This window comes from Salvelinus namaycush, chromosome 28, assembly GCF_016432855.1.
Source record: "Salvelinus namaycush isolate Seneca chromosome 28, SaNama_1.0, whole genome shotgun sequence".
Lineage (NCBI taxonomy): Eukaryota > Metazoa > Chordata > Actinopteri > Salmoniformes > Salmonidae > Salvelinus > Salvelinus namaycush.
In genome coordinates this window covers 31,708,271-32,283,042 of record NC_052334.1, presented here as the reverse complement: position 1 = coordinate 32,283,042, position 574,772 = coordinate 31,708,271, and the positions used below count along the sequence as shown (strand labels likewise).

At 43.3% G+C, this 574,772-nt stretch overlaps 7 protein-coding genes and 1 long non-coding RNA gene across 13 annotated transcripts; 5 read left to right on the top strand and 3 right to left on the bottom strand.

The window, feature by feature from the left end:
* Positions 1-31,702: 31,702 nt before the first annotated feature.
* On the bottom strand, positions 31,703-49,540 carry LOC120023615. Of its 2 annotated transcripts, none has more exons than XR_005472719.1 (5): positions 49,511-49,540; positions 48,493-48,619; positions 43,435-43,567; positions 34,943-36,068; positions 31,703-32,479 (listed from the first exon to the last, which is right to left on the bottom strand). It is a non-coding gene; the product is annotated as an uncharacterized LOC120023615 (long non-coding RNA). The 2 variants fall into 2 exon arrangements; XR_005472718.1 differs by having other exon boundaries at positions 49,224-49,526.
* Positions 49,541-277,665: 228,125 nt separating this feature from the next.
* On the top strand, positions 277,666-330,043 carry LOC120023701 (disks large-associated protein 2-like). Its single transcript, XM_038967764.1, has 10 exons — positions 277,666-278,811; positions 292,048-292,259; positions 306,296-306,476; positions 307,595-307,814; positions 321,941-322,326; positions 325,971-326,056; positions 326,227-326,669; positions 326,779-326,870; positions 329,278-329,433; positions 329,837-330,043. The coding sequence occupies exons 1-10, from the start codon at positions 277,729-277,731 to the stop codon at positions 330,041-330,043; spliced, it is 3,066 nt and encodes a 1,021-aa protein (XP_038823692.1). The 5' UTR covers positions 277,666-277,728.
* A 6,422-nt stretch (positions 330,044-336,465) lies between these two features.
* LOC120023532 (protein CLN8-like) lies at positions 336,466-341,591 on the top strand. Its single transcript, XM_038967559.1, has 3 exons — positions 336,466-336,538; positions 337,304-337,969; positions 338,387-341,591. The coding sequence occupies exons 2-3, from the start codon at positions 337,415-337,417 to the stop codon at positions 338,699-338,701; spliced, it is 870 nt and encodes a 289-aa protein (XP_038823487.1). The 5' UTR covers positions 336,466-336,538; positions 337,304-337,414; the 3' UTR covers positions 338,702-341,591.
* A 794-nt stretch (positions 341,592-342,385) lies between these two features.
* On the top strand, positions 342,386-447,599 carry LOC120023072 (rho guanine nucleotide exchange factor 10-like). Its single transcript, XM_038967027.1, has 29 exons — positions 342,386-342,531; positions 367,551-367,663; positions 374,383-374,802; positions 376,231-376,569; positions 377,441-377,477; positions 377,613-377,701; positions 378,125-378,181; positions 378,551-378,738; positions 379,502-379,618; positions 380,580-380,691; positions 380,892-381,082; positions 381,191-381,370; positions 381,838-381,954; positions 382,142-382,234; positions 382,589-382,759; positions 384,963-385,108; positions 385,569-385,753; positions 393,580-393,695; positions 394,223-394,350; positions 401,462-401,562; positions 402,034-402,155; positions 402,344-402,430; positions 408,041-408,270; positions 408,416-408,573; positions 427,029-427,171; positions 429,446-429,620; positions 442,681-442,803; positions 443,265-443,819; positions 443,954-447,599. The coding sequence occupies exons 2-28, from the start codon at positions 367,624-367,626 to the stop codon at positions 443,777-443,779; spliced, it is 4,380 nt and encodes a 1,459-aa protein (XP_038822955.1). The 5' UTR covers positions 342,386-342,531; positions 367,551-367,623; the 3' UTR covers positions 443,780-443,819; positions 443,954-447,599.
* A 3,581-nt stretch (positions 447,600-451,180) lies between these two features.
* On the top strand, positions 451,181-455,880 carry LOC120023031 (kelch repeat and BTB domain-containing protein 11-like). The gene has a single exon (XM_038966980.1). The coding sequence runs from the start codon at positions 451,270-451,272 to the stop codon at positions 453,427-453,429; it is 2,160 nt and encodes a 719-aa protein (XP_038822908.1). The 5' UTR covers positions 451,181-451,269; the 3' UTR covers positions 453,430-455,880.
* A 332-nt stretch (positions 455,881-456,212) lies between these two features.
* LOC120023326 (monocarboxylate transporter 10-like) lies at positions 456,213-461,285 on the bottom strand. The gene is made up of 8 exons (XM_038967343.1): positions 461,048-461,285; positions 460,447-460,662; positions 459,603-459,815; positions 459,209-459,360; positions 457,430-457,592; positions 457,037-457,240; positions 456,584-456,789; positions 456,213-456,353 (listed from the first exon to the last, which is right to left on the bottom strand). The coding sequence occupies exons 1-8, from the start codon at positions 461,283-461,285 to the stop codon at positions 456,213-456,215; spliced, it is 1,533 nt and encodes a 510-aa protein (XP_038823271.1).
* Positions 461,286-462,167: 882 nt separating this feature from the next.
* LOC120023786 (galectin-8-like) lies at positions 462,168-464,927 on the top strand. Its single transcript, XM_038967887.1, has 8 exons — positions 462,168-462,206; positions 462,581-462,669; positions 463,352-463,562; positions 463,822-463,941; positions 464,040-464,075; positions 464,195-464,283; positions 464,448-464,613; positions 464,778-464,927. The coding sequence occupies exons 1-8, from the start codon at positions 462,168-462,170 to the stop codon at positions 464,925-464,927; spliced, it is 900 nt and encodes a 299-aa protein (XP_038823815.1).
* Positions 464,928-466,783: 1,856 nt separating this feature from the next.
* LOC120023810 (palmitoyltransferase ZDHHC14-like) lies at positions 466,784-571,902 on the bottom strand. 5 transcript variants are annotated; one of them, XM_038967928.1, is made up of 11 exons: positions 571,443-571,902; positions 567,312-567,621; positions 519,340-519,500; positions 496,870-497,025; positions 487,414-487,551; positions 486,162-486,210; positions 484,683-484,785; positions 482,136-482,245; positions 477,954-478,056; positions 475,726-475,759; positions 467,949-468,084 (listed from the first exon to the last, which is right to left on the bottom strand). In XM_038967928.1, the coding sequence occupies exons 2-11, from the start codon at positions 567,554-567,556 to the stop codon at positions 468,056-468,058; spliced, it is 1,128 nt and encodes a 375-aa protein (XP_038823856.1). In that variant the 5' UTR covers positions 567,557-567,621; positions 571,443-571,902; the 3' UTR covers positions 467,949-468,055. The 5 variants fall into 5 exon arrangements, with proteins under 5 accessions (XP_038823853.1, XP_038823852.1, XP_038823855.1 ...); XM_038967925.1 differs by lacking the exon at positions 475,726-475,759 and having other exon boundaries at positions 466,784-468,129; positions 571,303-571,902; XM_038967924.1 differs by lacking the exon at positions 475,726-475,759 and having other exon boundaries at positions 466,784-468,129.
* Positions 571,903-574,772: the final 2,870 nt, after the last annotated feature.

Below are 574,772 nucleotides of genomic sequence, written 5' to 3'. Positions count from 1 at the left end.
CAGTTTGGCTGGGCAGCCAGCTCTATGAAGAGTCTTGGTGGTTCCAAACTTCTTCCATTTAAGAATGATGGAGGTCACTGTGTTCTTGGGGACCTTCAATGATTCAGAAATGTTTTGGTACCCTTACACAGATCTGTGTCTCGACACAATCCTGTCTTGGAGCTCTACGGACAATTCCTTCGACCTCATGGCATGGTTTTTGCTCTGACATGCACTGTCAACTGTGGGACCTTATATAGACAGGTGTGTGCCTTTCCAAATCAATTGAATTTACCACAGGTGGACTCCAAGGATGATCAATGGAAACCGAATGCACCTGAGCTCAATTTCATGTCTCATAGCAAAGTGTCTGAATACTTATGTAAATAAGCTATTTCTGTTTTTATTTTTAATCCATTTGCAAAAATGTCTAGAAACCTGTTTTCACTTTGTCATTATGTGGTATTGTGTGTAGATTGCTTAGGATTTGTATTTATTTAATCCATTCTAGACTAAGGCTGTAACGTAACAAAATGTGGAAAAAGTCAAGGGGTCTGAATATTTTCCGAAGGCACTGTATTTCATATATTGCCATAACTCGTCTCCAGAGCAAATAGACTTTGTCTTGAATACAAGCCATGTCTGCTTATTTGCTACATTGACAGACTAATCTATTGTTTTATTTAAGCATGTTTACTTGCCAACAAATTAAAGTTTAAATGATACATCGACTCCCTTCATCCTTTGTTTTAGCATTTCATTAATATCACAATGAATTGATCCAGAAGTTGAAGTCGAGACTTTATTGGTTTCTGATGCAGCTAGAATCATTTATTCATGTCAGTACACTTAAAAAAATATTATATAAAACACCATTATATACATATGTACAACAGCTAGCAATATCTATACCACAATGCAGTTATGAGCATACTAGGCACTCTATACTATACTACAACATCAGTCTAACTAAATATGGATGTTGTATTGGTTGAATGTTCCAGGCAGGTTCCAGAATGTTCTTCAGCTGGTGAACCTCTTCTTGTGGCAATGTTCTTCACCACCCACTGCTTAGACCTCTTGCAGAATATTTGTATGTATGTACAGTACTGCAAGTCTCCTGGAAAGACATGAAGACTGATCATGAGAATGTGTAACCATACAATAAACCATGTTCATCTGTAAACAAGAAAGGGTACAGTAGACTGGTATGTGTTTCGTTACACTCAATAATGAGGCATTGAGATGGGCTGTTAGCAAAGATATAAAACATTTGAGGAGGGCTTGACTTGTAGACAGTCTAGTCGTGTATTGTTGTGTGTGAGCACCTACAGTTGTGCTGTTAAGTAGACAAGCACTGCCAACAGTAGAGTGGATAGGGTAGAAGAGTGTACTAACAGCCCCTCTCTCCCATGCCAAAGAACTGACTGCAAGGGTGTGAACATTTGAGAAGCACTTACATTTATATATTTTTGTCTTGTACACAGTAGTTTATTCATGATTTTGTTTTCCATTTGGCTGTCCTGGCTTGTTTCAAAGTCAGATGATGTTGAGTTTGAGCTTATTCCAGGCTGAAAGCTTTCATCCAATGGGTCTACAGGCTCTGCACTACTGAAGCTGATGTCAAGGTCATTGTCGTCAGCAACAGCAGGACTAATCTGTAGGACACGCAGTGATTAGCCAACATTTTAGTACTTTGTCCCATCAATAAACACTCAAACAACATACTATTTTCACCCCCCCCCCCCCATGTCAACAGATCATGCATACTAACCTTCACAGACAATACCCACCCCCAACAGACACCAGTCAGTGACCCACATCATCCGCTCCTTACTAATCCCTCCTTTTCTCCAATTTACACTTCAAGCCTTGCATGAACAATCAGCTAAACCTCTATAATACAGAGAAAACTACAGTAGTAGTTGTAGCCGACTTGTGAACACATCAACTGTCACAACAAGACCATGTTTATGCCTAGCTCATCATGGAGTCATGGAAAGATTTAGTCGATTTTATTAAGATTTTAGAAGGTGACTTCGCTACAATAGTTTCTGGTGCTTAGCTTGATGTTGATGCCTCTGCAGATGTTGATGGGATTGGACTCTAAATAGAACACAGTCATGTTAGCTCGCTAATGGTTAACTAATGTAACCTAACAAAGCTAATGTTAGCTTGCAAAGTTACAAATCTTTTTTTGTTGTTGCACAAAACTACCCTCTATACTTACTTTCATTTTTTTTAACCGGTGCCGGTTACCTTCAGATGAGTCCCGTGACAGTTGTGGGGGTCGTAGAACCAAACGGAGAACACCATCGTGTTCGTGAGAGTCTCATCTTTCCATAGTGGTCATATTACTTTCCATGAGAAGACCGATTTTCGGGATGTCTGATGGTCTGACAAACACAGCTGTAGTTCGTCCACCTACCACCGCAGATGTGTAAGGCCGATATAGGTGGATGCTGTGGATTGAGACACAGTCCATGCAAGATATCTCTAGCTTGGTTGTAAAATAGTTGCAGGCCTGCGCCTGTGAGTCTCTCCCTTCCATAGTGGGGTAAAATATATTTCAAGTTTAAAGTTTTAATGTCACATGCACAAGTACAGTGAAATGCCTTTATTGTAAGCTCTAACCCCAACAATTCAGTAACAAAATAGAACAAAAACACACAAGATAAGAAATAAGAAGAACACAATAAAATAACTTAGCATACTATATACAGGGTCAGTTCCAGTACCATGATTACAATGTGCAGGGATACTGGATCGCCAGAGGTAGATACAGTTGAAGTCGGAAGTTTACATACACCTTAGCCAAATATATTTAAACTAGGTTTTTCACAATTCCTGACATTTAATCAAAGTAAAAAATATCCTGTCTTAGGTCAGTTAGGATCACTACTTTATTTTAAGAATGTGAAATGTCAGAATAATAGTAGATAATTATTTCAGCTTTTATTTCTTTCATCACATTCCCAGTGGTTCAGAAGTTTACATACACTCAATTAGTATTTGGTAGCATTGCCTTTAAATTGTTTACCTTGGGTCAAACGTTTTGGGTAGCCTTCCACAAGCTTCCCACAATAAGTTGGGTGAATTTTGGCCCATTCCTCCTGACAGAGTTGGTGTAACTGAGTCAGGTTTGTAGGCCTCCTTGCTCACACACGCTTTTTCAGTTCTGCACACAAATTTTCTATAGGATTGAGGTCAGGGCTTTGTGATTGCCACTCCAATACCTTGACTTTGTTGTCCTTAAGCCATTTTGCCACAACTTTGGAAGTATGCTTGGGGTCATTGTCCATTTGGAAGACCCATTTGCGACCAAGTTTTAACTTCCTGACTGATGTCTTGAGATGTTGCTTCAATATATCCACATAATTTTCCTTCCTCATGATGCAATCTGTTTTGTGAAGTGCACCAGTCCCTCCTGCAGCAAAGCACCCCCACAACATGATGCTGCCACCCCCGTGCTTCACAGTTGGGATGGTGTTCTTCGTCTTGCAAGTCTCCCCCTTTTTCCTCCAAACATAACGATGGTCATTATGGCCAAACAGTTCTATTTTTGTTTCATCAGACCACAGGACATTTCTCCAAAAAGTACGATCTTTGTCCCCATCTGCAGTTACAAACCGTAGTCTGGCTTTTTTTATGGCGGTTTTGGAGCAGTGGCTTCTTCCTTGCTGAGCAGCCTTTCAGGTTATGTCGATATAGGACTTGTTTTACTGTGCATATAGATATGTTTGTACCTGTTTCCTCCAGCATCTTCACAAGGTCCTTTGCTGTTGTTCTGGGATTGATTTGCATTTTTCACACCAACATACGTTCATCTCTAGGAGACAGAACACGTCTCCTTTCAGAGCGGTATGATGGCTGCGTGGTCCCATGGTGTTTATACTTGCGTACTATTGTGTGTACAGATGAACGTGGTACCTTCAGGCGTTTGGAATTTGATCCCAAGGATGAACCAGACTTGTGGAGGTCTACAATTTCTTTTCTGAGGTCTTGGCTGATTTCTCTTGATTTTCCCATGATGTCAAGCAAAGAGGCACTGAGTTTGAAGGTAGGCCTTGAAATACATCCACAGGTACACCTCCAATTGACTCATATGGTGTCAATTAGCCTATCAGAAGCTTCTAAAGCCATGACATAATTTTATGCAATTTTCCAAGCTGTTTAAAGGCACAGTTAGTGTATGTAAACTTCTGACCCACCGGAATTGTGATACAGTGAATTATAAGTAAAATAATCTGTATGTAAACAATTGTTGGAAAAATGACTTGTGTCATGCACAAAGTAGATGTCCTAACCGATTTCAACTGTATGTATAGGGGTAAGGTGACTAGGCATCAGGATACAGTTGAAGTTGGAAGTTTACATACACTTAGGTTGGAGTCATTAAAACTTGTTTTTAAACCACTCCACAAATTTCTTGTTAACAAACTATAGTTTTGGCAAGTCGGTTAGGACATCTACTTTGCATGACACAAGTCATTTTTTCCAACAATTGTTTACAGAGGTGTTCAGTCCCAGGGTCCTAAGCTTGAACGGCCCGACCAGCGCTCTAACATCCATGGGAGTGGAGAGGGGCTGAGTGGCGTCCACAAAGCTCTCATCGACCAAAGAGTCAATGAGGACCCGGAGAGATTTGGACTTGTTTCCCCACAGCAGAATGGCATGAGAAGGGGTGCTAGCAAGGGAAGCAGGAAAGTTCTCCATATGAACCACCCGAGTACTCGCTTCTACCAGTGAGCCTGGTCTTTTTTAGGCTCACTGAGAAGGTGGAGTGACCGATGAGACGGCACTGCTGCAGCTGGGTTACTGAGGGGCTGTGGGGTTACCACCGTGGTAGGCTGCCTCCCAGACAACCCACGGAATTGCTCCAGCAAAATGTCCAATGCCCAGTCATGGTGTTCAGCCAACATTTGGACCCCCTCCATAAGGCCACAAAGCAGTTCCTCGTGCCTCCCGATGGTGGCTCATTGGGAGGAGATGGCGTCGCACAGCTGGCCCGGGTCTGCTGGGTCAATCATGGCCATTTCGTACTAACACGTTTGAAGGTAAGACCCAGGTGCAGACCATGTTGAAGTAACAAAAGTTTATTGATTCGAACACGGGCAGTCAAAGGTACAGGACGGCAGACAGGCTCAGGGTCAGGGCAAGCAGAAAGGTCAAAACCAGGAAACCTAGAAAACAGGCACTATAAACAGGACAGGAGAAAGGGGAAAAACGTTGGTAGGTATGAATGAACAAAACGAACTGGCAACAGACAAACAGAGAACACAGGAATAAATCCACAGGGGATAATGGGGAAGATGGGCGACACCTGGAGGGGGGTGGAGACGATCACAAAGACCAGTGACACAGATAAGGGTGTGACATTCTTACTAATTAGTGACCTTAATCAATCAATTAGAAGGGTGGAGCGAAATCCGCAGACACTCGGCCCTCTGTGGAATGAGTTTGACACGTGGCTTACAGTGCTTGTTTACATTTACTTTGTTTATAAAATTTGGAGTAAAACAAGCTTATATTTTGGGTTCTGATGATCAACGAAAGTTGAACTAAGCTCATGAGGCATTTATAAGTTATGTTCTTCAAGAATCAATGGGAACATATCATTAATTTATAAGTCCAAAAATGGATGCAGCAACTGCAGATTGCCCATTTTAACCAACTTCAAAACGGCGGTCTTTGTGAGTCAAGATGTGGGTTTTTCATGACCGAAGGCACATGCACAATATGGAATTACATGCATGCGAACCATGCATAGAGCTGGCCGCCCAGCCAAACTGAGCAATCGGGGGAGAAGGGCCTTGGTCAGGGAGGTGACCAAGAACCCGATGGTCACACTGACAGAGCTCCAAAGTTCCTTACTGGAGATGGCAGAACCTTCCAGAAGGACAACCATCTCTGCAGCACTCCACCAATCAGGCCTTTATGGTACAATGACCAGTCGGAAGCCACTCCTTAGTAAAAGGCACATGACAGCCTGCTTGGAATTGGCCAAAAGGCACCTAAAGACTCTCAGACCATGAGAAACAAGATTCTCTGGTCTGATGAAACCAAGATTAAACTCTTTGGCCTGAATGCCAAGCGTCACGTCTGGAGTATACCTGGCAACACCCCTATGCTGAAGCATGGTGGTGGCAGCATGCTGTGGGGATGTTTTTTAGTGGCAGGGACTGGGAAACTAGTCAGGATCGAGGGAAAGATGAACGTAGCAAAGTACAGAGAGATCCTTGATGAAAACCTGCTCCAGATTACTCAGGACCTCAGACTGGGGCGAAGGTTCACCTTCCAATAGGACAACGACCTTAAAAGCTCTTAGGGCTAGGGGGCAGTGTTCGGAAGTTCGGATAAATGATGTGCCCAAAGTAAACTGCCGGTTACTCAGGCCCAGAAGCTAGGATATGCATATAATTGGTAGCATTGGATAGACTCTGAAGTTTCTAAAACGGCTACAATAATGTCTGTGAGTATAACAGAACTGATATTGGAGGCAAAAACCCGAGGAAAATCCATTCAGAAATGTGTTTTTTGAGGTCACAGTCCATTTCAATGCTTGTCTATGGGATATACAAATAAATAGCTCCCAGATTGCAGTTCCTCTGGCTTCCACTAGATGTCAACAGTCTTTAGAAATGGTTTCAGGCTTGTTTTTTGAAAAATTAGCAAGTATTTGTAGTCTTTCAAGGTGTCCCTCGTTAGGACTCTAGTCTTGTGGCACGCGTGAATGAGGGAGCACACTTCGTTTTTTATCTCCGGTATTGAACATACTACATTCCGTCTTAAATTTTATCGTTTATTTACATATTAGGGTACCTGAGGATTGATTAGAAACGTTGTTGGGCGAAGTTTACCGGTAACTTTTGGGATTCCTTTGTCTGCATGTTGAACGAGTGGAACGGGTGGATTACTGAATCAAACGCGCCAACTAAACTGACTTTTTTGGGATATAAAGAAGGACTTTATCGAACAAAACGACCATTTGTTGTGTAGCTGGGACCGTTGGGATTGCAAACAGAGGAAAATCTTCAAAGGTAAGTGATTTATTTTATCGCTATTTCTGATTTTTGTGACGCCTATGCTGGTTTGGATAATGTTTTTAATGCTGGTGTATGCAGGGCGCTGTCCTCAGATAATTGCATGGTATGCGTTCGCCGTAAAGCCTTTGGATTAACAAGAAGTTAAGCTTTTAAATGATGTAAGACACTTGTATGTTCATGAATGTTTAATATTACAATTTTGTCATTTGAATTTGGCACGGTCCAGCTTCACCGGATGTTGTCGATTCTGATCCCGGTAACGGGATACGTGCGCTAAGAGGTTTAGGCACACAGCCAAGAAAACGCAGGAGTGGCTTCGGGACAAGTCTATGAATGTCCTTGAGTGGCCCAGTCAAAGCCTGACCTTGAACCCGATCAAACCCGACAGAGCTTGAGAGGATCTGCAGAGAAGAATGGGAGAAACTCCCCAAATACAGGTGTGCCAAGCTTGTAGTGTTATACCCAAGAAGACTCAAGGCTGTAATCGCTGCCAAAGGTGCTTCAACAAAGTACTGAGGAAAGGGTAAATACTCGTAGATGTGATATCAGTTTTTTTTTAAACATTTGCTGAAAATGTCTAAAAACAAGTTTTTGCTTTGTCATTCTGGAGTATTGTGTGTGGATTGATGAGGAAAAAGAATAGGGCTGTAACCTCACAATGTGGAAAAAGTCAAGGGGTCTGAATACTTTCCAAATGCATTGTATAAGGTCCTTGGACGTTAAAGGAGTAGGCTTGCTTGCCTACATTCCTTAACAGTACATTCCTGATAGACATGAAAGAATGATTGATGTGTGTAGATGCTATGTAGGTGTCTCAGTGCTTCATAGCCCCGTGACAATGCCTTACATCTTAGGGACACATCAAGATTTATCTTTGCTTATTTTTCAGCACAATAAACTGATTTATTGATTTATAATATAACCAAATATCGCTAAATATATATATTTATGAAGAACATGAATGAAAACAGTGAGGCGAAGTCTTTTGGAGGATGGCCTGGTGTCAAGAAGGGCAGCAAAGAAGCCACTTCTCTCCAGGAAAAACATCAGGGACAGACTGATATTCTGCAAAAGGTACAGGGATTGGACTGCTGAGGTAAAGTCATTTTCTCTGATGAATCCCCTTTCCGATTGTTTGGGGCATCCGGAAAAAAGCTTGTCCGAAGAAGACAAGGTGAGCACTACCATCAGTCCTGTGTCATGCCAACAGTAAAGCATCCTGAGACCATTCATGTGTGGGGTTGCTTCTCAGCCAAGGGAATGGGCTCACTCACAATTTTGCCTAAGAACACAGCCATGAATAAAGAATGGTACCAACACATCCTCAGAGAGCAACTTTTCCCAACCATCCAGGAACATTTTGGTGACGAACAATGCCTTTTCCAGCCTGATGGAGCACCTTGCCATGAGGCAAAAGTAATAACTAAGTGGCTCGGGGAACAAAACATCGATATTTTGGGTCCATGTGTCATGCCCTGACCTTAGAGATCCTTATTATTCTCTATGTTTGGTTAGGTCAGGGTGTGACTCGGGTGGGAAAGTCTATGTTTTCTATTTCTTTGTTTTTGGCCGAGTGTGGTTCCCAATCAGAGGCAGCTGTCTATCGTTGTCTCTGATTGGGGATCATATATAAGTTGTCATTTTCCTTTTGGGTTTTGTGGGATCTTGTTTTCTGTTTAGTTTCTTAGCCTTACAGAACTGTGCGCTTTTGTTTTTTGACTTTGTTATTTTGTTTGGTGTCATCAATAAAGTTACGGTGTTAAAGTTACGCCTACAACGCTGCGCCTTGGTCCACTCTTCATTCTACACACGAGAGTCGTTACACCATGGCCAGGAAACTCCCCAGACCTTAATCCCATTGAGAACTTGTTGTCAAACCTTAAGAGGCGGGTGGACAAACAAAACCCCACAAATTCTGACAAACTCCAAGCATTGATTATGCAAGAATGGGATGCCATCAGTCAGGATGTGGCCTTGAAGTTAATTGACAGCATGCCTGTGCGGATTGCAGAGGTCTTGAAAAAGAAGGGTCAACACTGCAAATATTGACTCTTTGCATCAACTTCATGTAATTGTCAGTAAAAGCCTTTGACACTTATGAAACACTTGTAATTATACTTCAGTGTTCCATAGTAACATCTGACAAAAATATCTAAAGACACTGAGGCAGCAGACTGTGAAAATTAATATTTGTGTCCTTCTCAAAACTTTTGGCCACGACTGTATATGGGTCTGCTAATACAGGACTAGTAAAGGCCCGGTGTACTATTTTTGTGAAAATTGTATTTGAGTGTTTACCAGCATTTGTAACTTTAGTCTGATAATTATATGTACAAAACAGTTAGTCTAATAATACAAAACAGTTAATCTGATAACACTTGTGGAATATAAAAATACTTGCTTGATATATGTTTTCCAGTTTCTTGAAATACTTTGCAAATGCAACTTATTTCTATGTGAAAACTGAAATGGTCTATTCATTGCTTTTACATTTTAGTAGACACTCTTATCATACTTTTTTGTATCTGTGGGAATCGAAACCACAACCCTAGCATTGCCATACCAACTGAGCCACAACATCACAAACCACTTGATGTCTCAATCTACTCAATTACTGTATTGGTCATTGTTTTTCTTCAGGGTGATGGAAAGTCTACAGGTGCAAACCCCAGCGTATGTACAATACAGTAATGTACATTTACATTTAGTGGTTTGTACGGATGGTCAATTAATACTGCACAAAAGTGGTTGATTTCCATGTTATTTGATCAAGAAAAATATTTCATTTGATGTGGATGTTTTGTGTCTTCACCCATAACCTTGCACCTTTTGATGTAAATGTTTGAGGACAGGGTTTTGTTCTTTCTGGATCCCATTAGAATGGTGATCTCAGAGAAAGGGACAGGGCAACAACTCTTACAATTCCAACTATTGAATCCTGCAAGATACTGTTCTTAATTATACAATTATCTTTTTTTGCCAACGCACATGTTTGCCCGCGCTATAGGCGTTTCTATTGGTCCGCTGATACTAGTAAAGGCCCAGTGCACTACTGTTGTGAAAAAATATTTGGTTCCAAAAATAATAATAACATTCGTTTTTTATTCCAATTTTCAGGGGTTGCTGCACCCTATACTTCCCGCAGCTATGGGGTTGACTGCATTGTTTGAATGGAATGTTAGTAGATTGGCAGTTAATTAGGAAAATGTATGGGATCATTCCTCTAAAACAGTCTGCAGATGAATTCTTCACATTCATTATTTTAACACTATCTTATCACAGCACTAGCAAACCATAGTTGACCAACTCCCTGACCAACATGGCTGATCTTTGTACCAGCAACAGACAGCCTGGTCTCATAGACTAGACATAATATAGTACATATAAATCCGGCACACTCAAATTAGTACGATATGTTACGTTTGGTAAGGTTACATAAGACAGGTGGTTATGTAAACAGGTGTAAAATATACTTTATGTATTTCACCAAAAATCCCTCATAACTATTTTAAATTATTATTTTAATGTTATTTTAAGATGTATTACATTACTTTCAAGAGTGAATTATTTTATTGTATTTATTTTCTAAATTGTGTTATTGATGTGATGTCATCAACGGGAGCCATGCTCTTACTTCTTGGTTTGCTCAGAGCGTGATGAGGAGAGGTATGTGTTATGTATTGAAAGAGATTTGCGTCAGTTCAAATCTGGCATCAGGACAAAATGTGATTCAGAGTCACCGAATATATTTTAAGTATTTTAATTAAACTCAAACGATAAATGGTAAATGCAATTTTCGTATATACGGGTTCACTGTATCTCCGCGCAGGGTAGATTAGGGAACTGTGGAATGTACTCAAAAAGCAGTTCTTATACTATGACATTTTTAGTTCCAACTCGTCCAGTTGGCCTATCATAGTAGAGGCTGAGCATGGTTTAGACTCTTGCTCCGCCTTTGGGGGCACCCAGACTTGTCCAAGCCCCTTGGCGCTTTCCTTTGTCCACATCTGGTTGCTGGGTAGATTAGCTCCGTCTTGTGTCTCCCCCTGGATTCTTCACTCAAACAATTCCTAATATGGTACTGATCAGTCTCCTAACCTCCCTGGTTGGCCTAGAGTGATGCACCCCTCCCCTCTCCAGACTGACCACAGCTTTTATGGCCTGTGTTGGTCAGTCCTTACACACCTACACACACACCCATCTGTATTGTTTGTGTGTGTGTAACAAAACAATATTCATCTTCAAACAATATGCTAACAGGCTATAGTGCATAAACATAAATCCTAACAGTATGCTCCGGTCTTTTAAATTAACATGTTCACAAATTCACAAGAAAAGACGAGAAAAAGTTATATCGTCACTGATTTAGTGTTGCATTACTGTTTATAGCAATATATATTCATGTGAATGGGGATAATGTTCGAGTGCAACTTTGCAAGGCTAGCCCAGCTACTGTTAGCTTTGTTGCGGGAGAGGGTCTCTATCAGGTGCAGACATCGTGAGTTTTTAAAATTATTTTCTCATGGGTTTTCTGCACTGTCTTTTGTCTTTTATCAGGCAAATGTACTTGTATGTAGTCTAGATGGCAGCATTATCTTTTGTATTTGTATCCATTCCATGCAGGTATGTTGTGAAATGTGACGATTTTGTATTTCATGTTTAATGTGCCTAGTTAGCTGTCGTTCATTTTGTTACTTGCCCGGGCATGTCAACAATGGCGTTTCATTAGTATGCCTCAGGTATAATGGTACAATAGTACACTCTCTTTGAAATATTTAGCACTTATTAACAAATTATTGGTGTACAACATTTATAAAATGTAATGAGTCTTTTGAAAATATGAACATGTACAATGTATTTTTTTGTTGATGCTTTTACTACTGAGTTTGCTCAGAACGTGATGAGGAGAGGCAAATATAGTTGCATGGGAGTCCAGACAGCAGCATTAACTTTTGCCTTGTATTTGTATCCATTCCATGCAGTCATTAAAAGAGAGACAACCAGCAGAATTGTGTCCAGAGCCTAATCTTCCACCTACACCTTAACAGAACACAACGCAGAAAGGTACCGGTGCAGAACCGGTTACAGTTACTTTAGGCAAAAACTAAAGTAGGGTGGTTGGCCAGGCGTATATGTTACGAATACTCAGGGAGTCAGGAAGCAGGTGCAGAAAGAGAGTTTAATAATGATGATGCAAGGCAGATGAACATAACAGGGATAGCGTACTGAACACGTTGAAATCTCATCATGGACAGCTTTCGCATTTGATCTAATTAGCAACTTTTCAACTACTTACTATTTTTTAGCTACATGTACTTTGCAACTACTTAGCATGTTAGCTAATCTTTCCCCTAACCCTAACCCTAACCTTAACCCCTTTAGCTAACCCTTCCCATAACCTTGACCCTTCAACCTAACTCCAAAATGTACATATTGTGCAAATTCGTAACATATAATACCAATTGTAATTCGTAACATATATCATACGAAATGGGGTGATGGACATCCACAAATTAATACATACGAAACGTAACATAATCTACTAAATTGACTATCTGGGATTTGCGTACAGAATAATCCTAAATGCTAAGAGACCAGGTCGCATAAGACGGTTCATGTCCATTCTAGTATTCTAATTCCTAATTGTGCTTTATACACTCACACAAAAGGGCACTTTTCCTCGCTAAATTGAATGAATGACGCAATATCTCCCTGGTAAAACAGAGTTGAATCCATTTGGAATTTACTACAGTGTAAAAGCACATCTCTTACACCCTTTGGGTTCATTAAGAGAATTGATGGTATCTAGTTGGATGATGATAGTGAGTCGGATGGGGGATACATCAGCAATATGTGCTCTATGGACCACAGCTAACAGAGCTGATGTAGAGCTAACGCCTCTGAATGGTGTTTCATGCTTCAAGTCTTTATTATACAGCCAAAGAGCCTGAAGCCTCCACAGGAAACAAGTCTGGAATTGGGAATAGAAAGACCAATATCAATCGTTCTAACTATGCCTGTTAGGGTTCTGGGTACAGTTTATGCTATTCTACATGCCGTTTCAATTACCATTATTATGTCTAAGTGATCTGACAAAACAATATAATACATTGGTCAACCATTTTGAAAAACGTTTTATTGATTTTCTACTGTACAGGTAGATATAACAGACAGATTACAGGGGTAGTGCAGGTCAACAATAGTCAACAGTAATAACTTAAAATAGTAGTGACACATTTGTAGAAACAAGATAAATTAGAGAAGGAAAAAGTGCCAAAAGTGCAAAATTGCCACATTTCTTTGTCCCAGAAATACCTTACAAGGTATAGGTATAGAATACATGATGTTCCATTTAGAGGGAAATGGGGGGTGACCTAACATGAGGCATTAGAGTTTTGTGCTGTTTCGACATGTCATGTTTCTGTGTAAGATCATTAGCCAGTCCATTGACGAGTTGTTTATGAGTGTCGGTCTCAGCCGAGTTGAGGGGACTGCCGGTCGCTCTCTGACGCCAGCTCGGCCAATTAGAACATGTGCTGAGTGGATTAGGGCCAATTGTAGTGACCTACAATGCAGTGGCAGGGCTAGCACAGCTAATCTGGTCCTGCTAAAATTGTATATCTTGGCAGACTCAGGAAACTGGCTCGGCTGCAGTGGAAAAAGATTATGGGATCAGATTCTGCTGACCTCTACTGTACCTGCTCTCCTTAAAAATTACTCCTCCTCTTTGTTTAAGGTAATGCGCGTTAATTTGACGTTTAGTGGTTTTAAAATAGCTGGTGATTTTGAATTTCTCATTTCCCAACATAGACTGGATAAAGAGCTCCCATAATATGATCGCTTTGGTACCCAGCCTCTGTTCACAGCAGGAACCAGTCTCCTGTCCTCATTGGTCATCATCCCTAATACCAGATTAGAGCGATGTGCCAACTCCACCTGGTTAAATCCTACAGGAGGAAAATGGCTTAGTGAATAGGAGCTTCGTCATCCTGCTCTCTCTCTCTGTCTCTGCCAGCATCATTTTAACCATTAGACTATACGAACGTGACTATACGAACGTACCCAAACCAAAAACCGTGGATTACAGGCAATATCCTCACTGGGTTAAAGACTAGAGCTACCGCTGACAAGGAACAGGACACAGACATGGACACACGACCTCCGACGAGACATCAAACATACAAAAGGACAATATAGGAGGAAGGTAGAATCCTATTACACCGGCTCCAACGCTCGTCGCAGGGCTTGTAGACGATAACGGATTACAAAGGAAAACCCAGCCGCTTCGAGGACTGTGTGATCTCGCTCTCTGAGGCCGATGTGAGCAAAACGTTTAAACAGGTTAAAAATCACAATCCCAACATGTTTCAAGCTGACCACCCTGTCCTGTTACCAAGTGCTCCAAGGTAAACTGCCTAAATGACTATCGCCCTGTAACACTCACATCTGTAATCATGAAGTGCTTTGAAAGGCTGGTCATGACACACATCAACACCATCATCCCAGACACCATGGACCCACTCCAATTTGCATACCGCCCCAGCAGATCTACAGATGACGCCATCTCAATTACACTTCACAATGCCTTCTCACACCTGGACAAGAGCGGAAATAATTATGTGAAAATGATGTTCATAGACTACAGTGTTCAGTACTTTAGTTCCCTCCAAGCTCATTATCAAGCTAGGGACCCTGGAACTGAACCTCTCCATCGGCAACTGGATCCTGGACTTCCCAATGGGCCGGGCCCAGGTGGTGAGGCATAGTCCCTTCCTGTACTCCCCACAATTGTGTGGCCACGCACGACTCCAACACCATCAAGTTTGCTAACGACACAACGGTGGTAGGACTGATCACCGATGGCGAGACAGCTTCTACCCCAAAGCAATAAGACTGCTAAATAGCCAGACTGTTAAATAGTAAATTAATGGTCCCCAAACTATCTGCACTGACCCTACGCACACCTAGACTATACAAACCAGATACACACTGACTCACAACCACTACATTGACATTCCCACAGAAAACCCTCACACATTCACATACACTACATACATACGCACGCACACACACACACGCATACCTACACAACACAAACACACACGCATACATACACATTACACACACTCATAATTTGCTGCTGCTACTCTGTTCTTTATTTTACTCTTATCTATTCTGACGCCTGGTTACTTTACCCTGCCTTCATGTACATATCTACCTCAATTACCTCATGCCTCTGCACACTGATCTGGTACTGGTACTTCCTGTATATACTGTAGCTCCATTCTTGTGTATTTTATTTCGTTCTTCTTCTGTTACTATTTTATCCTTATTTTTCTTTGTATTATTATTTTTAAACTCTGCATCGTTGGGAAGGGGTCATAAAGCAAGCATTTCACGGTAAAGTCTACACCAATTGTATTCGGTGCATGTGACAAATAACATGTAATTCGATTTGAAAATAGGAACAGTATCTAATAAGCAGTATTAATAAAGTGGCATTATTTACATGGCATTGCAGTCTGGATGTTGTCCTCAAGTGAGAAATCATATTGAGAGTATGGTCCATCCTATACAACAGGAAGAATCACTAGCTTGCTTCAGTGACTGTATCTGAAAAATCGCCCAAAACACCCTTGGACATCCCTCATTACAGTGTACAATGTACCTCATTACATACAGTATCAATATGTAAGAGAATTGACACCCTCAGAGAGGACGACTGTAGTGCTATCGTTTGACAGCGCAGTGAAATAAAAAACCTGTCTTTCACTCTAGTCCAGACCGGACCTGACAGTGCATGCCAAGCTATGGTGACGGATGGCTCCTCCTGTTTCTTATTCATTGAAATCAATGAAAGTAGTTGGACGTGGATGAGCTGCCCCAGCCCTTATGGATGGCAATCTGCCCGAGGGAGCGGGGGTTGCCAACCATCTGTGTACCAGGGGGCTGAGCCAAACATGGTGCCAATTTCCCAGCCTTCACAGGCACACAATATGTAGCTATTCAGATAGACTTCCACAGTTAACTCTTCCGAGCTACTGTAGCAACAGGTTGAACTACTCATCAAATCAGTCATCTCAAATTCATAACCTGGTATAGCAGCTCATATACTGTATGCCAATGAAGGATTTTACACAGGTGAGGCTAGTAATCATTGGTTATCAGATTATTGATCACTAGGTTAGGGTTCAACTTCTGTTAACACTAAAGTGCTTGCACAGTGGAGTAAAGCTCCACCATACCTGGCTAGAAAGATACTACATACTGAGGGATTCATATTGATTGATTGTTGTTTTAAGGCACTTTCTGCCCAGCAAATGACGGAGGCGGGATGTTCTGACAGACAGTGTGGCGTTGAGACAGGTCCATGAAGGAGGGGGCTCTCCCCTTCACCGGGGTGCTCCCGACGTCCATCCAGGTCAGCACGCGAGCGGAGGGCCGGTGGTACAGTGCCAACTGCCTGGAGCTGTAGCCACACACCCCAATCCCCAAGGCCCCCAGGAACATGGCCAGGCGGGGCATGGCCAGGTCCCCAGCCCTCTGGGTCTCACTTGCCACAGCCTGGGTCTGAGTGGGAGACAAAGCAACATGATGTGGTTACAAGGGAAAGCTTTCTTATTCATTAATAATTGACTTGGGAGATGGCATGGCATTGGCATCTATAGGATAACCAGAACAGGTTTTTCAATACTGGCTCAATACCAACCACTGAGACCACGACCAATGTACTGAATGTACTGTGCATTGTGGCCATATAAGCCAACTAAATAAAAATCACATATATAATGCAATTATTTGCTATACTGATAGATGGGGGGATGTTGTGGGCTGCAGTCGCTTCAGTCGCGACAGAAGTCTCAACTTTCCTCTGCGCCAATCAAGTCAGCCACAATTATGCCCCCGTCACCCCCACCCAAGAAATTAAAAACCCACTTTCTCCCATTTTGCCAAATTATCTCTGACAAAGGCTCTGTTATTCTGTGATTCGGGCACATTTCCATGCAGGCCCCTAGACAATAATAAAGAGAAGAGGAAATAACAGGAACCTGAGCTCTGAGTCCCAGCCCCATTCCTGATGCTCTCTCACTGAGTTATTTGTAATCATAATTCAACCAAACATGTCATGGATTTTTCCCTCACTAGCTTGCGGTAAACAGCAGTAAATACGTCAAATAAAGCTTTGTGAGCTAAAACAAAAGACTTCCTCAAGTCTATAGCTGATAAGTAAAACAGAGAATATAGTTTTTTTTGATGGAAGTAGAAACGTAAACTGCACTGTGCAAATTTACACATTGCAAATTCACCGTTTTTTCCTCTGTCATTGCCTGCAGTCACTCTCAAATGTGAATGATTGCAAGGCCGCTGAACTTTCGAATAAGGATCTAAACATAAAACTATTTGAGACAAACTGCCCTAATATAAGTTGCAATGGACTAGTAATATATGATAACGTTAGGCTCAGTAAAGCAATCTATGGATAAGATGTAAACCTAGATGCTGAGCCGTACCTGTCCACCCATCCACAACAACTACAGGCAATACAGCATACGTCAATACACCATCTCAAGTTCATTCCATTTCTTTACATCCCATGTACTCCCTAGAGACTCCTAAAGCCTCAGAATGCCAAGGACCAAGTCATCAATACTACAACATCAGCAGATATTGCCAGGCATTATGTTTGAAAGGTCCTCAATCAAAACAGGCCAGGCCAAGTCATGCCAAACAAAGCAGAGTCCACTGCCTCATGCTATCCAGTGTCGAGGGCAGAGTCCACTGCCTCATGCTATCCAGTGTCGAGGGCAGTTTCCACTGACTCAACCAAAGACATAATCTGGACCTGAGCTACTTGATGTAGCAGACAGGTTACAGGTACAAAAAAACGAAACAAAAAATCTAAGAAATGCATATAAAAAGATAACCCCAACCCATTCCCCCCACAGTCCCCATCCACCTGCCCGCCCGCATCCTCCCACCCCACCTAGCCTCATTGTTTTTCGCAGCAGGGGTGCATGCCAGCAGTTACTTTCTCTGATTGATATAGAGATTCAAGAGGCTATCATCGTTATGTAACATGATAGTTGCAAAGCATTGAATATTTAAATTCATGCACTTCTAAATTAATTTTGTAACTTTGCCCCAGTAGCATTTAACTGCAGGGCACTCCCACATCATATGAAGGAATATGCCTACCTGATTTAGGGGACACAATGAACAGTTGGGAGTGGGGGCCAATTTCATCCTAAAAAGTTTCCTTGGTGTTAAATAGTCTGTGACCAAAATTAAAATGTATAAATTGATGGTTCGGATTACGGGATGTCAAGGTCATATTTTTCCATATTCTGTTCCAGTTAAAGGGTTGTGGACCATACTTTTTTAATGGCTAGCTCAGAATATTAGCTTTCCAAAAGTTGTTTATATATTATAGAGATCAGCCCTTTCAGGAGCGCAGATAATTTATTTATAAATACCATCATTGGATGGTTCGGTAGCAGACAGTTTTAACAACACTTATCGCCTTAAAGTAAGGAATGCTACAGCAAAACATACTGTCCTTTTGTATCATTTTATAAGATTGATCTAAAATGACATGTAAAAAAAACAAGTACATTTCACTGGCCACTCACCTGTAGATATCGTATGTACGCAGGAGTTAATCTTGGGAGTCTAAAAAACATCTTGCTGCTGGTCTCCAGGGTTTCAACTGGTTGCTTAGAGACTGATAGTGAAATTACAGCTCTGCTGGGCAGCTCCTCTCAAACGGTTTCCTCTGTCTTCCTAGACTCCCTCTCTTTCTCTCCGATGGGGAACCCTCTGTAAGAGAGAGGACTGGATCTGGACGTGTGGACCTGCTGTTGTCTACCTGGTGTGGGTCAGTGTCTGAAGCTCTTATATAGCCTCTTTATATAACCACTCAAACACAGTACAGTATAGGACACAGGTGGTGCATCTGAGTGGATTATGGGAGTTGCTGGCACGAAGACAATGACCTAGGAGTAAACACATGGGGGAGACCATCAATGGGGAGACACAAGTCAATCGTTAGAGAGCCAGGTGAGACATGGGTCAAATTCCTTAGAGATCAAGCATGTAAACACAGCATACAGTTTCAAGTTTTACTAGTCATATGTATGGGATACACCGTCCAACTAAATGCTGACTTGCAGGTTCCTTCTCGACAATAAGAAATAAGAAAATATAAAAATAGGATCATAAAGTAAATGGCTCAGTAGAATAGAATAAACATTTTAGCATAAGTATAATACAGGATAGTCCAAAATGTACATGTGTTTTGGGAAAGGGGGGGATTGGGGAGCACGTGTTTAAACGGTGCAGTATTTAGCAATAATAATTAAGAGTCTGGTAGCAGCAGTTGTGATGTTTGTGTAGCATGAATGTACTGTATATACTGTATGTGTATGTGTAGATGTGTGTATGTGTGTCACAGGAGGCTGCTGAGGGGAGGACGGCAAATAATAATGGCAGGAACGGAGCAAAAGGAATAGCATCAAACACATGGAAACCACGTGTTTGATGTATTTGATACCATTCCCCTGATTCCGCTCCAGCCATTAAAACTAGCCAGTCCTCCCCAATTTAGGTCCCACCAACCTCCTGTGGTCTGAGGGTGTATGCATGAGTGCATGTGTTCTAAGGTGCAGAGAATCAGAGCAGGTGGTCAGTCCAGTTCAAGTGTTCAGCAGTCTGATGACTTGTACAGTACATACAAACTGTGTCTGAGCCTGTTGGTATCAGACCTCATGCTACGATACCGTCTGCGTGACGGTAAGGGAGTGAACAGCTCATGGCGGGGGTGTGTGGTGTCCTTGATTATATTGCCTTCCTCATCCAGCGTTTAAGTAGATGTCCTGGATGGGTGGGAGCATACAGTATATACACTGAGTGTACAAAACACTTATATTGAGTTCACCTGGTCAGTCTGTCATGGAAAGAGTAGGTGTTCTTAATGTTTTGTACACTCAGTGTACACTGTAGCATACAGTATACTGTACAGCAGTAGTAATAAAAAAATGACCCCAGTAAAAGTGAAAGTCACCCAGTAAAATACTACTTGAGTAAAAGTCTAAAAGTATTTGGTTTTAAATATACTTCAGTACCAAAAGTAAATGTAATTGCTAAAATATACTTAAGTATCAAAAGTAAAAAATAATTTCAAATTCCTTATATTAAGCAAACCAGAAGTCACAATTGTATTTATGGATAGCCAGGGGCACACTCCAACACGCAGACATAATTTACAAACAAAGCATGTGTTTAGTGAGTCCGCCAGATCAGATGCAGTAGGGATGACCAGGGATGTTCTCTTGATAAGTGTGTGAATTGTAAAAATGTTGTCCTGCTAATCATTCAAAATGTGACGAGTACCTTTGGGTATCACGGAAAAGGTATGGAGTAAAAAGTATATTATTTTCTTTAGGAATGTAGTGAAGTACAGATACCCCCAGAAAACGTTTTACTTGGGAAGTTTAACCACTGAGTAATGATTTATGGTCAAGCATACTAAATGGATAAGCATATTAAATGGATGGACATTAGGACCCCAGTTGGTTAGCTACTCTCCCCTTCCCAATCTTAGAGTGATTGATAGTTGTGAGTTGAACCCTGCTTGTAACTTACAAAAAGTATTTAAGAGGGGGTACGATAACCCATCCATGTCACATCACCCCGAAAGATGACAAGCCAGACTGAAATAAGTCTGAATTTTAGCAGCACCACCATGCAAAGTGCTAATGGTATGCTGCTAACTCTAACTGTTATCACAGCATAATGGAAATGTTGTGTTTGACCTCACCGTCCCCTCTGGCTAATGACTCGAGAATGGGACTATAAGCATGAACCAGACACCACAAACCTGGTGGATCTTCCTATGAATAGGGGCCACAGATGGTGGCCCTTGTGTTAATCGTTCACTACTGCTGTGGTAGGTAGCTACTGATCCAGTCTGAGCTATTCCTGATCTCATAATGCCACTCAGTTCTAAATCAGCATCTGAGCACCGGAATGAAATCAATTCCTCTTAATCTAGTGTAAATTTACTATTGAATGCTGGGCAACCACAACCCAAACTAATTCCCTTCACCCCCTCCTCTCCGTCGCACACGCTACTGCCAGTTCTATTAGATTAGAAAGCTCAGTGCTAAAGTCAGATGCTGTGATGTTAGTGGATAAGCTGTTGGCTCTGTGACAATAGGTGATTATCAACTTAAGTTAACTCACCAAGGCCAGAGTCCCTAAGGCCAGAGTTTTTCCATGCGATCTGATCAGCAACAATAGCCTGTTACTAGGGCTCAGAGTTCTCCTGTTCAGGAAAAACGTCATATGTGCACCTTGACTTGATTAGTGAAGTAAATTGTCACCAAGTTAGCTTGTTCAAGAGGTGTAGGTTCTGACCTTGTTTAAAGTGGATTGTGAAGACTACACTGTACAGTAATTGGTAAGCTATCAAGTTGGTCCAAATGTCATATCAACAAACAAACAAACAACAAAGCCAATAATTGGGCTAGACTTGGCATTTCCGTCTCTGGTAATTTGGAAGGACGCTGTGTGATGCTACTCCCATTAGGTATCCATGCTATCATATGAAACAACTTTAACAGTAACTCAATAGTGGCATTATCATGCTTACTCATGGTAGGTATAATGATCCAACAGCCTGTCAATTTGAGGAAGTAATTAGGGTGCAATGTCATACTGTATATCAGGTGGACAATACAAATAAATACAATATATATATTAAAAAAAACATTTTAATACACACAAAGACATTTCCATGTACAGTACCAGTAATGTTGGACACACTTACTCATTCAAGGGTTTTTCTTTATTTTTACTATTTTCTACATTGTAGAATAATAGTGTAGACATCAAAACTATGAAATAACACATGGAATCATGTAGTAACCAAAAAAGTGTTAAACAAATCAAAATATATTTTATATTTGATATTCTTCATAGCCATCCTTTGCCTTGATGACAGCTTTGCACACTCTTGGCATTCTCTCAACCAGCTTCATGAGGAATGCTTTTCTAACAGTCTTGAAGGAGATCCCACATATGTTGAGCACTTGTTGGCTGTTTTTACCTCACTCTGCGGTCCAACTCATCCCAAACCATCTCAATTGGGTTGAGGTCGGGTGATTGTGGAGGTCATGTCATCTGATGCAGCACTCCATCACTCTCCTTCTTGGTCAAATAGCCCTTACACAGCCTGGAGATGTGTTGGGTCATTGTCTTGTTGAAAAACAAATAGTCCCACCAAGCGCAAACCAGATGGGATGGAGTATCGCTGTAGAATGTGGTGGCAGCCATGCTGGTTAAGTATGCCTTGAATTCTAAATAAATCACGACAGTGTCATCAGCAAAGCACCCCCACACCATCACACCTCCTCTTCCATGCTTCACAGTGGGAACCACACATGCTGTCATGACTTCCGCTGAAGTCGGCTCCTCTTCTTGTGCGGGCGGCGTTTGGCGGTCGACGTCACCGGCTTTCTAGCCATCACCGCTCCATTTTTCATGTATCAATTTGTTTTGTCTTGTTCCCTGCACACCTGGTTTTCATTCCCCCATCATGTCTTTGTGTAAGATTGTTTGTGTTACGTGTATTTGGAATTGTGGATATTGTTACGCGCATCACTTTTTGTCTATGTTCTGTGTTTGGGCACATTTTATGTTACTTTGTGCTGTCATTTTGGACCGGAATAAAAAGTGTGCCTGTTTACTACACTCTGAATTCCTGCACCTGACTTCGCCTCCAATACACACTCCTAACAGAATCTTACACCTACCATGGAGTCAGCAGGAGCAGGTACCCCGGTCAGAGGAGTCGAGGAACGCGTCCAGGAACACGCGGCTATGCTACATCATCTCGGTGCCATGATGGATCGCATTTTCCAGACCATGGACCGCTGGGAGAGACAGGAAGTCTCTCCAGCGCCTCGACCAGCTCAACCGGGGTTATCTCTACCCATCCCGTCCAGATCCAGCTCCAGTAGAATACGTCTCTCCCTTCCCACGGAGTATGATGGGACAGCCGCACAGTGCCGGTCGGTGCCGGGTTGGTCCCTCTGGGAGTTGAGGCAGCAGGCAGGGCACTCTGACGTCACCCCTGGTGAGTATGCACCACTCTCATCCAGAGTCCTCTGTTGTCCACCTGTTTGTACCTGTTTGTTTCCCTGAGTGCTCCCCGCATTCCCAGCATAAGGTACTTGTCGATTCAGGCGCAGCTGGGAATTTTATTGACAGAGCATTAGCTCTTAGTTTAGGGATCCCCATTATTCCTGTAGATAGACCTTTTCCGGTTCACGCTCTGGATAGTCGACCATCAGGGTCCGGGCTAATCACGGAGGCCACCATCTCCCTGGCCATGGAGACGCAGGGGGGTCACGATAAGAGAATCAGTCCCTTTCTCATTGACTCTCCTGCGTTTCCCGTGGTACTAGGCCTTCCCTGGTTAGCTCGTCATAACCCCACCATTTCCTGGCAACAGAGGGCTCTCACGGGGTGGTCGCGAGAGTGCTCGGGGGGGTGTGTAGGGGTTTCCGTTGGTGCTACCACGGTGGAAAGTCCAGACCAGGTCTCCACCGTGCGCATTCCCCCAGAATATGCCGATTTGGCTCTCGCCTCTCGCCGCGACTCAATAACCACCCCATCGACGGGGGGATTGTGCGATAAATCTCCTGGTAGACGCTGTACTTCCCAGGAGTCACGTGTATCCCGTCGCAAGCGGAGACGGTAGCTATGGAGACATATGTCTCCGAATCCCTGCGTCAGGGGTACATTCAGTTCTCCACTTCACCCGCCTCCTCAAGTTTATTTTTTGTGAAGAAGAAGGATGGAGGTCTGCGCCCGTGCATTGATTATAGAGGTCTCAATCAAATCACGGTGAGGTACAGTTACCTGCTACCTCTTCTCGCCGCGGCGATTGAGTTAATGCACGGGGCACGCGTCTTCACTAAACTGGATCTCAGGAGTGCGTACAATCTGGTGCGTATCCGAGAGGGAGACGAGTGGAAGACGGCATTTATTACCTCCTCAGGGCATTATGTGTACCTCGTCATGCCGTACGGGTTGATGAATACTCCATCAGTCTTCCAATCCTTCGTAGACGAGATTTTCAGGGTGTAGTGGTGTATATAGATGACATTCTGATATACTCCGCTACACGCGCCGAGCATGTGTCCTTGGTGCGCAAGGTACTTGGACGACTGTTGGAGCATGACCTGTACGTCAAGGCTGAGAAATGCCTGTTCTTTCAACAGTCCGTCTCCTTCCTAGGGTATCGCATTTCCACATCACGGGTGGAGATGGAGAGTGACCGCATAGCAGCCGTGCGTAATTGGCTGACTCCCACCACGGTAAAGGAGGTGCAGGGACTACCGGATATTTATCAAATATCCGGGGTTTTGGCCAGGTGGCTGCTCCCATTACCTCACTGCTGAAGGGGGGTCCTGTACGTCTGCAGTGGTCGGTTGAGGCGGACAGGGCTTTTGGGCAGCTGAGAGCTCTGTTTACCTCCGCTCCCGTGTTGGCCCATCTTGATCCCTCTTTGGCATTCATAGTGGAGGTGGACGCGTCAGAGGCTGGGATCGGAGCCATGCTCTCTCAGCGCTCAAGCACGCCACCGAAGCTCCGACCCTGTGCTTTCTTCTCGAAGATGCTCAGCCCGGCAGAGCGGAACTATGATGTGGGGGACCGGGAGCTATTGGGTGTGGTTAAGGCTTTGAAGGCGTGGAGACATTGGCTTGAGGGGGCTAAACACCCTTTCCTCATCTGGACTGACCACTGCAACCTGGAGTACATCCGGGCAGCTAGGAGACTGAATCCTCATCAGGCAAGGTGGGCCATGTTCTTTACCCGTTTTGTGTTTACCCTGTCCTACAGACCAGGTTCCCAGAATGTTAAGGCAGACTCACTGTCCCGGCTGTATGACACAGAGGAGCGGCCCATGGATCAGACTCCCATTCTCCCGGCCTCCTGCCTGGTAGCGCCGGTCGTGTGGGAGCTGGACGCGGATATTGAGCTGGACGCGGATATTGAGCGGGCGTTGCGCACTGAACCCGCTCCACTCCAGTGTCCCATCGGACTTCAATACGTTCCGTCTGCTGTCCGTGACCAGTTGATCTATTGGGCCCACACATCACCCTCCTCTGGTCATCCGGGGATCGGTCGGACGGTGCGCTGTCTGTCTGGGAAGTATTGGTGGCCAACCTTGGCTCGGGACGTGAGGGTTTATGTTTCCTCCTGCTCGGTGTGCGCCCAGTGTAAGGCTCCTAGACACCTGCCCAGAGGTAAGCTACATCCCTTACCCGTTCCACAACGGCCTTGGTCACACCTGTCGGTTGATTTTCTAACGGATCTTCCTCCCTCACAGGGGAACACCACGATCTTGGTCGTTGTGGATCGTTTCTCTAAGTCCTGTCGTCTCCTCCCTCTGCCCGGTCTCCCTACAGCCCTACAAACTGCGGAGGCCCTGTTTACACACGTCTTCCAGCACTACGGGGTGCCTGAGGATATAGTGTCTGATCCGGGTCCCCAGTTCACTTCGAGAATCTGGAGGGCGTTCATGGAACGTTTGGGGGTCTCGATCAGCCTTACGTCGGGTTTCCAATGGGCGGGTGGAGAGAGTGAACCAGGATGTGGGCAGGTTTCTGCGGTCCTATTGCCAGGACCGGCCGGGGGTGTGGGCGGCGTTCGTACCCTGGGCAGAGATGGCGCACTAACCTCTCCCCCTTTCAGGGGTATTGGGGTACCAGCCGGTTCTGGCACCGTGGCATCGGAGTCAGACCGAGGCTCCTGTGGTGGACGAGTGGTTCAGACGCGCGGAGGAGTCCTGGGAAGCCGCCCATGGTCACCTCCAGCAGGCCGTGCTGCGCCAAAAGACCAGCGTGGACCGTCACCGCAGTGAGGCCCCGGTGTTTGCACCAGGGGACAGGGTCTGGCTCTCGACCCAAAACCTGCCCCTCCGCCTGCCCTGCCGGAAGCTGGGCCCGTGGTTTGTGGGGCCATTCAAAGTCCTGAGGAGAGTGAACGAGGTATGTTACAGGTTACAGCTTCCCCTGATTACCATATTAACCCCTACTGTCACGACTTCCACCGAAGTCGGCGCCTCTTCTTGTTCGGGCGGCGGTCGACGTCACCGGCTTTCTAGCCATCGCCGCTCCATTTTTCCATGTATCCATTTGTTTTGTCTTGTTCCCTGCACACATAGTTTTCATTCCCCAATCAATCCATATGTATTTAATCCTCTGTTCCCCATCATGTCTTTCTGTAAGATTGTCTGTGTTACGTGTATTTGGAATTGTTGATATTGTTACGCGCATCACTTTTTGTCTATGTTCTGTGTTTGGGCACATTTTATGTTACTTTGTGCTGTCATTTTGGACCGGAATAAAAAGTGTGCCTGTTCACTACACTCTGCTCTCCTGCACCTGACTTCGCCTCCAATACACACTCCTAACACATGCAGAGATCATCCGTTCACCTACTCTGTATCTCACAAAGACAAGGCGGTTGGAACCAAAAATTTCAAATTTGGACTCATCAGACCAAAGGACAGATTTTCACCGGTCTAATGTCCATTGTTCATGTTTCTTGGCCCAAGCAAGTCTCTTCTTATTATTGGTGTCCTTTAGTAGTGCATTCTTTGTAGCAATTCAACCATAAAGGCCTGATTCACGTGATAAGTGCAGTGTCCTCTGAACAGTTGATGTTGAGATGTGTCTGTTAATTGAACTCTGTGAAGCATTAATTTGGGCTGCAATCTGAGGTGCAGTTAACTCTAATGAATGTATCCTCTGCAGCAGAGGTAACTCTGGGTCTTCCTTTATTGTGGCGGTCCTCACGAGAGCCAGTTTCATCATAGCGCTTGATGGTTTTTGCGACTGCACTTATCACGTTTCAGGTAAGACCCAAATACAGACTGTGTTGAAGTAACAATGTTTATTACAGCAACAGGGGCAGGCAAACGACAGGTCAAGGCAGGCAGGGGTCGATAATCCAGAGTAGTGGGGCAAAGGTACAGGACGGCAGGTAAACTCAGGGTCAGGTCAGGCAGAGGTCGGTAATCCTGAGTAGGGGCAAAGGTACGGGACAGCAGGCAGGCTCAGGGTCAGGCAGAGTGGTCAGGCAGGCGGGTTCAGAGTCAGGACGGGCAAGGGTCAAAACCAGGAGGGTGAGAAAAAGAGACTAGGGAAAAGCAGGAGCTGAGACAAAACGCTGGTATAAGAGAACACAGGTATAAGTACCCAGGGGATAATGGGGAAGATGGGCGACACCTGGAGTGGGGTGGAGACAAGCACAAGGACAGGTGAAAAACAGATCAGGGTGTGACAGCACATGAAGAAACTTTAAGTTCTTGAAATTTTCCTGGATTGACTGACCTTCATGTCTTAAAGTAATGATGGACTGTCGTTTCTCTTTGCTTATTTGAGCTGTTCTTGCCATAATATGGAGTTGGTCTTTTACCAAATATCTTCTGTATACCACCCCTACCTTGTCACAACCCAAATGATTGGCTCAAACACATTAAGAAGGAAAGAAATTCTACAAATTAACTTTTAACAAGGCACACCTGTTAATTTAAATCCATTCCAGGTGACTACCTCATGAAGCTGGTTGAGATAATGCTAAGTGTGCAAAGCTGTCATCAAGGCAAAGGGTGGCTACTTTAAAGAATCTCAAATATTTTGGACAACCAAATTAAAGCCAAAATGATTGATGAAATCAAAGTGTTTCAGCTGTATGGCGATTTGCGATTCATAACTTATATTTTACCGGTACTACCAGTAGTAGCAGGCCAACCGATAACACCAAGACGGAATGCTTTTGAAGTGATAATGCGCCGCCGAGAACATGTCCAGCGAAGTACATCGCACACACACACTTCGTGCCGATCAGCAGCTCCACAATGATGTGATCGACTGTCTCTCCAAGGTGGGGGCTTTTCGTGGCAGCCAGACGAGACAATCAAAGGAGGATGTGGTGAGCAAAGTTACAGGGCTCAAACTTGCTCTATAGATTTGATGCTTCTAATTGTGCACGTTAAAAACAAAAACAAAAATTTGGTGATAGGCTATACTCTATGGCTGGATTCATGTATTTTTGCCAATGCTACATTAATTTGGCAGACCTAACTTGATTGACCCTCTTTCTACAAGGCCTAGTCTATGAGAGGCCTAATCATATTTGAATTAATATTTTGTTAACGCCTAGGCTATAGAGATGCAGTCAGGTAATGAACGCATTATTATACATCAACATTTTAATCTGATTACAATTATTTATTGTCCATCATTCTTGAATTAGATTTTTTTTGTCTACTCTATTTCCCTATACGTCACATTAAATTACGAGATTGGATTGCACTTTTTCCATTAATTTGACCCAATTCAAATGATTGCCCTTTATTAATGGCATATTTTTTCCTAGAAAGGGTAGTCTACGAAAGGCCTTTATATTTGTATTGTCTTCATTTGTTAATGCCTTGTTAGGCTATTTCCCAATCATTTTTGAATATATCATTCTATTATATATCCTATGTGAACAATGTTCATTATTGTTAATTTCTTTTTTAATAATCTGATAATCAGGATGAAATATAATATTTCTCCTATTTTTCATGTCCATATAGCCTGGACACCCGTTACCCGATTATCAAAAGCACTCTGGTATATGGACCTCCATCTAGAGAAGTTTAAAGAGGGAGGCTTAGCCATACCAGACAGATTCCGGGGCGGCAGGGTAGCCTAGTGGTTAGAGCGTTGGGCTAGTAACCGAAAGGTTGCAAGTTCAAATCCCCGAGCTGACAAGGTACAAATCTGTCGTTCTGCCCCTGAACAAGGCAGTTAACCCACTGTTCCTAGGCTGTCATTGAAAATAAGAGTTTGTTCTTAACTGACTTGCCTAGTTAAATAAAAATAAAAAAAAGGTAAAATGTAAGTCGCTCTGGATAAGAGTGTCTGCTAAATGACTTAAATGTAAATGCAATTAAACACAAGGCCTTGGATCCACCAACAGGTACCAGGACACAAGGCACCAAAACTAAGTCAGAATCAGCTTCATTGCAGTCAGCTGTCTATTTCAATATCTCAGCCCTGGACACAATGGAATCACTTCACAGGTATTTTAATGAATGTATTGTGTCATTTTTCTATATCAATTAAGTTTGTGGCGCACTACTACTCCTTGTAGATTCATGTCAAACACACTGTGTCTGGTATTGTAAAATGTCACCATTTATTCAGGGAATGTAAAACGTGCAAGCTTTATGTTTTAAACCTCTCAACTAAAACTGCCTGTATTCCTTGTTCACATTAGATCTCAGAGAAGATGTGCTGCGTCTAACAGAGTCCATAGCAGCTGAAGCATCCCACTGGGAGAAGGCGAATCAATGACCAGACGTCACCAACAGCCCACTCCCCTACGTACACCAGAGTCTGATGTTTTATGCTACACTGTGAGAATATCATGCGGACCGGTCAGCCCCCAGTACAGCACTCTGTTACAAGCTTTGGATAAAGTGCCCCAATTACAGCCCCCTCTTTCTACTGGACTTTGCTGCTGAAGATAGATTCCCAAGGAAATGGATTGACAACTTGAAACTGCCATTGACTTTCACTGTATACAAGTATGCCTGTGGTAACCACCTAGGCACTCTGACATTCATATGGAAGGTATCCTCACATAGCAATGGTGTTCATGAGACCAGGCAAGCTTCTGTCATCTCCACACTGAGAAAAGAAATACCAACATACTCCACACTAGAGCAATGCAAAAAACATTCATGAACAAATACGCACACGCTGCAAAGTGAACAGCTACTTCCTGAGAGAAATGTATCAGTTTCTGACAGATGACAAGAGTTAAGCAAACGATGATGAACAGGGCCTACTTGATAAGAGAGTATCCTTGTTCCTCCTTGATGTTGATGACCCAGACCTGATCATGGATTTAAGGAAGCTGAATGGCAAACCACAATCCAAATTTCAGCCCTTTTGGGATGAAGTACAGAAGTATTTTAACGAATACACAGCTCAGGTCAATGATTGCAGACATGGGGCGGCAGGTAACCTAGTGGTTAGAGCATTGGACTAGTAACCGAAAGGTTGCAAGATCAAATCCCCGAGCTGACAAGGTAAAAATCTGTCGTTCTGCCCCTGAACAAGGCAGTTAACCCACTGTTCCTAGGCCGTCATTGAAAATAAGAATTTGTCTGCTTTCCAGTACACAGGAAGGTTTGACCTCGAGTTCATGGTCCAGTCTCGGGTGATAAGAAAGGAACATCAAGACTCAAAGTTTGGAACTACATTAAAACAGTTTGCCTGCATGTGGCAGAAGGACAGTGAAATGTTATGTGTGGATGATAAGGCAATCATCCCTGTCCAGCCTATAGGGACCTGTAACAGAGGCAAACATCCAAGCATTGCTCCTGTGAGTGGGCAAGTTCTAGCAGCTGCCGACCATGATTATCACATCAGTGGACTTGTACCATCTGTCATGTTGATCCCAGCATCTCCATCTAGTTCATTCTATGATGGGAAAGTTCACTGTCAAGGACAAGGTTTCCTAGCCATCCAGCCCCCTTCGACATAGTTGAAAAATCTCAGCATCCTCAGTGAATAGAACTACGGTGAAGATGATGTGTCTCTCAACAAGTCAATATTGATCATTCAATCTGATGGTGGGCCAGACCACAGAACAACAAATGCCTCTGTTCAAGCACGCCACACACTCAAACCCACAAATGCTGATGCTCCAGATACTCAACTAGTCTAAAGAAGGGCAGTTTTATTGCTTCTTTAATCAGGACAACAGTTTTCAGCTGTGCAAACATAATTGCAAAAGGGTTTTCTAATGATCAATTAGCCTTTTAAAATGATACACTTAGATTAGCTAACACAATGTGCCATTGGAACACAGGAGTGATGGTGTTGTAGCAAATCATTGAGGAGAGCTGAGCATTAAATATGAGTAGGTCTAGTTGCTAGGCTGAAGTAGCAAGGACATGCACATTAAGAGAAGATGACACCCAGGCCATATGACACCCAGGCTATACTCTATTTTTGAAAGAATACATTAACCAAGACCACACGTACATTTATGACAGCTGGACATACTATGGTCAGCAGGATACAGGAAGAAAGATGGAAGCAAGATAACTGATGACTAACACGTAAAACATAAGCATGCAATGCATAGATTATTTTAGGACGTGAAAAGGGTTCTGTCATCGTCATAACCTAACCAAAAGCAGATATGAGCGTTTGTGGGCGTGAACAAGCAAGCTCTGAGATGGAAAGATAATCATAGAGAAAAGTCAAGGGAAGCTATTTTCATATAGAGGGAGGGGACTCTATACTCCTATAAAGTAATCCTATAAAGGCAGGACTCTGTAATATGAGAATTTAGTCTCTTTCCATAGAGGGGCTCGGCTTTGCTAATTTGTATTAAAGTCTTTATTGAATTCACAAGTTCTTGTAAGAGTGTTATATTTCTGAGATGATTCTCCACGACAATGGTTGCTGATAATGGGCCTCTGTACGGCTATGTAGATATTCCTTTAAAAGAAAAATGTGCCGTTTCCAGCTACAATAGTCATTTATAACATTAACAATGTCTACACTGTATTTCTGATCAATTTGATGTTATTTTAATGGACCAAAAAAAAAGTGATTTTCTTTCAAAAACAAGGACATTTCTAAGTGACCCCAAACTTTTGAACGATTGTGTATATCAGAGATCATTTTTTTGATCAGGAATAACGAAACTGTCACAAGTTATACTTTAGTGTGTTTCATTTCTCATGGTTATAACAACATTGTAACATCTGCATTCTTTTTAAGAAAAATAGTGTAGGTTTTCACATGGAATAATATAACTCTTGAATCTCACACTAGGCCTAGAGCTCGCACAGGTGCATAGGACAATGTGGTAAAGTACTGTTATTCCTTATCCACTTAATGTTTTCATTTATAAAAAACAAAAATAAAACACTTGCTCGCCTCACTTTTCTGTGGGAAAAATCCATTAAACGGTTAATTAATTTTGTCTGGTATCACCTCCCCGATTCGGCTCGTACCTGGCTCGAACTCGGGACCTCTGCTTTGCTAACACACGTGGCCTCCCTCCTTGACAACATTCCAACGGTTTGAGCCACCCAAAAGGTACCGATTGGATGGCTCCATCCGCAACATTTCAAGCTAGCTGTGAAGTGAGCTTACGGTATGTACTTAACTCCGTTACATGGGCTCACAATGAATCAGTGAATGAATGAGTCAGACATGTTTTCCGTCAGCAGTATTGTTTAAAACCCTGAACATCTAGGAAAGTCTAAGGCTGTGTTGTTGGTTGGCCTGTTTTCCATTCTCTCTGCATGGGCGGGATGTCTGTGATCCAATACTGAAACAGGGACACAACTGCAGTGGCATCACCTGGAAAGAGAAGACACAAACGTTACATTACAGTTTGATTGCAATCAGGAATAGTGGGTGGTTAAACGTTAGTTATTTAATGAGGTCATTACTGCTGTTCCATAGCGGTGAGGACAAGTAAACTAGTTATCCTAGGCTAAATCCAGTATTGTACTGCCAGTGTACTCCTGTCACCTACAGTACCCCCCTGTTTCCTAACAGCTTCCCTTTCCCCCTGGGCTATGGCTTTTATCTGACTGTTCCGTTCAAGCAAAAATTAAAAGGAGATTCCATTCAGCCGGTGCATGAAAGTCATTAAATAAAACTGGCAGCAGACGTCCTCCCTGAGCCAGAGGTGTTGGGTGAAACAGTGAAATATAAGCTGTGGGATATTCTTTAGTGCTGCCCCTATGGTGAATTGATTCCTCCTCTCTCTCAGTTCTGAAAAGAAGCTCCAGTGAACTGTAAAAAGACTTGAAGGACTTTAAAACAGGCTAAACCAACAGCACACGGCAGGCTTACTGGGCTAAAGCATTGGTGGCCAGAAGCAGCTGGTTTTATTCCACTGGTGGCCAATTCCATTTGTGTTTAGCTAGATGAATACCCCACTTTGCATTTGCCACCTAAAACATTTATAGTACCCCATTGACATTCTGTTAAATGGAAATTTGCTTCTAGCAAAAAATAACAAGGAGGAATATTTTGCCGCTCCGACACAATATACAGGTGGGAATAGATTTGTTTTAACAGACTAAATGGTTATTAGACTTCTTTATTTCCCCTTTAAATGACTAATTAAGTTTCAGGGAAATACACAAAGCATGTTCACATCTGGAGAGCAGGTGGAGGGACCAGCAAGAATAGACTGTGTGGTTTGAGTCTAAAGTGAGTCGATTGTTGGAACTGATCACTGGTTTGGACTGGAGCCTGTTTTCCTCCTCAGCGTTGCCTTGGCGTCGAGAATGGAAAGAGGAGCGTCACTATTGCCACCTGCTCAACCGTGCCCTGAATCCCCTGGACAGGACAGTCATATAACACTCCAGAATAGTACACTCTTCCCCAGGGACAGCCAAGTATCCACTGATCCTATTAGTCATTAGGGCTGGGAATTGCCAGGGACCTCACGATACAATATTGGCAATACTATATGTATTGCGATTCGATACTGCGATTTCATGTTCCAAACATATTGGTCTGCTGCAGAGAGACAAGAGACCATGATCAGTCATGGAAATAAAAGTGCTGTAAACATGTTGGCTCAGGTACAGCCGACTAGCTCTAAGTAACGCAAAGAATATATATAAAAATATATATAATATCATCCAAAAATAATATCGCAATATGTAACTATCGATTTTCCCTCCCATCACTATTAGTAGGGTGTCTAATCAAAAACGCATCTTTTGACCAATGGATAAAATAATATGTTAATTGTGTAGATGCCCCTCTATGAAAACCAATGGTCCAAACCTCATGTCTCTATCGTAATCTGTTCAAAAGTTTTGGCGTTTTTACCCTTGTAGGATGGCCAAAATTAGGGTGAATAATTCAATGGAGGCCAGAGGGAAAAAGTTGTCAAATATTAGGAAAATAGCATCGTGTCAGCTAGGCTGAATGCTGTGCGAAAATTGAGGCAAACTGACAGGCTCACTGTTGAACTCGTCCCCCTTTCTTCTCGAATCCAGAGGACATAAAACAATATTGAGGTAAGCTATATATCGATTTTGAGACATGACATGATATTTTAGTATACGCTTTTCATATTAAATGCGAAATTCCTGTTATTTTTCAAAGATATCACATAAACAAGCAGATCTCTGAAATGTCAACGGAGCACTGAGCGTATAGCAAGCTTAAAAAAAAACAACAACTTTATGTTAATTTAGCTTTTTGCGACTCGGGGAAACAACTTTGCAGACTACCACCACAACATGTAAAATCCTCAAAAGTCACTGCGAGAAAGCGTTGCCACTACTGTATGTAAACAGAGCTCGGTGCTTATTATCGGAAGTATTAGGTTACGAAATCCGACTTTTTTAATATAATGTTCCACTGAACAATTCAGAACATGAAAATCATATTTGTCTTGGTAAAATGTACTTTATAACCTCTAGGCTACCCACCAAAGTGTGGGCAGAGTGGGTGGACAACATACTATTAGACAGATTTGACCCAAATACACACCTGAGGCCATCTCATTCACAATTTCTAGATCTGTACAAAGTGTGGTCTCCTGGCAGCTCTTGAGTGAAACTCCAGGTGAATGAATGGCAGGAGACACTGATGATTTTCAAACTGGTTAGTGTTTGGATAGGTGAGAGCATGCATGTATAGGTAAGTGATAGTATGGACAGGTGTGGTCTGGTATTTAAGGACAGGTGAGGGCTGATACTGACCGGTGACTGTATGCATGTGTACGTGAATGGCGAGCTCAGACAAACGCAGGTTAATCCAGGCGAGGTAAAACCAGATAAGACTACTCACCAGTAGACATGGTAGAGCTGTTCTGGAGCTCCTGCAGATCCTTTGCCACCCTTGCTGTGTCCTGTTGCTGCACCAGGGACTAGAGGCTGTGGAGCTGGGCAAAAACAGCAGGGGGGAATGTTCCATTGTACAGGCTGGTCAGAAGGCCCTCCACTACCAGATGAACCTGCTTGGTAGTGGAGTAAGTATACTATTACTCCACCAACCATTATAAGCTCCGTTGCTGAATGGGCCTGTGTCTAATCACCTGGTCTATCTCTAGACTGAGGTGCATATAAGGAACAGGAGCATCTGGCCCCTTTAACTGAACTACTGTGGACATTTCCAGAGGTCTTCCTCCTTAGCCTTCCACAGTAATTCACCAACAGAGAAACCTTAATCCCTGGAACCAATGGGATTCTTTGGACTGACTGACTGTCTGTCTAGTCCTCCAGAGGCAAGTCACGGAGGGATTATGACAGACCAGATGACTGAGCCTGTCCATTACATTTGAGCATGATGAAGTAAACCCAAACCTCTACACCTCGATTCCTAAATCTCTCAAGGTCCTCAAGTTGTTATAGGCTAGTGATTAATGAGCTGTGCTTTCACTTTCAATTTGCGTGTGCTCTGCACAGTGCTGTTCAAATTATTTATTTTCTGCCAATCCGAAAGCTATAAAATGAACTATGCTTCAGCACTTTTGGCCAGCTCTTAGGAAGACTGAAACACAGCTTAGGCTATATGTGACCGTATCTGGGTTGATTAGCAGCCCTGGTACGTCACACTCACAATCAGACACGTAGATATTGTGTGGTCCTGAGGAAGATTATCACTTCAGCTGCTCTTCTCTGCCTCATCTCTTCCTCCCCCCTCCGCTCCCCCTCGCTCTCGTAGGTGAACTCGAGCTGCAGCACGGGGCACCAGACCCAGAGACAAGAGCTTCTGTTGATGACGTTGCTTCCTCCTCTTCTTGTTGAGCCACACTCCTTCCTCCATGAGGGTCCCCAGGGTTGGATTCTGTAACCTGGCCCGCTCCGTCCACCACTGTCCCACCTCCTGGAGCTATAGTTCCCATTTCTCCTTCTTCTTCCTCCATCGTCTTCTTCTACCTCTTCATCTTTGTTGGACTCATGAGTGTTCTCAACTGAAGGGAACAAGAAAAAGTGAGCGCTTTTTAACTTTCATGACTTTCAGAAACTAGTGTCTAATCCCTTAAAGCTGGAATCCTCAATTGTAAAACTGCCACGTCCTTTTGCGATATTAGAACAACAAAGTTACTGCAAACAACGAACACAGTTTTTCCCCCTCGGACATCATTGCATGCAGCTGCATATGTAGTGCAATTTGTTTTACTACCATGCAATACGCTCCCCAGCTCTGCTTCGCCAACAAAAATAACGGCTATGGCGCTGTTTCCCCATATTGCGAATTCCAATGCAGCCGTTTTAGATCAATACATATCTTACTGTAATAGTTTTCCATTTAAAATTGACAAAAATAGCTTTCTAGCAAAAAAACGATTTCTCAAGCAGAATTTAACTATTATTATTGGTCTATTATCAAATGTTCCGCTTGGTGACGTCAGCAGGCAAGCAGAAACTCACGTCCATGCAAACCTGCTGATTAGAAGGTCCTGTGTAGATTGTATTTTAAACCAGCAACTATCAGAAAATAACATTGATTTGGCAGCAGGTAGCCTAGAGGTTAGAGCGTTGGACTAGTAACCGAAAGGTTTCAAGATCGAATCCCCAGGCCGACAAGGTAAAAATCTGTCATTCTGCCACTGAACAAGGCAGTTAACCCACTGTTCCTAGGCCGTCATTGAAAATAAGAATTTGTTCTTAAGTGACCTGCCTAGTTAAATAAAGGAAAATAAAATGTCACATTGTTACCATGTTAGTTTCATCAGCTGTTGTACAATATGATACAAAACACAGGAAAAACATTTTGACTGCCCTGGGCCTTTAAGGCAAGAATCCCATTTGGTTGTAGTACTGTAAGTCCCTGTGATCCAAATTCATCAAAAGTACCCATTTCATCGCACTTGGAATGAGCCACCTTCAACACCATGTCTACCCGGCCTTTAACACAAGACTTTGTTTATTTTGTAACAGATCAAGCTAATTCAGCAAGCATATTCAGCCAAGCTGCACCCCTTGGATGACCCTGCCTATAGACCTCTCTGTAGCTGAGGGGCTGGATCGATGCTCCAGGATGGGTGGATATCCACTGTCCAGGATCACAGAGCACAAATCTGACCGAATCGCCTGTGGTAAAGATGGGGCCTTCCCACACACAGCAGAGAGTGGAGGTTTTTCCCTAGGGTAACTGGTGGGTAGAGAGGCTGTCTGGAAATCAGCAACTCAACCACAGTCTATAGACTCCAGCAACACTACTGCAGAGCGTAAATGCACACTGTTAGGTGGGCGGCACACACACACACACTCTTTCTCTAGGCTTTCAGCAGTGTTGATAGCTTACCGGTCTGAAGGGGAAGCAACTACCATATGGGCAGCTGTGCAGAGACAGAGAAAGTGGCATTTTAAGTATCTTAAAAAACATTTGACTTATTTATCAATTTTCAGCTGAGAAAGGAAACTGCGCAAATACCAAGCTGGTAAATTATTATTCACGGCATTTACATAAAACTAATCATAAAAACCATGTACAGTGCATTTGGAAAGTATTCAAACCCCTTGACCTTTTCCACATTTTGTTACGTTACAGCCTTTCTAAAATTGACAAAAAAAATAAAATCCCATCAATCGACACACTATACCCCATAATGACGAATTTAAAACAGGTTTTTAGAAATGTTGGCTAATTTATAAAAAATTTAAAAACAGATACCTTATTTACATAAGTATTTAGACCCTTTGCGATGAGACTCGAAATTGATCTCAGGTGCATCCTGTTTTCATTGATCATCCTTGAGCTGCTTCTACAACTTGATTGTAGTCCACCTATGATAAATTCAATTGCGTGGACATGATTTGGAAAGGTACACACCTGTCTATATAAGCTCCCACAGTTGACAGTCCGTGTTAGAGAAAAAAACCAAGCCATGAGGTCGAAGGAATTGTCCGTAGAGCTCCGAGACAGGATTGTGTCGAGACACAGATCTGGGGAAGGGTACCAAAACATTTCTGCAGCATCGAAGATCCCCAAGAACAATGGCCTCCATCATTCCTAAATGGAAGACGTTTGGAACCACCAAGACAAACTGAGCAATCGGGGGAGAAGGGCCTTGGTCAGGGAGGTGACCAAGAGTTCCTCTGTGAAGATGGGAGAACCTTCCAGAAGGACAACCATCTCTGCATCACTTCGCCAATCCGGCCGTTACGGTAGTGTGGCGAGACGGAAGCCATTCCTCATTAAAAAGCATGATAGCCCGCTTGGAGTTTGCCAAAAGGCATATAAAGACTCTCAGACCATGAGAAACAAGATTCTCTGGTATGATGAAACCAAGATTGAACTCTGGCCTGAATGCCAAACGTAACGTCTGGAAGAAACCTGGCACCATCCCTACGGTGAAGCATGGTGGTGGCAGCATCATGCTGTGGGGATGTTTTTCAGTGGCAGGGACTGGGAGTTTAGTCAAGATTGTGGGAAAGGTGAACGGAGCAAAGTACAGAGAGATCCTTGATGAAAACTTGCTCCAGAGTGCTCAGGACCTCAGACTGGGGAAAAGATTCACCTTCCAACAGGACAACGACCCTAATCACACAGCCAAGACAACGCATCTTGGAGTGGGTTCGGGACAAGTCTCTGAATGTCCTCGAGTGGCCCAGCCAAAGCCCGGACTTGATCCCAATTGAAAATCTCTGGAAAGACTTGAAAATAGCTGTGCAGTGAATCTCCCCATTGAACCTGACAGAGCTTGAGAGGATCTGCAGAGAAGTATGGGAGAAACTCCCAAAATACAGGTGTGCCAAGCTTGTAGCATCATACCCAAAAAGACATCGAGGCTGTAATCGCTGCCAAAGGTGGCTCAACAAAGTACTGAGTAAAGGGTCTGAATACCTACCTGTTTTTGCTTTGTCACTTTGTCATTATGGGGTATTGTGTTTTAAATACATTTTTGAATAAGGCTGTAATGTAACAAAATGTGGAAAAAGTCAAGGGGTCTGAATACTTTCTGAATGCACTGTAGGAAGCGATTTGCTGTTGGAGGTAATATGTAAATTATGCGGCAGATATGGGGCTAAGTGGACATGGGCTCGATAATAGACACTTAATGCAGCAAGGTCCAGCTCAATCAATCGTGGTTAAAAGACACAGGCTGTCCTGTAGAATGAAGACGGACGTGTGGTACATTCACACGCACGCATAGTATTAGTCATGAAAAAAAATGGTCTGTTTAAAAGGGAAACAGGTGAACTGCAGTCATCTAAGGAATGTGAGTCACACTGCTCCCTCTAGTGGTCAGGTAGGCTAAGTCTATTAGTGATCCAGAAACAACATTGTAATGTTGACAGGAGGGATGAATAGTAAGGTCATCCAAGGTCTCTCTGATGAGTAAATCTAAACCACTGCTAAGATATCATTCTTAGCCGAGTTGGTCCCTCACTTTACACATTTTGACGGTCTAAGAACTCCAAGGCCTTGTGGGAGGTTGAAGGAATTAGGCTTTTGGAAACAAATTCCTTGTGACATGCATAGACACACAGGCCCAAAACTACTCACCAACTAGCGGGTGCAGCCCAAATACAATGCAGTAGAGTTGCTATTAACTAGGCAAATAGCAGTAGACATTGCTCTTACAGTGTCAGATTATTCAGTCACTTGAGTATTGCTGAGCTTCTCCCCATGCCTCTTTACTTGTTTTTGGTGTGTATACTGTTCATTGAGATTTTCCCATAAGTGGGCCTTTTCAAATATGCAATATACATGATGACTTCATTCCTTGCTTAGATGTTAATAAAAAAAGAGAGAAGAACTGCATCATGCGTATACGCCCAGCTGCTCTACATGGAAGTACTTTAAGCCATTATTCAAAATAGACATCTGCCACGGTAAATGTTAAGACTTTGAAGAAACAACTAAAAAAAATAAAAAATGTATGACTATGAGGTTGTCATGGTGCTCTTTGCTTTCTCCATGGTAACAAATATTTAAAGCGGTAGGCATACTGTACCTGCAAGCGTACTGTAGCACAGAGCCACAGACACAAACATCTACTCGAAACCACTCTACTACTCCATGTGTACTACTACAAGATTAGGCCTATCCTGTAATTGCTAACCTCTACTACTTCTAAAATAGTGCTGCTTGTCAGAAAAATGGAATGGCCAAGCATTAAAGGTGCAATACGAAGAAATCGCTCCGCCATTTCCTGGTTACAAAAATGTGAATAGTTCGCCAAATTTCAGTTTGTGACAAAACAAGCAATACAGTGTAGAGAATCATTGTACCATGTAAACTGCTGTGAAATATATTTTTAATAAAGAAAAATATTGTGTTTTCAGCTTGTGTACAAAACCGAAAGAACAAAACTTAACGGGAAGCATAGAAATAGCACACATAGAACCGATCTACCGGTTCTTAGACTTGCTTTAATGAGAATGATAGATCTATAACTCATATTTAAAAATAATAATAATAATATTAAAAAAGTAAAAAGTATTAATAGGCCTAAATTGCTGACTCGGCATAAACCATTGTAACGTGCAAATATAGCTGAATTGAGTATGCCTTGATGTCATAAATTCTTGAGCTGCTAGAAAAACATATCTTCCAATTAATTAACACAATTGCTGCAGAGAGCTTGTAAAGTGTAAATACTAGTACAACCCATTCTGTGTACAAATTAAGGTGTTGCCTTTGGCTATTCTCTAATGGCAACTACTAATCTCATCAGTTTCAGCCAGGTAGCCTAAACCCCCTACCTCTCCAGCAGGCAGACGGTGAGTGAGTGAAATGGACTGGGGTAGGACGGCTTAGAGCAGCTTGTTCATTCAGTTGTTTCGTGATGCCAGGGAAACCTCCACTAAACACATCTACTGTACTTGGTTACATCTCAGTCTACTGATCACATAACAAAAAAAATATACGTTCTATGGTAAATCAATGTCAACTGTTGAGCATAAATGGTTTAATTGAGTGCCCACATAAGCCATTTACACTGAGATAATCAACCCATATCTGTAATAATAACCATAACATTTGACCTCGAGAACACACTGAGCAACAGCATCAACCATTTTATTTAACCTTTATTTAACTAGGCAAGTCATTTAAGAACAAATTCTTATTTACAATGACGGCTTACCCCAGCCAAACCCGAACCCGGACGACGCTGGGCCAATTGTGCACCGCCCTATGGGACTCCCAATCACGGCCGGTTGCGATACAGCCTGGAATCGAACCAGGATCTGTAGTGATGCGCCACTCGGGAGCCCCTAACTGGCTGGTCTAATCCATGTGGCACAGATCCCATCTCAATGCATGGGGTACACTCTGCATAACCATCTAACAACTAAGATCATTGTTAACTTCTACTTGCACACAATCCCGGATCCGGGAGCACCCCCATCAGTAAAAAAGCTGACTAGCATAGCCTAGCATAGCGTCACAAGTAAATACTAGCATCTTTAAATATCATTAAATCACAAGTCCAAGACACCAGATGAAAGATACACATCTTGTGAATCCAGTCATCATTTCTGATTTTTAAAATGTTTTACAGGGAAGACACAATATGTATTTCTATTAGCTAACCACGATAGCAAAAGACTCAACTTTTTTTTCCCACCATTTTTTCCCTGCATAGGTAGCTATCACAATTTCGACCAAATAAAGATATAAATAGTCACTAACCAAGAAACAACTTCATCAGATGACAGTCTGATAACATATTTATTGTATAGCATATGTTTTGTTAGAAAAATGTGCATATTTCAGGTATAAATCATAGTTTTACATTGCAGCCACCATCACAACTCTCACCAAAGCAACTAGAATAACTACAGAGACCAACGTGAATTACCTAAATACTCATCATAAAACATTTATGAAAAATACACAGCGTACAGCAAATGAAAGACAAAGATCTTGTGAATCCAGCCAATATTTCAGATTTTTTAAATGTTTTACAGCGAAAACACAATATAGCATTATATTAGCTTACTACAATAGCCAACCACACAACAGCATTGATTCAAGCCAACAATAGCGATAACGAATAAACCAGCAAAATATATGAATTTTTTCACTAACCTTCTCAAACTTCTTCAGATGACAGTCCTATAACATCATATTACACAATACATATAGAGTTTGTTCGAAAATGTGCATATTTAGCGGCACAAATCGTGGTTATACAATGAGAATAGTAGCCAAGCTGCCAACAAAATGTCGGGAGAAATCTTGGGAGAGGCACCTAATCTAATCATTAACTAATCATAAACTTGACTAAAAAATACAGGTTGGACAGCAAATGAAAGATACATTAGTTCTTAATGCAACCGCTGTGTTAGATTTTTAAAATTAACGTTACTACGACATACAGCGTACGTTAAAGCGAGACCGCACCGAAATTAATGGCGGAATAGGAGTTTTACATTTTTCAACAGAACAACGAATTAACATCATAAATAGTTCTTACTTTTTGATGAGCTTTCATCAGAATCTTGGGCAAGTTGTCCTTTGTCCAGAAGAATCGTTGCTCGGTTGTAGATTGTCGCCTTCAACTTTGGAATTAGCAGTAAACATTAGCCATGTGGCGAAGACGTGCCCAACTCACTATAACGCAGCACAAAGAAAATTCCGAAAATCGCAATATACTGATATAAAATGATATAACTCGGTTTAAAATAACTACATTATGACGTTCTTAACACCTATATCGAATAAAATCAGAGCCGGATATATCTAAGGCCTATAACGGGAGCTTTCCAGAACGCCATCCTGAGGTCTGTCTTGCGTCATGGCGAATGTTGAAAAGAGTGCACCCCCGGTTCCAAGAGCCCTTATATGGCCTCAGATCTGCCTAGCAACTCCATTCCAATTCTCACTATTTGCTGACATCTAGGGGAAGGCGTATGCAGTGCATGTCGACCAATAGAAGACATGCAAATTAATAAACTGACCCTAGAACAGCCTGCCTGATTTCAGATTTCTCACAGGAAGTTTGCTCCAACTTGAGTTCTGTTTTACTCACAGATATAATTCAAACGGTTTTAGAAACTAGAGAGTGTTTTCTATCCAATAGTAATAATAATATGCATATTGTACGAGCAAGAATTGAGTACGAGGTAGTTTAATTTGGCAACAAAATTTTTACAAAGTGAAAACAGCACCCCCTATTGAGAAAAGGTAAAAAATATTTGTTCCTGCTTTTCCCCCACAACTGGACTGGAAAAGACAATCAAGGAGAGTGATAGTAACACTGAGCACTGAGCCGAACTGGGGAACCTACTATCGAGAGGCCTCGATAGTAAATCCCTTGCTTTACGGAGCATCTCTGTCCCCACAGACAGTCCATAAATGTAAGATTATAGCCCTCTTACCAACTCCACAGTATTTATGCATGCTGGCTGAAGGCGTGACAGATCCCTCTGCACTCGTCTTGTAATCTGCAGGGGGAGCTAGGACTGTGTATACTCGTCTGCCTTGCTGGGGATAGTGTTATCCCTCTATCTCCTGAGACACAGAGTAAATGAGAAAGAAAGAACATTAGCTATACTGTAAGTACTGGTAGTTGGTTTGGAGGTGTTTGTAGCTATATCATTTCCTGAGTGTGACACCAACTTAGTTGGGAGTAATAAAAAGCAGGTGATGTCTCACTCAGCTCCGGAAACAATATTTATTTCAAATCAAATTTTATTTGTTACATGTGCCGAATACAACAGTGAAATGCTTACTTACAAGCCCTTAACCAACAATGCAGTTTTAACAAAAGTTTGTGATAAGTAAAAAACAAGAAACAAAAAGTTACAAATAATTAAAGAGCAGCAGTAAAATAACAATAGCGAGGCTATATACTTGGGGTACCGGTACAGAGTCAATGTACAGAGGCACTGGTTAGTCGAGGTGATTGAGGTAATATGTACATACATGTAGGTAGAGTTATTAAAGTGACTATACATAGTTAATAAACAGAGAAAAGCAGCAGCGTAAAAGAGTGTGGGGGGGGGGGGGCGATGCAAATAGTCTGGGTAGCCATTTGATTAGCTGTTCAGGAGTCTTATGGCCTGGGGGTAGAAGCTGTTGAGAAGCCTTTTGGACCTAGACTTGGCGCTCCGGTACTGCTTGCCGTGCGGTTGCAGAGAGAACAGTCTACAGTTGAAAGTGTAGTTTACATACACTTATGTTGGAGTCATTAAAATAAATGTTTCAAATTTCTTGTTAACAAACTATAGTTTTGGCAAGTCGGTTAGGACATCTACATTGTGCATGACACAAGTAATTTTCCCAACAATTGTTTACAAACAGATTATTTCACTTATAATTCCTGTATCATAATTCCAGTGGGTCAGAAGTTTACATACACTAAGTTGACTGTGCCTTTAAACAGCTTGGAAAATTCCAGAAAATGATCATGGCGCTAGAAGCTTCTGATAGGCTAATTGACATCATTTGAGTCAATTGGAGGTGTACCTTTGGATGTATTTCAAGGCCGACCTTCAAACTCAGTGCCTCTTTGCTTGACAAAATGGGAAAATCAAAAGAAAATCAGCCAAGACCTCAGATTTTTTTTTTTAGACCTCCACAAGTCTGGTTCATCCTTGGGAACAATTTCCAAACGCCTGAAGGTACCACGTTCATCTGTACAAACAATAGTACGCAAGTATAAACACCATGGGTCCACGCAGCCGTCATACCGCTCAGGAAGGAGACGCGTTCTGTCTCCTAGAGATGAATGTACTGTGGTGCGAAAAGTGAAAATCAATCCCAGAACAACAGCAAAGGGCCTTGTGAAGATGCTGCAGGAAACAGGTACAAAAGTATCTAAATCCACAGTAAAACGAGTCCTACATAGTCATAACCTGAAAGGCCGCTCAGCAAGGAAGAAGCCACTGCTCCAAAACCGCCATAAAAAAGCCAGACTACGGTTTGCAACTGGACATGGAGACAAAGATCGTACATTTTGGAGAAATGTCCTCTGGTCTGATGAAACAAAAATAGAACTGTTTGGCCATAATGACCATCGTTATGTTTGGAGGAAAAAGGGGGAGGCTTGCAAACCATCGTTATGTTTGGAGGAAAAAGGGGGAGGCTTGCAAGCTGAAGAACATCACAACCGTGAAGCACGGGGGTGGCAGCATCATGTTGTGGGAGTGCTTTGCTGCAGGAGGGACTGGTGCACTTCACAAAATAGATGGCATCATGAGAAAGGAAAATTATGTGGATATATTGAAGCAACATCTCAAGACATCAGTCAGGAAGTTAAAGCTTGGTCGCAAATGGGTCTTCCAAATGGACAATGACCCCAAGCATACTTCCAAAGTTGTGGCAAAATGGCTTAAGGACAACAAAGTCAAGGTATTGGAGTGGCCATCGCAAAGCCCTGACCTCATTCCTATAGAACATTTGTGGGCAGAACTGAAAAAGTGTGTGCGAGCAAGGAGGCCTAAAAACCTGATTCAGTTACACCAGCTCTGTCAAGAGGAATGGGCCAAAATTCACCCAACTTATTGTGGGAAGCTTGTGGAAGGCTACCTGAAACGTTTGACCCAAGTTAAACGATTTAAAAGGCAATGCTACCAAATACTAATTGAGTGTATGTAAACTTCTGACCCACTGGGAATGTGATGAAAGAAATAAAAGCTGAAATAAATAATTCTCTACTATTATTTTGACATTTCACATTCTTCAAATAAAGAGGGGATCCTAACGGACATCAGACAGGGAATTCTTACTTGGATTAAATGTCAGGAATTGTGAAAAACTGAGTTAAAATGTATTTGGCTAAGGTGTATGTAAACTTCCGACTTAAACTGTATGACCTGACTTGGGTGGCTGTATTCATTGACAATTTTCAGGGCCTTCCTCTGACAACGCCTGGTGTAGAGGTCCTGGATGGCAGGAAGCTTGGCCCCAGTGATGTACTGGGCTGTACGCACTACCCTCTGTAGTGCCTTGGGGTCGGAGGCCGAGCAGTTGCCATACCAGGCAGTGATGCAACCAGTCAGGGTGCTCTCGATGGTGCAGCTGTAGAACCTTTTGAGGATCTGAGGACCTGTGCAAATCTTTTCAGTCTCCTGAGGGGGGAATAGGTTGTCGTGCCCACTTCACGGCTGTCTTGGTGTGCTTGGACCATGATAGTTTGTTGGTGATGTGGACACCAAGGAACTTGAAGCTCTCAACCTGTTCCACTACAGCCCCATCAATGAGAATGGGGCAGGCTTCGTGCTCCTATTCTTGTAGTCCACAATCATCTCCTTTATCTTGATCACGTTGAGGGAGAGGTTGTTGTCCTGGCACCACACGGCCAGGTCTCTGACCTCCTCCCTATAGGCTGTCTCATCGTTGTCGGTGATCAGGCCTAACACTGTTGTGTCATCAGCTAACTTAATAATGGTGTTGGAGTCGTGCCTGGCCATGCAGTCACGAGTGAACAGGAAGTACAGCAGGGGACTGAGCACGCACCCTGGGGGCCCCCGTGTTGAGGATCAGCGTGGAGGATGTTTTTTTACCTACCCTTAGCACCTGGAGGGGGGGGGGGGTGTCAGGAAGTACAGGATCCAGTTGCAGAAGCAGGTGTTTAGTCCCAGGGGCCTTGGCTTAGTGATGAGCTTTGAGGGCACTATGGTGTTGAACGCTGAGCTGTAGTCAATTATTAGCATTCTCACATAGGTGTTCCTTTTGTCCAGGTGGGAAAGGGCAGTGTGAAGTGCAATAGAGTTTGCATCACCTGTGGATCTGTTGGGGCGGTATGCAAATTGTAGTGGGTCTATATTTTCTGGGATAATGATGTTGATGTGGGCCATGGCCAGCCTTTCAAAGCACTTCATGGCTACAGACGTGAATGCTACGCGTCGGTAGTCATTTATGCAGGTTACCTTAGTGTTCTTGGGCACAAGGACTATGTTGGTCTGCTTGAAACATGTTGGTATTACAGACTCCGACAGGGAGAGGTTGAAAATGTCAGTGAAGACACTTGCTAGTTGGTCACAGCATGCTCGCAGTACACGTCCTGGTAATCCGTCTGGCCCTGCGGCCTTGTGAATGTTGACCTGTTTAAAGGGCTTACTTACATCGGCTACGGAGAGCATGATCACACAGTCGTCCGGAACAGCTGATGCTCTCATGCAATTTTCAGTGTTACTTGCATCGAAGCAAGCATAGAAGTAATTTAGCTCATCTGGTAGGCTCATGTCATTGGGAAGCTCGCGGCTGTAATAGTTTGCAAGCCATGCCACATCCGACGAGCTTCAGAGCCGGTGTAGTACGATTCGATCATTGTCCTGTATTGACGCTTTGCCTGTTTGATGGTTTGTCGGATGGCATAGCAGGATTTCTTACAAGCTTCCGGGTTAGAGTCCCGCTCCTTGATAGCGGCAGCTCTACCCTTTAGCTCAGTGCGGATGTTGCCTGTAATCCATGGCTTCTGGTTGGAGTATGTATGTACATACACTGTAGGTACGATGTCGTCAATGCAATTATTGATGAAGCCAGTGACTGTTGTGGTGTACTTCTCAATGCCATCGGAAGAATCACGGAACATATTCCATTCTGTGCTAGCAAAACAGTCCTGTAGCTTAGCATCTGCTTCATCTGACCACTTTTTTATTGACCAAGCAGGTGCTTCCTGCTTTAGTTTTTGCTTGTAAGCAGAAATCAGGAGGATAGAATTAGGGTCAGATTTGCCAAATGAAGGGCGAGGGAGAGCTTTGTATGCGTCTCTGTGTGTGGAATAAAGGTGGTCTAGAGTGTTTTTCCCTCTGGTTGCACATTTAACATGCTGATAGAAATTAGGTAAAACGGATTTAAGTTTCCTTGAATTAAAGTCCCCGGCCACTAGGAACGCCACCTCTGGATGAGCGTTTTCCTGTTTGCTTATGGCCGTATACAGCTCATTGAGTGCGGTCTTAGTGCCCGCATCGGTTTGTGGTGGTAAATAGACAGCTACGAAGAATATAGATGAAAACTCTTGGTAAATAGTGTGGTCTACAGCTTATCATGAGAGACTATCACAGGCGAGCAAAACCTTGAGACATCCTTAGATATCATGCACCAGCTGTTGTTTACAAATATACATAGACCGCCACCCCTTGTCTTACCAGAGGCTACTGTTCTATCCTGCCGATACGGTGTATAACCCGCCAGCTGTATGTTATTCATGTCGTCATTTAGCCATGACTCGATGAAACATAAGATTTTACAGTTTTTAATGTCCCGTTGGTAGGATATACGTGCTTGTAGTTCGTCTATTTTATTATCCAAAGATTGTACGCTGGCTAACAGGACCGATGGTAAAGGAAAATTACCCACTCAGCGCCGGATCCTTACAAGGCACCCTGACCTTCGTCCTCGATATCGCCGTCTCTTTCTCTTTCTCCTCTTGACAGAGATAAGAATAATTTGAGAATAACTTGTATATTGTAATATGAAACTCTACTTACCAGTGATAGTGCCCTCCTCCTCTAGGCCTACTTTTTGTTTCACAGAGGTCTCAGCGGGTGGAGAGCTGGATTCTTTCGCAGGCCTGGGAGGTAAGGTACAGCCTCTGAAGAACCTTAGACTGGAATACTGAAACAAAGTTAACTAACATTCTTAAAGGTGCTACACATATATATATTTTTTGCATAGTAATGTCTAATATACCTGGTGCTAATAGTGGAATGATAGTGTTTCACAACATTACTTAACTGCCACTGTTGTGATTGGCTAAGATATTTGCCTATTGATCTCTCCCTTCAGGGGCGGCTTCTATTGTAAAAAAAAATACATAATCTGATGTGTAGCATCTTTTAACTTTTATTTCACTTTGCTGTCCATGTCAAGTACAAGCCACAGGCTTCAAATAAAAATGTAGTTAATGGACAAATGGGGGGGGAAATCATCACAACAGCAGCTGATAGATTAAAGTAAAACAGACAGTAAGCATAAACACTTGATTAAAATCAGAAGCTTACAATAAAAGGAATACAATGTATCCAATGATGTATACATCTATGAATGTATTACAAAAACACGCGGAATTGACAGGGCAGGATGCCACTTGCGTTTGACACAGTGAGATGCGCGAGGTGAGTAGCTGCCTTGCTAGCAGGATAGCTAGCTAGTACAAACTTGTAAAACCAGCTAATGTTAGCTAACGGTACGTCTGGCGTTAGAAGCGAAATTGACTTACCTTGTTTCCTATGTGCCATATCACTAGAATTAACTCGAATGCACCATTAAACAAACCTGTGATGAACGCTAAAGCTATCAGCTAGATAGCTCGTTAGCATAGCCATCTACCCTGCTAGTGAGTGTTTTGCAGCTTTTAAGAACTTCTGGAATGACACTCCATCATTTGCATCATTGCATTGACTAAGCATGCCCCGTTACCACTGAAATCATTTAGCCAAATATCATTGTGTGTGTGTGTGTGTGCACAGCGGTGAAAGAAAAAAACAAGCAAGCTGGAGCGCAGACCTCACTTAGCTATCCACACGAGAATGGAACCAAAGACTGTATAGTTTAGAAACGGATAGAAGTTCAACTGCCTGCATCAGTGCCCCTGCCAGACAGTGGCTCCCTATATCCTGATCAACAGCTCCCCCTCTGGTCGCATCCAGTAATATCAACTCCATTGACATGCGCAAACTAAGCCAGATGTGAAAAAGGGTTTGAAAGCAGCGCATGGAAACCGCGATGTGAATATCAAATAGGTAGGTACCCATGGCTCAGCATCAGGACCAGAGTGAGCCTAGTTTGGAATGGGCGCACCCTCTAAACTTCGCTGGAAACCTCAGCATGTGAACGGGATTTGAGGAGGAATTACCTACTGTAGAATGTCAGCTCTGAAGAAGGTAACATCATTTTTGATAATCTACCCCTCATGTCATAGTTATACCCTATTCGAAAAGTCTAAGGGTGTCGGATTAGCAACGTTGGCAGCACATGGATTTCAGTGTGTTTGAATAGTCAGTGATTTTAGCATAGTGATAGATTAAGTGTTCAGTTTGGAAATGGGTGGGTCTCAGCATCTTACTTCCAAATAAATTTTTTCTGTATGGCTGATCAGTCTTATGTAATATCCACTGTTTAAGAATTTTGATAGATGATTTTGGTAGAAAAGATCATTCATTACTTTTTAGTTAGCTCCAATTATTAATTCCCCCCTGCATCTTTCCTAGAAAGATTCTCATTGGAATGATTTTGCACTGTGGTGCACCTGACATGCTTTTGTACACAAACACACCACTGTTCTCTCTGGCTGCTGCTGCATACATGCACAACTTTGTCCCGGAAGAGAAGAGTGAGAGATGGGAACTTTCTAGGCAAAAAACTGAATTTTTTTGTGAGATGTAAACCTCTGAAATGGAAGAAATGTATCTTTCACAGTGCATGTCATCTCACACACTTCTGTGTGCAGCCGGCAGACATGCAATGTGCTGCTGCTATCTGTCTGTGTGGACTATGTTCAGTGGAAGCAGTGGTGCTGGTTAGTAGTGGGTACCGCTTGCCTTGCATGCTTTGAAGGGAGAGCTCGGTTCAGCTAGGGAAGGGAGGCAGGCAGCCGTGTTTGAATAGTCAGTTTCTCTGTCTGTGAGGAGCTGGGAGGAAACCTGGGTAAACATGTTATGTAATGATCGGTTGTTGAGGACACTGTGAGAGAAGCCAAGTATTCAACAAGACTATCTGGGACAATAATAATCAACTAGTACACTGTGCATTTATTTATTTGTGGCCAAAGAGCAATAGCAGCAAGACTAGATGTATTCCCGTGAAGGGTGTATAGAATCTGTGAATTAGGTTACATCACTTGGGCTGCGGCTGGCGTATAGATACAGTATGATGTGCTATTGTCAGGTATGATGATGAGTCAAATGCCACAGTAGTTAGGATTCACAATTTGCAGATGCAATGATTGATGCCAAACAAAAATGCTGTCATTGTGAGCAAAATTGTGCTTTTGAACACCACGGGAAGAAGTGCTGTAAAATTCCTGGTATACCATTGGCACAGTACAATACATTATCTGGTTGCACAGAGACCGCATATAGGCTAGTGGTTGACAGAGTTCCCACTGGGCTCAGATGTCAGTTAAACATCTAGTTTTGATTTACATTGGTTGAGTTGTCAACTAATGTGAAAGGAACAAAAAATGTCTGGATCATTGGATTTAGTTTAAAAGTTGGATGAAAAAAATATGTAATTCCCTTATGTTGATGACTTTTTGCAAATCAGTTTACGACATTGATTCAACATCGTATTGAATTATTTTGTTGAACTGATGTGGAAACAACATTGATTCAACCAGTTTTTTCCCAGTAGGTTGTAAATATTCCACATACATCATAGGTGTTTTTATTTAACTAGGCAAGTCAGTTATGAACTAATTCTTATTTAGAATGGTTAACTGCCTTGTTAAGGGGTAGAACAACAGATTTTTACCTTGTCAGCTCGGGGATTCAATCTAGCAACCTTTAGGTTACTGGCCTAACACTCTAACCACTAGGCTACCTGCCACCCCTAAAAAGGTGAACATTGTAATTTGCATGTAATCACTCTCCTAAAAGCTGAATGGCACATTGCGATCCCTCAAACCTCATATTTCCTAAACAGTTCAAATACGCTACACCCTGCCTCTTCAATAATACAAAGAGATTGTCCGTATTTTTAGCCCATAGTTGCCAACGCATCTTTCTTCAATGACAACCAGCTGCGCGGCAGAAACTTTGTGGTAGATTCCTGTGTGTTTCTCTCTGGACGAGGAACAGAGAGGATCGCCACAGTCGCAACATGGAAACTGCATTTCTTACCATGTGGAAGCAAACTGAGGGCACGTCAATTGCAAAGTGTTCTGTGTTCATTTATTATGCAAGCGTGTGTGAGAGATAGTGGTTTGGCAAAGCCCTGTCGTGACAGCCAGGAGGAAAGCAGTGTGTAATGAAATGAAGTGAATGGAAGAGGGGGGCGGACCTAGTGTCGAATGAGCAGGGAGTTATCAAGATTGGCAACTGTAAATGATTAGCATGTGTTTGTGTCAGAATTGAATTGAGAATGCCTCATGAATTCCAATGAAATGAATGCATTTTAATTTAATTTTAATGTAAGTACTTAACAGGATACAGAATTGCAATTAAAATTTGCATGAAAGGAAATATAATTGATATCAGTGAAATTCAATGAAATTAAAATGTCTCTTCTATTCTATATTAGGTGTAGTCTATACAAAGATTAATCTTGTACATTAAACATCATATGTCGTTATATACAGAAAGTATTCAGACTCCTTGACTTTTCCAACATTTTGTTGCATTACAGCCTTATTCTAAAATTGATTTTTTTTGTAAATTTACTCAGCAATCTACACACAATACCCCATTACGAAAAAGCAAAAACAGGTTTTTAGAAATATTTGCAAATTTATAAAATATTAAAAACAGAAATACATATTTACATAAGTATTCAGACCCTTTGCTATGAGACTCGAAATTGAGTTCAGGTACATCCTGCTTCCACTGATCATTCTTGAGATTGGACATGATTTGGAAAGGCACACATGTCTATATAAGGTCCCACGGTTGACAGTGCATGTTAGAGCAAAAACTAAGTCATGAGGTCGAAGGAATTGTCCGTAGAGCTCCAAGACAGGATTGTGTCGAGGCACAGATCTGAGGAAGGGTACCAAAAAATGTCTTTAGCATTGAAGGTTCCCAAGAACACAGTGGCCTCCATCATTCTTAAATGGAAGAAGTTTGGAACCACCGTGACTCTTCATAGAGCTGGCCGCCCGGCCAAACTGATAGCCACTCTGACCTTCCAGAAACCCAATCATCTCTGCAGCACTCCACCAATCAGGCCTTTATGGTAGAGTGGCCAGACGGAAGCCACTCCTCAGTAAAAGGCAGTACGCTTGGAGTTTGCCAAAAGGCACCTAAAAGACTCTCAGACCGTGAGAAACATTATTTAACTCTTTGGCCTGAAGGCGTCACGTCTGGAGGAAACCTGGCACCATCCCTACGGTGAAGCATGGTGGTGGCAGCATCATGTTGTGGGGATGTTTTCAGTGGCAGGGACTGGGAGACTAGTCAGGATCGAGTGAAAGATAAACAGTGCAAAGTACAGAGAGATCCTTGATGAAAATCTGCCCCAGAGCGCTCAGGACCTCAAACTGGGGCGAAGGTTCACCTTCCAACAGGACAACGACCCTACAGGACAACGACCCAACGACCCAGCCAAGACAACGCAGGAGTGGCTTCGGGACAAGTCTCTGAATGTCCTTGAATGGCCCAGCCAGATCCCTGACTTGAACCCGATCGTACATCTCTGGAGAGACCTGAAAATAGCTGTGCAGTGACGGTCCGCATCCAACATGACAGAGTTTGAGAGGATCTGCAGAGAACAATGGGAGAAACTCCCCAAATCAGGTGTGCCAAGCTTGTAGTGTCATACCCAAGAAGACGCAAGGCTGTAATCGCTGCCAAAGGTGCTTCAACAAAGTACTGAGTAAAGGGTCGGAATACTTATGTAAATGTAATATTTCAGTTTTTTTGTGCAACAAATTCTAAAAACCTATTTTTGCTTTGTAATTATGGGGTATTGTGTGTAGATTGATGAAAGAAAAAAACGATTTAATCAATTTTAGAACAATGCTGTAATGTAACAAAAATCGAGAAAATGTCAAGGGGTCTGAACACTTTCCGAATGCACTGTATAACCCTTTGTATCCAGGACAAAACGGGAATTGCTTTGCCACATATTCTGTACAGGCTAACTTCTTTTCAGTTCTTTTTGTCAATTAGGTTAGTATTGTGGTGTAACTAAAATGTGGTTGATCCATCCTCAGTTTTCTCCTATCACAGCCATTAAGCTCTGTAACTGTTTTAAAGTCACCATTGGCCTTATGGTGAAATTTCTGAGCAGTTTCCTTCCTCTCTGCCAACTGAGTTAGGATGGACCCCTGTATCTTTCTAGCGACTGGGTGTATTGATACACCATCCAAAGTATAATTAATTTCACCATGCTCAACGGGATATTCAATGTCTGCTTTTTTATTTTTACCCATCTCGCAATAGTTCCCTTTTTTGCGAGGCATTTGCAAACCACCCTGCTTTGTGATTGAATCTGTGTTTGAAATTCACTGCTCAACTGAATTACGTATAATTGTATGTGTAGTGTACAGACATGAAGTAGTTGTTCAAAAATCATGTTATACACTATTATTGCACACAGAGTGAGTCCATGCAACTTATTATGTGACTTGTTAAGCAAATGTTTACTCCTGAACTTGTTTTAGGCTTGCTATAACAAAGGGGTTTAAAACATATCGACTCAAGACATTTCAGCTTATTCAGTTTTTATTAATTTGTAAATATTTCAAAAAACATAATTCCACTTTGACATAATGGGGTATTGTGTGTAGGCCAGTGACACAAAAATATACATTTAATCATTTTTAAATTCAGGCTTTAACACAACAAAATTTGAAGAAAGTCAAGAAGTGTGAATTCTTTCTGAAGGCACTGTATATCAAAATGAACCCAGCTGAATGAAGACACATATATAAGAGTTTGTTGTATTACAACTGGAAATGAGACAATATGCACGTGCCTATACCTTAAGTATAATTATGAATGTGGTTTTATTTGGAAATGACAAATTTTGTTTGGGCATGCTCAGGTTGACTTTTTCATGGAATCGCCCAGACACAGACTTAATGGGTCCAGTCAGTGTGAGTTAAATTTGATTAAGTTACTGTAAAAACACAGAGTTCTGGCTTCTTTAGTCAACAAACAGTAGGCTAATTGTTTAAATTGGGCTTAATTGGTAGTTGTTCTCCCTTTGGTATCACTTCTCCTGCTCTTGTTTGCTCTGATTTCAGCTGTTGAAGAACTGAATCACTATTTTGTACAGTACTGTATAGGGCTGCACAATTAATTGAATTGACATCGAAATCGCAATATTAACATGTGCAATATCCATATCGCAAGAGATCCATAGCGCATGCAATATTTTGAAACGCATCTCCTCACTGTTAGATTCACCATAAGAGTAAAATGCAGTCAACTGATCGTTCCAAACAAGAACGATGCTTCTTTTCACTTTGCTTCAGTTGGCCAGTTGGCCCAAGTGTTTTGATCTAGGCAATATTGCATGTCAAATCGCAATAGCAAAATTTGGTAATATGGGTAATGTTTGGCCATATCATGCAGCCCTAGTACAGTACAGTTGTTCAGCTATAGGTCTAGTAGTCTATCTTGTCTGTGGGTGTAGTTTGCTGGTGCAAATCGTGAATGTGAAAGTGCAGTTTTCTTGAACAAACTGTCCCCTCCTGTGCTCTGCAGCGCTCTGCTCTGCTTTGAAAGTTAAGCGGAGGGAGAGATTATCAGTCATACAGACATGAGAAAAACACCCTACTGTGTGAACTTAATGGAGGGGTGATGATATTAGAGGCTGAGATGTTCTCATTTACAGCAGCCACCTGGGGAATAGTTACAGGGGAGAGGAGATGAAGGAGCCCATTGGAAGCTGAAGATGAGTAGGTGGCCATGATGTTGTGAGGGCCAGATTGGGAATTCAGCCAGGACACTGGGGTTAACACCCCTACTCGTACGATAAGTGCCATGGGATCTTTAGTGACCACAGAGAGTCACGACACCCGTTTAACGTCCCATCCGAAAGACACCACCCTACACAGGGCAATGTCCCCAATCACTGCCTTGAGATATTTTATCTAGGACCGGAGGAAAGAGTGCCTCCTACTAGCCCTCCAACACCACTTCCAGCAGCATCTGGTCTTCCTTCCAGGGACCGACCAGGACCAACCCTACTTAGCTTCAGAGGCAAGCCGGCAGTGGGATGCAGGGTGGTATACTGCTGGCAAATTTTAATGCATGCCATAGGTAGTGGATTTGGAAACAAAAAACATAGCATGTCATTCTGGAAAGTGGCTGCTTTACCTGATTTATTGTCATATTGTGTAGCGATAATGTGGTAATCTTTACAAACTGTCTTTCTACAGTTTGTTTTGTGAGAGAGGCTACCATGTTCAAATCCTCCTCCTGAAGTATAGCCTAGACTTCATCTCATTTTAACCTTCATTCAGAAAGTCTCTCTCTCTCGCTCTCTTTTCTTTCCTGATATGAACTGTTGGCACTGCCTCGGTCTGGCCCCCCTTCTATCTAACATGAGTGTCAGACGCTGTAGCCAACCTCTTCACCCTGCTGTGCACCACAAGTACTGTATAACTGGTCACCTGTACCTTTGCCAAAATCAACCATGCTATGTCTATGGGATGTATCGACCTCTCCTCAACCCCACCGCTCACTCCTCTGATATGGAGGGCTGCCTGCAGATGGACATCCTGTAGTGATTTCACCTCCAGAAGTTAAAAACATATTTTATATCTCCATGTGCAGATATATGCAGTGAAGTGCAGTGCTCTCAACTCTAAATGAACACGGTTCTATGTGAAAGAATGCACAGTATACTGCCAGTGAGCGGTGCACCGTAAATCTTTACGAAGCGGTTTTGGTGGGTATTTTGGTGTGAACCTTTATGGGTGATACAAACATGGCATAGGTGTTGTAAAATACAGTATCTTCACTTTAGGGTGCATGAGTACACTTGTTCTGAAACTGAAAGCATCCACATGTGAAGTGGGGGTAGTCTAATTGGTGTAGTACAGAACTTTCCTGCAATGCAGGACATTTTAAACGTGTAGTGCATTTGAGGTTTAAAAAGGCTCCTGAAGTTCTGAACCCCTACACAAATGTCCGTTAATTATAACCCATAATTCACATTTCCTGTTGCTGCAGGATTATTATCGTGCTGTGGCAAACTGGCTCAAATTAAGATCCTACATCAATAGGTAGCTTATAGTGCTACCCCCTTTAGGTCCCTGTCAGTCAGTTCACTGGTTGTAATACTATCATTACGTGGGAAGCCGTTCCTCAGCAGACTAAGCTGCAGTTTATTAAGTCTCTAACTTCCTCAGGGGATTCTGATTAAACATAGCACTTATCTAACATTTCATCTACACACCAGTGATCTTGATAGCTTGACTGAGCATAGGGGACCAAATAGGGGACAGTAGCAAACACTTTGAAATGCATTGAATCTACTCCACTTCTCAGCTGCAGGAAGAGTTGCTCCCCAGCCACCCACCCGTAGTTTGTGCCAAGATATCCCATTATACACAGCTTTTTTTCATAATTATCTGTGTGCTTGTGCTTGTGCTTGTGTGTGTGTGTGTGTGTGTGTGTGTGTGTGTGTGTGTGTGTGTGTGTGTGTGTGTGTGTGTGTGTGTGTGTGTGTGTGTGTGTGTGTGTGTGTGTGTGTGTGTGTGTGTGTGTGTGTGTGTGCGTGTGTGTGTGTGTGTGTGTGTGTGTGTGTGTGTGTGTGAACGTATGTGTGTATAGTATGTGTGTATGTATGTGAATGCATGCATGCGTGAGTGAGTCTGGATTTGACACTGTCAGTGGATCTGAGTCTCTGCTGGGACAGTAGGCATTTCTGTTGACTACCCTCCTCTTGATAAACTGTGTTGCATCTCCCCAGCCCTGCATGCAGTGCAGAGGCGTTAAATGAAACTGGGACAGTGTGTGCATCCAACCCTGTCTTGTATTCAGGGGAGTTTTCAACTTTCTTCAGCTTACTAGAGTCAATGTCCGTGCCGCACGGAATTCTAATTACCATACGCCAAACAAATCCCCATCAAAATCTGTTTGTTTAAGCGACACTAAGAAAAAAGGGTTCCAAAAGGGCTCTAAAGCTGTCCCAATAAGATAACCTTTTTTGGTTCCAGGTAGAACCATTTTTTGTTCTAGGTAGAACCCTTTTTTGGTTTCAGGTAGAACTATTTTGGGTTCTATGTAGAACCCTCTGTGGAAAGGGTGTTACATGGAACCCAAGAGAGTTCCACCTGGAATCAAAGGGGTCTGCCTGGAACCAAAAAAGGTTATTCAAGGGGTTTTCCTTCTAGATAGTATCTTTTTTTCTAAGAGTGTAGAGATGTCTATTTTTTGCACGGGCTGCGAAGATGCAGTGGAGATGTATTCCTGTTGGTGGAAAACAACCCAAGACATTTATAACATTTACATGTATGCTCCTCTGTTATCTATGACTGGGAGAGTTCATGCTAAAGCTGCTGTATCAGTGTCCTATTGAGGGACAATCAGTGTTCTGCTGATTTCTATTCAGCAGTCATATCCACTGGCATGGCCAAACGGTCCTTTGGTTTCTGCTCCCCAAATGGCCATTCAGAGAATAGGCAATCAGTTCCTTTTATATGAGATGCCATCAGTAAAAAAAAAAAAAAAAAATCGAAATTATAGTGTTGGACTTTTCTGGTCTGTATTGGCTTTTTTTCCTTTCGTTTTGCATCTCTCTCGCCTTCTCACTTTTACTTTCCTGAGTGTGTGATTGTTATTGTGTGAAATTACCACTGGCCAATCTCTCTTTTCATTGGTAGTCTACATTTTATGCTTGTATTTATATTGAGAGCGATCGTATTCAGTTAAGACATGATTATGAAACTAACAGTCAGTGGTCGAAAAAGTACTCATTAGTCATACGTGAGTAAAAGAAAAGATACCTTAATAGAAAATGACTCATGGAAAAGTTCAAGTTACCCAGCAAAATACAATACTGAACAAAAATATAAATGCAACATGTAAAGTGTTGGTCCCATGTTTCATGAGCTGAAATATATGATCCCAGAAATTCTCCATACGCACAACAAGCTTATTTCTCTCAAATTGTGTGTACAAATGTGATTACATCCTGTTAGTGAGCATTTCTCCTTTGCCAAGATAATCTATCCACCTGAAAGATGTGGCATATCAAGAAGCTGATTAAACAGACTGATCATTACACAGGTGCAACTTGTGCTGGGAACAATAAAAGGCCACTCTAACATGTGCAGTTTTGTCACACAACACAATGCCACAGGTGTCTCAAGTTTTGAGGGAGTGTGCAATTGGCATGCTCACTGCAGGAATATCCATCAGAGCTGTTGCCAGAAAATGTTATGTTAATTTCTCTACCATAAGCCACCTCAAACATTGTTTTAGAGAATTTAGCAGTATGTCCAACTGCAGACCACGTGTAACCACGCCAGCCCAAGACAGTCATGCTGGCAGTCAAATTCCACGTGCTCGTTTAGTCACGGTAATTAGGCTTCTCCAAGCCATGCTGATACTAATGGTGATTAGTAGCCTACCAAACTTGCCAACTGCCTGGTAGTCAGCACTCTATTTTCCCTCTAATCACTCTGACATCAATGCAAATGTAATCAAAAATCTAAACAAACACTTCATGAGAGCCCATGACCTCATGTTGTGCAACATTTCTATAGGCTATGAAATTGCGTGAGAAAACAGAATGATGGTCTCTTTTAAAAATAGGAGGATCCCATCAGCTTTCTATAGGCTATTTCTACTATATTTATTTCTCAACTTCCCTAATATTAAGCACATTGCTTCTCGTTACAACAGGAGTATAGCCTACCTGGCTGGCATGAAAATGAACCAATGGAAAAGCGTCCTCCATTCTCTATTTAAGTGCATAGATGGCATGTATTTTTTTCTGCTGCCCCTGTTTCGATACAGGTACTTGATAATGGTCCATTCTAAATCAAAACAAATTTCACACATATATGATTTAGTATATGTAAAGACAAGATTAAATCAAGAATAGTCAGATGGGTGTCAATATTAGCCTATCACTTGTGAATGATATATTATCACTTGTGAATGATGCCCAGCATGTGTTCAGTAAGGCAAGGTACAGTGCATTCGGAAAGTATTCAGACCCCTTGACTTTTTCGACACTTTGTTACGCCTTATTCTAAAATGTATTAAATAGTTTTTCTCCCTTATCAACCTACACACAATACCCCATAATGACAAACTGAAAACTGGTGTAAAATTTTGGGGGCAAATGCCTGAAGTCCATTGATAGGTATTCTGAGCATGCCATACTTGCGTGTTTAGACAGTTTAACAGAGGCAAAGAAAGTGTGAGAGAGTGGTGTATGTAATCTCTCGTGGACTGACAGTTATGGGTTAACTGAGATTGGGTGAATGTGTCCACTACACACAGTGGCGTTTTTAATCATGTAAATCTTGGTGGGGAAAAAATTAAAAATACATGGTGGTATAATGCCAAGAGTGTGCAAAGCTGTCATCAAGGCAAAGGGTGGCTACTTTGAAGAATCTCAAATATAACAGATATTTGGATTGGTTTGACACTTTTTTGATTACTACATGATTCCATATGTGTTATTTCATAGTTTTGATGTCTTCAATATTATTCTACAATGTAGAAAATAGTAAAAAATAAAAAAACAGAATGAGAATGAGCAGGTGTGTCCAAACATTTGACTGGTACTGTATTAACAGTAAAAAACTGAAATATCACATTTACATAAGTATTCTGACCCTTTACTCAGTATTTTGTGGCAGCACCTTTGGCAGCGATTATAGCCTTGAGTCTTCTTGGGTATGACTCTACAAGATTGGCACACCTGTATTTGGGGAGTTTCTGCCATTCTTCTTTACAGATCGTCTCAAGCTCTGTCAGGTTGGATGCGGACCGTCACTGCACGGCTATTTTCAGGTCTTTCCAGAGATGTTCGATCGGGTTCAAGTCCGGGCTCTGGCTGAGCCATTTAAGGACATTCAGAGACTTGTCCCGAAGCCACTCCTGCGTTGTCTTGCCTGTGTGCTTAGGGTTGTTGTCCTGTTGGAAGGTGAACCTTCGCCCCAGTCTGAGTTCCTGAGCACTCTGGAGCAGGTTTTCATCAAGGATCTCTCTGTACTTTGCTCCGTTTATCTTTCCCTCGATTAGTCTCCCATACCCAGCCACTGAAAAACATCCCCACAGCATGATGCTACCACCACTATGCTTCACCGTAGGGATGGTGCCTGGTTTCCTCCAGACGTGATGCTTGGCATTCAGCCAAAGAGTTCAATCTTGATTTTATCAGACCAGGTAATCTTGTTTTTCATGGTCTGAGAGTCCTTTAGGTGCCTTTTGGCAAACTCCAAGCGGGCTGTCATGTTACTTTTACCGAGGAGTGGCTTCCTTCTGGCCACTCTATATTAAAGGCCTGATTGGTGGAGTGCTGCAGAGATGGTTGTTCTTCTGGAAGGTTCTCCCATCTCCACAGAGGAACTCTGGAGCTCTGCCAGAGTGACCATTGGGTTCTTGGTCACCTCCCTGAACAAGGCCCTTCTCCCCTGATTGCTCAGTTTGGCCGGGCAGCCAGCTTTAGCTTTAGTAATTGTGGTTAAAAACTTCTTCCATTTAATAATGATGAAGGCTACTGTGTTCTTGGGGACCTTTAATGCTGCAGACATTTGGTACCCTTCCTCAGATCTGTGCCTCAACACAATCCTGTCTCGGAGCCCTATGGAATATTCCTTCGACCTCATGGATTGGTTTTTGCTCTGACATGCACTATCAACTGTGGGACCTTATATAGACAGATGTGTGCCTTTCCAAATCATGTCCAATCAAGTTGTAGAAACATCTCAAGGATTATCAATGGAAACAGGATGCATCTGAGCTCAGTTTAAAGTCATATAGCAAAGGGTCTGAATTAGAGGTTGACCGATTAATCGGAATGGCCGATTTAGTTAGGGCCGATTTCAAATTTTCATAACAATCGGTAATCGGCATTTTTGACACCGATCATGGCCGATTACATTGCACTCCACGAGGAGACTGCGTGGCAGGCTGACTACCTGTTATGCGAGTGCAGCAAGGAGCCAAGGTAAGGTGCTAGCTAGCATTAAACGTATCTTATAAAAAACAATCAATCTTAACATAATCACTAGTTAACTACACCTGGTTGATGATATTACTTGTTTATCTAGCTTGTCCTGCATTGCATATAATCGATGCGGTGCCTGTTAATTTATCATTAAATCACAGCCTACTTCGCCAAACGGGTGATTTAACAAGCGCATTCGCGAAAAAAGCACTGTCGTTGCACCAATGTGTACCTAACCATAAACATCAACGTCTTTCTTAAAATCTTAAACCTGCATATTTAGTTAATATTGCCTGCTAACATGAATTTCTTTTAACTAGGGAAATTGTGTCACTTCTCTTGCGTTCTGTGCAACAGAGTCAGGGTATGTGCAGCAGTTTGGGCCGCCTGGCTCGTTGCGAACTGTGTGAAGACTATTTCTTCCTAACAAAGACAGCCAACTTCGCCAAATGGGGGATGATTTAACAAAAGCGCATTTGCGGAAAAAGCACAATCGTTGCACGAATGTACCTAACCATAAACATCAATGCACTTCTTAAAATCAATACACAGAAGTATATATTTTTAAACCTGCATATTTAGTTAAAATAAATTAATGTTAGCAGGCAATATTAAACTAGGGAAATTGTGTCACTTCTCTTGCGTTCATTGCAAGCAGAGTCAGGGTATATGCAGTTTTGGCCGCCTGGCTCGTTGCGAACTAATTTGCCAGAATTTTATGTAATTATGACATAACATTGAAGGTTGTGCAATGTAACAGCAATATTTAGACTTATGGATGCCACCCGTTAGATAAAATATGGAACGGTTCCGTATTTCACTGAAAGAATAAATGTTTTGTTTTCTAAATGATAGTTTCCGGATTTGACCATATTAACGACCTAGGGCTCGTATTTCTGTGTGTTATTATATTATAATTAAGTCTATGATTTGATAGAGCAGTCTGACTGAGCGGTGGTAGGCAGCAGCAGGCTCGTAAGCGTTCATTCAAATAACACTTTACTGCGTTTGCCAGCAGCTCTTCGCAATGCTTCAAGCATTGCACTGTTTATGACTTCAAGCCTATCAACTCCCGAGATTAGGCTCGCAATACTAAAGTACCTATTAGAACATCCAATAGTCAAAGGTATATGAAATACAAAATGGTATAGAGAGAAATAGTCCTATAATAACTACAACCTAAAACTTCTTACCTGGGAATATTGAAGACTCATGTTAAAAGGAACCACCAGCTTTCATATGGTCTCATGTTCTGAGCAAGGACCTTAAACGTTAGCTTTTTTACATGGCACATATTGCACTTTTACTTTCTTCTCCAACACTTTGTTTTTTCATTAATTAAACCAAATTGAACATGTTTCATTATTTATTTGAGACTAAATTGATTTTATTGATGTATTATATTAAGTTAAAATAAAAGTGTTCATTGTTCATTCAGTATTGTTCTAATTGTCATTATTACAAATATATATATCAAAACCGGCCGATTAATCGGTATCGGCTTTTTTTGGTCCTCCAATAATCGGTATCGGTGTTGAAAAATCATAATCGGTCGACCTCTAGTCTGAATACTTATGTAAATAAGTAAAATTAAATTTCTAAAAACCTGTTTTTGCTTTGTCATTATTGGGTATTGTGTGTAGATTGATCTGGAAAACATTTAATTAAATCCATTTTAGAATAAGGCTGTAACGTAACAAAATGTGGAAAAAGGGAAGGGGTCTAAATCCTTAAAGAATGAACTGCAGCCTAGCCCATAGGCCTATATGTTTTGATAAGGTTTGTATTGGTATTTGTATTTATTAAGGATCCCCATTAGCTGCTGCCCAGGCTACTCTTCCTGGGGTCCAGCAACATTAAGGCAGCCAAAGACAATTTAAAATATTACATGACACTACATTTCACAACACACCAAGTGTGTTCTTTCAGGCCACTGCTCTACTATCACATATCCACAACACAAAAACCTTGTGTACATGTGTGTAGAGTGCTTGTCTTATCTTGTGTATGTGTGCCTGTGTGTGTGTGTCTCTTCACAGTCGTCGTTGTTCACTAAGGTGTATTTGTATCTGTTTTTTTAAATCTGATTCTACTGCTTGCATCAGTTACCTGATGTGGAATAGAGTTCCATGTAGCCATGGGTCTATGTAATACTGTGCGCCTCCCTTAGTCTGTTCTTGACTTGGGGATTGTGAAGAGACCTTTGGTGGCATGTCTTGTGGGGTGTGCATGGGTGTCTGAGCTGTGTGCTAGTAGTTTAAACATGCAGCTCAGTGTATTCAGTGTATGCGCGCTAATAGCCTTTCAATCGGTTACGTCACTTGCTCTGAGACCTTGAAGTAGTGGTTCCCCTTGCTCTGCAAGGGCCGAGGTTTTTGTGGAGCGATGGGTAACGACGCTTCGTGGGTGACTGTTGTTGATGTGTGCAGAGGGTCCCTGGTTCGCGCCCGGGTCGGGGTGAGGGGACGGACTAAAGTTATACTGTTACATTGATGCTGTTGACCCGGATCACTGGTTGCTGCGGAAAAGAAGGAGGTTGAAGGGGGGTGAGTGTAACGGATGTGAAATGGCTAGCTAGTTAGCGGTGGTGCGCGCTAATAGCCTTTCAATCGGTTACGTCACTTGCTCTGAGACCTTGAAGTAGTGGTTCCCCTTGCTCTGCAAGGGCCGCGGCTTTTGTGGAGCGATGGGTAACGATGCTTCGTGGGTGACTGTTGTTGATGTGTGCAGAGGGTCCCTGGTTCGCGCGAGGGGACGGACTAAAGTTATACTGTTACATCAGCATGTCAACACTTCTTACAAAAACACGTAGTGATGAAGTCAATCTCTCCTCCACTTTAAGCCATGAGATATTTACATGCATATTATTAATGTTATCTCTCCTTGTACATTTAAGGGCCAGCCATGCTGCCCTGTTCTGAGTCAATTGTAATTTTCCGAGGTCCCTCTTTGTGGCACCTGACCACACGACATTACAGTGGTAGGCGCAGCAGCGCCTCTTCAACCTCAGGAGGCTGAAGAAATTTGGCTTGTCACCAAAAACACTCAAACTTTTACAGATGCACAATCAAGAGCATCCTGTCGGGCTGTATCACCGCCTGGTACGGCAACTGCTCCGCCCACAACCGTAAGGCTCTCCAGAGGGTAGTGAGGTCTGCACAACGCATCACCGGGGGCAAACTACCTGCTCTCCAGGACACCTACACCACCTGATGTCACAGGAAGGCCAAAAAGATTATCAAGGACAACAACCACCCGAGCCACTGCCTGTTCACCCCGCTATCATCCAGAAGGCGAGGTCAGTACAGGTGCATCAAAGCTGGGACCGAGAGACTGAAAAACAGCTTCTATCTCAAGGCCATCAGACTGTTAAACAGCCATCACTAACATTGAGTGGCTGCTGCCAACATACTGACTCAATCTCTAGCCACTTAATAATAAAAAATTGGATGTAATAAATGTATCACTAGTCACTTTAAACTATGCCACTTTATATAATATTTACATACCCTACACTACTCATCTCATATGTATATACTGTACTCTATACCATCTACTGCATCTTGCCTTGCCGTTCGGCCATCGCTCATCCATATATATTTTTATGTACATATTCTAATTCATTCCTTTACACTTGTGTGTATAAGGTAGTTGTTGTGAAATTGTTAGATTACTTGTTAGATATTACTGCATGCATGCGGTTCGTGCTGGTGGCAGGGAAGTCAGGTGCAGGAGAATGAACTTGGTAAAAACTGAGCTGTTTAATAAACATTCAAAAAACCTCAGAAAACCAAAGTATACAAAAAATAACATAATAGGGTGCAAAACCCATCGCACACCAGAACAAATAACACACCTACATACAACAATCTCTGACAAGGACATGCGGGGAAACAGAGGGTTAAATACACAACATGTGATGAATGGGATTGGAACCAGGTGTGTAGGAAGACAAGACAAAACCAATGGAAAATGAAAAATTGATCAATGATGGCTAGAAGGTGATGTCGACCGCCGAACACCACCCGAACAAGGAGAGGGACCGACTTTGGCGGAAGTCGTGACAGTCGGAACTAGAAGCACAAGCATTTCGCTACACTCGCATTAACATCTGCTAACCATGTGTATGTGACAAATCAAATTTGATTTGATTTATTTTATTTGAACAGTAGTCCAGGTGCGACAAAGCTAGGACCTGTAGGACCTGCCTTATTGGTAGTGTTGTTCAAAAGTCAGATCAGGGCTTTATTATGGACAGACTTCTCCCCATTTTAGCTACTGTTGTATTAACATGTTTTGACAATGACAGTTTACAATCCAGGGTTATTCCAAGCAGTTTAGTCACCTCTACTTGCTCGATTTCCACATCATTTATTACAATATTTAGTTGAGGTTTAGGGTTTAGTGAATGATTTGTCCCACGTACAATGCTTTTAGTTTTTAAAATATTTTATTTATTCCTTCCCACCTATTCTGAAACGAACTGCAGCTCTTTCTTAAGTTTGTAGTGATAAGGGTTTGCAGTGATTTCACTCGCTGTAGTAGCTGACGTGTAGTGTTTTGTCATCCACATACATTGTGAGGACAAACGCTGGGAGACGAGAAGCAGGTACAGGGAGTGAATATTTAATAAATAACCGACATGAAAGAAAACAAGGACAGCGTCTGGACAAGGGGAACAAAACAACATTAATGCAGACACGGGGAGGAGACTGAGGAAGCCCCATGTGCGCACTCCCTCAAATCATATCCTTTCTATTGTATTCAGCTATGTTCAATTGTATTCTTCATACTATAAAATAATATAAAATAATGCCACGGAATTCTAAGCAAATCTTGTCTGGTAAATGAACTAGTGTAGTCCACAACCATATGCCATAGCCAGATCAGGGCCTAACATAAGAACAACTCAGAGTATGCTATTCTGTTCTTCTACATTTTCTTCATATCATGTTTCTTTAGAACAGAGTGCCCCATGGTGGCGGTGGGGTTATGGTATGGGCAGGCATAAGCTATGGACAACACACACAATTGCATTTTATCGATGGCAATTTGAATGCACAGAGATACCATGACGAGATCCTGAAGCCCATTGTCATGCCATTCTTCCACCGACATCACCTCATGTTTCAGCATGATAATGCACAGCCCCATGTTGCAAGGATCTGTACACAATTCCTGGAAGCTGAATATGTCCCAGTTCTTCCATGGCCTGCATACTCACCTGACATGTCACCCATTGAGCATGTTTGGGATGCTCTGGATCGACATATAGGACAGCGTATTCCAGTTCACGCACAGCCATTGAAGAGGAGTGGGACAACATTCCACAGGCCACAATCAACAGCCTGATCAACTATGCAAAGGAGATGTATCGAGCTGCATGAGGCAAATGGTGGTCAAACCAGATACTGACCGGTTTTCTGATCCACGCCCCTACTTTAAAAAAAAAAGATAACTGTGACTAACAGATGCATATATTAGGGCCTAATGGATTTATTTCAATGAACGGATTTTCTCTAACTCAGAAAAATCTTTGAAATTGTTGCATGTTGCGTTTATATTTTTGTTCAGTGTATTTGAGTAAAAGTCTAAAAGTATCTGGTTTGAAATGTTCTTAAGTACAGTGGTGGAAAAATTACTCAATTGTCATACTTGAGTAAAAGTAAAAGTAAATGCTATACATCAAATTCCTTAATTTATCAAACCAGATGGCACAATTTTCTTGTTTTTAATTTTATTATAAGGACAGCCAGGGGCACACTCAGACATAATTTACAAACGCAGTATTTGTGTTTAGTGAGTCCACCAGATCAGAGGCAGTAGGGAAGACAATGCCTTATATTGATAGGTGCTTGAATTGGACCATATGGCTGTCCTGCCTGAGCATTCGAAATGTAAAGAGTACTTTTGGGTGTCAGGGAAAATGAATGGAAGTAAAAATGACATATTTTCTTTAGGAATGTAGTGGAGTAAAAGTAAAAGTTGCACATTCATACTTATCTGAAACCTCCAAGTTGCACAATACATGCCTCATGATATTTTTCTCTCTCTTCTGAGAAAAGTCCCCCTCCTGTGATCTGCTGGCTTTGCCTGGAAACACAGGACATGGTTGTGGTGTGCATTCTCTTTGGCTGCAGAGGCAGATAAGGGAAGAAGGACAGGAGGCATCCAGAATGCAAATAATGAGATACAAAAGAATTAGAGTGTATTTCGTCTGCAGCCCCGAAGAGTAATTAAGCAAAAAATATAACATTGAATAATATTGGCAGTAGCACAGAGGATTTGAAAGCACTTATGCTAAATTGTACCTTTTAATAGCACATTGGCACAGTGGATTAAGACTGTTCATTCACAAGATCTGTCCTTTAGTCCAGATGGTAATGTAGTAAACTCTCTTTTACGATCTTGTTTCATGCATGCCTATTCATTCGTTTTATAGAAACTGTGGACCTCCACAAAAAAACATGTAATTATTTGCTAACCAGAGCCATAGTCTGTGCCAATAAGCTCCTTGTTCCCTGTTAAAATTGGACCTGAAGCTAAAAAATAACTTAGCACTGTCACGAACGTCGTAGTGAGGAGACCAAGGCGCAGCGTGATTAGAATACATTCTTCCTTTTAATAATGAACACTTAACAAACAATACAAAATAACAAAACGAACGTGACCGCTATAACACTGAGTGCAAACATGCAACATCACATAGACAATCACCCACAAACCAAACTGGAAAATGGCAACCTAAATAGGATCCCCAATCAGAGACAACGATAAACAGCTGCCTCTGATTGGGAACCAATCTAGGCCACCATAGACCTACATAATGCCTAGACTAAACACACACACCTAGACATACGCAAAACCCTAGACAAGACAAAAACACACATACCACCCTCGTCACACCCTGACCTAACCAAAATAATAAAGAAAACAAAGATAACTAAGGTCAGGGCGTGACAGTACCCCCCCCCCCCCGCCCCCAAAGGTGCGGACTCCGGCCGCAAAACCTGACACTAAAGGGGAGGGTCCGGGTGGGCCTTCTTACAGCGGCGGCTCGGGTGCGGGACGTGGACCCCGCTCCACCTCAGTCTTGACCCACTTAGGTGGCGCCTCTGGAGCGGGGACCCTCGCAGCGGGCCCCGGACTGAAGACCCTCGTAGAGAGCGCCTCTGGACTGACGGGCGCCTCTGGACTGACGGGCGCCTCTGGACTGACGGGCGCCTCCGGACTGACGGGCGGCTCCGGACAGACGGGCGGCTCCGGACAGACGGGCGGCTCAGGACAGACGGGCGGCTCAGGACAGACGGGCGGCTCGGGCGGCTCAGGACAGACGGGCGGCTCGGGCGGCTCAGGACAGACGGGCGGCTCAGGACAGACGGGCGGCTCGGGCGGCTCAGGACAGACGGGCGGCTCGGGCGGCTCAGGACAGACGGGCGGCTCGGGCGGCTCAGGACAGACGGGCGGCTCGGGCGGCTCAGGACAGACGGGCGGCTCGGGCGGCTCAGGACAGACGGGCGGCTCTGGCGGCTCAGGACAGACGGGAGAACCTGGAGGGAGGAGACGGAGAGACAGCCTGGTGGGCCCTGGGGCAGCGCCACGCACCAAGCTGTCTCTCCGTCTCCTCCCTCCAGGTTCTCCCGTCTGTCCTGAGCCGCCAGAGCCGCCCGTCTGTCCTGAGCCACCAGAGCCGCCCGTCTGGGGAGACCTACAGTAGGCCTGGTGCGTGGAGGAGGCACCGGATGGACCGGGCTGTGGGGGAGCACTGGAGCTCTGGTGCGCAGCCTTGGCACCACTCCTCCAGGCTGGATGTCCACTTTAGCCCGGACCCTCCAAAGTGCAGGCACAGGTTGAACCGGGCTGTGGGTGAGCACTGGAGATCTGGTGCATACTACTCGCACCTCTCCCTTAGGCTCAATGCCCACATTCACCCCGCACGGGTCGGAGCGCAGGCATAGGACGTACTGCACCCTCCCAGCGCCCCGGAGACACAGCACGCAGAGCCGGCGCAGGATACCCTGGGCCGAAACGGCGTACCGGAGACCAGACACGCTGAGCCGGCACAACACGCCCTGGCTGGATGCCCACTCTCGCATGGCACTTTCGGGGGGCTGGCCTATAGCGCTCTGGGCTATGAGCGCGTACTGGCGACACCGTGCGCTCCACCGCATAACACGGTGCCTGACCAGTACAACACTGCTTTTGGTAAGCACGAGGAGTGGGCTCAGGTCTCCAACCTGACTCGGCCACACTCCCCGTGCGCCGCCCCCCAAAATATGTTTTGGGGCTGCCTCTCGTGCCTGTCGCGCTGCCGTGCCCCCTCATATTGCCACCGCTCAGCTTTCGCTGCCTCCAGTTCTTCCTTGGGGCGGCGATATTCCCCAGCCTGTGCCCAGGGTCCCTTGCCTTCCAGTATCTCCTCCCAAGTCCAGGAGTCCAGAACCCTCTGCTCCTGGTTACCACGCTGCTTGGTCCTTTTTTGGTGGGTGATTCTGTCACAAACGTCGTAGTGAGGAGACCAAGGCGCAGCGTGATTAGAATACATTCTTCCTTTTAATAATGAAGAACACTTAACAAACAATACAAAATAACAAAACGACCGTGACCGCTATAACACTGAGTGCAAACATGCAACATCACATAGACAATCACCCACAAACCAAACTGGAAAATGGCAACCTAAATAGGATCCCCAATCAGAGACAACGATAAACAGTTGCCTCTGATTGGGAACCAATCTAGGCCACCATAGACCTACATAATGCCTAGACTACACACACACACCTAGACATAACCAAAACCCTAGACAAGACAAAAACACACATACCACCCTCGTCACACCCTGACCTAACCAAAATAATAAAGAAAACAAAGATAACTAAGGTCAGGGCGTGACAAGCACATACAGTATAGAACTAAAATAACAGATCAGCTGTGACTGTGCTTTTTCATTAGTTTCACCTTCTATTCATCACCCAACTGGAATGTTCCACTATCACATCCATTTTAATGAGCCGACATCACCTCTGCTAAAGCTGATTCTTGACATGTTATTCCCAGTTGTCCCATTTATAGTATTGTACTATTTGTGTTTCTTGTAAATCTGCCTTGTTAAAGCAGAACAACATAAATCCTCTCTCTGGTACACAGCCCAAGATGAGCTTAAAGGCAAATGGATGCCTAACATGTTTATATGAAATTAGACAATATGCTTTCAGGCCCAACAATCCCTTTAAAGTGAAAATGAGAAAGAAGGACTCCTCTTTCTGGGTGTGAAACATTTATGATCATCCTGACAGTTTGTCTCTCCCCCTCCTAATGCAACGTCTGCCAGCCCCGCCAGCCAGCCAGCACCATGCACCGTCCCCATAACTTAGCCCATTATGCTGAGTTTGATCCATGCAGGCCAAACTGTTTATCATTCACTTTTGTGGAGCCTCTCATTTGGTGTCAATGTTCCTCTCTTGCTCCTTATCCCCTTAACCACTCCACGGCACAGCTTAGGTCATCCTTTAAATGCCTGGCGGAGCAGCAGCCAATAACATGAGCTGCTAATTGAGGAATGGAGCCGACAGGCTGAGAGGAGGAGGTGAGGATGATTTGTGGCGCTTATGAAGCAGAGGTGGCAGGATAAAGACTACCTGTTCAGTGTTTCCCCAATATGCATTTAGCAGCGGCGCAGTGCCGCTGCTAGATTGTGGCCGCCACTGAAAACAAAACAAAACAAACAAGATATACAGTACCAGTCAAAAGTTTTGATGAAGACATCAAAACTATGACATAACACATATGGAATCATATAGTAACCAAAAAAGTGTTAAAAATCTAATTATATTTTATATTTGAGATTCTTCAAAGTAGCCACCCTTTGTCTTGTTGACAGCTTTGCACACTCTTCGCATTCTCTCAACCAGCTTCATGAGGAATGCTTTTCCAACAGTCTTGAAGGAGTTCCCATATATGCTGAGCACTTGTTGGCTGCTTTTCCTTCACTCTGTGGTCCAACTCATCCCAAACCATCTCAATTGGGTTGAGGTCGGGTGATTGTGGAGGCCAGGTCATCTGATGCAGCACTCCATCACTCTCCTTCTTGGTTAAATAGCCCTTACACAGCCTGGAGGTGTGTTTTGGGTCATTGTCCTGTTGAAAAACAAATGATAGTCCCACTAAGCGCAAACTTGATGGGATGGCGTATCGCTGCAGAATGCTGTGGTAGCCGTGCTGGTTAAGTGTGCCTTGAATTTTAAATTAATCACTGACAATGTCACCAGCAAAGCACCATCTCACCCCCTCCTCTATGCTTCACGGTGGGAACCACACATGCGGAGATCATCCGTTCAACTACTCTGCCTCTCACAAAGACACGTCGGTTTGAACCAAAAATCGCACATTTGGACTCATCAGACCAATGGACAGATTTCCACCAGTTTAATGTCCATTGCTTGTGTTTCTTGGCCCAAGTAAGTCCCTTTTTCTTAATGGTGTCCTTCAGTAGTTTGTTTGCAGCAATTCGACCATGAAGGCCGGATTGACGCAGTCTCAAGGCAAAGGGTGGCTACTTTGAAGAATCTCAAATATAAAATATATTTTGATTTGATTAACACTTTTTTGGTTACTACATGATTCCATATGTGTTATTTCATAGTTTTGATGTCTTCACTATCATACAATGTAGAAAATAGTAAAAATAAAGAAAAACCTTGGACTAAGTAGGCGTGTCCAAACTTTTGACTGGTACTGTATATATGTTTTCTATAATGTAGATGTATAGATGTATGCCCCAGGAAGACCCCATCCGCCGCCTCACCCCATCTCCCCCTAGACTCCTATCATTGTCAAATAGGAACTTGTTTCAGTGTTAATTAAGATATGCTTATCCAATACCTAGTAGCAGGACCTGATATAACTCTGGTATATTGAGGTGTTTGAAGTTACAAAGAAGAGCAAATATAAGGAATATTATTGCTTCCCTTCCCACTGATCTTCCCATCGGTGAATGGGAGAGCGCAAAGTGGTCGTTATTATGAAAGTAATTTTGATGACAATGAACCTGTCAATCAGCAGTCATAAACAGACACCTGCTGTTTGCTGTGACACCTGCTCTACCCTAATCTCTCATGGACAGGCTAGGTAAACCAAATGAGCAAGATTTTAGTTCTGGTTTAACTGAGACTAGCTCTACCCAATTCCTGCCTCTAGTTCTGTGTTCTTTTCAGTGAAAATGCTACATAAGAAGCTTTAGTTTAGACTATGAAAATAGTTTACATTTGCTGGTGCTGAGGGAAGTCATTTCACTATGCTGTGTTTAGATCATATATTTCATTTTAATATATGAAATGGTGGTGAAATCGATTAGCAGGCATTGGATAGGCTACAGTGTGTTATTGTTCATTATGTCATACAAATAATGTAAGTCGTACAGTAAGTGCTTGTTCTATTTTATGTTCCATAGCTTCCTGTCAAACTGTTGATGCAGCAGAAAATGCTTCTAAGTCAGGCTTCTTCAATCTTGTAGTGAACACATCAGATTAAATTATCAGATGGTCTTAATTTCCTCCATTTGAGCAGTACTGCTAGATACTTGTTATCCTATCACATTCTCCTCTCCTCTCCACACCACCAAATCCACTTCTGCCAATGTTTAGATAAAAGACTCAGAATTACATGGTCCACCCACACACACATCTGTATCTGGACCACAATTTCACAGCTTACTGCATAATTAAAATGCTTCATAACAGATCCATTTAAATAAACATGAGGATCATTCTCAGCCCATACAAATGGGGTGAGAAATTGTTGCCTATTGCTGTAATTGTAGGCCATAGAGTGTGGCTGAATGCTCTCCTAGGACTAATTGCCATCCATTCTGCTGTGACACAACTGATTTTTTTTTTTTATCCCTCTCCCTACACAGGTGCTGCCGAGCATTCTGCAGAAGCATTGCTGTATCTTACCTGACACGAACACAGGTAAAAGCAGGTGCCCCAGCCAAACACATTCAGAGCAGAGGCAGATTGGGGAGTGGGACAGGGGGAGATGCACTGTCAGCCAGCCAGCCAGCCAGCCAGCCAGCAAGGGGTGAGGGGGGGTTCATATCTGTCTGCATGGTCCCTGGAGTATCACAGGATTCTATCTGACAGATGTTGACATACTGTCAGACCTGCTGTTTCTGTCTCATCTCAGCTGGGAGTGGAAATATATGCTGATGGGTGTAGTCAGTCCTACTGCAGAAGGCGTCTGCTTATTTGAAACTGCAACAGGTATTTGAAGTGTTGTTCAGTTTGGGGTTAGGATGGGTGGTGATTTATATAAGCAAATGATCTAATATTGTTGCTGCTCTGAATGTTAACTACTGTATTACTGGCAGTCTCCTGTGTGAAGGTCCTGAGTGTGTTGCCTTGCCTCGACCGGTTTCAGGGCCACTGTAACATTGCCCTGCGCATGACGGGCTCCTTCACATCATTGTTGCAGGTGTGAAGAGGTGGCTGATGAAATTGAAGAGCAGGGAGATATACTCAGGGACCTGGTCGGGGCTCTTCCCCAGTTTACAGGGTTTGTGACATTTTCTCTCTATCCTCCTGCACTAGGCTAGCGAAGGGCCCCATTATTACCTTGCATGAGGGCTCCAGAAACCATTCATTTCACAAAGCAATGCCGCGGTAGAGTTGTTGTGACACACCCATGTCTATTGCTTACTCATCTTTCAAGTACTTTAGGGAGGACATGGTCACTCTGGATTGGATCATTGAGAAAACATGATGATGAAGATGTATGAGTAAGAGATTTCATTGTGCTCATCAATCAAAATGAGTTATTGAATGCTTTTGTGCTGTAGGTTTATTATAGTGCATGTCCTTAAAAAGTGCTAGTGCATTTAGTGATAGTAAATGTTTTTTTAAAGCTGGCATTAGTTACTGTATCTTCATATTGATGAGGGCATATTATAATGTTCTTGTTGTTCTGGCAGTTTGCAATGATAAGCATCCAAGGACAGCAGCTAGCCTGGCGGGTAGGCGCGTTGGGCCAGTAACCGAAAGGTTGTTGGATCGAATCCCTGAGCTGACAGAATCCCAGAATCCCAACCTTGAGGAAAGATAAAAACAGAGTAGAGCTACAGTAGTTAAAAGTAAAAGTCTGATTGAAAATATCTGTTATTCGACTAATGCTTGATGGAGGAGTATAGTCTATACTGCATCCTTAGTGAAACAAATGAGTATCTCTATTCTATTGACAGCTGAGTGTGCATATTCTAATCTGTGTGCAGCAATCTCTATAGGGAAATGGATACCCTCTTATACTGGTATTTGTTGAAGCGGGTGACAATATGGTACTATGAATAAGGAGATGTGTCTTTGACGTCCAGGGTGCTGTTCAGAGAGTAGTTATGGCAGAGTGGATATTTATCTAAACAATCCCTCATGAATATGGATGTCTTCCCTCTCCCTGGGACTAAAACACAGTGGCTGATTAGGAGAGAAGAGTTAGCTTTCAGTCCCCCTGTCTCAGACCTTACAATTTACATTGTGTGTGTGTGTGCAGAAGCGCCTCTAGCGTTTTGGGGGGCGAGATTTGGTTGCCCCTCCCACCTCGCGGGCAAAACATTTCAGTGACCCCCTTCTTGGCGGCGGAGAAAAAATTGTTCAGCGTTTAAATGAATGTCCTACAAAAAGTTTGCTGTTTTTAAGCTAATCGCCTATAGTTCAACAGATTTTGCCATGATTTATGTCATGTTCATATGATATCAGAGTAAGAGTGACTAACGAAATCAGTCGTGGACCCCTGGAGGTCAGGGCCTTTGGTGATGATTGCTGCAAGGTTTAGATAGCCAGCTAGACTACTTTGCCTAGCAATACATACAAAAATGGTAGATGACATGGGTTTATAGAGTGACTGGCATAACAATTGGAAAACTGCTGATGCACTACTTTAAAACAAATGGCACCTTGTTTCTACTCTTCTAACTCTCAACAGTAAGTTGAGTCCCTGACTGAGTTCCTATTTGTAATCGGGGGCCCCCTAGCAACTGCGGGGCCATACGTGCAGCACGTAGTCTGCGTATAGGCAGAGGCACGCGTGCGCGCGAGTGTGTGTGTGGGCGTGCGTATGTGTGGGCATGCGTGTGTGTGTGGGCATGCGTATGTGTGGGCATGTGTAACGGATGTGAAATGGCTATCTAGTTAGCGGTGGTGCGCGCTAATAGCCTTTCAATCGGTTACGTCACTTGCTCTGAGACCTTGAAGTAGTGGTTCCCCTTGCTCTGCAAGAGCCGCGGCCTTTTTGTGGAGCGATGGGTAACGATGCTTCGTGGGTGACTGTTGTTGATGTGTGCAGAGGGTCCCTGGTTCGCGCCCGGGGCGAGGGGACGGACGAAAGTTATACTGTTACACATGCGTGTGTGTGGGCGTGCGTATGTGTGGGCGTGCGTATGTGTGGGCGTGCGTATGTGTGGGCAGGTGTGCGCATGTTGATTGTTTCCTTTTTATGCACATACCTGTGTCACGATGTGCAGAAGAACTTAAGTTTCTCGTCTGCATGTTTCTCACAGTAGATGCCCACTTCTGACTCTTTTTGTCTTCTTGTCACCAAACCGATTATGGCAAAATGATCCGCTAGCTTAGCCACACCAGAGTGCGGTACTTTGATCACCTGTCTGCATGAGGGGCACGGCAGCGCCCCCTTACTGGCGTGACTGTCTATCTCTCCCAGACAGATGAGACAGAAGGTTTCCCCACAGTGCAGCAGCTTGGGCCGACGCCGGGCCTCATTGTAGCGCTTAGTACACACAGAACAGGTAGACAGCCAGTCAATGGAGTGGAAGGAGGGAGAGCTCATAGTGAATCAGTCAGATAATCTCTTCTAACAGAGAGAGCTGGAGTACTATCTCAAGCATATAGATCCTATTAAATTACTAGATGGGCTATGTCATAAACCCTCAAAGTTCCATAATCAAGCGAAAATGGCAGCCATCTTGATCCGGAAGTAATCCAAAACCAGTCTAATTGGAATGAATGGCAGTGGAGGCATAGGTGATGCATTTCCTGCTTTTACTTAGGCAGGAAAATAAAAGTATAAACTGGGTGGTTTGAGCCCTGAATGTTAATTGTCTAAAAGCCGTGATATTGGCTGGAATGTGATTTTAATCAATCAGCATTCAGGATTAGATCCACCCGTTGTATAATTAAGCAATAAGGCATGAGGCAGTGTGGTATATTGTTCAATATACCATGGCTAAGGGCTGTTCTTTTCACGACGCAACGCAGAGTGCCTGCATACAGCTATTAGCTGTGGTATATTGGCCATACCCCACACACCCTCATGCCTTATTGCTTAATTATAAACCTGGTGGGTCGAGCCCTGAATGCTGATTGGCTGAAAGCTGTGGTATATCAGACCGTATACCACAGGTATGACAAAACATTTATTTTTACTTCTCTAATTACGTTGGTAACTAGTTTATAATAGCAATAAGGCACCTCGGAGGTTTTTGGTGTATGGCCAATATACCATGGCTAAGGGCTGTATCCAGGCACTCCGCGTCGTGCGTTATGAAACGAATGGGTCTAATCCTGAATGCTGATTGGTTAAAACCGCATTCTAGGCGCTGTCTATTCCACAAGTTACCACCTGCTAAATCTATAACGTTAAAATGCCTACTTACTCTGTTCCATCTGACTGCGCAATCCACTATATTGGCTGCCTGTCACAGTCACACTAACGTTATGCCTGCCAACAGTTGCATCTGACAATGATCACTGTGCCTCTATAAGAGTGTAATGCTAATGTTGCTCGACGAATCATCTCTTGTATTTATCTCAACTCGTACATTATTTCCTCTTGCTTCCAGCCTAGCATTTAGTTTGGTACAGCGGGATTTAATATAAACCTTGCTATCAGCCTGTTCGACCTTGGAAACAATGTTTCCCTTTTGAATTTCCATCTCTGTACCATACATAGAAACTGAACAGTGCCCAGACCAGACCAGACATTTTTTTCTGAGCTAGGCAAAATCATGCATCAACATCATTATCATTGCAAAATCCAAAGAAATGCTAAACAGAAAAAAAGCTCAAACAAACAAAAATGTGGCTAGTGTACTATCATTCCAGGTTCAATGTTTTACGTGATGGAGTTAGCTGAAGTTAACTAGCCAGCAAGTGACAAGAACGTTATCCAGCCTGCATAGCAACCATTTTGTTTAGAACGTACGACCAGTCCTTTTGCATAGCAACTATGCAAAAATAATTAAAGACTGGCTTGCGTCCAATTCATACAAAGAGTAATTCATACAATTTCAGAATTACATTTTATGAGTTACTTATCAAAATAAATATGTAATTAATTGTTATTTTAATATGTTGGCAACAGTTTTATAAAAGCAATAAAGGCACGTGTCAAACAACGCCATTTACCTGTGACTGCTTCTTGTGCCTTATTGTTTAATTGTGGAATGGAAATATAGTCAACCTAAAATATTGAAATATAATTATAAATACAGTTTATATAGGTTTTATAAAAATATTCTCTGAATAAATAGCCTCAAAGATATATGTAAACACACCATACATGTCTCAGATTGTGTTTTCTTGGAACGCTGTGAGTGCTATTACATGATACAATATCAGTACTTGTTGCATTTGGCATGTGTCCCCAGATCCTCAAAAATGTATACAGCCGCACCATCTAGAGTATCCTGGTTGCATCACCGCCTGGTATGGCAACTGCTCAGCATCCGACTGTAAAGCGCTACAGAGGATAGTGCGTACAGCCCAGTGCATCACTGGGGCCAAGCTTCCTGCCATCCAGGACCTCTATACCAGGCGGTGTTAGAGGAAGGCCAGAAAAATTGTCAAAGACTCCAGTCACCCAAGTCATAGACTGTTCTCTGTGCTACTTCACGGCAAGCGGTACCGGAGCGCCAAGTCTTGGTCCAAAAGGCTCCCTAACAGCTTCTACCACCAGGCCATAAGTCTGCTGAACAATTAATCAAATGGCCACCAGGACTATTTACATTGACACCCCCCCCCCCCCCCCCTTTGTTTTTACACTGCTGCTCTTTGCTGATTATTATCTATGCATAGTAATTATACCCCTGTCTACATATACAGATTACCTTGACTAACCTGTACCTCCGTATACTGACTCGGTACCAGTACCCCCTGTATATAGCCTCGTTATTGTTATTTTATTGTGTTACTTCTTTTTTACTCTAGTTTATTTAGTAAATATTTTTTTAGCTGTATTTCTTGAACACATTGTTGGGTTAAGGACTTGTAAGAAGCATTTCACATTAAAGTCTACACCTGTTTTATTCGGTGCGTGTGACAAATAAAATTTGATTTGATTTACAACTTGTCTAAGTCCTATCATCAACTGATTTGAGACTGTGGGTGCATTCGTAAATTGCCTCCAGTGTGTCAGAGTGCGCTCTGGTCATTCGTAAATTCAGAGAGTTGTGAGATTGTCTGCTTGAAAAATTAAGCATGTTTTGCTCTTGCAGCGTTCAGAGCGCATACTGTACCTTAAGCTAACTGGCTAAAGTTGGCTAGCTTGTTAGCTACTTCAAATCAAATTGTGTTAGTCACATGCACCGAATACAACAGGTGTGGACCTTACAGTGAAATGCTTACTTATGAGCCCCTAACCGACAGTGCAGTTTAAAAAAATACGTATAAGAATATGAGATAAAAGTAACAAGTAAATGAAGAGGAGCAGTAAAAAAATAACAATATATACAGGGGGGTGCCAGTACAGAGTCAATGTGCGGGGGCACCGGTTAGTTGAGGTAGTATGTACATGTAAGTAGAGTTAATTAAAGTGACAATGCATAGATGACAACAGAGAGTGGCAGTGGTTTGGAGAGGGGTGGGCAATGTGAATAGTCTGGGTAGCCATTTGACTAGATGTTCAGGAGTCTTATGGCTTGGGAGTAGAAGCTGTTTAGAAGCCTCTTGGACCTAGACTTGGCGCTCCGGTACCGCCTGCCGTGTGGTAGCAGAGAGAACAGTCTATGACTAGGGTGGCTGGAGACTTTGACAATTTTCAGGGCCTTTCTCTGACACCGCCTGGTATAGAGGTCCTGGATAGCAGGAAGCTTGGCCCCAGTGATGTACTGGGTCATCCGCACTACCCTCTGTAGTGAATTGAGGTCGGAGACCGAGCAGTTGACATACCAGGCAGTGATGCAACCAGTCAGGATGCTCTCGATGGTGCAGTTGTAAAACCTTTTGAGGATCTGAGGACCCATGCCAAATCATTTCAGTCTCCTGAGGGGGAATAGGTTTTGTCGTGCCCGCTTCACGACTGTCAAGGTGTGCTTGGACCATGTTAGTTTGTTGGTGATGTGGACACCAAGGAACTTGAAGCTCTCAACCTGCTCCACTGCAGCCCCATCGATGAGAATGCCCCCCTCTTGATCACGTTGAGGGAGTGGTTGTTGTCCTGGCACCACACGGCCAGGTCTCTGACCTCCTCCCTATAGGCTGTCTCATTGTTGTCGGTGATCAGGCCTAGCACTGTTGTGTCATCAGCAAATTTAATGATGGTGTTGGAGTTGTGCCTGGCCGTGCAGTCATGAGTGAACAGGGAGTACAGGAGGGGGCTGAGCACGCACCCCTGAGGGGCCCCAGTGTTGCGGATCAGTGTGGCGGATGTGTTGTTACCCACCCTTACCACCTGGGGGTAGCCCGCCAGGAAGTCCAGGATCCAGTTGCAGAGGGAGGTGTTTAGTCCCAGGGTCCTTAGCTTATTGATGAGCTTTGAGGGCTGTAGTCAATGAATAGCATTCTCACATAGGTGTTCCTTTTGTCTAGGTGGGAAAGGACAGTGTGGAGTGCAATACAGAGAGACTGCATCATCTGTGGATCTGTTGGGGCGGTATGCAAATTGGAGTGGGTCTAGGGTTTCTGGGATGATGGTGTTGATGTGGGCCATGACCAGCCTTTCAAAGCACTTCATGGCTACAGACGTGAGTGCTACGGGTCATTTAGGCAGGTTACCTTAGTGTTCTTGGGCACAGGCACTATGTTGGTCAGCTTAAAACGTGTTGGTATTACAGACTCGGACAGGGAGAGGTTGAAAATGTCAGTGAAGACACTTGCTAGTTGGTCAGCGCAAGCTCGCAGTACACGTCCTGGTAGTCCGTTTGGCCCTGCGACCTTGTGAATGTTGACCTATCTAAAGGTCTTACTCACATCGGCTGCGGAGAGCGTGATCACACAGTCTTCTGGTACAGCTGGTGCTCTCATGCATGGTTCAGTGTTATTTGCCTCGAAGCGAGCGTAGAAGTAGTTTAGCTCGTCCGGTAGGCTCGTGTCACTGGGCAGCTCGCGGTTGTGCTTCCCTTTGGAGTCTGTAATGGTTTGCAAGCCCTGCCACATCCGATGAGCGTCAAAGCCGGTGTAGTATGAATCAAACTTAGTCCTGTATTGATGCTTTGCCTTTTTGATGGTTCATCAGAGGACATAGCGGAATTTCCCGCTCCTTGAAAGCTGCAGCTCTAGCCTTTAGCTCAGTGCGGATGCTGCCTGTAATCCATGGTTTCTGGTTGGGGTATGTATGTACGGTCTCTGTGGGGACGACGTCATCGATGCACTTATTGATGAAGCCAATGACAGATGTGGTGTACTTCTCAATGCCATTGGAGGAATCCCGGAACATATATCCAGTCTGTGCTAGCAAAACAGTCCTGTAGCTTAGCATCTGCTTCATCTGACCACTTTTTTATTGATCTAGTCACTGGTGCTTCCTGCTTTAATTTTTCCTTCTAAGCAGGAATCAGGAGGATACAATTATGGTCAGATTTGCCAAATGGAGGGCGAGGGAGAGCTTTGTATGCATCGCTGTGTGTGGAGTATAGGTGATCCGGAGTTATTTTCCCCCTGGTTGCACATTTAACATGTTGATAGAAATGAGGTAAAACTGATTTAAGTTTCCCTGCATTAAAGTCCCCGGCCACTAGGAGCGCTGCCTCTGGGTGAGAGTTTTCTTGTTTGCTTATGGCGGAATACAGCTCATTCAATGCTATATTGGTGCCAGCCTCTGACTGTGGTGGTATGTAAAACAGCTACAAAGAATATAGATGAGAACTCTCTCGGTAGGTAATGTGGTCTGCAGCTTATCATTAGAAACTCTACCTCAGGCGAGCAATGGCTCGAGACTTCCTTAGATATCATGCACCAGCTGTTGTTTACAAAAATACATAGACTGCCGCCTCTTGTCTTACCAGACGCCGCTGTTCTATCCTGCTGGTACATCGTATGTTGATATTGTTGTCGTTCAGCCACGACTCCATGAAGCATAAGATGTTACACTTTTTAATGTCCCGTTGGTAGTTTAATCTTCCCAATAACTTGTCCATTTTATTGTCCAAAGATTGCATGTTTGACAGCAGAATTGAGAATTGCTCCGGCGCCATTTGATGACACAAATGAGAGAGAACCCTCAATCTGACCATTTTACTCACCCCAGCAGTGCTGGTCAGGATGTTTTCATGTTATCTAGAGCGTTGGTGACTGTAAGTGTGTTGCTTGAAACAATTGAATTAAGTTTGTTTTGCCAACGTTTACTGACACCGGTCATATTCAACTGGTGTTGCCAGGTCTAGCTAGAATTTTTGCCCAATGTCGTTCTCTTTGCTTATTTGAGCTGTTCTTGCCATAATATGGACTTGGTCTTTTACCAAATAGGGTTATCTTCTGTATACCACCCCTACCTTGTCACAACACAACTGATTGGCTCAAACGCATTAAGAAGGAAAGAAATTCCACAAATGAACTTTTAACAAGGTACACCTGTTAACCTTTCATTGCTACCCATCCCGGATCCGGGAGCATCCTCATCAAAAAAGCTGACTAGCATAGCCTAGCCTAACGCGACAGGGATATCATATAGTATAATTTTCATGAAATCACAAGTCCAATACAGCAAATGAAAGATAAACATCTTGTGAATCCAGCCATCATTTCCGATTTTTAAAATGTTTTACAGCGAAAACACAATATGTATTTCTATTAGCTAACCACAATAGCAAAAGACTCAACCGCATATTTTCACATATTTTTCTACCGCATAGGTAGCTATCACAAAACCGACCAAATAGAGATATAATTAGTCACTAACCAAGAAACAACTTCATCAGATGACAGTCTTATAACATGTTATACAATAAATGTATGTTTTGTTCGAAAATGTGCATATTTGAGGTATAAATCATAGTTTTACATTGCAGCTACCATCAAAAATATCACCAAAGCAGCCAGAATAATTACAGAGAGCAACGTGAAATAAATAAATACTCATCATAAAACATTTATGAAAAATACATGGTGTACAGCAAATGAAAGATAAACATCTTGTGAATCCAGCCAATATTTCCGATTTTTTAAGTGTTTTACAGCGAAAACACAATATAGCATTATATTAGCTTACCACAATAGCCAAACACACAAATGCATTTATTAGCAGCAAAAGGTAGCGATCGCAAAAACCAGCAAAATATATAAAATTAATCACTAACCTTGACTAACTTCATCAGATGACAGTCTTATAACATCAGGTTATACAATACACTTATGTTTTGTTCGAAAATGTGCATATTTAGAGCTGCAAACCGTGGTTATACATTGTGAATATGTAGCATCGATTCACCAAATTGTCCGGAGCTATTTTGGACACTCACCTAATCTGACCAAAGAACTCATCATAAACTTTACTAAAAAATACATGTTGGACAGCAAATGAAAGATACACTACTTCTTAATGCAACCGCCGTGTTAGATTTTTAAAAATAACTTTACCATAACAAACAGCTTACGTTATAGCGAGACAGCGCCCGCCAAAACGCGAATAATAGGACTCAACATTTTCCACAGAAATACGAAATAACATCATAAATTGTTCTTACTTTTGCTGAGCTTACATCAGAATCTTGTACAATGAGTCCTTTGTCCAGAATAAATCGTTGTTTGGTTTTAGAATGTCCTTCTCTCCTGTCGAATTCGCTCCACAAGGCTAGCCAATGTTGATGACGTTCCCAATTTCTCTCGACGCAGAGAACGGAAAACTCCAAAAGTCCCATTAACCTGTCTGGCTCTGGCGTTCCGCTAGCGGAACTCCTCCCACATTCCACTGAAAAGGCAGAGCGCGAAATTCAAAATATATTTTTTAGAAATATTTAACTTTCACACATTAACAAGTCCAATACAGCAAATGAAAGATACACATCTTGTGAATCCAGTCAACATGTCCGATTTTTAAAATGTTTTACAGCGAAAACACCACATATATTTATGTTAGCTCACCACCAAATACAAAAAAGGACAGACATTTTTCACAGCACAGGTAGCATGCACAAAGCCAACCTAACTAACCAAGAACCAACCAAACTAACCAAGAAACAACTTCATCAGATGACAGTCTTATAACATGTTATACAATAAATCTATGTTTTGTTCGAAAAATGTGCATATTTGAGGTATAAATCAGTTTTACATTGCAGCTACCATCACAGCTACCGTCACAAATAGGACCGAAGCAGCCAGAGTAATTACAGACACCAACGTCAAATACCTAAATACTCATCATAAAACATTTCTGAAAAATCGATGGTGTACAGCAAATTAAAGACAAACATCTTGTGAATCCAGCCAATATTTCCGATTTTTTAAGTGTTTTACAGCGAAAACACAATATAGCATTATATTAGCTTACTACAATAGCCTACCACACTACCGCATTCATTCATCAAGGCATGTTAGCGATAGCAATAGGCACGTTAGCGATAGCGAATAAACCAGCAAAATATATAATTTTTGACTAACCTTGATAAGCTTCATCAGATGACAGTCCTATAACATCAGGTTATACATACACTTATGTTTTGTTCGAAAATGTGCATATTTAGAGCTGAAATCAGTGGTTATACATTGTGCTAACGTAGCATCTTTTTCCCACAACGTCCGGATATTTTTCTGACACTTTTTCTGACACACATATTCTGACCAAATAACTATTCATAAACATAACTAAAAAATACATGTTGTATAGGAAATGATAGATACACGAGTTCTTAATGCAATCACCGTGTTAGAATTCTAAAAATAACTTCATTACGACATCCAGCTTAGGTATAGCGAGAGAGTGCCCAAACTCTGGTCGCAAACGACTAGTTCACATGTACGACAGATATATGAAATAACATCATAGAATGGGTCCTACTTTTGCTGATCTTCCATCAGAATGTTGTACAAGGGGTCCTTTGTCCAGAACAATCGTTGTTTGGTTTTAGAACGGCCTTTTTCCCTCTCGATTTAGCAAGCACACTTGCCAAGTGGCGCGAATCTCTCCATCGTCAACAAACTCAGAGAACGGAACACGGCAAAACTCCCGAAAAAATTTCAATAATCTGATTAAACTATATTGAAAAAACATACTTTACGATGATATTGTCACATGTATCAAATAAAATCAAAGCCGGAGATATTAGTCGTCCATAACGACAGCTTATCAGAAGGCAAATCCAGGTCCCTTCTCGCGCTCTCCAGAAAACAGGAAACTGGTGACACGTCATGCCAAGAGCTATTATTCGAGCCCAGATCAAGTTACCCACTCAATTTCTTCTCTCACTGCTTGTCGACATCTAGTGGAAGACGTATGAAGTGCATCTAAACTAATAAATATCAAGGACTTTAATAGGCAGGGCCTAGAACAGTGCATCGATTTCAGATTTTCCACTTCCTGTCAGGAAGTTTGCTGCAAAAGGAGTTCTGTTTTACTCACAGATATAATTCAAACGGTTTTAGAAACTAGAGAGTGTTTTCTATCCAATAGTACTAATAATATGCATATTGTACGAGCAAGAATTGAGTACGAGGCCGTTTAAATTGGGCACGATTTTCCCCCAAAGTGAAAACAGCGCCCTCTGTCCTCAACAGGTTAAACGTTGAATAAACTGATGAAACTCGGTTGAAAAAACCTACTTTATGATGTTTTTCTAATATGTATCAAATAAAAACAAAGCCGGGGATATTAGCCGTGTATACCGAACTCTTATCATAAGACAATAGGGAGGTGCTTCCCGCGCCTAGGTAGAGAAAGGAAATTCTGGACACGTCATTCCAAGAACTCTTGTTCGACCTCAGATCAAGCTAGACACCCCATTCCACCTTCCACTGCCTGTTGACATCTAGTGGAAGGCGTATGCAGTGCATGCATATCCATAAATATAAGGCAATTCAATAGGCAGGCCCTGGAACAGAGCATCGTTTTCAGATTTTTCACTTCCTGTCTGGAAGTTTGCTGCAAAATGAGTTCTGTTTTACTCACAGATATAATTCAAACAGTTTTAGAAACTTGAGAGTGTTTTCTATCCAATAGTAATAATAATATGCATATTGTACGATCTACAATAGAATACGAGGCAGTTTAATTTGGGCACGATTTTTTCCAAAGTGGAAACAGCGCCCCCCTATTGACAAGAAGTTTTAAACCACCTCTGTGCGAATGTGCTCTAGTGCACGTTTTCCAGTCTTTGTCTCCGTTATTTCTTGATGTGCATCAGTTCTAGCGTATTAATATGTTTTATGGAAAAAGTGTTGTAAATAGGGGTCTCCATAATGGCAATCTAAATAGCCTACCTGCAACTAGTAAAAGTCGCCATGACGTGCGCGCTTGCTGCTCTCTCGCTCACTGGCTGTGTTTCAAACACATAAAAGACACAGGCTGCAGTCCAAACACGTTATTTTTACCCCCTCAGCCCTTGCACTAGCCACTTTCCCTCGGGGGAATCCTCATCTTAAGTGGAGGTCCAATTCACTAACTTGCCCCCTCGGCCCCTAGATGTAGCTTGAGGGAGCGAGTGAACAACTTTGGTCACTTGCGGGTTGATAAGACCCACAATTCAATGCAAACTGTATTAACATGTCAAACTCTGGTGCACGCAAAGTGTCAAATTTAATCAACATGGCTGCATTTTCGGCATGTCAAAAAAAAGTATGATGCTAGCTTGCTAAAAAAAATATATATAGACATTGATTTTAGCGTTGGCAAATTGGCTTAGTCTCATAGTGAGGAGCCTATAAAACATAGCTAGATTCATAAACCTATTTTGGGGAATTCTGAAATGTATTGGAATAAATTACCAAACTATAAAACTAGCTTGCCAGGTATGGGTAACTGTAGCTAGCAACCTGACAAGGGTTCTAGCTAGATACGTTAGCTTAATAGGTACATTAATAGCTTTAGGTTGGTTGTTTTTAAACTCAACTTCAAGATTTTCACCAAGGACGTTGCCTCTCCGATCATCACTCTCCCTCGCTTGGGCAAGGGACATTTAAGGTACAGACGGATGTGACGATGTAAAACGTCATTCAAGGGATTAGACAAGCAAGGGAAGTTGGCAACGTAAGCCCCTCAGCCCTCGTTTTTGATCGAGTTGCGAGTGTACAATTATGTTCACTCCGGGCCTGAAACGCCCATAATTCAATTTGCGATGATTGTACACCTGCTAAGAAAAGTCAGCCAAAACTTAAAACTAACATTAATTTGGAGAAGTCAACATACAAGTGTAAGTAAAAACGAATGTAAATCAGTTTGAAATTGTGCTACTAATACACATGACTGCACAAACACATATCTTTAAATTATTGATGTTTTTGTTTGGTTAGCTTTTTTCCCCTGACATCACACTTACACAATGTCATTTTCGATTTACCTGATATAATCAGATGGCTAGTATTCAATGTCTGTAGATGCGTTTTCTCCTAGCCAAGTAATAAAATGCAATCATAATTGACTGAAGCCGCATATAAAGCACACACAACAGCTACCGGTGGTTCCATGATGACTGAAAACACAACACAAGGATGGCTCATTTAAACTCATTCATTCCTCACACGCCCAGCAAGCTTCAACTCGTCATATGTCATGAAACATCATCAGAAGTGTACTCTTAATTTGAGGGCTGAGGGGAGATGGTGTTTCTTTATGTGTTTGGAATGCAGCTAGTGAATTATATATATTTTTCAGAGAAATGCCATGGCGGCCGTAACTCGCGACCAATACATTTTCACCCGCCACATCGTTTTCAAAATAACCCAATTTGCGCGAAAACCGCGAACATGGCAACACTGGGTGGGGAGTCTAGTCCAAAATAATCGATTAATCGGCTCATTGTCTATCGATTCCTATGGTTAAGTATTTTTGCAACGGAGGATGCTATTTTCCCTAGCCTACAGTACTTCGAGAAAATCCTCGCATTTTTCACAGAAAAGAAAGAACGAGCTATCGAGGGAGATAGAGATGGGAAGGGCACAGCCAGACATAGGTAGGCATGTCAGCCATTAGGCAGACAGTCGGAACTGTGCATCGGTAATCAGAAGATGTAGGCTATAGGCTGTCGCATTGTCTCGCGCAACTTCACTAAAGTAGGGGCTGTCAATGAGAAGGCTGAGCTTTTCAACACGCAAAAGACCGAAGAACCAAACACACACTAGCGTTTTTCATAGCAAAGAGAAAAATGAGCAAGCGAGGGAGAGAGAGGATCCGGGCAGGCAGAGAGAGTCAAAACCGTGCTCATATGCTGTATCTTGGCCATCTGTATCTAGCAATGCCTCTTAAATTCACCAAAGGTATTGTAATGAAACAGCAGGGAGCAGGTCTCGAACCCTCGACCTTCTAGCCCGAGGTCCGGCGCGCTATCGACTGTGCCGCAAAAGCATGCTTGATCGGCAGAGTCGATATCCGCGATTATAAACGCAGGGTCGTTACACTACTCCCTCCTTTCAAAGAGCGCGTCCTCGCGCTAGTTTGAGACTCTACGTCTTACAGGAATGCGCTCACCGGCCAAGCACACGCACTGTCGTGGATGCAAGGTCCGATCACTTCTGACACCAATGTAATGAAACAGGCAGGGAGCAGGTCTCGAACCCTCACCTTCTAGCCCGCGCTATCGACTGTGCCGCAAAAGCGTGCTCGAACGGCAGAGTCGATATCGCGCTTGTAAACCCAGGGTCGTTAAAGTATATTCAATAATATATTAGGCTATCAATGCGTATGGTTTAGCTATTCATAGTGCCAGTGAATTGAAGTTGAACATCGCGAAATGCATCAGTTTAATTAGGCCAAAATGTGCAATAAAAAGTATTGCCTATAGTTTATTTAACGAAACACTGGCTGGCTGTTGATGTCCTAGGTCACGGCTCTCCAACCCTGTTCATGGAGAGGTACCAAAATTCCTGTAGGTTTCTGCTCCAACCCTAGTTGTAACTAACCTGATTCAGATTATCAACCAGCTAATTATTGAATCAGATGCGCTAGATTAGGGTTGAAGTGAAAACCTACAGGATGCCTCACCACGAACAGGATTGGAGAGCCCTGTCCTAGGCAATAGATAGCAAAGCAGCATCCCCGCTAAGATTTTACGAAATGGCAAGTTCACTTTCTCATGCATGAACACAGTCAAGTGTAAAAAACGGTTCAGCAGCTCAAATCAGCAGGATGTCTGGCATTTTTATTAGGAAGGATGTCTACCATGGATGGATCTAAAAAATAATGATTATGATCACACTTCATCAATTTAAACAGTATGGGGAGACCTATACATTTGGCGGCCAAGCACGAGTTATCAGTGTAGCCTAATATCGTCTAGATATAAGTTGAAATATCTTCAAGCCTTCAATAAAAACCTTCAGGCTTCTGTCATAAAATTACATTTAATAAAATTATTACAGGGGGCAGTTTGGAAAAACGAATCATGTGTGAGTTGAAATCTGGAATAACGCACATGCTTGGATAATAATTACAAAACCAACATCTCTAGTAAATCCCGTCTGAATAGGGCTATAACATGGTAAATAATAGGTTTATCAGTGTAGAGTGTGCCTCATCATCCAATGGGATCTGTCAAGGCTGCACACAGCAGAAATATCACAAAAATATTCTAGTTCCTACACAGCACCTTCTATATTCTAACAAAATAGGCATTTTATAGGCAAATGGCAGCATCATTCTCATGTCAGTCCTCTAGAACGCAAATGTAGTCTTCCTAGTAGGACTGCAATAATGGGATGGTGTGTATGTGTTTGTGCATCTGTTTCAGCGTGTTTTGGGAGTCGAGCAAGAGTCGACTCCTACGACTCCAACCACAGGAGTCAGGGGGTCGAGCAAGAGTCTACTCCTTTCAACTCCAATCACAGGAGTCAGAGTCGACTCCAAAAATCTTGGAGTCGTGCACAAGAGTGAATTTACGAACGCACCCCGTGTATGGCTGTGGATTGGAGTCAAACAGCATTGTTTGAATGGAATGTTGGCATATTGGCAGTTAATAAAAATAAAAAAATGGAATCATCCCTGAAATACTGTCTGGCTAGCTACAGTACATTAGCACACATACAATGCAGATGCATTCTTCACATTCATTGTTTTACACAAGATCTTAACACAGCACTGTCAAACCATGGTTGACCAACTCACTGACCAACATGCCTGACCTTTGGACCATCATAAGAAGGTTCATGTCCATTCTAGTATTCTAATTCCCAATTCTATGCTCTCAAGGCTCTCTTTGAATAGGATAAACCTAATCAAATATAAGTTGAATGTAGTGTATTCACTCTCACTCTTACATTCACTCTCACTCACAGAGATGGGGGTTGTGATACCCACAGTACTGACCAAATAACTCATTCCTAACATCCACCATCAGACACTGGCGTACGTGAGCTGCCGCCAGAGCCAGAGATCAAGAGCTGTCTCTCTCTGGGTGCCAGTACCAGTCTTTATAGTGCACCAGACAGAGCTAGCATGGCAACATGTCTATTTGCTTGGCCAGTGTTATTGTAGAGGGAAGTGCTAATCAGAGTAGCTAAGACTACACTCTCACAAATCCTGGGCAAACATGACAGAAGGATATGCTACACAGTTTGTTGAATTTAATAGCTGCTGTTTGTGCTAGCACTGTAGTTAACTCGCCAAAAACAAGCCCTGTCCCAATTAGGTATTGTTATCCGCAACCTTGTCACTTGTGGGTGACAGAGGCTGTTGTTAACTCAGGGATTACTTACTGTGATGTCAAACTCATGTTATAATGACATGTCACACTCTCAGAAATGATTTGTATTCAAATGGCCTTGGAGAGAGAGATCTATACGTATGTGACTGTGTTCTGTCTCGCTTGACTATTTAAAGAAGAGTTGAATGTCACCAACACCTCTTGTGAATATTCCATAGGTCATAGATCCCAACTCAACCATGTTGTTATTTCTCCAAATAAAATCTGTGACAGTCCTTTTGTTTCTTACTTCAGTGAAGTAGGTACTGGAGTTGTTATTTCAGCTGAACAAACTCGAATAACCTCAACAGTTTGAAAAGATAATGACTATGGTTGCATTCTGTTTCTATGGCGACAGAGCCATGGATGTCTTTGGAGGTTATAAAATATGGTATTGTGCGTGCTGTCAATTACATTCACTTGTCCACTGATTCAATGATATAACCATGGTGAATGGTTCTCCTAAGTTAACATATGCACATTTTGGAAAGGGACATACAGGGTTGGTGAGTAATTTATTACATCTAATCAGTTACATGTAATCTGATTAAAACAAAACTGTAACTGTAATCAGTAATGTTACCAGCAAAAATATTGTAATCAGAATACAGATACTTTTGAAAACTAGGTGATTACTTCTTGAATTACTTTTAAATTCAGAAAGGATGTTTTGTGGGGAAAAAAATACATTATGATATTGTTCTGTTTCCTCAATGACATTCAATTCAGCACTGCAAGTTTAAGACCACAAGTCAGAGACCACTATGATGACACTCTTCTAACGCCTCTTAAGGGGAAAGTAATCAGATTACATTGGGTAATCCAAAAGTTAAGTTACTGATTACAGTTTTGTACAGGTAACTTGTAACTGTAACAGATTACATTGAGAAAGTAACCTACCCAACCCTGCCCCGGACATACAGTATATGGTAGCGTTTATAATGTTACCGCATCAGCATAGCAGTTATTTATAGGGTAGTGTCACAATGTTACCTCATCAACTTAGTGTCACGTCTCTCCTCCTCCTTTACTATAAGCAAGCATGCGGAATGTCACTCACCTATTAACTTCAGCCAATGAGCATGGCACACTTCCACCACGGTTGCTGATTAACCTATGGGCTCACTGGTGCAACAATCACATTCCTTTCTTTCAACAAATGGGCATGAATCTAGGGGAGCATTTATATGTCAACTCAAACTTTGTTTCCCACTTGGTGTTTTGCACCATCAGCCCAGCATAGGGCAATCTGTCATCAGCATCTGACTCTGAGGAGCATTCTTTGGAGACGAGGCCTACCCCAAACTATTCAATACAATTTCATATTGTATTCTGTCTCTGTTGTCATTCAGTAGTAAATAAACCCATGGAAAACTGTGGTACCCTTCATACCGTGACAAACCATTTTTTTCTATCTCGCAAATCTCAGTTTTGGACCAGACTGACTTTATGACCAAAATTATATTTACACTTTGTAGTACATTTTGACAGTAGAATAAATGTTTCTGTCTCATATCGATGCCACATAGGCCGTTTTCAAGACAAGTAGTTGCTTTTTAGGGACATTCTTTAAGGAGGTCCACAGCTTGGGCGGCCTCCTGTCCTTTCATTGGGTTAGTGGTGCCCTCTGCTGGCACTATGCCCTAGGTGTGTAGGTCTCTGTACAATGCAATTACACACACATGAATTCTCTCTCCCTCTGCCTCACCCACTCTCTCACCCTCCCTCTTTCTTTCTCTTTCAACCTATCTCACACCCCTTTACTGCCAATGTACCCCCATCCCCCCACACTCGCACATTTCCCGTGACTTTAAGTAGTACTGTATCTCAGAGATTATAGTAGTACTGTATATTCATGGGATCTAAACTCAGCAAAAAAATAAACGTCCCTTTTTCAGGACCATGTCTTTCAAAGATAATTCGTAAAAATCCCCAAAACTTCACAAATCTTCATTGTAAGTGGTTTATACACTATATATTTCCCATGCTTGTTCAATGAACCATAAACAATTAATGAACATGCACCTGTGGAACGGTCGTTAAGACACTAACAGTTTACAGACGGTAGACAATTAAGGTCACAGTTATGAAAACTTAGGACACTAAAGAGGCCTTTCTACTGACTCTGAAAAACACCAAAAGAAAGATGCCCAGGGTCCCTTAGGCATGCTGCAAGGAGGCATGAGGACTGCAGATGTGGCCAGGGCAATAAGTTGCAATGTCCATACTGTGAGACGCCTAAGGCAGGGAGACAGGACGGACAGCTGATCGTCCTCGCAGTGGCAGACCACGTGTAAAAACACCTGCACAGGATCGGTACATCCGAACATCAAACCTGCGGGACAGGTACAGGATAGCAACAACAACTGCCCGAGTTACACCAGGAACGCACAATCCCTCCATCAGTGTTCAGACTGTCCGCAATAGGCTGAGAGAGGCTGGACTGAGGCCTGTAGGCCTGTTGAAAGGCAGGTCTTCACCAGACATCACTGGCAACAACGTCGCCTATGGGCACAAACCCACCGTCGCTGGACCAGACAGGACTGGCAAAAAGTGCTCTTCATTGACGAGTCGTGGTTTTGTCTCACCAGGGGTGATGGTCGGATTTGCGTTTATCGTCGAAGGAATGAACGTTACACCGAGGCCTGTACTCTGGAGCGGGATCGATTTGGAGGTGGAGGGTCCGTCATGGTCTGGGACGGTGTGTCACAGCATCATCGGACTGTGCTTGTTGTCATTGCAGGCAATCTCAACGCTATGCGTTACAGGGAAGACATCCTCCTCCCTCATGTGGTACCCTTCCTGCAGGTTCATCCTGACATGACAATGCCACCAGCCATACTGCTCGTTCTGTGCATGATTTCCTGCAAGACAGGAATGTCAGTGTTCTGCCATGGCCAGCGAAGAACCCGGATCTCAATCCCATTGAGCACGTCTGGGACCTGTTGGATTGGAGGGTGAGGGCTAGGGCCATTCCCCCCAGAAATGTCCGGGAATGTGCAGGTGCCTTGGTGGAAGAGTGGGGTAACATCTCACAGCAAGAACTGGAAAATCTGGTGCAGTCCATGAGGAGGAGATGCACTGCAGTACTTAATGCAGCTGGTGGCCACACCAGATACTGACTGTTACTTTGATTTTGATCCCCCCCTTTGTTCAGGGACACATTATTCCATTTCTGTTAGTCACATGTCTGTGGAACTATTTCAGTTTATGTCTCAGTTGTTGAATCTTGTTATGTTCATACAAATATTTACACATGTTAAGTTTGCTGAAAATAAACGCAGTTAACAGTGAGAGGACGTTTCTTTTTTTGCTGAGTTTATATTAGCCAAGGAGATGAGTTTTCCTTTTCTTACTGTGTGACTGCTATGTGTTATCAGTGTGTCCCTCCTCTCCCACCGTACTCAGAGAGAGACCTGGGGAACCAGCCGGTGTATGGCATGGACTCAAAGCTTCTGCTGCCTATTTTTAGCCATTAATTAGAGTGTTAATATTTCACCATTGTGTTGCCATTTTTCATTTCCATACCAAATGTATGGTGCCCCGTTATCACCTCCTATCCCAGCTCCTCTTCTGGTTTGGAATAAAAAGGAGGCCAGCATTCAGAAGTGCCTTATATAATGTACTGCAGACTGTGTTTGCTCTTTGTTAAGTCATGAAGATTTTGGTATCCTGAAACAACTCAGTAGCTTAGCTCTAGCTTTAGCCAACTCCTCTGGCATGACAGTGATTGTCAGGTGACTTGGCTATAGCAAATACAGATCCAGAGACCCCGGCTCACAACTCAGCATTGTAACGAGGGAATGAGCGAACACATGTCAGTGACACAGTTAATGTACACATTAGTTAATGGCAGAGTCTGCCTGTGTGTACTGTATGCCACTGTTTGCCACAGTTGCAGCAGTCACAAAGGCACCAGAAAGACACTGGCATTCTCATTCCAGTAAAGTTGCTGATCCCTCTTTGCTGTACTTGTTGGTTGCCCCTACTTTACATTCTGGGTCTGTGGTCCTTATTGATTTTGGTTCGCCCTCCCTGGTCTCCCCTGAGCCCTACCTGCCCCCCAATCTCCCTCTACACCTGTGTCCCATTTCTCTAGGCTTGTTACCTGGCTGTCAGCTCCACTTTCAGCCCCCTCACTACACCAGCCCCTCTGAATAGTAACAACAGCGGGAGGGAGGGAGGGAGGGAGGGAGGAAAAGAGAGATGGGGAGATGGTGAAATGGGCTGGGAGCGAGAGAGAGCTTTTGGGAGAGTGAGTGGACGAGGGAAGAATAGATAGATTTTTTGCAGGGTAATGCTTAAATGCTCTGCAGCAGTATCTTTGCTAGGTGCATCTATGTCTACTGAAGCTTCAAAGTGCTTCTTCGCAGTGAGTAGTTAGCTCTCTCTACTACACACAATGTTAAAATACCCGCAGCGTTTTCTCATTACAAACTTCTGAGCCATAGACGAATGCTCGATTGTCCGGTGGAAAATGAAAATCTAGACACATCTGCTGTATGAAGCTGCAGATGTTTTGTGCTTAGAGCAATACTTTGACAGGAGTATCAAGTCTATGAAAGCAATAGGCTATTGAAAATTAAATATATAACTCCTCTCATCCTCTTGAATGTGGAGGTAAGCACTCTTGAAACCAACTTAAAATGGTGGTGATTTTCTTTTACAAGGAGTGGTTCCACTGACAGAGAGCTTTAAAGAGATAGAACCCTGTCTAGTCTCATGGTTCTGTCCTTACCTCACCTCATAATAACTTTATTCTGTATTGGAGCATGTGTGGGGGGAGTGTCTATAAGTGTCCATGTGGGTCCATTCTTTGGAAGACCTCTCAGAGCTCTGAGGTCTCATTGTACTGCTACCTCGCTCCGTTATCCCCCATACCCCCCTCTCCCTCCTCGCACCCCCACCTCGTCCTCCTAGGCCCTCGATGGCAATCTGCAGCAAAGCGAGACTGCCTGAGTGTGCCTGTCTGCCGCTGATACCCTCTGAGGCCTGATGCCAACTCTGCATGCTCATCCTGCTGTTTCAGAGAGAAAGAGAAATAAAAAGTTAGACAGAGAGAGCACGAGAGAGAGAGAGAGACCACGAGAGAGAGGGGGAGGGCCGGGGGGTGAGACAGGGATGCAGCTTGAGCCCCACCCTCTTCAACATTTATATAAACGAATTGGCGAGGGCTTTCGAACAGTCTGAAGCACCCGGCCTCACCCTACTAGACTCTGAAGTCGAATGTTTACTGTTTGCAGATTACCTAGTGCTTCTGTCCCCAACCAAGGAGGGCCTACAAAAGCAGCTAGATTTTCTGTACGGATTCTATCAGACTTGGGCCCTGACAAAATAATGGTCTTCCAAAAAAGGTCCAATTGCCAGGAACACAAATACAAATTCCACCTAAACACTGTTGCCCTAGAGCAAAGCAAAAACTATACCTACCTCGACCTAAACATCAGCACCACAGGGAACTTCCATAAAGCTGTGAACGATCTCTTTTGATGGCCTTTCTACGCCATCAAAAGGAACATAACATTTGACATACGAATTAGGATCTGGCTAAAAATACTTGAATCAGTTATAGAAGCCATTGCCCTCTATGGATGTGAGATCTGTGGTCCACTCACCATCCAAGAATTCACAAAATGTGACAAACACCAAATTGAGACTGCATACAGAATTCTGTAAAAACATCCTCTGTGTACATCGTAAAACACCTAATAATGCATGCAGAGCAGAATTAGGACGATTCCCACTAATGATAAAAATCCAGAAAATATCAATTGAATTCTACAACCACCTTAAAGAAAGCAATTCCCAAACCTTCCATAAAAAAAGCCCTCACCTACAGATGAACCTAGAGAATAGTCCCTTCAGCCAGCTGGTACTGGGACTCTGTTCACAAAATTCAAACAGACCCTACAGACCCCATATATATTTTAAGTGAAGTACCACAGTGTGCCACCACAGCAAGATTTGTGACCTTTTGCCACAAGGACAACCAGCGGAGCACAAACAAAATTGTACGTAAATACAACCTAGTTTTATCTATTTGCTTATTGTTACAACACTGTACATTGCCAATCATATAACATTTGATTTGTCTATATTCTTTAAAAACTTTTGTGAGTAATATTTACTGTTAATTTCTGATTGTTTATTTCCCTTGTTTATTTCCTTTTTGTTTACTGTCTATTTCACTTGCTTTGGCAATGTAAACATACACCACATGAGCAAAAGTATGTGGACACCTGCTTGTCGATCATCTCATTCCAAAATCATGGGCATTAATATGGAGTTGGTCCCCCCTTTGCTGCTATAACAGCCTCCACTCTTCTGGGAAGGCTTTCCACTAGATGTTGGAATATTGCTGCAGGGACTTGCATCCATTCACCCACAAGAACATTAGTGAGGTCGGGCACTGATGTTGGGCGATTAGGCCTGGCTCACTGTCTGCATTCCAATTCATCCCAAAGGTGTTCAATGGGTTTGAGGTCAAGGCTCTGTGCAGGCCGGTCAAGATCTTCCACACCGACCTCAACAAACCATTTCTGTATGGACCTCGCTTTGAGCATGGGGGCATTGTCATGCTGAAACAGGAAAGGGCTTTCCCCAAACAGTTGCCACAAAGTTGGAAGCACAGAATCGCCTAGAATGCCGTTGTATGCTGTAGCGTTAAGATTTCCCTTCACTGGAACTAAGGGGCCTAACCCAAACCATGAAAAACAGACCCTAACCCTTATTCCTCCTCCACCAAACTTTACAGTTGGCACTATGCATTTGGGCAGGTAGCATTCTCCTGGCATCTGCCAAATTAATCCGTCTCTCAGATTCGTCTGTCAGACTGCCAGATGGTGAAGCGTGATTCATCACTTTAGAGAACACGTTTCCACTGCTCTAGAGTCCAATGGCGCTTCAGTACTCGGCAGTCCTGTTCAGAGAGATTGTGTGGCCTACCACTTTGCGGCTGATCCGTTGTTGCTCCGAGACGTTTCCACTTCACAATAACAACACTTACAGTTGACCGGGGCAGCCCTAGCAGGGCAGAAATTTGACGAACTGACTTGTTGGAAAGGTGGCATCCTTTGAGGGTCACTGAGCTCTTCAGTAATGCCATTCTAATGCCAATGTGTATCTATGGAGATTGCATGGCTGTGTACTCTATGTGTGCTCAATTTCATACACTTCTCAGCAACGGATTTGGCTGAAATTTGAAGGGGTGTCCACATACTTTTGATATATATATGATTTATATTTCCCATGCCAATAAAGCCGAGAGAGAGAGAGAGAAAATAACAGGCGCCCTTTGCTCTCTCTCCCTCTGCTAAACTTTGTCTACTGGTTCATAATGAGAGCTCCAGTATCTCTCTGCCTCAGCTTTTAGGTCTAGTTAGAATTCCACTGAGCATGTGTCTCGCTCCTTCCTCCCGTTCCGCCCGCTCAGGGGTGCAGCCGAGATGTGGCCACTGAACTGTACACCAGAAGTGAGTATTGAACACCCTCTATCTCTTTACGCCGTTGGGATGCTAAATTGATTGTAAACAAATAAGACGGACACACATTTAGGGAATACAGATATCCGCAGGGCTTGGGATGGGGAGCGGCATGGGTTTAGGAAATCGATCAGTTTTTCCCCTTCTGCCGATTTACGCTCATTATTATGTGTATCATGATGACCATGGGCACCCAGAGATGCCCAAACAGCATCAGTGTTTGGCGGCTATGCTGATGCGTAGGGAAAGCTTCTCTGTTGGGATTTGATCACCTCGTTGATCCACACTTGGGCTGGCCAGAGGGTGTTAAAAATCACACAATGATGGTTTGGGAACTCAGAAACAGACATCGACAAAGACTGAAATCATCTTCCAGTCATAATTTTGTAGGACTGTAATCACAATAGACTACAAGCTAATGATCTCTTTAATGTGACAGTCTTCACTGGGGTCCTCACTCCGCCACTGCTCTCAGGCTAAAGAGCTAAGGACTGCTCCGACCAGACCAGGGCTATCTGCAATCTCTCATTATAACACTTATATCACTTAGGAGAGGAGGGAGGAGATGAAGTCCCTCAACACTTCTGAAATAAGGCAGAGTCCACTGTTTATCTAGAGAGATAGGAGGATAGATAGAGGGGGAGGGAGGGAGGGAGAGAGAGAATAGCCTAGAAGACAGTGGGAAAGTGAGAGGATAGCCACAGCAGAAGTAGTGCCATATTAAAACTGTCAGGCTCAGTGTTATTGTCAGGCAAAATTGGGGTTAGAAGGTGAGAAAGGGGGTTTGCCTGAAGTCCATTGATAGGTATTCTGAGCAGGCCATACTTGCGTGTTTAGACAGTTTAACAGAGGCAAAGAAAGTGTGAGAGAGTGGTGTATGTAATCTCTCGTGGACTGACAGTTATGGGTTAACTGAGATTAGGTGAATGTGTCCACTACACACAGTGGCGTTTTTAATCATGTAAATCTTGGTGGGGAAAAAAATAAAAATACATGGTGGTATAATGCCAAGAGTGTGCAAAGCTGTCATCAAGGCAAAGGGTGGCTACTTTGAAGAATCTCAAATATAACAGATATTTGGATTTGTTTGACACTTTTTTGATTACTACATGATTCCATATGTGTTATTTCATAGTTTTGATGTCTTCAATATTATTCTACAATGTAGAAAATAGTAAAAAAAAAAAAAAAACAGAATGAGAATGAGCAGGTGTGTCCAAACATTTGACTGGTACTGTATTAACAGTAAAAAACTGAAATATTACATTTACATAAGTATTCTGACCCTTTACTCAGTATTTTGTGGCAGCACCTTTGGCAGCGATTACAGCCTTGAGTCTTCTTGCGTGTGACGCTACAAGCTTGGCACACCTGTACTTGGGGAGTTTCTCCAATTCTTCTCTGCAGATCCTCTTAAGTTCTGTCAGGTTGGATGGGGATCATTGCTGCACAGCTATTTTCAGGTCTCTCCAGAGATGTTCGATCGGATTCAAGTCCGGGCTCTGGCTGGGCCACTCAAGGACATTCAGAGACTTGTCCCGAAGCCACTCCTGTGTTGCCTTGCCTGTGTGCTTAGGGTCGTTGTCCTGTTGGAAGGTGAACCTTCACCCCAGTCTAAGGTCCTGAGCATTCTGGAGCAGGTTTTCATCAAGCATCTTTCTGTACTTTACTCTGTTCATCTTTCCCTCGATCCTGACTTGTCTCCCAGGGTCTACCGCTAAAAACATCCCCACAGCATGATGCTTTCACCACAATGCTTCATCATAGGGATAGTGCCAGGTTTCCTCCAGACGTGATGCTTGGCATTCAGGCCAAAGAGTTCAATCTTGGTTTCATCAGACCAGAGAATCTTGTTTCTCATGGTATGAGAGTCTTTAGTTGCCTTTTGGGAAACTCCAAGTGGGCTGTCATGTGACTTTTACTAAGGAGTGGCTTCCGTCTGGCCACTCTACTGTAAAGGCCTCATTTGGTGGAGTGCCACAGAGATGGTTATCCTTCTGGAATGTTCTCCCATTTCCACAGAGGAATTCCAGAGCTCTGTCAGAGTGACCATCGGGTTCTTGGTCACCTCCCTGACCAAGGCCCTTTTCCCCCAATTGCTCAGTTTATCCGGGTGGCCAGCTCTAGGAAGAGTCTTGGTGGTTCTAAACTTCTTCCATTTAAGAATGATGGAGGCCACTGTGTTCTTGGGGACCTTCAATGCTGCAAAAAGGTTTTGGTACCCTTCCCCAGATCTGTGCCTCGACACAATCCTGTCTCGGAGCGCTACGGACAATTCCTTCGACCTCATGGCTTGGTTTTTGCTCATATATCCAATCAATTGAATTTACCACAAGTGGACTCAAATCAAGTTGTAGAAACATCTCAAGGATGATCAATGGAAACGAGATGCACCTGACCTCATTTTCGAGTCTCATAGCAAAGGGTCTGAATACTTATGTAAATACGTTTTTTTTTTTTTACATTTGCAAAAATGTAAAAAAAAAAAAAACTGTTTTCACTTTGTCATCATGTGGTATTGTGTGTAATCCAGAAGGCTGTAACATAACACAATGTGTAATAAGTCAAGGGGTCTGAGTACTTTCTGAAGACACTGTAGGTATAGAATCATTCGTTTGACTCAACTGAGTCCGGCAGCAGAGTAGCTCTGTGTGGTGGCAGGCAGCCCAGCTCATTACTTCGACCTGGTTGTGCTGTGCCACTAGGCCTGGGGGCAGAATGGAGCCCTCTCCACCTGTCCATCTTTCCCTCCCTCAATCATTCCATACCTCCAGGTAATATCTGTGCCACTCAAACCACTCCATGGACTGCCACATCCAAAGATCTGTTAGTAGTCAAGTGTTTTCCATTGCTCTCTCCGTCACTCCATGCTATTTCAGCCTTTTCCATTTGAAATGTACTCTCTTGGGATTGTTTTTCCATTGCTATTGTGTTCTCCTTCTTTACTTGTTGTTGAACTCAGCCATGCATATTGATTTACCTGATGTGGGCATCTTTGCATAACCTGGAGTGGTACAGTGGTTCCTGCCAGCTCTGGGCACTCTGACTCTTTAATCACAGCTGTTTGAGAAGAAAAGGAATGACTGTACTTTGTTTTTCAAAGAGCACCACTTTCTTTTACTTTGAAATATCTCTGCGATTAGAGGAACATTAGATGTGCCCTCCACATCTCTTTTTATTTCCCAACTCCAGTTCTCTCTCTCTCTTTCTTTCTGTTCCAGCTCTCCTATAGCCAGTCCATTTGTTTGTGTGAAGTGTGAGGAGTGTTGCGTACGCTTTCTGCCAACGCAGCAGTTATTGTAAAGTGGCATTATTAATTTTACTCCTCATTATCAGCATGGCTGCCATGTTGAATAGATGGCACTCATTTGGCAGCTTCTCTTCCTGCAGACACCCTGCCGTCTGCTCTAATTGATCTCCACCTTTCTAGCCAGCGGCCATGTCTCTCTCTACTCTCGCCGTCTGTCTTACTCCTTCTCTCTCGCGCTCTCTCCTCCCACTGTCCTCTCTCTCTCTCTTCTCTTTCCTTCTCTCTCTCAATCTCTCTCTGTCACACACACACACAGCACATGTATTTCCATCTGAACACGTTCATGTTATCTACTGGATCTATCACTTTGATTGATCACATAGAGCATGTCTTGTAAGAAAATGCCATCTTTATTTTCCCCTTTGGGAAAGTGACATTATCACCGTGTGTAGATGGGCTGTAGCCTGAGGCTGGAGACTGTCTGGGGATGAAGCTCCACCAGATAAGATTAGAGGAGATCATAACCACAATAAAATAAAATACCATTACTGAACTGTTTCTGGTTCCTCATCAGTTGGAAAAACATTCAAGCTATTAGAGACGTTTAATGGTTAGGCTTTGATTGCTCAATACATTTCAGTCTCCTTTGAATGAGAAAACCCATTCTGCAGATGTCGTCTAAACGCCACTTTGATTCCTTTCAATAAAACTACTCAAAACAAATCACGAACTTGATGAATGTCATGTCACGGCCGTCGTCTAGGTGGAAATGACAAGACCAAGGTGCAGCATCGTGAGCGTACATTTTATTTTATTTCGAATGCCGCCAACAAAACAAGAAACAAAGAAACGACCGTGAAGCTTACTAGGGCTATAGTGCCACTAACAAAGTCAACTACCCACAAACACCAAAGGAAAAAAGGCTGCCTAAGTATGATTCCAAATCAGAGACAACGATAGACAGCTGTCCCTGATTGAGAACCATACCCGGCCAAAACATAGAAATACAAAACTAGAATGTCCACCCTAGTCACACCCTGACCTAACCCAAATAGAGAATAAAAGCCTCTCTATGTGTCACGATCGTCAATGGGAGAGAGAGAGGACCAAGGCGCAGCGTGTGAAAAATACATCTTCTCTTTATTTCGAAGAAGAAAAAAACTAAACAAAACAACAAATAGACGAACGTGAAGCTATCAAAACCTAAGTGCAAACATGCAACATAGACAGACAATTACCCACAAATGCATGATGCCTATGGCTGCCTTAAATATGGCTCCCAATCAGAGACAAATGAAAGACATCTGTCTCTGATTGAGAACTACTCAGGCAACCATAGACATACCTAGAAACATTCACTCAACCATAGACATACCTAGAAACATTCACTCAACAAACTCATACACTAAACCCAACACCCCCTTTACCATATAACCACCCAAAACGACAAAACACAAACATTCCCCATGTCACACCCTGACCTAACTAAAATAATAAAGAAAACAAAGAATACTAAGGCCAGGGCGTGACAGTACCCCCCCCAAAAAGGTGCGGACTCCGGCCGCAAAACCTGACACATAAAGGGAGGGTCCGGGGTGGGCCTTAATATGGCGGCGGCTCGGGTGCGGGACGTGGCCCCCACTCCACCATTGTCAATATCCGCTTCGGTGTCTCTGGTAGATCCTGGCTGACTGGCGGCTCTGGAAGATCCTGGCTGGCTGGCGGCTTTGGAAGATCCTGGCTGGCTGGCGACTCTGGCTGCTCATGGCTGGCTGGCGACTCTGGCTGCTCATGGCTGGCTGGCGACTCTGGCTGCTCATGGCTGGCTGGCGACTCTGGCTGCTCATGGCTGGCTGGCGGCTCTGGCTGCTCCTGGCTGGCTGGCGGCTCTGGCTGCTCCTGGCTGGCTGGCGGCTCTGGCAGCTCCTGTCTGGTTGGCGGCTCTGGCAGATCCTGTCTGGTTGGCGGCTCTGGCAGATCCTGTCTGGTTGGCGGCTCTGGCAGATCCTGTCTGGTTGGCGGCTCTGGCAGATCCTGTCTGGTTGGCGGCTCTGGCAGATCCTGTCTGGTTGGCGGCTCTGGCAGATCCTGACTGACGAATGGCTCTAGCGGCTCCTGACTGACGAACGGCTCTGACGGCTCGGGACAGACGGATGGCTCAGATGGCGCTGGGTAGACGGATGGCTCAGATGGCGCTGGGCAGACGGATGGCTCAGATGGCGCTGGGCAGACGGATGGCTCAGATGGCGCTGGGTAGACGGATGGCTCAGATGGCGCTGGGTAGACGGATGGCTCAGATGGTGCTTGGCAGACGGGCAGCTCTGGCCGGCTGAGGCGCACTGTAGGCCTGGTGCGTGGTGCCGGAACTGGTGGTACCGGGCTGGGGACACGCACCTGAAGGCTAGTGCGGGGAGAAGGAACAGGGCATACTGCACCCTGGATACGCACATTAGGCCTAGTGCGTGGTGCCGGAACTGGTGGTACCGGGCTGGGGACACGCATCTCAGGGCTAGTGCGGGGAGCAGCAACAGGATGCACAGGACTCTGGAGACGCACAGGAGGCTTGGTGCGTGGTGCCGGAATTGGTGGTACCGGGCTGGAGACACGCACCATAGGGCGAGTGCGTGGAGGAGGAACAGGGCTCTGGAGACACACTGGAAGCCTGTTGCGTGGTGTAAGCACTGGTGGAACTGGACTGGGGCGGGGAGGTGGCGCCGGAAATACCGGACCGTGCAGGCGTACTGGCTCCCTTGAGCACCGAGCCTGCCCAACCTTACTGGTTGAATGCTCCCCGTCGCCCGACCAGTGCGGGGAGGTGGAATAACCCGCACCGGGCTATGTAGGCGAACCGGGGACACCATGCGTAAGGCTGGTGCCATGTATGCCGGCCCGAGGAGACGCACTGGAGACCAGACGCGTTGAGCCGGCTTCATGGCACCTGGCTCAATGCCCAATCTAGCCCTACCAGTGCGGGGAGGTGGAATAACCCGCACCGGGCTATGAACACGTACAGGAGACACCGTGCGCTCTACTGCGTAACACGGTGTCTGCCCGTACTCCCGCTCTCCACGGTTAGCCTGGGAAATGGGCGCAGGTCTCCTACCTGCCCTCGGCCCACTACCTCTTAGCCCCCCCCCAAGAAAATTTTGGGTTGTACTCGCGGGCTTCCAGCCTTGCTTCCGTGCTGCCTCCTCATATCGCCGCCTCTCTGCTTTTGCTGCCTCCAGCTCAGCTTTGGGGCGGCGATATTCTCCTGGTTGAGCCCAAGGTCCCTTACCATCTAATTCGTCCTCCCATGTCCAGAAATCCTGTGTAGGTGGGTCCTGTTGCCACTTGACACGCCGCTTGGTCCTAGATTGGTGGGTAATTCTGTCACGATCGTCAATGGGAGAGAGAGAGGACCAAGGCGCAGCGTGTGAAAAATACATCTTCTCTTTATTTCGAAGAAGAAAAAAACTAAACAAAACAACAAATAGACGAACGTGAAGCTATCAAAACCTAAGTGCAAACATGCAACATAGACACAGACAATTACCCACAAATGCATGATGCCTATGGCTGCCTTAAATATGGCTCCCAATCAGAGACAAATGAAAGACATCTGTCTCTGATTGAGAACCACTCAGGCAACCATAGACATACCTAGAAACATTCACTCAACCATAGACATACCTAGAAACATTCACTCAACAAACTCATACACTAAACCCAACACCCCCTTTACCATATAACCACCCAAAACGACAAAACACAAACATTCCCCATGTCACACCCTGACCTAACTAAAATAATAAAGAAAACAAAGAATACTAAGGCCAGGGCGTGACACTATGGCCAGGGCGTGACATGTCAAACTTCAGACTAGGTGTGAATGTCGCAACAGAAAGGCAATCATCAAGATTATACGTTTTTAAAAAGACAGGACATTCGAATTCTCACCCCCCCCCTTTCAGAAAATCCATCACTCATCCTTGCTTCCCTTCTCATGCCTCCCCCTCTCTCCTCTCTTCCTTCTCTCCCATTTCTCCGCTCCCATCCTCTCCCATGCCTTCGCCTGCCCTCAGTGAGTATCACTGTCAGATCAGAGGGATTAATTGCAGACTGTAGTGTAAATAAGACAGGGTTGTGTGACTCGCCAGTGTCACTTCACATGTTACAGTACCCCAGTGAGGTGCTTGACACAGACTAGAGAGGGCCACCATGTTCCTCACTCACTACCACAGCTCTACCACAGATAGAAACATGAGCCAGATGTTTCACCGGATGTTTAAATCTGAAGCATCCGGTTGTCATTTCCACTCACCACCAAATATGGCGATGAGAGGAAGCCCAGTGGACGGCAGTGGGAGAAGATGGATTTTGGCCGCCATTCTGCACATTTTCTCATCGATACAACATTTGATCTCAATACACTTTTCTGTTCCCAAAACTATACTCTGTTTTGTAGATGTGACCCTTTGCCAATGTTTCAATTGTTTTGGTTGTTTAGAAGCAGTGCAAGGGCGAATTGAGTTATTGCACACCCGCACTTCACAGAGTAGGTTTTCCTAATGGAAATATACAAATACATGCAAGAACACGCCAATAGGATCTCTCTAGCGCGTGCTTGGCTCTGCCGGCTTCCTTGCTTCTTCTACACACTATGATTAATTTGCTCCCATTGGAAACAACAGGCTGTGGTCTATCTTGGGTTAGTTCTAAAAGTCTTTGGCTTTACCGTTGCTTCTCCTCAGCTAGTCTGACTACAGGGTCTTACAGAGAGAAAGTGAGCACTACTGTCTTACTGCTATGTCAGTACCAACAAAAGTATGACTCAAATCCTGCTTTTGCAGCCCTGAAAACATTAGTTTGGCCATACAGAATGACAGAGAGGTGCTCCTTGTAGCTGTATGTATTGAATAGTCACAAGCACAGCTTAAAAGGCTATGCTATTAAGTCAGAGTCAGAGTGCTCATTTCAGACATGCAGTGTCTAAATCTACACAAACCGAACATGTCTCTTGCTGCTCAATTTTGAGGACATTCCTTTGCAGTGTGACAATGAGGTCATCCCATGCAGCTGTATAGGCAGGTGGAGTAGACTTACTGAGAGAGGCTGTTATTCAGCTGTTTGTCCTGCTACAGTACTAGTTGGCTTGGCCTGTATTTGATAGCTCCCTATCGCCTCCACAAATAATGCACTTAATTGTTTAGGGAAGCGTCAATTGTCCATGGGGATTTTGTAATTTGGTGACAATTAGGTATTGTTATCTGACTCCCTCTGCGGAAAAGAGAGTTATTTTGGGATGGAGAATAGATTGACTGCAGTGTAGTATTTATAGGCTGATTGCAAAGGGCTTCTGTGTGTTTGCAGATGCATCTTTCAGCAGGTAGCTTAATTGAGATAGAAATGTTGTTTTCTACATATCCAAAAGCATCCCCAGGGGCTGTACTCCCTGGGACATTTCAGTCTGTAACAACTGTAGCTCACTAAAGTTGTAATCAGGTTGTAACAAACCCATTTAGTTTGATGTCTTAGTCCTATGGATAGGCCAATCCCAATGCAAAGACAACATACCGTGTCATGATTTACCGCCTATGTGCTATGCTTTATTCCCTATAGATGGTGCTCTCTGAGGACCAATTCTCTCTCTAAACTTTCTCTTTCTCTCTCTCTCTCTGGTTTCCCCCTGGTGTGAGTCAGTGCATGCATCCCAACGGGCTGCCAAATCTGCGGGTTATTATAAAGCTAACCGCCAGCGTTTGTTTAAGATAAAACGACCATCTCACAAACCACTTGGAAATCTTCCTTATTCTTTTTATTGAAATGCCCGTGGCTGATAGCAGGGTGATTTCAGCAACTGGGATGTAAGGAGAATGAATAAACAAACTCAATGCAGTTTTCTCCTCTCTCTTCTTTCTGTGTTGGGTAGGAGAGTGAGGTGGTTGGTTACTCTCGGTGCTGTGCCGAAGGTTAGCTGATTTATTACAGTGTCTGTGTTTTAGAGATATCTCTGGTTACCTCATCAGTTAGATCTCTTTGTCTGGGAGAATTATGATTCTTTCAGTGACCTCGCTTCCCGTTCACAAACATTTATGGAGCTACACTCGTCACATTTTCAGATCATTTTCTCCCTCAAATCCGCTTTAAATACGTTTATCAATGTCGTGGTTCAAGTTGCATGGCAATTATTCTGTGTTTATTTCCGGAGATGAGAAACAGATTGCTAGTCAGGAATCCTGAGGCATGCTGAGAACAGACTACCAATGACTCTAAGGAGGAGAGGAAGAGACGAGCATACAATATGGCGTGTGTGAGGAGAGATGATCTGACATTTATTGTACTTTATGTACTATACATTATTCAGACCTGAATGTACAATTATACTATTATCTAAGAATGTTGTATCCCAGCTCGAAACTGTGTGTGTGTGTGTGTTGCATTTTTGTTTTTGAAGAAGCTGATGAATAAATTATGTTTCATTGGCGAGAAGATGTTCACAGAGTGGAACACACACACACACACACACACACACACACACACACACACACACACACACACACACACACACACACACACACACACACACACACACACACACACACACACACACAGAAAAACAGGAATGTTATCAGTGAGATTGCTAATAGCAGGGGAAATGTAGAGTGGCTGCTGGTGTTGGTGTCAGTGACCTGCTGAGTAATCTCCCTCACAAAGTCTGACCCCTGACCTCTGTCAGCAACGGCAGAGGATGAAATGACCTCATGAGAGGGGCAACATGACCTCATCTGAGAACTCATCAGCATGACTCTGTGTGTGGCGGGGTGTCCCGGGTAGACTGTGTGTGTGCGTGTGTGTGTGCGAGGCTGCATTTATTCCTAATTATAAAGACCAATAATATGTATTAACCCTAGATGACAGACAGGGGCTGCTGTTTTGAAGCCACCATGCAGCCATCTTGATACTCCTATATTGTATTTTTTTTTTGAAGCAATAGAAATGCATGTATTAATGTCTACGTTCACTGTTGGCAAGTATATTATATTAGACACCTTAATGCATACTTATATTTAGGGAACTGAACATGAAAATGTAAAATAAAAATATAGCGTATAGAGAGTACTAATGTTACTGTCCCCACTACAACAAATAAATATTTCAAACTTAATTTTGTCCTTGAAACATTTTATTTAAATACTGTAGAATTCTAATAATTCCTATGGCGGACTGCTCCTTTTAGGGAGTGCCAAAATGGTGGGCGGTGGCTTCAAGGCCTCTTATTGGCCATTAAATAGCATCAGCAATCCAGGGTTCATACACATCATTGGTAAAGACGGGGTCGGATATTGTAGGACAAACTGGGACGGGGGCTCAGACAGGTGTGTTAAGAGTTAATTCTGTGTCAAGACTGATGAGTCACAGCAACATCAAAATGCACAACCATGGTATGGGCTGTTTCAGAGTGATCCCCACACTGTGACCTGTAGGAACTCTCTTATTTGCTGTCTTTTCAAGCCTATAGTGAATAACGTATTCTATAGCATTCTGATGGACAGATTTGCTTATTTGTCTGTCAGGAGTTACAGTATAGATTTGGACATAAATTGATACTTGTTTGACCATTTCATACAGAAATGTAGCGCTGTCTGAGAAAATCCTGAAGAGATTGTTTGGGTAAATATTATTATTGTTTTTCTGTGCAACTCCCATTTTTGAGAATCCTGTGTTTACCTACCTGTCCCAGGAAAAGCCACCTACAGCCACTGTGTAACAATCTATCAATCGCCCTTTGCAATGACTAAAGCAAATATTGTCTTTCTCTGCTGAGGAGGGCTGTGGTCCTGCACTCTGCTAAGGCAATAAAGCAGACAGTCATGAAGATGGATGGAGGTTATCTCCCTGGTCTGTCCGATGCAGGGCCCGATAAGACTGGGGACACCAGGGGGATTCACTGGGCCTCTCATTAGGCGGTATAATGGTGTTTCTGAAAGTACACCTGCCTCAGCATGCTATTATCTCCACAGGGAAGCAAGGAAGGAAGGAAGGAAGGAAGGAAGGAAGGAAGGAAGGAAGGAAGGAAGGAAGGAAGGAAGGAAGGAAGGAAGGAAGGAAGGAAGGAAGGAAGGAAGGAAGGAAGGAAGGAAGGAAGGAAGGAAGGAAGGAAGGAAGGAAGGAAGGAAGGAAGGAAGGACGGACGGACGGACGGACGGACGGACGGAAGGAAGGAAGGAGAATGAAAGACATACCACAGGATTCCATTGTGTTTGTTTACATCTACTGTCATGTATTGCTGAATTATTGAACATTTTCTGTCTGTTGTTGTTACCCGTAACATGGACTATGTGCTAAAAGGTTTCAGTTCATGAATAGGGCAAGGAGTTTTCCCCGACCACATGCCCTAGTGGTCCAGATGAATTATTTTCTCATTCCTGACTGGAGTTGTGCATCTGTATTCAGTGTCGTGGTGGTCTGACATTTTGAGAAACCTGCTGTTTAAAGGCTGGTAATAATCATGTCCTGTTAGCGGTGGCTGCTAAATGGCTCATGCATCACACAGTGTCCTGTGCTGGGATTCTGCAACTGGGATTGATATTAGCGCTCATCTCTGTTTGGGCCGTGGAGGCTGCAGTGCCTGACATATGGCCCTTATCACAATCAATGAATACTGCAGAGATGTTTCAACTTATGTGCATACAAATACACCCTCCACCACACAAATACACCAACATATAGGTATTCAGTAGCCAAAGATGTAGCCTACTTTGTGCCCAATCTATGGGTTCAGTTTTACTTTAAACCTAGACATTCTGTACATCAGATATATTTTCTGTATCCCATACGTCAGTCTGATGCTATCATCAAGGCAAAAGGTGGCCTATATATTCTTTCACTTTGCTACTCATGTATAATTCCAGTCGCTGCCATATTCTCATCTTTAAAAAGGTTTGAACTGGCAAGCGTGAATTCGGCTTTGCACGAGAGACAGGACATAGAATAATTCATGTTGTTTTACACTTTGTATATTTCTGGATCGGTAGCTGAGGAGCTGTGGCTCATGCAAATATGCATCAGGCCTGATGGGACTAGCTGGCACAGTGACTTATCAGGCTTTACCACTTTGTAGAGGGGGAACAGTCAGATGTGATAGTCAAGTAGTTTCATCAGTTCTGCTCACTTGTGTTTGTATTCGATTGCCTAATATGTTACTGTAAACAGAATAGATTGAGTGGTTGTACTGGTATTGTAGCACTTGGTTACAAGCAAGGTCAGTACTCTAGAACCAAAGCCCAAGACCAATGGTCACTGTAACATGATGAGTATTGGCCCAATGCTTTTAACTGCTAGGCTACCATCAGCGGGATTTGTATATGCGAGGTACAGTACCTGTTCGTATAGGTGAGGTCGTACAGTTGCAAATAGACAACATCTCATTCAATTTGGAATGCAGTATAAACGTCTTTCTGTCTGATTAGAAGTTGAATTTCAGAGTAAGACCATGAGATGGTGCTATGTGCCTAAATTAGGAGTAGTGGCATTAAAAGATAGGTAGGATTGCATCACAGCGCAGCACAGGAGTCAGGCCCCACTTTTGTCTTTGTAGATGTCATTGATCATGTTCAGGGACCTGTACATGCCAACCAGTGCACATGTTAACAGCAGTATTCCTGTGGCTCTTGATGGCATTGTAGTACCTGTACCATGGACTGTTTCTGCACAGCCCAATTCCCCCTCACTGTACATAGCATTCAGCCCCTGGGTCTCTTGTCTAAATGAGACTGGCTATTGAGGAATCTCACACTGCAGTTAGCAGGACCTGTTCCTCTGAGCACGTTCTCTCAGGGTGAAATGAGACGATGGCTGCAGCGCAGAGCAGCACGGTGTGGCACAGAGCAGCAGCACGGTGTGGCACAGAGCAGCAGCACCCATGAAGCATTCAATCTGTGTGCCATCAGAATGCATCACACTCCCAGCCTGCTATTTGGAGAGGTTAGTGTCCTGCCTGGAAACTAAAGGTCAATGAAGGACAGGGCTGTTGAGTTTGACCAGCCTGGTAGTCACTGTGATGTTTCTGAGGAATATGAGGCCCCCATGGGCCTGCAGAGATGCAAGATCGGCCCACGTCCTAAACATCTGTTGTGTTGAATTGTTGAATGAAGTATTCTAGTATTGGACTTCTTCATTACAAAATAACATGAGTTTTAGGGAAAGAAAGCAGACACGGATTTAAACATTAATTTGCATTGGAAAAATACATGCAGCTACATTGGACTTCTATATAAGGGTTCCACAGTCTTGTCCTCTTTAATATTCATAGTGTTGTGGACCATATTTACATTTTCAATACCTGGACGGCTCCGAAGATTGCAGCAATTCATCAAGTGAAGGACACCCTTTATTACTGTGTTTTGACGGTGGGGGTGACCTGAGTGAGTGTACCACTGAGAACTCACTTTGAATATCTGAATTATTAACCCATAGCCCCACAGGCCTGGGAAGTGCCTGGTTCCTCAAATAGAACAGACAACCTGTTATGATATCACAGGCTACCTGAGGTAACGTGAGAGATCTTGTATCCTTTTGCTTGGGTGACAGGGTTGTACCTGAGACAAAATGCCCCTTTGTTTCTTCTGTGTTAAAGCAAACGTTCATACTTAATATCGCAGGCTTATCTCAATTCCAATCGCAGACTGAATTTGGCCAATGTTGCCTATGAGGGAAGCTGCTGAGGTAAAGAGGGAGTTGATTTTGGGAAAGCCGTTGCTCCTCTACACACAGGAGCGTACACACAGACACACACACATATCACACACACACCCCGTCTCCCCCTGACAGTCTCTGTAATGGAACAATTCCCCTTACAGCAGAACATGAGGTTGTTAGTGTCTGCCTGCCACATGTCACTTATCCTTCCTACCCAGCGGCTGAGAGGAAGAGAGAAGACAGGGATGAAAAGCGCTGGCAGCGCGTGTTTTGGAGAAAAGTGGTCAGTTCCTGTACATCCTTTTCGATTGGAGCAATGACTAAAGAAACTCTGTTCTCCTTGTGATACACATCAGTAATGTGTTGAGAGGGAAAACCATGCATATGTTTTTGTACCGCTTCCACTCTACATCATGATGACCTATCCTTATTTTCACTCTACCCGTTCCTCTCTCCTCCTCTCCCGGGTTTTACACATTCACCTCGTACCCTGCTGCAATTTCTCTGTAGTTTGGAATACATCATAATAAAGTAATGTGGCCCGTTGTGTTTTGATATAGGGACAAACTCATTTGATATGAATCCAGGATTTCTTAAGTAGAGCTGAAAGTGGTGACAAAATGCGTCTATATTTCATGCAGAATTTTACAACACAGTGCCAAATGCAGTGTCATTTGACTGAAAGTCAAATCATTGGAGAGGGATTTCGTAGTAATGTCAGGTTTCACCTCTAGGGAGAGCTGTGATGTACCACTAACTGAAGGCTCTGACATGGTTGCTTACATTTTACATGGCTGTCATTCACTTATACACTCCCATTAAATTTGACCTCAGAGGTAACAAGCTTAATTGCAGGTGGACAATGTCTGGAATGGCTGTCTTTATTTTAATAATTATACTCTGATAGAGGCTGACAGATTGACTGCTGTTCCTAACAAACGGGGTTCAGAAATGAACTTACAATAAGTCTAGCAGAATGGAGGTCTTGACACCTGCTATTTTATGAATTTCACCTCACTAGAAACGTTTGATATAGTCATGGAATTCTTTCTCCTCACAGGGAAGGAATTACTTTTAAGGCACCATTTGCCAGGAGGCAATTGGCTGCTGGGACTTCACCTGCCATCACAAGCTGGTCAAAGGAAGAGGCTGGTTAGACTGTCACATTATTGTTGACAGACTTGCTCATATGTATGACTGTTGAAACGAGCTAAGTAGAAGAGACGATTAAAGAGTAGTTGATGTTAATTTATGTGCCTAAGAGCAGTCGTGTGTGCATGTGCGAATGTACTGTGCATTCGGTAAGTATGCAGACCCATTGACTCTTTCAGCATTTTGTTACGTTACAGCCTAATTCTAAAATGGTTAAATGTTGTTGTTCTTTCTCATCAATCTACACACAATACCCCATAATGACGAAGCAAAAACAGGTTTTTAGAAATGTGTATATATATTAAAAAAAATTGATATATCACATTTACATAAGTATTCAGACCCTTTACTCAGTACTTTGTGGCAGCACCTTTGGCAGAGATTACAAACTCAAGTATTCTTGGGTATGACGCTACAAGCTTGACACACCTGTATTTGGGGAGTTTTTCCCATTCTTCACTGCAGATCCTTTCAACCTCTGTCAGGTTGGATGGGAAGCGTTGCTGCACAGCTATTTTCAGGTTTCTCCAGAGATGTTCGATGGGGTTCAAGTCCGGGCTCTGGCTGGGCCATTCAAGGACATTCAGAAACTTGTCCCGAAGCCACTCCTGCGTTGTCTTGGCTGTGTGCGTAGGGTCGTTGTCCTGTTGGAAGGTGAACCTTCGCCCCAGTCTGAGGTCCTGAGCGCTCTGGAGCAGGTTTTCATCAAGGATCTTTCTGTACTTCGCTCCTTTCATCTTTCCCTCGATCCTGACTAGTCTCCCAGTCCCTGCTGCTGAAAAACATCCCCACAGCATGATGCTGCCACCACCATGCTTCACCGTAAGGATGGTATTGGCCAGGTGATGAGTGGTGCCTGGTTTCCTGCAGACGTGACGCTTGGCATTCAGGCCAAAGAGTTCAATCTTGGTTTCATCAGACCAGAGAATCTTGTTTCTCATGGTCTGAGTGTCCTTTAGGTGCCTTTTGGGAAACTCCAAGTGGGCTGTCATGTGCCTTTTACTGAGGAGTGGCTTCCGTCTGGCCACCATAAAGGTCTGATTGGTGGAGTGCAGCAGAGATGGTTGTCCTTCTGGAAGGCTCTCCCATCTCCACAGAGGAACTTTGGAGCTCTGTCAGAGTGATTCTTGGTCACCTACCTGACCAAGGCCCTTCTCCCGATTGCTCAGTTTGGCCAGGCGGCCAGCTTTAGGAAGAGTCTTGTTGGTTCCAAACTTCTGCCATTTAAGAATGATGGAGGCCACTGTGTTCTTGGGGACCTTCAATGCTACAGAATTTTTTGGTACCCTTCCCCGGATCTGAGCCTCGACACAATCCAGTCTCGGAGCTCTACAGACAATTCCTTTGACCTCATGGCTTGGATTTTGCTCTGACATGCACTGTCAACTGTGGAACCTTATATAGACAGGTGTGTGCCTTTCCAAATCATGTCCAATCAATTGAATTTACCACCGGTGGACTCTATTCAAGTTGTAGAAACATCTCAAGGATGGTCAATGGAAACAGGATGCACGTGAGCTCAATTTTGAGTCTCATAGCAAAGTGTCTGAATACTTGCGTAAATATGGTATTACATTTTTTTTAATGCATTTGCAAAAATAAAAAAAATAAAAAATTCCGCTTTGTCTTATTGGGTATTGTGTGTAGATTGATGTGTGTAAAAAAATATTTTATAGATTTTAGAATAAGGCTGTAACGTAACAAAATGTGAAAAAAACACTTTCGGAATGCACTGTGCGTGCTTGTGTGTCCCAAGTTCTCGGCAATACATACCTTAACTCTCTCCATTGTTGATGTAACCCTAAATAAAATCATCTGAGGCCAAACTATGCTTTGTGATTGTGTAATGTTGCTGCTGGCGTCCCGGGACGGATGGCTTGCGCACAGTGTTGCTGCGTTTAGGTGTGAGATGAGCAGTGGGCTCAGTGTGACAGCAGAGCCATCACAGAGAAGAGAGGAAGGAGACACTCAGAGGAACACAAACAGGCTCATGTTGAAGGGTGTAAAACCCCCGGGCCTGTTCTTTCTCTGCATAATAATAACAGTTGAGGAATGATGCAATCAGAGGCAGCTCAGGACCTGCGTGATGTTTTATGTGTATGATACTCTATCTGGGCCCTAATTGGGATAGATACAAATAAAACGTTGACACGATGAGTCCACAACAGTCAGCAGTGGCAGTGCTGTATAAAAGTGATACAAGATTAAAAGATTCCACATCAAATTTCAAATGCTGGCCTCCCGAGTGGCGCAGTGGTCTAAGGCACTACATCGCAGTTCTAGAGGCATCACTACAGATCTGGGTTCGAGACCAGGCTGTGTCACAGCCGGCCACGACCGGGAGACCCATGAGGCAGCACACAATTGGCCCAGTGTCGTCTGGGTTAGGGGAGGGTTTGGCCGGCCGGAATTTCCTTGTCCCATCGTGCTCTAGCGACTCCTGTGGCGGGCCGGGCACATGCACGCTGACACGATCGGCAGTTGGACAGTGTTTCCACTGACACATTGGTGCGGCTGGCTTCCGGGTTAAGCGAGCAGTGTGTCAAGAAGCAGTGCGGCTTGGCAGGGTCGTGTTTCGGAGGACGCATGGCGCTTGACCTTCGACTCTCCCGGGGCCGTACGGGGGTTGCAGCGATGGGAGAAGACTTTAACTACCAATTGGATATCACGAAAAAGGGGTAAAATTATAATAATTAAAATCAATATTTCAGATGTTGTCACGAATCCCGTTTCCTGAGTCTGTTTTTGCCTGTGTTCTGTCCTGGAGTGTTTTTCCGGTGTCCTGGAACGCACCCTGTCTGGTTGCCGGACGACGTAGCTAGTTGGGAGATCTCTGATTACCCGCACCTGTATCCCATCAGCTATCTGCACACCTGGTCCTGATCATTATCCCTCCACTTCATAAGCACTGACCTGACATCCATTCCCTGCCGGATCGTTAGCCATGAACAGTATGTCGTGCCAGCGTATCAGCCTCCATTTTGATAGAGTTTGTTTTGTTGTTTTGTACGTCTTGCTTGCCTTGAACTTACCGCCGTTCTCTCTGTCTACAGTCATTCACCCGGAACACTCATTCCATCCCTACCTGGTCGTCGGTGGCTTCTGTTACTCCCTTGGATCTGCCAATTCAATCCCATCAACTCAACTCCGCTGCCCGCTCCGCTACCTGGATCTTTCTATCTCTACACTTAAACTTGTAAATAAATACTCACCTTCGTCTTACTCTCCTTGTCCTGGTCTGCTTCTGGGTTCTACGTTAGAAAACCGTGACAGATGTTGGCTGAGGAAGTTGCAACTAGTTACCAGTACACCAACTTTGAGTCCAGTCTCTTCCCTCCTCCTTCACTATGTGATGTGGGCCCTGTCTCTGTTGGTATCAGAGCTGTGTTAATCAGTTGGCTCGCTCAAAGTAGATGGATGACTTAAATAATTTCAATTTTTTTCTTATTTTCTATGTTTCCCAGCTGAGTATCTGGAGAGACTCGAGTCTAATTTTTCTTCTACCACTTTCGGTTACTTTCTCTCTAAGTAGCTGCAGGACCTCAAATCTATATTTTTTTCTACCAATTCACCTATTTCTCTCTCTCACTCTCTCTTTCTCTCCTGACATAACGCCTCACTTTCTTTCAGCTTCTCTTTTCATTGATGAATCCACCATCCCGCCCATAGTGTGGAGTGACAGTTAGATCGAATGAAGGAGCAGTCAAATCTGGGTCCATGAATATTTGATCAGCAGTGGAAGTGATATTGTTCTTCCATTTTACCCGGAGCAGTTCTATAGAAAAGTTATTTAGGTTCTGCATTCGTATTCATAACCACGCACAGTATCCTGCGAATATGATTACATACTTGAATGAGGAAAGTGTTCAGTCCTATACACCTAGCCCGCTGGGCACAAACTGGTTGAATCAACATTGTTTCAACGTAATTGGTCAGCGTATTGTGACGTGGACTCTACTGATTGTGGAAATCACATTGGATTTGTTAAAAGTCATCACTGTTGTATTGAGGGTGAAATTTCAACTATAGAATTATGTTATCGTGGTAACCAATTTTGTACCTATGAAACAACGTCAGATCTTCAACAGTATATCCACTTGGGGCGGCAGGTAGCCTAGTGGTTAGAGCGTTGGGCCGGTAACCGAAAGGTTGCTGGTTTGAATCCCGAGCTGACATGGTAAAAATCTGTTCTGCCCCTGAACTGTTCCTAGGCCGTCATTGTAAATAAGAATATATTCTTAACTTACTTGCCTCGTTAAATAAAATAACAATAAAAAGAAAAAAAACAGGCTGGGCAGCACCTCCTATTTGAGAGTTTATGCATCTACAGCTATCCATTTGCTCTCCCATCCAGGGTTTTGATATTTGTCACTGATTACTACAAATGTGGTATTGTGAGAATGATTATTGAGAGATCTCTTAATAACTAAAAACATTCACTGTTGCTATCGAAGTCATTTCAAAGTGTAGGTTTAACAGAGCAAATGAAATGTAACGATACTCTCTATAAGTCCAATATCGTCAACGGTACTATTTAGGTCTATATAGCAATTGCAAAGTCATCAACCGCTATTGTTTCAATTCAGCCTAGTGTTCTACAAGAAAATAGACAATACTAAAGGCCTAGGGTTGCAAGCTTTGTTTAGTGTCAAATTTTATGTTCAAGTTATGTTGAACTTAGTCTGACTTTAATTCCAGTTTGTCTACAAATTAAGAATTGGAATATGTTGGATTCACGTCTCCATTTCAACCAAAAATCGAAGTTAAAGAATAGCACTAAATCAAATCAAACTTTAGTTGAAGTGCATTTAAAGTTTTATTTCATTTTGTCCTTTTCTTTAACTTTGATTTTAGGTTGAAATGGAGATGTGAATCCAACATATTCCAATTCTTAATTTGTAGACAAACTGGAATTAAAGTCAGACTAAGTCAGTGGCACAAAATATACAGTACCAGTCAAATGTTTGGACACACCTACTCATTGATTGGTTTTTCTTTATTTTTACTATTTTCTACATTGTAGAATAATAGTGAAGACATTAAAACTATGAAATAACACATATGGAATCAATAGTAACCAAAAATGTGTTAGAGAAATATTATAGAATTCTTCAAAGTAGCCACCCATTGCCTTGGTGACAGCTTTGCACACTCTTGGCATTCTCAACCAGCTTCAACTGGAATTATTTTCCAACAGTCTTGAAGGAGTTCCCACATATGCTGAGCACTTGTTGGCTGCTTTTCCTTCACTCTGCGGTCCAACTCATCCCAAACCATCTCAATTTTGTTGAGGCCGAGTGGTTGTGGAGGCCATGTCATCTGATGCAGCACTCCATCAATCTCCTTCTTGGTCAAATAGCCCTTAAACAGCCTGGAGGTGTGTTGGGTCATTGTCCATTTGAAAAACAAATGATAGTCCCGGTAAGCGCAAACCAGATGGGATGGCGTATCACTGCAGAATGCATTAGTAGCCATGCTGGTTGAGTGTGCCTTGAATTCTAAATAAATCACTGACAGTGTCACCAGCAAAGCACCCCCACACCATCACACCCCCTCCTGCATGCTTCACGGTGGAAACCACACATGCGGAGATCATCCGTTCACCTACTCTGCGTCTCACAAAGACAAGGCGGTTGGAACCAAAAATCTCAAATTTGACTCATCAGACCAATGGACAGATTTCCACCGGTCCAATGTCCATTGCTCGTGTTTCTTGGCCCAAGCAAGTCTCGTCTTCTTATTGGTGTCCTTTAGTAGTAGTTTCTTTGCAGCAACTTGACCATGAAGTCCTGATTCACACAGTCTCCTCTGAACAGTTGATTTTGAAATGTGTCTGTTACTTGCACTCTGTGAAGCATTTATTTGGGCTGCAATCGGAGGTGCAGTTAACTCTAATGAACGTATCCTCTGTGTCTTCCTTTCCTGTGGCGGTCCTCATGAAAGCCAGTTTCATCATAGCACTTGATGGTTTTTGTTGCTGCACTTGAAGAAACTTTAAAAGTTCTTGAAATCATCCAGAATGACTGACCTTCTTATCTTAAAGTAATGATGGACTGTCGTTTGTCTTTGCTTATTTGAGCTGTTCTTACCATAACATAACTTGTTTTTTTTACCAAATAAGGCTATCTTCTGTATACCACCCCTACCTTGTCACAACACAACTGATGGGCTTAAACGCATTAATAAGTAAATCAATTCCACAAATTAACAAGGCACACCTGTTAATTGAAATGTATTCCAGGTGACTACCCCATGAAGCTGGTTGGGAGAATGCCAAGAGTGTGCAAAGCTGTCATCAAGGGAAAGGGTGGCTACTTTGAAGAATACAAAATATATTTAGATTTGTTTAACACTTTTTTGGTTACTACATGATTCCATATGTGTTATTTCATAGTTTTGATGTCTTCACTATTATTCTACATTGTATAAAATAGTAAAAATAAAGAAAATCCCTTGAATGAGTAGGTGTCCAAACTTTTGACTGGCACTGTACATCTCCTTCAAATGTTGATATTTGGTCCAATATCACTTTTGCAATACAGTCAATTTCCTATTAACTTGACGACAAGTTAACAAATTATATGATTGATTCACATCTCCAACTAAACCAAAAATGTAAGTTATAAAAGTTATTAAGCCAGTGGCTCGGATGAAACTATCCAACCATTAGCTACATCTCCTTTAACTGTTGATATTTTGTTGCATTGTCAACATAACACAATTTGATATGACTTTTGCAATACACTAAATAGTCTAAAGTTATGGCTATCTTACAAACTAATGTATCAGTTTCTATTCAACCTTAAAATTAGTAACTCATCCATGGCCACATTTTGAGGTCACTGTAACTAGTAAAGTATTTTTATATAGTCATAGAAGGCGTGCATGTTCAAGATAGCATGCAAAGGTTACAGGTCTTTGGAAATCTTCACAATATAAATATCTGTGCAGAATCTCGAACAACATTGATCACTTGCTCTATGTACTTTTAATGTAATCTCAACTATACTGAACAAAAATATAAACGCAACATGCAACAATTTAAAAGATTTTACAGAGTTATGGTTCATATAAGGAAATCAGTCAATTGAAATAAATTCTTTAGGCCCAAATCTATGGATTTCACATGACTGGGAATACAGATATGCATCTGTTGGTGACATATACCTTAAAAAAATACAGTGCATTGTGTGTGAAGTGTCTGGATATTGGCGGGAACTGCTGTCGTACTCGTCGATCCAGAGCATCCTCGATCCAGAGCATCCCAAACATGCTCAATGGGTGACATGTCTGGTGAGTATGCAGGCCATGGAAGAATTGAGACATTTTCAGCTTCCAGGAATTGTGTACAGATCCTTGCGACATTGGGCCGTGCATTATCATGCGGAAATATGAGGTGATGGCGGCGGATTAATTGCATGACAATGGGCCTGAGGATCTTGTCACGGTATCGCTGTGCATTCAAATTCAATAAAATGTAATTGTGTTTGTTGTCCGTAGCTTATGCTGGCCCATACCAAAACCCCACCGCCACCATGGGGCACAACGTTGACATCAGCAAACCACTCGCCCACACAACGCCATACATGCTGTCTGCCAACTGCCCGGTACAGTTGAAACCGGGATTTATTCGTGAAGAGCACACTTCTCGAGCATGCCAGTGACCATCGAGGGTGAGAATTAGCCCACTGAAGTCGGTTACGACACCGAACTGCAGTCGGGTTAAGACCCTGGTGAGGATGACGAGCATGCAGAATAAACCATCTCAGGGAAGTTCAGACAGCTTGTGCAGAAATTCTTTGGTTGTGCAAACCCACAGTTTCATCAGCTGTCTGGGTGACTGGTCTCAGACGATACCACAGGGGAAGATGCCGGATGTGGAGGTCCTGCGCTGGCGTGGTTACACGTGGACTGCGGTTGTGAGGCCAGTTGGACGTACTGCCAAATTCTCCAAAACAACGTTGGAGGTGGCTTATGGTAGAGAAATGAACATTAAATTATCTTGCAACAGCAATGGTGGACATTCCTGAAGTCAGCATGCCAATGCCAAATTCTCTCAAACAACGTTGGAGGTGGCCTATGGTAGAGAAATTAACATTAAATTATCTTGCAACAGCAATGGTGGACATTCCTGTAGTTAGCATGCCAATTGCACGCTCCTGTGGCATTGTGTTGTGTGACAAAACTGCACATTTTAGAGTGGCCTTTTTTTGTCCCCAGCACAATGTGCACCTGTGTAATGATCATGCTGTTTAATCAGCTTCTTGATATGCCACACCTGTCAGGTGGATGAATTATCTTGACAAAGAAGAAATGCTCACTAACAGTAATGTAATCAAATTTGTGCACTTTTTGTGCATATGGAACATTTCTGGGATATTTTATTTCAGCTCATGAAACATGGCACCAACATTTTACATGTTGCGTTTATACAGTGCATTCAGAAAGTATTCAGACCCCTTAACATTTTCCACATTTTGTTAAGTTACAGCCTTATTCTAAAATGGATTAAATAAAAAAAATGTCCTCATCAATCTATGCACAATATCCCATAATGACAACACAAAAACAGCTGTTTTTTTTATCTTTGGAAATGCATTGAAAATAAAAAACATAAACACCTTATTTACGTAAGTATTCAGGCCCTTTGCTATGAGACTTGAAATTGAGCTCAGGTGTATCCTGTTTCCAGTGATCATCCTTGAGATGTTTCTACAACTTGATTGGAGTCCACCTGTGGTAAATTCAATTGATTGGACATGATTTGGAAAGGAACACACTTGTCTATATAAGGTTACAGTTGACAGTGCATGTCAGAGAAAAAACCAAACCATGAGGTCGAAGGAATTGTCTGTAGAGCTCTGAGACAGAATTGGGTTGAGGCACAGATCTGGGGAGGTGTACCAAAAAATGGTTGCAGCATTGAAGGTCCCCAAGAACACAGTGGCCCCCATCATTCTTAAATGGAAGAAGTTTGGAACCACCAAGACTCTTCCTAGAGCTGGCTACCCGGCCAAACTGAGCAATCGGGGGAGAAGGGCCTTGGTCAGGGAGGTGACAAAGAACCCGATGGTCACTCTGACAGAGCTCTATAGTTCCTCTGTGGAGATGGGAGAACCTCCAGAAGAACAACCATCTCTGCAGCATTCCACCAATCAGGCCTTTATGGCCAGATGGAAGCCACTCCTCAGTAAAAGGCACATGTCAGCCTGCTTGGATTTTTGCCAAAAGGCGCCTAAAGACTCTCAGACAGTGAGAAACAAGATTCTCTGGTCTGATAAAACCAAGATTGAACTCTTTGGCATGAATACCAAGCGTCACGTCTGGATGAAATCTGGCATCTTCCCTACGCTGAAGCGTGGTGGTGGCAGCATCATGCTGTGGGGATGTTTTTCAGCAGCAGGGACTGGGAAACTAGTCAGGATTGAGGGAAAGATGAACGGAGCAAAGTACAGAGAGATCCTTGATGAAAACATGCTCCAGAGTGCTCAGGACCTCAGACTGGGGCGAAGTTTCACCTTCCAACATGACAAAGACCCTAAGCACACAGCCAAGACAATGCAGGAGTGGCTTCGGGACAAGTCTCTGAATGTCCTTGAGTGGCCCAACCAGAGCCCGGACTTGAACCCGATCGAACATCTCTGGAGAGACCTGAAAATAGCTGTGCAGCGACGCTCCCCATCCAACCTGACAGAGTTTGAGAGGATCTGCAGAGAAGAATGGGAGAAACTCCCCAAGTACAGGTGTTCCAAGCTTGTAGCATCATACAGAAGAAGACTCAAGGCTGTAGTCGTTGCCAAGGTGCTTCAACAAAGTACTGAGTGAAGGGTTTGAATACTTATGTAAATCTGATAGTTCAGTTGTTGTTTTTTTACAAAGTTGCAAAAATTTCAAAAGAAGTATTGTTCCTTTGTCATTATGGAGTATGTGTGTAGATTGATGAAAAAAAAACAATTTAATCCATTTTAGAATACGGATGTAACGTAACAAAATGTGGAAAAAGTCACGGGGTCTGAATACTTTCCGAATGCACTGTATTTTTGTTCAGTATACAATCCAGGTAATTTAGATGTGCTATTAGATAAAGTACAGTGATAACACATTAAGTTCTTGTATACATCCAAAATATCTGACATTGTATTCCCATTTGAACTTTCTTTTCTTTTAAAATGGTTGAATGTGCAGTGATAACACGTTTAGATGACAACTAAACCAAACATCAGACAATGTTTGGTTGGTTGACATTTTGGTTGTGCTTTTAGATTGTTGAAAGCATAGTGAAAACACATTGGGAATTCAACAACCTTCTGGCTGTCTTTTTGAGTGGGTGATTAAATGTTGAAATCTCATTGATCAACTTCTCAACCACATTTCCACGCTGAAATGACGTGGTGTGCCCAGTGGGAGCTCTCTTCCAGACGAAAATCGATAACACTACCTTGAACCTTTAGTCAGTTAAGTGCCTTTCCCATTTCTGATTCATCACAAAAACACTATACACTTAGAAAAAAGTTAGGGGTCTTCAGATAGAGTCACAGAATGACCTTGAACCACTTGAGTCACTTCACAATTGAGATGGATCCCCTCACATACAGGGCTTTTTCTATAGGAATCCATTCTTCCTACTGTACATTGAAATGTCTGATTGTGGTTGTCAGGAGCATTGACTTGATACTTACTGTATGTTTATACAGAGTTTATTCATTCACTTATTCATGACTTCAGTTCAGTAATTCATGTCTTCATCCCTTCATTTGATCATTCATTGTAAGATCACTCTGATATTTGCTCTTAACTTGTTTTTTTGCCGGTCTGATTACACACGACAGCAAACATGTTTGTTTGTGTGCTTATGTATTTCCTGATGCTGAAGGGAGGCGGTGAGTAAATGTTTGAAAGCCTTATCAACCTGTATTTGTACAGCCTTGGCTACAGACGTTTGAAATACAGTTATTTAGTATGCGTGTCAGTATGCGCCACACTCATGGTGCTATGAAATAAATAGTCTAATGTACACAAGGTTTAACGTTGGAGAGGGCAACCTCTGTGTTGTGAATCATCATTCCACAGTGCTTCTTTATTGAGCCTTATGGAGCCTGGTGTAGTTTGCTGTCAGCACTATTTTTGATGTTAGGTTATGTATTAAATCGTTTTCCAGCATGGTAGATACGAGTAACCCCAGCTAACAACAAACAACAAATGTTCTCAAAGTATTAGCAAACAATCCCTTAAGAGTCTCATTACCTAACGTTTTCATTGGAATGTTCCAGTGACGTGCAAGGACTGTTTCCAAGAGACCATTCCCTTCATGTCAAACAGAACTTTTACCATGTTCTCAGAACATAAGAGATTCATTTTCTAGACATGTTTCATGGGAATGTTGCAAGAACATTCATGTGTCCAGTTTTCTGAGGGTTAGGAGAATATTCCATCAATGTCCAACCAAACATACACAGAACATTGTTGCAATGTTCTCAGAATATAAGATATGGTCCCAGAAACGTTCTCCCCAAAAACATCTATTGTTTCATCATTACGCATCACCCTTTGTTAGTGTGGCCGAGCCCATTAGGAGAGACAAAGCTAGAAGATTAAGGAAATGTTCTCCTAACTTTAACACCAAAACATGCTAAAAAGGTTCTCAGAAGGTTTTTGCTAACATACATAGAATGTTCCCCTAACTGACGGAAAACTAAAACACCCAAACATTAGGTGAACATTACGGGTAACATTACAAACATGTTCTCTCTCTCTAGAATTGTTAACTGGGACACCACATTATGTGGCAAGTGCTTCCTTGATATTGAGCCATTAATAAAATGGACACAGTAGAGAATGACAAAAACAGCACGTGGGAAAACACTTTTCTGTTGCCATAGAACCAGCTGGTGTTTATCTTGTAATCTGCATACGAGAATCAGACCATGAACAATGCACATTTTAACACACAGCTTTATTTTGACTTATGCTTGACCAAGCATCAACAGATGACCCTTAATCGATCTTGTTGTCATGGCGCCAGATGTTGGAACAGCACAGAGTAGTTTTTCTGCAAGAGAGCCCGTGAAATGGAACAAAGTTGTAGAAAGAGCTGAGCACAAGTTAATCACTACCATCTGCAGCGCTTGACTTGGGCAGGAGCTCACCGGAGCCGAGTACCGGCACCTCAAATGTTCTACTGCTTGAGCTCCTGTTCCTTTTATAGGATATTAGCTCAAAAGTATTGTGGAGCTCCTGCATCTAAATGTAAACAGTACCGGCACCTATTTCAGTCCAAGTCAAGCATTGACCATCTGTATAAATTAATATCTCAGATGCTTCATATCTCTTGGAGATTTACTTGAAGACTTAAACAAAAAAATATATACAGTATGCATTCTTTTACCCCTTTTTTCTCCCCAATTGGTAGTTAAAGTCTTGTTTCATTGCTACAACTCCCCTACGGACTCAGGAGAGGCGAAGTTCGAGAGCCATGCTTCCTCTGAAACACAACAATGCCAAGCCGCACTGCTTCTTGACACACTGCTTGCTTAACCCGGAAGCCAGCCGCAACAATGTGTCAGAGGAAACACCGTCCAACTGACAACCATTTCAGCTTGCAGGCGCCCGGCCCGCCACAAGGAGTCACTAGAGCACAATGAGACAAGGAAATCCCTGCCGGCCAAACCCTCCCCTAACCCGGATGATGCTGGGCCAATATGACCGCTGCGCCACTCGGGAGGCCCTTACTTGAAGACTTGGAAGACTTGGATAGTTAATTCACTACTTTGATATATAATGTTCTGCCTTGAACAAATAAACCCTGTCCGAACCAGAAATGCCCATAAAGCTCTGGTGGACGGCTTTATTTTTTATTAATTTATTTAACCTTTATTTAACCAGGTAGGCCAGTTGAGAACAAGTTCTCATTTACAACTGCGACCTGGCCAAGATAAAGCAGTGCGACAAAAACAACAACACAGAGTTACACATAAACAAACGTACAGTCAATAACACAAAATAAAATAAAAATAGAAAGATCTATATACAGTGTGTGCAAATGTAGAAGAGTAGGGAGGTAGGCAATAAATAGGCATAGAGGTGAAAATAATTACAATTTAGCATTAATACTGGAGTGATATACAGTATGTGCAGATGATGATGCGCAAGTAGAGAAACTGGGGTGCAAAAGAGGGTAAGTAATAATATGTGGATGAGGTAGTCTGGTGTGCTGTTTACAGATGGGCTGTGTACAGGTACAGTGAACGGTAAGCTGCTCTGACAGCTGATACTTAAAGTTAGAGAGGGAGATATAAGACTCCAGCTTCAGAGATTTTTGCAATTCGTTCCAGTCATTGGCAGCAGAGAACTGGAAGGAAAGGCAGCCAAAGGAAGTGTTGGCTTTTGGGGATGACAAGTGCAATATACCTGCTGGAGCACGTGCTACGGGTGGGTGTTGCTATGGTGACCAGTGAGCTGAGATAAGGAGGGGCTTTACTTAGCAAAGACTTATAGATGACCTGGAGCCAGTGGGTTTGGCGACAGATATGTAGTGAGGACCAGCCAACGAGAGCATAGTGGTCGCAGTATATCTCTCTAAGAAGTATAACATTATTATGCCTTTTTGTAATTCTCTGTCATCACTTTCCACTATGCAATGCTATACAGAAGAACATCATATGAATGTGAAAATAGTGAATAGCTGAAGTGCAGTTTTAAAAATCTATCCCCTCAACAGCCACAAGCATTTATTCAAGAATGTTGTCCATTTTACAGACATTCCCAGCTAACAATAATTTTTGTAATGTTATCTGTAATGTTCCCCTGATGTTAGAGTATCCACTTTTCTGTTATTCCTGGGAATATTATATGTATGTTAGCAAAAACCTCCCATGTTTGGGTGTTAAAGTTAGGAGAACATTCCCTTCCCTGAATGTCAAACACAACTTACCCACATTGTTACCATGGTCTCAGAATATCCCATATTGGCCTCCCGAGTGGCGCAGTGGTCTAAGGCACTGCATCACAGTGCTAGCTGTGCCTTTAGAGATTTTGGTTTCAAGTCCAGGCGCAGCTGGCTGCGACCAGCTTGACTTTCGCCTCTCCCGAGTCCGTACGTGAGTTGCAGCGATGAGACAAGACTGTGGCTACCACGAAAAAGGGGTAAAAAAAGGAATATTAAATGTTCTCGACAAGTTTTATTGAAACGTTGCAAGAATATTCCAGTGTCCAGTTTTCTGAGGTTTAGGAGAATTTTCAATCAACGTCAAAACATAAATAAAACACAATTTCTTCTCCATAACTCTAGTCTATATTAACATAGGCCACAGTATCTGTAGGCCAGCATGGTAGCACAAGGCCACATTGGTGGCTCTATGGCAAACGTGTAATAGACATAACACTTCACCAATTGACATAGAATGATGTAACTTAGACCACTGCGCCACTCGGGAGGCCCTAAGGCACTACATCGCAGTTGCTAGCTGTGCCATTAGAGATCCTGGTTCGAGTCCAGGCTCTGTCGCAGCCGGCCGCGACTGGGTAAAAAAGTACAACAAATATTTTTTTTAAGAATGATGTAACTTAGATAGCATGCTCAAAGCTGTGGCTTTTGCTCTTTTCATTCCCACGGCTGTTTCTATTGCTACGACCCTGTATTGCTGCTTGCAGCTATGTTGCTGCTTGCAGCTTTCCTATGTCAGTAAATTATTATCATTCATTTTGATATGGAGAAAGAAACACACATTAACAAAATTATATTGTTATTCCATTTCATAAATGCTTGATATATATATATATATCGCAGGAGGTTGGTGGCACCTTAATTGCGGACGGGTTCATGGTAATGGCTGGTGCGGAATCGGTGGAATGGTATCAAATACGTCAATGACATGGTTTCTATATGTTTGATGCCATTCCCTTCACTCCGTTCCAGACATTATTATGAGCCGTCCTCCACTGATATACAGTACCAGTCAAAAGTTTGGACACACCTACTCATTCCATGTTTTTTCTTTATTTTTACATTGTAGAATAGTGAAGACATCAAAACGATGAAATTACATGACTCATGTAGTAACTAAAAAAGTGTTAAACAAATCAAAATATATTTTATATTTTGTATTCTTCAAAGTAGCCACCCTTTGCCTTGATGACAGCTTTGCACACTCTTGGCATTCTCTCAACCAGCTTCATCTCAACATAGTATGAAATACACATACAAACAATAGCCTAAATGTAGCTGGGGGGCAATGAGGAGATTTTGATCTTTGCCCCACGGCCTTTTTCCCTAAGCGTTTCCATGGCAATCCATAGTTTTGGTCGAGGTCGATTGACCTCTGTACCGCACCTATTGCAAACCACAGTGGTAGATTATGGTCCATGGTAACTATGACAACTGCCACTGTGATGCCACGGCCAAGTCAGGATCATAGAATTAGAATCATTCTAATTCTATGGTCTGGACCCACTGTGACCCTTGTTACCATGGCAACATTGTCAATAAAATGCATTACGTCTGTCAATGTGGAGGAACATAGTGGAGTGGGTAGCGTAGAGTTCCTATTAAATTACTAATTCTATGGTTGGTAGCCTCTAACCCACTTCACTATCAATTTATGATACAATTCACAGAGTTAGTGACAAACATTTCAAATTTTCTAGTATTGCTTTCACTTCCAACTCAATTTGAGAGGATACCACTGCAGTGTTATTTTTTATACTTAAACTAAAGGCCCAGTGCAGTCAAAATTCTGTTTTTTTTCTGTGTTTTATATAATATTGTACAACAGCTGATGAAACTAACAGTAAAAGTGTAAAAACATTTGATCAGTGTTATTTCCTGATAGTTGCTGGTTGAAAATATAATCTACACAGGACCTTCTAATCAGCAGGTTTTCCTGGGAGGGAGTTTCATCTTTCCATGGTGACATAACCATGTGGTAAATTGCTTAATAGACCATAACAAAGAGAGTTCCAAACCTCTCTGCCAATAACAGCTACTTTTTAGTTTCCCCCTCCCACTCAGACCACTCCCAGACAGTCCTAGCAAAAGTCATGCTTGAGAAATAGTTTTGATAAAAAGCTATTTTTAACCATTCTAATGGAAATATATTACAGCAAGGTACTTACTTGGTACCCAGAAATTATTTGATTTTGATATTAAAACGGCTGCTTTGGGCCTTTAACTTAATGCTTTCTTCTTCATACTAATTTCCTATCAGCCTGTGATAACTCTCTGAGTTAGGCTGGTCCATGGTCATTTCCCCACTCTAGAGTGTCTCTATCAGTGTAAAACCTCAAACCTCATCCCAGCCCAGATGATGAAATATTCTCCTTACCTTCATAAAACGGGACACAGTAATATTCTTGCAACGTTCCAATGAAACGTGTCAAGACTCTCTAGAACATGAATAGGTCTTTCTATAGTCTAGGGTACCAGTGAGGATTTCGTATGCTGGACAATGTGTTACAGCTCTTGATAAATCATTGATAATAATCTGCCAAATGTTTTCATGTCATTACATTAAGCTATTAGAGGGGAGCAAAGCTATATTCAATCAAATTTGCGAGTTAACTATTTCTCATGGTTGGTGTCTTGACTGATTTGTCCAAAATCGTGTGACATAAAACATTACTTTTCTGTCCTTGCATTTAGTGGCGCAGCAGTCTAAGGCACTGCATCTCAGTGCAAGAGGCATCACTGCAGTCCCTGGTTCAAATCCAGGCTGTATCACATCCGGCCGTGATTAGGAGTCCCATACGGCGGCGCACAATTGGCTCACCGTCGTCTGGGTTTGGCCGGGGTAGGCTGCCATTGTAAATAAGAATGTGTTCTTAACTGACTTGGCTAGTTAAATAAAGGTAAAAAAATAAATAATAATGGCAGTGTAAATAGTCATTATATCATATATTAGCGGTCAGATAGTTTTTTGTATAGAGATCTCAGAAATACAGTGTAACTATGTAAAATGTTGTTGGGCCAGTAACCGAAAGGTTGCTGGATCGAATCCCCGAGCTGACAAGGTAAAAAATCTGTTGTTCTGCCCCTGAGCAAGCCAGTTAACCCACTGTTCCCTGGGCGCTAAAGATGTGGATGTCGATTATGGCAACCCCCGCACCTCTCTGATTCAGAAGGGTTGGGTTAAATGCGGAAGACACATTTCAGTTGAATGCTTTCAGTTGTACAACAGACTAGGTATTTCTCTTTATGTTACGGACTGAAAACAGTTTTGGGCACACAAAAGTTATTGCAAAATGGAATGCTTTTAACTGAAAGAGTCAACCTTACCTTGATACTTAAAACCTAAATCAATAATGTCATTAACGTGGTTCTTCAATAATTATGCATAATTCTTGTTGGATGCACATTTGGTGTCAAGCTGTTTAATTACGCTGTGATATTTTCACACATCATCATCTGATCCAGGAAGGAATTTTAGGAATGACAGTCAAGTGAAGAAGAGCTGTTGTGATACCGCATGTGATGCAACTACAGCCCAAGTGTTAAAAAAGGTGTACGCGAGGAATGTCCAGACTATTTTGGTGTCTCATTTGTTATGCCAGTGAAGACTGTTATGCCTGGATCCACATTGGATATAATATCCCTAGCGAATTAATGTTTTTATTTATTTATTTAACCCTTATTTTACCAGGTAAGTTGACTGAGAACACATTCTCATTTACAGCAACGACCAGGGGAATAGTTACAGGGGAGAGGAGGGGGGGTGAATGAGCCAATTTTAAGATGTTGATCATCTGTTGTTGTCTGCTTGATTTACTGTATGTCCTTGTTACATTTAACAGAGAGGTTTTTGTGCCTCGGATCGGACGCCGAGACTGAGCAGTTGTGTAGGATAGACTTGATTGCGCAACACCAAACACTCTTCCTATACATTTTTCTGTATATAATGACAACAAATTACATAGCCTAGAGGGCTTCCACCCGGCCTGCCAGAATAACAACCTATCCCTCAACGTAACCAAGACTAAGGAGATGATTGTGGACTACAGGAAAAGGAGGACCGAGCACGCCCCATTCTCATCGACGGGGTTGTAGTGGAGCACGTTGAGAGCTTCAAGTTCCTTGGTGTCCACATCACCAACAAACTAGAATAGTCCAAACACACCAAGACAGCCGTGAAGAGGGCACGACAAAGCCTATTCCCCCTCAGGACACTAAAAAGATTTGGCATTGGTCCTGAGATCCTCAAAAGGTTCTACTCTCTGTTTATCATATATGCATAGTCACTTTAACTATACATTCATGTACATACTACCTCAATTGGCCCGACCAACCAGTGCTCCCGCACATTGGCTAACCGGGCTATCTGCATTATGTCCCGCTACCCACCACCCGCCAACCCCTCTTTTACGCTACTGCTACTCTCTGTTCATCATATATGCATAGTCATGTTAACCATATCTACATGTCCTTACTACCTCAATCAGCCCGACTAACTCACGTTACACCGCGTGAGTTAACAGTACACAAACAAGAGTTTGCAATATAGAAGGTTAGTCTGTGTACATTCTGCACCTTGTTTGAAGTCAGTAGGTTACATGACCAAGGAGCTATTGAAATGTTACATTTTGAAAAATTAATGTAAAATCTTGTGAGATGAACATGGACAAACTAAAGGGTGAGCAATGTGTAGGCCCAGATAAAAATGGACAAACTAAAGTGTGTGCAATATAGAAGGGTGGTCAGTGGACATTCTGAACCGTGTTTGAAGTCAGTAGGTCATGTGACCAATGAGCTATTGAAATTCAAATATTAAAATAAATAATTTCAAATAGTGTGAGATGTAAATCGACAAAAAGTGTGTGCAATGTCGTGTCTATGCCATCGGGTTAGCTAGAACCAGTTTTGAAAGTTTTAGGAGTAATGGTTAAAGAGCTATTGAAATTTGACTAATTTGATTTGCCACTATGTTGACGGTCCCTAACTGCTGTTGGTGGACATAAGAAAACTACAGGCGAATATCCGTGGAATATCCAACCTGAAACTGTCTTTACCTCGGTGTGTGGTTATTATGAAGACAACATCTAATGCTGGCTTTAACTTGCTTTTCCATGCAAGTCCTTCCATTACAAAAGGAACAGCGATGGTGAGCTTCTAATGGTTAGATTAATATTACCGCTATTCATGACTTTATTATGTCAGCCATATATGCTACAGAAAAATCGCCATGCATGCATCCAATTTATTTAGTCAGGCATTTCCAACATTATTTTCACATATTTTAAAACAGGAATGGACAACTGGCGGCCAACGGGCCAAACGCCATCGGATACATTTCCACAAAAACATTTATAAAACATTTTGGGGGAAGGAAACTCAGTCTGGGTCTCAATTTACTGTTGCGAGGTAGAATAGTAGTTTGGTTGTGCATCAACAGTTTTCTTATGATGAGATCTTATGTTGCCCCCACCCCTATTAAAGTTGCCCATCCCTGTTTGGAATGTAATAATAATTTGAAAATCAATGCATTGGCAAGGCCCAATTTTAAAAATATATATTCTTAAATTGGTAATGGCATATTTTTTTGTTTTATCTTTTTTGTACACTTTTTGGATGCTTGAGATCAATTGAACCGTGTTTAAAGGATGTATAGTCCTAGACTTATGTTGTTGTATAGGTGGAGTTATGGGTACATTTGCATCTATTCCTCTAAGTACACATGTGGACTGCATAAAAAAAGAAAGATATTTGTTTCAAACCATTTAGAAATGTTGATCCCAATGTCACACATTGACCACGTTATTTATGGAAAGACCCTAATATAGAATATTATGACGAACATGGTAACCACGTTCTGGGAAATTTCTATTTGACATCAAGGGAATGGTCTCTTGGAAACAGCCCTTGCACATCACTGGAACCTTCCTATGAAAATGTTAGGTAATGACTTAATGAGAAGCTTAACACTAGAAAACCTGGCCTAGATGGACCCCTTTGAGCCAATGAGCAGTCATTTTGCCTTAAACATTCTAACAGCCTAATAAATACATTTCACTTATGCTATTGGAAAAATAATCCTTTGATTGTTATTAAAAAGGTCAGAATACGGAAAAAGTATTATTTCACAATAGTTCAATAATTGCCATTGAGTAAATATGTGTATGTGACCAATAACATTTTATTTAATTTTGATTTGATTGCTCACTATCTAATTTCTCTCATCCTCCTTCCACACTCCACTTTGTATGCTCTGAATTGTGTCAAGTCGTTCATAAAAAGCCTTCTGGCTGAAACGTTTGTCTTTTCCCAAGGGTTGTATCTGATTACCAAGGAATAGTTGGCTCTGTAAAATCTTTGAGAATGCAGCACGCTCTAGGTGTGGCTGATCTGCTGATGGCAAAGTGATCCCCGAACTTTGAAGGTGTGGTGAAGGTGGTTTTGGCAATGAGCATCAGTGGCTGAAAGGCTTGTCGTGTCACTCACTTGTAGAGGTGTGTATGCCAATAACAATCATCTCCACATACTGCAGCCGATGTTGAAATAGACTAGAGTTATCATGTCCTTTAGGCCTATTGTTTATACAAATCTCTGCCGTCAGTAAGTCAATGTTAGCTATCTCTCTGCAGACGGTTGACTGCTGAATGATGACTGTATTTCTGGAGATAAAACTGTGTTTTATTAATAGCAAAATATGCACCTTGTAGATAAGGTAGTATTTCAGGCAGGAATTGCACTGCCTCTTGGGTAATGGGATTATGCAAGATATGCTGAACAATATATACAGTGCCTTCAAAAAGTATTCACACACCTTGACTTTTTCCACATTTTGTTGTATTACAAAGTATGATTAAAATGTATTTAATTGTAATTTCTTATCAACAATATACACAAAATAGCCTACTCTTATAATGAAAAGCTGAAATGTCTTGATTAGATAAGCATACAACCCCCTTAGTCAATAGATGTTAGAATCACCTTTGGCAGCGATTACAGCTATGTCTTTCTGGGTAAGTCTCTAAGAGCTTTCCACACCTGGATTATGCAACATTTGCCCATTATTCTTTTCAAAATTCTTCTAGCTCTGTCAAATTGGTTGTTGATAATTGCTAGACAACCATTTTCAGGTCTTGCCATATATTTCCAAGCAGATTTAAGTCAAAACTGTAACTCAGCCACTTAGGCACATTCAATGTCGCCTTGGTAAGTAACTCCAGTGTAGATTTGGCCTTGTGTTTTAGGTTATTGTCGTGCTGAAAGGTGAATTCATCTTCCAATATCTGGTAGAAAGCAGACTGAACCAGGTTTTTCTCTTTGATTTTGCCTGTGCTTAGCTCCATTCCGTTTATTTTCATCCTGAAAAACTCCCCAGTCCTTAATGAATACAAGCATACCCATAATATGATGCAGCCACCACTATGCTTGAAAATATGGAGAGGGGTACTCAGTAATGGGTTGTATTGGATTGGCCCCAAACCTAACACTTTGTATTCAGGACAAAAAGGGAATTGCTTTCCCACATTTTTTGCAATATTACTTAGTGCCTTGTTTTGGAATATTTTTGATTCTGTACAGGCTGTATTCTTTTCACTCTGGAAATTAGGTTAGTATTGTGGAGTAACTAGAATGTTGTTAAATCCACCCTCAATTTTCTCCTATCACAGCCATTAAACTCTGTAACTGTTTTAAAGTCAACATTGGCCTCATGGTGAAATCCCTGAGCAGTTTCCTTCCTTTCCGGCAACTGAGTTAGGAAGGACACCTTTATCTTCGTAGTGACTGGGTGTATTGATACACCATCCAAAGTGTAATTAATATATTCATGCTGAAAAAGATATTCATTGTCTGTTTTTATTTTTACCCATCTACCAATAGGTGCCCTTCTTTGCGAGGCATTGGAAAACCTCCCCGGTCTTTGTGGTTGAATCTGTGGTTGAAATTCTCTGTTTAAGATGAGGTAGTCATTCAAAAATGTTAAATACTATTATTGCACACCAGTGGAGGCTGATGAGGGGAGGACGGCTTGTAATAATGGCTGGACTGGAGTCAATGGAATGGGATCAAACACATGGAAACACATTTGATACCATTCCACTATTCTGCTCCAGCCATTGCCACAAGCCTGTTCTCCCCCATTAAGCTGCCACCGACCAGCCCATGCAACTTTTTATGTGACTTGTTAAGCAAATGTTTACTCCTGAACTTATTTAGACTTGCCATAACAAAGGGGTTGAATACTTATTGACATTTCAGCTTTCATTTTTAATTAATTTCTAAAACTTTCTAAAAACATAATTCCACTTTGACATTATGGGGTATTGTGTGTGTAGACCAGTTTTCAATTCAGGCTGTAACACAACAAAATGTGGAAGAAGTCAAGGGTGTGAATACTTTTTGAAGGCACTGTATGCCTGACACAAGTCCGGCACTGTTTCACCAGCAATACATAGGTCACCACGTCGCTGTGTGCCTGTAGTTCCAGCTACTTTTCTACTAAGAATAAAGCCATTTTTGCATCGTATAAACTTAAGCTAGGGGTTAAAGATAGTATGCATTTCAAATAAAGTGTATGTGAGGACAACCATCGGAACAACCCTTCGAAAATTATTCAGACCTCTTGGCTTTTTCCAACATTTTGTTACATTACAGCCTTGATTTTTTAAAGATTTAAAAAAAAAAATCATCAATCTACACACAATACCCCATAATGACAAAGCAAAAACAGGTTTTCACAAATGTTTATTTATTTAAATTTTTTAAAACTGAAATATCACATTTACATAAGTATTCAGACCCTGTACTTGTTGAAGAACCTTTGGCAGTGATTACAGCCTCGAGTCTTCTTGGATATGACGCTACAAGCTTGACACACCTCTATTTGGGGAGTTTCTCCCATTCTTCTCTGCAGATCCTCTCAAGCTCTGTCAGGTTGGATGGGGAGCATTGCTGCACAGCTATTTTCATGTCTCTCCAGAGATGTTAGATCGGGTTCAAGTCCGGGCTCTGGCTGGGCCACTCAAGGACATTCAGAGACTTGTTCTGAAGCAACTCCTGCGTTGTCTTGGCTGTGTGCTTAGGGTCGTTGTCCTGTTGGAAGCTGAACCTTCGCCCCAGTCCGAGGTCCTGAGCGCTCTGGAGCAGGTTTTCATCAAGGATCTCTCTGTACTTTGCTCCATTCATCTTTCCCTCGATCCAGACTAGTCTCCTAGTCCCTGCCTCTGAAAAACATCCCCACAGCATGATGCTGCCATCACCATGCTTCACCGTAAGGATGATGCCAGGTTTCCTCCAGAGAATCTTGTTTCTCATGGTCTGAGAGTCTTTAGGTGCCTTTTGGCAAACTCCAAGTGGACTGTCTTGTGCCTTTTACTGAGGAGTGGCTTCCGTCTGGCCACTCTACCATAAAGGCCTGATTGGTGGAGTGCTGCAGAGATGGTTGTCCTTCTGGAAGGTTCTCCCATCTCCACAGAGGAACTCTAGAGCTCTGTGACATTCGGGTTCCTGGTCATCTCCCTGACTAAGGCCCTTCTCCCCCGATTACTCAGTTAGGCCGAGCGGCCAGCTCGGCCACCAAGACTCTTCTAGGAAGAGTCTTGGCGGTTCCAAACTTATTCCATTTAAGAATGATGGAGACCAATGTGTTCTTCGGGACCTTCAATGCTGCAACCATTTTTTTGGTACACCTCCCCAGATCTGTGCCTCAACACAATCCTGTCTCAAAGCTCTACTGACAATTCCTTTGACCTCATGACTTGGTTTTTGCTCTGACATGCACTGTCAACTGTGGGACCTTTTATATAGACAGGTGTGTGCCTTTCCAAATCATGTCCAATCAATTGAATGTACCACAGGTGGACTCCAGTCAAGTTGTAGAAACATCTCAAGGATGATCAATGGAAACAGGATGCACCTGAGCTCAATTTTCGAGTCTCATAGCAAAGGGTCTGAATACCTATGTAAATAAGGTATTTTTTTTTTTAAATATACATTTGCAAAAATGTCTACAAACCTGTTTTTGCTAAGGATAAAAAATCAAAAACATTTTAGAATAAGGCAACAAATTGTAACAAATTGTGGGAAAAAATCAAGGCGGTCTGAATACTTTCTGAAGGCACTGTAATTGTTGATTATCACATAACTTCTCTAAGATGAATTGAGGGGCTATTCAAATGGCATTTTAGTTCTTTTGGAGAACACTGCCTAAATCTAGCTGAATATGCTATGATTTGTCAAATAAGTGCATTCAAAAATGAAGGGCGCTTGATCAATTGAATTTCAATTTATGTGTAATTAGGTGAGGAAAGTTGGAGGTTGGCCTATTTTTTACATGTTTTAATGAAAATATGGAAATGTGTTTTTCTTTTTATTTAGAATTAACTTTCAATAACAAATCCATGCTGTATCAGACAATAGCAATTTCTTTTTGGGCAGTATGTTCTTTTCATGATAATTGCTCCCCATTCTCAATGGATGCCATTTGGCTAATGCAAATGCCATTGAGCAGAAGGGATGGCCTTCTGTTTTCAGCCCAGAAACTGAAACAGGGCCTACTACTGTTCTTCTATGTTCCTCCATATTTCCCCAGTAGTGACCCATAGGGCTGCAAGGTTTTCAAACATGCCCACTTCTGTGGATCAGCAATGATAAGCGCTGAGCGTTTCCTGCTCAACCACAGAGTTGAAAGGAGGAGGATCAGGTGGACAAAGCAGTGACCCTCTGTCTGTTCAGTGTCAGTTCCCTCAACAATACTGTTGAGTTTCCTGTGACAATTACAGTAATTCATTGGGGTGAACTTGGCCATACAAGTTTTGTTTGCCAGATCAGAACTTTTTTGGAGTGCGCTGACGTCATTTGTTTGATGACGCCACATCAAGGGATTGGCATATCCTCACATCCTCTCTTTTACACCTTTAATGTCACACATCCATAAAGGTTCACCTTCCACTGTTGTTTAGAGGCTGGTTAATGATTTAGGGAAATCAGAGGCAAACTGCTGAAGGTCTCTTTTATTTTGGGTGTGTGCCACTGCAGAGCATGCCGAGTCAGGCCTTTTCCTGTTCAAACACTAATTTAGGGCCTTCATCAAAACAGTTTCTGGGGATGCAGCTAGAGAGCTGGAGATGGACATTGAGCCTCTATCAAATGGTCAAGTATGCTGCTGGCCCTAATTGCTGTAGTCTCTCCCTCAGATGTACTCAGGTGGGAGACAGAGGGCCCCAAATCAAAATCAATGGCTGCATGTGCCAACACCAGCATTTTCTACACAACCTACAGAAGCTAATGAAACTGAGGCAGGGGACAACATGGCTTATCATTCAACATAGCTTGTCATTCCCTTCCTATGTAATTGGCTTGGAGGAAAAGAAAGGGAGAGAGGAAGAAAGATGGAGGGTGTCAGGAGGGGTTAAATGTAATTGCAAATGTCTTTCAAGTACACTGTTCTCCACAGAAACAGGAGCTAATACTACAATCACTGTCAACTGTCAGTTGTGAAAGGAGAGGGCGGCGTCAACAATTTTGCGACAAAAGAATCCAGACCTTACTGGTTGTAGCAATCAGATTCAGTAAGCCACTGTGGAGGAGATGTCAGGTTGAAATGCAGCACTACAAATAAATATGAAACCGCTTCTATTGAATTGCTCAACCATTTAGGGCCCGCACTCTGATTTCCCCAGTATGGGTTGGGTATCATTACGCTGTAGCTGTTGAAGGCTTTTTACTTTCACGTCATAGGCAGATGCGTTATTACCTTAGGGAGAATCCATCATGGCGGTTAAATCGGTCGTGTAATCACCGGCTTTGACTCACTTCTTATGTTGTGAAACCCCAAACAGAATGGCTCAGCATATTCAGCACGTTGTTGCCTTCTGCTTGAAGCAAATCTGACTCCATCCATCTCCCCTGTGTTGATCCAGTCAGGAAGAAGGCTTGAGGGAACAGAGATGACAGGAGGAGAAATGGGAAATAACATAGAAACTTGATGTACAGGACAGGACAGTACCTGGCCCACAGTTTTCATAGCCTGAGGGTGTGTTGAATATGACACCACACAGCTACCCTCAACTCCAAGCAGCCCCTGGCTCTTTGAAGCCGTCTGTAAATTATTCAAAACACAGCTCCCCACTCCTGGTGTTAGCTAGTGGGGAAAGGGAATGATATTCTAGATTGATGCAGCAGCATACTGTAAACTACATACAGTAAACTCATACTTGGTAATGTGGTATATTTTCCTTGTAACTGCGGCATTTACCCTGTAACAACAACATGCTTTATCACTACAGTGGACCATAGCCCCTCTACCCCAAAACCAGGGCACTCCAGGCAACCAGAGCACATGTGAGTCTCAGTCTGCATCTCAGCAGTAAATAAGATAAGAGGGGGATGATAAACTCAGAGAGCCATTAGCCCGGAAGGAAACAGATATCAAATGAGAGTCTGTGTTGTGTATTTGATGGACTCAGACATTGTCTCTCAGACTTCCTCTGTGCTATAGCAGCTTGCAGGACAGTGTGGATGGATTTAATGTAGACGTGTGCTGAATCCTGCACATCCTTACTCTCAGAGTTGGGGTCCTGCTTTCAATTCCTTTCAGTTGGATTGGACATGGATTTCCTCCCAAAGACTTCGATGAAAATCACTTAATTGGCTGGAATTTAGCTCTACCATTCCACTTTCAAGAAACTGCTGTGCCTGGAGCACAACTTTGGTAGGCACAACAAACCGCTAGTAGGCTTGAACAAACAAGACGAACTGGCACAGACAGACAGAAAACACAGGTATAAATACACAGGGGGTAATGGGGAAGATGGGCAACACCTGGAGGGGGGTGGAGACAATCACAAAGACAGGTGAAACAGATCAGGGTATGACCATGTTGAATATATCAGCAACAACTCAATAGGACAGGTGAGTGTCTCTCCACAAGTTATTTAGTCATAGTCATTTGACAGTCATGATAAGGAGGAAGGGAGATATAATTATAGCAATTAATAGTTACTGGTGCTGCAATCTCATTACAAGGACAAACTATACAGGAGCCTGATATCTCTGTTGGGTTCCTTTGCCTCTGTTTGCAATTTGAATAGAAGGGCGGTAATGTCTAATGACTTCGTCTCTTGGGACACAGATTGCCTCGCATTGGAGTGTGACCCATGAAATGAATATTTGTGCGAGACTAGATTTGTTATGTACAGGACTGGGGCCACCATTCTTCCTGACTTCGAGACGTCCCAACACAGCAACCAGCAGAGGAGCAATTGAACAGTGGGGTGCTGAATACTGAGGGGGGGGAGAGTTGGTTGAGAATAATATGGTGGTTGTTAAGGAGTAGGAGGAGTTGGGGAGAGAGAGGGTGGAGGAGGAGAACATGGTAAAGAAGGAGAGCGTGGTTGTGGATGAGGTGGCGAGTAGAGAAGAGGAGGAGAGGGATACCCAGGATTACACAACTTTTTTAACATTTTTAGCAAAGCCCATTTGTTCTGGGTGAATGAGCTTTCCCTGCTTGAGTAAAATAGCTACATGCGGCGAAAGGTTTCACTAGTTCCCTATTGATTTAGGCTATCCCTGTAGCAGTGGGGAGCTACTGTGCATAGGAATGCCCTGCCTAAGACTTCATTGATACTGCTGTTTGCATTCCAAAATGAAGGAGTGAGTGTGTCTGATATTTTGCAGTATAACAGTATTGCTAAAGTGGTATCTTATTATATGCTCAATTAGTGGATCGTGTTAGTTGTATTTAAAGGGGCAGCGCAGTCAAATATATGATTTCCTGTTTAAAAAAAAGAAGATATTTCCACAATATGAGGTTGAAATAACACTCAAACACTCACTTTTAGTGTAAGATCTTTTTGAAGAAGAAAAAACACCTGGGATTTCAGCCAGTTCAGGTGGGATGGAGGTTTTGGCAAACAGCATGACATTGGCATGACCAATGACCAGTCATCTTTTATTTACATATGTATCCTCCTACTATGAATGGGTAAGCGGGGTAGGCTCTAGAGTGTAGACGATCCTATCTGCCAATCAGGACGTTGTATGTAAATATATTTAAATTCCTATCAACACGTTCCGACTGAGCATTTCAATGGCAAAAGGAGGCTCATGGAAATTATGAACAATTTATTAGGAGTTCTTTTCATGAAATAAACCTACACAGTGATTTATTAGACACACAGGGATGATTTAAAAATAAAAATGAAAAAGACTGCATGGGGGCTTTAAGCTGTCAGCTACATAAGGAATTCAAGTCATGACACCCATATAGCCAGACATCCCATCCTCATCCCTTTATCATTTATCTATACATGACAAGCTGATGGATATCAATATTCTCTGTGTTCCCACTGACCCACCCTGTGTATGAAAGCAGTATGAATATTTCCGATAGGGACATAAATCCTGTCTCAGCAGGTCATTAGAATGCACTGGGGCTGGCTGTCTCAGCAGGTCATTAGAATGCACTGGGGCTGGCTGTCTCAGCAGGTCATTAGAATGCACTGGGGCTGGCTGTCTCAGCAGGTCATTAGAATGCACTGGGGCTGGCTGTCTCAGCAGGTCATTAGAATGCACTGGGGCTGGCTGTCTCAGCAGGTCATTAGAATGCACTGGGGCTGGCTGTCTCAGCAGGTCATTAGAATGCACTGGGGCTGGCTGTCTCAGCAGGTCATTAGAATGCACTGGGGCTGGCTGTCTCAGCAGGTCATTAGAATGCACTGGGGCTGGCTGTCTCCTGGCCCGGCCATAGATCTGGATTGACATGTCGGCCGACCTTGAGCCACCATGGCAGGACACCCCTAAACCCTGGTCCGATAACAGCTAGTCCTCTGCTCCTGCTGCTCACTCCAGACACACACTACTCTAGAAGAGGAAAGTGCTAACTCTGATGAGCGGATGTGTTTCATCAATAAAGACAGCAACGACCACACAGCGTCACCATCAGTGTGTACTAATCATTGAGTGAGGCCAATCTACATGTGCATTATACACGCATACTGTACACTAGCTGGGCTTGTTTTGTATTTAGTAGTTAGCCTATTTAGTTTGAGTGTGTGTGAGAGAGTGAATGACAGTGCTTGTTGCTATTTTTATTCTGCCGTCTGCCCAGCCCTTATGAGTAACTTGGATGTGTTAATAGTTCATGTTGATGCACAGAGGGAGCGAGAGTGGAGAGAGAGAGAAAGCAGCCAGTTTATCAGTCTCACTGCCCGCGTGGCACTCCGCACCAGAAAGATGTCTGTTGTCAATGGCGATGACGGTGATAACAGCAGTGAAGCGGTCCATGTTTGGACAAAGTGGATGATGCGATGTCATCCTAACAGTGTTTCAAGGAGGACCATTCTCCACACCATTCTACACATTAAATGAGAGGATGAGAGAGAGAGACAGAAAGAGTGAGAAAGAGAGATTGAGATAAGGAGCCCTCTCAATGCTCTACTAGCCAATAGCACATCTCTCAGTGAGGTACTGTTGTTCACGTAGACTCCAGTCAAGTATCCATGTCGCATTCAGGCTCCAGTTCCGGGTTTTGTGCGTCACCGGGCTGTGTGAACGGGCAGTGAGAGTGCCTGCCGTGTTGTGCTGTGCTGCAGTAGAGGATTGTGTCGAGATTAGAAGTAGTCTCACTGGAGAGCAGAGCATCTTGCTGTCCGTTTCCCCTTTTTTTGCCATCCTCTTCAGAGGGTTCGGATAAAAGAAAAAGAAAAGAAGGGAAAAAAGGAAGAGGAGGAAGGAAATAGAAAAGAGAGAGCTGACATCAGTGAGACTGGTTCAGAGTGAGAGTGAAGCATCTCTCACACACATGACTGTGTGATCCTCTGCTGTCATCGTGTGAAAGACAAGCCCATGCTCTCTGATGTCTCCTGCCTCTGGACACCTTGCCAGGTAAGTTCTCTCTCTTCTCTTCTCCTTTCTCCTCTGATAAAACGGATAGAAGAGTGGAGTTTAGGTCTTTTTCCTGATGAGGTCGAAAGATACATCTCGTCTGTGATGTTCTGGTGGTATTGTTGTTGTGTTAATGCAAAGGTGGCGTGATGATTAAACAGGTTCATGTTGGAAGTAGCAGCCGCTTGCTTCAGCTTTTGGCAGAAGACGAGGCAGGCGTGATCATTTCGAGAGATGGCTAAGCCATATGTAGCCTACAGTTCTATGTACAGTTAGCAATACAGTTAGCTTAACCACGGGGCTCCCTTCAACAGACCAGTAATCCTACCACAGATCTCTGCAATATCTCATATCTGTGTGTAGCACATTTTAGTTGTTGTCCTTGAGCACACTCAGAATGAGTTGGATTGTATTTGCTTCCGTTTTTCTATCCTCATATCATACCCACCACATCCTCATGCAGTATTTTGGCAGTGGTTGAGACAGGAATGATAAAATGCAGTGACAAGAGAACAGGATTTGCCTGATAACGAACTGATTCTGGGGTGCAGTCAATTAAAATAGCTAAATAGTATTTTTCTGTGGGGGAAACCCAAGTATTCTCAGTAGACTAATGCTCAGAAGCTGATGACGAAGAGACTCTGTGACAGTGCTGGTTAGGGGGCATTTTAATTCACAAAGTAGGCAATATCTCTCACTGATTTCTATGTGTGTGGGCGGATGTTGCCTGTGTGTGTTTCAGTAAAGTGCGGGTGGGTGGTTTGAGGTTGCGTAAGTGGATTTCTCTATGATTGTGTGTGTGCCTGCGTGTGTGTGTTAACAGTAACAGTATACTGCCACTCCATCATGTGTGGGGAGATGTGCTCTTTCTGGGTCCTGCTGGCATTCTGAGGATTTATAAGGTCCGGCTCACAGTAAATTACACCTCTCGAGCACTGAGCCATTGCAGCTGGGTACCATACAATTCATACAGTACATGGAGCCTACAGAACACTGCTGCAGTGCCGAGACTCTCACCCTGGTCAGGGCTCCTGTGCACGTGCTTTTAAAACACTGATCGGTATGCTTGGAGCTCTAAAGTCAAACGCATGAGAGTTTTCCCCTGAACACTGGCCTAAGGTCAGTGTCACATTTTTCCTACCTGATGGTTAAGGTTAAGATTTAGTGCAGTAGGGAGATCCTAGATCTGTGCCTGGAGCAGTGGTCCTCTCCCTGGAGTAGAGTTGCGAAATTCCGGAAACTTTCAATGCATTTACAGGTTTTCCAGAAAACCTGGATGGAGGATTACGGATTTCCTGTTTATTCCATCCTGATTCAGGTAATCCTCCAACTGGGATTTTCGGGAAAACGAAGGAATTTATTGAACATTTCCGGAAGTTTTCAAACCCTACCCCAGGGAGAGGACCACCTCTCCAGGCACAGATCTAGGATCTCCCTACTGCACTAAATTCTACTGAATAGCTGCCACATTCCCTCAACGCTAGGGGCCTCCACTTGTTGTGGGCTAAAGCTGTGTGTGCGTGTGTGTTTTACAAGGATAGTAAAACAACAACATTCGGAAAAGTGGGGACATTTAGCCGGTCCCCACATGGAAAAGGCTATTTTAGGCTTAGGGGTTAGGTCTCCTCCCTCCTTAATCCTCCACCCCCTTCCCCTCCCTCCTCCTTCTCTGCGGACGACTTTGTTAACCACTTTGAAAAGAAGGTTGACGACATCCGCTACTCATTCACTCAGCTTATTGAGAACACTGGTCTCACTCACACAAAACTACCCTACGCCTTGACCTCTTTCTCCTCTCTCTCTCCAGATGAAATCCTGTGACTGGCTGCCTGACAGGTCTGGCTGCCTGACAACCTGCCCGCTCGACCCCATCTCCTCCTCCCTTCTCCAGACCATCTCTGGAGACCTTTTCCCATTCCTCAGTTCCCTCCTCAATTCATCCCTGACCACTGGCTGCGTCCCCTCTGACTTCAAAATGGCCCGAGTCGCTTCTCTCCTGAAGAAACCAACACTCGACTAATCTGATGTCAAAAACTATAGACCTGTATCCCTTCTTTCTTTTCTTTCCAAAACACTTGAGCGTGTTTTCTCTGATCAACTCTCTCGTTATCTCTCTCAGAACAATCTTCTTGACCCTAACCAGTCAGGCTTCAAGACGGGTCAATCAACTGAGAATGCTCTTCTTTCTGTTACGGAGGCTCTTCGCACGGCCAAAGAAGAGAATGCTCTTCTTTCTGTTACGGAGGCTCTTCGCACGGCCAAAGCTGACTCTCTCTCCTCTGTTCTCCTAGATCTATCCGCTGCCTCTGACACGTGAACCATCAGATTCTCCTCTCCACCCTCTCAGGGCTGGACGTCTCAGGCTCTGCACACTCTTGGATTGCATCCTACCTGGCAGGCCACTCCTACCAGGTGACATGGGGAGGATCTGTGTCTGCACCACGTCCTCTCACTTCTGGTGTTCTTCAGAGCTCGGTTCTAGGCCCTCTCAATACATCAAGTCACTCGGCTCCGTCCTATCCTCACATGGTCTCTCCTACCATTGCTATGGGGATGACACTCAACTACTTTTCTCCTCCCCCCCCCTTCTGACAATCAGGTGGCGACACACACCTCTGGGTGTCTGGCAGATATCTCAACTTGGATGTCGGCCCACTACCTCAAGCTCAAGTTCGACAAAACAGAGCTGCTCTTCCTCCCGGGGAAGGCCTGTTCGCTCAAAGACCTCTCCATCACGGTTGACTCCTAAGTGTTTCCCTCCCAGAGTGCAAAGAACCTTGTCGTGACCCTGGACAAATCAAATCAAATGTTATTTGTCACATGCGCCGAATACAACAGGTTTAGACCTGACAGGAAAATGCTTACTTACAAGCCCTTCACCAACAATGCACATGTAAGAAAATACCTACAAAAAAACTGTATGAGATAAGAAAAATAGTCTGGGTAGCCATTTGATTAGCTGTTCAGGAGCTTAGCTGTTCAGGACAACACCCTGTCGTTCTCTGCAAACATCAGAGCAATAACCCCCCCCCCCCCCCCCCCCGTCTAGCTCTGATTCTACTGACACCTACATTATTGAGGAAGAATGTACTTTCTATGCCTGTGATATGTAGTTGTCCCACTTAGCTATCTTAAGATAGGGGTTTGGGATTAGGGTTAGGTTTAAGGTTGGGTTAGGTTAAGGGTTAGGATTAGGTTTAGGGTTAGGGAAAATAGGATTTTGAATGGGAATCAATCGTGTGTGTGTGTGTGTGTGTTGTGCATGCCATGCGCATGACACTAGACTAGACTTTAGGTACTAGCTAACTCATAAACAAGTGACATATGGCCATCGTGCTGCATGCCAAGGCTGTTTCTCCGGTCTGAATTTCCATCCTTGTTAGTTTCCCTAATGCACTGCAGTCCCTGATGGATTTAGATGCAGGCAGTCGGCCGAGGGGATGGAGCTCAGTCAGTCCACAGGCGGATCAATCATTTTTAACCGGAATCTTGGGGGCTGTATGTGAGCGTGTGTGTGTGTGTGTGTGTGTGTGCGCTGTCACCTGGCTATTCGTCCTCTCTACCTGAGCTGGAGGCTGCACATATGAATATTAATCAGGTTCACTATATCACCTTATGGATTGTCTGTCAGAAAATCTCTATTGAAGTTGTCCCTTTCAATGGCCTGTCAGGATAAACCTGAGCATTTTAGGGTGACACATACGCCTGTTGAAATAGAAAATGATTCTGTCACTTTAATTTTTAGAGAAGACAGACGACTTGAGTGCCGTTTGTGGATTTGAATCTGTAAACAGCGTGTTTCCATATTGCGTTACTTGGAATTGATTGATGTGGTTGAGAGGGATCATTTATTTGAGCCCTCGGCTACGAGAAATGTGTGTGTTGAACCACACATGACCATGAACGTGTGTGCTGTTCCTTATTTCTCATGCGGCATCATGAATGCCTTCCAGACATAAACTACTGTACTAGGCTATGGCACTGTGAACATTGAGAAATGCCCCCGTTCCCTTATATAGTACTCCCACTACATTACATGGACATGTACTGTACGCTTGTGCACACACACTTACACATCAATACGCACAAAAAAAATATACACTACCGTTCAAAAGTTTGGGGTCACTTAGAAATGTCCTTGTTTTTGAAAGAAAAACAGCGAGAAATTGGCAAGAAACTGAAGATCTCGTACAACGCTGTGTACTACTCCCTTCACAGAACAACGCAAACTGGCTCTAACCAATTTCTCGCATGGAATAGCCTTCATTTCTCAGAACAAGAATAGACTGACGAGTTTCAGGGCATTTTGAGCCTGTAATCAAACCCACAAAGGCTGATGCTCCAGATACTCAACTAGTCTAAAGAAGACCAGTTTTGTTGCTTCTTTAATCAGAACAACAGTTTTCAGATGTGCTAACATAATTGCAAAAGGGTTTTCTAATGATCAATTAGCCTTTTAAAATGATGAACTTGGATTAGCTAACACAACGTGCCATTGGAACACAGGAGTGATGGCTGCTGATAATGTGCCTCTGTATGCCTATGTAGATATTCCATAAAAAATTGGGCATTTACAGCTACAATAGTCAGTTACAACATTAACAATGTCTAGACTGTATTTCTGATCAATTTGGTGTTATTTTAATGGACAAAAAATTTGCTTTTCTTTCAAAAACAAGGGCATTTCTAAGTGACCCCAAACTTTTGAACTGTAGTGCATATTTTAAGTGTTTTGTTCACTGACTTCAGATATTATTGATGCTGAGGTACAATTGTGGTTGACAGTTCTGGGGAAGTAATGTAAGCAGCCGACTGAAAATAGTACATAAGCAAAGAAAATACCTAAAATAAAAATGCTGAGATCACACTGACAACAATTCATTGACTATATGTATATATTATCACCATTATTGACACTGTTTAGGGTAATTCATATGTATCCCATACCATAACATAATTGCTCATTGAATTGGTCCATTTCAGTGGAGGGGCCATTAGACATTTGATCATTGTTAGGATCAAAGAATGAAGCTTCATCGGTGACGTGACTAAAAAGTCCCCACTCGCATAATTTCACACTTGGTTTGGCAGGTGCCTGGATTACAGATGGTTCAGTAGTTATTAAATGTATTGAATTATCTCTGTTTGCATTGCTTCCCTCATTCAGTCATGCTGCTGTCTGTGCTGTGGGATGGGAGAGGAGAAGGATGACCGTGTTTGCTGAGTCGACCTGAAGGTTCTCGTGTTGATTTGCACAGTTTAATGAGCCAGATTGTCACAGTTCAACTGGCCTCATCCATTGGACTGATGAGACACACAAACACACGCATGCATGCGTGCACACACACACTGGACTCATCCAGTTGACTACTCAACAAGCTGCAAATACCCTAGGGGACGTAAAGTCATAATTTATGGACAATATGCCTGATTAGCATAAGCATTACTGTAAACTGTACTATTTATATGTACATACTGCACACCAACACTCAGGAAAACATGTTGGCCAAGGCTTTGAATAACATTACAATCAACGGGGCGTGTGAATGGTTAGATATGAATTACTATCAATATGAGCTGTTATTATTTGGATGCTGATGGCTGTCAGATTATGGGTAGTCTTCTGGGATAATGGTTTTGACTCCAATCAGTGTCCAGTTGACTCCATCTGTGACGAACACACAAAGGCACACATGCGCTGCCAGACAGCATCGATGAGGTTCTGAATACACTCCTTCTTTAGTGCAGCACTCGTTCCTGATGGGGATGGCAAACCTCAATTCAGCCCAAAAGGAAAAGAGGGAAAGAAAACCCTATCTTGTCTTGCCTTAACATCTCTGTACTGCAACCTGTGACCATGCCAGACCTCATCTCCATCCACAACAGTGGCGGTCAGTGCCGTTTAAGATGAGGGGGGACCATTTTATTTTAATGAGCATGGCCTTATTTCTATTATAGCATATTGGATGACTCTCATTCATATTCCATTCACCCAGTGAATTGAATATGCGATAGGTTCAGGCTACTACATGATACTCTAATTTTCCCTATACCCATCATGAGGTTGCTACAACCTTGGCTATGAATGAAAGTTTACAATGTAGGTGCACACAGGTCAAGAGACACATTTGAGGTGACAGACAGTGACACATGGACAGACAGTGACATTCAATACCGCCTTGCACACTCTTGCCTGCATCTTGCTGATTTAGGGTGTAATCATTAGTCCAACAGTTGCAAATGAGAGTTTCTATTGGCAAAAAATCAGGTATGTTTATCCTTGTTTTGTTCCGTTTGCTTCCATTTAAGAAACGTTTTTTTAACAGAATCGGCGGAATGAATACATCCCTGATCGCGTAAATACAGTTCACTTTCATAGCAGCCATGTTGTATTCCTTCGATTGTGGACTTCAATGCACAACACATCAGCTGTATGTGACCAGGCAAAAAACCTTTCCATACCAAACCGCTACACACAGCCTACATCGTTGTCAGCATATTAGCTAAAGTAACGTCATAGTCAACATAGCTAATAAAACTAATGTGTTAGTAAACCCTCTACAATAATGCAGTAACATTACAGTGTACAGTCAGTAAGCAGGTACACCGGTGGCTCCGGGTGGCAAAAAATTTATAAAACCAAAAGCTTACCTTGACTTGGAAGAATTCCAGTGTTGTGTTGGAAAGTCATAGCCAGCTAATTAACATAGCATCCCTCTGTTTGAGCACGGTGTTTCAGTAGGGTAAACTAGCTAGCTGCATTTGCTAGCTAAGTAAATGAAAGGGAAAGTGACATTTCTTTTCAATCTCTCTATTTCTCTCTTGCTTCTCCTGAATTTTGGAAGAAAATAATTTCTTAAACTGTTCAACTTTTGTCTTTCTCTCTCTTTGAGTCAACTACTTACCACATTTTATACACTGCAGTGCTAGCTAGCTGTAGTTTATGCTTTCAGTACTAGATTAATTCTCTGATCCTTTGATTAGGTGGACAAAATGTCAGTTACTGCTGCAAGAGCTCTGATAGGTTGGAGGACATCTTCCGGAAGTTGTCACAATTACTGTGTAAGTCTATAGAAGGGAGTGAAAACCATGAACCTCCTAGGTTTTGTATTGAAGCCAATGTACCCAGAGAAGAACGGAAGCTAGCTGTCATCAGGCTACACCATGGTGCTACCCTACATAGTGCTGTTGAGGCTACTGTAGACCTTCTTTACAAAATAGTGTTTTAGTCAAATATTTGGTGACGTGATTATATTTAGTATAATTTTATCTAAAAAGGATAACTTGTTAAATGTTTTAAAAATGTATTTTTATGAAATTAACTGAGGAGGATGGTCCTCCCCTTCCTCCTCTGATAAGCCTCCATTGATCCACAAGTAGCTTAGTACTCCAAGGGCCACCTACCAAAGTGACCCAAAAAACGGAACTACATTTCAGTAACACTATTTAGATGTTAAGAACATGAATAAGACATGTGACTTATGACACAATTCAGCTACATTGACCACTTTCCCAAGAAGTTACATGAAAACTTAGAGGGGATGAAATCTTAGTCTACATCTCTGCTATGTAAATTTGAAATCAGAACATAAATAATTTCTACCAATCAAGAGGTACAGCTGTTTTCGTAACCGCATCAACTACACTTTCTCAACATGTTGACTGACATGTTGACCACTTTCCCAACAGCTTGGACAAAAAAACGTACTGTTTGAAATCTTGGTCTACTTTTGTTTTTCAAATCTAAAATCAGAACATAAATATCTTCTACCAAAAAAATCTAGTACTCGAGAAGCACTTACGACTGATTATGCCACACAGCTCACCCCAACCCACTAAACTAACCCACGCATTAACCCAACTACAATGGTGACCCCACTTACTATAGCTAACCCATGGCCTACCTATCTAAAACATTCACTATTACTACTACAATGTACTGCTACTAGAACTTCTGGTCTATCAACAATTGATAAAACATTCACTTCATTTACTACACAAGCCTCAATTTTTCAACAATAACACATTTCGAAACTTCCACTAGATGCGCCATCATATTTCTCTCCCCAAATAATAGACTAAAATGCCTTCCACTGGCATAAACATTAAGGATGTAACAATTCACTGATACACATGTGTCCTCTACTTCAGTGTCAAACTGCATGTAACTGTGTTGACCGTCATTAATCTACAAGTCATTTTGCATTCCATTGCCGAACAACCCCCAGGCAATATCAGTAGCATAGTCCACCCACCTGCGGCCTGTTCCTGATATGCACATCTGCGCAGCACCTTCAGCATTAAATGCTAAAATGACTTGCGTGATATTAGGCTTTATTGGTTGAGTGACAACCTAAGTAATTTGCTAGGTTTTTGTTATCAATGCGCTGTTGAAAATTGTTTTACCAGAATAAAAGTAAGCTACCGGAGACACACCGCTCATCTGGCTATACCCATGGAAGGGGGCTTACAATAGATGTGATTGAGTTCAGGTTGACCGTCAGCAATAGTTTTGGTAGTTTTGCTTCAAACAATCAGTTTAAAGCAAAAGTGTACAACACTTTATGAACACCTGCTCTTTCCATGCCAGAGACCGACCAGGTGATTCCAGATGAACACTATGATCCCTTATTGATGTCACCTATTACATTCACTTAAATCCGTGTAGATGAAGGGGAGGAGACAGGTTAGAGAATGATTTTTAAGCCTTGAGGCACGGATTGTGTGTTTGTGCCATTCAGAGGGTGAATGGGCAAGACAAAATATTTAAGTGCCTTTGAACGGGGTATGGTAGTAGATGTCAGGCCACCGTTTTGAGTGTGTCAAGAATTTCTGCTGGGTTTTTCACTCTCAACAGTTTCCCGTGTGTATCAAGAATAGTGCACCACCCAAAGGACATCCAGCCAACCTGGCACAACTGTGGGAAGCATTGGAGTCAACATGGGCCAACATTCCTGTGGAACGTGTTGGTCAATTTCAGATGATCAGTTCTATATAATTATCAAACTTATACATTGGTAGTAGAAGGGAAACACAAACTCTTTGTTTAAGTATTAAAATTCTCCTTTAGTAATGCAATTGTAGACAGAAGTTGGTACAGAGTATAGTATATGATAGCTCTCCCCAGGTTCTGCGAGGTGTCTAAGACATCCTGCAGCTTATATAGGTTCATAACATTTCACAGTAGATAAGTCTAAGCATCTTCTGCCAGGTGGCGGTTTCCATCAGTCCTGCGGTGGCCTTGTGTTCTCAGAAAACCAGTCATATTCTCAGAACCTCAGACAGTCACAGTGGGACCCAGACAGGAGGAATATGAGCTTAGGCGGTTTCCGCCTTCTGATAGTGTCTGCAGGGCATATAACTCAAAACAGGTATTAAAACCTTTTATGGCTGCAATCCCGCTACCGGGATCGATATGACAACAGCGAGTGAAAGTGCAGGGCGCCAAATTCAAAAAGCAGAAATCTCATAATTAAAATTCCTCAAACACAGATGTGTCTTATATCATTTTAAAGGTAATCTTGTTGTTAATCCCACCAAAGTGTCCGATTTCAAATATGCTTTTCAGCGAAAGCACTACAAACGATTATGTTAGGTCACCACCAAACCACAATAACCACAGCCATTTTTTCCAGCGAAATATAGCTTTCACAAAAACCAGAAATAGAGAAAATTAATCACTAACCTTTGATTATCTTCATCAGATGACACTCATAGGACTTCATGTTACACAATACATGCATGTTTTGTTTGATTAAGTTCATATTTATATAAAAAAATCTGAGTTTACATTGGCGTGTTAGATTCACTAGTTGCAAAAACATCAAGTGATTTTGCATAGCCACATCGTTTCAACAGACATACTCATCATAAATGTAGATGATAATACAAGTTATACACATGGAATTATAGATATACCTGTCCTTAATGCAACCGCTGTGTCAGATTTTTTTTTTTAATTACGGAAAAATAAACCATGCAATAATCTGAGACGGAGCTCAGAACAATAGCCAAATTAGCCGCCATGTTGGACTCCAGAAACCAGAAAATACATGATAAATGTTTCCTTACCTTTGATGAATTCATCAGAATGCAGTCCTAGGAATCCCAGGTCCACAATAAATGCTTGATTTGTTCAATAATGTCCGTTATTTATGTCAAATTAGCTACTTTGGACATGTTTACCAAACACCCCACCCAAAGCGCATCCACTACCGTCCACTATAACTTGACGAAATGTCCAAAAGTTCCGTTACAGACAGTAGAAACATGTCAAACGATGTACTGAATCAATCTTTAGAATGTTGTTAACATACATCTTGAATAACATTCCAACCAGAGAATTTCATCGACTTCAGTTGACCGAAGGAACGGAGCTGCCTATCACGTGAACGCGCGTGTTCAATGCGTGAACACCTCCTGCCAGTGGTCACTAATTCCTGTCTCCTTCGGCCCCCCTTCACATTAGAGTCATCAGACAAAGTTCCATTGATTGTTGACATCTAGTGGAAGCCGTAGGAAGTGAAAACTCATCAATGTCTCGCTGTGATTTCAATGGGACCTTGGTTGAAAATTTGGCACCCCCAGAAAAAATATAAACAGGAAGTGGAACTTCTCAGGTTTTTGCCTGCCATGTGAGTTCTGTTATACTCACAGACATAATTCAAACAGTTTTAGATACTTCAGATTGTTTTTAATCCAATACTAATAATAATATGCATATATTAGCAACTGGGACTGAGGAGCAGGCCGTTTAAAATGGGCACCTCTGTGCACCTTTCATCCAAGCTTCTCAATACTGCCCCTTCAGCCATAAGAAGTTTTAACACACACAGAGATGTCTCCTGAGAGGAGACCTTACAGTTTATCATAACACAATTTATTAACCCTTTAAAATGGTATGAGGCCTTGGTTTAACCCCTTCAAACGCTTTTCACGCCTTGTAGAGTCCATTACCCGACAAATTGAGGCTGTTCTGAGGGCAAAAGGGTTCTGAGGGCAAAAGGGGGTGCAACTCAATATTAGAAAGGTGTTCTCAGTGTATATGGTAATTTTCAGATATAGAGTATAGGGTACAGTTGATCATTTCATAACGAGGACAGCAATCCATTTTTCGAGGCGCACTGCATGGCCAAAGCGAGCAGAGAAGAGAAGACCACTTCGTAAAAACTTCCAACCGGTCCAAACCATTACATTTTGAGATGGGCTGAAATCCAAAGTTGTGCTACATATGTCATAGCTAATTTGTAAACAAACAAATATTGATACATTAATAGCTCAAACACTTAATCTACAAAAATTACAAGTTAATTAGTTGGTGATGGTAATTTTTTTACCAAAGTGGGTGGACAAAAAACTAATATTATCATGGTAATGGTAAATGCCTAGCCTCCCTTATGGCTCAGCTCAGGTGTAAACAAAAACTGAAACGAAAACGAAAATAAATAATGAAAAAAAATGTGCATCACTAACACCAGCTATCACTAGCTAACAGGGGAAAAATCAACTAGGTAGCTAACTTGATTCTTCTTACATGTACTACTAAAGTTAAAAAGCATTGGATTGATGTAAACATGGGTGAGAGAGAGTTTCCTTCCACCATATTTTTTTCACTAGTCTCTGCGCTATTCCTTTTAAATCCAAGTCACATTGAGATTAAACCTAACCTGATGTATGACCTGACGCATCACCTTATGTATTACTGCCCCCAAGTTGAAAGAAGTGACATGCCAAAAAGCACACAAAAACTATACAACACAAATGGCTTCTAGCCTCCCACGCATGCTTTCTGTCCCTAACCAGACTTTCATCCTAACATTTCATGTGGATGAATTACCTGACGCATAAAAAAACAGGCCTGATGGAAACATTTGTCTGTAAAATGTCCCAATGTCGACAAAATACAATATGCTAGACAATGGTGCATCATTTCTTGGTCGGTGAAAAAGATTATGCAATAATTGCGGTGGAAACATATTTATGCGCAAATATTTATATAATAACCATCATGTCAAAGTAAACTTGGAGTCACACTATGATATGTTATGTTGCACCACAAGGTCATGGAAAGGCATGAAGAGTTAATAGGCAGATTAAATAAGTTATGATGAACTTCACAACGTATGGTGGTTAAGTGCACGGTGATGAGCTGCATGCAAATGTACAATAAATATCGAGGGTATTATTTAAATGCTGGTGACATGATGATCGGTGCTTGGCTGCCAATTATCAAATAAAAAAGATCTCGCTCTTATCCATATCTCGTCATTTAACCTATCCTGTCCACTTCATCAGCGGACTGTTGTCTAGAGAGCATGCTCCAAAACCAGATTGGGCAAGTTTGTTATTTATCGCAGCAGTTTTTGTGACAAAACCATTGGTAGAGTTGAAAATGTGATGGAAACACATTTCATAAAATGTTTTATTTGGTATATGGAAACTAAAGTGCAAAAGTGATTTTTATGTGCACTACGTCATCACACACAGCTTTTTATCAAGTCTTATTCATGGAAACACACCTCTGGTGGGAAAATACGATTTAAAAATATATATATACAGTGGACGAGAAAAAGTATTGGATACACTGCCGATTTTGCAGGTTTTCCTACTTACAAAGCATGTAGAGGTCTGTAATTTTTATCATAGGTACACTTCAACTGTGAGAGACGGAATCTAAAACAAAAATCCAGAAAATCACATTGTATGATTTTTAAGTAATTAATTTGCATTTCAGCAGAACAATAACCTAAAACACAATCCAAATATACACTGGAGTTACTTACCAAGACAACATTGAATGTTCCTGAGTGGCCTAGTTACACTTTTGACTTAAATCAGCTTGAAAATCTTGAAAATGGCTGTCTAGCAATGAGCTACAACCAAATTGACAGAGCTTGAAGAATTTTACAAATAATAATGTTCAAATGTTGCACAATCTAGGTGTGCAACGCTCTTAGATACTCACCCAGAAAGATTCACAGCTGTAATCGCTACCAAAGGTATTTAAAACATGTATTGATTCAGGGGTGTGAATAGTTATGTAAATTAGATATTTCTGTATGAATGAATGAATGACATTTTATTTTAGTGTCAAATTGCCAGTTGGTAACCCATCCCTTATGGAATGAATTGACATATCAACAAACATTACAATAATTCACTGTGATAATTCAGTGATAATTCTTCTTCCGGTGCATCGCATGAAGAGTGAAAAAATGTAAGATAAAAATCAATACATAATTGTAAGTTATCCAAACAATGATTATATCCCTCGAGCAGTAAAAAATATACATATATATATACATACATACATACATATATACATACATACATACATACATACATACATACATACATACATACATACATACATACATACATACAAAGCGGGGAAGGTGTTTACAATAGCTTGTCTGGAAGCAAGACGTCGGTGGCTAGTTTTCCCTTTGTAATCCGTGATTGTGTGGCAAGGTCTAAAGACAGTTCTCAGACATACATTGGAATAGAAATGGTCAAGATGAGAGGAAACTTATTCAAAGGGAATCTTTCTGGATCCACAAGCTCAACACACTGTCTCCTCTTGGCCTTAACGAGGAGTTTGACTTGAAACCGTTTTCATCAGTTTCAATTTGTCCAAATTGTGTATTTTTAATCCTAATTGAATATTGTATGTATATTACTGTAAATATTGATCACATTCCTTGTGTATGATCATATATTTTGATACATTGAGTGTTAATATTGTGAAAATATGTTTTACATTTTTTACCTCCTGTTTCAGGAAGTGATGTCACTGAGTACCATCTATAGGACTTTCCACCCCCACCTGGGATATGGATGCCTGATGAAGACCTAATGGTGGAAATAGTGTTATAAATAAATATCACCTGGGAGCATGAGAAGGAGTGTGTAGCATTTTCCATGAGTTTGCCTACAACTCCAGCACCTGTGGAAAGTTCTTCAGCTTTTGTACAGGGTCTACAAACAATCACGGACTACAGAGGGAAAACCAGCCACTTCACAGACACCGACGTCTTGCTTCCGGACAAGCTAAACACCTTATTCGCCTGCTTTAAGGATAACACAGTGCCACCGACATGGCCCCCTACCAAGGACTGTGGGCTCTCCTGAGTAAGACATTTAAGCGTGTTAACCCTCGCAAGGCTGCCGGCCCAGACGGCATCCCTAGCCGCGTCCTGAGAGCATGCGCAGACCAGCTGGCTGGAGTGCTTATGGACATATTCAATCTCTCAGTCTGCTGTCCCCACTTGCTTCAAGATGTCCACTATTGTTCCTGTACCCAGAAGGCAAAGGTAACTGAACTAAATAACTATCACCCTGTAGCACTCACTTCTGTCATCATGAAGTGCTTTGAAAGGCTAGTCAAGTATCATATCACCTCTCCCATCTCTACAGAGGAACTCTGGAGCTCTGTCAGAGTGACCATCGGGTTCTTGGTCACCTCCCTGACCAACACCCTTCTACCCCGATTCCTCAGTTTGGCCGGGCGCCCAGCTATACAGTAGGAAGAGTATTGGTGGTTCCAAACTTCTTACATTTAAGAATGATGGAGGCCACTGTGTTCAAGGGGAACGTCAATGCTGCAGAAATGTTTTGGTACCCTTCCCCAGATGTGCCTCAACACAATCCTGTATCAGAACTCGATGGACAATTCCTTCGACCTCATGGCTTGGTTTTTGCTCGATTACTTTCCAAATGCACTGTATATACACTGGCAGGTAAATGATTCAAGTAGGATATATGGAGACAAAGCCTCCTCGCTGCATTGATAATAAAATGCCTAATTTACGGCTTACTTAGTTGGGGCGGCAGGCTGGCCTAGTGGTTAGAGTGTTGGACTAGTAACTGAAAGTTTGCAAGATTGAATCCCTGAGCTGACAAGGTACAAATCTGTCATTCTGCCCCTGAACAAGGCAGTTAACCCGCTGTTCCTAGGCCATCATTGTAAATAACAATTTGTTTTTAACTGACATGCCTAGTTAAATAAAGGTAAAATAAAATTTAAAAAACCTTGAGTGCCTTTGTTTTAGTGAATCATTCATTTGAGATCCCCCTCTCTGCATCTGAAGTGTAGAGCAGAAAAGCAGGTGTGTTTCAGAGAGATGTATGAATTAATGAGTAGAGAAGTAGAGAGCCTTTCCTTTAGTACCAACTTTGGGTGAAATTAACCAGTAATATATTACATTTTTCTTATACTGTATGTAAGAGAAAAACCTCTGTCTCTGAAATTCCTCGGTCGTTTGACACTGCGTCCCGGGGTTTGCTCCCCCTGTTGCCATGGAGACGTCGTCAGGCAGTGTCAGCGATGGCGATTCTTGCATTTCTATGCAAACAGTACCACGTCAAGCCATGGCACTTCTTTGGACTCACCAGGTCCAACTGGCTGTGCCTGGGTGGTGGGCGGGTGCGTTTGTGTGTGTGTGTTAGTTTGTGTGTGTGAAGGAGAGGGAGAGAGATAGGAAAAAGAGAGAGAGCGTGTGCTAGAGAGAGAGAGAGTGTGTGTTTGTGCGTGTATGTGTGTGTGAGAGGGAGAGAGAGATTCACACACACCCTCCTACTAAGAGGAAGGTGTGTCAGGGGAGAGGTGTATGTGTATCTGTTGGTGTGGGTGGAATCATACTGCAATGGTGCAGTTTATTTCCCTCAAGTTTGGTCTTTGCCCACCTCAAGGGCATTTCAATAAACCTATATTACCGCAAACCTCAAATGGAGCCCATTCATGTATTTTCCTGCCAAATCCAGATACACACATGACATCATGACATACCTTTGATTAGCTTATTGGTAATATAGTAAAGTATTTTTATTGACTCACACATGACATGTAGGAAGGGAAATCCTTCCTAGCTTATTGAGTGCCTTGGGGCTATACTGTAAGGAGAATATACAGCACATGTACATTACACGTTAGTGTGGACATAACCTGTAAATAATAAGCTCATGACTAATGCTGTCCTCAAGCTTAGTGAAATCAGTGGTGATGTTCTTGGTTTGCATAGCACTGCCACTACCATGTGTCAGTACTGTGCACTAGTCTTCACGGTTTCAACAGATCCCAAATGGGGTCCTAAATTCGTACTTTTCAATTTTGTGCTCCATATTTAGTTTATTAAGGTTAAAAGTAGGCCTGTTGTAAAAGATATAGCATTAGCCTATTGCTGTCATTTGTTGGGTAGGCCTACGGTATGCAATCACCTTTGTTGGTAATAGCTGTAATATAGGCGTAGTCTTCATTCTGTTGAGCCATTTTCATTGGCCAAATGAAGTTCCAGCTGTAATGTTGTGTTTGCGGCAATATAATACAATTACCGGTAGGCCTACTATGCTACTCGCACTCAAACCATGAAAAGGAAAAACCAAAGAGGGCAAGATGCAAAACTTTATTTAATGTCGCAATATAATAACCTGTTTGTATTTTCCCTAAAAACAATGACTTGACTTAACTTTATTAGGGAAATATAAAAAGCAAGCAACTTTTTTGAGGGTCTGGTGTGTTATGGCTATTATTAGGCTTAGCTACTGCACACCTATGAAGGCTGTGCTCCCCGGCACTCCAACTGACTTCTTTCGGATGTGGTCTCTGGTCTCTCGGATCCGAACCAGCACGGGTCTGTTTGGGTCTGTATTTCACGGTCCTTTTCGGAACAGGTCTGACTGTCCTCGGGTCCATTTGCAACGGGTCTCTGTTTTTAAAAATGTATTTATGCAATATCAGGTCGGGTGGGAAGTCACTTATCTATTTAGGAACGGGTCCAACATTTTGGGCTAGTGAAGACCTCCACTGTGCACTGCAGTATAATCCAGAGTGAAAACACAGTGTCCACAAACATCAGTTCCCATTACCCTCGTCTTATGATTCAACTCAGTCTCCAACTGCGCTCACTTTCTTTCTCTAGTTTAGTGTTTAAGAGCTATGACATGATGCAGTGTTTTTTCCATCAGTGAGTCAATTTGTAATGCAGCAGTGCTAAGCGAGCATCTTCAGATGCCCCAGACTGCAGTTATTTTATCTGTTGGCTGTATCTACATCACTGTCAGGCTGCAGGACTCAGTGCTTGCTCAACAACTCATGACGACGAGGTCACGAAGACCAATTTGAGCAGAACAGGGTGATAGAGATATACCTCTGTGTCTCAAATAGTAGTACCCTAAAGTAGTGCACTGTATAGGGAATAAGGTGTCATTTGACGTTCGCCCAAACACTTCAACCAGCTTTAAAACTAGTTTGGATAGAGAGGAGGTCTCTGGATATAACATCTGCCAAAGATCAGCTGTGTTTCACAGGGAATTCTCTCCATAAGATAGCACAGTACCCAATAAGAGTATCTGCCAGTGAGATGAGTGAAGGCAGGATTTCTGTTTTCCCATTATAGTCTAGCTAACCTTAGCAGCAACCATTCCCCTCACCTGCCCTCTGCTCTGTACAGGAATGAACCCTGACCCTGTTCTCCTCCATTTTCTGGTCGTTTCACTGTTTTCTTCAGAGACTGCTGTTCTGTTTGTGCTCTTTGGTGGCAGAGATAGATACAGTAGAGCGGGAGAGACAGAGAGGTGATTTTGTAGAGCACCTGTGACAGATGGCTCTGACCTCAGCTATATTCTACACAGCTCCTGTGTGGCTCAGTTGGTAGTGCATCGCACTTGAAATACCAGGGTTGAGGGTTCGAGTCCCACGAGGAACCAGTGCGAAAAGTAAAATATGAAAATGTATGCACTCACTACTGTACGTTGATCTGTATAAGAGTGTCTGCTAAAATGTTTTATACAAACACTCTGGGGTGGGCTGGAGAGGTCAGAGGGAAACCTACAGGCTTAGTGTGTAGATGTACTTATTAGCCCAGGTTGTAGGGCATGGTGTGTGTGTGGCTTCAGGACTGTGCTTATGTCATAGCCCAATGGGGAGGATGACACTGAGCTGAGAGCAGCAAGGGGTGGCTGGAGGTAGGAGACAAGAGGGAGGTGGTGACAGAGGAAGACAGGAGGTATATGGTTGAATGGGTGAGAAGCTGAGAGTTTAACAGGACCAGTGGGGTTTTACTGCAGAGATGTGCTCTGTGTGAAGATGACTGTTCTCTCTGTCTCATTGAGTTAATTTCTGTGTTGGGACTTGACTTGGTTGTTTACTGTAGCCTACAGTATGGCTCTCTCTGCTATATAAACATAGCTCAGTATTGTTGTGAACATTTTCAGGGAATTTACTGCAATTTGAATTTAGGCCAACTTCTATAAAGTGCTGTTCACAGAGATGACATCAGACAAACAGAATCACACAAACAACCGTCCAGATCCCTGCAATGTTTAATGTATTCTCTCTGATGTTTCTGCCTTGTGTTTCTCCCTTGCCCGCACAGCTCCACACTAAAAAATACATGCAGGATATATGAGGTAGCTAGTCTCATTCAGAAGGCCTTTATGCTAGACCATTTCAGACCAGTTCTCAGTAGTTAAGGCTTTTAATTCTCCACCTGACCTGACTATACAACTAGGGCCCAGAGGTTTTCCTGTGGTCAGTTGACATGGTCAGGGAAAACTGTGGGTCCTATTAATGGTACATGACAAGAGCATCTTCAGAGGGCTGCAAATGGAGTTACCAAATGGAGGATTAGTTTACAGTAGATGGATCACTGTCCTATCTATCTACATCCAACCTGGAACTGAGTGAGTAATGTTTAGTCTAGAGCTACTTTTAAAGCCAATAATAGAAATACATTACAATGATATACTTTATTTTATAAGGTTTGAAGTTATGGCTACCAAGCTTGCTAGGACCGAACATATCTAACTGCAACTTCAATTAGCACTGAGGTGTGAAGTGAGCGGTGTCAAAGCCCTTGAGCCCAACAATGGCAGGAGAGTTCCGCAGCCTATCCCACCCAAATGCAGAGGCCTCCCGCTGTTCAGAGGTCATTACAATACAGTAACCTCTGGATGCAAAAAATGATAAGGCACGAAAAGAGTACAAAAATAAGCTGCTTATGGAAAATCAATAGACACTTTTTGCTGACTATTATAAAAATGGGAACATAAGCAACTTAATCTTCCACACAGACCATCCCCTGGCATGGCACAGTGCTATATTAACACACTACCCCTCTGGGGGAGGGTGTTAGATATGGGTGGAAACTCAGAATATTAGACAGCGAGGACTCTGAGTTAGCCAATGTCAACCTGTACAAGTCTGGAACAGTAATGGTACAGGACAACCCCAAACAGTTTCAGCTGGACTTTCACATAATCAAAGAAATAGAGCTTATCCTGCTGAGCTCTCTTGAGAAAGATACCCCCACCCCGAGCGTGTCAGACCAGACCTCTTCATTATACAACCCCACAGACAAGCAACCCCAAGCGGAAAGTCAACCTCCCAGCACAGGGTACTACTCCCTCATTGAAATGAAGGTTAAATTCACCCAGCTGGAGGTAAGGCAGGTGGAGCTGGAACAGTAGGTGAACACACTCCAGTCAGCACAAAAAATTGTCCAGCTCAACAACACCCCCTCAACCAGACCCAGAGAGTTGGAGGTGAAGAGAGACATATCTGCACTCAGGAACAGGGTTGAGACAACATCAACAGGAGAAAGAGCAGGAGAAGAACAGAGCACTAGAGGAGAAGGTGAAAGTGCTTGAGGAGAAAGTGAGAACGATGACGTGTGACAGAGAACAACCCATTAGAGAGCTGGCCTACCCTCATAGAGAAGCCAGCAGAACAGCCCACCTCAGACCCAGACCATAATCTCGACATCACAGCAGGATAGACAAATGAAGAACCCCAAGCCCAGGGGATCCCACCCCCTCTGAGCATCCCCCATGTTAGCCACCCTGATAGCCCTCCTGAAACCCCCCCACACCCACTGAGAACATACACAAGCCACAGATTGTACTCCTTATGGACTCAAACGGGAAATATATTCAAGAAAATAAACTCTTTCCCAAACACAGTGTCTGAACTCTGATTTCCAAACACCCAGCGCTCCAGGACCAACTAGGATCACCCAGCCACATAATAATACACACAGGCACAAACGACCTGAGAACACCGCAGGAAAGGGTGACCACAGCACTTAAGGGAGGTATTGAAAAAGCTTATTCTACTTTCCCCAACGCACAAGTGGTTATCTCCACCCTGCTACCACAAAAAGACTTCCACCCTGCTACCATACAGAGGGTAAACGCAAGTATTTCCTGTGACTGTCTCAAAACCAAATGTCTATACCTGGCCCACCACTCCACCCTGGACTTGAACAGCCTTTACGACCAGGTCCACCTATACAAGTTATCAGTGCCCACCTTCGCCCGAACCCTAAAGGACATAGCCATCATAGCCCCCCCCCCCCCCCCCGGACCTACAGATAGAGGACCCACGCCGAGAGGACCTACATCCAGACAACAGCACCGCCGGCCACATCCAGACAAGAGCACCACCCCAACCAATCAACACCCCCCCAAGTCAACCATGCCAACACCCCATTTAGGCCCCCTCAGATCAGACTTATGCCCCTTCTGCCCACCCCATGCCCCCCACTCCAGCAAAGAGGGCCTCAACATGAAGGTCACACATACGCCCTGGGCCGGGGGCAAACAAACAGGCCCAACCCCCTCTCTTACACTAGCCCAAGCCAATGGCATGTACCAGATGCTCAGCAGGCTCTGCTCACCCTTACTGGTCTGAGGGCAAACCACACGACTAACAACATTGGACACTTTATGGAACACAAAGCCTTCACTATTTCATCCTTGAATATCCAAGGCCTGAGGTCATTTGCCTTTGGCCTAAAGAGCAGGAACCTGGACTTCAGTAAAGAAATCAGAAATACAGACATTGTCATCCTACAAGAAACATGGTATAGAGGAGATGGACCCACTGGTTGCCCTCTAGGTTACAGAGAGCTGGTAGTCCCGTCCACCAAACTACCAGGTGTGAAACAGGGAAGGGACTCAGGGGGTATGCTAATTTGGTATAGAGCAGACCTAACTGACTCTATTAAATTAATCAAAACATGAACATTTTACATTTGGCTAGAAATTCAAAAGGAAATTATCTCGACAGAGACAAATGTCCTCCTGTGTGCTACCTATATCACCCCCACTAGAATCCCCATACTTTAATGAAGACAGCTTCTCCATCCTGGAGGGGGGAATCAATAATTTCATGTACTAGTCTGTGGCAAGCTAAATGCCAGAACTGGACAAGAACCTGACACCCTCAGCTCACAGGGGGACAAACACCTACCTGGAAGTGACAGCATTCCCTCCCCAATATGCCCCCCTAGGCACAACTATGATAACATAACCAACAAAAACGGGTCACAACTCCTGCAGCTCTGTCGCACGCTGGGTATGTACATAGTCAATGGTAGGTTTCGAGGGGACTCCTACGGTAGGTACACTTATAGCTCAACTCTTGGCAGTAGTACTGTAGACTACTTTATCACTGACCTCAACACAGAGTTCTCAGAGTGTTTACAGTCAGCCCACTGACACCCTTATCAGATCACAGCAAAATGACAGTCTACTTGAACAGAGCAATACTCAATCATGAGGCACCAAAGCCAAATGAACTGAATAATATTAAGAAATGCTATAGACAGAAGGAAAGTAGTGTGGAAACCTAGCAAAAAACACTTAGGCAACAACAAATTCAATCCCTTTTAAACAACTTCCTGGGCAAAACGTTTCACTGTAATAATGAAGGTGTAAAGTTGTCAGTAGAAAACCTAAACATTATATTTGACCTCAGCTTCCCTATCAAATCTAAAAATGTCAAATAGAAAACCGAGGAAAATTAACAACAATGACGAATGGTTTGATGAGGAATGCAAAAGCCAAAAAAATTAATTGTGAAACCTATCCAACCAATAATATAGAGACCCAGAAAACCTGAGCCTATTCACTATGGTGAATCACTAAAACAATACAGAAATACACTACGGGAAAAGAACAGCACAGCACGTCAGAAATCAGCTCAATGTAATTGAAGAATCCATAGACTAATCACTTCTGGGAAAATTGAAAAACACTAAACAAACACGAAGAGTTATCTATCCAAAATGGAGATGTATGGGTAAACCACTTCTCCAATCTTTTTGGCACTATAACAAAGAACAGCAAAAACATATATAGCTCTGGAAAAAATTGAGACCACTGCAAAATTATCAGTTCGTCTGTTTTTACTGTTTATAGGTATGTGTTGGGGTAAAATTAACATTTTTGTGTTTTATTCTATAAACTACTGACAACATTTCCCCCAAATTCCCCCCAAAATATTGTCATTTAGAGCATTTATTTGCAGAAAATGACAACTGGTCAAAATAACAAAAAAGATGTGGTGTTGTCAGACCTCGAATAATGCAATAACAAATTCCATCTAGACAGCGTTGCCCTAGAGCACATAAAAAACTATACATACCTCTGCCTAAACATCAGCACCACAGGTAACTTCCACAAAGCTGTGAATGATCTGATAGACACGGCAAGAAGGGCCTTTTATGCCATCAAAAGGAACATAAATTTGACATCAATTAGGATCTGGCAAAACATACTTGAATCAGTTATAGAACCCATTGCCCTTTATGGTTGTGAGGTCTGGGGTCCGCTCACCACCCAAGAATTCTCAAAATGGGACAAACACCAAATTGAGAGACTGCATGCAGAATTCTGCAAAAATATCTTCTATGTACAACGTAAAACACCAAATAATGCATGCAGAGCAGAATTAGGCTGATACCCGCTAATTATCAAAATCCAAAAAAGAGCCGTTAAATTCTAGGGGATTCCCAAACCTTCTATAACAAAGCCATCACCTACAGAGATATGAACCTGGAGAAAAGTCCCCTAAGCAAGCTGGTCCTGGGCTCTGTTCACAAACCCAAACAGACCCCACAGAGCCCCAGGACAGCAACACAATTAGACCCAACCAAATCATGAGAACAAAAAGATAATTATTTGACACATTGGAAAGAATTAACAAAAAAACAGAGCAAACTAGAATGCTATTTGGCCCTAAACAGAGAGTAAACAGTGGCAGAATACCTGACCACTGTGACTGACCCAAACTTAAGGAAAGCTTTGACTATGTACAGACTCATAGCCTTGCTATTGAGAAAGGCTGCCGTAGGCAGACCTGGCTCTCAAGAGAAGACAGGCTATGTGCACACTGCCCACAAAATGAGGTGGAAACTGAGCTGCACTTCCTCACCTGCCAAATGTATGACCATATTAGAGACACATATTTCCCTCAGATTACACAGATCCACATAGAATTCAAAATGTTGATAAACTCCCATATCTATTGGGTGAAATACCACAGTGTGTAACGGTTTTCTTCCTGGGATGAAGGAGAGGACCAAAATGCAGCGCGGCTAGTGTTCAACATATTTAATAAACAAAGAGACGAATACGTGAACACTATACAAAATACAAAATAACAAATGTGAAAACCGAGACAGACCTATCTGGTGCAGAACACAAACACAGAGACAGGAAACAATCACCCACAAAATCCCAACACAAAACAAGCCTCCTATATATGATTCTCAATCAGGGACAACGATTGACAGCTGCTTCTGATTGAGAACCATATTAGGCTGGACACAGAAACAGACAAACTAGACACACAACATAGAATTCCCACCTAGCTCACGTCCTGACCAACACTAAACAAGCAAAACAAATAAGAACTCTGGTCAGGACGTTACACAGTGTGCCATCACAGCAGCAAGATTTGTGACCTGTTGCCACAAGAAAAGGGCAACCAGTGAAGAACAAACACCATTGTAAATACAACCCATATTTATGTCTATTTATTTTCCCTTTTGTACTTTAGCTATTTGCAAATAATATGACATTTGTTATGACAAATAATATGAAATGTCTTTATTATTTGGAACTTTTGTAAGTGTAATGTTTACTGTTTATTCTTGTTGTTCATTTCACTTTGTTTATTATCTACTTCACTTGCTTTGGCAATGTTAACATATGTTTCTCATGCCAATAAAGCCCTTACATTGAATTGAATTGATGTAAATTGATGCTGAATAGAGTAACATGATTAAAAGCCTACAGAACAAAGATACAGCAAACCTAACTTAAAAAAAAAACGTTTGAAATAATGTGACTTACCTGAAATCGGTGAAGTCTACTGGAGAACGGAACAGATACTTTATGTGTACTACAATTGACATTCTTCGGTGCTACAAGTAGAGCGAGAGAACGTTTTGCTGGGGCACAGAAGATTGGCTAGCTTGCTCTGCTCCTAGTGGATGAACATTGTTTATGTGAAACATTCTATAATTCTAAAGGAAGAATAGAAGAGACATACACTTCATGTGAATGGGTGGAATTAAACCAAAGAATTCGAAACGTTCATCTGGACTCACCGTGTGGATTGATTAACAGAGACCATACTATTTCACTCTTCCATTAGTCATGTGTCCTACAGCACCAAACTTTTGGTTTTAACAGCTGACTAACACCTCCAGGCCCAGGTCTCCTCAGCCTCTCCACGGGTCCCTCCTCTCAGAGCTCATCTGTGACGGCCGTGCCAAAGGCATGCTGGGAAATAAGAGGCAGAATCATTAAGGCTGTGTGGAGCAGCAGTAGCACACTGTGTAGCATATGTCTGCATTACTACCTACAGGTAGTACATTGCTGATATACAGGTTGATACATGCTGATACCTATCAAACAAAAACATGCAGGCACATGTGGCGCTCACGCATCATTATTAGAACGGCAGCGTATTTAGCATTCTCATAAACATTAAAGGCCTTTTAAAGAGATCTCCCTGGGCTTCTGGGCCTCCTATTCATAAGAGCAAGTTAGTCTGCAGTATGACACCAGCGGGCTGCAGTGTGGGTGAGGTCTCTCCAGAGAGCTGCTGTGGCTGTAGCTGGTACAGCAATGCTGGCTGACAATGATAGGACTGGACACTGAGGTAATGTGACGGCCGTGGTGCCTGTTTCCACTCCCATCAAGGACTTTGTTTTCATTGGACAGCTTTTTGGACTCAAGTCTGGGTATGCATCCAGTGTGTCTAGTAGGGCTTTTGAACTAGTTTAAAATAGCCTCTTAGGGCCTCCCGGGTGGCGCAGTGGTCTAGGGCACTGCATCGCAGTGCTAACTGCGCCACCAGAGTCTCTGGGTTCGCGCCCAGGCTCTGTCGCAGCCGGCCGCGACCGGGAGGTCCGTGGGGCGACGCACAATTGGCATAGCGTCGTCCGGGTTAGGGAGGGTTTGGCCGGTAGGGATATCCTTGTCTCATCGCGCTCCAGCGACTCCTGTGGCGGGCCGGGCGCAGTGCGCGCTAACCAAGGGGGCCAGGTACACGGTGTTTCCTCTGACACATTGGTGCGGCTGGCTTCCGGGTTGGAGGCGCACTGTGTTAAGAAGCAGTGCGGCTTGGTTGGGTTGTGCTTCGGAGGACGCATGGCTTTCGACCTTCGTCTCTCCCGAGCCCGTACGGGAGTTGTAGCGATGAGACAAGATAGTAATTACTAGCGATTGGATACCACGAAAATTGGGGAGAAAATGGGATAAAAAAAAAAAAATTAAAAAAAAAATAGCCTCTTAGGACACACGGAAACAGATGTGCCACAGTTCAGATAGACAGGTACTGTACCCGAGAGGCTCGACAACATGCCGTCAGCTAACATGGACACTACAGGCCCTATACAGGCAGTAGGCTACATGTACAGTACTTTACAGAAGAAGTACCTTACTAAGGTGCCTGCTTCTTATTGTAAGTTGTGCAGGGAAAGGTCATTTGATTTCATTGTGGTCCACCTGTTGGATGGATTCCTCTCTGTGCAGTCTATCGGTCTGTCTGTCTGGTCTGTCTGGTCTGTCTGGTCTGTCTGGTCTGTCTGTCTGGTCTGTCTGTCTGGTCTGTCTGGTCTGTCTGTCTGGTCTGTCTGTCTGGTCTGTCTGTCTGGTCTGTCTGTCTGGTCTGTCTGGTCTGTCTGTCTGGTCTGTCTGGTCTGTCTGGTCTGTCTGTCTGTCTGGTCTGGTCTGGTCTGGTCTGGTCTGGTCTGGTCTGGTCTGGTCTGGTCTGGTCTGTGGAGATGTAACTTTATCATCAGGGTGTTGTGTCAGTCCTGTGCACGGTGATTGGTTCCCAGTCCCTAATGTAATACTAAGTGTTTGTTGGAACAAGCTGTTCTTAGTGCTCTAATTGTGGAGCACTCAAGCAGCTGGTAGGATACAGATGATGAATGGTATTTTATACACTAACTGGTACCTGTGGCTCACTAATGGACGCCTTTCTTCTCTTCAATGCTTTTCTACCTTGTGTTGTTGATCACATAACACATGGTCCTGTACAAATTTGGTCCAATCAAGTTCTGCATTCCTAACAATCAGAAAGGTATTCGAACTGAAAGCGCTGCCAAATAATACATTTCATTATGTGAGTATTTAACTGGATGAGCCTGTATAAAATGTAATGACTATGTTAAGCTAATGGACACATATTGGATGGGTCTGACTAGACATATACAGATTATTCTCCTTACCCCACACACACACACACACACACACACACACACACACACACACACACACACACACACACACACACACACACACACACACACACACACACACACACACACACACACCTTCATCAATCACGCAGCTTCCCCTTCTCTGTGCCAAACAGAATGGGTTTCGTGCCTTCAATCCATTAAATCATTGATTGGTATGATATTAAGTAGCAGGGCGGCATGTTCCACGTATCGTAGTGGAGGGTAGTATGTGATAGTAGACTAGTGGCCTGAGGGAACACACTTAACGTGTTGTGAAAAGTGTTCTGAAATGTAATATTTAAAATTGTATAGAACTGCCTTAATGTTGCTGGTCCCCAGGAAGAGTAGTTGCTGCCTTGGCTGCCTTGGCAGCAGCTAATGGGGATCCTTAATATATACAAATCCTTAATATATACAAATACAAAACTACTTATGGGACTTGATGTGTTTTGTTTTTATGAAATCACACCATGCCACAGAGCCAGAGGGTGAGACCTTTTATTTGGGGAATGTAAATCAGGCTGTGTGGGGAAATGCAGATGACTTATAGAGAGAGAGGCTGGGCTGCTGTACGGCTCTTTTGACTACTGGGTGATTTTGATACATCTGTGTACTGCGGCGGAGTAATACTGTACCTCCTCTTTTTAGACTTAGTGACTTGAGTATCTTAGGTCTTCGGTCATTAAAAGTCAGCCTATTCTTTCAAGAGATTACTCACGCTCGTCTGGTTCCAGAAAGACTCTGGACGCTAGATCTAGGCTTTAGGCATCAGACACCAACATCTCCCTCACTGGCTACAGTAGTGTAGTGACTTATCTTTGTCCCAAAAGAAAACGCTTGGGATTCATTGTACCTTTTTGAGCTAACCACTTTTGCTTGTGGTAACGTATCAAGGTATGGTTGACACAGACAGATGGCTCCCATGAGTTCCAGCTGTTTATCCCAGCCAGCCCATCAGTCTCACCCTACAACTCTCCACCATCTCCCCTCTGTCTCCTCACAACGAATGGATGCGCTGTTCCGATTTCTATCTTTTCACTGAGAAATGAATGTTAGAGCTACTAAACCTGAACCACACCAAACCATCTGTGAGACGCTGTCGCAAAGCCATTTCTTACTCCATTCACTTTCCTCTTAAGAGCTCCTAAATCAACTTATCATGAAGCTCCAAGAGTCTAAGTACACACAAGACACAACTGGCTAACTCTGGTCTGTATCCAGCTTACCAAATAATGGTTTGAAGAGGTCCTTGCATGCCAGTCTCTTCCACTCCCTCCTTACTCTTTTGCTCCTTGCTTTACTCTCTGCAGCACTCTTTCCTCCTGCAGTGTGTACTGCACAGATGCCTCAGCCCTCTTATCTGGCACATGGCTTTGGTTAACTTTAATCATCAGAGACTGCACTAGTGGATCTCTCCAGGGGGGTTGTGGCGGGGTGAGGCAGGAACAGCTGCTGGCCCCTCCAGTCATTATTACTAACAATCAGACGAGGCTAATGTGGAGGGCAACTCTGAGGAGACTGAGGAGAATTCTGAGGAGAAATTCAGAAGAGGCCTAGAGGAATTCAGGTGCTGATGCAAGTGTTGGCAGTAGGAGACTTGTCCTGGTATGGGGGTTCTGTGCAAGTATAAGCACTTTAACTGTAATGTCTGAAAAGTGCTTTAAAGCGTAAATAAAGTTGTTATTATTACAGTATCATTATTATTATGGCCTCGTAGGCTACAGTTTAGAAAGTAGAAGCCTAATGGATGCACATTTTCTAAATGTATTTACAGTAGTTACAGTGCCTTCAGAAAGAATTCATACTCGTTGACTTAATCCACATTTTGTTGTGGTACAGCCTGAATTCTTCCTCACCCATCTACACACAATGACCACATAATGACAACATGAAAACGTGTTTTTAGACATTTTTGCAAATTTAGTGAAAATGAAATACAGAAATATATAATTTACATAAGTATTCACACCCCTGAGTCAATACTTTGTAGAAGCACCTTTGGCAGCGATTACAGCTGTGAGTCTTTCTGGGTAAATCTGTAAGAGCTTTCCACACCTGGATTGTGCAACATTTGCCCATTATTCTTTTCAAAATTGTTCCCGCTCTGTCAAGTTGGTTGTTGATCATTGCTAGACAACCATTTTAAGTCAAAACTGTAACTCGGCCACTCAGGAAAATTTACTGTCTTCTTGGTAATCAACCCCAGTGTAGATTTGGCCTTGTGTTTTAGGTTAATGTCCTGCTGAAAGGTGAATTAATCTCTCAGTGTCACGACTTCCACCGAAGTCGGCTCCTCTCCTTGTTCGGGCGGCGTTCGGCGATCGACGTCACCGGCTTTCTAGCCATCGCCGCTCCATTTCTCATTTATCCATTTGTTTTGTCTTGTTCCATTACACACCTACTTTTCATTCCATAATTACTGCATGTATTTAGTCCTCTGTTCCCCACCATGTCTTTGTGTGTAATGGTTTATTGTTATGTGGATTTTGTCAGGCGCAATACTTTTGCCATGTTACGTGTTTTTGGCACGTTATTGTTCTTATGTGCTGTCATTTTTGGACCGGAATTAAAGTGCACCTGTTTATTACACTCTGCTCTCCTGCACCTGACTTCCCCTCTCGTACACACCCCTAACACCCAGTGTCTGGTGGAAAGCAGATTGAACCAGGGTTTCCTCTAGGATTTTGCCTGTGCTTAGCTCCATTCTGTTTATTTTGTATCCTAAAATCTCCCCAGTCCTTAACGATTACAAGCATACCCATAACATGATGCAGACCCCACTATGCTTGAAAATATGGAGAGGAGACTCAGTAATGTATTGGATTTGCCACAAAGATAACACTGTATTCAGGACAAAAAGTGAATGGCTTTGCCAAATTTTTTGCACTATTACTTAAGTGCCTTGTAGAAAACAGGATGCATGTTTTTGAATATTTTTATTCTGTACAGCCTTCCTTCTTTTCACTCTCTGTCATTTATGTTAGTTTTGTGGAGTAACTATAATGTTGTTGATCCATCCTCAGTTTTCTCCTATCACAGCCATTAAACTCTGTAACTGCTTTAAAAGTCACCATTGGCCTCATGCTGAAATCCCTGAGCGGTTCCCTTCCTCACCAGCAACTGAGTTAGGAAGGACGCCTGTATTTTTGTAGTGACTGGGTGTATTGATACACCATCCAAAGTGTAATTAATAACTTCACCATGCTAAAAGGGATATATTTTATTTTTACCCATCTACCATTAGGTGCCCTTCTTTGCAAGGCATTCATTCTCGTTGTGGTATAATCTGTACTTCAAATGCACTGCTTGTCACGATCGTTGGAACGAATGGACCAAGGTGCAGCGTGCGTAGAGTTCCACATTATATTTAATAGTGAAACTTACAACCAAAACAACAAAGAATATAACAAACGTGCAGTATTGCAGTGCTCAAGGCAACTATACAAAAACAAGTTCCCACAAACAACAGGTTGGCTGCCTAAATATGATCCCCAATCAGAGACAACGATAGACAGCTGCCTCTGCCTCTGAACCATACCAGGCCAACATAGAAATGCAAAAACTAGAGTACCCAACCTAGTCACGCCCTGACCTAACCAAAATAGAGAATAAAAAGGATCTCTAAGGTCAGGGCGTGACACTGCTTGACTGTGGGAATTTACAGAAAATTGTATTTGTGGGGTACAGAGATGAGGTAGTCATTCAAAAATTGAATTGAGTGAGTCCATGCGACTTATTATGTGACTTGTTAAGCAAATATTTACTCCTAAAATGATTTAGGCTTGACAAAAAAAAGGTTGAATACTTATTGACCCAAGACACTTCAGCTTTTCATTTTTTATACATTTTAATATTTCAAAAAATATAATTCCACTTTGACATGATTGGGTATTGTGTGTAGGCCAGTGACCAAAACATCGGAATTTTATACATTTTCAATTCAGGCTGTAACACAACAAAATGTGGAAAAAGTCAAGGGGTCTGAATACTTTCTGAAGGCACTGTATGTACATCATAGCACATTTCTGATGTAACACCATTACCACTTGTTCGCTATATTCAACTGCTTACCATGGGACTGCCTTTGTAAGGGTTGCTAGGTGTAGGTTATAACAAAGGCTCAGTAGAGAAACATGCATTCATTCATCTTGCCATGGAGACTTACCACTCAGCCACGTCTATTCAAGACCGTTTTGATTGAGTCTCACTGTTAATAAAAGCATGTTAGTGAAAGCGCTTTAAAATCAGCTCTACAGAACAGTCTTTAGCCATATTCCGTGGGGGATTTCTGTGCATCATGGAGTGGTTTAGAAATGTGTGTAGAACACTCAGTAACAGACCACCATACTAAATAGCCTTGGTTAGAAGAGAAAGGCGACATGCTCAATGTGACAGATATTACAGATTGTGTGTGTGAGAGAGAGCTTTTGTCTGTGCATGGTGTTGTATGTGTGGGTGGGTATGTAGGGGTCATCTGGGGAATCCATGGCTCATTGCACATGACTAGCTCTCTGTCCACGGGGCCTACTGATCTCAGCCTGTAGAACATCTATACAAGCAGTGGGACTTCAGACTACATGGGCTTGGGAACAACATGTTGGTGCAACACTTATCCAGCATTTGAAAATGTTGCCTTCCTGTGTAAATGTTGCTCTCAGTGCCATGAAATCATGCTGTGATTGAACCACACCACCACTATAGCATTCTATACCATATTGCATGACTGGTTCTGTTGTGATATTTTGTGTGTTAGAAGATACTTCCATATTGGAGCCTTTGTCTTTGGCTCTTTCATAGGTCCGTCCCCATACGTTAGCCTAAACCTTGGCTTAGGCAGCAGATCCTAGGCATGAGCAACAGAGCCTAGACAACACCTCAGGGGTATAAGGGAGGGGAGAGGTCTATCATCTTCCCTCCGTTATGATGAGCCAATCTAGAATGGAACTGGGCCATATTAAATCAAGTGTGGAGGAAACTCGACTTGTGTTAGTGGATTACCATTATGCATATGCATACAGCACTCGCATAGGTAGCAGAGCACCGTGCTGAACTGAAACCAGACTACTGCTCAGAACGACTCTCTGGTCCCGCGCGTCGTCATGGCAACGGCATATCTTCAAACGAAGATGAGCTGTGTGTGAGTAATGTGTGAATGTGCAGATTCTGTTTGTGCCCATCTCGCTGTACATGAGTGATGAGTTTTGGGCATGTCGGCTGTTTTTATCAGCCATGTCCCCCATCTCTCTCTCTCTTTCTCTCTCTCTCTCTCCGTTAGTGAAGCTTTTTTCTCTTCACATCACAACTTGTGCTCACAAAGTGCTCCCGTAATCTGCACACAGCAGTGTAGAATGAGCTCTATATGAGCTGATGGTTGCTATGCTACCAGAGTACAGAGACAGTGTCTCTAAAGATTCCCTGGTCTGTGCTTAACGTAGTCTGTTATAAACTGTCAATCTACCGCATAATTATTTTCTGTCACAACACCGCTAATAGAACTATAAACAAGGACTTTTTCCCACTTAGCCAACTGGGAAGCAGGCATTAAGTTGCAGTTGACGTATGCTAATATCGAGGTAACCTTGTTCACTGTAGAAGCAGTGTTTTTAGAGAAAATGGAGTAAAACCCTGTCAGCTTTCTCCAAGTATGGCTCCTGCCTGGTAAGCACATTATGAGAACTGTTTCTAACCCTGCGTCTCATGCAGAGAGTCTATGAAAACTAGTAGTGAGGTTTTATTATCAGCTAATGCACTGCATGACATGGAGTTGGCTTCCATAGCAGAAACACAACAGTTATCAGCAGTATGTCTCTTCTGTTACAATCACACAGCAATTTGTTTTTGTATGGATAATAACAAAATCAATCCACAAACAAAACTATACCAATGTAGGAACATTGGCCTCCCCGATAGAGCAGAACAACGAACAAACAAACAAGCTGCCCAATTCAAAATGGACGCCAAGGGAAGTTGAGACCTGTTAGATGGGGGTGTACATCTCTCCTCCACACTGCTTGTCGGTTGGGCCATTATGGAACATTAACCACTTTCTCGGTAGTTGTGTTGATATGAAATAACGCAATATCGGTGGGCAACACTGACACTGCTACATCTGCAGCCTCCTCTCCCCACGGTCCTTTCCTCAGCCAAAAGCAGCAGGTGTGACTGTGGGATAGCCACCGCCAATTATTCTTCAGACATGACTGATCACATGAAACAATGCTAAGCTAAATGCCAACGGGGAGGAAGATTGGGTTATCCACGCCAAAATGTGTTAGCTCACCCACAGTGTTAATACTGTGCTGCTGAAGCATGTTTTTCACTTGTTTGAACAGATGACTTTTGTTGAGGTTGGAGCAGCACGTTGTCTGTGGGCGTTGGTGGATTGTGTGTGTGATTTTGGTTTAGCACCAATTTTAGTGAGACTGCAATAGCGTATGGCATAAATGTCAGTGCGAATGATGAATATTCTCAGCAGCTATTTTTGCTAATGAACTGTGTGTCTGTGCATAATAACAGAATGTGTGGAGATGAGAGGTTGGTAGACGGCCACAAACTGGCACACACACACACACACACACACACACACACACACACACACACACACACTCACACACTCACACACTCACACACTCACACACTCCTGCCCACACACGCGTGCAGACACACACACACTCCCGCCCACACACAAGCTCACACACACTCCTGTGAGTGTGCTGATTGCCAGAGGTGTTTTCTTTAAAAGTGCATAGTCAGGCCAGGTGATTTATGGGTAGGGGCTCTCTCTGCTGGTGTGAAATATGAGCGTTGAGCTTCTATAAATCTCTATGGGAGATAATGAGACTAGCGCCAGGGCCAGTGACATCATCAGCATTGGGAGGAAAGTGCTAGCTAGATAAGTGACCTGTGTGAAATGATGCTTCTGAATCAGATGTTCCTGCCCCTGTAGCCAGGTGGTGAGTTGGCTAAGAGCAGAAGGCTTATGTGGACTAATAAAGTCAGAAGTAGCCAAGAGATCCAGCCAGCTCATACCTGAGGGGGTGAGTGAGGTGTCTGTCAATCACACATACTGTCTTTTGGCTCCCACTCTTTCTCTATTTTGCCAGCTGTAATTGTTCGGAACTATTAGCACAGTACTGCATATCACGTTTTAAAATTGAGAAAGAGGGAGGCTTTCTAAGTGAACTTGTCTGTTTCTCTCAGTCCTAGAGGGATCTACTTTCTGTTTCTGTCACAAAGTAACGCGTTAAGAATACTCAGATTAAATGTTTGTGGTAACGAGTAACCTAACACGTTAGTTTTTGAATTTAAGTAATCAGTTACTAATTTAGATTTTCAAATAAGTATTACAATATTATTTCCCTTTTTCTTTGTTGGCGCAAATAAAAAATGAAAATCCCTCCCCCTAGGCTACATTCGTCACGCTCTTCCTATTTCTGCACAAACGTTGTGCCGGGTATCTGGCATGGTAGCTAGATAGCTAGCGAGATGGCAGAGACAATAGCCTTTATCGTGGAAGTATTCACATTACTTTGAATTGGTAGAAAATAGGACATATATTACCCCTTGAATCTTGACTGACGCTACTTGCAGGATTCACACATAAACACAGGATCATTGAGTTCAGGCAAGTGCCCCATTTATTGTCTGGTGATAAAGTAAACATTGTACCTAGGTGATCAAGTTAGGCTCAGTTGATAAAATATATATTTCAGGGTTCTCCCCAGGATTTTTAACAAGGTGGGGCTTCTGTGTAGGGTGGGGGGGGAGTCCCGGAGGGACCTGTAACTGCCATTTCATGCAGTAGAGCAAAACATTTCCTTATATGATAACAAATAAAGTGTATCATATAGCGCCTCTCATTCTTTGGGGAGAACCCTGCATTTCTCCAGCTCTGTCTTCACAATAAACATAAAGGAAATGGCACTACAATTACACAATATGATCATATAGTTTTAAATAGAATCTCTCTGCCCAGTTCATATCTGTGTGTAAAACAGATTGCTAACCAGTTGTCCTTATATTTGTGCTCTCCTTTTACTGTGCCCAGTTGGTTTTCTATATGTATCTACTTATGTGTAAATAATTCAACAAAATCATTTATTTTAAGGCCAGACACCACGCCCTCATAAGTCCCCCCCCCCCTTAATCATATCACAATCAACTTTTACCAGTTTAATGTGGACACACATATACAGTTGAAGTCAGAAGTTTACATACACTTTAGCCAAATACATTTAAACTCAGTTTTTCACAATTCTTGACATTTAATCCCAGTAAAAATTCCCTGTTTTAGGTCAGTTAGGATCACCATTTTATTTTAAGAATGTGAAATGTCAGAATAATAGTAGAGAATGATTTATTTCAGCTTTTGTTTCTTTCATCACATTCCCAGTGGGTCAGAAGTTTACATACACTCAATTAGTATTTGGTAGCATTGCCTCTCAATGGTTTAACTTGGGTCAAACGTTTTGCGTAGCCTTCCACAAGCTTCCCACAATAAGTTGGGTGAATTTTGGCCCATTCCTCCTGACAGAGCTGGTGTAACTGAGTCAGGTTTGTAGGCCTCCTTGCTCGCACACGCTTTTTCAGTTCTGCCCACAAATTTTCTATAGGATTGAGGTCAGGACTTTGTGATGGCCACTCCAATACCATTACTTTGTTGTCCTTAGGCCATTTTGCCACAACTTTGGAAGTATGCTGGGGTCATTGTCCATTTGGAAGAAACATTTGCGACCAAGCTTTCACTTCCTGACTGATGTCTTGAGATGTTGATTTTCCTCCCTCATGATGCCATCTATTTTGTGAAGTGAACCAGTCCCTCCTGCAGCAAAGCACCCCACAACATGATGCTGTCACCCCCGTGCTTCACGGTTGGGATGGTGTTCTTCGGCTTGCAAGTCTCCCCCTTTTTCCTCCAGACATAACGATGGTCATTATAGCCAAACATTTCTATTTTTGTTTCGTCATTTCTCCAAAAAGTACGATCTTTGTCCCCATGTGCAGTTGCAAACCGTAGTCTGGCTTTTTTATGGCGGTTTTGGAGCAGTGGCTTCTTACTTGCTGAGCGGCCTTTCAGGTTATGTTGATATAGGACTCGTTTTACTGTGGATATAGATACTTTCGTACCTGATTCCTCCAGCATCTTCACAAGGTCCATTGCTGTTGTTCTGGGATTGATTTGCACTTGTCGCACCAAAGTACGTTAATCTCTAGGAGACAGAACGCATCTCCTTCCTGAGCGGTATGACGGCTGCGTGGTCCCATGGTGTTTATACTCGCATACTATTATTTGTACAGATGAACGTGAAAATTTCTCCCAAGGATGAACCAGACTTGTGGAAGTCTACCATTTTTTTTCTGAGGTCTTGGCTGATTTCTTTTGATTTTCCCATGATGTCAAGCAAAGAGGCACTGAGTTTGAAGGTAGGCCTTGAAATACATCCACAGGTACACCTCCAATTGACTCAAATGATGTCAATTAGCCTATCAGAAGCTTCTAAAACCATGACATCATTTTCTGGAATTTTGCAAGCTGTTTAACGTCATAGTCAACTTAGTGTATGTAAACTTCTGACCCACTGGAATTGTGATACAGTGAATTATAAGTGAAATAATCTGTCTGTAAACAATTGTTGGAAAAATGACTTGTGTCATGCACAATGTAGATGTCCTAACCGACTTGCCAAAACTATAGTTTGTTAACAAGACATTTGTGGAGTGGTTGAAAAACGAGTTTTAATGACTCCAACCTAAGTGTATGTAAACTTCCGACTTCAACTGTTATGCTGATGAATGAGGACCCAAAAGCGACGTAATAGTAACAGAGTCTTTATTCCAGTAATAAACAAATAATGATTCTCCTGGATATTATCAATGGTCAAATCCTCTCGTCAATAGAGGGGAACGACTGGAGACGCGACCACAGACTGCAGGTCGCTTCAGGAAGGCACTGGCCGTAGCTGACATAGACACCTGCTCACACGCAGCATCTGAAGAAGGCAAAGAACACGACAGGGCGGAACAAGGACACAGGAACAGCAAACATCAAACAAGAATCCGACCAGGCAGAAGCGGAAAACAGAGGGAGAAATAGGGACTCTAATCAGAGGGCAAAATAGGGGACAGGTGTGAAAGAGTAAATGAGGTCGTTAGGAGAATGAGAAACAGCTGGGAGCAGGAACGGAACGATAGAGAGAGAAAGAGGGAAAGAACCTAATAAGACCAGCAGAGGGAAGCACAGGGACAAGACATGAAGATCAAAGACAAAACATGACATCAACTGTAATACTTTTTTGTATATTATTTTGTTGTTGAAATATTGTATTACAATTAGGCGACCTCATTAAATATGCACATATTTGCATATCACACAAATCTTTTTTTTCTGGACACTGGATGAAGCCAGCCTAAATATTTTGTGTCGGCGTGTGAAAAGAGTCTGACTTTCGGGTAATGGCAGTTAAAGACAAGGACGCTGAATTTAGACTACCAAATGCCAAACATCTATTTTGACCCAATCACCATCTCTTCAAGTAAGTTACTACATATAGTCCACAGTTTGAGACATTCTCTATGAAATGGGCTTTTAAATTGTGTGTTTCAGTGTAGTGAGCTTTGAAATGATGGACGTCTGTCCAGTTATAAGTGGTTACAATGAATTACATTTTGATGACGGTAGTATGATTAATAACTAATGAAAATATACATTTTCATCAACTTTTTGACATTTTTGAAAATAATATTATTAATAGACCAAAATACCAAACAATCTCAGAATTAATAAGTACATGTAAAAATGACATTTTAGCCTGTGATGCCTGGCCTTAATAATTCAATGTATTGATTAATAATCATAACAGATATGAGTTATCAACCCTGTAATTTGACTGTCTTAAAGCATACATTACACATTGGCCTACATGGTACATCTCAACAATACAGCACACTGTTTGAGCTCCCATACATTACCTTTAACTGCAGTTTGACTTTGAACCAGCGACACCCCGACCAACATACCAAAATGTGGGATCTGCCCTACTTATAACTGGGTAGTCTTTGTGGAGGTATTACTAATGCCTGTTTTTCCTGGTCACGGTGTTTGGCCAGGAACAACTCAATGGCCTAAATGATGCCTGCTAACCCGTGGCTTGTAGAGGCATCAGGAGTCTGGAGTCTAGCTCTCCTCTCAGTGAAGCTTTCACAGTCCCGCTGGCTCTCAGAACTCAGAGCCCATTGCCCAATCTTAGCTTACTGTTCCTCCAAGTCCATTCCTCATTTGTCCATGGTTTCCTTTAAGGCTGGAATTCAGGGGTCAACCTGCCGACAGCGCCCGGTCTGATGGTGCTCCACGCCGTGCTAGCCATGCTCCAAACAACCTATTCGTTAGAAAGAGAGAGAGAGAGATAAGGAAGGAGGGAGGTAGAATCTGCTCAATCAGTCTGGAGAGAGAGAATGAGTAGGGTTGGGAGAGAAAAGGAGAGGGGGAGGGGTAGAGTGCCCTCAGTCAGAACACAGCGTCAGTGGCCGTCGATACGACCATCCACAGGGCAAACGTTCCTGACAGATGTTCCAATAACACATAACGGTGTTGGAGCATGAAGGAGGCCATCAATAACATAGCCCTGTCTCCCACTCTCTCTCTCTCTCTCTCTGCAGTTTGCACCCTGCAGGACCAGCCAAAAGGGCAAATATCAAACCCCACCATCCTTCCTTCCTCCACTGTCCCCTCCCTGGCCTACTCTCCTCTGGCTCACTCTGCTACCCATGAGGGGATAGACGCCACACACAAATCTGTGCAGGGGCCCTGGAGGTTGATGGAAAAAATATGTGATATTTTATGAGTACCCACCCCATTCCTCTGCATAGTCCTCCTCCTCCTGTCCCCTCTCTCTCCGCCCTCCTCTATCCAGTGGGACTAGTGTGCAGTAGGTGAGGCTCAGGGATGGATATGATGAACAAACAACTCACTGCAGGGGTGGGTGGAGAGGTGGAGATGGAAGCTGTTCTCACAGACACACTCTGTACAGACCGTCTGAGGTAGAGGACAGGGGATCCCTGGAGATGGCGCCGATAGAGATGGCAGCTTCACTTCATGTCCTTAGGAAACTGTGCAGTATTTTGTTTTTTTTATGTATTATTTCTTACATTTTTAGCCCAGAAAACCTTAAGTGTTATTACATACAGTCGGGAAGAACTATTGGATATCAGAGAGACGTCAACTTACCAGCACAACCAGCACTACAACCAGGAATACGACTTTCCCAAAGCAGTTCCTTTGTCTGCACCTCTCAGTATCAGGAATCAAGGTAAGACCCAGATGCAGACATGTCGAATTAACAATGGTTTAATATTCCAGGCAATAGACAGGTCAAGGCAGGCAGGGGTCAGTAAACCAGAGGTAGTGCAACGATATCGGACGGCAGGCAGGCTCAGGGTCAGGGTAGGCAGAGGTCAACAATCCAGAGGTGGGGCAACAGTACAGGACGGCAGGCAGGCTAACGGTCTGGGGTAGGCAGAGTGGTCAGGCAGGCAGGCTCAGAGTCAGGACAGGCAAGGGTCAAACCAAAGGGCTGTGAGACATAGGTTTGACTCTGGACACATGAAAGGTGGTATGTATACGAAAGGTACGGGGCAACAGAAGATGAACAGCAGAGGGGTTAATAATCTTGGAGATAGGAAATGGGCCGATAAACCGGGGGAGAGTTTGCGGGATTCCACCCGGAGGGGCAAATCCCGGGTGGATAGCCATACCTTCTGCCCGAGACGATACCGGGGAGCCGGGGTCCGATGGTGATCTGCTTGTTGTCGATACTTGAAGGTGGTCTTGAGGAGGGCTGACTGGGCTCTCCTCCAGGTACGATGACAGCGGCGAACAAACATCTGGGTAGTAGGTACGCCGACCTCTTCCTCCTGCTCGGGGAAGAGCGGGGGCTAATACCCCAGGGAACACTCAAACGAAGATAGGCCCGTGGCAGAGCAGGGAAGGGTGTTGCGAGCGTACTCGACCCACACCAGCTGCTGGCTCCAGGAGGTGGGGTTGGCGGAGACCAGGCTGCGCAGAGTAGTGTCAAGATCCTAATTGCCTCGCTCAAAATGGCCATTGGACTTGGGGTGGAACCCAGAGGACAGGCTGGCCGACAACCCAATGAGGGAGCAGAATGCCTTCCAGAACCGGGACGAGAACTGAGGCCCCCGGTCGGAGACCATGGGCCGTCTCCTTGGCCGAGGGTAGTTTGGGGAGAGGAATGAAGTGAGCAGTCTTGGAAAACCGGTCAACCACAGTCAGAATGGCAGTGTGGCCCTCAGACGAGGGAGACCCATGACGAAATCCAGGGATATGTGGGACCAGGGACGGTGAGGGTCAGGCAGTGGTTGCAGAAGACCAGCCGGAGCTTGCCGAGGAGTCTTATTCTGAGCACAGACCGTGCAGGCGGAGACAAACGCGGCGACATCCGGAACCATCGTAGGCCACCAAAAGCATTGTCGCACAAAGGCCAGGGTCCGACGGGAGCCCGGGTGGCAGGCAAGCCTGGAGGAATGGGCCCACTTTCGGACCGCAGAGCGGACAGCTTTAGGCACAAACAGCCGATTATCAGGGCCCCCACACAGGGTTCGGGCTGGGACCGCTGCACCTCCCGGACCTGTTTCCCTATACCCCAGTTGAGTGCCGTCACCAGTCACGAGGTGGGAAGGACGATCTCGGGCTCTGGGTCTCTGCTTTTACAAACAGCTGATTCTCCAGGAGGCGTTAGAGAACCTGTCGGATGTGGAGCACATGTTCTTGGGTGGAACGGGAGAAGATGAGGATGTCAAGTCATACAAGCAACTCATTCACATACAAGCAATTCAACGGCTCAAACACGAGATGTATGTGGCAAGGTCTACAGACAATCACGGATTACAAAAAGAAAACCATCCCCGTCGCGGACATCGACGTCTTGCTCCCAGACATATTAAACAGCTTCTTTGCGTGCTTTGAGGACAATACAGTGCCCCCGACACGGCCCGCTACCAAAGACTGTGGGCTCTCCTTCTCTGTGGCCGACGTGAGTAAAACATTTAAACGTGTTAACCCTCGCAGGGCTGCCGGCCCAGACGGCATCCCTAGCCGCGTCCTCAGAGCAAGCCCAGACCAGCTGGCTGGTGTGTTTACGGACATATTCAATCAATCCCTATCTCAGTCTGCTGTCCCCACATGCTTCAAGATGGCCACCATTGTTCCTGTTCCCAAGAAAGCTAAGGTAACTGAACTAAATTAATATTACCCCGTAGCACTCACTTCTGTCATCATGAAGTGCTTTGAGAGACTAGTCATATCACCTCCACCCTACCTGTCACCCTAGACCCACTTCAATTTCCCATCTGCCCCAATAGGTACTCAGACGATGCAATCGCCATCGCACTGCACACTGCCCTCTCCCATCAGGACAAGAGGAATACCTACAGTATGTAAGAATGCTGTTCATTGACTATAGCTCAGCATTCATAGTAACCTCCAAACTCATCATTAACTCATCATCATTAACTCATCATTAAGCTTGAGACCCATCCTATGCACCTGGGTCCTGGACTTCCTGACGGGCCGACCCCCCACTCCACTGATCCTTAACACTGGGGCCGCAACAGCGCCTCTTCTACCTCAGGAGGCTGAAAAATGTGTCTTGTCACCGAAAACCCTCATTAACTTTTACAGATGCACAATTGAGAGCATCCTGTTAGGCTTTATCGCCGCCTGGTACGGCAACTGCACCGCCCACAACTGCATGGCTCTCCAGAGGGTGTTGCGGTCTGCACAACGCATCACCGGGGGCAAACTACCTGCCCTCCAGGATACCTACAGCACCTGATGTCACAGGAAGGAAAAAAAGATAATCAAGGTCAATAACCACCCGAGCCACTACCTGTTCACTCCACTTCCATCCAGAAGGCGTGGTCAGTACAGGTGCATCAATGCTGGGACAGAGAGATTCTATCTCAAGGCCATCAAATTGTTAAACAGCCACCACTAGCACAGAGAGGCGGCTGCCTACCTATGGACCTGATATCATTGGCAACTTTAATAAATGAAACACTAGTCCCTTTAATAATACCACTTTAAGAATGTTTACATATCTCACATTACTCATCTCATAGGTATATACTGTATACTGTATCCTTCATTATCTATTCTTTACTATCTATTGCATCTTAGCCGCTCTGTCACTGCTAATCCATATATTTAATACTTATATATTCTTATATATATATTCTTTACTAGATTGTGTGTATTAGGTTTGTTGTGGAATTTGTTAGATATTACCTGTTAAATACTGCTGCACTGTCGGATCTAGAAGCATAAACATTTTGCTACACTCGCAATGACATCTGCTAACCATGTGTATGTGACCAATAAAATTTGATTTAATTGATTTGATCCAGGTTTTAGAGTCCCCGTAGAGTTGTGGTTTAGTTCCTGATGTGGACTGAACCCCCAAAGCAATCTGGAGCCTGGGTGACTCATGTGTCTCATGTGTTTCACAGATTTAACACCACATAACACACACACACACAAATCCTTGCATTGTTGAGTATCTGTTAAGCTGATGAGTTCTGTGCAGCTGTAGTGTAGAGTTCAAAACGTTACTGAACGACTGATCTCTGTAATAGAAACTCAGAAAAAAATAAAATAATTCAGGACCCTGTCTTTCAAAGATAATTCGTAAAAATCCAAATAACTTCACAGATCTTCATTGTAAAAGGTTAAAACACTGTTTCCCATGCTTGTTCAATGAACCATGAACAATTATTGAACATGCACCTGTGGAACAGTCATTAAGACACTAACAGCTTACAGTCTGTAGGCAAATAAGGTCACAGTTATGAAAACCTAGGACACTAGATAGGCCTTTCCTATGACTCTGAAAAACACCCCTGCCCCCTGTCCCTGCTCATCTGCGTGAACGTGCCTTAGGCATGCTGCAAGGAGGCATGAGGACTGCAGATGTGGCCAGGGAAATAAATTGTAGTGTCCGTACTGTGAGACGCCTACGACAGCACTACAGGGACACAGGACGGACAGCTGATCGTCCTCGCAGTGATGGACCACGTGTAACAACACCTGCACAGGATCGGTACATCTGAACATCACACCTGCGGGACAGGTACAGGATGGCAACAACAACGTCCCGAGGTACACCAGGAACACACAATCCCTCCATCAGTGCTCAGACTGTCCGCAATAGGCTGAGAGAGGCTGGACTGAGGGCTTGTAGGCCTGTTGTAAGGCAGGTCCTCGCCAGACATCACCGGCAACAACGTCGCCTATGGGCACAAACCCACCGTCGCTGGACCAGACAGGACTGGCAAAAAGTGCTCTTCACTGACGAGTTGCGGTTTTGTCTCACCCTGGGTGATGGTCGGATTCATGTTTATCGTCGAAGGAATGAGCGTTACACCGAGGCCTGTACTCTGGAGCGGGATTGATTTGGAGGTGGAGGGTCCGTCATGGTCTGGGGCGGTGTGTCACAGCATCATCGGACTAAGCTTGTTGTCATTGCAGGCAATCTCAACGCTGTGCGTTACAGGGAAGACATCCTCCTCCCTCATGTGGTGCCCTTCCTGCAGGCTCATCCTGACATGACCCTCCAGCATGACAATGCCACCAGCCATACTACCCGTTCTGTGTGTGATTTCCTGCAAGACAGGAATGTCAGTGTTCTGCCATGGCCAGCGAAGAGCCCGGATGTCAATCCCATTGAGCACATCTGGGACCTGTTGGATAGGAGGGTGAGGGCTAGGGCCATTCCCCCCCAGAAATGTCCGGGAACTTGCAGGTGCCTTGGTGGAAGAGTGGGGTAACATCTCCCAGCAAGAACTGGCATATCTGGTGCAGTCCATGAGGAGGAGATGCACTGCAGTACTTAATGCAGCTGGTGGCCACACCAGATACTGGCTGTTACTTTTGATTTTGACCCTCCCTTTGATCAGGGACACATTATTCCATTTCTGTGAGTCACATGTCTGTGGAACTTGTTCAGTTTACGTCTCAGTTGTTGAATCATGTTATGTTCATAAAAATATTTACACATATTAAGTTTGCTGAAAATAAACGCAGTTGACAATGAGAGGACGTTTGTTTTTTTGCTGAGTTTATAAACAACTTTTGTAAAGCTCATGTTCTGAGCTAGCCATTAAAAAGTATAGTCTACAGATCTAATTGAATCTGAACAACCTTTTAATTAGAACAGAATATATAAAAATATTACATTGGCTTCCCATCATCTGAAACCATCAATTTATACATGTTAAGGTTGTTCACAGACTGCATTTAACACTAAGGAAACATTTTATGATGAAATTGTCCCCAACTCCCAACTGTTCACTGTGTCCCCTAAATCAGGTAGCCACATTCTTTCATATGATGTGGTAGTGCCATAAAGTTCAATGCTTCTGGAGCAAAGTTACAACGTTTATTTAGAAGTGCATGAATGTAAATATGCAATGCCTTGCATCTAATATGTTACTTAAAGATGATATCTCCTTGAATCACTCAATCAATCAGAGAATATTAAAAATGATGTTGGCGCTTAGATGGCAATCACCTCGCTCTCTCCCAATTCACCAGTGGATACAGTTACTATAAGAAGTTATAACATTATAATTATCAACAGAGAGAATGAACGGTGCTATTCAAGGAACAATTACAGCCTGGACAAATATACTTGACTTTGTAAAGAATCATCTCAGCTAAAGCCCAACACATACAAATAAATATTCCATAAAGCCTAACACATACATTCATTAAGTATTCCATGCCCCTTGACTTTTTCCACATTTTGTTACATTACAGCCTTATTCTAAAATTTATTAAATCGTTTTTTTCCCTTCATCAATCTACACACAATACCCCATAATGACGAAGCAAAATAATATCACATTTACATAAGTATTCAGACCCTTTACTCAGTACTTTTTGAAGCACCTTTGGCAGCGATTACAGCCTTGAGTCTTCTTGGATATGATGATACAAGCTTGGCACACCTGTATTTTGGGAGTTTCCCCCATTCTTCTCTGCAGATCCTCTCAAGCTCTGTCAGGTTGGATGGGGAGCATCACTGCGCAGCTTTTTTCAGGTCTCTCCAGATATGTTCCATCAGGTTCAAGTCCGGGCTCTGGCTGGACCCCTCAAGGACATTCAGAGACTTGTCCTGAAGCCATACCTGTGTTGTCTTGGCTAAGGGTCGTTGCCCTGTTGTAAAGTGAACCTTCGCCCCAGTCTGAGGTCCAGAGCACTATGGAGCAGGTTTTCATCTCTCTGTAATTTGCTCCGTTCATCAATCCCTCAATCCTGACTAGTCTCCCAGTCCCTGCAGATGAAAAACATCCCCACAGCATGGTGCCACCAACATGCTTCACCGTAGGGATCGTGCCAGGTTTCCTCCAGATGGGACACTTGGCATTCATGCCAAAGAGTTCAATCTTGGTTTCATCAGACCAGAGAATCTTGTTTGTCACTGTCTGAGAGTCCTTTAGGTGTTTTTTAGCAAACTCCAAGCAGGCTGTCATGTGCCTTTTACTGAGGAGTGGCTTCCATCTGGCTACTCTACCATAATGGACAGATTGTTGGTGTCACGTCCTGACCATAGTGCTTATGTGTTTTGCTTGTTTTAGTGTTGGTCAGGACGTGAGCTGGGTGGGCATTCTATGTTGTGTGTCTAGTTTGTCTGTTTCTGTGTTCAGCCTAATATGGTTCTCAATCAGAGGCAGCTGTCAATCGTTGTCCCTGATTGAGAATCATATATAGGTGGTTTGTTTTGTGTTGGGGATTTGTGGGTGGTTGTTTTCTGTGTCAGTGTTTGTACCACACGGGACTGTTACGGCTAGTTCTTTTGTTATTTTGTAATTGTATATTGTTTTCGTGCATATTAAATCATGGAAACTTACCACGCTGCACATTGGTCCTCCGATCCTTCTCGCCTCTCCTCGTCTGAGGAGGAGGACGACTTAGACTGCCGTTACAGTTGGAGATGGTTGTCCGTCTGGAAGATTCTCCCATCTCCACAGAGGAACTCTGGAGCTCTTTCGGGTCTTTCGGGTTCTTGGTCACCACCCTGACCAAGGCCCTTCTTCCCCAATTGCTCAGATTTGCCTGGCGGCCAACTCTTGGAAGTGTCTTAGTGGTTCCAAACTTCTTCCATTTAAGAATGATGGAGGCCACTGTGTTCTTGGGGACCTTCAATGCTGCAGAAATGTTTTGGTACCCTTCCCAAGATCTGTGCCTCGACACAATACTGTCGAGTTCTACGGTCGATTCCTTCGACCTCATGGCTTGGTTTTTGCTCTGGCATGCACTGTCAACTGTGGGACCTTATTTTGAAAGGTGTGTGCCTTTCAAATCATGTCCAATCAATTAAATTTACCACAGGTGGACTCGAATCAAGTTGTAGTAACAGCTCAATGATAATCAATGGAAACAGGATGCACCTGAGCTCAAATCCGAGTCTCATAGCGAAGGGTCTGAATACTTATGTAAAGAATGTATTTCTGTTTTTAATTTTTTATCAATTGCTATGTAACTATGGGTTATTGTTTGTAGATTGATGAGAAAAAATGTTTTAATCAGTTTTAGAATAATGCTGTAAAGTAACAAAATGTAGAAAAAGCCTTAGGTGCCTTCAGAAAGTATTCACACCCCTTCACTTATTCCATAAAAAAATTGTGGCACAGTCTGAATTCAAAAATTGATCAAATATTTTTTTCTCACACCCATCTACACGCAATACCCAATAGTGACAAAGTGAAAACAAAAAAAACAAAAATATCGAACTTTGTAGAATCACATTTGGCTTTCTGTGTAAGTCTCTAAGAGCTTTGCACACCCGGATTGTGCAACATTTGCCCATTATTCTTAAAACATTTCTTAAATCTCTGTCAAATTGGTTGTTGATCATTGCTAGACAACCATCTTCAGGTCTTGCCATAGATTTTCAAGTAGATTTAAGTCAAAACTGTAATTCTGCCAATCAGGAACATTCACTGTCTTCTTGGTAATCAACTCCAGTGTATATTTGTCCCTTGTGTTTTCGGCTATTGTTCTGCTGCAAGGTGAATTAATCTCCCAGTGTCCGGTGAAAAGAATAATAAACCAGGTTTTCCTCTAGGATTTTGCCTGTGCTTAGCTCTATTCCGTTTCTTTTTTATACTGAAATACTCCCCAGTCTTTAATGATTACCAGCATACCCATAACATTGCTTTGCCACATGTTTGCAGTATTATTTTAGTGCCTTGTTGCAAACAGGATGCATGTTTTGGAATATTTTTTGTATATTCTGTACAATCCTCCTTCTTTTCACTCTTTCAGTTAGGTTAGCATTGTGGAGTAACTACAATGTTGTTGATCCATCCTCAGTTCTCCTATCACAGCCATTAAACCCTTCAACTGTTTTAAAATCACCATTGGCATCATGGTGAAATCCCTGAGCGGTTTCCTTTCTCTCCGGCTACTGAGTTACATGCTGACCACACCGCTCGCGTCGTGTGCTCGCGTCATGTTATTCAATTATTGAACCTACAATGCTTGCGTGCGCCAACGAGCGTCTGCGTTGCCTAGCGCTAAAATAGAAGTCAGTTATATTTGTGATGCTGCCTCTCCCATATACTCTTTGGTTTAAAGAAGCAGATACCCACGTGCCATCTCCTCATTGGTTACACCCACGTGGGTGATTGAAAGATGAACTGAGTTTGGTCGGTCGTCATGTCAACTATGAAAGTTAGATGCCAATCGCCATATAAAGCCCAAAGAAGAAAAAGCCTGGATGGAGGAGAAATTATTATAAACGATTCGGTTGACCGTTTTATGTGTGGATTCATTATCAGAGTAGAGGACCTTGTGCATTTCAGGTAAAATAACAACTCAACGTTTAAAGCTAGCTAAATAGCACAAATTAGCTAGCAAACGCAAGATAGCTTGCTAAATTGCCTTAAATGTTTATTGCTTTTCGACCTGTCACCAAATTAATATACCGTAATTTCCGGACTATAAGCCGCTACTTTTTTCCCACGCTATGAACCTCGCGGTTTATACAATGACGCGGCTAATTTATGATTATAATTTTTTTCACAAGATTCACGCCGCCAAAAAACTGAGCACCGTCACATAATGTGACGTAAATCGAGCGCGCTCAAACTTCCCATCATTCTGATTACGGTAGTCATTTTGTCACCCTCATCATGGCAAAGACACGGAGAAATGCATATGATGCAGCTTTCAAGTTGAAGGCGATCGATCTGGCTGTTGGAAAAGGAAATAGAGCTGCTGCACGGGAGCTTGGCCTTAATGAGTTGATGATAAGACGTTGGAAACAGCAGCGTGAGGAACTGACTCAGTGCAAAAAGACAACAAAAGCTTTCAGAGAAGAAAAGCAGATGGCCCGAACTAGAAAATGAGCTTGAAGACTGGGTCAACACACAGAGAGCAGACGGCCGAGGTGTTTCAACTGTGCAGATCCGACTGAAAGCCAAAACAATCGCCACCGCAATGAAGTTTGACTTTCTTGGTAGGCTACTGTTTACTGCTATTTATTTTTATTTTTGTTACAAGCCGTGTTTCGTTAAAGCCTATTTATTTTTGTTACAAGCCGTGTTTCGTTTAAAAGCCTATTTCTTTTTGTTACAAGCCGTGTTTCGTTTAAAGGCTGTGTAAAGTTCATTTGTTTCAATGTACCGGTAGGCACTTGCGGCTTATAGACATGTGCGGTTTATTTATGTACAAAATACATATTTGTAAAAAATTCTGTGGGTACGGCTTATATTCAGGTGCGCTTAATAGTCCAGCAATTACGGTAATTGGTTTAGAGTTTGTTTTGATATTTCAACCTGCGTCTCGTGATCGTGTTTGGTGTGGGGGGACAAAATCAATTTGCGCACAATGACGCGCGATGGTGCACGCGTGTGGCCTGTTTGGGTACGGTGTTAGGAAGGACGTGTGTATCTTTGTAGTGACTGGGTGTATTGATACACCATCCAAAGTGTAATTAATAACTTCATCATGTTCAAAGGGATATAAGATGGCGCCGACAGGCATGGCAGCTCTGCTTCTAGCTCCTAAGCAACTTTGCAGTATTTCGTTTTTTGTGTGTTATTTCTTACATTATTAGCCAATAATTTTGGGGGGTGTTATTACATACAGCCAGAAATAACTTTTGGATATCAGAGTGGCGATAACTCACCAGCATTACGACTTGAAATACATCTTTCCCGAATTGGATCCTTTGTTCATATCCCCCCAGGGCAATTTAACTTATCACAGAGGCTGCTCCAAGACGCCACCGGTGGAAAAGAGGTATTCGGAGTGGACTTCTAGTCCCACTCAGGAGTCGTGCACACCATCCACCGCTTCCGAGTATATAACTCGCTAATATTCAGTCTCTGGACAATAAAGTAGACAAGCTCGGGGCGAGGATCTCCTTCCAGAGAGACATCAGGGACTGTAACATACTCTGTTTCACAGAATCATGGCTCTCTCCAGATATACTGTGCCCATCCATACATCCAGCTGGGTTCTCAGTACATCTTACAGACAGGAATAAAGAACTCTTTGGTAAGAAGAAAAGTGGTGGTGTAGAGTACGTTACATGATTAACTGCTCATGGTGTGAGTGTTATAACGTACAGGAACTCAAGTCCTTTTGTTCACCCGACCTAGAATACCTCACAATCAAATGCCGACTGTATTACCTCCCAAGAGAATTCTCTTCGGTTATAGTCACAGTATATAGCCGTGTATATTCCCCCTCAACCCGATATCACGACGGCCCTCAATAAACTACACTTTACTTTTATTGTAGCTGGGGAGTTTAACAAAGCAAATTTTGGGAAAACGCTACCAAAGTTCTTTCAACAAATTGCCTGTAGTAACCGCCATCAAAAACTCTCAACCATTGTTACTCCCACTTCCGGGATGGCTACAAGGCCCTCCCCCGCCCTTCCTTCGGCAAATCAGATCATGACTCTATCCTGCTTCTCCCTTCCTATAGGCCGAAACTCAAACAGGAAGTACCCGTGCTAAGGTCTATTCAACGCTGGGCTGACCAATCGGAATCCATGCTTCAAAGTTGTTTTGATCACGCGGACTGGGATATGTTCCGGGTTGCCTCTGAGAATAACATTGACATATACATGGACACGGTGACAGAGTTCATCAGGAAGTTTATAAGGGATGTTGTTCCCACGGTGACTATTAAAACCTACTCAAACCAGAAACCCTGGATAGATGGCTACATTCGTGCAAAACTAAAAGCGTGAACCACCGCATTTAACCATGACAAGGTGACTGGGAATATGGTTGAATACAAACAGTGTAGTTATTCCCTCCGTAAGTCAATCAAACAGGCAAAATGTCAGTAGAGAGACAAAGTGGAGTCACAATTCAATGGCTCAGCATGAGATGTATGTGGCAGGGTCTACATATAATCACGGATTGCAAAGGGAAAACCAGCCACATCGCGGACACTGACGTCTTTCTCCCGGATAATCTTCTTCCGCTTTGAGGATAACACAGTGCCACCGACGCGGCCCGCTTCCAAGGACTGTGGGCTCTCCTTCTCCGTGGCCTAACACTCCGTGAGTAAGACATTTAAGCGTGTTGTCCCATGCAAGGCTGCCGGCCCAGACGTAATCCCTAGCCGTGTCCTCAGAACATGTGCAGACCAGCTGGCTGGAGTGTTTACAGACGTATTCAATCTCTCCCTATCCCAGTCTGCTGTCCCCACTTGCTTCAAGATGTCCACCATTGTTCCTGAACCCTGCCCTGTGCAACTGGGTCCTAGACTTCTTGACGGGTCACCCCCAGGTGGTGAAGGTAAGAAACAACACCTCAACTACGCTAATCTTCAACACAGGGGCCCCACCTGTGTGCGTGCTCAGCCCCCTCCTGTACTCCCTGTTCACCCATGACTGCATGGCCACACACGCCTCCAACTCAGTCATCAAGTTTGCAGACGACACAACAGTAGTAGGCCAATGACAAGACAGCCTACAGGGAGGAGGTGAGGGCAATGGCAGAGTGGTGCCAGGAAAATAACCTCTCCCTCAACGTCAAAAAAACAAAGGAGCTGATCGTGGACTTCAAGGGACAGCAGAGGGAGCACACCCCTATCCACATCGACGGGACCGCAGTGGAGAAGGTGAAAAGCTTCAAGTTCCTCGGAGTACACATCACTGACAATCTGAAATCAAATCAAATTTCAAATCAAATGTATTTATATAGCCCTTCTTACATCAGCTGATATATCAAAGTGCTGTACAGAAACCCAGCCTAAAACCCCAAACAGCAAGCAATGCAAGAGTAGAAGCACGGTGGCTAGGAAAAACTCCCTAGAAAGGCCAAAACCTAGGAAGAAACCTAGAGAGGAACCTGGCTATGGGGGGTGGCCAGTCCTCTTCTGGCTGTGCCGGGTGGAGATTATAACAGAACATGACCAAGATGTTCAAGTGTGCATAAATGACCAGCATGGTCAAATAATAGTAATCACAGTGAACAGGTCAGGGTTCCATAGCCGCAGGCAGAACAGTTGAAACTGGAGCAGCAGCACGGCCAGGTGGACTGGGGACAAGGAGTCATCATGCCAGGTAGTCCTGAGGCATGGTCCTAGGGCTCAGGTCCTCCGAGAGAGAGAGAGAGAGAGAGAAAGAAAGAAAGAAAGAAAGAAAGAAAGAAAGAAAGAAAGAAAGAAAGAAAAAGAAAGAAAGAGAGAATTAGAGAGAGCATACTTAAATTCACACAGGACACCGAATAAGACAGGAGAAATACTCCAGAAATAACAGACTGACCCTAGCCCCCCGACACATAAACGACTGCAGCATAAATACTGGAGGCTGAGACAGGAGGGGTCAGGAGACACTGTGGCAGGATATAACCCCACCCACTTTGCCAAAGCACAGCCCCCACACCACTAGAGGGATATCTTCAACCACCAACTTACCATCCTGAGACAAGGCCGAGTATAGCCCACAAAGATCTCCGCCACGGGACAACCCAAGGGGGGGCGCCCTCCCAGACAGGAAGACCACGTCAGTGACTCAACCTACTCAAGTGACGCACCCCTCCTAGGGACGGCATAGAAGAGCACCAGTAAGCCAGTGACTCAGCCCCTGTAATAGGGTTAGAGGCAGAGAATCCCAGTGGAGAGAGGGGAACCGGCCAGGGAGAGACAGTAAGGGCGGTTCGTTGCTCCAGTGCCTTTCCGTTCACCTTCACACTCTTGGGCCAGACTACACTCAATCATTGGACCTACTGAAGTCTTCAAATTCTGGGGTTCTAGTCAGGATTCTAGCAGCCGTATTTAGCACTATCTGAAGTTTATTTATTGCTTTATCCGGGTAGCCGGAAAGTAGAGCATTGCAGTAGTCTAACCTAGAAGTGACAAAAGCATGGATTCATTTTTCTGCATAATTTTTGGACAGAAAGTTTCAGATTTTTGCAATGTTACGTAGATGGAAAAAAGCTATCCTTGAAACAGTCTTGATATATTCGTCAAAAGAGAGATCAGGGTCCAGAGTAACGCCGAGGTCCTTCACAGTTTTATTTGAGACGACTGTACAACCATCAAGATTAATTGTCAGATTCAACAGAAGATCTCTTTGTTTCTTGGGACCTAGAATAAGCATCTCTGTTTTGTCCGAGTTTAAAAGTAGAAAGTTTGCAGCCATCCACTTCCTTATGTCTGAAACACAGGCTTCCAGCGAGGGCAATTTTGGGGCTTCACCATGTTTCATTGAAATGTACAGCTGTGTGTCATCCGCATAGCAGTGAAAGTTTACATTATATTTTCGAATGACATCCTCCAGAGGTAAAATATATAATGAAAACAATAGTGGTCCTAAAACAGAACCTTGAGTAACACCGAAATTTACAGTTGATTTGTCAGAGGACAAACCATTCACAGAGACAAAATGATATCTTTCCGACAGATAAGATCTAAACCAGGCCAGAACTTGTCCTTGTAGACCAATTTGGGTTTCCAATCTCTCCAAAAGAATGTGGTGATCGATGGTATCAAAGCAGGTCTAGGAGCACGAGGACAGATGCAGAGCCTCGGTCTGACGCCATTAAGAGGTAATTTACCACCTTCACAAGTGCAGTCTCAGTGGTATGAAATGGTCCACCCACACAGACAGTGTGGTGAAGAAGGCCTCATCAACCTCAGGAGGCTGAAGAAATTTGGCTTGGCCCTTAAGACCCTCACTAACTTTTACAGATGGACAATTTAAAGCATCCTGTCGGCTGTATCGCCGCCTGGTACGGCAACTGCACCGCCAGCAATCACAGGGCTCTCAAGAGGATGCCCAAAGCATCACCGGGGGCACACTGCCTGCCCTCTAGGACACCTGCAGCACCCGATGTCACAGGAAGGCCAAAAAGATCATCAAGGTCATCAACCACACAAGCCACTGCCTGTTCACCACACTATCATCCAGAAGGCGAGGTCAGTACAGGTGCATCAAAGCTGGGACCAAGAGACTGAAAAACAGCTTCTATCTCAAGGCCATTAGACTGTTAAATAGCCATCACTACCCGGCTACCACCCGGTTACTCAACCCTGCATCATAGAGGCTGCTGCTCTATGTACATAGACATGGAATCACTGGTCACTTTAATAATGTAACACTAGTTTAATAATGTTTACATACTGTTTAACTCACTTCATAGATATACAGTGGGGCAAAAAAGTATTTAGTCAGCCACCAATTGTGCCAGTTCTCCCACTTAAAAAGATGAGAGAGGCCTGTAATTTTCATCATAGGTACACTTCAACTATGACAGACAAAATGAGGAAAAATAATCCAGAAAATCACATTGTAGGATTTTTTTATTAATTTATTTGCAAATTATGGTGGAAAATAAGTATTTGGTCACCTACAAACAAGCAAGATTTCTGGCTCTCACAGACCTGTAACTTCTTCTTTAAGAGGTTCCTCTGTCCTCCACTCGTTACCTGTATTAATGGCACCTGTTTGAACTTGTTATCAGTATAAAAGACACCTGTCCACAACCTCAAACAGTCACACTCCAAACTCCACTATGGCCAAGATCAAAGAGCTGTCAAAGGACACCAGAAACAAAATTGTAGACCTGCACCAGGCTGGGAAGACTGAATCTGCAATAGGTAAGCAGCTTGGTTTGAAGAAATCAACTGTGGGAGCAATTATTAGGAAATGGAAGACATACAAGACCACTGATAATCTCCCTCGATCTGGGGCTCCACGCAAGATCTCACCCCGTGGGGTCAAAATGATCACAAGAACGGTGAGCAAAAATCCCAGAACCACACGGGGGGACCTAGTGAATGACCTGCAGAGAGCTGGGACCAAAGTAACAAAGCCTACCATCAGTAACACTACGCCGCCAGGGACTCAAATCCTGCAGTGCCAGACGTGTCCCCCTGCTTAAGCCAGTACATGTCCAGGCCCGTCTGAAGTTTGCTAGAGAGCATTTGGATGATCCAGAAGAAGATTGGGAGAATGTCATATGGTCAGATGAAACCAAAATAGAACTTTTTGGTAAAAACTCAACTCGTCGTGTTTGGAGGACAAAGAATGCTGAGTTGCATCCAAAGAACACCATACCTACTGTGAAGCATGGGGGTGGAAACATCATGCTTTGGGGCTGTTTTTCTGCAAAGGGACCAGGACCACTGATACGTGTAAAGGAAAGAATGAATGGGGCCATGTATCATGAGATTTTGAGTGAAAACCTCCTTCCATCAGCAAGGGCATTGAAGATGAAACGTGGCTGGGTCTTTCAGCATGACAATGATCCCAAATACACCGCCCGGGCAACGAAGGAGTGGCTTCGTAAGAAGCATTTCAAGGTCCTGGAGTGGCCTAGCCAGTCTCCAGATCTCAACCCCATAGAAAATCTTTGGAGGGAGTTGAAAGTCCGTGTTGCCCAGCAACAGCCCCAAAACATCACTGCTCTAGAGGAGATTTGCATGGAGGAATGGGCCAAAATACCAGCAACAGTGTGTGAAAACCTTGTGAAGACTTACAGAAAACGTTTGACCTCTGTCATTGCCAACAAAGGGTATATAACAAAGTATTGAGATAAACTTTTTTTATTGACCAAATACTTATTTTCCACCATATTTTGCAAATAAATTCATAAAAAATCCTACAATGTGATTTTCTGGAATTTTTTTTCTCATTTTGTCTGTCATAGTTGAAGTGTACCTATGATGAAATTACAGGCCTCTCTCATCTTTTTAAGTGGGAGAACTTGCTGACTAAATACTTTTTTGCCCCACTGTATATTGTATTCTACTGTATTTAAGTCAATGCCATTATGACTTTGCTCATCCTAATATTCATATATTTCTTAATTCCATTATTTTACTCATAGATGTGTGTATTGTTGGGAATTGTTAGATACTACTGCACTGTTGGCGCTAAGAACACAAGCATTTCACTACACTCGTAATAACATCTGTTAAATATGTGTATGTGACCAATCAAATTAGATTTAATTTGAAATTCAATATCTGCTTTTTTTAACAATAGGTGCCCTTCTCTGCGAGGAATTGGAACACCTCCCTGGTCTTTGTGGTAAATCTGTGTTTGAAATGCACTGCTCAACTGAAGGACCTTACAGATAATTGTATGTGTGGGGTACTGAGATGAGGTAGTTATTGAAAAACCATGTTAAACAGCTACATGTTTTAGAAACTTAAAAATGTGACTGGATAATGTACCTGTAACACCCCCCCCCCCAAAAAAATAATTACAAAACAAAATAAGTGCTACTACATAAAAGCCCACTCACTCCTTGTGTCAGATCACACTGACATCATTCTCATTGAAAGCCAACAGGTGTTGTTATGTCATTCTGCATCAGGCTTACCACCCTCGATGTCCTCTACCTTTGTGTGATGATGCGTTCTGCCAATTGTATTCCTGTGGTATGTGTTTTCGTGTGTAGCGTGAATGAGCCAACACGCTGTGAATTGCTTGCTGACGTGTGACGGCTTTTATAACCCACAAGGCTAAAGCAAGATGACAACAGACATTCATTCTGAATAGGATACTTTGTCGAGCTCGGACTGAGCAACACCTGACTGTCACACAAAACCATTGGCTGGCTGATGTCCTCTAAAGACAGCTGTGCAACCAAATCAAATCATTTTTTATAGTTATTTGTTTAACACCTGTACTTGGCTCTACAGATATAAAAAAAAATATATAGTTATTTGTATTTTATTTTCCGTCTAACTTAGACCAGAGGTTAATTCAGCCAGTACAAATGCAGTAGAGGTGAAGGACTTTCATCTGTGAAAGTACAATTCATCGACTGCAGACTGAATTGGCTTTGATGTAGGCCTAACACTTGCACCCAGATAAGAGTGTAAACACACCTTCATGCCCATTACATACTATACAATTACGGCTGTACAATAAGCACTCTAGTATCAGTCACTAACAGCCGCTAGCTGCCACAACCCAATCTGAGGTGTACTGTACCTCAACATGCAATATGATTGTATAATGACCACATCAGTATTAGTATTCATTCACTCCTGTGATTCAGAGTGCCTGACACTGTGTGGTTTCCAGTTCCATGGGGACAGCAAGGGGGCTGTTTCTGTAGTGCAGTGCAATTAGCCTAAGAATAGCTAGGCCTTATTGAAGGGGATGATTCCTCACCCTGCTACTTCAGAAACCGCCAGCTCAGCTCCACAGGGAGGCGTCAAAAGGCCTTGAAGGATGATGGTAGTCAGGTGAAGGTAAACTGAAATCAATGGCTAGCCACAAACCAAGGAACACTGGCATTCCTCTAGCTGTCTGTGTGTGAAGTGTGAGGGTGTGTCAGTGATGTCTGTCTGTGTGGGTGGTTATGGGTTGTGTGTGTGTGTGTGTGTGTACTCTGCTTTGTTGACTGCCTACCATTTACACAATCCCAAACAGCCTAGATGTTTCAGGGCTCTACCTTTCAGCACTGTCCAAACAGAGCTCATAGAGCGTATCTGCGAAGTGGAGGAAAACAGTATCACTGACAGACTCTCAAAACACAGAGAAAAGTTTACATTCCCCAAACATCACTTCTGTCGTCACCCCATACACTTTCTTCATAAACTATCTAATTTCACTCATAGAGCTGTATGCCTATGTGATGTTGTCACAGGTGCCGAAGATTCATGTGAAAAGACAAGCGTAGAAAGCTAATTAGCACCTGAACCTCGACATCTCACTCCGTACATTTCTGGAGGTGGAGATTAGATGCCTCAGCTGACATGGGAGGTGTGAGCGGTGCTGCTGATATGCAAATGAGGCAGTTAATTACGGTGGAATAATATTATTAGATCTACCAGGACTGTTTGCTTCCTTGTATGGAGATGGATGGAAATGATGTATTATTAATAGGGATGTCAAAGGTCAGTCTTGTATTGTTTTTCTTTAGATATACTCCAAGTCTTTTGATGTTGTTGAAGTGAGTGCACTCACTGCAGTGTGGCTGTTTGTGTTTTATGAGCAATAATGATGGCTGTATCCTGCCAATTTACATTGAATGACCACACATAGCGAGAGAGATTGTCTTATTGCAAACGGCAACAACTCTTGACTATAAAAGAGATTTCATACATAATAATGTGCTTTCTGTGTATCCATTACAGCATATTCCATAGCAGTGTTCTGTATCCATAAATGTAACTCTTGTAAATTATAGATTTGATTTGATTTTAATCCACATTTCACATAGCCTTGGGTGTTCCAGTACTGTGCATCCAGGAAAACATTCCAGGAAAACCAGGAAAACATGCTCAAAGCCCTGTAGCTAAATCTCAAATTACTGTCAACTTTATGGTGAATGCAGAGATACTATGTGCTTTGTCCTCATCAGCACTCGTCTCTCTCTCTCTCTCTCTCTCTCTCTCTCTCTCTCTCTCTCTCTCTCTCTCTCTCTCTCTCTCTCTCTCTCTCTCTCTCTCTCTCTCTCTCTCTCTCTCTCTCTCTCTCTCTCTCATATGCCCTCTCTCTCTCTCATATGCCCTCTCTCATGCCCTCTCTGCCGATATGAGTTGATTGTGAATCCCATTGGTAGCTTAGCAACCGCTTGCAGCACACTTGAAACTTCCATTTGGGCTCAGTGTTCTCATATCATAATGGAAATAAATCATAGCTTTTGTTTTCCTTACTTCTAAGTAGATCTGGATTATTACAGAATATTGATGCCTGTGTTATAACACTACCCGTAATCCCTATATGAATGTACAGCTAAAGGCCAAAATAAAGTAAACACCAACATAGTGTCTTAGTAGGGCGTTGGGGCCACCACGAGCCAGAACAACTTCAATGCACCTTCGCATAGATTCTACAAGTGTCTGGAACTCTATTGGAAGGATGTGACACCAATCTTCCATGGGAAATTCCGCAATTTGGTGGAAATCGCTGTCTCTGAAAACATTTCACTATCTCCAATAAGTGTGACATTAGGTTGAAATCTGGTGACTGAGATGGCCATGGCATATGGTTTACATTGTTTTCATGCTCATCAAAACATTCATTGATCACTCGTGTCAGGTGGATGGTTACATTGTCATCCTATGGGGGAATAGCCATGGTATGTACTAGAGGTCGACCGATTAATCGGAATGGCCGATTAATTAGGGCCGATTTCAAGTTTTCATAACAATTTTTTTTACACCTTTATTTAATCTTTATTTAACTCGGCAAGTCCGTTAAGAACACTTTCTTATTTTCAATGATGGCCTAGGAACGTTCTGCCTCGTTCAGGGGCTGCACGACAGATTTTTAACCTTGTCAGCTCGGGGGATCCAATCTTGCAACCTTACAGTTAACTAGTCCAATTCTCTAACACCTGATTACATTGCACTCCACGAGTAGTCTGCCTGTTACGCGAATGCAGTAAGCTAAGGTAAGTTGCTAGCTAGCATTAAACTTATCTTATAAAAAACAATCAATCAATGACTGTCATTGCTCCAATGTGTACTTAACCATAAACATCAATGCCTTTCTTAAAATCAATACACAAGTATATATTTTTAAACCTGCATATTTAGCTAAAAGAAATCCAGGTTAGCAGGCAATATTAACCAGGTGAAATTGTGTAATTTCTCTTGCGTTCATTGCACGCAGAGTCAGGGTATATGCAACAGTTTGGGCCACCTGGCTCTTTACTAACTAATTTGCCAGAATTTTACGTAATTATGACATAACATTGAAGGTTGTGCAATGTAACAGGAATATTTAGACTCATGGATGCCACCCGTTAGATAAAATACGGAACGGAATAAACGTTTTGTTTTCGAGGTGATAGTTTCCGGATTAGTCAAAGGTATATGGTTTAGAGAGAAATAGTCGACGCGTTATAATTCCTGTAATAACTTGCGGCTGAACTTGAAAGGGGTTCCTTCGTTATTTTACCGTTCATGTCTTCCATAGAGAATGTCTTGATCTACTTCAAATAAGGTCTGTGTTTCGCGGAGGAGCAGACTGACAGGGGACCATGCAGACAAGCTCTGCTCTGCACTACAACCTAAAACTTCTTAACTGGGAATATTGAAGAACCATGAAAGCTGGTGGTTCGTTTTAACATATGTTCTCATGTTATTTGAGACTAAATTGATTTTATTTATGTATTATTTTAAGTTAAAATAAAAGTGTTCATTGTTCATTCAGTATTGTTGAAATTGTCATTATTACAAAAATGTGTGTGTGTATGATATATATACACTGCTCAAAAAATAAAGGGAACACTAAAATAACACATCCTAGATCTGAATGAATGAACTATTCTTATTGAATACTTTTTTCTTTACATAGTTGAATGTGCTGACAACAAAATCACACAAAAATTATCAATGGAAATCAAATTGATCAACCCATGGAGGTCTGGATTTGGAGTCACACTACAGGCTGATCCAACTTTGATGTAATGTCCTTAAAACAAGTCAAAATGAGGCTCAGTAGTGTGTGTGGCCTCCACGTGCCTGTATGACCTCCCTACAACGCCTGGGCATGTACCTGATGAGGTGGCGGATGGTCTCCTGAGGGATCTCCGCCCAGACCTGGACTAAAGCATCCGCCAACTCCTGGACAGTCTGTGGTACAACGTGGCGTTGGCGGATGGAGCGAGACATGATGTCCCAGATGTGCTCAATTGGATTCAGGTTCCTTCTTGCCACAGCTCACATTGATGTGCCATCCTGGATGAGCTGCACTACCTGAGCCACTTGTGTGGGTTGTAGACTCCGTCTCATGCTACCACTAGAGTGAAAGCACCGCCAGCATTCAAAAGTGACCAAAACATCAGCCAGGAAGCATAGGAACTGAGAAGTGGTCTGTGGTCACCACCTGCAGAACCACTCCTTTATTGGGGGTGTCTTGCTAATTGCCTATAATTTCCACCTGTTGTCTATTCCATTTGCACAACAGCATGTGAAATTTATTGTCAATCAGTGTTGCTTCCTAAGTGGACAGTTTGATTTCACAGAAGTGTGATTGACTTGGAGTTACATTGTGTTGTTTAAGTGTTCCCTTTATTTTTTTGAGCAGTGTATATTTTATACTTGAGATTCTTCAACGTTGCCACCCGTTGCCTTGATGACATCTTTGCACACGCTTGGCATTCTCTCAACCAGCTTCATGAGTGTCACGTTCCTGACCTGTTTTCTGTTAGTTTTGTATGTGTTAGTTGGTCAGGATGTGAGTTTGGGTGGGCAGTCTATGTTTTCTGTTTCTATGTTGGTTTAAAGGGTGACCTGATATGGCTCTCAATTAGAGGCAGGTGGTTTTCATTTCCTCTGATTGAGAGTCATATTAAGGTAGGTGTTTTCACACTGTTGGTTGTGGGTGGTTGTCTTCCGTGTCTGTGTATGTTGCGCCACACGGGACTGTTTCGGTATGTTTGTTCGTTCGGTTTTTGTGTAGTCTGTTTTCCCGGTTCGTGCGTTCTTCGTGTTACATGTAAGTTCTTACGTTCAGGTCAGTCTACATCGTTTATTGTTTTTGTTAGTTAGTCAAGTATAGTTTGTTTTCGTCTTGTTTAAATAAATATCATGTCATATCACAACGCTGCGCCTTGGTCGAATCACTACTCCTCCTCTTCGTATGAAGAGGAGGAGGAACACCGTTACAGAACCACCCACCAATCCAGGACCAAGCAGCAACAACAGGAGAGGCTGAATTATTTGGAGAAATGGACATGGGAGGAAGACCTAGAAGGCAAAGGACCCTGGGCGCAGCCAGGAGAATATCGCCGCCCCAAAGAGGAGCTGGAGGCAGCTAAAGCTGAGAGGCGGCGATATGAGGAGGCAGCAAGGAAGCAAGGCTGGAGGCCGGAGAATCAAGCCCAAAACCGGCGTTATGAGGGGACGCGTCTAGCACGGAAGCCCGAAAAGCCCGTGAGTACTACCCCAAAATTTCTTGGGGGGGGGCTAAGAGGTAGTGGGCCAAGGGCAGGTAGGAGACCTGCGCCCACTTCACAGGCTAACCGTGGAGAGCGGGAGTACGGGCGAACACCGTGTTACGCAGTAGAGCGCACGGTGTCTCCTGTACGTGTGCATAGCCCGGTGCGGGTTATTCCACCTCCCCGCACTGGTAGGGCTAGATTGAGCGTTGAGCCGGATGTCATGAAGCCGGCCCTACATATCTGGCCACCAGTACGTCTCCTCGGGCCGGCTTACATGGCACCAGCCTTACGCATGGTGTCCCCGGTTCGCCTACATAGCCCGGTGCGGGTTATTCCACCTCCCCGCACTGGTCGGGCGACGGGGAGCATTCAACCAGGTAAGGTTGGGCAGGCTCAATGCTCAAGGGAGCCAGTACGCTTGCACGGTCCGGTATTTCCGGCGCTACCTCCCCGCCCCAGCCCAGTACCACCAGTGCCTACACCACGCACCAGGCTTCCAGTGCGTTTTCAGAGCCCTGTTCCTCCTCCACGCACTCTCCCTATGGTGCGTGTCTCCAGCCCAGTGCCTCCAGTTCCGGCACCACGCACTAAGCCTCCTGTGCGTCTCCAGAGCCCTGTACGCACTGTTCCTTCTCCCCGTACTCGTCCTGATGTGCGTGCACTCAGCCCGGTGCCACCAGTGCCGGTACCACGCACCAGGCCTATAGTGCGCTTCGAGAGGTCAGTGTGCCCTGTCCCTGCTCCCCGCACTAGGCTTGAAGTGCGTGTCTCCAGTCCGGTGCCTCCAGTTCCGGCACCACGTACCAGGCCTACAGTGCGTCTCAGCCGGCCAGAGTCTGCCGTCTGCCCAACGGCGCCTGAACTGTCCGTCTGCCAAGCGCCGCATGAACTGCCCGTCTGTATTGAGCCTTCAAAGCCGCCCGTCTGCCATGAGCCTGCAAAGCCGCCCGTCTGCCATGAGCCTACAGAGCCTTCCGCCAGACAGGAGCCGCTAGAGCCTTCCGCCAGACAGGAGCCGCTAGAGCCTTCCGCCAGACAGGAGCAGCCAAAGCCTTCCGCCAGACAGGATCAGCCAGAGCCATCCGTCTCCGCAGCGCCATCTGAGCCATCCGTCTCCTCAGCGCCATCTGAGCCATCCGTCTCCTCAGCGCCGTCTGAGCCATCCGTCTCCCCAGCGCCGTCTGAGCCATCCGTCTCCCCAGCGCCGTCTGAGCCATCCGTCTCCCCAGCGCCGTCTGAGCCATCCGTCTCCCCAGCGCCGTCTGAGCCATCCGTCTGTCCCGAGCCATTAGAGCCGCCCGTCTGTCCCGAGCCGTCAGAGCCGTTAGTCAGTCAGGAGCCGCTAGAGCCATTCGTCAGTCAGGATCTGCCAGAGCCGCCAACCAGACAGGATCTGCCAGAGCCGCCAACCAGACAGGATCTGCCAGAGCCGCCAACCAGACAGGATCTGCCAGAGCCGCCAACCAGACAGGATCTGCCAGAGCCGCCAACCAGACAGGATCTGCCAGAGCAGCCAACCAGACAGGATCTGCCAGAGCCGTCAGCGAGCCATGAGCGTCCAGAGCCGTCAGCCAGCCATGAGCGTCCAGAGCCGTCAGCCAGTCATGAGCTGCCCCTCAGCCCAGAGCGGCCATTTATCCAGAACTGCCCCTCAGTCCAGAGCTGTCTCTCTGTCCGGAGCTGCCCTTCAGTCCGGAGTTGCCCCTCTATCCTGAGCTACCTCTCTATCCTGACCTACCTCTCTGTCCTGTGCTATATCTCTGTCCTGAGCTACCTTATCCCGGTGCTGCCCCTTGTCCCGGTGCTGCCCCTTATATTAAGGTTACCATTAAAATTAAGTGGGTGTAAGATGAGGGTGGTCATTCTAAGGGGGAGACGTAAGCTGGGATTGACTATGGTGGGGTGGGGACCTCGCCCAGAGCCTGAGCCACCACCATGGTCAGATGCCCACCCAGACCCTCCCCTAGACTTTGTGCTGGTGCGCCCGGAGTTCGCACCTTGAGGGGGGGGTTATGTCACGTTCCTGACCTGTTTTCTGTTAGTTTTGTATGTGTTAGTTGGTCAGGACGTGAGTTTGGGTGGGCAGTCTATGTTTTCTGTTTCTATGTTGGTTTAAAGGGTGACCTGATATGGCTCTCAATTAGAGGCAGGTGGTTTTCATTTCCTCTGATTGAGAGTCATATTAAGGTAGGTGTTTTCACACTGTTGGTTGTGGGTGGTTGTCTTCCGTGTCTGTGTATGTTGCGCCACACGGGACTGTTTCGGTATGTTTGTTCGTTCGGTTTTTGTGTAGTCTGTTTTCCCGGTTCGTGCGTTCTTCGTGTTACATGTAAGTTCTTACGTTCAGGTCAGTCTACATCGTTTATTGTTTTTGTTAGTTAGTCAAGTATAGTTTGTTTTCGTCTTGTTTAAATAAATATCATGTCATATCACAACGCTGCGCCTTGGTCGAATCACTACTCCTCCTCTTCGTATGAAGAGGAGGAGGAACACCGTTACAATGAGGTACTCAGCTGGAATGCATTTCAATTAACAGGTGTGCCTTGTTAAAAGTTAATTTGTGGAACTTCTTCAAGTACAGTCGCAAAAACCATCAAGCGCTATGATGAAACTGGCTCTCATGAGGACCGCCACAGGAAAGGAAGACCCAGAATTACCTCTGCTGCAGAGGATAAGTTCATTAGAGTTACCAGCCTCAGAAATTGCAGCCCAAATAAATGCTTCACAGAGTTCAAGTAACAGACACATCTCATCATCAACTGTTCAGAGGAGACTGTGTGAATCAGACCTTCATGGTCGAATTTCTGCAAAAAAAACACTACTAAAGGACACCAATTGTGAGGACAGACGCTTGAGACGAGAAGCAGGTACAGGAAGGGAACATTTAATAACCAACGGACAGGAACAGAATACGGACAGCGTCTGGACAGGGGAAACGTAAACAACAATAATGATGACACGGGGAACCAATAGAGGAGCAGACAGATGTAGATGGGGCAATCAACAATGTGAAGGATTCCAATGAGCGCTGATGTGCGTAATAATGGTGACTGGTGTGTGTAATGAAGGGCAGCCTGGTGCACTCGAGTGTCAGAGAGGGAGAGCGGGAGCAGGCGTTATAGTACCCCCCACAGGGGCACCACCCGGCATCCCACCTGGGTGAGCCTAACGAGCCGGCCGAGGCATGGGCGCTGGACAAGCCGGCTGAGGCGTAGAAGCCAGCTGAGGTGTGGGAACCCAATGAGCCGGCTGAGGCATGACGTGGGATGGGCACCTGCCGAGCCAACCGAGGCAAGATACCCTCTCGAGCCAGCTAAGGCGTGGAAGCCCGACGAGCCAGCTGAGAAACCCCCAGTTCCATCGGCGAGGGAGAGCGGGAGCAGGCGTGACACCAATAAGAAGAGACTTGCTTGGGCAAAGAACCACGAGCAATGGACATTAGACCAGTGGAAATCTGTCCTTTGGTCTGAAGACTCCAAAATTGAGATTTTTGGTTCCAACCTCCGTGTTTTTAGAGTAGGTGAACGGATGATCTCTGCATGTGTAGTTTCCACTGTGAAGCATGAAGGAGGAGGTGTGATGGTGTGGGGGTGCTTTGCTGGTGACACTGTCAGTGATTTATTTAGAATTCAAGGCATACTTAATCAACATGGCTAGCACAACATTTTGCAGCGATATGCCATCCCATCTGGTTTGCGCTTTATTGGGCTATCATTTGTTTTTCAATAGGACAATGACCTAACACACCTCCAGGCTGTGTAAGGGCTATTTGACCAAGAAGGAGAGTGATGGAGTGCTGCATCAGATGACCCGAGTGAAGGAAAAGCAGCCAATAAGTTCTCAGCATATGTGCAAATTCCTTCAAAACTGTTGGAAAAGCATTCCAGGTGAAGCTGGTTGAGAGAATGCCAAGAGTATGCAAAGCTGTCATCAAGGCAAAGGGTGGCTACTTTGAAGAATCTCAAATATAAAATATATTTTGATTTGTTTGACACTTTTTTTTGTTACTACATGATTCCATATGTGTTATTTCATAGTTTTGATGTCTTCACTACTATTCTACAATGTAGAAAATAGAAAAAATAAAGAAAAACCCTTGAATGTTTAGATGTATAATACGCTATACATCAGGGATCATCAACTCGATTCAGCCGCAATCCATTTTTTTTCTTGAGCGGGTGGTCAGTGGGCCGGAACATAATTACAAATAATTTGTAGACTGCAAATTGACCATAAGAAGCCCAAACAGACATAATATTTGACTAAAGCATAATAATTTCAAACCTTGCTTACATTTGTATACGAGCACATTGTCGTGACGTTGTATTAGTTAATGTGACGACTGCTGCTCATCGAATGATTAACGGTTTATAATTAATGATTAAATTAATCAGGCAATTATTAACTCATTAACCTGAGGCACCATGGGAAAATTAGTTATATTGATTGTCCATTTCCCAAATTAACTCAAAGAATATCAGAATATCGATTTTACAACAGTCGCTAATTAATCAATTTCCTCTACAGTCTCATTCTGAACGTCGCATAATCCGGGAATCTGCACAAACCCGAGTCCCACCAATGAGTTCGTACCACACCAATTTTAGTTGATTATTTATTTACTAGAAAGCTAAAATGATAATAAAAGATACACATACACAAAAACACAGTCTAGGCTATTGATTAGAACTTAGAACAACGGGCCAACACACTATGACGCGTGTTACCCAAAATGGGGATTTAAAAGAGAGAGAAAAAGAGAAAGTACACGAGAGAAATATACGTTTGGGTGCATTTGTCAGCTATGCTTATTTTAACCCTAACCTTGCCCCGAACTGCCACTCTTATGGGTCAGAATATAATGATGTAATTACGTGTTGAAGGTCTCAGTGTAGTCTCCGCGTGGACCGTTTAGGCTTCTCAATGACGCACTTCTCTGGTGCAACTCTCTGGTTGTCCTCATGATGTCAGTGTCCTTTTTGGCTTAGTGGTCTGATTCCTCGCCCTTGTTCTGAAAGGGGTCTTCTGAAGACAGCCAGCTCTGTAGCTCAGAGCTCATAGCGTAGGAATGAAACAGTGTAGATATGATTCGATGGGGAGTGGAGGCCGGGTGGTCTGGCTTGAATTCACCCACTTAGACGCAGCTACTCCTCCGTAACATAGATAGAATAAGGTTCCTTTGTCTTCAATCTCATGTTGCGTTTTGGGTTCGTTGACTACTCAGACCTTGGCTACAGTTCGGGTCACTTAGTCTGATATGTTAATTCTTAACTCACATGTCTTATACCCTCGGGTCAGAAGTGGGCTAACCACGTTTAGGGCAATTCTCTGGACGTACCAAGTTATGAGGCAAGGTCTAGATTTTACTCAGATCCAATTTAGACAACTAACTTCACATTTCATCTTTACAAAAACATTCTCTTTGATTTGGACATTTTCCACCCAACGTACAATGTATAAACATCAAGCATATACTAGGAAAACTCTTAAAGTTACAATGTTTTACAAAATAAAAATGACATTAATTTTCATATTCCATCTATCGTCATTACCACCATTGTGGCTGACGGAAACCATTGTTCCAAAGTCCATTTGTTGCATGTTTAATGTTCTGGGGCCGGTTCTCCATAGTGAGAGGACAAAGGAATTGTGTCTGTTGCCTAAGATTTACAATGGACGTGAGGGGTCATAAAAACCCCACATCTTCATACCCCTAGATCTCTCCTCCTCTGTTGGGGGTGAGAGATAATCTGTAGGGTTGTGGTCTCCTGTAACCTGACCTGATCAGGACAGTCATGACAACATATATCTCTCTATAATGCCTGTGTAAGGACCGACGATGGAGATGAGAACCAGGTACGGGGAGTCAACATTTATTCAGGACAGACAGGTACAAAACAGAAACATCGTCAGCGCACGGGTAAACAATGACAAACGACAATTAATGCTGAAGCAGGGAACAGAGCGGGGAGCCAGACAGATATAGGTGAGGTAATGACAGAAGTGATTGAGTCCAGGTGAGTCCAATGATCACTGATGTGCGTGACGGGGGGAAGGCAGGTGTGCGTAATGTTGGTGGCAGGAGTGCGTAATGCTGGGGAGCCTGGCGCCTTCGAGCGCCAGGGAGGGGGAGCGGGAGCAAGCATTTACCTTTATTTAACTAAGACAGTTAAGAACAAATTCTTATTTTCAATGACGGCCTAGGAACAGTGGGTTAACTGCCTTGTTCAGGGGCAGAACAACAGATTTTTACCTTGTCGGCTCAGGGATTCAATATTGCAACCTTTGCTCTAAACACTAGGCTACCTGCCGCCTCTAGGGGCGCTGCCCTTCGTCCCACCTGGGCGAGCCTGACGGGCCGGCCGAGGCACGGGCGCTGGACAAGCCGGCTGGGCGTACACTCCCGACGAACCGGCAGAGGCATGGGAGCCTGGCGAGCTGGCTGAGGCATAGGAGCCCGACGATCCAGCTGGGGCGTGAAAGCCTGTTGATCCCGCTGAGGCGTGGGAGCCCGATGGTCCGGCGGAGGCGTAGCAGCCTTAAGAGCCAGCTGGGCGTAAAAACCTGACGATCCGGCTGAGGCCCAACGTGGGATGGGCGCCTTCCGAGCCACGCGGGGCAAGAACCTCACGAGCTAGCTAGGGCGTGACAGCCCGACGAGCTGGCTTAGGCACCCCCGGTTCCATTGGTGGCGGCCCCCAGACCCGACGTCACCACCAACCGGAACGCAGGCACTCCCTGATGCTTCGTATGATGGCTTCAGCATTCTGTAAGGACCGACGCTGGAGATAAGAAGCAGGTACAGGGAGTCAACATTTATTCAGGAACAGACTGGGAACAAAACAGGAACAGGGTCAGCACACGGGTAAACAACAACAAACAACAATTAATGCTGAAGCAGGAGAACCAGACAGATATAGGGGAGGGATTGACAGAGGTGATAGAGTCCAGGAGAGCCCAGTGATCGCTGATGCGCGTAACGGGGGAAGGCAGGTGTGCGTAATGATGTGGCAGGAGTACGTAATGTTGGGGAGTATGGAAGGCCAAGAGTTTCAAATCGTCTTACCCAGAACACTTAATTATCATTTTTCTCTCGCTTTTTTCAATTGTCAAATGTATTTTTTTGTACACACGATTTGAACACTTATGGTCATATTTACAAGAGTATTTTGTATTTGGTGTTCATTGCACCTGTTCAGTGTGCATTTACAGGTCATGTGTGTTTACAGGTGATTAGAACGCTTGTTATGGTCATATTTACAAGCGTATTTTGTATTTGGTAGCTAACGTCACATTGTGATTTTTTAAAGTATTTATGTATTGAAAAAAAGCACATAAAGGCTTCATAATTCAGAAAGGTATTTTTTCATTTTAATTAGCAATCCATAATTTGTCCTTGTCTGAAGTATCAAGCTAAGTATCAAGTGATATATATATATATAAAACAATCCCACCAGATGGGATTGTTTTGTGAAAAGTACCTACTTTTCCAAAACCCTATTTGTTTGATGAATAAATTAAAGCAATAATAGTCACTATACTTTCCTAACCACAAAGACTGAATTCAAATGTTTTCTAAAAAGGAATTTATAAACTGTTACGGAGGCAGCGGAGGAAGGACCAGGGTGCACAACTAGATAAATAAGCTTCTTGTGCGTATGGAGAATGTCTGGGATCTTTTATTTCAGCTCATGAAACATGAGACCAACACTTTACATGTTGTGTTTATATTTTTGTTCAGTATATGTATATATGGATTCAAATAATAATGTTACTACTAGCTTGCTCTCTCCCTGCTTGTCATTGCTCATTGTTCTTCCTTGCTCATCCAAAGCAGGCTTTTCTCCTCCTCGCTAGTCTTCAGATGCTTGACTACATGGTCATCATGTTGTGGCTGTAACATGGACATTGCATTAGAACAACAACTAGATACACTCTTAGATAAAAGGGTTCCAAACGGGTTCTTCAGCTGTCCCCATAGTAGAACCCTTTTTGGTTCCAGGTAGAACCCTTTTGGGTTCCATGTAGAAACCTCTGTGGAAAGGGTTCTACATGGAACCCAAAATGGTTCTACTTGGAACCAAAAGGGTTCTACCTGGAACCAACAAGGGTTCTTCAAAATGTTATCCTATGGGGACAGCTGAATAACTTTTTAAGTTCTAAGAGTGTAGCTCAGGAGTTCTTAAACGTTTTCAGAATGGGACCCAAATTAGAAATTCTGTTTCCTGGGACCAAAGCTTAGGAAAATATGCTATAACTATACATAAATATTGGTACATTTCATTGCCCTTATGCCTAAAACAAATGCAATATAGACAAAAACAAATAACAATGAAATATCCATATAAAAATATATTAATGTTTATTTTCCCACATTAAAAACACTTACAAATCTGTCTAGGTTGGAACTGTTGCTGTTAAAATACAATAATTCATTTTCATTCTGAACTGGAATAAACTGATTTATCACATCACACAGATGTATAACAGAACACACACAGGCTTTTTGATAGTGCAACCCTAAGTATCAGTACAGATGAAAAATGATCAGGCCTACTGTACATCTTACTGTAGAAATTATTGTTGAAAGAAAGTCGAGGTTGGAACTGTTGCTGTTTAAATACAATACATATTTTTTATTCTGAACTGGAATAAACTGATTGATCACATCACACAGATGTAGACCAGAAAACCTACACACATACAAACAGTCCTAATGAGAGGTGTGTGGCTGGTTGAAGTTTTCAACATGTCTATTCTGGGATCAGTTTCTGACAGTACAACACTGAGGTCATGCTCAGCATTCAGTCTGTTTCTGTACTTGTTTTTTAAGAATGTCAGTGTTGAGAACCCTGACTCACATAGGTATGTGGTGCCAAACTGGACCAGAACATCTACTGCTATTGTCTAGATTCTGCAGGGAGCTAGCCTGTTCTCCTAAAACATTAGCTCAGTTAGCCAACATGAGCAAATAAATCTCAGCTTGCTAACTAGAAAAGCCAACCAATTACACAACAAATATACACAAAGTAAACAATTATTTTCTAAACTAATGTTAGTCTCAACCAAATGATACAAATAAAGTACAAATAACTACTGCTCTGTTCCATAATGTAACAACCATTAGTTACAGGCTAGACAGAAGACTATTGCTAGCCATGCTATTTCAATGAAAATAAGCTAGTTAGCCAGCGTCAGCTTTGTAGTTGTAATACTATGTGGAAAAATTGTTTTAATTTCTTTCCCCATTTTTCTCACCAACGCCTTGCTGTAGCGTTTACATTCTGTAAATGTAATTGACTAATTGTAACAATTTGATCCATATTTAGAAATATCTCCCTCCCTCAGTAAGCGATTCCTAGTAACAGGCCAGAAGTCAAAGTCACGGAAATTAAGGTGGGAGGGGCTATAATGTGGTACTTTCAGACGCATGAAATGTACCCGTTGCTAGTGATGGGCATTCCGGCTCTTTTCAGTGAGCTGGCTTGTTCTGCTCAGCTCACCAAAAAGAGCCGGCTCTTTTGGCTCCCAAACGGCTCTTTAAAAAAAACATGTTTTGTATTTTTTCAAGTCAAACAGTTTGCGATAGTTTGACTATGATTGGTGTTAAAACAATTCTAATTTAATTATTAAATGAAATCATACTTTACCTTAACAACAATGTATTTAAAAATGCATTGGTTTGTTATGAAAAAGAATGCTATTAAACAATTGCATTTAAAGTGTAACTTTTTAATGTATATAAAACAAAATGCATATACATCTAACCATTCAAAATGGCTGGAAATCTGTGGCAATCATTTTAGCCAAAGCAATATCAATTTGGCCTTGTTTTGCTACAGACATAGATTTGGGCATAAACTGGTCCATAGAAGACTGCGTTGCTGTGAGTCGCGGAGTAGGCCTACTTGACTGAGTGGATACTGGCTCCACCACTATCACTAACAGGCCCGCTAGTTTCTCGAAGCTCCGCTACAGCTAGCTTCACAGTTGGGTGCACAGCTCGCATATGCCGGTTTAGGTTGTGCGTAGAACCGGCTTTAAATGAGATTTTGTTTTGGCAAATTCTACACTGTGCTGTAACATTGTCTACATTATTAAAATGCATCCAAATGCTGCTGTGCTTCCGAGGCATTTTCCAGCTGTTGTTTTCACAGCTGTCCTTCCTCTCTCTCCTCGGCTGCTAAGTGTGTGACTGTGAGTGACTTGGCTCTGCCCTCCCTCACGCATCTTTGGTTCATTGGTTGACACTGCGTGTCTGATTGACAGGAACAACAGGTGAGGCTGTTAGTCTGAGCAGACAGTCAAAACGAATGTGTGTTTGCTTGAGCATTTAGGCCTATATTATTTAATATATTTTTCGTTCTTTGAATTAGTTAATTCTATTAATTGAAATCTTTTGATTATTTATATCTTAATTTTAAAAAAAATTATAAATACATTCGGCTATTCTGATATGTGAGCCGGCTCCCAACGTTCACCTACAAGAGCCGGCTCTTAGAGCCGACTCGTTCGCGAACAACCCATCACTACCCATTACTACACAGGCGTTCAGAACGTGTGTAGTGGCACAATTTCATGCGTCTGAAAGTACAATATTCAAACGTTCTAATCACCTGTAAATGCACACTGAATAGGTGTAATGAATGTGTGTAAAAATGCCCATAACAAGCATTCAAATCAGGATGATTTGAAACTCTTGGCCTTCCATAGTGGAGCCTGGTGCCATCGAGTGCCAGGGAGGGGGAGCGGGGCAGGCGTGACAGCCTGGAAATACTTTGGAAGAGATTTCCAAAATTAAAATCACTTGGAACTGATTTGCTGGTGTTTTTATAGTATTTTATGTCCAACAATATATATATATATATATATATAATTTATATATACTTTTTTTAAAAGTCATATAATTGAGCACCTCACGCTAATTGCAAATGTTTTGTTGTCTGATTGAGGGAAATACTGTAAGATAAGAGGACTGTCACGTTCTGACCTTAGTTCCTTTGTTTTGTCTTTTGTTTTAGTGTGGTCAGGGTGTGAGGTGGGTGGGTAATCTATGTTTTCTATTTCTGTGTTGGTTTTCTGTGTTTGGCCTGATATGGTTCTCAATCAGAGGCAGCTGTCAATCGTTGTCCCTGATTGGGAACCATATTTAGGTAGCCTGTTTTCTGTTGGGTTTTGTGGGTGGTTGTCTTCAGTCTTTGTGTGTCTGCACCAGAACTGTTTCGGTTTTCACTTTGTTGTTTTTGTATTTTGAGTTGTTCACTTCATTAAATAAGATGAACAATTACTACGCTGCGCATTGGTCCTCTGATCCTTCAAACTTCTCCTCCTCAGACGAGGAGGAAGACGACAGCCGTTACAAGGACTCTATGTATTTTGAAAAACGTGTCGTTGAGGATTATAATAAATACCACTTTGATGTCATACAAGCAAGCCAAACACCCGCGAGTCCAAATGTGCACTTCATATTTCCATAGCACAAAACTTGTGTCATATACAGTGTCAGCGTTTATGACCACCATGTTTGATGTACAGTTAGTAGATGACATGGCATCATACGCTGGGTTGTTTTGAACCGAATGAGCCTGTTTGTCTATTGTGAAGAAAGTTCACGGTGGCACACACACCTGAATGCACTCATGACTATTTTCTCTGCGCACCAAAATGATGATCTGTTTCTCCGAATTGCCTTGTGAAAGCCTAACACTGTAATTTCGTATTTTATAACTTAGCTAGTCATGTTGGCAATAGAACAGGCTTTCAAATGATGCCCACCTGACCCAGATTGCAGTTTATAATGGACCGTTTTGGATTGCGTAAACAACAACCGTAATTGTGTGATGACAGGGATGCAGGGTCGTGTTCCAAACAGAACAACTACAAGTGTGCTTTCTCTAGTTCCTCAACCGCACAGCTAGGAGAGCTCAAAAAAGCACCTTATAGTTGAAGACTCTTCTGTGAGTCATAAAAGTGCACTGAAATGACTTAGGAACTGTGCACACTTTGGAGAGGTGTTGTCACATCCTGACCAGAGTTCTTATGTGTTGTTCTTGTTTTAGTGTTGGTCAGGACGTGAGCTGGGTGGGCATTCTATGTTGTGTGTCTAGTTTGTCTGTTTCTGTGTTCAGCCTAATATGGTTCTCAATCAGAGGCAGCTGTCAATCGTTGTCCCTGATTGAGAATCATATATAGGTGGCTTGTTTTGTGTTGGGATTTTGTGGGTGGTTGTTTCCTGTGTCAGTGTTTGTGCCACACGGGACTGTGACGGTTAGTACGTTTGTTGTTTTGTATTTTGTCTAGTTTTCTTGTCATTGAATCATGGAAACTTACCACGCTGTACATTGGTTCTCCGATCCTTCTCGCCTCTCCTCGTCTGAGGAGGAGGACGACTTAGACTGCCGTTACAGGTGTGTGGCCACTTGGAGACACCAGTTAGTCCTCTCACGCCAGCCCTTTTTGTCTTATGTTGCACCTACCCCACATTTTCCAGGACTATTCTCATCATGTTCCTGAATGTATCCAGAGTATTTTCAGATTTTGTTATCAACAAATGCGGCGAAAAGTACAGTAAATGTAAAATGCACATAACATCAACAGTGCAACGTTTGGATTCAGTCTTGTGTCAGGTGAACTGTTGTGAACTCATCTTTGGTCTAATAATGTTCCCATGATCTCCAAACTGTTCCCTTTCAACTGCTACCATGGTTATGCATATGCATTTCATATGTGTTCTGCAAAAAACATTTCAATTTAGCCCCCTATCCATATAACCCAATTCCCACGAGTGTAAAGGGTTCATTCCTAAATTAACTCAGGAACCACCCCTGTGTGGAAGCACCTGCTTTCAATATACTTTGTATCCCTCATTTACTTAAGTGTTTCCATTATTTTGGCAGTTGCTGTAAGTGCGGGCAGCGATTCAGAAATATGATCATGAGGTTGAATATTCATTTGAATTTCAACTTTCTCAATGGAGGAAACACGTTGTGTCACCACTGTATCAGCTGTGAAAAGCTTGAATTATAAGTCATGTAGAGAGGAAGCAAACTGGGCGTGACATGTTTTAAACAGGTCTTTCCGGTCAGGCAGATACACAAGGTCTCCAGACCCAGTCTAGTGACACGGAAAACAGTGCCACAGGGGATTGTCTACTCCCTAGAATGAGAAAGATTATGGCAGTTTCTTCTTGTGAAGAGAGTGATTGGTGTACAGAAACATTGCTCCTGTCCTGAGACCGCAGGGTGGGACTAGGGGGGTGACTGCAGCATCCATATAGAGCTTAGTAAGGTCCACAAAAGGAAATGTAGGGGCTGCTGTCCTGCTTTAAATACAAGTAGACAGGAAGACCTAATGAAACCAATTTCCTTGAGTCTTTGCATAGGAATGTCTATAGGGAATGAGTCTGTGCATACAGTATATAGACATGACACTGAAGTCCTGCTATTGTTCAAGGAATTACCACTTAACCAGGGAGCAAAAGTCACAAATAACAGTACAGTGCAGTTCTCACATTGTCTATAGCGTTCCCACCTAATCAATACCAGCCATTACTCTGGTGCTGTGTCCAACTGGACAGCAGGCACTACATAGGAGAGGCTCTTGTCTGTGGGCCATGTGATGAGAGTATAGCAGAGCAGTGACACATTGCCTTGAACCTTAAAAAGTGCTCCTTCACTCCAGTGCTGTGCTCCTGCCAAACACTGTAAACTACCATTACCCCAGGCAGAGCAAGGTCAGCAGAGGATAGACGGAGAGTGGAGGAGTGCAGTTCAGGTTGCTGGTGAAGTGTGTGTGTGTGCGTGCGTGTATACCTTCCCAGCTGTTGCAGGGACAAGCTGTAGTAATGCTGCTGGTTTGTAGCTACATCTCTCATGTTCAGCCTGGGGGGGACAAGGTTGTTGTTTATCTAATCTAGCAGCTAATTGATCCGATTAGAGGAAGGAGGCCCTTGGTGTAGCGACAGAGAGGCTCCTCTGGCCCCTTCAGTAAACTGGTGAAGGAGAGCCGCTTTAAGGGCACGACATGCACAGCTGGTGTATAGGCCTCAGAGAAAGCATGGAGTAGAACAAGTCTAGCAGACGTATTAGTCTGGGGGGAAATCATTCTCATCATCATCAATTCTGCCTGAGTTCATTATGGGAGTGTGTGTCTGACTCCAGAAACAAATATCTTGTTAATCTTGTTTTTGAAAGCATATTGGAAACGCGCAGACATACAGACAGACATAGAGTATATTGAACGCATACACATGCACACACATTTCCTTTCCTTCCCTGCCTAAGCAAGTTTGTGTCAGACTCTGGCATCATTACGGAGAAACATTTGAGAAGTGATGCTTTTAGTATTTTATCTCGGCAGGCTTTTTATTTCAAATAAATGGTGGTTTAATTGACCCTGGTCAGTCAGTCGACTGCTCCACCCTCCCCCAGCCTCCAGTTGGCTCGATGGAAGATCAGTCACCTTCTAGCGCATCTTGGTTTTCATTTCAACAACTCTCTGCTTGTGATGTGCTAGATGCCTCGCTTTTAAAAATCCACTGTGGCTGATTTCCTTGATCTTATCTTGCTGCAGCTTTCTGCTCCCCTGATTGTGGGGTCATTGACACATATTTTGAATCTGACTATTATCTTGGGTGCTATCCCCAGGGTTTGGAAGGCGGCCCGTGTGCTCTCTCTCCACAAAAGTGGGGACCCCTCTGACCAAAATAATTATCATCCCAATGTTGAAATTGTCTTGCCTAGCAATTAAAAAAAAATCCTTAATCAACTGTCAGCTTAAATCCATCCTAGCTACGAGATATATTCGAAGTGTTCACAAGTCTGGTTTCTGGCCGAGTCATAGCACCACCTCTGCTGTAACCTTGGTTTTAAATTATGCGGTTAAGGGTATGGACAGGAGGAAGCACTGTGCTGCCCTCTTTATTGACTTATCCAAGGCTTTCAATATTGTTGATCACTCTTTATTGATTAAAAGATTCTCTGCAATCGGTATGGAACAGGCGTCATGTAATTGGTTAGAAAATTACTCGACCGACAAGACCCAATGTGTTTTTTCTAATGGTGTTAAGTCAAGTTTCCTTAATATTACAAAAGCTGTCCCACAGGGATACATTTTAGGTCCTGTACTTTTTACTGTCTATAAAAACAATGTTGGTTGCGTGCACCTGTATGCAGATGAGACTGTTGTGTATGCTATTGCCCCCAAGGTTGACCAGGCTCTTTCGGAGGTTCAATCTGCCTTCATTACTTTGCAGAAAGCCTTTATTGAATTGAAAATGGTACTTAATACAGGTCAAACCAAGTATATGTTATTCTCAAAATCACATACAAATGTATCTGATGATTTATGCATATAGTGCATTCGAAAGTATTCAGACCCCTTTTACTTGTTCCACATTTTGTTACATTACAGCCTTATTCTAAAATGGATTAAATAACTTGTTTCCCTCCTCAATCTACACACAATACCCCATAATGACAAAGCGAAACCAGGTTTTAAAATGATTGAAAAGAAATACAGAAGTATTCAGACCCTTTGATATTAGACTCTAAATTGAGCTCAGGTACATCCTGTTTCCATTGATCATTCTTGAGATGTTTCTATAACTTGATTGGAGTCCACCTGTGGTAAATTCAATTGATTTGACATTATTTGGAAAGGCACACACCTGTCCATATAAGTTGACAGTGTATGTTGGAGCAAAAACCAAACCATGAGGGCGAAGGAATTGTCCGTAGAAGACAGGATTGTGTCGAGACACAGATCTGGGGAAGAACACCAAAACAAATTCTGTAGCATTGAAGGTCCCCAAAACACAGTGGCCTCCATCATTCTTCAATTGAAGAAGTTTGGAACCACCAAGACTCTTCCTAGAGCTGGCTGCCAGGCCAAACTGAGCAATCGGAGGGAAGGGCCTTGGTCAGGGAGGTGATCAAGAACCTGATGGTCACTCTGAAGGAGCTCCAGAGTTCCTCTGTGGAGATGGGAGAATCTTCCAGAAGGACAACCATCTCTGCAGCACTCCACCAATCAGTCTTTTCAGGAAGAGTGGCCAGACGGAAATCACTCCTCAGTAAAAGGCACATGACAGCCCGCTTGGAGTTTGCCAAATGCACCTAAATACTCTCAGACCATGAGGAACAATATTCTCTGGTCTGATGAAACCAAGATGGAACTCTTTGGCCTGAATGCCAAGCGTCCCGTCTGGAGAACCTGGCACCATCCCTACGGTGAATCATGGTGGTGGCAGCATCATGCTGTGGGGATGTTTTTCAGCGTCAGGGACTGGGAGACTAGTCAGGATCGAGGGAAAGATGAACGGAGCAAAGTACAGAGAAATCCTTAATGAAAACCTGCTCCAGAGTGCTCAGGACCTCATACTGGGGCGAAGGTTCACTGTCCAACAGGACAACGACCCTAAGCACACAGCCAAGACAACGCAGGAGTTGCTTCGGGACAAGTCTCTGATTGTCCTTGAGTGGCCCAGCCAGAGCCTGGACTTGAACCTGATCGAAAATCTCTAGAGAGACCTCCCCATCCAACCTGACTGAGCTTGAGAGGATCTGCAGAGAAGAATGGGAGAAACTCCCAAATACAGGTGTGCCAAGCTTGTAGTGTCATACCCAAGAAGACTCAAGGCTGTAATCGCTGCCAAAGGTGCTTCAACAAAGTACTGAGTAAAGGGTCTGAATACTTATGTAAATTTGATATTTCTTCTTTTTTATTTTTGATAACTTTGCAAAAATGTCTAAATCTGTTTTTGCTTTGTCATTATGGGGTATTGTGTGTAGATTGATGAGTAAAAAAAAACAATTGAATCAATTTTAGAATAAGGCTGTAATGTAGCAAAATGTGGAAAAAGTCAAGGGGTCTGAATACTTTCCGAATGCACTGTATGTACATTGGTTGGTGCGCTCATCAATCGTGTCTCCACTTCTAAGTATCTGTATTGACAAAAAGCTATCTTTCAAAAAGCATGTTGATGAGTTAGGTAAGACATTTGAAATTAAAATGGCCTTCTTTTATATGAGTAGTTCATGCCTTTCATTTAATAGCAGAAAACACATAATTCAGTCAACATTCATACCGGTTATAGACTATGGCGATATTGTCTATATGAAGGCAGCTGTCACTCTATTGAAGCCTTTGGACACAGTTTATCATAGCGAACTATGCTTTATTACGGGTGATAGGTTCAGTACACATCACTACATTCTGTATCAGAAAGTAGCCCGGCCCTCTTTAACCTTTAACGAGTCACCAACCCGGATCCGGGATCACCCCCCACTCCCCCCCCACTGAGTAGCATAGCTAGCATAGCGTCACAAGTAAATTGTAGCATCTAAATATCATTAAATCACAAGTCCAAGACACCAGATGAAAGATACAGATCTTGTGAATAAAGCCACCATTTCAGATTTTTAAAATGTTTTACAGGGAAGACACAATATGTAAATCTATTAGCTAACCACGTTAGCATAAGACACAATTTTTTTACTCCAACAGTTTTTTCCTGCGTCAGTAGCTATCACTAATTCGACTAAATAAAAATATATATAGCCACTAACCAAGAAACAACTTCATAAGATGACAGTCTGATAACATATTTATGGTATAGCATAGTTTTTTTTTGAAAAATGTGCATTTTTCAGGTATAAATCACAGTTCTACATTGCAGCTGCAATCTGAAATAGTGCTGACGCAGCCAGAACAATTACAGAGACCAACGTCATATAACTAATTACTTATCTTAAAACATTTCAGAAAAATACACAGCGTACAGATATTGAAAGCCCAACATCTGGTGAATCCAAACAATATTTCAGATTTATTAAATGTTTTATAGCGAAAACAAAATGTAGCGCTAAATTAGCATAGCCACGCCAGCCAGAACCAGCTGGGCGCCCCCGACCAGTTCACATGCACGACAGATATATGAAATAACATCGTAAATTGGGTCTTACTATTGCTGATCTTTCATCAGAATGTTGATCAATGTGTCCTTAGTCCTGATGAGTCGTTCAATCCATTCATAATGGCAACTTTCCCTCTTCATTTAGCATATGTACTGGTCGACTGGCCAAAGTAAAAAAAGTCACAGAACGGAACACGGCAAAACTCCCGAAAAAATTCAAATAATCTGATTAAACTATATTGAAAAAACATACATTAAGATGATATGGTCACATGTATCAAACAAACTTCGAGACGGAGATAGTTTTCATCCGTAACGGCAGCAAAACAGTAGACAATCGCACCTCCAAATAGCGCGAATCAGAGAACCGGAAGTTGTCGGTCACGCCAAAGAAATAGGTCTTATTTCACGTCAGTACAAGGTAAACAAAAAATTTCTCCTCTGACGTCCTCTTGACACCCAGAGGAAGACGAATGAAGTGTGTTTCGGGTCATAGGTGGCGTGACCATATATAGGCAGAGCGTTGAAGCGAGCATACACATCTTGCATTCTTCTTCTTGGTCAGGGAAAGTGCTGTCAAATGACTTCTGTTTAACTCAGAGACAAAATTGAAACGGTTTTAGAAACTATAGATTGTTTTCTATCCAATGGTATTAATTATATGCATATAGTAAGAGCAATAATTGAATAAGAGGCAGTTTAATCTGTAGAGGAAATTATGCTAATGCGAAAACAGCACCCCCTATAGTGGCAAGAATTAAAGTCTGTAGATCAATGCATGGCACTCTTTTTCTATATAAAGCCCACCTGCATAAACCTCCGCCGTACCTTACTTCTTTGTTAACTTACAGACGTACGAAATACACGACCCAGTCTCAGGGCTGACTAACTCTGGAGATCCCTTTGATCTCTACTAAATTAGGTAAATTTGCTTTTAGTTTTTTTGCACCTTACTTGTAGAATAATCAGCAAAGCTCTCAAAAATTTTATGAATTGGTGCCTCTAGGGCAATTCAAAAGGCTGATTAAACTAAAGAATGTGTATTTTCTATGAATGTGTTTTGGTTTTCATTTTTTGTGTTATTTTTATTTAACTTTTATTAGGAAAGTCAGTTAAGAACAAATTCTTATTTTACAATGACGGCCCATCCCGGTCAAACCATCACCTGACCCGGACGACGCTGGGCCAATTGTGCGCCGCCCTATGGGACTCCTGATCACGGCCGGTTGTGATACAGCCCGGGATCAAACCAGGTTCTGTAGTGACGCCTCTAGCACTGAGATGCAGCGCCTTAGACCGCTGCGCCACTCGGGAGACCAAAACACACGTTCATGTATTGATGTGTGTAATGTACACAGTATTGATGTGTATTGATGTAAATACAGGGCTCATCTGTCAAAGACACCTTGGTCTCAGCATGACTCCCTGTCAAAATAAAACACACACACACACACACAGCCACCGTAGGGTACTTATCCACTGTATGCTTTAGGAGGAGAAAGATAAACAATTGTAATTACAAATACTGCCCTATCAAACTAATTTACATGCTTTTGTAAAGCTATAAACACACTAAAACTAATGCTTGTGTTTGCATGGTAATCATACTGTGGCATAATGGAAGGTGGCATTTTGACACTCCTCAAGAGGGGGCCTAATACAAAGGGTATAAATGATTGATAGCACGTGGATGTAAATCAATATTCATTATTATGTTTCTATTTTGAGATGAGCGTTGGGTTGCCTGTCTGTTGTTTTGGCATTGTATTCAATGGTAGTGGCAGTGATAAATCTATATTGTGCTTTTTACTTTGATTCCTGTCTCTACAATGCTACCATCATATCATCTATGTGGGTACTCACATCTCTCCTTATCTCTATATTATGCATGGTTGCTGAGTTTCTATGGTAACAAAACTGGTTAAAAAAAAACACTTGAAAATGCTGTCCTTGTATGTTGTGCTCTTGTTGTAACGTTGTTTGATCAATGAGTTATGAATTGACCAGCCACTCAAATCAATGCCATCTCACTGTTCTATCTCATCTTGACCACATGCACAGTATCTGATGGTAACAATGTGCTCTTGTCTCTCTTGGTTCTCTCTTGGTCTGTAGAATCACAGTGCACACTGTGTGGTGAGCCAGAAGGTGAGTGTGCCTCGCCGTTCAAAGCTTCTGTCATAATGCAGGTTTATGCAGTGTTAGAAGGGAGGGAACAGGGGATCATGGTCTGGAGCAGTTTTAGCCCAGCACTAATACACTTGATTCAGCTACAGGTTCAGACTAATAACTGTGATTAGTTGATTACAGTATTTGAAACAGATGTGTTAGTGCTGGGCTGGAACAAATGCCGCACACCCAGTAGGATAGATGAACCATTCTGTCAGAACTGCTTTTCATCACTAACTAATCATTGCGGAGATATGTGCTGGGGGGCTGATCTAATGTCTTGTTAACAGACATATTAGATGTTACCGGATGTCTAAAAGCTTCTCAGTCGTTGAGCCTCTTCTTCTTATATACTGGTACCCCTTTCATTGGCTGACATTTAGAAATCCTCATTCTTGAAGTGGAAGCCATCTTAAAGTAACTGCCCTGTGGAAATCTCACTTTAAAAGTTCATATTCTGTTAACTCATATTCAAATAATGCTGTTGACTCGTCCTATACTCGTATTTGTGGTCAAATCATAAATTGGAGAAAAAATACTTTAAAAAACAAACATTTCAAACAGACCATTTCAAAAATGCTTACTATTTCCTCATAGAACATGATGTCACCTCCCTGAGCAGGATGAGCTGGTTAATAAGTGGTCTAGAGGAGGATGAGGTGGCCAATCAGCAATCTACTTGCATTAATATTTTTAATTACCAGTATAAGGCCACACCATTTTGTTGTTGGGGTACACCCACACCATTCCAACACAGAAAAGCTGCCTTTTAACATACTTAATTTAGATATTTTGGAAGGAAAACTCTTTCACTCATATTGTAAGCAATTACAGGTAATTTTTCATAGAAATCTGGAAACACTGGGCAGTTACTTTACCAAGGCACAGCTGATGTCATCCCTCATCTTAAAGGGGAAATCTGCTACGTCAATTTTATTTTATTTTAAAATAGTGTTAATTAGTCTTTAATAATAAAATTACTTATAAATGCCTCATGATCTTAGTTCAACTGTCATATTCCATCACACTCCAAATGAGTTTGTAAACAATGTAATTGTAAAGAAACACTGTATTGCCTCAAAACATGGTTTAGGTTTAAACTTTAATTTTAATCTAATGGATGGTCAGTTCTTGCATCTATAGCTCTGTCTATGAGAGTGGTTACATTTCTCCAGCCCTATCCCTCAGCTGCTTACCAAATCAGTGGCAAATCAGTAGCTTTGTTGTTGTTTAAACTGCAGATTTCCCCTTTAATGGTCTTTATGAAAGGTCTGCATGCATTAGGCTTTGATTTTTGGAGTGCTTTTGTGTCATTATTCCCATCACTGTATGTGAAAGCTTGTGCTATTCATTATCCTGTCATTGCTTCATCCAACCAGCTCACTGAAAATGTATGTCGCTGTATCACATTTTGTCTACCTGTCTGTCTGTTTTCCTACTTGTACAACTGCACACCATGTAGGCATACAAAGATATGTCTAAAGCAAAAACATCCAAATAGTAGATCTGACAAGGCATAAGAGCTTTTACCTCTTTTGCTCCGGTGGAACTGAGAAGTATGAAATCAAGAAATGGCAGAAACATTTTAATGTGCAGTGCCTTCAGAAAGTATTCATACCCTTTGAATTTTTCTACAATTTGTTGTGTTACAGCCTGAATTTTAAATGGATTCAATTGAGATTTTGTGTCACTGGCCTACACCCATAATGTCAAAGTGGAATGATGTTTTTTTTTTTTTTAGGAGTAAACATTTGCTTAACAAGTCACATAAGTTGCATGGACTCACTCTGTGTGCAATAATAGTGTTTAACAATTTTTTAATGACTACCTATCTGTAAGGTCCCTCAATCGAGCAGGGAATTTCAAACACAGATTTACCACAAAGACCAGGGAGGTGTTCCAATTCCTCGCAAAGAAGACCACCTAATGGTAGATGGGTAAAAAAAAAAAAAAAGCAGACATTGAATTTCCCTTTTAGCATAGTGAAGTTATTAATTACACTTTGGATGGTGTATCAATGCACCCAGTCACTACAAAAATACAGGCGTCCTTCCTGACTGCCGGAGAGGAAGGAATCCGCTCAGGGATTTCACCAAGAGGCCAACAGTTAGGATAGGAGAACTGAGGATAGATCAACAACATTGTAGTTACTACACAATACTAATCTAAATGACAGAAAATAAATCCAAAACATGCATCCTGTTTGTAATAAGGCACTAAAGTAAAACTGCAAAAAATGGCAAAGAAATTAACTTTATGACCTGAATACAAAGAGGTATGTTTGGGGCAAATCCAACACAATACATCACTGAGTACCACTAACTGAGAATTCATATTTTCAAGCATAGTGGTGGCTGCATCATGTTATGGGTATGCTTGTCATCAGCAAGGACTAGGTCATTTTTTGGGGGTATAAAAAGACACGGAATGGAGCTAAGCATAAGCAAAAACCTGCTTCAATCTGCTTTCCAACAGACACTGGGAGACAAATTCACTTTTCAGCAGTAACCTAAAACACAAGGCCAAAGATACACTGGAGTTGCTTACCAAGATGACATTGAATGTTCCTTAGTGGCCTAGTTACAGGCCTTTGTTGATTAATACAATCTCCACTGGCTATCCATCAATCAGAGTCTGTATTGGTGGCAGGGAGCTCATCCGGAAATCAATAGCCATATCCTTGGTTTTCTTGACATTAAGTAATACGTTCTAAATAGGAGTGGTCACACCATCCAACAAACTCCTCCACCACTGGGCCACCAGCTAACAAACTCCTCACCTCTTCATCCTGTGAAAGACTCAAGATAACCGAGTTATCTGCAAACTAAATGATATGCCTAGAGTCGTGATTACTCTGACAACCATTGGTATACAGTACAAACAACAGAGGGGAAAGGACGCACCCTCGTGGTGAGCCAGTGGAGGAGGATAGTGTGACCTTCCTTCAGTGTCAGGGGAGAGAGCGTCCAGAAGGGACAGTTGGGGGCCGGACCGGGCAGAAGGGAACAGATCATCCGGGCCTTTATTTTGAGCTCCAAGCAGGCTTGATGCTCCAGAGTCAAGCTGCTCATGTCACTGCTCATTGCCTCTGAGGGCCACTGGGCCACAAGGCCACAAAGAGACGGATGTCCCCCTAGACCCCCACAGCCTGGAGGACGTGTTAGTCAGAGTGAGAGGGAGAGAGTAAGCGTGAGAGAGAAAGGGTGAGCGAGAAAGAGTGAGAGAGAGTGGAAGCGTTAGAGGATGTGCGAGGGAGCTTGATGCCCTCCAGGTAATCTGACAACATGCACATATTATCTCCATGCTTATGCACCGAGTGCTGAGCCATGAGCAACAGCCCTAACACACAATAAACAGTGACATCATCCAAAAACGCCATCGGAGAAAGCCAAAGCCCCTGGACAGGAAGGGAATGCTGGCAGGCTTTATCTTGTTGAAATAAATCAACATGCTATAGTTCACAGCATAGAGCAAGCAGAGAGGCGCCATATCTTCTGTCATGTGTCCCCTTGATCCAGAAGGATTGTGGGCTTTTCATCGTCCATCTCTTATCATACCCGGTGTTGATCAGATGGATTTACAGCTAAGATTGTGTCCCTCGGGAGCTCATCATCACTCTATGTTACTCTGTTACTCACAGGGTAATATCAGGGATTGACACAGGGGCCCCAGGTTGGGATCCAAAACTCTTTCAAGGTCCACAGGGAACTGTGCAGTTTAGAAGTGTTTATGCTTCAAAAAAAAGTGGCGATAAAGAGATGCAAATTTGAATAAAATGTTGTTTTCATACTCAGCCGTTTCCATTGGGGATATCTCAAGGTGCAGGAAAGCCACTGTTAACTAGGGTTTTCCATCCACAAAAACTCAAATGACATCTTCTGTGGGGTAGTTAGTCTGGTGAAATGTGCCGGGACCTGAATTTATATTCAAATAAGCTATGAGATGACCTAAACAAGATGGACCATTTCAGTAATACTGCACACTCATGTAGGTCGATGAATAAATGGAAATACATTACTGGCCCAGCTGTCTGAAAATGATTTGTTTTGTGGAGGGGGAAAAAGAAAACATGAGCTTCAAATTGGTCTTTTTAAGACCTAGAGACCATAATGAGTTAGCAAACATGCTTTCATTCATACAAAGGAAAGGGTCATTTTCATTTCAGACCACATTGTTTTCCTGCTGTCAACAACAGGAATGTAGGGCAAGTGAGTAATTGATTTTGCTTTTAATCGGATACCTAGGAGTATTAAAAGAAAAGGCCTCCAGAACTAAGGGATAATATGAAATACTAGAGCACTATGGGTATAGGCTGTGTAGAGTGTAGCCTATGCTACAGCTCTGGAGGTGAGTCAGTATTCAACATGCTCTTTTTATAATAATAGGATAGTGCACTTAGAAATAAAATATGGCATTTACTTAGGACCTTCTGAGGCTATTGACTGACTGAGTGGAGGAGATTGGCGGTGTGGGTGGGTACGTGGTTTGGTATGCTGTGGGCATCACAGGGAGGCAGGAAGACAACTGGGGTTGTTAAGGCAGGCAGGTCACTGATGAGAGAGAAGGGGGGTTAGACAGAGAGAAAACGAGGGATAGTGAGAAAGAGAGACAAAGAGGAGAATAAAAGGGAGAGAGAAACAGAGAAACAAATAGAAACAGATAGAGAGAACCCCAAGAGAGAGAGACAGTGAGAGAGAGAGAGAAACATAGAGAGAAACAGAGAGCGAGAGGGGGAGCCTCATGTCGAGACCCAAATGAGCATGTCACTGTGTGTAAATGGCAGGAGGGATAAGAGCAGTCTTTGAAGCGTCATGACCTGGCCTCAGAGCAACACTCATCAGCCCACACAGTCAATGATGCACAAATCCCTCATATTGAAGAGATCATCGCTGTTAGTAGATCTCCACATATAGCATCATATTTACTATTTACAATATTGGGTGAAACAACATCCACAGTAGGCTTGTGTGTACTTTAAAAAAACATGTGTTAACCAATGAACCAAAGAAATTGGCATAAGGGGAGTACATTTTTTGGAAGCTGTTGTTCTTAGGGGCTTGAGTTGTGCATTACCTATAGGTGACTTCTCGAGGTCTCTGCTGGATTAATCATATGGTGCATATATTTTTTTATTGTTCCAAAAATCAATGTAAGGGTAATTGCAGCGTATGTGAAATATATGGTGTAATAATAAGGTAGCAGGATGTTCATAACGTCCATGCTCCCAAGGGGTGTCACGCCCTGACCATAGAGAGCCTTTTTATTCTCTATTTTGGTTAGGTCGGGGTGTGACTAGGGTGGGTAATCTAGGTTGTTTTATTTCTATGTTGGCCTGGTATGGTTCCCAATCAGAGGAAGCTGTTTAGCGTTGTCTCTGATTGGGGATCATATTTAGGCAGCCATTTCCCCACTGTTTTTTTGTGGGATCTTGTTTATGTGTAGTTGCCTGTGAGCACTCCATAGCTTCACGTGTCGTTTGTTCTTTATTGTTTTTTTGTGCGGTTCACTTCTAATAAAATGTCGAACCAATTTCACGCTGCGCTTTGGTCTGAATGTTATTAAGACAATCGTGAAAAAAGATCCCACCACACCAGGACCAAGCAGCGTGCCCAGGAGGAGAAGGTCTCCTGGGGTTGGGAGGAGATCAAGGAGGAGAAGATATCCTGGACTTGGGAGGAAATAATGGGAGGACACGAAAGCCTTCCTTGGAAGCAGACGCAAGGAGAGAAGGGAAGACAGCGACGACGCCGGGGTTCGCGGCCACAACGAAAGTCCAAAGAACAGCCCCAAAAATGTTTTGGGGAGGGGCACACGGGGTGGTCGGCAGAGCCGAGGAGTGAACCAGAGCCAATCTGGGAGAAGATGGAGAAATTGGAGGAGAGTGAACGGAGAGAGTCAGAGACCGTCAGTGAGTTGATGGAGAAATTGGAGGAGAGAGAAATGAGAGAGTAGTTATGTTGGTGTATGATGCACGACATTCGCCCTAAGGAGCGTGTTATTAGTTTGATGCCACCTGAGTCAGCTCTCCGTACTCGTCCTGAGGAGCGTGCTAGCAGTCTGGTAAAAACTGTGCCGGCTCCACGCACCAGGTCTCCAGTACGCCTCCACAGCCCAGTACGTCCTGCGCCAGCCCTCCGCACTCGCCTTGAGGAGCGTGTCATCTGTCCAGTACCATGTGTGCCGGCTCTACACCATCACAGCCCAGTACGTCCTGTGTCTCCTCCTCGCACTTGCCCTGACGTGTGTGTCACCAGTCCGGTACCACCTGTGCCGGCTCCACGCACCAGGCCTCCAGTGCGCTTTCCCAGTCCGGTACGTTCTGTGCCCGCTCCTCGCACTTGCCCTGAAGTGTGTGTCACCAGTCCGGTGCCACCTGTGCCTGCTTCACGCACTAGACCTCCAGTGCGCCTCCTCAAGCCGGTACGTCCAGTGCATGCTCCTCGCACTTGCCCTGAAGTGCGTGTCACCAGTCCGGTGCCACCTGTGCCGGCTCCATGCACCAGGCCTCCAGTGCGCTTTCCCAGTCCGGTACGTCCTGTGCCCGCTCCTCGCACTTGCCCTGAAGTGTGTGTCACCAGTCCGGTACCAGCTGTGCCGGCTCCACGCACTAGGCCTCCAGTGCGCCTCCCCAGTCCGGTGCGTCCTGTGCCTGCTCCTCGCACTCGCCCTGAAGGGCGTGTCACCAGTCAGGTGCCACCTGTGCCAGCTCCACGCACCAGGCTTCCGGCGACGGTCCCCAGTCCAGATCTTCCGGCAACGGTTCCCAGTCCAGAGCTTCCGGCGACGGTTCACAGTCCAGATCTTCCGGCGACGGTTCACAGTCCAGAGCTTCCGGCGACGGTTCACAGTCCAGAGCTTCCGGCGACGGTTCACAGTCCGGAACCTCCTGCGACGGTCCACAATCCGGAACCTCCTACGACGCTCCACAGTCCGGAACCTCCTACGACGGTCCACAGTCCGGAACCTCCTACGACGGTCCACAGTCCGGAACCTCCTACGACGGTCCACAGTCCGGGACCTCCTACGACGGTCCACAGTCCGGGACCTCCTACGACGGTCCACAGTCCGGGTCCTCCTACGATGGTCCACAGTCCAGGACCTCCTACGACGGTCCACAGTCCGGAACCTCCTGCGAAGGTCCACAGTCCGGAACCTCCTACGACGGTCCACGGTCCGGAACCTCCTGCGACGGTCCACGGTCAGGATCCACCAGCGACGGTCCACGGTCCGGAACCACCAGCGAGGGTCAACGGTCCGGAGCTTCCATGCAAGGCGTCCAGTCCAGCTCCAAGGCCGGAGCATTCCTCTGCGTCGGGGCCAAGTTCGGGCATGGCGTCCAATCTAGCTCCAGGGCAGGAGCCTCCCTCTGTGCCGGTGCCCAGTCCAGGCACGGCGGCCAGTCCCGCTCCATGGCAGGAGCCTTCCTCTGCGCCAGTGCCCAGTCCAGGCACGGCGTCCAGTCCCGCTCCAAGGCCGGAGCCTTCCTCTGCGCCAGTGCCCAGTCCAGGCACGGCGTCCAGTCCCGCTCCAAGGCCGGAGCCTACTTCGGCGCCGACGTCCAGTCCAGGTACGTCGTTCAGTCCCGCTCCAAGGCCGGAGCCTTCCTCTGCGCCAGTGCCAAGTCCAGGCACGGCGTCCAGTCCCGCTCCATGGCAGGAGCCTTCCTCTGCGCCGGTGCCCAGTCCAGGCACGGCGTCCAGTCCCGTTCCATGGCAGGAGCCTTCCTCTGCGCCGATATCCAGTCCAGGCACGGCGTCCAGTCCCGCTCCAAGGCCGGAGCCTTCCTCTGCGCCGGTGCCAAGTCCAGGCACGGCATCCAGTCCCGCTCCAAGGCCGGAGCCTTCTTCGGCGCTGACGTCCAGTCCAGGCACGGCGTCCAGTCCCGCTCCAAGGCCGGAGCCTTCCTCTGTGCCGATGTCCAGTCCAGGCACGGCGTCCAGTCCCGCTCCATGGCCAGGAGCCTTCCTCTGCGCCGGTGCCCAGTGCAGGCACGGCGTCCAGTACCGCTCCATGGCAGGAGCCTTCCTCTGCACAGATGTCCAGTCCAGGCACGGCGTCCAGTCCCGCTCCAAGGCCGGAGCCTTCCTCTGCGCCGGTGCCCAGTCCAGGCACGGCGTCCAGTCCCGCTCCATGGCAGGAGCCTTCCTCTGCGCCGAAGTCCAGTCCAGGCACGGCGTCCAGTCCCGTCGAACCGATTTCACGCTGCGCTTTGGTCTGAATATTATTACGACGATCGTGACAGGGACATGATAATGTAGCCTGCTGTGGGCTCTTCAGTTTCTCATATGGCGATGCAATATACTGCAATTCAGTATCCCATATCAGAAAGTAAATTCATATTGTTGGAACATTTTCCATCCCAGAACAACAAAATATAACTCATATTTATATGCTCTATGGGTCTACCTACCAAATTCATTGGTATTCAAAGTCTGGTTTGCGAGGGAACCTGTAGTGGGGTTGCGAAAATGATAGTTATAATGTATTTTTGGGGAACAAGAAATTAATAGTCCAGATTATTCTATGGGACAATATTCAAACTTTTTTGAGAAAGAAAATTTGAAGAATTAATTTAATTGAGTAAATATATTTATTGGTTTCTTTTTATTTTGATAACAGATGAAAATGTAATGAAAGGTTATTTGTTGATGTAAAAATCTAAATTTAATGACTAAGGTTGTGTCATTATATTTGGGTTGAGGTGGTGTCGCAAGAAATTATTGCTGAAAAAATGGGGTCCCCAGATATGATTGCGGAAAAAATTCGGACCCAGCTGAAAAGCTTGAATACCACCAGTCTAATTTCATTCTGGGAGACCATTTTACTGTATGCTCTTGCCCCACGAGGCATTACGGGGGTGCTGGAGCTCCTGGTAATATAATTAAGCCCTAATGCATGTTCCCCCTGAGCCCAGAAAACATTGTTCCATATTGAATTGGGCAGCATGGATTTTTTTTATCTCAAAAAAACATTTAAATTGTTTAGAGACTAGAAGGGCATGACGTGTGCCAGGCTGCAGCCGAAGGTCAATGCCCATTATAGACCAGGATAAAATGAGATGGGACTGTAGATAGCAACAACAGCATAGCCAATACAACAATACTGTACACATGCCCTGTTTCAGTAGGCCCTGTGAAGGCTAGGTCTGAGCCGTAGTAATTAAACAGGTCCAGTGGATAGAGTACCAGTGGATTTCTGTGAATTTCACAGCTCTGAGCAGAACACAACATTGCCAGGGCTTAGCATCTCTGAGTATGGCAATGCAGGGGCTTTGTGTCACCAACAGCCAGCTTAGAAAAAAAGTAACGTCTAAAGATTGCCTCCAGCAGCCCAGTGAAGTGGATTAAGCAAACATGCCATTAAAACTGCAAGCAGTTTTTACCAGGCGCAGGAAGGCAGACCCACTCTCCAGCCTTATCGTCAACTAAGCAACGTCTCTCTCTTTCTCTGCTCTCAGCCCAGTTTGCTCCCAACACAACAATTTCTGCAGCACTTTTCCCATCATTTCTGAGTTATTTCTTGTACAATTTGTACTGAGGTCAGTTATGAAGCAAAATTGATGGTGTCTGAGCAAATACTTGTAAAACAAACCTCTAGACCACCCAGGGAAGACTAGCCACTTGCTACATATCATTCCTTCCCATTTCTGCTCCAAAGTAACCACGGTAAGAAGAGAGTTCACAGGCAGCAAGTCATTGCTGTGGCTCGATAGCCGACATTGCCTAAAATATCATGTCATGAAATCCAAGCTCAATGTGAGTGCAGCATGACGAATGTGTGAGGATAAATCCGTCTCATGGAAGAATTGCACTTTCAAATCAAATCAAATCAAATTGTATTTGTCACATACACATGGTTAGCAGATGTTAATGCGAGTGTAGAGAAATGCTTGTGCTTCTAGTTCCGACAATTCAGTAATAACCAACGAGTAATCTAACCTATCAATTTCACAACAACTACCTTATACACACAAGTGTAAAGGAATGAAGAATATGTACATAAACATATATGAATGAGTGATGGTACAGAACGGCATAGGCAAGATGCAGTAGATGGTATTGAGTACAGTATATACATATGAGATGAGTAATGTAGGGTATGTAAACATATAAAAGTGGCATTGTTTAAAGTGGCTAGTGATACATTTTTCCATAAAATGTGACTTTGTTAAAGTGGCTGGAGTTGAGTCAGTATGTTGGCAGCAGCCACTCAATGTTAGTGGTGGCTGTTTAACAGTCTGATGGCCTTGAGATAGAAGCTGTTTTTCAGTCTCTCGGTCCCTGCTTTGATGCACCTGTACTGACCTCGCCTTCTGGATGATAGCGGGGTGAACAGGCAGTGGCTCGGGTGGTTGTTGTCCTTGATGATCTTTATGGTCTTCCTGTGACATCGGGTGGTGTAGGTGTCCTGGAGGGCAGGTAGTTTGCCCCCGGTGATGCGTATTGCAGACCTCACTACCCTCTGGAGAGCCTTATGGCTGTGGGCGGAGCAGTTGCCGTACCAGGCGGTGATACAGCCCGACAGGATGCTCTCGATTGTGCATCTGTAAAGTTTGTGAGTGCTTTTGGTGACAAGCCGAATTTCTTCAGCCTCCTGAGGTTGAAGAGGCGCTGTTGCGCCTTCTTCACCACGCTGTCTGTGTGGGTGGACCATTTCAGTTTGTCCGTGATGTGTACGCCGAGGAATTTAAAACTTACTACCCTCTCCACTACTGTCCCGTCGATGTGGATAGGGGGGTGCTCCCTCTGCTGTTTCCTGAAGTCCACGATCATCTCCTTTGTTTTGTTGACGTTGTGTGAGGTTATTTTCCTGACACCACACTCCGAGGGCCCTCGCCTCCTCCCTGTAGGCCGTCTCGTCGTTGTTGGTAATCAAGTCTACCAATGTAGGGTCGTCTGCAAACTTGATGATTGAGTTGGAGGCGTGCATGGCCACGCAGTCATGGGTGAACAGGGAGTACAGGAGAGGAATCAGAACGCACCCTTGTGGGGCCCCAGTGTTGAGGATCAGCGGAGTGGAGATGTTGTTACCTACCCTCACCACCTGGGGGCGGCCCATCAGGAAGTCCAGTACCCAGTTGCACAGGGGGGGTCGAGACCCAGGGCCTCGAGCTTGATGATGAGTTTGGAGGGTACTATGGTGTTAAATGCTGAGCTTTATTCGATGAACAGCATTCTTACATAGGTATTCCTCTTGTCCAGATGGGTTAGGGCAGTGTGCAGTGTGGTTGCGATTGCGTCGTCTGTGGACCTATTGGAGCGGTAAGCAAATTGGAGTGGGTCTAGGATGTCAGGTAGGGTGGAGGTGATATGGTCCTTGACTAGTCTCTCAAAGCACTTCATGATGACGGAAGTGAGTGCTACGGGGCGGTAGTCGTTTAGCTCAGTTACCTTAGCTTTCTTGAGAACAGTAACAATGGTGGCCCTCTTGAAGCATGTGGGAACAGCAGACTGGGATAAGGATTGATTGAATATGTCCGTAAACACACCAGCCAGCTGGTCTGCGCATGCTCTGAGGACGCGGCTGGGGATGCCGTCTGGGCCTGCAGCCTTGCGAGGGTTAACACGTTTAAATGTTTTACTCACGTTGGCTGCAGTGAAGGAGAGTCCGCAGGTTTTGTTAGCGGGCCGTGTCAGTGGCACTGTATTGTCCTCAAAGCGGGCAAAGAAGTTGTTTAGTCTGTCTGGGAGCAAGACATCCTGGTCCGTTACGGGGCTGGTTTTCTTTTTGTAATCCGTGATTGACTGTAGACCCTGCCACATACCTCTTGTGTCTGAGCCGTTGAATTGCGACTCTACTTTGTCTCTATACTGACGCTTAGCTTGTTTGATTGCCTTGCGGAGGGAATAGCTACACTTAAAAGCAGTGGTTCGCGCTTTCAGGTTCGCGCGAATGCTGCCATCAAACCACGGTTTCTGGTTTGGGAATGTTTTAATAGTTGCTGTAGGTACAACATCGCCGATGCACTTGCTAATAAACTCGCTCACCGAATCAGCGTATTCGTCAATGTTATCCCAGTCCACGTGATCGAAGCAATCTTGAAGCATGGAATCAGATTGGTCGGACCAGCATTGAACAGACCTGAGCGCGGGAGCTTCCTGTTTTAGTTTCTGTCTATAGGCTGGAAGCAACAAAATGGAGTCGTGGTCAGCTTTTCTGAAGGGAGGGCGGGGGAGGGCCTTATATGCGTCGCGGAAGTTAGAATAACAATGATCCAGGGTTTTACCAACCCTGGTTGCACAATCGATATCCGGATAGAATTTAGGGAGTCTTGTTTTCAGATTGGCCTTGTTAAAATCCCCAGCTACAATGAATGCAGCCAGATATCATTACAGTTTGCTCTGTTTTTTGGTTGATTCTATCGAATATGCCAAATAATTTTATTTTAGATTTATGTTAGGTCTAATAGTGTTGCTGTCCTGGGGCTCTGTGGGGTTTGTTTTTGTTTGTGAACAGAGCTCCAGAACCAACTGGCTGAGGGGACTCTTCTCCGGGTTCATCTCTCTGTAGGTGAGGGCTTTGTAAGGGAACGTTTGAGAATTGCTTCCTTTAGGTGGTTGTAGAATTGAATTGCTCTTTTTTGGATTTGGATTTTTAGCGGGTATCGTCCTAATTCTGCTCTGAACGCATTATTTTGAGTTTTACGTTGTACACTGAGGGTGTTTTTGCAGAATTCTGCATGCAGAGTCTCAATCTGATGTTTCTCCCATTTTGTGAATTCTTGGTTGGCGAGTGGAGCACAGATCTCATAACCATCGGCAATGGGTTCTATTCAAGTGTTTTTTGCCAAATTCTAATTGCGATGTCGAACTTTATGTTCCTTTTGATGGCGTAGAAGGCCCTTCTTGCCTTGTCTCTCAGATTGTTCACAGCCTTGTGGAAGGTACCTGTGGTGCTGATATTAAGGCAAAGGTAGGTATAGTTCTGTGTGTGCTCTAAGGCAATGATGTGTAGATGGAATTTGTATTTGGCAACTAGACCTTTTTTGGGCCCAGGTCTGAAAGAATAAGTGCCCTCGCCAATTCATTGATATGCAGTGCCTTGGAAAAGTATTCAGACCAATAGGATTTCTTAACATTTGATTGTGTTACTAAGTGGGATTAACATTTATTTAATTGTAATTTTTTGTCAACTATCTAAACAAAATACTCTAATGTCAAAGTGAAAGAATTAAGAGAAAAAAAGTATAGTCGTTGCATAAGTATTCAGTTCCCTGAGTCAATACATGTTAGAAACACATTTGCCATAGATTTTCAAGCAGATTTAAGTCGAAACTGTACCTTGGCCACTCAGATACATTCAGTGTCTTCTTGGTATGCAACTCCAGTGTAGATTTGGCCTTATGTTGTAGGTTATTTCCCTGCTGAAAGGTGAATTTCTCTCCCAGTCTCTGGTGTGAAGCACACTGAAGCAGGTTTTCCTCTAGGATTTTACCTTTGCTTAGCTCCATCCCATTCCTTTTTATCCTGAAAAACTCCCCAGTATTTTCCAATGTCAAGCATACCCATACCATGATGCAGCCACCTCCATGCCTTAATTTAAGGAGACAGTTATACTCAGTGTGTCACGTTCCTGACCTTGTTTTCCTTTTGTATAGTTGTGTTTAGTGGGTCAGGACGTGAGCTGGGTGGGCAGTCTGTGTTGTTTGTTCTATGTTTAGTGTCAGGTTTAATTGACCTTGTATGGCTCTCAATCAGAGGCAGGTGTTTTAAGTTTTCCTCTGATTGAGAACCATATATAGGTAGGTTGTTTCACATTGTTTGTTGTGGGTGGTTGTCTTCCGTGTCTGTATGTCTACCACATGGGACTGTTTCGTTTGTCGTTTCGTATATGTAGTCTGTTCCTGTTTGTGCGTTCTTCATAGTTTGTAAGTTCTCAAGTCAGGTCTGTCTACATCGTTTATTTGTTTTGTAGTTTGTTGTAGTGTTTTCGTGTTTCGTCTTTACGTTAATAAATTCATTATGTCATATAACAATGCTGCGCTTTGGTCCAATCCCTACTCCTCCTCTTCGGACGAAGAGGAGGAGAACGACCGTTACAGAACCACCCACCTAACAAGGATCAAGCAGCGTGAGAGGAACCAGCAGCAGCGGCCAAAAAACCAGGACTCGTGGACTTGGGAGGAAATATTGAACGGAGAAGGACCCTGGGCTAAGGTGGGAGAGAATCGCCGCTCTCGGGAGGCGATGGAGTCAGCGAAAGCCCAGGATCGGTGGTATGAGGAGGCAGCAAGGAGACGTGGCTGGAAACCCGAAAATAAACCCCAAAAATTTCTTGGGGGGGGGCTAAAAGGGAGTGTGGCGAAGTCAGGTAGGAGACCTGCGCCTACTCCCTGTACTTACCGTGGAGAGCGAGAGTATGGGCAGACACCGTGTTACGCAGTAGAGCGCATGATGTCTCCTGTAGCGTGCATAGCCCGGTTCGGTACATTCCAGCTCCACGTATCGGCCGGGCTAGATTGAGCATTGAGCCAAGTGTCATGAAGCCGGCTCTACATATCTGGCCTCCAGTACGTCTCCTCGGGCCGGCTTACATGGCACCAGCCTTACGCATGGTGTCCCCGGTTCGCCTACATAGCCCGGTGCGGGTTATTCCACCTCCCCGCACTGGTCGGGCGACGGGGAGCATACAACCAGGTAAGGTTGGGCAGGCTCAGTGCTCAAGGGAGCCAGTACGCCTGCAAGGTCCGGTATTTCCGGCGCAACCTCCCCGCTCCAGCCCAGTACCACCAGTGCCTACACCACGCACCAGGCTTCCAGTGCGTCTCCAGAGCCCTGTTCCTCCTCCACGCACTCTCCCTGTGGTGCGTGTCTCCAGCTCAGTGCCTCCAGTTCCGGCACCACGCATCAAGCCTCCTGTGCGTCTCCAGAGCCCTGTACGCACTGTTCCTTCTCCCCGTACTTGCCCTGATGTGCGTGCCCTCAGCCCGGTACCACCAGTGCCGGTACCACGCACCAGGCCTATAGTACGCCTTGAGAGTCCAGTGTGCCCTGTTGTTGTTCCCCGCACTAGCCTGAAGGTGCGTGTCCTTAGCCCGGTACCTCCAGTTCCGGCACCACGCACCAGGCCTACAGTGCGTCTCAGCCGGCCAGAGTCTGCCGTCTGCCCAGCGGCGCCTGAACTGCCCGTCTGCCCAGCGGCGCCTGAACTGCCCGTCTGCCCAACGCCGTCTGAACTGCCCGTCTGCCCAACGGCGCCTGAACTGCCCGTCTGCCCAACGCCGTCTGAACTGTCCGTCTGCCAAGCGCCGCATGAACTGCCCGTCTGTACTGAGCCTTCAAAGCCGCCCGTCTGTACTGAGCCTGCAAAGCCGCCCGTCTGCCATGAGCCTTCAGAGCCGTCCGCCAGACAGGAGCCGCTAGAGCCTTCCGCCAGACAGGAGCCGCCAGAGCCTTCCGCCAGACAGGAGCAGCCAAAGCCTTCCGCCAGACAGGATCAGCCAGAGCCTTCCGCCAGACAGGATCAGCCAGAGCCTTCCGCCAGACAGGATCAGCCAGAGCCGTCAGCCAGACAGGACCAGCCAGAGCCGTCAGCCAGCCATGACCAGCCAGAGCCGTCAGCCAGCCATGACCAGCCAGAGCCGTCAGCCAGCCATGACCAGCCAGAGCCGTCAGCCAGCCATGACCAGCCAGAGCCGTCAGCCAGCCATGACCAGCCAGAGCCGTCAGCCAGCCATGACCAGCCAGAGCCGTCAGCCAGCCATGACCAGCCAGAGCCGTCAGCCAGCCATGACCAGCCAGAGCCGTCCCTCAGTCCGGAGCTGCCGTCCCTCAGTCCGGTGCTGCCCCTTATCCCGGTGATGCCCCTTATCCCGGTGATGCCCCTTAATTTAGGTGGGTTTATTTGGAGGGTGGTCATTGGGAGGGGGATACGGAAGCGGGGAGTGACTATGGTGGTGTGGGGACAGCATCCGGAGCCGGAGCCGCCACCATGGACAGATGCCCACCCCAAACCCTCCCCTTGAGGTTGAGTTTTGCGGCCGGAGTCCGCATCTTGGGGGGGGGTAATGTCACGTTCCTGACCTTGTTTTCCTTTTGTATAGTTGTGTTTAGTGGGTCAGGACGTGAGCTGGGTGGGCAGTCTGTGTTGTTTGTTGTTTAGTGTCTATGTTTAGTGTCAGGTTTAATTGACCTTGTATGGCTCTCAATCAGAGGCAGGTGTTTTACGTTTTCCTCTGATTGAGAACCATATATAGGTAGGTTGTTTCACATTGTTTGTTGTGGGTGGTTGTCTTCCGTGTCTGTATGTCTACCACATGGGACTGTTTCGTTTGTCGTTTCGTATATGTAGTCTGTTCCTGTTCGTGCGTTCTTCATAGTTTGTAAGTTCTCAAGTCAGGTCTGTCTACATCGTTTATTTGTTTTGTAGTTTGTTGTAGTGTTTTCGTGTTTCGTCTTTACGTTAATAAATTCATTATGTCATATAACAATGCTGCGCTTTGGTCCAATCCCTACTCCTCCTCTTCGGACGAAGAGGAGAAGAACGACCGTTACACAGTGATGTGTTGTGATGGATTTGCCCCAAACATACAGTGCATTCGGAAAGTTTTCAGACCCCTTGACTTTTTCCACATTTTGTTACGTTACAGCCTTACTCTAAAATGGATTTTTTTTTTTTTATAATCCTCCTCAATCTGCATACAATACCCCATAATGGCAAAGCAAAAAGAGGTTTTTAGAAATGTTTGCAAATGTATATATATAAAAAAGGAAATATCATATTTACATAAGTATTCAGACCCTTTACTCAGTACTTTGTTGAAGCCCCTTCAAGAGTCGTCTTGTGTATGACGCTACAAGCTTGGCACACCTGTTTTTTGGGCAGTTTCTCCCATTCTTCTCTGCAGATCCTCTCAAGCTCTGTCAGGTTGGATGGGGAGCGTCGCTGCACAGCTATTTTCAGGTCTCTCCAGAGATGTTAGATCGGTTTCATGCCCGGGCTCTGGCTGGGCCACTCAAGGACATTCAGAGACTTGTCCCGAAGCCACTCCTGCGTTTTCTTGGCTGTTTGCTTTGGGTCATTGTCCTGTTGGAAGGTGAACCTTCAGCCCAGTCTGAGGCCCTGAGCACTTTGGAGCAGGTTTTCATCAATGATCTCTATGTACTTTGCTCCATTCATTTTTCCCTCGATCCTGACTAGTCTCCCAGTCCCTGCCACATCCCCACAGCATGATTCTGCCACCTCCATGCTTCACTGTAGGGATGGTGCCACGTTTCCTCCAGACGTGACGCTTGGCATTCAGGCCAAAGAGTTCCATCTTGGTTTTATCAGACCAGAGAATCTTGTTTCTCATGGTCTGGGAGTCCTTTAGCTGCCTTTTGGCAAACTCCAAGCGGGCTGCCATGTGCCTTTTACTGAGGAGTGGCTTCCGTCTGCCCACTCTTCCATAACGGCCTGATTGGTGGAGTGCTGCAGAGATGGTTGTCCTTCTGGAAGTTTCTCCCATCTCCACAGAGAAACTCTGGAGCTCTGTCAGTGACCATCGAGTTCTTGATCACCTCCATGACCAAGGTCCTTCTCTCCGATTGCTCAGTTTGGCCGGGCGACCAGCTCTACCAAGAGTCTTGGTGGTTCCAAACTTCTTCTGTTTATAGATAATGGAGGCCACTGTGTCCTTGGTCCCCAAGGATCCTTCAATGCTGCAGACATTTTTTGGTACCCTTCCCCAGATCTGTGCCTCGACGCAATCCTGTCTTGAAGCTTTCCTTTGACCTCACAGCTTAGTTTTTGCTGTGACATGCACTGTCAACTGTGGGACCTTATATAGACAGGTGTTTGCCTTTCCAAATCATGTCCAATCAATTGAATTTACCACAGGTCGACTCCAATCAAGTTGTTGAAACATCTCAAGGATGGTCAATGGAAACAGGATGCACCTGAGCTCAATTTCGAGTGTCATAGCAAAGGGTCTGAATACCTATGTAATAATATATTTCTGTTTTTGCTTTGTCATTATGGGGTATTGTGTGTAGATTGATGAGGGACATTTAAAAAAAATACATTTTAGAATAAGGCTGTAATGTAACAAAATGTAGAAAAAGTCAAGGGGTCTGAATACTTTCCGAATGCACTGTAAGGCTTTGCGTTTAGGCCAAAAAGTGAATTCCTTTGCTGTTATTTTTTTTGCACTATTACTTTTGTGTCTTTTGCATATAAGATGCATGTTTTGGAATATTTTTATTCTGTATATTTGTATTCCTTTTTTCACTCTGTCATTTAGGTCATTTTTGTGGAGTCACTATAATGTTGTTGATCCATCCTCTTTTTCTACCATCACAGACATTGAACTCTGTAGCTGTTTTCAAATCACCGATGTCCTCATGATAACCTCCGTGAGAAGTTTAATTCCTGTCCTGCAGCTCCGTTTAGAAGGATGACTGTATCTTTGATGTGTCTGGATGGTTTAATATATAATCCACAGCATAATTATTAACTTTTCCATTCTTAAAGATATACTGTATTCAATGTCTGATTTATTGTTACCCATCTACCAATCACTGCCCTTCTTTATGAGGCTTTCGAAAAGCTCCATGGTCTTTGTAGTTGAATATGTGCAGGAAATTCAATACTTGACTGAGGGACCTTACACATGTTCTATGTATGGGGTACATAGGAAGGTTTAGTCATTCAAAAATCATGTCAACCCCTATTATTCAAATGGGTTGGGTTAAATGGGGAAGTGAAACTGACTAGGTATCCCCCTTTCCCTATTATTTCACACAGAGTGAGTCCATGTAACTTATTATGTGATTTGTTAAGCCAAATTTTACCCCAGAACTAATTTAGGCTTGCCTAAACAAAGGGGCTGACTATATGCAATGATCATATTTTAGTCATACATTTTTATTTATTCCCCAAAATTTAAAAAAAATGTTCTTCCACTTTTTTGTAGATTGTTGACAATCCATTTGAATCCCGCTTTGTAACACAATCAATTCTAGGTCCTGTATACTTTTGCAAGGCACTATGTTGAAGACGCAGGGGCTCAACCAGCATCCCTGTCTTAACTCACAACCCTGAGGAAAGAAATCTGTGTTTTTTGCCAATCTTAATCACACACTTGTTGTTTGGCCCTCATGCCAAATTGAGTCAAAAGCTTTTTTGGAAAGCAGCTAAGCATGAGAAGACTTTGCTTTTGTTTAGTTTGTTTGTCAATGAGGATCTAAAGGGTGCAGTGTTTGTTACTCAAAAAAAGTAATATATTACATATTACTTGTTACTTCTTTCAACAATAACGAATTACTTGCACTTATTACTCCATGGGAAAAGTAATTAGTTATACTACTCGTTATATATATTTGCCGTTATACCCCAAAATGCACTCAATGTAAACAATCTCAAAGTTACATTATATAGGCCTATATACCAACACAAGTAGCCTAATAATGACAGATTCTACTATGGATACATACCAGCACATACCCAGCTACAAGCTTGTTCAGATCTCCCTAGGTTACAGTCTGTCCTCCTGAACGATTAAAATCAAGCCTTCGTTGTTTGGATGAGGAAGGCCTAGAGTCATCTTCAGTAGCAATGGTCAGCTCTCATGGGTCTTTTGCTAAGAGTTTTGTGTTGGCCTGTTGCAGGTGCTTTAAGAGATTGGATGTTGTGTTTCTAGCAGTGGAGGGATTTTTTTCACCTGGGCATAGTTTACATTTTACAGTTATACTCTTGTGATTTTGTGCTACCAAGAAAGTAATGGGAGTATTTCGACGCTGAGAAAGTCAATGTTTTAGACGCTTCTGTCATTTTTCCTCTCCCTCACTAAAGTAGGTTGTAGTAGTGTGTGTGTGTGTGCGTGAAAAGGAACTGGGTGAGAGGACAAAAACAATTAGAATCTTACTGCCCCAACAGATAGGAAATAATAATCACAAATATTTATTTAGATCAATAACTGTAATAGGAAGGGAATGATGACAAAAGTAACAACCTATTTCTTTGATCAGTAACTGTAATGTGATTACTCAAATTGGAACACAACTCCGTTAAATTACTCGATACTGCAAAAAGTAATATTATTACTGTAACACATTCCTAACCCCAACACTGGCAGGATGTATACGTGGTCTGTTGTACAGTAATTTGGTTTAAAGCCAATTTAACTTGACGCATTTCCCATGGTAGTTATTGGGGTCGAATTTGTCTCCACTTTTGTGGATTGAGGGATCAGGCCTTGGGTCCAAATATTGTGGAAGATGCCAGATCTGAGGATAATTTTAAAGAGTTTAAAGGGATATCTCTACATTTTTCAACTTCATATTCATCCTCTCCAGCACCACCCAAATACCAACATACACTACATGACCAAAAAATCATGGCCAGTAATATGGAGTTGGTCCCCCCTTTGCTGCTACAACAGCGCCACTCTTCTGGGATGGCTTTCCACTAGATGTTGGAACATTGCTGTGGGGACTTGCTTCCATTCAGCCACAAGAGCATTAGTGAGGTCGGGCACTGATGTTGGGCGATTTAGCCTGGCTCGCAGTCGCCGTTCCAATTCATCCCAAAGGTGTTCGATGGGGTTGAGGTCAGGGCTCTGTGCAGGCCAGCCAAGTTCCTTCACACCAATCTCGACAAACCATTTCTGTATGGACCTCTCTTTGTGCACGGGGGCATTGTCATGCTGAAACAGGAAAGGGCCTTCCCTAAACTTGCCACAAAGTTGGAAGCACAGAATTGTCTAGAATGTCATTGTATGCTGTAGTGTTAAGATTTCCCTTCACTGTAACTAAAGTGCCTGGCTCGAACCATGAAAAACAGCCCCAGACCATTATTCCTCATCCACCAAACTTTACAGTTGGCACTAGAATTGTCTAGAATGTCATTGTATGCTGTAGTGTTAAGATTCCCCTTCACTGTAACTAAAGTGCCTGGCTCGAACCATGAAAAACAGCCCCAGACCATTATTCCTCATCCACCAAACTTTACAGTTGGCACTACGCATTGGGGCACTTATCATTCTCCTGGCATCCGCCAAACCCAGATTCGTCTGTCGGGCAGTTTGGAACTCGGTAGTGAGTGTTGCATTTTCACATGCTACGCTCTTCAGAACTTGGCGGTCCCATTCTGTGAGCTTGTGTGGCCTTCCATCCTATGGCGGTGCCACATTGAAAGTCATGGAGCTCTTCTGTAGGGCCATTCTACTGCCATTATTTGTCTTTGGATGGCTGTGTGCTCGACTTTATACACTTGTCAGCAACGAGTGTGGCTGAAATAGCCAAATCCACTAATTTGAAGGGGTGTCCACATACTCTTGTAAATATTGGCATGTTTCTATCTTTTTTACTACAAAACATAGAAACGCACCATGATGTTGGGGTGGTGCTAGAGATGATGAATATGAAGTAGAAGTTTCCCTTTAAGTATAGCCAGTTTGAATTTGTCGTATGTACAGTACATATTATAATTTTGTTTAGGATACCATCAGCATCGCAGGCCTTTCATTCATTATAAATGGAGAATCCAATGAGTTGTGATAGTCTATAATAGCTTATTCTAAGATTGGTAATTGATCATCTACAGTATATGTTTTTGCTGGTTGTTCTTTGTTATAGGGCCAAAAAGATTGGAGAAGTGGTTTATCCATAGGTCTCCATTTTGGATAGGTAGCTCTTCATGTTGTTTTTTGTTTAGTGTGTTCCAATTTTCCCAGAAGTGGTTCGATTCTATGGATTCTTCAATAACCTTGAACTGATTTCTGAAATGCTGTTCCTTTTTTCTCTCTCTCTCTCTCTTTCTCTCTTTCTTTTCTCTCTCTCCCTCTGTCCCTCTCTCTCTCTAACTCTCTCTGCTGTGATCGATCAGTCTTACTCTAACATGAAAGGTTCACATTGTAAAAAAGCCAACAACCAATTGCTTAATCACCTTTATTCTAAGTTAAGTGGACTTCAAAAAGACAAGAATTGTATCTAATGTGTTACCGTTTGTTTACTCAACAGTAAACTTACTGAGCTGTTTACTTACTGAACTGAATTTGAACAAGCTTGTTGAGTAAAATCACAAATTAATATTTGCTCAAAATCACACCCATAATTTGTACATTTTAGCAGATGCTCTTATCCAGAGCGACTTACAGGACCAATTAGGGTTTTGTTTCTTGCTCAAGGGCAGATCGGCAGATTTTTCACGTAGTCGGATCAGGGATTTGAATCGGCGACCTTTCGATTACTGGTCCAACACTCTTAACCGCTAGGCTACCTGCAACCCTATAATTATCATATTTCCCAGAATGTTCTATTGCAGGTTGATTTTAGTAATTGTTTGTTTCAATACCTGTGTTTTTGCATGTGCATTAATTGGTTGAATAATCTTATGCTACACAAACATAAATAACATAATTGTTCTAAACTAATTCAATCTGTTAGTAGTTGACTTATTGCACCCGTTACTGAGATGGCTATTCCAGTTGATATGATTTAGGTAGTGTCAATAATCAATCTTCCCTACTCCAACAGTCATTCTCAATTCAGGTTGTGGGTGATTAAAAGTTCCTATTGACCCTTTGCTAAGCCCCTTGGTTACTGTGGCAATGTCGGACAACATTTTCCCAAGAAGCCCAATTCTCCATTCTAACCACTGGAAAAATCCCCTCACAATGATCTCAAGCTTTTTAATGCACAATGAAATGTAACACATACTCCTCCTTGCTAATCAGGAAACTCTTGGGTATGTTGTGGTGGACTGTCATTACAATTACTTAATGGGAACCTGGTAAAATGATGTTTGTAGTGTGGCAAGGCTCTGAATTCACTGCCAGCATGCAGTCAATGCTACGAACCACTTTTGGAGTTAACTAGTGCTCTCAAATCATATCCTGATGTCGACAGAAGATGGGAGTTGTTTTAATAACATGGCTAACTTAGCTAGCTAACATACATTTCAAGAAAACAAGTTATATTAAGTGGCTAGCTAGCTAGCATTAGCAACGTTTCGTGGCCAATGAAACTGAGAGCTAGCTAACCAGCTGAGCTAGAAAACAGTGTCACAAAAAAACATAATTTTGGATTCTAAACATACTCCATCAATAGGCTCTGCATTTCAGGAATCACAGTAGCAAGTATCCCTGGTGCAAAGTTAAATTATTTAGCAATTTAAGCAATACATTTTTTGAAGACATTTTCTTGTTTTATTCCCACTGCCCTCACTGGCTTTCATGTGAGCTTGTCCGAAGTGTCGGACTCATTAGAGCACTACGATTGGTAGCCCAAAATTCTGGGGTGGGGCTTAGCGAAGGGTCAATTGTTGGATATCCTCACTCTGACTAGATTTCAATAAGAAATTCAGATCACTTTGCAAGCCAGCATAATGTGACTTGCAGGCTTGATGTGGCCTGTAAAACAGGAGTTTCAGATCACTGTGTTAGGCTCTCATAGAAAGGCCTTATGATATATGTAATGTATTGTCATAAAAAGTTTAATTTGATAGATAAACACTGGAAAATATGCAAATAAGGAAGAATACATTTTCAAGTTGAATTATATGTTCACGCAACCAAAAATTCTACGTTGGTTAAGCTGTATGCCAAAATGTCAAGCAAACTCGCAATCCTATTGCAGCTAGTTGCCTTACAATTACATGTTGAATTAACTTCAATGCTATTTTGTTGAGAAAACTCACAATCATAGTGCAGCTGGTTGCCTTATAATTGTACATTGAATCAACATCTTCTTTTTTTTGTGACAGTGCAGTACATTGAGAAATCAAGTAGCTGAGTTGCAGATACCAAGTACAGATCAAGACTAGGCCAGGGACCATCAAAGAGAAAGAGTTGTTTGCGGGACGATGGACACACACACACACACACACACACACACACACACACACACACACACACACACACACACACACACACACACAGAGATTCCCTTCCCAATCATGATGCAGGTAGAGCAGAGGAGATTAGCCTGTGTGTGTGTTTTTGTGTGTATGTGTCTGTCTGTGTGGACTTGCTCACGTGTGTCCCATATGAGCAGCTGTCTAGGCTCGTGCTCTACTGGGTAATCGCTGTAGGGACTGTTGCACATGCTGCTCTGCCCACACACATTAAAGAGGAAAGCCCAGCAGGGCTGTGTAGACAGAAATGGGTAAGAATACCAAGTGAATAAAGTAGGAGTGCACATGGGATTTGACTTGAATGTTCTTAACTTTGCTTATCTGACTCTTGATACCAAGCTGGTCAAGGTCTTAAAGCACAAATACCAACAAGTGTTTTGGGATGACCTGATTCACTGATGAAAAAGTTAGAGACTACAGTAATAGCATCATTTGTTTATTTTACACATTTGGAACCAAAATGAAATGTTAACCTGTAAAGGAATGAGATTGAACTCTGATTGTGCCACTGGCTGTCAGAGCTCTGGAGGCCATGCATTTGTATGGCCACCTAAAGGGGCTTTAAACATGAGCAAATAGTACCATTACAATGACTGGAACACTCCTGTCCCAGTCCTTAGGGACAATGCAGTGTAAATAGGCCCAGGGACGTGTCATGGTAAGCCATGGCATCACTCACCTGTCTACTGCCACAGGCTGAGAGGGGTTAAACGATGCCATTCCGCCTGCCATTTTCATTTACATTCTAAACCACGGCTGGATAGATAGACGACTGAGATAAATGGACTACAAATGGCAAAATGCACTTGTGCTGATTTGTAAGCCAGGTACATTAATGTGTAATTTTTCCATGTTGAATAAAACATTTTCTCACAGTGGTCTGGTTGATCCTGAAGCATGAAGTGGCCTCACTAATTGGTAATTAAAATGTAGTTATAGGTAAAAAGACTATCACTAATGACTAGTCATTAATCCACTCTATCCAGTCCTCCCTCCCTCACTCTCGCTCACTCTCCCTCTCTCTCTCTCCGCTTGCTTTCTGCTTTGTTTCATCACCAGGCGTGAACTCTTTAGATATTCAGAATGAGGCTTCTCTCCACTGGACCCACAGTGCTATCATCTCTAGTCATTCCTGCCCTACCATCCTATACTGAGCCACTTTATGATCAATGACTCACGTGTGCCGAGTCTCCACACATACATTAATCACAGCGGTCTGTAGGAATGCACCCTTAGATCATGGTGAGCACACCGTTCTGCAGACCTCTCATCATCTGTGTGCTGTGCATGGGGAAAAAATTTTAACAATACATTTTTGACAATAACCACAGTTTATGTATGCAGTTTTATTCATGAGCGCTCTATATGTTTGAACTACTTGGCTGGCCAAGCATCAGACAGGTCTGACTAGGAGATATGGGATGAGTTCACTTCCTATGCATCATGCCCTGTTGTGCTGCTAGACCCTCATTGGAAACTGTGTGATAGCGATTACAGCCTTGAGTCTTCTTGGGTATGACGCTACAAGCTTGGCACACCTGTATTTGGGAAGTTTCCCCCATTCTTCTCTGCAGATCCTCTCAACCTCTGACAGGTTGGATGGGGAGTATCGCTGCACGGCTATTTTCAGGTCTTTCCAGAGATGTTGGATCGGGTTCAAGTCTGGGCTCTGCCTGGGCCACTCAAGTACATTCAGAGACTTGTCTCGAAGCCGTTCCTGTGTTGTCTTGGCTGTGTGCTTAGGGTTGTTGTCCTGTTGGCAAATTAACCTTCGCCCCAGTCTGAGGTCCTGAGCGCTCTGGAGCAGATTTTCATCAAGGATCTCTCTGTACTTTGCGCCATTCAACTTTCCCGCTAAAAAAAATCAACAAAGCACGATGCTGCCACCACCATGCTTCACCGTAGGGATGGTGCCAGGTTTCCTCCAGACCAGAGAGTCTTGTTTCACATGGTCTGAGAGTCCTTTAGGTGCCGTTTGGCAAACTCCAAGCGGGTTGTCATGTGCCTTTTACTGAGGAGTGACTTCTGTCTGGCCAATCTACCATAAAGGCCTGATTGGTGGAGTGCTGCAGAGATGGTTGTCCTTCTGGAATGTTCTCCCATTTCCACAGTGGAACTCTGGAGCCCTGTCAGAGTGACCCTCGGGTTCTTGGTCACCTCCCTGGCCAAGGCCCTTCTCCACCGATTGCTCAGTTTGGCCGGGCGACCAGCTCTAGGAAGAGTCTTGGTGGTTTCAAACTTCTTCCATTTAAGAATGATGGAGGCCACTGTGTTCCTGGGGACCTTCAATGCTGCAGACATGTTTTGGTACCCTTCCCCAGATCTGTGCCTCGACACAATCCTGTCTCGGAGCGCTACAGACAATTCCTTCGACCTCATGGTTTGGTTTTTTCTCTGACATGCACTGTCAACTGTAACCTTATATAGACAAGTGTGTTCCTTTCCAAATCATGTCCAATCAATTGACCACAGGTGGACTCCAATCAAATTGTAGAAGGATGATCAATGGAAACAGGATGCACCTGAGCTCAATTCCGAGTCTCATATCAAAGGGTCTGAATACTTATGTAAGTAAGGTATTTCATTTGTTTTATTTTTTTATACATTTGCAAACTTTTCTTAAAACCTGTTTTCCCTTTGCTATTATGAGGTAATGTATTTAGACGAATGATAATGTTTTATTTTTAATCATTTTTAGAATAAGGCTGTAACGTAACAAAATGTAGAAAAAGTCAAGGTGTCTGAATACTTTCTGATGTAGACACCCCTTCAAATAAGTGGATTTGTCTATTTCAGACACACCCGTAGCTGACAGGTGTATAAAATCGAGCAGACAGCCATACAATCTCCATAGACAAACATTGGCAGTAGAATGGCTTTAGTGACTTTCAAAGGGCTCAGTGACTTTCAATGTGGCACCGTCATAGGATGCCACTTTTCCAACAAGTTAGTTTATCAAATGTATGCCCTGCTAGAGCTGTCAACTGTAAGTGCTGTTATTGTGAAGTGGAAACGTCTTGGAGCAACAACGGCTCTGCCGCGAAGTGGTAGGCCACACAAGCTCACCGAACGAGACCACCGAGTGCTGAACCGTATAGCACGTAAAAATTGTCTGTCCTCAGTTAAAACACTCACTACCGAGTTCCAAACTGCCTCTGGAAGCAGCGTCAGCACATTAACTGTTTGTCAGAAGCATCATGAAATGGGTTTACATGGCCCATCAGCCGCACACAAGCCTAAGATCACCATGCGCAATGCCAAGTGACGGCTGAAGTGGTGTAAAGCTCGTCGCCATTGGACTCTGGAGCAGTGGAAACGCATTCTCTGCAGTGATGAATCACGTTTCCTGATCTGGCAGCCCGACAGACGAATCTGGGTTTGGCGGATGCCAGGAGTACGCTAACTGCCCCAATGAATAGTGCCAACTGTAAAGTTTGGTGGAGGAGGAATAATGGTCTGTGGCTGTTTTTCATAGTTCGGGCCAGGCCCCTTAGTTCCATTGAAGGAACATCTTAACTCTACAGCATACAATGACATTCTAGACTATTCTGTGCTTCCATCTTTGTGGCAACAGTTTGGGGAAGGCCCTTTCCTGTTTCAGCATGACAATGCCCCTGTGCACAAAGCAAGGTCTATACAGAAATGGTTTGTCAAAATCAGTGTGGAATACCTTGACTGGCCTGCACAGAGCCCTGACCTCAACCCCATTGGGAGGAATTGGAACACTGACTGCAAGCCAGGCCTAATCATCCAACATCACTAATGCTCTTGTGGCTGAATGGAAGAACATTTAGAGAATTTTACCAAACATTCATAGGACATTTGGAACAGTATTTAATCATACAGTACAAACACAACAATTTTTTTACACTTTATATGTCAACAATCTGCATGTTCGGCGATATCATTTACAAAATAGCCTCCAATACCCTACTCAATAAATTGGATGCAGTCTATCACAGTGCCATCTGTTTTGTCACCAAAGCCCCATATACTACCCACCACTGCGACCTGTACGCTCTCGTTGGCTGGCCCTCGCTTCATACTCGTCGCCAAACCCACTGGCTCCAGGTCATCTACAAGCCCCTGCTAGGTAAAGTCCCCCCTTATCTCAGCTCGCTGGTCACCATAGCAGCACCCACCTGTAGCACGCGCTCCAGCAGGAATATCTCTCTGGTCACCCCCAAAACCAATTCTTCCATTGGCTGCCTCTCCTTCCAGTTCTTTGCTGCCAATGACTGGAATGAACTACAAAAATCTCTGAAACTGGAAACACTTATCTCCCTCACTAGCTTTAAGCACCAGCTGTCAGAGCAGGTCACAGATTACTGCACCTGTACATAGTCCATCTATAATTTAGCCCAAACAACTACCTCTCCCCCTACTGTATTTATTTATTTATTTATTTTGCTCCTTTGCACCCCATTATTTCTATCTCTACTTTGCACATTCTTCCACTGCAAATCTACAATTCCAGTGTTTTACTTGCTGTATTGTATTTATTACGCCACCATGGCCTTTTTTTGCCTTTACCTCCCTTATCTCACCTCATTTGCTCACATTGTATATACTTATTTTTCTACTGTATTATTGACGGTATGTTTGTTTTACTCCATGTGTAACTCTGTGTTGTTGTATGTGTCGAACTGCTTTGCTTTATCTTGGCCAGGTCGCAATTGTAAATGAGAACTTGTTCTCAACTTGCCTACCTGGTTAAATAAAGGTGAAATAAAATTTAAATAAATAAAAAATGTAGTGTTTGAACTGGCGGTATTTGGCTCTCAAGCCAAGTCTTTTAGCCTCTTCACCACCAGGGAAGCTCTCTTACATATTTTTACAGTATATAGCCGTGGCAGTATGGTCAATTCCATACTTCCTTTTTTCTTTCTTAGGCATAACAAAGCCAGGGATATACTAGTAACTAGGTTATTCACCATAACTTCACCCATCCTCTTTATATGCTGCGGACTTCTGGGCCCATATTTACAAGGTACCCAAGGTTATGAGTGCTGATCTAGGATTATTTTTGCTTTTCAGATCATGAAAAATAAAACATTTGGGACCATATCAAGTGTCTCAAAGTAGGAATTACATCGGTTGCGTTTTTAAAGAGTTGAACAGTCAATTTCTTTAGTTAGTCTAAAATCTGCATTTATGACTGGATTTATACATCTGGATGAAGTAAAGACACCCTCTCTTTTAGTAGAGTATATCTGAGCTTCAGCTTCAGTTTTTTTCCTCAAAAGAAACATGGTTAGAGAGTATGTGGGATTGAACTTGCAACCTTCAGCCAGATCATTAATCCTCTGCACCACCAGGGGATATCTGTGGCTTTGTGGGGGTTTTTCAGTCTAATATGGCCAATCAGAACACAGAACAAAATCTCAGTTATTCAAATGTTCCCATCCTTTTCATACACTGTGTACTTGTAACACTGTATTTTATGATTTTTCTCTTTGCTATTGCACTTTTTCTGTTGACCATTTTACTTAATTGTTGTCCAGAAATGATTTGATATTGAGATAAAAACAGCTGCATTAGACCTTTAATTAAAGATTATTGCATTGAACCAGATTTTTTTAATGTATATTTATTATGTATCATAATTTTTCAGAATGGGTATTGCATACATTTGTACATTGAGTATATAAAGCATTAAAAACACTTTCTCTTTCCATGACATAGACTGAAGAGGTGAAAGCTATGATCCCTTGTTGATCACTTGTCACCTGTTAAATCCACTTCAATCAGTGTAGATGAAGGGGAGGAGACAGGTTAAATACGTTTTTTAAGCCTTGAGACAATTAAGACATGGATTGTATTTGTGTGCAATTCAGAGGGTGAACGGGCAAGACAAAATATTGAAGTGCCTTTAAACGGGGTCTGGTAGTACTGTAGTACTGCCGGCGCACCGGTTTGTGCCAAGAACTGCACCGCTGCTGGGTTTTTCATGGTCAACAGTTTCCCGTGTGAATCAAGAATGGTCCACCACCTAAAGGACACCCAGTCAACTTGACACAACTGTGGAAATGATTGGAGTCAACATGGGCCAGCATCCCTGTAGAATGCTTCCGACACCTTGTAGAGGTCTGTATTTAAGAAGCATATGAATAGACAAGAATACAAGTTATTTAAAGGAAGCTCTAACCAACTAAAATCTAATTTCATAAGACTTTCAACACGTGATGAAGAAACAGAATCATAATAGTGCACAGCATATGAAGAGGATGGGAACATTTGAATGTATTCTGTGTCCTGATTGACCTTATTAGACTGAAAAAACCCTGCATTACCACAGCTACAGTATCCACTGGTGGCACAGCGGGTTCAGGATCTGATTGCAGAGCTGAAGATTGCAGGTTCAATCCAACATAGTCTTTAAAAAAACAGTGAAATTAAGGTTCAGATATAATCTACTAAAAGAGGGCATGTTTTTATTTCGTCCTGATGTATAAATCCAGTCAGAGATTCAGAATTTAGACTAACTGTAAAAAATTAAACATTGTGTAAAAACTGACTGTTCAACTTTTAAAAACGCACACCAAATTGAATTCCTACTTTGAGACGTTTGATATGGTCCCCCCTGTCTTATTTTTCATGCTCTGAAAAACGCACAACTGTTTTTGGGAATGTATCTTTTGTGATGTCCCCACATTGTTCTCAACAGACTGTTCCCACAACCTAATGAAACATTCTGGGAACCTTTAAAAGAACAGATGTAATGTGTTCTAGGAGCGTTCTTGCAACATAAGGCGTATGTTTTATACAAACATTCTATGATCATCAGCGCTACTGGACCGTTTTTGTGTTATGAGAACATTTGCTGTGACCTAACGAATGTTCTGGGAACTTTCACAGAACCAGTTTTGATTTGTTGGGTTTACTCTGGCACCAGAAGGCCATTAATATGCACTGCAAACCCATCATTTAGCCGGAGCCTCAACTCAATAGCAGGAGGAAAAATAGTAGGCCGTCATTGTAAATAACAATTTGTTCTTTAACTGACTTGCCTAGTTAAATAAAGGTTAAATAAATAAAAAGGAGAAAGTCATTGGATTCAAATAATGCAGAGTTCCTGGAAGCACGTCAGAGTCCATAAAAAAGAAGGGTATTTTTCTCATCTGTTTTCTTTCCCTTTTTTCTGCCACCCCTACCAACTGTGAGCAGTCCTCCCCGCTGATTTGAAAACCCATTAAAACTTAAATATTGGTTTTCATTTTAGGCAATGGGCTATGTCACACATGGTTAATGCTGAACTGTGTCAGTTTGCACGTGTGTGTTACGTGTGTGTTACGTGTGTGTGCGTATACCTGCAGCTTCACTGACTATTAACCCAGGTCTAACTCAGGTAAATATACATTTAGTTGAGTGAGACAGAGATTTCCCATAGGCTTCTGATTCTTTGCCTCTGGTCCGTAAAAGAGTTGACATAAACGTAATATATTACAAAGACCAAATATTTAACATGGAAAATATAGCCTACTGATAAGAAAAACATTGCGCTATCGCTTTGGGCAAGTTAAAACCAGCTGCATATTACCTTGAATGACCTTACATAACAATATACACTGCTCAAAAAAATAAAGGGAACACTTAAACAACACAATGTAACTCCAAGTCAATCACACTTCTGTGAAATCAAACTGTCCACTTAGGAAGCAACACTGATTGACAATAAATTTCACATGCTGTTGTGCAAATGGAATAGACAAAAGGTGGAAATTATAGGCAATTAGCAAGACACCCCCCAATAAAGGACTGGTTCTGCAGGTGGTGACCACAGACCACTTCTCAGTTCCTATGCTTCCTGGCTGATGTTTTGGTCACTTTTGAATGCTGGCGGTGCTTTCACTCTAGTGGTAGCATGAGACGGAGTCTACAACCCACACAAGTGGCTCAGGTAGTGCAGCTCATCCAGGATGGCACATCAATGCGAGCTGTGGCAAGAAGGTTTGCTGTGTCTGTCAGCGTAGTGTCCAGAGCATGGAGGCGCTACCAGGAGACAGGCCAGTACATCAGGAGACGTGGAGGAGGCCGTAGGAGGGCAACAACCCAGCAGCAGGACCGCTACCTCCGCCTTTGTGCAAGGAGGGGCACTGCCAGAGCCCTGCAAAATGACCTCCAGCAGGCCACAAATGTGCATACATCACTTAATCTGGTATTCTATGAATTATTCCCACGTATCCACCCATGCAGTGGGTTATGTGCTATGTTATGCTAGTTACTACGCAACAATGCTCCGTTAATTCACTCTCCATTCCCATTGTTAAATATTAGATGTTATAAATTCCACATTGTACTCCAAACCAAAGCCTTTAATGTTCCAACTCATTGTTATTTATGAGGACAGGCTGGGAAGTGAGTATGCCTCTAAGGTAAAGACCAAAGAACCGGAGACAGGGTTCTCATAGCTAAAAATAGTATCCAACTCACACACAGCAATACAACATTTTCAGGAGGGAGACACTGGCTTGCTTCTGATGTAAAATGCATAAATTTAACAAGGAAGGGATGAGGTTGCTCACAGGAAGCCCTTCGGGGTATCCCCGTTATCCGGAATATGCACAATTACTTGTTTGAGTCACCCAGTCACTCCTGAATCATGGGTGAAGTGGCTTCCAATTGTATGTGTACAGAATGTGTTAATTTCCTCACCCACACAAGCTATGGCAGAAGTATACCTGCCCACACATTGCACTTTCCTACTCTAGGTCTTTTCTAAGTGTTATGTAAAGAATGATCTCCTCTCCCTACTGTTTGTATTACGATCTTAGTCCCTCCAAACACATTGTTATTTTCTCAGCACAGAGAGAGTGTGTGACTGTGTAGGCCTACTTATTTTTTCTGTAAGTGTGTTTTTGCCCACAAACTACTTTATGTCCTTTGGCATTGACCTTTAGATATGACAGCCATCACATTGTAACCAGACAGGTATAACCAGGATAAGCAAAGCTCCCAGCAGTGTAGACATGGCAGTAATCCCATCCTAGACCTGAGAGGTTAATAGCATGCATTCGGCCTCGGTCTGAGGGCCACACTCCCCACAGGGGCCTCATCACCCACTGACCCCCAGGTTCCTCCACAGTCCTTCTTGGGGCCCCAGACATGCTGATTCCAGGTCTGCTCACGGTGGAGGTCACGCTGGGTTCAGTGGTGTGCCAGTAGACTGGGGCACCAGGGCTCTCTGTATGATGGATGTATGGTTCCTTCCCCCCGCCTGGCCTGTTCTAATGGAATATGCACATTACCTGTGAATAGAGATCTTATTTATGGCTGTACAGTCACAATAAACCGAAAGCCTGGGGTATAGCAGCTCCATGTGGGTAAACAGAGTGGTTTGTTTTTCCAACAGGGATAATTTCAGTGTAGTGTTTTGTTATGGGTAATGCAATGCCACTTATAATCTAGAGGTATTGTTAGAATACAGTCACACGTGTCGTGCTGGAGACAGTAGGTTTGCTATGGTTCTCCGTAAGAGAGGTAGTCTTAAATTGGTTTCATTGAATGCATAAAATGTTGAGGATCAACCTCATTTAGTTCTACTCTACAGCACCCACTCACTCAATTTACAGTTGATTCACGGAAACAAACAATCCATCACTGTCTTTTGAAATGGCACTTTCACACAGGTAATTCCACCTATTTCCCAAGATAGTTGGCCCACCTGCACTGCTAAAATACCCCAGGTTGAAACTTAGCTGCCATTAGTTTTGACAGGTTTCAAAACCCTTTCTGCTGAACTGAACTCTAGGCAAACGTGCAAATGAATGAGCCTGTGGGTGCACTTGTGTTTCTGTTTCCGAGAGAGGGTTGTAGTTATCCAAAAAAGACAAAGGCTGTATGTCAATTTACTACATACAGGTACTTTCACATTTCCAAATAGAAACGCAGATCAATGAATGGCTGCAGTTAAACAGTGAATGCAGGGCGGAACATATTTCTACCAAACCTGCTCTTACTCAGACAGTGTGTTTGCGTTGAGACTCCTGCCTCTGTCTATCCCAGCAAGCGCAGCCGTGGGAAGGAGTGGGAGGGCGAATCAAAAGGCAGCTCAGACTGAGTCTCTGCTGCTCTGCTAGAAAAGTTAGCTTGTATTTTGATCAATGCACCACAGGAATTAATAAAGGAAGGAAAATGTACCTCCTACACCCTATGTTTCTGTCTCATATTGTGGGATTGCGTTTTCGTCATTCAGTTCCTTCATTGGTTTTAACAATGCCTTGTATGAATTCACTAGGGATTCCACCTCCATATTGCTATGGCACTGCACTCTGAGGAACACTGGGGGACTGGATGTTTCCCATATCAGTGTTGCAGTGCTCAGATCGACTAACAATAGAGGCGGTAGGAGTTGTCCCTCCCTTTCGCTCTCCCTCTTCTCCTCCCCTCCCCTCAGACGCAGCACTGCGATCGATTCAAGCGTTCTCTCTATTTCTCCCGAGGACTGGGGAGGTAAGGTTCGAGCTGCTGCTCCTACAGAGTGTGTATGCACTGTACAGTGTTAAATGGCCCCCTGTGGAATGGGGATAGGTTTAGGTCGGGTTATGTAACTTATGTGAATTGGGGAGTCAGGAGAATAAATGAGTGAAGTGCTGGAGGAGGTCAAGTCCTTTATGACCTTTGGGATTGACCTTAGCCCCGAGGGCCACTAGTCAGGTGACTTCAGATAACATGTCATCAATATCAGGGGATTGAGAGGCAATAAATACTTTAATTTATGTGTTTTATATTCTCACATATCCTCAGGTCTGTTCAACACCTGTAAATGTAATCGAGGTATAGTCAATGAGTGATCAATGAGTGGTTTGCCGTTAAGCTGCTGATGTTATTCTGTGACACTACTGTTGGTGGGTGGAAGAGGGGAACGTTAATGAGTTATTATCTAGCAGCTATCTAATACATCAAACACAGGCATTAACATTCTAAGCACTAAGCAAGAGGCCAGGATCAATTAAATCCCCACCTCACATTGTTCAAATCTAAGCAGCATAAACTATGACAAGTGAAACATAATTAGGTATTCAATTGTATTAAATTGACCAGCGAGTTAAACAGATTCTCAGCGTGTTTCATATATTCCCTGTTAATTCAAGCAAAATAACATTTAATCCATCATAATCATGCCTCGCCTCGCTTCTCATCCTGAGCTAATTCTGCTGCGCTAATTCATCTACCTCTCCTCTGAGATGATGATGATGACGATATGTGATGGTGTACCCGTGGGTTTTCAATCAGAACACACGCACACACCAACACACACACTTCACAACGACTTTCTGCATACTCATGCAGATTTAAATTGCGATTTTTTTCGATACACACATTCTGAATTCTCTATGGGATTTACAGATGCACACCTGCAAATTATGAATACTATATTTTCTTGTGTTTTCGTATTATGTAATCTTCATAAGGAATATGGGGAATACATGAATAAGCTCCACTCTGCATTATATAAACAGTTGTGTTTTTAATGAGGATGTGGTGAATTAAGGAATAAAGTTGGAAGCCTAATTTATTTGCAGTGTGTACACATGAAAGTGGCGTTTCAAAGGTTTCGTCTGAAGGACGCCCATTAGAAAGCAATAACAAGGCTGTGTGATTCAGTGTGATGTGACGAGGCAGCTGCTACCCTGGGGACCTATACTGGTGGATATGCTAATTATGCTGCCAGTGATATCACAAAGACTTTAATTGACTCCAGTAGAAGACCAGCAGATGTCACACTATTAGAACCATGAACTCTAATGCTGATGCTGCTCCCATATAGACAACAGAAGCATGATAGTGCACCGTCACTGTCAGTACAGACGAGTAGCGTGTCAGTCTGAGGCAGTGTTATCCACAGCGGCGGATCATGGCTCTGTGACTGTGTGGTCCTTGGACAGATACATTATGTGGTAATGTCTGGGACGTCATCAAAGTGTTGTTGGGCGAGTGAGATGACACGATGCTATGCTATCCTTTGAAGCCAAATTAGGATGACTGTGTATTTAAAAAGGGGCCACTGCTTTTGTATGAGTCCTTGAGTGTTGTTGTAACTCTTTGACTTTGTTGATATGAGGTTGTTAGACAGTTTGTTTCTCTCGTAATATACGAGAATATCTAATACCCACCGCCCAATTTACGATGAAAGGTTTTCTCGGAACATTGTAAAAGTCCTAATGCAGATGAGTAGTTTATCGGTAGGCTGAGTCAGTCCTAGTAAATTATCATGATACTCTGAGAGATGCAAAATGTTGTTGGCAGGTATCTTTGCAGAATACAGTCTGCTGCCTTATGGTTGATATAGCTTGTTCATTCAGATTATTATGGCAAGCTTGCAATAAACACAATACTCAAAACCCTACCCAGAAAGTGGTCCGTTGTTATGTAGCCAACTCCATTGCAGAGCCATAATGTGAAGGCAACACCAACATTGACAAATGCAATTGAGACACCTCACACTCAGTCCTTATGTCTTACCTCACCTGGCCACACTGGGATTGTGACATTTCCCTGCGCTGTGGCCTCAGACACTGACTAAAACTGAGATCTATGTTGTGCTTAACCTTATGTTCCTAAGAAACCCCTAACTCAGGGCTGTGAGGAGTGACATGACAGTGTGTGTGTGAGTCATGGCTGATGGGCGGCCTCGGTGGGACGGATGACGGCTGGATGATGGCAGCTCCTCCATTAGGTGTTATGGCAGCACAATCACTTTCTCTGAGGGGCTCAGTTACAGTGTTGTGGATGTAGTTAGCTGTTGTGGCAGGGGCTCAGACTGTCTTTATTGCTTTCCTCATGTCTCTCCCTCTCATTCACTATCCCTCTCTCGTTAGTCTCACTCTCACCCACCTACGCTCTCTCTGTCAATCGCTTTCTCTCTCTCCTCTCACACACATACACACACACACACACACACACACACACATACACACACACAAAGTGGTCTAACATGGAGTAGTATTTGTGTTCGCCTCACCAGGGTTCAAGCTGAGCCTGTTGAGACTACCCCTGTAAAACGCTTCCTGCGGAGAGAGTGAGTAGAGGGGAGTGGATATGGACAGAAGATAAATCAATGATAGATCTGGGGAGAGAGGAAGGACAGTAAAAATGATAAAGGCTGAAGAGTTTTTTCCCATAGTGTTGCTGATAACAGTAGTAGAAATGCAGCACCAGACTCGGGTTGAATAGCGGGAACCAGGTTACCGAGATTTAATGAGATTTCCCACCCAAACCCACTCCCTTTTCCCAGGATAAATAACTGTGAGAAACAGGTAAATTATAATAAATTATTTATATGAACAGCATGACGTTAAATGAAATGTTACACTATATGCAATGTCTAAATCTGGCTTCTCTACTGGCTACAGCATAGTCTGCTATCTGCATGATCAATCATCAATACTCAGGGCGCATCTCAGTACGGAGCACAGTTCATAATGCATGCATCATCTCATCATGGTCACTTTTTTTCTTGTGAAAGGTAGGACTACATTTGCTGCAGCATAGCGCATTAATGTAAGGACTGAATCAACGTCTAATTTACACATCTCCATCTGGCTTTCAGGGGTCACCATATTTTTTCATTGTAAAGATGAATTTTTTTAATTATCGCACCTGCAACGTTTTAAAACAGCCTATCACTGGAAAATGGTTGCTTTAAATCAGTGCGCACGCGAGCACTCTCTCATTGTTTTTCTCTCCCTCAGTCAATTCCATTCAAATTGCATTCAAAATAGATCCTGTTCAAGATTGATATACACTGAGTATACCAAACATTAGGAACACCTTAACATTGAGATTTTTTGGGCCCCTTGAACAGCCTCAATTTGTCGGAACATGGACTCTAAATCAAATACATTTTATTTGCCACATACACATGGTTAGCAGATGTTAATGCGAGTGTAGCGAAATGCTTGTGCTTCTAGTTCCGACAATGCAGTAATAACCAACGAGTAATCTAACCTAACAATTTCACAACAGCTACCTTATACACACAAGTGTAAAGGGATGAAGAATATGTACATAAAGATATATGAATGAGTGATGGTACAGAACGGCATAGGCAAGATGCAGTAGATGGTATCGAGTACAGTATATACATATGAGATGAGTAATGTAAGGTATGTAAACATTATATTAAGTGGCATTGTTTAAAGTGGCTAGTGATACATTTTTTACATGTATGGCAGCAGCCACTCAATGTTAGTGGTGGCTGTTTAACAGTCTGATGGCCTTGAGATAGAAGCTGTTTTTCAGTCTCTCGGTCCCTGCTTTGATGCACCTGTACTGACCTCGCCTTCTGGATGATAGCGGGGTGAACAGGCAGTGGCTCGGGTGGTTGTTGTCCTTGATGATCTTTATGGCCTTCCTGTGACATCGGGCGGTGTAGGTGTCCTGGAGGGCAGGTAGTTTGCCCCCGGTGATGCGTTGTGCAGACCTCACTACCCTCTGGAGAGCCTTACGGTTGTGGGCGGAGCAGTTGTCGTACCAGGCGGTGATACAGCCCGACAGGATGCTCTCGATTGTGCATCTGTAAAGTTTGTGAGTGCTTTTGGTGACAAGCCGAATTTCTTCAGCCTCCTGAGGTTGAAGAGGCGCTGCTGCGCCTTCTTCACCACGCTGTCTGTGTGGGTGGACCAATTCAGTTTGTCCGTGATGTGTACGCCGAGGAACTTAAAAGTTTCTACCCTCTCCACTACTATCCCGTCGATGTGGATAGGGGTGTGCTCCCTCTGCTGTTTCCTGAAGTCCACGATCATCTCCTTTGTTTTGTTGACGTTGAGTGTGAGGTTATTTTCCTGACACCACACTCCGAGGGCCCTCACCTCCTCCCTGTAGGCCGTCTCGTCGTTGCTGGTAATCAAGCCTACCACTGTAGTCTCGTCTGCAAACTTGATGATTGAGTTGGAGGCGTGCATGGCCACGCAGTCGTGGGTGAACAGGGAGTACAGGAGAGGGCTCAGAACGCACCCTTGTGGGGCCCCAGTGTTGAGGATCAGCGGGGTGGAGATGTTGTTACCTACCCTCACCACCTGGGGGCGGCCCGTCAGGAAGTCCAGTACCCAGTTGCACAGGGCGGGGTCGAGACCCAGGGTCCCATTCCTCTTGTCCAGATGGGTTAGGGCAGTGTGCAGTGTGGTTGCGATTGCGTCGTCTGTGGACCGGTAAGCAAATTGGAGTGGGTCTAGGATGTCAGGTAGGGTGGAGGTGATATGGTCCTTGACTAGTCTCTCAAAGCACTTCATGATGACGGAAGTGAGTGCTACATGGCGGTAGTCGTTTAGCTCAGTTACCTTAGCTTTCTTGGGAACAGGAACAATGGTGGCCCTCTTGAAGCATGTGGGAACAGCAGACTGGGATAAGGATGGATTGAATTTGTCTGTAAACACACCTGCCAGCTGGTCTGCGCATGCTCTGAGGACGCGGCTGGGGATGCCGTCTGGGCCTGCAGCCTTGCGAGGGTTAACACGTTTAAATGTTTTACTCACGTCGGCTGCAGTGAAGGAGAGTCCGCAGGTTTTGGTAGCGGGGCGTGTCAGTGGCACTGTATTGTCTTCAAAGCGAGCAAAGAAGTTGTTTAGTCTGTCTGGGAGCAAGACAGCCTGGTCTGCGACGGGGCTGGTTTTCTTTTTGTAATCCGTGATTGACTGTAGACCCTGTCACATACCTCTCGTGTCTGAGCCGTTGAATTGCGACAACTAAACGTGCACGGGGGGCAGGACCGACTTTGCACATTTTTACCTTGGGGATTCGATCCAGAAACCTTTCGGTTACTGGCCCAGCGCTCTAACCACTAGGCTACCTGTCGCCCCGTCAAAGATACCTTAAAAAAGTAGGGCCGTGGATCAGAAAAGCACCTACAAGGTGTTGAAAGCGCTCCACATGGATGCTGGCCCATGTTGACAACCAATGCTTCATACAGTTGTGTCAAGTTGGCTGGATGTCCTTTGGGTGGTGGACCATTCTTGATACACACAGGAAACTGTTGAGCATGGAAAAACCCAGCAGCGTTGCAGTTCTTGACACAAACCCTAATACCGCAGGGCTCCCCAAAGTCGGTCCTGCCCCCCGTGTACGTTTAGTTTTTTTGCGCTAGCATTACACAGCTGATTCAAATAATGAAAGATTGATGATGAGTTGGTTATTTGAATCAGCTGTGTAGTGCTGGGGCAAATAAACTAAACGTGCACCCCGTTCAAAGGCACGCCAATCTTTTGTCTTGCCCATTCACCCCCTGAATATCCAATATCAATGTCTCAATTGTCTCAAGGCTTAAAAATCCTTCTTTAACCGGTCTCCTCTCTTTCATCTAGACTGCTTGAAGTGGATTTAACAATTGACATCAATAATGGTTCATAGCTTCCACCTGGATTCACCTGGCCAGTCTATGTCATGGAAAGGTGTCCTTAATGTTTTTGTATACTCAGTGTATATATACACTGAACAAAAATATAAACGCAACATGCAACAATTTAAAAGATTTTACTGAGTTACAGTTCATATGAGGAAGTCAGTCAATTGAAATAAATCCATTAGGCCCTAATCTATGGATTTCACATGACTGGGAATACAGATTTGCATCTTTTGGTTTAAAAAAATAATAATTATTAACTAGGCAAGTCAGTTAAGAACACATTCTTATTTACAATGACGGCCTACCGGGGAACAGTGGGTTAACTGCCTTGTTCAGGGGCAGAACGACAGATTTTTACCTTGGGGATTCGATCCAGAAGCCTTTCGGTTACTGGCCCAACGCTCTAACCACTAGGCTACCTGCCGCCCCGTCAAAGATACCTTAAAAAAGTAGGGCCGTGGATCAGAAAAGCAGTCAGTAGCTAGTGTGACCACCATTTGCCTCATGGAGCGCAAACATATCTCCCTCGCATAGAGTTGATCAGGCTGTTGATTGTGGCTTGTGGAATATTGTCCCACTCTTGTGTTAAGTTGCTGGATATTGGCGAGAACTGGAACACGCTGTCGTACTAGTCGATCCATAACATACCAAACATGCTCAATGGGTGACATGTCTGGTGCACATGTCTGAGTATGCAGGCCATGGAACAGGGACAGTTTCAACTTCCAGGAATTGTGTACAGATCCTTGTGACATGGGGCCGTGCATTATCATGCTGAACCATGAGGTGATGGCGGCAGATGAAAAACACAACAATGGGCCTCTGGATCTCATTCCGGTATCTCTGTGCATTCAAATTGCCATCGATAAAATGCAATTGTGTTCATTGTCTGTAGCTTATGCCTGCCCATACCGTAACCCTACCGCCACCATGGGGCACTCTGTGCACGACGTTGACACCAGCAAACCGCTCACCATTTTAGTGTCCCCAGCACAAGGTGCACCTGTGTAATGATCATGCTGTTTAATCAGCTTGTTGATATGCCACACCTGTCAGGTGGATGGATTATCTTGGCAAAGAAATGCTCACTGACAGGGATGTAAACAAATGTTCACAAAAGTTGTGAGAAAAGCTTAATGTGCATATGGAACATTTATTCGGTGTAAATGTCCTACCCTACCTCTTTCAGGTAATAAATGCAATGCGGTATTAGCCTTATATTTAGCTAATGAATGATGGGTTATGAATAAGAATCTAAGTTATAGCCTCTCTCTTGCGCAATATGCACCTGCGCTCCGCTGGCCTCTCCTTAAAAAAAAAGGTTTCATAGCTGTTGCTGTCCCAGGAAAAGCTAGACTAGAATAGCTTGCTGGACAATTTTTTAAATTAGCATTTATTTTACTAATAGACTATTCAAAGAGGAATGCAAGCTTTTGTTTGCTGAATGTTAAACACAGCAGCCAATAGAACTCCCAGGGAGATTGAAAGAAGAGAGAATGCATGATGTCGGTTGGCTATAGCAGTTCATTATTCAGTCACTGTGAAGTGATAGCCATCTGCATCTCATCTAGTCCTATATTATTCAAGCATGTCATTACAATTATGAAAATGAGGACAAGGGAGCTTCATTTAACTGTTGAAAGCGAGATAAGGAATAAAGCAACTATCATGACACAAGGAAAGACCCAGATGCAGACACAGGGGGAAGATGGTTGGAGTCTTACAGTATTTATTAATCCAATAGGGTAAGGAAAAAGAATGGTCGTGGACAGGCAAAAAGGGTCAAAACCAGTTCAGAGTCCAAAAGGTACCGAAGTGCAGGCAGAATCAAGGTCAGGGCAGGCAGGATGATCAGGCAGGTGGGAAAGTAGTCCAGAGTCAGGCAGGGAAGACTGGCAAAAGAGAATAGAAAAGGAGTTTGGGGAAAAACACACTGGTTGACTTGACTAACATACAAGACAAACTGGCACAGAGAGACAGGAAACACAGGGATAAATACACTGGGGAAAATAAGCGAATAAGGCTAATACGGTGTGCTAAGATGCACGTCGTACAACATTAGTGGAAATATTTCAAAAGGTAGTCTATATGTATATGTATCATCCTACTAATTATAAAATGCTAAATAGAAATCAAATTAAAATCAAATACGCTATAATTGTAGGCCGCATGTCCTGCACCAGCATTACATGTTCTCTCCCAGCTTCATGGTTTTGAACGAGGTCCGTAATTCCAGTCCATATAATACAGCAGAATACAATGCAGTACAGTAATACAGTCCACACTCAAAAAGATTAGGCTACTGGAGCTAGTTTAATTTATTTACTCAAGAGAGCATAGCTACATCTATGGGCTTTTATGTTTTTCTGTTGTGCGTAATGTGCGGTAGCTTATATATATATATCATAGGCTATGTAATGGATAATGGTACAATCATTTGGGCTTTTTTGGGCTTGTGACCATAAAATATCTTTAACGTAGTGTCACGTTCCTGACCTGTTTTCTGTTGTTTTTGTATGTGTTTAGTTGGTCAGGGCGTGAGTTGGGGTGGGCATTCTATGTTATGTGTTTCTATGTTGGTTAATGGGTTGCCTGATATGGTTCTCAATTAGAGGCAGGTGTTTTACGTTTCCTCTGATTGAGAACCATATTAAGGTAGGTTGTTTCACATTGTTTGTTGTGGGTGGTTGTCTTCCGTGTCTGTGTATGTCGCACCACACGGGACTGTTTCGGTTGTCGTTCGTGCATGTAGTCTGTTCCTGTTCGTGCGTTCTTCGTGTCTATGTAAGTTCTCATGTTTAGGTCAGTCTACGTCGTTTTGTTATTTTGTATCTTTTCAAGTGTTATCGTGTTTCATTCGTTCTGTTAATAAATCATTATGGATTACAACGCTGCGTATTGGTCCGACCCTTCTCGCTTCTCCTCTTCAGACGAAGAGGAGGAGAGCACCCGTTACACGTAGGTCTTTAATGTATGTCTCATCCGGATCAGGTAGCATAAGGCTTGAATCTTCTTGCCGATCAAAGCTCTAATCCAGACATGTACTTTATATGCTTTAGAATGACACTTCCGGTTTTGGCGGGAAATACCGGGTTACCTGGGAGAAAAATGACTTATTCTCGTGATGAAACGTGTTGCTTTCACCTCTGTCTATGTGACAGGAACATTTCAGCTGGCCGTCTGTGTTCATTTTAATGGTCTCTTGTGGGAAAGGACAGAATTCTGACTCAACTGACCCGTCTTATACTGATTTACTCCATGAAGAACATAGATCAAACACAAATGAAAAACCTGTCAGGAAAACCTCCTGGCACCAAAGCAGACTTTTGTCAGATCCAGTCCGGTCCTCCAGGCGACAGAGTGATGCCAGGTTTCCCAGATCTCCTCTCATCCTATTACCACTGCATGTCCTGGGGAGGGAAACTAAATCAGCTGAATGATTAGTTGAATCATGTGGCTTGAGTGAGTGACTAGAGATGGAGCCTAGAGGCCTACAGGCTGTGTGTGTGGTTCTATTGAAAGGGCCCTAATCAGATGCTGACTGCCTGAGTACCTATCTGATACACTACCTCTAGAAGCGCTAACAAACAACTATTTTTCTCAGTAATATACGATATTTCAGGTGTTATTGAACATTGATAAATATGTTTTGTACGTGATAAAGACATGTAACATCCTTGTAGTCAGTAGATCCTTGTAACTCCATAAAGCGTATTAAAGTTACCAATACACTCTCATCAAGTCCCATTTTTGGTTCTGAGAGTTTTGGTCGTCCAGTGGTGGTGAATAGTCCCTTGTGTGCTGCGTTGTGAGTTTTCCTAGGGCCAGGGTCAATAGCAGTCCTTTCATTTCACTGCCTCTAAAACAGCCAGTAAAACACTGGGCCACCCACTTAAACTAATTAAATTTTACTGTCAGATGTGCTTGTGTCCATCTCCCCCTGGAGCCAACAGCAACCTTTTCAATCTGTATGTGTGCGTGCCTGTAGGGTTGGGAGTAACTGATTACATGTAATAAATTACATGTAATCTGCTAAAAAAATAACTGTAACCAATTACGTTACTAGCAAACATATTGTAATCGAGATTACAGATACTTTTGAAAAACTTGATTACTTCTTGTAATGTATGTGAAGAAATACATTGTAGCACCTTTTTGTTTTCTCTATGACATTCAATTCAGCGTTGATAAAAGGTGCAACACGGGGGCCCCTCAGGTGTACGTGCTTAGTCCCCTCCTGTACTCCCTGTTCACTCACCACTGCGTGGCCGTGCACAACTCCAACACCATCATTAAGTTTGCCTGATCACAGATGACGATGAGACAGCCTATAAGGAGGAGGTCAAAGACCTGGCAGTGTGGTGCCAGGACAACAACCGCTCCCTCGACGTCAGCAAGACAAAGGAGCTGATTGTGGACTACAGGAAATGAAAAGCCGAGCACACCCCCATTAACATCGACGGGGCTGTAGTGGAGCGGGTCGAGAGCTTCAAGTTCCTCGGTGTCCACATCACTAAGGATCTATCATGGTTCAAAAACACCAACACAGTCATGAAGAAGTCACGACTACGCCTCTTCCACCTCAGGAGGCTAAAAAGATTTGGGCCTTCAGATCCTCAAAAAGATATACAGCTGCAACATTGAAAGCATCTTCACTGGCTGCGTCACCGCTTGGTATGGCAACTGCTTGGCATCTGACCGCAAGGCGCTACAGAGGGTAGTGCGTAGGGCCCAGTACATCATTGGGGTCGAGTTCCCTGCCATCCAGGTCCTCTATACCAGGCGGTGTCAGAGCAAGGCCCTAAAAATTGTCAAAGACTCCAGCCACCCAAGTCAAAGACTGTTTTCTCTGCTACCGCACGGAAAGCGATACCGATCCAGCAAGTCTGGAACCAACAGGACCCTGAACAGCTTCAACCTCCAATCCATAAAACTGCTAAATAGTTATCTAAATACTCTTTGCATGGACCCTTTTTGTGCTAACTTGTTTTGACTCATCACATACGCTGCTACTACTATTTACTATCTGTCACTTTATTCCTAGTTATATGTAAGGGAAAGGGGATATTTAGCCAGTGGCACAACAGAATTCATTCAACATTTAACTCAACCCCTCTGAATCAGAGAGCTGCAGGGGGATGCCGGATGCCTTAATCGACGTCCACTCCGATTAAGAGGAGGTTAACTGCCTTGCTCATGGGCAGAACGGCAAATTTGGGGGGGATTTCGGGGATTCGAACCAGCGATCTTTCGGTTACTGGCCCAACGCTCTTAACCGCTAGTACATATCTATCTATGTACATATATATCTATGTGCATATCTACCTCAATGACCTTGTACTCCTGCACATGGACTCGGTACTGGTACCTAATGTACTCATTGTGTATCTATTACTACAACTATTATTACGTGTTTTACTTTTCTATTATTTCTCTATTTTCTTTCTCTCTGCATAGTTTGGAAGGGCCCGTAAGTAAGCATTTCACTGTTAGTCTACATCTGTTTGGTTACGAAGCATGTGATGAATAAAATGTGATTAAGGGGAAAGTAATCCAGTAACTGAAAGTAATCAGATTACGTTACTGAGTTTGGGTAATCCAAAAGTTATGAACCTGATAACATTTTAGACAGGTAACTAGTAACTGTAACATATTGCATTTAGAAAGTAACCTACCCAACCCTGTGTGTGTGTGCGCAAACATGAATTCAATTGAATTTCAAAGGGAGAAAGAGCTTTCTTTATCATCTTATGCCTTAGATACAGAACATAATTGTATGAGATATCTGGCAATTGCCTCTATTCTACCAGCTTTAATAAGCACAAGAGCTGATGCAGCTCAGATTAACATCACAACAAATTATTTAACACACTGATTGACTTTGTGCCTCTAATGTTTTGGTTCACATTGAAAAGGAGACAAGGATCTGAACCTGACTGCCTGTATCACCTCAGTCTCTCACGTCATTACCGTTACACCCACCCCCTCTGTGTTCTGGGCTGGAGCCCAGAGAGAGAGACAGAAAGCGAGAGAGAAAGAGAAAGAGAGAGAGAAAGAGAAAGAGAGAAAGAGAAAGAGAGAAAGAGAGAGAGAGAGAGAGAATCACAGAGCTGGATTTTCAATTTGTTGTGTGTGAGAGGTGTGGAGGATCAGGTGAACAGGGGTGTTGCTGTGATGGAATTGTCTGTCACATCTTGGAGTGTTCAGTTGGACCTCCTGATCCTGAAGTGGGTTCTCAGAGACAGAAACTTGCCTCATGTTATCCTATGTTTTGCTACATTAAAATATACCAGTTTCTATGGCGTTAGTCATAATATCAAAATGGAGACTCTATTCTCTATTCTGTACCAGGAGCAGTTGAAGAGGACGCTGATTCTGTCACTTCAGAGGTTTTGTTCCCCTCCATTCTGTTCCCAGGTTTGACTGACAGACAGAGGGACAGTTCCATACCGCAGAGCGCTGAGCACAGCACAGATAAGACACTGTCTCCAATCATTACGCTGCTAATTCACTGAGCCACCGATAAATATTAAAGCATTGTGCTGCCCTGCTTATCTGGCTAACTTAATCTTATAGGAAAGTAAGGTAAGAGTGCCCTTGGCTCCTGACTGTGGAGTTCTACTGGATTATGGGCCACATTGGCTATACAAAGGTTATCTTCTTTTGTCTTTGGTTACAGTTGGGTTCTATAATCATTGCTCTCTCTCTCTCTCTCTCTCTCCTCATTGATGTTCTGTTATGCAGCTCCTCTCTTCCCACTAGACAAACCCACTGCAGCTGTGTACATCTGGTCTAAACTAGATCGAGCCCCAGTGCTGCTAACCCTCATGCAGAGCAGGAGATGGTGGGGTGCTGCTCTGATTGCTCCATCTCACACTGTTCAGGCCCAGCAGGCAGGTGGTTGGCTATCTGTCTTCACTCACATCCTCACGGAGTTGCCAGCTCTGTGGACCAACACACCACAATGAGACGAGCAACAGGATGCGCCTCAGGCTCCATCACATCCAGCCAACACAATGCAACACCCACCCAGCAAAGCTAGTCTCTCTCTCTCTCCTCTCCCCATGACTCAGCACCACCGACACTCTTGCACAATGCAGGAGGGGAGAGCTGTCTGAATTTGGAACACTTGACTTGTAGGACCTCTTTGGATTCCTCAATGAGCATTGACTCAGTGTGCAGAAATAGCCTGACTAAAGTATGAATCACGGCATGACGTGGAAACAACGTTGATTCAACCAGTGTGTGCCGGTGGGAAATGACTGAATTTGTCATGCATAGTTGCTATGTTTTAATATTCAGCACTCTATTGGGTTATCTTAAATCAGAGCAGTAAATGATAACTTAATTAAATAGCAGAACCTCAGTAAGGGTTTCTGTTTGAAAAGCACAGTTATGTCTGCAGCAGTGGTCCATGTGACAGTGGCCCTATATTATCCCAGTGATCAGCGTGAGAACCATTTTGATATATACCCCCTGGCTTTACTGCATTCAGAGAGTAGACATAGTGTCCGTATGATCTGTGACGCGCTGACTCAGCACGTTAAGTGAAACCCCCACATATTCTCCCAAAGCCTTTAGCTCTCTCCTCTCTCTCCTCTTGATACTTTCCAGACCTCTCTCTCTTTGCGCCTGTGAAAATCCCCATAATGTTTGCTGGCATGGGGCGTTGGGATGGGCTGGAGAGGGTGGTCGAGCCGTGTCAGTGACAGAGATGGTCTGTCGGATCCTGGCTGTCTGAGAGAGTGGGACCTGAGCATCTGAGAGGGGAGGGGAGAGTGTAGAGAATCAGGCTCTGGCCACCACTGCTCTTCTGCCCTGGCCCGGCAGCTTTCCATTGGTTCACACTACAATCTAATAGCCTGGACCATCGCTTACCCCCTGGGGGTTAAGGACACAATTTCCCGCCTTTGATTTTGTGCGGAAAGGCCAGCATTCTGGGGAGAGGGCGTTTAACCTTTGGGAGATGGATAATCAAGCTGCTCTATCGATTTGCTTTGCTTAGAAATGGTGCTTCTTTTCTTCGATTAGATGGGAGAGCATGGAGGATTCTCTTTTCTCAGCTAGCGGTTGCTCCTGTTATTGTCAATTGCTCTCAACCTGAAGCCTCCTTTGTAAGCCAATGTTTATTGTATTTATTGGTGATGATATACTACTCTGATGCTTAGCTCCCCCTGTATGGCCTTATTTGCTCCATTCTTACGTAACATTGAGGTAAATTGATACTGCCAATTCTGAAGGTCGTGGGCCTTTTGCTCTGTAGTCTTCTCCTTGCTTTATTATTCTCTTTTTAACTTCAAGTCCTGCTCCAGGCTAAACGAGCGGAGGTGTGTGCCTGTCAGAGTTACTCTGAGCAGATATAATGCTATTTAAATGCTAATGTGATAAGAGGAGCAAAACTACCTTTATTCATACTCTCTGCGCAGCGCCGGCTACGTACTGGGCAGGAGCCCTTAATATATGACTGACACACTCTCTCTCTAGCCTCCTGCATGTCAGAGTTCCAGCACTTGGGGGGTGGGGGTTCTTGGAGTGTTGAAAATATTGGACTGATGGCTCTGTGCCAAGTGTTGAGCTAGACATGATCAGTAGATTTTTTTCAGTTTTATTTATATTTTATTTAACCAGATGAGTTGACTGAGAATACATTCTCATTTACAGCAACAACCTGGGGAGGTTACAAAACATAGGCCTAGTTACCTTAAAATAAAAAGTAGGGGCGTGGATCAGAAAACCAGTCAGTATCTAGTGTGACCACCATTTGCCTCATGCAGCGCGACAGATCTTATTCGCATAGAGTTGATCAGGATGTTGATTGTGGACTGTGGAATGTTGTCCCACTCCTCTTCAATGGCTGTGCGAAGTTGCTGGATGTTGGCAGGAACTGTGGCATGCTGTCGTACTCGTCAATCCAGAGCATCCCAAACATGCTCAATGGGTGACATGTCTGGTGAGTATGCAAGCCATGGAAGAACAGGGACATTTTCAGCTTCCAGGAATTGTGTACAGATCCTTGTGACATGGGGCAGTGCATTATCATGCTGAACCATGAGGCGATGGTGGCGGATGAATGGCATGACAATGGGCCTCAGGATCTCGTAACGGTACGTCTGTGCATTCAATTTGCCATCGATAAAATGCAACTGTGTTCGTTGTCCGTAGCTTATGCCTGCCCGTACCATAACCCCACCATCACCATGGGGCACTCTGTTCACAACGTTGACATCAGCAAACTACTCGCCCACACGATGCCATACACGTGGTCTGCGGTTGTGAGATGTAAAATGACGTTGGAGGCAGCTTATGGTAGTGAAATTAACATTAAATTCTCTGGCAACAGCTCTGGTGGACATTCCTGCAGTCAGCATGCCAAATACACGCTCTCTCAAAACTTGAGAGATCTGTGGCATTATGTTGTGTGACAAAAATGCACATTTTAGAGTGCCTTTTATTGTCCCCAGCACAAGGTGCACCTGTGTAATGATCATGCTGTTTAATCAGCTTCTTGATATGCCATACCTGTCAGGTGGATGGATTATCTTGGCAAAGGAGAAATCCCATTAACAGGGATGTAAACTAGTTTGTGCACAGCAATTGCATATGAACAATTTCTGAGATATTTTATTTCAGCTCATGAAACATGGGACCAACACTTGCATGTTGCAATTCATATTTTTTGTTCATTTTCGACCAAGTTCAATACATTTAGTAGAAAATCAACTAAATGTATTGAACTTGGTCGAAAATGCATTCATTTGCCCAATACTATCATAAGACATTAACAAAATGCATCAGTGATTCGTATTTTCCATCAACTTTCTGAAGAGGCAATGGAACAGGAATGACCCATGTCTGTGTGCGCACGTTTGGCTACCACTTTGTGTAGCCATTAGCGATGATGCTAATGTAATGACAACTGTCTTCTGGTAGATGGAAAAGTTCCCAAAAACCTTCTCAATGAAATGTTAACTACAAAGTAGCCTATGCCTACCTGACATAATGATATCATGATTATTTGCATCAATCTAGTGGCCATTTGTTTTGCAAAGTCTGCAATCACATAAGCGCTACAGAAACATTGCTAACCGAACAACAGTCTATGGCTGGTGGCAGTTGAGTTAAAGGGTAACTACACCCAAAAATCTGAGCATCATTTTTCCCAGACCTCAAAAGTGGTCTCCTGATGTAGTTTAAGCTTGTTGTGGACTTAGCACACCCAATTTAGTTGTTAAAACCGATAAGATTCTATAGGCCATTTTAATGCATACCATTCTAGCTTCTCTAAATCATCAATCTTTGCTGCAGTATTCATCATTCAGCCTCTGAGACCGAGGCAGAAGCAGATGTCATAGATACTCGCCTATTTGGAGAGCACTTGCTGGAAGGATGCTTGCTCATAGAGAGATGTCGTAGGAGTTGCTTTCAAAATCCTCTATTCCTTTTCTTTCCCATTATGTGAAACAGGAAATCTCTATACTGGCAGAGGAGAGAGAGAGAGAGAGAGAGAGAGAGAGGATGAGTCTGTCACAGTATGGAGTATTATCCTGGGGAATGCCAAAACTCTGCCGGCGGATCATTTATTCAACTCGTCTCTCAGAGATTCTTTGTGGAAGAGTCAACTTCAGACATCACTGCATCATTTCACACAGCAGTAGCCGTGTTGTCATCCTCTGGACGGCAGGTAGCCTAGCGGTTAAGAACACTGAGCCAGTAAACACAAGTTTGCTAGTTTGAATCCCTGGGCTGGCAAGGAGGAGTCTTCTTTATTCTGCTCTTGAGCAAGGCAGCACCAACAACTGCTCCCTCTGATTCAGAGGCGTTGGGTTAAATGCTGCGGAAGACACATTTCGGTTGAAGGCATTCAGTTGTGCAACTGACTAGGTATACCCTTTCCCTTCTGTCTGTAGAAGGAAACACACAGAGTTGAACCAAACTGCCATAACCCAGAGAGAAGGTTAGACCTGAGTTGAACCAAACTGCCATAACCCAGAGAGAAGGTTAGACCTGAGTTGAACCAAACTGCCATAACCCAGAGAGAAGGTTAGACCTGAGTTGAACCAAACTGCCATAACCCAGAGAGAAGGTTAGACCTGAGTTGAACCAAACTGCCATAACCCAGAGAGAAGGTTAGACCTGAGTTGAACCAAACTGCCATAACCCAGAGAGAAGGTTAGACCTGAGTTGAACCAAACTGCCATAACCCAGAGAGAAGGTTAGACCTGAGTTGAACCAAACTGCCATAACCCAGAGAGAAGGTTAGACCTGAGTTGAACCAAACTGCCATAACCCAGAGAGAAGGTTAGACCTGAGTTGCCATTGCTGTAGCAGTACGTTGTTTTTCTTTTTGACGGCATTCAACATTTTCCTCTCAGTTTTGTTTGGCAGCGTGATTCTGAAATACACAACTACGGAGTTTCACTTATCCACTTTCTGTTTCCCTTTAGCGCTCCTTATACTAGATAGATTTAGCATGGTTCTGTTAAGTAGTCAAGGCTCACCTAGTGGAACATGTCCCACATAAGGAATGCATTACATTCATACTGATGGATATTTACAGCAGCACGGCTGCTGGTCTCACAGCTCCTTGTCTTGCTCCAGGCGCCAATAGCAGAGACTAAGAATAAAGACCGTAAATTCCTGTTAAAGTATGATAGAATGATATAATAGAAATGACAGAGTATGGACTACACTCTTAGGAAAAAAAGGTTCCATCTAGAACCTAAAACGGTTATTCGGCTTTCCCCATAGGGAACCCTTTAAAGAACCCTTTTTGGTTCCAGGTAGAACCTTTTTTGGTTCCATGTAGTACCCTTTCCACAGAGGGTTCTACATGGAACCCAAAAGGGTTCTACTTGGAACCAAAAAGGGTTCTACCTGGAACCAAAAAGGGTTCTCCTATGGGGACAGCCAAAGAACCCTTTTTGAACCCTTTTTTCTAAGAGTGTACTGTATTGGTTAACTCTGGCCCTTGTTGGCCATAGATCACCCTATGCTTTCCGCTTGGTCCCTTCTCTCATATAAATCTTCCATACGTGTCCCTTCCAATACAAAAATCAGCATCCATCGCCGCCTCTGATTTTTGTTTGTTTGACTTTCAATTTCTATGGTTTCTCGTGAAATATAGTCTCTCCTTTACTTTATGGGGTTACAGTTTGAGTGGAAGTGCAGGAGTTTATGGGCTGTGTAGTTGACTGGAGGATTGCTGTCTGGAAGAGGCTTACTTTTGTTCTTAATATATTTACAGGTGTTTACTGTCAAATAAATTAAATATGGCCGGTTTAACTCTTTATGACCAAACACACAATACATTATGGCTAGGAACCCTTTGTTCCATTGTTATATTTGGCCTGATTGTCATTTCTGTGTGTGATGAGTTTAGGAAAGTATTGTTAATTTCTAATAACACTCAGTCAGGGTTTGTAACATTTCATTGTTGTTGATTCAATGCACTGAACTTGCGTTCTTGGACAGAAATTCAATAAACAGTTCATCTGAAGAGTCCTTTTTACAGAAAGATGAAAATAAGACTTTGTGTCAATCTGCGTCCACTGATGCTATTCCATTAGTATTCTACGGTCTTTGTCTTGTGACCCTTTTGTCTGTTTTATTCAAGTGGAGGGCATGTGCAATTAGAGTGAAATAATGGTGGTGGGTTGTCTAAATAGAGAAAAGCTTTCCTCTGATTAAGTTAAATGCGGTAGCGAGGTGGGCTGGGATGTCCGCCTTTGGTGACAGATCAAAGAGAATGTGGTTTTAATCTAGTGATGCGGCCGCGGTAGGGGCCAAACACTGCCCGTCCACTGATGCACCTCAAAGCGCTCTCATCAGGGCTTTGACGGATGACATCGCCGCTTCAGAATGATAGGCTATTATTTAACTTTGCATTGGATAAATGGCAATGCTAGCTGCTACCTGTCCCCCTCACCTTCCCTCGCCTCGCAGCCTGGTACCAACAGACAGACAGGGGAGGGAGGGAGTTGGGAATAAGAGGCCTGAGCTCTGTGGGACTGTGCCATTTTGTGATCATACTTTCTCTTTTTCCACCTTGTTGTTCTGGGTGACTGAGGACAATGTGCTGCTGTAGTGACAATGACATTTGATAAGCGGCTTATTTGATAATGTGTCTTTCTCTCTCTCTCTCGCTCTCTCTCTCTCTCTCTCTCTCTCTCTCTCTCTCTCTCACACACACACACACACACACAAACACACACACACACACACACACAAACACAGACCAGCAATATTCATGGTCTCCCTCTCAGCACTTCGATGAAGAAAGCAACTCCCCTCCTCCACCCAGGAACATGAAGGCTCTATCGGGCGGGCGGCCCAGCCAGCTCCAGATCACCTCGGCTCACACCTGCGGCCTGGCCGACTGCGAACACTCCCTGGACCACCATGACTCCCGCACCCCCTCTTACCTCCTCAGCCCCACAGAGAGCTGTCCCATGGAGCACCGCCGCTGCTCCCCCCATAGCTCCATCCACTCTGAGTGCATGGCGATGCCCGTCTCCGTCTCCATGGCCAACACAGACCACTCCATCTCCAGCAGCACCTTTCCCAGGATGCATTACAGTTCCCACCACGACGGCAGCGGGTCACGGGACAGTGGTGGTGGTGGAGGAGGTGGTGGTGGTGGATCACGGGATCGAGACGAGTGTGGCTCGTCGCACGGCGGCAGCGGTAAAATGAACAGAATCCCGGCCAACCTGCTGGACCAGTTTGAGAAGCAACTTCCGTTACATCGCGACGGCTTCCACACACTGCAGTACCAGAAGACACACACCACCACCACGGAGCAGCGCAACGAGAGCCCTGGGAGGATCCGACACCTGGTCCACTCTGTCCAGAAGCTCTTCACCAAGTCCCACTCCCTGGAGGGCTCGTCCAAGATGAATGGCACCAAGGGGGACTCGCACCGGGAAGGCTCCCACCACCACCATCCCAACCACCATGGACACCACAAACACAGCAAGCGCAGTAAGAGCAAAGAGCGTAAGTCATCAGACAGCAGCGGGAAGCAGCGCTCCGGGGTGGCGGGCTGGTGGAGCTCGGACGATAACCTGGACAGTGACAGTACGTACCGGACGCCCAGCGTTATGTCCCGCCAACAGGTGGACCACATCAGCCACTGCTACCCCGACTCTGTCCACAGCCACTACGGGAACCTGTCGCTCAAGACCTCCAAGAGCAACAACGATGTGAAGTGTTCCGCGTGTGAGAGCGTGGCCATGGCTCCTGAAGGGAAGTTCATGAAGAGGAGCTCCTGGTCAACGCTGACTGTCAGCCAGGCCAAGGAGGCCTACAGGAAGTCTTCCCTCAACCTGGAGAAACCCATGACGCCCACAGACCTCAAGCCCAACCTCAGGCCCTGCCACTATCTACAGGTGAGTCACTCGTATAATCCTAATATGTCCGTTACTGGAGCCATGTTGCTGGAACCACAGTAATGTTATAGATAGGCCGAGAGATGGATGGGATTGGCAGAGAAGCAGACAGATATGTACAGTACGGATAGACATAGGTCCGCTGGTAGGCTGATTTAGTGAAGCTATTGAAGAGAGGATTTATTGTCATTAGCAGTCAGTGTAGAACCGAAGACCAACTAGGCTACATGCTAACACTCAGAAACACTGCAAACAATGAGGCTCGTTGATTAGCACTCATCTCAGTAAGCCTGCCATTAACATGGCATTCCATTCTATCAGAGGCTTATATTCAAAAGACAGTGAGTCCAGAGAGTTACTATGATGTTGTTTGTCTCAGCTGGACTTCTGATAGTTCTGAGATATAATCACTTGTATTTCCCTGTCCAGGATATGAATCACCTGTCAGGGGATCAGCAGGGTAGTAGCAGTGAAAGGGACGGCACAGTGGGAGCAAATCAATTACTGTATCAATGAATGACACCAGTGACAAGTCGGGAGTGCAAAGAAAAGACTCAGGATCAATGCCGATTTGAGCTTGTTGTCGTGCTGTTTCTCCAAGCTATCAGTTGGTCTGTATCGGTGTGTGAGAGCACTTAGTTCATGACCTGGATCCGCTTTGTGGGAAATCCTGGTGGATTGTGGGGAACGTCATTAAGATCAATTCAAAGGGAATCAGCATTTTTGTAGTTGATGGTCCAGAGGTATTATGTTGGGGTTGTTATAGTAAAGCGTAGGCCATTTGCTTGGGAATGGCAAGTCCCTTACCAACTGCACTCTGAAATAACTATGTATATCAAACAATGGTATTTGTGTATGATGAATCAATATCAAAGCTCTTAAGACAATGAAAGGTACATGTTTTACAGTAAACATGCAACCCATGAGGTATGATCTGCTGATAATCTCAGGGAACATTGAGTGGGCTACTGCCTGGAGCTAAAACCATGTGAACTCCTCAACACTCAGAGAAACACTCCTCTGGGACTCTCCATGAAGTGGAATGTGGTGTAACTGTGAGATGCTGTCTTAAATGGACAAGAGGTGCATTACTCAACCCACCCACCATTCTAATGAGGAGTCCGGCATTGTATCTGACTATTAGCTGACGTAAACAGGAAAACAGCAGCATGAGGTCTGTGACTAATTCCAAGCAACTGTATATAAAGCACTTTTAAAGGTGATGAACTCCAAACAACGTTGGGGCTTTAGAACCTCTACTCTCTTATCTCTCTAAGTGTACTAAGCTCTCTCTGAGACAATGATGATAGGAGACGGTAATGTATTCTTCATCTGTTCATTAAATGGGCTGTCTGAACGTCCATAAACACGTTGGTTGTTCTATAAATAGCCCGGCCCATTCTATTGGTTCTCTGCCGCAGGGCTATTTTGAGTCTCGGTTGTCAATCGGCCACGGGTGACGCATTTCCCCTGGGGGATTGGTGCCCTCTCTCAGAGGTGAACTAGCTACCAGGGAGACAGGGAGAAATTAACAGACTATGCTGGTCTCTGGCTGGCTGACTGGCTGTCTCTATCTCTCTCCCTTTCCTTAACAACAGGAGCAGTGAGTCAGGCAGATTGAGTTGTTAGACAAGAACATTACTCTAACTTTAGGCAGCATCCTGTTGCTGTTCTGCTTTGTTTTCCTATTTCGGTTTTAGGGTGCAATCCTATAGATTAAATGAGGAAGACAAATTTCGGTTGAAGGCATCCAGTTGTGCAACTGACTATGCATCCGCTTTTCCTTTCCCTTTAAAGATAGTTGTTGTTGTTTGCTGTTGTGGGAGGTGGGGTGTTTGTGGCACTCCTTATGGTTTGATGTGCCAGCAAGGGTATTATAGTTTTGTGTTTTTAATTATTTTTTGATTTTTTAAATTTATTTTTAAAAACTTTTATTAGAAATTTGGTTTAGTTTCAGGTAGTTTGCAGACTTCATTTACTAGTTTTTATTCCGTTTTAGTTTGATAATAACATTTATATTTTGTTTTTATTTTATTTAATTTCAGTGTTAGGAACAGAATGTGGCCTATGCGTGGGAGGCTAGTCTTGCGGACTTGCCAGACTCAATGAATAACTGAACCAAAGCTTTGTCTCTTCTTTAATACTCATTGGAATGAGGCAGGCTTCTGCTCATTTAAAGCCAGGGGGGAAGTAAGCCGGTCCGGTACGGTGTAGGCCTACTGGCAAAAGAGATAGTGGCGGTACGCTGTTCCGGTAAAACATGAGCCTATCTCTATAATTAAAACAAAGATGGAAAGAAAACTGCTATTATACCGCCTGGCAGCCACTTGAGAAATGAGCGAATGGACTTTAGAACAGATGGTATGAACTCCAAAATGCGGTGTGGTTCGAGGGGAACACAAACATTTTGAGACTGTAAAGATCACTAGTCGGGACCGAGACATGCGCGGACACCAGTGGATACAACAATCAATTCAGGCTACAAGTTTGCCTAATGACAATCAACGAATGTCATGACACTTTTTGGTGTTTTAATAGATGCCCCTTTTCATTCATCAAATGACAGGTGCAAAGTGCACTGTTTTAGATGCTGGAATTATTTTAGAGTGGATGAACGTGCGCAGGTAGCCTGCTTTTTGAAGTGATTTGTTTGACAATCAATGAAAACATCATGCCTGGTTGTGTTCATGCCACATTAAAAAGTAATACATTTTTACAGTTAAATGACATGGCTTTACTATTAGGCCCATACATTTTTACAGTTAAATGACATGGCTTTACTGTTAGGCCCATATATTTTTTTCACACATTTTCACATATCGGAACATCAACTCAACTGTTATTTGTCACATGCAGCGAATACAACAGGTGTAGACTTTACTGTGAAGTGCTTACTTACGAACCCTTTCCCAACAATGCAAAGTTAAAAAGTAAGAAAGGAAATTTAAAAAAGGAAATAGTAACACACTAAAATACCATACCGGGGGAAAAAATGGTATCTACTTTCACCCAGGTCTAAAGCACACTGCTAAAGTCTGTTGTCCTCAGGAAGAGGTTGCCGTTTGCATTGTTGACGTGCAGCTAGCTGGTGGCTGTCTCACTTTGTCTTTTTCCTTTAATTGTTTGAATGCTTCTTTGTGGTGTTCAGGTGAACTTTCAAGTTGGTAGGGGTTTTCCCTTTGATCTCCATACCACACCTGTATCATCTTCTAACACAACAATACATTTACTTTTGTCTGTCACAGCAATGTCATCAAAATAATAATAAGGCGGCCAAAGGAAGTGTTGGCTTTGGGGATGACCAGTGAAATATACCTGCTGGAGCGCGTGCTACGGGTGGGTGTTGCTATGATGACCAGTGAGCTGAGATAAGGAGGGGCTTTACCTAGCAAAGACTTATAGATGACCTGGAGCCAGTAGGTTTGGCGACGAATATGTAGTGAAGGCCAGCCAACAACAGGTCACAGTGGTGGGTAGTACAGTATATGGACAAAACGATGGCACTGTGATAGACTACATCCAGTTTGCTGAGTAGAGTGTTGGAGGCTATTTTGTAAATGACATCACCGAAGTCAAGGATCGGTAGGATAGTCAGTTTTATGAGGATATGTTTGGCAGCATGAGTGAAGGAGGCTTTGTTGCGAAATAGGAAGCCAATTCTAGATTTAATTTTGGATTGGAGATGCTTAATGTGAGTCTGGAAGGAGAGTTTACAGTCTAACCAGACACCTAGGTATTTGTATTTGTTCACATATTCTAAGTCAGAACCGTCCAGAGTAGTGATGCTGGACGGGCGGGCAGGTGCAGGCAGCGATCGGTTGAAGAGCATGCATTTAGTTTTACTAGCATTTAAAAGCAGTTGGAGGCTACAGAAGGAGAGTTGTATGGCATTGATGCTCATTTGGAGGTTTGTTAACTTTTACCGCCTCAGAAACCCGGATCCGGGATCACCCCCCACCCCCCCCACACTGATTAGCATCGCTAGCATAGCGTCACAATTAAATAGTAGCATCTAAATATCATTAAATCACAAGTCCAAGACACCAAATGAAAGATACAGATCTTGTGAATAAAGCCACCATTTCAGATTTTTAAAATGTTTTACAGGGAAGACAAAATATGTAAATCTATTAGCTAACCCCGTTAGCAAAATACACCACTTTTCTAACTCCATCAGTTTCTTACTCCATCAGGTGCTATCACCAATTCGGCCAAATAAAGATATTGATAGCCACTAACCAAGAAAAAACCTCATCAGATGACAGTCTGATAACATATTTATTGTATAGCATAGGTTTTGTTAGAAAAATGTGCATATTTCAGGTATAAATCATAGTTTGCAATTGCAGCCACCATCACAAATCTCCCCAAAGCGACTAGAATTACTACATAGAGCAACGTGTATTACCAATTTACTCATCATAAAACATTTCTTAAAAATACACAGCTCACAGCAATGGATAGACACAGATCTTGTGAATTCAGACAATATTTCAGATTTTCAAAGTGTCTTACAGCGAAAACACAATAAATCGTTATATTAGCATACCACATATGCAAACGTTACCCGACCATTGATTCAAGCCAAAGAGAGCGATATCGTTATCATTGCCAAAATATATTAATTTTTTCACTAACCTTCTCAGAATTCTTCCGATGACACTCCTGTAACATCATATTACACAATCCATATAGAGTTTGATCGAAAATGTGCATATTTAGCCGCACAATTCGTGGTTACACAACGTGATTAGTGGGCAAAAAATCAAGCAATTTGCCCGGCGCCATTTTGGAAAGGCACCTAATCTTATCGAAAACTATTCATAAACTTGACTAAAAAAATACAGGTTGGACATGAAATGAAAGATGCATTAGTTATTAATGCAACCGCTGAGTTAGATTTTTAAAATTAACGTTACTAGACATACAGTGTGCGTTACAGCCAGACTAGTGCCGCAATAATGGCGTCACTAATCGCCATTATTGAGTTTACATTTTTCCACATAAAAACGGAATAACATCATAAATAGCTCTTACTTTTCGACGAGCTTCCATCAGAATCTTGGCCAAGTGGTCCTTTGTCCAAAAGAATCGTTGCTTGGTTGTAAAACGTTGCATTCAACTTCTGATATAGCAGCTAACAATAGCTAACAATAGCTATTTTGCCCCAACGTGTCCAAATCCTCAAGACGCAATACTGAGGAAATTCCGAAAAATAGCAATATACTCGCATAATCTGATATAACTCGGTTTAAAATAGCTTCGTTATGATGTTTCTAAAACCTATATCGAATTAAATTACAGACGGATACATCTAACGTTGATAATTGAGCGTTTGAAAATGGCATCCTGAGGTCCCTCTCTGCGCAATGGTCAGCGTCGAAAAGAGGGCGCACCTCACTCCTTGGCCTTTTATAACCTCTGAGAGCTACGTATAAAGCCCATTCCACTTCTCATTGGTTACTGACATCCAGGGGAAGGCGGGTGCAGTTCATGTCGTTCCATAGAATACACACAGACCTTTAAAACTGATCTGAGACCAGAGCTTCGCTCTCAGACCATCGCAGTACCTGTCATGGATTTCGCTGTAGAAAGAGTTCTGGGTCACCCACAGACATAATTCCAACGGTTTATGAAACTAGAGAGTGTTTTCTATCCAATAGAATTAATAATATGCATATTGTACGAGCAAGAATTGAGTACGAGGCAGTTTAATTTGGCGACACCCAGAAAAAAAAAATGCTAACTGCTCCCCCTATTGACAAAAGGTTAACACAGTGTCCAAAGAAGGGCCAGATGTATGCAGAATGGTGTCGTCTGCGTAGAGGTGGATCAAAGAATCACCAACAGCAAGAGCGACATCATTGACATACACAGAGAAAAGAGTCGGCCTGAGAATTGAACTCTGTGGCACACCCATAGAGACTGCCAGAGGTCCGGACAACAGGCCCTCCGATTTGACACACTGAACTCTATTTGAGAAGTAGTTGGTGAACCAGGCGAGGCAGTCATTAGAGAAACCAAGGCTATTGAGTCTGCCGATAAGAATGCGGTGATTGACAGAGTCTAAAGCCTTGGCCAGGTCGATGAAGACAGCTGCACAGTACTGTCTTTAACCGATGGCGGTTATGATATCATTTAGGACCTTGAGCGTGGCCAAGGTGCACCCATGACCAGCTCGGAAACCAGATTGCATAGTGGAGAAGGTACGGTGGGATTAGAAATGGTCGATGATCTGTTTATTAACTTGGCTTTCGAAGATTTTAGAAAGGTAGGGTAGGATGGATATACGTTTATAACAGTTTGGGTCTAGAGTGTCTCCCCCTTTGAAGAGGGGGATGACCGCGGCAGCTTTCCAATCTTTGCAGATTTCAGACGATACGAAAGAGAGGTTGAACAGGCTAGTAATAGGGGTTGCAACAATTTCGGCAGATCATTTTAGAAAGAGAGGGTCCAGATTGTCTAGCCCAGCTGATTTGTAGGGATCCAGATTTTGCAGCTCGTTAGTGAGCATAGGACAGGACAGAGATATAGTACAGTTGGCTTCTTCCTGAAATTACAAATGTTGGGAATCATATGTGGCATCAAACATCGCTCTCTCTCTGGCAGACTGATAACACAAATTAGTCCCAATTACCCTGCCATGAAAACACACACACACACACACACACACACACACACACACACACACACACACACACACACACACACACACACACACACACACACACACACACACACACACACACACACACACACACACACACACACACAAACACAGGCCCTCGTTAGTACCTGTTGGGGAGGAACAGCAGGTTTGATTTAGATGCAGTAAGGTGACAGTGACAATGCAATTAAGCCCTGGACGTGACCAGCTCACCTGACCAAGATACAGATTCACTACCGACTGCTGCTCTTGGCACACTGCTAGGCCAAAATGCCACAACACAATATCTTTGTTTACGGTTTGTCTTAGCCTTGATTAATTCACTTTCAACATTTAACACAACTCTCTTTTCCTTCCAGAAGAGTACAAAGCAAGGATTAGGCTTTGATAGTTTTGCTGATAAGGCAATGCGGCAGGATTTAATAAACCAATGAACTGCCATGTTGACTTGCCAAAGGTGGATGGTTCAGAGTGAGAAAGCCTGTGATTAAAGGCAGAGTGAAGTTGCAGCGCTGCAGAAACCACAGAGTCTCTCTCTGTGAGGGTGAACCAGACAGACACAATAAACCCACATCATCAGAGATGGGCTATAGCCTCGCTCAAAAGCCTTACTCTCAAAGGAGGGCATAGGTAAAAAAAACTAAATTAAATAAAAACATTTATAGCTAAAGTGCATTCAGAAAGTATTCAGACCCCTTCCCCTTTTCCACATTTTGTTATGTTACAATCTTGTTCTAAAATTGATCAAATAAAAAAAATCTACACACATTAATGACAAAGCGAAAACTGGTTTTTAGAATTTTTTGCAAAATTATTAAAAATACAAAAACTGAAATACCTTATTTACATAAGTATTCAGACCCTTTGCTATGAGATTCTAAATTGAGCTCAGGTGCATCCTGTTTCTATTTCTATAGTTCATCCTTGTGATGCTTCTACAACTTGATGGTTTAGAAAGGCACACACCTGTCTATATAAAGTCCCACAGTTCACAGTGCATCTCAGAGCAAAAACCAAGACAGGTCGAAGGAATTGTTGGTAGAGCTCCGAGACAGGATTGTGTCGAGGCACAGATCTCAGGAAGGGTAACAAAAATATTCGGCAGCATTGAAGGTCCCCAAGAGCACAATGGCCTCTATCATTCTTAAATGGAAGAAGTTTGGAACCACCCAGACTCTTCTTAGAGCTGGCCACCCAGCCAAACTGAGCAATCGGTGGAGAAGGGCCTTGGTCAGGGAGGTGACCAAGAACCTGATGGTCACTCTGACAGAGAACCAGAGTCCCTCTGTGGAGATGAGAGAACCTTCCATAAGGACAACCATCTCTGCAGCACTCTAGCAATCAGGCCAATATGGTATAGTTGCCAGATGGCCACTCCTCAGTAAAAGGAACATGACAGCCCGCTTGGAGTTTGCCAAAAGGCACGTAAAGGACTCTCAGACCATGAGGAACAAGATTCTCTGGTCTGATGAAAATAAGATTGAACTCTGTGGCCCGAATGCCAAGCGTTACATCTGGAGGAAACCTGGCACCATCCCTACAGTGAAGCATGTTGGTGGCAGCATCATTCTGTGGGGATGTTTTTCAGCGACAGGGACTGGGAGACTAGTCAGGATCAAGGGAAAGATGAACGGATTAAAGTACAGAGAGATCCTTAATGAAAACCTGCTCCAGAGCGCTCAGGACCTCAGACTGGGGCGAAGGTTCACCTTCCAACGGGACAACGACCCTAAGCACACAGCCAAGACAGTGGCTTTGGGTGGCCCAGCCAGAGCCTAGACTATAACCCGACAGAAATCTCTGGAGAGACCTGAAAATAGCTGTGCAGCGACACTCCCCATCCAACCTGACAGAACTTGAGAGGATCTGCAGAGAAGAATGGGAGAAACTCCCCAAATACAGGTGTGCCAAGCTTGTAGCGTCATACCCAAGAAGACTCAAGGCTGTAATCGCTGCCAAAGGTGCTTCAACAAAGTACTGAGTGAAGGGTCTGAATACTTGTGTAAATGTGATATTTACGTTTTTTCTGAGGTAGTGAGGTATAGAGAGTCCCCAGCCTTCATTGCCCTGACAACGGAGTCCAACAACCTTATGATGGGAGAGAAGACCATTAGCTGCTGCCTACCAGGCAGGCAGTGAGACCTAGACCCAGGACCATCCAATACATAACCCAGACCAAGAAACACAGAAAGAGAGAGGTAGAGTGAGGTAGTCTGAGAGAGAGAGCCAGAACGGGGGGGGGGCGGAGATAAAGAAATAACACCCCTCGCTAGAACACACTGAATCATTCTCTTCCCACAGTCCTCTCTGAAGAAATGATGGAGTGGGGAGGGATTATCACTGATTGAGTTGTTTAGCGGCGTCGTGCCAGGGAAGCCAGGTCTATCCCCCTTTCTACTCTGGCTGGGTCCTGTTTTAATGGCGCTGACTTATGTTCCTCGCGGGAGATGACCTGAGTGGAACGGAGCTGCAGAGTTAATCAATGAAATGCACTGCAGGAGCAGCAGCAGGGCCTACAGCCTACAGCCCATCCCCCTGGGGAGGCCTATGGGGCAGGAGCAAGGCTGAGAGCGCAGGGCTGGAAATGCACATACAGTACAGGTCATTCACACATTATCTGGAGAACTGGACTAGAATCTAGAATGTATAGTCTATCCTATTAGGACAGGATCAGGGCTGAGGCCTGAGGCCACATACAGGTGAACGCCCAAACATAGTCTGGGAGAGGAGATGGACTGTAGCTACTGTATATCTCAGAATGTGTCCTTTTTCTGCCTCTCGTGTTTTGCCGTCATGTATAGTTTGTAGTGGCTCTCCTCACTTGAGTAAATTCATTACATTCTGCCCATAGATAACTAAGTACACGTTCTAGTATATTCTATCATGTTGCAAGCAGTATCAACCATTTGGACCATGACTGTGTAGATTTGCATGTTCTCATGCAAACAGCCCTGTGCTGTGTGTGTATTCATTAGGATGGGAGACACAGAGATGTCTGGTTCGTTGTCTCTACACAGGGGGGATCCACCCGTCTATCTAGTTTATTAGCAAATCCCAAATTAAACAAATCTCACCACAGTGTGTGGCTGTCCTCTGGCGCTCCTTCCTTAATTAGACGTCTAAAAATATCAAACTCCTTGAAGACTTAATTAACCCATCGACTCTGGTGAGCGTGCAATGTTTGTATGTGTGTGTTTTTGTGTGTGAGTGTGTGTGTGTTTTGGACCAGACGTCCTCACAAGCGTAGTAAAACAAGAACAATTTAGACAAGTGGGGACATTTTGCCGGTTCCCACAAGGAAAAAGGCTATTTTAGGTTTAGGGTTAGAATTAGGGATAGGAGTTAGGGTTAGGGGTTAAGGTTAGAGTTAGGTTAAGGGGAATAAATTGTTGGACCACACAAGGATAGTACAACAAACGTGTGTGTGTGTGTGCGTGTGCGTGTGCGCGCGTGCGTGCGTGTCGTCTGAAGGGTATAAAATGATAGCTCCCTTGGTATGTGTGTGTGGCCCAGTTTTGCTTATTTGTGTGGCATCATCATGGCACATTTTGCAAGCCCCTTACTCTGGAATCATAACATTATGAATTTCTGCCATAGAGCGCTGTGGACCCACGGGACTTATGACTTTCAACACACAAGCCCTATTGACTACAGCCAGCTCTCTACTGTCAGATCTTTGGTAAGCCAAGCTCATCACCAAGCTAGGGACCCTGGGACTGAACCCCTCCCTCTGCAACTGAATCATGGACTTCGGCCCCGGGTGGTGAGGGTAGGCAACAACACCTCCGTCACGCTGACCTTCAACATTGGAACTCCTCAGGGGTGTGTGCTTAGTCCCGTCCTGTACTCCCTGTTCACCCACGACTGCGTGACCACGCATGACTCCAACACCATCATCAAGTTTGCTGATGACACAACGGTGGTAGGCCTGATCACAGACAACAATGAGTCAGTCTAGAGGGCTCCCGAGTGACGCAGCGGTCTAAGGCACTGCATCTCAGTACTAGAGGTGTCACTACAGACCCTGGTTCGATTACAGGCTGTATCACAACCGGCCATGATTGGGAGTCCCATAGGGCGGCGCACAATTGGCCCAGCGTCATCCGGGTTAGGGTTTGGCCGGGGTAGGCCGTCATTGTAAAATAAGAATTTGTTCTTAACTGACTTTCCAAGTTAAATAAAGGTTAATTTTGAGACTTAGCAGTGTGGTGTCAGGACAACAGCCTCTCCCTCAACATCAGTAAGACCAAAGAGCTGCTCGTGGACTGTAGTAGAAAGAGGGAAGAGCACACCCCCATCCACATCGACGGGACTGTTGTGGAGTCGTTCGAGAGCTTCAAGTGACTTGGCGTCCACATCGCTAAGAACTTAACATGGTCCACACACAGTCGTGAAGAGGGCACGGCAGTGCCTCTTCCCCCTGAGGAGGCTGAAAAGATTTGGTATGGGCCCTCGGATCCTCAAAAAGTTCTACAGCTGCACCATCGAGAGCATCTTGACTGGCTGCATCAATGCTTGGTATGGCAAATACATCGCAAAGCCTTAAAGAGGGTTGTTCGGACAGCCCAGTACATCACTGTGGCCAAGCTCCCTGCCATCCAGGACCTCTACATCAGGCCGTGTCAGAGGAAGGCCTGGAAAATTGCCAAACACTCCAGCCACCCAGGCCTTAGACTGTTCACTCTGCTACCGTCCGGCAAATGGTACTGGAGCATCGGCTGTTGTAGTTGCGGTAATTGAACTCTGCTGTACTTTTGAAGTAAAGCAAAACTGTGACAGAGAGGGCTGTAATTGTAACAAACCTAACGCAATACCAAAAATATAAAGAGAAAGAGGGAATGTCCACTCACCGTTATACTGCTCACAAATGTAATGTTTTATAAACATCATGGAACCATCTTACAGATCATATTTGCACTTCTCCAGAAATAGCAGACGAATTTACCAATGGACGGTGTATCTTTCTAATAAGTTAAATGAAATGGGGGAAACCAATCATATATTTTTTTCTAAATACGAGATTCACCGGCACAAAAGGAATATCTCTCCTTCCATGGGCACTGTGCTTCATGGCTGGATAGGCTGCACTTCCGCTCTCTAAATCCATGCCTTTATCAACTGCATTACCGTTAAGACCTGCTTTTTGTGGGTCTTAAAATGGCCCATTAGTGCTGTAAAATGGCCCATTAGCGCTGTAAAATGGCCCATTAGCGCTGCATGAAATAGTCACTTTTGCGCTTGTTTTTAAGGACAAACCTCAAATATTGCCACCCCTCCCCCTCAGTGCAAGCGAGCTGATGTTAGACAGGTAAATTACCGAACCTGGTGTTAGGGCTGGAAAATGTCAGTGCCAGACGAAATTGCTAACTAACGTGCGTATGACACTTGCACCTCCTTTGTGCCAGACGAAAATAGAGCCCAGAGAGAGGAAGAGAGAGAGACTTTAGTGGTAACTTCTTTATTTAACGCGCCTGTGATATTTAAATGAGTTTGTAAACAGCATGATGTCATCAGTTCGATTAAATTAACCCCTAGCCGTTTGTCCAGCAGCTTCAAATGGTTTCCACAACCTTTCAACAAATGCCATTATACAAACAGAAGACCAGAATATGGTACTTTTGTGTTAGGCTTAGGATTTTAGTTTGATCTTTTGAATTTCAGAAAGGATTTTCGTAACAAATAGACCCTCAATTACTCTGTATATTTTTAAAGTAATTATATTGAATTAAACTGAACTAGAACAGTTCTCTTGCATGGTTTATTTACTGCTCATAGGCGTCAGTAAGTAAACCATCCGACAGGAATGTCAAACAGTGTTACCGCTGCTCTGCTGTGGTTTATCATGCAACATGTAACACATCTCTGATGCTGGTCTCACATTCAATATTGAAGAGCCTTATGATATGTAATGCAATCTTGGGTAAACACAGCACGATCACACTGCACGTACCTCACTTTGAGTCTCAATCTGGGAACAGATTGCAGTCAAGGGAACAAGTCTGAGTCAGAAAACATCTTGCCAATGGGGATGATGCCATGCAAGAGCCTTGTCTCAGTTGCAAATGTCTTACTAGCTATAGAGAGAGAATGATAACAGAATATTACAAGTGATATACTGTACCTATCTTTGCCTGAGCTGTGGTTAAATGTGACTGTGGATGAATCTCCTATTCAGTTTGATCCTCTATGATCCCACTCTCACTACCTTCATTTTACCAATAAACATGATCGAGGACAGTCTGCTTTACACTACGGCTGAGCCAATAGCCACATTGAGAAAACAACAACTCTCCTGACATACCAAAACCAAACAGCTAATGGCTACCTGTTTTCAGGTCTATGTAACAATATCCACAGTTTAAAGATAAACTGTACCTACCTACAGTAATTACTGTACCATGTAGGTAAGTACATGTTACGGCAAGTGGGAGCGAAGAAACTTTGAGGTAAACCTGTGTATCTGTAGTACTCATACTATAATTACATTACAGTATCTTCTACAATTTTACTACTTCTGTTACAGGGTACTCAACCCTTCTCTCTAACCCTCTCTCTACCCCCTCCCCCAGGTACCTCAGGATGAGTGGAGTGGTTACCCAGGGGGAGGTAAGGACGATGAGATCCCCTGCCGGAGGATGAGGAGCAGCAGTTACGTCAAAGCCATGGGTGATGATGAGAGTGGAGAGTCTGACTCCAGCCCCAAGACGTCCCCCGTGAAGACGGTCCGGCCAGACGCCCTGGTCAAGTCTGTCATGCAGAGACCACTCCTAGACTCCCAGAGGTAGGCCATGTAAAGTATCCTAGCATGTGTAACTGCTGTGTAACTGTTTGTGACTCTGACGAGTCACAAACCCGGATCCGGGATCCCCCCCATCAAAAAAGCTGACTAGCATAGCCTAGCCTAAAGCCACAGGGATATCATATAATAAAATGTTCATGAAATCACAAGTCCAAGACACCAAATGAAAGATACACATCTTGTGAATCCAGCCATCATTTCTGATTTTTAAAATGTTTTACAGGGAAGACACAATATGTATTTCTATTAGCTAACCACCATAGCAAAAGACACAACTTTTTTTCCCCACCATTTTTTCCCTGCATAGGTAGCTATCACAAATTCGACCAAATAAAGATATAAATAGTCACTAACCAAGAAACAACTTCATCAGATGACAGTCTGATAACATATTTATTGTATAGCATATGTTTTGTTAGAAAAATGTGCATATTTCAGGTATAAATCATAGTTTTACATTGCAGCCACCATCACAACTCTCACCAAAGCAACTAGAATAACTACAGAGAGCAACGTGAATTACCTAAATACTCATCATAAAACATTTATGAAAAATACACAGCGTACAGCAAATGAAAGACAAAGATCTTGTGAATCCAGCCAATATTTCAGATTCTTTAAGTGTTTTACAGCGAAAACACAATTTAGCATTATATTAGCTTACTACAATAGCCAACCACACAGCAGCATTGATTCATGCACGTTAGCGATAGCGAATAAACCAGCAAAAGATATTAAATTTTTCACTAACCTTCTCAAAACTTCATCAGATGACAGTCCTATAACATCATATTACACAATACATATATTGTTTGTTCGAAAATGTGCATATTTAGCGGCACAAATCGTGGTTATACAATGAGAATAGTAGCCAAGCTGCCAACAAAATGTCGGGAGAAATCTTGGGAGAGGCACCTAATCTAATCAATAACTAATCATAAACTTGACTAAAAAATACAGGTTGGACAGCAAATGAAAGATACATTAGTTCTTAATGCAACCGCTGTGTTAGATTTTTTAAATTAACGTTACTACGACATACAGCGTGCGTTAAAGCGAGACCGCACCGAAATTAATGGCGGAATAGTAGTGTAACATTTTTCAACAGAACAACGAATTAACATCATAAATAGTTCTTACTTTTTGATGAGCTTCCATCAGAATCTTGTGCAAGTGGTCCTTTGTCCAGAATCATCGTTGCTCGGTTGTAGATTGTCGTCTTCAACTTAGGAATTAGCAGCAAACATTAGCTATGTGGCCCAGACGTGTCCAACTCTTCATAACGCAGCACAAAGAAATATCCGAAAATCGCAATATACTGATATAAACTGATATAACTCGGTTTAAAATAACTACATTATGATGTCTTTAACACCTATATCGAATAAAATCAGAGCCGGATATATCTAAGGCCTATAACGAGAGCTTTTCAGAATGCCATCCTGAGGTCTGTCTTGCGCCATGACGAACGTTGAAAAGAGTGCACCCCACGTTCCAAGAGCCTTTATATGGCCTCAGATCTGCCTAGCAACCCCATTCCAATTCTCACTGCTTACTGACATCTAGGGGAAATCGTATGCAGTGCATGTCGACTCATAGATTACATGCAAATTAATAAACTGACCCTGGAACAGAGTGCCCGATTTCAGATTTCTCACTTCCTGACAGGAAGTTAGCTGCAACTTGAGTTCTGTTTTACTCACAGATATAATTCAAACGGTTTTAGAAACTAGAGAGTGTTTTCTATCCAATAGTAATAATAATATGCATATTGTACGAGCAAGAATTGAGTACGAGGCAGTTTAATTTGGGAACGAATTTTTACAAAGTGAAAACAGCGCCCCCATATTGACAAGAAGTTTTAAGAACGTGCCGTAAGCTCACTCCACAGCTAGCTTGAAATGTCACGGATGGAGCCATCCAAATCGGTACCTTTTGGGTGCCTCAACCTGTTGGAACGTTGTCAAGGAGGGTGGTCACATATGTTGCGAAGCAGAAGATCACTGGTTTGAGCCCAGTATGGGGCAGTCAGACATTGGAGGAAGCTAAGCTGTTAGCAGCACACTGACCCCCATTACACAGGTAATGCCAAAGATTTGATCCTAGATCTGTGGTTAATAAGGGCATGATCTAGAACTTGTAGAAATACCAAATTAATTAATAAATTAATCAGATTTGATTTCTATAGCAAAACGTTTTTAGTGTCATTGTTTGTAAAGCTTTGTTAAGTGTGTGCACTGGGGGTATAAAATGAATGAGTGCTGGAGAGGATTAGATAGGCCATGATGCAGACACAATTACAGAAACGAGGTTAGGATGATAATGGAATGACGTTAGAACAAATGCAGCAGATTAACATGAAATTAGATTGCAATACTTGTCGATTGGATGAGACGAGCAAAATTCTAACACACTAACAATGGCACAAGCAAAAACATATCCAAGATAGATGATTCAATAAGAGGGCCAGGAATGCTGTTGTTTGCCTTTTTACCTACTCTGTTGGAAGGCAATGTTGTTATTGGATTATAAAACTGCATATTCTAGTTCTCTTTTTCTTTACATTAAAATCAGTGAGGAAAAGTAAAACCAAAATGATCCAATGTTGTTATTTCCATAGAAATGTCTCCCCATTACAAATCTGGTTTCAGAATACAGGTTATTTCCTCTGTGTCTACTTCTACATGAAAAAATACTATAGTATACTATGGTATAATACTATAGTATTCACTGAAATGTTTTTGCGGACTTTACAGTACTCTTTACTGTAGTATTTACTGTTAACTATAGTATAAATAATGTAGTAAAATAAAACTATAGTATTTTCTATGGTAATTAATATAGTGCAGATTGTATACTGTAGTATTTACTGTAGTGTTTTTGCAGACTGTACTATACTGTCGTATTTATTGCAGTGTTTTTTCAGATTGTAGTATACTGTAGTGTTTATTATAGTGTTTTTGCAGACATTACTGTAGTATTTACTATAGTGTTTATGTTTTATTATCTTTGACATAGAAGTGGTGGCTTTCTCCTTCAGGAAACCTACTGGAGAAATACTAAACGAGCACATTTTCCATAACCTGTTGGTAGGACTGGGGTCTGAACCGGTAATAATATATTCTACAACCTGTATAGAACACAATATGGTATATACTTGGCATGTAGGTTTCTCACGTATGGGTGGCACAAATTGGTATATGGGGGAGGGGAATGGACAGGGTATATGGAAATAAAATACTGTATAATTTACTATAGTTAAAAACGTAGTGTTTTTGCAGACTGTAGTGTGACATTTGATTTTAGCCCCCCTTTTCGTGATATCCAATTACAATCTTGTCTCATCGTTGCAACTCCCCAACGGGCTCGGGAGAGGCGAAGGTCGCGCTGCTTCTTAACACCCGCTCGCTTAACCCCGGAAGCCAGCTGCACCAATGTGTCGGATGAAACACCGCTCAACTGACGACTGAAGTCAGCTTGCAGGCATACGGCCCGCCACAAGGAGTCGCTAGAGTGCAATGAGCCAATTAAAGCCCACCCGGCCACACCCTCCCCTAACCCGGACAACGCTGCGCCAATTGTGCGCCGCCCTATAGGATTCCCAGGCACGGCCAGTTGTGACACAGCCTGGGATCAAACCCAAGGCTGTAGTGATGCTGCAACACTGTGATGCAGTGCCTTAGACAGCTGCACGACTTGGGAGGCCCCAGACTGTAGTGTTTTAGCGGACATTACTGTAATATTTTTTTGTAGATAATACTTCAGTATTTACTTTAATATTCTACAGTATACTACAAAATTCTATAGTAAGTACTACAGTATGTAGTAGAATAATCTACAGTATACTACAATTTACTATCGAATTCTATAGTAAGTACTGTAGTGTTCCTATTGTAAACTGTAATATTTTTTCATATGGGCTGTTTCTTGTCCTTGTATGGTTTGTTAATTGTCCTTGTCAATGGCTGCTGTGTTTGCCCAGTGTTTCTCCCATTTCCTTGTTACCGCACTTCCTCACCTTCACCCCTGGGGCACTCTCATATATCATTCATATTCTTGTCAATTTAGGTCACAGAGCAGTGGCAGAGTTATATTGCAATAAAAACGTAGTCATTTTATGAGATCCTGTGGTAGTTCAAAGGTGGATCTCAGTGTAAAATCCATCTCCCATAGACTTTCAGTCTAAATGGTTTTAGAGTTTTGTCTTGAATAAAAGGTGTTCTTCATTGTGTCAGTGCAGGTATGAGAAAGTCACTATTCTCTGAGCCACAGCTATAGTTTATTCTTTATTGCGTTTTTAATTTTAGCATTATATCAGACATAAATACATTAAATTGTACTTGGCGGTCCATCTTTCCCTGATGTAATTGTTAATGTAGCGCCACTGTCTGCCAGTGCAAGCACACTTTCATTCTTCCTCAAAGGCCACTCTTCTCTCTTTGTTCATGGTTGAATATGGAAACAGTAATAACAGGAGAGTTCAGGAGTCCATTTTATTAATGTTCCATTGTAAAACCCTCCTCCCAGACCAGCACTTTCAGAACCTCATATTTCTGTCTGCCTATTCTATTTTGCTGTGTCAGTCAGTACAACACCGTGACTGACATGTGCTGGACTATCAACGTACAGGTCTCTATTAGATGAATTATTTTCTTGGCACTCGCATAACAGGCTGCTTTGTGCTAACACAGTCTTCATTTTGGAAAGGGGGAATGTTTTGTCGGTAATATTTTGGCATACCAAAAATTCTATATTTCTTCTTGGTCATTTGATTGACACCCTTAAATTTAACAGCAAAAGTGCCAGTATAGAGATTGATGTAACATGTCAAAGTTGTGTTGTTAACACAGTGTGAAACCTATTGCCATAGGTAAATGCAAACGTGCCTGTTGAAATTCTTGTCATGGAGATTTTATGTATCTCTATCCATTTCTATGGTGCTCGTGGTATCCCTGCTGTACTGCCGCATCAGCGCTATGTTGGTCTTGATCCAGTTATGACAGTCATGATAGTAGCCTACCTCGCTCTGTATGACTGTGGTGTGTTTCTCTCCTCCCCAACCCCTGCAGCAGCTCTACTCATTACCATTCAACACAGGTTGCTAAATTACCATTAGGGTACAGCAAGGATTTTTCCTGGAAAATACTGACATCACAGCAAAGTGGAGCGAACACTATCCCTTAATACTCTCACCACTGTCCGCTTGACACAATTAAAATGAGTTACCCAAGATTCTGGGGTGTTAATTTCATTTACACTGCTTTTTTCCCCTTTTTTTTTTTGCAAAGGATTATTATTATTTTGTCTGATAAGTTTAAATGAATTTTGAACGGTTTAAAAGTCCTCTGTGGGTGTATATGTCTTTGACGTGTGAAAGCACGTCAGTGCGATTGGACACGCACTCACGCAGTACTACACAATGCAGCAGTTTATTATATTATGTGATGATAGTGGCTTTGCTAATACCCTTCATCAGCCTATGATCCAAAACCAGTAGCTATGAAAACAACACGGTTTTGGGATTTGGGTACTAACAATTGAACTCCATTAAGAATGCCACTAAAAAGGGAGTGATTTGGAGGATGGAGCAGCAGATATCCATTACACGTATTATGCTCGGAGGGTCTCTAGATAATGCCTCTCTCAGCAGTTAGTCCAGGAGCCTGCTGCTCTTAGTGAAAGAGGAATATATATATGGATCATTTTATGTTGCCCAGCCCCGTGGCCTGCCTCAGAGTCCATTGACAACACAAGTATGGAGACAGTTGATGAAGTTCCTCCTGTATTCACTGTAGACAGTGTTGGGCTACCTCAGCATGTTAGTGTTGCAGTGTTGGGCTACCTGGTTCAGGCCAGGCTGAAGAATGCCTGCTGGGGAGGCCTTTCATTCATGACTGTATAGTATTCTCTTTGTCTTACCATTTGTCTTCCTGTGACACGTCAGGACTGCCCCGGTATTGCCTGTCTGTGGCTCCTATTGCAGCTATTGAAGTTTGAGCCTCACCTCTAGGCCCAGTAGTTTTGGCTGTAAAAGGGCACAAGGAGAGACCCAGATGCAGACACAGGAAGCAGATGGTTAGAGTCCAAGATGTTTATTAACAATCCAAAATTGTTAGGCAAGAGAATAGTTGTGGACAGGCGAAAGGTCAAAACCAGTTCAGCGATCCAGAGGTACAGAATGGCAGGCAAGCTCGAGGTCAGGGCAGGCAGAATGGTCAGGCAGGCGGGAATGGAGTCCAGAAAACGGCAAAGGTCAAAACTGGGAGGACTAGTAGAAGCGCATAGACAAGCAGGCGCACGGGAAAAACACACTGGTTGACTTGAACATACAAGACGAACTGGCACAGAGAGACAGGAAACACAGGGATAAATACACCAGAGAAAATAAGCAACACCTGGAGGGGGTGGAGGTAATCACAAAGACAGGTGAAACAGATCAGGGTGGGTGTGACAGGCTGACCCTGAGGCCCAGAGTTTTGCCTGGTAAGGTCACATGGTCAGGAAAACTCCTGGCCCTACTAATTTCCCTTTGAATTGTACATGTTAATTTTGACTAATGAGGAACTCAAAAGAGACTTTATATCTGAGTTGTTTTAGACCCTGGCTTGTGCCATACTTTTGCTCTCTGCCATTGCTCAAAAAATGGTCCAGATTTGGCTGTAGTATGGGGCTCCATGCTTGAGTGGTACTGCTGATCTGAGTGGTAATGCTGATCTGAATGGCATTGCTGATCTGAGTGGCACTGCTGATATGAGTGGTAATGCTGATCTGAGTGGTAATGCTGATCTGAGTGGTAATGCTGGTCTGAGTGGTACTGCTGGTCTGAGTGGTACTGCTGGTCTGAGTGGTAATGCTGGTCTGAGTGGTAATGCTGGTCTGAGTGGTAATGCTGGTCTGAGTGGTACTGCTGGTCTGAGTGGTAATGCTGTTCTGAGTGGTACTGCTGGTCTGAGTGGTACTGCTGGTCTGAGTGGTACTGCTGGTCTGAGTGGTACTGCTGGTCTGAGTGGTAATGCTGGTCTGAGTGGTAATGCTGATCTGAGTGGTACTGCTGGTCTGAGTGGTACTGCTGGTCTGAGTGGTACTGCTGGTCTGAGTGGTACTGCTGGTCTGAGTGGTAATGCTGGTCTGAGTGGTAATGCTGATCTGAGTGGCATTGCTGATCTGAGTGGCATTGCTGATCTGAGTGGCATTGCTGATCTGAGTGGCAATGCTGATCTGAGTGGCAATGCTGATCTGAGTGGCAATGCTGATCTGAGTGGCAATGCTGATCTGAGTGGCAATGCTGATCTGAGTGGCAATGCTGATCTGAGTGGTAATGCTGATCTGAGAAGTAATGCTGATCTGAGTGGTACTGCTGATCTGAGAAGTAATGCTGATCTGAGTGGTACTGCTGATCTGAGTAGTAATGCTGATCTGAGTAGTACTGCTTATCTGAGTAGTAATGCCGATCTGAGTGGTAATGCTGATCTGAGTAGTAATGCTGATCTGAGTGGTAATGCTGATCTGAGTGGTAATGCTGATCTGAGAAGTAATGCTGATCTGCGTGGTACTGCTGATCTGAGTGGTAATGCTGATCTGAGTAGTAATGCTGATCTGAGTGGTACTGCTGATCTGAGTGGTACTGCTGATCTGAGTGGTAATGCTGTTCTGAGTGGTACTGCTGGTCTGAGTGGTACTGCTTATCTGAGTGGTAATGCTGTTCTGAGTGGTACTGCTGGTCTGAGTGGTACTGCTTATCTGAGTGGCAATGCTTATATGAGTGGTAATGCTGATCTGAGTAGTAATGCTGATCTGACTGGCACTGCTGATCTGAGTGGTACTGCTGATCTGAGAAGTAATGCTGATCTGAGTGGTACTGCTGATCTGAGTGGTAATGCTGATCTGAGTAGTAATGCTGATCTGAGTAGTAATGCTGATCTGAGTGGTACTGCTGATCTGAGTGGTAATGCTGATCTGAGTAGTAATGCTGATCTGAGTGGTACTGCTGATCTGAGTGGTACTGCTGATCTGAGTGGTACTGCTGATCTGAGTGGTACTGCTGATCTGAGTGGTAATGCTTATCTGAGTGGCAATGCTTATCTGAGTGGTAATGCTGAGCTGAGTGGTAATGCTGATCTGAGTGGTAATGCTGATCTGAGTGGTACTGCTGATCTCAGTGGTACTGCTGATCTGAGTGGTACTGCTGATCTGAGTGGTAATGCTGATCTGAGTGGTACTGCTGATCTGAGTGGTACTGCTGATCTGAGTGGTAATGCTTATCTGAGTGGTACTGCTGATCTGAGTGGTAATGCTTATCTGAGTGGTACTGCTGATCTGAGTAGTAATGCTGATCTGAGTGGTACTGCTGATCTGAGTGGTACTGCTGATCTGAGTGGCACTGCTGATCTGAGTGGCACTGCTGATCTGAGTAGTAATGCTGATCTGAGTGGCACTGCTGATCTGAGTGGCACTGCTGATCTGAGTGGTAATGCTGATCTGAGTGGTAATGCTGATCTGAGTGGCACTGCTGATCTGAGTGGTACTGCTGATCTGAGTGGTACTGCTGATCTGAGTGGTACTGCTGATCTGAGTGGTACTGCTGATCTGAGTGGTACTGCTGATCTGAATGGTACTGCTGATCTGAGTGGTAATGCTTATCTGAGTAGTAATGCTGATCTGAGTGGTACTGCTGATCTGAGTGGTAATGCTGATCTGAGTAGTAATGCTGATCTGAGTGGTACTGCTGATCTGAGTGGTACTGCTGATCTGAGAAGTAATGCTGATCTGAGTGGTAATGCTGATCTGAATGGCAATGCTGATCTGAGTGGCACTGCTTATCTGAGTGGTACTGCTGATCTGAGTAGTAATGCTGATCTGAGTGGTACTGCTGATCTGAGAAGTAATGCTGATCTGAGTGGTAATGCTGATCTGAGTGGTAATGCTGATCTGAATGGCAATGCTGATCTGAGTGGTAATGCTGATCTGAGTGGTAATGCTGTTCTGAATGGTACTGCTGATCTGAGTGGTATTGCTTTTCTGAGTGGCACTGCTGATCTGAGTGGCACCTGACATGAAAGCTCTCATAATATCATGGCTCACTGCTTGTTTGGACTGAATTGGATTGGATTTGAGGCACGTGTGTGAGCAAGGTTTTATTTCTGTTCCCACTTGAAGCAATTTCCTCTCCCTCGGGGTCACGGTGGGTGTAAATTTGATGGCAGAGGTTCCTGTAGCTAATTGAGTTAAAGTGAGAACAGCCTTTGGTTTGTGTCACGTCCCTCTCATAGCTGACAGGGTGTCTCTTTATCCACTTTCTCACCAATAAAGAATCCATCACCATCAACAAGCCTGTCTCTAGGCCATTCAGCTGAAACGCCCCACCACAAGAGGGGACTGAAGTTGATGGTCATTTTAATTAATAATAATCCCCCACAAAGGTGCCTTGGGGTCCCAAGCTGTAGGTTGTAGACTAAGATAAATGTATGTAATTTGTATCGGATTTCACGAGAAACAAGGGACTAGCCAAACTCATTTAAGGGATGTATTATTGGTGATGATATAGGACTGGAAAGGCATTTACATAAAGCATCACTGCATAGCAGGATAAGTTAATGAGTCAATCAGGCATGGTACACATAGCGTTTGATAGAGGAGCAGAGAAGCACTCCCCACTCATTGGAGAGAGGCACACTTTCTCTAATGGCTGCCTTCTCATTGGGAATGGGGTGGGGGGGACAAGATCTACGCCAAGCGAAATCAATCCCAGCTATTTGAGGCAGGTTTTAAAATAACTCTCTCTTTTTGTTCTCCAAATTATGATTAGCCTGTTGAGTAGCATTCGTAATGAATTAAAATGAACATGCGTGAAGCATTCGTTAGTTACTGATGTGACATAAGGCAAATAGTAATTCGGATTGTGTATCATATGAACGCTTGTTTCTCACATCTCATTGTCGGAGAGAAATCCCATTCCATTGATTAGTTGCTGTTTGAGACACTGATTCGTTGTTTGTTGAGCTGTTCCAATAAGACTTCTACTATATACAGTAGATATGTGTGGTACTTTCCCTCATAGTTAAAGTAATTGTTGCCTTTAAGGGCACAGTCATTATGGACTATAATATCCCTTTCATACATTTTAGTCACTTACAGGAGAAATTAGGGTTAACTGCCTTGCTCAAAGGCACATTAACACATTTTTCACCTAGTCTGGTCAGGGATTCGAACCAGCGACCTTTCGGTTACTGGCCCAACGCTTTTTTACCAAGCTACGGCCTCTACAGGCAGAATTATTCAGCCTGGCTTGAACCAGGTAGCCCAACACTGGAACACTAACATACGGGTAGTCTACAGTGAATACACAGACCAAAATCCCACTATTTAACCATGGCTGCTTTTTTATACCAGCTTTCTGGAATATCTGAAAGGGGTAGGGGTAAAATAAACATAGTCAATTAAAACCCACCTAAAGACCTAGTCATGATTCCTGCATTTTCCCAGACCCTGTAACCAAAATACAGGTTTCCTGTCACGATCGTCGTAATGAGCAGACCAAGGCGCAGCGTGATTGAAGTTCCACATCTTTATTACAGTGAAACTTTAAACAATAAACCAGTAACGAAACATGAAAGTAGTGGTGCACAAACACAAAACAATATCCCACAAACACAGGTGGGAAAAATGGCTACCTAAATATGATCCCCAATTAGAGGCAACGATTACCAGCTGCCTCTAATTGGGAACCATACAAAACACCAACATAGAAATATTGAGCTAGAACACCCCCTAGTCACGCCCTGACCTACTACACCATAGAGAACCAAGGGCTCTCTATGGTCAGGGCGTGACATTTCCGGTCTGTGTGAATGGTTCTTAAAAACAGTGGTAAATAAGGGGCTGTTTGAAAAGGGGTCATGTAAACATTGCCTTATATTTTTTTTGCCATGTACCTGCTATTTATTTCTATCTCCTACTGTATGTTCATGATGGGGATGATGATGATAATGGCTTATCATAATTAGACGCTGATGATTATAATGGATTTATAATGTGGCTTAAACCCATTTGTAGGTCCCTCTGACTTCCTTACTGTCTCCTGACCCCTTGTCTTCTGGGATGAGGCTAAACTTCACTACTCATTATCTTCAGTCCCACTAACAGTAAACAGTCAGACAGTGGTTATTTTCTATTGGGCTTTGCTGTTAGTTCTGGTTGTCTGGGATGCTGTCCTTCCTGTTATAGAGCAGACACATTTCCCAGAAGTTATAATGCCTAGTGTGTGCCTATTGCCCTCATCTGTTCACCCTCAAGGTTTAATGCACTCTCTTTCTCTCCCCCCTCTCTCCCTTTTACTCTCCCTCCCTCTCTCTCTGGAGTTCATTCTCCAGCTTTATAACACACTATCTTTCTCCTAGCTGCAGTATTCTCCCTCTCCTTTGCACTCTTACATATGACTTTTCCCTCTCTCTCGCTCTCTCCGCTTTGGTAGAACTCAGCACAATGACTTTGTCTCGGCAAAGCGTCTTTGTTTAACCACTGAAAGAATACATAAGGTCCCAGTCACAGCCAGCATGAAAGGCAGGCAGAGAAAGTGAGAAGGGAGGTAGAGATTCACATCGTATCGTAGTTTCATAGTTGCCACCAATGGGAAGTGCATTAGCAACAGTTAGAGACATTAAAGGCAAATGTGCAGGGGTAAAAAATTATAAAGGGTCGCCTTTTTGTGAAGCAGATTGTCTAAGCTCTGTCGACTATACTAGTCATTTTTACGCCGTAGCTGTGGGGATGGGTGAAGTAATGCACATTATCTCCGTCAGTCAATGTGCTGCGCTTTCATCTGATGTTGTCAGCCAAAAGCTGGAGCTGCTTTCATTGTTCATGGATGGAACTTTAAGTTGTATTTTACTCCTCAGTTACGCCCAATTAATCTGCCGTAGGAAAATTACTTTTTTATTCAAGACGGGATCCTCTGTATTTTAATTGAGTGCGTTTTACACTTCATGGGTAAATGAGCCATGGCCTACTTATCATTGCTGATGATCTTCTTAAGACAAATTTTGTTTTTGAATTGTACAACTGTGTGCGTGCACCTTACGTTCAAGCTAAAAGTCATCATAATTGGATAATACCCCCATGATGTCCAGTGTGTCTGTCTGTGTGTTATACAGACAGACACCAGGCAATAGTTCGGCCCCTGAGCAAGGCAGTTAACCCACTGTTCCCCGGACGCCAAAGACGTGGATGTCGATTAAGGCAGCCCCCCCCTCCCGCACCTCTCTGATTCAGAGGGGTTGGGTTAAATGCGGAAGACAAATTTCAGTTGAATGCATTCAGTTGTGGAACTGACTAGGTATCCCCCTTTCACTTTCCCAATAACATGAGATACTGTCTGCCATGAAGCACCATTTACTGACACCACTCTGTCAGTCTACACCTTTTACCATCTTCCACATGACCATTAATACCATTAGTTGCAGTTACGGTGGTCAGTTTGTCCATTAACATGTTTTTGTATCATCCTAATGTTTGCTGTACTTTGGTGAACATCACAGGCAAACATTTGATGTCTCCACAAACATACAAATTCAATCAGAATCCATTGACGTTGCACCGTGATCTCAGTCCCACCCGCATCCATTGACTCCCCCCAGCAGTGGACTTGGTAACATTGCTTCTTCTCTGCCCACAGCTCTTACCGGGTGGATAAAATGAACAGTGACGTGCGGAACTACATCACCAATTTTGCTGCAGACTTAAGGTGAGTACAAGCACAGTGTTCTCCCTCTCTTTCTCCTACCCCCCCTCGCTCTCACTCTCTGGTGCTGCCATGTTGCGGTGGTCAGGCTGAAAAGCCAGCTGGCACTGAGCCCCGCTGACAAACTCAATACGGACACCTAGTACAGCAAACACTCACTCCTAGTCAATGGCAAGTCAGCCAGGCCAATCTCCTATTTCTCTTGCCATGCCGCCAAGCCATACAGCATCGTAGAACACAACAAAGGCTCTGTCTAACCTACATGGGCTCTTAGCTATATTGACAGCACGGATTTGGTTCTGTCTTTAACTGCCATTGAATGTATCAATGGTAGCTGGTCTTGACCGGTGACTAATCTCTGTTTTTAATAGTATTTTAGTTAGTTTAACTGAGCCTCTGCACCTGAATCCGCTTGTTTCCTAGGCTCATCTCTGGATGTCGTCTCACTCAGGGATAACCTGCCATACAGTGTGTGAATAATTGATATAGTCTATGAACGCTGTATACATGTAAAAGGTCCATCTCTGACAGTTCTTGAGGGAGTGGCAGGATTTTGATCACACTGGCATTAGTCACACTAAAAAATACACCTTTTTGTTCCTACACAAAGTCTAGAAAACTGCTTACTCGTCCCTATCTGACATTAGGTGTACTTATTTTGTATTCCTATGCTTTCTCCACCTACCTGCTCTCTTTCCATCTCTTCCTCCATCTGTCTCTTTGCACTTAACATGTCATTTCTGGTTGAAAATTCTAGCAGTTCTAGTCCAACTTCTCTGTGACTCCGTGAGTAAAGGCTATGTTGCCCTTCTGGGGAAGCACATTTAATTGACCTGGCTGACTCTCCTGCTCTCTCAGAAATTCTTGCTCTGCTTGCTAACTAGCTCCTAATTAGCATTTACCTAATCTTCAAGCATTGATTGAATGTTTCAGCACAATAGCAAATCGAATTACCATTTCGAGGACACTGTTGAGCACAGCAATGGTTTAGTGGGGTGAGGAAGATCCACCTCTCCTGTGGAATGCAATGTCATAATCAGTCTCAGTCTGAAGTTCAGTTCGCCCAGAGGATGTCTGCTATGAAGTTAATAACACTTCACAGTTTTTTCCTCCTTTGTAACAACTGTGTCAAATTACTTGTTTATTAGTCAAACTATTAAGCTCATTTCTACGGCGCCTTGATGACTATTGTCTTTATTTCTCTCTGTGTGTGTCTCTGTCGCTCTCTCTCTGTTGTTTCTCTCTCTCTGTCGTATCTCTCTCGCTCTCTCTCTCCATTCAGTCATAACTACCACTTGCAGGCCTCAAGAGACATGCACCCCCACCACCCCAGCATGGCCCTGGAGCCCTCCACCAACTACAACTCCCAGCAGCCACCTCTCCCAGCAGCCCAGTTCCGCTCCAGGAACCAGAGCTACATGCGGGCGGTCAGCACTCTCAGCCAGGCCAGCTGTGTTAGCCAGGTCAGCCAGGTGAGTCTCTGGCCTATAACAATGATATGTCCAGGATATTGTCATTGTCTTATGTCAGATATCGCGGCGGCCGTCTGCCCTGACTCTGGCTCCTGTCAATGGATTTTGCCTTCTTTCTCTCTTCCTTTATTCAATGCTGTCTTTAACCTCCCTTAGATTCAGGTACTTTGATCTTATACCATGGCATTGTTGAATACTCGTTTCTGATTGGCTAGAAGGGCATTTTAGAATGGACCTTAAATCCATTTTAAAGTGTACAAGCCAAATGGAGTATGTTATGTCTCTGGTTTATATTCATTTAAGATCTAAATCTCTCTCTTAATGTCGGGGTGTATTGATTTGTCCCAAGTCTTAAAAGCTCAACCTCTCTCCCCCTAATTCCCTGGGTCTATCTCTGCCTCCACGGCACCTTGCTGAGGTTATTACAAGATAATACATCTTTCAATAGAACAGGATCCTTATCTCTGATTTCAAAGATTGCCAAATAGCAATGGCGAGATAGAATCGGACCATTTCATTTTCCCTAAATTGATATCTTTAAATCGCAAGATGCATATCTGTCTGAGTATAATAAGATTGCCAAATAATGGTTCTGTTGAGGTCAGGACTCACATTCTCTCAGGGGATCCAGAGGGAACTAACACTCATACAGTATGCTATGCCACTACAGAATATGACCTTGAATTCCTCCAATCCTTTAAAAATGTCATCATAGATCTAGCTTACAGAATGCATAATGTGAGCTACTGCGGCAAACTGAAGAAACTGAGAAAAACAACAACAAGCAAAGAACATTGTCCTGCTGAGCAACTCATAGGCTTGACATTTCACAAAGTAATTACGTATCAAGAAAATGCTCAAATTAAACCCGAATTTGAACAATACAATTTTGTTTACCTCTCTGCAGACGCTATCCTTTTCAAACATTTGCTCTCCTGGCAATTAGCTGGCACCCATTTCAAGCAAACACTTTTCTATTAAGTGGAAGAAAAGAGCATAACTCCAAACTTTGTAACCAACCAATTCAGTTTTTCCCACGATGGCAAAAACTTAAAGAAAAGTGAAAAATGTGAATTGAACCTTTCTCTCCCTGTTGTTCTCTCCTGCAGGTGAGCGAGACAGATATAAACGGTCAGTTTGAGTCAGTATGTGAGTCGGTGTTCAGTGAGGTGGAATCCCAGGCTGTGGAGGCTCTGGACCTGCCCGGCTGTTTCCGGACAAGGAGCCATAGCTACCTGAGGGCCATCCAGGCTGGCTACTCCCAGGATGATGACTGCATCCCCACCATGACCTCCTCCACTGTCACCTCCACCATCAGGTCCACCACAGGTAAGACCAACAGGGAAGGAGGGGACTGCAGCACATAGACAGACACCACACATAAAGTATACAGTAGTGTATGTACAATTGATTAAGATGGCAGCTCGTATCCAAAGTGGATGATATGTTTAAATAGCCATGCAAAGTAATCCTTATACATACATTTAGACAGTTACCATTTGTAAATATCAAAATGTTGTATCAAGTGAGATTGATGAAGTTAAGAGCATGCACATGAGGTTTCTTGTGATGCTCTGCCCTTGAAATGCTTTATGAAATGGCTTCATACGTTTGCATGAATCACTTTTACATATTTCCTGATTGTTGATATAAAAATTGTATTCAAGTACAGTTTATGAGTTGCTTTGAGCCAATCCATCATATTGCTTTTTCAATACAGTAATTCATATCTTCATTCATCATTCATATCAGAGAGTAAAGTTATGAACCCTATTGAAATCATTCTGCAGTTACATGAAGTGAACGTTATATCATGAGACCTTTTCAGATTAAGGCAATGATGGATTTTATTCTCCCTTAGGTTTTTCTTTTACTAGATGGATTTGTTCGCCTTGAGCACAATCTGACTCTAAACCTCATTTCATGATAAGCCACAGGTGCTTTGGGTGTGTCCTCAGCTTGACTGACACTCTGGGCAGGGGAAAAAGGGCTGAGATGAACAGTCCTTCAACTCCACAGTCTTCATGACTGAATGGGTTTACCACAGCTTTATCTACCTGTACTTACAAACCACAAAGTGATGGACACACCTTGTGCTTTGAGTTTTCTCTCCCACAGATTCTACAGTTCAGTTCCTACAGATGTGGTGGGTAATAACTGCGCTGGTCAACAAAATTGAGGTCACAAATTATTATTATTTTTTTAGTGTGAAATAAAATATACTGTGAGTGTGACACTGAGTGACTAAAAAGCACTTCAGCAAACGGTCCCCTAAGGTCACCTGCTTCGCCAGAGGAGGAATAGTAGGCATGCTGTTGTTTTCCATTCCTGGATCTGCACAAACACAACAAGAAGATCAACGGTTTTTCAGTTGTACCCATTCTTTCTGCTGTGTAGTTCCACCAATGAAATCTGGGAAGGGTCAGAGAAGGTGTGGCCATCTGGAGAATTGTGCTTTTGATAGACTTTTTCCAGGTTATTTACACTGCTTTCTCAACAAACTAAAACAGCATCTTAAAATGTGTAATTGCAATTTCATGTAATCTATGGTGTGGGGTGTGTCTGATGTCAGGAGTCTTTGGGCGATTTGTTCTCCCATCTGACTTCAGGTAGATAGGTTATACTGGACGTCATGAAATTCAATAGGGTTCATACTATACTTCCTGATAGAGGCGGGGATGTTCATCTTTGCTTCTTTCCAGTGCACAAAGTTACACCTGTGTCATATGTGGTCAATCTTCCAGAGGTTTTGAATACCATGCATACAGTAGGTTTTAACAGTGTCTTATTCTTTGTCATGTGTTTTTGGGGCTGTCTCTGTGCAGTGAAAAGATGAGAAGCATGCATGATACAGGTTCATTTCAGATTGGGAAGGCAGTGTAAACCATAATCAGAAATATGAGTCAAAATGGGACTATGAACATTTAGTTTATGTTCCTGAAGGTTTCCTTATGTAGCATTGTAGATTCAAGCACATACTGTAATAATGATTTTTAGACACTAAAGATATAGGCCAATTTCAAGTCTTATTTTGACTCATACATTTCTTAACCTAAAAACTGCATGACTTGATTTCTGTGCTTTGTGGCTCTGATAGCACATTTTCTCCAGCTGCTCACACCTGTGGCCTGATGACATACTACACATATTTACGTTTGTCTTCCAGAGGGAAAATATACACAGGAAGCCACTAGCTTACCTGAGTACCAGGCCAGTGTACATCGAGACGTGGCAGGCACAGGCCCATTGGCCCATGACGATCTAGGCTGCCCTATCAGAAGAGACAGACTGTACCGCCAAGAGAGTATCGGTGCTACAGCCAAACCCCAGTCTGGGCCCCCTGTTTCACCCAGACTGTTCAGGCCCCCTAAAGCTAGCGTTCAGGCCCCAGAGAGGCCCTCACCCAAAGCAATCCAGGCCAGTATCAAGGAGTCGGCCCAATTGGCTGCAACCATCAGCATGCAGTGGAAGGAGGAAGTGTCGGCCATGCGTCGTGAGCTGTCTGATCTCAGGAGGGACCTGTGCACTGAGCTCAGGGCCTTCAATAGTAACTTCAACAGCTTCACGCAGCACTACAACACGTGGTCTCCACAGCCGGGGGCGTCTGGGGGAACAGGGGCGGCTGGGAAACAGACTAAAGTGGCTCAATTGTCAGTAGGGACGCAGGCCAGGAGCAAGGTGCTGGTGAGACAGAGCACGGCGGACGCAGCCGTCAACTGTCCTGAGGAGGGAGAGATGCAGGAGAAGCAGGCCATCGTGAGGCGCCGTCTTCCTAAACAGATCTCAATGGACCCAGCCATTCTAAGGCGTCCGGCATCGCTGTTTGTGGAGGGTTCTATCCCGATCACTCTAGATCCATTACTTGTGGATCCAGTCACCATGATCCAACCAGAATCAGTGCCAGTAAACTCATCAAACACTGTGGTTTGCCCAGAACCACTAGACCAGAACCCGAAGAGGCTATCAAAACTGATATCTCCTGACGGAGTCAGCATGAGCTCCTCAGAAGCACAGTCAGTGGATCCAGCCATTGAGGACCCCCTAGATTCAGAGCAGCTGTACCCAAAGGCGTTGTGCTCTCCAGATCCAGTGCCCACAGACGTAGCTAATGTGTACCTTGAAGAAACAGACAAGCTGGACCCAGTTAATCTGAACCCCTCAGATACAGAATCAATTGACTCAGTTAATGTGAAACCCCTAGTCCCAGAACCAAGAATTATGCACCTACCATATCCAGTACCTGTGGTTACTGTGTCCCCACCACAAGAGTCAGACTCTGATTCAGAATCTGTAGAAGACGATACTGTGCGCAAGCAAAATCCAATGTCTCAAGACCCAGTTCCTGTGTATCTGCCAGACCCTAAACCATTAGGCCCAGGCCCTATAGTCTCAACAGAGCCAGAGATAAAACCACTGTCCCCTACTAATGTGTACTCATCAGAGAAACTTGATCAATACTCAGTTACCATTTGCCCAACTGTCATAGTTACTCCAGAGAGCCCATCTGATTTAGAACCCCTGGATGTGTGTCTGATCCCACCTGATTCAGAATCACAAGACCTAGCCACTGTCTGCTTTCCAGACCTCCCAGATCCAATCCCCTTAGATTTAGACATATTCTCATCGGAAATAGTAGTGCATGCATATCCAGTCACCATCGACTCGTTTGATGAGTTTGATGACTCTCTGGAGCCAGAATGGCCACCTTGTCCAGAATCAGAGGACCAGGCCACTGATTGCCCATCTGGTCCATTTATGGTCCATTTGGACTTAACCACCTTCAATTCCTCAGATGAATCTGATCTGGACTCAGTCTTCTTGGATCCGCCAGAACCTCTGGAGACCGTTAGTGTGAGTTCATCAGATCTCAGCCCAATCGCCATGTACACACCACCAGACCCAGTTTCTCTGAGCCCCCCCAGTCTGGACCAAACCTCTATATACCAATTGGAATCAGTGTCTGTGGACCCAGCTATGGAGTACCGATTAGATCAAATGCATGAATACCTACCTACTGAGTTCCCTGAAGATCCAGAACCACAGGACCAAGTTACAGTACATTCACCTGGTCTGGTCTCCTTCGGACTGGACAGTCCATTCACCCCAGACTCAGTAGACCTGTACTCAGCCACTATGTGCCACCCAGAGCCAGTCATCCTAGGCCTAGATCCACTACTATTATCACAAGACACAGCTAGCATTAGCTTGTCCCCATTTGAGATGGCACCCATGGAGCCAGAGGATGCCACAGGGGAAGCCACAGATACCTCTGGCATGGATGTCTTTGAGGACCCTGGAGATCCAGAGGGGGAGACAGCTCCTGACAACCCAGGGAAGTCTCACTGTGACCAGGCCTTTCTGTGGGACAGGTGGCAGCAGAAGGCTCCCCAGTGGGAACCACGGTCCATGAAGAGGAGTTCTAGTGTAGAGCTATGGAGTGGGAGATATGAGTACAACAGTGCGGAGATAACATACATGTCTCTGACACTCTGAACAGTAAGAAGAATGTAGCGATGAATGTATCGGTAGCAGATTACAGCATGGGAACATTTCGTATTGATGTCCAAAGGCGGTGTATTTTCTGGGTATCGTGGCCACGTAAAGCTCTGTATGAATGTTTCCTATTGCATAGGATAACCCCCTGCCCATTAACGTGGTTTGACATTAAATGACTACATTAGTGGCAGCAACCACATAGTTGAATGGAATGTACCATAAGAATGTGATGAACAATCAAAGAAGTTGAATGTACATCAGACTTCGATTGCACTTGGCTTGAACTGATGGACCTAAGCATTAGTGAACATTGACATGAACTGTTCTTACGGTTCTTTAAGAGGACTAGTAATGAATGTATACTTCTTAATCGATTCGTCTCTCACAAATGGCATTTACCACATGTTTTACCAAAGACTCTGTGAAGCTCTGTGGTAGACTAAATAGACTGCCCTTTGCTTATGGTTCTTGACAATCTTTGCTCTGACTGTGGATACATTGTTTTTCTGTGGATATATTGTTTTCCATGACATATCTTGAGTGTTCTGTTCAATGTCACTCCGGAATGGAGCAAAGTAAATCTAGGCAGTTATCATATAACCATAAATCCCAAAGACTGGCTGTTAAATCATATGAGCGATTGGATTTACTCTATAGGAACAAACGGGAACCTCGGGAATTGACATTGTTCGTAAAATCTGATTATGGAAGAGAAGTACTCAGTAGCTGTTTGGACTGTTGGGAATACTTTCACTATATGTTTTGTACACATGCAGAAACACACCACAGATACATATGCACACACACTTTAAAGACAATTTGAATCCACAAATCACATTACATTCAAGAATGATTCAAACATTTCAACGTTTTTTTGTATGCATGGACACTTAAAGATACAGAAAGCACCTTGTTCTCCAACAGCTGAAACAGAGCAGTACCAAGCCAATTGCTTTTCTTTAGTCTTTGGCAGCCCTGCAATCTGGAGGCCACAAACTGTAAGCCTATGTACATGGCCAAGACGGCCAACTATCAGTGCTACTAGCTTGCACCTATATCCAAGGCTGTCCAAGCTTGATACGAGGGGCTGGTATTTAAGAAGCGTGTCACCAAAGGCCTGCTCCATGTGAGCACCTCCATCTGGCCTCCCGTACAACAACAATATCTGGGGTATTTGGTACACAGGAAAATGCATTATCATCAACATCAAACTAACTTACACAATAATGTTTAAGGATGTGTGCCGTTGGGGAGACTACCGGTCTCACCTCACTGGCTGTCAGGTCGACAAGTCGGTCATGTCTAGCAATGTACAGGTCCTTGTATGAACAGCAACTATTCGCAACATGGGTAACAGACTCCCTTACATTTGACTAGAATACAAAAGAGGTCATGGTTTACAGGGTACCAGAGTGCTAGCACACACACACCGTTACTATGCCTATCCCTTGCTTTTGTCAGTCTTGTCCAACACCTAAACTGTATACATCAACAGATATTTGACAGAAGCTTCAAAGACATATGTTGGGATGTTTCCCTTTCAATGTCAACTCCATCCATCCCCAGGTAGCAAATGGCATGGAGGTCCTGTCTGTCTGCCACAGGGGAGTGATGTTGCTGTGTCTCTACTGTCACTGATCATCCTCATGCTCAGGAACCAAAGACTGAGAATGTCATTCTAACAGCTGCTACTCAAGTGTATGCAAATGTTAATGTTCATCCTTTTGTATACAACAAAATATGTAAATCACCAGATTATTTCTAAGAATTACTGGTGACATTATTGACCCGGAGACCCGAGATAGTGATGATGTTAAACTGCATGGTTATGATTCTGAAGACGTATTATTTGGACACCTACTGTACTGCGTTTGGTGCTGGGTCGTATATTTTTGTGCCCAGTGTTGGGAACAGATCCCAGAGACTATTGAAAACACAGAATGACAGCTCTGCTACCAGCAAGGCACCAGCCAGATGAAACACGAGACTTCTGTGCTATCCTTATTAAGGAGCTGTGTATGAAATAGCCCATTAAATCATGGGCCCTAATAAAGTACACTGGGAGAAAAAGAGATTAGATTAGAAATGTATTTTATTAGAAATGTATTTGATTAGAAATGTATTTGAGTCTAAGAAGTGATACTCTGTCCTATTGTTTTGAGCAGTAACTGTGCTTAATTCCTTATTTTCATGTGCTGCCGTTTAGAAAAGTTAGATCAATTGGCTGAATCTGACAAGGTTTTCACAGGAGAGAAGTTAATTAGGTTGTGTTGTCACATTCATTTACTTCCTTTCCACTGCATAATACATCAGACTTCCTCTTGCTGTTGCTGCGTTGTTGGATGTGTCATTAGATACAGTGTCATCTAGAAGCAGGCCAAGATGTTATGACATACCAATTGTATGGTGTTCATATTAGGACAGCAACATTTGATGCAACATGAACACACCTCTGACGCATATGATTTAATGAGAGTGTCGGTGTAGAGAACTTCACCTCACAGCGAGTTACCAGCCTAGAATGTTCTTAGTTGTTTTGGATGGGCTATTTTACCCAACATTGATAACTGGGAGTTAGAATGCTCTCCTTTAGTAGTTATTTTTATTACTATCACCTACTGCTTACTGTCAAGTTAGGAACGTGAAGAGATTCTTCTTCTTCCTCCCTCATTGCCTACTATGGCGTTCCATTCGTTGCTTAGCAATCCCCAAAGTGCTCATCAACATGGCAGTGCATGAAGTTATTTTTCTCAGCCCACCCAGGAAGGTGAGCCATGCTTGCCAATGCCCATACCTTTAACTGCCCATCCATCATTCATTCTTTTCTGTTTAGCCATGCTAAACGCACAGTTTTCTTACAAGGATGCTAATGCCGTCTACCAGCCGGCCAATGATCTCAGCTGCTTTAGCTTGAGAGTGATGCGTAAATGTCTCACCGTGATTGCTGGGATTTGCTTCCTCTTTGTACGTCTTCTCATAGCCTCTTACTGATCCTATTACAGTTTCCAGGGTCAACTAGGGTCATATCTTGTATAAGAACATATCTTTCATTTCACATTTAAATCATTTGAAATGTAGCAGTGTACTGTACATCTGATTGCTAGTTAAAAACTAAATTAATCTATGTCATCATCAAGGAACCAAAACATTAATCAGCTAATTATTAGCCAAAAGCCTTATATTCTGAGTGCATATTTCTATGGATAGATGGCCACAAATGTCACCATTCTTTTTACTGTGTGAATATACAGTTAACTGCCAAAATAATGGAAACACTTGAGTAAATGAGGGATACAAAGGGGTATTGAAAGCAGGTGCTTCCACACAGGTGTGGTTCCTGAGTTAATTAAGCAATCAACATCCCATCATGCTTATGGCGTGTGTGTGTCTCAGATCTCAACCCAATTGAACACTTATGGAGATCTGGAGCGGCACCTGAGACAGCGTTTTCCACCACCATCAACAAAACACCAAATGATGTAATTTCTGTGGAAGAATGGTGTTGCATCCCTCCAATAGAGTTCCAGACACTTGTAAAATCTATGCCAAGGTGCATTGAAGCTGTTCTGGCAGCTTGTGGTGGCCCAACACCCTATTAAGACACTTTGTGTTGGTGTTTCCTTTATTTTGTCAGTTACCTGTATTTTACTGTTGAAGGAACAAGTATTCTGCTGCTTCCTCACAATCCAAGCATGGTGTTTGAATTGATACATTATCCTTGATTTATCTGCCATTGTCATCCTGTCTCTGTGGACACTTACAGTATATAGCTGTTTTTCTGTATAGTGTACTGTGATTGGTGGATGTTCTGGGCACTAGGCAGATGTGACCAGGATGTTGAATGTGATTGGCTGGCTTGTTTCAGGGATCCAGTTCCGCCTTCCCTCTACCTGCACCATTGACCGGACGACCCACGAAACCCCAGGTAAACCTCCTGTCCGAGCCAATAGGTGGTGATGAATAATATGTTTTGAACCAGCGTCATTATCATTTATTGATGAAATACAGTTCAAATGCTGTGAAAGAGCAGTCCCACCCTCGCACAGGCTTATCAAATTCATCAAGACAAACACAGCAACACCACCACATTGTTTTACTGCTAAGACCCAGCGACTATCTCTATCTCTGTGTTCCTGTTCGGTCACTCCTGGCTGTTTTCTCCTTGAGCATCTCTCTACCTTATTGATTCATCAGGCACAAGCCTTTATCTCAAAGGTAGATTGAAAAACGACAGTGGAATGTAAAATGGTCCCGCACCCACTCCTCTTCTACCCCGTTATCCTCTCCCCCTTCTGAAATGGGCTGAGGGAGTGAGAGAAGTCGTGAGTGCTCTATCGATGACGCTATCGATGACGAACGCTTTCCGGACATTGGCCCACATAACTGATGGTCTGTCAGTTATGAGCCCCCTTGCCTCCATCCCTCTGCCCCTCCCTTCAACCAGACACCCCTCATGCCCCTCTCTCTCTCTCTCAAAAAAAGTATGAATGTATGTACTTGTAAGTCGCTCTGGATAAGAGCGTCTGCTAAATGACTTAAATGTAAATGTAAATGTACCCAGGTCCAGCCAGGACTGCAGCAACCCACCTCACACACACACATACGCACCCTTCTCCTCTGTACAGGCCAAGGTTTCTATGTTTATTTCCTTGGGCCTTACTGAACCATATGGCAGGCAGGGCACTTTGTCAAGTCATTTTGTTTTAAAGGATGGAGTTCAGGCAAGGATATTCACATCAGCCACCGTGGCAGATGCTATGCTGTCAGCTATGGAGTGACAGAGAGGAAGTCACTGGTGTCTGGCACACTTCTCTCTCCTGTCCTGTCTTGTCTGACTAGAGCTCTGTCTCTCTCAATGCTCTCTCTCTCTGCTCTCCGTGCTCTCTCTGCTCTCAATGCTCTCTCTCTCTGCTCTCCGTGCTCTCTCTGCTCTCCGTGCTCTCTCTCTCTCCGTGCTCTCTCCGTGCTCTCTCTCTCTCCGTGCTCTCTCTCTCTCTCTCCGTGCTCGCTCTCTCTCTCTCTCTCCGTGCTCGCTCTCTCTCTCTCTCTCTCCGTGCTCTCTCTCTCTCTCTCTCCGTGCTCGCTCTCTCTCTCTCTCTCTCCGTGCTCGCTCTCTCTCTCTCTCTCTCCGTGCTCGCTCTCTCTCTCTCTCTCTCCGTGCTCGCTCTCTCTCTCTCTCTCTCTGTGCTCTCTCTCTCTCTCTGTGCTCTCTCTCTCTCTCTCTCCGTGCTCTCTCTCTCTCTCTCTCCGTGCTCTCTCTCTCTCTCTCTCCGTGCTCTCTCTCTCTCTCTCTCCGTGCTCTCTCTCTCTCTCTCTCTGTGCTCTCTCTCTCTCTCTCTCTGTGCTCTCTGCCTCTCTCTCTGTGCTCTCTGCCTCTCTCTCTGTGCTCTCTTTCTCTCTCTCTCTGTGCTCTCTGCCTCTCTCTCTCTCTCTCTGTGCTCTCTCTCTCTCTCTCTCTCTCTGTGCTCTCTCTTGCTCTCTCTCTCTCTCTCTCTCTCTCTCTCTCTCTCTCTCTCTCTCTCTCTCTCTCTCTCTCTCTCTCTCTCTCTCTCTCTCTCTCTCTCTCTCCGTGCTCGCTCTCTCTCTCTCTCTCTCCGTGCTCGCTCTCTCTCTCTCTCTCTCCGTGCTCGCTCTCTCTCTCTCTCTCCGTGCTCTCTCTCTCTCTCTCTCCGTGCTCTCTCTCTCTCTCTCTCCGTGCTCTCTCTCTCTCTCTCTCCGTGCTCTCTCTCTCTCTCTCTCTGTGCTCTCTCTCTCTCCGTGCTCTCTCTCTCTCTCTCTGTGCTCTCTCTCTCTCTCTCTCTGTGCTCTCTCTCTCTCTCTGTGCTCTCTCTCCCTCTCTGTGCTCTCTCTCTCTCTCTGTGCTCTCTCTCTCTCTCTGTGCTCTCTCTCTCTCTGTGCTCTCTCTCTCTCTCTGTGCTCTCTCTCTCTCTCTGTGCTCTCTCTCTCTCTCTGTGCTCTCTCTCTCTCTGTGCTCTCTCTGTGCTCTCTCTGTGCTCTCTCTGTGCTCTCTCTGTGCTCTCTCTCTCTCTCTCTCTCTCTCTCTCTCTCTCTCTCTCTCTCTCTCTCTCTCTCTCTCTCTCTCTCTCTCTCTCTCTCAATTCAATTCAATTCAATTCAAGGGGCTTTATTGGCATGGGAAACATGTGTTAACATTGCCAAAGCAAGTGAGGTAGACAATACACAAAATTGAAACAAACAATACAAATTAACAGTAAACATTACACATACAGAAGTTTCAAAACAATAAAGACATTACAAATGTCATATTATATATATACAGTGTTGTAACAATGTACGAATGGTTAAAGCACACAAGTTAAAATAAATAAGCATAAATATGGGTTGTATTTACAATGCTGTTTGTTCTTCACTGGTTGACCTTTTCTTGTGGCAACAGGTCACAAATCTTGCTGCTGTGATGGCACACTGTGGAATTTCACCCAGTAGATATGGGAGTTTATCAAAATTGGATTTGTTTTCGAATTCTTTGTGGATCTGTGTAATCTGAGGGAAATATGTGTCTCTAATATGGTCATACATTGGGCAGGAGGTTAGGAAGTGCAGCTCAGTTTCCACCTCATTTTGTGGGCAGTGAGCACATAGCCTGTCTTCTCTTGAGAGCCATGTCTGCCTACGGTGGCCTTTCTCAATAGCAAGGCTATGCTCACTGAGTCTGTACATAGTCAAAGCTTTCCTTAAGTCTCTCTCTCCATGATCTCTCTCCATGCTCCTGCGCTCCATACTCTCTGCTCTCACTCTAGGCACTCGCTAAGGGCTCTCTCTCTCTCCCCCTCCCCTCTCTCTGAAATAGTTTTAGTTCGTGTCTGAGGTAGTTCTCATCTTAGTTTTTGTTTTGTTTTTTGGGCTGGGACACTCTTGACAGTGATGATAATAGAGTTCTCCATCCATCCACTTCCCAGATAATTTACATATCCTTAAAAGCCTGTGAAATAAAGCACTGTTTTCTGAGAGTGATCAATTTAATCTGGAAGAAATGCTCTTAATGACACGTCCTTCAAGTCCCTCGCTCTCTCTACTATTAGCATACAATTCAGACCTGATAAATTGAGATTCCCTAACAGAGACTGAGCACTTGAATCACACTCATTGTGTCTCAAGTTAATTAAACTGGATGTGTGTGTGTGTGTGTTTGGGGTGTTTAAGCACAAAACGATTTAGCATGATGAATTTGTAATGCTAAAGTTTTCCATAAGAAATCCTCTTGAGTTTTAAGAAAATATATAAAGAAAAAACAGTTACTATTGTTCTATTCAGAAAGCACAGTTTACCATTTAACTCAGCAGCATTCTTGTCAGCACAATGTTCTTGTTTAGTGTGAAGAAAATGTGTCCATGTTGTTGTCATGGAGATGAAGAGCAGGTTTTCTGTCTGGTTAGTTATTGTGTAATTTAAAGGTAAACCACCTGTCTGCCTGGTATGGTTGCCATTGTAGTTCTGACCTTCAGGTCCTAAGATACTTCTTTCCTTTTACAAGCAGCCCACAGGCTTTTCTGCATTTCAATTTTCATTTGAAATCATTTGTTCTTGTTTAATCTTTGTATTTTTTTGTATTTGTGTACATGCCTCAAACTGTGCCTGGACTTGAAGGGACAGGCTAAATGCTAAGTAACACTGCCAAGATGGGGGCAAGAGTTATGAGTCCCCATTGCATGACTTGCTTAGTAATAATGTGTCTATTTTTGTCCTTCTGCTGAATCATCTCTCTCTCTTTCTCTCTTTCTTTCTTTCACTCTCTTCCTCACCCTCTCTTTCTCTCTATCTCTCTTGTTCTCTCGCTTTCTCTCCATGTCTATCTCTTTTTTTTAAATCTGTTCTTTGTTACACTCTCTCTCTACTGACTCATCTTGGTGACCTCTTTGAGATAATTTTGTGAATGGGAAACAAAGTGCTGAACTGCTGTATAATTCAGGGCGCTCCTCATTCCCTCTCTGAGAGTTCTGATGAGCCAAGACCACTCTGGGCTTTGATCATTAGATGTTCTTTAAATGGACAAGCTGTTTGTATTAGTCTGCTCCTACAAAGCTCTGTTTTAAAGAAGAGGACACATCAAACCCAAAAGTAATTTATTAGTCCAGCAGTCCATCTCTGTGGATTTAAAACCATATTCTCTTAGAATCCGTTGCTCATCAAATACATGTTAGGAGAAGGGCTGTCAACCCTTCACAGTGAATAGAACTCAGTGGCCTTTCCTCTCTCTGATCGTCAACAGCAAAGCCCTACAGTACCTCACCTACTTCAACTACCACATACACATATACAGTTGAAGTCGGAAGTTTACATACACCTTAGCCAAATACATTTAAACGCAGTTTTTCACAATTCCTGACATTTCATCCACGTAAAAATTCCCTGTCTTAGGTCGGTTAGGATCACCACTTTATTTTAAGAATGTGAAATGTCAGAATAATAGTAGAGAGAATGATTTATTTCAGCTTTTATTACTTTCATCACATTCCCAGTGGGTCAGAAGTTTACATACACTCAAGTAGTATTTGGTAGCATTGCCTTTAAATTGTTTAACTTAGGTCAAACGTTTTGGGTAGCCTTCCACAAGCTTCCCACAATAAGTTGGGTGAATTTTGGCCCATTCCTCCTGACAGAGCTGGTGTAACTGAGTCAGGTTTGTAGGCCTTCTTGCTCGCACATGCTCTTTCAGTTCTGCCCACACATTTTTCTATAGGATTGAGGTCAGGGCTTTGTGATGGCCACTCCAATACCTTGACTTTGTTGTCCTTAAGCCATTTTGCCACAACTTTGGAAGTATGCTTGGGGTCATTGTCCATTTGGAAGACCCATTTGCGACCAAGCTTTAACTTCCTGACTGATGTCTTGAGATGTTGCTTCAATATACCCACATAATTTTCCTGCCTCATGATGCCATCTATTTTGTGAAGTGCACCAGACCCTCCTGCAGCAAAGCACCCCCACAACATGATGCTGCCACCCCGTGCTTCACGGTTGGGATGGTGTTCTTCGGCTTGCAAGCCCCCTCCACCCCCCTTTTTCCTCCAAACATAACGATGGTCATTATGGCCAAACAGCTCTATTTTTGTTTCATCTGACCAGAGGACATTTCTCCAAAAAGTACGATCTTTGTCCCCATGTGCAGTTGCAAACCATAGTCTGACTTTTTTATGTCGGTTTTGGAGCAGTGGCTTCTTCCTTTGCTGAGCAGCCTTTCAGGTTATGTTGATATAGGACTCGTTTGACTGTGGATGTAGATACTTTTGTACCTGTTTCCTCCAGCATCTTCACAAGGTCCTTTGCTGTTGTTCTGGGGTTGACTTGCACTTTTCACACCAAAGTACGTTAACCTCTAGGAGACAGAACACGTCTCCTTCCTGAGCGGTATGACGGCTGCGTGGTCCCATGGTGCTTATACTTGCGTACTATTGTTTGTACAGATGAACGTGGTACCTTCAGGCATTTGGAAATTGCTCCCAAGGATGAACCAGACTTGTGGAGGTCTACGTTTTTTTTCTGAGGTCTTGGCTGATTTCTTTTGATTTTCCCATGATGTCAAGCAAAGAGGCACGGAGTTTGAAGGTTGGCCTTGAAATACATCCACAGGTACACCTCCAATTGACTCAAATTATGTCAATTAGCCTATCAGAAGCCGCTAAAGCCATGACATCATTTTCTGGAATTTTCCAAGCTGTTTAAAGGCACAGTCAACTTAGTGTATGTAAACTTCTGACCCACTGGCATTGTGATACAGTGAATTATAAGAGAAATAATCTGTCTGTGAACAATTGTTGGAAAAGTGACTTGTGTCATGCACAAAGTAGATGTCCTAACCGACTTGCCAAACCTATAGTTTGTTAACAAGAAATTTGTGGAGTGGTTGAAAAACGAGTTTTTATGATTCCAACCTATGTGTATGTAAACTTCTGACTTCAACTGTGCATTCCTTTTAACTTTGACCTCTTATCTTTCAGCGGTCACGTACACGAACAACTACAAGAAGACGACCCCTCCGCCGGTCCCACCCCGCTCCACCTCAGGCTCCAAGCCCCTCATCTCCGTCACTGCCCAGAGCAGTACAGAGTCCACCCAGGACACGTACCATGAGGGCAGGCACCCTCGAGGATGGGGGGACGGGCTGGGCCTGAGCCTGGGCAGGGCCCTGTATAACTCCACAGACAGCCTGGACAGTGCCAAGGCCGTGACTATAGCCATGGAGGCAGCTGGGCTGAGGTCTGGGAAGAGGCACCCGTCCACAGACCGTCACAGTCACAGCTCAGTGGTGACCTGTGATAAAGCCATCCTGGTGTCCAAGGCTGAGGAGTACCTCAAAACACCACGCTCCTCCATAGGGATACAGGTGAGCGGCGCACACACACACACACACACACACACACACACACACACACACACACACACACACACACACACACACACACACACACACACACACACACACACACACACACACACACAGGCCTACACATTGTGCATACACACACACACACATTCATAAAGTCACACACTCACGCATCCCATTCTCCTCTAGGTCTAAAAATGGCGCCAATGAGTCATCTTACTGCAATTCATTCATTTGTTTTCAACTCATGAATGAGGCTTTACTGAATGAGTCTCTCTTGCACTCTCTCACTCTATTTTCGCTCTCTCTTCTCTCGCTCTCTCTTGCCTCTGTGACGCTGAGAATAATGGGCTTGATCACACACGCAGTCTGCAGACGTCAGATGTGTCCATGCCCCTGAATAAAACAGACAGACCGGTAGACAGACATCCCTTCAGACTGCATACAGCCTTTCATCAATAGAGAATATTAGAGTTGTTCTGCTTGTTTGTGGAGACAGGTGAGTCTCAGTCACCCAGAGATGATCAGGCAGCCTATCCTAGGGGATGAATGATGATGATTTTAAGTGGCTGAGCTGAACGTCGTTACGCTCATCATGGTGGGCCTGAATTATATTGGTTTTCAAATTGGCTCCAGTGATGTGTGTAAAATACAGAAGCATTTTGATTAGAGATGGCTGGCAGTGTGAAGGTCCACGGTTATTGAAACAACCAGAAGGGCTGCATGCAATGCAAAAAATGCATCAAAACCTCCTACAAAGTTTATCTTTAAACTGTGCCACTAGTATTTGGCCAGTGTAGTAAGATCAATCTAAATTCACCTGCATCATATCAGACCTCCTGGGGATATACAGCACAGTATAATTAACCTCTGGAAGTGTAGCCTATAGCCTATAATTTGACCTTTCACCCCTTACTTCCGGCAGGACCCCAATCTTAATCCTTAGCCTTTGACCCTTTCTGCACTTTGAGTTTTGACCCCGCTGTGTTTGAGTTTTGACCCCTCATCTTCTGGGGGCCATTAAAGTGTACGGTGTCCGTATTAGGACAGTGTAAGAATGGATCCTGTAGCAGGACCTTACTCTCACTACCAACCTACCTTCATCTCAGTGAGACTAAGCCATGTCTGAGTAAAATGCTGATGCCTACAGTTTCCAAAGTTTTCACACCTGTGCTGTGTGTGTAGTATATGTGTGTGTAGCGTAGTGTGTGTGTATGCAGCATGGTGTGTGTGTGTTCACCAAACCAGTTTTTTTTCTTCTGTCTCTGCCAGCACACTTTGAACATTGCCCAGGCTCTCCAAAATATCTCCTCTCCTCATCCATCATAGAGCAGCAGTCTCTCTGAAATGGACTTTGCTTTGTGCCAGAAAGTAACGGAGGTCACCTCAACCAGCAGCAACTCACCGCTGACTGTCACCTGTTGTGCTGTTTGTACCAGGCTACTCTGCAGTGTAACATACTTTACATTTTACCTCAGATGAAAGGGAGCTAGAAGAATAACTACTTCTTTGCTCAAACCACTACAGGGTGGGCTGTATCAGCTGATCATCGCTAGTGTAGGCTAGATGAATGAGCTCGTTAAAAAGGCTATGCTGTCACAACAAACTAACCAGTATTTACTTGATTTGAATTTGTTCTGCTATTGACAGATGCAAACTGCTGTTGCTTTCTTCCCTGTCCCTGTCCGTGAGACGACACATGATAGCAATTGCAAAGCACACCTTCTCGCGGTATTCATTTCAAACTCACTGCCCGGCGGATGTGCATGTGACGAGGAAGAGTGCAGCAATGCACTGCCACGCTCGTGGTGGCAGAAGTGCGGTGGAGGGGACATTTTTTCAAGATAAATGACTTAATGAGAAATGATGTAGTTTGATAGGCAATTTGTTGCATTTATAGTTGCAAGAAAGAAAATAGACAAAACATTTAATAAAACGTTTTTAGTAAAAGAAAACAACTTTTTTCATAGGAGGGCAAAAGGGCTCTATCTATGCACGTGGCTGCTAGACATGAACACACACTCCTCCATTCGTTTCAAACCACTTAAAGCTAAAGAGTTATTAATGTGAGTTTGAAGCTTTTAAGGCTTAAGGCTCTCAGACAGACAGCCGTTCCAAGCTGGCCCTAGTCAGGATTCTGCCTGCGTCGGCTGGAACACTCTGTCAGGGTCAGGCCATTAACTCAGAACTGGGGGAAGGTGTGATCTCTCAGAGGGAAGGAGGATTAAAATGTGGACGAATTGATTTTCAAATTACCCTGCTAATCATATAGTAAATTGTAAAATTAGAAGTCTGCTGTTCTCACACTTGTGTTACTCATCAGAGAGACAGCCTGGGAGTGGGCTTCTCAAGGACTAATTCTAGCTACCACACACACCTGCCTCCCAAATATTACTTGTCCATGCAGACTGTAGGTTATATGTAACTTCAGGATAAAACCTTTATTGACAATACTTCTAATAAAGGGCCAGCCATACAGGATGCATGGTTTTTGTTTGAAATACAGTCAGGTCCATAATTATTGGCAGCTTTGATAAAATTATTTTAAAAAGACTATAAAATGAATAATACAAACACTGAGCTATATTTCATGCTCCAAAAAATTGGGAAATTATATTATTTTATACTAATGCATTTGCTCAATTGGGGTTATTGTCTTGCTGGAATATCCACTTGCGGCCAAGTGCCAGCCTCCTGGCTAGGGCAACCAGGTTTTTGGCTAAAATGTCACGGTACTTGGTAAAGTTCATGATGCCGTTGACCTTAACAAGGGCCCCAGGACCAGTGGAAGCAAAATAGTCCCATACAGTGGGGAGAAGAAGTATTTGATACACTGCCGATTTTGCAGGTTTTCCTACTTACAAAGCATGTAGAGGTCTGTAATTTTTATCATAGGTACACTTCAACTTATACTTATGTCATGCAATAAAATGCTAATTAATTACTTAAAAATCATACAATGTGATTTTCTGGATTTTTGTTTTAGATTCCGTCTCTCACAGTTGAAGTGTACCTATGATAAAAATTACAGACCTCTACATGCTTTGTAAGTAGGAAAACCTGCAAAATCGGCAGTGTATCAAATACTTCTTCTCCCCACTGTATCATCAGAGATGCCCCACCATATTTTTGTAACGCAGTTAGTTTTTTTTGCTCATCTTTATTAAGGGTGCCAATCATATGGAGAGAGTCAGTCCAGTGAGGGTGGGGCTCAGTAAGAGGATCCGTGCACCCTCAGGACAAACAGGGATCAGTCTCTATCATCCCTGGCCAGCACCATGCACCATGCACCATTGAACACTAACCAAAATCTGTGTGTCTGTGTCACACACCAAACCCCTGGTGATCACACCTCGCAAACTCCCTAATCAGGTTTTGTAATAGGTTTCTTTTTTTTTTAACTACCACCACTCTGTATCTCCACCACGGCAGCTTGTTGTTGGTATAAATCACTGTGCTGAGGGTGTAGACAAACTGGTTGTGTTCGGTTGGGTTCTCTGCCTCCATAAATCACACTGCAGTTATGTTCTGACAGGCCGCTTAGAGTTGAGGAGGTGCAGCACCGGCCCCAAACCAATAACCCCACGGACATCTGGGAGCGGTAATAATGAGAATACTGTTGCTATGTTATTATGCTGCATTAGGTGGAAGCAGCCACCGACTCGGAGTCAGAAAGTAAAGGGTCGAAGGAATACCATTCTGTGGGGATCCAGGTGGAAGCTGACAGACGGTAAAATTACTTTTTTAATAGGTTCCTTTTCCCATTTCTGGATTTGTGCTAATCTTTAACAATGTGTTGTTATTAAAGTCACCAGCCTTTCCTCTTTCTCTACCTGGGTGTGTTTGTTTACAATATCCCTTGATGGCCTAAAAATTTGCTTTCCCTAATCTGTGTCTCAGAGTGCAGGGCAGGTTGAAGCGCTCCAATAGTGTAACAGCCTCTGTGCAGGCTGACATGGAGATGGAGGGGTTTCCCACCATGGAGGACAAGGGCCTACAATTTGGAGGGGGCTTCCTAGGGGGGCACTCTGAGCCCAGCACGCCCACCCAGTATGGGGTGCGCACCGTCCGCACCCAGGGCCTCTTCAGCTACCGGGAGGACTACCGGACCCCTACGGAGCCCCCTTGCCCCCAGCAGACCTCCAACGAGACCACCTGGCAGCTAGAGCCCCCCTCCCCCAGGGAGCCAGCAGAGTTGTCGGGCGAGTCGTGCCGGACGTCCCCCGCCTTGCGGAGGGATGGAAGCTGGTTCATGCAGCTGCTCCACGCAGAGACCAAGAGGATGGAGGGATGCTGTAAAGAGATGGAGGCAGAGGCGGAGGAGAACGACCTCTCTGAGGACAGTGAGTGGGATAGGAGTCATAATGTACAGTCAATTAGCAGACATTTTCTCTCATAGAGACTCGCAAGACTTTCATATAACAGATTATCAGTTGAATGTCTGTCTTTCAGTCCTAGGTAAAATCAGGAGTGCGGTGGGCAGTGCTCAGCTCCTCATGTCTCAGAAATTCCAGCAGTTTTACTGGTTGTGTCAGCAGAACCTGGTGAGTAACAAGTCACTGAAACAATGACCCTGTGTGTGTCTGTGTACATACGGTATGTGAGCGTGTTTGTGAGTGTGTGTTTTTTTAAAAACGATTGCGCTACTCTAAGGAAAGGACACAGTTATATCGGCTGCATTCCTGTATCCACCGGCACTGTTCTCCTGTCTCTTACATAGTATGGCTTAGGCCAACAGGTCAGAAGCTTTTAAATGCACCATTGAGTGTGAAAAAAAATAATTATTGAGTGTTTCTATCTGAGATGAGAACGTCTTGAGGAGAACAATGAGATACTGTGAATGTCCGCGTTCCCAATGATGCACTCACAGCTCTGACTAGCATACTGAGACGCCTGCCTTTTACATTAAGAACTATTGCCGCAGTCCACTCTCTTCATCCTATCAAAAAACACTCGGAAGGGCTGGAATATCTGGCTGATACTTTCCTTGCCTCTAATCTTACCCCTCTTTATTGATATCAGCCAAATATCCATTATTTGAGATTAAGCCTGTCTTTGCTTATGAAAAAATGTGTTGCTATTTTTTGCCATATACAGCAGAAATTGCTGCATTCAGGAAAGGCTGAAAAGTGCACAGAGATTATTTAGTTTGAACTAGTCTTTTATATAGAGTTTCCTGCTTCTATTTCCCTCACTGTAGGGGAGAGGAGAGCAGTTATTAAAGCTTACCCAAGCTGCTGCATCTCTCCATATGACAAAGACAGTTTACAAATAATACTGCATACACTTTCAGAACATGGATTTGAGTCCGTTTGAAGAAGTGGCGTCCGCAAATAAGAAGCTTAAGGAGATGTCTAATTGCGCTTTATCGAGCCGTCTTCCCCCCCTTTTTTTTCTCCTGGATAACATAAGCTGGAGTTGAACAAGCTTTCAAAGACAGACGCAGAGCATAGCAGCAAGTTTTATTGTGGGAGGAGCTACAGGATTAAGTCATACTGACACAGGCAAGGCTTATATTTCCCAGAATCCTTTAATGTGTCAGCCTCATTCACTCCCCCAGTATAAGTTTATGCTTTTGTATTTGTTTGCTTATGCTGGATTGTGTGCAGCCTTCTTTTTGAACCCCCAGCAATATTGATGAGATGAGCCCAGCGCTGTCTTCCGCTACTTCTCCTTTGGGTCTCTGTGTATCTCCCCTGTGAAGTTTCAGACCGAGACGATGAATGAGGTAGATCAGTGATGGGGTGAGATCTCAGCCTGTCACAGCCTCTCCACACTGCTATGAGTCACCCATCAGGACTGCTCTGGTGCTGTGCATTCAGAATAGTGCCTCAGTGCCTCTACACCCCCCCACCCACCACCCCCCCACACCTCTTCTACCTCTACTCCCAGGCCCCGCCACGCTCCACCACTATACTAAAGTGGCAAACTGGCTAAACTTACCCCGGACTAACTGTAGTCTAATTATAGTCTCACAACTTATTGAATTACCCTTTAGCAGGTACTTACTGTATGTACTGTAGTATAGGGTATACTATATAATAATTACCAAAGATATAACTGGTATGTATGTACTTATACTGTAGGTCTTAGCATCACTTTCTAGTGGCAGTGACCTAAACTATTGCGTTTAATTACCAATTACCTTTTACCAATGTACAGCAACTGTATTTCTTAACACTGAGTAAGTACTGCTTACCATTTTTCCTTTCTGAGACCTTCCACTATTCATTGTAATTCAGAGTGAACCTGGCCTATACTTCAGAGCCTATATATTCAGATCTACATCCAGAATGCAGCAGTCTGAAATTCCACCAGACAGTCGGCTGGGATATTGTTGTGCCCTCCAGCTATCCAATATATGAAGCACATAAAGTCACTGAATTAATGGGGGGAGATGGTGACCCGCGACCAATGGGATGCTATGGATCTTATTTCTCAACTCTTAACTTCATAACAGAGTTGGAGGTATTGGTTTAGGCTATAGTCTCGCTAGTATTGTCTGTGGGGTCAATAGTGTGACTGATTGTGACTCTAGCCGATGTGATGTGATGAATAAGACTTACTGGCAGTGAATGAAATGTGAGCCCTCTTCATTTTTTCCCATCCTCAGGGGGATTAGGAGGGATTGCTACTTACTGATCACATTTTGTTATGGCTCATTTCAATGGATTGTCCTCCAAGTCCTATAGTCTAACCATGAGATGACGATGGGAATAAGATGCTTGTCTTTTCTGAACTTTGACCTTCTTGCTCCCATGACTTTGCTGGAAACATTTGTTTTATTATTAGAAAAATATACCATAAATAATTGAGGTTTTCCTCTGTTTGAGGTCTGATAAGGACACCTAGTGGGCTTTAGTAGAAGTGCAACAAATAACTCCTGACGCACACTGGGATTTGAGTATCTGTAATTCAGGCACTGATGTGATCCTTCATAACCCCTTGCAGGACCCCAGTGCCATGCCCCGCCCCACCTCTCAGGACCTGGCTGGATTCTGGGACCTCCTGCAGCTGTCCATTGATGACGTCACCACCAAGTTTGACGAGCTGCAGCAGATAAAGAACAACGACTGGAGGCCCGTGGAGAAGAGCCCAGAGAAAAGGGTGGGTAGCGCTCAGGTATACAGAATACAATGTATTATTTTTCTGTTGTCTATGGTGGGTAGTCTCAGTCACAGGTGAGACAGGCATAGAAGTAGGATCCTTATATTTCTATGGTCACAGATTCAGCTACATAGAGCACAGTCAGAGCCTTATTAAACAGAGATGTGAGATTACTCAGAGCCACGTAGTAGTGGTGTAGAGTGGAGCTGTTCTGTATGCGAGGTCAAATGCTTAGTGAAGCATCACTGGATGTCATTGACATTGTGTTTAACTATGCCGATGTATTTCCAACCACTCAAATAGATGATATGTCAACTACTGCCTATACAAGTTGAATTCTAGAATAGATTTCGATACGGACAGGATTTTGGTCGAGTTCGTCTCTCTTTCTTCCTGTGTCCAGTTACCACCTGTCGCACCAAAGAAGTCCATGATCGGGAAGAGAGGCGTGACACGGGAGAAGTCTCTTGACCTTCCAGACCGCCACCGCCTGGAAGCACGCAGGAGGCTGATGCAGGCCAAGCGGGCGGCTTCCTTCCGTCAGAACTCGGTGTCAGAGAGAGCAGACAGCATCGAGATCTACATCCCTGAGGCCCAGACTCGCCTTTGAGAGGACTGGGACAGGGGTCAGGGGTGAGGGGCGTCTCCCCCCTCAGACTACCCCTCAACTAGACTCCTTTAACTAGCCTTTTTCTAGACGATCTACTGTACACTTCCCTCCTTTATCTGTCTCCTCATGACTTCACTATCATCATCTTCTGAGTTCATCTCCACTCCAGCCCTCACTGAGTAGGATATCACAAAACTCCTCTTCCATTAACAGATATGTATTAGTGGATATACACTGAGTATATCAAACATCAGGAACACCCCCCCCCCCCCGCTTTTGCCCTCAGAACAGTCTCAATTCGTTGGGGCATGGACTCTACAAGGTGTCGAAGTGTTCCACAGGGATGCTGGCCCATGTTGACTCCAATGCTTCTCACAGTTGGCTGGATGCCCTTTGGGTGGTGGACCATTCTTGATACACACAGGAAGCTGTTGAGCGTGAAAAACCCAGCAGCGTTGCAGTTGTTGACATAAACCGGTGTGCCTGGCACTTACTACCATACTCCGTAAGGCACTCAAAGGCACTTAAATGTTTTGTCTTGCCCACTCACCCTCTGAATGGCACGCATACACAATCATCTCTCAAAAGCTTAAAAATCCTTCTTTAACCTGTCTCCTCCCCTTCATCTAAATTGATTTGAAGTAGATTTAACAAGTGACATCAAGTAGGGCTCATAGCTTTCACCTGGACTCACCTGGTCAGTGTATATCTAAGAATTGGTTCATCTTCTCCTTGGTTTTCCCATGAAAAAGGTTTTTGTTAGTGGAATAGTGTTACATGATAGAATAGCCAACCCCCAAAACGCTCATTAAATTATTCTGGAAGGATGTGTATGTCTTTTTCAACATTTGCAAAGTGCAATTAAAAAGTGTAGCTTTGAAACCTACCAGCAACCAGAGAGAATACAAACCCAGTGACGAATTGACCCCATGATGAGTCCAACTGGAAACCCCTACAATTATCCTACTGTTGTTTCCAATTGTGTTCACAAGATAACAATCACAAAATGATTAAAGTGAACCTATTTGAAAGTGCCAATGCTTGAAATACCTCAACTGTACATGCCGCACTGTAGCTTCTGACCAAGAGGCAGGTGGGTCATCCCTTCTGAAATGTATGTTTTATGCACTCACAGTAAGCTCTGGTTATGTTAAAGTTGTCAGAGTTGGAAAATTCAGCTTTCTACACAGTCAGGTAAAGGTCAAGGGTCATGGTAAAAAATGTGATTTAAAAATGTCTAAATCATTCTCATTACCTTTCTCCATTCCACACTATACTCTACATTTTCCTATACTATTGACATTTCACATGACATTTACTTAAAGCAGACAAGTAATACTTTTTTTTCAGAAAAATATTTTACGTCATTTCATTGCAGTGGAAAAAATGCTATGGAAGGTTTGCGTAGCTCTTTAAATCAAATATACGGAAAATAACGCACTTTTGCACTTATCATTCTCTGTATTTCCAAGGGAAATAAACAAACAAAGTTCACAACAGTATTGTTGTATTTGAATTGTAAGAGAGGAAATTAATATTCTTAATCACATGGTTGATTTTTCACCTCATCTCTCCATGCCTTCTTACATATCGTGTTGCATCAAAGTAGTGCTGTCATTTCTTCAAACATCTAGCCCTTCTCCTACCCTTGCTGCCAACCCAGGAATAACAGTGTCTGTTCAAACAACACATAAGTTACATTGTTTCATTGATTAGAACACAGCTTGCACAATCTTGGAGAATGTTTCTATTGTTGATTACCTACCAGACAAGTGCAGTGTGTGAAAAGTATTTTTACCTTTTCTAGGAACTGCTACAAGGTAATAATGTGAAACAGTCCCAGAGGGAAGAGATATGAAGGAAGAAACCTCTCCAGAATTTGATTTAGTGACTAATGCTTTTTGATACCGGCTGATAACAAAGACATGAAAAATGTGACGTTGTAGAGATTGACTTGTTCTCTTGTGTGTGGATGGTATTGCAGGGAATATGAGTCATTGGAACACTGGGGTTATTTTCCCCTCACACAGCTCAGACATGCACTCCAGAGGCCTACTGTGATGTAGAAGTGGAGGGGACTGTATAGTGCCTGGGTCACAGTAACACAGTGAATGGTAGTGACCAGGGTTTGGATCAGTTCCCGTAAGAGGCTAGAGGAGGCCTGTAAAGGCCTGGGACTAGAGTTGTCGGGGTGAGGGATGAGGTGTGTTGATTTGAGGGGCACTTCTCTTCTCTGCTGAATCGGACTAATACTGTGCACTGTAGTGGAGTATAAACTCCATTACTCCTCGTGATGACAGGCTATCACATACTTGACAAACCTTGAAAATCCCTCTGCTGCTGTAGGATATGTTAAGAGGTCATATTACACTGATAGCCACGAGGCTAGTCGGCGTCAGCATTGCCAATCCTATTGTCGCTGAGTTATCTAATGTTATCTAAGACTGCAGACATCAGGACAGGCTGATTCTGCTGCAGACTGGTGTCTATTTTTACTAATAGACTGGAATGGATTTTATAGGTTATATTTTGGGGCAATGAGCCAAGTCACTGGTGCTACTTTTTGCTCAATCGATCCAGTACTGGGTAAACAATCAATGCAACACTTACAGTAGCACTCTCATCTAATTGATACTGCTCTAAACGATCTATTTTTGGGACTGAGAAAATGATGATTGTTTATTTTTGCTAGTAGGCTGCTTCTATTGTAACTGGTGCAGAGAGAAAGAGACTTGTCTTACTGCAGTCAGAGCACTGTACCTTTCAGCGGTCTGGAGTCACTTTGTGTCCTGTTTGTGTTGGAGGAACAGTCTTGTTGTGGCACTTTGTTGACAGCTTCAGGAACAGGGTGACTGGAAGGTCACCGTGCCTCCGAGTCCACTCGCCTATTGCGCCGCAGAGACATGACCCCACCGTCACCTTCTCAGTGGCTCAAAAGTCACTATGTGTCATCTGTATGTCATCCTTACATTGCTAGAAGATACTGTTTTGATAGTCTTGTCCTGGGGGTCAGTTCAATTATAGATGTTTGGAAACGACATAAACAAGGCACATTTTAGAGGACATTTTGAAATGTTTTGCAGCATATTACAGTTGCTTGCAGGATACAGAAAATAGTTGCATTTTCTTTTGATCATTTTATCTTTACCTCATATTTTATTAAATGATTTATGTCTTCCATGGCTTCATTTTAGTGTGGATGAAGTTAGTGTGTTAGTGTGGATGAAACGAGTGTGAGTGTAGAAACATTCCCTTCCCCGGGGAGTGAAGATCTGGCTGCTGTCTGCATACATCTATCTCAGTGATGTCATTTCGTTGGAGGGAGGGAACCAACCTAGCCAAAAGGACAGGGTATAGTAGCTGTAGTGCACCGTTATCTGTCGTGCAGGAAGCCAGGATCTGTGTTGGCAGGTTAGCGATGTTCCCCTGCTGTTCCTACTTCCTACAGTTTTACACAGACAGACGTGCAGCAGTGGCAGAGAAAGACTCACACTGACACATGCTGACTTAGGGGAGGCTGGGATCTCTGCTTTGAGGTGTAGCTGGTGTTGTTCGATGCTGCGGTAGTTCTGTAGGTGGATGGAGATGGTAGCTGTGATGGAGGTTGTGATGGGGTTTTCTCATATACCCCAGTGTGCTGGTTACAGATAGGGGGCTTACTTAAGTGTCATCCCTTTAAGGTCCTTGGAAAGATCTACCAGACTGCCTCAAAGGCCCTTGAAAGCAGAAGTTCTGGTGGTTGTACTGTACTGCCTCCACTGTTGAGGATAACATGGTAAAGTACATGGTGATCACAGCAGTATGTGGGTTACATAGATCTGGTTTGTCTCTATCAGCCCGGGCATCCCTGGAAGGTACACTCTGACATCCTCGCTGCTTCTTTTACTGTGTGTCATTGAAATGACAGAGGTGTGTGTGTGTGTGTGTGTGTGTGTGTGTGTGTGTGTGTGTGTGTGTGTGTGTGTGTGTGTGTGTGTGTGTGTGTGTGTGTGTGTGTGTGTGTGTGTGTGTGGTATTTATATGCAAATTTGTCGTGGTTGGTGTGCTTGCGTGTGTGCAAGCAAGCAAGCATGTGAGTTTGCTTCTATGAGTGTGTGCCAAATATTCTCTCTTCCTCTCTTGTTTGCCTTAGTGAGACAGCTGTCCACTACTTTGGCTCATCTTTCAGACGTATTTTCTCCTCTACAGTACCATTTCCAATTGGATTCCATCCAGATAACCCTCAATGCTCATAGCAGCATTATGAATGGTGACATGATGGCCTAAGGAATGGCAAGTAGCCCAGGTAGAGAGCCAGCAACTCTGATTGAAAGCTCAGATTCAATCTATACACCATGGCTTTAGCAGCATATTCATGCATAGCTTAGCTTCTTTTTTTCAATGCTTTTATGTCTGTGTGATGAATATTTGAAAGGTCGAGGGGAAATTAAAAAGTGTAATACACCATTTTACATGGAGGATCAGAGGAGTTTATAGTGGATGTTCAGTATTGAAAAGCAGGCTGCTTTTTTTACTACCCTTCCATTTATGAGAGTAATTCTGTACTCTGCATTTGAATTGCTAACTATAATGTTCCATTTTATACATACCAGTGCCATTTATAGAATAACAAATTGTGCCATAAAAAAGTATCTATCCTGCCACAGACAACCATCAGTTCTCCACTGTTGGTAAAACTAGTTACTTTCAGGATACTCTGCCCTTTCTGAGCCCACCATTACATAACTGTCATCAAAGGGTTGTATTGCTGTTTATCTGCCTGCTTTTGCTGTTCTTCGCTTGTAAGTACAACTCACAGTGCCATTTGAGTACTTTAGATGACGCTCAACTTATTTTTTATGTGTAAAAAAATTATGACATGGCGATTTCTAATATTGTTTCCACTTGATTTGTTACCCATGGTCTTTTCCATGCCCACATATTGTTTCTGTATGTCCTAATGTGTTATGACAGTAACTCTTGCAGAATACACACGGACACCAGAGGGTGTTTGTGTGTCATTTAAAACCAGGCAGTTAAAACCAGGCTATAATGTCTATGGGATATTGTGTCAGCTTTTGTGGTTATAGTGGTTTTGTGCTGGGTGTAAAAGGCCAACTAATTGGGCATGAATTGTCTGGAAAACAAAGTCACTGGTAGATGTAGTTTGTTTTACTTTTTATTTTGTTTTATCGTCTTCACATAAAGCCGACTGAAACTGGTACCACAGATAAACATAGTATTTAGTTTAGCTTCATTCTAATGAAGGCAGCAGAAAAAGAATGCCATATTCTTTGATTAGGCAAATGTAGAACTCCCAACTTCTGTAGTTCACCACTCTTCTATCACACGCTGTGATGTTTATTGTTCATTCGCAACAATCACATGTCGCTGTTTCTCCCAAAAATGATGGATTGGGGTCTAGGACAGTTCCTCTTCATCGATGGCCACACTACATGTTTGTTTGTCTATCTGCTTTTAGTATTTATGAAATCTTTTGACGGGACTTTTTCTTGAATATATTGATCAAGATAGACTTTTACACCACTTCCTTGGTCTCGGAATGTGAAATGACTCAAATTACTCGACAAATTAAAAAGGTAGTTGTTTAGCTAAAACTATTTTCATCTCTTGTATATCATATCTATAGTGAGGATGAATATAATGCCAAATATTCATTATTTGTAAATAAATATATATAAATATATTAATATATAATATATGCCTCATTGAAACTGCTTTTATTAATTTTCTGCTTTTATTAATGTTTTGTTATCAATTTGTTCCTTTGTTCTGGTTATTTTTGATAAGCTGGTATGATGGCATGCAAAATACTGATACGGAATGTATAATTTGTTTATTCATTGTCTTTTAGTTAACATTTACATTCATAAATTAATTATTCACCTGTTTATCAAAGATGCATTTATATATGTTTTATATATTATAGTGTTTACTGATTTTCTCACTGTATTTTTTTCTGTTATTTTAAACACATCACCACTGTATTTCTCTATTTTACACATTTTTCAGAATTAACTCTTTGAAGATTTTGCCTCTTAAAAGTAGTTTAATCATTGCTGATATCATCTGATGTAAATACTTCTGCAATTAAATTTTTTGATGAAAAACATTTAAAAGTTTGAGGGACTGGGTAGTGTCTCGTTATTTTCTTTTCCTCCCTCCATTTAAACAAGTTGGTATTGCATGCAATGTAATGAACTAATTACTGAACTATATGAAATGATCCTGCCGCCTATCATACTGCATATAGAGAGGACAATACCTAATTAATCATTAAAAAGAGCCTCAAGAAATACAAATGAGATGCCGCCATGTACATTTGGGCCAATAGAAACACGGTAAAATGCTTGCCTGGGTAGGATTGGCCAATAGGAGAGCAGGGAAAATATCACAGGGCGGGATTTCCTCTTCCTTGTCAAATTGAATTCATATGGTAACTAACCCGCTGCTAAATTCACAGACAGCTCTGTTTGCCAATAATGGAAGAATAAGGTAAGTTATTTTTAAGATTTTTAAGCCCAAAAAATACGTTTTGCTACAATGGCAATGACTCGGCATATACTGTTGGCTTGTTAGCCAAAGCATTTAGTTTTAGTAACGTTACATTATGTTCGGTTACATTTGAGAATATAACATGCAACAATGTTGCAACAGAGGTATTGTAAAAACGTGGTCTCAGTATTTCGTATGATTCTGTACGTAAATGCGAGAGACCATTTAGTATGATATGTTACGGATTCCAATTTGTTTGTGGCTAACGTTAGCTAACTCGAGGGGTTAGGAGTTTCCAACAGCTGAAGGACAAACCGCTTGAGTAAGTTTAAATGTAATTTTATTAAACATTCTGGCTTGTAAGGAACATTTACACAATTTTGCAGGCATTAGTTTCAGGCTGTATATACCAATTAATTGTGTATTACAGGCTGATTAATCAGACTACGTTGTTGGAAATTCAATTGACACATGGGCAGACGAATTGCCTCAGATAAACAGGCGCCTGATATCTTATGTTATCGTCTGTCAAACGAAAGATGTGAAATCACTCACTTCTCCATGCGTGTGCCTCTGTGTCATTTCAAGCATAGCCAGAAGTTAACATACCAAAATCACCTTATCTTGGGTCAATAACTGATTATGTTTTTGGTTAGGTATAGAAAGTACTGTTCAACGGTCTATGGGTCATCTAGCACATTTTGACATGTCATAACTATTTTATGAACATTGACCATTGTGTGTTGGCGTTAATTTATTTTGCAGGGTGGTTTATAACTAACCCATGGGACACTTCAGTGATGACTGGTTACTCAACTCTGTGAGAATTCCGCGGATGTAAGAGCAACAGACATCATCCCACCCACACAAATCAACATGACCTCCCAGCAGGCCAACCCTTTGACGGCATTCAAGAGCCCCGCTGACCTCAGTCCGGACTACTTCTCCTGGGTCCTTCGCCTCCAGATCATCAGCCTGGGCTTTGCCTTCTACACTGCCATTTTCCTCCTCTCCCACCTGGTGTCCACAGCCCTCTCCCAGACCTACCACTCTCTGCTGGCCAAGGAGAAGGTGTTCTGGAACCTGGCGGTCACACGGGCTGTATTCGGCCTCCAGAGCACGGTGGCAGGCTTACGAGCGCTAACCGAAGACTCGGCCTTGTCAAGGGACAGGATAAGAGGTCAGGAGCACTGGTCGTGGTTCACCGTGCTCACCGCCACGGGCTTCTTCCTGTTTGAGAATGTGGCGCTGCATCTCTCCAGTGTGGTGTTCAGGTCCTTCGACCTCGCTCTGGCTACCCACCATTTCTTTGCCCTGTCGGGATTCACTGGGGCCGTGGTCTGGGACTCACTAGGGCATTACCTGCCCATGGTCACTCTGCTGCTGGAGATGAGCACGCCTTTCACCTGCATCTCTTGGATGTTACTAAAGGTAGTGTTTGTCTGTCTGGTGCCTTTCATCATATACAGCAGAATGTTGTTGTTTGACTCCATTTGTGAAGCTGTACTGTAAGCTTATTTTTTTTATAGTTCAGTTGTTTTGCTGGTGGGCTAGACATAGAAAGCACAGAGATTTCAATTCCCCTTTTCTGTTTACGTACTCAACACTGAGACCTTGCCATGATATGCAGCAGTGATAAATGAAGGTGACCATTCTGAGAAAGGGGAACTTCTAGGCAGAAATGGACCCAAATCACATGAGAATTCACATGCCACTTTTGTTTTATTGTCCAAGATGTTATATGCAATCCATACATTGTTATATATATCCCCAAACACTGTGGCAGTCTTTATCCCCTACCCAATCAGTAAATTTCCTTCTCTAAGTATCCATCTTTTCTCTCCCTAGGCGGGCTGGGCGAGGACCCTCTTCTGGAAGGCCAACCAATGGGTGATGGTCCACATGTTCCACTGCCGCATGGTGCTTACCTACTACATGTGGTGGGTGAGCTGTAGCCACTGGGGGGAGATGAACATGTACGTGGCTCTGCCCCAGCGAGTCCTCTTCTACACTGGCCTGGCCCTGCTCACAGTGCTCATCAACCCAATCTGGACACACAAGAAGACCATGCAGCTCCTCAACCCTGTCGACTGGAACTTCAGCAACAAGCCATTGCCCAACGGCCCCAGTGGGGAACGGGAAGAGAAACCTCATGAGAGCTAAACGGAACCAAGGACTGTGAACCTGTTTTGTACAGTTATGTTTCTTTTACTATGTTTGTAAAGGAGAGGAAGTGTGATTCAAAGCGAAAAATAGTCTAACTCTGGCTTTTAAGTTTGTAACGGAAAGGAAAGGCCATTTTAAATACTATTTTCTTACTAACTCTGGCTTTTAGTGTTTGAAGTATTTTGAGGATTTCAAGTTTATCTGAACTACTGTGTTTTTAAGGTTCTCAGTATAGGTCTGTTGTCTCTACAAGACGTGGGTGAAAGGGCCTTTGACGACAAGAAATGTCATAGGTGAACTTAATTTTATAGTAGAAAAGTGTTGGCCTGACCCGTATGCCGTTGGTTATTCGCAGTTTTTGATAGTGTTGCTTTATTGAGTGGGAGTGCAGATGAACAGAGAGAAAGGCATATTATTGTTCTGTCTACTCAGTTCAGCTTCCAGCAGAAAGCTGTGAATGTGCTAGTTAACCTCTCTGGAATGGGGTGTTGGCTTGTTTGAAGTGCACTTACAGGTAAAGTGTGTGGTCACTCAAACACTATGTGCTGAGCACAGACCAGTCCATGAGGCAGCAGATTTACTCGCTGAGAACAAACTCAGTGACAGACTGAGATTGGAGACGGTCACGATTTGGCAGATGAGGAAAGTCTTACAGCTTTCGAACGTCATTGGAAGGCAAGCAACTTCTTTCTGTATCGTAAAAAAGTATTTCTGATTTGCTTCAGAGTAGACTGTAATGTGTGCTGGTAGTGTTGTGTGCTCTAGTTTAATCTTTATCAATTAATTTAATCTTGAGAAAATGGTTCCTGTATTCTGTGGATGTCTGAGTCGTATCTTTGATAGTGGGGTTGACTTAATAGTATAGACTCCGTGTAGACTCTCTAAACGTGTGACAGTGGATGCTAAGAGAGCTGTGAGAAGCAGTGCTGTTTTCAGGGGGGGTCACCAAAGGGAGTGGATAGACTAACAAGCACCACGGTGCAGGCCAAATGGATGGTGATGTCTTCCTTTTGTTACTTATCAACTCTCTCTACTGCTGATCTGTCGGAAAATGAAGTTGGGGGTTCATTCTTTGAGTAATCTCTCCTTTGTTTGCTATCTCCTAGACCTTCTATAAACCTGCAAATTAGTTAAGTTGACAATTTAAATCCAGTTCATTCAAGATTCACGTGAGATGGAGTGTGTGAGTTTGAACCCTTAACCTGGTTGTTTGTGGACAGATGCATTTCAGTCCTGTAGTCTAGCATGGAGCTTTTGGAAACTACTCACCCACATTGAACTACATCCAGACTGCCATACTGTACTTCATAAATCCTCTCTTGACTTGAGAGGTGTGGAAAATAGAATAAGAATATATCAACGGTACAAACAACTTATGACACCAAGGCATTACACCGGTGCGCATCACGGTGATGTCATTATAAATATCGAATAGCTCCCCATGTGTTTATGCTAGACTTACCATTTCTTGTAGTGGCTGCAGCTCAATCCCCTCTTTCTTCCTATTTATAAAGCTTGCGCCTATTCCATAATATGGGGTTTGTGAAAGGGCTATATTTCTACACAGGATCCAGACAAGAAAATAATTACGAAATCATCTGTTAAAAACCAAACTGTTTGAGCTACAAACTAAATGGAAAGATGAGACTTTCATGAACACGACGGTGTCCAATGTTTTGCTCTTTGACACACGCTTCAGGAGAGTCGTCTGAAGGTAACCCTTGGACCGGCCTGTAAAAATGGCCCAACGTGCTTTGGGTTCAAATTTTCACTAATAAAGTGAACAAACATGGGTCAAATTTATGTCTCTCAGATATAGGAAAAATACCTAAAAACCTTAGTCCTTTTGACTGTGTTTTGTGATGTACAAATCTGTTATTCAATGTGTTTTTTTATGGGCTATAGCAGTGAAGGCCAAATTCAATGTTTTAATTAAATAATTTATATATACAGTATTTATACCTACAGGGGTCCTAAAATTCTAAATCAAATGGTTAAATTATACATTTTATGGTCATCTTTTAAAACAATTTCATATGTTAGCTTAGTAGATATTGCGATCTAAGGGCTCAGACCCACACTGGTTAAACACGCTTTCATTCTCATCTAGATGCTCTTCGGGAAATGGTTAGGTTCAATCTGCTTTGCATCATAGGTTCATGTTATGTCTTCTGTTCAAATGGATTTCATTAGACATATATCCTAGAACTCTGCTGGTGTTGGTTAGAAAGGATAGGGTATTACAAGTAATTCACATGGGAAAACCTCAACATTCATTACAGTATTTTCATAGTCTTAGGTAATGAGTTTGTAGTTTATTTTTTGGGGTTAAGAGTGGTTAGAGATGAAAAGGGGGAACAAGCATCATCTCTTGTTTAGCTTGCTTTTATTTTTTTATTACAATAGATTATTGAATTCAAATAGATGCACGACTGAAGGCCTTCATAGTCATAATTAACCTAAACTTTACTATATTTTTTGAATTCAGGTTTTATTATTAAGCTTATGAAGTAAGTCTTGTTGTTTGGTCGACATGTTTGCCTGGCATTCAGAATATAGCAATACAACAAAGAAAATGTACACAGTAGCTTTGTTTTAATTGGTTGATGCCAGCTTTAACCAAATACAATGGAGTTATTTCTGGGTTCTCTACTTGATTATTTGTATTTCCAGTGGGATTTTTGTCATTCTTTAAGCGTTTTCTACTACGATGCAGTCTAATTAGTTCTGAGCTCGTATATTAACAGTGTTGGATTTGCCATTAATTTCTACTATTGTCTGTCAGTATGAAGTTGTGTGATGGATGCTCACACATTGACAGTCATTTTCTGACTACCACTCAAATCTGTTCACTTTAACATGAGCTGTCAATAAAACCTTCAACATACTCTTTGTATTGTCTAGTCTATATTTTGGGGGAAATGCATGTTTGTTCTTTATTAGAAACATTTTTATGAGGAAGGAGTTACTGCTGTGTGCTCAATAAATTCAAAGCAATATATTATTTATCCACTAGATGGCAAGATAGGATGAAATACCTGTCTGGACGCGCTATTATCTCAATGCTGGATGGACAATGGAAACTGCCGCACTTACTTTCTGGTGCTTTTCAGATGTGTGGGGAAACTTTGAGTCTATGAACTTATATATTACAGATTTGGAAAGATACTGTGGGACATCACATGTTTGTCTAGAATAGATGGACATCTGCTTGGAGTTAGTAACGTTTTGGGAATTGTTTACTGTTGATTTATTTACAGCCAGAATAAATGCTTTTCACTTCAACGCAATATTGACCCAACTCACCACAGACCTATGGAACTCGCTCATATGTGCCGAAATTAACAAACGAGTGTGTAGTAGGCTAGTTACTTCAACTTCAAATTTGACGTGGCAAAGTCAGATTATGATGAGTTTATAAAGTGGGAACATAGAGCAATTATATAGATACATCAAATAGATCACATATGGTAATGCGTTCACTGTTGACTGACTAATGCATGCACAGCTGTTCCAAGGGAGCCACCTCACTGATCACGTGGTACACATTGTCACACACGTACTTCATCCTAGGCGGGACCTCAGGAATGTGATTGAGTGCCCCTTCGGCCAATTAAGGCTTCTTCCCTCGAAGTCGCCACCAATGACTGAGGAGGAGGCAGTCTCTTGGATTGAGTCTAATTGCATTTGCAAAAGCTTAGGAAAATGGAAAAACAGAAAATTCACTTGGTCGAGCAGAAGTTCATACTCAGTGTTTTGACAGAGATTTGTTTACACATCTTTACTGTGGAACTAGAAGGACGTTATTCATCAGGAGTTTAAATATGGTGAGTTTTATGTTATGGGACTTTAAGAGTGTTTGAAAGTGGTTTATATGTAATTTTGAGACTTTTCAATACAGTAGTAACCACATGTTTAGCTGTATTTGGACGTGGAAGGTAACAGCGAATAGACCAGATCCTACTTTCATTATCCAATTAGTTTTTTCTCTGCAAACAAAAGTGAGTGGTCGATCCCTGCTGCGCTGTTATAACGTGGCGAGTTGTCTTGGCTAACATGTGACGTATTGTCAGACGAGATGCAGTGTATTGACTTACAATATATCGTCCTGGTTGGTTCTTTTTAGTTCGGCTGCTGTAAACTGTTTGTAAACCTCTGTACCTTCATCTTTCCAAGCAAGGCAAAGAGTACATTTCCTAATATGTATTATGCACAGCCTTTCATCACTGATTTTTAGTGTCAGAAGTTGGCAGGGCCAGGGAGGGGACATGGCTGTCATGCAAATGACAATCTTGTGATGAATTGCTAGATGTTCTCTACAAACTCAATGGCTGAAATTTGTGGTGCCCATTTTCTTTTTCAAGGGTGCAGGTGCATGATATCAAGATGTCCTTAAAGTCATAACATGGATTGCATACCAACAAGTGCAACCTGAATTTTATTATTTTTGTCCACTTCAGACCAAGACATGTACATATCTCTCTCTCTCTCCAAACTTTGTACAGTGTATCAACGTTTGATTCAAACAGTGAGTCCTTAGAAAGTGTTCCAGAGCACTCACCCCTAACTCCACTCTAACAAATTAACTTAGTCATGCCATGCATAGCATTCCTCAATAAAGCAAGTGCATGACTCTAATGATCTGAAACTTTCTTTGGTAACACTTGTATTAATCAGAAAAGTCCAATTTAATCAAACTGTTGGTCCAAGTTGTTAGAGTAGCCTGCAACCCCATCCGATCAAAGAGTATTTCAGGAATCTTATGTGCTTCGGGCCAGGCTGCTAAAAGATGCTTTTGATACGGTGAGCGCTTTGATCTTCTCTTGTATTGTCTGGCTCCATGCTTGTCCAGTTCAATTTTCATCAGAGATTTGGGAGCCTGTGAGATTTGCACACTACATGGTCGTTTTCTTAGCAAATAGCCACGTCACTTGGCTGCTGTGAGTACAGATGCCTCCACCCCCGATAATGACTCCTAAAAAAAGAGTCTCTGGTATTTAGGACCAAATCCAGGTGATGGGTCACATGAAGCAAAATTGTGTTTTTACATTGGCTAAAAGTAGAGACTCCGAGCTAGAAAATGTTATATTATACAATGCAGTTGAAGAACAATGAAAGTAATTCTGCTTTGAAAGTTGATAAACTTGTAACCCCACTTTTGAGAGAATGGCCGTGACAGTTTTGGTATTCCTACTGGAGAGCTCTGTCTACCCCCATTCAGCATCGTTCACACCATTTTAAGCCTTGGCCCCATCCATCTCTTTAAAGATTCACAGTGTAGTGAACAACCTAAGATTTCAAGACTAAAAGTGGTGTAAGTAAAAGCAAAACGTAGTAGTATAGATTTACTTTATCTAGTCCTTGGCCCATATCCTAATCTGACTTTGGTGCAGGCCAAGTTGTTCTTCACCTTAACGTCTCTGGTAAACACACACTTTATAAAATAAAATCGAAGTTTGTCACATGCACAGGATACGGGACAGTGAAAGGGTAACTTGCATAGTGGAGTCTTGTTTAGACATGTAGCTAGCTAGTTAAACAATTAACCATAATTCCAACTCTAATGCTGCGTTCAAAACAACTGGGAACACTGGTGAAAGATATAAACTCAGACTGGGAAAAATGTATTTGAACGGTCATCCAACTCGGAATTCCAACTTGGGCCTCTTTCTAGAGCTTCTACGCAGATCATACACGTAACGTTAGCTAGCGAGCCAGCCAGCAAATGTTAGCTAGCTAGATAACAGTACGCTTTAACTTGCAATGAAAATTACTTAATGACAAAATTAGAAACGGATAATATCTGAAATTGTCGCTAGACTCTTACCCGTATACATGGATGAACGCTTCTCCCTCTGTCATGGTTGCACTAAGTTTGAAGATGTAATCAGTAGACCGGTGTTTTATACAACAGCCCTCTTTTTGGACTCTCTGTATCTGGCAATCATCTCTCTGCTTCCACTGGGCATTCCACTGATTTCAAAACTCAGTCAACTTCTTCTGTGACAAGGAGACCGTTTCTTCCCCACCACCTCCAGAAAGTAGTCCATCACAACGTTTTCCCATTGAGCTTTGTCGATAGTGCTATTAACTTCAAGGCAACAATGTTGAGAGCAGTAGCAAAACTTTTTCAGTTATTCTTGATATCTGATATCTTGTCTACCGTGATATCTTGTCTACCGTGATACCACGGTAGACAGGATTAGCCACACATACTTAGCAGCTTATGTTATAGACAGAAGCATGCTACATGGCAGACCAATCTGAATTCATCTCTCGGCATGTCCAGCCCATCTTATCTCAGCCAATCATGGCTAGTGGGAAGGTTCCTGTATTTTCCGTGGCTAAACCAACTAGGCTCGTTATTTAACAATTTTATTCATATTTACAGATGGCAAACAAGTTTGTTATTAAGGCACATGAAAGTTCACATTCCAGAAGGTATTTCTGTCAAACGTATTTTGAAAAAAAAAGACTCTCCTGGAAGTAGTGACGTGCGTCATACGCCTAGTTTCTTGAAACGGGTAACATTTAGGGACTGTGGAGGACTCTTGGCTGTGACCCGGTCTACTGCATACAGAGGTTCTATTGCTGAGCAGTCAGGTAAGCCCTGGGCCTGTAGATGGCACGCTCCGCCATGCGTGACACGTCCTCCTGCAGAGCAAACATCACACGTACATCTCCATCTCACCATAACATAATCTTTGACTTGGCTCATGAAGCTCTGGCTCCTGGTTTAGGCTTACATGCTGAGGATAATGCTATTACTTTCCTTCAGCATTCTGCCTAGTTTTTTCGTCGGCTTCATAACAGAGGGTTACTTTCAGATTGGAGGGTCTGTTGCTGTTTTTTTTTCTTGGTTGTTATTGTCTCTCTCAGATGCAGCTGGATAGAATCGCTAATTTCCCAAAGTGTGTGTGTCGGCTCTGTAAGTCCATCCAGTGGGTAGAGGCTTATGGGAAAGTTTCCGAGTGTCTGGCAGAGGGTGAGAGCCAGGCCAGAGTACATAGCAGTCCGCAGAGAGGAGCATACTTCCCATTTTTCAGAGGACTGATCGATCATGCACTTTAAATCCTCCCGTCCACCACTGAGGAGTCACTGATATGTAATGTGGAACGGATCAGCATATAGCACAGCTGTGAAACTGACTGACTGGGCCGTCCTTCCTTCTGCAGGTGGACATGGAAAATTTGTCATGTACCAAAGTAAGTGTTTACCAGCTGTGAACATCTATGTTCAGAATTGGATATGACTCGAGCTGTATAGCTTCTAGTTCTGCTGTTTTCAATATTTTTGGACACTTTTCCCTTTTCCATATGAAGGCTCTGTGACCTATGTCTTTTTTAATTACACTATTTGGGTGACCTAACAAAAGTCCTAAACACATTATCTCCAGTACCCACTTTGAAGTCTGCATAATGCATATTATTGTAACAATTGGAAGCGTTTAACTGGCCTATTGTCATTTGTCGTAGTCTGAGGTTGTGAGGCAATTTTGTGCAGTTTGTTCTATTGATATTGAAATGCCTCCAGAGCTATAAGCTGGGCAACTAACAAAGAAAGACCTATTTGTGCTCTCTCTCCCATTGCCTCACACACTGACATAGTGTTCTGTTTTTCTGACGACGTGCTGGACTCTCTCTCAAGGCCCCAGTCTGCACTGGATGGGTGTGGACCCTCTTTCGGAGTGACTGTGACTATGGTGGTGGCCTCCATCTTTGATGGGACGTTACATAGCAACTCAAGTGCTACACCAAAGATAGACCACAGCCTGTCGTTTCCAATGGGAACAAATGAGTCATAGTGGGCAGAACAAGCAAGGAGGGGGGCAGAGCCAAGCACAAGTTAGTAACATCCTATTGGTGCGTTCTAGCATGTATTTGCATATTTCTGCTAGAGAACGTCTACTCTGAAGTGCGCGTGTGCATTAACTCAATTTTCCCTTGCATTCCTTTTAAACAATGCAATTTGTAAAAACTTTGACGAAGGCTAACTTAGTCCACTCTGTTCATAACAGATTTTAGTTTTGGTTAACAGAACTGTATTGATCAAATGTTAGCATAATGTCGTCCAAAATCCAATTGGCTCCATCTTCTCGGCTCCATCTTCTCCCACTGCCGGCCACTGGGCTTCCTCTCATCACCATATTTGGTAGTCAGTGGAAACGCCAACGGATGCTTCACACTTATACATCCTGTGAAATATCTGTGGCTACACTCTCATTTTTCCCAGCAACTTCTGTGTTCAAAGGCCTGGACTGAGATGGTTAGAAGGGAAGTTAAGCTAGTTAAAAGGGAATGATTTCATTCACCCCTTCTGTGACGATTGGTCAAATTACTGGATTCGAACCAGGGACTGTAGTGATGCCTCTTGCACTGAGATGCAGTGCCTTAGACCGCTGCGCCACCCGGCAGCCCATATACACTACCGGTCAAAGGTTCAGAACACCTACTCATTCAAGGGATTTTATTTATTTTTTATTTTTTTTATTATTTTTTTTTTTTTTGGGGTGGATCAGCTTAATATTGCGGAAAGAATGTTGCTTCCAATGTAATTGTCTGCATCATTTCCAATCCCCCATATTTTTTTGGGTAAATATATATATCCATACACGCATGCATACATATATACATATATACATACACATACCTATATAGACATACATACTTTTTTAAAGAATATACCTTTATTATTATTCCCCGTAACCCTACCACCGCTCCCCCAATTGGAGTAAACTAATAAACACTTCTGCTTTTACCTTCAATTTATACATCTTATACCTATTTTACAGACACAGACTACTTTATAATAGTTCTCTCTTGTTTGTTCTTAGTCCTTCCTCTATTTCTGTTGTCCATCCAATTTTATTTCCACTTGTAACTGTGCTATTTCACAAAAGCTATACACATTTCACAGATCCCGTATGCCCTACATTGTTTATCTTGTTATTAGTCCCACCCTTCAGTTCCACTCAACCCTTCCCATCTATCTTCCAACATCATCCATTTCGGATTTTTATTTGCCATATATTTTTCAACTGTGCTGTGATGCTTCACAAAAGATTTGAACCTTCCTATTCTCATAGCTTCTACAGATTGTAAATTAAAAATAAACATTTTTGCTAAAATAATTATTATATTATTGATTGATTGACTATGGCTTTTCAAATCCCCCAGTATTGCTATCTGTAGCGTTAGTTCTAGGCAAATGTTGCAATTCTTCAGCCATTCCTGGACCTGTGACCAAAAACGAGCTACATATGGACAATACCAAAATAAATGATCTAATGACTCTGCCTCCTCACAACAGAATCTGCAGAGCTGGGAAGATTGTATACCCCATATATATAACATTCTATTAGTTGCAAGAATTTTGTACAGTAATTTAAATTGAAAAATTCGAAGTTTTGAATCCGGCGTTGTTTTGCGTATCAATTCATAAACCATGTGCCATGGAATGGGTACATCGAAAATCTCTTCCCAACTATTTTGCAATTTATATGGCACAGCTGTCAGTTTTTTGGTCCTTAAATGAAATTGGTATATGTTTTTATTTATCACACTTTTCTTTAACCATTTATGTTCTTTAATACAGGGCCGACATACAAGTTCCTTACTTTTTTCCCCTTCTACTTGCCTCTTCCATTTTTGTGGTAATGCTGCAATTAATTGGTTGTAATTTTGGGTAGAGCAGACATTTCCATATGTCTGTGTTAGCTGCATGTGTGACATAACTCCACCAGTCCTATTTATGATATCATTCACCAAAATTATACCTTTTTTAAACATTTCTTCGATAAATACAGTTTTTTTATCAATTACTATATTTGAATTTAACCACAATATTTGTTGTACTATTTGTTCCGTCCTTTCAGGTGGATTAAACTGAAATTGCAACCAACTTTCTAAGGCTTGTTTAAAAAATAAGGATATTTTGGAGATTATTTCCTTTTCAAACAACCGAAAGTGAGCAGGTGTAATCTGAATAAAGGGAAAAAGGCCCTTCTTGAACATAGGATGAGACATTCGTACCAATTTACTAGAGAACCAGTTTGGATTTAAGTATAACTTTTGTATGACTGATGCCTTTAGTGAGAGGTCTAATGCTTTAATATTTAATAATTTCTGCCCTCCGAATTCATATTCGTTATATAAATAGGCCCTTTTAATTTTATCTGGCTTGCCGTTCCAAATAAAATGGAATATTTTTTGTTCATATAATTTAAAAAGCAGGTCACTAGGTGTAGGCAAAACCATAAGCAAATAGGTAAACTGTGATATGACTAAAGAGTTAATCAGGGTGATTTTTCCACAAATAGACAAGTATTTTCCTTTCCATGGTAGCAAGATCTTATCTATTTTTGCTAACTTTCTATAAAAATTTATTGGAGTGAGATCATTTCTTTCTTTTGGGATTTTTATACCGAGTATGTCCACATCTCCGTCAGACCATTTAATTGGTAAACTACATGGCAATATAAAATGTGTATTTTTTAGTGATCCAATACGTAATATGGTACATTTATCATAATTTGGTTTTAATCCAGAGAGGATAGCAAAGGTATCTAGATCCTCTATGAGGCCGTGGAGAGACTCTAGTTGTGGTTTTAAAAGAAAACATGAATCATCAGCGTACAATGACACCTTAGTTTTTAAGCCACGGATTTCTAATCCATTAATATTAATGTTTGATCTAATTTTAACAGCTAACATTTCGATGGCAATAATAAATAGATATGCCGATAGTGGACAACCTTGTTTTACTCCTCTAGATAGTTTAAAACTTTCTGAGATGTAGCCATTATTTACTATTTTACACCTAGGGTTACTATACATAATTTTAACCCATTTTATAAGAGATTCCCCAAAATTGAAATATTCTAGGCATTTATATATAAACTCCAGTCGTACTTTATCAAAAGCCTTTTCAAAATCAGCTATGAAAACCAGACCTGGTGTCCCCGATATTTCATAGTGTTCTATTGTTTCCAGTACTTGCCTTATATTATCTCCAATGTATCGTCCATGTAAAAAACCTGTCTGATTAGGATGAATAATATCTGACAAAACTTTTTTTATTCTATGCGCCAAGCATTTTGCTAGGATTTTTGCATCACAACACTGAAGTGTAAGAGGTCTCCAATTTTTTAATTGGACTGGATCTTTATATATACCACTTGGGTCCTGTTTCAGTAATAACGATATCAGACCTTCTTGTTGCGTGTCTGATAATCTACCATTTATATAGGAGTGGTTAAAACAAGCTAATAATGGTCCTTTGAGTATATCAAAAAAAGTTTTGTATACTTCCACTGGTATGCCATCCAGCCCTGGAGTTTTCCCATCCTTAAAGGCCCCAATTGCATCAAGCAGTTCCTCCTCTGTAATTTGGCCTTCACATGAGTCTTTCTGTACAGATGTTAATTTTACATTATTAATAGGGAAAAAATCCATACAATTAGTTTCAGTTAGTGGAGATGGAGGAGCCTGAAACGAAAACATATTCTTAAAGTACTTTACTTCCTCTTTCAAAATATAATTTGGTGAATCATGCGTGACTCCATCATTTGTAACAAGTTTTAATAAAAAATTTTTGGTAGCATTTCTATATTGAAGATTGAAAAAGAATTTGGTGCATTTTTCCCCATATTCCATCCAGTTCGCTTTATTTTTATAATATATTACACTGGATCTTTCTTGAATAAGTTCCTCCATTTCTTTTTGTTTTTCCTCTAACTTATTCTGTGCCTCTATGGTACCGTTTTTATTGCTATCTAACTGTACTGTTAGTCCTTCAATTTCCTTTGTTAATATGGACTCTTTTGATCTAAATTCCCTTTGTTTTATAGATGAGTACTGAATTGCATGGCCTCTAAAGGCACACTTAAAAGTGTCCCATACAATAAGGGGATCTGCTGTACCTATGTTATGTCTGAAAAAGTCAGTTATAAAATCTTCTGTCCTAGTTCTAAACAATTTATCATCTAGTAGACTTTGATTAAATTTCCAATATCCTCGCCCACGTGGAAATTCTGTAAGAGAAATATATATGCCAATTATGTGATGATCCGACCGCATTCTGTCCCCTATCAACACTTTTTTAACTTTTGGTGCCAGAGAGAATGGTATAAGAAAGTAGTCAAGACGACTAGCTTGATTCAGCCTCCGCCATGTATATCTCACTAAATCAGGGTATTTAAGTCTCCATATATCCACTAATTCCAATATATCCATGACATTCATGATTTCCTTAAGTGCCTGAGGGTGATAGTTTGTAGTGTGATTTCCTTTCCGGTCTATAGAGGTATTTAAGACCGTATTAAAATCTCCCACTATAATAATAGAGTCTAGTGTTGCTTGTAGAGTTGATAAATTCTTATATATATTTTCAAAGAAGCTTGGATCATCATTATTCGGACCGTATAGGTTAACAAGCCATATTTGTTTATTGTCCAATAACATATTTAAAATAATCCATCTACCTTGAGGATCTGTTTGGACAATTTGCACATTTGGATCAAAATTATTGTTAATTAAAACCATCACCCCTTTTGAATTTCTTTGCCCATGGGAGAAATATATTTTGCCCCCCCAGTTCTTTTTCCACAAAACTTCATCTAAAACTGTTGAATGGGTTTCCTGTAAACAATAGATATTATAATCCTTCTCTTTTAGCCAGGTAAATACTGATCGTCTTTTCTTATTATCTGCTAAGCCATTACAATTGTAACTGGCTATACTTATTTCACCACTTACCATAATGAGACACACCTTTCATTCTTTTAATCAGAATATATTTTTGTAAACGTACTATTAAAAAGTAACATAATGATTGAGTGTCTATATAGTTGTACCATGATATTTGCATTTCTACTAAGTAAACCTCCAATTGGTCCCTACTATTCCACCCGCTAAAAGGCCTCATCTCGAGATGGCTTGTCATCCCAATGCCCGGTAGACCACCCTCGACCCCCTGTATCCCATAGCCCTGAACCGACTGGGATCCATTCTTTGAAAAGAGCATACAGTGCCATTTACCGAATTGAAGAAGATCAATTACCATATGCATTTCCATTGCCCTCACCTCGATTTGTATTATATATATCTGTGGATCATCCTCTATTGTCCCTAACATCTTTTACTTCTTCCTTCGCAACAGTTGTGGGATACACACATACACCCACACACACTCAGCCCTTACCCCCACACAACCATAAGCTCACTTTCTCAACAATTGCACCATCCCAGAGCCCAACTCAAGATGGGTCATGATTTACAAATGCACTTGCAGTTGCAGCTGCATGAGAAGGCCTGCAAGACCGCACAAAAAATTAGCAAAAATTGAGAGATTTATTTACCATTGTCATATCCTAGATAATGGAGGTCAAATGTACACCTTATTCCTGAAACACCCACAATACGGTCATCCGTCATGACCATGTCCCCACGCATCTCCATGCAGTCCGACTTTGATTTTGTGCCGCCAGGGCCACAATAATATACCCCCTCTCTGAATGTCCGAGTGTGACCCCCTCCCCATGGGTTACTGCAGCTAGTGTTGCCAGCACTGCCACTGCCTGGGTGGGGGCACCCCACCGGAATCCCCACCGGCTAGGTACAAGGTCGTCAAGGTTCTCATTAGCAGCTTTGAGAATTTCCTTGTATATTATGCTCTCCCTTTATGGGGCTTTGGCTTTGCAGGACCAACCCTGCCAAGCAGGCTCAGAATCTTGAGGGGGCAGTGCTGCTCTTGGTCTCTGACCTCATTTTAGCTGCATACAGACCGCTTACAGCGGGCACATAAAACAGTTAGGGACTTCTCCTTAGTATCTGGGTCATTCAGGTGGGTGTCTAGGGTATAGTGCCATGGACCGTACCATTAAAATAGGATAATAAATAATTAGATATAATTTATAAAAAAATAAATAAAAAATGTAGTTCTCCATGATAGGACAATAAATAAATAAGACGTATAATTCATTATAAAAGTATATCCATCATCTGAACAACATTGAAAGCCCTCTCATACCCGGCTCACAGCAATACATTGGCTCTGGGATATGCAACCATTTCATTACTCACTCACTCAACTTTCCAAACATAACAAATAAAATAAAAAATAAACACAAACCATACCATCCACACATACTGTGCCTTCTGTTTACTTAGTTTTTATCTTCACTATGTTGAATTAGTGCTTGTGTGTTCAATTAGTTATATGTGAAGATTTATAGAAAAGCTATATTTTTTATTGTATTGTTACAATCAGTAACCGGGCTTGAATTGTGTTTATTTCCCTCGTCTATGAGAACTTTGTAATTTTAAAATAACCATGGAGTAGTCTTTGTGTCTCTGAACAACTGGTTATCAATATATAGTTTATCAACGACGAGAGCTACTCGTTTCGCTTTTAATCTATTTTCTTTGAAAATTGGATACAGAACTTTGCGCCGTTCTGCAATTTCCTTCGGAAACTGATCATTCATGCCAATTTTGGTCCCAGCAAGTCTTTTACCCAGGCTTTTAACCATTATTTTATCTTTAAATGAAGCAAATTTGGCAACGATTGGGCGTTCGTACCTCTGCCCTCTCTGTCCGAAGCGGTGAACGCGTTCAAGTTGGATTTTGTCGATAACTTCGCGTGGAATCTGAAGCGCTGTAAGGAGGAACTCTCTAACTATAGATTCAGGAACTTCTCCTTCTTTTTCTTGGATACCTGTAAGTACCAAATTCTCTCTCATGGATCTAGTTTGTATGTCTAGTAAGGTTTCCTTCAGAACGGTGTTCTCCTTTTTAATTCCATTCATTTCGGTTTCAATCTTATTGACTGTCCCTTTTAGCGCGTGTGTTTGCTTCTCCAATGTCGCAGCTTTTTCATCACTCATCTCTAGGCTTGCCTTCAACTCTTTTATATCCTTACTAACTAATTCAAGTATACCCAGTTTGTCATTTATTGATTTTAACAGATCGGTTTCGACCTTTACCATTCCCGGTGGTGAGAATATTAAATCATCCGTGTCGGTTGAGGAGTCACGTTTTCGTTTTTGAATCGGTTCCCCTGTCTTACTCTCCGTCATGTTTGGTTGTTGCCTGTTTTCGTAATATTTGTCGATAAATGTCTCTAGTTTTAGGATTTGTTTTGTGTTATTGTCCAGATTGAAGGTTATCACTCACCAGATTAAGTAGTGCTAATATTTTAGTCTAATTTAGCAGATATTTCGAATATTATGTTTTATCTTGAGGTGCTCTACATAAATCCCTTCAGTCCGCCATTACCCTTACGTTACCTTTACCAAAAATTTTATTTATTTTTATTTTATTTATTTTTAGTATTTTCTACATTGTAGAGTAATAGTGATGACATCAACTATGAAATAACACATGGAATCATGTAGTAACCAAAACCGTGTTAAACAAATCAAAATATATTAGAGATACTTCAAATTGCCTTGATGACAGCTTTGCACACTCTTGGCATTCTCTCAACCAGCTTCACCTGGAATGGTTTTCCAACAGTTTGAAGGAGTTCCCACACATGCTGAGTACTTGTTGGCTGCTTTTCCTTCACTCTGTGGTCCGACTCATCCCAAACTATCTCAATTTGGTTGAGGTCGGGGGATGGAGGCCAGGTCATCTGATGCAGCACTCTCCTTCTTGGTAAAATAGCTATTACACAGCCTGAATGTGTGTTGTCATTGTCCTGTTGAAAAACATGACAGTCCCACTAAGCCCAAACCAGATGGGATGGCATATCACTGCAGAATGCTGTGGTAGCCATGCTGGTTAAGTGTGCCTTGAATTCTAAATAAATCACGGACAGTGTCACAAGAAAAGCACACCATAACACCTCCTCCTCCATGCTTTACAGTGGGAAATACACATGCAGAGATCATCTGTTCACCCACACCGTGTCTCACAAAGACACTGCTGTTGGAACGAAAAATCTCAAATTTGGACACATTTCCACCGGTCTAATGTCCATTGCTCGTGTTTCTTGGCCCAAGCAAATCTCTTCTTATTATTGGTGTCCTTAGTAATGGTTTCTTTGCAGAAATTCGACAATGAAGGCCTGATTCACGCAGTCTCCTCTGAACAGTTGATGTTGAGATGTCTGTTACTTGAACTCTGTAAAGCTTTTATTTGAGCTGCAATTTCTGAGGCTAGTAACTCTAATGAAATTATCCTCTGCTGCAGAGGTAACTCTGGGTCTTCCTTTTAGGGCTGGGCGGTATACCGTATTTTAATATATATCGGTATTTATGCATGGACCGTTTGGGTTTTTACTTTACCTTCTATAATGGTATTTTAATGTTTGGTTTGTTAAATGTGATATGCTGTGTGTAATGTCCATTTTTATAGTTCACTCCGCTACTTGAGTCATCCCTTTCTGCTCTCCATGCCGCTTTCCACACAGACCTAGTCCCACCTCCTGTCACTCAAGGAGCGCTCCTTGTTGTTGCTTGACCACGAGACATTTTCGTTCAGTCTGCATGGTCAATGTTGACGACAACGATGTCGTTTCCACTTTGATCTTAATATAAATCCACGAGCGTTCTATAATTACAATATTAGTTTGTGTTTCTTACATCTGCAAATAGCTAGTTTGTATTTTCTTAACAAGTTAAGCTAAATCGTGTTCACCACTAATGCTAATAAAAGTACTGAGTCAGAGCAAACATAGCTAGTTAATACAGCCTGATACCAGTACTGGTGGAAGCTTAAATCAGCATGTTTGTGCAACAGTATCTTCTAAATCAAAGAGGAATAGGTGAAGCATGTATATGTTGGCTATATGAATAAAGATTTAATGTAGCCAAAGATTATAGGGTCCCCTAGGAAACACTGAACATCACTTTGGTTCCTACCCTGTCACAATAACTCGTCCATGGCATTTTCATTCGTTGTCATGTAAAACACTGTATTCAAAGTGCCCACTATTATTTATGTTCTAAACTATAGAATGTTTATTATAATTCTATTTCCATGATTCCAAAAGTTCATCCAAGTGTTTTGATCTAAATCGCAATTGCAACATTTGGTTAAAAATAAGGTGTAGTATTTTTGCCCATATAGTGGCAGTGTGGAAATTATCTAATTTGAGTGCAGGAAATGCAGAAATTTATGAAAATGCTGGAAATAATTTTAGGTTGAATTGAACGGTATAAACCAATCAGAATGGAGATAGACCCATTGAAATAATTTAGAGTGCACTACTGAAAGCAAATTTAGAACTTTTATTAATCAAAAACATAAAATACCGTCACATTTTTAAAATACCATGATATTATATTTTGGCCATATCGCCCAGCCCTACTTCCTTTGGCGATACTCATGAGAGCCAGTTTCGTCATAGCACTTGATGATTTTTGCGACTGCACATGAAGAAATGTTCAAAGTTCTTAAGATGTTTCGTATTGACTGACCTTCATGTCTTAAAGTAATGATGGACTGTCGTTTCTCTATGCTTATTTGAGCTCTTTTTGCCATAATATGGATTTGGTCTTTTACCAAATAGGAATATCTTCTGTGTACCCCACTGACCTTGTGACAACACAACTGATTGTCTCAAACACATTAAGAAGGAAATAAATTGCACAAATTAACTTTTAACAAGGCACACCTGTTTAATTAGGGATGCACCGATATTAAATTTTTGGCCGATATCCAATATTTTCCTTGCCCCAAAAAAACCTGATACTGATATAAAAATAAACTTTTTCAAGTTTTAACCCCACGGTCTGTGTCGGCAGTTTTTTTTAGCAGGATTTTCAATGCCATGACAGAGGGTATCACGTCTGCTGCAGGCACAGTTGATGAGCTTATTTCTCGAGTCAGTTGTCCGAATGGCACTAGGAGTGTGTTCATGTTTCAAACATGTTCTCAAATGGCAGCAGCGGTATGAGAACCAGCCCCTTCTTGAGCATGCAATACGGCTTTCCTCAGTACAAAATCCTTGTCGACCCACTATGCTGTCAGACTCAGCATGCTCATGGGGCTGACATCGCTGGTCCAAATGTCAGTTGTGAAGCTAATAGCAGTGACGCAAGTAGCTCATATATGTGCGTTTCAGCAATACTGTATAACTCCGGTAGTGCAACATCTGAAAAATAGTGCCTACTTGGTAATGTGTGCCGGGGCTCGAGGTGTCGGCGAAAGCCAACATCATTCACAACAGAGAACGGTTGATTGTTAAGGGAAATGAATTCCTTTATCTTGGTGTTAATGGATTTTGCCTTTCAGTTGTCTCGCTGAAATGTTCTTACTCTTTCAAAGGACTGCTCGACTTGAACTTGTTTAGTTGTTGGAAGTGTGAGCTTAGTATTTTTCTGCTTTGTTCTGTGTAGCGCTGTATTTTTTTGTGGCATCATACGTTAGATAGGTATGCACATCAGCGTTAAACTAGAAATTGGGCCGATGTTGGCATTTTTAGGTAATATCGTCCGATTCCGACATACTTACCGATTTTTATATAGTGCATCCATGCTGTTAATTGAAATGCATTCCAGGTGACTACCTCATGAAGCTGGTTGAGAGAATGACAAAAGTGTGCAAAGCTGTCAAAGGCAAAGGGTGGCTATTTGAAGAATCTAAAAAAATATATTTTGATTTGTTTAACACTTTTTTTTTTGTGACTACATGATTCCATATGTGTTATTTCATAGTTTTGATGTCTTCACTATTATTCTACAATGTAGACAGTAGTAAAAATTAAAGGAAAACCCTTGAATGAGTAGGTGTTCTAAAACCTTTGACTGGTAGTGTATATATATGGACATATTATAAAATTGTCTGTATTCATATATGTCTACATATATATTTAAATATGTGGTGTGGAAAAACATTTTGGCAGCATGCTATGGTAGCTAGTAAAATATATTTCATAAAGATGATGCCATGTATTTTAATGAATTTGGCTTTTTACCTTAAATGTATAAAACTACAAAGTTCAGCACTAAGTCACAGTAGCATGCATGCTGTGGTATACTTTTGAAAAGTTTGAATGACTCATGACTGACAACTCAGAGTGCTTTCAATAATCTTAATTTTTTTGCTCAAATAACTCATTGAATTGTAGCATGGGAGTCACTTGAAGGTCGCATCTGAAACATGTTGAATGTGGCATGGGAGTCACTTAGATAAAATTGTGTTTGTCACATGCTTTGTAAACAGTGTAGACTAACAGTGAAATACTTACTAGAAGGTAGCATCTGAAACACAAAATGTACAAATTACCTCTGTGCACTTAACATGTCTTTTTTAAATAATGTTTTTGAATATGTTATTGATACTTACAATGCAAATTCCTTCACCTCCAGTGTCTATTGCAGACTCACAAGTTGAGTTACCCTGTGGATAATGCAGTGACGGAGAGTCAGTGAAATAATTCCACTCAAGAATAAATAAGGGGCTAGCCAGTTCTATCAAAGACAGCCAACCGTCACTAAATCTAGCTAAGGTAGCTAGCTAGCAAGCAACACATTGGTTGGTTAGCCAAGAACATTTAACAATGGCTTTGGTAATTACATTATATCTAATACATACATGACATTAACTCTACTGGACTCAACTTTAATTTTCAAAATAATTCTTACCATGGTCAGTCGTTGCACGTTGGTGTCAAGCTAGGTAGCTAGCTGTGTTAGCAAGCTCGATGAAAAATGTATTGAACTGCAAGCAAGGTTCTTCTTCCTCTGTCACCCACCAGGTAAAAAAATAAATAAAATTAAACGTTATGAATGTAAAATAAAATGCCATTATCCACAAGAGCTTTTTTTAGTGGTGGTCTTCACCTTCTGAAGAAGAATTGTCAGTTGGAAGCGGGGCTTGGGGCAGGCATTTCAAATTGTGATTGACAGCTCAGGAAAAATATATTTACAGATATCTTTTCAAAATAAACACTTCATGTATTTTTTTATGTTTCATACTAAGTGGTACCTCAATAGCTGCAGAATGTGTTTTCAACTACAACTCAATGATCCAACTTTTGCATGCAAAATGCCACTCTGGGAACCTAATGCTAACGTACCAGAAGCCAATAGAGACTCAACATTATCATCAGGGTAGAGAAGGTTGTGAGGTGTGTTTTGTGTTTTTAAACATATTTGAGAAATACATTTTCCCCAATATATTTTATTGAAATATATTCTAATCTATAATTTTTGGGTGACCTACCCTAATAAAGCCAGTGCAGGTTTAACCCTAACCCTAGGCCATGCTATTGAAGTGTATTTCCCACACCCGACACCTGTGTAATTACAGCTGCTGATGTGAAATGCCATGCTGCTCCTCTGGCTATATTGATCCCTGTGTCTAGGTCAGATAACATTTCAGGTCTGTCGGAGGCTTTAGAAAGCAGCTATGAACATAATACTCAGCTATGCAATGGTATACATTGAGTTACTGCATGTTAACACGCTCTGTAGATCTGTTTCAGTTCTCTTCATGGGCTCTTATAGCCGAGCAGTTTGCATACACAAGGATATATCATTAGTTATTGCTGACATGAACATTCCGAAAGTGTGTTAGATTTCTAATGAGAGAAATATCCAATATACTTTTAAGCTCCACTCCTTGGAGGCTGACTGACTACATTCTTCTCTCTCACTGTGGTTTTCAGGGATCCTCCTCTACATGTCATAAAACTGGTTCTGCCTGGCCCCCTGTCAACACACACACACACACACACACACACACACAGAGAGAAATAATTCCTTCTAGACACCGTTGCCCTAGAGCAATCAAAAAGATGCATACCTTGGAATAAACATCAGCGCCACAGGTAACTTCCACAAAGCTGTGAACGATCTGAGAGAAGGCAGAAGGAACATAATATTTGACATGCCAATTAAGCTCTGGCTAAAAATACTTGAATCAGTTATAGAACCCATTGCCCTTTATGGTTGTGAGGTCTGGGGTCTGCTCACCAACCAAGAATTCACAAAATGGGACAAACACCAAATTGAGACCTGCATGCAAAAATATCCTCTGTGTACAAGATAAAACACCAAAATAATGCATGCAGAGCAGAATTAGGACGATACCCGCTAATGATCAAAATCCAGAAAATATTTGTTAAATTCTACAACCACCTAAAATGAAGCAATTCCAAAACCTTCCATAATAAAGCCATCAAATACAGGAGATGAACCTGGAGAAGAGTCCCCTAAGCAAGCTGGTCCTGGGGCTCTGTTCACAAACGGAGCCCCAGGACAGCAACACAATTATATCCAACCAAATACAGAGAAAACAAAAAGATAATTACTTGACACATTGGAAAGAATTAACAAAAAAAACAGAGCAAACTAGAATGCTATTTGGCCCTAAACAGAGAGTACCGACCCAAACTTAAGGAAAGCTTTGACTATGTACAGACTCCGTGAGCATAGCCTTGCTATTGAGAGAGGCCGCCGTAGGCAACCCTGGCTCTCGAGAAGACCGGCTATGTGCACACTGCCCACAAAAGGAGGTGGAAACTGAGCTGCACTTCCTAACCTCCTGCCAAATGTATGACCATATTAGAGACACACATTTCCCTTAGATTACACAGACCCACAAAGAATTTGAAAACAAATCCAATTTTGATAAACTCCCATATCTATTGGGTTAGCAATCACAGCAGCAAGATATGTGACCTGTTGCCATAAGAAAAGGGCAACCAGTGAAGAACAAACACCATTGCAAATACAATCTATATGTATGTTTATATATTTTCCCCTTTTGTACTTTAACTATTTGCACATCATTACAACACATAATATGACATTTGAAATGTCTTTATTCTTTTGGATCTTTTGTGAGTAATGTTTACTGTTTAATTTTGTATTATCTATTTCACTTGCTTTGGCAATGTAGACATATGTTTCCCATGCCAATAAAGCCCCTTCAATTGAAATTGAATTGAAATACAGAGAGGGGAGAGGGACAGAGAGTGCCTGGCCATTTTAGTAGGCTACAGGACACTGTCCTCCCCAGCGCAAGTATCTTTGTCATCCCTGTCCATCTATTCACAGAGAGGACTGTTTGTGTGTATAATGGACCACTGATTACAGTAATGCTGGTGATTGGAGACAATGACACACTGCCAATAACACAGCCATGCAGAGAGACATAGCTCCAGCCCGATAAGCAGAAGGAGTGTGTGTGCATGTATGTAGAGAGAAGATTCTCTCTACTGGTGAAGCTGTGAGTTCCATCGCTGGCTCTGGGTTTTGTTTGTGACTCTGTCAAACCATTTGTGGAATGCCACTTGTCATTAAAAGTGCTTGAGATGTTTTTGGCTTCATAGAGGCGTCAAACTCTTCAAACAACAAGAAGTTGTCAGTGACACACACACAATTTGGTCGCCTGGCTGCAGTCTTGGTTTGAAGTAATTACTGAGTAGATTGTGATTTTCATTATGCAGCAGTCAATGTATGTGATAACTCCTCACCCTTTGTGAACATGTTTATTATTACTGTTGTGACTAGGGCTGTGGCGGTTTCGTCAGCCGGTGATTGTCAACCAAATAACTGTCGGTCTCACGGTGATTGACCGTTAATTAACATAAACACATTTAGCATCTCCTGGCTTCCACACATGGCCTACAAGACATTTTAAAAAGTCTAATAAATCCATGTAATGTAATATAGCCTACACCTTCACAATAAATCCATGTAATGTAATATAGCCTACACCTTCACAATAAATCCATAATTTTATTTTAGACAGATCTAAAGAAGCATGATATGAAGAAAATATAGTCTTTCAGAAAAGAATAGCATACTCTGAGTTGTCCTGATGTGGCTATGGCTGTGGGCTACAATAGTTTATTTAGCAGACGAGATTTGCTTATAATTCCACGGCATTATTTTATAGTATGAGAACCCAATTGAACAAAGCTGAATAAAATATAAATATTTGCTCCAAACGATTTAAGGGAGTGTGCACATGCGGCTATTCTGTGAGTGGTTAACAAAGAAACAGCTACTCCTATATGCTTAATTTAGAGTTATTAATGTAACTTCAGTTGTTCTACAAAAGTTGGACTACATGTTTAGATTTTTTTATACATTTTAAGGCTGCATGATGAGACTAATGATTTAGAAAAAAGGCACTTGAAAGGCATGAGCTCTGCTTTGTTTTTTGCACAGGCTGTTCACACTACATCAGTCTCTCATTCACAATTTGACAAGCACTTGATAATGCCTCGAATTTCACGCATCCCCTTTGTGTCTGTAATGCACCCTAAAAAAATCCATGCCTTTTGTGGCCCGGAGTACTGCGTGGCGCTCTGTCACGTGATCTGGTCTTTCTCACAGGCTACAAGTTAAGACAGACACATCGGGAGCGCACGCAACTGTGCCCGTCCTTATCCAATGCCGAGGTGCATTTAAAAGATATTGGAAGAACTGTCCACATTTACTTTTCATCAGCCAACAATATGAGTAGGCCTAACGAACAGCAAAAGCACTAGCCTATGTCAATCTACTATCCCCCATAGTACAAAAGCCAACCTATTCTGTGTGAGAAATAAATATTCCTAACAGTCTGGGACAGTTGTGATTTGATGGATCCCAAATTAATACAACCAGCATGTATTTTTTTTAATGCTATGTGGCTGACGCAGCAGATCAGAACTTTTAGCTTAAAAGTTTGATAAACTATTAGGCTATTTCTTCACATTATAAGCGCAGCAATGAGCACATGGTAGTAGGCTAAAAGCGTGAATGTTCCATTTGCTGAAAACACCATTATCAGAAGTGACCACAAATGCAATTATGCATGTAATGCTTTTATTATAAATGTGAATATGATCTTCCCCACACTTTAAACTGTCGCGCTGCTTATGTATGGCAGTTAGGCTCTACACCCCTTGTAAAGCAGATTAATGTACTTAATTTTAAGAAGTAATTTGGCCACTTTAGTTGTGATAACAAAACTTATGTAGCCTAGCCCATAGGGCTATATGTTTTGATGAGGTGTGTGGCTATGATTCGAACAAGTAGCAAAAAAAAGGCATTGTTTCTTATGATGGGAATCATTCACAAGTGATAATATATAATTCACAAGTGATAGGCTAATATTGTCACCCATCAGAATAAATTATATATGTGTGACATTTGTTATGATTTAAAATGGACCATTATCATGCACCTGTATCGGGGCAGGGGAAAAATACATGTCATCTATGCACTTAAATAGCGAATGGAGGACGCTTTTCCCCGTGGTTTATTTTCATGCCTGCCAGGTAGGCTATGTTGTAAATCCAAGGAATGTGCTTAATATTAGGCAAGTTGATCAATAAATATAGGAGGCCTAGCCTATAGAAAGCTGATGGAATCCTCTTTTTATTAGCGGCCATCACTCTGTTTTCTCACAATTTCATAGCCTATAGAAATGTTGCACAACATGAGGTCATGGGCTCTCATGAAGTGTTTGTTTACATTTTCGAATACTTGCATTGATGTCAGAGTGATTAGAGGGACAATAGATTGCTGAGTACCAGGCAGTTAGCAAGTTTGGTAATGACCAACATCTGAGCTTGCAGAAGCCTAATTACCGTGACTAAACTATCATGTGGAATTTGACTGCCTTCATGACTCGTGACCGCCGGTGTGGCGGTAATACGGTCACCACAACAGCCCTAGTTGTGACTCGTTTTAGTGACGTTTGTTGTGAACACACTGGAAACAAATCAGCAGCATTAACTGCAGGCCCTAGATTACTATTTTCCTGTCTGTGCATGGCTAACCACAGAGGTTTACTTGTGTGTTGCTGACTTGTAATGATATGCTTGGTCAAGTCTGTCATCAGACTGTCCCCCCCCCCCCCCCCCAGGCTCAGCTGCCTGCCCACCACCCTGCACGCCACCCTGCCTGCCACCTAGACCTACTTTTAAAGGAATGTTTGGAAGCCTCCAATAGGCATGATGTAGTAAGTATAGGGTGCTGACAGACCAACAGTGAGTTTCATATGTACAGTACCAGTCAAAAGTTTGGACACCTACTCATTCAAGTTTTTTAAATATTTAATTCTTAAATATATTTAAATATTTAATTTAGGAAATATCTATCAGAAAGGGATGTCTCTCTTTCCTCTTTAGGAAGCCCAGAGGATGAACACACCCCCTCTATATATATATATATATATATATATATATATATTTCTACATTGTAGAATAATAGTGAAGACATCAACTATGAAATAACACATATGTAATAACCCCCCAAAAAGTTAAACAAATCAAAATATATTTGAGCCACCCTTTGCCTTGATGATAGCTTCGCACACTCTTGGCATTCTCTCAACCAGCTTAATGAGGAATGCTTTTTCAGCAGTCTTGAAGGAGGTCCCACATATGTTGGCTGCTTTTCCTTCACTATGCTGTCCGACCCATCTCAATTGGGTTGAGGTCGGGTGATTGTGGAGGCCAGGTCATCTGATATAGCACTCCATCACTCTCCTTCTTGGTCAAATAGCCCTTACACAGCCTGGAGGTGTGTTTTGGGTCATTGTCTTGTTGAAAAACAAATGATAGTCCCACGAAGTGCAACCAGATTGGATGGCGTATCGCTGCAGAATGCTGCGGTAGCCATGCTGGTTAAGTGTGCCTTTAATTCTAAATAAATCACAGACATTATCACCAGCAAAGCACCCCCACACCATCACACCTCCTCCTCCATGCTTCACAGTGGGAACCAAATGCGGAGATCATCCGTTCATCTACTCTGCATCTCACAAAGACACGGCGGTTGGAACCAAAAATCTCCAATTTGGACAGACCAAAGAACAGATTTCCACCAGTCTAATGTCCATTGCTCATGTTTCTTGGCCCAAGCAAGTCTCTTTTTTTATTGGTGTCCTTTAGTAGTGGCTTCATTGCCGCAACCATGAAGGCCTGATTTTGCGCAGTCTCCTCTGAACTGTTGATGTGTCTGTTACTTGAACTCTGAAGCATTTATTTGGGCTGCAATTTCTGAGGCTGGTAACTCTAATGAATGTATCTTCTGCAGCAGAGGTAACTCTGGGTCTTCCTTTCCTGTGGCGGACCTCATGAGAGCCAGTTTCATCGTAGCGCTTGATGGTTTTTGCGACTGCACTTGAAGAAACGTTCAAAGTTCTTGACATTTTCTGGATTGACTGACCTTCATGTCTTAAAGTAATGACGGACTGTTGTTTCTCTTTGCTTATTTGAGCTGTTCTTGCCATTGGCTTAAACGAAGGAAATAAATTACACAAATTAACTTTTAACAAGGCACACCTTTTAATTGAAATGCATTCCAGGTGACTACCTCATGCAACTGGTTGAGAGAATGCCAAGAAAGCTGTCAAGGCAAATGGTGGCTACTTTAAAGAATCTAAAATATATATATTTAAATAGATTTTAACACTTTCTTTTTTGGTTACTACATGATTACATGCATTCTACAATGTAGAAAATAGTAAAATTTAAAGACCCTCGAATGAGTAGGTGTGTCAACTTTTGACTGGTACTGTATGTGAGAGGACCCCCCCCCGGCCTAGATGCCACAGGCCACACAGGATGTAATTTAGCCGAGGTGCGTCTTGTTTCCCCACCGAGCAAGTAAAAGAGCTGGTTAGGAAATGTAGGAGTCAACGGAAGGTAAATGGAGGAATCTCCGGAAAGGTCGTCTGTCTGGACTCAAGACTGTTGTTTACAGTAACCTGAGTTTAAGGTCTTCTGTAAAAGTGAGACAATAGGTTACATTTAAATGTCACATTTATCAAATACAAGACATAGCCCATGAGAATAACCATATTAAAGGCATTTAATTTAGGAAATATCTGTCAGAAAGGGATGTCTCTCTTTCCTCTTTAGGAAGCCCAGAGGATGAACACACCTGATTGCTGTATTTCCTCTTCACCCCCTCTAGCTCTCCCTCCCTCCTTCCAACTCCCTCCCTTCCCTTGTCACAATCCCAACTCATACAGTAGTCCTGAGGATAGCGATGATGAATCATTTTATCAGTCATGTTAAGGGTGTATCCCATCCTTTTAGGACTTTTTTTATCCTTGTCTAAATCTGTCCGGTTAGTCACATGTCTAGCTATAACTTTGAGCAGTTATAAAGTATTTTGTCTCCAGGACAAACATTTTCTACCTAACTGTCTCTTAGACATACAATACAGAAGAAAACACTGGTCCTGTGTGCTTTGTTCACACCCTCTGCTGTCTGGGTGGGGACAAAGACACAGGGGAGCTATACAAAACAAGCTTTGAGTCTAAGTGGTATATATTTTGGCTCTTGTTGGCAGCATTGGAATAGAGCAGTCTTATTCACAGATGCTTGTACTGTATTGTAAGCTTGTCTTATTATGGTGTGAATTTAATTAGAGAGCAGAATCTCTGAATAGTATGGAACACACTAGAACTCTGCAAGGGTCCTCTTATTCTATGGAATGACATCATTGCTATATCATCCACCCTTGAGGATAGTTTGACATTTTAGTCTCTTTTGAAGGAAGTAGGCATTACAGAAAGACTTGACCTACTTTCCAACCTAAACTTGAAGCTTATTTTGTTGGTGTCATCCATGTGTCCAATCATCTATTTAACAAAATGTTAGGCAGTGGAAGAATGCGCTCTCTCTCTCTCTGGTCTCATGTCTGTGCAGGTCTGTGTGTTTCCTGTTTTAGCATGCATTGCATTGTCATTTCCCCCCCCCCCAGTGAAAAGTGAGCCCTCGGTTAACCCCACCCTCACCTTGACCTCTGACTTGCATACCTGTCACTACCCTGTGCCCCTCCGTGTTAGACCTTTTACAGGTTATAAGGTATTGGGATAAGAAATGCTGTAATGTGTAAAAGTGATAGGCTTATAGTACTGTACATACAGAAGTTTATTAGGAAATCATTTTGAGCTAGAATTAGTGAACTATATTGAATTAAATTGTACTGAACGTCTTGATTTGATAACGTAACTTATTTTTAGACTAAATTAGCCTAGTTTTTCTTGGTGAAATCTGGCTTTCAAACAATGAAAACAACTGCTAAATTTAGACATCCCAATTTGGACAGCTGTTATCAGATGTTCAGTAGAGTTGAACCTCGTAGCTGTTAACCTCTTCTTCCTGGTTATTTGGAAAATAAGGACATGCGTGATCAGAGGGAGGTAAAGCTACAGTAGGAGATTACTGACTCACTCTAAATCAATCAACAGGTTACAAAGTGCTTGAGCAGCGTTGACGCTTGACTGACGCGATATTGAACACACACACATGCGCGCACACTGGTAATGATTAACTCCCAGGGTTTTCCTTCTCCATTCCCATGGTGTGAAGCTTCCAGCTCCACCATGTTTACTTACACAGTCACTGACCGTAATGGTGTCAGCGGATACAATAACCCTGCTCTGACACACACACACATCATATTAACTGTTTGTTTACACATTAACACGTGGGGCGAGAGGACGTTTTGGATCTTGATGTTGTTTTTAATTTTGTCTGCATTAGATGCTCAGACAAAAGAGCCAAGACCACAATGCTCCCCTACCCTTGGTGTGACTAACATGGAATTAACAGAGTGTGGTTGGTTGGTTTACCATCGGCTGTGGGTAATGCAGTGCCAAATGCCACAGTAATGATGTATCAGTGCTAAGCTACTTTCATAAGTGTATATCATATTACATGCCATCTTTTGACTTTTTTCCATGTATTAATACTCATGATCATGTATACCATGTGACCTTACCAGGCAAAAGTCTAGTTAGGCTGTAACTTGGCCATATAGCTCGGGAAAAACTGCTGCAGATGATGCATGGGAACATTCGTCTATGCTTAGCTAATTGAATAAGTGGACAGTATCATAGCACGCAATCTTAACATTCCATATGTCTGTTTCCTCCAGGGGAATGTGTGGGTGTAGAGGACTACCACCAGGCTGCTGAGTGAACCTGTATGCCCAGAAAACAGCACCCAGTATGGACATTGTGGAAGACTTCCCTCCCCCACCTCCTGAAAGTAAGTAATGCCAACATCCTCCTCCTCTCTTCCCCTCTCTCTCTGACTCAATCTCTCCCAGCACATCTAAATCCCCCCGTAGCCAATGAGAACACATGCTGCAACCCAGACCTGTCGACAGCTACTATATATATATATATATATACACTTTTGTGTGTGGACACTCCTTCAAATTAGTGGATTCGGCTATTTCAGCAACACCCATTGCTGACAGGTGTATAAAATCTCACACACAGCCATGCAATCTCCATAGACAAACATTGGCAGTAGAATGGCCTTACTGATGTGCTCTGACTTCATGGGATGCCACCTTTCCAACTAGTCAGTTCGTCAAATGTCGGCCCTGCTACAGCTGCCCTGATCAACTGTAAGTGCTGTTATTGTGAAGTGGAAACACCTAGGAGCAACAAAGGCTCAGCCGTGAAGTGGTAGGCCACACAAGCTCACAGAATGGGACCGCCGATTGCCGAAAAATCGTCTGTCCTCGGTTGCAACACTCACAGCCCCTGGAAGCAACTTCAGCACAATAACTGTTCGTTGGGAGCTTCAGGAAATGGGTTTCCATGGCCGAGCAGCCGCACACTAGTCTAAGATCACCATGCGCAATACCAAGCGCAGGTAGGAGTGGTGTAAAGCTTGCCGCCGTTGGACTCTGGAGCAGTGGAAACGCGTTCTCTGGAGTGATGATTCACGCTTCACCATCATCCACCATCTGGCAGTCCGATAGACGAATCTGGGTTTGGTAGTGCCCCAATGCGTAGTGCCAACTGTAAAGTTTGGTGGAGGAGGAATAATGGTCTTGAGCTGTTTTTCACGTTCTGCATGGGCCCCTGAGTTCCAGTGAAGGGAAATCTTAACACTACTGCAGACAATGACATTCCAAATGATTCTGTACATCCAACTTTGTGGCAACAGTTTGGGGAAGGCCCTTTCCTGTTTCAGCATGACAATGCCCCCTTGCACAAAGCGAGATTCATACAGAAATGGTTTGTCAAGATTGGTATGGAAGAACTTGACTGGCCTGCACAGCCCTGACCTCAACCACGTCGAACACCTTCCGATGAATATTGAACGCCGACTGCGAGCCAGGCCTAATCACCCAACATCAGTGCCCAACACCTGAATGCTCTTGTGGCTGTATGCCGCGGGGACTTGCTTCCAATGTCCCAACATCTAGTGGAAAGCCTATAGCAGCAAAGGGGGACCAACTCCATATTCATTTTGTGGTGAGATGTTCGACGAGCAGGTGTCCACATGCTTTAGATCCCGTAGTGGTGGATGTTGCTCATTGTCCTGAGATGGTATCTTTTTTTTTTTTGTAACAGCAAGTGCAGTCTGTATTGTAATGTTTTAGCAACATTAACTAACAGGTCTCTAAAGGGCTCATGGTGTCGGCCATCTAGGTATTCTATGGATTTATTCTGGTCGTGTTGATGAAGTAATAGGTTTGAAACGTCTGTTTTGGTGGACACACTGATGGTCAGCTCAGCTCCCAGAGTGCCTTTCAGGATGGACAGAGTGTGAGCAGAGTGTGCAAACAACACATTCCTCTCCTCCGTTGCTCGTGGGCCACGGACTGAAGGAGTGAGGAGGAGGAGAAATGTGCCACAACTGCGAAGAGCAGACAATGTGCGTCAGTATCCGAGCTCGGGCTGAATACTGCAGCATCAGACAGACAGACACACACACACACACACACACACACACACACACACACACACACACACCCCTCGGAAAGGAACAGGCCAGATAAATCCCTCTGGGCAGCCAGTTGCATTGTTGCCGTGGCGATGCTGGAGCACATCGTAAGCCAATGACTCATTGAGCAGAGCATTGTGGCAGACGGGAGAGGAGGGGAGGCACAGGAACAGAATCCATATTGTGGTTATGAATTAACAATGGGTGCTGGGGACAGGCCTAGTGTGTGTGCTGACTAGAGACCATTGAGAAGACTGCAGGCACGCACATTCTCACAGAGCCAACTGTCTATAGCTTCATCATCCACACTCGATTGCGACCAAATTATTGAATGGGCAATTGATGTGAATCATCTGTTCAAGTTTTAATACAATCCCTCTTACATCACATCCAGCTCTGCTTTACTTGGCCCTGCCTATGCTTCAGAGAGTAGACATGAAGAATGTTAGAATGAATATTCATCCCATGGCTCAGCAGTGATATAGACCTCTTAAGCAGCGGCTAGCTTTTCCTTATCTGTCTAACTGGTCCAACACAGCTGTTCATTACCACGGGTGGAAACGGCTGATTTACTTCTCTTTCCAGCTTTTCTCTCCTAATGTTCTGCTCTAACGCTTTCACTGAAGTTTAGTTTCGGGGGGGGGGGGAAAGGTCAGGGGTCACAGAGCCCATAGTGTTAGTCATGGGCCATTGTCATAACACCAAACTGAGGTCTTTGACACTGTCTGTCAATCATAATGGTGATTTAGACTAGAGTGGTCATCGTGCTGTGGAACTTCAAAGCTTTTGGGTCTCTGAGACGTTGGTCTGTGTAGTATGTATCAGAACCACTTTGGGGAAGGACTTATTAAACAGGTAGTTTAGTCCTGCGGGGTTAGTAACTAACCTTTTTGGCGCAGGCGTGCCGCTAGCGACCCACCTCAGGAACATCCGGTGAAATTGCAGAGCGGCAAATTCAAATTACAGATATAATCATATTAAACATTCATAAAAATACAAGTGTTATACATCGGCTTAAAGATTAACTTCTTGTTAATCCAGCCGCTTTGTCAGATTTCAAAAAGGCTTTACGACAAAAGCATACCATGCAATTATCTGAGGACAGCGCCCCGCTTACAAAAGCAAACAAACATTTTCCAACCAAGTAGAGGAGTCATGAAAGTCATAAATGGCGATTTAAAATTAATTACTTACCTTTGAAGATCTTCATCTGGTTCAGTCACAAGAGTCCCAGCTACACAATACATTTTTGTTTTGTTCGATAAAGTCCCTCTTTATATCCCAAGATCTCCGTGTTGTTGGCGTGTTTTGTTCAGTAATCCACTGGCTCAAAGGCTGTCAAAACATGCAGACGAATACATCCTAATAGTACCGGTAATGTTCGTTGAAACATGTCAAACGATGTTTATAATTAATCCTCAGGTTGTCAATTGTCTAAATAATCGATATTTCAACCGGACAATAGCGTATTTAATAGAAAGGAAAAACAACGAAGGGCGCGCACATGGTCATGTGCGCAAACCAGTACTGCATGATTCTACAGTCCACTGACAAAGGTCTCATTCTTCTTAATTTTTCAGAAAACAAGCCTGAAACAATGTCTAAAGACTGACATCTAGTGGAAGCCATAGGAACTGCAATCTGGGTCCTAACCCATTAGATACTCAATAGGCATTCAATTGAAAACCACCCACATCAAAGAAAATCCCGCTTCCTGGATGGATTTTCCTCAGGTTTTCGCCTACCATATCAGTTCTGTTATACACAGACATTATTTTAACAGTTTTGGAAACTTTTGTGTTTTCTATCCAAATCTACCAATTATATGCATATCCTAGCTTCTGGGCCTGAGTAACAGGCAGTTTACTTTGGGCACGCTTGTCATCCAGATGTCAAAATACTGCCCCCAAGCCCAAAGAAGCTAACGAGTTGTGTAAGTGATGCGGTTGATGGTTAGTGGGCCTAACCTCGAACCTTACTTACTCAGCCTCAGGCTAAGTTTATGTTAACCAGTGTTTGTTGTAACGGCTGTATAAACGTCAGCTCAGTGTCAGACAGGAAGTACTTAGCCAGGACAGGAAACATATCTGATATAAATGAGGGTCAAGAAGAAAAGGTATAGGCCTATACTGAGAAAGCTGAGTAGAAAATCTTCTCATATAAAAAATGCAAAGCGGGAAATTAAGAGTTGTAACCTCTGATTTGGTCATTCAGGAAATTGGGCCAGACATTTTTCACACTTTGTTAGTAGGAACAGTCAGGATATGAGAGTTCACGTTGTAGGTTAATCTAGTCATGGGGAAGCCTGAATCCTGATAGGACAGTAGTGTTTGTACTGGGACTGAGTCACATGAGGAATCTGTGGTATGTTAGAAACTCAGCCCGGACCAGGGAGGTGAAGTAGCAGTTTCAGATGGGGTTGTGACCTCCTCAACTGGAGCTACCGCCTCCCATAGGGGAACTGTGGTATAGGACTCTGGATCCAATAGGAAGTCCATGGACTTAGAGAGAAAGGGAAGTTTGAATGGGCTGAATACAGAGCATTCCTTTCCTCTATTCCACCAGATGAGTTATGTCACCTTCTGTGAATCCTTTGCCAGCATTCCGGCAGGCATTTTGATGTTATGTCTTTTTCTCGTCACACCTTACCACCTTTTCATCAACCCTTTACACCCCTTCCTTACACCCCTTCCTTACACCCCTTCCTCTTTATCTGTCCTACTTCACCTCCTTTGTTCAGTATGGCAGGTCCTCTCCCGTCCGCTGTCAGAAAGTACCAGAGATGTGCTCTCAATGCCTGTCGAGATTTCATTTGAGCATTTTTTTTCTTTCTTCTTCTACGCCTTACAATGGTGTCAGTCAGTGTCCTCAATCTGTCACATGTTCAGTTGAACAAACCTCCTGTGACTAACCCAACACACAACCCTCCCAATGGAACCTCCTATACCTTAGCAGTGAAAAGAACAATAAACTGTATAGAGAGAGCAGGTTGCCCCTAACCCGAAACACCATGTCACTTTAAGAGTAGTCCTCTGAATGAGGTCTACAATGACAATGACAATAATATTCCATATACACCCTCAGCAGTTTAGGTTAGAGAGAGAAAGCAACCTCTCCATAGTGTTTTTTAGACTGCATTCCTTCAGTTTTATTTAACTGGGCAAGTCGGTTAAGAACACATTTTTATTTACAATGACGGCCTACAGTACACCCTCATACTATTGTAGCTGAGTCAGGCCCTATTCATACAGGGATGCCTAGGATGCCTGTTCTGGAACACAAGTGCTACGTCTCAATAGTATAAAGTGACTTCCGTTCCTCATTTCCATTTCTTCATCCACACCGATCTGAAAGGAGAGGAAGCCATTTTGGACTGTTGAGATGGGAAAGACGGTGGTTTTCCTGGTCACTGGGGGTGTGACAACTCTGTTTCCTGTTTGCCTAATTGCATTGTGGGAAGACAATTTGACTCCTGTGTGTCAGTTAGTCATTGGTTTCTTTGAACAGGAAGTAGCAGGTACATTTTTTTACTCTGTCATTAGTTTGTTTTAGCAAGACCTTTTTAAATATTGTGCACAACCTCTAATGTTCCCATAACATCCCCATAACGTTCCCATAATGTTCCATGTTCAACTTTAACTTGCAGGGCTTATTTTAGGCTGATAGCTGATGTTCTCTTGGATCAATACCCAAACGTTAGTTCATTAAATAAATTAATAATTTGCTGTCAACATTGTAATGCAAGTACTAGTAGTTGTCTTACATTACGTTTTGATTGAATTGGAGCGATTATATTAAACTTCCTGTTTTTTTTTTTTATTGAATGAGTTTGGCTAAATTATATACAAAAATAAAATCAGAGTTATATTGAAAACATAGACCCACCCTTTTGCTAATTACAAACCTGCATTTGGTGGAGTGATTTATATTTAACTTGGTACTATGTTTTGAGCTTGTGATGCTCTTTGAGCGTAATTATTAAACTTAAATTGTTCTACTTCCATGTGTCTCATGTTCTCTCACTCTTTTTCCACATTTTTTTGTTACAGCCTGAAATGTTCAAAATGCTTTCAAATTAATTAAAAATAAATCTAAAATGTCTTCAGTCATTAAGCACTAAACCCCTCTTTAATGGCAAGCCTTAACAAGTCAAGGAGTAAAGATGTGCTTAACAGGTCACCATAAAAAATTGCGTATACTCACTCTGTGTGAAATAATCATTTTAACATGACTTTTGAATGACTACCTCGTCTCTGTACCCCACACACACAAGAATTCCAAAACATGCATTCTGTTTTCAACAAGGTGCTAAAGTAATACTGCAAAATATGTTTTGCTAAAGTAACTCTCCATATTTTCAAGCGAAGTGGTGGCTGCATCATGTTATGGGGTATGCTTGTAATCGGACTGGACAGTTTTTCAGGATACAAAAGAAACGGAATGGAACCAACCACAGGCAAAATCCTAGAGGAAAACCTGGGAGATTTTAATTCACCTTTCACCAGGACAATAACATAAAACACAAGGCTAAATCTAAACAGGAGTTGCTTACCAAGAAGACAGTGAATGCTCTTGAGTGGGCGAGTTAGTTTTTACTTAAATCTGCTTGAAAATCTATGGCAAGGCCTGAAATGGTTGTCTAGCAATGATCAACAGCCAATTTGACAGAGTGTGAAAAATGTTTAAAATAATAAATGAGCAAATGTTGCACAATCCTGGTGTGCAAAGCTCTTAGACTTACGCAGAAAGACTCACAGCTGTAATTGCTGCCGAAGGTGATTCTAACATGTATTGACTCAAGGGGTTGAAAATGTATCTAATCAAGATTCTATTAGTGTTTTAATTTTGTATTAATAGTACAGAGTATTTTGTGGAGATCGTAAATGTTTTTTTTGTCCATTTTAATCCCACTTTGTAACAACAAAATGTGGAAAAAAGTCCAGGGGTATCAATACTTTCTGAAGGCACTGTATACGTTAGCTGTGTTAATCTGACTCTCCGTCTCTCCTCTCTGTGCTTAGTGTTGGCGGACGATGTGCCTTATGCGGATGAAGAAGAGGGGGAGCAGTTTGAATTTGACGACAGTGGGGATGAGGTCCCTGAGGCAGACCGGCCGCCCCCTGCCCCTCTGGCCCCTGACTACGGGGCCCAGACCAATGGTGTGGCCCCCCACCCAGAGCCAGAAGGAGCAGACTCCGAAACCCACCTAGAGGGGCAGCCCTCAAACCCAGACCCCCCAGCAGCGACAGCGACTGTGGACACAACTACTGCTACAGTTGCCGCATCACTTCCAGCTACCATGGCCACAACAGACACAGCAGTTGTGGCTGCAGCAGAAGGGGAAGAGGCTTCAGCAGTCCTAGTCCCAGCTGACACAGACAGTGACCTACCCCCTCCTCCACCTTCAGAGGACTCCTCTCCTGTAGGAACAGACTCTGTTGGTCAGTGGAAACAACCGTTCAGTGTTCCTCTTTAGCACCTGGAGATCTGAAGATGGGCTCTCTTTTGTCTCACCGTAGTCCAAATATACACAAATAATGTACCTCCACAAGCATATCATCGCTCCACACTCAGTGGGTGCTGTACAGTAGAGCGTGTCATGCAATCCATCAGCGCATGTTGTGACTATTGCCTCCACATGTTATATAACCTCATTCTGGCACATGCTCCATGTCAGGCAGGGATAGACAATAGCACCGCCCGTCTCTCCTGACGCCTGGTGTCGCTGGCTGCATGGTGCAGGGTGACTCCTGGAATTCATTAAAAGAATATATGCCATTTAGAAGACTCTTTATCTAAAGCGACTTACAGTCATGCGCGGATTCATTTTTACGTATGGGTGGTCCCGGGAATCGAACACACTACGCCGGCGTTACAAGCACTATGCTCTCTCTACCAACTGAGTTACAAAGGACCCACACACAGTTTGACACCAGCAGGATACTACTGCTCTCTAGCTCATCCTCTTGCTAACACATACATTCCATGCTCTTGTCCCTCTCTAGCAGTCATAGCCCAAGTTCCTATGTCTCTCCCCCTCTGACACTTACAGCCCAGTCCAATTGATATTCCAGGCCCCTCTCCATTGGCTGTTCAGTAGTGTTTGCCCTTCAGCATATCTATATGTACACTCTTAGGACAAAAGGGTTCCAAAAAGGTTTTCCGGCTGTCCCGATTGGTCAACCCGTTTGGGTTCCATGTAGAAGCTTCTGGGGAAAAAGTTCTACATGTAACCCAATAGGGTTATGCCTGGAATCAAAGAGGGGAAACCTAGTCAGTTGCACAACTGAAATGTGTCTTCTGCATTTAAGTTAACCCCTCTGAATCAGAGAGGCGCGGGGGGCTGCCTTAATCAACATCATCGGCACCCAGGGAGCAGTTGTTGGGGGTTAACTACCTTGCTCAAGGGCAGAGCAGCATATTTCGCCACCTTGCCGGCTCGGGGATTCAAACCAGTAACCTCTTGGTTACTGGCCCAACACTCTTAACCACTAGACTATCTACCTGTAGTGTGTTCTAGTGGGTTATTTATCTCTTCTGACTCCAGGGCCCGAGATGAGGCCTCTCTCTCTGCTGTGGAACCGTAAACACACAGCTGTCTCTCTGTCTGAGCCAAGCAGATTGGAGTATTAAGAAAATTTGCTGTAAATCAGTCAGTATTCTTCTTCAGTGTTCTCCAATGATCTTATTCACTTAACCAAATTGCTCTTATGAAATGTTATGGCACTACCTTTTTAAGTATTTCGGCACTGCAAAGTAATCCAGTACCAAACTAGTTCCAGCACATTCAGAGCATCCTGCAACTGTAGCTGTGTTGTATTGATGGGGCTCATTTGGGGCTAACAGACTGTATTACATTTCCATTGTAGATAAGGAAGTGTCCAGCGATGACCCTCCCCCAGCCAACCCCAGAACCACCTCCCAGAAGAAAGTCAACCCCTACTCTGTGATTGACATCACCCCCGTCCAACTACAGCAGCTGGAGCAGCAGCATGGGCTTGCCCCTTCCTCACCGGTTGAGAGGGTGGGAGGAGAGGGGGAGAAGGAGGGGGAGGGACAGGATGTTTCCCCCACCAGTCCCCCCTGTGTCCCCCCGGGTTACTCTGTGCCTGTGCCCTGTGGATACGCCACCCCCTCTGGCGTGCCCCTCATCACGCCAGCCTACACCACGCCCATCATCATCCGACACTTCTCTGTGGACGAGGACGGTAAAGGAAGAACCCACCCAGAGTGGAAACCTGTAGAAGGATTTGAACAGACGTTCCTCTTCTATTCTTTCTACTCTGTTCTGCATTCATGCCGCGAACCTCAGAATATCATGATGTAATGTATTTTATACTGTAGATTGTTTCTACAATGAACCGAGCACTGAATAATGTGGTGGGCATGACTGTTCAAACTTTGACTTCCTTTTCCTATGGAGGAATTCCCCCGTCCTCTCCCCTACTGACTTTGAGATGAGAGCCTATGGCACCTGCATACTCTGTACTCCCAACTCATTTTTCCTCTGCTTTCTCCGTCACATTCCTTTTTTTCTAAAGCCTTGCCACAAGGAAGTGGGGGCTAAATTTAGCCGGCCACTAAATTCTGTGTTGGCGTTGAGGATTTTCCTGTTTTCTCTCAATGTCACAGTAGCACTTTTCAAATTCGTGGCTTGGCCAGTCTGGGGGGAAATTGCAGTGTAATTTAAGCTAGCCAACATATCACAGTCACTCCTGTGAAAAATGCGAAGACATTTGGAGTGTTTTATAAAAGTATTTTAAAGGATATATTCTGGAGTTAAAATGCCAATACATTGATTGACTGTTCCAATATACTGTAAGGTTGTTCTGTAGGAAATATTCTGAAACGTAGGCCTATCGTTAATATAATATAGCAGTTCATCATTACAGTTTTTAGAATGAGCAATGCATTCTGAAGTATCTTTATAGCTCTTTAATACAAGTTTAGTTTCAGTGATGGCTGCCCCCTGGTGGTACATAAGGTTTATTGCAAACTGCACATTTTAGGTCATGTTTTTATTTATTAAAGGAGTAGTCCAAGTTCATTACTGTTGTCTCTCTCGCTCTCTCCCTTCAGTTACTGTGGTGGGGACATGCAACACTTCTGTAGACAGGTGAGTGACTCTCCTGTCAGGCTCTTCACTGATCTGCTTCATGTCATCTAGTTGATCTGCTAGAATTTGTGATTGTGGCATCTTGGTTATTTGCATTGGAATAGCAGATGGTTATAATTTCTCTTTTCATTCAAGTGTCTTCAGTGAAGAGTATCCTGCCATCAGGGAGGAGGATGCTTTGTCCAAATGGGTGTCGGACCCTGCAAACACAGCCTGGATGGATAGTGAGCAATCATTCTCTTCTCATTTAGCTACCAATGAGAAATATGTCATTTCCTGCCATTTTCTGTCCTGTTTGTGTTTACCTAGTATTTACTACAGAATTGTGGTAACAATGATGCATACTTTTTGGCCTGCTTAGAACACCACAGGACGGGCATTAAGGTTTTCAGAGCATTCTGTGAGGATGTGAGTCCACCACAAAGTCCCATGCACAATGCATGATTATGCAGTTTTCAGGATTCTGTCTTTTTTTTTCTCAAATGAAACGCCAGACACTTCCTTCCTCTAGCTCCTTTTGAGGAACCCGGCCCTTGTGTGGTCTTGCCTCTCCTCAGTTCCCTGAAACTGTATTTTGTTCATTGTGGGAAGATTTGTTGCACGTTGAGACCTTTAATTCATTGGAACATGGTTGCTTTGTCATTTAGATCCAGATGAAGTAATTTATGATGACGTGCCCAGAGAGAACTCTGATTCAACTACAGGTTAGAGCAACATTCTTTGTGCTCCTTTTATCCTTCTTTCATTGTACTGTCATTGCCCTTTTGCCACAGTGTCTGAGTACCTCTGCATAGTCTTTTTTAACTCTTTTGCATTTCTAAAACATAATGTGCTGGAATTATTCATCAGATTAATGTCATGTGCCCCTAATCAAACTGTGTTAGGCTATGTTCAGTTGATGCCCTAGAACTGCCGTATAGAATTTGTTATTCGTGCCAAGGACTTTTGATCTGATTTATGATCATGCTAACTTACTGTACATGAACACAAAGTGAAACATGGCAGTTTAATATATTTCACCCTGATTTTTATGCTGTTCCCCTTGGTTTTAACCCTTTGCCCCCCCCCCCCAGAGACAGATGAGATGATCTATGACGATGTGGAGTTTGGGGAGGAGGGCTGTGGCAGCTCCCTAGACAACGGTTGGAGCTCCAGCGAGTTTGAGAGCTACGACGAGCAGAGTGACGGAGAGGGCCACGGGGAGAACGGCCTGCCTGATGCCTTCATGAGAGGGAAGCCACCGCAGAGCAAGACCACCCATGTATGTAAACTAAGCACCTTACCCTCCCGCTGTCTGCAGACCTGTCTGTCTGTGGAGGGAGAAGGGTGGAGAGGGGGTGAGAAGAGTTGGAATTTGGGTACAAGAAATTGAGGACAGTAGGGGGAATATACAGTAATATACTAAAGGGCCATATTCTATAGGGAGTAGAAGATTGAGAGAGAATAGGAAGGTTCTGTGTATTATCTTCATTCACCAGGAGATGTACAAGGTGCAGATGGACACCACAAAGAGAGAAGCTAAAGAAGTGTAGTTTTATATCTGCATCTTGAACAGATGAGGAAGTAGAATAAGTGGGACACAATGAATATCTAAAAGATCATATCCAGTTAAACAGGAGAGTCAAGCATATTTCAAATGATTACTACTTGAGCTAATGTAAATACACCATGGGCTTATTCTTGCCTTCTGGCTGCACATGTTATTGTTCCTGATAATATACAGTTCATTTGTGTATTTGGTTTGAAGGGAATGGCCCACTTGTTTTTTCAGCCCAGAGGTCTTGCCAGGGAAACCCCATGGTTATTACTCAGCTGGCTGCACAAAGTGACTGCTTGGCTTCTTTAGGAGAAATAGGCCCTGTTAAGATGAGTATCCGGGGTGGTAGACAAAATAGGAGTAAGGAGGCAAGGCCTTAGTTGAGGTGAGAGTGGGCGGGTTGGTGTGAGGGCATGATCTGCTCTCTGGCTGAGCACCTTCAAAGGGATGGTCTGGTAACGCTTCAAATTGCTCTGCTTTCATTTAGCTTTCTCAAGATCTGACACGCTTGAAAGAACACTATGAGAAAAAGATGAAAGATCTTATGGCAAATACAGTGGGAACGGTAGAGCTGCAGCAGATTAAACAGAAACACGAGCAGAAGGTAAATGCCATCGTACTGGTCGGTGTGTGTCGTCACCCTGCCCTCCGCTAGACAAGGGTTAGGGTTCATGCCTCCTCGGCATCCTTAACCCCCGACCTCCCTCACTGTGTCTCTCACCGACTGACTCCGAACTGGTTTCTCTTCATCCTGCTCTTATGTCTGGTGGTGGGTTTGTCTACATCACCCTGTGCATCTGCATGGGTTTGTGTGCATCGCCCTGTGCCACTAACTGTGTGGATGTTGTGGCAACTATCCATCCCCTTTAGTGACATGCCTTTAGTTCTACAGCAGACTGAGACACCAGTGCAGCTGAGTTGTGTGTAGGCCTAGACAGGAGGTGCGTACTTGGTCATCTCTGTCCACTCATTGGATAATGATAATACCGAACACTTTCAAACAAATCTATGAAAAAAGATGGTTCTACTCCAAATGTATACTTTTCAGCAGACAGTAGCAGTCTAGGTAGATTACATTTACATTTAAGTCATTTAGCAGACGCTCTTATCCAGAGCGACTTACAAATTGGAAAGTTCATACATATTCATCCTGGTCCCCCCGTGGGAATTGAACCCTGGTCCCCCCGTGGGAATTGAACCCACAACCCTGGCGTTGCAAGCGCCATGCTCTACCAACTGAGCCACACGGGACCACGATCTTCTTTGACCCTACCCTAGCTAATCAAAGTGCCTCTAAACTACTCACATTCCCTATTTAGAGTCAAGTACTTGTCTCTTCATGCCCTTATGCATTTGTGAGAATCCTTTAGTTCAGATTGACTCAGTTCAGCTGCTGTCACAGTTGCTGTCTTGCTCTGGTCCACCCAGTTACCCAAAATATCCTGTTCCTGTATTTACATGATCTGCCATCTTCCCTTTTTCTCCTAACACGGCTCCTCCCTTAAAGCTTCAGTATCATGTTGACTGTGATGGTGGGCTATTTACTGTTGTTGATGTACCTGAAGATGCAAAAGCTGGTGAAGGCAGCGAAAGACGGGACCAAAGACGGCCTGGAGAAGACCAAAGCAGCGGTGAAAAGGGGACGGTCGTTCATCAAGACCAAAACCCACTGTCATGGTAAGAGTAAGAGCAGAACATGGACTTCGGTCCTTTTTGTGCACATTAGTCAGTTAATTACACTAGTGTATCTGGGATCTGTGATGAATTGCAAGCACTTAACATTGTAAAGGGGAATTCATCCACTAACAATGTGTAGTAACCTCCTGGGTGATGCTGATCTGATTTTGAGTTGACCACGTCTCTCCTGTGTGTCTCAGAGAGGAAGTCGACCTGTTTTGAGGATGAGGAGTCAGAGCTCTTCATCGAGGTGGAATGCTTCAACATGGAGCCAGTGCTCAGTCCCGTCCCTGAGGGGCTCTCACAACAACAGGTGGTGAGGAGGTGTATACTGGGCTCCATATTAGAGAGTGAGAAGACCTATCTGGATGCACTGAAGCGGATTTTAGAGGCAAGTTAATTTCACTTGATACATTTCATGTAACTTTATAGTGATTTCTTCAAGGAAAAGAGTTCCCACCATCCACATCCTCATCATCCTTATTCTCTCTCTTATTAGCAATATGAAAAGCCACTTTCAGAGATTGAGCCCAGGTTGCTAAGCGACAGGAAGCTCAAGATGACGTTCTATCGTATTCGGGAGATTCTCCAGTGCCACGCCCTGTTCCAGATCGCCCTGGCATGCCGCGTGGCCGAGTGGGACAGTCTGGAAATGATTGGGGACGTCTTTGTTGCCTCGGTGGGTTGGTGGGCAAGTGAATCCTGTGCTGCGGGACATAGGAAGGATTCCATTCCTAATATTCTACTTTTAAGATTAAAGGCTGGAAGAGTATTTAACAGTGGTCAATTGGTCAAAACTAGTGGGACTGAAAAGATTGTATGTCCTGCACTGGGCTTCACCATTTAGCATAACACTGACTGAAGCTATAATGCAAGTTTCCCATGACTCAGTGTTTTTACAAATTGCCTCATTGTAAAGGAATTAGTCCCATGCCTACACACACAGACACACACAGATGCTGCACATACACACAGCTGCGCTGGGTTCTTGGAGGAAGTGCTCCACCCTGATGTTTCTAGCTAACAGTTTATTTTGAGCCCAGGATCCAGGATGATTCCATTCCTGACTATGATTATGTTGGACTATGAGGTGTTGATGGCTTGCTCTCTCCCCCCTCTGTCTCTCTTTACATATCTGGTTCCCAGTTCTCCAAGTCCATGGTGCTGGATGCCTACTGTGAGTTTGTGAACAACTTCAGCACGGCCATGGCGGTGGTCAGGAAGACGTGTGCCTCCAAACCCAGCTTCCTGGACTTCCTCAAGGTCAGTCAGAGAGCACTGTTGTTCAAATCAATAAAAAGTATGCTCCTGTGAAAATACAGCTGTGCAGAATATGCATCTCTGGCTCTACCCTTAACAGACTGAACTAAAATAGTTTGTGGTTGTGTATTGGATTGTCCTGCAGTGCATCAATCAGTAATCATTGATTGTCCTACTTTTTTCTCCACAGCATCGTCAGGATACAAGCAGTGACCGGGTCACTCTCTACGGACTCATGATGAAGCCCATCCAGAGATTCCCTCAGTTCATTCTGCTGCTGCAGGTATCGATTTCACTCTAGCGTCCACACTGCCCTCAGAAAAAAATATTGCATAGATTCACCAGCAGAGGGAGCCACATACTCACTAAACAAAGAGCTGTGTTAAAAATGCACTACACTGTGTGGTGTGTGTACTCTTGGGAAAGTATTTCTGCTTCTGGTCTCCGGGCACTTCACATTTTTATCCTCACTCATAATTGTTATGACTGAGGATAACCTTTTTTTAAGACAGCCCAATGGTTGTCTGAAGGAATCTGAATAGTTTTCAACCGATGCTATGCCACTGTAGAGAAGCTCTGGGTGTGATCTGTGCTATGTAATGCTCTGAATGTGTCATCTCTCCACGCTTTATGGCAGGACATGTTGAAAAACACCCCAGTAGGCCACAGTGACAGGCTACACCTACAGATGGCCCTGACAGAGCTGGAAACCCTGGCTGAGAAGCTCAACGAGAAGAAGCGGGACGCTGACCAGCGCTGCGAGATCAGACACATAGCCAAGGCCATGAACGAACGATACCTCAACAAGGTAAACACACACACCATTGATCTTGTTCAGACCATAGAGTCTCAGTGTATGTCCTCGATAGCTTGATGATTTGTGTTTTAAACAGATTTTGTTTATTACAATGTGTGGTGTGTTCGTAAAGTCAAGGCCTCGATCTAAGAATCCATCTATCCACAAATCTGATATACAGTTGAAGTCGGAAGTTTACATACACCTTAGCCAAATAAATTTAAACTCAGTTTTTCACAATTCCTGACATTTTAATCAGAGTAAAAATTCCCTGTCTTATGTCAGTTAGGATCACCACTTCATTTTAAGAATGTGAAATTTCATAAATAGTAGAGTGATTTTATTTCAGCTTTTATTTCTTTCATCACATTCCCGGTGGGTCAAAAGTTTACATACACTCAACTTGTATTTTGTAGCATTGCCTTTAAATTGTTTAACAAACGTTTCAGGTAGCCTTCCACAAGCTTCCCACAATAAGTTGGGTGAATTTCGGCCCATTCCTTCTGACAGAGCTGATGTAACTGAGTCAGGTTTGTAGGCCTCCTTGCTCGCACACACTTTTTCAGTTCTGCCACACATTTTCTATAGGATTGAGGTCAGGGCCACTCCAATACCTTGACTTTGTTGTCCTTAAGCCATTTTACCACAACTTTGAAAGTATGCTTGGGGTCATTGTCCATTTGGAAGACCCATTTGCGACCAAGCTTTAACTTCCTGACTGATGTCTTTGTTGCTTCAATATATCCACATATTTTTCCTGCCTCATGATGCCATCTATTTTGTGAAGTGCACCAGTCCCTCCTGCAGCAAAGCAACCCCACAACATGATGCTGCCACCCCCATGCTATACGGTTGGGATGGTGTTCTTCGGCTCCCCGTTTTCTTCCAAACACAACGACGGTCATTACGGCCAAACAGTTCTATTTTTGTTTCGTCAGACCAGAGGACATTTCTCCAAAAAGTATGATCTTTGTCCCCGTGTGCAGTTGCAAACCGTAGTCTGGCTTTTTTATGGCGGTTTTGGAGCAGTGGCTTCTTCCTTGCTGAGCGGCCTTTCAGGTTATTTCGATATAGGACTAATTTTACTGTGGATATAAATACTTTTGTACCTGTTTCCTCCAGCATCTTCACAAGGTCCTTTGCTGTTGTTCTGGGATGGATTTGTACTTTTGGCACCAAAGTACATTCATCTCTAGGAGACAGAACGCGTCTCCTTCCCGAGCGGTATAACGGCTGTGTGGTCCTATGGTGTTTATACTTGCGTACTATTGTTTGTAGAGATGAACGTGGTACCTTCAGGTGTTTGGAAATTGCTCCCAAGGATGAACCAGACTCGTGGAGGTCTACAATTTTTTTTTTCTGAGCTCTTGGCTGATTTCTTTAGATTTTCCCATGATAGGCACTGAGTTTGAAGCTAGGCCTTCAAATACATCCACAGATACACCTCCAATTGACTCAAATTATGTCAATTAGTCTATCAGAAGCTTCTAAAGCCATGACATCATTTTCTGGAATTTTCCAAGCTGTTTAAGGCACGGTCAACTTAGTGTATGCAAACTTCTGAAACACTGGAATTGTGATTATAGTGAATTATAAGTGAAATAATCTCTCTGTAAACAATTGTTGGAAAAATTACTTGTCATGCACAAAGTAGATGTCCTAACCGACTTGCCAAAACTATAGTTTGTTAACAATACATTTGTGGAGTGTTTGAAAAACGAGTTTTAAAGACTCCAACCTAAGTATGTAAACTTCCGACTTCAACTGGATATATATATATATATATATATATAATGAGATAGCTCAGTGCCTGAAACAGAGGAAGGTATAAAATCAGTATTCCCTACTGTCTAATTATTTGTCTATTTGTCTGCCCGCAAGAGCTAACAGCCACCGCATGGCATCTATATTTATGGAGCTGTGTATGCTGCAAAGTGCATTTACTATGTCTAAATGCACACTTGTCTGTAAACTGGATGTGCTTAAAATAGTATGTGTATATTCTACTTTAACTAAATATACATGTCACCCTTGACAAGGACCACACTTAAAAGTTCTACTGAGATCTAAAAAATGTCTTCCCTGCAATATCTAGAGAATGTATTTATAAATCATGGGGATTACCATGCATTTACAATAAATCCTAAATTCACCTTCGGGAATATTGTCAAATCCATTGTAGCTGACCGCTGCGTCTCCCTTCGTTACCCACCAGCTCCTGAACAACGACAGCCGTTACCTGATTCGCTCAGACGACATGGTGGAGACAGTCTACAACGACCGCGGTGAGGTCATCAAGACCAAGGAGCGACGCCTTTTTCTTCTCAACGACGTGCTCATGTGTGCCACGCCCAACGTCCGGTAAGACCCAACGCACCACCTTGGCCAGGATTTATATCCACAGACAGAGCACCCTTTCTGGGTATGATTCTGATCAGCTCCCTATGTTTGAGTGAGTGCCCTGTAATTACACTAGTGACTACTGTATGTCAATAGAACACTTCACCACACTGGCCACTGGCTCTGGCAGGAAGATATTTGAGCTATAAGAAATACAGTCATAGCTTTAATACAGCATACCATATGCCTGGCAATGTTAAATAATTTAGCCTACCTTTTGATTGAATTGTCTCATTTATTTATTCTAAACTTTAGTTTACCCTGATTGTGTTTACACCAACTCATACAGGAGTGATGAAGACACTCTTGATCAAGTTGAATCTTGATTGAGGAAAATTGTATTGATCACTGTGAAGAAAAGCAGTAATCCTCAGCCTATTGTATGTCAGCCTACTTCACCGTTTCCTCTTCTTCTATCCAGGTGCAGTGTGGATGGCAGTGGTAGTGGCAACGTCCCCCCGGGCCAGAAGTTCCTGCTGAAGTGGAGTGTCCCGCTGAGCTTTGTGGACGTGGTAGAGTTTGGTTCCAGTGAGGACCTGGGCGACAACAGCCGCTTCACCCCCCAACCCCACTCTGGAGAGAAGGTGGTCGTCAACGCCAAGCCAAGTACGTCCCACTCACAGTCACAGGGGTCTTTCTGGGTCCTGATTTCTATCGTAACGGGTGAAATTAAATGAGATATGATGTGTGGTTTGGGGGTGTACAGAGTGGCCCAAAGGCCCGGAACCCTGATTTTTGATTAGCTATTAACTTGGCGGTCTGGACTGGAGGTCTGAAACTCTGGCTTTTCCATTCCATGATGCAATCATTCCTTTATGACCCCATAACTAATCATAAAGAGGGGAATATGAGGTCTTGTATTGAAATACCATGCCATTACTGTGCACAGTTGGCTGTACATTGCATATACAGTACAGGGAGCAATAACTTGTTTTCTGTTGTGTGTAAAATCAATACCATTTCCTCTAGAGGTCGACCGATTTATGATTTTTCAACGCCGATACCGATTATTGGAGGACCCAAAAAAGCCGATACCGATTAATCGGACAATTTTGTAGAAACTTTTTTTATTTTTTATAATGACAATTACAACAATACTGAATGAACACTTATTTTAACTTAATATAATACATCAATAAAATCAATTTAGCCTCAAATAAATAATGAAACATGTTCAATTTGGTTTAATTAATGAAAAAACTGTGTTGGAGAAGAAAGTAAAAGTGCAATATGTGCCATGTAAAAAAGCTAACGTTTAAGTTCCTTGCTCAGAACATATGAAAGCTGGTGGTTCCTTTTAACATGAGTCTTCAATATTCCCAGGTAAGAAGTTTTAGGTTGTAGTTATTAAAGGACTATTTCTCTCTATACCATTTGTATTTCATATACCTTTGACTATTGGATGTTCTTATAGGCACTTTAGTATTGCCAGTGTAACAGTATAGCTTCCGTCCCTCTCCTCGCCCCTACCTGGGCTCAAACCAGGAACACATCGACAACAGCCACCCTCGAAGCATCGTTACATTTGAAACGCTATTAGCGCGCATCCCGCTAACTAGCTAGCCATTTCACATCGGTTACACCAGCCTAATCTCGGGAGTTGATAGGCTTGAAGTCATAAACAGCTCAATTCTTGAAGCATTGCGAAGAGCAAAACGCAGGAAAGTGCTGTTTGAATGAATGCGTACGAGCCTGCTGCTGCCTACCATCGCTCAGTCAGACTGCTCTATCAAATCATAGACTTAATTATAACATAATAACACACAGAAATACGAGCCTTTGGTCATTAATATGGTCGAATCCGGAAACTATCATTTCGAAAACGAAACGTTTATTCTTTCAGTGAAATACGGAACAGTTCTGTATTTTATCTAACGGGTGGCATCCATAAGTCTCAATATTCCTGTTACATTGCACAACCTTCAATGTTATGTCATAATGGCAAATTAGTTCTCAACAACCGAGGCGGCTCAAACTGTTGCATATACCCTGACTCTGCGTGCAATGAACGCAAGAGAAGTGACACAATTTCACCTGGTTAATATTGCCTGCTAACCTGGATTTCAGCTAAATATGCAGGTTTAAAAATATATACTTCTGTGTATTGATTTTAAGAAAGGCATTGATGTTTATGGTTAGGTACAGTCGTGCAACGATTGTGCTTTTTTCGCAAAAATGCTTTTGTTAAATCATCCCCCGTTTGGCAAAGTTGGCTGTCTTTGTTAGGAAGAAATAGTCTTCACACAGTTCGCAACGAGCCAGGCGGCCCAAACTGCTGCACATACCCTGACTCTGTTGCAAGAGAAGTGACACAATTTCCCTAGTTAAAAGAAATTCATGTTAGCAGGCAATATTAACTAAATATGCAGGTTTAAAAATATATACTTGTGTATTGATTTTAAGAAAGGCATTGATGTTTATGGTTAGGTACACGTTGGAGCAACGACAGTCCTTTTTCGCGAATGCGCACCGCATCAATTATATGCAACGCAGGAAACGCTAGATAAACTAGTAATATCATCAACCATGTGTAGTTAACTAGTGATTATGATTGATTGATTGTTTTTTATAAGATAGGTTTAATGCCAGCTAGCAACTTACCTTGGCCTCTTACTGCATTCACGTAATAGGCAGGCTCCTCGTGGAGTGCAATGTAAGGCAGGTGGTTAGAGCGTTGGACTAGTTAACGGTAAGGTTGCAAGATTGAATCCCCGAGCTGACAAGGTAAAAATCTGTCCTTCTGCCCCTGAACAAGGCAGTTAACCCACCGTTTGTTCCTAGGCCGTCATTGAAAATAAGAATTTGTTCTTAACTGACTTGCCTAGTTAAATAAAGGTGTAAAAAAAAAATATATGTATTTTTTTTTATCGGCCAAATCGGTGTACAAAAATACCTATTTCCGATTGTTATGAAAACTTGAAATCGGCCCTAATTAATCGGCCATTCCGATTAATCGATCAACCTCTAATTTCCTCTTACTGCTAATGATACTTCAACACCCCCTTTTGAAATATTGATGCGTTCTAGATGATTACTGTAATTATCTAGCAGCCTGCTTGGCCAGCTCTGTGGGCTCAGATCAACACTACAGGCACTACATGACCCACTTATGTTACTAACCAATCATGGGGGGGGGGGGGGGGGCTTTCTATCTCGGATTACAGCGTTGCAGCAACCTACTCAATAACACAGAGCCAAGTTGCTTATAATAATAGATTCAGTTCAGACATCATCGACAAAGCCATGTTCTGTGTGCCAGGCTTTCCCTCTGGAACCAATGAGCAACGTTTTAAAATGGCGCGTGTCCTTTGAGAGACTGCATGGTGTTTTGAGTCTATAAGAAGCCAACTCCACTCTGCACCGTCTGCAGGGTCAGTGACTTCACTCTTTCCACTGGGTTTCCCCCTGGTCTGCTCTGGCAGCTGCCCGGCCGTTTCTTTAAACTCCTTATTGGAAACTATGCAACCATCATCACCAGACTGTATGATTTGTGGTCATAGCCATGCTGTTGCTGTTTTTAGTCCAGAACATTCACCCTGACTCCTGACTACCAACCAGGTATGGCTAATGTGCAATGTAATGGTACGTTGGTGTGCTTTTCATTTAGCTAGTGTTGTGTTCAGGTGGTGACAGCCGTTACACCCACTGGGGAAGGCAGGGAGGATGTTATGTAGAGGAGGTTGGTGGCACCTTAATTGGGGAGGACGAGCTTGTGGTAATGGTTGTACCGGAATAGGTGGCATTGTATCAAATATATCAAAACCAAGGTTTCCATTCCATATACGCCGTTCCAGCCATTATGATGAGCCGTCCTCCCCTCATTAGCCTCCACTGATGCTGTGGAGTAACTGCTTTATCGTATGCTAGTCATAGGTGTGGTTTTCTGTGCGTGGCAGGACGTGGCTGAGCAGACATTACCGCGGTCTTATTCCACCTAGCTCTCCGATGCCTGCTGCTCTCTGTCTGTCCCATCTGTGGTACTAGTGTGATCTACTCCACTACATGTGTATAAAGCCGTTGAAACTCATTCGCATCCCCTGCCACATCCCTTTGATATATTGACTCTTAGTTGTATTACCAGGGGTATGTTCTACTGTACAATGACGTTTAGCCACTGTGATGTTAGATGACTCTATAGTTAGTTAGTAGCCATGCACTTTTGACTCGCATGCCTGGAGGAGGATGACCGTCTACATCAAATCACATTCTATTGGTCACATACCCATGGTTAGCAGATGTTAATGCGAGTGTAGCGAAATGCTTGTGCTTCTAGTTCTGACCGTGCAGGAATATCTAACAAGTAATACACACATCTAAAGGGATGGAATAAGAATATGTACATATTAATATATGGTTGTGCGATGGCCGAGCAGCATAGGCAAGATGCAATAGATGGTACAAGGTACAGTATATACATATGAGATGAGTAATGTAAGATATGTTAACATTATTAAAGTGCCATTATTTAGAGTGCATTGATAAAGTGACTAGTGATCCATTTATTAAAGTGGCTAGTGATATGAGTCTATGTAGGCAGCAGCCTCTGAGTTAGTGATTGCTGTTTAGCAGTCTGATGACCTTGAGATAGAAGCTGTTTCTCTGTCCCAGCTTTGATGCACCTGTACTGACCTCGCCTTCTGGATGATAGCGGGGTGAACAGGCAGTGGCTCTGGTGGTTGTTGTCCTTGATGATCTTTTTGGCCTTGCTGTGACATCGGGGGCTGTAGGTGTCTTGGAGGGCAGGTAATTTGCCCACGATGATACGTTGTGCAGACCACACCACCATCTAGAGAGCCTTGCGGTTGAGGACGGTGCAGTTCCCGTACCAGGCAGTGATGCTCTCGATTGTGTATCTATAAAAGTTTGTCAGGGTTTTATGTGACAAGACAAATTTCTTCAGCCTCCTGAGGTTGAAGAGGCGTTGTTGTGCCTTTACCACACTGTCTGTGTGGATGGACCATTTCCGTTTGTCTGTGATGTGTATGCCGAGGAACTTAAAACGTTCCACCTTCTCCACTACTGTCCCTTCGATGTGGATAGGGGGGTGCTCCATCTGCTCTTTCCTGAAGTCCACGATCATCTCCTTTTGTTTTGTTGACGTTGAGCGAGAGGTTGTAAATGGATGTAATTGTGCATAAGCGTGTGTTATTTAAGAGTCCATTAGTTATCTACTGTTCTGCTCTCCATCAATTTTCTTAAAGCACAGGACCCCAGGTGAAGTTGACCATATGGGCCATTCCTTTTTTTCACTCATCCTCTTACTCACTGAAATGCCAGGGGATAAGCAGGCTTTCCTCTCGTTGACTGCCCAACTGCCACCCCGTCTCCCCTCTCGCAAGCCTCTTAAGGCGTGGGCATATTTCCTATCCAAAATAGTTTGGAACAGTTTGTGCATATATTATGATGTAATTTTGTGATTTTTTTTTTGTTGTTGATGTTCATTTTAGTCTTTGGCAAGGTTTTTTTGGGGCTGTTCATCCCCACATTTTTTTCTCTAAGCTCAAGTCGGTAGCCGAAGTCTACACCCCTTTGTTGATGATTGGACAACAGTAGGGATTCTTCAATTTAGGTTTTGTCATTCAACCAAACATCTTAGTTAGACTGCGTGACTAAGATGTCACTATTAATGACAACTCAAAAATGTATCTTAGATTAATGTTGACTATTTTGAAAAGTTGTATACTGGCAATGGCATCTCAAGATGGACAAACAATACTATTGCTGCTTTTTCTCAGTTTTCAAGCGAAGGTCTTTTTAAGGCAGTACGCGAGCACTGCCAGCTGAACCGAAGCAAGCGGAAGGCTTTACCCACTCACCCACCCGTTATCCCTCCATCTGCCCTCTAGTCTGCCACAGACGGCCTGACGGGGGCTGAGAACTGTACGGTCAACAGCAGCATCTGGACCGACAGGCAGGCATGTTCCTAGCCAGCTGTCTAGTCCTGACCTAGGTTAGACCCCCAGTAACCAATTGCCCTGAGATGATCCATATGTACTGAATAGCAGTCTGGTTCACCTCAGTAATGTTAGCTAATTGAATTTAACATGGAACTAGAATTGAAGACCGAGTATGTTAATTTTCACCTGACAGAAATGGATCAGACCATGTCACCCCCCCCCTGATTTCTTCAATACTGATTTAGATTTTCCCTAAGCCAGTTCAGAGAGACAGAGGACTGATAAGTGGAAAAACCCTTACACTCAGCCTCTTTCTCTCTGTCTCTCTCTCTCTCTCCCTCTGTCTCTCCCCATATTCCAATATGTTCTGCCAAAGCCACTGGTGACCTGCCTACTAAAGAGGCAATGAAAACACTGTCCAGCATATGATGTCACAGTTCCCTGTGCTCTGCTCTGGATGTCTGTGTGCCTACCTCACGTCTGTTGTGCTCCGCGTAGCTAATTGGGACCACCAAAAGAGATGGGTCAGTTAAATTGACAAAGACTTTCAAACAATAAACCATGGCCCTTTGTTCCTCTGGCTGAGCCTGTCATAGTTCCACATTGTAAGAAGCTGAGAGTCTTGAGGAATATGCGATATAGCAGGTCGAGGGATCATCCTAAGACCCCGGTTACTGGAAGATGTCACAGGCTCTTCCAAGCTTTGTGAGTGTGCCAGGACCTTCACACAAAGGCCTAATTGGGGAGTTTGGGCCCTCGCTGTAATCGCTTAGCCAGTCTCTTCTGCATTTCACTCCTAGCATAATCCATTACTTTATGACCAGCCATGATGCTGTGTAGGTCCATGTACCTGTAACACATAGCACAGTAATGGTTGAGGTGGGTGGGCTGCACCAGTCCAGGGTACTTGTCCATTGCACTCACTCTCATTATGGCTTATTATATCCTGTATCAGTGTTTGTCAGAGCCTATAATAACAACCTTTTTATAAGCATGGAGATTATTCATGGCCTGTGGGTGGATGACAAGCCAAAGAGCACGACTCTGAAGCTTTTTCAGCGTTTCTGTCCTGACCTGGTTCCAACCACACAGACTTCATTAAGACAGATGAGGCGTGAATATTTGAACACCATTAGACAAGGCAATTAGCCCAATAGAGTAGAAACGCCATCACATTTTTACATGCCTCAGAATCGACGATTTAAAAAAATTATAATAATCATATACTTGTCTATGCTTTCAACCAAACAAAATATTGTCTGAAAAATTGACATATTGTATCAGTAAAACATTTAAGTGATACAGTCACCTGAATATATTCATATGTGGAATGATGTTTTGGTACATGATGAAGAGCGAGTCCCTGAATTAGCTTCCTGTATGTACATTTTAGTGAAGTGCAAATATGGTGGAAGTTTCTCTGAGGGTCCTCTCTGGGCCAGCCCTGGGGAAGACTGGAGCAGTTGCCATGGAGCTGGAACACTAGGGCAGTGTGAAGGGCCATATAGAGCCCACAGAAAGTAGACTGTCAAAACCAGAGGGAACTCCAGGAATCCTGGCGCCAGAGATTCCCATTCACATGAACACTTCCCCTCCAAGTTCCAATCTGCTGCCTTATGAGAGTGACAAAATAGAAGTTGAAAAGTCATATGGTGAAATTGTCTTTAAGAGCTTCCCTGCTTACTTGTTAGCTCATAGTCCCATATGCTGCAGTGTAAATTGTATCGTATGATGACTTGTTGGCAGGCTTGTCTGAAAGACGAGGAGGGTCATCCTCTCTATGCTGGAGGTTTTAATGTGCGCTACAGCCTAGAGAGAAGGCTATGTGCTGGCAGAGCCTACAAGAGGCCCCTCGCTCTCTTTCTCTCTCTGATGAGTCAGACTCTCTGTCTGTGTCTCTGTCATTTACAGGCTGAGCGCTGACAAACAAAGCAGTCCGTTGTCCTGAGCTGGACCCACAGAAACACAGTAATCACTCACTTCACTGGCTTGTTGGTTAGGCAAGGCACATCTACAAAGACATGCACACACACACGTTTATATATATATATATATATATATATAACAGCAGTGAATAGCTTGGCCCCAGGAAACTGCTGTTAGGTAACGGTACTCAAGTGAAAACATTCACACACACACACACACACACACACACACACACACACACTCCGTCACTGTGGTCCTGTGGTTCAGCGCCAATCCAAGTGAGTTTGCTCACATGTCGCAGATCTCTGTGGGAAACCGATCTGACTGTTATTGACCTTTGTCTGGCAGTAGGTCTTATTTGACCTCCTGCTTTCAATGCCCAGGAATTTCCTTTGAGATATTTATGGCTCATATTCTTGGGTAAATGGTTGCAGATGGGCTATGGGCTATGGGTTCAGATTTGTGAATCACAACTTACTTCAATTACCAACTTCACTTGGTAATAACATTTTGTTCTGTTGACAGGGATAGTCCTAGTCTAGATAAGGCGTACATGGGCCCAGGGCAGCTGATAGTTTTTATTCAACGTCTCATTGTCTCTTTTTCCAGATAAGCTGTACATGGGTCCAGGCCAGCTGTACCAGGACCTGCAGAACCTCATCCACGACCTCAGCCTGGTCAACCAGATCTCCAGCATGATCGGTAGCCTCAAGGGAAACTACCAGGTGAGCAGCATTTATCGCTGCATTCATTTTAAGGCTTGTTTTCTGTGAGTGAAAATACAAGTATATTATTTGCCTGTGAGTAAATATGTCCCTGAGGTTTTGATGTGTCATGTCGAGCTGTGGCCCCAGCAGAGAGAGAGAGAGGGCCCTGACAAACACTGTAGTCTGGTGTACAGTAATTTGCCCAGACAGCGCTGTGTGGTACTGGACTGTGAGACTCAACTAGCCAGTGTTTGTCTGTGTGAGTCCTGTCAGAGACAGAGGGCATAGTGGTGGGGGAGCAGAGAACAGGCCAGAGGCACACAGAGAGACATGTGTTTCACACACACAACACAGGGGGGGGGGGCTTTGTGGTCAATTTGTAAGAGCTGGTGTGTGGAGTCAATCTTTGCTCGCCCAATGGCATGATTTGAAAACTAGATCTATTCCGGTTTTCATCCGACATTATGGACGATGTTATAAGCAGTGTCTTGTGTTAATACTTTGACTCTCTCTCTTTTCTCTCCCTCCATCCCTCTCTCTTGTAGAACGTTAACCCTACGGTGGCCCATGACTGGGTGTCTGGTCTGCAGCGTCTCATTCTGAAGAAGGAGGACGAGATCCGGGCTGCAGATCGCTGTAGGATCCAGCTGCAGCTGCCTGGCAAACAGGACAAGTCAGTGTCTCACCCACATCACTGTCTCTCTCCTTATAGACCTCTCACCCACATCACTGTATCTCTCCTTATAGACCTCTCACCCACATCACTGTATCTCTCCTTATAGACCTCTCACCCACATCACTGTATCTCTCCTTATAGACTTCTCACCCACATCACTGTCTCTCTCCTTATAGACCTCTCACCCACATCACTTTCTCTCTCCTTATAGACCTCTCACCCACATCACTGTCTCTCTCCTTATAGACCTCTCACCCACATCACTTTCTCTCTCCTTATAGACCTCTCACCCACATCACTGTCTCTCTCCTTATAGACCTCTCACCCACATCACTGTCTCTCTCCTTATAGACCTCTCACCCACATCACTGTCTCTCTCTCTCACACGCTCTCTCACACACTAGGTCAGGCCACTATGTCCTCACTCCCTCACTGTCCCCTCTAACCATCCAGGAATGGGCACAGACTTACTGTCACGGTGGATAAACAACTTGAGCTTTGTTCTAATCTGATCTCAGGGGTATGATTTGAGTCTGTTAGAGCTCTATGCTCTCTGCTGTGGATCAGTGTGTCTCTCACCTCAGAGAAGACAGTGCAGCTGTTTCATCAACTCATTACTATAGGAGAGTACTCCCTCCACATGGTCCTTCCATGGCCCACTGGCACCTTGAACTTGTTGACTCTCACTCTGCCTGCCGTTTTTAACTGGTCAAATTACCTCTTACTCCTGGGCATCGCGTTTTGAGACGCAGCTGTGCTGCTGTCATTCCTCTCTGATCCCTCCATCTAAAAACACCACATTCCAGAGAGAGAGAGATGGAGTGAGAGAGTGTAAGGCAAGATGCATGCCAGAGATCCTCCCTGGTGATTTGTTATTTACGTTAGCTGTTATAAACACCGTTGGCTTCCATTACCTTCACAGCCCTGTCTGTCTGCTGTCTCTAAGACCCTTTTCACACTACGACAGACTCTCTAGAGGTTTTGAGAGAATACCCTCTCGACTATACCTTTTTTAATAATGTGGACTTGCGAACTTGCTACGTCTCTGGGGCTGTCTCCGGAGGTAGCGCACGACGCTCGCCCGACAATTGCCCCACTCCGAGTAGGGCAGTGTGAACAGAATTGTCTCGTCCAGGCCAACACTCCTGCAATATAAATTGTAATAGCGGAGTAATGATTTTGAAACAACTGAAATGTAGATATTTTCCTAATATATAACAGAACTGTCATTTTAACTGCTTAAAAACGTTCTTTTACATTCTGGGCATTTATTTTTTCCAGTCCCACAATAAATGCAACAAAGTGCTTATGCAAAACTTTCACAAACATATTCCAGTGTCTGCCTGCCAGCTGAAAATCTTTTCCTGTGTGTGTAGAAATACCTGCCCCTCTCTCCGAAGCATGCATAGTCTACTGTAGCTACTGACGTTTCAGGCGTGATTCAGAAATTAGGGAGAGAAATGTTTAATTAGAGAACAATGTATTAACTTTTTCAAGGCTAGTTAAGGACATTATAGTATATCATTATATACACTGCTCAAAAAAATAAAGGGAACACTTAAACAACACAATGTAACTCCAAGTCAATCACACTTCTGTGAAATCAAACTGTCCACTTAGGAAGCAACACTGATTGACAATAAATTTCACATGCTGTTGTGCAAATGGAATAGACAAAAGGTGGAAATTATAGGCAATTAGCAAGACACCCCCAATAAAGGAATGGTTCTGCAGGTGGTGACCACAGACCACTTCTCAGTTCCTATGCTTCCTGGCTGATGTTTTGGTCACTTTTGAATGCTGGCGGTGCTTTCACTCTAGTGGTAGCATGAGACTGAGTCTACAACCCACACAAGTGGCTCAGGTAGTGCAGCTCATCCAGGATGGCACATCAATGCGAGCTGTGGCAAAAAGGTTTGCTGTGTCTGTCAGCGTAGTGTCCAGAGCATGGAGACGCTACCAGGAGACAGGCCAGTACATCAGGAGACGTGGAGGAGGCCGTAGGAGGGCAACAACCCAGCAGCAGGACCGCTACCTCCGCCTTTGTGCAAGGAGGTGCACTGCCAGAGCCCTGCTAAATGACCTCCAGCAGGCCACAAATGTGCATGTGTCTGCTCAAACGGTCAGAAACAGACTCCATGAGGGTGGTATGAGGGCCCGACGTCCACAGGTGGGGGTTGTGCTTACAGCCCAACACCGTGCAGGACGTTTGGCATTTGCCAGAGAACACCAAGATTGGCAAATTCGCCACTGGCGCCCTGTACTCTTCACAGATGAAAGCAGGTTCACACTGAGCACATGAGCACATGTGACAGACGTGACAGAGTCTGGAGACGCCGTGGAGAACGTTCTGCTGCCTGCAACATCCTCCAGCATGACCGGTTTGGCGGTGGGTCAGTCATGGTGTGGGGTGGCATTTCTTTGGGGGGCCGCACAGCCCTCCATGTGCTCGCCAGAGGTAGCCTGACTGCCGTTAGGTACCGAGATGAGATCCTCAGACCCCTTGTGAGACCATATGCTGACACATGCACATTTGTGGCCTGCTGGAGGTCATTTTGCAGGGCTCTGGCAGTGCACCTCCTTGCACAAAGGCGGAGGTAGCGGTCCTGCTGCTGGGTTGTTGCCCTCCTACGGCCTCCTCCACGTCTCCTGATGTACTGGCCTGTCTCCTGGTAGCGCCTCCATGCTCTGGACACTACGCTGACAGACACAGCAAACCTTTTTGCCACAGCTCGCATTGATGTGCCATCCTGGATGAACTGCACTACCTGAGCCACTTGTGTGGGTTGTAGACTCCGTCTCATGCTACCACTAGAGTGAAAGCACCGCCAGCATTCAAAAGTGACCAAAACATCAGCCAGGAAGCATAGGAACTGAGAAGTGGTCTGTGGTCACCACCTGCAGAACCATTCCTTTATTGGGGGTGTCTTGCTAATTGCCTATAATTTCCACCTTTTGTCTATTCCATTTGCACAACAGCATGTGAAATTTATTGTCAATCAGTGTTGCTTCCTAAGTGGACAGTTTGATTTCACAGAAGTGTGATTGACTTGGAGTTACATTGTGTTGTTTAAGTGTTCCCTTTATTTTTTGGAGCAGTGTATATCAGGTTTCACATTGGATTTATTAACTACGAAAAGTAAGACTTGTTTTTATTTTAATTCTGGTGCCGCTCTGCACACACAATCTTGTTAGCAAGCTCGCTAGCTCTGGTCTGGCTCTCAAACTGAAATGGACCTGAGAGTCATGATCAAGGGCTAGCTCTGGTCCAACGTTAGTCAAGCCAACTCTTTGAAGTACAAAAACATTCAAAGTTCCTTCATAGAAGCAGCTCCTCTGTAGGTATAATTCGGTGGGCCTAATTCAGATAATGTATGTTATAACAACAAGATGCCCAGTGCTTCATGCCCAGCTCTTTCCTCACCCGCAATATTTCAGTCGCACCTAACACTGCACTGCAGGTAGCCTAGCGGTTAGGAGCGTTGGGCCAGTAGCCGGTTGAATGCGTTCAGTTGTGCAGCTTACTAGGTATCCCCTTAGCCTTGTCTGTCCAATTCATGTACATAGCTTGCCCGTTCCGTAGTATGCTGCTATATCCATTGGTCAAGTAATTTAATGTCAAGCTAAATGTACCTAAAAATGTATTTCATTAGTTTAAAAAGGAACGATCTAAACCGTTACTTTTTTGGGGTTCGAACCGGCTCAGAATTTTTGTTTGCTGGTCAGAACAGTGGAACAGGGGGAGGGTCCTTTACACAGAAAAAGAGACAGCAACTACGATTGGACAATATAACTAATAACAGGGCTGAGCTTGCTTTATGCAGAGTTGTATCGTGTTGGTCTTTGCATCTGTAATTTAAAAAGTTATTCACACAGTATGTCATCACTTGTGTTGATTGATTAATTCCAGTCAATAATTTAGGCTTAGGTAGCCCCCCCAAAATTGAATATAAACCAAATTTGATCACATTCATATTTTCCCAGAACACCAATAAAGTGGCCTATATTAGGCTATAAATACATGATGTTACCGCTTCATTTCCCCTGACCAGGCCCAGATGGGGTCAGAAAGGATCTAAGCTACCTGCAGCTGTGGTTGCTATAGGCTGCAGTTAATCAGACTGAAGCACAGATTCATTGTGCACGAGTTCACAAATCGAGGCAATTCAATGTATACATTTTTTGGGGTGGCGTGTATGGGCTTCCATATAAAACAGCTCGTCGCTTGTCGCAACTCCCCATACAGTTGAAGTCGGAAGTTTACATACACTTAGGTTGGAGTCATTAATACTTGTTTTTCAACCACTCCACAGATTTCTTGTTAACAAACTATAGTTTTGGCAAGTCGGTTAGGACATCTACTTTGTGCATGGCACGAGTCATGTTTCCAACAATTGTTTACAGACAGATTATTTCACTTATAATTCACTGTATCACAATTCCAGTGGGTCAGAAGTTTACATACACTAAGTTGACTGTGCCTTTAAACAGCTTGGAAAATTCCAGAAAATTATGTCATGGCTTTACAAGCTTCTGATAGGCTAATTGACATAATTTGAGTCAATTGGAGGTGTATCTGTGGATGTATTTCAAGGCCAACCTTCAAACTCAGTGCCTCTTTGCTTGACATCATGGGAAAATCTAAAGAAATCAGCCAAGACCTCAGAAAAAAAAATTGTAAACCTCTACAAGTCTGGTTCATCCTTGGCAATTTCCAAACGCCTGAAGGTACCACGTTCATCTGTATAAACAATAGTACGCAAGTATAAACCCCATGGGACCACGCAGCCGTCATTCCGCTCAGGAAGGAGACGCGTTCTGTCTCCTAGAGATGAACGTACTTTGGTGCAAAAAGTGCAAATCAATCCCAGAACAACAGCAAAGGACCTTGTGAAGATTCTGGAGGAAACCGGTACAAAAGTATCCATAGTAAAACGAGTCCTATATCGACATAACCTGAAATGCCGCTCAGCAAGGAAGAAGACACTGCTCCAAAACTGCCATTTAAAAAAAAAAGCCAGACTCCGATTTGCAACTGCACATGGGGACAAAGATCATACTTTTTGGAGAAATGTTCTCTGGTCTGATGAAACAAAAATAGAACTGTTTGGCCATAATGACCATCGTTATGTTTGGAGGAAAAAGGGGGAAGCTTGCAAGCCGAAGAACACCATCCCACCCGTGAAGCACGGGGTGGCAGCATCATGTTGTGGGAGGTGCTTTGCTGCAGGAGGGACAGGTGCACTTCACAAAATAGATGGCATCATGAGGCAGGAAAATTATGTGGATATATTGAAGCAACATCAAGACATCAGTCAGGAAGGGTAAAGCTTGGTCGCAAATGGGTCTTCCAAATGGACAATGACCCCAGCATACTTCCAAAGTTGTGGCAAAATGGCTTAAGGACAACAAAGTCAAGGTATTGGAGTGGCCATCGCAAAGCCCTGACCTCAATCCTATAGAAGATTTGTGGGCAGATCTGCAAAAGCGTGTGTGAGCAAGGAGGCCTATAAACCTGACTCAGTTATTACACCAGCTCTGTCAGGAGGAATGGGCCAAAATTCACCCAACTTATTGTGGGAAGGCTACCCAAAACGTTTGACCCAAGTTAAACAATTTTAAAGGCAATGCTTCCAAATACTCATTGAGTGTATGTAAACTTCTGACCCACTGGGAATGTGATGAAAGTAATAAAAGCTGAAATAAATCATTCTCTCTCCTATTATTCTGACATTTCACATTCTTAAAATAAAGTGGTGATCCTAAGACAGGGAATTTTTACTAGGCGTAAATGTCAGGAATTGTGAAACTGAGTTTAAATGTATTTGGCTAAGGTGTATGTAAACTTCCGACTTCAACTGTATATTATACCCACATTTTCAGACGCAATTAGCTTTGACCACATGTAGGCCAAATTATTTGATATTTATAAAAATGAAGCCTGATGAAGTAATGTTTTAAGTCAGCTAGCCCTACTGTACTTTTATATTTGTATGAGAGGGCTAGTAGGCCTAATTTTTCATTTTTGATAGGCTAACGTTACTTGATGAAGACAGGCTGCTAGAAACTCTGCTTTTGTCTTGAATCTAAAATGTAATGAGTATAGCCTTCAGACGAGAAAATAAACCCTTTATTTTCTGCACGTCCTTGTGTATTGTTGCATTATTCAAGAGTGTGATGTGGTTTTTTCAATCGTGTAATATAGTTAAGATGAGTTAAGATGAAAAGTCGCGTGCATAGTTGAGGCATGCTGGCTAGTGCCTTAATGGGATATTTTATAGGGATAGTTAAGGTAAATGTCCGTTGCCTAGCGCCAAACCCATATGACGTTCCTTTGTGGATGTGAATTGAAAAGTTAATGTACATATTATGTCAATTGAAATGTCAGTGCGCTGCCTCTCCTTCAACTTTTGTCAATGAGAAAAGCCCCGAATGAGAGCAGGATCACATGTCCTTTCAGCTGTTAGGGTCACACAGATTCCCCTCCCCCGACAGCAAGCCATGACACCCACCATCTCTGATTTGTTCTGTAGTTAGAAACGGATAAGATGAGCATTCTGGAAAAATTATTTTGTTGAAATATATAATTTGATCTCTGAGAAATTAAGCAAATTGATTGCGCCCTGATTGGACATTTTAATTTATATAATATTCTACCTAAAATCCGATTTGGACCAAACTTTTTTCTAACAATAAGTAAGACATGAGGAATTCAAAGAAGTGCTCAAAAGCGATCCACTGACACCCCACGCCAGCACCCCCCCCCCCCCCCCCCCCCCCAACAACGAGTATATAGTAACAGTTCTCTATATTTGTCAAGTAATATGGCGCTGCGGCTTAGGGTATTGTATCTTCATCCTATGTAATGTATTAGTCATTAAAGTTATTGAGTTTATGTCCCATCTTACATCCTGATATTATGAGGTTCTGACCACTAGATTGTGCTGTTCCTGCTATTAGGTGATTATTTTTTTTAATTAAGTGAATGTCGTGATGCAGAACCGTTAATACACTCCAGGATTCAATCTCTATGCAACAGCAGACACTATGTAGTGGATACTGTCACTGTCTCAACACTGCTGTCTGTCATTTATCTCCCTCTTGGCAGGTCTGGCAGGCCCACATACTTTTCTGCTGTGTTCAATACCTTCTCTCCAGCCATCAAACAGTCTTGGATCAGTAACCTGCAGATGGCCAAGCTGGCTCTGGGTATGTCTTAGTCTGGCCTCAGTCACAATCACAGACCCAATGCTCTGTCTGTTTGTGTTGGATATTTTGTGTTCCCTATTGCTTCTCCCCACTGCCTCTTGTCACTTTGTAGTTACATAGATGACTGTAGTGAGTGTATGCAGCGGGACAGCCTCTTTCTGCCTCACTGCCCTTTTCCACTTGTGATTATTTCCAAACTCAAGGTTTAGTTGCATAGCAATGGGTATTTAAAAATCTGTGTTTACCAAGCAAATATCATAAGTTGAAATTCACTTTTATCCAGCCCTGGCTCATTGGACTGTAAAATGGATTGTGAAGTTATAACGTCTGAATCTGGTGTTCAGATTATGGAATTAGGTGTTGTGTAACATATTTGGAAATGTAATATTTCACGGTTTGAATTTAGGATCACTGCTCGACACTGGAGATAGTGTTCCTCTTAGAAATGAAATTACCTGTGTGTGTTAACAGAGGAGGACAATCTGCAGGGCTGGTTCTTTGCGGAGGATGATGGTAACCAGATCAAGAAGCAGAAACATCCTCTCCTGCTCAGGCAGATGCCTGTGGTCATGTCCAAACTACAGGAGTTCAAGGTGGGCATCACCTCCCCCATACCACCTCCTCTGTCAGCCATGGGCAGAGTCAATGGCTCCATCTAAAGACGACCTATTCCTTGACCGCGTCAATCATTTGTTACAATGCCATGTAGGAAACTAGTACAATCTACATACACATGTAAAGTGAAGAGTGGTGTAAGTCTGTATCTCTTTATCTCTGTCAGGTGGAGTGTGCGGTCCATAACCCCGAGCCCCACATCAACATAGGGAGCACAGCAGACACACCTGCACTCGGACACGGCTGTGTGTGGGTGAGTAGGACACCTGGCTTTTTATCATTTGATGGCACTTTACTTGAACCCTTGGTAATAAGGTCTAAACAACAATTGAAGTCATAGATGTTATAAAAGAGATTGTCAATGGACAGCATGGACATCCATGTATGTACATCATTGCATTACAAATGATGCCAACTTGGGTCTGTTGTGCTTTTTTGACTAAAATGGCGCAGGAAGAAATGGCAGCAGTTTTACGGGTGCCCAACCAATTGTGCTATTATGTGGGGGTTTTTCGCGTTATTTGTAACTTATTTTGTACATAATGTTTCTGCAACTGTATCTTACGGCAAAAAAGAGCTTCTGGATATCAGGACAGCGATCACTCACCTCGGATTAGATGAAGATTTTTTCTTCAACAAGCAGGACGCACAGGATGTACTTCGAACACCGGACAAGGCCAACATCCCAGTTATTGGCAAGAGGAGGAGACGCAGGTACAGAGGACACAGAGCGGGATGCCTCATGAGGATCCGCAGAAGGCGAGTGGGAAAGCTGCCGTTACCGTCAATATTACTTACTAACGTGCAATCATTGGACAATAAATTAGACGAGGTACGATCACTAATATCCTACCAACGGAACATCAAAAACTGTAATATCCTATGTTTCACAGAGTTGTGGCTGAATGATGACATGGATATTCAGCTAGCGGGATACACGCTGCACCGGCAAGATAGAACAGCACACTCCGGTAGTGGGAGGGTGGGGCGGGCGCGGTCTGTGCATATTTGTAAACAACAGCTGGTGCACAATCTAAGGAAGTCTCTAGATTTTGCTCGCCTGAGGTAGAGTATCTTGTGATAAATTGCAGGCCACACTACTTGCCTAGAGAGTTTTCAGTTACACTTTTCGTGGCTGTTTATTTACCACCACAGACGGATGCTGGCACTAAGACCGCACTCAGTCAGCTGTATAAGGAAATAAGCAAACAGGAAACCACTCACCCAGAGGCGGTGCTCCTAGTGGCCGGAGACTTTAATGCCGGGAAACTTAAATCAGTTCTACCTAATTTCTATCAACATGTTAAATATGCAACCAGAGGGGAAAAAATTCTAGATCACCTGTACTCCACACACAGACGTGTACAAAGCTCTCCCTCGCCCTCCATTTGGTAAATCCGACCATAACTCTATCCTCCTGATTCCAGCTTACAAGCAAAAGTTAAAGCAGGAAGCACCAGTGACTCGGTCTATAAAAAAATGGTCAGATGAAGCAGATGCTAAACTACAGGACTGTTTTGCTATCACAGACTGGAACATGTTCCGGGATTCTTCCGATGGCATTGAGGAGTACACCACATCAGTCACTGGCTTTGTCAATTTTTTATTTGTATTTTTTTATTTCACCTATATTTAACCAGGTAGGCAAGTTGAGAACAAGTTCTCATTTACAATTGCGACCTGGCCAAGATAAAGCAAAGCAGTTCGACACCTACAACAACACAGAGTTACACATGGAGTAAAACAAACATACAGTCAATAATACAATGGAAAAATAAATCTATATACAATGTGAGCAAATGAGGTGAGATAAGGGGGGTAATGGCAAAAAAATGCCATGGTGGTGAAGTAAATGCAATATAGCAAGTAAAACACTGGAATGGTAGATTTGCAGTGGAAGAATGTGCAAAGGAGCTAAATAAATACAGTAGGGGAAGAGGTAGTTGTTTGGGCTAAATTATAGATGGGCTATGTACAGGTGCAGTAATCTGTGAGCTGCTCTGACAGCTGGTGCTTAAAGCTAGTGAGGGAGATGTGTTTCCAGTTTCAGAGATTTTTGTAGTTCGTTCCAGTCATTGGCAGCAGAGAACTGGAAGGAGAGGCGGCCAAAGGAGGAATTTGCTTTGGGGGTGACCAGAGAGATATACCTGCTGGAGCACGTGCTACAGGTGGGTGCTGCTATGGTGACCAGCGAGCTGAGATAAGGGGGGACTTTACCTAGCAGGGTCTTGTAGATGACCTGGAGCCAGTGGGTTTGGCGACGAGTATGAAGCGAGGGCCAGCCAACGAGAGCGTACAGGTCGCAGTGGTGGGTAGTATATGGGGCTTTGGTGACAAAACGGATGGCACTGTGATAGACTGCATCCAATTTATTGGAGGCTATTTTGTAAATGACATCGCATCGGTAGGATGGTCAGTTTTATGAGGGTATGTTTGGCAGCATGAGTGAAGGATGCTTTGTTGCGAAATAGGAAGCCAATTCTAGATTTAATTTTGGATTGGAGATGTTTGATGTGAGTCTGGAAGGAGAGTTTACAGTCTAACCAGACACCTAGGTATTTGTAGTTGTCCACATATTCTAAGTCAGAACCGTCCAGAGTAGTGATGCTGGACAGGCGGGCAGGTGCAGGCAGCGATCGGTTGAAGAGCATGCATTTAGTTTTACTTGCATTTAAGAGCAGTTGGAGGCCACGGAAGTAGAGTTGTATGGCATTGAAGCTCATCTGGAGGTTAGTTAACACAGTGTCCAAAGAAGGGCCAGAAGTATACAGAATGGTGTCGTCTGCGTAGAGGTGGATCAGAGACTCACCAGCAGCAAGAGCGACATCATTGATGTATACAGAGAAGAGAGTCGGCCCAAGAATTGAACCCTGTGGCACCCCCATAGAGACTGCCAGAGGCCCGGACAACAGGTCGGTGATCTGTTTGTTAACTTGGCTTTCGAAGACCTTAGAAAGGCAGGGTAGGATAGATATAGGTCTGTAGCAGTTTGGGTCAAGAGTGACCCCCCTCTGAAGAGGGGGATGACCGCAGCTGCTTTCCAATCTTTGGGAATCTCAGATGACACGAAAGAGAGGTTGAACAGGCAAGACGAGGACAAAGGACGTCTGACTGCTATGCCATCTTGGAATGGAAAAAGTACAATAAGTGCATCGAGGACGTCGTCCCCACAGTGACTGTACGTACATACCCCAACCAGAAGCCATGGATTACAGGCAACATTCTCACTGAGCTAAAGGGTAGAGTTGCCGCTTTCAAGGTGCGGGACTCTAACCCAGAAGCTTATAAGAAATCCTGCTATGCCCTGCGATGAACCATCAAACAGGCAAAGCATCAATACAGGGCTAAGATTGAATCGTACTACACCGGCTCCGACGCTATGTGGCAAGGCTTGCAAACTATTCGACTACAAAGGGAAGCACAGCCAGCCGTGAGCTTCCCAGTGACACAAGTCTACCAGACGAGCTAAATCACTTCTATGTTCGCTTCGAGGCAAGCAACACTGAGGCATGCATGAGAGCATTAGCTCTCCATAGCCAACGTGAGTAAGACCTTTAAACAGGTCAACATTCACAAGCCTGCGGGGCCAGACGGATTACCAGGACGTGTGCTCCGGACATGTGCTGACCAACTGGCAGGAATCTTCACTGACATTTTCAACATGTCCCTGATTGGGTATTACATACTAACATGTTTCAAGCAGACCACCATAGTCCCTGTGCCCAAGAACACGAAGGCAACCTGCTTAAATGACTACAGACCCGTAGCACTCACGTCCGTAGCCATGAAGTGCTTTGAAAGGCTAGTAATGGCTCACATCAACAATTATCCTAGACCCACTCCAATTTGCATACCACCCAAACAGATCCACAGATGATGCAATCTCTATTGCACTCCACACTGCCCTTTCCCACCTGGAGAAAAGGAACACCTATGTGAGAATGCTATTCATTGACTACAGCTCAGTGTTCAACACCATAGTACCCTCAAAGCTCATCACTAGCTAAGGATCCTGGTACTAAACACCACCTTCTGCAACTGGATCCTGGACTTCCTGATGGGCCGCCCCCAGGTGGTGAGGGTAGGTAGCAACACATCTGCCATTCTGATCCTCAACACTGGAGCCCCCCAGGGGTGCGTGCTCAGTCCACTCCTGTACTCCCTGTTCACCCACGACTGCATGGCCAGGCATGAATCCAACACCATCATTAAGTTTGCTGACGACACAACAGTGGTAGGTCTGATCACCGACATCGACGAGACCGCCTATAGGGAAGAGGTCAGAGACTTGGCCGGGTGGTGCCAGAATAACAACCGCTCCCTCACCGTACCCAAAACCAAGGAGATGATTGTGGACTACAGGAAAAGGAGGACAAAGCTCGCCCCATTCTCATCGACGGGGCTGTAGTGGAGCAGGTTGAGAGCTTCAAGTTCCTTGGTGTCCACATCAAACTAGAATGGTCCATACACACCAAGACAGTCGTGAAGAGGGCACGACAAAGCCTATTCCCCCTCAGGAAACTAAAAAGATTTGGCATGGGTCTTCAGATCCTCAAAAGGTTCTACAGCTGCAACATCGAGAGCATCCTGACTGGTTGCATCACTGCCTTTTACGGCAATTGCTCGGCCTCCGACCGCAAGCCACTACAGAGGGTAGTGCGTACGGCCCAGTACATCACTGGGGCAAAGCTGCCTGCCATCCAGGACCTCTACACCAGGCAGTGTAGGAGGAAGGCCCTGAAAATTGTCAAAGACCCCAGCCACCCCAGTCATAGACTGTTCTCTCTAATCAAATGGCTACCTGGACTATTTGCATTGTGTGTCCCCCCCAACCCCTCTTTTACGCTGCTGCTACTCTCTGTTTATCATATATGCATATTCACTTTATCTGTACATTCATGTACATACTACCTCAATTGGCCCGACCAACCATTGCCCCCGCACATTGGCTAACCAGGCCATCTGCATTGTGTCCCCTCTTTTACGCTACTGCTACTCTCTGTTCATCACATATGCATAGTCACTTTAACCATATCTACATGTACATACTACCTCAATCAGCCCAACTAACCGGTACCTGTATGTAGCCTCGCTTCTATTATAGCCTCGCTACTGTTTTTCACTGTCTTTTTACTGTTTTTATTTCTTTACTTACCTATTGTTCACCTAATACCTTTTTTGCACAGTTGGTTAGAGGCTGTAAGTAAGCATTTCACTGTACCTTTTGTATTCGGCGCACGTGACAAACTTTGATTTGATTTGTAACCAGTGGCAATTATTGCGAGTAGCCATTTTACTCATCAGCTTTTAATCCCTATAAAAAAAAGCTTTCTTCCACTCCCAGTGAGATCGGAATTAAATATTGAACAGAGGCCCTTTCATTCATGAGCTATAACTCTGAACCAGTGGCATATTTAATGTATGTATCCGTTTGAGAGCCTCTTAGCTGTGTGTATTTACTTCAGCGGCAGGGATAACACATGCACAGATCTGTGACTCCAAATGTACTCCAGTGATGGACTGTTCTCATTACAATGACGGCTCCCACTTTTCCATTGTAAATGACTCACTGTTGGCCTGGATTTGAGAGGGCTGTTCTCTCCCACTCTACGCTCCTATTGGTCAGTCTGCTGTACAGCTTTCTGCTGGAGTGGTTAAAAGCATTGTCAATGTTTGTTGTCGTGGTTGTTGTTTTCCCACTTGATCTATTTTATCACAACCCCTGATGAGGTCAGAATTAGAAAGCTCTGTAGAAAGGATTGTATTTTATAGCTGGGGCATGGAGTCTTTCCTGGTCAGGTCATGTGGTCATGAAAAACTTGTTTTCCTACTCCTAACTGTTACTACTCCTACCCCTGTTCAGGTGGCGAGCTGCACCAACCAGATGGGTCAGATAGCCATCGTGGCCATGCAGAACTCCAGCCCCAAGGTGACAGAGTGTTTCAATGTGGAGTCTCGGATCCTGTGCATGGCCTATGTACCCATGGAGCAGAGTACCCAGGAGAATAGGATGGGGAACCCCGAAAATAACATCTCCTTAGTGGGGAAGGCCAGTGACAACCCTACTGTCTGCCTGGGCATGGAGGAGGGCAGGTATGTGATGTCAACAGATTATGTAGTCATAGCCTACTCTGGGTTCTGCTGTCAGCTAAATAAATCTACTCATTGATTTGATTGTATTTGATTTAGAAACATAGCTCATGACATCACTTCACAACCTTTCTCTGCCTCTCTGCAGTATCATAGTCTATAAGAGCAGCCAGCAGTCCAAGAAGGTGCGTCTCCAACACTTCTTCATCCTAGACAAGTCCACCGTGACCAGCCTGGTGCACAAGAAGCAGTGTTTATACGCTGGCCTAGTGAGTGGCTCAGTTGCCATCTACTCCAGAGCACAAGGTGAGGCTTGTTCTGAAGGCTGTCTGTCTCTTAACACTAGAACTGCCTTTCAGCCTATAAACACCCGCTAGAGAACGTTGCCGGGTTGCTACCTTTAGCATATGCATCAGATGCATATCAACCCGCAACGTGCAGCAAACATGAGCACTGATGCTTGATAAATAGTGCATAAACTACACTATACAGTGCCTTTGGAAAGTATTCAGACCCCTTGACATTTTTCACATTGTATTGTTACGCTACAGCCTTATTCTAAAATGGATTACATTTACATAAAAATCCTCAGCAGTTTACACACAATACCCCATAATGGCAAAGCGAAAACAGGTATTTAGATATATATATATATATCAGAATGGCCTTGCTCAGGGAGGTGACCAAGAACCCAATGGTCACTCTGACAGAGCTCTGGAGTTCCTCTGTGGAGATGGTTGTCCTTCTGGAAGATTCTCCCATCTCTGCAGCACTCCACTAATCAGGCCTTTATGGTAGTGTCCAGACAGAAGTCAGTAAAAGGCACATGACAGCACGCTTGGAGTTTGGCAAAAGGCACCTAAAGACACTCAGACCATGAGAAACAAGATTCTCTGGCCTGATGAAACCAAGATTGAACTCTGGCCTGAATGCCAAACTTCACATCTGGAGGAAACCTGGCACCATCCCTACGGTGAAGCATGGTGGTGGCAGCATCATGTTGTGGGGATGTTTTTCAGAGGCAGGGACTGGGAGACTAGTCAGGATCGAGGGAAAGATGAACGGAGCACAATACAAAGAGACCCTTGATGAAAACCTGCTCCAGAGCGCTCAGGACCTCAGACTGGGGCGAAGGTTCACCTTCCAACAGGACACAGGACAATGACCCTAAGCATACAGCCAAGACAACGCAGGAGTGGCTTTGGGACAAGTCTCTGAATGTACTTTAGTGGCCCAGCCAGAGCCCGGACTTGAACCTGATCGAACATCTCTGGAGAGACCTGAAAATAGCTGTGCAGCAACGCTCCCCATCCAACCTGATGGAGCTTGAGAGGATCTGCAGAGAAGAATAGGAGAAACTCCCCAAATACAGGTGTGCCAAGTTTGCAGCGTCATACCCAAGAAGGCTTGATGCTGTAATCACTGCCAAAGGTGCTTCAACAAAGTACTGAGTAAAGGGTCTGAATACTTATGTAAATGTGATATAATTTTTTTTTTTTAATTCAGGCAATACACAAACCCGTTGCTGACAGGTGTATACAAATGTGCACACAGCCATACAATCTCCATACACAAACATTGGCAGGAGAATGGCCTTACTGAAGAGCTCAGTGACTTTCAACGTGGCACCGTCATAGGACGCCACCTTTACAAGTCAGTTCCATCAAATTTCTGCCCTGCTAGACCTGCCCTGGTCAACTGTAAGTGCTGTTATTGTGAAGTGGAAACATCTAGGAGCAACAACAGCTCAGCCACAAAGTGGTAAGCTACACAAGCTCACTGAACGGGACAGCCAAGTGCCAAGTGCTGATTGTCTGTCCTCGGTTGGAACACTCACTACCGAGTTGCAAACTGCCTCTAGAAGCAACGTCAGCACAATAACTGTTCGTCGGGAGCTTCATGAAATGGGTTTCCATGGCCGAGCAGTCGCACACAAGCCTAAGATCACCATGTCCAATGCCAAGCGTCGGCTGAAGTGGTGTAACGCTCACTGCCATTGGACTCTGGAGCAGTGAAAACACGTTCTCTGGAGTGATGAATCACACTTCACTATCTGGTAGTCCGACGGACAAATCTGGGTTGGCGGATGCCAGGAGAACGCTAACTGCCCCAATGCATAGGGGCCAACTGTAAAGTTTGGTGGAAGAGGAATAATGATCTGGGGCTGTTTTTCATGGTTCGGGCTAGGCCAGTTCCAGTGAAGGGAAATCTTAACGCTACAGCATACGTTGACGTTCTAGACTATTCTGTGCTTCCAACTTTGTGGCAACAGTTTGGGGAAGGCCCTTTCCTGTTAGTTTCCCTTACAATAAATTGGATTAGTAATAGTTATAATAAGCAGTCCTGTAACAGCTTATTTTTATAAAGTAAAATGTAAAAGAGAATGCTATCAACACCCAAGGCACATGGTCAAATTATTTGCTGCTGATAAATAGGCAATACACAAACTCCTTACACTATTGTCTTTCTAAATTAAATCAACCTCTTTACCCTCTTTATCATTCAGTTCAGCCTAATTTAAATTCAATTGTTAAGTAAGGTGCACATATCACCCATTCATCCATTTGTCATTCATTCAGTGAGGAGAGACAGACTCATTCGCACCTGGCTGGGTACCAACATCCTACAGCACATTTGACTTGGTGGGTTAAGTTAGGACTAGGTGTGAAAGAAACTGGTAAAAAGGCTTGAAATACTTTTCTGTTTGTGATAATTTTACAAATTTTACACATGAGCAGTGTAAAATACAAACAATTAGGAGAAGTCAGGGAAGGAGCAGGACATCTTTTTTTGGATGCTGCTTTTTTATTTTTTATTTACAAAATCAAACGTCAGTGGCCGTTGGTCTATGCTGGGGTTTTTTAACCTTTATTTAACTAGGCAAGTCAGTTAAGAACAAATTCTTATTTACAATGACGGCCTACCACAAGGCCTCTTGCGGGGACGGGGGCCTGGGATTAAAATCAATAAATATAATACAAAATAAATATAGGACAAAACACACATCACAACGAGAGAGACAACACAACAGTACATAAAGAGAGACCTAAGACAACAACATAGCATGGTAGCAACACAACATAACAATAACATGGTAGCAACACAACATGGTAGCAGCACAAAACATGGTACAAACATTATTGGGCACAGACAACAGCACAAAGGGCAAGAAGGTAGAGACAACAATACATCACACAAAGCAGCCACAACTGTCAGTAAGATTGTCCATGATTGAGTCTTTGAATGAAGTTTGGCCTAATTTGAAGTAACTTGCACAATTCTATCCATTTGTCATTCATTCAGTGGATTGGCATCGTTTGCTTGGCTTGATAGAGTCAAGGATATGTTTTGCATTATTCTTAATGCCTACTACCACATGTAACATGTTTTAGTTTCCCTTTACATTCGGTTAGTAATGCAGTAGATGGGGATGGGCGGTCATGACATTTTGTCAGCTGGTGATTGTAAAGCAATTAACTGCCGGTTTCACGGTAATTGACCGTTAATTAACATAAATACATTTAGCATCTCCTGGCTTCCACGCATAGTCTACAAGCCACTGATGCAGACCTTTGGAACATCTACATTTTAAAGTCTAAATCCATGTAATATAGCCAACACCAGGTATTCCCCAAAAAGTCCAATGGGCCTATACATTTGGGTGAGTTTTTTTCTCTCGTCTGAGTAGCCTCATTTCACTGCCAAAAATAAAATTAAACCATCTAGTGTTCAGCGAAATAACAACACAATGTCGAATACAGGTAGCCTAGTCAAATAATTAACATCCAATCACATTAACCGTTACTCTCTTGCGGGAATTCCACTAACGGTCTGTATGTAGCCAAACGTAGCTGCTGCTCATTCCGTTTGCTGGGAAATTGCTGAATGTTTTTAAAAAAGGCCCGCATCCATAGAGACACATACCAGCTCTACTGGTAGTACTGCTACTACCAGCAGTACTGCACCTGTTGACAAAACAAGTTCTGCTTCCACGAGCACATCCAATGCTAGCATCAGTAATTCTACATTTGTTGTTAGCCCAGCTAGCATGGACACTGACAGTTGTGAATCTGACAGTTGTGAATCTGCCCCCTTACCTGGGAAAGCACCGAACAACAGACAGGGACGTTGGACCATCGAAGGCGCAAATATGATGATAACTACATTGAGTTGGGGTTCACTTATATTCGGACTAGTGCCTTTCATCAGCCAGTGTGTTATATGTGCAAAAGTACTATCTCACAACTCGATGAAACCTTCACTTTTGCGCAGACATTTAGAAACAAAACATGCCAATTTGAAAAATAAGCCACAGGAGTTTGAGTGAGAATTAAGGCGACTTTCGAGTAGTAAGACATGTAAAAAAGCAACAGATACCATTAATAAGAAGGGGCTAGAAGTGTCTTATATAGTGAGCTACCGAGTGGCTAGAACAGGGAAGCCCCATACTATTGTGGAGGACTTCATTCTTCCTGCTGCAGCGGATATGGCTGGGACAATGCTGGGGGAAAAGGCCCCAAAAAAAACTATACAAACAATGCCTTCATCAAACAACACTGTTTCACAACGCATCAGTGACATGGCAGGAGATGTTTTGAAACAATTACTGCTTCGCTTACAAGCCAGTGAATTATATGCGTTACAGCTGGATGAGTCAACAGACGTGGCGGGCCTGGCACAACTCCTGGTATATGTCCGTTATGTTTATGGAGGGTCAATTAAGGGAGGCATCCTCTTCTGCAAACCAGGACAACAGGAGATAATATTTTTTAAGTACTGGACAGCTTTGTGACATCAAATGGACTTTGGTCAAGATGCGTTGACAGGGAGACAAAAGCCATGACAGGGAGACAAAAGCCATGACAGGGAGACAAAAGCCATGACAGGGAGACATAGTGGAGTGGTAATGCGCGTGCAAGCAGTTGCTCCCGATGCCACTTGGGGACACTGCAGCATCCACCGAGAGGCTCTTGCTGCCAAGGGAGTGCCTGACAGCTTGAAAGATGTTTTGGACACTACAATGAAAATGGTTAACTATGTTAATTTATGGCTGCAATCCCGTTAACGGGATATGACAACAGCCAGTGAAAGTACAGGGCGCCAAATTCAAACAACAGAAATCTCATAATAAAAATTCCTCAAACATACAAGTATCTTATACCATTTTAAAGGTAATCTTGTTATTAATCCCACCAAAGTGTCCGATTTCAAATAGGCTTTACAGCGAAAGCACCACAAACGATTGTTAGGTCACCGCAAAATCACAGAAAAACACAGCCAATTTCCCAGCCAAAGACAGGAGTCACAAAATGCAGAAATGGAGATCAAATTAATCACTAACCTTTGATGATCTTCATCAGATGACACTCATAAGACACAATGTTACACAATAAATATATGTTTTGTTCGATAAAGTTCATATTTCTATCCAAAAACCTCAGTTTACATTGGCGCCATGTTCAAAAATGCCTCCAAAATATCCGGAGAGAGAGCCACGTCAAATAACATAAATACTCATCATGAAAGATACATGTTTTACATAGAATTAAAGATACACTTGTTCTTAATGCAACCACTGTGTCAGATTTCAAAAGCTTTACGGCAAAAGCACAATATTAAATAATCTGAGAACAGCGTTCAGCCACAAAAGGAAGCCATACAGTTACCCGCCAAATTGTGCAGTCAACAAAACTCATAAAAAGCATTATAAATCTTCACTTACCTTTGCTGATCTTCGTCGGAATGCACTCCCAGGACTCCCACTTCCACAAGAAATGTTTGTTTTGTTCGGTAATGTCCATCATTTATGTCCAAATAGCTATTTTTGTTAGCGTGTTTGGTAAACAAATCCAAAGTCAGAAAGCGCGTTCACTAAAAGCTGACAATGTCGAAAAGTTCCGTAACAGTCAGTAGAAACATGTCAAACGATGTATTGAATCAATCTTTAGAATGTTTTTAACATAAATCTTCAGTAATGTTCCAACCGGAGAATTACATTGACTTCAGATGTGCAATGGAACAGAGCTCCCTCTCATGTGAGGTCAGAGCATGGTCAGAGCATGGTCAGAGCATGGTCAGAGCATGGTCAGAGCATGGTCAGGTCATGATAGACCTGACTAATTCCTGTCTCCTTTGGCCCCACTTCACAGTAGAGGCATCAGACAAGGTTCTACAGACTGTTGACATCTAGTGGACGCCGTAGGAAGTGCAAACTCATCCATATCCCACTGTGTATTCAATAGGGGCTGTGTTGAAAATCTACCAACCTCAGAATTCCCACTTCCTGTTTGGATTTTTTTCTCAGGTTTTTGCCTGCCATATGAGTTCTGTTATACTCACAGACATCATTCAAATAGTTTTAGAAACTTCAGTGTTTTCTATCCAATACTAATAATAATATGCATATATTAGCAACTGGGACTGAGGAGCAGGCAGTTTACTATGGGCACCTCTGGGCACCTTTCATCCAAGCTACTCAATACTGCCCCTGCAGTCATAAGAAGTTAAAGCAAGGCCCCTGAACTCTAGTGTATTTTCTGCACTTTGCAATGATATGGGCAGTGACCATGTAACGCTTTTACAACTTACAGAAGTGAGCTGGTTATCAAAGGGCAAAGTATTGACACATTTCTTCATTTTTTTTTTTAATTGAGAGAATTGAGCTTAAAGTTTTCTTTACTGACCATAATTTTCACTTGTCTGACCGCTTGCATGATGACGAGTTTCTCACACGACTGGTCTGAGTGATGTTTTTTCTCGCCTGAATGATCTGAATCTAGGATTACAGGGACTCCGCAACTATATTCAATGTGCGGGACAAAATTGAGGCTATGATTTAAGAAGTTGGCGCTCTTCTGTCTGCATTAACAAGGACAACACGCAGGTCTTTCCATCATTGTATGATTTTTTTGTGTGCAAATTAACTCAATTTACAAACAATGTAAAATGAGATATAGCGAAGCACCTGAGTGAGTTGGGTGCGCAATTATGCAGGTACTTTCCTGAAACGGGTGACACAAACAACTGGATTCGTTATCCCTTTCATGCCCTGTCTCGAGTCGACTTACCGATATCTGAACAAGAGAGCCTCATCGAAAGTGCAACAAGCGGTTCTGTGTAAATTTTATTTAATCAAAAGCCACTCTCAGAATTCTGGATTGGGCTGCGCTCAGAGTATCCTGCCTTGGCAAATCGTGCTGTTAAGACACTGATGATCTTTGCAACCACGTACCTACAGTTGAAGTTGGAAGTTTACATACACCTTAGACAAGTACATTTTAAACTCAGTTTTTCACAATTCCTGACATTTTAATCCTAGTGAAAATTCCCTGTCTTAGGTCAGTAGGATCACCACTTTATTTTAAGAATGTGAAATGTCAGAATAATAGTAGATAATTATTTATTTCAGCTTTCATTCCTTATATTACATTCCCAGTGGGTCAGAAGTTTACATATACTCAATTAGTATTTGGTTGCATTGCCTTTTAAATTGTTTAACTTGGGTCAAATGTTTCGGGTATCCTTCCACAAACTTCCCACAATAAGTTGGGTGAATGTTGGCCCATTCCTCCTGACAGAGCTGATGTAACTGAGTCAGGTTTGTAGGCCTCCTTTCTCGCACGCGCTTTTTCAGTCCTGCCCACAAATTTTCTATAGGGTTGAGGTCAGGACTTTGCAATGGCCACTCCAATACCTTGACTTTGTTGTCCTTAAGCCATTTTGCAACAACTTTGGAAGAATGCGTGGGGTCATTGTCCATTTGGAAGACCCATTTGCGACCAAGCTTTAACTTCCTGACTGATGTCTTGAGATGTTGCTTCAATATGTCCATATAATTTTCCTGCCTCATGATGCCATCTCTTTTGTGAAGTGCACCAGTCCCTCCTGCAGCAAAGCACCCTCACAACATGATGCTGCCACCCCCGTGCTTCACGGTAGGGATGGTGTTCTTCGGCTTGCAAGCTTCCCCCTTTTTCCTCCAAACATAACGATGGTCATTATAGCCAAATAGTTATATTTTTGTTTCATCAGACCAGAGGACATTTCTCCAAAAAGTACGATCTTTGTCCCCATGTGCAGTTGCAAGCCGTAGTATGGCTTTTTTTCTGGCGGTTTTTGAGCAGTGTCTTCTTCCTTGCTGAGCGGCCTTCCAGGTTATGTCGATATAGGACTCGTTTTACTATGGCTATAGATACTTTTTTACCGGTTTCCTCCAGCATCTTCACAAGGTCCTTTTGCTGTTGTTCTGGGATTGATTTGCACTTTTCGCACCAAAGTACGTTCATCTCTAGGAGACAGAACGCGTCTCCTTCCTGAGCGGTATGACGGCTGCATGGTCCCATGGTGTTTATTATACTTGCGTACTATTGTTTGTACAGACGAACATGGTACCTTCAGGCGTTTGGAAATTGCTCCCAAGGATGAACCAGACTTGTGGAGGTCTACAATTTTTTATTCCTGAGGTCTTGGCTGATTTCTTTTGATTTTCCCATGATGTCAAGCAAAGAGGCACGGAGTTTGAAGGTAGGCCTTGAAATACATCCACAGGTACACCTCCAATTGACTCAAATGTCAACTAGCCTATCAGAAGCTTCTAAAGCTATGACATCATTTTCTGGAATTTTCCAAGCTGTTTAAAGGCACAGTCAACTTAGTGTATGTAAACTTCTGACCCACTGGAATTGTGGTACTGTGAATTACAAGTGAAATAATCTGTCTGTAAACAATTGTTGGACAAATGATTTGTGTCATGCACAAAGTAGATGTCGTAACTGACTTGCCAAAACTATTAGTTTGTTAACAAGAAATTTGTGGAGTGGTTGAAAAACGAGTATTAATGACTCCAACCTAAGTTTATCTAAACTTCCGACTTCAACTGTATGTGAGAGTGGATTCTCGACCCTCACAAGCATGAGAACTAAATACAGGCAGACTGTGTGGGAAATTATTTAAGACTCTCCAATACAACCCAACATTGCAGAGTTATGTGCATTCTTTCAAGCAGACCCTTCTCATTAACCTCTAACACCTCCCAAACCCGGATCCGGGAGCACCCCCATCAGTAGAAAAGCTACTAGCATAGCCTAGCATAGCGTCACAAGTAAATACTAGCATCTAAATATCATTAAATCACAAGTCCAAGACACCAGATGAAAGATACACATCTTGTGAATCCAGCCATCATTTCTGATTTTTAAAATGTTTTACAGGGAAGACACAATATGTAAATCTATTAGCTAACCACGTTAGCAAAAGACACCACTTTTTTTACTCCACCAGTTTTTTACTCCATCAGTAGCTATCACAAATTCGACCAAATAAAGATATAAATAGCCACTAACCAAGAAACAACTTCATCAGATGACAGTCTGGTAACATATTTATTGTATAGCATATGTTTTGTTAGAAAAATGTGCATATTTCAGGTATAAATCATAGTTTACCATTGCAGCCACCATCACAACTCTCACCAAAGCGACTAGAATAACTACAGAGAGCAACGTGTATTACCTAATTACTCATCATAAAACATTTCTTAAAAATACACAGCGTACAGCAATTGAAAGACACAGATCTTGTGAATCCAGACAATATTTCAGATTTTCTAAGTGTTTTACAGCGAAAACACAATATAGCGTTATATTAGCATACCACAATAGCAAACATCACAACCGCATTGATTCAAGCCAAACATAGCGATTATGTATAAACCACCAAAAGATATTAATTTTTTCACTAACCTTCTCAAAACTTCTTCAGATGACAGTCCTATAACATCATATTACACAATGCATATAGAGTTTGTTCGAAAATGTGCATATTTAGCGGCACAAATCGTGGTTATACAATGAGAAAAGTAGCAAAGCTGCCCAGAAAATGGCAGGAGAAATCTTTGAAGAGGCACCTACTCTAATCAGTAACTATTCCAAAACTTGACTAAAAAATACAGGTTGGACAGCAATTGAAAGACAAATTAGTTCTTAATGCAATCGCTGGGTTACATTTTTAAAATTAACGTTACTTCAAGCATACAGCGTGCGCTAAAGCGAGACCGCACCATAATTCATGGCGGAATTATTATCTGACATTTGTCAACATAAGTACGAATTAACAGCATAAAGACTGCTTACTATTAGCTGAGCTTCCATCAGAATCTTGGGCAAGGTGTCCTTTCTCCAGAACAATCGTCTTTGGGTTGAAAGATGTCCTCTTGTCCGGTCGAAATAGCCGCTAATGTTAGCCGCCAACTGGAGAGGTGTCCAACTCGTGAAAGCGCATGACAAAGAAATCCCAGAAAATCGCAATAAACTGCTATAAACTGCTAAATCGGTTTAAATTAACTACCTTATGATGTCTAACACCTATAACGAATAAAAACATGACCGGAGATATAGAACTACTAAAACGAAAGCGTTTGCAGGACGCCATTGTGATGTCTTCATGCGTCAGGCGCACCGTTGAAAAGGACGGTACATCCGTTCCACGGTCTTATAAAGGGCCCAGATTGCGCAATCCACTCCATTCAAATTCTCCCCGCTTACTGACATCTAGAGGAAGACGTATGCAGTGCATGTAGCCCGATGGCTTACATGGGGACTTATAAACTGTCCTCAGAACAGGGACCTCGATTTCTGAAATCTCACTCCCTGACAGGAAATGTGCTGCAGAATGAGTTCTGTTTCACTCAGAGAAATAATTCAAACGGTTTTAGAAACTAGAGTGTTTTCTATCCAATAGTAATAATAATATGCATATTGTACGAGCAAGAATTGAGTACGAGGCAGTTTAATTTGGGAACTCATTTTAACAAAGTCGAAATGGCACCCCCATAGGCTCAAGAAGTTAACCTGTGGTGAGTTATTCACAATGTTTGATGAACAAAAAAAGTTTTATATGTAAGATGAGCAAAATAAAGTGCTAAATTATTGAGTATTATTTGTGCCCTGCTCCTGTAAGAGCTATTTGTCACAACCCGTCAAGTGGGAAGTAAGACAAACTCACACACTTATGTTTAAGAAATGTATGTGTGTGTGTGGCAGGCTTACAATGATGGCAAAAAACAACATTTGAGAGTGCGTTGACCCTGGTGCTAGAGGGGGTACGCAGCTGGAGGTTGAATGGTTGAAGGGGTATGAGACTATTAAAAAGTTTGGCAACCACTGGCCTACACCATCACATTAAATCGATTATATATTTTAGACAGGTCTAAAGAAACATGACATGAAGAAAATGTCTATTTCAGAAGAACAGAATAGCATACTCTGCATTGTCCTTAAGTTAGGCCCTTTATCTGTCTATGCCATATTGCTGTGGGTTACACTAGTTCATTTAGCAGACAATATTTGCTTAGAATTCCGTCCCATTATTTTATAGTACGAAGAATACAATCGAACATAGCTGAATGAAATAGAAAGGATATTTTCTCCAAACGATTTGAGGGAGTGCCCACATGCGGCTATTCTGTGTTGAGCGGTTAGCAAAGAAACAGGTACTCCTATATGCTAAATTTAGAGTTATTTATGTAACTTTAGTTGTTATACAAATGTTGAGTTGTATGTTTAGATTTTTAATACATACTAAGTCTAAATGATGCAACTCTAATTTATGATTTGAAAAAAGTTGCATTAAAGGCATGAGCTCCGCTTTGTTTTTTGCACAGGCTGTACACACTTCATCAGTCTCTCATTCACAATTTGACAAGAATTTCCCAGCTGCATCCCCTTTGTGTGGCCATAACACCCCCCCTCCCCCCCCCAAAAAAAAAAATCCATTCCGTTTGCTGCCAGTGGCCGTTGTGCCCTTGAGCTGAATATAATAATTATAATTCCCTTCTCCTTGCTACGTGCCGAAGCACCTCTCACTCACATGGCTCTGTCACATGATCGGGTCTTTCTCACAGGCTACAAGTGAAGACAGACACATTGGGAACGCAACTGCGCACGTCTTTATGCAATTCCGGTCACATGAAATTTGAGTGCCATCATGACTCGCGACTGCCGGTGGGGTGGTAATACGGTAACCGTAATTAAGGCACACGGTCAAATTATTTGCTGCTTATAAATAGGCATAACACAAACTCATCATTACACTTGTATTTCTAAATAAAATCAACCTCTTCACCCTCCTTATCATTCAGTTAGGCCTAATTCAATTGTGAAGTACGGTGCAAATTATCCATTTGTCATTCAGTGAGGAGAGAGAGATGCATTAGCAGCTGGCTGGGTACCAACGTCCTACAAGTAAAAAGGCTAATTACTTTTTAATAATTTCTGTTTGTAATTTCAAAATTCAGAAAAATTTGCAGTGTAAAATACAAACATTTAGGTGAAGTCTTTGAAGGAGCAGGACAGCTTATCTTTTGGGCAGATATTTTTTATTTACAAAATCAAACGTCAGTGGCCGTTGGCCTATGGCGGTTCTAGTGTTAACGGTTTGTTTTTAAGTTTAATTGAAATAGGTATACTTACAGCCATGGTACTAGCTACATTTAGCTTAACCAAACCTAAAATACAAATTTATTTAAATGAAAAAGTTTTTGTTTTGTTTTAAATCCTGGTAGGTGTTCTGTGTTTATGTAGCTCTGTTGGACCACCCATACTTAATGTATTTACGCATGACTGCATATTTATATTTCAAATTATGTGCTAGGTCAGATCTGGCCAAGGAGAAAGGTAAGCTGCTGTTGCTACTGTGCATTCAGTCCAACCAAGAAACATGAATAGAGGAACAGATTCAGCCTCTCTTGGAGGAAGACCTGACCTTTTCCCAACTAGACAGTTGAGAGGAAATTGGGTGATGCTGGGTTGCAGACTCATAGAGAAGTTGTTAGGTGTGTGTGTTGACCCAGTCCCTGTGGCATACAGGGTGAATCACCAGTATGAATTAACTCTGCTCCAGGGACCAAGACCTCCCTCTCTCTCTGTGGCTGGCTGGCTGTACTAGGTCTCACAGCGTTCTGTCTCCATGGAGCCTGGCCTGGTTGCCTGGGAGAAGTCGCTAATCTGCTAGCTAGCGCTGACCCCTTTAATATCCTGCAGCGCTAGCACACTAGCTCTCTCCTCTGCGCTGTCTGTCTCTCTATCTCCCTGTACTTGTGTCTTTGTCTGAATGTATTTTTCTCTCTCATAGTATGAAAACACTTTGCTTGTTGTTGTTGTTGAATGAGTATAGTGAGTTTAGTGACAGCAACATGAGCACATTAAGACAGGGTGGTGAGACACTACCATTGTCAAGGGCTTGCTATGTTGTTTATCTCAGCCAGACATTAATTACACCATCGGCATGACATGCAGCTCGCTGAGTCTTATGACTCAGAACTGTAGTTTAGGGTCTTTTTCCATGACTGAAATGTCTATGTGCCTTGCAGATCTGTCTGTTGGTGTTGGTGCCCACTCTGCATGACACTCATTCTCTGTGGCCCTGGTTGGCCCCTGACTAGCTGACTAAACTAAAATCCGCTGTATATACACTACTGTTCAAAAGTTTGGGGTCACTTAGAAATGTCCTTGTTTTTGAAAGAAAAGCTCTTTTTTTTTTTGTCCATTTTTAAAATAACATCAAATTGATCAGAAATACAATGTAGACCTTGTTAATGTTGTAAATGACTATTGTAGTTGGAAACTGTATTTAATTTTTTTTAAATGTAATATCTACATAGGCATACAGAGATCCATTATCAGCAACCGTCAGTCCTGTGTTCCAATGGCACGTTCTATTAGCTAATCCAAGTTTATTGATCATTAGAAAACCCTTTTGCAATTATGTTAGCACAGCTGAAAACTGTTGTTCTGATTAAAGAAGCAACAAAAATGCTCTTTAGACTAGTTGAGTATCTGGATCATCAGCATTTGTGGGTTCGATTACAGGCTCAAAAAGACCTTTCTTCTGAAACTCGTCAGTCTATTCTTGTTCTGAGAAATTAAGGCTATTCCATGCGAGAAATTGCCAAGAAACTGAAGTTCTCGTACAATACTGTGTACTACTCCCTTCACAGAACAGAGCAAACTGTCTCTAACCAGAATAGAAAGAGTGGGAGGCCCCAGTGCACAACTGAGCAAGAGCACAAGTACATTAGTGTCTAGTTTGAGAAACAGATGCCTCACAAGTCCTCAACTGGCAGCTTCATTAAATAGTACCCACAAAACACCAGTCTCAACGGTGAAGAGGCGACTCCGGGAGGCTGTCCTTCTAGGCAGAGTTCCTCTGTCCAGTGTCTGTGGTTTGCCCATCTTAATCTTTCCTTTTTATTGGCCAGTCTGAGATATGGCTTTCTCTTTGCAGCTCTGCACAGATCTGGGGAAGGGTACCAAAACATTTCTGCAGCATTAAAGGTCCCCAAGAACACAGTGGTCTCCATTCTTAAATGGAAGAAGTTTGGAACCACCAAGACTCTTCCTAGAGCTGGCCGCCCATCCAAACTGAGCAATTGGGGGTGAAGGGCCTTGGTTAGGGAGGTGACCAAGAAACCGATGGTCACTCTGACAGAGCTCCAGAGTTCCTCTGTGGAGATGGGAGAACCTTCCAGAAGGACAAGCATCTCTGCAGCACTCCACCAATCAGGCCTTTATGGACTCTCAGACCATGAGAAACAATATTTATCTGGTCTGATGAAACCAAGATTGAACTCTTTGGCCTAAATGCCAAGTGTCACATCTGGAGGAAACCTGGCACCATCCCTACGGTGAAACATGGTGGTGGCAGCATTATGCTGTGGGGATGTTTTTCAGCGGCAGGGACTGGGAGACTAGTCAGGATCGAGGGAAAGATGAACGGAGCATAATGAGATCCTTGATGAAAACCTGCTCAAGAGCACTCAGGACCTCAGACTGGAAGGTTCACCTTCCAACAGGACAACGAGCCTAAGCCCACAGCCAATACAACATAGGAGTTGCTTCGGGACAAGTCTCTGAATGTCCTTGAGTGGCCCAGCCAGAGCCCGGACTTGAACCTGATCAAACATCTCTGGAGAGACCTGAAAATAGCTGTACAGCAACGCTCCCCATCCAACCTGATGGAGCTTGAGAGGATCTGCAGAGAAGAATAGGAGAAACTCCCCAAATACAGGTGTGCCAAGTTTGCAGCGTCATACCCAAGAAGATTCGAGGCTGTAATCGCTGCCAAAGGCGCTTCAACAAAGTACTGAGTAAAGGCTCTGAACACTTATGTAAATGTAATTTCTTTTTTTTATATAAATGTGCATACATTTCTAAAAAAGTTTTTGCTTTGTCATTATGGGGTATTGTGTGTAGATTGATTGTGGACAAACATTTTCATCCATTTTAAAATGAGGCTGTAACTTAACAAAGTGGGAAAAGTCGAGGGGTCTGAATTATTTCAGAATGCATTGTAGTTGGAGGTATACTCTGCCAAAACTCATTGCAACTTATCTCCATTGAGATGTTTATCATGGAGTTGAGTTTAGTCCACTAGCCTCTGTTTTAACCTTTATCTAATTTCCAGCTTTGAGGTTCAGGGATGCTTCAGTCAGCTACTTATTTTGCTCGGTGAACCAAGGTGAAAAGGCTACCCTGCCAATCAATAGAAACAGTAAATCCAGTCAGCAACTGGGGTTCAGTTGTTCCAGCTGCATTCCCAGATAATATTGTGTTACATATCCAGAGATGGTGAGAAGGAAATGTGGTAAATCCCTGATCCCAATCCAGGTTGAGTAAAGCTGCCTTCCCTCCAACAGGGCACTTTGTGTTGTGTGAGAGGGGGATAGAGGATATACTGGTATCTGCTGGAGGGAAAGTAAGAAGCGAAAGTATTCTCTTGAGCCTCAACCAGCTCAGTAAAGCCTGGAAGGGAATGTTGCAACGCTGAAAGAATGCCCACTTTTGTTCCATCTCTGTTGAACAGAATGTCACTGTTTCCATTTATATTTCTTTCCTATAAACATCAGATGATGGTTCCTTTGTTCTCCATGCAGCAGATGATTGTTCAATTCAATGGACTTGTCAGGGTACTTCGTGAATGTTCCCTTTGCTTTGACTGAATGGAAAAGCTGAGTTGTTGACAGCCCTGTCAGGTGTTCTCCACTATCCTTTGGCTCCCTCAATGTTTTCACTGAGAGAAGAGATGGAGATACACGGTAGTTATGAATGACAATTTAAAGTGGTTTCCTTTCATTTGCGTACTTGTTTTTCTACATGAGTGACAGTGTCAGCTCAAGCTTGAACTTCAAATGATGAGTCATCCTAGCTTCAGTGGTGAAACTTGTGCATCCGCGTCCTAGCTAAAGCTCTTCCAGTGCTTTGTCACATTGCGTGGGCTCACAGACGCTATTAGCATTTATATTAGAGTTCCATTTACATTTTAAAAGGAACTATGGTAGAGAAGGAACCATAAGAAATAAACGCCTCCATATAAGCCTAAATATAAAACTCATTTCAGTTATGAAACGAAATCCATTCACACGCATTAAATAACGCTATATGATTAGGTAACAAATACTAATACAGCATATGGCACTGCATTCTAGAGTTGCAATGCTGCAGACTTTTATATATACACTACTGTTCAAAAGTTTGCCGTCACTTACAAATGCCCTTGTTTTTGGCCTTCTAGGCAGAGTTCCTCTGTCCAGTGTCTGTGTTCTTTTGGCCATCTTAATCTTTTATTTTTATTGGAAAGTTTGAGATGGCTTTTTCTTTGCAACTCTGTCTAGAAGGCCAGCATCCCGGAGTCGCCTCTTCACTGTTGACGTTGAGACTGGAGTTTTGCGGGTACTATTTAATGAAGCTGCCAGTTGAGGACTTGTGAGGCGTCTGTTTCTCAAACTAGACACTAATGTACTTGTCCTCTTGCTCAGTTGTGCATCAGGGCCTCCCACTTCTCTTTCTATTCTGGTTAGCGCCAGTTTGCGTTGTTCTGTGAAGGGAGTAGTACGTAACGTTGCACGAGATCTTCAGTTTCTTGGCAATTTCTCACATGGAATAGCCTTCATTTCTCAGAACAATAGACTGACGAGTTTCAGAAGAAAGGTCTTTGTTTCTGGCCATTTTGAGCCTGTAATCGAACCCACAAATGCTGATGCTCCAGATACTCAACTAGTCTAAAGAAGGGCAGTTTTATTGCTTCTTTAATCAGGACAACAGTTTTAAGCTGTGGTAACACAATTGCAGAAGGGTTTTCTAATGATCAATTATCCTTTTAAAATGATAAACTTGGATTAGCTAGCACAACATGCCATTGGAACACAGGAGTGATGGTTGCTGAAAATGGGCCTCTGTATGCCTATGTAGATCTTCCCTAAAATCTTCTGTTTCCAGCTACAATAGTCATTTACAACATTAACAATGTCTACGCTGTATTTCTGATCAATTTGATGTTATTTTAATGGACCAAAAAAAAAATCTATCTGTATCGCCAGAGCACCACAGTTTGAATTCCATGTGTTTAGCTGTGCTGTGGCTATGCCCTGCCTGCCTGTGGCTGAGTGATTGTGCGTGATCATGTCACAATGCCGTAGGCACGGCCCTGTCTGAACCCCCAGCCAGCCCCATTCTGCCACTCTAGTTCTTCTTTGGTTATGTGTGTGTGAATGGCTCAGCAGAGACCGCATGCCATTGCCAGCCAGTCAGGGAATAAGGACATGGAATGAAACATCTCAAGCTATATTATGTAATGTGTTGAAGTAGCCTGATATTTCCTTGTACAATTCCTGAATGGGAGTGTCCTCATCAGTGCCAGGTTTTATGTCTTGATCTCTTTGTTGTCCTTTTTATCTTTCAGTATGAGATTTATATCTAGTATTGTAACATCACACTCTCTGCGGTCTGATTGGCTGTTCCTAAGGAACATTGACATGATAGAATGTTAGTGTGTAGAAGGGAAAGAACTGGGTCTGTAGACGCGCTGTAACAGAGAGGCAGGTTACATAAGACTGGCTGGGATGGAGAATGATGTTTAAACACATGCACAGTTTTAGTCCTGCACACTTCAGCTTGTTGAAATTTCACTCTGAATCCCTCTGTCCTTTATCGCGCCACACACACACACACACACACACACACACACACACACACACACACACACACACCCTGTAGTTATTATAACAATAAACACAAAGCAGTGTTTTTAATCCACCCGAGCCCCTTACTTCCTTAGTAATTACTATACCTCAGTCCCCCCATTCCTCCCTGTATGGTACCTTTCAATAGCTGACTGTGTGAGTTCCCTTTAAACAAACACAATTGGTAAGGCTTCTGATATTTCCTTTAGTTAGGTGTCTGGAGGAATTTAACTTCTTATTTTACACTACTTTGAAGCTTCTTGAATTTTCTTAAGGATGTAATCCTACAACTCCTGCCTACACTATGTGTTCTTGAGCCGTTGCAGTTGGCTTATAAACTGAGGGAGAAAGATGAATCCTGCAGAGAAATGTTAGCTATATTTGTAATGTAACCAGTGTTGGGTGTTCACAGTGGAGTCCTGGGCTCTGTATAGCAGTAGGCAGACAGCAGTATGTAGGAAGTGTGTGGGTTGGCTCTACAAATGACTAATGCCTCTCAGTACATCTATATTCATTGTGAATCCTGTGAAACCATCAATGGCCTCTCCAGTGTTATTATGCAGATCATAAATGCAGATGACGTTAAGTGGGGTTCTCTGTCACTAATGTATGCATAATCTGATTAACCATATCTAACAAATTAATTAATATTCTTGCTTAGTGATATTTGCTCCACTAGTTGTTGGTTCTTCCAGATTTGTAGTGATTTGCCACTGTATTGTAAGTGATGTGTATGCTTGTGTTTCAGATGGCTTGTGGAATCCAGACTCTCCTAAGGTGCTGAAGTTTGGGGTTCTGCCAGTGAAGGCCATGCTAGCTGTGGAGGGCCACGTATGGGCTTCCTCTGGAGGACAAGTCTTCATCATTAGCACTACCACGCACACTGTGGAGGTAACTACACCTCTATCTCACTTCCTGTATGGATCCCTGCCTCTCTCTCTGTCTCATAACCTTATGTCAGGTACTTGTCTTTCCTATCTCGAATATCTCCTAATCTCACCCTTTCCTTTCTCATAACTCTCATCTGTACCTGACCAAGTCTCCTGTGTCTCTGTGTAGTTCAGGATACTGAGGCTCATGTGTGAGAGAGAGAGAGAGAGCACAAATTCAATATCCTAGCTGCTTCCCAGGTTAATGAAAAAGGAATGTAGGACACGCTCGTGGTGGTGTAGAGGACACCTTTTATTACAGTTCAACTGCTACAAAGTGGGGTGGTCCAACTTGCAGCTCCAATCTACTATTCAAATATTATATTCCAGGGCCTCTATAAAAAATATATTAAGAGGTCTTATGGCGTTGTACAAATATGAAGGATTTGAAGATGAAAATTGTGATAAACTCTGATTGACCTCTTGATCAGTTCGTTTAACTGAAATGGAAATGATTTTGTCCACAGCTCATTGGAGTTTCCTGCTGCGGTTGCATAGATGTGGGTGTTGGTGCATTCATCACATTTTCTGGGCATGCTTCACATTTCTGTTCTGATATTCTACCATCCCACACCATGCATCTGCTCTGCTCAGTCTCTCTAGGGCATCGCTGGTTCTGGTAGCTTTACTCTTAAAGATACAGTGCTATCTACTGTTGATGTGGATATGTTGCTCTCTGCTATTAACTGTGAAACCACCAAATGAGGTGTGGTTGGATTAGAGCCTTAGACATTAGAATATAGAACGTGGCCGGAGGGCATGTCACGTCTAGTTATGTATTTCTAGGTTACTAATTCTGTCCCAATCTCTGTGATATCACCTGCGCTTTGCTCTGGCTTAATTGCATTAGAGAGGTATAGAGGAACCTGGGAGGGGTCTCTCGCTCACTCTCTCCAGACCCGGAGCGTTTGTTGTTCTCTGTCCGTCCTGGAGTCGCAGTCCGGGTCACAAGCACCTGCTGTCCGTCCTGGAATAACATCCCTCCTCCCCTCTGACACACAGTGACTCATAATCCAGTTAGTGTAATTCGGCTCATTACAGGACCACCTGCCTTTCTCCCCGAAGGCTTACACCCTGGCACCTACATGGGGAAAGGGTGATGGAGGTAGAGAAATGGGGAGAAAGAGCTGCAGGCAAAAAGGAACGAGTGGGAGAGACTGAGGTGAAGAGGAAGGAGAGAGACTGAGAAATGTGGACGGAGAGACAAAAGGAGGGGAAAGGGAGAGGAGGATAGAGGGGTCATCTGGGAGGTTCAAATGTATGTAGGTTCAGTGACACAATACCTGATCTCGTTGTTAATACTGGAACCCTGCTGTGAGGCCTGTGAGACTGTCCTTGGCCAAGTAGAGTTTCCCTTCGTTAACAGGGATGAGGGAGATTCCATGCCACTCAGCTGATGGCTGTACAGTAGTGCCTCCCAGGTACTAGGCTGAGAAAATTGCAGGGAAATTACTTAAAAACAACTAAATCCACAATTGATATTCTTTCTGACTGATAGCAGTAGAACTGAGGCACAGAGTAGTCCATATTGGGTAAGCTGAAATGCCCTCAGTCATATTTGGCTTTGTAATTAGGGAAATAAAATCAAGGCAAGTTTATATCAAATTGTGGATCTATGAGAAGCAGACAGGACTTTCCTCATAGCTCATATTTTGAGTAAAGCTGATGTTGCTATTGTGCTCAGCACTACCTACAACAGTCGTGCAAGTCAAAACACAACTACCACCTCTCTAATGTTTACTATTATGTCAGCTGGAGTAACGTAGTCCATTTTGTATGGTTCCTCAAAATAATCCCTAGCCATAACAGTCAGTAACAGTAATTTTATCTCCACTGTGTAAACTCTACCATTACTAGGATGTGGACAAGGCTCAGCCTCTTAGCAGGCTTACTGTCAGTGTGTCGGTGTGTTGTCACAGCTTAGACAGTACAGTGCAGATGATCTGTCTGTCTCCACCCTCTGAAATCACTTGGACAGCTGTATTGTACCTTAAGACTACTCCTCAGTGACTCAGTGATGTGTAAATATACTGGCATGCTAAATACAACCATGTAAAAGGCATTTCCTGTGTGAGATTGTTGAAGAGACATGATTCTTCCTGATTGGTGGCTAAGTTAGTAGGGTTTTCTCCCACTACTCTAAAAACAGACAACGTATTTGAAGAACTGAGCAATGAGTCATTGGGCTGTGCAGTATAATATCCTTTCTTCCCGTCTTCCTCTCTCCCCCTGTCAGAGGCAGTTGGAGGCCCACCAGGAGGAAGGCATGGTTGTATCCCACATGGTGGTGGCTGGAGTGGGTATCTGGATAGCCTTCAGCTCTGGGTCCACCCTCAGACTGTTCCACACGGAGACCCTGGAGCCTCTACAGGACATCAACGTCGCTACGCCTGTACACAACATACTGGCTGGTAACTATATCGTTGTCACAATTGTCACTTGTATGCAACTACAGCACTTTCTGGCATGGTATTCAACACATGGTATGAACATCTTTGCTGCTGATACAAGACACTCTAGTATAGTATAGGTCCTGCAAACTCATTTTTCTCTAATACAGTAGAACACAGGAGGCTGCTGAGTGGAGGACGGCTTATAATAATCGCTGGAATGGAGTGAATGGAATGGTATCAAACACATAGAAACCATGTGTTTGAGTTCAATTCCATTGCGTTCCAGCCATTACCATGAGCCTGTCCTCCCCAATTAAGGTGCCACCAACCTCCTGTGCAATAGAACACAATTTCCACATAGCAAAGCCACTCTCCACAGCTTAACCACACACTCAAAGGTGAACCTTACCTTTAGGATGTCAGTATACAGTTACATTGCTGTGCCAACCCTCAGCCTGCAGTACTGTGATTTATGGGTAATGCTGTGGTCTTATCAACTATGATTGCACAAACCACCAACACCCATGTCTTTGTTCTCTCTGTGTGTCCTGTAAACCAAGTCACTCAATGACTGGATCCTGGGAATTAACCGTTTATTTCTCAGCAAGAACAGAGCAGAGTAGTCCTCTCAAAGTAGAAGTGGATCGCTTTTGACAGTCAGTCGTCAGGTCGTTGTGTACTTGGTGGGTTTTTCCCCAAATATACCCTCCGCTTTTATCCGATGATGCGGGTCTTTGTCATGATAAACGCAGTTTCAAAGGGCTGCCTCACACAGTGCCTGTCTGTAATTAGATGACATCACAGTCAGGTGTGTCCTCTGTGGTTGTGTTGTGACAGGTTGGTTGTTTCGGTCCTCTTCAAAGAGTCCTGGGGTAGAGAAAAACCTGAGAACCTCTCATTCTGGTCCTTTATTGAACCATCAAACATTTACCATTCATCCTTAACCCAACATCATCCCATTCTCTACTAGGTTTTGTTTGGGGTGTGGGTGAGGGTAGCATACAAGTTTCAAGCCCCAATCTTGCAAAAATCTTGCTTGAGAAAAGGACTGTCTGGGAGTGGGTGGGGAGGGGAAAATTGAAAAATAGCTGTTATTGGCAGAGTGTTTTGGAACTCTCTTAGTTATTGGTCTATTAACCAATTTACTGCATGGTGATGTCACCATGGAAAGCCAAAACTCCAAACCTGCTGATTAGAAGGTCCTGTGTAGATTGTGTTTTCAACCAGCAACTATCAGGAAATAACACTTTTACAATGTTAGTTTCATCAACTGTTGTACAATATGATATAAAACACTGGAAAACATAATTTTGACTGCAGTGGGCCTTTAAACTTTGTTGTTTGTAAGTTTACAACTAATTTAAAGCTGTTACAGATGTAGGCCAGACTATATGCTTATCAGTAGGTAGAGATGTCTTCGTATCCGGTCACACAGAGAGGAGTAGGATAGTCATAGATCAAGTTAGCTCAGTTCGTGGAACATTTTGCAAGACTGTTTAGTCATGAATGGCGAGTACAGACCAGTCAGACTGTGTAAAGCTCCTTTGGGTTAGATAAAGGTTCCCAGTACACAGTAATCTGTGTTATTTCCCCAGCGCTGGGTCTGAGTTTGGTTAATACCCTTTGGATCCAGAATCGGATTTAGCTCAAGCTTCTGGGGGGGGGGGGGGAGGCGCAACAGGAGTTGTCAACATACTATAATAATAGTATGTACTCTATGTACAGTAGGAATTAATATTACATTGTGTGTCATAATCCCATTCAAGCACTATGATGTATGTACAGTGGGGACCAAAGTGATTGACACCCTTGATAAGCATGAGCCATAATAACTGCAAAGGAAAACATGTATCACTCGCTCACCATTAACAATGTGTTGTTTTATTTAAGTTAAAAGAAAGCTGTTCAGGCTACAATGGCCTTCATTAGTTGCACCTCGATTTACATTGGTTCCGCACCCTCTTCTTTCAATAATAACTGTAGAAAATAAGACATTTCAAGTACAAGCTAGATTTTATGCTAGATTTTGGGGTGTAAATTGTATGTTTTATACTAATACAATATTGCTCAGAGAAAGAGGTTTTGTTTAACAAGTAATACTCTTTTTCTCAAAGGTCAGGGTCAAATTATATGATCTTTGTTTGACCCTCTGCGACTTTTCTCACTCATCATTATTCATGATTTATTCAGGATTATCCTTAATCATGGTAGCATCCACATGAATGTAGATGTGTTTAGGAACATATTATATTCTTATTTACAATAAAAGTGACTCCAAAATGACACAATACATTATTTACCATTTATTTCTTTAGGGCACAAAATAATCTGAAATGCAACCAAAATTAATTGCAAATGCATCCAACAAGTTTGTACAGTCACAAGCTTGATGTAGTCCTTGTGTGCTAGGAATATGGGAACAAATACTAAACTTTTTACTATTTTATTAGAATCTTTAGGGGTGTCAATCATTTTGACCCCTACCTTTTTTGAGAAAAAATAGTATTACTTTTAAACAAAATCTCTCTCTCTCTCTCCTGATCAATTGTATAAAATAATATAATTTACAATTTTTTGGGAGCATTAATATAGCTCAGTATTTTAATTATTTATTTTATACAGTCATTATTGCTCATCTTTATCAGGGGTGTCAATAATTTCAACCTCCACTGAATATATAGTGTATTTAGTTCTCTGTTGCTACATCAATTGCTGTTACCATAGTAACAAACTGATTGCTACAGAGTCCTGTAACTTGGCGAAATCATACGTTGTTTGTTGTTTCAGTATGACAAGTTTGATTTGTCCTTTATAGTAGTGAAGCTCGCCTCAAACATCTTAGCGACGGCCAGATGGCAGTCAGAAAGACGAGCAGCAGACCAGAGAGGATCTCCATCAAAGCCAGCTGTGTTGTGAATAGTAATCTGTTGTCAGAGCTCTGTGTCCTACATCAGTCTAGAGGACTAGTCATAATCTTTCTCTCCTATCTGTGGCTGCTCTTTAATATTGCTACAACAGCTCGGTTGGTTTGATCTGAGTTTTTGGGGCTTGATCCTGTATATTGTCAGTTTCAGCTGCTAGTCGTCTGTCATCAGCTGTACTGTAGTAACGTCAGCCGTACTATAAGGGTTGCTCTGCGTTTTGAGAGGTTCCTTTTGTGATGTTGTCATGAAGTGTTTATTGTCCACAGTTCCTCACCTCTGAAGTTGTAAAGTATTTTGAAGATGCCGTCCAGTCGACTGTTTTTGAGCTCAAGTTTGAATTCATTATTTTAAACTTGACTCTGCTGTGGAGTGTTTTATATAGTGACAGCTGCTGTGGCTCTGGATCAGTCGGTTTGTGTGTGTGTGTCACCAGTAATGACTAACCTAGAGTAACATATTGGTCTTCTTTTAAAAGCATAATAAACAGTGCTATCGTTAGCTGAGTTCTGCCCATTGTTTATAAGCCCTAGACTGTGTGTACATAGTTGAGTATTTTACTGGCCTCATCCATTATTACCATAAGGTTTTGTGTACCCTATAAAATATTTACTTTCAAAGAGAGATTAGACACAAAGAAGTACACCATATGGGAGTTAGATAATATTTGATAACCAATTTAAGCAGTTTCATGTAATATATTGCATTAGAGTAAGGGACAATATCATGGCTTCAAGTTGCACAGCAAACCTTGTGTTAAATCTTGGCATATGTCCCATCGTGCATGGTTTACTTGCATATAGTGCTCCAGTATTTGATTATGCAATCGAATCAAGGCTTGCATAAACCTAAGGGTCTCTTAGGGATCGCTTTGTGGTGGTTTGTGGGAAAGCAAGAGTACACTTTCATTCAGTACAGCATGCTTTCAATATCCAGTCAGTAACTAACCCTACCCTACACCTACCCTTCTGGGAAACTCAGCCCAACACCAATCTTGAGGTTGAGCAAGGGTTTTCAACACAGATGTGAATGATAAAGCCAGTCTGGAATAATTTAAGACTCCTTGGTACCATTAACTAATAAGAGACATCAACCACAGAGTTTCTCCGAAGGACCTCAGACCTCAGACCAGCGACTTGAAAGACTTCTTCCTCTAGGCCAAGCAGGGTCTCTTACGGTCTGTGTGTATCACCAAAGAGCTGACTTCCTCCGATAACAGCACTGTGTTAATGCCCTATCTACAGTATCTCTCTGTCATGGGACTCTGTTTTCCACCCTTAAAGTGGAACAGCCAACTGAACCAACCCCCACTGTACCGCTTTGCCAGTTCTCTTCTTGGTTTGAACTGGTGGCCTGCACTGGCTAAACATCTGAATGTGATTTGTCAGGGCAAGTTCAGATTTCTCTCCGTGGAGGGAGTTGTATTGTATGCCCCTACAAGCCTGGATTTGGCTCCTGGTCCGGGCTTTTCCACAATGTTCCACCCAGGTACTTATTCTTCAGTTGTTGGCAGCTGCTCCTAGATTGATTGACTAGGCTTGAGAACGTATTGGATCTGCAGAGCCTGCTAACTCGAACCGTAGTGTCATTCAAGCCTTTTGGAACTTCACTGGGCCATGGTGGGTGTGGTAGGGGCCCGAACGATCAATACCTGTTGAGAGTGAAGGGTGATGGATGCTTGTTGATGTAGAACTGGAGGGTTTTATTTCAGACTAAAGATGGAACTCCGGATGCACCCGTACACACTGTGTGAACAAACAACAGGAACCAAGACAGACTAATTACACACTATTTGTGTATTTACAGGGTTTCAGAAGTCTAGCAGAGAGCGGTAAGACGATGTGTGTTATGTGAACTAGTTTTCTCAGCAGTTTAGAGAAGTTGCAGACCTCCTTTAGTTTGGCTTGTTTTAGGAAACACAGGTTCAGACAGGGGTTTTTAGTTGGGAGGGTGATGTCACCAAATATCTGGAGGGATTTCACGGTTGCTGGCATAGATTGGAGTGTTAAATGTCCTCCGTGCTCCAGGTGAGGTTGTCCTTCTCATGCTCGTTCATGTTGGAACGATCCCTCGTAAATCCTTTGATTGCACTGAGGAATTCCACAGAACCGGTATTTCAGAGAACTGTGGTCTCTGAGTGTAATTAGGTTATAGCTGTTTTCATTTGAATTTCACAATGATTGCTCAAATGCCCATGCTTTGGTGATTCTTTTACAATACCTCCTCTGCCCTTCCTTAACAGTGTTTGGTTTGGTCAATTTCGATTTGGGAAAATCTCCCAGAAACCACGCTCGATATATGGTTTGTTTCTTCAATGTGTATTTGTTACCCTAGAAGACAAGTCTGTCGTGAGTGCAGGAGAGGAGGTTCTGTATCACTGGCTTTGTTCGGCCTGACCTAAATACACAGCCATGCGGACACTAATGGGGACAAACATGTGGAGGACAGGAAACAACACCTCCAGACTCTTCATTACCGCACTAGCTCTGGGACGGTCTTTCACCTCTCAGCATGGTCACCCAGCGGCCTGGACACAGCCTGGACACAGGAAGAGATTGTAGGGTTGTAGCCTCTGTCTCTGGTCCCAGATTTTGGCCTGATATGAACCATCTCTCTAATGAGATGGGATCAGTGTTTAAAATCTAACCCACCCCCTACTAGGGCTGTTATGGTGACCATATTACCGCCACACCGGAAGTCACAAGTAATTAGGCTTTTCCAAGCTCTGATGCTGATGGTCATCAGTAGCCTACCGAACTTGCTAACTGCCTCAGCACTCTTGTTGTCTCTCTAACCACTTTGCCATCAATGCAAATGTACTCCAATCAAATCCAACACGTCATGAGAGCCCATGAACTCATGTTGCTCAACATTTCTACTGGCTATGTAATTGCGTGAGAAACTAGAGTTTTGATGGCCTTTTAAAAATAGGAGGATCCCGTCAGCTTTCTATAGGCTAGGTCTACTATATTTATTCATCAACTTTCTTAATATTATGCACATTGCTTTGCTTTACAACAGCCTACCTGGCTGGCATGAAAATAAACCACGGGGAAAAGTGTCCTCCACTCGCTATTTAAGTGCATTAAATGACATGTATTTTTCCCCTGCCCCTGTTCCGAGATAACGGTCAATTCTAAATCAAAACTAATTTCCCACATATTATTTAGTATATGTAAAGACAATATTAGTTGCGTTCCCCATAGGCCTATATGTTTTGATGAGGTTTGTATCACAACTAAAGTGGCCAAATAACCTCTCAAAATTAAGCACATTAATACGCTTTACAACTAATGTAGAGCCTAACTGGCATACAAGGCGGCGCATGAGTTTCAAGTTTGGGGAAGATAATTTTCACCATTTTAAAAATGCACCTTTTATAATAAAGCATTAAATGCATAATAGCATTTGTGGTAACTTTTGAGGTGTTTTCCCGCTAATTGATTGTATTTTGGAACGTACTGCCATGTGCGCATTGCTGTGCTTATAATGTGAAGAAATAGCCTATTCATTTATCAACGTTTTAAGCTAAAAGTTCTGATCTGCTGCATCAGCCTCATTACTTTTAAATGGTTCTTTGATGCGAGTGGTCCAGTTCATTTGAGATCTATCGCATCCGACAATTGTCCCAGACTATGTTTGGAATAATTATTTATCGCACAGGACAAGTTAACCAATAGAATAGGTCAACTTATGTACTATGGGGTATAGTAGATTGACATAATTATAAGCTAGTGCTTTTGCTGTTCGTTAGGCCTACTCATCTTGTTGGCTGACGAAAAGTAAATGTGGACAGTTATAATATGAAGGATGCGCACAGTTGCGTCCCTGATGTCTGTCTTCATTTGTAGCCTACTTCTTAGCTGAGATGGATGCCTGTGAGAAGAACCCGATCACATGACGGGCATTGGCTAATAAGAATTGAGATATCTTGAGAGAGCCATGTGAGTTAGAGGCGCTTCGGAACACGCAGCGGGGAGATGTGAATTATAATGAATATACTCAGCCCAAGGACACAATGGCCACTGGCCGCAAAAGGCATGGATGTTTTTAGGGGGCATTACAGCCACACTAGGGGGATGCCGCCGGGAAATTCAAGGCATTATCAAGTGCTTGTCCAATTCTGAATGGGAGACTGATGAAGTGTGTACAGCCTGCGCAAGGAACAAAGCAGAGCTCATGCCTTTCATGCAACTTTTTTCAAATCATCATTAGTTTCATCATTTAGCCTCAGTGTATTAAAACTCAAACATATAGCCCAGCGTTTTGTAGAACAACTAAAGTTGTATAAATAACTCTAAATGAAGCATATAGGAGTGCCTGTTTCCTGGTTAACCGCTCAACACAGAAAAGCTGCATGTGCGCACTCCCTCCAGAAATCGTTTGTAGAAAATATCCTTTCTATTTTATTCAGCTATGTCCAATTGTGTTCTTCATACTATAAAATAATATACAATAATGCAAATCTTGTCTGCTAAATGAACTAGTGTAGCCCACATGGCATTGCCAGATCAAGGCCTAACATAAGGACAACTCAGAGCATGCTATTCTGTTCTTCTGAAATAGACAACATTTTCTTCATATCATGTTTCTTTAGACCGGTCTAAAATATATAATGGATTTATTGTGATGGTGTAGGCTATATTACATGGATTTATTTGACTTTTTAAAAGATGTTCCAAAGGTCAACATCACTGGCTTGGGGGCTATGTGTGGAAGCCAGGAGATGCAAATGTGTTTATGTAAAATAACGGTCAATTACCAGGAGGCTGACAGTTATTTGCTTGACAATCACCGGCTGACAAAATGTCATGACCGCCACAGCCTTACCCCCTATCCCCCTGCTAGTATAGTGTACCGTCGTGGCCAAAAGTTTTGAGAATGACACAAATATTAATTTTCTCAGTCTGCTGCCTCAGTTTGTATGATGGCAATTTGCATATACTCCAGAATGTTATGAAGAGTGATCAGATGAATTGCAATTAATTGCAAAGTCCCTCTTTGCCATGCAAATGAACTGAATCCCCCAAAAACATTTCCACTTCATTTCAGCCCTGCCACAAAAGGACCAGCTGACATCGTGTCAGTGATTCTCTCGTTAACCTCTCTAGGGTACGTGAGACAGTAGCGTCCCACCTCTTCAACAGCCAGTGGAACTGCAGGGCGCCAAATTCAAAACAACAGAAATCCCATAATTAAAATTCCTCAAACATACATGTATTTTACACCATTTTAAAGATACACTTGTTGTAAATCCAGCCAGTGTCCGATTTCAAAAAGGCTTTACGACGAAAGCAAACCAAACGATTATGTTAGGTGAGTGCCTATTCACAGAATAACACAGCCATTTTTCCAGCCAAAGAGAGGATTCACAAAAAGCAGAAATATAGATAAAATGAATCACTAACCTTTGATGATCTTCATCAGATGACACTCATAGGACTTCATGTTACACAATACATGTATGTTTTGTTCGGTAAAGTTCATATTTATATCCAAAAATCTGAGTTTACATTGGCGCCTTACGTTCAGAAGTTCCAAAACATCCTTTGATTTTGCAGAGAGCCACATCAATTTACAGGAATACTCATAATAAACATTGCTAAAAGATACAACTGTTATGCATGGAATTTTAGATGCACGTCTCCTTAACCTGTCTGGCACCGGGGTTCCGCTAGCGGAACTCCTCCCACATTCCACTGAAAAGGCAGAGCGCGAAATATTTAACTTTCACACATTAACAAGTCCAATACAGCAAATGAAAGATACACATCTTGTGAATCCAGTCAACATGTCCGATTTTTAAAATGTTTTACAGCGAAAACACCACATATTAGTATTAGTGTTAGCTCACCACCAAATACAAAAAAGGACAGACATTTTTCACAGCACAGGTAGCATGCACAAAGCCAACCTAACTAACCAAGAACCAACCAAACTAACCAAGAAACAACTTCATCAGATGACAGTCTGATAACATATTTATTGTATAGCATATGTTTTGTTCGAAAAATGTGCATATTTCAGGTATAAATCATAGTTTTACATTGCAGCCACCATCACAACTCTCACCAAAGCAGCTAGAATAACTACAGAGACCAACGTGAATTACCTAAATACTCATCATAAAACATTTATGAAAAATACACAGCGTACAGCAAATGAAAGACAAAGATCTTGTGAATCCAGCCAATATTTCAGATTTTTTAAGTGTTTTACAGCGAAAACACAATTTAGCATTATATTAGCTTACTACAATAGCCAACCACACAGCAGCATTGATTCATGCACGTTAGCGATAGCGAATAAACCAGCAAAAGATATTACATTTTTCACTAACCTTCTCAAAACTTCATCAGATGACAGTCCTATAACATCATATTACACAATACATATATTGTTTGTTCGAAAATGTGCATATTTAGCGGCACAAATCGTGGTTATACAATGAGAATAGTAGCCAAGCTACAAACAAAATGTCGGGAGAAATCTTGGGAGAGGCACCTAATCTAATCAATAACTAATCATAAACTTGACTAAAAAATACAGGTTGGACAGCAAATGAAAGATACATTAGTTCTTAATGCAACCGCTGTGTTAGATTTTTTAAATTAACGTTACTACGACATACAGCGTGCGTTAAAGCGAGACCGCACCGAAATAAATGGCGGAATAGTAGTTTTACATTTTTCAACAGAACAACGAATTAACATCATAAATAGTTCTTACTATTTGATGAGCTTCTATCAGAATCTTGTGCAAGTTGTCCTTTGTCCAGAAGAATCGTTGCTCGGTTGTAGATTGTCGTCTTCAACTTTGGAATTAGCAGCAAACATTAGCCATGTGACGAAGACGTGTCCAACTCACTATAACGCAGCACAAATGAAATACCGAAAATCGCAATATACTGATATAAACTGATATAACTCGGTTTAAAATAACTACATTATGATGTTTTTAATACCTATATCGAATAAAATCAGAGCCGGATATATCTAAAGCCTATAACGAGAGCTTTTCAGAATGCAATCCTGAGGTCTGTCATGCGTCATGGCGAACGTTGAAAAGACTGCACACCCGGTTCCAAGAGCTTTTATACGGCCTCAGAACTACCCAGACCCCATTCCAATTCTCACTGTTTACTGACATCTAGGGGAAGGCGTATGCAGTGCATGTCGACCCATAGATTACATGCAAATTAATAAACTGACCCTGGAACAGAGCCCCCGATTTTGAGATTTTTCAGTTCCTGACAGGAAGTTTGCTGCAAAATGAGTTCTGTTTTACTCAGATATAATTCGAACGGTTTTAGAAACTAGAGAGTGTTTTCTATCCAATAGTAATAATAATATGCATATTGTACGAGCAAGAATTGAGTACGAGGCAGTTTAATTTGGGAACGAATTTTTACAAAGTCGAAATAGCGCCCCCCTATTGAGAAAAGGTTAACACAGGTGTGAGTGTTGACGAGGACAAGGCTGGAGATCACTCTGTCATGCTGATTGAGTTCGATTAACAGACTGGAAGCTTCAAAAGGAGGGTGGTGCTTGGAATCATTGTTCTTCCTCTGTCAACCATGGTTACCTGCAAGGAAACACATGCCGTCATCATTACTTTGCACTAAAAGGGCTTCACAGGCAAGGATATTGCTGCCAGTAAGATTGCACCTAAATCAACCATTTATCGGATCATCAAGAACTTCAAGGAGAGCGGTTCAATTGTTGTGAAGAAGGCTTCAGGGTGCCCAAGCGCCAGGACCGTCTCCTAAAGTTGAGTCAGCTGTGGGATCAGGGCACCGCCAGTACAGAGCTTGCTCAGGAATGGCAGCAGGCAGGGGTGAGTCCATCTGCACGCACAGTGAGGCGAAGACTTTTGCAGGATGGCCTGGTGTCAAGAAGGGCAGCAAAGAAGCCACTTCTCTCCAGGAAAAAACATCAGGGACAGACTGATATTCTGCAAAAGGTACAGGGATTGGACTGCTGAGGACTGGGGAAAAGTAATTTTCTCTGAATCCCCTTTCCGATTGTTTGGGGCATCTGGAAAAAAGCTTGTCCGGAGAAGACAAGGTGAGCGCTACCATCAGTCCTGTGTCATGCCAACAGTAAAGCATGCTGAGACCATTCATGTGTGGGGTTGCTTCTCAGCCAAGGGAGTGGGCTCACTCACAATTTTCCCTAAGAACACAGCCACGAATAAAGAATGGTACCAACACATCCTCCGAGAGCAACTTCTCCCAACCATCCAGGAACAGTTCGGTGACGAACAATGCCTTTTCCACCATGATGGAGCACCTTGCCATAAGGCAAAAGTGATAACTATGTGGCTCGGGGGAACAAAACATCAATATTTTGGGTTCATGGCCAGGAAACTCCCCAGACCTTAATCCCATTGAGAACTTGTGGTCAATCCTCAAGAGGCGGGTGGACAAACAAATTCTGACAAACTCCAAGCATTGATTATGCAAGAATGTGCTGCCATCAGTCAGGATGTGGCCCAGAAGTTAATTGACAGCATGCCAGGGCGGATTGCAGAGGTCTTGAAAAAGAAGGGTCAACACTGCAAATATTGACTCTTTGCATCAACTTAATGTCAATAAAAGCCTTTGACACTTATGAAATGCTTGTAATTATACTTCAGTATTCCATAGTAACTTCTGACCAAAATATCTGAAGACACTGAAGCAGCAAACTTTGTGGAAATTAATATTTGTGTCATTCTCAACTTTTGGCCACGACTGTACTATAGGCCTAATGTTTTCTATCTGCACCCCCTGCCTTGCTAGTGGAATATCATGGTGGACTGTAGGCCTAATGTTTTCTATCTGCACCCCCTACTGTAATCCAGCGTGCTAGTTGTGGGGGATAAGTGCAGATCAAAGTAGATGTCTGGTGTGGGATCAGGAACAGGCCTGGGCTGTGTTGATGCTGGTCCCGGTTTATTTTGGTTTGGGCTATGGGTGGGGAACTTCAAATATTATGAAAGGAGGAAGTCAAGAAATGCACCCCTGTGTGTGTGTTTCTGGTAACCGTGGACCCTCATTGTAAGCACATGTGCAGCGATGGGTTTTGCTGCTCTGTGCTGGGTGGGTAGTTTAGTGACTGACCGGCTGACCGGCTGGTACTGTAGACTCAGGACTGATGTTCTTCAGAGGGGTGAACTCTGAGGGTCGGGCAGATGGATCAGCAGATGATTTGGCCAAGTCCCTGGGGGGGGGGGGGTTGTTATGGGAGGGAGGTGACTCGAGCTGCAATGTATAATGGGTAGTGCCACTCACAACTGGAGCCTTAACAGGCTCTCTCAAACAGAGTCATACCTGTCTGTATTGATTGTTTTGTCGAAATGCATTTGCACATTTGTCTGTTCACTCTTTGTAGTGCTGCTTGTTCCCATGGTAAAGTTAATATGTAAATGAGTGCCAAGTTCCACATAATAAGTCACTAAACAGTGTTCGTCAGAAGACACAATTTATCACCGTCCTCTGAAAGGTGCATTTAGCTTAACAATTACTGTGTTTACAGTACAAAGTGACATTTCATACTGAATTGATTTGTGACTGAGGGGGGAGGACAGGACACACGTAGTCCTTTCTGTCCCAGCATGCTCCAGGCTTTCTGAATAGAACCACAGTTGCTTGTTTAATTACCACATTACGGTTCACTCATTCTCTTATACTTTTTTGTTTTGTTTGTGTGACTCAAAGCGGACTATAATCGAATAGTGAAAAGTTTTTTCTTTTTTCTTCCTGCTTCTCTTTCGGTTGCCCGGGAGACCATTGGCTGTTAAGCGTTATTGCCCTAGTAACCTCCCCACACACTAAGCAGAAATACCTCCCTCCTTTCAACTGTACTCTACCTCAGCTCACTGGAAGTGGCCAATAGAGTTCTTTTTAATTTCTATGAGACATGATTCTACTTCTGAATCTCCTACTGTGTTATGGTGTGAGGTAAAACTGCTTGACTCCAGAAATCGTTCTTGAAGGTCAACTATTACCTATTTAAATATCAACTTTTTTTTCTCATAATTTGACAAAACCATATGGTCAGAACATTTTGTGCAATACTACAGCCCACTGGATTACTGCTTTATACAACTTCTTCCAGAATGTAATTAATATTCTGCAGATTCAGGTTATGAAGATGTGTATTTTCTGGCCATAGGAAACCAGAGGGTCTCTGTGAGCAGTCTGCTGGTATGTCATGGTCTGCTGCTGGTGGGGACCAACCTGGGGGTGACAGTGGCCCTCTCTGTCCCTAGACTACAGGGCATCCCCAAAGTCACAGGTGGGTGCATCTTCATCTGAAGATTATTCCAGATTATCAAAACATCCCAATGAGGATTTCTATGGCAATCCATCCATTTGGTGTCATAGTTTTGGGGTTAAAGAGGGGATTTGGGAAGGGGTGCTTTAAGGTCTTTGATAGCCAGTAGTATGTCATTGTAAATGGAGCAAAACATGGGTTAATGGGCCTCAGTCATTATCCTTCAGGACCCAGCCCTGCCTGGTTAGTTTAGTGTAGCCTTTCTCACAATGATACTGTCTCTTAATTGATATAATGACTCAAAGCCAATTTCCGTGTGCCTCCGGTCTACAGAATTCTTAATCTCTGGAGGCTTCTGCCAAAAGCAGGCAATTTCAAACATATGTAGTTATTACCAGTATTATCTAGTAATGTTAGCTGTTGATTAATGCATTTGTATGTGTGTATGGAGTAATGTGTGTCTGGATATTTGGATGTTGTAGGACGGGGCATGGTATCTTTCCATGCCCACCACGGCCCAGTGAAGTTCCTCACCATGGCAGCCGCCGTGTGCAACCGGACCTCAGGCAACTCAGACAGCCCAGGCAGCAGCCCACCCAGCCAGCCAGGGGACACCCAGGACGGGGAGGCCTCCCCACCTCCACCCCCAGGCTCCACACCCAGTCCTGCTGCTACTCAGGGCCGGGGAGTGTGGCTGGGGGAGGCAGGCTGCACCTCCATGGCCCTCCAGGACTCCCTGTCGTCCTCCTGTGGCTCCCTGGCTCTGTCCCAGGGCTCTCTGGAGCATGGGCCTGAGGACGGGGCCATCTATGACCTGGTCAATGACCCAGCCAAACACCAGAGGGGCGGGAGGGTCAAGAAGGTGGACGTCGGCTCTCTGCTTGTGGTGTCGGGGGGGCTGGGTCACCGCAGGGTCAACAGGAAGAGCAAACAGTCCCGCCAGGAGGAGACGGTGTCCACCATTATGGTGTGGCAGATCCCTCTTCTCAACATGTAAGAGACCAGAGACTAAAGACTAACTACCACAGTGCAGCAAGGTGAGTGGGACCATAGTCACTGCAGTAGTCACTAGTGTTAATGATTTAATAACCACTCATAAGACAATAGTAATAATCCTTTCAAGTCTCCCCATACTCCTCCTCATGCTCTTATTGTCCCTCTTTCTCGTCAGGGTGAAGACTGATGGTGCTGCAGTTCCTTTTGGAAGTCAGTGACACAACTCCAAAGGATGTCCATTGCCATAGTTGTCTGGACTTTGGACTCAGTCAACTCAACCATGTGTCTTAGAATGAAAAATACTTTAGAGGGCATTCCATAAACAGTTTGAAGAGTTTCTTATGGTATCTCCCACCCAAAAACCTATAGCCTTATATACATGCGAGGCATTCCCATTGGGTCAATGCCAAGGGATCAATACACTATAACCACTTTTTCATGGCACCTGACTTTGCTTACAGCATTCAATACCTGAACCGTTAACACCATGGTGGAAGATGAATCCAGGGAAGAGAACATGAATATGTAGAAAAACCACTGAAATGGCCTTAATGTCATTCTTACGATGTCATTTTCATAGAGGACCGATGAAATGTTACTTGTCTCCTTCAGTTGTTATAACATGGCTAATATATTCTGTTACTTAGACGTTGGGCCAGATCATCAGTGTCGATGGCACAATAATTATATCGGGGAAGATGCGGGTGCAGTATGAAGATGGACACGTCAGAAATTCCCATTTTCCTATGTGGACTGGAAGTTGAGAGACAAGTTGACTTCATCTCTGTGGCTTTGAACAATGTCTAGTCTGACACTTCCACTGTTAGGTAAAGGCATATTCTTTGGGGCCAAGGCCCTGATATCATGATCATCTCATTGCGCCAGTCTATGTTCTATGAATTGGGTCTGTTTCTAGATATGCTTGTTTGTTATTGGGTCAGGGAGAGGTCCTTTGCAATGGTGTCCTTATTTCACTGGAACACTAAAGCTGAAAGTTTCCTTATAGTTGCCATCAGGGGGCTATGGAGGGTGAGTGTTTCTGAAAGGTATGATGGGACTTCCTGGCTGGCCAGGTTTCCTGTAGATCCTAAATGGAGGGAGAGTCGCTAACTGTTACCAGATGAAAAGAAGTAGGGGTTGTTACTTGCCCAAATAAACGTTGTCACTAAAGGGTATTTAAAAAAGAAAAAAATTATAAAAAGCTTTATACTTTTGTCACATTTTGTATGTACTTCTGTTGCGTATATTAACAAATCTATAAACAATATTTTATGGATCTTTTCTTTACATACTGTGTCTAGGTTTGTTTTAATCTAGTTTTAATGTATGCACGCTCAGTTTGCTCACCTTATATCAACAGAAAGGAAATACTGGAGGTGCACTAGTTCACATATGCTGCCAGTATGTATAGCCTTGGGTGTTTGGTTCAATGCCAAGCTCTAAATTCACCTCTCCACACTGAACATCAAGGGTCTTTCTGTATTGTTTGCATAACTACATGTTGCGAATGCACTAGTTTAGACCTTCAGATGAACACCGGTACTAACTATACCATACAATCAAAGCAACACCAAACAAAAAAACCTGTATGGTTTGTATTTTGAGAAATGACGGAGAAAGACTGCAAGGAAATGGTATAAAAGGTTGGGGAGTAACTGATAACTTGTAATCAGTTACATGTAATCTGATGACAAAAAAAAAACCTCATCAGTTTACATCTTCTTTTGAAAAAGTAGATTACTTCTTGATTACTTTTAAATTAAAAAAGGACATTTGTGGAAAAATACATTGACACCTTTCTGTTTTCTCAATGACATGCAATTCGGCATTAAAAAAAGGCGCATGTTTTAAGTTTGTTCCACCTGAGCGAGTCTGACAACTATGATGACACACCAAATGTGTTTGATGGATCTTTTTGTCTTCTTATAATGCCTCTTAAAGGAAAATTCCACCCAAAAGCAATCTATTATTTGTTTCATAATTCCATTGTTGACATAATCCCAAAATGTTTTGCTTGTCAGCAATCAAGTTTTCAAAATGTGTAACTTTCAAAATACAGAAATCATTCCTATATGAGGGCATTTTTTGGGTGGCGTTTTCCCGTAAGGGGAAAGTAATCTAAAAGCAACAAAGTAATCAGGGTATGTTACTGAGTTTGGCTAATCCAAATGTTACAGATTGCAGTTTTGAACAGTTAACTAGGAACTGTAATGGATTACATTTAGAAATTAACCTATCCAACCCTGAAATATGTGCTGCAGCAAACGCTTTGTTAACCTAATCTTCTAGATAATGTGATGCTATCAATTCATGTAAGGACAATCTTTTGCCCGGAGGGTAGTAAGAACTGAGGGTGATGCATTTCCTGAAGATTTCAACATGTACTCTTTCTCTCAGCTGGTCAGGATCTAATTTGTTTCATGCCGCCCACATAGTGTTACACAATCATGTTGAAATGTATTACTGTATTATCTGTGTTAACGCAAATATATTCTAGAACTTGAAGTTTAGTGTCCCTGCCTTTATCCAAATGATTACCCTTATGCCATATTATTCCAGTAATAGCTTGCTGTAATCTAATGTGCTGTATCATGAACCCAAACATTTCCCACAGGATGTCTCATTTAGCTAATGTCCTGATGACTATTCTGTCTTGAGGGTAAAGACAGTATTTATTAACCAGTGAAGGTATACAGACCAGCAGCACCTCAATAACAAATACTGTATCTAGAGCCCTGCTTTTGGACAATTGTGGCGTGCCTGGATTTGAACCTTTTTATTTGAAGTCTTTTCATCAAACTGTCCCCTTTTTTCTTTTTATGTCAGATGGTCCAGGACCATCCTCAGACCATTGCTTTAATTTTTGGTGGAAATCTCATTTCTTGATATAATACAGGATTAAACCTTGCTATGTCACGTAATTGCGCAAAAAACAGGGCCCCATCACCACAGAGCAATCCCAGGCTCGTGCCCTGTATGACTGTTGTCATTCATCACACTGGGAGATGGCCTTGACTCACAAGCACACTGTTTGTTTTCTCGGATTCTGCATGGTTTCCATGGAGAACTGTCAATGGTCTGTGACAGCATGGCTGTGTGTGGGTGTGATTTCTCTCCTCACAGCGTGTGGATGTGTTGTGTGTGGCATGTCTGCTCCTCAAGATAATACTGAGGGACAATCATACATTATATTCTGAACGTGGAAGATATGTTGTGGCTATGGCTTGCTTTTTCTCTGTGTTCATCTGTCCCAGGCAGGAATGCTGCAGTGTAATCCATGGTGCTGATTGTACTCTGGTGCCCTTGTGTTGGCCCAGAGTGGCTCAGCTATTTTTATATCTAAAAGGCCAGTGGTTACGCCATGCAACTTCCAGAGAATGGGAAGATAAGGGTGCTGGATAAAGCTGTCTCCGTCTATAACTGGGATACTGATATGAGACACTGACACGTTATGCTATTTTAACTCCGTGAAGGTAGTGGTTGTTTTGCTGGTTCTTAACTTTTTTTTAAATTCTCACAAATGTAAGGGAAGCACTCGTTTGCGTGTAGTTTTTTTGCTTTTCCATTTGGGTTGTATTTAGTATGTATGTATGTTTTTTTTGTTTTTTTTGTAATCATTTGAGAGACTGGACTGAAGGAGAGGGCGGCTTATTTACAGTGCCTTAAAGTATTCACACCCCTTTTTCCACATTTCGTTGTGTTACAGCCTGAATTTCTAGTTTAAATTGAGATGTGTCACTGGCCCACACACAATAACCCACAATGTCAAAGAGGAATTATGTTTTTAGAAATCTTTACAACTTAATAAAAAATTTAAAGTGGCAATGTCTTGAGTCAATAAGTATTCAACCCCTGTTCTGGCAAGCCTAAATACAGTTGAAGTTTACATACACTTAGGTTGGAGTCATTAAAACTCGTTTTTCAACCACTCCACAAATTTCTTGTTAACAAACTATAGTTTTGGCAAGTCGGTTAGGACATCTACTTTGTGCATGACAAGTAATTTTTCCAACAATTGTTTAGAGAGATTATTAAACCTACAGTTCACTGTATCACAATTCCAGTGGGTCAGAAGTTTACATACACTATGTTGACTGTGCCTTTTAAACAGCTTGGGAAATTCCAGAAAATGATGTCATGGCTTTAAAATCTTCTGATAGGCTAATTTACATAATTTGAGTCAATTGGAGGTGTACATGTGGATGTATTTCAAGGCCTACCTTCAAACTCAGTGCCTCTTTGCTTGACATCATGGGAAAATCAAAAGAAATCAGCCAAGACCTCAGAAAAAAAATTGTTGACCTCCACAAGTCTGGTTCATCCTTGGGAGCAATTTCCAAACGCCTGAAGGTACCACGTTCATCTGTACAAACAATAGTACGCAAGTGTAAACACCATGGGGCCAAGCAGCCGTCATACCGTTTCTCCCATTATTCTCTGCAGATCCTCTCAAGCTTTGTCAGGTTGGATGGGGAGCATCGCTGCACAGCTATTTTCAGGTCTCTCTGAGATGTTCGATCGGGTTCAAGTCCGGTCTCTGGCTGGGCCACTCAAGATCATTCAGAGACTTGTCCCGAAGCCACTCCTGCGTTGTCTTGGCTGTGTGCTTAGGGTCATTGTCCTGTTGGAAGGTGAACCTTCGCCCCAGTCTGAGGTCCTGAGCACTCTAGAGCAGGTTTTCATCAAGGATCTTTCTGTACTTTTCTCCATTCATCTTTGCCTCAATCCTGACTAGTCTCCCAGTCCCTGAAAAACATCCCCACAACATGATGCTGCCACCACCATGCGTCACCGTAGGAATGGTGCCAGGTTCCCTTCAGACGTGACGCTTGGCATCAGTCCAAATAGTTCAATCTTGGTTTCATCAGACCAGAGAATCTTGTTTCTCATGGTGTGAGAGTCTTTAGGTGCCTTTTGGCAAACTCCAAGCGGGCTGTCATGCCTTTTACTGAGTGGCTTCTGTCTGGCCACTCTACCATAAAGGCCTGATTTTAGTAGAGTGCTGCAGAGATAGTTGTCCTTCTGGCACTTTCTCCCATCTCCACAGAGGAACGCTGGAGCTCTGTCAGAGTTATCATCGGGTTCTTGGTTACGAACTTCTTCCATTTAAGAATGATGGAGGCCACTGTGTTCTTGGGGACCTTCAGTGCTGCAGAAATGTTTTGGTGCCCTTCCCCAGATCTATGCCTGACACAATCCTGTCTCGGAGCTCGATGGACAATTCCACCGACCTCACGACTTGGTTTTTGCTCTGACATGCACTGTCAATTGTGGGACCTTATATAGATGTGTGTGTGTACGTGTGCACCTTTCCAAATAATTTCCAATAAATATAATTTACCTCGGGTGGACTCCAAGTTGTACAGACATCTCAAGGATGATCAATGGAAACAGGATGCACACAAGCTCAATTTTGAGTTTCATAGCAAAGGTTCTGAATACTTATGTAAATAAGGTCTTTTTTTATATATTTTTTATGCATTTGCAAATATTTCTAAAAACCTGTTTTCGCTTTGTCATGAGGTAGTGTGTGTAGATTGATGAAAAACAAAGATGTAATCAATTTTAGAATAAGTCTAACGTAACAAAATGGGGAAAGTCAATGTGTCTGAATACTTTCCAAATGCACTGTAACCCATGATTTAAAGGGTAGGTTGAAGCAATGTTCTTCCTGTCAGACTAAAATATGATCGGATGTAGCGTACCAAGCAGAAGGCGGTAGACGTAGTACATTTTAATGTGGACACAAGTCTTTATAATTACAATATCCCAATAGGGAAACACAAATGTGTATGTTGTCTAGTGAACAACATATTTGTTATTTGGCTTTGCTTTTGAAGTAGGGCCTTTCCTGTAAGAGGCTGTAGTAGGGTCTTACAATGACAGGGTCTTATAATGCACGCAAGGGCGCAGATCGCTGAGCTTCCCCCATGACATCTCTGACACAAAAGCGTGTGAAGGAATGTCGCATTTTCCCGGTGGTTTGCCTCCAGCGCGTGCGTGGTGCATGCGCTGAGGGAATATCCGTGTAGAGGGTGTGTGGTCTAGATCAATAACTGTCGGACTGTAGCCAACTGTAAAAAATCTAAACACATTCGGGGCAGCGGAGAGGGAGAATACTGATCTATGCTGGACTGATTTTAAACTGTGGAGGTGAAATACGACATTTGATGCTCACCGCTCAGCTCGGACGCACTGGAGAGCTGCAGGAGGAATTTACTTGGCAACATATTGGTCGTGGATAGATCATCTGAAAGACTGAGTCCTGGAATGACTGTTTGTGTTTTGTTTTAGCCAAGACATCGATGTAGTTACAGTGGACTTTCTCTTATGATTTTTTAAGGAATAACAAAGATCCATTTACTCAGAGTATTTGTCCAAGTGATAGCCTATATAGCTAAAGGACATGTAATGAAGGACTTCTTCACATTTACGAAATTATCTCTGAGGGAAAAGAGGTGTCTTGCATTTTTGAGGTTCTCCAATTTTCAGTATTGGGGCTACCTTACATAACTGGGCTTTGTGTGTGTGTGAGACTGATGAAAACGGTCTGTTGAACTGCGCTGCTACCTCACCAAATACGTAAGTAGTAGGCTATACTATAATAATAATCATCATCATGCTATTTAGGATAAAAGTTTTTATGAGTCGAGATGCATTTCCATCTTTGATGATACCTTAATAGTAAATGTAGCCTTGAATAATTGCTTGCCTTAATTATATTGCTCGCAAATGTGCCAATTTATATTTCTTCACGTTATGATGAATGAATATATGAATCAATTTCTATAAATTATTGTACTAGAATTTGGTTTCTATTACACAATTTGATAGCGAAATGTGCGCGTGAACGGCTTCCTCTCCCATCATATTCAGGATTTAGCAGTCAACAGTGGCCACTGAGCATGCGCCCTATGTGTCCGTCTCCCACGGGGTCGCGATTAACACAGATTAGAATGATCATCCAATAGGTAGGTCATGTGTGTTAGCAGTGTATAGCAACAATAATTTACTTGTTATTCCATTCACTATGTCTAATATCTTAATAATAACACTTGAATTCATCTTTCTGCACACGTGCCAAATGTGCAATTAGACCCGTATAATAATATCTGTAGAATTTAATAATGTTATGTTTTTCAATAGAGTTTAGTCAATTTTGAGAAAACATCAAAGTTACTCTATAAAGCTCTGAAGATATGCAGAAGATATGCCAAAATTGGCTCCATGTGTTGCTTGTGGAGTAAGGGCGCCCCTCAGAGTTTAAGTAGCACTGGCAACAATTTAGGTTTTAGTTATTTGAAACATGCCATAGAAGCAGGATGGATTTTCAATGACTTTTGATATATTTCTCTTCTCCCCTAACGTGTCAAAAAGGTTCAAGGGACGAGACCAGCCAAGATCTGGAGGAGTGATTCTAGAAGATTCTGTTGGATTCTCCTCGCTATGATCACTGAGGATCTGGACTACCACTAGCTCTGATCAGACAGGATGAATGACAGACAGAGACCGGGAGGAGGAGTGCACACAGTGGAGGCAGACGTAATCTTCCACCATGCCGTCTGCTCCGACCTCCTCTCCTCCCCCTCGGATGAGGATGGGGGTGTCTGTCCCCTCCCACGGAAGCAGGAGGGGAACACCAATGCTCCAGACCTGGGATTCATACTGGACGACCAGGGATTCTGTCGACAGAGCACACCAGTTACAAAGGAGTACTTGTTGGATGGTGGTACGGTGATTGGGCATCATCACTTTGACCGTCCACAGGGTGATGGATCACACATCTCAAAAACAGATCAGCTTCACATTACTGATCTTTCTCATCAAGCACATACATCTCACATACCCACGCTTGATGCTGGTAGAGACCAGAACTGTACTCATGGCAGAAACGGTATCAGTGAGGATATGAATGGGGCGAGGGCCAAAGTGCCCTGCAGTGTGGGTCCCTCTCTGTACTTCAAGGGAGAGGCCAGAGAGGAAGCGGAAGGGTCTCTGTCCCTCTACAGAGAGAGCATAGTGGGGAGTCAGTGTCACATCACAAACGTCACCGCCTCCCCGGAGCAGGGGACCTCCGCGCCTGACACTCATTGTATCACCGCGGACAACCAGCCAACCATACAAGAGCTGGAGCGCTTGTTTAGCCACAGCTCTGGCACAGAATATGACACATTGTATGGACAGTCAGGGCTTGAGTCGAACCAAGGACACAGGGGCAGTAGTGGCCATGGTGGCGTCAGTAACACAACGCCTAAAGAGGAGCCGGATTTAGTGATTGAAGTCGGTGGCCAGAAAATCAGTGTTCACAAGTCTGTTCTGGCAGAGAAGAGTGACTATTTCAAGGCTCGTCAGTCGAGAGACATCCTGAAAGTGAAAGGGCTGAAGTACAAGACCCTGACCATCCTGATAGACTATATCTACACCTCTCAGATGAATGTGCACAAGGACAATGTGGTAGAGGTGATCACAGGAGCTAAGATCTTACAGATCCCATGTGCCCTCCAGGCTGCTATGGATACCATCTCAGAGCAGGTCACAGCAGAGAACTGCTACGAGATTCTAACTATCGCCAAGAAGCAACGACTCAACGAACTGAAGGAGACGGCCTATCGCTTCATGAGTGACAATTTCCTCCAGATCCTGCGGGACCAAACGGTGTATGGACATCTGACTGGGTCGGAGAGGGATCTGGTCCTGAAGAAGAGAATGGAGGGGAAGAGGTCCCTGATGGTCGCTGAAATCAACGATGTGTTCGACCGCGTCGGGAGCCGACCTCAGAGTCGCTGTAACAGTCGACCGCAGAGCCCTCTGTCCGTGGCATCCTTCGAGGAGAACCACATGATTTACTACTTCAACGAGGCAGCCAATGACTGGAAACCTCTGACTCTGATGCCGGAGGACATTAACACTAAGGGCTGTGGGATCTGCACCTTGTACAACTACCTGTTTGTGGCCGGTGGGATAAAGGGATATGGGGATAAGGGCAAGGTCTCAGACAAGGTGTTCTGTTACAACCCCATCACTAACCGCTGGAGCGAGGTTCGGCCGCTCAACCAGGCGCGGTCGCAGCTCAAGCTAGTGTCTATGGAAGGTAACCTGTACGCCATAGGAGGGGAGTGTTTGTTCACAGTTGAAAAGTATGATCCTCGGACTGACAGATGGACCACAGTGGCTCCCTTACCCAAAGGGGCGTTTGCAGTGGCCCATGAAGCTACCACCTGTAACGGAGAGCTCTATGTTTCTGGAGGGTCTCTGTTCTACCGTCTCCTAAAATACGACCCCAAGAGGGACGAGTGGCAGGAGTGCCCCTACAACAACAGCAGGAAGAAGTCAACCGACATGGTGGCTCTGAAAAGCTTCATCTACAGGTTTGACGTCAACCGCGACCAGGGGGTCAATGTGTTCAAGTACAACACTATAGTGAAAATGTGGCACGACTGTGTGTCACAGCGACAGGGCACCCCTTTGCCGTTCCGGTGTGCCGTCATCGGAAATTGCATCTATTGTGTGAACAAGACTCAGATTCTGCAGTTTGTAGTGGAGGAGGACGGCTCTTACTTTGTAGAGGAACCTCTGAGGCCACCACTGGAAGCTAAGGGCATACTGTTCCCTTTCATCCTCAGTCTGCCTGACAAGACTCATGTGATATGACCGTGTACCAATGACGCTACATTACAGAAGCCCGTCAATAGAATATAGTGGACCTTTAAAATATAATGAACATTTTTCAATGTCAGCTTTACTTCCCCCCCCCCTGTCCAGTTTACCTGCTCGTAATGGAATGTGTTGTCTTTGCATGGTCAGTGACAGTATCTACAGGACAAGCCTTAACAAGGATGACTTTAACATGTTGAATGAGTGCAACCAGAAATGCATCTGACTGTAAATAATGAGATAATGACACGTGCAGATGTTTTTTTGTGTATTCCCCTGTGTTCAGTTTGTATTGTGCATTTTTGTTTCAGCAGATAGTTAGAATAGATATTGTTTTTAATTCTGTTGGCTGGCTGGTCTCTTTTAGACAAAAATCTCACATCAGAGGTGGAATTGTCTGAGTGCAGGGGCAGTTAAAGTATGTTCTGACTGACATAGCTGGCAAGTCCTATCTAAATGAAACAAGCAAACACATAAGCAGCTTCATCTGGTACAGTACAAGGCCTGCTACTGTGGTGATGTATGCTCTGTAACATGGCTCTATGAAGAAACGGTGGGGAGGGGAAATAACATTCACACAGCACCAAGGCCCGATATCAGAACTGCCTTTGACATTACTTCACAAGGCCATTGAACAGAAGGAGGAAATTAGCCACATACTGTATATATTCTACAATAATGCTATTCTACCATTATAGATAATCAAGGGATAATGTTGAAGAGCACAATGCACTTATTAGTGAATTAGGTTCAGAACCAGTACCCACCTGTTCATTCAGAACCAGTACCCACCTATTCATTCAGAACCAGTACCCACCTGTTCATTCAGAACCAGTACCCACCTATTCATTCAGAACCAGTACCCACCTGTTCATTCAGAACCAGTACCCACCTGTTCATTCAGAACCAGTACCCACCTATTCATTCAGAACCAGTACCCACCTGTTCATTCAGAACCAGTACCCACCTGTTCATTCAGAACCAGTACCCACCTATTCATTCAGAACCAGTACCCACCTGTTCATTCAGAACCAGTACCCACCTGTTCATTCAGAACCTGTTCATTCAGAACCAGTACCCACCTGTTCATTCAGAACCAGTACCCACCTGTTCATTCAGAACCAGTACCCACCTGTTCATTCAGAACCAGTACCCACCTGTTCATTCAGAACCAATAACCAGCCTTGCAAGTTTCAAAGACAACACTCTACATACAGTTGAGTTTCAATACACTACAAACATTGTTTTGTGGTGTACATGAATCCGAAGGTGAATTCTTGCAGCACAAGAAGAGGTGTTTTTTGACTGATCTTTGGGATCGTGTTAGGTTACTAGGTTTGATTGAAACGGGTCTTAGGTGTGCAAAGATGTTTACAGAATACAGGATTGAGTCCGTATAGATATGAGGGACAATTCTTACTGCACACTGTTCACTCTTAGGGGCCTGGTCCTTGACTATCACATTTGCCAAAGACAAAATAGTCTGGTATTGTCTCATATAGTCTGATAATAACACAGCAAACCCTTTCAGACGTTTCAGTAAATAAATCTATAGTAAATATATTTGGGTGATTAATATCCTAAATCCCCAAAATGTGACCTCTACAACACTAAGCAATAGTATTAGCAGCAATGTATCAATGTTGCCGTGATACAAGGGCACCACACTTGCTGCTAAAATATTCTTTAACATTCTTCAGAGAAGTGAGGAGTCATTTCTCCTATGCAGGACAGGAGAATTTGTCCTTGTCCTGCCGATAATGAAAACGCTATTATGTTGTCATCTCCCACAAGTATTTGATGAGCCAGCCAGAAAGACTGTGACTAGCATACATAGTATGCATTTTCGGATACTGTTGAACTGCCTCACAAGTACTTGACTATTTCAGTATAATTTATGCTAGCCATGGCCTGTCAGTTTTATTCCATCCATTTATAATGCATAATCATCTCACCCACACAGTGTTTAGTAGGAAGCACACTTTTCATCAACTTTAGCTCAATGTTCATCTGTTCTGCTAAGGTATGCCAAATCCTTATTGCACTTTAATACAATATTGGAGCTGGTCAAATAGCACTCTTTCTTAGAAATTAGACCTATTTGTTTAGTTTTTGCAATAATACATCAATGGGAGTTTTATTAATCTGTGGGATTTTATTCAGTGAGCAAAATGCAACTATCACATTTTAACAGTATCTCCGAGAGGCAGTTGTAACTGTTGTGACAGAGTGGATGTGGTTGGATTTATTAGTTTGGTATTTTACTGGCTGGCGTCAGTGTGTAGTGAAGCTCTTATGGCCTGTTGGCTTTGGACATAATATTGCAATGATGAATGGCTTAAAGTACAGTGTTGGTTGAAGGCTTTCTTGCTGTTAATGGCATATAATAAGTAACAGCTAAAAAACTAACTGTTTTAATGATGTATTTCAGTCGAAACTAAGTGCTGCAAATAAAATACAAATTGTCTGAGAAAAGTGACACTGTCATTTTCTATAGAATGTGTCTTGCAGTATGGAGGGAGAGGTCCTTAATTATCATTGCTGACGAGCAGTGCTCTGACAGACTTTTATTTTCACTTGGTACAGAAGCGCCACCTACTGGACAATGACTAACAAGTCATGCGCTTGTCATTTCTCTCAAATGAAAACAGATTAATTCACTATAAGAATACCAGCCAACACTGTATTGATACATTCTTGTATTTGCTCCCCTAAGTGAAAAGATACAACATTTATCTCTCCTGATGAGGCAGAAGGGGTTGTGATGCTTGGTGTTGTTGCTATAGCCGGGTGACTTCAGCAGGTCCTGCGGTTTCGGCATCATCTCCTCTGTACACCTCAGGTCTACTCTCGGTAATCTCTGGACTACGGAACGTAGTTGTAGAGAAGTAGTTCACATATTTGGACACTGGTGGCTCCTCCTACTCGACAATTGAAATGTAAGTATTTTGAGTAAACATACATTATATAATTAGGGCTAGTAGTTTTTCCTGACCATTACTTTTTTCCTGGTCAAGCCACGTGGTCAGGAAAAACTTGCACCATCAATTATAATTGACAATGAAACAAAATATTTTGTTAGATTGACACCCCTTATAGAAAAGAAGAACAGTGTCATCTTCTGGTGAGTAGAGAGGTACCGGTGTATTACCTCAGCGATAGGAGGCAGGTTGTCGGCCCACTGCGTGATTTCCTGTGTGGAGCGGTCGATGGTGACGTTCATGATGCTCTTGCATGTCTGTCTGGTTGACCTCTTGGCTATGGGGATCAAGGCCAAGACAAAACAGGCTGCCACGTTCAACGCCCCGGCAACCACAAAGCCCAAGTTGTAGCTTCCTGTCATGTCATTCACCCAACCTGACCGGGACAACAACTCATGTATGACTGAGACTTCAAACAGCAAAGTTATGATGACTATGCCTTTTATCATCACACTACTTGTATGATGTTCCTTCATGCAAAGACAGTGATGCAACCTCTGCACATCTGGCCCCCAAAAAATTTGAGCCGATTGTCATTGTTTGACTGTACTGACATGGCTTACACTCCTCCAACTTAAGAATAAGTACTGTTACAACAATAATGTCAGCTGCGGTGAACCTACCAGCAAAGGGCGGCCCCAAGCAGCTGACCGCGTTGACCGTGAGCATGAACCCCCAGGCCACGGGCATCTTCTCGGCCCCCATCAGGTCAAAGGTCAGGACAGGGAGCAGGATGTAGTTGCCAGCATCAGCGATCCCCAGGAACAGGCCGAAGGCCACCAGAGAGCCGTAGGAATGGAGCAGTGGGATCAACATGTACAGCAGACCTGGCAACATGGGAGGAAAGACAGTAGGGGACAGGTGTTAGGTTGTGTACGGTCTTCAGAATTCACCTTGTACATTTGACTGCAGAACAGCCGTGATAATAATCACCATAACATACCCTCTCTCGTGTCGTATTGCTTTACTAACGGTCACAATGACCGTGAGGAAGTATAGGCATAAGGCCAACCCACCCACACCGAAGACAGAGGCCTGGTTGATGTAGAGCCTGTTGATTCTCTCTGAATCACAGATCCTGCCGAAGATGATCCGGCTGATCATGCTAGTCAAGCCTAGGAACAGCATGATGTTAGTGGCACTGTGGACGGGGATGCCCAGCTGAACCGCATGCTTCACCTAGAGCAGGACACACAAACACACACACATTTTGTACCTGAACTACATTCACTCATCTTTGAGATACAGTGCATTCGGGAAGTATTCAGACCCCTTGACTTTTTTCACATTTTGTAACGTTACAGCCTTATTCTTCAATTGATTAAATAGTTTTTTCCCCCCCTGATCAATCTGCACACAATACCCCATAATGACAGCAAAAACAGGTTTTTTGAAATGTAAATGTATATATTTTTTTAAAAACGGAAGTATCACATTTACCTAAGTATTTAGACCCTTTACTCAGTACTATGTTGAAGCATGGAAGCGTTGCTGCAAAGCTATTTTCAGGTCTCTCCAGAGATGTTCGATTGGGTTCAAGTCCGGGCTCTGGCTGGGCCAATCAATGACATTCAGAGACTTGTCCCGATGCCACTACTGCATTGTCTTGGCTGTGTGCTTAGGGTAGTTGTCCTGTTGGAAGGTGAACCTTCACCCCAGTCTGAGTTCCTGAGCAGGTTTCATCAAGGGTCTCTCTGTACCTTTCTCCGTTCATCTTTGCCTCGATCGTGACTAGTCTCCCAGTCCCTGCCACTGAAAAACATGCCCACAGCATGATTCTGCAACCACCATGCTTCATCATAGGGATAGTGCCAGGTTTCCTCCAGACATGACGCTTGGCATTCAGGCCAAAGAGTTCAATCTTGGTTTCATCAGACCAGAGAATCTTGTTTCTCATGGTTTGAGAGTATTTAGGTGCCTTTTGGCAAACTCCAAGCAGGCGGTCATGTGCCTTTTACTGAGGAGTGCTTCTGTCTGGCCACTCTACCATAAATGCCTGATTGGTGGAGTGCTGCAGAGATGGTTGTCCCATCTCCACAGAGGAATTCTGGAGCTCTGTCAGAGTGACCATTTGGGTTCTTGGTCACCTCCCTGACCAAGCCCCTTCTCCCTGATTGCTCAGTTTGGCCGGGCGGCTGGCTCTAGAAAGATTCTTGGTGGTTACAAACTTTTTCCATTTAAGAATGATGGAGGCCACTGTGTTCTTGGGGACCTTCAATGCTACAGACATGTTTTGGTTCACTTCCCCAGATCTGTGTCTCGACACAATCCTGTCTTGGAGCTCTACGGATAATTCCTTCAACCTCATTGCTTGGTTTTTGCTCTGACATCCACTGTCAACAGTGGGACCTTATATAGACAGGTGTGCCTTTCCAAATCATGTCCAATCAATTGAATTTACCACAGGTGGACTCCAATCAAGTTGTAGAAACATCTCAAGGATGATCAATGGAAACAGGATGCACAAGAGCTCAATTTCGAGTCTCATAGCAAATGGTCTGAATAGTTATGTAAATAAGGTATTTCTGTTTTTTTTAAATAAATAAGCAAAAATTTCTAAAAACCATTTTTACCATTTCAAAAAAAACTTTTCAGCCTTATTCTAAAACTGCAGAATTTTTTATTTTATTTAATCAATCTACACACAATACCCCATAATGACCAAGCGAATAGTCAAGGGGTCTGAGTACTTTCCGAATGTACTGTATATGAGTAAAATTACAGAATGGTTCCAAACTATAATGTCGTACCATTTCAACTGAGCCTTCAGTTGTTTACACCAATATGTAACTTACCAAGTGGACATATGGAATGAAGAATCCAAATTTACACAGTCCATTGGCTGCAACCCATATCAGAAATATTTTGTCTTTCCACAGGCCAAGGTCCACAACAAACTTCTTCAAGGGAGAGTTCTTCAAATTATCCACCACACTTCTGGTGTAACCTTTCAAATACATATAAATCACTCAAACCTCATCAGTAAAACATCGTTTTTGATTAATATTACATTTCCGTTTGATAGTGTACACATAAATTCAGTTGAGTATGAGGTAGTTAAATAAATTGTGCACTCAGTCATGATGATGTGATAGAAGGTCCCATCTCTGTATGTTCATCATTTAACATGGTAACCTGCAATGTACTAAAGAAATAAAAACCATTGTGGGTCTGAACGTTCTGCAGTACCTTTGGGGTTGAGTGGCAGGTAGGTGAAGCCGGTGATGACACAAATAATCATGAGACCTGAGAACACTCGGAGACTCTGCCTCCAACCCAGGACGTCTATGAGGAACAGATGGAGCCGAGTCTGGACCAGGGCACCTGCTGCTCCCCCTGACATCACTATCCCCGTGGCCAGGGAACGCTTGGTGGTGAAGTACTGGCTAACCATGATCATACCTGCCCCACGGGAGGAAGAGGAGGGAGATTGGAGATGGAGGTGAGATAATGTGTTAGCTGTGCTGGTCTTGATAACACAATATGAACTAGAAAAGCTGTGGATGGATTGGTAGTTTTAGTGAATTCATAGTGCAGGGGTAGGCAACTAGATTCAGCTGTGGAACGATTTTGGTCACCGCAAATTGACCACAACTAAGCCCAAAAAGAGACTGTATTTTATTGTTTTTATTTTTTATAATTTCATACATTGAGACATGATCACATCTATCTTTTTTGTTTGTGGGAATACTTGGGAACAGATTTCCTAAATTATACTCATGTTTTGCTGAATTCCTGAGAGGTTTTACTTAAATAAAATAAAAAATGTAGAACTTGCAGGTCGCCTGTTGCCGACCCCTGCAGTAGTATAGCTAACCATTAGCTAATTCCATCCCTCCCTTTTTATTTAACCTTTTTTTTAACTAGGCAGGTCAGTTAAGAACAAATTCTTACTTACAACGACGGCCTAGGAACTGTGGGTTGTTCAGGGGCAGAACATATTTTTACCTTGACAGCTCAGGGATTCAAACTAGCAACCTTTCGGTTACTGGCCCAACGCTCTAACCACTAGGCTACCTGCCCTTGTACCAACCTGGGGTGAAGGCAAAGCTGGAGCCCACTCCAGTGAGGAAGCCGTGTGTGAAGAACAGTGTTCCTAGATTGGGTGCGTAGGACGAGCACACTGTGGAGATCATGATGATGAGGGATCCTAGGATGGATATCTCTCTGGCTCCGTACCTGACTGTCAGCTTCCCAGACAGGGGCCCACAGACCATGATGAAGCCATAGCTGATGGAGCCAACCCATGCTATAGGACAGCAGAAAGTAGGTCATAGGTTAGGTAGCTAGCAGATTTCAGTGTATCTATTCTATAGCATCTGTAAGCAATCTTCTGATTGATGTGATACAGTAGGTACAACAGCAGGTCATTCATGCAGTTGAAGGTAACTACTTGTTTAACATGTTTATTACAGGTTTATTAACGTTTAGACATCTAATTTCATGATCACAAAATCACTTTGCAGCTAATACAAAATAGTTGTTGAAATGTCTAGTTACAACAGTAGAGTTTACAGTGTGTAGCCTAATACTACATTTCACTATGATGTTGGGTTGAATACGAAATGCTCTGAGACCAGGTTGGATAAACGGGCCTAACGCTATGTGATTATGTGAAGTTTAGGGTAACTTGCCTGTTTTAGAACTTGTCTCCCCAAACTCTTTGAGGAGACTGATGAGGTACACTCCGAAGGAGTTGTGGTATCCCAGTACCAGGACATTATAGAGGAACGATGAAAAGACAATCACCCATCCCCATCCTCCGTCCGGGGGAGGCTTGATAGGTGGGGGTCTGCGAAGCTCCCGAGGAATAAGCTCGGGTTCCTCGGAGTAAAACCTCCTGAAGGGAATGGCAGTCCAGAAGATGTGCATCTTGTTGCACAAAAAACACGAACCTTGGGTGCTATCCACCTAGACCGGTTAGAGACTTCTGGTGCGCAAAATAAAGGTGGATAGAATCAAAGAGGAATGTTGCCATAGCGCCGACCATGATTAACCCAGATCTGTCTGACATCATAATTGCCATAAAGCTATCTCCCACGAAACTGGCGAGCTTTGGCCACCTTCAGTAGGCCTATTCTAGACTGGGTACCAGTCTATTAACATTCACTTATTTTAGGCTACTTCGCGTCATATGCCCAAGGTTTAGCATGACAGGATTGGCAAGTAGTGGAATGATAGCTACATAACCTACATTTCGATCGTAATACAAATTAATTATTGAATAATTTGTCAATATTTGCAACGAAATTGAGCCAACTCAAAGGTGTGTGTGCGCGCGCAACGTTACGCGCTTTGGAATTATTCCAAAGATTTTGAGCTATTTTTCGAGCTATTCTTTAGGCATTAGGGGCCCATTTGCTTTATTGGTTTACTAGCCTATACTTTAGAGAAAGCTTTTAAGATTGTATTTTATTCTATGGCCTTATTTTTGAGAACTGTATTTTATTGTAGGCTACCTTTCTATACGTCTATTGCTATATATGCTACAGATGTGTGTTTTTCAATTTATTTGGTCTCCAGCTTTTTTGGATACAGTGGCAGCAGCCTGTCACAGCACATAGCCTGGATCACATGGTTGCGCATAGTGCGTGTGTGACGTAGTAGGACATTGAATAGAAGATGGAGAGAAAATGCCTACTGCCTTCTGAATATAGCAGAAAATAAAAACATCGACCCAATTCGTTCTACATTCTTTGCAATTATTTAGCGGTATAGGTAACTGCTGTATGGTAGTGTTGCATAACGGGCCCAATGGCTGTGGCAAACGCGAAACAAACTGTCCTAAATCCGGTAAGAGGCTTGTTCACTAGCCTACCTCTACTACTCACAGCGAGACTCTCCCTTTCTCAACAATGAGAATAAAATAATTCTAACACATTGAATAGCCTACCCTGGATATTAGGCTACCGCAGGTATTTTTCTGTTATCAATAGGTAGCTTATATGTGCAGCTATATCGTCCATCGTTTTGCAGTCATTTCATAGTAGCTTATTATTGTCGGGCCGATAACCTGTTATGTTTAACGATTTTATACGATATTGTGTATCAGCAATGGGATAGAGGTTATTGAATGTATTGCTACATTAATGGCGTAGGACACACACACACTAAATATGATTTGATTATGTTTGCCTTTATTAAGCCTCTCTTACCTCTCCATTCAGGTGATTCCGTTCACTGGGGCCATACCTGGGGGCCTACACCCTGGCGAGATAGTCATTATCCAGGGCACTGTTCACAATGATGCGGACAGGTATGTGATGTTGTTTTCCCTAGCCCTAATTTCATGTCCACATCCCGGTTCAACCTAACACTAATTTTGGTTACCCAGAAGTAAAATTCCAGCCACCCAAATCAGACTGTTCTCTCTGCTACTGCATGGCAAGTGGTACCAATGCACCAAGTCTGGAACCAGCAGGACTCTGAACATCTTGGGGGTCCTTTGTCATAAGACTACTAAATACTTAAGTAAATAGCTACCCGATCTAACTGCAAAAAGTTTTAATGCAATCTTTTGACTCATCACATATGCTGCTGCTGTTTATTATCTATCCTTTTCTCTAAACATACATATGTACATACTGTATATACTTACCTCGTACCCCTGCACATCGACTCGGTATTGGTACCCCGTGTATATAGCCAAATTATCGTTACACATTGTGTATTTATTCCTTGTGCTATTCTTCTCTCTGCATTGTTGGGAAGGGCCGTCAGTAAGCATTTTTTCAGGCTCAACTGAAAAATAATATGCTTACCCAACTCAAGACACAAAAAATAATAAATTTACCTAGCTAAAAAATGTTAAGCTTGCAAAGAAATGTTTACCCAACTCCGTTCACCCAAAATAATGATACATTTAGTGTGACTCGAGTCCCCACCTTTGCTTTTAGAAATGTTGAAACTCTTAATACACACCAATGTGATAACTGCAGGTTCCAGATGGACCTGTCCTGTGGCAGCAGTACTAAACCTCGTGCGGACATCGCCTTCCACTTCAACCCCCGTTTTAAGGGTTCCCCGTGCGTGGTGTGTAACTCCCTGGTGCAGGAGAGTTGGGGCAGGGAGGAGACCCTTCAGCAGCTGCCCTACAGACAGGGAGCAGCCTTCGAGACGATCATCCTGGTCCATGATGACGTCTTTAAGGCAAGTGGACCAATGTCTGAGAGTTAACTGATTTACCATACATAGACAGTTTTTGCAGCTTAAGTCACCTTAAACATGAGAGCAAAGTCTTCTTCAATTAGGCCACGTACAAGAAAAACTCCCGATCCTATATTTGCTTGCACATTCACTTCTGTTGAGTCACAAGAAGCTAGTAGTATCATGCAAAAGTCAAGCAAATGCAGTATAATGGATTTAGTATATGATGTCGTGTGAATGCTGTTTTCCTTTGTACCTGCAGGTGGCAGTAAATGGTTCTCATTTGTTAGAATACAAGCACAGAATCCCACTGGACAGGATTGACACACTTTCTATATGTGGGAAAGTTAAGGTGCACGCCCTTGGCTTTATACCAAACTCAGTAAGTACCCCTCCCCATTACTATATGTCCATACTAGAATAATAAAACATTTTCCAGCTCACTCTAATGACTGTCTTTATTATTATTTTCTCCTATAGGCAATATATTCAATATCAGGCGAATCAGGTGACCTGGTGAGTTGTATTATTTATAGTTTATGGAAAATATAAAACATCTATGTAAGGCAACATGACCAATTGCATCAATATGTTGCACAGTTTACAGACATGGCCTAAATCTTATGTATTTCCAGAGTCTCCCTTACAAAGGCAGTCTACTGAAAGGGGTGAGTCCAGGACAGCACATCACAATCAAGGGACAGGTCAGCATGTACCCACACAGGTAAGCAATGGGACACAACTCAGTATTTAAACCATGTTTCAAGAAAATGGACCGTGTACCTTTTGAGGTAGTGTGTAAGGTCAGGACTGCCCAGTGCCCATTATCCGTAACACACTGTAGAATAACCTGCATCGTTGTTGTCTGATGAACCTCCTGTCTGGCAGCTTCACTGTGAACCTCCGCAACAGCAGCAGTGAGAACATCGCTCTGCACCTGAACCCCCGGATGAAGTCGGCCATGGTCATCAGGAACTCCTACCTGAGTGAGTCCTGGGGACCAGAGGAGAGGGAGCTTCCCCTCTTCCCATTCTCACCTGGGGAGTACTTTGAGGTATGCTGCCTCTTAATATTACAGTAGAATATTTTTTTTCTTCATTTTTCTTACTTAAAAAAAAAAAATAAGCCCAGTCATCAGTTCTCACATCACCTGCACGTTACTTGTATTATTGGAACTCTCGCTTGTCTTTTTCACTACAAGTACTCTCTCTGCCCCAGATGCTTATCCTCTGCCAGCCCCACCAGTTCAAGCTGGCGGTGAACGGCTCTCACCTGCTGGACTACAGGCATCGGGTGCAGGACCTGAGCACCATCAACCAGCTGGAGATCATGGGAGACCTGGAGCTGATGGATGTCAAGCTGTGGTGACCGAGGACATAGACGCTAAGCCCCATTCTGGACAACAGGCCAGGTTACATCCCCCACAACCAATGAATATTAATGTATTTATTTTAGACACTTATTGATGCCGTAAATCAATGGTGCTACCTATCAATGATTTAGAGGCTGGTATAATGATTTAAAATTGTTTGACCTTCCAGATCTGTTTACACTTGATTGATTTTTTCCAGATACAAAGGGTGTCTGACTACCTCCGGAGGTGGTCAGGAAGATCGGATCACAATGCATCTTTTAATTGGCTACACCTGTCAAAAAATGTGGACAAAGTACACGTTAGCACTAGGTATTAAGAGGGCTATAAATTAACTTATTGGTGGAAGGCCTCTAAATATCAATTTACATCTACAGGGACCGTGATTTGGGAGGGGTTAACTAAAGCATTTCTTGGAGCTGAAATACTAAAATATTCCATAAACATTCCCAGTCACCCATCTCAGGTGTTGAAACAAATTATAGGATGGTTACAGGTGATGCTTAGCAAGCCTCAGAATATATTTATCAGGAATATGAAAACCCTGACCATATTTAACGTTCCTGCACCTGAGGGAACATGTGTGGCTATTTATGACCCATAGGCTTCGTTTAGAAAGGCAGCCCAATTCTGACCTTTTTCCATGAATTGGTCTTTTGAACAATCACATCAGATTGGTCAAAAGACCAATTAGTGAAACAAAGATCACAAATTGGGCTGCCTGTCAAAACATAGCCTTGAGTAATGTGCTTCAATATTCATCCAATAGATACCTTAGAAAGGCAATGTGGCCTAAAAGGCTGCATTACAAGGTCAAATACTCTATCTGTATGTGCAATCACAGAAATGCCAAATCTGTCTAAGCTCACCCACCATATGATCTAGTCTAGTGTACTTCAGTCAAAGCACACTACAGGGTCAAACCAAATACACTGGTTGATGATTCCAATGAAAATAATGTGTGTTAATCAATTCGTGTTATGGCCATTTCCTTTCTTGCTTGTCCAGTCACTCAACTAACCATTTGAGCTGGCCACCTATGTAAATTATTTTTCAGTCATGCATTTCACCCATTTTGTTTTTAACAGTAATTTCTTACTGTTACACTGCTGAGATGTCATCTTCCAGCAGTGGCCCTTACTCCAGTGGTGCACCGAGTGTGACTGGGTATATTTGCGAAGCAAGAGGCCGTGCCTGCTGTCTGTTTCCTCCTGATGTACATAATATAAAGAATCTACTGTATGTAATGTATTATAAATAGTTCAAGTGCTTTTAAATAAATGTATGATGATTGGAATATTCCTCTGGGGTCTTTTGTCCACCAGATCCTCAATTACCTGTGATATCTACATGCACATTTATCACCGCTCCAACATAGGTACATTTATCCTCTTCAACCACCAGATGTCGCTACAAGTTAAAAGGTGCAGTCGACTGGCCCTTTTTTCACACTCAAACCATGCAGAGGCAAAGGCTCTTCTATAAGCTGATGTTTGCTTCGTCACATTAAAAATAGCAAATCCACGTGGCTTAGGGAAATGCAGTTCCTTCTGAAGTAAAGCCTATAGTCACTTTCGTTTGACTTTGGTGAGTATGTCTGGTGACAGAAAGCCCTTGTTTTCCCCGGTCTCTATGATCCAGAGGCATGCGACCACAGATTAATGAACCATTACATGAGACCAGCCTACAGCAGGACTCACCCTCAACACAGCATGTACAATGATTTTATACTGTTGAATCGTCACAAGACTACCTTTTTTAAGACCTACCAAAGGATGTGTGACGTCAGAGATGATAACACATGACTTTCAACTGGTCACCTTGGGGCTTGGCTTCAACAGAGAGAATCTAGTACCTTAAAAATGTGATTTTATTAATATATCCACAGGAAGTATAATGTGAGAAAAAGAATAACCTTAGTATGGCACAACACAATACCAAATCTTTTTAACATGTCATTTAAAAATAAGAAATGAATTGCATGATATGCAACATGATAACCTAACGCAGCAGGCATAAAAGAAAATGCCTGAGCGGAGTTTCCACATCCGGTTTTCAGCGGAACAGGAAGCTAGGGTGAATTAGCTGTATCCCTGAAAACCGGATACATCCGGTCGTTGGCAACTCCACTAAGGCTAGCAACATGATGACACTAATTCTTGTTTACTGATTGCACTGTCGACTATCAACCGGAATCTCCTCAGAAAGGCTGACACTGTCCATTAGTGATCAAGTAGGCCACAGTCCGTTGTACAAAAAAAGAAAAATGCCAGAATTGTGATTCATGACAGAAATAAAGCAGCTTTTCTTTAACATATTTAGGAACAGCTGTCACAACACTTTTTTAAACTTTAAAATAGCTGACAGACAGCCATACACCTACCACTTCTGTTTTTCCTCCTCAAATCCTGTCCTTTGTCTGTCCCCCTCCCAGGAGAGTGGACTATGCTTCAGTAGAAAACAGTACGTTTGTGACTGTTTATAATATGGCAAAGTCCCCTGGGCCCTTCACCAGCAACAACCCCCCATTATGATGCAGAGGTTTGGCAAGTTGTTGGCTGAGGAGGGAAGGTCCCAGTTCAGGTCAGTTCTGTTCCCAAATAGTACCACAGTCTTTTAGAGGCTCAAGTCCTGTGATTTTAGTGGACGGAGAGGATATTGGTTACAGGCATTCAGGGTTGGGGCGACCCACTGTTTGGCACGGGTGTGGATGGAAGGGAGGAGCGTTTTAGGGGACGGAGGGATGTTTGAGTGAACCCCCTGTCAGACAGAGCTGAGTTTGACCAGGCCTCTGACAGAGTCCTCGTGTAGAGAGTCCTGGCTGGCTGGATTGTAGAAGCCCTGTATGGTGTGGCTGTGTCCCAGGGGACTGACGCAGGGGAGCATGCCCGGTGGCGAGGGAGCTTCCTCGGGCGTGAGGAAGTGGTGGTGGCACCCGTCCGTGTGGTGGTGTCGTAGCCCGTCGCTTTGCTCGTTCCGTAGAGGCAGCATGTCGTTGTCACAGCTGAGGTTGGGGGTGGAGGTAGGGGGTGTCGGATGACCCCCCAGCGGCAGGGCTCCAGAGCAGGAACCCCCTAATGATGTTCTGCCTGGTAGAAACGCCTCGTCTGTGAGGATGACTGGCTCACTCTGCAGCAGGGGTGTGGCAGCAGCCTGCAAAACGAATTTGGTGCTCTGAATGCACTGGGCTTGATCACACTGAGATGGAGAGTGGGAGTAAAGGAATGAGTGTAGGGAGAGTAATGAGACATTTTAAGGGGGAGGGATTGGAGGGGAATGTGAGGGTGACAGAAGAGGAAGGTAAACGGATGACAGAGAAAGGAGGAGCAAGAGGTTAACATGACGAGTGTAGTGAATGAATTAAGAGAAAATGTGGTGTATGTAACTTTGTTAGAGTAAACCAACACCAGAGAGAAAAAAACAGTATTCAAAGTGACCCAAATGCATAGTGAATTCAATACATGAAGTTGAGACAGCGGGCCATTAAGTCAGCTATTGATTTATCTCTGTGTCTCTGGAACCTAAATAGTTTAAATGTAAATCAAACATCTACATGGAATGAGCCAGCAGTGCACTGTTTGAGCCATTGAACTAGATGAGCACTTCTATAGCCTATCTAATAATTATCAGATGTAGTGGCAAAGTGCAAAACTGAAGGCAGGCAGAGTGCACTTTCTCACACACACACAGAGAGAGAGCGAGCACATGAATCAATGGGAAACCTTTTGATGATCCACTATGACAAAACTGGCATTAGTGCTTTGAAAGGTCTTCTTAGATTTCACGTTCACAGGAGACTAAAATAATAGAAGATAATCTGGTCCTCACATCTCAAATCACCTGTCTGGCCAAGCATAACCACACCAGGTTAAGAGTGTTAGTTTATAGGACTACTTAAGTTTCTCTTATCAGTTGATGTCCTTTTATGAGCTTGGCTTATTTTATAGTCACTCAGAGACAAACTCAACCCCTGGACTCAAACTTAGCTGCTAGTTGTCTGACATTAGTCTCAAATTGTATTGTCCAGTGCGTTCATCACCTAGATGCCTGACATGAGAGGCTATTCTCACATCGCAGGCTCCTAGTCTCTCCTTTGAGACACCGCTACTGAAGGAGCCTGCTCCAGCCAGTAGGCATCATCTCTACAGGAAGCAGAGATCTGAGAGCTCACTGACAGAGAACCCCGGCCTACTGTCTCCAATACAGTCTGTCTGCTGGCACCAGCCAGGCCTGGAGACAAATACGCTTTTCAGAGAGCGTTATACACAGGGATCAGAACAGTCACAGTACAGGGCGCCGGCCAGAAATACACTCCAGCCGGAGAGGGTTGGTTCATCAGAGTCAGACCTAGGGTTGCAATGGGTCGGAAACTTTCCGGTAAATTTCCTGAATATTTCTGGAAATTTTCCATGGGATGTTAAGCCCGGGAATTTTGCTTAAATTCATCAAAAAAGTAAACTTATAACAGTGAACCTTTTTTTGTGGGATACACAAGGCAATTCTAGGTCTTGTGGTATATTTTGGTTAAACTATCCCCAATTCAATGGAATTGCAACCCTCTGCATGCACAGTGCATTCTTCCATCACATGTGCAGTGCACTCTTGCATCTCATGTGCAGCTGATTCTCAAGATTTTGCACACTAATGAGATGCTATTGAGCCCGCACTACTACACTGTCTGAGCCAAGGACTACATGCTATCTGGTTTTGATTGCAATACTGGGTGGGGTGAATATATTTTATATGACATACATGATTTTTTGTTAACTAGTAAATAGTAGCCTACAGCAAAGTGTGTTTAAATAATTTATAACTTGTTAACAATTTCTGCTAATGCATTTTTGCTGCCATGTGGGTTTTAGCATGCTTGAGCCTACTAACTGAGACATGTTAATATATTCCATATATGTTTCATTTTAAAACATTTATCTTACAAAATGAGTTGTTTAATCTAACTGTTTAACTATTTATCTGTAGATGGAATTGTATTTTAATTTTATTTTTAACAAATTTTTTCCTAATCTTTACAGGAAAATGCCACGGGCACTATCTGATGTGTGGAGACATTTCACTGCAGCTAATGTAGAAGAAAAAGCTGTGTACATTTGCAAATACTGTGCCAAATCATATGTGAAGAATGCAACAAAGATGCAGAAACATCTGGCCAAGTGCTCCCGGGTGGCGCAGTGGTCTAGGGCACTGCATCGCAGTGCTAGCTGCGCCACCAGAGTCTCTGGGTTCGCGCCCAGGCTGGGCTGGGTTCGCGCCCAGGCTCTGTCGCAGCCGGCCGCAACCGGGAGGTCCGTGGGGCGACGCACAATTGGCATAGCGTCGTCCGGGTTAGGGAGGGTTTGGCCGGTAGGGATATCCTTGTCTCAGTATGTAAAAATGTAATATGTAAAAATGTAAAAAAATTAAGAAGAAAAAAAAAATGTAATAAAATGTATGCACTCTACTGTAAGTCGCTCTGGATAAGAGCGTCTGCTAAATGACTAAAATGTTTAAAAAAATGTTAAAAAAATAAAGTTCCCTCAGCGCTCACAAGCAACCTCTGATAAAAGTCCCTCTACTTCTAGAAAATGATGAACCAGACACCTTATCGATAACAACAGCTCATGTTCCTCCTGGAATCAGAAGTTTTTTTGACTCAATGGAGGAACGTAGTCAGAGAAATACTGATGAATATCTTGCTCGAGCTGTGTATGCAACTGGTTCACCTCTGATGCTCACAGGCAATATGTATTGGAAGAGATTTCTGAATGTTCTTCGCCCAGCATACACCCCTCCAGCCAGACATGCTTTATCTACTCATTTGCTGGATGCAGAGTTCAACAGAGTTCAAGTGAAGGTCAAGCAAATCATAGAGAAAGCAGACTGTATTGCAATCATCTCTGATGGGTGGTCGAATGTTGTGGGCAAGGAATAATTAACTACATTCTCTCCACCCCTCAACCAGTATTCTACAAGAGCACAGACAAGGGACAACAGACACACCGGTCTCTACATTGCAGATGAGCTGAAGGCAGTCGTCAATGATCTTGGACCACAGAAGGTATTTGCACTGGTGACAGACAATGCTGCGAACATGAAGGCTGCTTGGTCTAAAGTGGAGGAGTCCTACCCTCACATCACACCCATTGGCTATGCTGCTCATGCATTGAATCTGCTCCTCAAGGACATCATGGCACTGAAACCAATGGATACACTCTACAAACGAACCAAGGAAATGGTTAGGTATGTGAATGATCATCAAGTTATAGCAGCAATCTACCTCACCAAGCAAAGTGAGAAGAATAAGAGCACCACATTGAAGCTGCCCAGCAACACCTGTTGGGGTGGTGTTGTCATCCTGTTTGACAGTCTCCTGGAGGGGAAGGAGTCTCTCCAAGAAATGGCCATATCACAGTCTGCCGATATGGACAGCCCCATCAAGAGGATCCTCCTGGATGATGTATTTTGGGAGAGAGTGGTAAGCAGCCTGAAACCTATAGCAGTAGCCATTGTACAGATTGAGGGAGACAATGACATCCTATCTGATGTTCAGACTCTGCTTGCAGATGTAAGAGAAGAAATCCGTACTGCCCTGCCCACTTCACTGTTGCTCCAAGCAGAGGAAACTGCAGTTCTGAAACACATCAAAAAGCGTGAAGACTTCTGCCTGAAGCCCATACACGCCGCAGCGTACCTGTTGGACCCCAAGTATGCATCCTGTCTGGTGCAGAGATCAACAAGGCCTATGGTGTCATCACTACCGTGTCTCGCCACCTTGGCCTGGATGAGGGCAAGGTTCTTGGCAGTCTGGCGAAGTACACTTCCAAGCAAGGGCTTTGGGATGGAGATGCAATATGGCAGTGGTGCCAACATATCTGATCAGCCACCTGGTGGAAGGGACTTTGTGGATCTGAGGCTCTTTCCCCTGTTGCCTCCATCATCCTCCAAATCCCACCAACATCAGCCGCCTCAAAGCGCATTCGGTCCTTGTTTGGGAACACACACACACCAAAGCACGCAACAGGCTGACCAATACAAGGGTTGAAAAATTGGTGGCCATCCGGGCAAATTTGAGTCTTTTTGAGACTGACAACGAGCCATCCTCAACAAGGTTGGAAAGTGACAGTGAAGATGAGGCCTCAGAATCTGATGTTCAAGAGGTGGACATTGAGGAGGTCCAGGGAAAAGACATGGAAGCCTGAGAGGAAGACAACCAAAGCTTTAGTTTCTAGACTATCATTTTACAGATGTATGTTGAAAACGTTTTTGGGAGATGTGGTGGATCATTGGGGATCATTCAATATTCCCTTTCTTTTGCTGTTCAGTGAAATCATCCCATGTGAAGAGTCAACTCATTTAATTAAAGTTCAATTCGTAACTAAATAGTATTTGTTTTTTTCTATTGGAAGGATTTAATCATTTGCAATTATGTCCACTTATGATAAGGTAAAAGGTTTATGTCCATATGATATGGTAAATATATCCAATGCAAAAAACATCTATGGTATTAATATTAATTTGCATATATTCCCATTAATTCCCACGTTAAGTTTCCACCTCTGAATATTCCCCAAAATGTGCAACCCTAGTCAGACCCTACCAGAACAGACAGAAAGACATTGGGAGAGAAATGCTGGTATCTACAGAACATGGACCTATTAAGAAAGCAACACACTGTATTTACATCAACCTATAGTAATGAAACAACTGGAGCAAAGTCAATCTGGAGAGATCCTCTAACACGGGCAAACCTGCATCGTGGTTAGTTTAGCTTTAGCCTGATCCCAGTGTCAGCGAGTTGAAAGCTTCTCTTTGACAAATGCACATCCAAAAGCCCCACAATCCGATCACCGCTCCTAATCTAATCATTTTAGTCATTTAGCAGACGCAAGGGCACAGACATATTTTTCACCTAGCAGCTCGGGGATTCAAACTAGCAACCTTTCGGTTTGTGGCCCAACACTCCTCCCCGCTAGGCTTCCTGCCACCCCGGGGCCTGCTTTGGCAAAGCTGCACTCCAAAAGTGACTTTCTAAAAGCATTTCATGTGTCAGCTCCATACTGCCCTTTGGAAGAAAAAGCATGGTATTATTTACTAATGAGCTTAGACTATCTCCTTGGCTGAAATTACTTTAGAGGTTGAGTTGCTGGACAAGGTTGGGTCTGGGACTGCTGCCCACTGTTCTGCCCAGGTGTGGGTGAAGGAACAGGGGGCAGATGAGCCGGCTGTCATTACCCATATTGGCATGCTTCACTGTGCTATCAGCCTGTGAGGTAGTGAAGTTCAGCTCTGATAAGTTTAGCCCTGGTCGTAAACCTTTCATCAGCTCAGCAGGCTACAGGAAGAGCAGCTCTCACCTTGCCAGGGAGAGAGGAAACCAACCAACCCTGACCTAGCCTGAACGAAACCCTGCACGTCTAATCTGTATCTTCATCACGGCTGACTTAGGCATGTGCTGATTGAATTTTCAGCGTTTATCTGAAGTGATTCAGGCAATAAAATGATAACGGCTGTGTAAACATTGATTCATTTTAGGGCTGTTCAAGCTAGATGAGATTGACACATAGGTGAGCAGTATTGGCCATCCGTCTAATGAATTAGCAATCACCCGTCAAGTAGACACCGCTGAGATACTGAAGAGAAAGGGAGAGTCTAAAATGAGTTCTGTGTGTCGTCATCCATTACTCAAGAAGAAGCTAGCAAGTTGAAACAGTCCAAAGTCAGAATCTATATCTGTAAACCCTCTGCTGTGTAAAAATAGCTGCCAGCTACCACAGAAAAGGCAGGGGGAAAATGAGATAAAGATGTGCTGGTAAGTATTACAGAGAACATGGACAGAGCGAGAGGAAGAACAAAGCGGATGGTATTTTAACTAGAGGTCATGGCCACTTCTAGATGTCACCTCGCTCGCACATACTGTTCTCTCTGTCACTTCCTGACTGGGGCTTGTGACGGATGGTGTGATATGGCATGATGTCACCGTTGCCATGGTGTCGAAGCTTCTGTTGTTCAGCCGACCATGTCTTTAGAGAATATACATAAAAATGTACGTAAATGGACTGGATTCTCTGCACTTGAATATTATTCCCCAATTTGCCTACATATATGCCTACATATATTGACAGACTGCCTTTCACTATTTACATGACGACCAGGTATGAGTCAACGGCGCTATTAGCAATGTCAATTCTCTCTCTTGTCTTGTCAAATGCACACACCGCATTCTCTAAGTTGGTGACTAAAGATAGATGATGTTAGTGGCGACACATCAATGGTTCCCCCGTGGGAAGTCATTACTGCAGTATATTACTAATAATAACTGTTTAACAGATGGGCTCTATTTCTACACGTGATAAAGTTATGGAATGTCAAACCTGTCTCCCAGCCAGAACAACCAGCTCAAGCATTCCAGATGGCCATGACACATCTTTAGAACAATTCAATAAGACCAGAGTTAGCGGGACAGGAACACAGCTAACAAGGACTCATTTTAAGTGGTCTGTATTATTCTAAGAGCCCATTGGATTCAAGTTCAGAGGACTGTAGCGAGTAGTGACTGTTCATTAGAATATACGAGGAGGGAAACGATGGCTTGTTCACTAAGGGGCCACCAGACTCCCAGACAGACTCTTTCTTCCATTCTCTGCCAGATTATGGAGTGCGGTCAATAATGTATATAAAACCCTGGATTGCTGTTGCTATGTATTGGCCAATGAGAGGCTTTGAAGCCACTGGTCGGCCATATTGGCACTCCCCAAAAGAAGCAGTTTTCTATAGGAATGAATGGAATTCTACAAGTATTCCAATTAAAATGTTTCAAGGACAAAATAACATGTGTTGTAGTGTGGACAGAACGTTCAAAAAATTATACTTTAAGGATTTTTAAACATGTTTAAATAACTGCATGCATTAAGGTGTCTGTAATAGAATAAATGTAGCAAAAACAAATGCCGACATTAATAAATGCATATCTATAGTTTCCAGAACATTTCTTACATTAGTGGGGGACTGCCAAGATGGAGGCGCGGTGGCTTCAAAACAGTGCTCCCTGTCAGTCATCTAGTGACATTTGTAGCTTCACTCCCTTTGATCTGATACTCCGACACCAATTACACTGTCAGCTGACAGGGCCTTGTTTAAGACAGACTCTCTCCATGATTTTACTGTAGGAGCCTTCTCTCTAAAAGAGCATGTATTCTCCTTCCCTCTCCCTATCTCTGTCTCTCTCTCCTATCATCCATTTCTTGCTTTCTATCCATCAGTCTCTTTCTGCCATGCCAAAGCCTCCGAGAACATGAGTTAGATTGTCCAGTCAGTCTGACTGATAGCTTGTAGGAATCAGAGGGGGAAAGAGAGTGCACTACACACAAGCACAACATACACACACATGCACACACACATAAATTGCTCCTTGGGGTTCCCAAATCGCCGACATATCATTTTATTTGCGAGAGGGGGACAGGGACTGTGACAGTGGGGAAAGCCAAGGAGTCATACACACCACAGTCCACAATGACATTGCTTGTCACAGTGCACACACAAGCCCTTCCTCCCCCTGCTGACCTATTTCCCAGCCATAATGCTAGATCACAGAGCATCATGGGTAAAATCTGTGAGTATAATAACATAAACAACCCCCTATTTGGAATCCCAACAGTTGATTTGCTCCAATCTGTGGACCAGAGATGGAAATGAGATTGGCTAAATAGATTTGGATTGAGCGGGATAAAGATGAGAGATAAACAGCCTTGTTTGTGGGCTTTCTAGCGTGGGATGATGAGGGGAGGAACAATGTTTCCTAACTGAGATCTTGCACAGGTTCTTCTCCGGAACACATCTGGAGAGAGAAAGAGAGAATTGGTATACTGAGGGAGGGAGAAAGAGAAAAGAGAGAGACGCTCTGACCCTACCCTGCCCTTGCCTAAACCAAGTACCAATGTTGATGATTGCAATAAAACCCCATGATGCCGCTGGTCATCATAATTCCCCAGAGATTGATTGGGATAGTTTATCCATCTAGTTTGCAAGGCTGACAGTTGAGCCGTTGTTTACAGATGAAATAAGTTGCAGGATATAAGACAACAGCTGAAACACCAGGCTACTATGAGTGGAGAGCTGGAGAGGCTGGCACTGCCACGCACAGCAGCAGCTGCAATACCGTGTCCTGGGTTTCCCAGGGTGAGTCAGCCAAAGATGGGTCACTGTTCGGCCATCCTCTGCGGGGATGGGAGAACCTTCAAGAAGGACAACCATCTCTGCAGTACTTCACCAATCAGGCCTTTATGGTAGAGTGGCCAGACGGAAGCCACTCCTCAGTAAAAGGCACATGACAGCCCGCCTGGAGTTTGCCAAAAGACAACTAAAGGACTCTGACCATGAGAAACAAGATTCTCTGATCTGATGAAAAGATTTAACTCTTTGGCCTGATGATGAAGCATTGTGGTGGGAGCATCATGCAGTGGGGATGTTATTCAGTGGCAGGGACTGGGAGAATAATCAGGATCGCGAGAAAGATGAACGGAGCAAAGTACAAAGAGATCCTTGATGAAAACCTGCTCCAGAGCGCTAAGGACCTCAGACTGAACTGGAAGGTTCACCTTCCAACAGGACAATGACCCTAAGCACACAGCCAAGACAACGCAGGAGTGGCTTCGGGACAAGTCTCTCTGAATGTCCTTGAGTGGCCCAGTCAGAGCCCGGACTTGAACCCGATTTAACTCTGGAGACCTGAAAATAGCTGTGCAGCGATGCTCCCCATCCAACCTGACAGAGCTTGAGAGGATCTGCAGAGAAGAATGGGAGAAACTCCCCAAATACAGGTGTGCCAAGCTTGTAGCGTCATACCCAAGAAGACTCGAGGCTGTCATCGCTGCCAAAGGTGCTTCAACAAAGTACTGAGTAAAGAGTCTGAATACTTATGTAAATGTGATATTTCAAAAAAAAACTGTTTTTGCTTTGTCATCATGATGTATTGTGTGTAGGTTGAATGAGGAAAAAAACAATTTAATACATTTTATAATAAGGCTGTAACGTAACAAAATGTGGAAAAAGTCAAGGGGTCTGAATACTTTCCGAATGCACTATATACTCAGAACAAAAATATAAATGCAACAATTTCAATGATTTTACTTAGTTACAGTTCATGTAAGGAAATCAGACAACTGAAATAAACGAATTAGGCCCTGATCTATGGATTTCACATGACTGGGAAGGGGCACAGCCATTGGTGGGTCTGGGAGGGCATTGGCCCACCCACTTGGGAGCCAGGCCCACTCACTGGGGAACCAAGCTCAGCCAATCAGAATGGGTTTTCCCCACAAAAGGGCTTTATTACAGACAGAAACACTCCTCAGTTTCATCAGCTGTCTGGGTGGCTGGTCTCAGACAATCCCCGCAGGTGAAGAAGCCGGATGTGGAGGTCCTGGGCTGGTATGGTTACACGTGGTCTGCAGTTGTGAGGCCGGTTGGACGTACTGCCAAATTCTCCAAAAATACATTGGAGGTGGCTTATGGTAGAGAAATTAACATTCAGTTCTCTGGCAACAGCTCTGGTGGACATTCTTGCATTCAGCATGCCAATTGCACGCTCCCTCAAAACTTGAGACACCTGTGGCATTGTGTTGTGGGATAAAACTGCACATTTTAGAGTGGCCTTTTATTGTCCCCAGCACAAGGTGCACCTGTGTAATAATCATCCTGTTTAATCAGCTTGTTGATATGCCACACCTGTCAGGCGGATGTATTATCATCTTGGCAAAGGAGAAATGCTCACTAAAGGGATGTACACACATTTGTACACAAACTTTGGAGAGAAATAATATTTTCTTGCATCTGGAAAATGTCTGGGATCTTTTATTTCAGCTCATGAAACCAACATTTTACATGTTGCATTTTATATTTCTGTTCAGTATATGTGGTAATGAAGGCAATACATAAGTCATATTAGGATGACAAGGGTCTGAGTTTGAGGGTTTGCTATGACATGATGGCCATAAGTAGGTTTGGAAATGATTGAGTGGAGAATGGCTTACCATGTGGCTCTGTGATTGGGTGGATCCGTACATGGTGGTGCCATTGGTTGGCGGGATGGGGTGCGGCGTGTCTGATTGGACAAAGCCTCTTCTGTCGATGAGACTGAAAAGAGAGAGAAATATCTGAGGAAACCATTCAATGATATTAATAATATTGTAGATCCCTTCCTTAACACCTTATATAATATCGCTGTTTCGGAGAACGCGGATGCAATCAAGGAATCCAGACATTAAAACAGGATATTAAAATGTTTTATTGAACTTAGTAGGATATCAACTAAATGTATTTAACTTATTAGAAAATGTATTCATTTGCCGAAGTTAAATCAGAAGACATGAACAAAATGCATCAGTGAATTGTATTTTCCTGCAACTATTTCTGAAACGGCACAGGAATGCCTGTCTTATCTCTCTGTGTGTGTGTGTGTGTGTGTGTGTGTGTGTGCGTGCGCAGTGCGTGCATATGTCTACACTTTGTGTAGCCGTTAGCGATGACGCTAATACCTTCTTCTGGTAGAGATGGAAAGGTTTTCCCAAAAACCTTCTCAATGAAATGTTAACTACAAAGTAGCCTATGCCTACCTGGCAGAATGATATCATGATTATTTGCATCATCAATCCAGTGGCCATTTGTTTTTAAAGGGTAACTACACGCAAAAATCTAAATTTCTTCAATTTTTCCCAGACCTCAAAAGTGGTATCGTGATTTGGTTTAAACATGGTTGTGGACTTAGAATTTAGATGTTTTCCTATTTAAAAAGTGTGATTTTGAGAGTGAAAACGTGAAAAAGCTGGGATAAACAGGAACCTGGATCAACTGAACAGAGAAAACAGAATTTGGGAAAAAACTAAACGGAATCAGGCAAAAAAATTCTAACTGATTTTACAGGGTCCTACCTCCTCGACAAATGAATCAGGCTTAGGTCCAAGTGTATTTCAATACTGTACTTTGAAGCCAGGCTGAAACTGTATATTTATTTTGCAGTGATCCTGCCGAAACTACATTTATTTGTATTTTATTTAACTAGGCAAGTCAGTTAAGAACAGATTCTTAATTACAATGACGGCCTACCAAAAGGCAAAAAGCCTCCTGCGGGGCTGGGATTAAAAATATAAATGAATTAAATAAATAAAAATATAGGACAAAACAACACAAAGAGAGACCTAAGATAACAACATAGCATGGCAGCAACACATGACAACACTGCATGGTAGCAACACAACATGACAACATGGTAGCAACACGGCAGCAGAACAAAACAGGGTAAAAACATTATTGGGCACAGACAACAGCACAAATGGCAAGAAGGTAGAAACAACAGTACATCACGCAAAGCAGCCACAACTGTCAGTAAGAGTGTCCATGACTCTTATACACACAGATTTTGTGAATGAAATGCTTTGATTTCCTTGAATACTCTCATTTCAAATCCTTGGCAGATATCTTTACACAATTGTAACTCGACGTTAAGAGGATGCAGAATACACATGAAATACTTTCGGAGAGTCAAATATTGTGAAAGAATAGGAGGGCCTAATCTACACAGCTGCCACAGACAGACACCAGAGAACCCCAGAAGGGGAGAGTTGTGCTCTGCCTAATGTTTCACTCTGTATGCAGGCGCTCCTCCTGGTAGTCAATCATTGAGGTCATGCAAAGATCAGTGGAGTGAATCATTATTTCTGTTCGATCACTACCGTTGCTGGGCTGAGACATGGCTGGTTAGGCAGGAACCTGCTGAGGTTAAGCAACAGGATTGTCTTATAGTGTGTGTGTCTGAGCGCGTGTGTGTGTTTATGTGTAAGCACATAGAGAGAAGTCGTGAGCTAACCGTGTGTGATGACATCCATTCATCACCATGGAGGGGCCGTGTGATGATATGAAACAGTGACACAGATCAGCTCTAACGGAATACAAACAACTCTTCCAGTGGAAACACAGCTCTGAGGGAGGCCTGTGTGTGTATGTGTGTGTGTGTGTGTGTGTGTGTGTGTGTGTGTGTGTGTGTGTGTGTAGGGTAAATCAGTAACAGAGAGCCTGTTGACTCTGAGAAATCCAGTCTCTTACAGGAATTCAATGGTGGTGAACTGAAGAAGAGAAACAGACACACACACACTCCACCCCCCTTGCCCACCACCTGCCCATAGAGGATCTCCCCCTGCCAACCAGTAGAGTCATTACCAGCGAGTAATGCTGTGGGCAGTGGAGGCTGGCTTGGGACTCACACAGAGTGCAGTAAAACACACCGACAACCCCTGGGCTAAAAGCCTCCTTAACCACTCTGGCCTGTTAATTCCATTTCTCCCTTGTCTGTACATGTGTTTTACCAAGGAGAGACTTTCTCGTCTCACTGTTAATGACCTGCTACTGACGCACTGTACCATGCCTTTATGCGTGTCCAAAATGGCACCCTAATTCCCTATATAGGGCACTACTTTTGACCAGAACCCTATGCCTAAGCCCTGGTCAAAGTAGCGCACTACACAGGAAATGTGCCTTTTGAAATGGAGCCTTAGAGTTAACCACACAGTCAAGCCACAGAGGAGCTGCTGTGTGTTGTGTTGTCTCATCAAAGAGGGGAAAACTGGACTGTAGAGAGTGTAGAACCAGAGCCTCCACCACAGAGAGAGTGTGTAGAACCAGAGCCTCCACCACAGAGAGAGTGTGTAGAACCAGAGCCTTCACCACAGAGAGAGTGTAGAACCAGAGCCTTCACCACAGAGAGAGTGTAGAACCAGAGCCTTCACCACAGAGGGAGTGTAGAACCAGAGCCTTCACCACAGAGGGAGTGTAGAACCAGAGCCTCCACCACAGAGAGAGTGTAGAACCAGAGCCTCCACCACAGAGAGAGTGTAGAACCAGAGGCTTCACCACAGAGAGAGTGTAGAACCAGAGCCTCCACCACAGAGAGAGTGTAGAACCAGAGCCTCCACCACAGAGAGAGTGTAGAACCAGAGCCTCCACCACAGAGAGAGTGTAGAACCAGAGCCTCCACCACAGAGAGAGTGTAGAACCAGAGCCTCCACCACAGAGAGAGTGTAGAACCAGAGCCTCCACCACAGAGAGAGTGTAGAACCAGAGCCTCCACCACAGAGAGAGTGTGTAGAACGTGAGGGGAGGCACGTAGGGTGTTGGGAGTGGGAAGCAGACCAAAGGTCTGAATAGTCATGGAATGGGGTTCCAGCTATGAAGTGTTGCATGAGGCCAGTTAATAAGCAATCAATCCATGATTGGCAAAGATTCTATAGATACAATGATAGATACAACTACATCTGTTATCCATCTGCATAGTTTGATGTCACTGGGAGGTGCTGAAATCCTCGGTACTGTCAGAGGTCTGAATGAGAGACGCTGGAGGCTAGATGATTTCACAGCAGGCTCTCTAGTCCTGCGTGACGGGCCTATTTTAGCTTTCTGACAATGCAGGAAATTACTTTTTTTTTTTCTCCACCTGAGTGAGTCTGACCACAAGACAGAGACCACTATGATGACACACCACATGAGTTTGATGGATCCTTTTAGTCTTCTTCTAATGCCTCTTCAAGGGGCGGTGCAGTTAAAAACATTACATTTCAACACCATGAGGTTCAAATAACACTCAAATTGTGAAAATTATGACAGTTCCTTTTGTGTAAGAGCTGTTGGGAAAACAAAATGCCTGGAATCTCAGCCTGCTCAGGATGGAACTTTTGGCCCCCCTCATGACATCACAATGATCCGAGCATAATAGACCATTGACTGTTCATCTGGGTAAGGGGGTGGGCTCTAGTATATCCTACAAGCCAATCAGGGCTGTGAATGTAAACATCTTCAGATTAGTTTCCTAACGCCCACACGATCAGACAGGCGAAAGGCTCAGGGAAATAAATTATAAAAAATATATATTTTGGAGCTATTTTCATTAAATAAACACAGTGATTTATTAGACATACAGTGATGTAAAAATACAATTAAAAAGACTGCATAGGGGCTTTAATAGGAAAGTAATCAGATTACATTACCAAGTTTGTGAAATCCAAAAGTTACATTACGGATTACAATTTTGGACCTGTACATAGTAACTAACTGATTACATTTAGAAAGTAACCTACCAAACCCTGGCCATATGTTAAATTTTTAGTAAGTAAAAAAAGAATGCCAGAGTACCATAGGCAAGCACACACACACAGGCCCGTCCTTACCTGGGTGGTAGGGGTCCACACAGCGCTGCACAGCAGTTGGTGAATATGTTTCCGTAGCTGTAAGGGTTATAATTGCCTTTCCCTCTTTTAGATGACCACGACCCTTTGATCTGAAACAGAAACACAACTGTCACAGAGAGCAGTGACAGAGCGCTTAAAACTTTAAAAAAGGGGTGAGTGATGAGGCAAACTGCTTTGAAATAAATGAAGTCAAAGCTAAGAGATCTGTCTGTCTTCCCCGCAACCATCTATCCTCTAGAGAAAAACTCAACTTGCTGCCTGGGTCTAGTAGTGTCTATGTGTAATCTGGTAGGAGACAGGAGAAGGCTGGGGGTCTAGTAGTGTCTATGTGTAATCTGGTAGGAGACAGGAGAAGGCTGGGGGTCTAGTAGTGTCTATGTGTAACCTGGTAGCAGACAGGAGAAGGCTGGGGGTCTAGTAGTGTCTATGTGTAATCTGGTAGGAGACAGGAGAAGGCTGGGGGTCTAGTAGTGTCTATGGGTAATCTGGTAGGAGACAGGAGAAGGCTGGGGGTCTAGTAGTGTCTATGTGTAACCTGGTAGCAGACAGGAGAAGGCTGGGGGTCTAGTAGTGTCTATGTGTAATCTGGTAGGAGACAGGAGAAGGCTGGGGGTCTAGTAGTGTCTATGTGTAATCTGGTAGGAGACAGGACAAGACTGGGGGTCTAGTAGTGTCTGTGTAATCCGGTAGGAGACAGGAGAAGGCTGGGGGTCTAGTAGTGTCTGTGTAATCTGGTAGGAGACAGGAGAAGGCTGGGGGTCTAGTAGTGTCTATGTGTAATCTGGTAGGAGACAGGAGAAGGCTGGGGGTCTAGTAGTGTCTATGGGTAATCTGGTAGGAGACAGGAGAAGGCTGGGGGTCTAGTAGTGTCTGTGTAATCTGGTAGGAGACAGGAGAAGGCTGGGGGTCTAGTAGTGTCTATGGGTAATCTGGTAGGAGACAGGAGAAGGCTGGGGGTCTAGTAGTGTATGTGTAATCTGGTAGGAGACAGGAGAAGGCTGGGGGTCTAGTAGTGTCTGTGTAATCTGGTAGGAGACAGGAGAAGGCTGGGGGTCTAGTAGTGTCTATGGGTAATCTGGTAGGAGACAGGAGAAGGCTGGGGGTCTAGTAGTGTCTGTGTAATCTGGTAGGAGACAGGAGAAGGCTGGGGGTCTAGTAGTGTCTGTGTAATCTGGTAGGAGACAGGAGAAGGCTGGGGGTCTAGTAGTGTCTGTGTAATCTGGTAGGAGACAGGAGAAGGCTGGGGGTCTAGTAGTGTCTGTGTAATCTGGTAGGAGACAGGAGAAGGCTGGGGGTCTAGTAGTGTCTGTGTGTAATCTGGTAGCAGACAGGAGAAGGCTGGGGGTCTAGTAGTGTCTATGTGTAATCTGGTAGCAGACAGGAGAAGGCTGGGGGTCTAGTAGTGTCTATGGGTAATCTGGTAGGAGACAGGACAAGGCTGGGGGTCTAGTAGTGTCTATGTGTAACCTGGTAGGAGACAGGAGAAGGCTGGGGGTCTAGTAGTGTCTGTGTAATCTGGTAGGAGACAGGAGAAGGCTGGGGGTCTAGTAGTGTCTGTGTAATCTGGTAGGAGACAGGAGAAGGCTGGGGGTCTAGTAGTGTCTATGTGTAATCTGGTAGGAGACAGGAGAAGGCTGGGGGTCTAGTAGTGTCTGTGTAATCTGGTAGGAGACAGGAGAAGGCTGGGGGTCTAGTAGTGTCTATGTGTAATCTGGTAGGAGACAGGAGAAGGCTGGGGGTCTAGTAGTGTCTGTGTAATCTGGTAGGAGACAGGAGAAGGCTGGGGGTCTAGTAGTGTCTGTGTAATCTGGTAGGAGACAGGAGAAGGCTGGGGGTCTAGTAGTGTCTGTGTAATCTGGTAGGAGACAGGAGAAGGCTGGGGGTCTAGTAGTGTCTATGTGTAATCTGGTAGGAGACAGGAGAAGGCTGGGGGTCTAGTAGTGTCTGTGTAATCTGGTAGGAGACAGGAGAAGGCTGGGGGTCTAGTAGTGTCTATGGGTAATCTGGTAGGAGACAGGAGAAGGCTGGGGGTCTAGTAGTGTCTATGGGTAATCTGGTAGGAGACAGGAGAAGGCTGGGGGTCTAGTAGTGTCTATGTGTAATCTGGTAGGAGACAGGAGAAGGCTGGGGGTCTAGTAGTGTCTGTGTAATCTGGTAGGAGACAGGAGAAGGCTGGGGGTCTAGTAGTGTCTATGTGTAATCTGGTAGCAGACAGGACAAGGCTGGGGGTCTAGTAGTGTCTGTGTAATCTGGCAGCAGACAGGAGAAGGCTGGGGGTCTAGTAGTGTCTATGTCTAATCTGGTAGCAGACAGGAGAAGGATGGGGGTCCAGTAGTGTCTATGTGTAATCTGGTAGCAGACAGGAGAAGGATGGGGGAATGGAGGAACCTTGTAGGTACTGGATGTTTTACAGACAAGAACTTCAGCAAATTTAAGAGAAATCCACTTAAACACCTACTTAATGTGTGGCGTAGCGCGATGTGTGTGTGTGTGTGTGTGTGTGTGTGTGTGTGTGTGTGTACTCACATCTTCGTTTGTGGTCTGGTTGGAACTGATCAGGTATGTGTGGAATCCAGAGAGGCCCACTATGGACCAGACAGAGAAGAAACACACCACCACCTCCAGCACAGTGACCAAAGGGTTAAGGAACGAACACACACACACACTCAGTCAATATGCTACAGCTGAGAGTCAAAAACACATCCGCTCTCTCTCCCTCACAGACATACGTCAAACTAACGCAGAGTAGAAGGACACAAGCCTACACATAGTACCAACAGCTATGGATAGACCTGCTGCCAACGCCTGTCCTGGCCCTATGTTCATTTGACTGGAAACAGCAGTGGTAGCACAGCGAAACAGTAGCATCAAATAGCATGATCAGAATAAGGAGCGGTGGTAGATCAGGACGAGAAGAGTTATGTAACGGTGCTTCCCTTGGGCTGCCGATGTCATTCTGCATGCACATACAGCCAGAGGCTTACTGACATCGGGCAAGACAGAGATAATCAAATGACTGTCTACTCCAGGAATACTTTCTCATGCCACCTCCTCTCTGTCTCTCTCTCAAGGACAGGCAGAGAGGTCACCATTCACATACGGGAGATTGGTGAGATGTTATCAGGCCTCATCTTGAAAGCTCTGTGCTGCCGTAGGAGACGAGGCTGCCGTGTTATCAGCTGAGCCCGCCACGCGGTTCCTCTCCAGCAGGCACGGCGTGCTCCGTATCTCGCTGTCAGAGAGTAGCAGCACGCCCGCAAAGACAAATGACGCCCTGCAGACAGAGGGACAGACACTCGCAAATCAAGCAGCCTGGTCGGCAGCTTATTGGCGACACTGGAATGGAGAATACAGTCTACAAGCGTCTGATAGATAAGCGGCATGGAGGGGTGACTATGACCTTGCGTTAGTAGCGGTTACAGAAGAGTCGTAAGAACAGCTCAATAGCGAGGCTTTCCATAAGACGATTCGTAACATTCTAAAAAACATTCTAAAAATAAATCTATGTGACGTGACCAAATTGGTCCCAGTACTGTTGTGCAGAGACTACGGGTTAGCTAGCTTCTGCAGCCTTTCGGACAGTAATGACAACAGGGTCAACCACAGGGTCAGCTAGAGTCACCCTCCTCGTCCTCTCCACCCTAGGCAGCTGTCAACCTCTGGGGAGGACACGACAAATCTGGCTGTTTGGAACGCTGAGGGAGGATGGAGGGAGACAAATACTGTACAGAGAGATATACTGTAGATGAAGAGGGAGGGAGGGAGAGAGAGAGAAAGCGGCTATGTAAGCCTATCAGAGTAGGAGTCATCGGGGACAACTGTCATGCACAGCAGAGCTGAGGAACAGAACAGGTCACAGCATGGCAGAGACTGGGAGTGGAAGTTGGCACTTGCACTTAGCAACTGTAAAACACAATTGCCAGGGAATGGCACAGGCCTGAGATCAAGGGTAACATGATACACACACACAATTTGCATATAGATCACTATTGCAAGAAAGGATATCTGGCAGGACTGTCTTTGAGTGTGTTGAGGAACCCATATCGATGGGATCCTGCAGAGAGAGACAAGAGGAGACAGTTTAATGACAGTTTATCTTTCTTAAAAATAAAAAAACTCAAAGAAACTTTAAAATCGTCTTTAATCCGATTCCTCGCATTCAAATCACTGGCAAATTAGCTGGTGAATCATGGCTGGCAATTAGGTCAGCCACAGAGCTCGGCTTTGAACGGAGCGAATCAGATGTAGGGGATAGGGCCTAATACCCTCAAAGCTGACTACATACAACATACCAGTATGAAGGTCAAACCACTAAACACCTACACTATCTGAATCTCGCACAATGCTAGGGAGTGAGAGCCTCTCTCAAAAAGAGACGACACCGTTAGTCTACAGTGAAACGCTTTGACAGATAGGGTAGGTCTATGAATGTGCGGAGAGCAGCGGAGAGGAGGGCACCTGCCTGTATTGGCACCTAACAGAGTGATAAACCTTCAGTGTGTGCTGTGTGTCTAGGTTTCCGTCGAATAGTGCAGGGTGGATTGGATATCATACGCCCTAAACACTCTGTAGCTTTTCTCTTCAAACCAAATAGGCGACGTCAGCAAGTATGACGAGGCTGAGCAAGACAGATCACACCCACTTTAATTGCCATTACATTTTAACTGCCATCTGGGGAAAGGGAGGCTAGAGAGGGGAGGAGAGGGAGCACAATCCAATATGGCCGTCTAGCCCAATTCAGTCACCAGAGACGTATTGATCCCCGTGTTTCTCATCTCATCCATAACAGTGACAGGTGTTTCTAGCTAGGTACCCTCCACAGCTCCTCTGAGAAGACGACGGGAAGTATTTGGGCTGTACAGGAGAGGCTTGTTAACCTGGTTGTCGAGATGAGGGCTGACAATCTAACAGAGCAGACGTCTCTGAAAGAAGGAGTCTTATTTCTATTTCACCCATGCCCACAAAGTCAATATTTCACAATCTGGAGAAGGATACAAAAGAGACATGAAGTGCAGAGAATATTCTCTGTTGATTAACGGTGTCTGTCTTTTCTTCTGTTCGTTTTCACCAGCCCAGCACACATCCACTCTCCCACTCTCCCACCCACACATCATCTCACACTTGGGGGAGATGGTAAGGAGCCAGAATACTGCTGGGCTTCACAACGCCCACTTACAGCCTGCTGGTTGGCTGCTCCAACACAACCAGGACCGGATGAAGAGGAAGAGGTGTGTGCTCTTCATTGGTCACTACTTACGCAGGATGACGTGTGTGATGACAAAGGCGAAGATAAAGATTGTGAGGCAGGAGAGGGAGAGGATGAACATGTAGAAGAAGCGGTAGTTCCTCTTCCCAACACAGTTCCCCACCCACGGACAGTGGTGGTCGAAACGCTCTGCGGGGAGAGAAAGAAAGACTTGCATTAAAGACGCATTAAGCAAGTGCAACAACAATTGGGAAAGAAATACACAGTGGGGAAAGTGCACACACACACACACACACACACACACACACACACACACACACACACACACACACACACACACACACACACACACACACACACACACACACACACACAGAGTTTACTAGAGCTTTGAGTCACTGCCAACCTGCCATTGAGAGGAAGCTGGCTGCAGGTACAAAGGCAGGTAAAGGCATGCCTCTGAAAACAGCAGTCCATTTCAAAGCACCACAGACACACAGTATGTCAAGTTTAAACCATGCCCACACACAGTTTACTGTTGCCACCTTGATGCCAAATTAAAAGGTTGTTATTTTGAGTTACAAGTGCCTGTCACACACAGACAGCACCGTGCCTTCCTGACTCAACCAAACTCCTACCTAAACCTCCCAGGCAGAATGTGAACTGTGATTATAATGGAAGTGATCCAAATTACATGTACATTTCAGGAAGTAAGCATTCCCTTTGAGCCCTGGCATGATTAGCTACTCTTTCAGACTGCTCCTGCTGCCTATTCAAACACGACCTTTTACACAGAGGAGAGGGAGGGAGGCTGCTCATATCCAAACTCTGCTGCTGAGTTGAGTTGGTCTGTGAATGAGTGATTCTGTGGGCACATGAATAATAGCATCCTATGAGACCTCCATTAGGGACTTGGAGCTGACAAGATGGAGAGGACCATTATAATGGTGTCCAATGTGTCAGAGCTGTTACCAGGCTGACTGCTTCAGACACCACTCTTCACTGTTACCAGGCTGACTGCTTCAGACACCACTCAGTACTGTTACCATGCTGACTGCTTCAGACACCACTCAGTAGTGTTACCAGGCTGACTGCTTCAGACACCACTCAGTAGTGTTACCAGGCTGACTGCTTCAAACACCACTCTTCACTGTTACCAGGCTGACTGCTTCAGACACCACTCAGTACTGTTACCAGGCTGACTGCTTCAGACACCACTCAGTACTGTTACCAGGCTGACTGCTTCAAACGCCACTCTTCACTGTTACCAGGCTGACTCCTTCAGACGCCACTCTTCACTGTTACCAGGCTGACTCCTTCAGACGCCACTCTTCACTGTTACCAGGCTGACTCCTTCAGACGCCACTCAGTACTGTTACCAGGCTGACTCCTTCAGACGCCACTCAGTACTGTTACCAGGCTGACTCCTTCAGACGCCACTCAGTACTGTTACTAGGCTGACTGCTTCAAACACCACTCTTCACTGTTACCAGGCTGACTGCTTCAGACACCACTCAGTACTGTTACCAGGCTGACTGCTTCAGACACCACTCAGTACTGTTACCAGGCTGACTGCTTCAGACACCACTCAGTAGTGTTACCAGGCTGACTGTTCAGACACCACTCTTCACTGTTACCAGGCTGACTGCTTCAGACACCACTCTTCACTGTTACCAGGCTGACTGCTTCAGACACCACTCAGTACTGTTACCAGGCTGACTGCTTCAGACACCACTCAGTACTGTTACCAGGCTGACTGCTTCAGACACCACTCAGTACTGTTACCAGGCTGACTGCTTCAGACACCGCTCTTCACTGTTACCAGGCTGACTGCTTCAGACACCACTCAGTAGTGTTACCAGACTGACTGCTTCAGACACCACTCTTCACTGTTACCATGCTGACTGCTTCAGACACCACTCAGTAGTGTTACCAGGCTGACTGTTCAGACACCACTCTTCACTGTTACCAGGCTGACTGCTTCAGACACCACTCTTCACTGTTACCAGGCTGACTGCTTCAGACACCACTCTTCACTGTTACCAGGCTGACTGCTTCAGACACCACTCTTCACTGTTACCAGGCTGACTGCTTCAGCCACCACTCAGTACTGTTACCAGGCTGACTGCTTCAGACACCACTCAGTACTGTTACCAGGCTGACTGCTTCAGACACCACTCAGTACTGTTACCAGGCTGACTGCTTCAGACACCGCTCTTCACTGTTACCAGGCTGACTGCTTCAGACACCACTCAGTAGTGTTACCAGACTGACTGCTTCAGACACCACTCTTCACTGTTACCATGCTGACTGCTTCAGACACCACTCAGTAGTGTTACCAGGCTGACTGTTCAGACACCACTCTTCACTATTACCAGGCTGACTGCTTCAGACACCACTCTTCACTGTTACCAGGCTGACTGCTTCAGACACCACTCTTCACTGTTACCAGGCTGACTGCTTCAGACACCACTCTTCACTGTTACCAGGCTGACTGCTTCAGCCACCACTCAGTAGTGTTAGCAGGCTGACTGCTTCAGCCACCACTCAGTAGTGTTAGCAGGCTGACTGCTTCAGCCACCACTCTTCACTGTTACCAGGCTGACTGCTTCAGACACCACTCTTCACTGATACCAGGCTGACTGCTTCAGACACCACTCAGTACTGTTACCAGGCTGACTGCTTCAGACACCACTCTTCACTGTTACCAGGCTGACTGCTTCAGACACCACTCAGTAGTGTTACCAGGCTGACTGCTTCAGACACCACTCAGTAGTGTTACCAGGCTGACTGCTTCAGACACCACTCAGTAGTGTTACCAGGCTGACTGCTTCAGACACCACTCAGTAGTGTTACCAGGCTGACTGCTTCAGACACCGCTCTTCACTGTTACCAGGCTGACTGCTTCAGACACCACTCAGTAGTGTTACCAGACTGACTGCTTCAGACACCACTCAGTAGTGTTACCAGGCTGACTGCTTCAGAAACCACTCAGTAGTGTTACCAGGCGGACTGCTTCAGACACCACTCTTTTCTGTTACCAGGCTGACTGCTTCAAACACCACTCAGTAGTGTTACCAGGCTGACTGCTTCAGACACCACTCAGTAGTGTTACCAGGCTGACTGCTTCAGACACCACTCAGTAGTGTTACCAGGCTGACTGCTTCAGACACCGCTCTTCACTGTTACCAGGCTGACTGCTTCAGACACCACTCAGTAGTGTTACCAGACTGACTGCTTCAGACACCACTCAGTAGTGTTACCAGACTGACTGCTTCAGACACCACTCAGTAGTGTTACCAGACTGACTGCTTCAGACACCACTCAGTAGTGTTACCAGACTGACTGCTTCAGACACCACTCAGTAGTGTTACCAGGCCGACTGCTTCAGACACCACTCTTCACTGTTGCCAGGCTGACTGCTTCAGACACCACTCAGTAGTGTTACCAGGCTGACTGCTTCAGAAACCACTCAGTAGTGTTACCATGCTGACTGCTTCAGACACCACTCTTTTCTGTTACCAGGCTGACTGCTTCAAACACCACTCAGTAGTGTTACCAGGCTGACTGCTTCAGACACCACTCAGTAGTGTTACCAGGCTGACTGCTTCAGACACCACTCAGTAGTGTTACCAGGCTGACTGCTTCAGACACCACTCAGTAGTGTTACCAGGCTGACTGCTTCAGACACCACTCAGTAGTGTTACCAGGCTGACTGCTTCAGACACCGCTCTTCACTGTTACCAGACTGACTGCTTCAGACACCGCTCTTCACTGTTACCAGACTGACTGCTTCAGACACCACTCAGTAGTGTTACCAGGCTGACTGCTTCAGACACCACTCAGTAGTGTTACCAGGCTGACTGCTTCAGACACCACTCAGTAGTGTTACCAGGCTGACTGCTTCAGAGCTTTAAACTGTTGTGTAAATACTCTATATTTGGAACACAAATCAAATACACATCTCTGCGATACCTGCCGTTTAAATCTCCATGCTTCAAGCTGTGAAGATTGATAATGTCAAGATTATCAAGAATTTGCATTCTGTATCAAGGAACTGGGAGAGAAACTTATGGAAGAGAGAAAAACAGAGAATGTTATGAGGAGGTTTTAGTGGAGGAAGGGAGCTGGGTAGAGTAGGAGAGGGAGACAGGAGTTGGCAGGGCCTCTCCTCACAGCCATGTGTTCTGTGTCGAGGAGGTTGAGAAGACCCCTAGGCAAGTCACGGAATCTCAGGCAGGCCAGACAGAAAGAGAAGAAGCCTAGAGAGCAGGCTCACTGCTCGCGTGGAAGAGAGACGCAAATCCTCCTGCTTCTTCCTCCACCGCCTCGGGGAGTGGCCTGTTTTTTCTGCCACAGTCAGAATGACAGACAGAGGGGACAGGAGAGACAGACTGCACTGCAGGTGGGTGGAGAAGGATAGATAGAGGGAGCCAGAGAAGGAAGCCGAGAAAGTTGTTGTTCAGTGGGTACATGTAGCTCCAACCTCCCCACAACAGAACACACCACGCTGGGTGATTCACACGGTGAGTTATGAAACGGGGGGGGGGGGGGCATTCTGATCTCATGTTCTATCATCCATCTTCCTCGGCTCTGCTAGGTGTTAATGAGCCCATAAATCCCTGGCCATATGGGAACCGTCTCTGGGTGCAGGACAGGAGAACACAACAGGAGGGAGGCATTGGCTCTGTGGAGGCTGAGCAGTGATTACGGAGTCTCAGGCGGGCCTGGAGGGGAGGCACATGGTTGATCGGTGGAACACCCTAGCAGTAGATAGCTCTATTAAACATTCCTATGGAGGGATGTCCCTGTGACATGACACAGCTTTTAGCTACGTGTACATGCAAAGCACACAAACACAAAGGGGCATAGAAATATATGTCCAATATGTTTCCAAGATGGCGTAGCAGTGGGATGTCTGTTTTGATTGTCTTGTCTCGTCCCATGTATATACAGTATATCATTTTTCTTCGTATATATTTTTTATCTCAATTTCCATCTACGGACTGAACATACTCTCCTGCAACCCGCCACAACCAATGTGGTATGGATCTGCTATTTTTATACTTTAGAACCGGAACCCCCTTCAGAAGCTAGCCAGTTAACTTGCTACTAGCTAGTAGTCAGTTAGCCACTGCTAGCGGTCATTACCGTTAACTCGGACGTCTGCCAGCCTCAGCCCGGTCAATTCCTGCCAGTCTGCACAGCGCGATATCAACCCAGAGCATATCGGACTGATTTTTCTTTACCACATCTCCGGATTCCTACCGCAAGCTCTGAACCTTTACTCCGGATCATCGCAGCTAGCTAGCTGCTATCCGAGTGGCTACTCCTGGCTAACGTCTCTGTCACGAAGCAAGCACCAGTTAGCCTGGAGCTAGCCTGGAGCTAGGCCCATCTCCCGGCTAGCCGAAGAGATCCATCAGACAATTCCTGGGCTTCAATTACCTCTTTTGCCAATTAGCCTGGACCCTTTGTTGCCGACACAGAGCCCCATCGATCCATCACGACTGGTCTGCCGACGTAACCGTCCGAGGGGGTTTCTGTCATGAAGCAAGCACCAGTTAGCCTGGAGCTAGCCTGGAGCTAGGCCCATCTCCCGGCTAGCCGAAGAGATCCATCAGACAATTCCTGGGCTTCAATACCTCTTTTGCCAATTGGCCTGGACCCTTTGTTGCCGACACAGAGCCGTCTGCTAGCAGTCTGAATCGCCGTGCCTCCAGCTCGCCTAGCTACTCACTGGACCCTATGATCACTCGGCTACACATGCCTCTCCCTAATGTCAATATGCCTTCTCTATTGCTGTTTTGGTTTGTGATTTTTGTCTTATTTCACTGTAGAGCCTCCAGCCCTGCTCAATATGCCTTAGCTAGCCCTTTTGTTCCACTCGCCACACATGCGGTGACCTCACCTGGCTTAAATTGTGCCTCCAGAGACAAAACCTCTCATCGTCACTCAATGCCTAGGCTTACCTCCACTGTACTCAGATCCTACCATACCCTTTTCTGTACATTATGCCTTGAACCTGTTCTTTCGCGCCCAGAAATCTGCTCCTTTTACCAGTTCTTTTAGCCTTTAGCTATACTCTTATCAAATCAAATTTATTTATATAGCCCTTCGTACATCAGCTGATATCTCAAAGTGCTGTACAGAAACCCAGCCTAAAACCCCTAACAGCAAGCAATGCAGGTGTAGAAGCACGGTGGCTAGGAAAAACTCCCTAGAAAGGCCAAAACCTAGAAAGAAACCTAGAGAGGATCCAGGCTATGAGGGGTGGCCAGTCCTCTTCTGGCTGTGCCGGGTGGAGATTATAACAGAACATGGCCAAGATGTTCAAATGTTCATAAATGACCAGCATGGTCAAATAATAATAATCACAGTAGTTGTCGAGGGTGCAGACAGCCAGCACCTCAGGAGTAAATGTCAGTTGGCTTTTCATAGCCGATCATTAAGACCGCTCCTGCGGTCTCTAAAGAGTTGAAAACAGCAGGTCTGGGACAGGTAGCACGTCCGGTGAACAGGTCAGGGTTCCATAGCCGCAGGCAGAACAGTTGAAACTGGAGCAGCAACATGGCCAGGTGAACTGGGGACAGCACTCCTCCTCCTCCGTTCCTCTGGTGATGTAGAGGTTAACCCAGGCCCTGCAGCCCCAAGCATCACTCCTATTCTCCAGGCGCTCTCATTTATTCTGTAACCGTAAAAGCATTGGTTTCATGCATGTTAACATTAGAAGCCTCCTCCCTAAGTTTGTTTTATTCACACTCCGCCAACCCTGATGTCCTAGCCGTGTCTGAATCCTGGCTAAGGCCACCAAAAATCCTGAAATGTCCATCCCTAACTATAACATTTTCCGACAAGATAGAACTGCCAAAGGGGGCGGAGTTGCAATCTACTGCAGAGATAGCCTGCAGAGTTCTGTCATACTATCCAGGTCTGTGCCCAAACTCGAGATTCTACTTTTAAAAATCCACCTTTCCAGAAACAAGTCTCTCACCATTGCTGCTTGTTATATACCGCCTTCAACACCCAGCTGTGCCCTAGACACCTTATGTGAATTGATCGCCCCCCATCTATCTTCAGAGTTCGTACTGTTAGGTGACCTAAATTGGGACATGCTTAACACCCCGGCCGTCCTACAATCTAAGCTAGATGCCCTCAATCTCCCCCAAATTATCAAGGAACCTACCAGGTACAACCCTAAATCCGTAACCATGGGCAACCTCTAAGATATCATCCTGACAAACTTGCCCTCTAAATACACCTCTGCTGTCTTCAACTAGGATCTCAGCGATCACTGCCTGCATACACTATGGGTCCGCGGTCAAACGACCACCCCTCATCACTGTCAAATGCTCCCTAAAACACTTCAGCGAGCAGGCCTTTCTAATCGACCTGGCCCGGGAATCCTGGAAGGATATTGACCTCATCCCGTCTGTAGAGGATGCCTGGTTGCTCTTAAACAGTGCTTTCCTCTCCATCGTAAATAAGCATGCACCATTCATAAAATGTAGAACTAAGAACAGATATAGCTAAGCTAAGGCTAGCTTTTTCAAACAGAAATTTGGTTCCTGTAGCACAAATTCCAAAAAGTTTTGGGACACTAAAGTCCATGGAGAATAAAAGCACCTCCTCCCAGCTGCCGACTGCACTGAGGATAGGAAACACTGTCACCACCGATAAATCTACGATAATCAATCATTTCAATAAGACTTTTTCTACGGCTGGCCACGCTTTCCACCTGGCTACCCCTACCCCGGCCAACATCTGTTATAGACCTATATCCATCCTGCCATGCCTTTCTAAAATCTTTGAAAGCCAAGTTAATAAATAGATCACCGACCATTTCGAAACCCACCGTACCTTCTCCACTATGCAATCTGGTTTCCAAGCTGGTCATGGGTGCACTAAACGATATCATAACCACCAATGATAAGACAGTACTGTGCAGCCGTCTTCATCGACCTGGCCAAGGATTTCGACTCTGTCAATCACCGCATTCTTAAAATCGGAAAACTAAATAGCCTTGGCTTCTCAAATGACTCCATCGCCTGGTTCACCTACTTCTCAGATAGAGTTCAGTGTGTCAAATCGGAGGGCCTGTTGTCCGGACCTCTGGCAGTCTCTATGGGGGTGCCACAGGGTTCAATTCCTCGGGCCGACTTCTTTTCTCTGTATATATCAATGATGTCGCTCTTGCTCCTGGTGATTCTCTGATCCACCTCTACGCAGACGACACCATTCTTCATACATCTGGCCCTTCTTTGGACACTGTGCTAACAAACCTCCAAACGCCATACAACACTTCCATGGCCTCTAACTGCTTTCAAATGCTAGTTTTACTAAGTGCATGCTCTTCAACCGATTGCTGCCCGCACCCTCCCACCGGACTAGCATCACATCTCTGGACGGTTCTGACTTAGAATATGTGGACAACTACAAATACCTAGGTGTCTGGCTAGACTGTAAACTCTCCTTCCAGACTCACATTAAGCATCTCCAATCCAAAATTATATCTAGAATCGGCTTCCTATTTCGCAAAACAAAGCCTCCTTCACTCATGCTGCCAAACATACCCTCGTAAAACTGACTATTCTACCGATCCTTGACTTCGGCGATGTCATTTACAAAATAGCCTCCAACACTCTACTCAGCAAATTGGATGTAGTCTATCACAGTGCCATCCGTTTTGTCACCAAAGCCCCATATACTACCCACAACTGCGACCTGTATGCTCTCGTTGGCTGGCCCTCACTACATATACGTCGCCAAACCCACTGGCTCCAGGTCCGCTGTAAAGCCCCGCCTTATCTCAGCTCACTGGTCACCATAGCAACACCCACCCGTAGCACGCGCTCCAGCAGGTATATTGCACTGGTCATCCCCAAAACCAACACCTCCTTTGACCGCCTTTCCTTACAGTTCTCTGCTGCCAATGACTGGAACGAACTGCAAAAATCACTGAAGCTGGAGTCTTATATCTCCCTCTCTAACTTTAAGCATCAGCTGTCAGAGCAGCTTACCGATCACTGTACATGTACACAGCCAATCTGTAAATAGCCCACCCAACTACCTCATCCCCATATTATTACTTACCCTCATGCTCTTTTGCACCCCAGTATCTCTGCTTGTACATCATCATCTGCACATCTATCACTCCAGTATTAATGCTAAATTGTAATTATTTCGCCTCTATGACCCATTTATTGCCTACCTCCCTCTACTCTTTTACATTTGCACACACTGTACATTGATTTTTCAATTTTTCTTTTCTATTGTGTTATTGACTGTACGTTTGTTTATGTGTAACTCTGTGTTGTTGTTTTGTCGTTGCTTTATCTTGGCCAGGTCGCAGTTGTAAATGAGAACTTGATCTCAACTGGCCTACCTGGTTAAATAAAGGTGAAATAAAAAATAAATATATGCACACATAAGCAAACACACACACCCACTTCTCCTTCATTCCGCACACCGTCCCAGCATGTGTGCGGTCCTAACAAGATGACTTACCGACACAGTTGTCACAAAGGCTGCAGTGAGAGGCACGCGGTGGTCTGAAGATCTTACAGGTGAAGCAGTACTTGAGCTTGACCGTCTGCCCATTGATGACCACCTCTCTCGTCCTGGGGGGCGGCCGGTAACCCGAACTTGAACCGTTGGCTACGTCTGTCAGGGAGAAGAAGTGGGTATCATTAGCCTCAAATCGCATGGATATTAAATTTGGCAAACAATACGCTGCAATCCTAGCCTCATTCATTGTCATGCCAAATGATGCTATTGAAGAGTTGGCTAGTTACACAGTATGGGAGGAGGGTAGTACTATCCAGCACAGAGCTGGCACTGTAGAGCGGTACAGGAAGTTAAGTCAAAATGGAACTGTGACTGTCAAGTAGACCTATTGGTTCGTATAGTACTGGTCATGATAAAAGCAGAAGTGAAAAGCCTTTTAAAATATGTTGGTTCATTCATGCTTGGCTCTGAAAGCAGAAAGAGCCAGAGAAGTCTAACTGCTCAGCACCTTCTCTCATGACGTCACACTGTGACTGTCCTAACCTGCTCAGAGCAACATGCCCTTCTCTCTGGTCGCAATGAATGTCTCAGCTGGAGAAAACCCAATTTGGCAAGCAAACTGGTTGTTTTCGCCACAGAAATGCATGCTTTTCCCCTCAGAGTGGTGTCAAACAGCTTTCTAACAGAGAGGATGATTGACATGAGGGGAGATGTTGTTGGGCAGATGATTATGGTAATTTGAAAAGCACAAAAGGTATAACCAATTCCCCATTACTGCCATGCTCGTTTCTGTAGCTCTCTTTTGTGTGTGTGTGCAGATCATGGTGTGCCTCTGAGCCCAGTGGCAGAGCTGGAGTGGTGTGTATGTGTGTGTGTACGCAACTCAACAGGAAAAGCACATGGGTCTCTTTTCAGCCCATGTTCAGTGCGATCAACGCAGCCTCATCATCCTCTCCTCCTCTGTACAGAAGAGGGATAGAGTCAAACACGGAGAGAGTGAATGAGCAGGAGGAGAATTAGTATCTCAACATCCATCAAAGAGCGCTTCCAACAGCGAGAGTAGAAAGCCCAGAAGAAGTTGCTGAGCTGAACTGCATACCATTCATACTCCGTGTGGTACAATCACACACGCTGTAATGTATTGAGCTCAATAAAGAGAGCCCGCTCATCATTATTCTATTGATACACGGGTTGATAATATTCTAAAGAACTCCTGTCATTCTTCACTAGGGTTATTGTGTTGACGTCTATAGATGGGATGGCTGACAACGTCACGAAAATTTTAAATGATGCGCAAGCATCGGTGGCCAGAAGGCGTGCTTTATTAGGATTCTGAACAGTCAGATAGCTAGCAACAATGACAAGCTGCCATGTGGGGAATCATAGGTGGCTCGTTTCAGTTTGTATTTTATTATTGATACCATGTCTTTGTGTCATGTCTATGCTAATATGGCAAAAAATAACTAGCTAGCTAACCAAATCAAATGTTATTTGTCACATGCGCCGAATACAACAGGTATATACAACCTTGCAGTGAAATGCTTACTTACAAGCCCTTAACCAGCAATGCAGTTAAGAAAAAATAACGTAAAAAAAAAAATAATAACAATAGCGAGGCTATATACAGGGGGTACCGGTACAGAGTCAATGTGCGGGGTACCGGTTAGTCGAGGTAATTGAGGTAATATGTACATGTAGGTAGAGTTATTAAAGTGACTATGCATAGATAATAAATGGAGAGTAGCAGCAGCATAAAAGAGGGGGCGATGCGTTGAGAGGGAGGTTGTTGTCCTGGCACCAAACGGCCAGGTCTCTGACCTTCCTATAGGCTAGGCTGTCTTGTCGTTGTCAGTGATCAGGCCACTGTTGTGTCATTGGCAAACTTAATGATGGTCTTGGGAGTCGTGCCTGGCTGTGCAGTCATGAGTGAACCGGGAGTACAGGAAGGGACTGAGCACGCACCCCTGAGTGCCCCCCGTGTTGAGGATCAACGTGGTGTATGTGTTGTTACCTCCCCTTACCACCTGGGGGCGGCCCATCAGGAAGTCCAGGATCCAGTTGCAGAGGGAGGTGTTTAGTCCCAGGGTCCTTAGCTTAGTGATGAGCTTTGAGGGCACTATGGTGTTGAATGCTGAGCTGTAGTCAATGAATAGCATTCTCACATAGGTGTCCAGGTGTGAAAGGGCAGTGTGGAGTGCAATAGAGATTGCATCATCTATGGATCTGTTGGGGTGGTATGCAAATTGGAGTGGGTCTAGGGTTTCTGAGATAATGGTGTTGATGTGAGCCATGACCAGCCTTTCAAAGCACTTCATGGCTACAGACGTGAGTGCTTTGGGTCGGTAGTCATTTAGGCAGGTTACCTTAGTAACTATGGTGGTCTGCTTGAAACATGTTGGTATTACACTCAGACAGGGAGAGGTTGAAAATGTCAGTGACGACACTTGCCAGTTGGTCACAGCAAGCTCGGAGTACACGTCCTGGTAATCTGTCTGGCCCTGCGGCCTTGTGAATATTGACCTGTTTAAAGATACATCGGCTACGGAGAGCGTGATCGCAGTCGTCCGGAACAGCCGAAGCCCTCATGCATGTTTCAGTGTTACTTGCCTCAAAGCGAGCATAGAAGTAATTTAGCTCGTCTGGTAGGCTTGTATCACTGGGCAGCTCGCAGCTGTGCTTCCCTTTGTAGTCTGTAATAATTTGCAAGCCCTGCCTCATCCAACGAGCGTTGGAGCCAGTGTTGTACGATTCAATCTTAGTCCTGTATTGACACTTTTCCTGTTTGATGGTTCGTCGGACGGCATAGCGGGATTTCTTTTAAGCTTCCGGGTTAGAGTCCCGCTCCTTGAAAGTGGCAGATCTACCCTTTAGCTCAGTGCGGATGTTTCCTGTAATCCATGGCTTCTGGTATGTACGTACGGTCTCTGTGGGGACAACGTCATCGATGCCCTTATTGATGAAGCCAGTGACTGATGTGGTGTACTCCTCAATGCTATGGGAAGAATCACGGAACATATTCCAGTATGTGCTAGCTAAACAGTCCTGTAGCTTAGCATCTGCTTCATCTGACCACTTTCTTATTGACCGAGTCACTGGTGCTTCCTCCTTTAGTTTTTGCTAAAGCAGGAATCACAACGATAGAATTATGATCAGATTTGCCAAATGGAGGGCGAGCTTTGTACGCGTCTCTGTGTGTGGAGTAAAGGTGGTCTAGAGTTTTTTCCACTCTGTTTGAACATTGAACATGCTGATAGAAATTAGGTAAAACGGATGAGTTTTCCTGCATTAAAATCCCCGGCCACTAGGAGCGCCGCCTCTGGGTGAGAGTTTTCCTGTTTACTTATGGCCGTATACAGCTCATTGATTGTGGTCTTTGTGCCAGCATCGGTTTGTAGTGGTATGTAGACAGCTATGAAAAATACAGATAAAAACTCTTAGTAAATAGTGTGGTCTACTGCTTATCATGAGATACTCTACCTCAGGCGAGCAAAACAGCGAGACTTCCTTAGATTTCGTGCACCAGTTGTTGTTTACAAATATACATAGACCGACACCCCTTGTCTTACCAGAGGCCGCTATTCTATCCTGCCGAAAAAGCTTAAAACCCACCAGCTGTATGTTATTCATGTCGTCGTTCAGCCACGACTCGGTGAAGCATAAGATATTACAGTTTTTAATGTCCCGTCGGTAGGATATACGTGATCGTATAACCAACAACTGTAATGATGTATTTGAGAGACAAGTGCTTACTGTGCAAATGTATTTATGTTTTAAATAAAGATTGAGACAAAAATATACACGGAGTGTACAACACATTAAGAACACCTGCTCTTTCCATGACAGACTGCCCATGTCGATCCAGGTGAAAGATTTGACCCACTTCAATCAATGTAAATAAAGGGGAGGAGACAGGTTCAAAAATGATTTTTAAGCCTTGAGACATGGATAGTGTGTGTGCCATTCAGAGAATGAATGGGTAAGACAAAATATTTAAGTGCCTTTGAACGGGGTATGGTAGTAGGTGCCAGGCGCAACGATTTGTGTCAAGAACTGCAACGCTGCTGGGTTTTTCATTATCAACAGTTTCCTGTGTGTATCAAGAACAATCCACCACCCAAAGAACATCGACACAACTGTGGGAAGAATGCTGGAATGCTTTTGACACCTTGTAGAGGCCATGTCCTGAGGAATTTAAGCTGATCTGAGGGCAAAAGATGGGGGGGGTGCAACTCAATATTAGGAAACTGTTCTTAATGTTTGGTGTACTCAGTGTAGTTTACATGTTTTCAACAGTCTAAGCCAACTACGTCCGTTTGAAGCAATCAAGTCACCTCTAAAATGAGAAAAGCATTGCAGCATAATGATTATGAAAATCACATCTAGCCTTACAAACATTAAAATCTCCCTAGTTCTCTGTGAGCACAACACCATCGTCTGTGAAGAACAACTAATGAAATGTTAATGGAAAGACTGGGCATGGAGCCCAGACTACTGCTACCGCTTCTCACATTCATTACGCTTTCCTTTCAGTCAACTAGACCACCAGCATCAACTGGAAAACCACTGGCCAGCTACCACTGTATCAACATGTAGTGTAAGATGAAAGATTAACCTACAAACAAGGACAGCTAACAGTAAGTATAGCTGTGAGGTTGACCATGCGGTAGGATTTTAACAGTGAGGAGGCATACAAGGAAGATGTGATTTATCTTGCCCATAGTGAGGCTTTTATTAACAAACATGAAGATACTAAGCCGGCGACTGTACAAGTACTTACAAAAACAAATAAAACAGGACGATGAACAAAAAGTAGGTCTAATCAACTCATAAGAAAACCCAGGCTCAATAATTGCCTGTTAACCCGTTACCCGTCTGAGGTGCTCACGTCCACTCCGCTCTCAGACACAACTTCTAGTTAACTGTATGTTCACACTTCAGACTAGAGGTCGACCGATTATGTGTTTTTCAACGCCGATACCGATTAATGGAGGACCAAAAAAAATCAGATACCGATTAAAATTGGCCTATATATATATATATATATAATATATATATACACACATTTTTTTTTTTTTTATACAGTGGGGAGAACAAGTATTTGATACACTGCCGATTTTGCAGGTTTTCCTACTTACAAAGCATGTAGAGGTCTGTAATTTTTATCATAGGTACACTTCAACTGTGAGAGACGGAATCTTAAACAAAAATCCAGAAAATCACATTGTATAATTTTTAAGTAATTAATTTGCATTTTATTGCATGACATAAGTATTTGATCACCTACCAACCAGTAAGAATTCCGGCTCTCACAGACCTGTTAGTTTTTCTTTAAGAAGCCCTCCTGTTCTCCACTCATTACCTGTATTAACTGTACCTGTTTGAACTCGTTACCTGTATAAAAGACACCTTTCCACACACTCAATCAAACAGACTCCAAACTCTCCACAATGGCCAAGACCAGAGAGCTGTGTAAGGACATCAGGGATAAAATTGTATACCTGCACAAGGCTGGGATGGGCTACAGGACAATAGGCAAGCAGCTTGGTGGGAAGGCAACAACTGTTGGCGCAATTATTAGAAAATGGAAGAAGTTCAAGATGACGGTAAATCACCCTCGGTCTGGGGCTCCATGCAAGATCTCACCTCGTGTGGCATCAATGATCATGAGGAAGGTGAGGGATCAGCCCAGAACTACACGGCAGGACCTGGTCAATGACCTGAAGAGAGCTGGGACCACAGTCTCAAAGAAAACCATTAGTAACACACTACGCCGTCATGGATTAAAATCCTGCAGCGCACGCAAGGTACCCCTGCTCAAGCCAGCGCATGTCCAGGCCCGTCTGAAGTTTGCCAATGACCATCTGGATGATCCAGAGGAGGAATTGGAGAAGGTCATGTGGTCTGATGAGACAAAAATTGAGCTTTTTGGTCTGAACTCCACTCGCCGTGTTTGGAGGAAGAAGAAGGATGAGTACAACCCCAAGAACACCATCCCAACCGTGAAGCATGGAGGTGGAAACATCATTCTTTGGGGATGCTTTTCTGCAAAGGGGACAGGACGACTGCACCGTATTGAGGGGAGGATGGATGGGGCTATGTATCATGAGATCTTGGCCAACAACCTCCTTCCCTCAGTAAGAGCATTGAAGATGGGTCGTGGCTGGGTCTTCCAGCATGACAACGACCCGAAACACACAGCCAGGGCAACCAAGGAGTGGCTCCGTAAGAAGCATCTCAAGGTCCTGGAGTGGCCTAGCCAGTCTCCAGACCTGAACCCAATAGAAACTCTTTGGAGGGAGCTGAAAGTTCGTATTGCCCAGCGACAGCCCCGAAACCTGAAGGATCTGGAGAAGGTCTGTATGGAGGAGTGGGCCAAAATCCCTGCTGCAGTGTGTGCAAACCTGGTCAAGAACTACAGGAAACGTATGATCTCTGTAATTGCAAACAAAGGTTTCTGTACCAAATATTAACTTCTGCTTTTCTGATGTATCAAATACTTATGTCATGCAATAAAATGCAAATTAATTACTTAAAAATCATACAATGTGATTTTCGTTTTAGATTCCGTCTCTCACAGTTGAAGTGTACCTATGATAAAAATTACAGACCTCTACATGCTTTGTAAGTAAGAAAACCTGCAAAATCGGCAGTGTATCCGATACTTGTTCCCCCCACTGTATATATATATAATAAATAATAAATATAAATAGGCTTTTTTATCTGCATATATATATATATATTTGTAACAATGACAATTACAACAATACTGAATGAACAATGAACACTTTTATTTTAACTTAATATAATACATACATAAAATCTATTTAGTCTCAAATAAATAATGAAACATGTTCAATTTGGTTTAAATAATGCAAAAACACAGTGTTGGAGAAGAAAGTAAAAGTGCAATATGTGCCATGTAAAAAATAAGTTTAAAGTTGTAGTTATTATAGGAATGATGACGCGTTGACTATCTCCCTCTATACCATTTGTATTTCATATACCTTTGACTGTTGGATGTTCTTATAGGCACTTTAGTATTGCCATCCTAATCTCGGGAGTTGATAGGCTTTAAGTCATAAACTGAGCTGTGCTTCAAGCATTGCTAAGAGCTTAATTCTAATAAAATAAACACAGAAATACGAGCCTTTGGTCATTAATATAGTCAAATCCGGAAACTATCATTTCGAAAACAAAAGTTATTATTTCAGTGAAATACGGAACCGTTCCGTATTTTATCGAACGGGTGGCAACCCTAAGTCTAAATATTGCTGTTACATTGCACAACCTTCAATGTTACGTCCTAATTATGTAAAATTCTGGCAGTTCGCACCGAGCCAGGTGGCCCAAACTGCTGCATATACCCTGACTCTGCTTGCACTGAACGCAAGAGAAGTGACACAATTTCCCTTGTTAATATTGCCTGCTAACATTAATTTCTTTTAACTAAATATGCAGATTTAAAAAATATATACTTCTGTGTATTGATTTTAAGAAAGGCATTGATGTTTAAGTTAGGTACATTTTTCGAGAATGCGCTTTTGTTAAATCATCACCCGTTTGGCGAAGTTGAAGTAGGCTGTGATTCGATGATAAATTATCAGGCAACGCATTGATTATATGCAATGCAGGAGTATATGCAACCTCCCCCAGAAAACTAGCAGAAAATACCAGATTTCACAGTTTGGATCCAGGCCAGTTTGGATCTAGGATGGAGCTGGAAGGAGGACGGTAGTGATAAGAGGGGTTGATGAGGGCAGTGGTACAGCTAACCATCACACAGAGAGGCATACAATAGGAGAGACTAAAGGAGGATTCAATGTCGGCCAAAGCGTCTGCCCGGCACAGGCCCATCTCGACGGGGTATAAAGAGAATGTAATTGCTATCCTGCAGGGATAGGGAGGTGATAGGTAGAGGATGAGAACAGGGCATGAGCAGACGGACCTTCACTCACTGACAACACAACAGAACACGTACCTAAGGCTTAAGAAGACCATGACCTGAGACACCGGACTTAAGATTCTGGACTTTAAACGACACAAAGAGAAGGGTAGCCTTCATACAAGTGCTTACTTCTGTACGTCAAGTCAACATCACAATAGGCTATTATTAGGTCCATTATTTTCACACCCCTGGGGAGCAAGCCAAACACTCCAGACCCCATCTCATCTTGACAGGCCATCCCTCCATATTTCAGACTGTGTGTGTGTGTCAGCCACACTCAGGTCAGACTGTTCTCTCTTCAGGGGGCTCCAGGGCTTGGCACCACTCAGGCAACGGTCCCAACGAGCCCCCGTAAGACTGTCAATCTGGATAAGTTTGTCAGTGTGCCCTAAGCAGTTGGTGTCCACTTAAATCCTCAGGAAGACTGCTTTAAAAAGGAGACTATCTATATGGTGGATGCCTTCTGTGACAGTGCCTTTCACATCAGTGCAGATGAGGGACAAGGAGAAGACACCCTGCTATTTGTGACTATGTATGAGCATTCTCTGTACAGGACAGGATGTCCCAGCAGCTGCTGTTGGTTCCTGTACGTCTGTCTGCATGATGAGAGGTAATGAGGCCGATGGGCCCCACAGGGAGACCAGGACAACACAGACAGACACTTTCCCTGAGTTAGCACAAGCTCTGCCTCTCAGACACATGCAGAGGCGTACTGTACAGTGGTCCGTGTGTGTGTGCCCAGTATGCAGAGGCATACAGAAGGCAGGTGGCCATCAGTAACAGCAGAGGCCAACCCAGGCCACTAATTGCTCGACAAGTTATGCTTTTCTTTCTCTCTTTGTCTGGACCCATTTGGTAAATTCAACTGGCTGCAATTACTGTCCCAGCAGCAGCAGCTCTATTCATGTGCCATGCGGCTCCATCTACAAGTCCTCATCACACAGCCTTTTATCTCCCCGTCAGGGGGACCAGTCATAATCCTCAAGACAAGCCAACAAAAGACCTGAGAGACCGGAAACCATCTCCCAGAGGAAACCAACGCTGGCTGGACAAAAAGGGATTGAAATTCATGGAGAAACATCAGGTAGGGTAGGTTTTAATAAAATGTTGTTTGAGTGTGTGTGTGTTGGAGGGGGGGTACTGTCTGAGTATGGGTGTGCGTGCGTGCGTGAATGCTGATTACATAACTCCTGTCCTGGATGTCGAGTCTTCCGCAGACAGATAAACTGTTAGTTGTGGGGCACTTTCTCTTCAGTGGGTAACAAAAGTGGGTTTCCAAATGGTGATAATACTGAGCATCTACTATGACACACACATATACTTCCTATTGCCCCAGGCTGCAGGCACCAAATGTTGCAATTGCGATTAGACTTGCGATTTAGAGCAACACCTGAGTGAGCTGTTGGAATCATGGAAATATAATTATTATTCTAATTCTATAGTTAGAATATAGTTATTGTGACAGGGTAGGTACCAAAGTGTTGATAAGTGTTTCCTAGGGGACCCTATAATGTTCTCTTAGCTACTTCATGCAGGTAAAATGTTCTTGCTTTGCATATTCCTCTTTGATTTAGAAGATACTGTTGCACAAACATACCATCACTTGTATTATCAGGATGCATAGCTAGTTACGTTTGTTCTGACTCAGTACATTTATTTGCTAGCTAACTAGCGAGTAGTATTAGCGGCTAACACAATTTCGGCCCAACTTGCTAACAAAAAGACAAACTAGCCGTTTGCAGATGTGAAACACAAACTAATATTGTAATTATAGAACGCTAGTGGAAGCAAAGTGAAAACTGCATCGTTGTCATCAACATTGTTGCATGTGCTGCATTGACCATGCAGACTGAACCCAAGTGTGTCGTGGTTGAGGAACAACAAATGCACTCCTTGAGTGACAGGGGGCGTGGCTAGGTCTGTGTGGAATGCGGCATGGAGAGAGAGAGTGGAGAGGGATGACTCAAGTAGCGAAGTAAACTATAAAAATGGACGTTACACACGGCGTATCACATTTAACAAAGCAAACATTCAAATACCGTTATAGAAGGTAAAGTAAAAACCCAAACCGGTCCCTGCATCAATACTGGTATATCATAAAATACGGTATACCGCCCAGCCCTATGGCACTGGGACACAGATTGCAGTGTGTGTGTCAACCTCACTCTTATATCCAACTGCCATTGTACAATTAAATGGATAAAAAAGGATTTTAGAGATTACAGTTCATGTAATACATGTAGTAAACAGGGAAAAGTACTACAATTAAATGAGATGAACTTTCCTGAAGTGAAAACACAGCTCTGTAAAGTAGGTCTGAGTTACTGAGCAAAAAGCTTTTTCTCTGGACTGTTTTGAAATCATTAGTCAGCCCCAAGGGTTCACTGATCTCTCTGCTCCCGGCTGACTACGATGAACACATCCTGATATTCATTTCCACCCTCGCTAGCTTCGTTAGTTACTAGTGGAAAAACTAAGGGAGGTTTCAGTTCAGTCCATTTCTGGGGAACTGGCTTTGATGTGGCCATAACGCATAGCCAGAGACTGACATTAAAGTCTCGAAGGCACTTACCGATCGGGCAAGACAGGAGTACTTTTTGGTTGCCTGAAGATTGTGAACACTTGTCCGAAAATGTAAATGAGCTATTTACACGCACAAGTGTCATATGTTGCCTGCCTTTCACCTACACATTGGGGGGGAACCAGAAAGATCAGTACTGGAATTATTAGAATTTTGGTTAGCAGTAAAAAAAACACACACAAAAAACACTTGCCCCAGGCAATAGGGCATCCGTGTCAATCCCCACAGGCCTATATTCCTCCTTTCCCCCCATTTCTCGACATTGTAGGCTTACAGCCTAACTAATCTCAAGTGATAGGACTGGTGGAAGCATTATGATAGAAACCTGCCCAAGTCAGTCAGATCCAAGAAATCGTTAATTAGGAATTACAGAAAGTGCACAGTTAAAGTATTCACATTTTGTGGTGTGTGAGTAATGAAGGTCTATGTTGGGGCATTTCCAATGAAGATTTACCCCAGTGTTTAACCCAAAAGGTTCAGACTCTCCACCCATCTACACGGGCCGGCACCCGTGACTCACTGAGCCATGGCTCCGGTGGACCTGCTCTGACTTGGAGCCAAGGCAAGGCCCTGGGTACTTTTTTTAGCTTTCATTTACATAACAATGGCTAACTGTGAACTTTACCACCTTCTCACAAAGCAACGGTCTTGAATGATGCAGAGGCAGTTGATTCTATCTCGCCACAAGTCTTCAGTGTCACACTCCTGATGGAAGCACAATAACACCAGAGCTTTCATTAACATAAAATACCAGCGGCCCACTGGTGTAAGGGTAAGTCTCAATAGAAAAGCACCAAACTGTGGCCCAAAACTCTGATGCAGGTGGGGAAACAGTATGGCCCCAACAGAGCCAGTGCCAGCTGACTGTAGTTAATTGGGTAATGGAGTGGGAATGGGGTCAGAGTTTATAGCCGTTATGTGAACCTTTCAGAAACATCCGGCGAGTAGAGTTCATCGACTAACAGGGAGGGGGGGACATAGACCGCAACAACCAAATCAATATGGGTGTTCAACTAATTAAAATGATTTACAAAACATAAGCTAAATAATAAACTATACATTCCCTAAACAAAGATGCTACAAGTGGGTGTGTTTGTGTGAGCGAAAAATGCTAAAATAGTTACCATTGACTTGCAAATCTGCATTTTGATATGATACGCAAGCAGCCTGGATACCAACAAGGACGCAAAGAGTCCTGTCAATCAGCATCATGCCCAGGTGGTTTTGGAGCCTGTGGAGTACCAGGCAAGTCCCTTAAGATATATCTATCCATTTATATGTCTATCTATCTATCTATCTATCTATCTATCTATCTACTGTGGAATGATGAATGTTCAATTAAAGAACACCTTCACACTGGATGAGGAGTCCCGTTGGTCCGCTGACATTCTGCAACAGAACATGATCTCCTCCCATTTCAAGGACATCATGAACAAACTGTTCGATGTTAGCACATAGAGATGTGCAGACAACATGTAAAGACATCAAGTGTGAAGCAACACAGTGTACACATGGTAACCCATGGCAACGGAACCCTGGAGAATTCTGACAGTGATAGAAGATATCTTTGTTGAATTCCTCTGAATCCACATTCCACCACGGGGATGTCAGTCAGTGGATAATGTAATCCTACCTGCATAATGCAATGAGGCTGAGAGGAAAGAGACGGTTGTGGATGACAGAGATCCTAGGTTGATAGAGAGCTCCTATGAGTCCGATCTCCCCGAGTACGCAACTCTCTCTCCATCTCTCTTCCTCAGAGTGCCGTAGAGGGAGGGAGAGAGGAGCTACAATGGATTGATCGAGCGCGGGTGTAAAGAGCTCCACAAACTCACTTGCACTAACAGATCAGGGCCCGATTTCACAAAAGCATCTTAAGACTAATTTCATCATTAGATCCTTCGTAGGAGCATAGTTTAATTCTCTGAACCGTTTCCCAAAACCATCTAAAGTTGCACTTGAAAATGCTCGTTATTTACCAACTGCCTCAGACCACTCGTAGAACAGCTAAGTGCGTCGTGAGATGCTTTTTCCCCCCTTCAATGTCACTTAACACACAGAAGATCTCAGCTAAACATTGAATCAATATGTTTATCTGTCTCTCTGTGACAGCCGATATCTTCAGAATGAAGTTCACTAAATACAATTTTTCAATGTCTTTGCAACTGTAATAAACGAGCAAAGGTTTTTAAAAAGTATTCAAATGAGAACCGAGTTAAATACAGTATAAAAGTTAAATACAGTATAGGCTACATTTAAGAAATAAGGCACGAGGAGGTGTGGTATATGGCCAATATAATGCCTGGATACAGCCCGTAGCCGTGGTATATTTGCCATATACCACAAACCCCAGAGGTGCTGTATTGCTATTATAAACTGGCTACCAATGTAATTAGAGCAGTAAAAATAAATATTTTGTCATACCCGTGGTATACGGTCTGATATACCACGGCTGTCAGCCAATCAGCATTAGAAAGGTGTTCCTAATGTTTGGTATACTCAGTGTACAGGTAACTGCCAAAATAAAGGAAACGCCAACACAAAGTGTCTTAATAGGGCGTTGGGCACCACAAGCTGCCAGAACAGCTTCAATGCACCTTGGCATAGATTCTACAAGTGTCTTGAACTCTATTGGAGAGATGCAACACCATTTTTCCACAGAAATTACATCATTTTGGGTTTTGTTGATGGTGGTGGAAAATGCCGTCTCAGGCCCCACTCAGATCATAATTTATAATGGAACGTTTTTGGATTGTGTAAACAACCGTAATCGGGTCATTTTTCACAATTTCCTCTAAAATCACTGAGATTAGGATCTGTACTCATCGATTTCATAATTATTATTATGTTTTTTTATCAGATATTATGCATTTGACCACAATATCCACAAAATTCTCATTAATGCAACACTTTTCAAAGTAATTTTTTTTTTATAAACAAATCAATTTCAATACATTTTTTAAAAATTAACTTGGCTCCCCTAACGAAAACAAACATAACACTGGAAAAAAAACGTTCAAATTGAATTATAACGCCAGAAGCTTCTGAAAATACAGTTTACCGTTTGAGCGTGGTCACCGAACCACCTGTTACACTTCACCCCCCTTTGACCTCCTCCTTGAAGAGACCCATTCAAGTCACCGGACCAATGCCTAGGCTTTACAGGCTAACAGTCTTAACTCAGTCAGTCACGTTACCCTTATGACGACTTGAAACTACCACAAACATGTCAAACTAACACATCTTCAGGTTGCTCATCACATAAGCATGGATCACCAAACCACGCACCAATTGGTAGTTACAGTCTTGTCTCATCGCTGCAACTCCCGTACGGACTCGGGAGAGGCGAAGGTCGAGAGCCGTGCGTCCTCCCAAACACAACCCAACCAAGCCACACTGCTTCTTGACACAATGCCCGCTTAACCCGGAAGGCAGCCGCACCAGTGTGTCGGAGGAAGCACCGTACACCAGGTGACCCGGCCCGCCACAGATGTCGCTAGTGCGCGATGGGACAAGGACATCTCTGCCGGCCAAACCCTCCCCTAACCCAAATGACGCTGGGCCAATTGTGCGCCGCCCCATGGGTCTTCCGGTTGCGGCCGGTTGCAACAGAACCTAGAATCGAACCCAGAATCTCTAGTGGCACAGCTAGCACTGTGATGCAGTGCCTTAGACCCCTGCACCACTCGGAGGCCTCAAACCACACTCTTTTAATGAGTAACCTTGCTGGATCTTGAAGACTTTTATTTGTGTAGCAGATAGGGATCTGTGAAACTCAATCCTCAGCCTGAAGTGGCGCTCCTTGCGTATTTGAAGGCGGCCTTTTTTTAATAGCACGATGGGCTGGAATGCCTCAGGAGGGAGGTCACGTGTGTTTGAGGCAGAAGTCTTGAGTCAAGTCTCCGTATGAGCTGAATCAGGGGGGAGTGGTACTCGCTAAGCAGGCAACATGAAGTCATTTACAATAGTGCCACTGGTACTTTTGTGCCAGATTTACAGTTGCGCTCAGCTTAACCACTGGGGTCGCTGTGGAGTGAGATTGTGGGGTGAATGTAGCAGATGGGGATCTGTGACACTCACTCATTAGCCTGAAGGGTCGCCTCTTGCGCAGTTGAAGGCCTTTTTTTACAGCGTGTTGGGTTGGAACGCTTCAGGAGGGCAGTCACATGTGATGGCAAGGCAGAGGTCCTGAGTTCGAGTCTCGTATGAGCTGAATCAGAGCGAAGCGGTACTCATTAAGCAAGCAGTGCGTCATCCTTTACATGAATTTCCTAAACTCATCCCTATAGGCTTCAGCTATAGGCTTCAGGTTGTGTTTGGGAGGACGCACAGCTTTCAACCTTCGCCTCTCCCGAGTCCTTACGGGAGTTGCAGCGATGAGACAAGACTGCAATTAGGGCCGATTTCAAGTTTTCATAACAATCGGTAATCTGCCTTTTTGGACGCCGATTATGGACGATTACATTGCAATCCACGAGGAGACTGCGTGGCATGCTGACCACCAGTTACACGAGTGCAGCATCAAAAGGACCATGTGGCTGCAAGGAAACAAGGTAAGGTGCTAGCTAGCATTAAACTTATCTTATAAAAAAACAAATCAACATTCACATAATCACTAGTTAACTACACATGGTTGATGATATTACTAGGTCAACTAGCTTGTTCCGCGTTGCATATAATCAATGCGGTGCCTGTTAATTTATCATCAAATCACAGCCTACTTCAACAAAAGAGCATTCGCGAAAAAAGCACAATCGTTGCAATAATGTACCTAACCATAAACATCAATGCCTTTCTTAAAATCAATACACAAGTATATTTTTTAAAACCTGCATATGTAGTTAAAAGGATTCATGTTAGCAGGCAATATTAACTAGGGAAATTGTGTCACTTCTCTTGCTTTCAGTGTCAGCTGAGTCAGGGTATATGCAGCAGTTTGGGCCGCCTGGCTCGTTGCGAACTGTTGACAGGCCATTTATTCCTAACAAAGAACGTAATTAATTTGCCAGAATTTTACATAATTATGACATAACATTGAAGGTTGTACAATGTAACAGTAATATTTAGACTTAGGGTTGCCACCCGTTCGATAAAATACGGAACTGTTCCGTATTTCACTGAAAGAATATATTTTTTGTTTTCGATATGATAGTTTCCGGATTTGACCATATTAATGAGGTTGTAGTTATTATAGGACTATTTCTCTCTATACCATTTGTATTTCATATACCTTTGACTATTGGATGTTCTAATAGGTACTTTAGTATTGCCAGCCTAATCTCGGGAGTTGATAGTCTTGAAGTCATAAACAGCGCAATGATTGAAGCATTGTGAAGAGCTGCTGGCAAACGCAGGAAAGTGCTGTTTGAATGAATGTTTACGAGCCTGCTGCTGCCTACCATCACTCAGTCAGACTGCGCTATCAAATCCTAGACTTAATTATAATATAATAACACACAGAAATACGAGACTTAGGTCATTAATATGGTCAAATCCGGAAACTATCATTTCGAAAACAAAACAATTATTCTTTCAGTGAAATACGGAACCCTTCCGTATTTTTCTAACGGGTGGCATCCATAAGTCTAAATATTGCTGTTACATTGCACAACCTTCAATGTCATAATTATGTAAAATTCTGGCAAATTAGTTTGCAACGAGCCAGGCGGCCCAAACTGTTGCATATACCCTGACTCTGCGTGCACTCATTGCGCACTAGCGACGTCTGTGTCGGGCCAGGTGCATGCTGACCAGGTCGCCAGGTGTACGTACGGTGTTTCCTCCGACACATTGGTGCGGCTGGCTTCCGGGTTGGATGTGCGTTGTGTCAAGAAGCAGTGCGGCTAGGTTGCGTTGTGTTTCGGAGGACGAATGGCTCTCGACCTTTGCCTCTCCCGAGTCCGTATGGGAGTTGCAGCGATGAGACAAGACTGTAACTACTACCAATTGGATACCACGAAATTGTGGAGAATTATTTTTAAAAACATGAATTTAAACTAACATGAATTAACATGAATCGGCCATTCCGATTAATCGGTCGAACTCTAGTTCAAAGGCACTTAAACCTTCTGTCTTGCCAATTCACCCTCTAAACGGCACACACGTAATCCATTTCACAATTGTCTCAAGGCTTAAAAATCATTATTTAACCTGTCATCTCCCCTTTATCTACACTCATTTAACACGTGACATCAATAAGGGATCGAAGCTTTCAACTGGATTCATGTTTTGTACACTCACTGTACATTCTCACTCTGTTACTGAGGCAGTGTTGGCATTTTCTAAACTCCCTCTCTGTGGTAATACTACCAGAGCAGCCATCAGTCAGTCAGGCCCAGGTCTGATGTTGGGTGGCACGCTGCTCAGACTCATCAGTGCTTGATGTATTCTCTCCCTGTCCTGGCATCTCGGGGGAATAACATTTCATACTTCTTACAGTGAGTGGGCAGATAATATGTATGCCAGGGTACTGGCTCTTCCATGGCTTGTTCTATAAACCCAGAGAAGACATCAAACACAGAAATACTCAACTCAAAATGTTGCCAATAATATGCAGGAGTAAGAGGTTCATCATCCAGGGTGTTCTATTGGGTTGCCGCCACCATCTGTATTCCATATTCTAGTAGATTGGGTATCTTGATAGAGACTGGGTGGCGGTCAAACACAAAGAGCACTGTAGAAATCAATCTATTTTGGGATGTTCTTTAAGACAGTCATGCATACCCAGCCAGTCACACTGTGTGACCCTGAGGAGGAAAGGAAACTGTTTGGAGCACATCCTCTGAGGGCTAAAGACATGCATGACAGGCAGACAGAGAGCTATAACCCTGGTTCCACTGCTCTGCCTCTCTTCTCCTCTCCCTGTAACAAGACTGTCTGTCTGGCAGCAAGGGCAGCGGGAGAAGAGGGATAGAGGAAGGAGAAGAAAGGGAGGATAGAAGATGGATGAAAGAGCTGTGAAATATAAGGAGGGCCCTGCTGCTGATGCATTTCTCGACCACACACAGTATGCACTCACACAAACACTTGAATTGTTCAAAACTTCTCAGGAGCCTTGTGGGAAACCTTAATAATCATATAGGGTCTGGCTGCAACCAACAAACCCTAAATGTCAGTGCATCCTCCTCAGCCGATCGCTTACCATCAAACACACCACCTATTTCCTCTGCAGGGAGAGGAGCAGGAGTTTAGCATGGCCACAGGCTTTAGAAACATCCCCTGACATTTACTGGCTCGTCTACACTCGGCCTCTGGCACGCACAGCAGAAGAGACCAGAAGGGAAGAGACATCTCCACCGTCGTTCTGGTAATGTCTTTCTGAGAGCTTTTGGAGTTGGCATGCACCCACCTGAAGGATGCCAGATTCTCAGTCTCTGCAGTGATACCACTTCTGCCCAGGGCCTGCATTGCTAAACATGGCAGACAGGCAGACAGGCAGACAAACAGGTGGCCTGGAAAGAGGAGCTGCACTAACAACAGTGGAGATTGATCTACTAGGCTGACTGTGCTGGAGAGTTCCCCTACTATCATATCCAGTACACACATACACTATATATACAAAAGTATATGGACACCCATTCAAATTAGTGGATTCGGCTATTTCAGCCACAACCGTAGCTGACAGGAGTATAAAAATCGAGCACAGCCATGCAATCTCCATAGTCAAACATTGTCAGTAGAATGGTCTTACTGAAGAGATCAGTGACTTTCAACGTGGCACCATCATAGGATGCAAGTCATTTCGTTAAATGTCTGTCCTGCTAGAGCTGCCCCGTTCAACTGTAAGTGCTGTTATTGTGAAGTGGAAACGTCTAGGAGCAACAAGGGCTCAGCCGCGAAGTGGTAGGCCACACAAGCCCACAGAACGGGACCGCTGAGTGCTGAACCGCGTAACAATCGCCAGCCTTCGGTTGCAACACTCACTACCGAGTTCCAAACTGCCTCTGGAAGCAACGTCAGCACAAGAACTGTTCGTCGGGAGCTTCATGAAATGGGTTTCCATGGCCGAGTAGCCACACACAAGCCTAAGATCACCATGAGCAATGCTAAGCATCGGCTGGAGTGGTGCAAAGCTCGCTGCCATTGAACTCTGGAGCAGTGGAAACGCATTCTCTGGAGTGATGAATCACACTTCACCATCTGGCAGTCTGACGGACACATCTGTGTTTAGCGATTGCCAGGGGAATGCTACCTTCCCGAATGCATAGTGCCAACTGTAAAGTTTGGTGGAGGAGGAATAATGGTCTGGGGCTATTTTTTATGGTTACGGTTAGAACCCTTAGTTCCAGTGAAGGGAAATCTTAACGCTACAGCATACGTTGACATTCTAGACGATTCTGTGCTTCCAACTTTGTGGCAAAAGTTTGGGGAAGGCCCTTTCCTGTTTCAGCATGACAATGCCCAAGTTCACAAAGCGAGGTCCATACAGAAATGGTTTGTATAGATCGATGTGGAAGAACATGACTGGCCTGCACAGAGCCCTGACCTCAACCCCATCGAACACCTTTGGGATGAATTGTAACACTGACTCCGAGCCAGGCCTAATCGCCCAACATCAGTGCCCGACCTCACTAATGCTCGTGGCTGAATGGAAGCAAGTCCCAGCAGCAATGTTCCAACATCTAGTGGAAAGCCTTCCGAGAAGAGTGGAGGCTGTTATAGCAGCAAAGGGGGGGGACCAACTCCATATTAATGCCCATGATTTTGGAATGAGATGTTCGACTAGCAGGTGTTTACATAGTTTTGGTATTGTAGTGTAGCAGGGACAGGACAGGAGTCAGGACAGGGGCCCATTGATTTACACAGCAGGCTTTAGCCACTGAGCCCAGCGGAGATGGGAGTGAGATGGAGAGTGGGTGAGGTGGAGAGTTATTGAGGGAGAGAAAGAGTGAGTGAGTGAAAGTGGGAGTGAGAAAGTTGCTGCTCTCAGCAAACCACAGTTCCCCTCTGTGGTTCCCCTAACGATAGACAGATGTGTCCATCCAGCAAACATCTACAACAACACAGGACACAACACTGCACTTCCTGTTATAGGACACACATTGCATCCCAGACATAGGGCACCGATGAATAGGCACCTTGTTCCGTCCCATTCCGTCTATAGTTTCACAACAGATCAATACCAGAGGTGAACTGAGGCCCTTTACCACTTTGAAGGGAAGACAAGAGCATGAATTATTCAGAAGGCTGCTGGGAATTAAGGAAGAACCAGTTCAACATTACTTCACTATGTGATCTATTCTAATTTAGCCTGACTGACTGACTGTCATCTTTCCAAGGAGTTAGGGAGAGCTTACACCACGCTGTCATAACACTATAAGCTAGGCAACGTAACAAGCACTTAGGCCATAGACAAATTGGACAGTGTGCACGTCATGTCACGCCAAGCATCAGTAGGTATCATTTTAAGAACCACTAATACACTCTGACAGTGTTTCTTTCTGCAAAATGTGACTGACCACAGCAGGCAGAAACTATCTCATTTCCTTCCCTCACACTGTGGAGGCCGCTGAAGCAGGGAGATTCTCTCTCTGCCTCGCTCTCTCTCTGCCTCGCTCTCTCTCTCCAGGAACCAGTCCCATGAGTTAATATGCCTATATTTAGTCATTCTCTCACAGCAACACCAGCTCTGGTCCTTGGAACCCACTGCTCGTTACCTTGAACAACACTACCAGGAAAATGGATTCAAACTGACAAATAAACAATGACTTTTATTGTATTTTATTGTCACATACACCAGATAGGTGAGATACTGTGTTTTATCGTTGGCCATCATAGGCCAGGTAGTATATTTCAAAAATCAACACTGCTAGGCTGGTAAAAATAAAAACACACATAAATCTGAGTTGTCTGTATCAGCCTTTTTACAGACTGACTGCCAGACTTTGGTATTTTCCCACAATATCAACCCAGGCAGGGAGGGAGTTGATGACATGAGCCGAGTTGCCAGAGAGTCTCTAGTCTGTCTGCACAGTTACAACCCTGTAAACACTGACAGTAAAAAAGGCTTTGTAATAACAGCATGCGTCGTAAAGGAAGCACCTCTAACACCAGTAGCAGAGCGGGCTGTAGAATGCTCATTCATCCAGTGAAACAGAGAATACATAACATACCATGCTATGACAACACCGCACACTCACGTCTCCTAACGCTGTGAAGCACAGCGAGAGGGAGAGCTTCAGCTCCACTAATGAGAGCCCCCTCTGAAGACGAGGCTCGTCTTCTCAGAGACGTGCAGTCAGTGTGTGTGTGTGCTTGGGTGTGTCAAGTCATATAAGGTTGCGCTGCTGGAAAAGAGCATGGCTGTCTAGGCTGAGGACGGATGGGAGCAGCCAGCCACTTACACACAAAGCCTAAGAAATACAGCCTGTAAACGTGAGGAATGAGCCCTGACGTGGGTGTGCGAGTGTGTGTGTGTGCGTGTGACAGAGAGAGATGGAAAGGGAGACGGTAGAGATGGTGAAAGAGGCCAGAAAGATTCATGTGAGATAGGCCAAGTCACAGAGAGAAAGATGAGGGGGGGGGGGTCAAGGAATATAAAGGTGAAGACAGAGATAAAAACAAAGAGTGAGAGTCTGAAGCAGAGTAAGATGTCTATTCATTATGAGAGCTGGATCAGGATAAGAGCTATCAGATCTGCTTTAATGTGTCTGCATGTCATCCAGCCACGGCATGACTGGAGTATTGGGCAGTGGGAACCAGAGAGAGAGCGAGAATGAGGGAGAGGTGGAAGGAGTGGAGGGAGTGAGAGAGAGAAAGAACCTGACAGTCAGAGTATGTAATCCACATTACATTTAAGGGCTTTTTCCTCTCTCTCCTCACTATGGGGAAAGCCAGTGACCTTTCTCTCAGTGGGTTAAATCTGGCATTTCTGACAAAGGACCTCTAGCCAGTATTCTAGCCAGGTTAATGTATGGGCAGCATTAATCAGGACCGGAGATTTCATAAACTGGAGGGGTGCTCAGTCTGTCCTTGGGGGTGGATGGGTAGTGAGCCCTAACATGGTCCTAAAATCACCATTGTGGGATAGATAGCTGGATTCAGAGGTTTATATTAAGAACAGATAAATAGAAAGATCTGTCCATGTAGACAGCAGTCACTGCTTGGCACACCACTACAGATACACCCCTGCTGGAGGTCATTTTGCAGGGCTCTGGCAGTGCTCCTCCTGCTCAAAGGCGGAGGTAGCGGTCCTGCTGCTGGGTTGTTGGCCTCCTCCACGTCTCCTGATGTACTGGCCTGTCTCCTGGTAGCGCCTCCATGCTCTGGACACTACGCTGACAGACACAGCAAACCTTCTTGCCACAGCTCGCATTGATGTGCCATCCTGGATGAGCTGCACTACCTGAGCCACTTGTGTGGGTTGTAGACTCCGTCTCATGCTACCACTAGAGTGAAAGCCCCGCCAACATTCAAAAGTGACCAAAACATCAGCCAGGAAGCATAGGAACTGAGAAGTGGTCTGTGGTCACCACCTGCAGAACCACTCCTTTATTGGGGGTGTCTTGCTAATTGCCTATAATTTCCACCTGTTGTCTATTCCATTTGCACAACAGCATGTGAAATTTATTGTCAATCAGTGTTGCTTCCTAAGTGGACAGTTTGATTTCACAGAAGTGTGATTGACTTGGAGTTACATTGTGTTGTTTAAGTGTTCCCTTTATTTTTTTGAGCAGTGTAGTTTCCAAATGCACTGTATGTGACCTGCCAGGGGCTAAATGGAACACAGCCGCCCCTGAGGGAGAGGCATCAGTCAGACAACAAGACCACTGGCCTTGGCCTAGCAGGTGGAGGTCAAGGTGAGAGGGAGCGGTGGATGTACAGAGGAGGGAACATGAAAGAAGGAGGGAGGGAGGAAAAGGAGGAGGGCGTGTGAGAGGGAGGATTAAGAAGAAGGGAGAAAGAGGAAATGTGACAAAGAGCGAATAGAGAGAGGTCTTCTTACCGATCTGTCTCTCCAGGTCAGCAGCTTCATCGGGCGTTGCTCGGGGCAGGACCCCTGGGTCACTGAAGCTGGTCCTGAAGAGAGTCCCCAGCACAAAGACAAACAGCACCCCCCCTATCACTGGGATGGCTGGGGTGAGCTGCAGCGACAGGAACGGACAGCTAGGGTAGAACACGAGAGAGAAAGGGCCAGAGTCAGACTCATACAGATCTTCAGTATACTGTAGTATTCAGAGCAGGCTGCACCAAGCCAAACACATGACCATCACTAGAAACAGCGGCGTATGTTCGCAGGACAGGAAAAAGTGTTGGGTCGGAAGTGGATAGAATTATCCTCCACACCAAGCTCAATTTCAAAGCAGAGCGTAGATATTAGATACGGAGACTCATCACCTCTTATCTAAAAACGTTATTTTTCATCTTATAGCCTAACTAGACGATCGTCTATAAAAGGCCTGGGGAAAGTTGTGTAATTTAAATAAAACCAGAGAGGAAGAGGTAAACTTTAGGCTACTCTGGAGAATTTGCATGCAAGACAGCATAACAAGACATATGCGCACCAGTTTTTTTTTAAGCCTGACACCTCTCTCCCCCTAGTGCTGGCTCGCCTCAGGCGTATTCATTACTCCTCTTACGTTGCAAAACGTTTTTTTCTTAAAAACGGAAGCAAACGGAACGAAGCATCTGAATTTGTCCAATAGCTTTACTTGACTCATCGCGCTCTAGCCAGTCCTTGAGCGGGCCGGGTGCCTGCAGGCTGACACCCGTCACCAGTTGAACGTGTTTCCTCCTACAACATTGGTGCGGCTTGCTTCTGGGTTAAGCTGACTGGTGTTAAGGAGCGTGATTAGGCGTGTCATGTTTCGGAGAACGCATGACTCCACCTTCGCTTCGCCCGAGCCCGTTGGGGAGGTGCAGCAATGAGACAAGATCGAAATTGGGGAGACAAATGGGGGTAAAATACAAAAAGAAAATAATGAAAGGCAAAGGAGAGCAAGTCTTATATGACAATACTTTGACAAGTACATTTTTTGTATTATTTTGAATCAGGGAGTCCTACTGAGACCAAGGTCTCTTTTACAGATGAGCCCTGAATTACAGAAATCACAGACATCAAAATATAAATACAAAATGCAAGCAGAAAGGAAAACACTGTCATAAAAAACAAAGACATTCATCAGTAATAAGGTCCGCAATCAGTTTTCTGAATTGCCATAGAGGCAATGTTTGGGATGAGTTGGACCGTAGAGTGAATGACAAACAAGCGCTCAGTATATGTGGGATCTCCTTCAAGACTGTTGGAAAAGTATTCCAGGTGAAACTTGAGAGAAATGCCAAGAGTGTGCAAAGCTGTCAAAGGCAAAGGGTGGCTACTTTGAAGAATCTCAAATATAAAAATATTTTGATTTGTTTAAAACTTTTTTGGTTACTACATGTTTCCATATGTGTTATTTCATGGTGTGGATGTCTGCACTATTATTCTACAATGTAGAAAATAGTTTAAAAAATAAAGAAAAACCCTTGAATGAGTAGGTGTCCAAACTTTTGACTGGTACTGTATATACAGTGCATTCAGAAAGTATTCAGACCCCTTGACTTTTTCCACATTTTGTTACGTTACAGCCTTAGTCTAAAATTGATTAAATAATTTTTTCCCCCTTATAAATCGCCATACAATACCCCATAATGACAAGGCAAAACAGGTTTTTACAAATGTTTACAACAAAAAAAAGCTGAAATAATCACTATTACATAAGTACTCAGTACTTTGTTGAAGCACCTTTGGCAGCGATTACATCCTCAAGTCTTCTTTAGGTATGACGCTACAAACTTGGCACAGCTTTTTTGGGGAGTTTCTCCCATTCTTCTCTGCAGAAACTATCAAGCTCTGTCAGGTTGAATGGGGAGCATCGCTGCACAGCTATTTTGAAGTCTCTCCAGAGATGTTCGATCGGGTTCAAGTCCGGGCTCTGGCTGGGCCACTCAAGGACATTCAGAGACTTGTCCCGAAGCAACTGCGTTGACTTGGCTGTGTGCTTAGGGTCACTGTCCTGTTGGAAGGTGAACCTTCGCCCCAGTCTGAGGTCCTGAGTGCTCTGGAGCAGGTTTTCATCAAGGATCCTGCTGTACTTTGATCCATTCAGCTTTGCATCGATCCTGACTAGTCTCTCCCAGTCTCTGCCACTGAAAAACATCCCCACAGCGTGATGCTGCCACCACCATGCCTCACCGTAGGGATGGTGCCAGGTTTCCTCCAGACATGACGTTCTGAGTTCTTTAGGTGCCTTTTGGCAAACTCCAAGCTGGCTGTCATGTGCCTTTTACTGGGGAGTGGCTTCCATAAAAGCCTGATTGGTGGAGTGCTGCAGAGAATGTTGTCCTTCTGGACGGTTCTTCCATCTCCACAGCGGAACTCTGGAGCTCTGTCAGAGTGACCATCGGGTTCTTGGTCAACTCCCTGACCAAGGCCCATCTCCTGATTGCTCAGTTTGGCTAGGTGGCCAGCTCTAGGAAAATTCTTGGTGGTTACAAACTTCATCCATTTAAGAATGATGGAGGCCACTGTGTTCTTGGGGACCTTTAATGCTGCAGAAATTGTTTGGTACCATTCCACAGATCTGTGCCTTGACACAATCCTGTCTCGGAGCACTACAAACAATTCCTTCAACCTCATTGTGTGTCAGAGCAAAAACCAAGCCATGTCAACTGTTGGACCTTATATAGACAGGTATTTGCCTTTCCAAGTCATGTCCAATCAATTTAATTTACCACAGGTACACTCCAATCAAGTTGTAGAAACATCTTAAGTATGATCAATGGAAACAGGATGCAGCTGAGCTCAATTTGGAGGCTCAGAGCAAAGGGTCTGAATACTTACGTAAATTCGGTTTATTAGGTTTTATTTTTATATACACTGCTCAAAAAAATAAAGAGAACACTTAAACAACACAATGTAACTCCAAGTCAATCACACTTCTGTGAAATCAAACTGTCCACTTAGGAAGCAACACTGATTGACAATAAATTTCACATGCTGTTGTGCAAATGGAATAGACAAAAGGTGGAAATTATAGGCAATTAGCAAGACACCCCCAATAAAGGAGTGATTCTGCAGGTGGTGACCACAGACCACTTCTCAGTTCCTATGCTTCCTGGCTGATGTTTTGGTCACTTTTGAATGCTGGCGGTGCGCTCACTCTAGTGGTAGCATGAGATGGAGTCTACAACCCACACAAGTGGCTCAGGTAGTGCAGCTCATCCAGGATGGCACATCAATGCGAGCTGTGGCAAGAAGGTTTGCTGTGTGTCAGCGTAGTGTCCAGAGCATGGAGGCGCTACCAGGAGACAGGCCAGTACATCAGGAGACGTGGAGGAGGCCGTAGGAGGGCAACAACCCAGCAGCAGGACCGCTACCTCCGACTTTGTGCAAAGAGGAGCAGGAGGTGCACTGCCAGAGCCCTGCTAAATGACCTCCAGCAGGCCACAAATGTGCATGTGTCTGCTCAAACGGTCAGAAACAGACTCCATGAGGTTGGTATGAGGGCCCGACGTCCACAGGTGGGGGTTGTGCTTACAGCCCAACACCGTGCAGGACGTTTGGCATTTGCCAGAGAACACCAAGATTGGAAAATTCGCCACTGGCACCCTGTGCTCTTCACAGATGAAAGCAGGTTCACACTGAGCACGTGACAGACGTGACAGAGTCTGGAGACGCCGTGGAGAACGTTCTGCTGCCTGCAACATCCTCCAGCATGACCGGTTTGGCGGTGGGTCAGTCATGGTGTGGGGTGGCATTTCTTTGGGGGGCCGCACAGCCCTCCATGTGCTCGCCAGAGGTAGCCTGACTGCCATTAGATACCGAGATGAGATCCTCAGACCCCTTGTGAGACCATATGCTGGTGCGGTTGGCCCTGGGTTCCTCCTAATGCAAGACAATGCTAGACCTCATGTGGCTGGAGTGTGTCAGCAGTTCCTGCAAGAGGAAGGCATTGAGGCTATGGACTGGCCCGCCCGTTCCCCAGACCTGAATCCAATTGAACACATCTGGGACATCATGTCTCGCTCCATCCACCAACGCCACGTTGCACCACAGACTGTCCAGGAGTTGGCGGATGCTTTAGTCCAGGTCTGGGAGGAGATCCCTCAGGAGACCATCCGCCACCTCATCAGGAGCATGCCCAGGCGTTGTAGGGAGGTCATACAGGCACGTGGAGGCCACACACACTACTGAGCCTCATTTTGACTTGTTTTAAGGACATTACATCAAAGTTGGATCAGCCTGTAGTGTGGTTTTCCACTTTAATTTTGAGTGTGACTCCATGACCTCCATGGGTTGATAAATTTGATTTCCATTGATAATTTTTGTGTGATTTTGTTGTCAGCACATTCAACTATGTAAAGAAAAAAGTATTTAATAAGAATATTTCATTCATTCAGATCTAGGATGTGTTATTTTAGTGTTCCCTTTTTTTTTTTGAGCAGTGTATTTGCAAAATAAAAAATAAAAAACTGTTTTTGCTTTGTCATTATGAGGTAGTGTGTGTAGACTGATGAAGAAAAACTGTAACGTAACAAAATGTGGAAAAGTCAAGTGGTCTGAGTACTTCCCGAACGCACTGTACCGGTATATACAGTATCAAACACGAGGTGAGCCATTCTTACTAATCTGCTAGAGAATCAGTTCGGATTTAAGTCTAGTTTTTGTATGAATAAAGCCTTTAGTGAGAGGTCCAATGCTTTAATATTTAATCATTTCTGCCCTCAGAATTCATATTGATTATATAAATAGGCCCATTTCATTTTGTCTGGCTTGCCGTTCCAAATAAATAATATTTGCTCATATAATAATTTTAAAAAGTCATTTTTTTTAAAGTCATAAGTGAATAGGGATGAGACAAAATAATTAAAATCAGGGGGATTTTTCCACAAATAGACAAGTGCAGGACACTTTGTATTATGTCCAGAAAACCTGATTTAACACCATCAATATAAAAAAACATCTGAATTAGCAGTGAGTGATCAACAGTATTAAAGGCCTTTGCCAGATCAATGGAGCGGGCAGCACAATGTTACCTTTTATCCATAAAGTTAACCACATCATTTATAACCAGGGATGTAGCAGAGATATTGCTATGATCACTGAAGGATATAAGGAGGTCGGACTTCACCTGATCAGACTTTAACGGTTAATAAGTCACACACACACACACACACACACACACACGTCAACAAATGTCATTCACAAATAACAAATCACTTAACATTGAACTGTGCCCAAATTGTTCCATTCACAACACAGAAGGAGAAGTGATCCTAAACATGCATTATTGTCTCTCAGAGAGGAGGAATTGTTGTGAGGAGGCTAGATGACATGCGATAGGGTCCAGCGAGGCGAGAGGGCTCGATTATTCCATTAGTATGATATTCAACAGCAGGAGGGGAAAATGCCTGTGACAAGAGGACACGCATTACTGCCATTCAGAGCACTTAAGCTACTCTCATTCATTGATTGTTGTGTGAAAATCAATTCCAAGCAAAAACACACTTGATCATAAAGACCTGGCTGGGGCCTCGAAAAGGCAGTGATAGGTTGATGAAAGTGACATACATCCTTTCGCGTATGTGGATTTAGAGATGTGATAAGAGAGGTGAGAGCAGGCTATCTTTAGTCATGTTTGCCATCTGTTAGTTACGGCACTATGTGAGAACCAGGAAACATAGTATACTAGGCAAAGATACTGTGAAGCAGGGAGCTGTGGTGGTTGACTATCCAGCAGAGTTATGGCAGAGGCCTGTTACTTCCAAGCGGATACAAGTCATCCTGAATGTATCACCATCACCTCCCTCCAGATGGCAACACCTTGGAAGCCTGGCCATACCCGCTGTGCAGCCAGAGCCCGGACTGGAGCCAGCACTCCCACCAACCTGGCCACACTATTAATAAGTATGTCATTCTGGGCTTTGGTGCTTAAGTGGAGGATGGGAGTCCAAAGCTGAAGCTCAGTTGAGCTAAGGATCCATCAATGTTCTAAAGCTGGCTGGTAAAAATGTAACCATCTCAGGTTTCAGATTATGTTTCGTCGACTAGCCAAAATGAATGCAGCCAAAACTAAAGGAACCTTGGCAAGGAGGTGAGAGGAGTGTATTGATGGCCAGATTGCGGGTGTGACAGTCTTCCGATCCACTGTTTTTTCCGGTTCTGTGTATCAGGTGTCTGCGTGCCTGGACTGCTGGCCTGCCCCTAGGGTACACCCTGGTCCTTGCCAATCCCATTCCAACGCTCCCATCCCTCAGTGGGGCTGCTACCAGGGTCCAGGGGACACTACATCATGAAGGCTGTATTACTACCACAACTGGGCAGCAGTTGCTGCCTGCAGCTGGCTAACATGCCAAACCTGTACCTACTATAGAAAGTGAGAATAGAGACAAGGTGAGAGTATCTCCTGTTTCACTAAGTTCCCAGAGCTGCAGAGAAAAATGAGCTCCCACAGAAAGTGAAGGTAAAAGTAGAGGTGTGTGGATGAAACAGTTGATGACTTGAAACTCAACTGATAGAAAATAAAATAACTAAGACTTGACTGATGACTTGAAATGATCTGACAAGGTTTTGTAATGTTTTGTCACTCATGTTGTGGCACAGAGTCTCTGTGGACTACTCTCCACGCAGCCAGAGACAGTATCGCACTTGCAAAAATAAAACAGATTGGCTAGTGAAATGCACACTCAACCCTCTGACTGGACTAGCAAACTATCAATCAACACAGGTCGGGTAAGCTAGAGCAGTAAGAAGGTTCTGGGAGGTTGCAAGTGTGAAACTGAAATCAAGAAAATATATTATTTGCATACATATTTACAACCATTTGTATTTTATATTTCTACCTGTGCTTCTTCGATCTGGTCACTAACATAGGCCTAGGCATTGCACCAAATTCTTGTTTAAAAAACATCTAATCTGTGCTTCAGAAGCAAAAAGTTGCTCGTCTTGACTGTTGACCAGTCATCAGCATTGGTGCGCAAAGGAAACGCACACTCAGATTAGTGACCAGAAAGCGCTTGTTTAAAAAAACAACTAATTTAAACAGAATAGCCTTTACCTACCTACTGTAAATTAACATTATCCATATAAAGTACCATTTAGCAATTGGCTACAGACGCATCTTTGCCACAACAATAGTCTGGCTACCTGATGACTTCATTGATCATTTTCCATATTTCCGATAGGCCTTGTTTGGCTGGGTTAAAATTATATTCCTCAGTGGTGGTATTGGCTATATGTCTAAAGATAGCTGTATCATCGCACTACCTTCAATACCTATGGGATGAAGATGTAATTTATTTGCCAGAATATGTTACAATATTTCTGAGGAAAAAGTCCACAGACAGATCATGCTTTCCATCCGATCCTGCAGCCACCGCTGCATACAGGTTGGCCGATTGATCCTGCTTGGTCTGGACTCCAGAGAAGTGACAATGTGACATGATATCCCTAGTTTATATTAACTACTAACATGAACGACTTTCAGCTCAAAATGCACGTTTATTTCTGGATCTTGCATCTTGTGCACGTGTGTTCATCCTGTGCGCGTGTGCATGTGCCGGGGTCGCATGCTTTGAACCACTCCTTTTTGGGGGTCGCAGGTCAAAAAGTTTGAAAACCACCGAGCTAGCGAACAGATTGGTGATTTGTTGTACAGCTATAGGATCGGGTGCAGGTCAATCGTCAAATTGTAAGGAGAGAGGATTGCCATAAATGAACATGCACCAAAAATAATATGTGATCAAGAATATGAACAGTTTACCTTGCAAGCTCAGCAGAGAAGCATCAAGCAACAATTACTAGCATAGGCCTACTGGTCTTTTGGTATGTCAACATTGCTTGAAATGTATAATTGACTTATGAAGCTTGCATTTGGAATTTGTTGTAGACAAAATAATGAAAAGAGCTGTCTGGTAGCCTCAATAAATATACAAAAATGTGTAGCTGAACAAGTCATTGCCTGTATAGATTTTTATTTTCCTTTACTTCAGACTTAACTTGAATGTTTTGGGACTTTCTCTTAGACTTTGACTTTGGACTTGACTCGAGTCTCGACCCATTCTACTGGGGACTTGACTTGAGACCTGGACCTTGTGAGTTGAGACTAAGGCTGTTAGTGACCGTATTACTGCCATGCCGGCGGTCACGAGTCATGACGGCAGTCAAATTCCACATGACCGTTTAGTAACGGTAACTAGGCTTCTCCAAGCTCTGATGCTGCTGATGGTAATTAGTAGCCTACCACACTTTCTAACTGCCTGGTACTCAGCACTCAATTGTCCCTCAATCACTGACAACGCAAATGTAATCGAAAATCTAATCAAACACTTAATGAGTGCCCATGAGTTGCGCAACATTTCTATAGGCTATGCAATTGCGTGAGAAATCACAGTTTTGATGGCTATATTAAAAATAGGAAGATCCCATCAGCTTTCTGAAGGATAGGCCTACTATATTTATCTATCAACTTTCCTAATATTAAGCACATTCCTTAGATTTACAACAGGAGTATAGCCTACCTGGCTGGCATGAAAATAAACCACGGGGAAAAGAGTCATCCATTCGCTATTTAAGTGCATAGATTACATGTATTTTCCCTCTGCCCCTGTTCCGAGATAACGGTCAATTCTAAATCAAAACTAATTTCACACGTATTATTTAGTATATCTAAAGACAACATTAAATTAAGAATAGTCTGATGGGTGACAATATTAGCCTATCACTTGTGAATGATGTATTATCACTTGTGAATGATGCCCAGCTTGTGCATTAAGGCAAGAAACAGCACTTTTTCAAAGTCACACACCTCATGAATCCTAGCCCATAGGCCTATATGTTATGATAAGGTTTGTAGCACAACTAAAGTGGCCAAATAACTTCTTAAAATTAAGCAAATTAATCTGCTTTATAACCGGTGTAGAGCCTAACTGGCATGCATAGGCTGCGCTTATAATATGAAAAAAAAAGACCCAAATAGTTTATCAACATTTTAAGCTAAACGATCAGCCTCATTGTTTCAATTTTTTTTGTTAATGCAAGTGGTTGTATTAATTTGGGATCTATCACATCCCACAACTTTCCCAGAGTATTTTTGGAATATTTATTTCTCGAATAGGTCAACTTTTGTACTATGGGGGACAGTATATTGACATAGGCCTACTTATCTTATTGGCTGAAGAAAAGTAAATGTGGACAGTTCTAACTAGAGGTCGACCGATTAATCGGAATGGCCGATTAATTAGGGCCGATTAAAAAATAAAAAAAATGTTGCGCCTTTATTTAACTAGGCAAGTCAGTTAAGAACACATTCTTATTTTCAATGACGGCCTAGGAACGAACGGTGGGTTAACTGCCTTGTTCAGGGGCAGAACGACAGATTTTTACCATGTCAGCTCGGGGATTCAATCTTGCAACCTTACGGTTAACTAGTCCAACGCTCTAACCACCTGCCTCTGCTGTTTATGACTTCAAGCCTATCAACTCCCGAGATTAGGCTGGTGTAACCGATGTGAAATGGCTAGCTAGTTAGCTTGGTGCGGGCTAATAGCGTTTCAAACGTCACTCGCTCTGAGACTTGGAGTAGTTGTTCCCCTTGCTCTGCATGGGTAACGCTGATTCGAGGGTGGCTGTTGTCGATGTGTTCCTGGTTCGAGCACAGGTAGGAGCGAGGAGAGTGACGGAAGCTATACTGTTACACTGGCAATACTAAAGTGCCTATTAGAACATCCAATAGTTAAAGGTATATGAAATACAAATCGTATAGAGAGAAATAGTCCTATAATTCCTATAATAACTACATCCTAAAACTTCTTACCTGGGAATATTGAAGACTAATGTTAAAAGGAACCACCAGCTTTCATATGTTCTGAGCAAGGAACTTAAACGTTAGCTTTCTTACATGGCACTTTTACTTTCTTCTCCAACACTTTGTTTTTGCATTATTTAAACCAAATTGAACATGTTTCATTATTTATTTGAGGCTAAATTGATTTTATTGATGTATTATATTAATGTTAAAATAAGTGTTCATTCAGTATTGTTGTAATTGTCATTATTACAAATAAAAGAAAATCATTTTTTAAATATATTTATTTAAAATCGGCATCGGCTTTTTTTGGTCCTCCAATAAATCGGTATCGGCGTTGAAAAATCATAATCGGTCGACCTCTAGTTCTAACGTCTTCAATATGCACCTCGGAATTTGATAAGAGGAATGCGCGCAGTTGCGTCCCCGATGTGTGTCTTCATTCACTTGTAGCCTACTTCTTAGCTGAAATGCATGGGAGAAGGACCCGATCACGTGACGGGCATATCCGAGAGAGCCATGTGAATGTGAAGTGCTTTGGAGCACAGCAGCCGGGAGAAAGGAATTATAATTAGCATATTATATTCAGCCCAAGGGCACAATGGCAACTTTGGCCATTGTGGCCACACAAGGGGGAAGCCGCCGGGAAATTCGAGGCCTGATGAGAATATTATCAAGTGCTTGTCAAATTGTGAATGAGAGAATGATGAAGTGTGTGCAGCTTGCAACTTTTTTCAGATCATCATTAGTCCCATCATGCAGCCTTAGAATGTATTAAAAATCTAAACATATGGCCCAACGTTTGTATCACAACTCAAGTTGCATAAGTAACTCTAAATGAAGCATAGAGGATCAGTTACTTTGTTAACCGCTCAACACAGAATAGCCGCATGTGAGCACTTCCTTTGAAATCTTTGAGAAAATATCCTTTCTATTTTATTAAGCTATGTTCAATTGTATTCTTTATACTATAACATAATAAAAAATAATGCCACAGAATTCTAAGCAAATCTTGTCTGCTAAATAAACTAGTGTAGCCCACAGCCATATGGCATAGCACAGGGCCTAACATAAGGAAAACGCAGAGTATGCTATTCTGTTCTTCTGAAATAGAGATTTTCTTTATATCATGTTTCTTTAGACCTGTCTAAAATAAATAATGGATTTCTTTTTTAAATGTAGATGTTCCAAAGGTCTGCATCAGTAGCTTGTAGCCCATGTGTGGAAGCCAGGAGATGCTAAACATGTTTATGCTAATTGCCGGCAGTTATTTGGTTGACAATCACCGGCTAACAAAATTTCATGACCGCCACAGCCCTACTTGAGACTTGCTTGTGACTCAAATAATAGTGACTTGGTCCGACCTCTGTCAGCAGGGGTCTACTCTAGACACATACTGATGGGATAATAGCAGGGCTGGCTGGTCTAATATCCTGCAGTTCATGTTCTACCAGAGATGGACTAAATTGAACGTGCTCTGTGTGCCTGGAAAACCTCTGTGTGTCTGAGCACTCTCTCTTCCTCAGCCATGTGTTGGAAGAGCAGGGTAGATCAGAAGGTAGAGCAGGGTAGATCAGAAGGAAGAGCAAGGTTACAGACCAGTATCAGGTCATAGTCTGACCCTTCCAACCAAGGGTGAGCATACCAACTCACTCACATCACTATCTCTGACACAACCAGGGTCTCTCTCACACACACACGATTAAGTGCACTAGAGACGGCGCAGCAATGGAGTAAGAGAGACAATGGGAGAATCTCAATTGCATACACCTTGCGACCTCTCTCTTCGCGTCCTTCTCAAAACCCTCCCCTCTGACCTCCCCTCTGAGGAGAGAGGGCTTGAGGAGTATGCAATTGAGATTCTCCCACTGACTATGAATGCCACCCTCAGCGGTTCGGAATCAACCAGATGCATCTGGTTTTCAGGGGAAATGGACAGAGCCTGTGATGAGACTTCCGCTTTTGGACGTTAACAAGGAGACACTCCATCTTAACTCCTCCTCCACATTTACAGGATTGGTTGAAGAGTGCAGAAGAGATCCTCCACCGACAGTAGTTTGTTTCTCGACATGACCAGAAACGCCACTAAAGGTGTTTATTTTACGCCTGCTACGTTAGGTTAACGAACGCAGTCAACCCATTACATAATGAATCTCTCGTCCCAATGAATGAATACAGACCTGGTGTATCCCACTCCGCCACGGTGTGTCTGAAGAGAGATCATGTCGTTTTGAACACGGCTGTCCCTGTGGGGAGAGATTACAGGAAAGGAGGTGTATTCCAGAGGCTTTCTCCTGACTGATGGTCTCATCCATTACCAGGCCAAATCCCCCCCGAGTCATGCTGGGACTTTACATCTATAGCCCATCACCACCATGATCCTGACCCTGCAGTATAGCAGGCCAGAGTGGAACTAAGGGTCATTCACTCTGACCATAGTAGTCCATCAATAGTGTTTCCATCAATCCAGTGTCGCCTGCTTTTAATGATGCAAATGTAGCGTGGTTCGTTCTGCGTTGTGTAATTTTAATTAGGACGCTGCCACAACTGACGGTCTGCTCGTTGAAATCTTTTTATTTGCCCTGCACACGAAGAGACAACACACATGTTACCCTTGGCGCAGTCACAGCTCTCGGGCACCTTGCTAGCCGAAGGTCAAGCAAAAGAGCACGATAAAGGAATTAACAGGTGCTGCGTGCACACACTCGCTGCACAACAGCACATCATACAAGTAAAACTATACAGAACATAATTCTGACAAAATAAAAGACATACCTGCACACGAAGAGACAACACAAACGTTACCCTTGGTGCAGTCACAGCTCTCGGGCACCTGCGCGAGCACATGGACACTCACTCAACCACTGTCACAAGTACTCACAAGTTACAACAGATACCTCAGTCAGTGAACTCTGTAAAACTTGTTAACATAAATTCCTACACTGTCCACACTATAACAAACTTATGGTTGCAAAACAGTACATTGTATAACCTTATGACGGTTGTATATTAAACAGTTTCAGAGCCAAGGACAACATACCTTGCTAGCCGAAGGTCAAGCAAAAGAGAACGATAAAGGGGTATGGAAATACAGATAACCCGCGATGGGCCAAACCAAAATATACAAAACTTTTACAATCACATGTATGTACAATATTGGTATGAAAAAGTGTTTGTACACCAAATAAAAACATTAGCTATGCAGCTGTAATTAAATAAAAATTTACACTGAATTATTATTATTATTATCAAATTATTAACATCCCCTCTTGACCTGGCCTATTTGAATTGGTCCTTGTGTGCAATTTGGTGCGTAATCTAGGGGAACAACATCACACTGCTACACAAACCACTAAGCAAGTTGGAATGAAACTACAGTTTGAATGTCTCTCTGCTGTTATCATATGGACGGTACAGTACCTGTGCTCCCTCTGTGGGAGGGTTAACCCAGGCTAGGATGAGCAGAGTGATTGTTCCTTTCTGCTCTGGATGCATCCAGGGCTTGTTAAACAGTATAGATCTCTGCACTATCAGAGAGCTAAGGTCCACAGCCCAAATTATCCACCCTGCGAGGCTCTGGGAGAGAAAAACAAAAAGGCAAGTTGCTGTTTTTTTGTCATGGTGGAGCTCCAAAAAAAGAAACATAATGTATTGTTTATAAGGGGCTTGTTTGGCTTTATTGCCAGAGGGCAAGCAACAAGAGACCAAACAGATTCAGTGGCAAACAGACAGCCCATACAAAACACTGAAAGACTCCAATCATTTCGACAACTATCACAAGGCACTCCGCTTTTCACATAGCTGAACAGATAAGTGCATCAAACAAACTAAGTCGATAAAAACTAACTCAGAGCATAAAGACAAAAACTGAACAGAAAACCAGAGGCTGCTAAGCTTATGGTGTTATTGTTTGGGATAGGCTACCATCACCGGTAGTAAGTACACCAGTAAGTAAGAAGAGGTGGGGCAATTAATACAGCTCACAGATGACCTGAATCTCTGGTTCCTACCGCTCCTATTTCACGTTGCTCTGGAGAGCTCACACACTAATGGAGAGTAATTAAGCATTCTGAGCCTTAAACACCTGTGTGTTTAGCCCTGTCAATGCAGGCCAAGTGCAAGGCTTGGTTGCTTCAACTTACACACACACACACACACACACACACACACACACACACACACACACACACACACACACACACACACACACACACACACACACACACACACACACACACACACACACACACACACACACACACACACACACACACACACACCCCCCTTGGTAGTTTGAGCAGCAAGCTGGACAAGACTAATCCCTGCCTCTTTCGCTCCAGCTAATGTGAAGGGAACCCCACAGGAGCTGCTGTGACATCTCCCTGACATGAAATCCATTCAAGGTGAGCTGGTCTCATCTGTAGGGAATGGACAAGGTTTAACGGTCCAACGCCTTAGAAAGAGACAGGTGCCTGAAAATGTAAGACATGAGTTAAGGGAATCACGGCGAGGAGTAAAACCAGGTAGGCCTAATTTATTTAAAAGCTCTACATAGACCAAAGTGTTTTGACACAGAACCACCCCCATCCAAATGTGGGAAGGATTTAAGGCCAGTCACTCAAGCTGTGCTCTGCGAGTCCATTTAACCAGAATAACAAATCTCTAGGAAAACAAAAATCAATGTCCAATGTTATTACTGGAGCTCTTTTTATCTACCCATTCAATCTGACTTCCATTCAGTCTGATTGGTCAAACATACCACATTGATGAATCCAGCAATTACCAGAGCTAATGAGAAATCGCTAGATGTGAAGCGCTTTACAAGGCTCATGTGAGGAAATATCTCCCACGGCCCATTGCTGCAAGCAAGGTGGGCGTAGCTTTCAAGTAGACCATGTCTCATCCTAAGACTTTCTTGGGAATTTGAAAGCATTTCTACTCTGCTTTTCATGTCAAAAGTGTTCATAGTTTTCTGACCAAAAGGACAGCCAGAGGGTGAGTCAAGCTTTTACAGACTGTAGGCTATGTTGGCCAAACTACCACAAACAACCAACCTTGGACAGTTTGTTCTTTCTTTGACTTGTATTGAATTCCAACCACTTAAGGCCAAGTATCGCGAAATATAATTAATATGAAAGCATGGTTAAGGGAGGAAGGCAAACCTGCCTCGGCTCGAGTGCTTAGATTGTCGAGGTAAGAATTGATCCAAAATGCTTGACGAGAAATGGCTCTTCTTTAGCCTAGTCTATATGCTGGTTAGGTGTTTTAATAATTTGTGGGTAGATTGATCCAACATTGACTTTTATGAAAGTAATTTCAGGATCCACTTAGGCCTAGATACGATAAAAATATCGACTTTTCCTAATCTAGGAGGCTGCGTAATGCAATTTGTGTGAAAGATTAGTTGCAACAACAAAAAACACACCATCTCAAACCATGAACTCTCTCCTGACTGTTTAGACTAAAGGCATGGACACACCGGTAGTTTGCCGGCCGAGAGTACTTAGCCGCCAGTCATTTGCAAACCAAGTGTAAACCGATTCTAGTCCTTTAAAGGGGCAGTGCAGTTTAAAATGTGAGTCTCCTGCTTTAAAAAAAAAAGTATATTTCCACAATGAGTTCCAAATAATACTAACATTTAGAAAATTGTGATAATGCCCTTTTTGTGTAAGAGTGGTTTGAAAAAGAAATCCTGCTATTTCAGTCCGTTCAGGTGGGATGGAACTTTTTGCCTACATCACATCTGATTATAATAGACCAATGACTGTTCATCTGGGTAAGGGGTTTGGCTCTAGAACATCCTATCAGCCAATCAAGTCTGTGTATGTAAATTTCTTTAAATTTGCTTTCAATAAGCCAATTTATGCTTTCTCCGGATTGGGATCTGGAGACTCTGTACGGAGTGTGTGATGCAATTTGCAGCGCCTCCGGAGGCCAAATCGAGCTCTGTACCGCATCACTGAGCGCCTCCAAAATGTTGTAACAATGCGGAGGGCTCCGTATAGCTCCACATTGACATGGTTGGTTAACGGTAGATGGGGGTGGGAGGTCCCTTCCTTGGGGGTCAAGCTCACTTCCTTGACAACTTCCTTCACAACAGCTCTGCTCCACGAAGCGCAAGTGGTATGAATGCCCTGATATTCTACAGAGGCCGTATCACAGTAAATGCTGTACGGCCACTGCAGATGACAGATTGACCATGCAGAACCTTTAAATGCCCAAAAGGAGGCATTCTTTTCACACAGTGATTTACACAGTGATTTATTAGACATACAGTGATGATTTCAAAATACAATTACAAAGACTGCATGGGGGCTTTAAACACACTGCGCAGTCAGCAAGCGAATCAACTGCGAACGAACGGCAGAGCGTAATTCAGTGCAATGTGTTTTCTCCTTAAATGCAGAGTTTACTGACAGCCAGTGAAACAATGTGCATCCCTAACGCACCTAATACACTCTGACACAAGCCAAATATAATGGAGAAACAGTCAGGTGTGTTAAGAGCTGACGAGGTCATGGAGACAGACAGAGGTTCCAAACTGTGGCCATTAAGGAGGGCAGAATATTCTACATCAGGCCTTCACTTTCCCCACAGACATGGATCGATGGCGCTATGTCTAGGCTACTGCGGGTCTGTTAACACCAATTTAGGGTGTTTTCACGTATAGTCCTCTTTAAAGTGAACTCTGGGGTAAAAAAATAAAAATAAAATAAAAGTTGTCTTTGTATTCACATTGCCCTTGCATTTGAATGAGGACTCAACCCTTTAGCCAGTTCACCTATTTTGTGGACCGAGTCCTCTTTGCTTTCACATTGCTAGGTTTAGAAAGAAACCAAGATCTTTTTCCAACATGCACTCTGGGTTTTTACAAAGTGCAGGACAAGCCATTTAATCAGAATGTGTTATCAGACAGCTAGATATACCTACTTACATTTTGGAAGTTAATTGATTGCATTTAGTTAAAATATGAGAAAAATTGTAATCAGAACACTATATGACCAAAGGTATGTGAACACCTGCATGACAAACATCTCATTCCAACATCATGAGCATTAATATAGAGTAGGCCCCCCCTTTTATGCTATAACAGCCTCCATTGCTGCAGGGATTTGCTTCCATTCAGCCACAAGAGCATTAGTGAGGTCGGGCACTGATGTTAGGTGTTTAGGCCTGGCTCGCAATCGGTGTTCCAATTCATCCCAAAGGTGTTTGATGGGGTTGAGCGAACCACACTGAGTTCACAAAAAGTGGCTTAAAAGGGACCAAGTGTGAAATCACCCTTAAAAATAGTCATAAGACATAAATGTTTAATTGTAGCCTGCGTCAGCCTTGGACATATTGAGGGGGTCATCTTCTCCGTGAGGTCACCTAGGCAGAGAGATCTGTAAATATTGCAGGGGGGCTGTTATTTTTGTTGTATTTTCATACAAATGTGGGGTTTGACTGCTGTGTGGGTTGATCACTTACAGTACCAGTCAGAAATTTGGACACATTCCAGGTTTTTTCTTTATTTTAACCATTTTCTACATTGTAGAATAATAGTGAAGACATCAAAACGATGAAATAACACACATATGGAATTATGTAGTAACCAAAAAGTGTTAAATCAAAATATATTTTATATTTGAGATTCTTTGCCTTGATGACAGCTTTGCACTCTTGGCATTCTCTCAACCAGCTTCATGAGGATAGTCACCTGGAATGCATTTCAATTAACACGTGTGCCTTGTTAAGTTAATTTGTGGAATTTCTTTCCTTCTTAATGCATATGAGCCAATCAGTTGTGTTGTGACAAGGTAGGGGTGGTATACAGAAGATAGCACTATTTGGTAAAAGACCAAGTCCATATTATGGCAAGAACAGCTCAAATAAGCAGAGATACGACAGTCCATCATTACTTTAAGACATGAAGGTCAGTCAATGCGGAAAATGTCAAGAACTTTTAAAGTTTCTTAAAGTGCAGTCGCAAAAACCATCAAGCGCAATGATGAAACTGGCTCATGAGAACCACCACAGGAAAGGAAGACCGAGTTACCTCTGCTGCAGAGGATAAGTGCATTAGAGTTACCAGCCTCAGAAATTGCAGCCCAAATGAATGCTTCAGAGTTCAAGTAACAGACATCCCAACATCAACTGTTCAGAGGAGACCGCGTGAATCAGGCCTTCATGATCGAATTGCTGCAAAGAAACCACTACTAAAAGGACACCAATAAGAAGAAGAGACTTGCTTGGGCCAAGAAACACAAGCAATGGACATTATACGGGTGGAAATCTGTCCTTTTTTCCCCCAACTGCCATGTCTTTGTGAGACGCAGAGTAGGTGAAGGGATGATATCCGCATGTGTGGTTCATATGTTTTTCAATGACCCAACACACCTCCAAGCTGTCTAAGGACTATTTGACCAAGAAGGAGAGTGATGAATTGCTGCATCAGATGACCTGGCCTCCACAATCACCCTACTTCAACCCGATTGAGATGGTTTGGGAGGAGCAACCAACAAGTGCTCAGTATATGTGGAAACTCCTTCAAAAGCATTCCAGGTGCAGCTGGTTGAGAGAATGCCAAGAGTGTGCAAAGCGGTCATCAAGGCAAAAGGTGTCTACTTTGAAGAATCTCACGTTTTGTTTACTACATGATTCCATATGTACCATTTCATTGTTTTGATGCCTTCACTATTATTCTACAATGTAGAAAGAATAAATACAGAAAAACCCTTGAATAAGTGGTCTTGACTCTCAGAGTTGCAGAATTGGGATGAAAAGGCATGTCTTTGGCTTACAGCTAGCTAGCTGTTTGGATTCAAATAATGCATCCCCGGCTTTATTGTTTAATCTGTTGGTAAGAATTACAAGAAGCACTGCATGCTGTGTCTAGAGATGGCATTAGAGGCTCAGGGACTGTTTTTAACCACTGCCAAGATGGTGAATGTTGTGTGCTTTTCAGCAGCCATGTCATCCCCCAGGTGGGTGCTACATGTTGGGCAATGGAGGACCAGTACCTACGGAGGAATGGGTCCTATGGAGGAACTGACCACCGGAGAAGCAGATGTGGTGCACTGATGAAGCACTCCGTGCCTGTTTGGCAGACAGTCTTTGTTTCTCTGGCTGTACCATCGAAGCCCCCTCTGCTAAAGCTACCTTTACAATCTGCCTCATCTACCAGCCTTTCAAATAGTGACATTCAATCTCCAATTTAAATGTATTCTTTGTTTGTGTTGCTTTTTATGTGCTTTGAGCTCATTTTTTTGTAATGAAAAGCGCTATACAACTTAAATGATCTTTCTGGAGAATTGGCCAATCTAAATGATACAGGGGTGACTGATGAAGCCCATGACCTTTATAAATGGGCAATTTTTTGTAATGGGACATTTCTGCACCATTCCTCACCTATCAGTTTAGTGCCAAACTCTGAATAGAGCTTGTAGTACTAAAACCCGGAAATGAGTTACCTCTGGTTCGTTCAGCCACCCTATGGGGAAAGAATAGGGTTTTGGAATAAGGTTTGAGGTTAAAATAGGCTTAGGAGATTTTATACTTTTTTTTCCTATGAGAATACTGTATCAGTAAGTTAACATTACCTTTAGGAATTAAGAAGCCTTTGTGCTTTTTGATTACAAAAATACTTATCACAAAAAGTGAAGTTAGCCGATGAAGATTATCCCATAGAGCAAAACGTATAAGATCTCCTAAGCCTGTGTTTACCATAGACCTTATTATCTGCATTTATACAAAACCCCTCACAAAAACACCATTCATCTCCCCATAGGCTATGTCCAAAGAACCATGGCGGAGTTAGTGCCTACAAAAAGACGCCATTACTGTTTCTCTCTATTAAACCAGAACTTAGGTTTAGCATATTGTTGCCATGGAGACGGACAATATCCAGTGGAAAAGTGGTTACCGTGGAAACAACCACACGATTGAAGTGAACTGACAACATCAAAGAAGAAAAGGATGGGTGAAAATTCATTAAAATCCTTTTCATTCCAACAAACCATCCTGTTGAAGGGGCAGAGTCCTTGAATTCAGGTTTAGCTTTTATATTGAAATTGTGGCAGCTAACAATATGGAAGTCATTACAGCGTAGGGAGAGAATTTGGCTTGCGGTTTGAGTGGGGGATGTGTTTTTATTAATTCTATTATATCTTGGCATATATCTTTACCCTTTTCAGTTTAAAAATATCCAAGACATGCTTTTTTATGTGGGTTAACACAAAGGGAATTGAGTTACTGTTTCCGTCACGTCATTACACAGTACACAGAAATCTGGTAAACATAACTGCAGTCTGACGACCGACAGTTGTTTTGTGCTTTACTTAAGGGTGATATGTTCCTTACAGTGATGGGGGCGGCAGGTAGCTTAGTGGTGAGAGCGAAGTAACCGAAAGGTTGCTGGATCGAATCCCCGAGCTGACAAGGTAAAAATATGTCGTTCTGCCCGTGAGCAAGGCAGTTAAAACCCACTGTTCCCCCGGCACCGAAGACGTGGATGTCGATTTAAGGCAGCCCCCCCCCCCCCTCCCGCACCTCTCTGATTCAGAGGGGTTGGGTCAAATGCGGAAGACACATTTCAGTTGAATGCATTCAGTTGTACAATTTCCCTTCTAAACATGCCTCTATAACTCTTATTGAGTTGCTTCTAATATTGGTTCTAGGTCTGCAGTGGTCTAGGATATTTCAAACCCAAGAATAACAATGATCACCATAAAGGTCCACTGTCTCATGCAGACTAGGCCTACTGAATTTGGTTTCCCATACCAAGAAACCAGAAAAGAATGTCCAAAGTTCCTGTATTTCTTTACATGAGCGCTCTGGGAACAGAAATAAAACATTTCCAACCGTGGGACAATGTTCTGCCCTGCATGAAGTTGACAAATCGAAATAGAATACAAAAATAAACTGGGTCACGTATAACATTCTGTGCAGGAAAGGGTTAACCTGTTTCTTGGCCTACGTGATCAGTGTGTGCAGAAGTCAGTGATAGCAAAGACTTACTGAAGCAGTTCGGTCCATTTTGACCAGAGCAACAAAACTCTTTCCTCTTGCAGGGCTCGGGTGTTCACACCACATCCCAGCAGTGTGAAATCTTCAATAGGAGCCTACACAATAGCTGTCCAACTGGGATGAAAGATGGCAGGGTAGACATTGGCAGGGCAAGAACAGACCATGTTTCCTAGGGACAAGCGCTCATTCCAGCTGAGAGACTGGGTCCAGAAGGACACTCACTAGTCATGTACAGTATGTATTAGCCTACATGCAATTGTGCATGTGTGATAACAGTCCCCTTTGACATGTTTGTGTAAGCACTTCTGACATAGTATTCAAACTTTAATGACTGTTTTACAGCACGATTATTGATGAATTGACAGTTATGACAGGACACAATATCACTGAATGAATGGAGCATTATGGACTATGGAACTTTAGTCAATTGGAGAATGGCACCGTTGTTGAGGTAACAGCCCCTTATTACAGAAAGTAGTGATCAGCACGGGGGTGGGGGGGGGGGGTCAGACAAATAAGCTGGTCATAAACATGCTGAGGTCATAAAGAGACAATGGCCAACTGGCATTTGCAGACAATGACTGTCTTGACATTTCAGTCTCAGTCTTGTTACTGCATTGTGTAGTGCTGTCCACCCCCTCACCAGCATGTCTCCAATTAGAACACATCTATGGTACAATAGCATTGCGTCTGCAACTATGGTGACTCAGAAGATCAGTCCATCTTCGCATTTTCTACCAACATGCCGAGGACCCAATCCAGCACTGCAGTTGTAAAAAACAGATTCAAGGAATTGCCACATACTGTAGCTAGGCCACCTCATCACCCAAAATAACACAAAAGAGTCCAGTTCAAACCAGAAATCACATTGCCCAGAGTAGCTCAAGGCAGTGTCACTGAATCCTTTGCCAACCCTTTGAAGTACTTAAGTGAGACCTCACAAAAGCGAATAAAACAATGATTTCAGGCATCATTAAATCTGGTGTCATGAGATCTGATGGCAAACTGTGTCAGGGTCAGACATGGTGCTTCCTGACAGTCTTTGAACGAGTTATTAACTGGACTACAGTTCCGGGGTATGATATTCCACATCTCCCGCCAAGCATGAGGCACCAAGCCTCAACTATGTATCGGAAATTTCCCCTGACCATGCCATGGTAGCTCTTTTTTCGTTGTTTTATTACTGGCTTCCACTGCTCTTGGCTTTAGGGTCAAGCTGCTTTCACACACACACACACACACACCACACACACACACACACACACACAGACCTACGTTATAGGGAGGGAAATATTCCATCCGTAAAAATGGTTTTTGTTGGTCTCAAATGAACAGCGTACCAGAAGAAAAGGGACACCCACAGAGCCCTCTCAGCTTGCACATTCTCCAGCTCTTTCTCAGAGCCCACTGAAAGGGCTGGTAATTGGTGAGGCAAACCAATACTCAATCTGGAGGTTTAGCCAAATTGTTATGGGAGGTTTTTCCTTTCTCTTTTAAATGCCAGAAAGCCCACTACCATGGGGTTAATCCACATAATTCTGAGACAGACAACCAAAGAAGCTAACCAGAATAAACTAGTTAGTGCAGAGGATTTTGGCTTCTCTGAGACTGTGGCTTGACTAATAGCTGTAGGCTGTCAAATTAGTAAAAAGCAGTAGAAGGTTTTAACAGGCTAAGATTAGTGTGCTAATACTAGCTTTTGAGGAATTTGTAATCCATGACAAAGAATAACATTTAAATCTGTATATGCATCAAAGCAACTGAGGGGTCCCAAAACAATCACAATTTTGCCTTACCTTTGTACAGAGGAAATTGGCCAGTTCATAGTCCCTGGTTATGAATAGCAAAGAGAGAATAGAAAATAAATCATGAAGTAGAAGATTTGAAGTTCATGAACCTGCCTGACTATTGAATATTAACCACTACACAGAATCTCTTTATTTCAGAAGATTCAGTCCCATAAGGGTGAAGAACTAAGAAATAATATTTCAGGGCATAGCCTAGCTTCTGACTCTGGGTCACCTTACCCTTTGTTCAGGGGAAGCGAAGGCATAAGTGTTGAGAAGTAGCTGTCAGTACATTTCTACTGGCGTAGTTGTCAACAAGTGGAACCAACCAATCAGAGAGTGACCTAAGGAATTCCAAGTCTGACAGTTCTGCTTCTTCTTCACTGTAGGAATACAGGAAGGGACCACATCTTTTTCACGTGTTCAAAGGCTTGACATGTGACTGTCTTACATGATAGATGACAAATTACAACAACAAAAAAGTCTATGCAACTACATTATCTGACCATTAAAGATTGATTCAATCTTTTTCTTGTCGTCCCCAAAAAATGTTAGTCCTAATTAAAGATAATTGAACTTCAGGGTAATCAATTTCTCCCAAACTAATGAGCTGAAACTCAAAATACTGTATATTAGACACCTCTGCCCATAAGGATGGCAATTAGCCTAAGAATATTACACTGATGCATTAGTGAGAAAGATAAATATGCGCAGTCTTAAAGTAAACTGTACAAAACCATATGTTACACTATAGCCTAATTAATGCAAGTTAGCCCACTGCTCACAGGCTTGAACAGGATGGAGGATTGTCCACTGCTGCGTACCATATGGGGAGAGAGTTTATTTGAGTTTCGGAGCTTGAATTGCTTCTCCCAGACGTAAACAGTTCCATGTTTGACATCTTGGCTCCATCGTATGTTTACCGCGAGCAGACTGGTGAAAGGTGGGAAACAGAGAAACCTCCATGTCTGGTGCCATCATGTTGAAGCTCTTCATCAGCACTGACATCAGCCCATCAGTCAAAAACCCCGACACCACTTTAGACCAGTATATGCCCTAGAAGACAGTTCAACACTCCTTGTCTAGGCTAATGGTAGTCTCAACTCAATCTTCCAGTTTTAAACTGACTGTCAACATAACACAGATTAGACTATAGGGACCATAGACATTAAAACCAGTAGATACCGATGTCGCTGACGTCATTCATGTATTTTTATGGAAAACTCCATATTCTTTTTTTTATTTAACTATTCAAATCCTAACCCAGACGACGCTGGGCCAATTGTGCGCCACCCGATGGGACACCCAATCATGGCCGGTTGTGATACAGCCTGGAATCGAACCAGGGTCTGTAGTTACGCCTCTAGCACTGAGATGCAGTGTCTTAGACCGCTGCGCAACTCGGGAGCCCCCTAAAATTTGCTTAGGATCATGATGAAAGTGGCCGTAACTAGCAAAGGATCATGGTTGATGTACTCATTTTCATCCTGCCTGAAAGAGCCTCCTCGTAGCATGCCGGCCCGTGATTCGTCTGTGTCGGCACGTGGTCACACGTGTGTGACGACAAATGTAGTAGTCAGAATGGATCACTACTTATTATCTCGATTTGTAGCAAACTTTTTTTTTTAAGAATTCACTGTGGGGATTGAACTTGGTCATAATAAAGGAATTAATTTTGTTCTCATTACTAAAACAGCCGAATTGAACACAGTGCTTGAGCTTGGCTGTTTAAGCCAAGAGGTCTAAGGCCAACAAAACACTAAAGATGCTTAAATCTGAGCCAGGTCCACTTCTCTTCCTCCAACCTGCACTACAGTCTACGGACATTAAACATTCATCTATGCGATTTTCAGTAGGAAGCAATACTGTACTGAAACAGGAAACAGGAAGAGGAGGAAGCAAATTACCAGTTTATCAGGGTTCTGTTGGAAATACTCTGAACTTGAGTCAGGAGTGTCAGATCAACTATGGACAAAATTTCCTGTGGATCCAGGTTCAACAGCAACAGAGCCGGGAGAGTAAGTTCATTATCACTGCAGGCCAGGGCATATCACGTAATATACTCTACCTCAATAGATCTTACCCCTCATTTCAGCTCCCACAGAGAGCATACATTTTTTTTTTTTAAGTGCACTAATAACACAACCCAGGTTACGGTCATCAGGTCCTTCCTACACACCCCCTTCCCAATATCTACCACTTTCTCACCGCTCAAAATGGAAGGCTCCCATTTTACCTGTGTACCTTCATTGTCCAGCAGAATAATGACAATTATAGTCTATGCGCACAGGACTGCATCTCTGTGACGGTGCCTAAGGCCCATACAGAGCAAGGTAGAAAGAAAGCGTTGCAGTACTCTGCCCCCTCTACATGGAACTAGCTACAAAAGGACTTGAAACTACAGGATGAGTCACAAATTATTTTAAAGCTAGGGTAAAATATATAGTGGAAAACTATTTAGAGACCTGTCAATCTTTTGACCCCTAGTCAGGCACATGCACAGACTGGGCTCCAAGTTGCCCTTTCAGACTATTACATACTTATTTAACTTTTTCAATCTTGTTATTTCAATAGTAAAGAATTCCAATGAAACTGGCTAATTTCTCATTTTTGAATCTTGGAATATTACCCCTCCCCCGCTCCTTTGCCCCCACTGCACAAGCAGACGCTACCGGTGTCGAGTGGTAGTATGATTAGTGGCACTGTCTACTTTGAGTTGTACAGTGCATTTGGGAAAGTATTCAGACCCCTTACCTTTTTCCACTTTGTTACATTAAACAATCTATTTTAGAATAAGGCTATTTTTCCCCCCTCATCCAGCTACACACAATAACCCAAAATGACAAAGCAAAAAATAGTTTTAGAAATGTTTACTAATTTATAAAAAATAAACAGAAAATACATATTTACATAAGTATTTTGACCCTTAGCTATGAGACTCGATATTAAGCTCAGGTGCATCATGTTTGCATTGATCATCCTTGAGATGTTTCTACAACTTAATTGGAGTCCACCTGCGGTAAATTCAATTGATTGGAAGGGTACCAAAAACATTCTGCAGCATTGAAGGTCCCCAAGAACACAATGGCCTCCATCATTCTTAAATGGAAGAAGTTTGGAACCACCAAGACTCTTCCTAGAGCTGGCTGCCAGGCCAAACTGAGCAATCAGGGGAGAAGGGCCTTGGTCAGGAGGCCAGAAGGACAACCATCTCTGCAGCAATCCAGAAAAATCAGGCCTTTACGGTAGTGTGGCCAGATGGAAGCCACTCAGTAAAAAAGGCACATGACAGCCCGATTGGAGATTGCCAAAAGGCACCTAGAGACTCTCAGACCATGAGAAACAAGATTCTCTGGTCTGATGAAACCAAGATTGAACTCTTTGGACTGAATGCCAAGCGTCACGTCTGGAGGAAATCTAGCAACATCCCTACAGTGACGCAAGGTGGTGGCAGCATCGTGCTGTGGGGGTGTTATTCAGCAGCAGAAAATGGGAGACTAGTCAGGATCAAGGGAAAGATGAACAGAGCCAAGTACAGAGAGATCCTTGATGAAAACCTGCTCCAGAGCTCTCAGGACCTCAGACTGGGGCGAAGGTTTACCTTCCAACAGGACAACGACCCTAGGCAAATAGCCAAGACAACGCAGGAGTGGCTTCGGGACAAGTCTCTGAATGTCCTTGAGTGGCCCAGCCAGAGGCCGGACCTGAACCCGATCGAACGTCTCTGGAGAGACCTGAAAATAGCTGTGAAGCAATGCTCCCTATTTAACCTGAAAGCTTGAGAGGATCTGCAGAGGAGAATGGGAGAAACTCCCCAAACACAGGTGCGCCAAGCTTGTAGAGTCATACCCGAGGCTGTCATTGCTGCCAAAAGTGCTTCAACAAAGTACTGAGTAAAGGGTCTGAATACTTATGTAAATGTCATAAGAGTTTGTCTTAAAAATTCGCAAAAAAAACAACTGTCTTTGCTTTGTCATTATGGGGTATTGTGTGTAGGGTGATGAGGGAAAAAACTATTTAATACATTTTAGAAAGTAAGGCTGTAACCTAACACAATGTGGAAAAAGTCAAGGGGTCTGAATACTTTACGAAGGCACTGTACATACAGTTGAAGTCGGAAGTTTACATACACCTTAGCCAAATACATTTCAACTCAGTTTCACAATTCCTGACATTTAATCCTAGTAAAGATTCCCTGTCTTAGGTCATTTAGGATCACCACTTTATTTTAAGAATGTGAAATTTCAGCTTTTATTTCTTTCATCAAATTCCCAGTCAGAAGTTTACATACTACCATATACTAGTATAGTGTATGGCCTTTAAATGATTTAACATGGGTCAAACGTGTCGGATAGCCAGCCTTCCACAAGCTTCCCACAATAAGTTGGGTGAATTTTGGCCCATTCCTCCTGACAGAGCTGGTGTAACTGAGTCAGGTTTGTAGGCCTTCTTGCTCGCGCACGCTTTTTCCGTTCTCTATAGGATTGAGGTCAGGGCCTTGTAATGGCCACTCCAATACCTTGACTTTGTCAAGCCATTTGCCACAACTTTGGAAGTATGCTTGGGGTCATTGTCCATTTGGAAGACCATTTGCAACCAAGCTTTAACTTCCTGACTGATGTCTTGAGATGTTGCTTCAATATAGTTCTGGGACACTAATGTCCATGGAGAAAAAGAGCACCTCCTCCCAGCTGCCCACTGCACTGAGGCTAGGAAACACTGTCGCCACCGATAAATCCATGATAATTGAGAATTTCAATAAGCATTTTTCTACGGCTGGCCATGCTTTCCACCTGGCTACCCCTACCCCGGTCAACAGCCCTGCACCCCCCACAGCCACGGACAATACTGTGCAGCTGTATTCATAGACCTGGCCAAGGCTTTTGACTCTGTCAATCACCGCATTCTTCTCGGCAGACTCAACAGCCTTGGTTTCTCAAATGACTGCCTTGCCTGGTTCTACTTCTCAGACTGAGTTCAGTGTGTCAAATCGGAGGGCCTGTTGTCCGGACCTCTGGCAGTCACTATGGGGGTGCCACAGGGTCCAATTCTCAGGCCGGCTCTTATCTCAGCATACATTAATGATGTCGCTCTTGCTGCTGGTGATTCTCTGATCCACCTCTACGCAGACGACACCATTCTGTATACTTCTGGCCCTTCTTTGGACACTGTGTTAACTAACCTCCAGATGAGCTTCAATGCCATACAACTCTCCTTCCGTGGCCTGCCACTGCTCTTAAATGCAAGTAAAACTAAATGCATGCTCTTCAACCGATCGCTGCCCGCACCTCCCCGCCCGTCCAGCGTCACTACTCTGGATGGTTCTGACTTAGTTATTTTGTAATTGTCCACATATTCTAGGTGTCTGGTTAAACTGTAAACTCTTCTTCCAGACTCACATTAAGCATCTCCAATCCAAAATTAAATCTAGAATCTGCTTCCTGTTTTGCAACAAAGCATCCTTCATTCATGCTGCCAAACAAACCCTCGTAAAACTGACTATCCTACCGATCCTTGACTTCGGCGATGTCATTTATAAAATAGCCTCCAACACTCTACTCAGCAAATTGGATGCAGTCTATCACAGTGCCATCTGTTTTGTCACCAAAGCCCCATATACTACCCACCACTGCGACCTGTATGCTCTCGTTGGCTGGCCCTCGCTTCATACTCGTCGCCAAACCCACTGGCTCCAGGCCATCTATAAGTCTTTGCTAGGTAAAGCCCTGCCTAATCTCAGCTCACTGGTCACCATAGCAGCACCCACCCGTAGCACACGCTCCAACAGGTATATTTCACTGGTCACTCTCAAAGCCTATTCCTCTTTTGCCAACCTTTCCTTCCAGTTCTCTGCTGCCAATGACTGGAACGAATTGCAAAAATCACTGAAGCTGGAGACTCATATCACCCTCACTAACTTAAAGCATCAGCTGTCAGAGCAGCTCACAGATCACTGCACACAGCCCATCTGTAAATAGCCCATCCAACTACCTCATCCCCATATTGTAATTTATAAATGTTTTGCTACTTTGCACCCCAGTATCTCTACTTGCACATTCATCTTCTGCACATCGATCACTCCAGTGTTTAATTGCTCTTTTGCAATTATTTAGCCACTATGGCCTATTTATTGCCTTACCTCCCTAATCTTACCTCATTTGCACACACTGTATATATTTTTTTTCTATTGTGTTATTGACTGTACGTTTGTTTATTCCATGTATAACTCTGTGTTGTTGTTTGTGTCGCACTGCTTTGCTTTATCTTGGCCAGGTCGCAGTTGTAAATGAGAACTTGTTCTCAACTGGACTACCTGGTTAAATAAAGGTGAAATAAAAAAATATCCACAATTTTCCTACCTTATGATGCAATCTATTTTGTTTAGTGCACCAGTCCCTCCTGCAGCAAAGCACCCCCACAACATGATGCTGCCACCGCCGTGCTTCATGGTTGGGATGGTGTTCTTCGGCTTGCAAGCGCCCCCCTTTTTCCCTCCAAACATAACGACGGTCATTATGGCCAAACAGTTCCATTTTTGTTTCATCAGACCAGGGGACATTCTCCAAAAAGTACGATCTTCATACCCATGTGCAGTCGCAAACCGTAGTCTGGCTTTTATATGGCGGTTTTGGAGCAGTGGCTTCTTCCTTGCTGAGCGGCCTTTCAGGTTATGTTGATATAGGACTATTTTTACTGTGGATATAGATAATTGTGTACCTGTTTCCTCCAGCATCTTCACAAGGTTCTTTGCTGTTATTCTGGGATTGATTTGCACTTTTCGCACCAAAGTACGTTCATCACTAGGAGACAGAACGCGTCTCCTTCCTGAGTGGTATAACAGCTGCGTGGTCCCATGGTGTTTATACGTGCATACTATTGTTTGTACAGATGAACGTGGTACCTTCAGGCGTTTGGAAATTTCTCCCAAGGATGAACCAGACTTGTGGAGGTCCACATTTTCTTTCTGAGGTCTTGGCTGATTTCTTTTGATTTTCCCATGATGTCAAGCAAAGAGGCACTGAGTTCGAAGGTAGGCCTTGAAATACATCCACAGGTACACCTCCAATTGACTCAAATTATGTCAATTAGCCTATCAGAAGCTTCTAAAGCATGACATAATTTTCTGGAATTTTCCGAGCTGTTTAAAGGCACAGTCTACATACACTAAGTTAACTTCTGACCCAACGGAATTGTGATACGGTGAATTATAAGATAAATATTCTGTCTGTAAACAATTGTTGGATAAATTACTTGTGTCATGCACAAAGTAGATGTCCGAACCGACTTGCCAAAACTATAGTTTGTTAAGAAGAAATTTGTGGAGTGGTTGAAAAACAAGTATTAATGACTCCAACCTAAGTGTATGTAAACATCCGACTTCAATTGTACAGTTGTGGCCAAAAGTTTTGAGAATGACAAATATTAATTTCCAAAGTTTGCTGCTTCAGTGTCTTTAGATATTTTTGTCAGATGTTACTATGGCATACTGAAGTATAATTACAAGCATTTCATAAGTTTCAAAAGGCTTTTATTGACAATTACATGAAGTTGATGCAAAGAGTCAATATTTGCAGTGTTAACCCTTCTTTTTCACGAACTCCGAAATCCGCCCTGGCATGCTGTCAATTAACTTCTGGGCCACATCCTGACTGATGGCAGCCCATTCTTGCAAAATCAATGCTTGGAGTTTGTCAGAATTTGTTTGTCCACCCGCCTCTTGAGGATTGACCACAAGTTCTCAATGGGATTAAGGTCTGGGGAGTTTCCTGGCCATGGACCCAAAATACTGATGTTTTGTTCCCCGAGCCACTTAGTTATCACTTTTGCCTTATGGCAAGGTGCTCCATCATGGTGGAAAAGGCATTGTTCGTCACCGAACTGTTCCTGGATGGTTGGGAGAAGTTGCTCTCGGAGGATGTGTTGGTACCATTCTTTATTCGTGGCTGTGTTCTTAGGGAAAATTGTGAGTGAGCCCACTCCCTTGGCTGAGAAGCAACCCCACACATGAATGGTCTCAGCATGCTTTACTGTTGGCATGACACAGGACTGATGGTAGCGCTCACCTTGTCTTCTCCGGACAAGCTTTTTTCCGGATGCCCCAAACAATCGGAAAGGGGATTCAGAGAAAATGACTTTTCCCCAGTCCTCAGCAGTCCAATCCCTGTACCTTTTGCAGAATATCAGTCTGTCCCTGATGTTTTTTCCTGGAGAGAAGTGGCTTATTTGCTGCCCTTCTTGACACCAGGACATCCTCCAAAAGTCTTCGCCTCACTGTGCATGCATATGCACTCACCCCTGACTGCTGCCATTCCTGAGCAAGCTCTTTACTGGTGGTGCCCCGATCCCGCAGCTGACTCAACTTTAGGAGACGGTCCTGGCATTTGCTGGACTTTCTTGGGCGCCCTGAAAGCCTTCTTCACAACAATTGAACCGCTCTCCTTGAAGTTCTTGATGATCCGATAAATGGTTGATTTCTATGCAATCTTACTGGCAGCAATATCCTTGCCTGTGAAGCCCTTTTTGTGCAAAGCAATGATGACGGCACGTGTTTCCTTGAAGGTAACCATGGTTGACAGAGGAAGAACAATGATTCCAAGAACCACCCACCTTTTGAAGCTTCCAGTCTGTTATTCGAACTCAATCTGCATGACAGAGTGATCTCCAGCCTTGTCCTCGTCAACACTCACACCTGTGTTAACGAGAGAATCACTGACATGATGTCAGCTGGTCCTTTTGTGGCAGGGCTGAAATGCACTGGAAATGTTTTTGGGGGGATTCAGTTGATTTGCATAGCAAATAGGGACTTTGCAAATAATTGCAATTCATCTGATCACTCTTCGTAACAATGTGGAGTATATGCAAATTGCCACCATACAAACTGAGGCAGCAGACTTTGTGAAAATTAATATTTGTGTCATTCTCAAACATTTGGCCACGACTGTACATCACTTTAAACAAAAATTAGGAATAAGCAAATGCTTTGATTTCTGTTCAAACAGAAAAGCGTTCTTAGAAAACATCCATCAGGAAAAAAAAGTCTGAAGGTATTAGAAATACATCGATGTCGAAGACCCCTGCCAACTAATACCACATATTTACAGTAGCTTTCTTATACATTTCCGCCTTCTGTCAGTTTATGAAACATGCCTTGTGCCTTGACATTACGTTACCAAAAACCAAAATATCTTTAAGAGGGAGAGTAATGAAAGTTCTTAGAAGTAACAAGTAAAAGGTAGACATATCAGTCTAGTTTGTGTTTAAGTGTGTTTAAGTGATTAAAACTCAAATTTCCGTTACCAAATCTGTAACGCAATTTCATTGACTACAATGGGAAATCATAGTAGTCACAAACCGGAGTTGGGTTCACAAGTTTGGACAGCACAGTACAGCACAGTAGGGTACAGCACAGTAGGGTACAGTAAGGAAAAGTAGAGTATAGTTCAGTACAGTACAACACAGTAAAGAAAAGTAGAGTATAGTTAATCACAGTAGAGTTCAGTACAGTACAGAGTTGAGTACACAATCTACTGCTTCGTGCTGTACTCTACTGCGCTGTACAAACTTGTTAAACACAGACGTCTTTGATTCTTTCAGATTTAGTCCAGTTCAAACAAATGTAGTCTTGTTTGGAGGCAGAGCTCATTAAAATAATAGCCAGTGTGTAGATTAATACCCAACTATGCAAAGGAGGATATTGCATATTTATACCTTTGTTTACCTATTCAGGATACATCCCCATGAAGAGAATGACATTCATATACATAATTATGCAGTTACAGATCAGGGACCCATGATAAAATTCCGTTACCGAGTGTAAATCCACTTCACTTACTGTAGTTCAATAACCAAAATAGATTTTTCAAAGTAAACATGACATGTCATAGCTGACACACCATTCTTTCTGCAGACATCGTTGAATCTTAATTTGGAGCAGATATTTAAGAGTTTTTGGAAAAAGTGGACAAATAAACGGAGGGAAATTTTACCGAAATTCTGTTACCAAACTTGCATCTGCATAGTTCATCCAGTAAATGTGTCTATGTAAATTGTTAAAAAGTAGTCCTTGTGCAGAGAGTTGAATGGTTTGTTAAACTTTGAAATCATGGTTTTTGTTTGGCAGACATTTTAGTGAAAAGTCTTAAGTCTCAGAGCAATTCCGTTACCATGGAATTGCCCAGCTGATATGTAAAAGAAAACACTGAACGCTGCATTTGCAGAACAGAATGAAAATGATTAAACAGGCTAGTTAGCCAATAAGCAAGTTACTATCAAACATTACTGAAAGGTCCATTAATTACTCTGCGCTTAGCCCATTAAAGCAGCAGCCTTAGTGACCTTAAGCAGAAGATATTAATTACTTTTTAATCTATAGCCTATGGATTCAGAGCTTTGTCAACCTCATGTTTGATCGCATTCTCATTGCACTTAATTGCATAGCACAAAAGGCAAGGCTTGAACTTACCCTGACTGATATAATTTGTCTGTTAAACACAGTGAAAGCTGTTATGTATTTGTTGTCATGTTCTCAAGTTGTTTCTCACATTATTTGGGCAAGATGTGCTCCCAGTGGAACAAAATCAAAGTCTTGCAGAGCATTTGTGCATGTGGGCGTGAAATCCTTCAAAATGTGTTAGTAGTAATAATCTGCCGAGACATGCAATACACTCAATTACCCCCATCCAAGTGAATAGACACGGGTAGCATGAGAAGGTCAGCGACCGACTGGGGGTGTTGGGGATGAGAGGGGAGAACAGACGGAGTGAGAGTGAACACAACTTGATTCCTGCCTGGTTGGACTGAGCCTGGCTGACAGATTTTTTATTTAATCTTTATTTAACTAGGCAAGTCAGTTAAGAACAACATTCTTATTTACAATGACAGCCTACTAAAAGGCCACCTGCAGGGACAGGGCCTGGGATAAAAAAAAAAATATATATAGGACAAAAACACACATCACAACAAGAGACAACACAACATAAGAGAGCTAAAACAACAGCATAGCAAGGCAGCAACACAAAATGGTACAAACATTATTGGGGACAGACAACAGCACAAAGGGCAAGAAGGTAGAGACAACAATACATCACACAAAGCAGCCAAAACTGTCAGTAAGAGTGTCCATGATTGAGTCTTTGAACGAAGAGATTGAGCTAAAACTGTCCAGTTTGAGTTTGTTGCAGCTCGTTCCAGTCGCTAGCTGCAGCGAACTGAAAAGAGGAGCGACCCAGGGATGTGTGCGCTTTGGGGACCTTTACCAGAATGTGACTGGCAGAACGGGTGTTGTATGTGGAGGATGAGGGCTGCAGTAGATCTCTCTGATAGGGGGAGTGAGGCCTAAGAGGGTTTAATAAATAAGCATCAACCAGTGAGTCTTTCGACAGGTATACAGAGATGGCCAGTTTACAGAGGAGTATAGAGTGCAGTGACGTGTCCTATAAGGAGCATTGGTGGCCGAATGGTAAAAAAAGCATCTAGCCGCTCAAGAGTACCCTTACCCGGCCGATCTATAATGGTCATCTGAATCAAGGTTAGTTTGGCAGCTGGGGTGAAAGAGGAGCGATTAGGATACAGGAAACAAAGTCTAGATTTAACTTTAGTCTGCAGCTTTGGTATGTGCTGAGAGAAGGACAGTGTACCGTCTAGCCATACTCCCAAGCACTTGTATGAGGTGACTACCTCAAGCTCTAAACCCTCAGAGGTAGTAATAACACCTGTGGGAAGAGGGACATTCTTCTTACCAAACCACATGATCTTTGTTTTGGAGGTGATCAGAACAAGGTTAAGGGTAGAAAAAAGCTTGTTGTAGAGCATTTAACACAACATCTGAGGGGCCAGCTGAGTATGACTGTATAATCTGCATATAAAATGGATGAGAGAGCTTCCTACTGCCTGAGCTACAGTTGAAGTTGGAAGTTTACATACACTTAGGTTGGAGTCATTAAAACTCGTTTTTCAACCACTCCACAAGTTTCTTGTTAACGAACTATAGTTTTGGCAAGTCGGTTAGCACATCTACTTTGTGCATGACACAAGTCATTTTTAACAACAATTGTTCACGGACAGAATATGTCTCTTAAAATTCACCGTATCACAATTCCGGTGGGTCAGAAGTTTACATACACTAAGTTGACTGTGCCTTTAAACAGTTTGGAAAATTCCAGAAAACAATGTCATGGCTTTAGAAGCTTCTGATAGGCTAATTGACATAATTTGAGTCAATTGGAGGTGTACCTGTGGATGTATTTCAAGGCCTACCTTCAAACTCAGGGCCTCTTTGCTTGATATCATGGGAAAATCAAAAGAAAAATCAGCCAAGACCTCAGAAAAGAAATTGTGGACCTCCACAAGTCTGGTTCATCCTTGGGAGCATTTTCAAACGCCTGAAGGTACCACGTTCATCTGTACAAACAATAGTACGCAAGTATAAACACCATAGAACCACGTAGCCGTCATACCGCTCAGGAAGGAGAAGCGTTCTGTCTCCTAGAGATGAACGTACTTTGGTGCCAAAATGTGCAAATCAATCCCAGAACAACAGCAAAGGACCTTGTGAAGATGCTGGAGGAAACAGGTACAAAAGTATCTATATCCACAGTAAAACGAGTCCTATATCAATATAACCTGAAAGGTCGCTCAGCAAGGAAGAAGCCACTGCTCCAAAACCGCCATAAAAAAGCCAGACTACGATTTGCAACTGCACATGGGGCCAATGATCATACTTTTTGGAGAATGTCCCCTGATCTGACGAAACAAAAATGGAACTGTTTGGCCATAATGACCATCGTTGTGTTTGGAGGAAAAAGGGGACCGTGACGCATGGGGGTGGCAGCATCATGTTGTGGGGGTGCTTTGCTGCAGGAGGGACTGGTGCACTTAGCAAAATAGATGGCATCATGAGGTAGGAAAATTATGTGGATATATTGAAGCAACATCTCAAGGCATCAGTCAGGAAGTTAAAGCTTGGTCGCAAATGGGTCTTCCAAATGGACAATGACCCCAAGCATACTTACAAAGTTGTGGCAAAATGGCTTAAGGACAACAAAGTCAAGGTATTGGAGTGGCCATCACAAAGCCCTGACCTCAATCCCATAGAAAATGTGTGGGCAGAACTGAAAAAGCGTGTGCGAGCAAGGAGGCCTACAAACCTGACTCAGTTACACCAGCTCTGTCAGGAGGAATGGGACAAAATTCACCCAACTTATTGTGGGAAGCTTGTGGAAGGCTACCCAAATCGTTTGACCCAAGGTAAACAATTTAAAGGCAATGCTACCAAATACTAATTGAGTGTATGTAAACTTCTGACCCACTGGGAATGTGATGAAATAAATAAAAGCTGAAATAAATCATTCTCTAATATTATTCTGACATTTCACATTCTCCAAAACTCTTGAACGTGCCGTCACCTCGCTCATCAACTCATCCTTGACCGCTGGCTACGTCCCTTCCGTCTTCAAGAGAGCGAGAGTTGCACCCCTTCTGAAAAAACCTACACTCGATCCCTCCGATGTCAACAACTACAGACCAGTATCCCTTCTTTCTTTTCTCTCAAACTCTTGAACGTGCCGTCCTTGGCCAGCTCTCCTGCTATCTCTCTCAGAATGACCTTCTTGATCCAAATCAGTCAGGTTTCAAGACTAGTCATTCAACTGAGACTGCTCTTCTCTGTGTCACGGAGGCGCTCCGCACTGCTAAAGCTAACTCTCTCTCCTCTGCTCTCATCCTTCTAGACCTATCGGCTGCCTTTGATACTGTGAACCATCATATCCTCCTCTCCACCCTCTCCGAGTTGGGCATCTCCGGCGCGGCCCACGCTTGGATTGCGTCCTACCTGACAGGTCGCTCCTACCAGGTGGCGTGGCGAGAATCTGTCTCCGCACCACGTGCTCTCACCACTGGTGTCCCCCAGGGCTCTGTTCTAGGCCCTCTCCTATTCTCGCTATACACCAAGTCACTTGGCTCTGTCATATCCTCACATGGTCTCTCCTATCATTGCTATGCAGACAACACACAATTAATCTTCTCCTTTCCCCCTTCTGATAACCAGGTGGCGAATCGCATCTCTGCATGTCTGGCAGACATATCAGTGTGGATGACGGATCACCACCTCAAGCTGAACCTCGGCAAGACGGAGCTGCTCTTCCTCCCGGGGAAGGACTGCCCGTTCCATGATCTCGCCATCACGGTTGACAACTCCATTGTGTCCTCCTCCCAGAGCGCTAAGAACCTTGGCGTGATCCTGGACAACACCCTGTCGTTCTCAACTAACATCAAGGCGGTGACCCGTTCCTGTAGGTTCATGCTCTACAACATTCGCAGAGTACGACCCTGCCTCACACAGGAAGCGGCGCAGGTCCTAATCCAGGCACTTGTCATCTCCCGTCTGGATTACTGCAACTCGCTGTTGGCTGGGCTCCCTGCCTGTGCCATTAAACCCCTACAACTCATCCAGAACGCCGCAGCCCGTCTGGTGTTCAACCTTCCCAAGTTCTCTCACGTCACCCCGCTCCTCCGCTCTCTCCACTGGCTTCCAGTTGAAGCTCGCATCCGCTACAAGACCATGGTGCTTGCCTACGGAGCTGTGAGGGGAACGGCACCTCCGTACCTTCAGGCTCTGATCAGGCCCTACACCCAAACAAGGGCACTGCGTTCATCCACCTCTGGCCTGCTCGCCTCCCTACCTCTGAGGAAGTACAGTTCCCGCTCAGCCCAGTCAAAACTGTTCGCTGCTCTGTTACCCCAATGGTGGAACAAACTCCCTCACGACGCCAGGTCAGCGGAGTCAATCACCACCTTCCGGAGACACCTGAAACCCCACCTCTTTAAGGAATACCTAGGATAGGATAAAGTAATCCCTCTAACCCCCCCCCCCCCTTAAAAGAGTTAGATGCACTATTGTAAAGTGGTTGTTCCACTGGATATCATAAGGTGAATTCACCAATTTGTAAGTCGCTCTGGATAAGAGCGTCTGCTAAATGACTTAAATGTAAATGTTAAGTGGTGATCCTAACTGACCCAAGACAGACAATTTTTACTAGGATTAAATGTCAGGAATTGTGAAAAACTGAGTTGAAATGTATTTGGCTAAGGTGTATGTAAACTTCTGACTTCAACTGTATGTTCTTGATGTAAATTGAGAAGAGCGTGGGGCCTAGGATCGCACCTTGGGGTACTCCCTTGGTGACAGGCAGTGGCTGAGACAGCAGATTTTCTGACTTTATACACTGCACTCTGAGGTAGTTAGCAAACCAGGCCAAAGACCCCTCAGAGACACCAATACTCCTTAGTCGACCAACAAGAATGGAATGGTCTACCGGTAACAACATTTTTGGCCAAGTCAATACAATTAGCAGCACAATATTGTTCAAAATCAAGGGCAATGGTGACGTCATTGAGGACCTTTAATTAACCTGTTATGGCTGCAAGGGGAAGTATTGAGTAGCCTGATAAAATGTGTCCATTTCAAACGGCGTCGTACTCAATTCTTGCTCGTACAATATGCATATTATTATTACTATTGGATAGAAAACACTCTCTAGTTTCTAAAACCGTTTGAATTATTTCTCTGAGTGAAACAGAACTCATTCTGCAGCACTTTTCCTGACCCGGAAGTTCAAAGTCTGAAACCGAGGCTCTCTTCCTCTTCCTGCCTATAAATGGGCAATGAACGTAAGAGTCTACGTACACTTCATACACCTTCCTCTGGGTGTCAAGAAGGCTGTGAGAGAAGAAAGGAGGTGATTATCTCGATCTGGGATGGAATAAACCCTCTTGGAATGACGTGTACCCAATTTCCGGTACTCTGAAGGACGCAATTTGGACAGTGGGGTTGCCTTTTGTTTTGCTGACGTTATAGGCGAATATTATTTCCGGCTTTGATTTTATTTGATACATGTCACCATATCATCGTAACGTATGTTTTTTCAATATAGTTTCATCAGATTATTGAAATTTTTTCGGGAGTTTTACCGTGTTCCGTTCTCTTCCATTTGTTTACATGGAGAGATCCGTGCAACCCGGCTAGCGCGCTTGCTAAATGGAGAGAGAAAGTTGCCATTCTGAATCCAAACAACGACTCATCTGGACAAAGGACACCTTGTTCAACATTCTGATGAAAGATCAGCAAAAGTAAGACCCAATTTATGATGTTATTTCATATATCTGTCGTAGTCGCCGGCGCCCAAGTGTTTCTATTGTGCTAAGCTAAGCTAATATATCGCTACATTTTGTTTTCGCTGTAAAACACTTAATAAATCGGAAATATTGTCTGGCATCACAAGATGCCTGTCTTTCATTTACTGTACACTATGTATTTTTCAGAAATGTTTTATGATGAGTAATTAGGTATTTGACGTTGGTGTCTGTAAATATTATGGCTGCTTTCGGTGCAATTTCTGATTGTAGCTGAAATGTAAACTATGATTTATACCTGAAATATGCACATTTTTCGAACAAAACATATGCTATACAATAAATATGTTATCAGACTGTCATCTGATGAGGTTGTTTCTTGGTTAGTGGCTATTTATATCTTTATTTGGCCGAATTTGTGATAGCTACTGATGGAGTCAAAAACTGATGGAGTAAGAATAGTGGTGTCTTTTGCTAACGTGGTTAGCTAATAGATTTACATAGTGTCTTCCCTGTAAAACATTTTAAAAATCGGACATGTTGGCTTGATTCACAAGATGTGCACCTTTCATCTGGTGTCTTGGACTTGTTAATGTGTGAAAGTTAAATATTTAAAAAAAATATCTTTTGAATTTCGCGCCCTGCACTTGAGCTGGATGTTGTCATAAGTGTACCGGTGTCGGGCTGCAGCCCAAACAGGTTTTTAAGGTTGCAGTGACACATCCATAACCTGAGCGGAAACCAGATTGCATACCAAAGAGAACACTACAGACATCAAGAAAGCCAGTCAGATGATTATTTTTCCAACACTTTTGATAAACAGGGCAAAATAGAAATAGGCCTATAACAGTTTAAATAAAGGACGAATCGTGGCTGCCTTCCAAGCAATGGGAACCTCCTCAGAAAGGAGACACAGGTTAAAAAGGTTGGAGGTAGGCTTGGCGATGATCGGGGCAGCAACCTTAAAGGGTCTAAACCATCTGACCCAGATGATTAGCCTCTCTCGGCTTCGCAGGAAAGAGACAGAAACAGGAAAGTACATGACAAGGAGTGACCTGTTAGGAACGACTTGTCCAAACAGGGAAATGTTTGCTAAACACACAGATGAGGCTGGATGACCTTTAGCATAGTTTAGTATTCTACCTCACTTAGTCATTGTTCACTGACCAGTTATGCAACGTAAGTGGCAAGTGTGTCAATTAAATCCAGCTCATGAAATGTAGAGTATTGAAAATCAGTTTGAACTCTTCTATGGTTGGGGATGCAGTGAAAGGCAGGTTATTGTGTAAGTTCCATCAGGATGTTTTTCAAAAGGGCAGGTGACACTTGTAAGTGGTATCTTGCTGACTCATTGAGAGACTTTATGTAGGCATAGAACAAACTCCCCCTCTCAGGAAAGCGTGTGCTTTATTCTCAGGAAACTGTGTGTGTTGCGGTTGTGGCTGTGCCAAAAAGTTGCCTTCAGAAGCATACTGAACTCTTTCACAATAGCCTGCATTTGGCTGCCCCTGGAGGGATTGACTTACCAGTTACAGGAGTTCTGCCTTTGCATAGTCCTCCAAAACATATGACCTTAGTTCTGCCCAGTGTTCAGAGAGAAGCTACATAAAGAGGATGCACCTTTGTAATAACTAAAATAATAAACTATTCCCAACATACAGCAGGGAATTTTTACCTGCTGTATTCTCTGATGGACGCAGTTACAATAACTTGCTATTAATGCTTTGCCTGGGGTGTTCAACAAGGTACAGGCCTAGCTGTATTTCAGTCTCTAGTCTCATCTTGGGAACATACATCATGAGACTATAGTATCTGTAACCAAAAAGCATCCTGACATTATTCTACAAACAGTCTCTGAAAAGGAGATGGACAAAGAGATGTTACAGAAATGCAGCAAACGTTGACAAGCTCAATAATTCTTAGGCTATAACAAATTAAAGTCGAGTTTAATCCTATGCCATACCCCACTGAGTAACCAAGCCATCCTGTCAGAGCTACCTGGCTGCTGCCTGCTCAGTCACAGGCATGCCCTGAAAATGAGAGGGTATGATTCACCACTAGGTTGGATTGCTGCAGCCGATGCTCTATGGGATCATTTGCATAACGACAGAGCACTTCAGCACGACGAGCAAACAGAACGTAAACAAAATAGCATACACTGGCATTAATCCTGATGTGGCGATGGAGAGTAGCGTTATGATTAGCAGCTCCACTGGTATTGTGATCATATAGACATTCTTTGTGCTAGTTTCTAATGCCCTGCTTTGATGGGGACTAGGCCCACCTGTTTTGTACAGCTCTGAGCTCAGACTGTTATGGTTAGTTGTAGATGTGGTACAAGAAGATAAAGCTCACTCAATAGTTGATGGCAACTTAAACCACACTCCTAGTGGCACTGCCTGCCATTGAAATAGGCTTGTCAAGAGGAATCTATGATGAACAGGGAATGACATTAAGGGACAATTCACTCAAATTACAAAAAAATACAATTCTTTACACTAATCAGTCTATGGACATGTTAAGACAGCAAATCAATGCTTTGGTTTAGTTTCACTTGCACTGTTTCCACATGCCCTGGTTGCACAAATCCCAATCAAGTCATGCGACCGATATTAGCAATTTCCTTGTATGATGTTAAAATATTCTATCAAGGTTTAAGATAAATGATTAAATAATTCTACCCGGAAACTTAACCATTAGGATTAGAGGTTATGTAGCATGGACAAGGAGTAAATAAAGCTGATAACCATTGGGGAAGAGAGGAATGTATGTGTGTGCCGAAAGGAAGCAAAGAGACTAGTTAACCTATGTTTGAACCCAGCTATAACTCTGGGGAGATAAGATAGGACAGGGAGAGCCCCTCCAGGTTTCCCATATCTGGGGGGGACTGGAACTGTCAGCTGAGTGGTAATAAACTGTGGTGAGACTTCAGGAGAAAATCCAAATATTAGTGTGTATGTATGTGCGTAGGTTAAGAGAATAGTATAAAAGGAACGTTTTTGTATATGCACGGGAGAGCTCTCGCAAATAAAATTGGATCTGACTAATTGTGAGATGGGAATTCTGGTTTCATTTAAACCAGAACTTTACAACCTCTGGGTTTCAGACCTAAAAAGATAATTACAATTTATGAACATTAATTTCTAAATTACATAACAGATGTTTAAATCATCTAAGTAACTTTGTTGAGCTTCACAATACATTTGAGATACTTTTGGATGATTTGGACGATTTGGACAAGGTGTGAAAATGGTAATTAAAATAAAAAATTCGGTCCCATGACTTGAATAGGATTTGTTTCACAAATGCTTAAAACGTTCTTTGGAAACAGTGCCAAGGAAATAAAACCAACGCATGGATTGCTGTCATACCTTGTCCATAGACTGCTTACAGGGTAAGAAAACCAGTATGTCACTTTATAAATTTGGGTGAAATATCCCGTAAAAAATTTTGAAAGGCACTTGCAGATCAGGCAAGTCAGGGCAGTTTCAGGAGTACTTTTTGGTTGCCCGAAGATTATGATCACTTGCCCGAAAAGGTAAATTTGCTATTTACACAGAGTAGAGCCTGCCTTTCACCTATGGGAGGGGTCAGGAAGGTCAGTACCTGAATTCTTTGTATTTTAGTTATCAGTAAAAACAGTTCTCAGAGCAGGCACAACTTGTCCAACTGCCATAAATGACAAGTTGAGCCTGCGCTGAGAACTGTTTTTACTGATAACTAAAATATAAAGAAAATAGTTTGCATATTATCACAAACAAAGTACCAGGGATGTGAATTGATGTTAGCTTCAGCTGTAAGCTAGCAAGGAAATTAGCCTACAAAGCTGGATGCTACCGGTATCTTCTTGCATTGTAAAGTGTTCTAGCCTCTATGGACATTGTTTTGTGAACTGTAATTAACACTACAGTTTCAACATGCCGTGTTGAATTATTCAAGTGTGTTAACTTCTGTGCAGCATGAGTGGGAAGCGAACATGATGCAGACCAGATTCCCAGTGCAGTGGTAGCTCTAGCAACAAGTACGTTGAGCAGGCAAGAGGCATGCACAGTGCGCTCGTGTGGGGACATCGGCTGATCTCGTGTGGGGACATCGGCTGATCTCGTGTGGGGACATCGGCTGCGCTGATAGACAGAGATGATCCTCTCAGTTGACGACGAAAGACACATTTGACAAAAATACCGAAAGTGTCAAATTCTAGTACCAAACAGTTTATGTTCTACAGAAGTAAAATATGCTTGCTATACCGTGCACCAGTCAGTCAATTTCATAGTTAGTTTTCTGCAAATAAATGTAATATTTTCAGTTATAAAACAGACAATTGTTTATTTTTTATTAAAAGTACTGATGGCTGTACTGTTGTTTGTATGCATGTGCTTACTGTCACCCTGATATTGGCCATTAGGTAACCACTATCAGTGTGACAGTAGGGCTTGGCAAGCAGGAACAAAGGGCACTGTGTCTCGATGTTATTGCCATTCATACCCTCCCCATTGCGTAGTAGACTGTACATGTATCAAGGTGACGTCTAGACGGTTATCAATATTAGTTATTTCTTGCATAGGCTGCTATCCTACTTAAAATCAACCCATGGGAGGGAGGGAAATAAAGTGCCATGTTAGGTAACACCGGCGGCGACACCGTGATACAGTTTCCCAGTAGGAAGCACCTCAGTTCGGCTGGCATGTCGATACAACACCGGCGCACTAGTCATTCGCACCGGCTTATCGACTCGTCGTGCAACCAGCCACGGTCGAGTGGCAATAAATCTGCCCAATTAGCTGATTCGCTTTCCATACATCCACTCCTTTTGAAACACTACTTTGCCCATACTCCCCGGTTGCCATATAGAGCTGGGACGATACCAGTACCGCAATACTCGTTAGCATTGTGACAAGGAAACAAAACACAAATTGGATTTAACTTCTTTAGGGAAACAGCCCTAATGTTGGAAACAAACATTATGTTGTCATCCAGAGGCACATTTATTTAATTTCTAAGCTATAGCACAAAATATTTTACATACAGCAGGATTTTCTTTTTAAAGGGCCAAAGAGTTATCTGCTTCGTGTTTTCATTTTTGCCATGGAAGAAATATTGCGTGTGCGTATGTGTGTCCGTCGGCCCAAGTGCTCGTGTTTCATAGTGAGTGAGTCACGCACAAGACAGGTCGTGGGTGAACAATGCTTGTGAATGATTCAGAATGTTGGAATATTGATAAGTGGCAGTTGGGACATCGAGTGTGCATCGTCTCAATGCTCATTTTGGCCAAAACACTTGCAGACTCGAGTGATCACTACCGAACACGAAAGCGAGTGGCCAAGTTGAGTTAAAAGGGCTTAGGGGCCAAGTTCTGAGTTTGATATTCAGCCTGACTGTGGTAGAAAAAATGTAATTACCCCTTAGCGGTCATGTAATAGGAACACCATACACAATAGGACCATATTCTCCACTGTTCACATAATTCACACAGAATTATGACTTTTAAAATTGATTTTATTTATGGATTTTTTAAGGTCAGTTTAAATGTTAAGAACATTTTTCAATTTGTCACATCCCTTGTGTGTGTGTGTGTGTGTGAAACAAGATCCTGTGAAACAACACCCACTCAAAAACCACACTAAACATACTCACCATAACACAACTGGTTAAACATTTCCATTACCTTTAAATTTTGCCAAATCATCATGTGTTAGTTGAAATTAGCGTTAGGTCACTACATCATCATGCGATCCCTGGCAGTAGCCTAACTGTTGCGTTGCGTGTTTTTGCTGCTATGTGGCAGGAAGGAACTGGCCTTCCTTATTATTGAAGTAAAACATTCAGAATGTCACACAGAGAGATGACATTCAGAATGAGGTCACACACAGTGGGCAACCATAACACACATACCCACGCAACCACACATCAGAATCACGCGAATGTACACTCACCTACCCACCCGATTATACAAGTCAGAGGGTGCAGAAATGCTCCTTAAATTCAATAAACAATTCCATCCCTGCACACACAGACTTGCACGCCACATGTGGTAGATGAGATTAAAACGTGACAAACAAACAAAGGGGGATCCGCATCTCTCGGTCTTGCACAAATTTCAGAGAGCGAGACAAAGCAGCGGGTCTAATAGCAACCATACTTGTCTGAGCTAAGCATCATCAACAGAGAGCGAGGAGAGAGGGCACGAGTGAGAGAGGGCGAGAGCGGGCGTGCGAGCGAGGGCAAGAGCAAGCTTGCGAGAGAGAGTGCGAGCGAGGGTCACTGGATCTTGCGTGCCATCTATTATGATTTGCTGCATGTCACACACACACACCTCATTTGTGCAGTGTCACAAGTTAGCTGCTTTCAATAACTAAGCCTGTGTTCAGTCCAGAATAGAGTTTTTCATAGACAAACACATAAGAGTTCAGACCATCTCCTTGAACAGGAAGTACTGTGGAACAAGGCCTACAGTACTTTCTAAAGGACATTAACTACAGTGTCTCAAAATAACTACTTCAAACATTTGTCTGGGTAAAACTTTTACAAGACAAGGGGAAAGGGGGAACATGTGCAAGTTGCAACAGCGCACATGGGCGTCTGGGCGGGAGCAGCAGAACAGAATAATAAACAGACCAGAGTCTGGCTTTCACTAAGAGGGCTTACCATACATTAATAGCCGAGTATCTCTTTCTGAGATGGGGGACAATAAGAGGGATGAAGACAATATCTGCTTTTCCTGCTGCCTCCCAAGCTTCACTGCTTCATATATCTCCGCTTTCTCTCCACCAACTGGAAGGATGACCTCACCAGACTGGACCTCTGATGTGAGTTTAAGGCTAGTGACAGGCAGACAACCAAGCCTCTGCCATTTGGTTACAACACACCTTCAACCTTGTCATGATATGCATCTGAAGGAGAAAGAGGAATGAGGGTTTAGCGTTATGGCAGCCACCAATAGGGATTAGGCTAGACGTTCACGACAATGCCCTGGGCTGGAATAGCACCGGCGTGCGAAAGGTAGGAAATACACAGCAAATCTAGACACATTAAAGTTGAGGACAGCAAACCACAGTGAGCAGGTTCACTGTCCTGACTAGCACCCTGTCCGATAGATATCTGGCTCCTCTCAGCTGAACGGCGGGGAACAGAGAGGATAGTCAGGAGGACTCGGATGGCCTGCAGGTCTGGAGAGAGGAGACGCGACATTACTGAGCCTACGGTACGGAGCTCTCCGTTGTCCTCTGCTGTTCCTGTGAACGGAACACTGTAGTGATAACAAACAAAGGCAGCAGGCGACACCGAGAGAGTGGTGGATCAACTGGGCAGGGCAGGCAGGCAGGATATTAAGCCCTAAGGGGTGTTTCACTAGGAAGCAGCTGGTATTCTCCGGGTGTGTGGATGGAGGTCCCTGTGTGAGGATTGGATGGTTACCAGGCTCTGCCACTTTCATCTATATACAGACAGCTCTCCACTGGCCAAAATATAACTTGTAGCCTATTTTTTACAGTGATGAATGCTCACAACCAGAATTGTTCTTGGCGACTGGTGTTATGACAGTGACGGCACTGAGGTGGTCTAGCTGATAAAGTTGGTGGAAGGCAGGAGGTCAATATCGCTCACATCATGCAGAGCACTACTAATGAAATGGAACTGGGAGCAGGTCAGGATTAGCAGAAATGACAACATGGAAAAGGTTTTTACATTGATATGACATAAAGAATATACCCAGGTCTTGATCATGCATACGGAACCCCTAGTGAGAAAAGCTGCCGGTCCTGAATCAGCAACAACATCCAAGCCAAGGTAGGAAAAGAAGCAGATTGTCACAAGGAATGATTCGTCAGGAGGACTAGCAGGGAGAGAGTGGCTGACTAGTCCAGCATAGAGATGCTGAGACATTCCTGTACTCCATGGGACGTAGGAGTCAATTTACAAACTGATGAAAATAGGGGAGTCAGAGGACCCCCCCCAGGTGACAGGTTGTCCTGCTGCTGAGATGCAGCAGACACTGTTATAAAGCCAGGGACAGTGTGAGAGAGGAGAAGTGGGGACTCAGCTCTCTGGCTTTACAGGCTCCACACTTCACCACGAAACAAACAATGTGTCACAACAAATCAAATCAAAGTTTATTGGTCGCGTACACAGATTTGCAGATGTTATGGCAGGTGCAGTGAAATGCTTATAAAACAAGCAAGTCTGACAGATGTGTAGAAGTTTCAGAAAAACAGGGTAAAGCAGTCCGGGCTGGGGAAATCTGGTACTTCAGAGAGGTCTTATACTTGTTTTTTCTTACTGCTGTGTTTAGAATGGGGTTTGGATTACCTGTGTGTTGCTGTGTGTGTACACAAGAGAGAAAGAATGAGAGAGGAGGAGTTGTCTAGAACAAAAATGCTAATGAAACTGAAATTAATTTATTAGGAAAGGACTGACCATTCAAGGCTTATGCAGTCAAGGGAAAGTGGGATACCTAGTCAGTTGTACAACTGAAATGTGTCTTGACCACCCCGCGGGTGGCTGCCTTAAATCAACATCTACTTCATCAGTGCCCGGGGAACTTGGTCAGGGGCAGAATGACAGATTTTTCCTTGTTAGCTCAGGGATTCGATCCAGCAACCTTTCGGTTACTGGCCCAACGCTCTAACCACTAGGCTACCTGCCGCCCCAATCTACATGCATGGACAAGTATCGTATAGTGCAGTCACTCAACCAAAGAGGCGGTGACTATGACAGAGAAACAAGAGCAGCCACACCTTTCCTAAAGAAACTAGACAACTAGTGTTACCATGATTACTAACCAGAGAGGCAAATGGACATCAAGTAGGCTGTCAGTAAGAGTGGTGAATGAGAGTTAAGACAAGTAGCCTACCTACGCTACCCTCTAATTAATTGCCATGACACTTCCAGAAAAATGTCTAAGATTAAACATTAGAGCTGAGCTAACGGAATGAAAAGGCTTTAAACCCTCTGCCAACTCCAAGACGCTGCTCAGTACGACAGCTCAAGGTGAAAGATCACCTTGAGGAACAGTGAGTGAGAGAGCCACAGTCTCATCCACATACAGGCCACCCCTGGCTAATACACAGTGACAGGTTGGGGCAAAAAACCCTGGCTCTGTTAGCTACAGCACACCAAAACTCCAGACAGTCCCAATGCCCAGTTTATAGGCAAAGTGGGCATGGCCAAAGAAACGATGGCAAAATCAAAGGGCAAAACCTTTAGCTACTTACTCAAAAGCGAAGAAGAGTCCGCTTGTGACGAGAATTAGGACAAGGGTAAGGTAGAAGACCCCTGTCTGCCTGGCCATCATGATCCTCCCATTGCAGTAAAATTTATTCCGCCCTGGGAAGGCTTGCCACTTCCTCCTCTTTGGGGTCCTTTTCTTGTATGGAGTCTCCATCGGTGTCGAGCTGCGAGTGCTGATCTGGCTGTACTCGCACTCTCGCATAGGCTCAGCAACCCTGAGATGCAGCATCAATGGTCACTCAGTGAGATCCCCCAACAGTTGAAGCAGTCCAGGGCCAGGGGGTACAAGCACCGCTGTAATGAAAGCAACTATTATGTTACTGGAAAGAAAGTGGTCTGATTATAGCCTTGTCCCAGATCTGTGGGTGGTGTATACAGCTGAGCCAACTCCTATGGTTGCTGTCATGCCAAAAAGACAATGAACAACAGTTGGCAAAACAACAAACAGATCTGGGACCAGTCTGACTTTAGGATCACTTTTAATTTTTGTTTTATTATTGCTGATGAGGTTGTATGGATTTATAAGATTAGCTAGCTACCATTTAATCAGACAGCTAATGTTTTATGAGTCCATGTAGCTAAATCTCAGCACACACATTTCTCTAGCATGACAGCCAGACCTACTTGGCTACCCATTTTACCACTAAGATAACTAGCTAGCTACAAGTGACAGCTTCTCACATGCTTGAAACTTTTCACTAGCTAGCTAGCAAGGAATTGTTTAATGTTCCTTGGCCCTAGCCACACATTGTTATGGCGGTGAAAGTTGAATGCTTCCATACTCTAGCTGCTTTTAGCAACGCTAGTATTTACACACCAGCGCGGTGTGGACAGCCTAGTGGTTCGGACAGCTCCCTGCCATCCAGGATCACTATATCAGGCGGTGTGTGAAAGGAAGGCCTGGAAAATCGTTAAAGACTCCAACAACCAAAGCGATAGACCGTTCTCTCTGCTTCTGCACGGCAGGCGGTACCGGTGCATCAAGTCTGACACCAACAGGCTCACGAACAGCTTCTATCTTTTTGCCATAATACTGCTAAATAGCTAACAAAATGGCTGCACAGACTATTTTATTATTTTTGCACTTTCTCTATGCATACTCAGAGCCCTACACTACGCACACTGATACCCCAACACACATACAAACACTCACTCCATCGTTTGCTCACACACACATACATTTATACTGACTACACACACCCACTCACATTCAATCATATATGCTGCTGCTGCTACTCTGTTTATCATATATCCTGAGGCCTATTCACCTTACCCCTATACATCCAGTATCACTGCACATTGTAAATATAGTATTGGAACTGACTCTGTATATAGTATGCTTACTTACTTTATTGTGTTCTTCTTATATCTTGTGTGTTTTTGTTATACCTTATTATTTGTAGTATTACATTGTTATTGATTAGTGCATTGTTGGGGTTAGAGCTTGCAAGAAAGGCATTTCACTGTACTTAAGCATGTGCCATTAAAACTTGAAACTGGCGTTGCTCGGAATTATCTTACAAAAAAAAAAAACAGAATAGTCCACAGGAAGCCAAAAGTTAAATAAAGTTAAATAAAATTCAATTTCAGCTTACTCTGCTGATTGTCCATAGGGTTGGTCCTTATTGCAGGGGGGGGGGGGGGGGGGGGGGGAATGGAGAAAAACATCTAATAGAACATAAATTAAAAAGGCTTTCCCAACGTGGGTCTTTTGTAGACCCACTTCTTGTCCACTTACCTCACATCAAAATAAAAGTCCTGCACATGCACCACACTTGCACAAAAAGCAAGAACTTGTGGGGGACTTTTATTTTTAACATGATGTAAGTAAGCAGAGGAACTGACCTTACTGAGGAACTGCATGGGTCTACAACAGACCCACCTGTGGAAATTCTGTTTAATTATATGTCCCATCATGTTTTGTTTTTTTTAATAAAATTCCTCCCTGCATAAGGACCAAGGCTACAGACAATTGACACAGTAAGTTGAAATGTAATTTTAGTTAACTTTTGGTTTTTGGCGGACTATTCCTTTTTATTGCAAGCTAATTCCCAGCAACCCTAGTGTAAATACTAGAGTTGCTAAAAGCAGCTAACAATCCACCCAAAACCACCTATTCCTTTAATTTAGTGTTAAATTAGCACAATATTTTTTGTGAACAAATGATACATTTTTGTGTTATATGCCGTCATAATAAGGTTGGTAGCACCATTGAAAATCTTGTTTCAATGTGGAAATCTGTTGCAGCTCAAGTCGACTCCAAATTCCGCAATGCAATGGGCTGGCTGGCTAGCAAACGTAGCTAAACACAACAATACCAAAGACAATATCAGCATGTAACGTAGCTAGTTAGATGTAAAAATCGCCTAAACAAACTGCACTATCAATGTTGGAGTCTACAATCTCACCATGTTCAACCTGCTGATCGATGTCCCCCACAGAGTGGAGTCTAACATTCGCAACGGCGGATATACTTTTAAGTAGATGGGAAAAGTTGCCCATGCAACGTAAATGGGCCGCACGGTGCATTCTGGGCGATTCTGGGACAAGGACTGAATGGGAGTCTATTGGGCAATCGCTCAAAAACCTAACATTAGCACCAAATTCATAAACCAGAAGTTGAACATTACAAATCTTTTCCGAAATGGGAGATAATTAACTTGCCATCTGTAGTATCGTATAGCTTTGGAATCATGACATTACATACTTAATAGGCACATTTCTTGACATATACACTAAATTTGAAAAGGATTAGCTTAGCAAACGCGTGACGCGTTTGGATGACAACGTGAACACGATTGGTCTGCGGTCTTGCTGGATGTGGCGTTTATACGCTCCTTCATTCATTGGATTCTTATCTCCTTTCTATAATATCTCTGGCAACAGCACCATGCAATACACCCTAGGCCCTCCGTTAAATGACACATTTCTCGAGGTAGGAATATCGCAAAAATATGATCAATGGCTCATTTGAGAGAAGACATTCTCCCGAGGTATGACATCGGACAGTATTGAAGTCTGACATGTATGATAGACGTTTTTGCGATCTAAAAGTCGTATTCATATTAACTTCCAGTGCAGTGAGAGCGGGTTTATCACGGTGTTACGTCATACCTGCCGGATTTATGCCTGCTTGAACGCCAATAACTCAGAAATACATGAAAACATTAAATGATCCAGGGAATCGATAGAACATCACTCAGAGATGCACAAAAACAATATAACATTCAAAATGGGTGAACCTTTCCTTTAGACCTTTATACATTAGCTAGTGTAAAGCATAGCAGGCACATTTAACTAAACTCTTCTTGGCGATACTTTAATTCTCTCGATTCGGGCAAAAAGTGTATCTTATACATGTCGTGCCCAGTTGCAGGTGGTTCTCCAAAAAACATAGAATATTCAGAAATATATTAAATCCACGTTTGGCACCGAGTGAGTTCCCATGCCATTTTAGTTGCCAGAGATCTTGCATTTCCCAACATCTTTGCATGACCTAGTCGCGGCCACGTGCAGAACTAAATGACAGCGCTTCACAGTGCGACCAAAACAACTATCTACACACATGCAAGAGGCATTTCTAACTCTACAAAACGTGGATTTGATACTTTTCTGAATATTATCTGGTTTTTGGAGAACCACCTGCAACTGGACACGGATATGTATAAGATATACCTTTCTCCTGAATTGAGAACGTATCGCCAAGAACAGGTTATTTGAAAGTTTGCCTGCTATGTTTTACACTAGTTAGTTAATGTAACGGGATGTGCGGAAGCGTTCATATCACCGCTGTAACAATGTGTAGTTAGCTAACGGAACTAACATTACCAAATAATCAAACGTTAACTAATATTACGTGAAAATCATCGGGCAAATGTACTTTACGGCTAGGTATAGACAGCTAACGTTAGCTAGTAGCAAACTACCAACAAAAAAGAAAATGCAGCTAGCTAAGCTAACGACATTGTAACATACTTGAAACTCGGTGGGGGAGGGGGGCTTCTGAGTGTTCTGTAGTTTCATTCAGCAAACATTACGGTCACATCACCGGCGGCATACCATCACAGAAACCGAATCCTTCTAACGTTAGTGTTTCTAACCCTCTGACAGCTCACCAAAGTAAGTCGACACTGCTTGTGGTACGGCACTTTTTTCCGCTCTTGTATCCGGGTTTGTTGCGAACTGCAGTCGAAACCAATATCATCCTTTCTCTCTGAATTACAAAACGTTTATGCCTGGTCTGAAAACACCAAACGCTTCATTCATAGAAAGTCAGCGTATAGACACGGTCATCGGTCCCACACCACTTCAACCGCAGCAGATAGCGCGAGGGATGTTTAGAAAAGATGCTCCATCCTGGCTCTCTGGCTAGTCGTCGCGCGCAGTACGAAAGATCGCCTCGTCCAGCTAGCTACAGACATCCCAAATCTGAAGATATTCCGATTATTCTGCCACGTACTCCTTCGTTTGCGCGATACACTATTCCCAGACAGGCTGCTGAAACATCGAGATCACACACTGTGTTTGCTATTGTTGTGAAAGTATTCCCACTGCTGCCACCCTCACGTCGCGCTGCTCATTGCAACAAGAAAACGTTACCACATACGTAGCACATAGCTCCTCCTCTTTTTTTTGGTCATTGGATAGCTGTGCAACAGGAATTATGGGGAATGTAGCTAGTGAACCATTATATAATTGATTGCACATCTGGATAGAAAATGAAAACAAATGTCCAATGCTTGAATAATACAAAACAAATAGCATTAATGTCTTCAATAATAGAACAATATGATCAATAGTTAGATCCTGGTAAGCAACACCAGTGTATATTTGGCCTTGTGTTTTAGGCTATTGATGAAGCCACCACCATGCTTGAAGATATGGAGAGTGGTACTCAGTGATATGTTGTTTTGGATTTGCCCCAAACATAACACTTTGTATTCAGTAATTTATTTTTACTCCTGTGCATTATTGCAAACAGGATGCATGTTTTGTAATATTTGTATTCTGTACAGGCTTCCTTTTTTCACTTTCTCATTTAGGTTAGTGTTGTGGAGTAACTACCATGTTGTTGATTCATCCTCACTTTTCTCCTATCACAGCCATTAAACTCTGTAACTGTTGGCCTCATGGTGAAATCCCTGAGCGGTTTCATTCCTCTCCGACAACTGAGTTCGGAAGGATGCCTGTATCTTTGTAGTGACTGGGTGTATTGATACCATCCAAAGTGTAATAACTTCACCATGCTCAAAGGGATATTCAATGTCTGTTTTTTGTTTTTTTTACCTATCTACAAATAGTTACACTTCTTTGCAAAGCATTGAAAAACATCCCTGGTCTTTGTGGTTGAATCTGTGTTTGAAATTCACTGCTCAACTAAGGAACCTTAGAGATAATTGTGTGTGTGGGGAACAGAGATGAGGTAATCATTCAAAAATCATGTTAAAGATTTACTGCACACAGAGTCCATGCAACTTATTATGTGACTTGTTCAGCAAATTTTTACTCCTGAACTTATTTAGGCTTGCCATAACAAAGGGGTTGGATACTTATTGACTCAAGACATTTCAGCTTTTCATTTTTTATTAATTTGTAAACATTTCCAAAAACATAATTCCACTTTCACATTATGGGGTGTTGTGTGTGGGCCAGTGACACAACATCTCAATTTAATCAAGTTTAAATTCAGGTTGTAACACAACAAAATGTGGAAAAAGTCCGGGGGTGTGAATACTTTCTGAAGGCACTGTATATGCCATTTAGCAAATGCTTTTATCCAAAGCGACTTAGTCATCCATGGATGCATTTTACAAATGGGTGGTCCTGGGAATCGAATCCACTGCCCTGGCGTTACAAGCGCAATGCTATACCAACTGAGCTATCTTAAGTCTAGGATATGCACACAGAGTGAGACATGTCCCCTAATGCTAGCCTCGTCACGTGATGATGCAAGATCCTGAGGTCCTGCTTTGGTCATGGGGATGTCATTTTCCTGGGATCTTCACTCGCTATTGACCAGAAGTGGGACCAAGTCATTGTTTTACAAGTCACAAGTAAGTCTCAAGTCTTAGCACTCAAGTCCCAAGTCAAGACAGGCAAGTCCGAGTCAAGTCTCAAGTTCTAAACTTTGAGTTTCGAGTCCTAAACAAGTCATAATGTGCTCTTCACCATAATTTGCAAATAAATTCATTAAAAATCCTACAATGTGATTTTCTGGAATTTTTTTTCTCATTTTGTCTGTCATAGTTGAAGTGTACCTATGATGAAAATGACAGGCCTCTCTCATCTTTTTAAGTGGGAGAACATGCACAATTGGTGGCTGACTAAATACTTTTTTGCCCCACTGTAAATAAGTGCATGTGACATATGACAAACAGTTTCTCTTTTAAAAAATATATGTATGATTGTAAAGACATGGTTGTCTTTCTGATACAATGTATCACGTTCCCTAAATACCTTTTTTAAGGCTTGAAAATTATGCAATTTATGCATTGAAATCAAAGTTTCATAAATACATTTCATAAATAAGGCGCATCGGCAGCCTACATGGAGCCAATATCTGAGACTGCATTGGGCCCAGGCCCACATCGTGCCAATATGGACATCTTCTCAGGAAAGATTCTTACAAGAGGATGGTCGGTGACACAACCAAGTCCATTCAGTATCAGAGTTGTGAAACATAATCAATAGGGGAGGATGTGATGATAGAATGATCATTGCATGAACTGGGGCTCAGACACACATTAGGTCAACTAAATATACAAAGAATCCCCATTTCATAGACTGACTTTCCCTACAAGCTATTCAACAGCCACACACACACATGCAAATGTTCGCACACACACAGACACGTTGTGTTTTGTTGAAAGTGTCAGACACTCCCTTTACCCAACACTCATTCACCCGTCTCCAGTATTGGTAAGAGGTGGGAGGGAGCCCGCCAGACCAGCAGCAGCTCTGCCACCACTTCTAGCCTGGCTGTCAGAGCTATGACTAAGCCACTCAGAAGCAGTGTGTGGGAGGCCTGCTGCTGTGGTGGGCCCTGAGTGAAAGAAAAAAGCTAAAATAAAATACATTTATAGAACAACTACCCCATGTTCTGACATCTTTGTACCATGCTCTACATTCTGAACTAAGGTATCCTAAATGGGGCTTTGAATCATAGTGTTTCATTCAAATACGACTATCTGCTCACTATCAATCAACACAGACTGCCAAAGGACAGGTAGTTAGAGAATTGCAAGGAAGGAAGTTTGAGGTACACAAAGTACCTCACAGGCACTACTATACAACAAATATACCATGGGTGCTTCTCGAGTTTCGCTCGCAGAAGAATCCTTATAATAATCCCCTTTGAAATCAAACCTAAAATGAGACAAAGACGTCTCATAAGACTGTCTTGCCATCCGTGTCAGTCTAAAGACAGGAAGTGGAAGGCTGTTATT

Bases quoted from the DNA above. Each gene is read 5' to 3' on its own strand.
- LOC120023701 (XM_038967764.1), top strand. From the start codon at position 277,729: ATGAAGGCTCTATCGGGCGGGCGGCCCAGCCAGCTCCAGATCACCTCG. The intron at 326,057-326,226 runs GTAAAATTACTT...TCTGTGTCTCAG, and splicing joins CAGGTGGAAGCTGACAGACG to AGTGCAGGGCAGGTTGAAGC. The intron at 326,670-326,778 runs GTGAGTGGGATA...TCTGTCTTTCAG, and splicing joins GAACGACCTCTCTGAGGACA to TCCTAGGTAAAATCAGGAGT.
- LOC120023532 (XM_038967559.1), top strand. From the start codon at position 337,415: ATGACCTCCCAGCAGGCCAACCCTTTGACGGCATTCAAGAGCCCCGCT. The intron at 337,970-338,386 runs GTAGTGTTTGTC...TTCTCTCCCTAG, and splicing joins TCTCTTGGATGTTACTAAAG to GCGGGCTGGGCGAGGACCCT.
- LOC120023072 (XM_038967027.1), top strand. From the start codon at position 367,624: ATGGACATTGTGGAAGACTTCCCTCCCCCACCTCCTGAAA. The intron at 381,083-381,190 runs GCAAGTTAATTT...CTCTCTTATTAG, and splicing joins CACTGAAGCGGATTTTAGAG to CAATATGAAAAGCCACTTTC. The intron at 408,574-427,028 runs GTGAGGCTTGTT...CTTGTGTTTCAG, and splicing joins CATCTACTCCAGAGCACAAG to ATGGCTTGTGGAATCCAGAC.
- LOC120023031 (XM_038966980.1), top strand. From the start codon at position 451,270: ATGAATGACAGACAGAGACCGGGAGGAGGAGTGCACACAGTGGAGGCA.
- LOC120023326 (XM_038967343.1), bottom strand. From the start codon at position 461,285: ATGCACATCTTCTGGACTGCCATTCCCTTCAGGAGGTTTTACTCCGAG. The intron at 459,816-460,446 runs GTTGGTACAAGG...CCCGTGGGGCAG, and splicing joins CAGCTTTGCCTTCACCCCAG to GTATGATCATGGTTAGCCAG. The intron at 457,241-457,429 runs GTGGGTTGGCCT...CCATGTTGCCAG, and splicing joins GGCCTCTGTCTTCGGTGTGG to GTCTGCTGTACATGTTGATC.
- LOC120023786 (XM_038967887.1), top strand. From the start codon at position 462,168: ATGGCTGTGGCAAACGCGAAACAAACTGTCCTAAATCCG. The intron at 462,207-462,580 runs GTAAGAGGCTTG...CTCTCCATTCAG, and splicing joins AACAAACTGTCCTAAATCCG to GTGATTCCGTTCACTGGGGC. The intron at 463,563-463,821 runs GCAAGTGGACCA...TTGTACCTGCAG, and splicing joins TCCATGATGACGTCTTTAAG to GTGGCAGTAAATGGTTCTCA.
- LOC120023810 (XM_038967925.1), bottom strand. From the start codon at position 567,556: ATGCTGCATCTCAGGGTTGCTGAGCCTATGCGAGAGTGCGAGTACAGC. The intron at 497,026-519,339 runs GTAAGAAGACCT...TCTCCCTGACAG, and splicing joins TGACCTGGAGAGACAGATCG to ACGTAGCCAACGGTTCAAGT. The intron at 482,246-484,682 runs GTGAGTACACAC...TTTCTGTTTCAG, and splicing joins ACCAGACCACAAACGAAGAT to ATCAAAGGGTCGTGGTCATC.